Below are 576,716 nucleotides of genomic sequence, written 5' to 3'. Positions count from 1 at the left end.
TCAAAGTCAATGTTGTATGATTTGAGAAAGAATGGAAGGTTCTAAAACTAGCACCAGGGAGTAAGTCACTGTTGTTGCTACCAGCACTTTAAGACCAATGGAGTACACAGACAAGTCCTAAGCATATAAATTAGGGCACTGCATCACGTGGGGCAGAGTCAATAAATTTTAGTGCATTTTTGCAGAAAATGTCTCAGTGTATTGACATAATTGATGATTCTAGTTGAGTTACTCTGTTCTAAACTGTCTTCTCGTAGAATCTATACACTCAAAATTTACTCTCAGATTACACTCACTATTCCTATTTTGAGAAAAATAAAATTTAACCCTATTGTTATGAAAAAATAATTTTGTGCATATAAAAAATTAACATAACCCCATGTAACAGTGTGTTAATGTATTAATTACTAACATCAACAGAGAATTCAGATTAGATTAAACTAAACATCTACATCAATGCGTAGTTACCCAGAAGCAATAACATTTATACTACACTGAAAGGTACTGATTTACATTTCACTGCCATATTGCAAGGACAGCAAATAAAGCAAATAAGACAACAAAGAAGATTAAAGACTGAACATCACCTATTTAGTAATATTTGATAAATTATTATATATTTTTGTCATTGTGTGTATATGGCATAAATGTAAATAAAACCAAAATGAAACTGAAGGATTAGCTGAACTAGAAGGAAAAAAATGAGTGTCACAGATAACAAATGAAAAACAAAAAATGTGAAAACAATGACCGATCCTTGATATTTGAAACTTCTATCAGTAACTACCCCAAGTTGCACACATATAAATAAATGCTACTTTTATGTATAATCATCAACACCATAACATTGTATATAAAAAGATGAATATTTGTCTTACTGTGTCTTTGTCAGAATATTGAATGGTAACTCTCTCCTCCTAATCTTGCACACTTTACAGCCTATCTATCTATGCTAGAGATTTTCTTCCACCAAGAGATGCCTTCCCACCTCACCTTTGTGCATGTTGCCTCTCAGACCTTTCTCTACTACTTTTATAACTCCCCAGCATGTCATCTTATCTTTCAAATTTTTACCCCAATATCAATTTTCCTTAGAATGAATGTCAAAATTTAACTTTCCCTACCACGAGCAACATAGTTGCTTGTTTGCACTTTTAGTTGGAAGTCTATTGACTTTTATTATAGTAATACACACAGTGGCTGTTTTCCTCTATAAGATGCACACTGCAGCTGGAAAAATATCACAAACTTGCTGGTGTGGGAAAAAATGAATGTCCCTCTAAACTTCTAGGTTCTTAGCAGAGACACCCCTTGTAATAAAAGAGTGATCGAAGGGAAGAAAACAAATTTAATTTTATTTCATACATATGGGGGTCCGAAAGATAGGAGACCCAAAGAAGTGACCAAAGTAGAAAGCTTTAAACACTTTTGACAAGAAACAATAGGAGACAAAGAAGTTTGAGCATGGGGTAGCAATTTAGAGAGAAAGTAACAAGTAACAAAGGAGGTTTGTGTACATAATCTTCTCAGCTCCAAATTCCCTCTCTCCTGGATGTGGGAAGGGTTGAGGGAATGGAGAGTAGGGTTATGAGGGGTGAGGTGGGACGATGTCACCTTTCCTTTTCGTGCAAGCAGGACCTCTTTCACATGGGAGATTTACTTCCTACATTCAGGGGAAAACCGTCCTTCCATGGACCATTTCTTATGTAACTTTAACTTAAAATAACCAACCTAACCAACCTGCTAGAGTGGCACATTTTGGGATGGTCTGCTTTGAAACCCATCATTTATATATTCAAAACTAGAACAACATATGACACATAATGGATAATTAATTCTTGTTAAAATGAATACTCAATTTGCCTTTCTCCTTTTTGTTTGCGAGACCAAGAGATACTAGAAACAGAGTGAAATTCTCCTCTTCTAGCATGATATCATAATTTCCACCTCAGGGCTTTCATGCCTCAATGTTTTTCCCCATTCTTGTATGGCTGGCTCCGTATCTTTCACTCTAGTTATGCATCTATTACCTTAGAACAAGCTCAGAGACAAATACTGATCATAAAAATTACAGAGTTACTCAGGCTGTGTAATAAATTTCATCATCAAGCACCAGATTTCAACTTGATTCTTAAACTATAACCATTGAGGGCTTTTCTTCTTCATAATTTCACTTTCTGTCACAAAGTGCAGCAATATCTATACTATAGGCTTCCCCTGGGTCCAAGTGACATGAGCTGATAGTCCCAGATGGTCTACTTCATAGATTATTCTGGCACCATTTTAATTCTATACAGATTTTCCTCTCTAACCTAGCACCAATATGAACCTCTAGTAACATTCCTTTAATTATTCTTTGTCAAGGAATTTTCTGATGAATTATGAAATAATTTTATTGTCAGCCTGAGAAAAACTTGATTAAAAACATAAGCCAGTATCATAAATAAACCAAACTTTCTACCAAGTCAATTTTCAATAAAATGTCTATTTTCTTATTTCTTATTCTTTATTTCTTATTTCTAACAAGTCAATTTAGAGAATAGTTCTAACAATATTAAGTGTTGCTCTTACCTCTAAAATGAGCCAAGATTACAAGTTATCCACCAACGAAGTAGAAGATTAGAAAATATGTACCAATATTCCTTTGATTTAATAGGGATTTTTCTGTGGAATTACGTGTTTCTGATTATTGTTTATTTATTAAATGTAAATGAAAATATAATTTATGTAAATTCAGGTAGAGTGTAAAAAGAACAAGAAAATGTTGATTTTCCTCCACTTATGTTAATATGCTTTACTTATTAATTCATAATATTTAAATAATTTTTATTTGATAAACATTGTATTATTTTTGTACAAAATGCTACAAAAAGCTACAAAAGAATAACTATAGCAGTGAAATTAGCAAACTGAGATACTTAACGGGGTAGACTTACATTTTGACAAGTTGCTATCACAGAGGATGAATGGACACCTGTACTAATATACGTCAACAAGATCATGAAAAATCAGACTGCTCACTCATATCATATAGCTTATAACTTTATGGTCTTATTGTTAATAATATTCCATTTTATATTTGAGTTTTCACATTAACTTAATACAAAGTAAGAACATAATAAATACTTTTTAATAAATTAATCCTTCTTACTCCCTTGATAAAAGGCATCAAATGACCTGTGCTACTGTTAAAATCCTATGAGTAATTTTGTTACTATCCAGGTATGTTACTTTTTCCTTTGTTTTCTGTATGAGCTATTTACCTTTCTAGATTCCTTGCTTTTGTAAATCTCTCTCCCATCACTTTTGAGATGAAGATGTTCTCTATCTCAGAGAAACTGTCTTGAAATTTGCATATTTAAAAAACAATAATAATAACTAATATATTATAGAAGTTTGTTTTTGTGATTTATTCATGCTACTTTAACAGAAGAGGGCTTTTCTTACTGTAATAGGATTTAATTATTAAGAATAGTATATTTCAGTAACTATGAATAATATGAAACATTCAAAAAAAGTACTATTGAAAACATATGTGCTATTTAGGGGAAATGAAACATTTTTGAAAGTATAATTATAGAGAGTGCTTTATCCCTTTTATGTTTTAGTTTTCTTCCACTTGTTTTGCCTTGAGTTAAAAAAAAATGCTTTTGATCATATTCTTTTTGTAGAGTTTTGGAAGCCTTTGGAGAGAAAGAGTGTTTTGCTGGTGAAATCATTTATAGGGAAACTAGTATGTGAATCAAAATAGTGCTGCACCAGATCCCATTTTATTTTTCTGGCCAGTGTTCCTGAATTCAGTAATATGCAATTATAGTAACTGCCAAAATGAACACTAACTCAATAGAAATAAGAAAACCAGCTTGGTGTTCTTGCTTCTGAGAAGTAATTACATAGCTGCATCAAGAAAATAAGAATCATCATGTAAAAAATACTGAAGCTAAGCTAAAGAGGAATACTGGAAAATTTTATGGCAGAACAAAAAGGCTATTTGGATTGTTCTGTGTAAAACAGGTCAACGAAAAACTGTTCAACATAATATCTGTAAATATCTCCGAATTGCTTTTTTCACACTGTCCTATGTAGGCTTTCTTAGAAGGACAATTTTGGCCTGACATGAAGAGATAAAAGAAACATTTTTAGAAGGGTTCTTTAGTTTAGAAACCCTACCTCACCTTCATTACCTCCATAACCTAAACCTAGGATTATGGTTACCATCTTATAGAAAATTAGACTTCTCTCTTGTGTTGACAACTTAGGTAGTTCTGCAGTTTCCCAGTGCATATCCAGTTCCTTTTAGCACTAACATTAAGGAAGGAAAAAAAAAAACCCTAGGTTTCCCCAGGGATTGTTTCAGCATTTATGGGAAAGAACAAGATCTTACTCTAGCAACTCATGAGTAATGAACAGCCCATGATTTTATGATGTCCCACCTCAGAGGATCACACATTCTCCCCAAAATGTTTCTTATTCTCCCTGAAGAAGGACAGCCCTCAAGAGAACTATCCAATCCTGAAGTAAGACCAGTCTGAGAGATGAAATTATTTACTCTTTAAAACAATTTTAAGTGTTTATAAAAGTAATTTATTTACAAAGTTAAAGAAAAACATGAACATAAATGTTTTCCATACTTTCATAAACTATTCCAAACAGCACAGTGGAAACAACACCTTGCTTGGGAATTAGACCCAGATTATAGTCCATCATGTTCCTTGTTCTGGGTCATGACTTGGCTAGTGTAACTAGAGGTGCATAGGACATCATAAATCACATTTGCTTTCATTAGCTTAATATTCAAATTAGGGCACTGTGGAGACATATAGAACCACTTCACAACCATATAAAATTACTGATGATGACTCCCTTCCACAAATCCAAAGTGCCTCATAAAAGCTCTCAAACCAGACCCTTACCACATTAGAACCACTGCCTATTAGACCATAGAGGTTTTTATTTAAGATGATTTAGTTCATTATACCTTCAGAAAGAAAATGTTTTAACTGTAATTTTGTTTTTGTGTTAATTGCTGTCCCATTCTAGCTATGTAACTCAGAGTGGGGAGAGTTCCAATACTCTCTACATTGTCTCCCAGAAGTGTTGATAACACTCACCAATAAGATCATCAAAGAATAGCAACTATTTAATAAAATGTCCTTTGTCTGCCTTGTAAATAACTTATAAGGATGCCTCTATAAATTTTTTTCCTTAGAAAATGATTTACTTCATCTAAATATTTTTATTGATTGGCATAAATTTATTACAATAGGCTCTCACAGTTTTATCTATTTACTCTACCTGAATTTTTCTTCTTTTTTTGTTTTCTAAAGTTGTGTTTGTGTATAAGCAATCAAACTTGCCAGTAGTTCATTTATTTTTTCCCAAAATATTAACATTGAGTTTTACTAAAGAGTAACTAAAATTTTCTATTCTACTTAAAAGTATCTTTGTTTGCCTGGAGTTTATTTTATAAAATAAATTCTCCTAAAATAACTCCTTTGTTAGCATTAAACACATATTAACTTTACATGTTTTTTAAATTTACACATTTTCTTGAATTAATCATATCACATATGTAATATTTCCATCATTGAATAATAGTATGAATTTTGATTCTTTTCTTGTCCAAGAGTTATTTCATATAGTGTATTTTGATTTAATGGTGAAAAAAACTTCGGCTAACATTTCATATTCTAGAAAGGTATCCAGTAGAGGCAGGTTTTTCTTCTTAAATTATCTGAGACTTCTTTTAAGATTTAATATATGGAGGGACGCCTGGGTGGCTCAGTTGGTTAAGAGGCTGCCTTCTGCTCAGGTCATGATCCCAGTGTCCTGGGATCGAGTCCCACATTGGACTCCTTGCTTGGCAGGGAGCCTGCTTCTCCCTCTGCCTCTGCCTGCCATTCTGTCTGCCTATGCTCTCTCTCTCTCCCTCACTCTCTGACAAGTAAATAAATAAAATCTAAAAAAAAAAAAGATTTAATATATGGAAGCTTTTCACTTAATGTTTAAATGTAAATGTTTAAATTCAATGTGAATGTTTAAAAACAATACAATTGCTGGGCTTGTAGATGTATGGTTCCATATACGTGTATTAGATCAAGATTTTAAACTATGTCATTCAAATACTCTTCATTCTATTCTTTTTTTTTTAATTTAATTTAATTTTTGGGGTGCCTGTGTGGCTCAGTGGGTTAAGCCTCTGTCTTCGGCTCAGGTCATGATCCCAGGGTTCTGGGATCAAGCCCTGCATTGGGCTATCTGCTCAGCAGGGAGCCTGCTTCCTCCTCTCTCTCTGCCTGCCTCTCTGCCTACTTGTGATCTCTGCCTGTCAAATAAATAAAGAAAAAGAAATCTTTAAAGAAAATAAAATTTAATTTATTTTTTTCAGTGTTCCAAGATTCATTGTTTATATACCACACCCAGTGCTCCATGTAATATGTTCCCTCCTTAATACCTGACACCAGGCTCACCCACCCCCAAACCCCTCCCTTCCAAAACCCTCAGTTTGTTTTATTGCTGTTGTTTATTCAATTTATTTTTTCTGAAAGAAGTAGGCTCAACTTCTTCATTTTTATAGAAGTTTGTATTGCTATATTACATATCTGTGTACTTGAGTGGAGGTCCATGAATATTATGATCATTCTAATACCCATCCCATCCAGAGAAGGTGTTTACTTTTACTATAATAATTTATTATAATCTTCAAGATTTTTCTTTTAGCACTGTCCTTTTTGCATGAATCTGACTTTCTCACATTTCTCTTGTACCCTAAAGTATTTTTTTACATTTCCTTTTTCTTAATCTTTTAGAGATGTGTGGTTTTCAGCCATTTCCAAGCTTGGTTCTCCAGTTCCTGTCTGTTCTCCAAGTTCCCATTTCATTTTTCCTTGGTTGTGTTGTCAAAATCTGGTTAAAACACTAGTTTAGTTTTCTAATTCTGTAATGGTCACAGCACAGCAGGAGTAGATGTGGGAACCACAGATGTTGCAACTGTAATTAAAGAGGATTAGACAAGTTTTACTTGAAAAGAGTTTGTCATTTTGCAAAAGTATATATATATACTTTTGCTATATATATATATATATATATAGATAGATAGATAGATATATAGATAGATAGATAGGATACAGCAGAGATAAGAATTTACCAAAATATTTTTTTTAATATCTAAATATTGTGAAAACTACTATTTTATTGTGGTTTTCACAACCTCTTGCTTTTTAAAATTACAGGTTAACATATACAGCAAGCACACATTTTCAGCTATTTTGTTTTCTTCTTTTCACCTAGTTCCTGAAAAAGTGCCTGGTAAATAGTAAGAGCTTTAAAAATAGTAACCCATAAATAAATTAAAAGGTTTAAAAATACTAAAGAATAGGGGAAAAGTTTAGGTAGTCTCTATGTATAGAGAAAAGTTCATATCAATGATATCCCTACCTGAACTGCCTAATTTCTTCAAAGTGCATTTAATGCGATAATTGCAAATTGAAATATACTAATATTACTCTACTATTTTCTCTATATTTATCATATAGACTAAGAAAAACAAACTTATCTGAAGAAAATTGATTTAATGTGTGCCCTTTGCTTCTCTTTCCTATTACAAAAGACTTTCCCCGACAGAAAGAAAAGTTAAAAATGATGAAAATTAATATCCTTTTACAATGACAGTATATTTTTATTTCTATCCTGTTCTTAAATGTTTTGATAAACTATAGCTTCCATAATGTTGTGAGAGCTGAGTGCCTCTTTAAACACATTATAAATTTTATAGTATATAAAACTATAATAATTTTCTTCCTGAGCTTTCTATTTTTAGAATTTTAAATAGAACATATAATTCTAAAGTTATTACTGGTCTGATTTAATACTCTGTGCCTTGATTTATATAACAAAACTCAATATGATGTTGAAGTATAGATTTTTTTGAAGGGCTCTACTGTGTTTTGCTTCAAAGTGTTCTTCTGTTCTCTCTGTACTAAGCCTTTCAGCTTAATGTTAAAGATCTTATTCTCTCTTGGACCCAATTTAATCAGAATTTTACCTATACTACCCCAAGAGAACCCTTTACCAAGGTCACTGTTGGTTTCCATATTATTAAATCCAACTATCAGTTCTCAGTTCTCATCTTACTGTCAATAGAATTTGACATAGGAAATCAGTCCTTCTATTTTTCTCCTGACCTAAAGAATATTTTTTTCTCTTGAATTAACCCATACTTCACTGTCTGTATCTTTTAGTCTTCTTACTTCTTCCTCTTTTACTCAACTTCTTCATGTTGGCAGGGTCCAGATCTAGGTATTGATTTCTCATCTTTTCTCAATCTATACTAACTGCCCAGGTGACCTCATCCATTCTAATGACGAAGGACCTCATTTTTATCTCTAGCATGAACTCACCCCTCAATCCAGTGTAATATATCCAATTATATGCTTGGTATCTAATTTTATATATCTAAAGCTACTTCATGTGTAGCAGGTCAAAACTAAACTAATCTTCCTTAAACTTACTCCTTTGCAGTTGTAACTATTATCATCAATGTCAATGTTGTCATTTCATATGCTCAAGTCAAGAATTTTAAGAATCTTTTTGGACCAGTCTTTTTGTATCATCACCCATGCAATCTATTAGAAACAAATTTCTGGGGCGCCTGGGTGGTTCAGTGGGTTAAGCCGCTGCCTTCGGCTCAGGTCATGATCTCAGGGTCCTGGGATCGAGTCCCGCATCGGGCTCCCTGCTCAGCAGAGAGCCTGCTTCCCTCTCTCTCTCTCTGCCTGCCTCTCTGCCTACTTGTGATCTCTCTCTGTCAAATAAATAAATAAAATCTTTAAAAAAAAAAAAAAAGAAAAAGAAATAAATTTCTGATAGCCGTATCTTCCAAACATATCCATAATTCGACCACTTTATTCTACCTACCCCAGTTGCTACCATTATGGTCCAAACCATCATGATATGTCACCTGGATTACTACAATAGCCTCATTATGGAACATTGATGTGTGTTTGCCAATGCACTCTCACTGTCTCTGTTCTACAACTAGACTTATTCCTTCAAAATCTAAATCTCACCATGCAACTCCTCTTCTAAAAATTCTGCTTATGTTGGAAAATCCTTATGATGGCCTGTGAAGTCTTATATGATCTCACCCCCTTGTTACCTCTCTAATTAGCCATTGTTCACTCAACTCATCACATTTGCCTCTTGACTGATCTTGGAAACATGCCTAGGGCATTAACATTAGTTAGGTTTTTTGCCTACTGCATTCCTCCCTTAGACATCTTTATAGTGCAAAGATTATGATTCAGCATTCTCAAAACAAGGCACTCTATTCAAAATCACAAAACATCCTCCTTTCCAATACTCCTAATGCCCTTTTGGCATTTATTTACTTCCATGTATTTATCTTATAAACATTTTAAAATGTGGTCTGCAACATTCAAGGGAGTCCTTGAGAACTTTATAGGTCATTGTAATACCAAGCTATATTCATAATAAATGATGATATTATTTGCCTTTTTCACTGCGTCATCATTTACATAAATGATACAAGAGCCACAGTGAGCAAAACCACTGGCATCTTGGCACAGATCAAGAGATGACACTACACTGTACTTGTAGATAGCAGATCACATGTACTAGTAGTCATATTGTTCACCACCATGCACCTATAATTTTTTAAAGGTACTTTTATTTAAGAATACCCTTGACAAAATTATAGCAATTATTAATTTAACTGTATTTGAATCCTAAAATACACACCATTTTAATAGTCCATATGATGAAATGGGTAATGTCTTAAAACACTTCTACTGTTTAAAATTTATGTCAACCAAAAGCACTTTAGCAATTACTTGTGATGCATACTGAATTACGTATTTTTTATTTATTTATGTGTGTGTTTGTTTGTTTTTTATTATGTTAGTCACCATACAGCACATCATTAGTTTTTGATGTAGTGTTCCATGATTCATTGTTTCCATATAACACCCAGGGCTCTATACAATACATGCCCTCGTTAATACCCATCACCAGGCTCACCCATCCCCCACCTCCTCCTTTCCAAAACCCTCAGTTTTTGCCCTCAGAGTTCATAGTCTCTCATGGTTCATCTCCCTCTCTGATTTCCCCCTCTTCATTTTTCCTTTTGAATTAGGTATTATTAAATGACTATTTTTATTGGGAAGAATGAGTGACAAACAAACTGTTTATTCAGACTTGGGTATTTCCAGGTATTTCTTTAAAATGAAGAGTATGTGCCTATCACTTAAAGGGAACATCAAACAGAATTTCTTGCCTGTTGTATGGATCTCAGCCTATTAATAGTGATGTTCTTAGCTGGGAATGCCTAAGACACTCACCTGAGCCTGTATTTACGCAGAGAGAGCTCCACAAATACTCTCGAGCACTGCCCCCACCAGGGCTCTTGTGATTGCAGGACACACCTTAGCAAAATCATCGGGAATTTTGAAGAACAAGATTTAATACTTACCAGTGCTGAAGGGTACAGTACACCTGTAGGACACCTGAGGGCCACACAGCAAATTTGCAGGTAGACAGAGAGGGAGGGAGCACAGACCAGACTCTGCTTTTATCAGGGCTTAACAGTGAGGTACCTTGGATTTCATGGATTCACTTTCTATTGGCAAATTGAAACCATAAGTGTGGAAAGGAGGGTCTGAGAAGGCAAGAGTGGAGTCACTCAACCAGTCAGTTCACTAGTAACCCAAGACGTTATAAAAGGGAACTTCATGGTGGAACACCATGATTTCTTATCAGTTGTTTTGTTATGGCAAAACAGCCGGCAATATGTTTTTTTGAGATGAATGTCTTTGAAACAGATGTCTTGACAATCACATGCTTATAATTAAAAAGCCTAACACTAGGCTTAATGATGCATTGCCAATAATACAATTCAAAAAAAATTTTTAAGATTTTATTTATTTATTTATTTATTTATTTATTATTTTAGAGAGAGAAAGTGCATGCACACAGGTGGGGTCGGAAGGTGGAGGGAGGGAGAGGAGAAGAATCTCAAGCAGGCTTTGTGCTCAGCACAGAACCTAAAACAGGGTTCCATCTCACAACCCTGAGTTCATGATCTGAGTCAAAACCAAGAGTAGGATGCTTAACTGGCTAAGAGACCCAGGTGCCCCAATACAATTGAAATTTTAAGCAAAAGTCAGAATTTTGGAAAACTTGTGTCACTGATTTAGTATTTAGTGGATTTTCTGATGAAATTGGTAGTGATTTTTTTTATGTTGTGTAGTGTGTCAAAATAAGAAATAATCTGTATTTTCTATTTTTTTTTTTTTGAGATTCAGGGGGATGCTTTAATAGTAGTCATTTACTGGAATTAATCTTCAGATATTCAGATTAACTGAAGCTTTTTATGAACAAATGGCCAACAAATGAAGCAGTTTCTATTCAGTAGCAAAGAAGAAATTATTTGAAGTATATAAAACATTAGGATGATTTTATGAATTGTTTTAATGTAAGATTTAAAAACAAAGTTTTCTGTAAATTGGCTCTTTTTTTTCTTTTTAATTAATTTTTTATTTTTTATAAACATATATTTTTATCCCCAGTGGTACAGGTCTGTGAATCACCAGGTTTACACACTTCACAGCACTCACCAAAGCACATACCCTCCCCAATGTCCATAATCCCACCCCCTTCTCCCAAACCCCCTCCCCCCAGCAACCCTCAGTTTGTTTTGTGAGATTAAGAGTCACTTATGGTTTGTCTCCCTCCCAATCCCATCTTGTTTCATTTATTCTTCTCCTACCCACTTAAGCCCCCATGTTGCATCACCACTTCCTCATATCAGGGAGATCATATGATAGTTGTCTTTCTCTGCTTGACTTATTTCGCTAAGCATGATACGCTCTAGTTCCATCCATGTTGTCGCAAATGGCAAGATTTCATTTCTTTTGATGGCTGCATAGTATTCCATTGTGTATATATACCACATCTTCTTGATCCATTCATCTGTTGATGGACATCTAGGTTCTTTCCATAGTTTGGCTATTGTGGACATTGCTGCTATAAACATTCGGGTGCATGTGCCCCTTTGGATCACTACGTTTGTATCCTTAGGGTAAATACCCAATAGTGCAATTGCTGGGTCATAGGGCAGTTCTATTTTCAACATTTTGAGGAAACTGCATGCTGTTTTCCAGAGTGGTTGCACCAGCTTGCATTCCCACCAACAGTGTAGGAGGGTTCCCCTTTCTCCGCATCCTCGCCAGCATCTGTCATTTCCTGACTTGATGATTTTAGCCATTCTGACTGGTGTGAGGTGATAGCTCATTGTGGTTTTGATTTGTATTTCCCTGATGCCGAGTGATATGGAGCACTTTTTCATGTGTCTGTTGGCCATCTGGATGTCTTCTTGGCAGAAATGTCTGTTCATGTCCTCTGCCCATTTGAAAAAAATCATGGAAACAAATGATAATGAAAATACAACGGTTCAAAATCTGTGGGACACAACAAAGGCAGTCCTGAGAGGAAAATATATAGCGGTACAAGCCTTTCTCAAGAAACAAGAAAGATCTCAGGTACACAACCTAACCCTACACCTAAAGGAGCTGGAGAAAGAACAAGAAAGAAACCCTAAGCCCAGCAGGAGAAGAGAAATCATAAAGATCAGAGCAGAAATCAATGAAATAGAAACCAAAAAAACAATAGAACAAATCAACGAAACTAGGAGCTGGTTCTTTGAAAGAATTAATAAAATTGATAAGCCCCTGGCCCAACTTATCAAAAAGAAAAGAGAAAGGACCCAAATAAATAAAATCATGAATGAAAGAGGAGAGATCACAACTAACACCAAAGAAATACAAACTATTATAAGAACATACTATGAGCAACTCTACGCCAATAAATTTGACAATCTGGAAGAAATGGATGTATTCCTAGAAACATATAAACTACCACAACTGAACCAGGAAGAAATAGAAAGCCTGAACAGACCCATAACCAGTAAGGAGATTGAAACAGTCATTAAAAATCTCCAAACAAACCAAAGCCCAGGGCCAGACGGCTTCCCGGGGGAATTCTACCAAACATTTAAAGAAGAACTAATTCCTATTCTCCTGAAACTGTTCCAAAAAATAGAAATGGAAGGAAAACTTCCAAACTCATTTTATGAGGCCAGCATCACCTTGATCCTAAAACCAGAAAAGGATCCCACCAAAAAAGAGAGCTATAGACCAATATCCTTGATGAACACAGATGCGAAAATACTCCACAAAATACTAGCCAATAGGATTCAACAGTACATTAAAAAGATTATTCACCACGACCAAGTGGGATTTATTCCAGGGCTGCAAGGTGGTTCAACATCTGCAAATCAGTCAATGTGATACAACACATCAATAAAAGAAAGAACAAGAACCATATGATACTCTCAATAGATGCTGAAAAAGCATTTGACAAAGTACAGCATCCCTTCCTGATCAAAACTCTTCAAAGTGTAGGGATAGAGGGCACATACCTCAATATCATCAAAGCCATCTATGAAAAACCCACCGCAAATATCATTCTCAATGGAGAAAAACTGAAAGCTTTTCCGCTAAGGTCAGGAACACGGCAGGGATGTCCATTATCACCACTGCTATTCAACATAGTACTAGAGGTCCTAGCCTCAGCAATCAGACAACAAAAGGAAATTAAAGGCATCCAAATCGGCAAAGAAGAAGTCAAATTATCACTCTTCGCAGATGATATGATACTATATGTGGAAAACCCAAAAGACTCCACTCCAAAACTGCTAGAACTTATACAGGAATTCAGTAAAGTGTCAGGATATAAAATCAATGCACAGAAATCAGTTGCATTTCTCTACACCAACAGCAAGACAGAAGAAAGAGAAATTAAGGAGTCAATCCCATTTACAATTGCACCCAAAACCATAAGATACCTAGGAATAAACCTAACCAAAGAGACACAGAATCTATACTCAGAAAACTATAAAGTACTCATGAAAGAAATTGAGGAAGACACAAAGAAATGGAAAAATGTTCCATGCTCCTGGATTGGAAGAATAAATATTGTGAAAATGTCTATGCTACCTAAAGCAATCTACACATTTAATGCAATTCCTATCAAAGTACCATCCATCTTTTTCAAAGAAATGGAACAAATAATGCTAAAATTTATATGGAACCAGAAAAGACCTCGAATAGCCAAAGGGATATTGAAAAAGAAAGCCAACGTTGGTGGCATCACAATTCCGGACTTCAAGCTCTATTACAAAGCTGTCGTCATCAAGACAGCATGGTACTGGCACAAAAACAGACACATAGATCAATGGAACAGAATAGAGAGCCCAGAAATAGACCCTCAACTCTATGGTCAACTAATCTTCGACAAAGCAGGAAAGAATGTCCAATGGAAAAAAGACAGCCTCTTCAATAAATGGTGCTGGGAAAATTGGACAGCCACATGCAGAAAAATGAAATTGGACCATTTCCTTACACCACACACAAAAATAGACTCAAAATGGATGAAGGACCTCAATGTGCGAAAGGAATCCATCAAAATCCTTGAGGAGAACACAGGCAGCAACCTCTTTGACCTCTGCCGCAGCAACATCTTCCTAGGAACAACGCAAAAGGCAAGGGAAGCAAGGGCAAAAATGAACTATTGGGATTTTATCAAGATCAAAAGCTTTTGTACAGCAAAGGAAACACTTAACAAAATCAAAAGACAACTGACAGAATGGGAGAAGATATTTGCAAATGACATATCAGATAAAGGACTAGTGTCCAGAATCTATAAAGAACTTAGCAAACTCAACACCCAAAGAACAAATCTGTATTTTCTTAATGGTCAGCACATGAAATTACAAAATCATGCATGTTTGAAAGATCCATTTAAAGTGCAAGAACCACCAGTGGATTTTAATGTAAGAGAAAATGAGAATTCATTGATATGGTTTCAGATTCCTCACTGCAAGCAAACTTTAAAAAACTAATAGTTAATGAATATTGGTGTCATATCAAAAAAATATATCCAGTCATATGAAAGGTTGTTAAAATGCTCCTCTCTTCCAACTACATGATTTCTTGAGATGAACTTTTCTTCATTTTCTTCAAGGAAACTTGTATGTCATAATAGATTGAGGGAACAACCAGATATATAAATCCAGTCAGTATTTAATCAGTCAGATATGCAAAAGACTAGTCAGATTTGCAAAAATGTGAAAATGCCATGCTTCTCATTGTTATTATATTTTGTATTTGGAAAATATAGGTTTTTTTCCACTGAAAATATAGTTAACCTGCGATAAGCTATTTATTGATTTTTTTTTGAAGATTTTTAAATTTATTTGACAGAGAGAAACACAGCAAGAAAGGGAACACAAACAGAAGGAATGGGAGAAGGAGAAGCAGGCTTCCCACTGAGTAGGGAGCATGATGCAGGGCTCAAACCCAGGACCCCGGGAATATCACCTGAGCTGAAGGCAGACGCTTAACGACAGAGCCACCGAAGTGCTCCTATTTATTGATACTTTTAAACAAATACATATTCTGAAAGTCTGTTCTAATATCTAATATGGTAAATATCAATCAATATCATCAGCAGGCAAAAGTTTTTTGTGATCTGTAATTATTTATGAATGTACAAAATTTTGAGTCTAAAATATTTGAGAATAATTCTTCTGATGTATTATTATTCATTTGTATATTATGCTTAGTGTATCATCACCTATATCAACTATGTATTGCTATATGACAAACCACTCAAAATCTTGGGGGCTTAATCAGCAACTTTCTAGGCTCTGAATCAGCAGGGTATTTCTGCGGGGTGATCGGAGCTAGGTCACTCATGTATATGGAGCCTGTGTTTGAGGGTTAACTGGCATTTGAAAATAAATTTTAAAATGAAAGAAATTTCTGACATTTTGCTTGCCAATGTATCTCCATTTAATAGGAGAATACCCTTTTTATAATAGATGGTCATACATATTTGCAAAACAAATAAAATGCAAGAGGAGTTTATCTGATGGAAATTCAGTGTCTATCATTGTTTCCTTGGACACTGAAAGGCATTATCATTTGTTGGATAAAGATTCTTAATATAATTTAAGCTCTTTGAAAATCAAACTAAATTGGCACTTCCTAATCCCTCAACAAATATTTGTTGTATTAATAAAAAGATCTCTTCAATGAATAAAAATAAAAATATATAAAGAAATAGAAAAATTGTTATGAGATTTATTAATTGCTTATTTATATGCCTACTTGATGTTAGTTAATACTTCTGAGAAGGGCAATTACATAGACAAATTTCTTACAGAAGAAAATAATAAAACTAATTATGGTTTATATAGAACAAAAACAGGAATATGAAAAGGAAGATTCATGTTAATGCTTACCTAACCTTGCTATCTTGTTTTTTTATTTGTTCAGTTTGCTCTTTTATTCCCTATCATTTTGTACAAACCAAGGAGATAGTAAATAATGCTGAGGATTCTCAAAGAAAAATTAAATCATGAATTTTTAATTGCACCATTATTCATAATTTTAGAAAATGCAAATAACAAAAATCTTTGCAGAACAAAATCAGTAAATCAAATGATGTTATTAAAATAATAATTATGAGATTATAATATTTTAAAAAGTAGAGTATAAAATATCAAATTGAAATTATATGAAATGTACAAAAATAAATTTCTGATCAGATACATTATTGTCACTTCTGAATGTGCATTGGCTTTGCAGCTCTTCTTTTCTCAAATGCTATCTGAAAATAATAATTACAACACAGATTTTCATCTTCACCTAAAAAAAAAGTATGCTTAATAATTCTAAGTGTAGCAGAGAAAGTATATATTCCCTTTATTATAGAAAATACCCATAAACAATATTTTCTAAATCATCATGCATGCCTCAGGACCAGTAGAAATACAGACACAATTTTTTAAAGATCATAATTACAAAACATTCTTCTTTCCTAAGGTTTCACAGTGGGCAATGATAAAATATGCTTGTTCTACTGGCCCCTAGGTTAGATCTTGCCACTTGTCTGGTGCAGACAAAATCTTCAGAGATCCACAAATGGTGTGGATTTTTTAAAAAGTATTCTCAGCTGAAATATAATGGTTATAACTGCACTCGGTTCTTTAGTTTGACTAAAATATCTGCCACAGAGAAGAGCAATGAAATTGACCTTTCTGGGGCTTTTGGATAGGTTCTGTATTAAAAAAAAAAAAATTTAAAAAATATATATATAGTTCAGTCCTTAAATTTATGGTTAAAAGCTTGAAAATGTGTAGGTTAACAATTACAGTTTTCATTTATAAGCTGAGCTATTTAATCAAATAGGTAATATTAGCATGTTCCAATCAATATGAATAAAATGCAGAATTTAAAGTCATACATAGTCTCTAAATCAGAGAAAGTCATCTCAGTCATAATTGTGTTCTTTTGATACCTGCTAGTTGTCTAACATGAGCAATTTTGTGCAACATTATAGGAAAAGAATCAGAAGATTATTGACTCTCCTAGAGAAAAACAGCAGGAATCTTATCTAAGCTATTTGTGATTGTTCCATTTTCTTGAAATTTTGCTCTTTCAGGAAAAGAATACTTTCCCAATCTCACATTAATTTTTTTGCAAGCCCTTTTATCATTAATAAGCATAGACCATTTTTATACATTATTTTTCAGTCTTCTTTACTTTGTACTGCTATTAACAGAACCCTGGAACATAAAATAGCATAGGATTACTGTTGTTTTACTTATAGGATGCTTCTGAACACACACAAAAAAAACTACTATGCTAAAAGAATTTTAAAGTAATAAAAAGAGATTATATGAACTAGTCATAAAGCCATTTATAATTTTTAGAAATAAGTAAGTTAAGATTAAGGAAAAATACAATGTGATTTATATGTTTTTAATAAATGTGTACAGTTCTAAAATATTTTTTGTAGGTGTACCTACACAACATGCATATGCATACATATGTGTGTACACACACACATACTACCTATTCTTCTCTATAATGTAGAAGTTAGAAAGCTAAATATTAAACTTCGTAACAATAATTGCAATAGAAAAATAAATTAAAAAACAAAATGTGTGATTTTATATCTTCCATGTATTTCATGACATTTCTTTATGTTACAACAGTGAATAGAGGAAGTTCATGTAATTTCTACTATAATAAATTTCATAGGTCCAAAAAATGTCTTGTGATTTTTTTTTAAACTTTGCTTTTGATCATGCTTTTCTCTTCAACCATCCTACATAGCACAATTTTATCTCCTTAAAGCCTTCTTTGATCAACCTAGAGAACAGTAATCTCTTCCTTCAATGAGCAACTATTAGACTTTTAGTCACCCTCATTTATTTCTATGTATAAAACCGATAATGACAGTTTTGTATATTTGTACTGCTTTTGTATTCACTTATTCATTCATTCAATAATGCCTGCCACATTCTGGTTACTGTTGTAGACACTGAGGATAAAACTTGAACCAAGTGAAGACCCTAGACTCAAGTGAAGTGAAGATCCTAGACTTAAGGACTTTTCTTTGTACTTTAGACAAACTATAAAAGAGTAACTCTTAGTGTCAGCCTGTAAATGGAAAGCAAGTAATGTGTGAGTGAGTAAAGGTGCTATTTTCTATTGTGTGGCCTTGGAAAACCTTTCTGACCAGATGCCTATTTCATCTGCTTTACGGTATAGTTACATACTTCTACATACTGTCTGTGACTTGTATTTCTTCATACAAACTCTAGAATTCCTAAGAATTACTGGAAATGCCTATAGCCATTGATTCCCATTTACAACAATTTCCTTCCATTAAAAGGAAACAACACTTCCGGTTTCTCTTCGTTCCTTACTCAACCTCCCATACTAACACATATTCATTTTAGGATCATGATCCTGCTCAAGCAGAGGTCTATCTTTTCCTATCCTCTTTTTCTTCGGAGCCAGCTTCTACAAACAGCATGCACTCTACTAATCTCAGCTATGTGGTAAAGACTCAGTCCCTGTAAGAGAAGACATAGAATAGTTCTACATTGCTATGGACTGAGAGGCTCTGTCTGTATTATGGATCTGTCATTAGGAAGAGCACTAGCCAAAGATACAAGCCACCATCTTAAATGACTACTTCATCATTCATAAATGCTATATATTTCTCTCAACTACTGAACTCACTTCTTTTATTTTTTAATTCATTTGGAATCCAAGGAAGAAGGGGGTGGGTGTTATGTAGGTAGAACAAGTCTAGAAAAAAGCCTGGCGGGGGGGGGGGGGGGGAAGTCTAGAAAAAAACAAGTCTAGAAAAAAAGTCCAGAGAAAAGGGAACAAGGAAGAAATTCAAGAGTACATCTTCTCAAGGAAGTAAGATAACAATAGTTAATTTGACAAAGAGAAAATCAGGCACTGGACTTAATCTCTCTAAAAGGCTGAGTAAAGTGAATAGATTTTTTAAAAAAAGTATGTACCTTTGGATTTAGCAACGTGGAGTTCTTCTATAACCATGCAAATGATAATCTCAGTAGTCTGGAGAAGGGGGAAGCTATACTGGAGTGAGATGACGAGTGAAAAAGGGGCTGTCAGCAAATGCTAACTACATGCATGGGTGTGTGATGGTGGTGTAGATGGTGAAGACTTGTGAAATCAAGGAAGAATTTTCCTTTTAAACAAATTTTAGATTCATTGTATGCTAAAGAGATTAAAGAGAATGACCCCGGTGATGTATAAAGAAAGGGATCATGGAAGAATTGGTATTTACTGGAAGACATAGTTTACCCATGGAAGAAGATGGTTTCAATCACACATTGGAAAGATGAAAAAGTTCCTCTCTGTCTAATCTAATTTTATAAAATATGAACTGGGAATATGAGTTGGAAGGGGGAGTAAGAGACGAGAGGTAGAATTAGAAATCTGGGCATATTAGGAGATGTGTGTAATACCCTTTTTTGAAAATGGGGAGTCAATCTTCAAAGAGCTGATCAGAAAAACAAAGTGGAATTATTAGGTGTTGTGAAGACTTATTTGAGTTTGCAGTGCAATGTGACACTACTCTCATATATCTATGACATTTGCCAAAAACTCTCAATTACAGTGAAGCCAGCTTAAAAGCCTGTCTTTCTGGACTTGTATCCTCTGTGTTTTGCTCTCCCCCTTCTTCCTTATTGTCTCATCTTATCCTACCTCCTCTTTATATTCTCCATTATACAATCATTTCTTACAGAAATAGCTTTATTACCAATGACATCATTTAATTAGCTACTATATGTGAAAATATTTAGCAGTCTTTCCAACATACAACAGTGTAATTCCAGTTAAGGTTTGGTTTTGGTTTTTGTGTGTGTGTGTGTGTGTGTGTGTGTGTGTTTTCTGGAGATCTAATTCCCTTTAGGTGAATAGTTTTAGCAAAATATTCACCTAATTAATAGTGAATTCTTAATCAAATGTTATGCTAATTCTTAAATACTACAGAGAGACAGCTGCTAATCAATTACATAGAAATTTAGTTAGACAGACACCTGCCATATTTCCAACAAAAGCTAAGCACTTAATTAAAGCTATGTGATGGTTTAGTAAATGCTTTCTTTAAAATTCTAAACCACTGAATTAAAAGCCTTTTACTAAATTAATAATAGCTCACTGAATACAGTGTAAGACCTCATAAAACCCTTTAGCATAGTGTTAAGATTGAGAGGTAAAAGACCTAACACTAGAGAAAAGGGAAAAACAAACACATTTACAGTGTATTTCATTACTTCAGGAAATTTTGCTAAATGAAAATGAACTATATATGAATACTATCCCACGATCCATATTCGACGTTAATTAAACAAGTATACTTGCAGACTTTATGTGTGAAAAGTTGTGGCAGAAACTGCTACATTTTCACCAGTATTAATTATTTTCTTCTTTCTCTTAAAATAGTACCTGTCAAATTTAATCTGAGCATATAGCTACCGAGAAAACATTTCTTTTCCAGGATCCTGCAGCTCAATATGGTATATGATTAACATTTTAGGTCAGTAAGAAGTGAGAGGGAGTGAAAGATGATACTCCTCCATTACAACTTTAAAAAAATCTCCATCCCAAAGTTTGTAGCTGTTCAATGAACATATTTCCATTTCTTTCCAATGTACAGCTAGACTATATTGCCCAAACTCTCTTTCAGTAAAGTTTTCCATGTGCTACATTTTAAAGAATAGAATGTTCTGTTAAAGATCTGTGCCCCTTCTTCTGCTCCCATAACACCTCCCAAATTTCTACTTCATGGTCTTTCCCCTTCCACCAGCCAGAAGAAGACAAGTGTGATAAAATGGAATTCACTTGTTGGCAATAATGAGATCACAAGAAACAGGCCTGGACCTCTTAGAAGGTATCCACCCACTGGGCAGGAACACCTGTTTGGGACCTCATGTACATAAGAAATATACTTCAAATGATAAATTCACTGAGATCTTGTGTCTTTGGAGATGTAAACAGTATCTTCACTAATGGTTCCATGGCCTCCCTTTCTTACTTCCTGGGCTGAAATATATGTGAGTACTAGTAAGCCAATCTCCAACACCTTTAGAATGACAGCTACTAGGTCCCTAGGACAGATTCCTCTATAACTATGACACATGGAGAAATACTAATTACCCTCTTACATCTGGACATTTGTTTGAAGGAAAAACAAGTATCTGTGGTCTTTGAGCTACCATATAATGGAAACTTTCTGCCCTAAATTTTTAGTTTACACTATAGATCAGCAGTACTTATGATTTAGCTTGCATCAACATCACATGTAGGGTTTCTCAAAATATAGATTGCTGTTAAACAGATGTCAACACTCATGATGAAACAAGTACAAAATAGCATTGTAGAATATAGAGATTGCCTGTGTGACATTCGTTTATCCTAATTATTAAAGTGTATTTATGCATAAGAAATGAGGTAAAAAATTTAAAAGCTAAACCTTAAAATATGGTTGTGACACTAAGAATATTACACTTAAATTACTCTGATGAAACAGGGCTGTGCCCTATTGTTGAAATATACTCTACCCTCAAAATAGCATGCCTTCCCTTTACCTCAATGGTTCAAGTATAAAACCGTGAGCTTTTGAGTATAAGTAAATTTCATTAGCTATGACAATGATATGAGAATCATGGATTCTTTATATTTGACTATAATTACCTTCATTTCATTCCTTGGGCACCTTTATTTACTTTAAAAAACTTGGATTTTAAGGAAGTCTTAGAGGCCCAGTATACATGCCTAGTCATCTCAATGAAAATAAAGCCAGGTACATGACCTACTGAAAATAGGTGTAGATGAATATATGGAACAGAAAAAGTATTGATCTAGAACAAAAAGAACCAAGGCCTTATCCTTGACCTTGACATTAATGGAAAAGTTGTTCATGTTGGGGATTTTTTCCCCTTCATTTATAAAATGACAATAATACTTCTTATCATGATGATCTCATCAAGTTTGCATTAAGTAGGTAGAAATGTCTTCTAAACTGCTATGCAAATGTATTTATTTGGATGGCCATATTCATAATTTAAATATAGATTAAGCCAAATAAGCACATGCTTCCTTTTATTAGGCATACTCTGGCCATTAGTTTATTTTTGAACATTATCTATTTACTTAGAATAAGCAGCAAGCTAATTAGAAGTTACTTAATATGTATTTGTATGTGTGCACATTGACTCTCTTATTATACTTCTCTTTGCCCATAAAGTAAGGAAAATACTGTTTGTAAACATGACAAATCTAAGTATCCAAATGAAAACACTTACTCCAAAGGGAAAATTTGCTTTATAGACAAATTAAAAACCAGCTGTGCTAGACTTTATGGAAAACATTATACAGCAACTGATTTGCTCACAAATGAATCATTTCAATGAATGCAACAAAAATGCTGCAGGTGGCATTTATTTTGACAAACTAGCTTTATTAAGGTGGTTGAATTTTTAAAAAATTAAGCTTCCTCTGTAAGAGAATTTAGATGCTCTAAAATGCTATCTTTTTAAGTTCAAAAAGAAGAGTTCATCCTGCTGTAATTTAGTTTCTTGGATTTTCTATTGCATTAATACGGAGATACCACAGAGATAATACAGAATAATGTATGATAATTTAGAGAAGAGTTCTAAATACAAAGTAGAAAATCCACAAGTAGGAATCCTATTGGCAACAAGCTATCCTTATGTAAGATAGATAATTGATAGATAGATTCATATATAGACACACAATAGATAGATAGATAGGTAGATGATAGATAATAGACATTCAACAGTATTCACTGAGCTCCAGTGATGAAGGCAACACTATTCAGACTGCTAAAAAATTCAGTACTAAATAATTCAGAAATCCATAGAGTTCACAATCTAACAATGGAAAAACACATTACCAACAAATTGTGTTACTGATATTTAATTATAATTTTAACAATTTCAATTATATATTTCCCAAAGTAGTCCAAATTAGTGTATTGCAATTGGTTGAACTTAAAAGTCCGTGTTTTTAACAGTGTGTCATACATGATTGTAGAAGTTTTGAGATATAGTGGTAAGTTTAAAAAAATTAAATCTCTGCTCTAATAGAATTCAAAATTTTCATGAGACACAGACAACACTAAAAATTTATAAATTTATAGAATATTACTAGATGATTAGAGCTGGGAAAGAAAATAAATCAGGTAGGAGAATAAGGGTCGTAATTTTCAATGGTACAGTTAGAGAATTACTTTCTAGGATGTGCCAACTTGAGGGAGTGGACTGTGGAAGAATATATTTCTAGGCAGCTGGATCAAGAACTTTGAAAGGCCATGACGCAGAAGTATGTTCAAATGAACAGCAAGTTTATTAAGATGCAGAGGAATAATCAAGGAGAAGGTGAAAAGAAGGTAAAGGTAGGTAAGTGTTAGAGACAGAATGTCCTTGTTCCCCCCAAATCCATATCTTGAAGTCCTAATCTTCAATGTGATGATATTTGGAAATGGGCGTCTTTGGGAAATAGTGTTAGATGAGGTCATGAGTATGGTAAAATCAGGAGTCTGACATAAGACATGCTAATTCTAGATGATTTACATCTAATTTGAGATTTTATATTAAGCAATTTGATAAGCAAGTCTGTAATTTGGGGGAAAATTATTTTCTCAAGTGATACATTTGTATTCATCAGTATGTTGGTGTGCCAAGGAAGTGAGCTGAGAAGAGGGAACCAAGCTTCCAGTATTTAAAAGCTAGGAAAATGGAAAGACAAAAAAAGAGGAAGAAGAAGAAGGAGGAGGAGGAGGAAGGGCAGAGGGGGAGAGAAGCAAAGAGGGAGGGGGAGGTAAAGAAAGGAGAAGGGGAGGAGAAAGAGGAAGAGGAAGAAGAAAAAGAATGGCCAGTGAGTTAGAAAGGGTAACATGGAATCCTTTAAGCCAATTAAGAACTTTTTTTTTAATTGTTTGCTTTTATTATTTCCCCTGAAAAGAGAGTAACCCAATTCTTTAAATGCTCCAGACAAGTAAAATAAAATGAAAATCAAATATTGATTGACATTTTGATTTAGCAACTTGAGTATCATTATTGATCTTCATCAGAGCAAGTTTTGAAGAGCAACAGAGGAATAAGACTGATTAGATTTGGGTAAGAAGACAATGTTAGGAGGGTTGTAATTCTAGCATGGCAGCCTGCGGTACTATGGATCCACACCCCAGGAAAACTCGTAAAAACAATAAAAACACTTTTTTAAAAAAACATTTGAACTCTGTATTAGGCATTTTGTTCCTGTGGTGTCAGAGTCCTGGGGTTATCAGTACCCAGACGTGCTGCAATATATATCAAAAATATCTAATTTCCAATAAAAACTTGAGGTATGTAAAAAAAAAAAAGAAGTATGACATATACATAAGGGAAAAAGCATGCAATATAAACTACCTATGAAAGCAAATAGATGTCAAATTAAACAAATACTTCAAATTAGCCACTATAAATATGCTCAAAAAATTAATGGAAACCATGATTTAAAAGAAAAAAAAAACACCTAAATTAAGGGATGATGATAATGTCACATCAAATAGGAATAACAATAAAGAGAAAATTTATTTTTTAAAAGAACAGAATGGAAATTCTGACTTGAAAAGTACAGAAATTGAAAGAAGAAACTCACCAGTTGGTCTCAACAGTAGACTTGAGCTTGCAGAAGAAAGAGTTGGTAAATTTGACCATATAAGGATAGACATGATATGATCTAAATAGCAGAGAGAAAAAGAATAAAGAAAACATGGACTGAGACTCAAGATACTTGGCTCTCTGATATATGTGTAGTAAGAGTACCAGAAGGAAAGGAGAGAAAAGAGCAGATAAGAAAATTCAAACAAATAATGGCTTAAAATTTCCTAAATCCATCAAAAAACATGAATCTTCACATTCTGGAATTTTGATGAACTCTGACTGAAATAATTACAAAGAGATATGAGATGTCAAGAGTCCAGATGCAGCAATCCCTTGCATTCAAAGTAATGAGATTAGGGTATCCAAGGTCCTAGAAAAGTCCAGTAGCATAGCAATTGGATGCTCATCCACAGGGTCGTGTGGTGGGGTATATATCCAGAAGCTGGTGAAATTCAGTGTGACAGCAACTACCTGGTATAGGCATACCAGTGAACTGGGTAAGGTGGAAGTCACATAGGCTACTCTGTGGGGCAGAGACAAGACAGGTGGGATTCCCACTCATTCCCTCTCCCGTATCTGGGGTCAAAGGTTGGAAGATGCTCAAGTTCTGTCAGTGGCAGGAACTTTTCTTAATCAACTGTAATGTAGACAGTCTCTCCTTTAACATGAAAAAGCTAAAACTGTAAAACTTTTAGAATAAAACATAGGGACAGATCTTTGGGACTTTAGATTTGGCAACTGATTCTTAAAAATAACACCAAATGTATGAGCAATAAAAGAAAAAAATTAAAAACAGGACCTCATCAAAATGAAAGCACTTAGGTTTCAGAGGAAATTATTAACCAAAATAAAAAAGCAACCAATAAAATGAGCAAAAATATTTGCAAGTAATATCTCTGAGAAGGTACTTCTGCCTAGAATATATAAAGAACACTTCCAGCTCAATAATAAAAAGACAACCAAATTTAGAAATGGAGGGTCAGTGTATACAATTCTTTTTTTTTTTTTTTTTTTTTTTTTTAGTGTATACAATTCTTAAAAAAAAAAAAGAAAGAAAGAAAAGAAAATATATATATATATATATATATATATATATATATGTGGCCAATAAACACATGAAAAATGTTTAATATCATTAGTAGTTGTGGTCATTATTTCTTTATGGAACTGGAATTTTTTGGTCCTAAATGAGTTCCCATTCTTTTTTAAAACCTGGGATTTGGTTATTGTATTTAGGTTATTTTTATAAATTTTGATCAGTCTTTTGGGTATCCAGTTTCAAAACTGAGTAAAATTGTATAAATTCTAAAATATATACATATGCATATAATATTCATGTATATTATATCCATATATGTAATAGCCATAATGTAAATTGATATCTATAGATACATTATATATACAACTGTACTATATATGTATGTGCATACATATTCTATATATGACACAGTAACTCTATAATTGTGCTTGTTGTTGTTATTATAGCTATTTCACTTTGGTATGGCATAGGTTTAGAGTTTAAATCGTAATTCTAGTTTTTCTCCTGCAATAATCTTTTCTAAATTACTTCATTGCCTCTACTCTCATTTTCTACAACCATACTTACCTATAAGAACATTAACATAGGTCCTGACTGTCTGTAACAATATTAAATAAAAATGATATATAGAGGGCACCTCCCATTGTGTTTAAAGATACTGTACAGTTTGGTTCACTTTATGTCCCTTTAGAAGTTACTATCACATGAAAACTTTTCTCAGTATATTTATGCTCAATAATTTCAGTCAAAATCAATAATTATGTGATAAAATGTACTAGTCTACATATGTTAACCTCCCTTTTAAATCAAAGTGTCGCTTTGAATTTAACAATGGAGAAAAAATAAAGGAACACATTATCAATTCTATGAGCTATTCAGTATTTTGGAACATTACTTTTGGAAGAAAACTTTAAGAAAGTCATTTTTCAGTCCCTGAGAGTTAAAATTATTTACTCATTAACAGGAGTCAAACTGCTAAATTTTTGTTGATTCATACCAAGTAACTAATTTGAATATTTTTCTAGTATTCCTTCACAATGCCAGCTTTGAAAGCTGAGAAATGATACAAGACAATAAGTTTGTAACACTAATGGATGTTCTTTTTTAATGCAAAAAGGGTAACCTAAAACACTTCTTATTAAAGAAACTCAATTCATCACAGCAAATTTGAAAACCTGGCGCAATCTGAGTTTTACAAAAAAGCTAATATTAGAGCTCTCATTAATCTCTCATCTAAGATGATAGAAATTGCAAAAGTCCTTGAAATATGTTATCGCCTTTCAAAGTATTACTTATAAAGCTACTCCTTTTTCCAAAATGTACTTCATGCATCCAAAGTCATACTAAACACTTAGCTTTCTTTTTTTGCTTCTCCTTTGTGCCATGTTTTAAGGCTAACTGAAAAGAGAGATGGAGTAACTGTGTGTTAACACAAAATACTGATTGCTGTACACAATAAAGACAAGTAGTTAATAACTAAGATACACTTTTGTTTACACATGTAGGAAAACGTTAGCTGTTCATCTTTACTTTAGATTTCTCTTTTATCTTATAAGAATGTGTATCCTATATGCACACACACACTCGTTTGTGTATGTATTGCGGCATTTTTATTGACGCTAAAATGCACAATTTTCCACATTATCACTTTTCTGACATTGTATTACTTCTTATAATCAGAAGAGTCTTATGATTGCAGCTTGGTGGGCAGGAATAATAATGTAGCTATCATTGCCTGGCAGTTTACTTTATTTTCTTCTTTGCATATACACCAAAATGGTATAAATATTTAATAAAAGTCTATGTTATAAGACTACATTGTACTGTAGTTGAATTGGCAAAATATTTTTTCTTATTAGTACATAATATAATGGTGATTTATGTATTTATTTTAAATTTCTTTTTTATTTATTTGACAGAGAAAGACACAGTGAGAGAGGGAACACAGGCAGAGGGAGTGGGAGAGGGAGAAGAAGGCTCCCCACCTAGCAGGGAGCCTGTTGTGGGGCTCGATGCGGGGCTCCATACTGGGCTCAATTCCAGGACCCGGGGATCATGACCTGAGCCGAAGGCAGACGCTTAACAATTGAGCCACCCAGGTGCCCCAGGATAGTGGTGATTTAGATTCAGTCAACAGTAATTTGGCTTCAATGCTATACACAATAAACACATGTAAACAGTTGACTTTGAATTCATTTCCAAGCATATATACTCTCCCCACAAGTTCATTAAAAAGAGTTTATATTCACACTTTCCATTTCCTCCCTGCCCATTCACTGTTCAATTTACTGTCTGGCTTCTGTTCTCAGCATTTGATAAAACTCTGGGGGAACTGTGTATACCACATTTTTTTTATCCATTCATCTGTCAGTAGACATCTGGACTCTTTCCATATTGTGGACATTGCTGTTATAAATTTTGGGGTGGACATTGGGGTGCTTCTTCAAATCACTATGTTTGTATACTTTGGATACCTAGTAGTGCAATTGCTGAGTCATAGGGTAGCTCTTTTTTTAACTTTGTGAGGAATCTCCATATGGTTTTCTAGAGCGGCTGTACCAGTTTTCATTCCCACCAAAGGTGTTTGAGATTTCCCCTTTCTTCACATCCCCACCAACATCTGTTGTTTCCTGACTTGTTAATTTTAGCCATTCCGACTCGGTATGAGTTGGTATCTCATTGCCGTTTTGGTTTGTTTTATCCCTGATGCCGAGTGATGTTGAGAATTTTTTCGTGTGTCTGTTCGCCATTTGGATGTCTTCTTTGCAGAAATGTCTGTTCATGTCTTCTGCCAATTTATTAACTGGTTTTTTTTTTGTCTTTTAGATGTTGAATTTGATAAGTTCTTTATATATTTTGGATACTATTCCTTTACCTGATAAGACACTGCAAATATCTTCTCCCATTCTTTTAGTTTTGTTGCCTGTTTCCTTTGCTGTACTAAACATTTTTATTTTGATGAGGTCCCAATGGCTTATTTTTGCTTTTATTCCCCTTGCCTGTGGAAACATGTTTAGCAAGAAGTTGCTGTCACTGAGGTCAGAGAGGTTGCTGCCTGTGTTGCCTCTTAGGACTTTGATGGATACCTATCTCACATTTAGGTCTTTCATCCATTTTGAGTTTATTTTTTGTGCATGGTGTAAGAAAGTCACATTCTTCTGCATGTGACTACCCAATTTTCCCAAAACCATTCGTTGAAGAGACTCTTCCCATTGAATATTCTCCCCTGCTTTGTCAAAGATAGTTGACCATAGAGTTGAGGGTTCATTTCTAGGTTCTCTATTCTGTCCCATTGATCTATGTGTCTGTTTTTATGTCAGTACAATACTATCTTGATGATCACAGCTTTGTAACTCAGCTTGAAGTCAGGCATTGTGATGCCTCCAACTTTGGTTTCCTTTTCCAACTTTCCTTTGGCTATTTGGGGTCTTCTCTGGTTCCATATAAATTTTGGGATTTTTTTTGTCCCAGCTCTATGAAAAATGCTGATGGTATTTTCATAGGAATTGTTTTGAATGAGCTGTGAATCACTGAATTCTGCCTCTGGAAATAATAATATAGTGTATGTTAATTAAATTGAATTTAAACAAAAAAAAAAATAAAAAAATGAACCAAATAGAAATAAAAAGCATATTAGTCCACAAAAAAAAAAAAAAAAACTGGCAGAGATATAATCAATGTGTTGAATATTTAGTTCTCTTCCTTTGTGACCTACTGACATTTCAAATATCCAACTATTCCTTTTTTCTTGAAATTTTTCTCCTTTAGCTTCTTGGCACTTTCCTTAAAATTATCCAATATCTGTTACCATCATTTCTGTCTCATGTTCAGGAATATCTTCCTCTCAGCCATTTAAGTCTTGCTATTTCCCACAGTTCTGTCTTCATTCTTCTCACTCAACCTCTACTGACTTCCTCTTAATTTTATGCTAACAATGTGGTGTCAAATATCAAATATCACTTGTTTGCTAATAAGTTCTAAATCAATGCAGTTTTTCAGATATCTTTCTTGATAATCAAAAAATATATATTCAACATTTTACCGTATATGTTCCCCTGACAATATCATACCTCTACCAAACTCCAAATATCTAACAATGAATCATAACTATACATTTACTTGATCGTTTAAGAAGATTCTTCCAGGAAATGTGCTTTGATTTACATAGTAAGGCATTATTTCACTTCTAAACTTTCATTTTACCATAATCTACATAGTTTCTCACACCAGTAATTGGGGACACACACAAGACCTCTCATGTCCACATACTGAATTAATCTTTAGAATCAACCAATTCTACCTTCTAAATGTATTTCCAATTCTCTCCCCTCTTCAGTTTTACTACCACTCTTGATTTAGATCTTCCACATATTTCACCTTTGGAAAGATCTCCTTCCTGATGTCCCTTCTGACTCTTTTTTTTTTTTTAAGATTTTACAGAGATAGACAGAGATCACAAGTAGGCAGAGAGGCAGAAGGGGTGGTGAGGGGGAAGCAGGCCGAGCAGAGACCCCAATGTGGGGCTTGATCCCAGGACCCTGAGATTATGACCTGAGTCGAAGGCAGAGACTTCCCCATGACTTTACTTTTAAATCCACCCTTCAGATTTCTATAATAATGATTATTTGGAGGGGGGAAAATCTGATTATTTCTAGTTCCCAGTGTAATCCTCTTAATAATTCCCTGTTTCCTTCCAGAGAAGCAAGCCACCGTGAATTCTACAGCTTCAAAGAAATACATTCTGCCAACAACCATAAGAATTTAGAAAAGATCCTCAGACACAGATGACATGTCAATCCCAGCCAACATCATCATTACAGTTTTGTCAGATCCTGAACAGAGAATCAAGCTGAGCTGTGCTCAGACCTCTGACCTATGCACACTATAAGATAATAAATGTGTGCTGTTTTAAGTCACTGCATTCATGGTAATTTGCTATGCACCAATAGAAAACTAATACATGTAGTATAAAATACATATTCAATGTCATGTGGTGACAAACATGGAACTTAATGGAAATTTTATATATTCATTCAGATTTTAGAGAAGAATCACTACTTTTGAAATTTTTTGAAGAAGCAGTGTTGTCTGATGGATTAAAGTTCAAAATTCATATGGATGCCTATTTTTTTAAGATTTTATGTATGTATTTATTTATTTATTTATTTGAGAGAGAAAGAGAGAGCGCCAATGAGAGGAGCAGAGGGAGAGGAACAAGCAGACTCCTGTTGAGCATTGATCCCTATGCAGAGCTGAATCCAGGATCCTGAGATTGTGACCTGAGCAGAAATCAAGAGTTGGGTGTTATAAGTAAATAAAATCTTAAAAAAACAATAACTTATTAAACAAAACAAAACAAAAAAAAACAAACAAAAGCAAGAGGTGGATGCTTAATTGACTGAGCCACCCAGGTGCCCCTGTGTGAACTTTTAAGAAGTAACCTGAGTCTTCAAAGACATAAAGATGTTTACTAAAATCTGACCTTGGTCTTGCTTTTTCTTCCCTCTTCCCTTAAGTGCTGTGAAGGTAAAGATGAATGGTATTCCTCTACCTTCTATGCCTGAGGCAGTTTGGGTGTTGACCAGATGTCCTTTTAAACATTTTGTTGAAATTCACTGAACTAGAAGATTATCCAGAGGCTGTTTGGGGTTGCCAGGTACCAACTTCTTATCTAAGAGTGGTTTTAGCAGGATATGCCTCACATACCTAGATTTCTTATTGTAAATAAACTGGAAATTTCTGGATTTATAAGCCACAAAAGCAACATAATAAAAATTAGTCATGTAGCTTCATAATGAATAGGATATAAAAACTTAGAAGTCTCCAACCTTTTGTGGTTCCCATGTTCTATCTTAGTACAGATAATTCATGCTCCCAAAACGCACCCCGATACAAAAAATGGAATTTGTCAGGAAACAGCATCTGACTACTTGTGGCCTTCAGATACTAGTGCTGGCACCTGCACATTTCCTAGGCTTCATGGGGGCAGAGCAGAAAGTGCTGGATGAGGGCTGTGTTTCCCATGTCTTCCTCTGAAGGTTAAGTTCTAGGATGGGTGCTCTGTTTGTTAGACAGCATGCAGACAAGGCAAAAGAGCCTTGTCTGAGAACCAGGAGCAGTGGCTTCTTCCTTTAAAATTTGCTAGTCATAAACAAAGCTTGGTGTTTGTATTTCATGTATTTTTTTTTAAGATTTTATTTATTTATTTGACAGACAGATCACAAGTAGGCAGAGAGGCAGGCAGAGAGAGAGAGGGGAGGAAGCAGGCTCCCTTCTGAGCAGAGAGCCTAATGTGGGGCTCGATCCCAGGACCCTGAGATTATGACCTGAGCCGAAGGCAGAGGCTTTAACCCACTGAGTCACCCAGGCACCCCTCATGTATTTTTAAAATTTTATTTTATTTTACTTCATTTAATTGACATATAAGGTATTACTAGTTTCAGAGGTAGAGTTCAGTGATTCATCAGTTGTATATAACACTCAGTGCTCATTATATCACATGCCCTCTTTAATGTCCATCATCCAGTTACCCCATTCCTCAGTTTGTTTCCTATAGAGAGTTTCTTATGGTTTGTCTCCCCCTCTGATTTCATGTGAGAATCTTTGATAGCTCCCCTGTTAGTGCTAATGCAGAGATTTTCCCTGTAAATCTAAAAGCAACACCCCAGAAGGTAGTTACAGTAAATGAAGGTCCATATCTAAATCACCCTAACACCTTTGTCAAAATACAGATAGATGCACATGTACTACAATGAGGCTATCAAATGAGAACATTGGTGGTGTGATGAAGAGTATGAACTCTGGTACACTTTCCAGTTGACACTGAATGTGAAAAGTTTGGTTAGATATAAGGCTTTTAAGATGTTAAGAGATGGAGGATTCAACTTCAGTAATTAAATACAAGCACATTAAAATAATAATGGGTTCTATTTTTTATTTGCAATTTTTTTAGATTTTAAAGATAACAATACATCATGTCAATGAGTTTTAGTGAGAGCATGGGGGAATATGATTTTATCAATGGTGATATGAGGTTAGCAATTAGTGTACAAAGTATCATGGCATTACATATCAAAATGCTTAAAATGTTTATATAACTTTGACTTTCTAATTTTACTTTGACAAATATATGACAAGGATATGACCATGGTGCAATGCCAAATCACTTTTCAGAAATAACACAACAGTATTTAAAGTCTCCATGTTTTGGTCAAGGCAATCATCTTTCCTAGAATATCCCTAGTTCCCTTCCATTATAGAAATAAGAGCAGATATTATCTTATTTATCTTTTTAATCATTCTGTAATTTCTTGGAACATGTATTTGCTTAGTGAATGAAAATGAATACTGCATCTGACTCTTTGAATCAAGAAAGTCATAAGTCATACTGGTCTACATATTTTCTCCACAGAGGTTTATCATGCACATTTTGTTTTTTAATTAAAAAAATAGATCCCTAGATTTTAAAAATAGCCCAGTGGTTTACATAATGATTGAAATAGCCCAGTATTTATATTTCCTTTCTTGCTTCTATTACTTGTACAAAATGGGTCCTGAGAATAAATTCTCATGGAAGCTTGAATGCATCATATGCTAAGGATGTGTTACTCTCCAAGCAATCACTGAATTGAGCCAACTTTTCTGTTTGATTATTTGTTTTTTAATTAGTGTGGTTGATACACTGTCAACAACCTCCTGCCTCTCTGAAATGGCTTAGTGAGTTCATTTGGGTTTTATCTCAGAAGTTAAATTTTCCAAAATTACTTAGGGATTAATTAGTTGTTGTTGTGTGTGTGTGTGTGTGTGTTTTTTTTAATTAGAAAATTGCTGTTGATTTTTGGGATAGTGTAGGAAAGTTCCTAGCTGCCTGAGGCCACATCCAGAATGATGATGGAATTATACGTGCCCAAAGGAGGGCAAGTTGGGTTCCTATGTGCTTTTTGATGGTTTGTGAGTTGATGAGCAATGAGACAAATAAAGTAGCTCTGCCAAATTTTCTGTTTTAATTATTTTTAGTATTCAGTCTAAACTCTTATTTGAATAATATTTCTTAGTATTTTCAAGTGAATGTACAAATGTATAATTCAGCAAACAGTATCAAATTCTTACACTATATTGAGTAAGAAATAATACTTAAACACACATATGCATACAAAAGATTACATCAAATTTTTGCGGGCCGACTGATATGTTACCTACCGACTGATATGTTACCTAAGACTGAATGTCATTTATGTTGCTACTTTAAGCAGACATAAATCAATGGGCAAAATTTCAAGCAGATAGTTATCATCTCCCTGAAAAAAAGAAGCTTCTCAACATGCAAAGCTGCAGAAAAAAAAATGTGCACTATTATAAACTGGCAATTTCTGATTGGAAATTATGCTTAATGAAACTTCAAATTAATGAACAGTAAATTTCTTTTTTTTTTTATGGTGCATGGCTGTTTGTTTCAACAAATATGGCATTATCATTTTTGTTAATTATTAACCATTGGGATACATGTGCTCTGTTTATGTCATGCCGTCAGACTATGCATACCTTTAATGACTAATGAAATAAATCCTTTTTATTCTCTACTTCCCATTCATATTTCTTTTTTAGTGGAGTTTCTATTCAAATATTTTGCTCATTTCTTTATAGTGTTGTTTGTTTTCTTATTGTTGAGTTTTGAGAGTTATTTTAGTATTCTCAATACAAGTCCTTTCTCAGATTTGTAATTTACAAATATTTTCTCATGGTCTATTGCTTGTTTCTTTCATTTTCTTCAGAGCATATTTCAATAGAACTGAAGCTTTCATTATTATAAAGACTAATTTATTAATATTTTCTTTTCATGAACTGTTTTTATTGATATATCTAAGACTTCTTTGCCTATTCCAAAGTCACAAAGGTTTATAAAAGCTTTTATAAAAAGTTTTATATTGGGGCGCCTGGGTGGCTCAGTGGGTTAAGCCGCTGCCTTCGGCTCAGGTCATGATCTCAGGGTCCTGGGATCGAGTCCCACGTCGGGCTCTCTGCTCAGCAGGGAGCCTGCTTCCTCCAATCTCTCTCTCTCTCTGCCTGTCTCTCTGCCTCCTTGTGATCTCTCTCTGTCAAATAAATAAATAAATCTTTAAAAAAAAAAAAAAAAGTTTTATATTTAGGTCTCTGATCCAACTTTAGTTAATTTTTTAATAAATTTAAGGCTATTTTTTAGCATGTAGACATTCCATTTTTAAAAAATGGTGCTTATTCTATCGATTTGTTTTTAGACCTTGTCAAAAATTAGCTGTTTCTGTGAGTCTATTTCTGGACTCTCTATTTTCTGCCATTGATACATATGTGTATCCTTTGACAATCCCTCACTGTACTGAGTGTCTTGATTACTTCATCTTCAGGATAGGTCTTAAATCAGGTAGCATGAATCTCCAACTTTTATTTTTGAAAAAAATCACCTTGACTATTCTTGCTCCTTTGCCTTTCCTTATAAATTTTAGAATTAACTTGTTATGGTCTGCAGAAAACTCTGCTCTGTTTTATTAGAATTGCATTAAATCTGTAATTTTATTTTAAAAAATTGACATCATATTAATAAAGTCTTTCAAGGCATAAAGACACATACATACCCAAATTGCCCACCTTTGGACACATGTAATTTCTCTATTCCATAGTTTTAAAATTTTCATTAATATTTTATAGTTGTCACTGTGCAAATCCTATGCATATTTAACTCAATTTGTATGCACTTACTTCTTTTGGTGCTATCATAAAGACACCGTTTCTTTAATGTCAAATTACAAATGTTTGCTGGTAGCATATAGAAATGTATAAAAATGTGATTGGATTTTATATTGCAAATTTATTAATTCACTTATTCTAGAAGTTTCTCTATTGATCCTTGTGTATTTTTTAGGTAAGTATTCATGTCAACTAAAAATGTGCACTTTATCAAGTTAAAGAATTTCCTTCTATCCCTAGTTTGTTGTGAATATTCATTATGAAGTGGTATTAAATTTTACCAAATTTTACTAAATACCAAATACCAAAATTTTACCAAATACATTGCATCTATTGAAATGATTTATTGAACAGTTGTAATAATGAACAATATAACCAAAGAACAAGATAACCAAAGAAACATTTAAAAATGTTTTTTAAATAAGAGGATAGGGAAAGAACAATCAGAAAAAAGTCCTATTTTTATCACTTCTTACAATTTACTTTAGTTTTTCAGTCCATATGTCTTCTAAGTCTATATATATAAGATCATGTTATCTACTCTCATAGACACTTCCTCTCATAGCAAACACATAGGCACACACACACATCTCTAAAATGTATAATGTTCAAAATATGATAGGCATTTCTTCAGTTGTTTATAAAATTGTAAGTTTTATTTCTTATTAGTAATCATATCTCTCCTAGTAGTCATATCTCTCCTACAATACCTCACTCAGTCTTCAACATATTCCATACTTGGTTTCTAGAGTTACTCTACCTTTCAGTGGCATGATGGCAAAAAGGGGAATAGCATGGATGATTACATGCAAAGGGTCTTCTTGGAACAAGCCTGGGAGTCAATCTTCACTTTACATATCAATAGATGGCATTTAGTCACATGACTGTACCTTACTGCAAATTAAGCTGGGCTTTGTGATTTAATTGTATTCCCAGAAAGGATAGAAGTTGAATAGCTTGGTAGTCTCTCTCATAGATAGCAATGATGCTGTGGTTGATTCTGAATAATAATATTCTAATAACTAAATTTACAAGTACATGACTTGAAAATTTATGGGTTTTCTTTGATTATTTTTAAAAACAGCATTCTATAAATACATATTAATAGTGTTAAAATAAATACAATGTTCCCTTCTTTTATGAAATAAATCCTGTATGATATCTGAAGCAATATTAACTTATATTTATGAATTATATGTGTATATATACTATGATTTGCTTTTCTTAAAGGAACATGCTTAAATTTTTCTTCATAGTAGCATAGTTTTAAAAACTAGCATAGAAAATTTACCTCTTTCATAAAAACATTTAAACATTTGTTTTCTCAGATGTGAGGTTATAAAACATACATGCACATTTGGTATGTTCCTGGTGTACCATATATGTGAATATAGCAGTACATATAAAATATTTACATGTATGCAAGATCATTTTTACTGAGTGTTTTAATTTTTAGAAATAAATTTTAAAAAGTAGTAAAGTTTATCATAAAATATAATTTTGAAATTTTTACCTCATTATTATTTAATATTGATCAATAAGCTGATGATAATATATTCATATCTATTCACATATCATGTTAATTCACCATTAGCATGAGTTTAGTTCTTTAAGGTTAAGTAACACAGTGAATACTTCCCAATTTCTCTTCAAAGTATTATCAGTCTTGGGACGCCTGGGTGGCTCAATTGGTTGGATGACTGCCTTCGGCTCAGGTAATGATCCCAGAGTCCTGGGATCGAGTCCCGCATCAGGCTCCCAGCTCCACAGGGAGTCTGCTTCTCCCTCTGACCTCCTCGCTCATGCTTTCTCTCACTGTCTCTCTCTCAAATAAATAAATAAAATCTTAAAAAAAAAAAAAAGAGTAAACCTAATTTTAAAAAAAGAAGTACTATCAGTCTTCACCCCTACTGTCATACTAAGAAAGAACAAAAAATCCCAAATATATGTATAAGTGGAAATAAGCTTAGTGATGAAATTTAGTAAATTAGAAAAACTGAGCTCCAAAGATTTGAATATTAAAATATTGTGAGCAATTGAGATATTGCTGATATTATTATAATATAAATCAAATCACCAAAACTTACATTTTGTGGAACCAAGGGAGTCTTTTGGAAATTATAACTGCAAATAAAATATTTGGTGTCTAAGATAAGCCTAACATATTTGTATGCAGTAGTCTTAGAGAAAAAAATAGAATCACATCATACTCAAATTATATATTTTGCAAGACTGGATTTTAGTGTTTCTCAGAATACTTCAACAGTGATACCAAACACAACACTGGTACAGCAAAAATGTTATGCTAACAAGCGTCCTATTTGTGTTTCATAATAAAGTAATATTTACATTTCGATTTAGATTTTATTACATTGGTGTTTTATTTACACTTTGAGTTATAACATTGATAATACTGGGCTAAATCAAGTTTAGTCCAATTTCCTTTTTCACAAACTTTGCTTTTATGCATATTTGCATAATTTCTAGCAAACAGTAATCACAGTAATTCAGGTATCTATAACCTCCTCTAACCATGTCATTCATAATTGCAGAAAATAGAAATTAACCTTTCTAAGAGCTCAATAGCATAATATTGTTTGCTGTTATGGAAAAGGTAGCAGGTGTGGCACTGGGCAGCAGTCATTTGTCAACTTAAGTAAACCATAATGGTGGCATCAAGAAGAAAATTATGCTAATGTAAAAGTAATGTTTCTCAGTGCTATTATTAGCATTCTGTACTAGCAGAATGATAATGAGAACGAAATCACTTCTGAATTTCCAAATTTATTTATTTTTTCTTATGGTAGAGTGTTTCTTTGATTCTATTTTAGATTCTGAGTGTAGAATTAGACACATGGAAGGCACCTAATAAATTGTAAATTAGTTGAATGCAACCTAAAGATTAGTCATAATTAGCTAATGTGCTATTCTCTCATGCGATGAATATATTAATTGTATTAAGTGTAACAGTTTTCAGTATTTATATTATTAAATGTTTAATAACACATTAGGCTACCTCCTCCCCTTTATATGTGTTAAAGTTTGTTAGTGAACAACATGTCAAAAATATTCTGCTCTTCCTTGTGACTCAAATTTACAACTTGAGCTTACGGCTTGACTCTGTCCTGGTTATGTGAGCTTCAAAAAAGGAAATTAATTTCTCTTGACTTTTAATATATCTGTTAAAAAAAGGAAATAGTCATCATTTTATCTATTTTAAAGTGTCACTGTAAGGGTTGATGATATGTGTATAAAATCACTTAGTGAATTTCAAAGCACAATGTTACTAAAATAGAGTTGTTACTTAATATTGCTTGCCAAAAATTAAGTTCCACTAAATTCAGTGTTGAGAGAAAATATGCAATTATTTGAAGAATACAAATATTAAAATCTAACTGGTTTTGTATTTTTCTGTGTCCCAAACCTGATACATTGAAGGATATCAAGTAGTGTAATAATATGGTTAAATGTTAAATGCAGAATACTCTCTACCCCTTCTGCTTGCTGAAAGATTAGGTGAAGGATAAGCAGAATCATATTTAATAAAAATAAAATATCTAAGGTAGGCATATGAGCCCCATGATGAGAAAGCTGAAGAACAGAGAAATATCTTCCTCTGTTGTAGAGCTAAAAATGCCAAGAGCTGGGATTTTCACACTGACTACTTTACTGCCAAAGACCATATTCATAATTTCTAAGTCATAACTTCTCAGCATTTATGAATGAATTAAGTTATATTCAGCAAAACGTCTGTGGTAAAAGAAAGATGACCACAAAGACTTTTCTATTCTTCCCATTGAAAGGTAAATTCTAATTCTTCTCCCATTGAATCTGAACTGGCTTTATGGACCTGCATGACCAATCCAATGTAGTAGAAGTGACATTGTGGAATCAGCAAGGCCAGGTCATAAGACATCTGATAGGTTTCACCAGAATCCCTTGGAACACTGATTCTTGGAATGTTGAGCTGTCATGCAAAAGATTGGCTGTCCTACTGAACAGGTCACATGGTGTGGACCTGATACTACCTGGAAAGTATGAGTCCATCTAAACCCAGCTTTTCAACTATCCCTTTCAAGATTAACTCCAGATCACCTAGTTGTCAGCTGAATAATACCAGGTCACCCACAATCAACATCAGGTAAAATGGAAGAATGGGCCAGCTGATCCTTGTCTGAATTTCTGACACACAAAATCACAAGATATAATAAAATAGTTGTTGCTTGGGGCACCTGGGTGGCTCAGTGGGTTAAAGCCTCTGCCTTTGGCTCAGGTCATGATCCCAGGGTCCTGGGATCAAGCCCCGCATCGGCTCTCTGCTCAGCAGGGAGCCTACTTCCTCCTCTCTCTCTGCCTGCCTCTCTGCCTACTTGTGATCTGTCAAATAAATAAATAAAATCTTTAAAAAAAAATAGTTGTTGCTTTATGCCACGGAGTTTTCGGGCAGTTTTAAAGCAGAACACACGGAGACTACAAATTTTAGGATAACTAAGAAAAGACTCTCTACCACTTCTGTAATAAAAGTAAACATATGTCAATAATAATAACAATATTAGTTACATATGGATAAGAGGCTGAATAGTACAGATAATTTTGATAGTGAATTAATCCTAGACCAAGAAATTGGGGGGATCTTTCACTGAAGTTTACTTCCATTTGATTATCAATGCCAACAATATCTCAGCTTAAGATTTGTAGCAAGTGATTTTAATCTATCCTAAAAAAAAAAAAAAGTTTTATGTTCAGTTGGATCATTTTATGTAAGTCTTAGGTTTCATAATTCTATATCAATTTCTTTATGTGATGAGTGAGAAATGAATTCAACAGCTATGAAAAAAGAGACATATTGTCAAACCATTGGTCAAACCAGTCATAAGAAACCCTCATATTTTTTCTCAACTTCAAATATAATGTTTTGTTCTTAATGTGTTAGGTTTAGTATGTGCTTCTACAAAACAGGCATACTGAACACTTCTCATAAAAAATTATGCAAATAATATTTTGAAAATCATGTCTCTAAAAATTTATAGGTAGGAATACCATTGGCAAGTACAAGTAGCAGAGATTCAAAACATAAACCCTAGCACGATAAATCAACAAATACGTTTTAGGTACTCAGGACCCCATAGTAAGTAAAACATGAAAGTTGACTAAGATTCCTTCCAACTGACAGCTTTTAAAAGAAATTTGATCTCCTTTTGATATAAAAAAAGACATGACTACAGACTTTATAAAGATGTACTTTTTCCTAAAATAAAAAATGGTATTTATTAAAATTAATCATAGAATTCTCATCTTCATATAGTCAAAAATACTGGGGCCCCTGGGTAGGTCATTCTGTTAAGCATCCAACTCTTGATTTTAGCTCAGGTCACGGTCTCGGATTGTGAGATCTAGCTCTGTGTCATGCTACTTGCTGAGCATGAGTCTGCTTGAGATTCTCTCTCCCTCTTTCCCTCCCCCTACTCATGTGCTCTCTCTCACTTTCTCTCACTCAAATAAATAAATATAAATCAAATCTTTAAGATATATATATATGTAGTCAAAATTACATAAAATACAGGCAAGGCGCCTGGCTAGCTCAGTCAGTAGAGCATGAGACTCTTAAAATACAGACACAAAATTCCCTTGGAAATAAACAATAAGGATAATCTCAAATATCCAAGTTAACACTGAGCAAAACATCTTTCTCCACAGTATTAGTTCATATAGAATGAAGGCGGCGTGATATCCAGTGAGCCCTTTACCTTTTCCTAGCAATTACCATGTGGAATGACAAGAAGTGCCCCCCACATTTTCAAACAAAAATAACTTTTCTGCTTCCCTTTGAGATGAGGTAAAGTAACGATTGGGGGCGACATGATGATATAGTTCTATAAAAGAAATAACCACAGAAGCCTTAACTTTATGTCCTAAAGATGAAAGAAAAAAAAAACAAGTTACCATTATTCAAAAATCTCATATACACGAGCACTTGTATTTTCCTCTAGTGAATAGAGTCTATTATCTTTATCAATGTGAGTAGCAATTTAAGAAAATTTAAGAATTGCCTTCACATTTCTGTTCCAAAAAATGTTTAAAAAATGAATTAAAAAATTGCAAAGCAACCTTATTCAACATATAACAATAACAACAAAAATCGTTGCTCTACTTCCACAAGTTGAATAAGTTTTTTTAACACAACAGAGGGAAAGGTTATCATTGTGGTTTTTATGCAACAGGTTTTATAATAATTTATTTTAAAACTGGAAATATATTTAGAAACATCCTGCTCCAGGCCTGCCCCCACAAAATGTTTCATCACCTGCCTGGTTCTTTCTGGAACACTGGAGAGCATATGGTTGTAGAAACTAGTGAAATTCCTCCAATATGTATGGTCATTACTAGTCATAAAATCCCATGCTTCTCAGCAAATGAAGATTTCCTTTTGTTATTTCTATTTTTGAAATCATAAATAAAACTTAATCTTCAAAGTACAATTTGTCTGAACACATGGGTCTTGGTGGTCTTTCTAACATCTACAGTTTTTTCTTTAAGATTATTCTGGAGAGTAGGGGTCAACTCTTGTAGCAAGAGCCATACAATACCATTTTCTATGCATTCTTAAGTATTAATTTTTTAAGGCAGAAATGCATAAAAAGAGGATTCATTTTTGAGTTGGTTTTTGTTTTTACCCAGGAGTGTCTATGAAAAATTAATTTTTCCAAGCTGTAGAAAATTCTATTTCTGAACAAGGATTAGACCCCTGGGGCCACGTAAATGTAGCAACATATGAATATTTATGCTTCACTTCTTGTCAAATTTATGAAAATAGATTAGTATAAATATTATGACTTAGAATATTTACATGGTGTTGTTGAGGCACCTATGCAGACATTAGCACAGAGATTTAGATTCATAGTGTCTAATCTGAGCAGTCAGTGCCTGAGAATGTTTATGGTTTAAAAGTTGTCTAAGGATGCATTCCTATTAATCTAAGTGATGTCAAAAGAAATTTTATCTCTGACAGAAACTGAAGGAGAGCTAGAAAAGGACAGTGGTATGGTTTCACTGATCTTCTTAAAAAGGGAATTCTTAGAATTTGACCCAGCTAAGAAAAATAGAAAAAAAAGAATAGTGATATTTTCAAAAGATAAACTTTGATTCCTTCTCTCACAGAAGTTTGGCAGGTGGCAGTCAAAATGCTGATATAAGGGAACCAGGGTTCTTCCAGCTTTCTCCTCCAGCAATCTTGGTGTGCAGCTATTGTCCACAATTCCATCATGGCTGTTCTGGCTCCAGCCATGATGTCTGCATTATGAGTAGAGGGGAAAGAGAGGAAGAAATGTCTGTCTCCTCTTCATTAAAGAGACTTACCAGAGTCACATCAGTTTTTCCACTTATACCTTATTGGCCAAGATTGAATCACATGATCATAACTAGCCTCCAGGAAAGATGGGAAATTTAGTATTTAGCTGGGTAATGTATACAGTAAAAAAATTGGGGTTCCATTTGAGGAAATTGACAAGAATGGGTCTTTGTTAAAGAGCTGGAATTTCTGGCACAAATACATATTCTCAATTAGTTTCATAATAATATACAGTTAACATTTTTGATAACCATAGGGAAGGAGATTGCCTTCTATGTGTTAATAAAGTTAGTTGGCTCAGATAAGCAAGCCACTGTAAAACACAGAAATTGTCTTACCCAATTTATAAGTGTTGTGATGATACATTTTTTTCATTCAAAACCTTAATTTGCCACCCACCTTCCAATGAGAAACATACTAGGACATTTCCCTATTTATTATTCAAAACTTTCATATACATCCTGCCCTTCAATTGTAAACATACTATTGAATATACTTTGAAAAAAAAATGGTTGTTCATCCCTTGTCAGCTTTTATTTTGTCCACAGCATACAAAAAAAATATTTAGTGACAATTTGATTGTATTCATAATTTTTTCTATTTTCTTCAACACTGGAACAGAAGACATAATAGTAACTGACAATTGGTCTCTGGATAAAGCATAGTAAGGATCACACTCAGGTAGAAACTTAATTCCTAGCTTTTTACTGTGGTAAATACACATAGTATAAAATTTACCAATTTAACAATTTTTAACTGTACAGTTCTGTGGCATTAAGCACATGCTGATTAGTTTGCCATTATCACCATTCAGTGATGGAATTTTCATCTTCCTCAACTGAAACACGATACCCACTACACACTGCCTCTCTGTTCCTTCCTTCCCTCAGCTCCTGGAAACCTCTATTCTACTTTATGTGTCTATGAATTGGACTATTTTAGTTAAACCTCATATAAACTCTCTAAAAAAGTGCCAGATAATAAATATTTTCTGCCTTGCAGGTCATGCAGTGTCTGCCGTTCAGTAGTTACTCAGTTTTGCTGTTGAAACTAACTTTAACAAATACTTCAAATATGTGGCTGCGTTCCAGTCAAGCTTTGTCTATGGAAACTGAAATTTGACTTTCATATAGTCATCAGGTATCATGAAATATTCTTCTTTTGATTTCTTCAGTGTTAAAAAAAATATAAACCTGAGTGGTTCTTTATCCTATAGCACTCTTTATTGACATTCTTAGAGAATCCCAACTGTACTTCACATTTTTCAAGTGGCCGCTAAGAGACTCTGACTTTCATAGTTATTTCAGGAATGTAAACTAATGCAATATTTTGGTTTATATATAATGCTTGTCCATAGACATCAAACAAATAGCCATAAGATTTCTTAAGTTGCAAACATTTTGCTTTATTCCTGTTTATAGCACCCATCTTTACTGTGATGTACAATTCAGTCATTTGTATTTCTACTGAGATGTAATAATCCTCAGATTCCTAGGGGATAAAAAAAATCTTACAGGATATTCTGTTTAAATTTATATTCTTCTCGGGGTCCCTGGGTGGCATAGTCAGTTAAGACTCCTGATTCTTGGTTTCAGCTCAGATGTGATCTCAGGGTCCTGGGATCAAGCCCCACACTGGGCTCCAGGCTCAGCATACAGTCTGCTTAAGACTTTCTCTTCCTCTACCCCTACCCTGCACACATGCAGGTTCTCTCTCTCTCTCTCTAAAATAAGTAAATACATTTTTAAATTTGGGTCCTCTGGGTAGCTCGGTCAGTCAAGCATCTGCCTTCCGCTCAGGTCATGATCCCGGGTCCTAAGATGGAGCCCCGCATCTGACCCCCTGGTCAACAAGGACCTTGCTTCTCCCTTTCCCACTTCCACTGCTTGTGCTTTCTCACTGTCAAATAAATAAATAAACAAAATCTTTAAGTATAAATAAAATAAATAATAAAATAAAATAAAATAAAATAAAATAAGTGCATCCTTCTCATTAGAAGCTTATAGTGTGCTTATGATCATTTTTTGATTGGGGGTGGTGATTTTTTTTTTCTTTTTGCTTTTTTCTTATCATTTGGTACATTCCAAATAGTAAAGTATACAGGGTTCAATTTATGAGGCCTGAAAGCTTTAGACATGATATCCTCTTATTGAATAATTGACCGTAGCAGTCTCCTAGAATCTTTCATCATTGGCTGCAAACATAACTGGAAAAAAACTTATATGGTTTCTCCTTTGACTATCAATCATTATTGAAGAAAATATGTCAGACTGGAGTGACTGGGAACAGCAAGCAATGCGGTGGCTCCCAGTCTTTCTGCCTCCATTTCTCTCTTCTCCAAAAGGAAACCTTGTTGGTGTAGAATCTTGCTTCTGATAAGGAGGTCTTGAACAATCCACTTCCGCCACACTTTTTAAATAGCTTGCAGTGAATATACACATCCAAACCAACACTTTCACCTGTTCCCAAGACACTTCAAACAGGCATTAGGTGAGTGTAAGGCCCAAAAGTCCAACAGCTAGAACTGTAGAGCTTCCTTTGCTATTTTCAAAAGGCTCCATGTGGACACTTGCAAATTGGTAAGAATGTTAGATTCCTGAGGATCTACAAAGCCATCTGATTATTACATTTTTGAATTTCAACCAATGTCTGCAACCACTCTTTCCCATTAATAAAAAACTTTACATGTGATCTGGTATATTTTAAATGTGATACTGCCTTGGTTGGGTCCTCTGCTAGGGGTCTCTCAAGGTTGTAATTAAGTGTTAATAAGGCTGTGTTTTCATCTAGAAGCTTGTCTGGAGAAGAATGTATTTTCAAACACACTCAGAATGTTGGCAGAATTTGTTCCCCTGTGGTTGGAGGACAGAAGGCTCAGCTTCCTTCTAAATTTCTGCTGGAGGCCACTCTCAGCTATTAGAAGTTACCCCACGTTGCTTGCAGTGTGGACTTTCTCACTGTGACTGCTTACTTCACTAAGCCAAGCAAAGAAAGTTTCTACAGCGAATCTGCTAGCACAACTGAGTTTTAAATAACGTAACATCATCAAGGAAGTGACATCACATTGCCCTTGCTATATTCTGTTGTATAGGAGCAAGTCCCAGATCCTACCTACACTCAGGAGGAGATTATACGAGGTCACAAACACCCCAGAGTCTATCTGCTACAGGTCATTTTTTTTTTTAATTTTATTTATTTATTTGAGAGAGAGACAGAGATAGCGAGAGAGAGCCCAAGCAGTAGGAGAGGGAGAAGCAGGCTTCCTGCTGAAGGGGCTGGGTCCCAGGACACTGGGATCATGACCTGAGCCTAAGGCAGAGGCTTAACCAACTGAGCCACCCAGTCACCCCCTGCCACAGGTTATTTGTAACACAAGAGAAGTTAATTCATACAAACAAGCAGATAAGAGGCAGTTACTTTAATGAAGACCTTATGTTACGGTTAAAAGAGTAAATTCTGTGGCTAGACTGCTTGCGTTTACACCCCAAATCAGCCACTTAGCTGTGTGCCATTGGGCAGTTTATCTGACGTTATCATTAACCACCTGAACAATTGCTATTTAAATAACGTTTATAGATTTTTTTTTTTAATCTGTGGGAATTCTTATTAATAACAAGTCACAATCGTACTGGTAACTTCTGCTCTTATCAAAAAAAGAAAAGGAAAATTGAAATAAGATGCTGCATGTCTATTACAACTTTGTACTCAAACAACTTATCAGTCAGGACATTTTTTAAAAGTATCCATGAGCATCAGCACCGTAGAAAAAACATAATGCAAAGGGGAGCTCCTGCCGCAGGCACTTTTCAGTGACATAAATATTGAAGCCATTGAGACTTTAAACTCTAATTTGGGATTCATGCTGCAGTGATTTTACTCTATTGCATAGTCTGCTAGGATTTCCCACCTATTTTTCCATAAAACTGAAAGTAGGAAACCATTAAAATTCAGGTAGGTTTCTACTTAAATTTGTTTCTTATTTGAAACAACTAAAAAGGCAGGAGGTAACGGCTAAAAGGGTGAACTTTCTCATGCTAAAAAAATGATTTTTTAAAAATCTTTTTATTTCTGTTTAAATTGCAATGGATTATCTATAAATGCTCTCAAATTGTATATATTATTTACATTTCTGAATTCTACTATACATTACCAACATGATTTGTATGTCATGTTGCAATTTAGGCTGAGTGTTAAGTTGCATAGGTTGAAATAACATAAAAATAAAGCGTTATTATTTTATTCCTACTTTTTTTAGACATTTGAGTAATTCAAGAGTATATTAAAATAGGCTTGACATTTCACGACTTTCATGGAACAGTTCACTCATTTCTTTTGAACAAAAATTGTAAAGCTTAAGTACATCGTTTTAATTAATTACTAGCAAGTTGGTGCCATCGTAGTTCTAGAAATTCTTGATGCCCTGCTAATTATTGTACATGGAATTAATATATACTTCTTGATCTTTTCTAAAGCAAAATCTACTTTTTCACATTGTAGTATGCTCCTTGCTGATATACAAAAATCACTGAGTATTCATTACCCTACACTCTTTCAGTGGTTCATTGTCATGACTTAAAAATATGTATTAATGAAAAAAAATTCTCTAATGAATACCCAAAGTTTAAGACTTTTTTTTTTGATTTGAGGAAAAAACCTTTCTTATTACTGAGTAACTTCTCCTTCTTGAAGACACTTAGGTCCCTGCAAACTTGTGAGATGGAAAAGTAAGTTGTAGAATCATTAGGATGCTAAGATGTAAGAAAGAGGAGGAAAAACACTAAGTATTAAGCATAATGATCTGCACCTGGTTTCAATCACGACTTTCTTCCTAGGCATCAACCATTTGGAATACAAATTTCAGTGTTCGCACAGCTGGAATACAATGCGACTTTCCAGAGAGTGGAAAGTCATTAAGAGAACACAAATAGACCACAATATGATTTTATAAGGCTGAACTATGAAATTTACTGAGGGGTAGGATTGTTTAAAATAGGTTCAGTTTGTTCAGAACTACTTTTTAAAAATAGCCTAAAAGTAAATACAGAGAAGATCATTTCATTGCCTGTCTGGGATTGATTTACAAGGAGTCTATAAATACAAGAGTGATTACCATCTAATGTAGGAGCTATTGCTGCTGTCCGAAAATAAGCCTCCCTGTATGGCTCCAAAGGGTAAAAATTCTGCTACCAAGGGAACAGACTTGATTTTCCACTTATCTTTTAATGACTTCCTGCAGGCAAAAACCTGGAGCCAAAATCCTACTGACATCTGTTTGTTGGTATGGGTCTTATTTAGAACCCCAGTACTAGATAATTAGTCATTATTTGTTGGCAGTAGGATTGTGCAGCTCGCAATGTTTTGCAACACTTAAGTTATAATAAATAAAGGAATAAACAAAACTCTTTTCCTCAATACTCATTTATATAGAGCATCAACAAAACAAACAAACAGGAGAGCTTATAACAATTTATTGCTAGATAGTCACTGCTTAAAGTTGACATTTATCATTAACAAATGCAGGGAAAGAGAACTGTCAGCTTTTTCATCTTAAATCAAGTGTGACATTTTAATGATCAAGGACACTTCATGTTGTAATTTATGCTATTATATAAGTCATCCTGAGGAGTATTTTATTTTATTCTTAATATTTGCTTTTAAGGCATTATGATTCCACTGAGGAATAATGGGGTTTGAGTTAGAAAAATATTTGGATTTTAGTCGAGACCTGACCTCAGGGATATTAGGAAAAATCACTTAACCTTCCTAAACCTCCTTACTCGTGTATTATTTGGTGATGACAATATTTATCTCAAAAGGTCATAGTGGAGAATAAGTTAATAGACAGGATATATGACATCACTGTCTTAACAATGTTTTACTTTCTCCCTAAACTCCTCCATTACTTGCTTTCAAATGTTTAGTTTGAAGCATAAGTCAGTGCTGACCAAGTAATGTTTAGCATTGAAAGAAAGCCCAAGTCAAATTCAATTTAAATATAGGTATGTGGGCCAACTACATGACAGAAATATTAGTTAGGTACTTACAATGTGAGAATGATCCAAATACGGACCATCTCTATGGTAGATTTAAAAATGTCCCCCAGGATATCAGGACCTAATTCTTAGAACCAGTGAATATTACCTTACATGGCAAAAAAAAAAAAAAAAATGTGATTTTTTTAAGAATTTTTAGAGGAGGACATTATCTTGGATTAGGCAGGTGGGTCCTGGATTCAGTCACATGCATTCTTTTTTTTTTTTCTTTTCTTTCTTTTCAGCGTAACAGTATTCATTGTTTTTGCACCACACCCAGTGCTCCATGCAATATGTGCCCTCCCTAATACCCACTACCTTGTTCCCCCAACCTCCCACCCCCTGCCCCTTCTGTACCCTAATGTTTATAGCAGCAATGGTCACGGTCGCCAAACTGTGGAAAGAACCAAGATGCCCTTCAATGGACGAATGGATAAGTCACATGCATTCTTATAAGAAAGAAGCAGAAGCAGTATTAATAAAGAGAGAAGAGAAGATACACAGAGATGATGTGTCCATGGTGGCTGATGTTAGACTAATCAGATGTAAGTCAAAGAAAGATGACAACCACAAGCTGGAAAAAGCATGACACAGCATGAAACCTTCCAGAGTGAACATGGCCCGGCTGACACCTTGATTTTGAACTTCTGGCACCCAGACTGTGAGGGAGTATATTTCTTTGGTTTTACACCATCAAGCTGGTAGTAACTCCATTATAGCAGTGTCCAATACGAATACAGTGTTCTTTATAGTTTATTGCTAAATAAGGTTGACTAACAAATCATCCCTGACATTGGAGGGGATAAACACTAGAAGTTTGATCCAATTGCTAGAGGACCATGAGGCAGTGACTATGCGGTCATAAATCATCATAAATATAATATTTGAGTGGGCATTGAAGGTTATATAGAGTTCACAGGAAAACAAAGAATGGGAGAAGGACATTCCAAATGCACCAAATACATGAAAGCAAAAAAAGATGGTTAAAAAGTTAGGTAAGCACAAGTTAGTGGTTGTTTTGTTTTTGTTTGTTTGTTTGCTTTTTAATGTAACTTACTTATGCTCAAATGGAGGAACTGTGTGGAGGAAATTTAATTTTGAGACCCAGTAGTAAAGGACATAATGTAAAGTCCTGGAACCTGGATTGAGGTACTTGCATGGGTCAGCATGTGAGCAAATTAGAAAACATTCTTTAATTTCTGAGCCTCGGGCACTGCTGAGGTGCCTTCTCTTCACATAGCATATCTTCCCTAAAAAAGCACAGCAACTTGTCTAGTCTAGTGTACACTTTAAGTTTCACAGTGGAGCGGATTTCCAGCAGGAACAGTGTACAGGGTGTACAAGCATAATGGAAAATGGGCATTTTAAAAAGAAAACAAAGCGATTATGTTTAAGAGGGAGCAAGATAGGGTTAAGATTCCCAATCAGTCATTAGTGCAAAGAAACTGAAGAAGCAACAAAACCAATTATTTATTGATGTACATGTTAATAGTAGTTTTGCTGATGGTGTTGTTACATGGGGAGTATGAATGGGTTCATCATATTTAATTAACTGTTTAGTAAGTTACATTTATTTAATGGTTTTGTGTATGTTTCATGTATCTGAAGGGAACCTTTGTGTTTTCCCCTGAGATAAAATAACAGTTCAGGTATTTTCATGAAGAACAGTTCTCTAAGGGCATAGGGCAGAAAAAAACAACCAATGTTTTCAATGCCTGTATGTGCAGATTAAGTGGGTACTACATTCCCATTTTAATAAAAATGTCTCAACCACTTTTATTTCTTTCTAATTTTGAAGTAACTTACTCATACAGAAAGAAGCATATCTGCACATGTATTTAGTCATGCAGAGACTAGCCTTTTAGAAAAAGTAGAAAAGACACCAGTGTTAGAAGAAAGAGTGAGTGACCAGGAAAACAATGGAAATGACTCAACAGTCATTTGCAGGAATATTGAGAAGATCTTAGGCAGTGAGCCGAAGGGTTTAGAGGTGACACTCATAAGATGAATTAAAGGAGAAAAAGTGGAGCTGGGTAACCATGTAAGGCAAAGAAAATGGAAACTAGTCAATAATTTCATACGAGAGAAAATGCAGACCTAAACAAAAATAATAGCCATTGCCACAAAAGGATATCTAAACGCCATATCCACAAGAGGTTATCTAATATGTATTATATAGGACTCATTGTGAGGGCTCTGTGGAATGACAAAATGAGGCAGCAAATGCATATCCTCCTTTCTCCCCTCAATATACTTTCTGATCTGATTGGTAACAGTACTTAGATCTCCGAGTTTGACTACGTCAATTATTCATAAAACCACTGAATTCATGCCTAATATTTAATATGCAGTAATATACAAGTGAACGGAACTCTAAATGATAATCTATACAAAGAAACCAAAACTGAAAGCTTTTATTTTTCTCATCAAAGTGTATAGGGTTATCTAAAATAAAAGTACAAGTTTTTTGGATAATATTGTCCCCTCCAATAGTTAGCAAAGAGAGCAAAATTGGCATTTCATTATAAGCCGGTCCATGTTAAAATGAAAACACTATCACTTAAGAAAAAATTAATCATACTGATAAACATATAAGTGGAAAAAGTTAAATTTTTGTAACTATTCACTTATCATCAGGGAATAGAATTTTGTGCAAATAAAAATATTAGAAATAAATTTTATTGACCTGGAACAATAATAACAAGCAAATATGAGAGTTGTTTTTTTTTCTGAAATAGCCATGTTTTACAGCATACAATTATTTTCTGATTTTTAAAACATCCTATTGATTTAAATATATGGCACATCACGTAGCTAGATAAAAGCTCATAAAATTAAAAGAGACTGCTACCAATTATAGTAATTGTCAGAAAAGCAATTGGCTTTGGGAAGTTAAAATTATTGTCTAGAACCTATTCTGAATAACTATTGAGGTGAAAGAATTTAAAATTAATTTTTCATTTACCACAAAAGATCTAGACAGAAGAGATTATATATTGGTTTTGGCTAATAATAAATTGCTTTACCCTTATGGGAAAATATTTTAAATGCTTCAGCCTTTAAGAGAGTTTGGAATTCATTTTTCAGTCTAAAACATTGGTATAATTCTGAAACTGTATTTTTTATGCCAGTAGCTTTTAAAAATAATATTTTGAAATTATATTAGTAGTAAGTTTTTTTATACTTTCATACTTACAAAATTGTGATAGTGGGACACTGGGTTCTCAATAGTGGGCTCATATCCATTAAGCATCTGACTCTTGATTTTGGCTCAGGTCATGATCTCAGGGGTGTGGGATCGAGCCCTATGTCATCCTCCTTGCTCAGTGAAGAGTATACTTAAGATTCTCTCTCTCTCTGGCTCTTCCCCTCAATACATAAATAAATTTTAAAAAATGAATGTGGGGTACCTGGGTGGTTCAGTGGGTTAAAGTCTCTGCCTTCTGCTCAGGTCATGATCCCGGGGTCCTGGGATCAAACCCCGCATTGGACTCTCTGCTCAGCAGGGAGCCTGCTTCCTCTTCTCTCTCTGCCTGCCTCTCTGCCTACTTGTGATCTCTCTCTCTCTGTCAAATAAATAAATAAAATTTTAAAAAAATGAATGTGGATATGTTAGTTTCAAATATTATTATCCTATGAAGATATTAAAATATAATAGTGTCCATGAAGTAGATCAAGTATAAACTAGGATTAGAAGATATTTTCAGTTTTAACTATCCAAGAAGCTGTTATAAACAACTTTCCAGTGACAGTGAAAATTGCATTAGTGGTTTTAACAATGTACTTTAAATATAAACATTAAAGGACAATGTCAAATACCAGAGATGGAGATTTCACAATAGCATTCATGGAAGAGAAATAATTCACCTCTAAAGCCCATTTCAGAGAAATTTCTATATACAGTGTATCCTTGAAGCCAACAACTGTCTATTCTTCTATGTACTCTCAGAATTTGGCATTTTGTCTATTATGTAATAATAATATTGTCCATTACATCAAATCTCTTCAGTAAATATTTAAGAAAGGAATAAATGAGCATCATGGTTATTTTCCAGGCACTCTTCCCCAGCAAAGAACTCTTTCCCATGTAATTTCTGTCCTAGGAAAAAAGGAAGCAAGATGAGCCTCAAGGTTGGCAATATTACATTTCATAATTATAGATGAGTCAGCTAATGATAGCATGGAATGTAAAAATTCTGGTCACCACATCTACTTTTTTTCTTCCAAGCATTGTCAGTAAATTAGGGAAAAAGGCATGAGTGCTCTGGGGTTTTAAAAAAGGTTCATGTTGCTAGAGGAATTAATTATAATTTGCATATCAGTCTGAGTTGATATTGCTATAAGGTATAGTTGACCTTTGCTTTTTTTCTAAACACTTGTGTTTGCTTTCATCTGCAGATTTTTGAAAATACCATTAGAGAGTTGCTTAAGCCTTTAACCTTATGTTAATCAAAGTAAGAATTTATGTACCAAAGATAATTAGAAGATGAGAAAATGAACTTCCAGCTAGCACATTAACAGTTTTGTATAACACGTATCTTCTTTTTTCATATTTTGATTCAAAATAATTCTCACATTTGCTCTTTGGCATCATAACAGTCAATTGTTTGGCTTATTTAGAATAATGGTCCTATTACATTAGAAATGGTATTGAAGGAGAATATTTATATTACATTATCTGAAACATTTATCTTTTTTTTTTTTTTAAAACAAATGTGCATCATTCAGCTATACCTTCACTCTGGGAATCTGAATTCTTGGAGGAGAGACTTAGAAATTATATATTAATTGATTAGCTGGGATTCAGAACTACTGCTATTAGAGCCAGTCAGGCACAATTCACCCCTGTTCCCCTCACCAACACCCACCTGTGGCACCATTTTTCCAAGGTGGAAGGAAACCTTGAATTTGATTCAAGGATACAATTAGTACACTGCACTAATGGGATAGGTTAGGGATTATAAACAGATTCAAACTGGGACAAGCAATCTCTTGGCTTCTCCTCTGAGATGTCTTCCTCTTTCAAATTTGTTCCTCTTTGTATTGATTCTTTTGTCTTCATCCCCCATGCACCTGCTAGAATAAAACAAGTCTCGTGCTATGGAGCATTTTGAAAGAACTCCCTTTTATTAAAGTCTGTAGCAGGTCCAAATGGGATCCATAAGAAGGGAAGTCTTAGGCTAAAATATATTCTTTTCTCAAATATATCTTCATATATTTTAATTTCTGTTTCTATCATAATTCCTCAGCACTCATTCGTTCACTCAATCAATCAACAAGTATTTGTTGAGTTGGCACCATATGCTAGGCACTGTCGCAAGCACTTTTGGGCAAGCCTTCACAGGGGCCACAGAACTACTCTCATGGAGATGAGCAGTGGGCCATAAACAAATCCCAAGAAGACATACAAAATTTCAATAATTGAAAATCCATTGAGGAGGGGAAAAACGAGCAGGTTAATGGAGATTGGGACTTCTACTGGGGTAGAGGAGTTGGGGTAGTGTTTTAAATAAGTGGCCGGGAGAAGTGTTTGATAAAAAAAACAAATAAAGTAAAAGAGCACACCACAAAGTTATCTGGGGAAAGAATAGCCCAGGCAGAAGCTGGAAGATGGAGCATTTGATCTATTAAGAAGCAGGTGGGAAGCCAGTGTAGCTATACAAGAGAGAAAAAGGGAAGGATGATAGGAAATAATACCAAAGACACAATGAGGAGCAGACCACACATAGCCTTGTAGTTTCATATACAACATGGACTCTGGCTTTTATTCTTCATGATCTGACAATCCTCTGGAATTACCATGTCCGAAGGGAGAGCTCTGACTTGCCAAAATCACCTTATGATCCCTTGGTCAGCCTCTGGTATATGGAAAAAGAATCACTGATTTACCCATTCCACCTACCTTTAATGTGTACCCTCAAATGATTTACTCAATTAGACTGAATGTCAAAGTTATAGCTTGCAATAAATACCAAGTCTTGTCTAAAATATCCTCTTTTATAAAGAAATATAAGTCATCTCACACCCAAGCAAAGCCAAACCAAGACCAGTCTTAAGGCATGTCTGCTTTACTAGTGAATGAGCAAGAAACAAAATCAAATCCAAATTTTTCAAGAGACTTCAGTTAATACAAAATTTACAGAAGTGTAAGAATATTATAAAACAAAAAAAAAGGTTGATGAACTCAGAGAATAGCATTAATAGTAAGCTATTGCCTCTCCTGGGGCTGAAGGGGTCAAACAGCCTAGTGAAAGATGGGGGCCATGAAAGAAAAGCTGCCCAGAGTTAGACTGCAATACAACCACTGCCAAAAGACCTGGTTCAGACCCAAGAGGGAGCATAAAAACCAGACCTATCTGTTCTTGTGTCGATCTTTGATCTTTGATCCTGTGTCAGTTCTTCTCATTACTGGACTATATGGTGCTCCACCTAGATCACCTCTCAAAAATGAGGCATCTGTCCCCCTCTGTCAGGAATATTTAACTATGGATGGTTTATAGCTGCAGGAAAACTCTCTAGGAAATATCCTCAGCTTCAGAGAACTGCCTCACCAAAGGAAACTTCTGTCTGAAGAGCAATGTCCACTCAATGATTGGTTGAAGTGGGGCTACAAACTGGAACAGTTCTGAAGGGCCATCACAGCTCCAGAACTCGCCCTGGGATGACTAAGTCTTCAGATGAGAGAAGCTATAAGAGAGCTTCTCCCTTTGCCAATACTGCCTACTTCACTTCCTGGCAAGTATATCTTTCAAGAGAAATCCTCTATGATTTCCAAACAACTCTCCATCTCAGTCTATTTTCAAGAAATTCAATCTCAGACACTCATTCACTGAACCAAGCCCAAATCAGCCAGCAAAAGAGCTGAGGCAGTGAACTTCATAGCAGCCAATCTGTCTGGATGCAGAACAGAGGAAAGAAAGGCTGAGAATTGAGTGAAAGTGGGGTTGAGGTACAAATGTTGAATAATAAAAACTTATCAACAAAATCTGGAGGAGTCATTTATGTTTCACAAATTATGACTTTTTTCTTGCTAATAAGTTTATAGTAAATTTAAAAAGACAGTCCTCTAACTTCAGTCATACATAGGACACCATTCAAATAAACTTCCCACAAATAACTACATTTTTACAACACTCTACTCCATTGAGTTTCAGTGTCTAAATATGACACTAATAGCTATGTCATGAGATGTCCAAAGCTTCTTTTCTAAATTTTCTGTTTCTCCCCAAGACTTCTGATTACATAAATGTAAATATAGGTAAAAATTATGTTTCCTAAATTAGCTGTGGCAAAGAACTTATCCAATGTTCTCTTAATTGTTGACATAAGACATATCAAGATGGAACATGAAAGAAGTGTAAAATGTTGTTTTAAAAACCTGGTTCCATAATGTTGAAATGGTTCTACTTTTTGACAGTTAATAATTCTTAATTGTTTAGACTCATAGCAGAAAGAGAGTGCTCCAGATCAAGTAAGATAAATGAGGTAGATGAAGCAACAGTAAGAAGAGCATAACCTGATGAGGCGATAATTTAAGGGACTCTTTCATGAATCTCACTAACCTCACAAATGTCAAAAATAAGGAAAGAATTGTACCCAAAGAGGAAAAATAACAGATGTAGTGAAAAGCCTTTTGAATCAATGGATGACTTAATCTTGCTTCGTCCATCCTTCCATCCTTGATGATTCAGCAAATAGAAGGTTGCTTCTTTTAAAAGGTAAATTGAAAAAAATAAATAAAAATAAAAACAAAAGGTAAATTGGACTTACAGACATTGTATGTTTTGTTCTGTTTTTGTTTGTTTGTTTGTTTGTTTTTCTAATATGGAATAAGGTGTTAACTGATGTTTGGCCCAGTAAAAAGAAGATGATTTTTGACCAGATAGGGAAGAGAATTTCTCAAGACACATCTCTGCAGGCAAAAGTGGTGGGAATATGTGTATTAGGTTAGAGCACAGAGAACACATCTTAGGTGAAAGATGGCATTAATATAGGGTAGAAGTTCTGGTAGTTAATTAGGTATGTTGTAAGAGATTTCTCTCTCTCTTCTCTCTCTCTCTCTCTCTCTCTATATATATATATATTTTGTTTGTTTGTTTGTTTGTTTCCATTTTTGAAGGAAAAAAGAGAAAGTAAAATGATCTCCTCTAGGTTTTTAGTTACTGTTTTATTTTATTTTTGATTAGCTTTTGCCAGATTGAAGTTCTCCTCTATACTTACTTTGCTAAAAGATCATGAGGTCGTTATTCTTTTTATGATGAATGAATGTTGAATTTTTGTAAATATGATTTCTGCATCTACTGAAGTGAACACATTATTTTTGTCTGTAATCAGTTGAGATACTGACTTACATTTACTGATCTTTAATATTAAACAAAATTTGTACTCCTTGTGATACATCAAATTTGTTCAAGATGTATTTTCCTATTCATGTGTTTTCTGATTTGGGCTTGCAACTTTTTTTGAGAATTTTTGCACTTGTGTTTCTGTGTGAAATTGGCTATTAATTTTCTTTTCTTACACTATCCTTGTCAGATTTTGGAGTCAAGGTTTTCAAGCCTCATTAAATGGATTGTGATTTCTTGTTCTATTCTCTAGAAGAGCTTCTATAATATGAAAAAATATTCCTTTCTTATTTGTTTGGTTACAAAAAAGTCAAGCCATCATGACCTTGAGTTTTACTTGTAGAAAAATATTGATGACATTTAATTAAAAAAAATATAAAACACTCATTTAATTTTTTATTCCATAGTCAATTTTGGCAAGTTATTTTATATCTATTTTCAAAGGTATTGCTACTAGACTATTCATAATATCCTTTATATTATCTGTTTAAACTCTATTCCATCTATACTCATCCACTCTGTCACTACTGATATTTATTATTTGCATCTTTTCTTTTTTCTTTTCTTAAGTACCCATTGTTTTGTCAATTGTACTACTCTTTTGAAGAAATTTTTTTTTTTTTGCTTTTGTTAAAAGTCTTTGCTGCATTGTAGATTTTCTATTTATTTTTCTCTTAAGTGTTTCAATCTGTCTACTTTTTTGGAATCATTTTGAAATCTTTTCAGGTGATACTTTATTTCTAAGTTGTGTGTTTAAAATCACAAATTGCTTCAAAATGCTGCCTTAGCTATTTCAAACAAGATTTGGCATGCATTATTTTGTTATCCATTAAAATAACTTTTTAATACATTCATGTACTTTATAATATCTAAATATATGGAGGATATATTATTTAGAGTTTAGCATTAATTTATAATACAATTACATTATATTCAAAAAGTATACTTTGATCTCACGGTTGAAAGTTTTTATGATTTGCTCTTGGATCTAGTATGTTGGTAAATGCAGCACTTTCAGTGTTTTACAAATGCACTATATATGTCTGAAAAATAATGTGCAATCTAAAGTTACTAGGTGTGATATTCTAATTTGTCCATCAGGTCAAAATGATTCATTATAATTGTTCAAGTCTTCTGTATCCTAATTTAGTTGGTCTACTTTCTAATTTTTTAAATTTAACACCTATTTTATATAGTATTATTTTATTTTTCTAATGAAATAAATTGTATCTACTTTAGAAATTCTTTTTTTTTTTTAAGATTTTATTTATTTATTTGACAGGCAGAGATCACAAGGAGGCAGAGAGGCAGGCAGAGAGAGAAAGAGAGGGAACAGGCTCCCTGCTGAGCAGAGAACCCGATGTGGGACTCCATCCCAGGACCCTGAGATCATGACCTAAGCCGAAGGCAGAGGCTTAACCCACTGAGCCACCCAGGTGCCCCTACTTTAGAAATTCTTTATTGATTTCCAAAGAAAGTTGAGCACAGAAGGTAATTATAGAAAGAACACACTTTACCAATCTTCCCTTGTGCTTATTCCACCAAGCTATAAACTAGTTTTAGAGAGCAGCTGTCGATTACAGATAAGTGAATGCATTTGAATCTATTCAAACAGATTCAACCAACTTCTATTTCTGCCCTACCAAAACATTTACTTACCACATAGCAGTGAAAGAATTTCTATAAAATACAGGATACCCTGGTCATTTGAATTTCAGATAATGAATAATATTTTACCATAAGTATATGCCATGTAATATTTGGAACATATTTATTTTAAAAATGTATTCATTGTTTATCTGAGATTAAAATTTAACTGGGCAGCCAGTGTTTCTTACTTGCTAAATCAAGAAGCTCCTCCTCTGCTTAAAACTTCCAATGGCTTCCCTTCTCATATGGCATGAAAGCCAAAGTAAAAATGAGTTGTGGAAGTGGCAATACATGTTCTGGCCTTGGACTATTTATCTGGTCTCACCTACTATACTAACATCCCAGTATTATTCCAAAATATCCACAAAGACCTTCTTTCTGTACCTGGACTACACCAAACACACTTCTGCCCCAGCACCCTGCTGTTTCCATTTTCACTTCCTTTAAGTGATTGTGAGAAAGTCCCTCTCGGACCAGTTTATATAAACTAGCAATTGTTTCCATATTTCCTGTCCTCATACTCTTATCTTTCTTTGGGATACTTAACACCATCTGATGTTATCTAATTATTTTTTCTGCCTCCCTTCTAATTAGATTTGAGCTTGATGAGGCCAAGGACTTTATTTTGTTCACTATGGCAAACACGATGCCTAGAACTGCACCAGTACATAGTAGGGGCTACATATATTTTTGCAGATGGAATAAATAGAATATACAATTGCCTACCTAGAAAGTAACACAATGTTTACCATTTATAGTATTGTTTTCCAGTGTACCATCATTCTAAGAATGGTATATACAAGTTAAAGGGATTCTATTAAAGGAACTAAGGTGATTTAAAAGCTTGTTTCAACCCAAATTACATCGAGCCTTCTATTAGAAAAATTAGTACTTATTTAGATGGGGAGACATCATTTATTTTCACGCCTTCTTATGATTTGCTTAAAAATTATTTAAGCAAATAAGTAAGAGACTTTGAAATTAATGACCCTATCATTCTACTAGATAGAGTGTTGAAAGCAATTAAGATTGTTTTACAAATTGGTTTTAAATTTACTCATGCAATTATTTTGGCTCTTGTCAATATTTTTATAAAGCTGTACATAAACTTTTATATACTTTAAAAATCTGATTATAAGTTCTTTTAAAAAACATCAACATATTAGGGGTACCTGGTTGGCTCAGTGGGTTAAACGTCTGACTTTTGATCTCAGCTCAGGTCATGATCTCAGGGTTGTGAGATCAGCCCTGTGTTGGGTTCCAGGCTCAGCATGTCGTCCGATTGGGATCTTTCTCTCCCTCACCCTCTTCCCCTCCACTCCCAACCCCTGCCTCTTGCCTGTATAAATAAATAAATAAATAATTTTTCAAAAAGGCAACATATTGCAGAATATCATCCTAAAGTCAGAGATGCATATAAATCTATCCTCACAGATGATGAAAAGTAGCCTTACAAGTCCTGTGATACTTAACGATCCTGTTATTAGAAGCTGTTCTGAGATTGGAGTTGGAGTTCCAAGTAACAGCTCATTCAATTCACTGTCACATGTGCAGGCATAGCTTCTAAAGAATAATGGAGTGTCAGAGTGGTTGTGTCCAGACCCTTATAGCCTCAGCTATACATGCTGTCCCAACCCCACTATATAAACAGACCACTGAGTTTACATAGCCACCAACAAAGGCCTCCTCTTTCCTCAAGGTGAATTTTCCTTTTAAGAATTTGGATAATTTTCTTTCCAGACGACATGAATTAGAAGCTTCCCATCCTGTCACAGACATTCCAAGAATAATGAGGGAAAGAGATCCTGGTGTCAATTACTTTCTTCCTAAGAAGCTCCTTGATTATGTTGATCATATAAGTGTTTAACATGGAAATCCAAAAATACATAGAGCAGTGACTTGGTTAACCTAGAAATGTTTTTATTCTGTTCTCTAGGGAAATGAGTGCTTACTTGCTTTATGTTTGCACAACTAGGGAAAGATCATTCAAGGGAATACTCTGTAAGGAAAGTATAAGCTGTGCTAGAGTCCGATTTTAATGAAGAAATAGTGCCCCTTCCCAGGGTTCTGTTATATTATCATGAAAGTATAATCGAGAAAACATGGAAACACAGCTTTAATTTTTTAAAAAATAGCTACCAACATTTTGATATCTTAATTTAAATATTGCCAACATTCATACTAACACTTTATTTGAAATATGTTTATCAGAATAAAGATTAAAGTTTAGATCTGACCTAGTTGCAGAGTAGAGACTAAAGTTTGCTGAAAATATTTCTATAGGTTTTGGGTAATCTAATTATCATGTTATTAAAATGCTGCATACACAATAAAGGAGAAAAAAACACAAAATTGACTATTTAGGACTAAGAGACTCCTTTCAAATATAACTGGCATTTATTTTGAACAAAATTATAGAAAACTTTAAGTTGCCTAAGATCTTATGATATCCCTGTAACTACAGGGCAGTATCGCACTGTGGAATGGTTATATTTTATTTCATCTGTGGCACTTTTTGGGGGGAGGGGGAGTGCAAAAGACCTCTTAATTATCTTGATTTGGAGATATAACCTGTCCCTTAAATTCTTAACAATATTTCTGAAGGTATAAATAAAATAGGTTAGTTCAAGATGCAAACAATAGTCAGTCCAAGTTATTTCTCATAATGGAGTTTACTGCAGGGACAATGCACAAAAAAATAGAAAGCAAAAGACGTTTTTTAGGAATTACAGGTGGAGTTCAGGTATCAACTTGGCATTCCTGTTCTAGTCACAGCTCTGTCTTAAACACCCAGCTCTACTCTCTCTCTCTCTCTCTTCCTACACTCAGTACTGATTTTAATACCCCGTTACTGTGCTGTCTCTCTGGAAATTGCATTTAAAACTCCTAGACAGAAAGGGTGTGATTGAACTGTTTTGTCACTATCGCATCAAGGTCATCTCTATTGGGTGTATGTCCTTGTTGGTTTTTTGCCTTTCCTTTCAATAAGGTATGCTCTTAAATCCAGTCTAAGCTTGCCTTTGTTTAAGATGTGATTCCTGCTTCAGTCACTTGTGGAGTCAGAGTCAAATGTCTTATGAAAGGACTGTGAGTATGTTATTTAGAGTTTCAAAGTCTGTTTAGTACTCTAGACATATTTAGTTGTAACTATGGAAGAAATACATAATTTTGGTATCTTTTCAATTGAATAAGTAGTGCTTATGAAGACTCTAACAATAACTTATAAATTCTTACCTGACTGAAAACAGCATGTTCTTCTAGTAATTGTTACTTCTGTGGTCCTTTTAGAAAGCATTAGCAATGCAAATGCGTGTTATCTAGATTGTATTCTTTCACTTAACAAAATGTTTTTAAGTGTCCCTTGGTGAAAAAAAAAAAAAAAAAGTGTCTCTTGGTGAACTTGCTCTCTTTTTCATTTTATTCATCTTATCAGATTCAATTAAAAATTTTAAAATGTACTAACTCCGATTTTGCGGAATGTTTACCAGCATTGTAGCTCATATTTATTTACAATAAAGCTATAACTGTAATAAGCCAAATATTGTGTAATAAACATAGGCATTTATGGATTGACATATAACACTAATTTATTAATTTGTTACTTACTCAACAGTTAATTTGTTACTTACTTAACAGTAAGTGTTAATTTGTTAGGATTTTTACAAAGGCAGATATAGTTAATGGATTTGCCAAAAACTATCTCCTAATATCAGGATTTTCATACTGACTTCATAATAATTATATTCTTGACACAATTGTTGTCCTTGCTCCTAAAAGAAAAAAGAAAACTTAGCAGATGGAGTTGCAGCTGACCGAGCCTGGGAAAACCAGGTAAGCAGGAGTCTCTCCAAACCCCCTCTGCCTAAGTACCCCATATGTTTTTTCCAGGCTTCCGTGGGCCTTTCACAGAGAGATGAGGACTTCTTCCAACGTTGACATCAGCACAAATTCAGCACAGGCCCCACTGCTCTGGATCCCAAACAAATCTAAGGGGTTTTTCCCACTCCCTGAGAAGAGTCTTAACCCCAGGGGGACAAGGCACAAGCAGAAATCTTTTGCATGACTATAGACAAATCCCATTAAATAGTGCCAAACCTGTCATTTGGAATTCAGGACAGATTATATGACCATTTGTAGATTCACTCGATCATTTATGGTCCTCCTGACTCTCAACTTTGAGCTCAGCAAATACTTTTATTTTCCAAAAAGGCAGACTTCTGCATAAAATGATAGCTCGCACGTTTAACGTTTCACTATGGATCTGCAAAAAGTCCAATTTGAAATTCAAAAATGATCTGTGACAGTTTTTTGGCCTATGTTGTGTTTGTTTGCCTGGAGGTAAAAATTGCTATTGCTTTGTAAATCACAGGATGGTGAGTGTCTAAAAAATACACAAAGAAGCATTTTTGTTAAATTGTTTCGGTTATTTGGTTCCACTAGTCTCAGTAGTTGTAAATACCAAAAGGTAGGAATACAAGATATTCACAAATAATCTTCAATAAAAAGTAAAAACAGTGACAGACTTAAGTAAGAGTTTGGTCCAATAATGTTGTGACTTTATATGAAACAACTGTATTATTTTATCTCACATACATTTTGTACAAATTGAAAGCAAAAACCTGGAATGCAGCGTGCAGAACTAGAATGTTAATTCAGTCTTTGTCTAGAATTTAAATTCAAGATTTTTATTAGAGTGGAACAAATCTAACTACTATAAAAAAATACTGTGCTAAGCACTATGTCTAAAGAGACAACGCTCTTGAAAAGTAAATGAAACAAGCACAGAGATAAGCATAAGAACATAAAGAGTTAAATTAATTGTAAAAGTTATTAAAAAAAATCATATCATTGGAGAGAACAGAGTAGTAGATATGATAGGCCTCTTTCTAAGCCAGACTCTAACACAGGAAATGTCATTTTGATAAGCTAGCTACGTCTCTAAATATCTTCAGAGAATTTCCTGGACTTCCTTGCGAAGAAGGGGATTTTATGCAGTCTGTAGGGTAGCCAGTCCCATGCCTGCCCGGCGATGAGAATTATTAGAATTGTTTGACATGACATCTTAAAGTAATCTTTCATATACTATGAGCTAAGAATTCCTTGGACTTACCTGCCCTAAAAATCCTGGAGTCCTTGAGCTTTTACCGTGTAACAAAATCCCCTTCATCTGAGATTATTCCATGGCAAAATCTGAGTCACGGAATTCCTCTGAGAGAATCTGCATGTTACAACAGGCAAAGTGGCACTCAATCTTGCCACTTTGTTGTATACTACCCAAACAAACTTTTGGCATGCCTGATATTGTATAACGTCAGAACATACAGGAGATTCCTCTTACTATCCCAAACGAGAAAGGTCAAGTTAAAATTGATACTGACACTGTCAGTCACCTTGGGTGTATGGGGGAATTTTTCAGGTAGAAAAATAACAAGTTGTATCCACGGAGGTGGTCCATTAACCAAGCTCCCCACCACCACCCAACCTCCTCTAAGAAGGTGGGTGCACTGTGGTTCCCTAGTTCTGCATGGAGCTTTCCTCTACGCAAAGAGAAACAGGTCTCACCAAGAGAAGGCTAAGAAAACTCATGTTTTTCAAAATATGTCTGCACAATAGAATATCTTTTTATTTTTTATTCTTTTTTTTTAAGATTTTATTTATTTATCTGACAGACAGAAATCACAACTAGGCAGAAAAGCAGACAGAGAGAGAGGAGGAAGCAGGCCTCCCGCTGAGCAGAGAGTCCAACATAGGGCTCCATCCCACCATCCACGATCCCTGGGATTGTGACCCGAGCCAAAGGCAGAGGCTTTAACCCACTGAGCCACCCAGGCGCCCCCCTAGAATAATTTTTAAACGAGGAAAAATAACAAATATACAGAGCCAGCACGAGAACAGGACATATTCCATATTTCTAAAAATATTACACATATCTACTGTTAAAGTTACATCATTGAATCTTAATTTATTCTCCACCCTACTGAACCTCCTGAAGGAAAAGAGCAGCAGTCCTCTGTTTAACCCTTTTGTCAAACATCCCTTAACACCATCTCCATCATGTAGGTTTTCCATATGCTAAGAAACTCTAGAACCTATAAAAACCTGTGTAATTTATAATCATGAAATTTGGCATTCTCAGCCCCAAATCACCCAAAATTAATGTAGAAAAAGCAATAGTTAAAACAGGAAACAAAAAGAAATATAAAAAGAAGTCTATTAATTTGCTAGTGTTTAACTATTTATTAGAAAATGATATAAACAATTTGTATGACAATTTGGATTGGTATTTTCATTGTATATAAGACTATTATTGATTAATAAGAATGACTTCATAATGTTTAAGCTTATTCTAGAGCTTAGATTTTTCCTGTTTGGGGCTGTTGGTGTATCATTGGCAATCCTAAACCATTTTAAACAGGATTAAAATAACATTGGGCTTTTATTTTAATGATAGAGAGAAAAGTGTAAGGTTAAAGGGGTCACAAGGATAATTAAGGCATGGTACACCAGTTACACTTCTAAATCACTTTAAGGGAATTGAAACAATTTTTTTTTTTTTAAGATTTTATTTATTTATTTGACAGACAGTGAGAAAGGCAACACAAGGAGGAGGAATGGGAGAGGAAGGAACAGGCTTTCCACTGAGCAGGGAGCCCGATGATTCCGGACGGATCCCAGGACCCTGGGATCATGACTGAGCCTAAACTAAGGCAGACACTTAACGGCTGAGCCACCCAGACGCCCCAGGAACTGAAGCAATTTATATGGAACAAGGGACTACTGCAGATGACCCATTTCCTCAGTTCAGACGTCTTTCAGTCCTCGCTTGTAACAGAAACCATCATAGATACTAAGTAGAGTAAGACAGACACCACCGGCAGAACAGCTGAGATTAAAGGTGGCTAATAACTTTCCTGATAACGAGACACCCAGAGGAGGTGATTTTTTCAGATGTCACCTGCAAAACAGTGCATATTATCTGACACCCTTTCGCGTTCAGCATTTCAAAAATAACGAAGAATCTTTTTAAATTTTTTTTAAATGCATACAATTTTTATTTGTCAATTTTTTTTTATTAGTTTTAAATATTTAATAGAACGACTCAATACTTCCATACATTACCCCTTCACCTGTTTCACCAATTCCCTACCTCCACCACTTACCTCCCTCTGGTAACCACCAGTTTTTTCGAACTCATGGCTTTAAATTTTTGAATAATCTGTACATATTCTATGTGGTATCTAATGCCTTTCATTTAAATTTCAACTTTGTCCCATAAGTTAAAAAATCACTGACTAGGGGCACCTGGGTGGCTCAGTCGTGGAGCATCTGACTTTGGCTCAGGTCATGGTCCCAGGTTCCTGGGATGGAGCCCCATATTAGGCTCCTTGCTCAGCGGGAGGCCTCCTTCTCCCTCTCCCACTCCCCCTGCTTGTGTTCCTTCTCTTGTTGTCGTTGTCTCTCTCTCTCTCTCTCTCTGTTAAATAAATAAATAAAATCTTAAAAAAAAAAAAAATCACTGACTAGGAGATACGCTCCAGGGAGAATTTTGCCTTGTACAGCAGAGTATATCCAGTACCTACATAATTTATAACACACAATAATCTGTAGCTCACCAATGATTATTTTTAATGTAAAAAAATTAGAGCACGGGTAATTTAAGATTCCTAAAGGCTTGAAAAAAATATTAGGTCAACAGTCTTATAAAAAATATGGTTTATAGTTTTTATACTGAATATCATGCCTTGAAAATATGCTAAAATAACATATCCTAATATACTAATCAATGTTAATTATCCTTCATGGTATATATCCTATAAGTAATATATCTTAATAATATGTATTTCTGCCAGCAATTTGTTCTTAACTGTACTCTGAATAAAAACCTAGCTTCAAAGAATAGTGATTAAGTAACTTCTAAAAGTCCAAAGATCTCAACAACTTGTATTTTGCTTTATTTTAAGTAAATAAATTTAGATAGACATTCAGAACACAGCGTAGAAAAAAATAATTTTTCTGACATATATAAAATCAGTGAATGGGTCTGAAATAGTTCATTTCATTCTGCTACAAATTAAAGTAAACCAAACTGGCATAAACAGTAATTAAATCTCGGGCAATGTTCTGCAATGCCCATTTAGCTACCAAAGAATAAGCAGCTGCTTGAAAATGGTGGCAATCTCTTCCTCTTAAGAGAGGAACAGAAAGGGCGCCTGGGTGGCTCAGTGGGTTAAAGCCTCTGCCTTTGGCTCAGGTCATGATCTCAGGGTCCTGGGATCACTAGATCGGGCTCTCTGCTCAGCAGGGAGCCTGCTTCCTCCTCTCTCTCTGCCTGCCACTCTGCCTACTTGTGATCTCTGTCTGTCAAATAAATAAGTAAAATCTTAAAAAAAAAAAAAAAAAAGAGAGAGAGAGAGGAACAGAAAACCTCTTGAAAGCAGAGAAACACATGAATAAAACACTTTAAAAAATGTATGGATGAATAATAAACCTTTATTTGAACAAGCAGAAAAATGTGATACAGCCTCCTGCATGAACATTATAGAATGGTAGTATTTCCATTAATTTCTTCTTATAAATTGTCAAGTTGAGCACAAATCATTCAACTATTTTAGAAACTGTAAACTCTCTATTTTATGCTACCTGGCACAAAATGTAATCTCAGAGTACACAATATTCAACATCAAATCGAAAGCCATCTCTAACACAGCTCAATAGGTAATGCTCACAGGTATTTAAACTTATTTTCAGATTAAATCTGCTGCAATGGTTTTCAAATAAAGTACCATATCTGAAATCTTAGCACATCTTTTATTTGAGCTCAAACTACTTCAAACTGAGTCACTTTTCTCTGATTAAAGCCTAGGCAACCACCACTGAGAGCTTGCTTTTAACATGTCAATTCACAGACTCTAAGAACTCTACTTTTTATAAGGTTCATTCAAGGTTTGATGGATAATTTTCAGATCTCAGTTTGGGGGAGAGATTGGAGCCATGAAGACTTATTTAAGGATGGTCACCTTTTTTTTATATTGTCTGCCTGTGTTGGAAATTTGCAAATAGACAATTATGACAAAGAGGAGTTTATCAAACTGGATATGACTAGCCCATCTAGTCTTCTGCTAGCAAGATAAAATCCAGATGCCACCATAAGCATGGCTCTTCTCCAGCACAGCATATACTTCTTAAATAGTTTCTAACTAACTTCCACCACCATCTTAAAATGCAGCTAACAGAGTAGGGTGAGAAAGGAAGGCTCTAAAATTGCTTAAAATTCAGCATGCAAATCTCAACACTTGACTTAGGAGCATTCCTTATGATGGTTATTCAAAATTTACTTACTTGTTATTTATACACCATGAATATCTGATTTCTTGTAAAGCAGAAAACACACACAAGTTTAAATAAGGTGTTTTATAAGATCAAAAATACCAACCTCAAGGACACAAATGAATAAGTAGAGTTTTCCCATGGTAACACTGTCAGATCAAAATGATAGCCTATTATCAAAAAGGTGTCAATTCTGTTTTTAGTAGATTTTATTTAAGAAACAAAGAGGTATGCATTAAATGATTTAAGAATATTTCCAAAAATGTCTCATTTTTAGATTCTTATCAATTGGAAATAGATGTATTAGGGGAAAAAAGATAGATAAAAATGAAACTTCATCCTTAAAATTGCTTTTTAAATGAGGACTGATTCCTTGTGGAAGATTTCTTACCGGAAGATTGGTTTCTTAAGTAGCCTACCAGACACTTAGGGGATGAAGAGAATTGCATCAGTGCATTTGAACCAGGCTTAGAAGAAAAACTAATATCAATAAACGTTACTCCCTTAGGTAAGTAATTTAGTCATTAGAGAATGATAAATTGGGTTGATTTCTACCCACCTTGTGGAAACTTAAGCCAAGAAATGAATAATTTCCTATAAAAATATGTATTTTTTGGTGATTGGTATTTATATAAAGAAATGATATTCAAACAAGTATGATTCAAATTTTGATGAAGTTATCCAATATATTTTCTAGTTTAAGAAGATTTGGTCATAATATAAAAAGGAAAAAAAAAATCCTTTCTTCCAATTCCTATCTCCAGCTGCCATTCCAAACTCTACTCCACAGTTTGGTGCTAGAAAAAGCTAGCATCACGGTGGCAAGATAAACAGAGCAAACTGATGAATCAGTTTATATATAAAGTGTTCCTTTATACCACTATGCTAGGACTTTAACTTTTAAGCACTCTGTGGGTAGATTTAAGAACACGTGAATTTCAAAAGTTACTTAGAACCCCGGAAAGGAGAATCAATGACCCAACACTTTATAACACTTTTTTGTTATATTTGCTCTATCACAAAATATTTTTTGCTCTTAAAAATCTCTGATACAGTGGGTGCTTGCGAGGCTCAGTCAGTTGAGGACTGAGCATTTGCCTTCTCAGGTCATGATCTCAGGGTCCTGGGATGCAGCCCCACTAGAGCTTCCTGCTCACTGGGGAACCTGCTTCTTCTCCCTCTGCCTCTGCCCCTGTTCATGTTCTCTTTCTCTTTCTCAAATAAATAAGTGAAATCTTAAAAAAAAAAAAAAAAGTCTGATACAGGAAATAAAGTACTGCCCGTTCCCTCTCCAAAAGCATTATAAAATCTTTAGTCAAGGGGATGCCTGGGTGGCTCAGTCATGAAGCCTCTTCCTTCAGCTCAGGTCATGATCCCAGCTGTCCTGGGATCCAGCCCCGCATGGGGTTCCCTGCTCCATGGGAAGCCTCTTTCTCCCTCCCCTACTCCCACTGCTTGTGTTCCTCTCTCACTGTCTCTCTGTCTCTCTCTCTGTCAAATAAATAAATAAATAATCTGAAAAAAAAACAACAACAACAAAACAAAACACAAAGCTTTAATCAATATACTTTGGTGAGTGACTTGTACTCAGAATGAATGAAACTGAGAACCAGTTATTGGCCAGCCCTTAAATATTTTTTTGGGGGGGGCGCCTGGGTGGCTCAGTGGGTTAAGCCGCTGCCTTCGGCTCAGGTCATGATCTCAGGGTCCTGGAATTGAGTTCCGCATCGGGCTCTCTGCTCAGCAGGGAGCCTGCTTCCTCCTCTCTCTCTCTCTCTGCCTGCCTCTCTGCCTATTTGTGATCTCTCTCTGTCAAATAAATAAATAAAATCTTAAAAAATATATATATTTTTTTGTTTCTTTAATTTCTTTGTTTGTTTGTTTCAAGTTTTTATTTAAATTCTAATTAGTTAACATATAGTGTAATATTGGTCTCAAGAGTAGAATTTAGTGATTTGTCACACATTTCATGTAGAAATGTGACTACGGAAAGAACAATTTAAAAAACCACAAATATCTAACCAATAATCCCCACAAATTTCTGAATCACATAATTTATACTTTTTTGGAGGAAAAACCTCCCCCTTACATATAGCAAACACGTTAAAATACTGGATATCAGAGCTAACAGTCTCACAATCGCTTGGTATTTCAAGAGAGAAGTCATAATATCAAGATTATTCACAGTTGTGACATATAGTTTCTGTTTACCGAAAGAAGAATACATGTAGCTATATGTTCTTGACTTTTCTTGGAAGCAAATGTTCCAAGTGAGAAAGTGAGGTGACTATGCTTTGTACATATTGAAGAAAAGAGGATTCTACATTGCTTTAAAAATCCAATGAAACCTAAGTAACAATAACTTAAGAAAAACACATTCTAAAGTGAAAATAGCTTTTTGACCTTATATAACATTGTCAGGTTTTCAGTACCAGGAAAAGATCATTATTCTCAGTATGGTGCCATATACATTGCAAAAGTGCAGTGTCTAAAGAAATTTTTGGAGAAAGCAATTTTGTCTTATTATGTGCTTACAAAATTATCCCTTTGGGATGAAAAACCTTCGGTTTGTAGGTTAACTCTTGGTTCGCTTGGATTCTAAATCAAAGCTGAATGTGAAAAGCAGTGAAAAATAATATAGCCATAAAAAGCTGTGAGCTCAAATGAGTTTTCTGTGTGTGGAAAGGGTCTTAAAAAGTAGCATTTTTGGGGCGCCTGGGTGGCTCAGTGGGTTAAGCCGCTGCCTTCGGCTCAGGTCATAATCTCAGGGTCCTGGGATCAAGTCCCGCATCGGGCTCTCTGCTCTGGCAGGGAGTCTGCTTCCTCCTCTCTCTCTCTGCCTGCCTCTCCGTCTACTTGTGATTTCTGTCAAATAAGTAAATAAAATCTTTAAAAAAAAAAAAAAAAAGTAGCATTTTTAAGGAGTACCCCCTGAGTGCTATAGTCTGCTAAGCATCTGGTTTTGGCTCAGGTCATGATCTCAGGGTCGTGAGATCCAGCCTGGTGTCAAGCCTCATGCTCAGTGTGCAATCAGCTTAATGTTCTCTCTCCTTTTCCCTGCCCTTTCTCCTTGTGCTCTCTCACTCTCTCTCTCAAATAAACAAATAAATCTTTAAAAAAAAATAGTATTGTAAAAAAAATTCAATTGATTATGATACTCTGTAATAATGATTATCGAAAGAGTTTGCTTTGAGACTTTACTCTTGGAGGACAATACAATTTTTCAGAAATTTAGGAGTTACTGGATTATCTGAAAATATCTCGATGTGCAACATGAAAAATCATGACAGCCATCATGCAATGATCACACTCTCCAAAACTGGCAATGTGAATTAAATAAAATGTAATACAAAACAAAGAAGGGCACCTGGGTGGTTCAGTCATTAAGCCTCACCTTGGCTCAGGTCATGATCCCAGGGTCCTGGGATTGAGCCCAGCGTCAGGCTACCAGCTCAGCAGGAAGCCTGCTACTCCCTTTCTCACTCCCCCTTCTTATGTTCCCTTTCTTGCTGTGTCTCTCTCTGTCAAATAAATAAATAAAATCTTTAAAAAAATGAAACAAAACAAAATAAAGATAAGATACATATCAAGTAAGATAACAACTGTAAAGGCTTTTTGTATATTGCAGTAATGTAAGTAATTAAAAATTTAGGGAAAATGTGTATCTAAAATTACATAGAAAATAACAAGAGGATTAATATCATAATATTCTAATTTACCTAGACTACAGAGGCCCTTAAGAGTCAATGTTTGTCAACATGAACGGGACTGGAAGAGATTCTGCTGAGTGAAGTAAGTCAAGCAGAGAGAGTCAATTATCATATGGTTTCACTTATTTGTGGTGCATGAGGAATAACACGGAGGATATGGGGGGATGGAGAGAAGGGATTTGGGGGAAATTGGAGGGAGAGACGAACCATAAGAGGCTGTGGACTCAGAAACAATTTGAGGGTTTTAGAGAGGAAGGCAGTGGGAGGTTGGTTGAGCCCGGTGGTGGGTACTAAGGAGGCACGTATTGCATGGAGCACGGTGTGGTGCATAAACAATGAATTCTGGAACACTGAAAAGAAATTAACAAAAATTTTAAAAAAGAGAGTGAATATTTGCCCATATACATTAGGTGTGAGATAGAATTCATGGTTTCTTTGATCTTGAAAACATTCTTATGTGTTAAGTTCATATCGATTTCAACAGCAAGCAGTTTTCTTTTTTCATGTGTTTGACAACACACATATTTGTGTAGTAGGCAGGTTCTAAGATGCTCCCAGTGATCCCAGTCTCCTGGTATTTGTTTGAGTCCTTTTGTAATGCCCTCCCCTTAGTATAGGCTAAATACATTGACTTGTTTCTAAAGAACAGAATGTGGCAGAAATGATGCGACGTCACTTGGAGATTAATACAAAAAGACTATGGCTTGAGTCTGAGGGGCTCTCTCTCATTCTCCTGCTTGTTTACTTGGAAGGAAGCCAGCTGCCAGGCCGTGGGTTTGCCCTATAATAGAGTGGGCAGCTGTGGGCAGTTTGAGGATTTAAGGGCTGATCAGGATGAAGCTGAAAAGACAAGACCACAAGATGGCAGTGTTACATAACAAGTCTCTAGGCCCGGTGCCTAGGCAGTTGCAGGGTGAAGGGATGTCTCCCATATCAGGAGACCTTCCAGAGAGAAAGATGGGGTCACTGCCCAGAAAGAGAGGCGGGCGAGAGAACTCTAGGAGGAACTCCAGGAAACCATAAAGGATGCTTAGGGATCTAGGTGAGGCCACTCAGCAGCAAAGTGTGGAGATTGGATCAGAAAGCTCCAAAGGCCAGAAGTGGTTTAGGAAATTTGGTAAGACAGACTGTCTTAAGTAAGGTTAGCAGACATTGTGTACAGCTTTCATGAGGTATGCAAAAGAGGATGTCTCTAAATTGCTAAAAACAAAACAAAACAAAACAGACGAGTTATATTTATGGAAACTGGATGTGTATGAATTTTATTTCTGTGCCAGTGGATTTTGAGCTCATGGTCATAGCCTGTGAAGAAAGAAACAACATTGGGCCAATATATAAGGGCAATTGTGGGCATGTTTATGTAACACCCACTTGATATGGAACTGAGTTTTTCAGCCAACAGCCAGAGGGTACTTGAGGCCTGCCAACAGCCACCTGGGTAGGATTGGAAGCAGATCCATTGCCCATACAAGCCTTGAGATAACATTAGTCCTGGCGAGCAGTGTAATTATGGTTTGAGACCTTGAGCCAAAGACACTCAAGTGAGCCATGCCCAGGGGTCAGATCCACAGAAACTGTAAGATATTTAATGATGGTTGTTTAAGACCACTAAGTTTCAGGACAATTTGTTTCCCAAAATACTATTATAAAGGCGATAACTTACTGCTTTCTTCACCTAGAGCACTTTGAGATGTGTTTTGCTGATTTAGATTTGAAACAAAAAAACACAAACAAATAAACAAAGACAACTGAACCCTACTTTTCCAAGTTGGAATAGATTGTCAGTCAGTAAATTTACTAAGAATGCTCGTTATTGATATGCAATTGTATTTTTTCAGTAAAATGAACTAAAAACTAAATCCCTTTTATTATATTTATTAGAATGATAATAAACCTTATATTAAAGACATCAAAAAATGCATAATAGATCCAATAAGTACACATATTTCTCATCTAACAGACTCTAAAGTCACTATTTTGAGTGGTGGGTGGCCTTTCCTCTAGACAGAAAAATCAGGACCGGGCTCCTTTTATCTCCACTATTCTTCCATACATTTTCCAAAGTTACCATCCCCATTTCAATCAAGCTTGCACAAGGTGGAAAAAATGGGGGTGGGGGAGTGGAGAACTATTTCTTAATCACCCTGGCCTAAAAATGCTATATATCATTTCAGCTTTTATTCAGTTGATAAGCTCGGCCACACTGCCAGATCTAAATGAAAATGTAAGGCTGGCAAATACAGTCTGGCTAAGCAACCGTTTCCCAGACTATATTGCCAGGAAAGCATGCAACTTTGACCTGCCCTTGTGGATACATGTAATAGAACGTATTTACCCCTGACCAGTAATATCATAAAACTTAACACGATTTAAACTGAGTACAAAAATGTCAGACTTCATGCTAGAATGTCTGATGACAGAAGAATGATATTATTTCACTAATAGAAACATGAAACAAGACGTTTGGGCCAATATTCATCTTTTTGTTCAATTTTTAAAATTCAGATATTCTTTTATTACATTCTATGAATTTGTATTATTCTCCAATTTTTATATGTCAAGAGAGGAAAAAGTCAAATTTATAAGTTGAGAGGAAAATGCCAATGAAATCAGATGTATGGTTTTAGAAATAGACCAAAACAAAAAGCAGTGAATGTCTAGTTAATGAAGATGATTAAACAGATTTTTTTTAGCATTTAATGCCCACATAATATAGTTGGGTCATCAAAACTACAGAGTTAAAATTTAAACTATACTACTTATTTGATGCGGCATTCTAATGTCTCATTACAAGCTTGCAGTTCCAAGAAAATTTATTTTGGAAAATGAATCTTATTATTAACACTCTACTCTCATCATTCCAGACCCAGACAAATTAATTGAGGAATACTCTGTAACATGAAGGAACAAATAACATCAATTACCATAGAAATTAGATGAGGAGAGGGGCATCTGGGTTGTTCAGTTGGTTGAGCATCTGACTCTTGATTTTGGCTAGGTCATGATCTCAGGATGCTGAGATCAAGCTCTGAATTGGGCTCTGTGCTCAAGGAGGAGTCTGCTTGAGATTCTTCCTCTCCTTCTCCCTCCCAATCCCACGCTCCTGTGCATGCACTCTCTCTTTCTCTCTCAAATAATAAATAAATAAGTCTTTTAAAAAAACTGATGAGGAGGGAAGACTTAACAACTCACTTTATTAAGGCAGCATTGTTCTTCTAAAAATTCAAGTGAAAATATTGTAAGAAAAGAACATAAACACAAAAAATGCCTAACAAAATGTTTGGAAATCAAATCCAAAAATACATAAAAAGGATAATCATGAGCTCCAAGGAGGATTAATCCTAAGTATTCAAGTCTGGTTTGACATTTTAAGATCAATTAGTAAAATTAACCTTATTAATAAAACCTTATTAACAGAATAATTTAAAAAGGCTATAAGGTCATAATAATAGAAATTAGAAGTATTAAAGTATTTAACAAATTTAACATTTATTTACAATTTAAACTCTCTGAAAACTAGTAATTAAAGGGGACCCCATTAAACAAATAAAGAGTTCCTTCAAATCCCTATGGCTAGCATACTTAAAGTAAAAGACTGAATACTTTCCCCAAGGGATCTCTCAGCTACTCAGCATTGTACTGAAAGTCTAGTTAGTGCAATAAGGCAAAAACAAACAAACAAAACTACAGACTGGGAAGGAAAAATGAAAATTCTATCCCAGAAGACATACTTTTTTATGCAGAAAATTCCAAAAATTCAAACAGGACAAAAAAAGTGAGATTGGAAAGGTAGCAAGATGTATAGTAAATATACATAAGTAACATATATTACTTAATATAAAAAAAAAATTGTATAGGATCAGGAGATTGAAAACTAAAATACTAATGAAATAATTCCCAGAAAATCTAAATAAATGAAAATATATAGTGTGCTCATGGATTAAAACAGTCAAAATTGTGAAGAATTACCCCAGCTTCAATTTTTAAATTCAGAATAATCCCTATCAAAAATCACAGCATGAATCTTTGCAGTTATCAGTTGGTTATTTTGAAATTCATGTAGAAGGGCAGAGGACCAAGAGGAGTCCTCAAAAGCTTCTGAATAAAAAGAATGAATTTGGAGAATGAACATTACATGATCTCAAGTCTTATTATAAACTACATTAATCAAGAGAGTGTGGTATTGGCAAAACGATAGGCACATTCATCAAAGAAACTGAACAGAGAACCTAAAATTAGACACAGAAAAAACAGGCAATTCATTTTCAACATAGGTAGAAAGACAAAGTAGGGAAAAGTCAGTTCAACAAAGGGTGCTGGAACGACTGGATGTACGTGTGCAGAAAAAATTAAACACATGCCTCACAACTAAACTAAAAGTAATACAGAAAGGATTGTAGATCCAAATATAAAATGTAAAACTATAAAGATTATGGAAGAAAACAGGAGAAAATATGCATGACCATTATTTTTTTTAAATACCAGAGGAAAAATATAATCCATGAGAGAAATTAATGATAAATGGAAGGATAAAATTTTCAAACTTTTGCTTTGCAAAAGACACTGTCAAAAGAGTGAAAAGATAAGATATACACTGAGAAAAGTATTTGCAAATCCCATATCTGACAAAGGACATATCCACAATAGAGTAAGAAGTTGCAAATGCAACAATAAGCAAATGACTCTTTTTTTTTTTTTTAATAAGAAAAATGGTTGAACAGGTACTTCACCAAAAAAGATATATGGATGATAAGTAACATTTTTTCCCCTACTGGGGGCATCATTTTTCATCAGGGAACTTGAAATTAAAATCAAAATGAAATACTACTACACACCTATTAGAATTGCTGATATCCAAAAGCCTGATAATATCAAAGAGGTTGAAAAGATGCAGAGCAACAGAAACTTTTATTAATTGCTAGTGGAAATGCAAAACAGTACAATCACATTGGAAGATAGTTTATTAGTTTCTTATAAAGTTAAACATACACTTATCACTTGGCCTGGAAATTTCACTCCTAGTTATTAATCTCAGAGAATCAAAAATTTATTTCATGCAACTCTCTACATGAATGCTTAGAGCAGCACTATTCATTATCACCAAGAAAGAAAGCAGTTTAGAGGGGAACATCCTCACCATAACAACAAAAAACCTTCTAAAACAAATAATTTTTATAGCAAGTTTACAGAATACAAGGTTAACATGCAAAAGTTAATTGCTTTCTTATAAACCACTATGACTATGTGGAATTTGAAATTAAAAACAGTATCATTTATATTAGCAGCTTCTTAAAATGAAATACTTAGGTGTAAAGTTAACATGATGTACACAGACTATATGAGAAAAACTACAAACTTCTAAAAAAAGAAATCAAAGAACATCTAAGTAAATGGAGAAATATTCCATGTACAATGGATAAGAAGATTCAATATTGTTAATATGTCAGTTCTAACTTGAGCTATAGATTCAATGCAATCTCAGTCAAAATCCCAGCAAGTTGGTTTGTGGATATTGATAAAGTGATTCTAAAGTTTATATGGAAAGGTAAAAGACCCAGATACCTAACACCATATTGAAGGAGAAAAGCAAAATGTCAGAACTGACACTATCCAGCTTTAAGTCTTAATATAAAACTTCTGCAATCAATAGAGTGTGGCATTGATGAGACAGTAGGCAAAGAGAACAATGGAACAGAATAGAGGGACCAGAAACACTCACATAAATATAGTCAACTAATATCTGACAAAAAAACAAAGGCAATTCAATGAAGAGAGATCATCTTTTTCAAGAAATAGTCTTAGAACAACTAGACAGCAACATGTCAAAAAACAAAAAAGCATCTAGACAATACACCTTTCACAAAAATTAGCTAAAAGTGAATCATACTGAAGTGTAAATTGCAAAGCCATAAAACTCCTAGAAGATAACATTGAAGAAAATCTACACGACCCTGGGTTCTATGATGAGTTTTTAGCTATAATACCAAAACCACAATACATGAAGGAAAAATAGTAAGTTTGACTCCATTAAAGTTAAAAACGTCTCCTCTACAGTTAAATTTAATTACTTAAAAGTAAAAATGTCTTACTGTTAAGGAAATTAAAAGACAAGCCATAGAACGGTTAAAAAAAAAAAAGTTTCCCATCACTTGCCATATACCAAAGGGACATAAGAGTCAACCTTAAAGAGCTCCAATGGCCAAAACAGGAACACTTTGAGCAATGAAATAAACAACTGGATTATAACCTGTTTAAAAAGAAACAAGATATAAAGAACTTAGCAAACTCAACACCCAAAGAACAAATAATCCAATCAAGAAATGGGCAGAGGACATGAACAGACATTTCTGCAAAGAAGACATCCAGATGGCCAACAGACACATGAAAAAGTGCTCCATATCACTCGGCATCAGGGAAATACAAATCAAAACCACAATGAGATATCACCTCACACCAGTCAGAATGGCTAAAATTAACAAGTCAAGAAATGACAGATGCTGGCGAGGATGCGGAGAAAGGGGAACCCTCCTACACTGTTGGTGGGAATGCAAGCTGGTGCAACCACTCTGGAAAACAGCATGGAGGTTCCTCAAAATGTTGAAAATAGAACTGCCCTATGACCCAGCAATTGCACTACTGGGTATTTACCCTAAAGACACAAACGTAGTGATCCGAAGGGGCACGTGCACCCAAATGTTTATAGCAGCAATGTCCACAATAGTCAAACTATGGAAAGAACCTAGATGTCCATCAACAGATGAATGGATAAAGAAGATGTGGTATATATACACAATGGAATACTATGCAGCCATCAAAAGAAATGAAATCTTACCATTTGTGACAACATGGATGGAACTAGAGCGTATCATGCTTAGCGAAATAAGTCAAGCAGAGGAAGACAACTATCATATGATCTCCCTGATATGAGGAAGTAGAGATGCAACATGGGGGGTAAAGGGGGTAGGAGAAGAATCAATGAAACAAGATGGGATTGGGAGGGAGACAAACCATAAGTGACTCTTAATCTCACAAAACAAACTGAGGGTTGCTGGGGGGAGGGGGCTTGGGGGAAGGGGGGTGGGGTTATGGACATTGGGGAGGGTATGTGCTTTGGTGAGTGCTGTGGGGTGTGTGGACCTGGCGATTCACGGACCTGTACCCCTGGGGATAAAAATATATGTTTATAAAAAATAAAAAATTAAAAAAAAAAAAAAAAAAGGAAAGAAAAAAAAAAGAAAAAAAAAAAAACAAGAGCCCCAAATGGAGTCATTTCCCTCACTCCCACCCCATGGCAGCATGCCAAGATTTAAGCACCGTTTCACCCTATCCCAGAAATGTGACCTTTCCAAAGTCCATCTGAAATTTCCTGACCAGCAGGATGAGGCAATCTGCAGGCATGATAAAAAACCCGTGTTCCCCTCCTTCTAAAAGAAGATGTCCTGGCCTGAAACAATCCTTTGCTTTTCTTTTGCTATGACCTTCCTTGCCTCAGCCTCCCACTTCCATTTTATATAACTCCTCAGAGCACTCCTATACCACCTAAACGGGATACTGTCCAATCCATAAATCACTTAGTAGAACTAATTAGATCTTCAAATTTACCTGGTTGAATTTTGTTTAACAGATTCAAAGATTAAAATGAATGTGCGCAAGTCCATACAGGCATAAATTCATATTTGAATAAATAAATAGGGGAAAATGGATAAATCTTCCATTCTCTAAAGAATAAAAGTAGATATTTTTAGATATTTACTTAATAGGACATAATCCCTCTCTTTATGTATTGGCTGAACTCAGTGGTTCATAGCCAAAAAATAGAATATGCAAAAAGGAAAAATAGAAGATATATGATAGGTAAACATGACAGATGCTACCTTGACCAAGTGACCAAAGTAAATACTGTCAATGAAAATACATGTTGATATTGTGCATCCACTGATGTAAGGAGCAAAGCACTTTGCTTCTGTGGTATTCCCCACTAAAACCTATAAAACTGACTGGGACAATCAAAAGTATCAAGGTCATAAGAAAGCTGAGAATCTTTCCCAGATTTGAGGATTCTGAGGAGACATCCGGACTAAACATTATGCGGTTTCTTAGATCTGCTACTGGAACAGAAAAAGGGCATTAGTAGAAAAACTGGTGAAATCCAAAGCAAGTGTGGAGTGTGGTATATAGTAATATGCCACTGTCCATATTTCAATTTTACTCATAACCATAGTTATGAGTAAAATTAACAGGTAGGGAAATAGGGTAAAATGTAAATATGAACATTGTACTACCTTTGCTACTTTCCTTTAAATCTAAAATTATTCCAAAAGAAATATTTCATTTACCAAAAGAAAAAAAAAAAGGGACAGCCAGAAACAAAACATGCATTACCTTCAAAAACTAATTGTTTTTTTTCCAATAGAAATGATTATATTTTTTTTGCCGAGTTTTCAACAGACACAATAGAAGACAATGTAATTACATTTTTAAAGTTCTGTGTGAAAGAAAAAAAAGAAAAAAACTACTGATCTAGAAATCTATAACCAATTTTAAAAATCCTTCAAAACTGAAAGTGAAATGACAGAAAAGCACTACACAGAAATATTAAAGACAGTTCGTCAGGTTGAAAAAAAATAATTATGCCAGATGGAAGCACAGGATTGCTAGAAGTCAAGAGCACAGAAAAGGATTAAAATGAGAATAAATGTAAGAGACTATAAACTGTTTTATGCAATAATAATACAAATAGTTAAAATATAGTAAGAATAGCACAGAGTATAGAATGAGAGGAATAAACTGAATTAAATTGTTATTTAATCTTATGGTTGTTTATATTGTTTTTAATCTTGTTGATTAGGGAAGTCATAACACACCATTGCAATGTGCACTATAAAAAACTGATGATGCTTATTTCAATTGACAGTAACTTAAGTGAAAAAATAAATATATAGTAACATATGAAACAGGAAAATACACAATTCCTTTTAAAATATACTTGAGAACTTCCCCTTTTGACCATACAGAGTAAATATACCTTGCTTGAGCTCCCATCATAAACACAAAGAGAATAGAACAAAATATATGAAACGAACTTTTTTGGGGGAACTGGCCAATGAACAGTGTCTGACCATAAATTCTAGGGGACAGGACATATGAAGCAAGAATGATAATCTCCCTCAGATTTCTGCCTGAAGACATTCTCTATACTGCAGCACAAACAAGGTGAACCCATGCAGAGATGGTGGTCATACTGAGTTATGGAAATACAGATTGAAATTTTGCGAGACTGAGGCAGCTGAAATCTGTAGACCAAAATGATAAAGGGGGTGTGTTAGGTCCCCCCCAAAATGGGTCCAGGATTAAAGGAGTGAGACTGATATAAAGCCAAGGTCAAGCAAAGCTTTATTCCTCGCCAAGCATCAAGAATCAGGCCAAACGTTCGGAGAAGCACCTCTTAAAAGAGAGGGCGACCTTTCTCTGTTTCACAGACTAGATTTTAAGGGCAAAGGCCATGCGATTGGGCCTGGCCATGCACAGGTGGCCAATGAAACTGTAACACACAGAAAAAGTTGCACAGTCATGCTAGGTGACCAATTAAATTACAGTTTACCCTAGTAGACATTTGAACAAGCCTGTCACACCTTGGTTAGAATTGACACCAAAAGGCTCCCAAAGGGTGGGGCCCATACTCCTTGGTAGCTAGGGAAACAGTATGCAACCCCCCACTGATCGGATGTCTCCACCTGGCCTGACCCACCCTTGTATTTCGGCTTTGTTATCTGGACCTGGTTTCTGGTACTTGTTTTTAAGTAAGTCCCCTGGGGGAAGGGGAGCAGGGACAGCTTAAGGGTTAAACAACAAGGTTATTGTTTAACCTTAATGAAAGACTCTTGCTAAATAGGTCCTTACAGGGTGGAGTTATGCAGAGAAAATTTTCAAAAAGAAATCTTCGTAAGCTACTCCTTAAGAAATTTGCGGTTTACTAAACCATAAATCTGAGGGTGAAACTCCATGAGACAAGGCAAAGAAAAGTTGTCAGCTGTGCAAATCCCAGACTCAAAAGCTGTCTGAGTACTGACCAGTGAGCAGAGAGTTGTCTCATAGGTCATTGGGTCCAATGATGGGTTACTACCATCAGTAGTAACAGGAGAAGGACTCAAATATTCATGAACTACAAACTATTCTAGACCTGCTCTTACAAATTTAAAATCAGATTGAAAGTGACCAAACTGATCTGAAAGTAACTTAATTGCCTGCCATTAAAAAAAAAAAAAAAGTCAACATTCTATCTAGAAACACATAATATAACATTCAGGGTATGCAATATTCATTCAAAAGTTACTAGATGCAAAGTAACAGAAAAGCATAACCCAGGAGCAAGAGAAAACTGTGTCAATAGAATCAGACCTAAAAAGAACAGAGATAAGAGAAATGGAAGACAAAGATGTCAAAGCATCTTAAATAGAAGTATTTAAAGAAAAACATAAACTGAATGAGGGGAGAAGAGAACTTCTAAAGCTGTAACACTCAGTCTCTGAAATAAAAATTTTACCGGAAGTCCTCAATATCAGGTTAGAAAGTGAGTAAGAGAAGTTTAGTGAACTTGAAAATATAGATTCACCATCTCCAGACAGGTGACACAGAGAAACAAAAATTGAAAAGAGAGAAAGGAAGAAAGAGGGAAAAGAAGGAAGGCAGGAGGGCAGAGAAGTAGGAAGACAGGAAGAAAAGAAAGAAGGAAGATGGGAGGGAAGAAAGAAAAAGGTGAGAGAGAGGTGAGGGGAGGGACCAGCATTCTTTGTGGGGTAATATTACATGAAATACCACATGTATTGGAGCCCAGGAAAAAACAGGAGGGCATAAAAAATACTTAAAAAAGATGTGAAGGAATAGTAGCTAAATAATCAAAATGATGAACATTATAAACTCTCAGATCTGAGAAATTGGCAGGATAAAATATATCCTTGTGTCCTGGGAAAAGAAGAGAGTATGTGTGTTTTAGGAAAAGGAAAAAGAATGTTTTTCAGTGTCTACCACATTGCAGAAAAAGACATTCTTACGTTTACATTTCTTTAATAAACCATCCTACTAACTCACATATATTCATCAATAAAAAGTAAGAAATCAAAGAGAAAAAAAAAAAAAAAAAGATAATGGGGTGCCAGAGTTGCCCAGTTGGTTAAGCATCTAACTCTTGGTTCTGTTCAGGTTGTGACCTCAGGGTTGTCAGATGAAGCCTCACCATCAGGCTCAGTGGTCAGTGCTGAATTGGCTTAAGTTCTCTCTCCCTCTGCCCCTGCCCCCACCCCATTTTCACTCTCTCTCTCACTAAAGAATAAATAAATAAATCTTTTAAAAAAAGGATTCTTTCTTTCCCTCTCCCTCTGCTGCGACCCCACCCTGCTTGTTATTTCTGTCTTTAAAAAAAGAACAGAATAAAAAAAAATAATCAGAATCAATTCACAAAAACAAAAGAAATGAAAATGCTTTTAAAAAACAAAGAAAAATATTCAGTCTCTTACAAGTTTAAACAAGAAACAATTATTTTTTAAAAGATTTTATTTATTTATTTGACAGACAGAGATCACAGGTAGGCAGAGAGGCAGGCAGAGAGAGAGGGGGAAACAGGCTCCCTGCTGAGCAGAAAGCCAGGACCCTGGGATCATGACCTGAGCCGAAGGCAGAGGCTTAACCCACCGAGCCACCCAGGCATCCAAACAAGAAACAATTTTTTTTATCACAAAATGGACATAGTTTGATTTTGTGGTTTTATTATATATGTGAATGATAATATTCAATCTTACCTAACTTTTTGGAATAAATGTATAGTTACATAGGATTTATGAACATAAATTTTATAGTTATCATAGGATGCTATGGAAATCTAAGGACAAATTGAAAAAAATCATTAACAGTCAATGAAAAATAATTATCTCAGTATGTATACTCCAGAGATGGTAAGAGTAGTCTTTTTATCCATCTCCTTACTGACCACAAAATAAAAATATCATCTGCATTAGAACTTTGTCATCCTATCTGATCCAGTGTATATAACTTGTATCTAGATTTTCTTCTAAACCTTGATATTTGGGTATTTATAAAAGAGTATACTGAGATTTTGTATTTATAAAAGGTTATATGAATATCTTCTGTATGGACAATGGGATATCCATTAAGACACTATTTCATTTTCACTTATGCATTTTTCAAATGCTTTGCTCTTTTGAAGCAGGTCCCAGAAGTGTCAGTGTCACTCTTTCCTTCTGAATATTTATGTTATATAATATATATAAGATATTACATGTAACATGAAATTAGAAACAGAACATTAGCACAATTAATGTTCATTAAATGTCAGCTACTTACCAGTTTTGAGAGACTATAACTGTCCTTAGTAAAATTTATTCTATGTCTCTTAGAGATTAGTTCATGAAATACTCTTCCACAGGGATTGCTACATTTTAATTAGAACTGTGATAACTGATCTTAGTCTTGGGATAAATTTGCTTCAACTTCATCTATTTTTAAATTGCTTTTACAGGCAGAAGCTCACGTCATCTTAAAAGTACCTTGTTTTATCAGCAGCAAATGTTTAATAAGCCCATCTAAAATATACTGAAACTGAAGTCAATAGATTTATAAGTAAAGACTGGGATGTTCATCCTCTTAATTCAGTATTCTCTCCACTTACGGCAATAACCTGTGAATGGTCTTCGTCACAGCCTGAGGTTATAGATGGAGTACAAAAACACTAACAAGCATGTTTTGTATCTCTGAATACCACTGATTATAATACAGATGTGTTTTGAAACTCTGTTTTTAGATGACTGTTGCATTTCAGAACGACTAGGAGCGGAAGAATGTCTTCAATGTTTTATTGAAATTTAAAATAAATACTTACAGGTTTTTTTTTTTTCCCAGCATAACAGTATTCATTATTTTTGCACCATACCCCGTGCTCCATGCAATCCGTGCCCTCTATAATACCCACCACCTGGTACCCCAACCTCCCACCCCCCGTCCCTTCAAAACCCTCAGATTGTTTTTCAGAGTCCATAGTCTCTCATGGTTCACCTCCCCTTCCAATTTCCCCCAACTCCCTTCTCCACTCTAAGTCCCCATGTCCTCCATGCTATTTGTTATGCTCCACAAATAAGTGAAACCATATGATAATTGACTCTCTCTGCTTGACTTATTTCACTCAGCATAATCTCTTCCAGTCCCGTCCATGTTGCTACAAAAGTTGGGTATTCATCCTTTCTGATGGAGGCATAATACTCTATCCCCAGGGGTACAGGTCTGTGAATCACCAGGTTTACACACTTCACAGCACTCACCAAAGCACATACCCTCCCCAATGTCCATAATCCCACCCCCTTCTCCCAAACCCCCTCCCCCCAGCAACCCTCAGTTTGTTTTGTGAGATTAAAAGTCACTTATGGTTTGTCTCCCTCCCAATCCCATCTTGTTTCCTTTATTCTTCTCCTACCCACTTAAAGGTTTAATAAGCTGTCCGCTACAGGATTGGAACTAGAAGTATATTTATTTGTGTTTCATCTCATTCTTTCCACTTCACTGCCTTTAAACATCTAGGGAATCACAGAGCTAAATTGCCCTGATAAGCTTATAGTAATTTCCCAATAGCAAATTAGTTATGTATATGTATGCAAGTAGATTGGTGTTTGACAGTTTTAACTCTAATTCATAGTGAGCTATTATATTATATGATATATAAATAAAGAAAATATGCTAAATATTATAGTGTTTTAACATATTAAATAACCCTATATGTGGGATAAAAAATATATTCCCAATATACATATATAACCATATATATTATATAATAGATATAATTTATAATTGAAATTAATAAATAATAATAAATTGATATAGCACATTATAGATTTATATAACAAAATTAGATTTTTATAAAGTACCTATTCTTATGTTCATTACTTTTTAATTAATTTCACACATTTTTCTTTCATGCTCAGAAGGGGATGAAAAATATAAAAATCTAAAGATCTTTGTTTCATTTTGCATTTTCATTTTACTTGCTTTGCTTCCATATGATTTTCTCCAAGAGAAGTCCATATCATCACAGATAAAAGATGATTTCATGATCATAGGCGTTCTGATAAAAAAGAAATGAAGATAGGTCTCGATATGAATAATAAATAGAGTCAGAAGAATAAAAATGTCGAATAGGTCATGAGGAGTAACTTGAAACCTAATCTACACATAGCACCCACTCCTAACTACTGCATCTCTGAAAAAAATGTATATATGCAAAGTTCAGATTTTGACAGAGATCACTTTATCCCTCATAATTCAAAGATTCAGAATTAGGTTCAGAGTTCCCTGGTACAGAATGCTTTTCATGTACGCAGTGGTTGAAGTAGTTTTGAAAAAGGTACATGGAACAGAAAGTAACTAAGAAGTTAAAGAATATTTTTAAAAATATTTAAGGCATATCACTTCATTTCAGATTTTAGAATTAGAGAGAATAATTAGAATAAAACTGAAATCCCCAATAACTAAGGTGAAACCAAGAAACTCAAGAAAGGTTGTTTTGACCAATAAATCAACAGTTTTTAATTGCGTATTAGAGAATAACTTTGATGCATAATTGGTCAATTTGCAAAAATAGGCAGGTTTTTTTATTGTTGTTTAAAGGTTCAGCTTCATAATACTGAGCATTCCAAATGAATTTACCAGTCAGTTAGGATCTATAAGGATTGGCATGAATGTATTATGTAGTTCTTGTGCAAATATAGTTCAGAAGCTTGAACTAAAGAGATTCGGAGAGAAATAAAGTAATTACCTTTCTTTATGGTACTATCAATGATGATATAAAGCTTTATATTATCATTCCTAGTTTCCAAAGGCCTAAACCATTATAATTGCTAAAGTAATTTCAAGAAAAGTAAGGTATTCTAAATCTTCTAAATTTCAAGAAATATTCCCTAAATCAAAGTGTAAGGCAGTGTGGTGGAATAAAACAAAGAGAAAGAGAGAGATAGAGAGAGAAAGAGTGTGTGTGTGTGTGTGTGTGTGTGTGTGTGTGTATAAATTTAAGCCTGATGCAGAGTTTGATTTTCATCTCCAGTACTTATTTATGTTACTTTTAATTTCTTTGGGGTACAGTTTTCTTCTCTCTAAAACAGGATTAGTAATATATGCCCTGTGACATTGTTGTAGGTATTCATGTGAACAGATATAAAGTCCTTTGCTCAATGTTGGCACACAGAAGGACTCAAAAAATGCTATCAATTATTTTCAACACAGCAAATTACTTGGAAACACTAGTAAGCTTATTCAATTCTTAAAAACCCAGAATTATGCAATCATTTACATTCAGTAAAATCCTGTTTATTATTGAGTGATCTCATCCATGATATGAGAATTAATTTAGGAAGTCATAGGTATCATTCTTCTATTAAATATTTTCTGAATGCTTTATATCCATAGGGAATATAAATGATAAAGCAAGACAATGTTCAAGAAATATCACATGGTAAACAGCCTATAGTTAATATCTATTCTTAGATACTCAAATTCCACAGTAATTTAGAATTTAAAAAAGTGGTTTCACAGTACGAGCTGTATGGTTCTGGTCTTTTCTTCTGCTCTCTCCCACATACACTCTATTCCAGTCATTACAAATTATTTCCATTTCTCCTAATAATATTCGTTCACAACTTGTGCCTTTAATTATGCAGCTCTTTGACTGGGAATGTCTTTTTTTTCTATAGACTGTAAGTTACAAAGAGGTAGGAATCGTTCTCTGCCTTTTAAGGACTCTGTGCTCACTGTACATAAGTCAAGTACATAAGAATATCTGTAGAAAGAGTAAATGTCCATCAGAATTCTTCCTTACTTCCCAAGACTTGTCTCAAGGCAAGTTCACAATTCTTCCTCCATGAATCATGTTGAACATTTTATCCCCATCACAGAATTATATCCCTCATCCTTTAAGCTTCCAAAACATCCCATGTCTGCAGCTACTTAAAAGGGAGTATAGGAAAGGGAGAAATGGCATTAATCTCTTTGAACTCTATCTAAAATAATATTTTAATAATACACATAATAATTCTCGGATTCACCATTCCATAGCCCTGAAGATGTTAGTACAATATTGGTGATGTGGTCTTTGATAAATCATGATCCTCCTTGAATTCAAATTCATCTTATGTAAATTATGAAAATCTGTGATAATGTTTCTACACAGATTCCTATGAAACCATGGTTTTATGATAGATTGTGAAAATTCAGATAGATCAGTAATTGTAGAGCTCAAGCAATAAAAACCCAGTAATACCTATGGACTTTGAACAGATTTTCAAGTATCATTCATTTTTGTAAGCTTTAAAAAAAAAAAAAGAAAACAAATAACCAATAATGATAGCAAGTTATTAGATAGAAAAAAAAAAACCAGAGACTACAGAAAATTCAGCAAGTGGAAGGAAATAGCAAAAAAAAGAAAATAAACTAAACTATTATATAACAAAGTTGTTTAAAGTTTATTTTAAGCAGAATTTAAGACAAAACACAGATCTTTAATGTTGCCTGTTTTTCTAGGAGTGTAATAATAAACAAACATAACGATGTATTTCTAGGTACAGAAAGGGCATCAGAACAGCTATTTTTAAATTTATGTGCATTGCACATTTTGCAAACAAACTTACTATTACCAATTTTAGATGAGAAATTGGAAGTAAAAAAAATCCCTGGCTCTTAAAATCCTCTATTATTCTCTTTGTTTTGTTCTTGACTGCATTAGCTACATGTCCCAATTTATTATCATCAGCTTCTATTTTTAAAAAATGTTGTCCAGAGACGGTCATCATTGGTCTTAGGCTTTTCCAAAATGATTTGTATCATGTTTGCTTCCCTTCTGTGAGCTTTATGGTTGTCTCACTCTTTCACTGTGATTTTTTGGTAGTAGAAGAGGAACAGCCTCAAAATAGCCTGAGAAGTTGTGGTTGTAAAGGATTAGTGGATCATTTTAGCCTCTGTTTTCTTTCTGTAGACTGAAATTTTTAACTTTAAATTTGTTTATATGGTGATAGGGAAGAAGTGAAAGAAGAGCCAATTATTTATTGAACATTTTCTGTGGTAGACATGAAAAAGCCTCTCCTAATTTTCAATGTGAAAATAGCTTTCCTGTAATGGGAGTGAATATTCAGTGTGGAAATTGTAGAAAATCCCAGATCTGTTTAATTCAATAAAGTCCTAAACCTGCCTCTTCCTAATTAATTTGCTATTTAGTCCACTAGTCCACAAACTTTATGCCTAACACTATACTTTAACTCTCTGCTAGTGTCTTTGACCTTATAGATTTTCTATAACTAATGCTTCCTGCTGTAAGCATTAATATATAGAGTCAGCCAATTGAGTAATAGTGTTAATTTAACATTTCTTTTTTTACCTGAAATTCTATTTTTTTTTTTACTTTTTTTCTATCTTGAATTTTCTGTTTGTTTGCAGTGAGTATTATAGACTTGAGGCTTGTAGATAAAACTGGAATGGACTTGAAATTGAGAAGTGGAAATTACTTTATGCAAGTCTTAATTATTAAACAACTATCATTAGCAAGAGTATATTCCCCAAATCCTGTGTACATTGATTTATTCACTGGCTAAACATGTCTTGAGTAATTTTTCTAGTCACCGTGTTTTGAATAATGGACTGAAAGGAATTTCATTTCACCTCATCTATCCCTGCCTTAAATGTAATATTTTAAGATGTGCAGATTTAGAATAGCAATTTCCTATTTTTATATGAAATGTGGAAATGTTTAGAGATGCATGAAGGGATCATTACAATATGTGATCTGCACTTCCAGCTTACATCATTTTCAGGTTGCCATAACATTAATCCAGTCATTTAGAAGTTTTTAAGATCATCAAACTTGAATTAAGTTACCAAAAACTAGCTAGTTCTTTTTTTCTTTTTCTTTTTTTTGGAACATTTTGTTTTTATTTTTTACTTGACAGAGGGAGATCACAAGTAGGCTGAGAGGCAGGCAGAGAGGAGGAAGCAGGCTCCCTGCTGAACAGAGATCCCGATGTGGGGCTCGATCCCAGGACCCTGGGATCATGACCTGAGCTAAACGCAGAGGCTTTAACCCACTGAGCCACCCAGACACAGCAAAAACTAGCCATTTCTAATTTGCACTCATAGCTCACATTCAGCAGGCTCGGGCACTTTATGTCTGTTAGTCTAATTTCACTTTGCTTATATTTTTATCATGATTTTTTATTCTAAAGTTTTCTTAGAAATATAGATGTTTTGACAAGACAAGAAACCAGAAGAAAATGTAAACTTCTGCAACCCCATTTCCTAGATGTAAAACACACTGTATTAGTTTGCTCACAAAAAATGTATTCTACTAGGCAAAACAACATTTAGATGCATCTCTTTGTAAGAATTTTGCTATCCATAAGTAAATATATTTTTTGAAAAGATTACCATTCTCCTACATGTAAAAAAATCTGTTGTGTACCTCTTAAGAATAGCATTATAATTGCAAGCACTTTCCAATCTTACCAAATATTTCTTAAAAATATTTCAGTGTCACCATATATTAGCGTGCACATTCTATGGTTTAAGATATCTAAGTACATGTTTCCAAATTTTATTGTAATTGCTACATTAAAATTTTTTGTACCTATCTTTTTCCACAGTTCTATGTCTTTATTTTGTATAAGAAAATATACCATAAATTTGTTTATATGGTGATAAGGAAGAAGTGAGAGAAGAGCCAATTATTTATCAAACATTTTGGGGGGTGCCTAGGTGGCTCAGTCCTTAAGTGACTGACTTTAGCTCAGGTCATGATCCCAGCATCCTGGGATCTAGCCTGTTTCTCCCTATTCCCCTCCCCCAGCTTGTGTTCCCTCTCTCACTATGTTTTTCTCTGTCAAATAAATAAATAAAATTTTTTAATTTAAAAATGTTATTTTTAAATTAATTTTTAGTTTAATTTAATTAAAAACAAGGTAATTAAAAATAAATATAATGTAAATAATATAAATAAATAATAAAAATAAATAAGTAAACACTTTGATAGGTATTGTAAAAATAATTTAAAGCTATGTTTATTATTTCTACCTCATCAAACATTGCTTCCTTTCTCACGTTTTCTGATGACAACAGCGAAATACTTGTTTCCCACATGTATCTTGCGATCATTTGTCCCTGGTTGTGTGCCTACCTATGTTTTGTTCAGTAATTAAAATCTAGTTCAAAAATTACTTCAGAAATTTTTGCCTTATTTCCCAAGGCTGAATGACATGACCTTTGTTGTGTCCTAATAATAGGCCACATACGTCCTGAATAGGACATGCATATTTGTGCAAATTTCTGTGTCTCACTCAAGAATGATTGTCATACTTCTTTGTAGACCCTGTGACCAGTACATTGACTACCATATAGTAGATACCAAATAATTTATTTTTGTATTAATTATTAAACTGATATGTTATTCAAACATAAATTTGATCTTCACAGTAAACTTTCTGTGTAGAAATGATTTTCCACATCATATTGAGTAAAATAAGCATAAAACAGATTACTTGCCTGGAGTTACATAGCTAGAAATTGTTTCCAGGGTTTTTTGGGAACCAAACATGGACCATATGAATCTCATTATATTAATCTCTCAAGTCATCAAACTTGACACAGGACATCAAATGATGGAAATGGCCAACAATTTGGAAAATAAGTTTGGAGCTTAGGAAGTATTTGGTTACAATAAATATCACTGAATTGTCCTATATGATATTTCTAGTGAATTTCTTTTTTTTTTTTTTAAGATTTTATTTATTTGACAGACAGATCACAAGTAGGCAGAGAGGCAGGCAGAGAGAGAGGGAGAAGCAGGCTCCCTGCCGAGCAGAGAGCCCAAGGCGGGGCTCCATCCCAGGACCCTGTGATCACAACCCGAGCCGAAGGCAGAGGCTGCTGAGATACCCAGGCGTCCCACTAGTGAATTTCTATGATCTTTTCCACTATGTTTTATTTCTACATTTTAAATTTCTTCATAATTAAAAAATATTATGAATGGGTTATCATTAAATAGTGAATGAGATAATAAATCTTTTTTTGATAATTATTCATATATGGATCTATAGAGGGAGGAAATGAGAAATATAATATTGCTAATAAATACTTTATAGTATAATATTTGAAATATGATTTTTCAAAAAGCCAATGGTTGGTGTGTATGTAAAATTGTCCTTTAAAAAAGAATTTGTCTTAGCTAGAGGAGTAATTCTAGGAAATTCATTTTTATCTACCACAATAATTTACATTGTTTCAAAATGTTATTCTGTACCAGTGTGATGAAGTTCTAGAACCTAGGTGAGGTTTGGTGGGCTGAGGTCCGGAGCCGATGACCAAGAAAGAATTCTTGAGACATCTTTTGTGCAAGATGGTGGTTTATTAAAGCACGAGGACAGGACCCAAGGGCAGGAAGAGCTGCTGCCCCGGGTTGTGAGGGATGGCAGGTTACGTACCCTGCGGTTGGGGGAAGGTGAGGGGAAGGAAGGGTTCAATGGAGTTTTCATATGCTAAAGAAGGCCTACAAGGTGCCAGGATGTCCGAGGCCTACCTGAGGCCTCGCCCTTGGGGCTTGATCAATGTTGTCTTTAGACCAGCCATTAACATTAAGATAGTTGGGAGACTTTTTGGTGGGGTGTCACAATCCTGCTATCAATCATATTTGTTAGTGAGATTTAGGACATTTGTAAGCCAAGGGTGACTCCTGTCTTGCAGGATTGTGAGCTCTGCAAGTTAGCTATTTGCTTATTGTTCATGGCAGTCAGGGCTGCCCGAGGGATGCTACACATGTGATTGAGGGGGAGCGGATGGAGAGGGGGTGCAAGGCGCCAGCTTTTGCTATGTCTTCAGCCAGCCTCGGGCTCCCTCATCAAGTATAATGGCAAAAAGGAAATAACATGACTTTGGAATTAAATAGAGATACTGTTGATTCTGATGAGTGTTAAAGTTTGTAAGACATTGTGTAGAGCAATATGTTAGCTTCCTATTTGTCTGTGTTACAGCTTAAAACTGTAAAAGCTATGTTACAGCTTAAAACACCTGTTCTCGATCTAATCGTTCTGCAGGTCAGAAGTGAGCTGCAGAATAAGAAGTCGGTCAGGTTCTAACCGGATATCTGGAGGCCAACAAGAAGTCAGGGCCAACGATGAGAAAGCCAGAGGCCTGTGCAGGCAGCATTCCAAAACAAAACCATAAGAAACTGGATCAAACCGAACAGGTCCAAGATGGCTGACAAAGTAGGCTGGAAGCCCTAACAAGAAAGAAAAGGCACATAACCTGTAAAGTTTTCTGATGAAATAAACACAACACCAGGCGAAGTGGGTGTAAAGGCAAGGTTTATTAAAGGTTCTCTCCGGTGAAGTTTCAGGGCCCAGGTGAAGGGGAGCCGAGAAAGTTGCACCAGGAGGAGGTGGGCACCCTAGGGCGAGGTTCCGCAGCTCTGGAAAGCAGAGTGGGGGAAGTCGCGCCCAAGGCAGGGAGGAGGGGTTTTTAAGGGGTCTTGGGGAAAGCTCCGGGGTCTTTTGGCAAGTTTCCCTTATTTGGATATCCCACCTGCTCATCGGGATCCCATTGGTCCACAGGAGCCCGGGGCGGGGGTCTCAGATTCCTGCATGGGCCTTTGTTCTCCTGTCCGAGCTCAGGTCTTGTGGCTGGAACTTTCGCCATCTTTAGCAGCCCTTCCTGCCAGCCCAACATAACCCACATTCCTAAGAAACCACACTGTTGTCAAGAAGTCTTTGTTTCAAGTAATGAATATTCCACTCTCTTCTTAGCAACTGTCAGCAAAAGACAGAGACCCACGCCCCACTGCACAGCTCTCCCTGGAGCTTCTTGGCTCTCACATCTCAAGATTGTATTTTCACTTTAATACACTTTCCTACTTGTACTACTCATTAGCTGTGTTGTGCTTGTCCTTGAATTCTTTTTCCTGACGAGACCAAGACACTTCGGGGACATTGCTTGAACTGGTTTGGTTGAGGCCTCAGGCCGAGAGAGCTCCCTAGTTCACCCTTCAACACAGCTCTATTCTCAGGGTTTCAGAGGCCAAAATCAAAGCGTGGACAGGGCTGGCATCTTATCTGGAGGATGGAGAGAAGAATGTGAATCCAAATTCATTCAGGTTTTTAACAAAATCCATTTCCTTGACATTCATTTCCTACAGCCCGAGGTCCTTGTTTTCTTGTGGACTGTTGGCAGAGGGTCACCCTCCGCTCCTAGGAACAGTTCTTGGGTCTTTTCCATCTCTGCCCCTCCGTCAGAAAAGCCAGCAATGGAATATCTTCTCATGCCAAATCTTTCTCATACTTTGAATCTCTTTCATTTTTCCTTCTGTTCCCAGCTAAAGAAAACTCCACTTTTAAAGGGCTTGTGTGATTAAATTATGCTAACTTAGATAATTTTTATTTCTGCTTTTTAAAATAAATTTCTGCATTTCTCAAGTTTTCTATAATCAACATAATTTTCTTATATTTAAAAAAGAAAAATACTTGTCTTGGAATAGAATTAGGCCTTACCTTGTATAATTTTTAATTGGCCATTTAAATGAATGAAGCCATATTATTCTTGGGTAGCAGGAGAAATGGAAATCCTGTGGGTACCCAGCATGTGAGCTACTGTTTAGATGCATGAAAATTTCCCACTATACACATCTTGTTGAGAGACAAACATTTGAGATACATCATTTCCTAGCACCTGCTAAGTGCTAACTTGGGCTTGGTTTATCAGATGCCCCTGCCCTGAATATTATATCCAAATATCTAAAAAAATTTTAAACTAATGATGCAGAGACAGAGTAGGCATTTCACTTTGGAACACAGAATGAGCAGCAACATCTAGTCTCCAGGTAAACAGATGTAGTAATGACTCTCCAGTTTCTTTCCTAAATTACAACAGTTTTAGAAGACAATATCAAAAAATTTCTCTGGAACCAGTTCAACAAACAGTGATTTCACTACCGTTGCACTAGTATCATGACTACATACATATCAGTTTGCAAAACATCACAACTGTGAACTCTTGACAAGATTTTTAAAAATTGCCTGAAGATACCGAAGGGCAAGCCAGTACTAGAAGGGAGTGAAAACATGGAAAAGGGGATGACTCTGACAAAGTTTCCCATTTTTATGGCTTCTTGCATGAGGACAGAATACAATCTGTACTATATGGGACAGCCAAACTCCAGTGGAAAATCCAGGGGTGTCTGGGTCACTCAATGGGTTAAAACCTCTGCCTTTGGCTTAGGTCATGATCCCAGGGCATCAGGCTCTCTGTTCAGCAGGGAGCCTGCCTCGTCCTCTCCCTCTACTGACCTCTCTGCCTAGTTGTGATCTCTGTCTTTCAAATAAATAAATAAAATCTTAAAAAAAAAAAAAAAAGAAAAAGAAAATCCACAATGTTTCTGGCCTGAAGAACTAGCAGATAGGGTTTAGGACGATCATAGCCATTCTAGTGAGGGGTAGAAACTCTGGGAAAGCAGAGAGGACAAGAAGGTAAGACCTAAAATACGTCAAACTCAAGAAGAAATAGATTCCCCAGCGTCCAAAGAAAATTCAGAAAGCTTTTCCCAAAAAGACTATTTTATTGGGTAAGAAAAAAACTTTCCAAGAATAGAGAGACTTCAAAACTCAAAGTGGTAAGAAGCAGGGGTCTCAGCAGCCGATGGCTGTTTGTAAAGAAGGCATGAGGAAGTGCATTGTTTTCGGTTGTGACTGGTGACTAAAGACTTATATTCTTTCTAAGGTAGCAGCCCAGATTGAGCTCATTTATGTGTAGCTGATTAGCAAGGAAGCTGGGAGATTACACTGACACGGAGAAAGCTTAAATTTGGGGGAGGGCACCGGGATGGCTCAGTCAGGGAGAAGCACCTTCTCCCAGGATGGAGCTCTGCATGGGTTTCTCTGCTCAGTGGGAGTAAGCAAACTGCTTTTCCCATCCCTGTATCCCTCTTCCCTCCCCCCACCCCATCTGGTGCTCTCTCTTTCTTGCTCACTCTCAAATAAATAAATAAACCTTTATTTTCAATTTAAAAAAAAAAACACTTACGTTTTATTTAAATTCAGAGTTAGATTTAGGGGAAGTCAGGATCGTTTCACTTTTGATTATGTAGCTATAGATGTTTGCTTTGAGAACACACCCAAACTATGACCTCCATTTTGGTTTAACACCACTGATAGCAATTTTCAACCATAATGAGAATTTCAATTTTGTATTATTTTGTAGTTTACCAAGCACTATTACATACTTTGCTAACCCTCCTTAGAAATTATAAAACACATACATGAATAGAGAGGGAGGTTTTGAAGATTTAATTAACTTTTCCTAAAACCAGAGAAAGTGATATAAATGAGGACCAAAATTCGAAAGCTAGCTTAACTTGTTGTCTTCTTTCTCCCTGATCCAGAAAGTCTGATCATGTGGATCTGGATGGGGCCCAGACATTTCTACTTTAAACATACGTCCAGGTGGTTTTGATGCCTGTGGTTCTTGGATAAGGAATGTGCTGAGGATAAAGTAGGTAGGAGTCACTGAGAAGAAAAGCAACTGCAAGGACCACCCCAGTCCTGGCAAAGACTGCCAGCTTTAATTTCCCCATTTTCTTGGCAAATCCAAAGCACAGTCTGCATTGTAGGCTCTTAGAATGTGCAGACCTCCTCTCAAGAATTTCCATACCCTTCATCTATTTTTAGTACTCAAAACAATCTGTCAGGGTGGGTATCCCAAACTCTATGGTATAAATTAATAATCTGTAGTACAGAGTGATCAGCCACCTGATCAAGGAATCCAGACAGAATGTATATTAAATTCAAGTCTGTTTGATTGTCCCTAGAAGGTCATATGCTATCCTAAGCCATTCCCGACAACTGATCTATTCCAATGCAGGAAAATACAGAAGAGAAGTATGCAAAGACAGAGATTTCTCCCCCCCATCTCCACCTCATGGATCTTCTTTTAAAAAACTCACTGTAAAAAGATGGGGAAGAATCTTTTTTTCTAAATCTAGTCTACTGTTGGGGCACCTGGGTGGCTCAGTTGGTTAAGTGTCTGCTTTTGGCTTGGGTCACGATTCTGGAGTCCTGGGATGGAGCCCCACCCCCATGTCCATGTCCTCAGGCTCCCTGCTCAGGAGGGGTGGGGGGGGGCGTGGGGGGGGGTGTTCTTTTCTTGTTCTTCCCCCTGATTCTTTTCTCTCTCTCACTCTCTTTCCAGTAAATAAATGAAATCTTTACAATTTTTCTTAAAATAAACCTAGTCTCTAGTCTGTTTCAGGAGAAATTTTTCTCAACATTTGGTTATACTAAACATCTTAATATGAGCATATCACTTCTTGTAATTTCAGATGCTTCTTAAAGAAAAAAAATTCATATACTATCACAAATTTTACTAAAGAATGGGTTACCAAAGATTAGAATTATTTAAATGTGGCTGTAATTACAGAGTTAAAGTCTTTAATTTCAAAGGAAGAGTCACAAATGATTGGAATATTTCCATAGCTAATTTTTGCATTTTTAACTTTCTTTTCCCATTAATGGCAATGTTTGCACTTTCTTTTTCACTGAGCTCCCTGCCTCACCTGTTAGCAGCCACTAGCTCTGCCCTACCTCTTCCCCTGCAATTAAAATTTGGCCTAAAAATGTCTCAGTTCTTTGTTAGTGTAAAGTCAACTCTACTGAAATTTCCTCTTTAATATGAAGTAAATGCAATTTGGTAGAAGATATCCTGGATTTAGGTTTTCTTTGTCTTCATACTGAATTGCATAACACTGGTAGATGTCTACCACTCAAAGTTTATTCCACTGTAAAATGAGAATTAAAATTACCATTCCACAAATTTACTCTGAGAAATATTAAATATATATGTCAAATGTTCTTGTACAATGAAATAAATTTAGCCTACAATAGAATCTCATTATCATTGTGGTGTTTGATTTTAAACAATTTTGACTATCCAAGTAGATCATAGTTGTTTATTTTACACCTGGGTAATAATCACTAAGGCTGAAATTTTATACTTTCCTATTTAGGAATGAATGTTGGAGAAGCATGCTGATTTATCAGGGTGAAACTCACGGGGTCCACGTGCCTTCGATTTTTTTTTTTTTAATATTTATTTATTTGACAGAGAGAAAGAGAGAGATCACAAGTAGGCAGAGAGGCAGGCAGAGGGGGAGGGGGAAGCAGGTTCCCTTTCCGAGCAGAGAGCCCGATGCGAGGCTCGATCCCAGGACCCGGAGATCATGACCCGAGCCAAAGGCAGAGGCTTACCCCACTGAGCCACCCAGGTCCCCCCATGCCTTCGATTTTTAAAATCGCAGTCTTTTTGCTGTATGAAACCCCAAATATGAAAAGTTTTTATCTCAATTATTTAGGTCTCTGAAGAGATTTTATGTCAATTCTTGGTATGATTAAATATTTGTAAAAGAAAAGACTGTCTGAAATGAATTATTCATCTCCGGCTATGTCTTTGTGAATAGGTTAAATCTTCATTTTTAACCTTTTTAAAGATATCCTTGCCTCCCATTTTTTAACATTAAATAAGAGTAAAAGACGTAACATGTTTCATTCCTCAAATTTTAGCATGATTACAGTTTTCAAACGAAAATAATTCTCTAGTCTAGAAACATGATTACACTGTGAAAACACTCGCTTAACATTACAGTCGTTGCATTCCAAAAGTTAGCTTTATATATACATATATATTGCTGCATTCATTGTAACTATCTTAATGAATACTGTTTGACAAATACATAGTTCCTAGAAGATGACTTCAGGCTGCAGTATTAACTGGCCGAGTAACGTGTTGAATTTGTCAGTAAGTTATCATATATTACTCTACGTTTAGTGAAATTATATTTCTAAGTATGTATTCATGGCTCCTAAACTAATAGGTCATTATTACAATTATGTTTACTAGTGAACGGGATTTTGTTCCTACTGTTTTGAATAGACCCCCTGTAATTAATGACTCTACATAGGCATTAATCATATCCTCTATGAAGGAGCCTAATGAAGCCAAGGAGGTGCTATCCTTATGGTGCTAAATTATATTTTGCCTGACAGGGGATGAAATTCTCTTTTAATAATTCCTAAAAAGATAGGTAATAAGAACAAGAAAATGACAGATCGAAAAATAGTACTTTAATTTTAATTTAGAGAAAAATGTATTTGCGAAGAGGAAGCTTTCCTTTTCATTTCTTTCCCCTTCTTTCTTGTCAAGATATAACACAGTCTGTGGTTCCCAGTTCACAATTCGGTTTGGAAATGAAGATAGATATGTGGGAACATTATCCTTTTCTCATACTAAGAATCACTTGTAGAACTTAACTGGATCATAGCCTAATAGCAAAAGAATATTTTACTGGTTTTATATATGTGAAAATGATTTCAGAACTACAAAGCTCTGTATAAGCAGAGGCACTCACTGTCACTTTTAAATTTTACCTCACAACTAATTAAGGCCTATTAAAAATTTTGCCAAGAAAAATGAACTAATTAAAATGGAGAGACTTCAGAAGAATGCTGTTCAGAAGAGGATGAATATCGCAGATTAAGATTTCTGGGGGATAATTATAATTGGAAATTAGCAATAGTTTGTCTTTGCTTTAAAGTGAAAGAACAGAAAAGCTTCCAACTTTAAAATCAAATTAATTATAGAAGGATGGTAGAGCTATTCTTGATGCCTTCTTATCTTCTACATCTAATATATAATCCCCCTCTCTGGCTTGCCTCCGTCACATTCTCCAAACTACCTAGATGGTCCTCTTGGTCAAAACAAGAACAATACAGTTTATCGACATCGTCTCTGGCCTTTAGCCACACATCCAGCTCCCAGGGACAGTTCTCCCATCTTCATATATACTCTTTCTTCCCTATGTCTGTCCCCAGAGTTAACTTCCGGAACACAAAACGCATCTTGTCTCTCTCCTGATTAAAAATTCAGCGTCTCTTGCAATGGTGAATTCATAGGTTGACTTGGCAAGGCTATAGTGCTCTGTTGTTTGATAAAATGGTACTCTGGATATTGCTGTAAAGATATTTTTAAGCATGTGATTAATATTCAAAAAGCCCTTTACTCTAGTAGTGTGTATGGGCTTCACCCAATCAGTTGAAGGCCATAAAAGCAAAGACAGATTTCATGAAGAAAAAGCAATGCTTTTCACGACTTAAACATAGAAACCGCGTCTGCCTGAGCTGTCATGTTTCTCTCTCTCTATTTTGATAGGCAGATAGATAATGGATGATAGATAGATAGATAGATATGATAGGTATAGAGACACAGTTATAGGTATGGATACCTGTATTTTTTGTTACTCTAGAGAATGCTAAATCATCAGTCTCTCCAAAACCTTCTGATAAAGTGTGTGCTTAATTCCAGGCTCTCTATGCCTGCCTTACAAGCTCAGCCTCAGGCCTCCAATCACTCAGCTCCCCTGTCATGTTGAATTTGTGGAGTCTTTTCTCACCTTCTGGACTGCAAACATGGCCTTGGTATATTTTGCCCCATTGAAAACCTGTCTACATTCCTCTGAACTCAACCCATGCATCAAATTATTTTCCTCTTTCATCCCCTATGCCTGCAAAACTGGATTAGGAAGTTTCCACTCCTAGAACAACTTTTGGGTACCATTACAGTAGCATTTTTCACATGCTAATGATGGGCTTAATGTCTAGCTCGCCACTGTATCTTTCTAAAGGGCAAAACCAACATATTTTCTATGCACCCGCTGTTTGTTGCAATTCTAAGCATGTATTAATTGTTGAATGAACCAATCTGTAATAAATTCACTGGATCATGTAATTCTACCAAGGTTAGTAGAAAGGTTACTTATACTCTTTCCTGTTTATATTATTCATTTTAAAATATACTTAAAGCATATATATAAAATTTTACTTTTTGAAGAGGATCTGAAGCTATTATGGGATTCAGAAGGAGAAAGAGGAGTGATAGAGTGTTTTATTTTGTATATTAAATGGAACTCTGCCAAGTGCTCAAACTAAAGAAGCAAGTAAACGAAATAAAAATAAAAGAAACAAGTAAACTGTAATGATAAGAGTGTTTATTGTGTGTCAAGCTTTGATCTAAATACTTTGTGAACTTAGGTATGAAAATTCCATGAAGAACATAATGTTCTTACCTACAGATAAAATACAGATGGATTTTATAGAAGAAAACCAAGACACAGAGAATTCGAACAATTTGCCAAAGGTCCCATAGATTGAAAGGGACCCAGGTGAAAAATGACCCATAAAGTTTAAATCTAGTACCTATATGCTTAACCTCTCTATATCTTAATTCCTGATGTACCTTAATAAATATGAGTAACTATCTAGCCTTCCAGTCCTTCTAGTTCAACCATTTGTGCAATAGCTATTTTTAAATTTAGCCAGTTTGAGTGATCAAATACTAGTAATTTCTAATTAGTGAATATAAACTTCTGGCTATTCTCTTTCTTTTTTTTTTATTTTTATTTTTTTTTTAATTTTTTATTTTTTATAAACATATGTTTTTATCCCCAGGGGTACAGGTCTGTGAATCACCAGGTTTACACACTTCACAGCACTCACCAAAGCACATACCCTCCCCAGTGTCCATAATCCCACCCCCTTCTCCCAAACCCCCTCCCCCCAGCAACCCTCAGTTTGTTTTGTGAGATTAAGAGTCACTTATGGTTTGTCTCCCTCCCAATCCCATCTTGTTTCATTTATTCTTCTCCTACCCACTTAAGCCCCCATATTGCATCACCACTTCCTCATATCAGGGAGATCATATGATAGTTGTCTTTCTCTGCTTGACTTATTTCGCTAAGCATGATACGCTCTAGTTCCATCCATGTTGTCGCAAATGGCAAGATTTCATTTCTTTTGATGGCTGCATAGTATTCCATTGTGTATATATACCACATCTTCTTGATCCATTCATCTGTTGATGGACATCTAGGTTCTTTCCATAGTTTGGCTATTGTGGACATTGCTGCTATAAACATTCGGGTGCACGTGCCCCTTTGGATCACTACGTTTGTATCTTTAGGGTAAATACCCAATAGTGCAATTGCTGGGTCATAGGGCAGTTCTATTTTCAACATTCAACAGCATGGAGGTTCCTCAAAATGTTGGCTATTCTCTTTCTTGTGTTTATTTATTTTTAATATGTACTTGGTCCAGAATTCTAAAGTCATGTCAAATATACTGTAGCCAGAGGCAGGATTTTAAAAAGCCAGCAAAACAAAGCAAAGAAAAATAAAAACAAAGAGTTAAAAATAAACTTTTATAATGGCAGTATCTTGCTAAATGTGATTATATGGCCTATTTTGGGTGTTGCTAGAAGAGAAGAGGTGATAGTAAAAAAGCATGTTTTATACACTTTAGAATTTGTATTTGATAAGATGATACAATATGGTTATCCAGTTTTTCTTCAGAAACAGAAAGGACATGTTCCCTAAACATTTTTAGCACTGAGTCCAAGAAGATAAGGATCTCCATTTCATGTCAGTAAAAATTCATGTATAGTAACTTAAGTATTAGCTTCTATAAGATTCCATTTCCAATTACCAAGAGACAGATATGAGCAATTTGTTTGGAGATTCCTTAAAATGAATAATCTTAGGGTTGTAACAGATGTGATTATTGAACTCTCTCACTCTCTCTGTCATAGAGAGCCGGGGCAAGGAGGGATCTTCCCCCTTCTTCTTAAAAGCAGGAGATAAACTTCCTGTGTGAAAAATGACCTTTCTTGTCAAAACAATTCTAACCTTCTTTCTGCTGGTTATTCAGGTTACAAGCAATGGTAGGTACATGAGAGCGCCCCCTTCAGGACTTCAGTCTTCTGCACCAAAGTAATCCATGGCTGTGCTTTGTTTTGTAGTTTTCTGTACCTTCCCCATGGTACAATTTTAATGTGGCGATTTGTGATTGGATGATAATTTCCAGATCATTTGCAAAATTTTCATAGCAATTAGTATTTGCAGAATTATTCCTTTTAGTTTTTTTTTTTTCTTTTTGTTTTTTAATTTCTGAGAGAGAACGAGAGAGGGACAGAGGGCAAGGGAGAGGGAGAAGCAGAGTCCTTGCTAAGAAGGGAGCCTGACACATGCTCCTGGGCTGGATCCCAGGACCCTGGGATCATGACCTGAACTGAAGGCAGATGCTAACCGACTGAGCCACCCAAGTGTCCCAGAATTATTACTTTTAGAATAGTATTCGTGATAGTCAAAATATTTCTCAGGTGATAATTTTGTAAGAAGGATGTTTTTGCTTTTACAAATGCAGGCTAAATGTAGGTTAGTTTAGGAAGCTGTCACCTAATATAAACTTATTAAAGAATGTCCATAATAAAACAAATAATTCCTCTGTTGCATGAACTACCTGTGTTACTTCAAGCACTTAAAACATTGTCAAAACACTTGAAACACACATGTGCCAGCATCAGTTTTTGAACTTTCAGTGGAAAGATGGACTGACATTGAAGGTTCACTGTTATGTGGCATCCAGTAACATCAAGCTGATTTTCTGAAACTGCCATTTCAAAAGTTAGTTTCTCAATTGAGTAAGCCGTCGAAGATATCTTTAAATTTTCAGTTTGTCTTAAAGTTGCTACAACTCACGGCAACTTGCCCTTTTTTTAAAAAAAGATTTTATAAATAAGTAAATAAATTTGACAGAGATCACAAGTAGACAAAGAGAGAGAGAGGAGGAAGAAGGCTCTCCACTGAGTAGAGAGCCCGTTGCTGGGCTCCATCCCGGAATCCCGGATCATGACCCAAGCCGAAGGCAGAGGCTTTAACCCACTGAGACCCACAGGCACCCCAACTTACCCATTTTTAAAGAACCTCTCTTCCTCATCAGCCCCATGGACATCCATGATGGTCATGCTCAGACACACTGCTTAGGCATGATCGAGAACACTAGTCAGAACAAAGGAAAAAAGCTAAAATTTTCAGTCCTTCAACATGAGATTATATCAGCCATTTAGTTTGATTTTCTCTCTGTTTCAATGACATTGTTATTAAAATTGCTGATATTTCTATAATATTTACAAAGCATACTTTATGTTTTAATTTTCTGTACTGACTCTTTTTTATGGTCTCTTCATTTTCATGGCTCTTGGCTATTTAGGTTTTATAGTTTTATCTTCTCAAACATAATGCTTTGTATGATGGATTTGCAAGCCCTGAAATATTGTCATTGCCTGTTACTAATGATCTTAACAATTGATTGCTTACTGCAAACTCTTTGAAACTTCAGTAACAATTCAGTGATTCTAAGATTATGCCTATTTAAGTGAAGATTAGGAATTAATGTTATTAGTCATTCTCCACTAGAAGAAAATACGTCTATTTCAAAGGATCATGCAGCCCAAGAACAATACGACTTGAAAATAACAGCAAGAAAATAATTAGCTGGGCATGGTTCCTGATATTCTTGCTTTTAGAGTCTAGCAGTGGTGTAAGGAATCCAGTTCTGTAGTCAAGTAAGAAAATGCACATGTTTCTTGCGAAAGATGGCATATTGATTTGCTAATATTTGATACCAGTGTTTTGGTAATACATGAAATCAAAGTGACTAATTGGATCATCTAGATAGTATTGGAAACTAGCACATTCAGCTGAAAAACATGAAACAGGTAAGTTTAGATGATGGCTTTCTGCGCCGAGATAAACTGAATAATGACCCCTAAAGACAACCACATCCTAATCATCCAAACTGTGAATGTTGCCTTAAATGGCAAAAGAGACTTCACAATCGTGATTAAAATTAGGACCTGAAGATCAGGAGATGATCCTGGATTATCTGGATGGACCCTAAGTGAAATCACAAGTGTCTATAAAAAGAAGGCAGAGGAAATTTGACACAAAAGAAGCAGCCAGTGTGAAGACAAAAGCAAAATGCTATAAGGCTGGCTTCCAAGGTTAAGGAAGGGTCCCACAAGCCAAGAAATGCTGCTCCAGATGCTAGAAAATGCAAGGCAATTATTCTCCTCCGGAGTCTCCAGTGGGAACAGTGTGCTCTACCAAAACTTGTCTTGGACCAGTGAGACTAATTTCAGACTCCTGATCTTCAGAACGGTTAAGAAAATAATCTGTGCTCTTTAAACAACCAAGTTTGTGGTAGTTTAAATGCAGCCGCTATAGGAAACTAGTACAAGGACTGACTGGTTTGTTATTTTGCTTGGCATTCACACCGTGATTTGAAATGAAGGCCCAGTAGTTAGAAAAACTTGTTCTTCCACGAAATACTCTTAGGAAGCATTCAAGAAGTGTCCCTCATATTGATGTCACCAATAATAGTACAAATAATGTAAATGGCACACTGAAAAAAATGGAATAACAATGCCTCACCGGGTTGGGGAAATAATTTAAAATCTCATGAAATAGGCCTTCCATTTTATATAAATCTGAGGTACTGCACAATTTTAATTGTTGTAATACAGATTCAATCCTAAACTCATCAGCAAAATGGATCTAATAATATGTAATTCACAAATGCGATGAAAAACATTAAGGACACAAAATCTCCCCATTTAGCCCTCGCACTTAATGGATTAAAAAATAAACCTTCATCTGTTCCTCTCTCTAATGTGCAGTCAAACGGCATGCTGGTTTCAAATATGCATGGATGGAGGCATCAGAGCATTTTCAGTTTAGCACTGATAGGTAGACCCTGGTGCAATTATTGTTGAAGGCAGGGGTCCCAATGCGTGTGAGAAGAAAGTGGGTAACATCTTGGCTTTCATAAGACAAAACACGCACTTCTACCCCAGGTACTCCGAGAGGTTCTCAGTGGCTTATTTGTCAATGTATATTATATCCAAATCCAGGTTTTAAGTTGTGGCCATCATCACAAGTCCATGGGACCTAAGGAGCAGAAGTTTTACAATGACGATATGAATGGTTCACGATTGTGCCTAAGAACATCGTGGGGTATCTTGATGCAATGGAAACTAAACAAGGAAGTGATCCAGAAGAATGCTTGGACCCTCTTATGCATGAAATGAAACTTCCTGAAAAAGCCTTGTCAATCTCTTCTAAAATGGAATGATAGCATTTTTTAAAAATTAACTCAAAAAAAAAATGCTTTGATACATTACCGATTTAACCAGGTGATTTTTGAAGCTTTATCACAAATGAGAAGATTCAGACTATCAGAGAAATCAAAAGTGAAATTTGGAACATAGTACCCATTAGATACTCGGTAAATGGATTTTGATAGAGTGAATACATGGATCTGTGCCCGAATAGTAAGTAAGGATGTCATCCAACATGCTGTCAAAGTCAAGTCTTCTGTTTTGAAGGTATAAGCAACAAAAAAAATACTTTGCAGCTTAAAAAAGAAAAAAAGGATCAGTGATGGGAGCACCATGGGAAATGCGTTAGTTAAGCTTTAGTTTCATTATTTATATCAATGCATTATTACTGTTTTGGATGTTTACCAAGTATATTAATTTCTTAGATCCGTCCGAAGACTCTAAGGAAAATATGCCCAGTGCTTCTTCCTAGCTTTTGGAAGTTGCTGGTGATTCTTGGCACCCCTCACTTTGTCCCTTCATCTTCTGCCACTGCTGTCACTTTGCCTATTTCCCTTTGTGTCTGTGTCTTCGAGTCCGAATTTTTTTCCTATAAGGACGCCAGTCACTTAACTAGTTAATCTTAATTAACTCCATCTGCAAAGAGCCTATTTCGAAATAAGGTCACTTTCGCAGGTCCTGAGTGGACACGACTATGATGTGGAGGCACACCAGGCAACCCAGTACTCCAGGTCTTTCCTGGAAATACACAATGGTTCCTAACTAGACACTCTTACAAAAGATCCTTTTAGGAGTGTTTCGTTGCTGGTAGTATTTCTTCACAGCATAAACTAGGTATGTTTTTAAATTGTTGAAGTTGTTTCTCTGTTTAAATGCTTTCTCTGGTTAAATGCTTTCTTCTCTTAATTCAAATAAAGTTTATTAATCACAAGTAAATTGGAGATCTATGACTCGTTAATTTTCAAGTTACTGGTTATAAAAGGATTTTATATAGTTTTTCTGGCGTCTTTATGCTGACTGTTAGACAATAACTAATTTCTTCCCTCTTTAGTAAATGTATGATTTTGTTCAAACTGCAATCTCATTTTCCCCCAAACCTTTTTAATACTACAGCACTTTCAAATGATGTATTTTTTTTTCTTTTGCATTGATCCATCTCTAAAATTATGGTACTTTCAGAGTGCTACCCACCATGCCTCCTACTTCAGTCCTGCATTTTCTTTGGCTGATAATGGGTGTGCAATTGGAAATGACTTTTTATTTTTTAACATTTGAAGCTATCATCTCTTATTATTATTGCTTTTTTCTCATTCCATTTCTAGAGAGAGGGAGCTGAGACGTAGTAACCTTCCAAGCACAAAATTATTTTTACTGATTTTAGTAAAATGATAGAAGTCATACTTAGAAAAACTCATATTCTGTCTGCGGCATTTTTAATGAAATGTTCAATAGGAATATATTAAATTCCTTGGAGAAATGTAAAGACCTTTGAAACTATAAATGATCTTAAACTAAAATTCTAATTCATTACTATCTTATGAGAATAAAACACATATTTTTATTTTAGGTATATTTCTATGTACTTAAAAGTTATTTTGATTTTTAAAAAGTGTCTTACAATAGTAAATATAAAACCATATAGGAAAGGAGCTTATGTATATGTATACATGTACATGTATAATAGGATGACTGTTTATGTCCAGATTACATAGTACAACCTTATAAAGTAAAGGGAAAAATTGAAATTGTGTTTGAAGTCAAGTTTTTTTTTTCTCTTTCCTAGTTCATCTTACTAAAATATCTTTAAAGTGGAATTTGTGATTCACTGAGTTTAACATAGCCTTGATGTTGAAAGTCATCCCAGTCACAGGAAAGGGTTGCTGAGATGTCTAAATAGAACCCTTTGGTTTTTCCCATCTCCGTGGTTATGTCTTTAGGCTTCCTGGTCCACGAGTGCTCTGCTGGTATCTGATAATAGATTTTGCAATTAATGAGCATAGGTTTGCCCTTTCAGCTCCGGCAGCCCTCTACTTGCATTATGGCTTGAAGTTTGGCTATAACGCTCATTAGGGCTCTGACTCAGAATGTTATAGGTCTATCTGTCCTCTCTCTGTAGAGATCCACTCAGGCACAATTACCACCCAGAACCTATAGTTCACTAATATATTACTCTTAAAGCTAGGCATGAACTTCTGTGTGTAGTCCAGAGCACAAAGTTCTCTTGGTAGCTAAATTCCAGACCTCTGCCAACCAGTGCTGTGTCACATAGCATACATTAGCCAGATCAACTCATGAGGTCTTCTATTTACAGAGTTTACATGGGAAAGATCTGTCTTAGGTCTCTTTCATACTTAGTCGGTTTATCAAGTCACACCCCAGGCTCTCATGAGAGGGAACTGGAAAATGCTGGAGCCTTAACACTTGTCGACAAGCCTCCATTAGAAATGCGTAGGGCTAGATGTTTCCAGACTTCACAACTTGGGTGTTTTAGAAAGGTAATCATGTACATATACTATATATTCCATTATACGTTCAACAGGATCTGAGACAGTACTCCCAATGAAATACATTCTTTCTCTCTGTGTGTGCCTGTGCATTCGCACACATATATACACAGTCATAGTAAGTATGAACAACACAGATATTGCCTCCCACCAGTTCAAGTTAGGAACTGAGAGAAATGAGGGTAAATAACCTAGACCACTGGGATAGACCCTGATAGGCTAAGAATGTAGCCTGCCTCCTGGGAAGCAAAACACATTTAGAAAGCTCCTGCCTCATCACAATTCTCAAATTCCATGCATTTCCTTACTCAAAAGAAGACAAAACCCACTCCCTATTGCCTTGAGTCACTAAGTACCCCTATTCAACCTTGGATGGGGCAAGCTGCAAAGAAACATGATGTAACAGGGCGATTCAACATGAGTATTTTAATATTCATGAATTATCATAGAAACTACAATATGTCAGGGTGAAGCCAGGATTCATACTCCTATTTCTCTGGCTACAGAGCCCACACTCAATCACTATATTGCCTCTCAACCGTCTCCGATGCTTACTGTGTGCCGACACCTGTTAAAAATCTTTACAATTGCTAAATAATTTAATCTCACAATAACTTTGGAAAATGTGTTGTTCGTGTGCCACAGAACAGGACACTAATTTGACCAAGTTCTTATATAAGGACAGTAAGTGGGAGAATCAGGATTTGAATTCAGGTAACCAACAACTTCTCTCTGCCATTTCTCATAAAGAGAATCAAGACTGTAGTTACAATTCGTTTAGAAAGGATTCTACCCAAAAAATGACTCATGGATTGAAAACCTTACATTTGCAGCATGTTAAACAGAAAAGGCTAATTTTTTGTTGCTGTTTGTGTTATTTTTTGTCTATATTTTAAGGAAAATGTATTCTTTAGTGATACCACTCAGAGAAGTTCCAGTCTACCTTTGTCATCATGCCATGTGATAAGTTTAAGGAGGTTAATGAAGAACTAAAGACTTAAGCAAAATGCACGAAGGGCTCAGTGCCAAAGAAAATGAAATAAGGTGCTCAGGTCTCTTCACCTCATATAATCACTGCTGGTGTTTAAGAAACTCTCTGAAATCTTTCTTGGCCTAAATACTGTTAGACACTGTCCAAACATGACCTGTGTCTCAAAAAGAAAGCCACACAGGAAAAATTAGAGCTGGTTTCTAGCATCAATTTCAACATTTATTAACTCTGTGCATTTATACAAAATGTTCCCTAAATCTCTAAAATTGGTATAAACATATAAAACTCATGAGATATTTATGAAAATTAAATAAATCAATGATAAATTACATTGAAAAATATAATATATAATTATATGTATAAAATATAATAATATGTTTATATATAAAGAATTAGTTTAACTAGTTCACAACTACCAAGTTCAAATTTAATATAGATAAAAATCATCACTAGATGCCAAAAACCCTTGGATTAGTTAGGATACAAGATATTCACTCCACTGATTACTTAATAACTGCAAAAGGGAAAAAAAATTTACAAAGGAGAAATCTGGTAATGCTACCTTTAAAAATGTCATAAAAAACATACTATTACCAAAAATGAAATAAATTGATTTTTTACTAAGAAGGACACAGTATCACCTATGCAATATTCTTGGGAAAAAATTATTCTAAATAGGAGGAAACAATCAGGCAATTTTAAATAAAGATAATTCTATAGACCAAACTATCTAGGCCTCTTAATGTAAGGGAAAAAAACTATAGAATGACTCAAGAAACCTAAAAGACTTGATAAACATAAGTGTGATTTTTTTAAAAGATTTATTTATTTATCTGAGAGAGAGAGAGCACATGGGGGGAAGGGGAAAGGCAGAGGGAGAGGGAGAGAGAAACTCCAAGCAGACTCCATGCTGAGTGTAGAGCCAGAGATGGAGCTCTATCTCACAACCCCGAAATTATAAGTGAGTGGAAACCAAGAGTCAGGTTGCTTAACCAAATGCACCACCCAATCACCCCAAACATATGTATGATTTTTGTCTGGCTTTTGGATTTAGAAAAAATAAAGACAAAATTGGGCAATGGGAGAAATAGAGATGCAGACTATAGGTGTTAGATTTTATTATAATAGCAAATTTCAATTTCTTGAAACTGATAAAAGTATACTCCTTATGCAGGAGTGTACCTTTGTTCTCAGGACATACATGATGCAAGAGCTAGGTTGAAATGGTTAAGTTAAAAAAAAAGTCTGTGTGTGTGTGTGTGTGTGTGTGTGTGTGTGTGTGTAAAAGAAGAGAAGAGGGAGAAAGAGTAAGAAAGAAAAGAAATAAGAGAAATAAACAGAAAAAGGCAAAGATGGCAAATGTTAACAACTGGTAATCCTAGTTAAAGGAGGACTACATGGTTGTTTATTAATTTATTTTGTAAGACTTTATTTTTTAAAAGCAGTTCACAGCAAAATTAAATACAAGGAATGGAGATTTCCCATATGCACATGAGTTTCCCCCAACACATGCATAACTTCCTCCATTTTCAGCATTGCCCACCAGAGTGGTTCATTTGTTACAATTAGTGAACTTACACATTAACACATCACAATTACTTCATGTCCACACTACACATTACCTTTCACTCTTGATGTTGCACATTCTATGTGTTTGGGCAAATGTATAACAACATGTATCCATCATTATAGTATCATACAGAATGTTTTCAATGTCCTAAATATCCTCTGTGCCCTGTCTATTCACTCCTCCCCCTTCCCAATCCCTGGCAATCATTGATCTTTCTACTATCCCTGTAGAAATTTGCCTTTTCAGAATGTCCTATAACTGGATATGCTACAGTATGTATCCTTTTCAGATCAGCTTCTTTCAGTTAGTAATATGCATCTCAGCTTCCTCCAGGTTTTTTTGTGGCTTTATAGTTCATTTCTTTCTAGCCCTGAATAATTCTGTGTTGTCTGGATGGACCACAGTTTATGTATCCATTCACCTACTGAAGGTCATCTTGGTGGTTTCCAAACGTTAATGATTATAAATATAATTACTAAAACATCTCTGTGTAGGTTTTTATATTGACATATGTTTTCAACTACCTTGGATAAATACTAAAGAGCATAATTGCTGGATCATATGGCAAGAGTGTGTTTAGTTTTATAAGACACTGTAATTGGGGAGAAATTTTTAATTTTCATGAAGACCAGCCTACTTTTTTTTTTTTTTTTCGTGAATCGTACCTCTGGTGTGGTATCTAAAAAACCGTTGCTATACCCAAGGTCATTCAGGTTTTCTCCTATGTTATAGTCTAGAAGTTTTATAGTTTTGCATTTCTATTTGGATCTATGATCCACCCTTATGTAAAGGGTGTAAGTTCCGTGTCTAGATTCATGTTTTGTTTGTTTGTTTTGCCTCTGGGTGTCCAGTTGTTCCAGAATCATATGTTAAAAAATATACTCTTCTTTTGGATGGATCAAATTTGTTCCAAATATAAATGTAATAGTAATTAATCAATGTTTATCTGTGGTTTGCTTGTGATTTGGTGGAAAGATTCCTGTCAAACAGTTAGGAAACAGATTCTACTCTGCTACAAAAGTTGTAAACTTGCTGTTTAAAGTCCCGTTCAGTTTCTGTATTGGTAATGGATAGATAAGTTGCAGAGTGTTTTTTTATCTCTAAAATTATGTGAACATGAGGGTCACTCAGTCAGTTATGATTTTGGCTCAGGTCATGATCTCAGGGTCATGAGAACAAGCATCACATCAGGCTCCACACTCAGTATGGAGTTTGCTTAAGTTTCTGTCTCCATTTTATTCTGGTCATACCCCATCTGTCTCTCAAATAAATAAATCTCTAAAAAATAAAATTCTGTGAACATGAAATATTAGATTTTAATTGATTCATACAGGTACTAGGAGAAGAGTCCACTAAGGGCAACGTGAAATGTTTAGGATGGTATCTTAGACTCAATGAAACACATTTTAGGGAAAAGTAAAGGAAAAGGAAAAGCCCTTGATATAAAAATGAGTCACTTTCCCTCTACTTCTGCCTGTGTCCAGCATTTTCCTATTTTATTTCAGTGTATTCCCTTTTCTTAATATTCTAATTAAAAAATTATCTGAACAATGGCAACTTGAAACATTTTTTCAATACAGAGCTGTTCACTTAGCATAAAGATGAAATAAAAATCACCAGTGTTTTTAACTGCTTATAAGAGAGAAGTAAGTTGGACAACAACTTCATATGTCTATGTAAAGTATTCAGGTAATTAACAGAATTTTGAGGTTCATAAAAAATCTCTACAGCAACAGACCTTCATGACACCACATAATAGATTGATTTCTAATGTAGTGTAGTGATTAGTCTCAGTGACTAAAGATTACTGACTATAATTAGTTTCGGTGACTTAGAAAAAATATTATCTATGGTGATTGATGATACCCTAGCTATGTATGTGAAAGTCAATAATTAAATTAAATTGCATTCAAGGCATAGAGGAATTTTATGCTATTTTATTTCTGCATCATGCATTTATTGTTCTTATCTCAGAATTCTACAGTGATGTTTTGGCCACTCTCATTTTATCTCCATAGACTTATATAAAATTTTATTAGCTATTAATTAGTTGGGATATTTCAAATCTGATGTGTAATGCTGCTTTATAGATACATTTCTGATCGAATATTTCCACATGATTATTCCAATTAAAGGATATTTTACAAAATATTTCTACTGCAAACAATCTACTTGAGACTGTGATTATGTCAATGCTAATTGAATAAACTAATGACTTGATCAGTCTAATTAATTGCCTTGATTCATGTAATAGAAGCCTCTACACAATATAGAAAAGCATACAATTTATTATCTTGTCAAATTTACATTCCAGATGCTGAAATGATAAGCCTACTGTGTTACATTTCTAAATTCATATGTAAACAATTTGTATAATATTCCTTCATTAAAGAATCTATACTCAGATACAATGATTCAGTTATAATATTCCAAAATATAGACACAATCCTGTCTTCTTTTCAGATTTCTTTTCCTATGCCTTCCTTTAAGGTTTAAGAAGAGTATTGTGCAAATTTCGCATAGCATTATAGCCCTCACTGACCTGACCCACAGATGTTTCCATCTAATCCTAGAATACATGTGAAGCTCACCTCACAATAGACCATCATCAGTCTCCAATCATCTGTGCACTTTCAAGTTCTACTGCCTTTACTTATGCTTAGTTTGGTAGCCATATGGGTCAACAGGGTCATAAGTGTTCTACTTCACCTTCTTTTCCAAGAAAATGGTAACTGTGTTTCTCTTCTTTCTTTGAAGAGTTGATGTGGACACGTGACTTACCTGGACCAGCTAAACATAAGCAGAAGTCTCTCAATTCCAGGAGGGAGTGGTAAAGAGCTAGTGAATTAATCACTATATCCTCTTTTTCTTCCATGAGGATCACAGAAGCATGTGTTGCTATAAGTCTCTGAGCCTAGGCTCCCTAGTGTCTACAATGGCCAGAGCTTCTGTGTCAGTCAGGCTTCTAGGAGGACATAAAATTCAGCTCACTTGATTCAAATGGAGATAATTTCATAAAAGAGAGAAGTGGACAAAGTTAAAGGACATCACAATAAATGTCAGGAGTGGGGCTAAACATGAGTTTTTCAGCAACTAAAAAAAGCAATATATGGCTAAACTACAGATACTAAGAGGGAATAATTATGAAATGGTAATGAGAAAGTAGTACTAATACTATGGTAAATTGATGTCTAATTGAGTGAAAGATATTGCTCAAAGTACCTGATGTGTATTAGCTTATTCTCTTTTTAAGACAAATATATGAACTCAGTACTACTAACGACTCATCTGAGAACTGAAGCTCAGCAAATAAAACATCTTGCCTGTTCCTGTAGCTGAAGTGTGAAAGAGGTTAGACTTGAATCCAGAAAGTGTGGCTCTACAGCTCTTGCTTATAACTATACTAGCTGTGCTCAGACGGATTCTCTTTCTCTTAAGAGAAAGAAGAATCCATTAAAGGGTTATAAAAAGCAACAAGAACAGATGTGATTTCTAAAATGACTATCCTTTTCGTAGTGTGGAGAACTGACTAGAAGGCAGAAAGTACATGTTAGTGAGACTAAGTACGAGAGATCTGTATTTGTACAAACAAGACATGGTGGTGTTCAGCTCAGAGTGATAGTGGTATTGATGTAGAAAAATATTCATAAATTTGAGAGATATTTAGGAAGTGAAGTAAAATTTCAATTATGAATTGTATATGGGAGGTAGTGGGTGGAAGCATGAAGGACAATTGTCTTACAAAACCTGATTCTGACATGGGGTCATTCATTAAAATGGGATTAGTGAAGAAGAAAAAGCAAGAGATGATGTTTGGTTTAAGACTGGTTGACTTTGAGTAGACTTTCATTTATCCATATGCAGATACTGTTGAAACAATTCGTGGTGATGTCTGAGTCTTACTAGAGGTATGGATTCAGAAACTATTTTCTAGGGATGGCATTTAAAGCAGTAAGCTTGGATCAGATTGCCAGTAGAGAGAATATGGCATGAAAAAAATGTGGTCTAGGACCAGTTCTTAATCGTTCTGACATTTAACAGCTAGCGAGAAGAGTTAAGCATTTAGCAAAGGAGAAGTAAATCCCCAGCAAAGAAAAATATGGGAAAAAAGACTATGGACTCTGAAAAACAATCTGAGGGTTTTGAAGGGACGGGGGGTGGGAGGTTGGGGTACCAGGTGGTGGGTATTATAGAGGGCACGGATTGCATGGAGCACGGGGTGTGGTGCAAAAATAATGAATACTGTTATGCTGGAAATAAAAAAAATAAATAAATTAAATATTAAAAAAAAAAAAAAGACTATAAATAGTATAAAGAAGAATACAAAGATAAACATAACCAGATGCTTATAATGGAAAGTAGAAGAGAGAGCTCTCAGTGAAACAAAGAAAAGGTTGTTTGAAAAGATAGGCCACAGTGTAGAAAGTTGCTAATAGTTCAAGCAGTCAGAAAAATAAATAAACTATTTGTGGTGTCAGATAGTACCCCAGAAAGCAGTTATTCCAAACTTATTGTTGTTAGTATGTGAAGTCGAGATCCAAACAAATTGAAGGATGTGAAATATATATATATATATTCATATTCATATGAAATTTACATATATTTCATACATTTATATGAAAATATAAATGTATCTTTTTTACCATGGTATACTTAGTATCCATCATTATTTTCTCATTTAATTATCTAGAATAGTTCAAGTGCTTTATATATTCAAATAAGGAGAAATATGCTGTCATCTAACAGAGAAATTTATCCAACATTTGTGGAAAAGGCAAAGGACATGTGGTATATGTCCTTTCAACATCAAGCAGGGGCATTGTTTAAAGCAATCATCCAAAAATCATTTAATTCTCCAGGAGAATGTACCTGAGTTAGACTTTGCTTTTTACTATTTGATTGGCACCTGGACATTGTAAAGTCATATCTTAGCTTGTAAGTTTTTCACCAGTTTAAAAAAAAAAAACAAAAGGATAAACCCAGATTTCATGGTCTCATCGACAAATAGGACATGATCCAGTGTCATATTCTGCCTTGTATTTTTAATATTTCTTATTCTACTATTTTAAAATGCCTATGACATCTCTTCAAATGTTCTTTGAACTAGCTTTAGTATCTCTTTGGTCTCCTCAATAATAAAATACTTTCTCTGTTTGACTTATTTCACTTAGCATAATCTCCTCCAGTCCCATCCATGTTGAAGCAAAAGTTGGGTATTCATCCTTTCTTATGGCTGAGTAATATTCCATTGTATATATGGACCACATCTTCTTTATCTGTTCTAATTATCAGATGGTTTCACTTACTTGTGAAACATAAGGAATAACATGGAAGACATTAGGAGAAGGAAAGGAAAAGGGAAGGAGGTAGAAATCAGGAGGAGGGAGAGATGAACCAGGAGAGACTGTGAACTCCAAAAAGCAAACTGAGGGTTTTAGAGGGTAGGGTGGTGGGGAGATGGATGAGCCTGGAGGCGGGTATTAAGGAGGGCACATATTGCATGGAGCACTGGGTGTTACCCGTAAATAATGAATCTTGGAACAGTACATCAAAAACTAATGATGAGGGTGCCTGGGTGGCTCAGTGGGTTAAAGTCTCTGCCTTCGGCTCAGGTCGTGATCCCAGGGTCCTGGGATCGAGCCCCTCATAGGGCTCTCTGCTCAGTGGGGAGCCTGCTTCCTCCTTGCTTTCTCTCTCTCTCTCTCTGCCTGCCTCTCTGCCTGCTTGTGATCTCTGTCTGTCAAATAAATAAATAAAATCTTTAAAAAAAAGTAATGAAGAATGGTGACTAACCTAAGACAATAAAAAATGTGAAAAAAATAATGAAATACTTTTTTAGACACATTTATTTTGTGTTTTTAAGAGTAATTTATTGCGGTGCCTGGGTGGCTCAGTGTATTGAAACCTGTGCCTTCAGCTCAGTTCACGATCTCAGGGTCCTGAGATCGAGCCCCACGTCGGGCTTTCTGCTCAGCGGGGAACCTGCTTCCCTACTCTCTCTCACTGTCTGCCTCTCTGCTACTTGTGATCTCTGTCTGTCAAATAAATAAACAAAATTTTTTTTAAAAAAACCTTTAAAAAAAGAGTAATTTATTTTTTCCAGTTATACTTTGGCGTAATCAATTAGTTTACTAGATTAAATCAACTGAATGGGAAGAAATCAGAGAGGGAGACAAAACCATGGGAGACTGTGAACTCTGCGAAACAAGCTGAGGGTTATAGAAGGGAGGAGTTGGGGGCTGGGGCAGCTGGGTGATGGGTATTAAGGAGAGCATGTTGTGATGAGCACTGGGTGTTATATGAATCATCGAACACCACATCAAAAACTAATGATGTACTATATATTGGCTAGCTGAACATAAAAAAATAATCACTGTTTTACTATAGTAAATGGTCCAGTGGTAGCCTGAAAATTATTGTTTCACTACAGATTATGTGATAAAATATAAAACTAGTCTCTTATCTCAATATATTACTCTTTAGCGGTTATATTTTATTATGCATGGTATGGTATCAAAATTCAACTATCTCAGTTCTCAATTTCCATCTCAGTTTAGGCGGAGACTCGAACACAGTAGTCGCAAACTCTTTCCATATTCCAAATTGAATTATGAGCCCACTATTTAAAATAGAATATAAAGCAAGATTGTTCTGTTGTTCGTTTTTAATTGTAAGCTTCTTGACTACATAAAGACAATAAAAGTGTCAGGATTTAGAGATTGAAAAAAGACTTTTAGAGAGTTTTTTATGTGCTGTGATCTCTAATCACAATCCCAAAGGAAAGAGTGGGAGGCACTTCCTACTTCAAACAATGTGAAAAAATAGAGGGTCCACAAAGACCACTCAGATAATCAAATATGGCTCCCCTCCCTTGAGGGGAGTGTATCCTTGTCTGACTCATCTCGTCCTAAAGAACAATAGACTGGATCACTGGCTGTTATCAGAGCAAATCAAGTATAGAGATGTCTTAGTTGAAACTGGCCATCTCTTGAGAACTGCAATACCCAATTTCTTCACACTGTCAGTTTTAAGACCAGAGACTTCAAATGATTAGAGGTACATGAACACTATATGTATTCTCTCTGAAAGTCTCACAACCAAGTGATATGTTACAATGAAAACAAGACTGATACTAAATTCTACCACACTCAAAAAGAGCCATTTACAAACAGACTCTAGACAGTCATGTCACCTATTACTGTAGCAATATTCAGTTCTTTTTAAAAAAGATTTTATTTATTTGACAGAGTGATCGCAAGTAGGCAGAGAGGCAGGCAGAGGGAGAGGGGGAACAGCAGGCTCCCTGCTAAGCAGAGAGCCCAATGTGGAGCTCTATCCCAGGACCCTGAGATCACAACCTGAGCCAAAGGCAGAGGCTTATCCCACTGAGCCACCCAGGTGCCCCACAACATTCACTTCTACATCTAGTACATTCTCATTTCGTAAGACAACAGATTCCCTCATAAGATGGTGGTACATCAGACTGAATACAGACCTAGATCAAGACCACTACTTGGGAAGACGTTAGTCTGGGAGCTTCCTAGAGCTCCCAAGGCCAAATGCCTGTACAAGTTTACTAGCCAATAAACATATATCAATAACTATGCATTCAACATTCAACAACTATATATTTTTCTAAATTCCCTTATGCTGATTTACAAATCATCTAATACCATGGAGATAATGATAGTTCAACAGTTCTTAAATGAAGTCTACCTCCTGGACTTATAAATTATATGGATTCCTTATTTCTCTCAGTAGAAATAGAAAAAGTTCTCAATTTTCAAATGCTAATACACTATCCCTGGAGTATTCCCGATTAAAGTATTTCAAGTGTTGACCAAGTACCTACAGGGTATAATACAAATCCAAATTACATAAATTCATACCCAGGGTACTGAATTACTTTTAAATAAATAACTCACAACATAAACCTGAAGTTCTATATGTATTCCTGAAAACAGACCATTTGCATAGGGCAAGATGTAATCAATGGCCCAAAGTAACCAGCCAGAATAAAGTTGCTCTTGGTTATCCTCAAGGGAACCACAGGTGAAACTCTACTCACACACCAGGAGAGAGAGTCATATTTAAACAACCACCAGGCATGTACCTCATAACCCATCAGGTACGAACTTCCATGCCAGACAACAACACTCAGCATGGATCAAAAATGTATTCCTTGATGGGGAGGGGTATCTCAATTTTAAGTGACGTTAATAATGTTTAAATTAATACACTGGGTTGAACAAAATAATAACCAAGCTGAGAATGTGTGTGGAAAACTGGGAGTTACTTGAGGATTTTCATTAACTAAAAGTGACGAGGACAGGCACAGGATATGCCCTACTTTCACCCGAGAGAAACGAAGGCAAAATGGATCTCACGGCCAGGGGTGGGATGGACAGAGGAGGATAAAAATAAGGTTCTTTTATATTTCTACTCAATGAGTCCCATTCTTTGAGTATGATTCCTGTTCCAAATTTCTACAGACAAATAGCATAAAGAGCTCAGGAACAGAGTTCAATGCTTAAGCTCCATGAGGCAGCACCATGAGAAGTCCTTCTCAGCATTCTAAAACCTTTCAGATGGAATGTGCAAAAATTCGTAGAGGCCACAGTTAAGAGAGAAGCAGCGTCAGATACCTGGATCCTATCGTATCACCCGAATGGCTAAGGAGAAAGGTTGCCTTAAATACAAGGTATCTGGTGCAGAGCTCTAGCCACAGCAGGGTGCTTCTGAATCATCACCAGCTCTCTGCATCCAGGACCAAGGTTGGTGGCAGGGGTGACCTGCGTCTAGCAGGAAACTTGGAGGTCATGTCCCGAAAACGGTCATTGTATTTACATCCCCATTGCTACCAGAAGTTTTGAAGGGAGTTTTCCCCCACCACAGTTTTACATGAGGAAAGGGACTGTCCTAGAGTCTTCTTACTCCGTTGAAAGGATGCCATATCATTATGGACCTTAGTCATTGAAAGTCCCATACCTGACTTACCCTTTGGTCCATGAAGAGCCAGTTTCAAATGCATGTCTGGAGCTCATGTTTGCTCATTAGCTGTCTTTACATTTTTCCCTCCTGCCATGTCATTGGCAGCCCGACTTCATCTTAGCAGAATGCTGCCAGAGTGGAGCCCCAGAGAGGTTCATCCCCGGCTCAATTCTGGGCAGAAGAGAATAAAAAATGCTTTTAAAAAATCTCCATAGGAATAATTGCTTCATTCAGATTCTTCAGAGTAGAACATCTTTGAAACAAACTTTATTATTTTTTTTTTATTACTCAGTCTTTCACAGCATAACTACTGAGTTAATCCTTTTCCAATAAGAGTAGGAAAAGAAAAAAAGATAAGGTAAATGAGGGAAATGGAAGATACCATGTTGCTTCGTATGTTTAAGGACACTGTATCTGTAGTTGTTCAAAATTTCAGAATTTAAATAATATATCAACTGATTGGCTAAATAATGTCAATCAATATGCCTGCCACTAGTGATCTATTACATATAGGTTTTCTCTGGGATATAGTTCTTCTGTAACAATCTCTAAGTGCTTTTGGCTTAAAGAAATATATTCCAGAAGAAGTATAACTGAAGAAAGGATTCTGATTGGGCAGAAGTTCAACTAATGTCATAATTTCTATACATTATTAATTAACTTTTCTGCTTGTCGCAGCTCTAAACTTTTGCTATTTAACTTTATTATGCTCATTTATCATGTGTATTTCTCCAAGAAATTTTTAAATGTGCCAATACATTTATAGAAAAATTTTCAACTAATTTTGGAATAAATAAATCATTCATGAAATACAATGAATGATTGTATTGTAGCTGCATGATCCTGGATAAATTAAAATTTGTTTTCACTGTCCCCAGTTCCTGTTCACATACATAGAACTACCTAGGGTGACCTTATACCTTATGCAGCTAAAAGCCACCACTGCATTCTAGATGAGGACTGGGTGGCTGTGAAGGGTCATGGGTGACCAGCTATGATGCGCAGGTGTTCACACTACTTCCCAAGAGCTAAAGAACTGTTTGCCAGAACTAACATGTCAGAGCTGTCAAATGCCAACGTAACCTTGTCATAGACCGATGTCACCACTGATACCATTTAAAAAATCTCTACTGCTCTCAATAAATTAACTGAATCTCACTTTACTTTCTCACTTTGATATTGTTGATTAACCTGTGAGGAATCCAAAATGCCGCAATCAGTGGAGAAGCATATTTTTGGTTAGGTGGACCAAGTTATAACCAGAGCTAAATGGACTCGATGCTGCTGTAGGTGGGATAACTGTCAGTAATAAATGAACTCTACAGACACACAGTTTCCTTGGAGATCAATTCATGGAAGAAATGAAACACGTAAATAATTAGACAAAAGTCAATATAGTGCCCAAACATTTCATCTTCAATTAAAATTACTATAGAGTCTAGCTTCCCTTCAGAACAAAGAATTAATTAAGTTTCCTTAAAAGACACTGCATGTCAACACAAGTAAAAATAAACAAGAAATGAAAACAGAACTGGAATGAATTTGTAACATATGAAGTGTGTGTGTGTGTGTGTGTGTGTGTGTGTGTGTGTGTGAATGTAAGTGTAGTTAAAATATGTTGAAGAAGGAAGAAAGATCAGTGACCTTCCTGCTTTTCTTTTTGAAAAAAATATAGTTAGGGAGTTCTGAAGATACTGAACTTAAGAAATATATTGATTGAACGAACTAATAAAACTTCCAGCTATAGGAAATGTAATTTTTAGAAATTGCTCAACAGGAAAATAACACACAGGTAAATACTTGCAAAAAATAGAGAGAGTCAATCTTGAGGATTTGTAATCATGGGATTTTTCCATGAAGACTTTGAGCTGCTGATAGGAGGCTTGTATTGGCCATAAAGTAAAACAAGTAAGTACTTGTATTAAAACTTGAGAGAAAAATCACTTTTTCTTATAGCCTAGTAAATTGCAATCAATACTCTGCTTGCCTCGTAGTCGAGATATTTTTATCAATTTATCTGCAAATTACCAAAGAAATATCATGCAGAGGTAATTATGTGCTGTCCCCACTTTTTGAAAAGTAATGTTTTGCCAAATAGTGCTTAAATATATCTATGGGCCCAGTACAAATTCACAGGGAATCTGGAGAAACTGCAGAAGGAAATGTGTCCTACTTTACAATTTCATTTCCAAGTTCTGTAGAGTTAAGCACCTAACTTCTAGTTATAAAACAGTTATGTGCATCTATTGGCCTGACTTTTATTATTTTATCAATATCTCTGTGTAGAGGCCTATATTTAAAAGACACACTATTTTACCTTTATTAGCTAAAATCTTTCCTCTTTTTTCTGTTGTTAATTATAAATATTGTCCTTTGGATCTGTATGTTTTTGTAGTTTATTAGCAAGCCAGAAGATAATATCAAGTTGGGTAACATTTATTGAGCATTTACCATATGCCAGGCACTATTTGAAGGACTTTACATGAATTAGCTTATTTAAGCTGCACAACTATTGGAAGTAGATACTTTGTTACCTCCTCCATTTTACCAATGGGAAGAAATAAGGCACAAAGATGTTGAGGCATGCCGTTGGTTCTCGGCGGGGCAAGGAAAAGAGCAAGGCTTTAAATTCATAGTTCTCTCTGAAGCCTAATGTCTGACCCCAATGCCATATTCCCTCCATTATAAAATAGCCAAATAGAAGAAGAAAAGCCTTTCCTGTAAACAGCTGCCCTTTCAGGCAAAATCACCAGCAGCTTACAAAGGGTGATATTATTTAACATTAAATAAGTAAAAATTACAATGTTTTAAGTAGCTTAGGAAAAATGTGTACAAAATTTTGTACAGATTCAATATGCCAAGATAAGGTCAAAACCTCACTTATGGTTTGCACATAGAGTATTAATTTAAAACATAATAAATACATCAAAAACTTAACATATGAGGGGTTTATTGTTCCTTTGACATGATGGCTCAAGGGGAGGGGGAGGATGACTTAATCACAGGCAAACTGTTGTTTTATAAAGGCTGAAAAATTATTTGTTTTCATGCTATGGCATATAACAATTTTTAAATGAAAATGCCTTATGTTTAATATTATGTTTGAAAATTTTCTGTGCAACCTTTAAGGACTATAGTGGTTTGCAAGTATTGGAGAACCAAGGGTGAGAGCACCTCTTTGTGGTGGGAAATTATTGCAGTTTTGAAGAGAAAAATTGCCATGTCCTAGTCATCACTGACTTTTTCAGAAGCTAACATTTTTGTGTGTATATGTGTGGATTTTCTGAGCTGTTTGTTTTTCTCCTGATTCCTGAATTTTATCGCCTTTTTTTTCTATTAATTATTGCTAACAGAGAAAGATTAGCAATATTTAGGGTCTTATGTCTTGATTTTTCAGAGAAAAAAAACATGATGCATTTCTGGATGTTGGGGAAAATTAAGGATTGATTAGTGATACCATATTTGCTCCTTCTGTATTTCTAACAAGAAAGTATTCATTTCCAGAATCCAAAAGAAATATTTCAGTGTGGGTTCAACCAATGAGGTGAAACCACTAAGAGATTATATACCATCTTTTCTCCCTGACTGCCTGTCTTGTGGACTCTTAGCTCCAATATGAGACATAAAGAACCAGTCTTCCCCAGACAATCCCATAAAGTCAAATCCCTAGGATCTGTGTCTGATAGTGGAGCTGGGGAGTTGCAGAATAGGCAGTGAGGGAAAGAAGGTGTATATAAAGTACGGCAACAACAATCAGGAACCCATAAACAAAGGATGGAGGCCACAAGAACAGTCTAACCCTATGTCAATTCCTAGAGCCTCTGACCTTAGTTGTGTGGTTGTCCTGCAGAAGCCAAGGCCATTCAACATGGAAATAAATTCCCTCATTGGCCCAAGAGTAGAAGTTGAAGGAAGATCCAGTGGAAGCTGGAGCAGCTAGAGACCTGGCCAACAGATGAATGACGATGCGTGTAAGATACAGAATGGCTGCTGCCTCATCTCCCCCTTCTAATCTCCCATAAGACATTCTGCTGTGTTTCACCATATCCAGAAACACACAGAAAATTCTGGAAAATGTAGTTACGCTTAGCCAAGTGGACACATCACAAAGCTACCACAGTATACCCCTTGTCAGCTCAGTTCATATACATATCTCTCAAACTACACTGATCTCCAAAATGGAAACTGGCAAAATCATGCTTCCACCTAACATGGTACAACTGTCCCTAATACAACTAAAAGCAGATTAACCCTTTCCACAAAAAGGATACAAAGTTCCTTTTCTGTCTCTTGGTGATATCACTTTTCTAGTTCCTCACTCATCCCCCCCTCACTGATATTCTATAACTTAAATAGGGAGATGTGAAATTAACTACTATTAACGCAACTTATTTTATACTAGTAGAGGATCAGAAAAGGGAGAAAACAAAAAAATTGTGTGATATGTGCATGTATACATAAAAAATTTCATATCAAAATAAGGGAAAAGCATAATTTTTATTACAGCCCATGATTCTCCAAGTGAACACATGGTCCTAGCTGGTATGTATAACAATTAATATCAATATTAACATTAATATTAATTAGCATTAATATCCCATGCAGGCGTTTCTATTGGTCATAGTTTCTTGCCTGGTAAGGTTACCCAACATTTCATTCCTAAAGGATCTGGGCCATTAGATGTCCAGCCTGAACTGGGTTAAGATAGTCTTGCACTGACTTGAATGATAGGACCTGAGACTATCTGGGGCACTTGAGAATCTCCTGCATTCTATGCATACACTCCATTGTCCACATTGTTGAGTCAACCTAATTTTGCCTTGATAAAAAAATCACTCCAATTAGCGCAAAAACCTTATTCTTTTTCTGTTAATTCAGGAGACTAATCTGACCAGGTCAAAGTCTCCACTTCTAGTTCAATCTCATCATTGTCATGTTACTTGTCAGAAGCATTACTCTCTTTGGAACTCAAATCTTGAGACCCACAGGACTCAAAGTCATCAAAACGAGAAGCAAACATGTTTGTGGATTACGTGCAATAATGATGGAGAAGCCCTCCTCCATTTTTCTCCCTTGATTTCCTTGCCCATGAACTCTATGGAAGAAATCTCACTACACATAAAAGCTGAGCATATAAAGCATCCTGAAGATACCACCCAGAACCCTGAAAGGTATTGCTGACATCATAGATAAGGCTTCAGAAGGCCATTCCACCATTCTTTCAGTTGTTCTATAAGGAAAATCAAGATTACACTTGTTAACTCCTTGAGAATGGACCCAGTGCCATGTTTCATTTGCTCTGCAATAAATCCCTTAGTCAAGAATGATGCTGTGGGGAAGAGCATTATAACAGATAAGGCATTCTATATTATGCAGAAGGTAATCTTGTGGCAGATTGGACACTCAGCAATGCCTGCAACTAGTATGCTTTGGTGACTAGAAGTTCATACTGCTAAGCCCATGCAAACCTACATCTCTCTCTCTCAACATAACCACTGTAATAAAAATTATGGTCAAGGACAGGAGAGGTTAGGAGAAGAGGTTGTCCATAACACATGTATTCCTATCAAGGTGAGTATTAAAATCTTCTTTTATTGAAGTTATGCATTGGTGAGTCTTTGTTTGAGACACAAATATGTTCAGAATATGTTTCTGATTGAAGAGGTTTCTCCACATGATTCTGTATGTCACCAGTTTTTCAGTCTCATTCCTTTTAAGACCTCAATCATCCAGCTAAAAGCTGGCCATGCCCATGTATCAATATGGACCTATACTTCTGGCTATTTCTCTTTCCAAACAAAATGAACATCAGATACACTTTTCAAGTTCTCCACCTGAGAAGATTCACTTCACTGTCCTACAGGGCTACCCCGAAGTGGGGATATAGTGCTGCACTGTCCTCTTTTGAGAGGTACCTGAATATGGTGCAGGACCATGGATTAACTAAATCCGAGTCTTCTTTGTTGTTGTTTCTGGGGTTTTGTTTGTTTGTTTGCTTGTTTTTCATTCAACTAACTGAAGGAAACTTCCTATGAGATGCTAGATGTTCACTGGGAACCAGAAGCTAATGTAGCAGGAGTATGGACCATGCATGGGCACTTGAGCCATTTCCTTGCGCATCTTACTTGTGCTTCCAGGGCCCCATGTCATACAGACTACTTCCACTTGATGATGGAGTGATTCCAGCATTGCCAGTTTTATGCCTTAGTGGGTCAGACAATGCCCAATTCATAATAGGCAGATCATATTGCATGGTAACTTGGTGGTTCCCGGTCAACTTTTCAGTCTCTCCTAAAGGCCAGTGGCAGGCCAAGAGCTGCTTCTCAAGAGACTAGTTATCCACAAGGCATTGCTCCAAATTCTAATGGTTTATACAGTGAATGACCCGTATTGGTCTGTGCAAGACCCCTATCAGCATCTCTACCTGCCCCAACACTTCATGTGCCATCAGATGTGCTGGGCCACATGGTCTGGGGTCAAAGCAAATTATTACACAGCAGCCTGGAACCATTGCAGAGATTCCTTTTAGTCAGGGCCTGACTCAAAACTGCAGCTTATTGATTCACTTGGTAAATGGGTTGGAGTAGAACACCCAAATTCCATTAACTCCCGCGGTCTTTGGGGGTCATTGAAATGATTTCCTGGAGACATACAAATTTAATATCATAAGTAGACTCCAATTCCACCATAATAATCAGAAGCTCAAATCAGATTTGGAGACATTTATAAAGATACATTATTGGGGAATTTCAAAATGTTCATTTGTCACTCTTTAAAGATTCCACTGTTCCTAATTCAAAAATAAAATGTGTTTCAATCAGGGCTTCCATTTGTGGTTCATGTGGTAACATATGCTTCTGCTTCTATTTATGTGATAATTTCTTTGACTATAATTTGTAGAAAATATTGATGTAATAAGTTCATGAGTTCTGGTAAAATTAGTTCATGCTGATTTCTAGAGCTGAAATATTAAGATGGAACAAAAAAGCTGTAAAAGAGAATCCATAAGATGTGGTTCTGCTTTGGAAATATAAATGATGGAAAAAATTGAGAGGAATATTGATGATTTATGATGATGATGATAAAAAAAAGAACCCCTCTCAAGAAAGACTATTTCTTGAAAAGTTTGTAAAATTTCCTTTCTGGTGAATTCAGAAGGAAAGGGAGGGAAGGGAAAGAGAAAAGAAAAGAAGACAGGAAGGGAGGGAGGGAGGAAGGAATAAGTTAATGAGGAAGAAAAAGAAGAAGGAAAAGCAGAGATTCTCAGCACCAGAAATATACCACATAGAACAAAAAAGACAAAAGAGAGAGATGTATTGAGATTTTCTTCAGTGTTATTTTTAAAATTCATGTTTACAATTCAGAAATCACAAATGTTTATATTTATCATTAATATTGAATAGTGAGGTAAAACCTGATTTTTGAGCAGATGATTTCTACTATAGAAAATAAAGAATATAATCTCTGCTCCACTTCTTGTTTGCCTCCATCTGTTTCCAACCTGCATCATTTGGCTTCCTGCTCTGCTGCATGTACACAAATTAAGCAGAAGGTTTATTCAACATGCTGTTTATTCAAGTTAACACCTTGTTAAGATACAGTAAATTCACTAATTTATTTGCTATATTTAAGACTAATACCTTATCGTACACCAGGCTTTATCCCATGTTTTTAAACCAAGTGCTGATGCAAACCTCTGAGTTACCAATGGAACTGTTAAAAACTCCTCCTCCTTTTGTTCAAGTGCCAATTCCCATTTCTCCCTGCTGTGACTTTTACTGCTTTTTCATGTGGAGACTGCGCAGTGCCTTATCCTGCAGGAAGCCCTCCTTAGTCATTCACGTTGGTGAGCGGTCTCCTTGTAGGAGTACAGATGATTAACTGCAGGTCCTCCCGCTGTTCTCAGTCAGCAACCTGCTCTTTAACTGGTTCAAACAGATGTTTCTCTTTCAGAGCTTTAAGAACTATAATTGGGTAGAAAAATAGCATGTTTCACTTAATTCAATTTACTGCTTGCATTCGTTTGTTAGAGAATCCATTTAGAATCCACATAAATATGTCATTTTGAACAAAGGAAGGGACTATGAGTTATATGATGCTGTCCCTATGCCAGTGAATTGTGTTGCATGGTAGGTGACACTAATACTCAGAGAATTCTGTCTGAACTGATGCCGGACTTGTTTGGTGACAAAGGTCTTGACAGAGTCTAAAGTTATCTGAGGCCAGGTAACTTGTCTTCTTTCTTTATTTTTTTTAAGATTTTATTTATTTGAGAGAGCTAGAGAGAGCACGGGGCGGGGAAGATGGTAGCAGCAGAGGGAGAGGGAAAAGCAGATTCTGAGCTGAGCAGAGAGCCCGAAGTGGGGCTTGATCCCAGGACCCCAGGATCATGACGTGAGCTGAGGGCAGATGCTCAACTGACTGAGGCACCCAGGCTACCAGTCAGGTAACTTTTCTATCTGGATTACTGTTATGTAACTATTTTGTGGCCTATAACATTAAATGTCCAAAAAATTTTAAGTAAATGTAATATTTAAATATATGCTCTATATATTTATAAATATTAAATATATTATAATATTTATGTAGCTATATGGTATAATATACAAGACAGTAACTAAAAGAAAACATAAAAATATAATTGCATGATTATTTCTTTGTATTTTAGTGGACACTAAAACTAATATAAATGGATATATAGGAAAAACCCAGCAAATTTTAACTATTTATTAATTTATGTGAGAGGACCCAAAGAAATTATAAGCTTGAGAGATGGAATAATTTGCAAATGTGATATGTGATTTTGAAATTTATATTGACAGACAAGAGTTGATGAACAAAATGTCAGTCTCCATTCAGTTGATCACTCTGTATTTCATATTTGTTATTTGTTACATAATATTTTAACATCTGTCTGAATTTGAACCAATATGGCACGTTAATTTATCAGAATACTATTTAATTGTACTTAGGGTTAAATGATCATTTTGAACAGTAAAACCCAGCAAGAATTTCTTCTGGATACTTCTTTTGTTAGACACATATTATTCAAGATCAGTTATTGTGGTTTACTTTTAATATGGAGTAGAAGACTGTATTACAACTTGCATTTTGTTTTAGAACATGTTAGGAAACCTGGAGCCAAAATTTTGGAGTTGGGCCTGGACCTAACATCCAATGCTTTAATAGTTTAATAATTTACTATTAGGGTTTTACTATATATAGTGGTTATGCTTCTAAACATTTTCTCTGCAGTATTTCTGGGATAATTTACACTAAGATTAGTTTTTAAAAAGCTCATAAAATATGAGACTTAACTATAAATCCAGGGAATCACTCAATTTTAATTTGCTTCACCATTGCCTGGTACATATCAACAGAGTCATCTTTCTCACTGAATGAAGGATATCTTTTACATAATTTTCTTTTTTAATAAACACCTTATCATATAGATGAGACGGTTTGTAGGGCATACTAAAGAGCTCAGAACACATGGGAAAGCTATTTTCTATCTCTTAATAAAGTCATTTAAAAATCCTTAATTGGACCAACGAAAGCCACATAGTGACAGCTTAAATAATTATAAATATTAATCTTCACGCAAGTTATATCATCTTCCAAACTTGGAAGTAGGAAAGGGCTTTCCTAAAAGACTTAATCAGAGATGTGACATGTAAATTATTTTTATAGAAAACTATCATGAAGCCCACCAACGAAATACTAAAAAATAAGATTACTTTTTTTTTCAAAAAATTAATTTGTCAGAATCATAACCTGTGTCATATTTCTGATCCTCTAAAGATTATAGTCATCATTTCGTCACTCTATTTCAGGTACCTACAATCTGTTTCCATAAGTTCCAAAGACATTCTCAGTTCTGTTATGGACAGGTTTTTTCAATTCATACCTTCTTTTTTATCTCTCAATGTATGTTCCATTTCACAAATTTATTATAGTATCTTGGTCCATCTATCTATTGCCTCAAAAATTGAATTACAACAGTTTTTGGAAGGCAAATCACTCTGTTACTTTCCTCTCTTATTGATAAGGACTGTCGTTTGGAGGCAAATTATATCTCCTTTCCCCCTTTTATTACCCCAATAATTTACTCTATATGCATTCAGATTAAAGAATAAAAGAAAACCTTTAAGGAAAAGAAAATCCACAATGTAACAACATAAAAGCCAACCTAGATTCTTAGACTAGAAAAGATTATTTCCCCTAATGCAGAAGGTCCTTATGTGTTATTCCTTATGTGTTAGTCTTTGCTTGTATAATTCTAGCAGTGGGCATAGCAAAACTTTATTTTTATTAATAAAGTTCTTTTTATTGATGGGAAGCTTTAAAATTTAAAATTTCCACCTAATATTTGTTCATTTTTTCATATAGATCATGAGCAAAGTGCAAATGTAAAACAGCTGGCTTCATCTAGTCTTTGACCTCATCTAGAGCCTGAACAGAGACCACTTCCCTGGATTTATGTGTTTTGTATTCCAGATGACTTAACAGCAAATAGACATGTAAAAACAGCTACATCGATTCTTTTTGTAAAATTTCATAAAGATAATAAAATACTTTCTTCATAACTGCACTCATACTTTGAAATAAGAACCTGAGCACACAATGAATTACAAATCTTCTCATCCTCCTCACTAAGGATAGGGTGTTACTCTTCACCCATGTGCCAGAAATGATAACTCCAGTCTGATCTGGACTCTACAGTGTTCCCTGTGTAGGTCTTGCCCAATTCAACATGACATATAAATTTATTTGCTTCTTTTTAACCAAGTGTGCTAGTCTATGGCTTTTGCACTTATTAAAGTGCCATCTTTGACAGTGAGCCTTGGGTCTTTAAGAAATAACTGCATTCCTCCAATGTACCTGGCTACATGCTGACTGTGAATGATAGGGCAATCCATCTGCCTGAGCTTTTGATGCTGTGAAGATGGAAGGGAGATTAGTGCGTGAGGATCACAGATATCAAAGCTCGTTTGGAAGGCAAATCCAATCATGCTTAGCATTTGAATTCAAAAAGTATAGTGGGGTGCCAAAAAGTGTAATGGGTGGTACAGCTCTTGGTTTGAGCTTAGGTTGTGATCTCAAGATCATGAGATCAAGCCCCACGTCAGGCTTTGCAGTCAACTGGGAGTCTGCTTAAGATTCTTTCTCATCCTCTCCCTCTGCCCCTCCTGCTCATGCTCTTCCTCTCTAGAATAAATAAATAACTCTTTAAAAGAAAAAAAAAAAAAGTTCAACAGTCTCCAGCATTGGGGCAATGCCTGTGTGATAATAACGAGCCCCAAGTGTCATTAGCTGAGGAAATTATGGTGTTAGAGTTTTCCAGACTGGACAAATCACTAGAAGGTCTCTAGCCGTTAAAGATAGCAGTTGGTATCTTGGTTGGAAGCTATGTGGGATGGTACAAATACATTTGAATTTTAAACATTTTCATATATACACCATACTGCATACTTTCCAATCAAAACATCAACAATCATTCTGAAGTATCTGAATTTATATAAACTAAGGGTATAAAACTAAAACAAAACAAAACAAAAACAAAAAATTACTTCTAAGAGACAGAAGTGAGATTTTATCTAAAATATCGTAAGAATATCAGTCCATATTCTTTGTTAATGCTTGTATTTGTAAGCACTGGCTGTTTTTTAAGCACACGTAATACAGATTACTACTTTGTCTATGGTCTATAATATGTCCAGAAAATCCAAATGCGTTAAAAAATCAGAACTACTCTAAAGGTACAATATTCCAAGCATGTATTTTATATAATATTACTCAAAAAGACTGCTATAATAAAAATAAAATCAATGAATGAATACTTGACAGAAAAGTAAGTCAAATTGATATATGACACTAGGTTGTAGTTGGTTTCTTTTCTTTTTTTTTTTTTTAAGATTTATTTATTTATTTTGAGAGAGAGAGAGAGTGAATGCACACTGGTGGGAGAGGGAGGGAGAAAATCTCTAGCACATTCCCTGTCGATTTCTCTAGCACATTTCCTGTCGAAAACAGAACCTGACTCAGGGCACGATGCAGGGCTCAAACCCATGACCCACAAGATCATCACCTGAGCCAAAACCAAGAACTGGATGTTCAACTGACTGAGCCACCCAGGCATCCCTAGGTTGTAGCAGTTTTGAGACAAAACTAAGTTTGACACAAAACTAAGCAGAATGTATATTCAAAGAATTGTTTGACCTTCCTACAATGGTTTCAAATGCATAAGAACAACCACGTGATTTAGTTCTTTTTCCCAGGTGAAAGGTGTTGATCTCATGCTTATTTGTTACAGAGAAATCTTTCCAAACAATTCTGCGAACAAGTGTGAAAAATAGGCACAGAAGTTTCTGAAATGATAAAAGGAGATTCTTGATAGTAGCTATGTCTTAGAAAAGAAAACTCATATTAAAGATTAAGAAGTAGAAAAATTAGCATTCAAGTATTGTCTTCAATTCAGAGAGAAGCTTCACTAAATGAATAATAAACATATGGAACATGTCACCAAGGAGACCAATTAAAAATGTGATAAATCAGAAGTACTGTCATCTTTTCTAGTGGAACAGAAGTAAAGGGAATAAGACAAGAGAACACAGTAAATGTTTTCTTTCATGGAAAAGCTTAGCCATTATTATTTTTCTTAATATGGAATATACAAATTAGTCTCTTTCTTGGAGAGAATTCCTAGCAGCAATCTCACCTTGACATATACATTTTTTTTAATTATCATTTTCCCATCAGAATTCTATTCTAAAATACACAGTACTAAAATAGCCACCATTTTCTTTTTTTAATAATGAAATCAAAGTTCAAAGAAGTTAGGTAATATTTCCATTATCGTGTAGGTAATAAGTAGCAGAACGTGGCTGGGAACCTCCTCCTTCCTTTTACCTAAGTTTGAGAGAAGTACATGCTCTCCTTGGGACCAAATTTAATTCACAGCCTGGGCCACGGGTACTTCCTCCATAATTAGCCATTGGGGAAGTAAGCAGGAGAGAGTTTGAAGAAAATGATATGGTCAGTAGTTTTGTTTCTTAATTTCCCAGCCTTTTTCCTTACCTCTACTAATGACCCTATTCTACCACACTCTATTCTCTAGTTATATTTAAGCTGCTTTAGTTGGCTTCCATTATCTTGCATGCTCCCAGACCTCCAAACTTTCTGAGAGGTCCTTCCTTCTGTATTCCTTGTCACAGCGTCCTTGCCATCGCATCACACCTGACTTCTACTTTTTCTTTATATATGGCTTTAATTTATGCATTGTTTCCTCTAAGAAGCTTTTTCTAATTCCCCAAACACAGACAAGCATCTTCTCCAGTGTTCCTCCTACAGAAATGTATGTCTCTTTCATTTTATAACTTATCCTGTATTTTTTTTTAAGATTTTATTTATTTATTTGACAGACGTAGATCACAGAGAAGCAGGCAGAGAGAGAGGAGGAAGCAGGCTCCCTGCTGAGCAGAGATTTTTTTCCCCATGCGGGACTCCATCCCAGGACCCTGGGATCATAACCTGAGCCAAAGGCAGAGGCTTTAACCCACTGAGCCACCCAGGCACCCCAGTATTTTTTTTTTAAAAAGATTTTATTTATTTGACAGAGAGAGAGATCACAAGTAGGCAGAGAGGCAGGCAGAGAGAGATGGGGAAGCAGGCTCCCCACCAAGCAGAGAGCCCTATGTGGGGCTCACTCCCAGGACCCTGAGATCATGACCTGGGCCGAAGGCAGAGGCTTAACCACTGAGCCACACAGGCGCCCCCTTATCTTGTATTTAATTGCTTATATAATTAACTTCATTTTCCCCTAGGCTTAAGATCTTTGAGGAAAGACATTGACATTCTTATTCTGTATGTTATCTCTGGTATCCAACTGAGTATCTGTTGGAATTGATGATGCATGTTTGATACTTAGTATACATTTGTTAATGACTCCCAGTTTCTCCTTCATAGCCAAGAAAAATCATCTTCTTCAGCGATTTTTTCTAAACTCTGTGGCAATTCTTTTGTTCTTTTATTTGTCCAGTACTAAATGGCAAGTGAAACCCAGAATTTTGCCCATAGTCATGTTTCCTCACTCTAACTCCTTTCTCTGGGAAATTTATTCTACATACAACACCCAGAAATATGCTAATTTATTTCAAATCAATCAATATCCTATTCTCAGGCTTTTATTTTTAATTTGTCTCATATATTCAGCTTCTACTTATATTTGAGTGTCCCATATGCACCATATGTAAAAATAACTGTATTTTTCCCCATAATAAACTTGTCCTCTATTCTCTGTCCTTAAAAGGCACTCATAATTACCTAGTTTCTTAAGCCAGAAGCCCAGGAGGTATATACCAAGTAGCTCTTCTTTTTTTACTTATGTATAATTTTTCTACACCAAAATAGAATTTATTTTCCCCTCCTTGTCAAGTCTGACTGTGTTAGGTTAGTACTTTATCACCTAACAATGATTTCTAATTGAGGAGTCTCCACTTTTCACAATGCATTATAAGTGAATTTTCCAAAAGTACAATTCTGAATCTGTGGTGCTCTTATTTAAAATTCTTTACCATTTCCCGTTATCTTCAGAACAAAAATTCAAATTCCTCTATATTATAAAATGTCCTTCATGTTCTGGATAAAAATACAGCACTTACTTCCCCAAATTCTTCTTCTACTATATCTATACCCTTACTATGAACTCTAAATATTCTGAATGAATTTATATTCTAAAAATGAAGCATAGTCTATTTTTCCCCTGGCTAACAATATGGGTCTCAAGATTTGTTTCAAGCAGCACTTCCTATGAGGTATTTTTTCCATGACCTCAAGAAAATGTGCCCAAGCTGTGACAATGTAGCATTATTTGCAAAATCCTATCATAGCCTGTATCACATGCCATTGGCATTATTGAGATACTTTTCTCTTTCCCCTCATTAGACATTGGCTCATTGAGAGCAGGAAGCCAAGTCTTTTAATTTAGGGCCTCTAGAAATTAATACAATGTCCGGCACTAAGTTTCTTTGTTGTTCTTTTTCTTTTTTTTAATTTGCTAGTAGGAGCTAAATCTCTACCATTAGAATTTTAAGCACCAGTGAAAGGACATTTGAGGGCATAGGTTAAACATATTCTTAATAAATCATTTTTGACTAAGGCTTGCATACTTCAATTTGTTTTTATATTAATTTTAAAACTTAGCGAAGGATAGTAACCTCTCTCCTTTTATAAGTAAGATTTTTTTTTCTTAAGAGATGGAATCCTCTATTGTCATGATGTCATCACATCTTCACATGACAATGGGTGTCTTCCCAAATCTACTCCCACTCCAGAGGCAATTGCTGTAGCCCCATTACATTTCTTTTGCATCCTCAGAATCGCTCATTAAAGTCTTTGGAGGAACTAGCATTTCAAACACATGAGAGAGAAACTGAATAACAATAATTCTACAGTTGAAATTTAATAAGCATGTCAGTATGGCCACTAGAAATTATGATTGAGGAAACATGCCAATTCTCTATAACAGGTATTTAGGTGTATATGTATAGATAGAGAAAAGAGGTAGACATACGCACATGTATATATACATAAATACGTGAGTTTATGTGTATTTTATATATGTACGTATACATACATACACACCTTATAAAAACATGTGTGTACATATGCATGTATAATATAAATTTATTGCACATAACTGAGTTTAGAAGTACTAATAGTTAAATTCTGTGTCTGTATCTCATTCTACATAAAAAAATCATATATCTTATTTCTTTTAGAGAAAAAGCCAAAAATAATTTTATGATAGTGGTATTATTAGAAGTCATATATAATTTTATTATTTTCACTGTTTTGGAAGTCATAATCAACTATATTATTTTCAATGCTTTATACATAAACAATTACTTAGCTAGTAGTATAATGAGATTGATGTTCTAAGTAAAGTTATAAGATAAGATAAGATATTTATTTTTAAAAATCATACATTTCTTATGATTGTATTTATATGAAAAATTCCTTTTGCTTTTTCCCTTCTGATAGGAAAAGGGATTCTGAAGTTATACCTTATAGTTCTACATTGATGTCCTCATTTTTTTTTTAAAGATTTATTCATTTATTCCAGAGGGAGATAGAAAAAGTGCACAAGTTGGGAGAGACGCAGAGAGAGAGGGAGACAAGCAGACTCCCCACTGAGTGGATACCCCCCTCCCCCAATAAGAAACTCTATCCCAGGACCCTGAGATCATGACCTGAGCCAAAACCAAGAGTCAGACACTTAACCAACTGGGCACCTAGGTGTCTTTCATCTTTTCTTTACCATAGTTTCAATAATGACTTCTTGTCATTATTTCAACTTGTTTAGATTCCTTACCTAGAAGTATTAGCTACCAGAGAAATTTCATTCAAATATGATTTCAGTTCCCAAGGAAGGCATGGGGGAAAAAATTAGAGAAGAGAAAAATTGTTAATGAATTAACTTCTCTATATTTTATCTATTCTCCAAGATTGTTTAAGCTAGTATGAGAATTAAATTGACCCGAGACAGATTAACAGGAGAAAATCAAATTTAATTATATATGTATGGGGAATCCACATAAACATGAGAGATTCCAAAGATAGTCAGGCAAGATGGGAAGAATGGGAAGAGTAGATCTGGGTAAACAAACAAACGTTTACTGTGGGTACAGAAACAATGGGACACAGAAAGGAATTTGAATAGACCTTGCTAGGTTCCTTCCAGTCTACCACACCTACTTTATATTATACTGCAGTTATCTATGGTGATAGTTCACTTCCTGAAACAAATCCTTTAAGTAAATTTTTTTAAACAGTTATCAGTGAGGTAAAAAAAGAAAAACTTTTTGAGTCTTCTGTTTCCTAAAAATAATCAGCCTAAAAAAATCCACATGCCAAAGAGACACAGTTTGGAGTGGCACATTTTGCTCCCCTGCAACTATAATTACAAAAAAAAAAAAAATGTAGAGGATTCCATTATTATTCATCAAACAATAGTCATAGGTAACTATCCTTTAGTTGGCACTACAACATATGTTTCCGTTACCTTGCCCTTAATCACTCTGCATCTCAACCTTGCCCTTGTGGTAGGACTTTTATTGTTGTGTTAAATAGTCAAAAGCATGGGAGTGCCTATGTGGCCCTGTCAGTTAAGCATCTGACTCTTGGTTTCGGCTGGGGTCCTGATCTGAGGGTCATGAGATAGAGCCTTGTGTCGGGCTTCCTGCTCAGTGGGGAGTCTGCTTGAGATTGTCTACCTCTCCCTCTGCTCCTCCCCCACTAAAATAAATAAATAAATCTTTTTTTTTTTTAAGTCAGAAGCAGCAATATAACCTGTGAGTAAGTCAGTCTTTATATCTAGATATATATTGATATCTAAACCCATATCATGTCTAAATCTAGATGTTTCAAATACCTATTGAGTATGATAGTTATAAGAGAAATGAAATTGGTGTATTTTCTGATGGATTTTACATCAATATGATGTTCTCACTAGCAAATATTAATTTTCCATAAGTTCCAAACTATTGTGTTTGCATGAATGGAATTGTATATATTATAGTACCTTTAAAATAAGGACCTTTAGTAGCCAGGATCTGGGGAAAAGGGACAACTGTAATAAGACATATCCCTATGCCCAATGCATCATTAACTTTCCATTATACATATTTTTTAAATTAAGGTTTCTTCCATATTATCTTTTGCAGAGATAATGATATATAAGTTTTTTACTTTATTCATAATCAAATAAACAATATAAAATATTTGTTAATCAAATTGAATAGTCTTTTTTTGTGCACTTAAGTGTTATTATAGCAAAAGCAAAATATGGGTCATTTATTTTTCTCTCGATTAGTACATTTATTAAATTCAGACATTTTATGTAGCTGAGAATTTTCTGTGTTTTTCTATTCTGCTACTCAAAGCTGCACAGCTAAGATTGCAAATGAACACTTCAATTTCAGAAATATTATGAATGTCATTTAGAAGTAGGTTCTGTTCTGGTTACTCTGTTAGAATCCCTTTCCCTGAAGACATGGTTTTTATTATATTTCTTTATATCATAACAAATTGCTAGCATCCTGCAGACAGAAAGTCAAAAGTCAGTTTTAAAGCCGATGTTAAATTGATTTATCATCTTTAGCAGAAACACACAGAAATAAGGAAATTAAAAATCTTATTATCTCCTGCTATGATATTTTCTATTCCTTCAAAAAAAGTGATGGCATTGGATAATTTCTTTAAAAATAATTTACTTAAAGATAAATAGTATAGGACTATTTAAATCCTGCAATGTTGAATTTTTTACTCTGGTTGTTTAATTTTAACTCTAATTTATTACTTGAATTTGAAGAATGAGCTTTCAGTCTTTTGATTCTAGCAGCACAATTTTTATTTCTGACTTACTTTTTTTTAATAATAAAACTTTCTACTTTAAATAAATAAATAAACAAACATTATAATGAAAAGCCTGATTTCAGTGAAAATCTAGTTTCTAGGATCCTAATTAGCCAACTAAAAAAGTAAATACAGCTTTTGTAAATGGTCTTGCTCTAAAATATACTTGATATTTCTTGCTGCTATTCTTCCCTTCTCTGCATGTTGTTGTTCTTATACTTTCTTGGATTATTTTTTCTGCAATTCTTTCAAATGTTGCTTATTTTAAGTCAAGGTTTAATTTAGGTGACATTTATTGAATTACTGTCAAATAACATCTCAGATACAAGGGAAACAAATATCACACAAACAGGCTCTGTCCTTCAGCATTCACAAAAAATTGAGAACGCCAACATTTTTTGAGCACCTAATGTATGCCAGACAGTTCCTGATACATATTACAGACTCAGTCACTCATATTTAAATGACTGCCCTGCAGAGAAGTTGTCTGTATCTATTATTTATTAATGTGAAGGGCTCAGAAACATTAGATGCATGTGTCTTAAACAGTCGGAGCAAAATGTGAGTATATTGGCAATAATACCAAACAGGCTATGCCTATTACACCACATTACTGACATGATGTTACCACCACAGCCTAAGACCATCCAGAGGCTGTAACACCACAGGAGCAAAGGGAAAGGAAACTCCTGGGGAGGGGACTAGAGAGGAGGTATACCTGTCCCGGTGCTGCCATCTAGCAGCATAGCAGAGAGTGTCTGGGTAAATAGTAACTATCATCAATGTGTTTCCATTGGTCATGGATGTAGGATAACCTTCTCAGGTTCTCTAGGTTGTTTGAACAATGGGTCTTACTAATGAACATTGCTTGGGTTTTTTACCTACCATATCACCCTACAGCAGCAGATATTATAGAAGATATAATGCACTTTTTAAAAATTTCTACTCAATTAACCAACATATAGTAGATCATTAGTTTCAGATGTGGTGATCAATAATTCATCAGTTGCATATAACACCCAGTGCTCCTCACATCACGTGCCCTCCTTACATAATGGACTTTTAACAAAAGCTGTTGAGAGAACTTAGAGAACAATAGTATGCCAAGCAGTTAAAAATGTGGCTCAGAGTCCTAATTACATTAAATTTACATTCCAATTGGACTTACACCACATTTAAATTCACAACAAATGAAGAAACCATGGCAGAGATACTAGGACATTTTCTGGTATATTCACCTACATCAAACACAATCACAGTTACCGGTTTACACAGGTAAATGCAAACCAATTATCTTAACAGCTCTGACACAGCTGACGACAATAAAGTAGTTTCAACTTTTCCTTGTCCCTCTTAGAAAATCTATAGCCTAGCCACTTCCCACTTGATCCTGTCAAGGACCTTACTCCAATTAGTAACTCTGGGACTACCCTCAACCTGTGTTCATCCTCATGATCTAGCATGAGCTGGGTAAAGACCCAGGACTACCTGAAGGGAGAAACATCCCTCATCTGTCACCTACTTACTTGGTCTTCTCTAGGCATTTTGGGACAACTGTGGACCTGTTCCCAATACTCAGAGGTAGAACTAATCACCCTCAGGCTGGGGGACACCATTTGGGCAATACTGAGGGTAGGATCAGATGCCCTGCTACTGGCTGCCAATGACCTCCAACTTGAACTTCTACTGTGTTGCTGTCCCTCTTCCTTATGTGAGAAGTTCCTACCCTTTCCATTGTCAACAACACATCCACTGGTGTGTGGTCTAGATTTGGTCATTTGCACTGCTCTGCTGACAAGGTTATGTCCGGAAATGACATTCCATATGCCCACCAGAGGGAGACAAAGAACACGAGTCTGATTGCGGACAATGGGTTGGCTATTCGGGTCAGTTGGTCATAATAACATGACCACAGACATCAACACTTAGGCTGATGAGAAGCACTCTTTCCCTATCTTACTTCTACCAGCAGCTTAGAGAACAATAGAATGCCAAGTGGTTAAGAATGCCACTCAGAGCCAATCAATGTTCCTTCTTCTACCAGCGGCACCCATTCCAGCTAAGCCAGACTCTTAAATATCTCTTGTAATTTGTAGATGCCCTCTAGGATGTCTCCATGGTCCCAGTTTAACTTCAAATCACCAAAACAAGACACACTATTATTAACTAGTGCCATCAAACCAACAGCACAATGGGCTACTACCTATCAAGTCGCATTGGTAGAAGGCTCAACTAATACTACAATGCTATTGATTGACGCAATCAAATCAAAGATGCTGTAATTCAGAGCCAATCCCATCACAGTCCACAGCACTACAGAGATAAAACTGTAGCTTTTACTGGGATGATGATAAAGGTAACCCCTGCCAACAATGTACACCCTTACAACTATTGTTGTATTGTCTTTTTTTCCCTATTAATTGTAATAATCTCTCTCCTTCTCCAGTGGAACCACCATTTATTGAAGTGTAAAGAAATTACACTAACCAAGTGGTGAAGGGCACTTTACCATGTGTCTCCTCTCTGACTCCCAGTTACTATATACAAGGAAGGCAAGGTGTACAACATGATCGGTATACAAAAGAGGCAAGTTTTACATAACAGCCAATGGCAGCAGGCTCTATAATAATGCTACTCTGGGTGCCCACAGTGAATAGTCATAGCTCCTGGCAAGTTAACCTCAGGACATGTTAGCCAAGTTACAATGCCTAACCATTTAGTCATGTTATTTTGAATGTTATCCATCGAAGTAACTATACCTAGTTGAGGGAACAGCCTTGTTTAACTCTTGATGATCTATAGCTAGCTAGCCTCCACTCATTAGTAGTTGGCATTAAGCGCAGGCCACACCAGGGAACTGAAAGATGAACTAGAGAGAATCTGTACCCTTTGTATAACAAAACTAAGACAATGTAACCTTTCAGCGCTTTGCCTTAGTGGTACTATGGAACGTTACCATAATGGGAAGTTTACTGGTTTCCACCAGGAAGTGCTGACCAGCAATATTAAGGCTTTAGGCTTGCTTCACAAGTTTACCTGCTGGTGGAGGAGGTCCATTCCAATAATGAGAAAATGGACAGTCTGGGACAGAGGGAGGCAGTGGAGAAAAATCAGGACAGAAACATCCTTTTAGTAAATATGGACCAATTTTAACAATCAATTGGGTAAATACCCCTATAGTTCTCTCAAGAAGCTAGCACCTCCAGGAGCTGGGGTGGGGTTAAGGAGGAACTGGATCCCATTAAAGTATGAAGGTTTTCTAGGATCGGCAGGATCTGGGAACCAATGTCCAATAGACCAAGCCAGTGTTACTCATTTTGGTGGGGCATAGACTAAAGTTACTGGGGTAAAATGAAGATTGTCTTCCAGGAAGGACTAGCTGGATCCCTCCTTGGGGACTGTTCCTGCCACAGAGATAGCAGGAAGGTAGGGTTGCCTCCAAGCAGGCACCTGACACCAATTGTCTAACCACAGTAAGAATTGTAATTGCTTGACTAATTTACCAACGATCATTCAATTTGGGACCTGCATGCCCCTTAGGGTCTAATGTAACCTCTCTTATTATTTTAGAGTCAATGCATAAATGGTTTGAGGTGGTCTATTTGGCCTATGATTAGGAGTATGTTCCCCCAGTTGATAATAGTGTTGATTTAGGCCAGGCTTGGTACTGTTTATCATTAAGAGGCAACACTTGATTTGGAGTTTTTCTTTCATGAGTTTCTATTAAATCCAGGACAGCTATGGCTTTTGAATTGCTTTAATATTAGCAATCATTCCTAGGGGAAAAGGACTTCCCTTTGTCAGGAGCTCTCCTGAGAAAGAACTGGATGGACTCAGGACTCAATTCAGCTTTCTCCAGACTGGCAAGTCATCGTGCTGAATGCTGTCTGTTGCCTGATAAGCCTAACTGCAATAGCTCATGGAGAGGATCTCTGGTCTTGGCTAATGTTTTCCATTGACAGTTGGCTTGGGCCTTTACAAGGCCTAACGCAGGGTGGGCAGCCTTCCAAGATGTAAGAAGTCCACAGTAACAAGATATATGTGGACTGAGCTCCAAAGCTTGCTTTGGTGTCCAGTCCCTTCTTCCAGACAAATTATGGAGATCCTTTGGTCCATTCACCATTTTTTCATCCCCTCTAGGGCAGTCGAGCGCTTAATTGCAGCCACTATTATGTAAAGCTCACTTCCTGTCAGATACACTCTACATAGCCAAGCAGACCCTTTTATATTTGTTTCCCTAGGTTCTATCCTTTACAAAGAGGTTAGGCGGGGGGTGGAGGGGGGAGATATTTTTTCTACTTCAAATGAAAATTGGCCTTTTCTTTTGATGCTTCCCTTTTGCCTTTTCTGTTTTTCTTTGTAGGTGTCACCTGCAAAACAGAGTAAACTAGCCTTACAAATATCATGGCAGGACTGTGTGACATTGTCCACTAAAGGACACCAGTTCTTTTCCCCAGGGTTCTCCCCTCTGGTCTTCCCCCTGAAGTTTAAGCAACTTCATCCCCTCCAGGGAGCATTCTGGTAAGAAGCAGGTATGAGTGAGACCCATTGTGCATCTTGTCGAAGCACCTGTTCAGTAGGATATCCCCCACCTGCCGAGTCCTGAGAGGGGCAGGAATACAAACCTCCTTGCCTTTAGTCACTTTAATTAATTCTTCAAGTGGTTCAACCCAAGAATTGGGTTCTGAATATCACTCCAGGAATGGGATAGCATGGCACCATCCCACAACAACCAATCCCAGTGTGAGAGGTGCAAAGACAAGCCAGTTGTTTACAGATGTGTCTCTCCCAGCTGGGCTTAGGAGACCAGCCTTGGCCTTGCATCTCTGCATTATCTATTACTCATTTACCTATGACCAGGGTCCTGACAAGCTTATTCCCTCAGAGTATTTCAAAACCTCAGCTAGCCACAGGGATCTCACCTGCTGTAGCCCATTTTGGCCTACTGTCATCTTCTGCCTCTTCTATTCAGACCCACAGGCCTTCCAACATCCAGTATCTGCCTAGTGGGGACTTGGGTGGGCACACCAACCCTGAGCTGGTTGGCAGCTCTGATCCCAAAGGTCAGTTCCAATGGCATAGGTTTACTCAAATGGTGCATGCCACCTGTTGAGCCTGTTAATGGCGCACACCAAGGAAGCACAAGAATGTGGAGTGCAGTAGCACACATAGAGATACCACACCAAACCAGTCCTGAGTTATTCCGAATTCTAAGGCCCAACAACTTAAGGCCATTCAGGATTATTTTGCCAATTGATTGATTGGAGGCTGTTTGTTGGAAAAATATGACCACCAGCAACAACAGCACCCAGTGAACTTTATTTGTATGACATGTGGACAGTTTTGCATGATTTAGGGTGGGGTGGGGTAGGGTGGGAGGAGTCTTATATGAGACCCCACAGAAGCTACAGTTCTGGAGGTCACCACCAAGAAAGGGAGGAGAGGTCAAGGGAGAGAAGGTTAGAGAGGGGGCTTTTGTGTCTAGCTGATGTCCCTCAGTAGCTTAGTAGGGAGTCTTTGGGGTAGAGAACCCCAAATGACAGCAGCAGTTTCGTGTCTTATAACCACAAGTTCTTACCTTATCAATGACCAGCAGACACGGGCTGAATTTTTGCAGGGTATGCAAAGCTGGCAGGCTCTGAAAGCTAAAAATCCACTTGTTTGGGCTATTTTTAAAATAACTGGATATGTAAAAATTTGAGTTTGGCACCAGCAGGCTTTTGAAGAAGCAGGTCCCAGCCTGCTATACAGAGAAAACATAGGGCCAATATGCAGAAGCCATCTTGGGTTCATTTATATAACAACTAGGATACAGAATGTTACATATTTGTTCTCTGAGCCAGAGGACTTACTACATTGCTTGACATAGAAAATAGTCTCAATATTTATTAAAAGAGGAAGGCAGGAAGGCATGCAGGCAGGCAGAACTGAGGTGTGAAATAGCTAGAAAGGGAGTGGAACCCAGATCAAGGGCATTCACCCTGGGAACGTCCTTCCTTGTTTCAATCAGAGCTCTGTCGATTACCCGCTATGCTTTTACCCTTTATTAGCTCTCAGACATGGGACAACTTACTTAACCTTTCTGCACCTTAGTAGTCACCTGTAAAATGGGCACAATAAGGTTTTTCTCTCAGGATTTTTGTGAGTTAATATGTTTTGCTGGAATAATAAGTATTATATAATATATTAGCCTTACTTTTTGTGTTCCAGTATAGGAGTAACAGTTTCGATACAGTTATAACTCTTTGCATTTTATTACTTCTTTTTTTTGTTTATTGAAACAACAAAACCAACACCAAATACTGTGAATTTTACCTCCTAGTCATTTCTCCAGTCCTTGCCTTATCTCTCCCTCTAGCTTCAGAGGAGCCATGACTCTAGAAGCTACTGCTTCCTCTGGCCCAATATTCCTATATTAATTCCAGCCCCTTTCTTTTGTAAATTCTATAGACAAATGATGGTTTCTAAAGTTAAATCTCATCATATCCTTCCTGAAATACCATCAATGTAATGGAAATACTTTCATGACTTTCAAATCCCTTTTTTAAAAAAAACTTTATTTTATTTTTTTCAGTGTTCCAAGATTCATTGTTTATGCATCACACCCAGGCTCTATGTAATATGTGCTGTCCTTAATACCCACCACCAGGCTCACCCAATCTCCCATCCCCTTCCCCTCCAAAACCCTCAGTTTGTTTCTCAGAGTCCACAGTCTCTCATGGTTCATCTCACCCTCTGATTCCCCCACAACTCATTTCTCCTCTTCATCTTCCAATGTCCTCTGGGTTACTCTTTATGCTCCACAAGTAAATAAATGAAACCATATGATAACTGACTCTCTCTGCTTGACTTACTTCAGCATAACCTCTTCTAGTCTCATCCATGTTGATACAAAAGTTGGGTATTCATCCTTTCTGATGGAGACATAATACTCCATTGTATATATGGACCATATCTTCTTTATCCATTCATCTGTCTCTAATCCTTTGAGATAAAAGACCCAAGTGTTTGATGGACTGGACATGTCTGACTCATCTGGACTATAACCACCTTCCCAATCTGATTCCAGGTCTTGTTACCCACACTCTGACACTAGCCTTTTTCTTCAGTTCCATAAAAATTCTATGCTTCCTTTCCTATGACATGATTGCTTGACATGATCTCCTGCATATTTCACTGTGTAAGCTTATCCTCTACCACAACACATCACAGGCACTACGGAATTCCTACTTTTGTTTCAAATGCTGATATTTTAAAAATATCAGCGTTTCAAGGGACCCTCTCTTGAAAATGACAGGTAAGTCCCCTACCCATTTGTGTTTTCATAGAACCACATATTCTCTTTGTACAACTGATCTCAGTAACATTTCTTCAATTGAATATCATTACTGTCTTTTCCCCACAGTGGACAATAAGCTTATTATGGAAATCAGAACAATAGGCTCACTTCCTGGCTCATGGTGGCAAGTCAATACATGTTTAATGAGAGGAAATAAATGAATTAAAACATTTATTGATTACTTCCTATGGGCCAGATAGAGGAACTTACCAAAAAATGGCCTCATTTGAGCAACGTATTCATTCAGGGGTAATATACCAAATTTCTAACTTCAAACTGCAATTGTCAATTACAGTTGACTCTTGAACAACACTGGGGTTAGGGGTGTCAACACCCCTGCCACACCGTCAAAAATCTACATATAACTTTTGACTCCACCCAGATTTAATGACTAACAGCCTAATATTAGGCCAGAAACTTTGTCAATAATGTGGTTGATTACACATACTTTTCATGTTATATGTATTATATACCATATTCTTACAATAAGCTAGGCTAAAGAAAATATTGAGAAAATCAGAAGAAAAAATACACTTACACTGTGTCAAAAAAATAATAATTTGCATATAAGTGGACCTGCACAGTTCAAACCTGTGTTGTTCAAGTGTTGGCTGTACTGAAATTTAAATTAGAGTTGAAAGTATTAAAGTAATTATCCTGATTCTTCTCTTTGAGGCACAAAGAGTTCAAATTACTGACTATTGTGTCTTGCAAAAACCTGGTGCCCACAAGGTAGAGAACAGAGAAATAAGTGATCAAAAATAACAAAATGGTTTTCTACTCAGGGAAACAATGTGTACCCCAATACGTCTGAAGAAAAAAATAATCTGAAACACAAATTGAAGGGGTAAGTGACCTAGAAGGTGGTCATACAAAGCCCGTGTGATGATGGATAACAAATTGTGTATGAGATGATAATAGACATCCAACAGACCAATTATTCCCTGTGCTTTCTATCAAATTACATTATGCTACCAAGCAGTGAGATTATGGTCACCATGTATTGAAACAAAAGCAGCACATGATAACCCACCGGCTTCTGCTGGGCTATGATGTTATGTGATATAAAGGAAACCAGTCAGTAAAAATTAATTTAGCACATGATTCTGGATGTTAGTAATACACCTGCAGACTGTCACAGGACTGGGAGAGCAGGTGATGATGCTAAGCTATTTACTATTGAGGTAGAGCTCTGCTGTGAACTGAGGACAACTGGATTTCAACTCTCCTTTTTTGTGAAATTTTTCTTTGCTCTTCACTTTCTTCTCCACAGGACCCATGTGCATCAATACCTGTTCAGCTTTGTTTTATCAACACCAGAGTATATTGTCCCAATAATTCATTCCTCACATCCCATTTTCTTTAGCTGTAGAAATATTGATTAATCCTGAATTTGTGATTATAAGTTCATTCTCATTTATATCTCTTTAATTTCAAGAATATGTAATAAGGTGGGAAAAACCAATATTTGGAAACTGAAAAAATTACTGTTTCATCTTGCTAAATCACCGATTATCAGTTTGAGTTGGACAAATAATTTAATTCATGAGACTTAAATCTCTTATCTGTAAAATGGAAATAATACAACATTGCTTGTAATATTACCATGAGTCTTGAAAAGAAGTGTTTCTGAAAACTATTGGGAACTTTTTAAATGTTCATTCTTCTCTTTCACTTTTTAAATGTTCTCTTCTTTTTCACTTTAAAATAAATGGTATTTAGTCTTAAAAAAAAAAAAAGCATTTTGTGAATGAGCAACCTGAATTTCATCTGGCATTTTACCCCCTATAAACTTTGTGTAATTACAATGAAAACTGTATTCACATTGTCTGAATTACAGTTTGATTAATTAAAGCAATAATTTTATTGTACCTCATAATCTTCTCTAAAATTAATGAGATTAAAATTTTCATTTCATATCCAATATTTACCATTATACAAGTGATGAGATTGGATTCATACTGTTTCATCACTTGGCTCAGAACTAAAATGCGAGGCTTAAAATCATATGCATGGCTTCTTCTGTGAATCAACCTGGCGAGATATTAGCATCAATATGTGGCAGAAGGCTGATAAATTTCCACAGATCATTGAATCAACAACCTCATATTGAACTATTCTACATGATTCTACTGTGAATTATATAAAAAACAATCACAAAATGATCCCTAACTTCAAGTACTTTTTTTTCTTTTTGAAGGAACAACTTCTCTAAAAAGTCTTATTTTTTCCATTTATGAAAAACATGAGTGGAAAATGAAAGTACAATGAATTAATTTTTAAAGAAAGACACAATACTTATTCACTGAAATTTAGTCTACTAAATAGTCTACTTTTGGTTTAAGATTTCTTCTCCTTGGGGCACCTGGGTGGCTTAGTGGGTTTAAGTCTCTGCCTTCAGCTCAGGTCATGATCCCAGGGTCCTGGGTCCTGGGCTCTCTGCTCAGCAGGGAGTCTACTTCCCTTCCTCTCTCTGCTGCCTCTCTGCCTACTTGTGACTCTGTCTGTCAAATAAATTTTTTTAAAATCTTAAAAAAAAAAAAGATTTCTTCTGCTATGTGATGGTCACTGAGAATCAAGTGTGAAATCCCATTTAATCTGAAGAATTGGCATCTTCAAAAATAGAAGTTCAGTGAAGTTTTTATTTTATTCTTCTGTGAAGAACTAAAATAAAGTTTCTATTTTATCAAAAAGATTTTATTTTAAAATTAAGTGTCTCTCCAATTCAACTTGGTCATTTGAATTTAGAAATTAAATATTAACTTAAACTCTACGGTACAAAAATGTGGGAGTTAGTATTTTGTGTTATGCTCCAGTGTTCCAAAAGTGAAAAAGACAGTTTCTTTATATAGAACTCTCAAAGAAAAGAAAAAAAAAAGTAATGAAACATCATGTTCAGAAAACAAGCATCTGGTGCACACATATAACCCATTCTGGCAAGCGCTCGCGCTGGGTCATTTCAGGGTGAGTATAATCCAGCTTGAGTTCAGAGGACCTCTTTGACCATGGGTTCACTTTCCTTGTACCCATATTTATGCAAGAGTGGCTTGCTTCCATGGCAACCTTCATGCCTACCCATAATAACAGGAGAACTCTCATCTCAATTTTGACTCTTTTATTCAAGTTGGACACCAGACTTTTACCTTTCAAACTCTCAGAGATACATGGCTAAACTTCTAAAGATCCTTCAAACTCATGTGACTCCATGTCTACCCACATAATGGTCTTGACTTTGGCAGGTAGGAACTAGCATCCTTTTACTCTCTCTTCTGGCTCGGGGAAGGAGCACACCCAGTAGTCCCTACTACACAAGCAACTGCAAGTAAATCCTGACTTTGATGAAGCTCTTTCATGGTCCTGTAGGTTTCTCCTGTACAGACCCTGGAAGGAGGAGATGGGTTGGGGAGTTCAAAAGACAATGTTTGGTCACTTTTTAGAGTCCTGCCAGGAGGTGTCCAACATCTCTCTTTTGAATATGTTGGTAATTAACACCCATTGTCGTTAACAAAAGGGCATCAATTAAAACTCTGAGACGCCAGGAAAAGGCAGTTTTACATCTTCCTAAACAAATGCCATTAAATCCTCACAACCTGTCTATGCAGGCAGTATTTTGTTTTATAAGAAAACACTCTAAGGAGAGCTGCCTGGATGGTTCAGTTGGTTAAGCATCTAACCCTTAATTCTACCTCAGGTCTTGATCTCAGAGTGGTGAGTTCAAGCCCCACTCTGGGTGCAGGGACTACTTAAAAAAAAAAAAAAGAAAAAGTAAAAAAAAAACTCCAAGGACATTAAGTAATTACCCCAATACCACAAGCTGGAAAGAACAATTTCAGGAATTCCAATATGAATCTCTTAAACCCATTGAGGTCGTCAAGGTGCAGACTGAGTAGGCCCATTCGTTTATTGGGAAGTGTTTGACAAATTTCTTCAAGTTGAGGGAAGCAAATCTGGTTTCCAGTTGCATTCACTGGAGAAAAAGGAGACACTAATATAACTGGAGGCTTCTTAATAATTGATTCTGGCAGATAATAGAGCCAGGTCCACATGGTGAAGAACTTCTGATCTTGTATTAATTAGATGGATTAGAAGAGTGTAAGCCAGTGGCAACACGGCGGGGCTGGTTGGGGGGTGGGGTGCTTCTGAGTCATTTAAGTGCAGGACTGTTGATTTCAGCTCAGGCCATGATCTCAGGGTCATATGCCTTCTGCCTGGCCTACCGCTGGTCATGGAACCTGCTTAAGATTCTCTCTCTCCCTCCCACCCCCAACTGCTGCACGGAGCGTGCACTCTCTCTTTCTTTAAAATAAAAACATAACTATATAAATAAATAAAATTCAAAGAGCATAAGCCAAATAAACAATAATGTAGTGCTGTATTTTAAAAAAAAAAAAAAAGGTAGTTCATTACCCTCAGAGTATTTTAAGCAGGTAGACTGCTGTTTCATATGGCTGTTTGTTTGTTAAGAAACAGGAGTATTTTCCAGATTGTAACTCTGCCATTGCCTAGAAGAGTATTGTCCTCATCATCAAGGACAAAGCTAGATTTGCCCTTGCCCTTTCTGGCTACAAAGAAAGGAAGAGTGTTTGTGAGACCATCAGAAAGCTTCATCAAGGAAGTGGCCCAGTTCCACCAACTCCATGGACGAGAATTTACTCATGTAGTCACACCTACTTACAAAGAACGTTAGGTGATGTAATACAGCTGCGTATCTAAGTACATGACTACAATCCTAGGATTAGGGAAGAATGGAAGAAGAAACTGTTGTGGAAAAGCAGTAATATATGACATTGGCCTATAGCAAGTCACAATTGCAAAAACTGAGGAGACAGGAGAAGAGACAATAAGGTTTGGAGAAAGGGCATAACCCACAAAGGTAGGGATGCTTATTGGACGTGATTGGGATATTCATGTCAGAGCCAGGCATGGAGATGATATTTCTAGCACATGATTCATTCTTTTATACAGAATCACAGGTCAACCAGAAGGATCCATACTTGATTATAAGAGATATATTTACTCCGTATACCAAGTTTCACTTTGTTTTCATTCTTCTTCTTCCTTTCCATTCCTGCCCTTCATTCTCACCTTTAACTCTGCCTGGTTTCCTGAGTGCAGAGGGGGTCTGGATTTATCTCCTCACATAGAACCCCAGTCTCCTGCTACACATAGCTGAAAAATTCAGGAAGACCAGCACATTTTAACTTTGGTCCAGCGAATTCCCAATTCACCACCTCTCATTCTCATCTTCCTTTTTTTAAGATTGTATTTATTGGGGCACCTCGGTGGGTCGGTTGGTTAACCATCTGACTTTAGCTCAAATCATGATCTCAGAGTCCTGGGATTGAGCCCTAAATTGGGTTCCATGTTTGACAGGGAGTGTGCTTGTCCCCCTCTTTCTCCCACTCTCCTCCCCCCTTATTCATATGCTCCTTCTCTCTCTCCTGAGAAGGAGTGGGAGAGAAGGGGAGAAGGAGAGAAAATCTTGAGCAGATTCTGCACTCAGCATAGAGCCAAACTGGGGCTCAGTCTTAGGACCCTCAGATCAGGACGTGAACCAAAACCAAGAGTTGGACACTTCACCAACTGTGCCATCCGGGTACCCCATGCATTCTCACCTTCTAAAGTAATTATAACTTCCATTCCCGAGGCATTCCAGGATTCTGTGACCACAATTTACTTACTTTATTATTGACTTTCCTCCCTGGAAGTTCAAGTTTCAGATTTCTATGTACTGTTAAGTCATTGACCATCCATCTTCAGGTTTTTCAGTTTTGAAATTTTGTTGATATATCCTCTTTCCTGTTGTCCCCTGCCCCTTCCTTTTATATTGTCACATTTTAGATGCTGTATAAATATTACCTACCTTCTAATACTTTCTCCTTTTTTGTCTGAGGAAAAAAGACAAAGATTCTGCAGCAAATTCTGTGGACTGACCACTACTATTCTCAGGCCTTATTTCCAAGCCTTCCCTTATTATAAAGATTAAAATATAAAGATTAAATAGATAAATCCCCTTTCCAGTCTACCTTTGGCTAGGTATGGTCATAATAAATAAATAAATAAACTGATTGGTTGGTTGGTTGATTGATTGATTGATTTAAAAAAAACAGATGCCATTGGGACTTTTAAGATAGCATTTTAAAAAGAGGGACTCAGCTTGTAAGGTGCTCTTCGTTTTGGGTTTTTAGCTTTTGGCTTTTTGGGGGTTTTTTGGTTTTTACTTCTTTCTTTACTCCTGCTCGGAATCTTTAGGTAATGCTTAGAATCTCAGTCATCCTGAAACATTGGCTTAAAGCTACATGATGAAGAGATGAGCAGAATGTTAGGATCTTTATGTCCTCAGTAACATCAGTGAGCATCTACAGAAGCCCTGGACTGCTAAATTGAGGCTTCTTAATCCTGGGAATATACAATTTGTTACTTCTTAAGCTTTTATATAGCAGCCTTTCCTAACCGACAGGACCCCTCTAAGCAAAGAACACTTAGTGTCCACATATTAATGAACACTGGTACCTTTAAAAATCCCAAAATGAAAGCTATGAGCTTGAAAGCGTACACGTATAAGTTATTCTCTCTTTTTTAAATATTGACGGAATAAAACTTGCTTTTTAGAAACGATTTATTTATTTTAGAGAGAGAGCACGTGCACATGAGCGGGGGAGGGGGCCGAGGGAACAGGAAAGAGGGAATCCTTAAGCAGTCTCCCAGCTGAGCAGGGAGCCCATCACAGGGCTCAATCCCAGGACCCTGAAGTCATGACCTGAACCGAAACCAGGAGTCAGCCACTTAACAATTGAGCCATTCAGGCAACCCCAGAATAAAACTTTTTTAAACTCAAAAACCCTACTCTTCACTTTCCACTTCTCATATTTTGCTTTTTAAATTTTCCTTATTGTGTAGTGATCATACATACCAGATCATACACTGCCAGGTGCCATTTTAGGACTTTATTTCAAATTCTCTACATAAGAGAGAATGTATTGACAATATAAATAAGTTTTAGCAGTCTTCTTTCAATATACTATAAACACTGGGATTCAGAATAAATAACAATCAATGTGTCTCTGGCAAAGATATTAATAATTTTTATATGACAAGATATACATTATATACTCCTAAATAAAAAGAAAACATTCTCTAAACAAGTAGGTCATATTGATATCTGTAAGTTAAAAGTGCTAAAATATATGCTCAATACTTTTTATCAGTTATGTGGTTAATTAGAACATTAGGGAAATTTACATTGAAAAACTGCCTACTTTCCTGAAAGCATTGATTTTAAAAACAAATTATTTGGAGAGGGGAAACTGTGTGGTATGTTCGCATTAGACATCTAGTCCCAGGGACATTATAAGTATCAACAATACCATTTTTGTCATGCTAGCGTTACTTTTCACCACAGTTGAGACATCTGACAAGCAGAGTTTCCATGCTACAATACACAAAGTCCCTTGACACCTTAGGCTTTTTCAACAGTCTTAATCCAGCTTGTTGGATTTCAAGAGCTTCAATAAATCAGAAAAGCCAGAGGGGTTCTTTTCTCTTTTCTCTACACACATTGCACAAACAAGAATCATATTATTGTACAGTTGAAGAGGATTAGGGATGATGCCATCTGCCTTTTTTGTTTGTTTGAACATCACTTTTATTCTCAAATGAAATAAGTTTGGGAATTCTTAACTCATCTGAAAGTTGGACCATGTCACAACGGCAACTAATCAGCTTTTCATTTGTTTTGTGACAGTCTTCTAGAAAAGGTGTGATTTGGTTAGACTAGAAGTTAAAGCGGAGCATTTTTCCTTGGACTTAGGGAGTCCTAGAACTTTGAATACCGTTCACACAATTCTCTATCCTCTTTCGGTGGATGCGTTATCAATATCCTAATCCAAGCTAGTATCACATTTTGCCTGGATTTACAAAACAGCTTCATCATCAGTCTTCCCACAAACTTCCTCTCATCAATATTTCATCCGTAGTATCGTTCTGTAATACAGAGCTGGTCATGTCACTTCTTGAGACTGATAGCTTCCCATTGCTTTTTCACCCAGATTCTTTAAATCCTTCTTTATGATAACAACAGCTATCAAAGCCCTCTTTTTTGTTATTAGAATTACACTCATTTCCAATATGAATCTTCACACAGCCCATCTTCTTATTTTCTTTGTTTAGACAACGATGTGCTCTCATTCACCTAACATCACTTCCTACTCCTTCTTTAAAACGTCAGTTTAATAAGTCCCACAATCAAGTAAGTCTTTCCTCACCTCTGAGAACCAGCAATTCTCCTATTTTATGATCTCACACTAAGTCATATTTCTCTTTTGTAACTATTACAATCCGATAACTAATTGCATATTAGTTTCTTGACATCTGTCATCCTTTCTAGAATTTCATTTCTATGAGGCCAGTTCTGTTTTGTTCGTCATGGGAGCATTGTGGTCCTGAATAGAAGAAGCTTAAAAGATATTTCTTGAATGTACAAATTAATACTGTTTGCCAATCCAAAACACAGTCAGAGCCATGAAAGAAAATAAAGTACTAAACTAATTTGTAATTATCATTCCAATATACCTAAAGAGCTCTGTCATACAAAAGTTAGGTGTATAGTCTATAATGTATGATTACTAGTGAGCAAGCTATGTGCCTTACACGTTCACCACCATCTAAACAATGGTATTGGATTAAATGGGCAATTTTAAATCTCTAATTTTGTAAAGTTAAACATTTAAAATAATCAGTTCTTGGTATTACTTGTAAGTAACTTGTAGTACATCTCGTATTATGATTGAGACCAGCAAAGTAGACTATAAATACTACGAAATAACTTAGAGCCTAAAAGCAAGTTCTTTTGTTCAAAGTATTCAATGAAAATTTCAATGAAAATTATTTCAGATTTTTAAAAAATATTTAAATTTTACCCTGAATTCTTTTTTTTCTTTCTTTTTTTTTTTTTCTTTTTAGTTTCAGGAATATGTAGAATTTAGTGATTCAGCATTTCTGTACAACACCTGGTGCTCATCACAAAAATTGCACTCCTTAATCCCCATCACCCATTTAGCCCATCCCCCCACTCACCTCCCCTTCAGTAATCACTTGTTTGTTTTCCACAGTTAAGAGTCTGTTTCCTTTTTTCTTTCTTTCTTTTTTTTTTTTCTTTAAATGTGTGATTTATTTATTTGAGAGGGAGAGAGAGATGGAGAGCAGAAGAGGGAGGAGGGACAGAAGGAGAGAGACAATCCCCAAGTGGACTCCCCACTGAGCAGAGAATCCCACACAGGCATGAACTCAGACCCTGGGATCATGTTCTGAGTCAAAGGCAGATGTTTAGCCAACTAAGGCACCCATGGACCCAAGAGTCTGTGTCTTAGTTTGCCTCTCTTCCCCCCAGAGTGTTTGTTCATTTTGTTTCTTACATTTCACATATGAGTGAAATCACAAAGTATTTGTCTTTCTCTGACTGTCTTATTTCGCTTAGTATTATATCTCTAGATTCACCCTAGTCCTTGCAAATTTGCCCTGAATTCCTAACTGCTATTAGGTAAGAAGAGTAGATGAAAATGGTAGTATTACAATTAACCTGTAAATTATTTCAATTGAATCTTGTCTTTAATTTTGTGGGATGGGGACTAATACTTGCTTTTTCTCAGCCACTGCTTTGGAATTCACGGATGCATAAAAGAGGAGGTAAGAGGGAAGGAAGGTAAAAGTGAGGTTGATCTTAGTCTTATACAGTTGTTGGAATTCGAACGTATCTCGGAACAAATCCCATGAGCATAAAAAGCTAACTAATCAAAGTCATCTCTGAGGTTGCCCTGAAGGCACGAGTTCATGAACACAACACTGTGTCTAGCCTTTAGGGTATTCCTTTAGGAATTAGGGAGTGAACAAACATGCCATCAGTGCTGCATAGGCACCAAAACTACTTTTGGACACAAGGAGACCAGAGAATGGACAGTGGAACATTCCTGCAGAAAAAACTCCAGTTTCCACAATTTTGCTTATTAGCGGGAAGGATCAAAAAAAAAAAAAAACCAGAAGATGACCTTTGATTTCTCCTGCCTTCTTAACTACAGAAAAGAGCATCTAAATAGGAAGACCTGGTTCTCTTGAACCCAAGCATATATCACAGCTGTAAAGGGTGGAACAGGTACATATGGTTTTAAGTATACTGAATGGAAAAAAGAGAATTCACCTGAAAATTCCCTTCAAATACTGACAAGACCAACTTTTATAGGACATTTTGTGGAGGTAACCAGATGACTACGATTTTTACACCAAGAGCACTGTTATTCTTTGTGAACCCCTAGTTCCTAACCTTAGAGAGTGTGTGCATGAGTGTGTGAGTGTGTGTCTGTGTGTATATGTATTGAGGGAAGAGTAGATCCTACAAATTGTATCCACTAACAATCTAACATTTATTTTTTTCATATCAATACTATCAATGTTAATTTCTTACTGAAAGCAGTACTAGAAAAGCCTATTTTTTTCTACCACTTGTAAAGGTGTATTGTGTCAGGATACACACACACAAATTACAAACACGTGCATCTTATTTTAATTAATATCCAATTTTATTTATTAGATATTAATTAAAATAATATCCAGTATTATTTTTGGATATTAATAAAATATCCAAAATATTTGGATATTTATCCCATACACCAGATGGTAATTATTAATTTCTTATAAGCAATGAGGAATCAGAAATATCAAGAAATAAAATAATTATCCATATGTCTATTATAGCATTATTTACAATAGCCAAATGATGGAAGCAGCCCAAGTGCCCATCAATGGATGAATGGATAAAGAAGATGAGATGTACACATACAGTGGACTAGTGTTCAGCCAGAAGTAAGAATGAAGTCTTCCCATTGGCAACAACAAATACAATGCTAAGAGAAGTCAGTCAGTCAGAGAAAGACAAATACCGTACGATTTCACTTCTATGTGGAGTTGAAGAAACAAAACAAATGAACAAAGGAAAAAAAGGGAGGCAAACCAAGCAAGAGACTCTTAACTACTGAGAACAAACTGATGGTTACCGGCAGGGATGTGGGTAACAGGATAATACAATAAGTGATGGGGATTGAAGAGGACACTCGTCATGATGAGCACTGAGTAATGTACGGAATTGCTGAATCATTATGTTGCACAATAGAACACTATATGTTAACTATATTGGAATTCAAATCTTAATAAAAAAAGATAAAATAGGGGTGGCTGGGTCGAATAGTTAGTTAAGGGACCCACTCTTGGTTTCAGTTTCAGGCATGATCTCAGAGTAGTGAGATCAAGCCATGCGCCTGGCTCTGTGCTTAGCCTGAGTCTGCTTGAGGTTTTTCTCCCTCTCTTTCTGCCCTTTGTCCTCTCTCTCTCTCTCGAATACATAAATAAATCTTTTAAAAAAGATAAACTAATTTTTCTAATAGCATGCAGCAGAAAAGAAATAAAATGAAAAAATAATACAGGAACCACATAGAGATGGGAATCTGTATCAGTACGTCCCTATTAGGCTAAACTATCAAGCCCTTAATACTCAAAGTAGGGTGGCATCTAATAATACTCTTATTACCCCAACATTATTAAATATAACATAAAATGAAATTTTAATCAATTTAAAGCAAATTGAAAACAGTGATAATTTTGGGCTTTTCATTGAGATGGATGTTTTAATACCTAACCACTATTTTTTTTTCTAAAAATTGTCTCAAATATGGTACAAAAAAAGAAAGTGTGTTCGCTTCATAACATTAACTGTCATCTCCATGCTGACAGACAGGCTGCAGAACTATTTCTTTTCTGAAAAGGCAAAGCTGGGATGGAATGTAAAATATGGCATAAATAACTAAGATGAGTAATGGATAAATAATGACCTCCATTTTATAAGTATAATTTAAAATATAATCTTTGTATGCAGTTTAAATTGAAAAAATATGTGGGACTTTGTAAAAATGTTTATTATAAAGTTTAAGAAAGAAGAAAAAAACAAGAAATCTAGGAAATGGTCCATTTTTTTCCATTTAAAAAATATCTATTGGGCACCTGGATGACTCAGTGGGTTAAGGCCTCTGCCTTTGGCCGGAGTCATGATCTCAGGATCTTGGGATCAAGCCCTGCATCAGGGTCTCTGCTCCGCAGGGAGGCTGCTTCTCCTCACCCTTCTGCCTGCCTCTCTGCCTACTTGTGATCTGTCTGTCAAATAAATAAATTAATTAAAAAGAAAAAAAAACATATATATACATATATATCTATTAACTTATACAATGTTCCAGAAATTATTTTGAGTACTGGGAGATTAAAAGATGAGCAAAAGTTGCAACCACTGAATGTTATATTAGTAAGAGACCCAGATGCCTATTGAATTATCACAAAATAAATGGAAAATTTTAGTTCTGAATAATATATTAAGATAAGGTACATGATGGTGTGAAGTCACATTACAACAATACTTGATCTTTTCTGTGGATTTTGGGATGGTTTATCTGAGAATAATATTTAGTCAAGAATTGACTCTGTGAAGATTTGGGGAACAGAAAATGAATAACAGGTAAAGGAAATGAGAATGGATTCAAAAGCATAAAATTTCAAAAGTCAGTTTAAGAATATAATGAATCATTTGTCTTCCTTTGTGTGATGTGGAAAGTTCCTAAGTTGGAGAATGAAGGTTGTTCATACCCATACACACACTCACAACTATATGATACACATGTAGAAAATACATACATATACACATGTATATGTGCATATATGTATGAAAGTTCAAATGGAATTATTCAAGCATTTTGGAGGGAAAGAAAAAAATAAAAATAAAACATAAACTCAGCCTCACAGTCTTAGTAGAGTATAGCCCTAACTAGTGGTCAAAAAAGGATTTTAACTATTTTTTTTCTTTTTTGTTCATTTGTTTTTATTTTCCTCTCTTTTCTTTTCACTTTTTAGAAAAAATCTATTGATCAGGACACCTGGGTGACTCAGTCAGTGAAGCATCTAACTCTTGGTTTTGGCTCAAGTCATGCTCTCAGGGTTGTGAGAGCAGGCCCTGAGTAGGGTTCAGCCAAGGGTTCAGTGCCAAGTCTGCTTGAGATTCTCTCCTTCCCCTTTTGCACCTCCTCTCACTCAAACTCCTGCTCAAGCATGCTTTCTCTCAAATAAATAAGTAAAATCTTTTTTTTTAAGATTTTATTTTTTGACAGAGAGAGAGAGACAGTGAGAGAGGGAACACAAGCGGGGAATGAGTGGTTGGAGAGGGAGAAGCAGACTCCCCACTGAACAGGGAGCCCAATGTGGGGCTCAATCCCAGGACCCTGAGATCATGACCTGAGCAGAAGGCAGAAGCTTAATGACTGAGCCACCCAGGCATCCCTAAGTAAAATCCTTAAAAAAAAAAAAAAAGAAATAATCTATTGATCATTAGTTGTGTAGTCTAAAGTTAATGTAATTAATTGATAACCCAAAAGATGCAATCATGGATAAATATTTTTAAATATCCATTTTACTGAAAATTTCTTGAGCTGTGCTTACAGTATTAAGTTTGGTTACATATTAAATGTTGATTCCTTAATGCTGAAATAAATTTTTATGGTGCATATGAAGTAATAAAGTTTTAACTTCTTGATGTCAAATTAGTAATTATTTCATTAATATTTTATATGTTCTTGTAAAGTTCTTTGTCTTCTACCCCCCAAGTGTGTGATTGGTTCTGTTCACAGCCCAGGTTTAATTAAAGAATTCAAGACTTGCTTCCAGGGTTATACAATTTTCCAGTTTTATAAACTCCTAATTCTCCAATGAATGCTTGCTACGGTATAATGCTTGTTAAAGTATAATATAGATTTTGTAACCCAAGAGACACATTCATAATTTCTGACCTCCACTTCTCACATGAGCAAATCATTTAATTTATCTCAGCTTCAGTTTTGCATCTAAAAAATAGACATTATAAAGTTAAACTTCAGGAATGTTTTGAGGATGAAGATAATGTTTTAAATAACTTGCCATCCTTGATACACTTACTAAATTTGCCACAATAAATGCAATATGGTGGAAAGAAAATTAGGCCAGGGATAATGTGATTTGTGTTTAAGTCCTGGCAAAAGAAATTAGCTGTTTGATTCTTACATATCACACTTAACTTCTGAGAGTCTGTTTTCTTATATATAAAATAGAGAGAATAATATATGCCCTGACTTTCTATAAACATCAAACGAGATAGTATAGGAGAAAGAATAGCAAAATTAAACTGATACTATAGTTGCTGTTCATACAGGGCCTAGGAAAGTTTTTCCCATAGTATTTATATAAGTGGTATTGCTTGGCCAAGGAAATAGCCAAAAAGAGGGGGGAAAAAAGTAGGTAGATTGGGGCTACTCAATGTCATTCCAAATACCTGGGCAGGGAGGGGGGGAAGCAGAAGACTTTCACTAATTCTTATTTTTGTCATTTTCCCCACCGCACCCCAGAACTTCATCCTTGCTTAAAATCACACCTCTTGTAGGAAGAACTCAAGAGGCATTTGAAGAGACCAGGAGTCAAATGTGCTTAACCAACTGAACCATGCATGTGCCTTTTTTTGCCCCATCTTATTTAAGGTTGCTAATTCAATACATACACTCTGGTACATCCAGATACATATCACACACAATATCAAGTACTACCATCAGCATTGTATAACAAAACTTACTGGGAAAAACTGGTCTAAGATTGCATTTTTAAAGAAAGTATGTAGCCTTTACTTTTCATTTTCTGAGGATTATGGTGTTGCTAGAACTATGCCAGCAATTTCAATGTTGTATAAAAAAAAAACACTTGTGAAGAAAAGAAGAGGAAAAGAAAGAACCTTGGAAGGCAAGGAGTTTAACAGGAAAACAATGAACTTCTTTCTGGGGCCACATTATATTTGTTAAAAATCCCTGTTGTGTGTACTTTAGACCCTGGGACTTATGAATATTCAGGAAGCTCAAATGAAAGTAGATATGCATACTCAAATTTAAAAATATAAGATTTATGAAAGGAAAGTTCTCGTGACTTGACACAAGTTCAAATTTTGCCTTTGACCAAAATGAATGAACATCAGTTTGCTTGAGCACTGTAATCAATTAATCCTGAATCAATTGCAGCAAGATGCATTTCAGATGGCATAAGGATCATTATTAGAAAAATGTCCTTTCAGATTAATGGTTTATAATATCCATTACCCTATGTTTCGCTAATATGACTTTTTAAAATATTATGTTATTGAAGATTAGGGGACAAACAAAAGATAAGAAATTGAGCTATCTAAGAGTTTGAAATAAATTTCTTATCTGTCATAGCTAATGCATGAGAAACCAAGTAATATATATTTACACTGAAGTAGAATTCCAAACAAATTGTATTAAATATCTGTTTTGTATTATTCATATGTACCCCTGTGAACCTGATTTCTTTCCAAAGAATTTCAAGTCTCATTTTTGGAGCTATAGCTAAAATGCCATGACTGATTTCCATTGGATGTTATATGTCCTTTTCTAATAATATTTTATTGGTGTCTGTGGAATCATTTTAAAATTTAATTGAATAAAAAAAGTTATTATGCTATAACAATAAATCCCAAATCTTCATAAATTATTTATCTATTAAAACAAAAATCATAAAATTAGAGGATTCTACATATATCTCCTGAGCATTTTTTTGAGGCTTTGGGGAGTCTTGGTTCTTAGGATCACAAAAACAAACACAATAGCCTCATTAATTTCATAATTTATTAAAAGAAACAAACTCTCTCTTACATGTAGCTATCAAAGTAATCAGATCTATGAATCAGATCTATGAATTCAAAGTAATCAGATCTATGATGCAGCATTATGAAAAACATTCTATGAAGCAATGAAGTATACAAAGTATACAATAAGGCATAGTTTTTGTGGAAAGTGAGACGAGGGTGTTACAGAGGGAAATGTTGAGGAAAAGCTTTATGGGAACCTGAACGTTCTACAGAAATGAGAATAGGCTATGGTGTCAGAAATACACATAAACTAAAGATAACATTGTGAATTCTTTGGGTTTAGTTCACTTATTCTTATGTAATTAATGCACTCCTGAAGTCAATAATATCTTTTTTACAGAGATCATGTATCAAATTTGGAATTGTATGCAAACAACCTGGCACATATAGCAGTTCAGCCATTTCTAGCCATTTGCATTGTGTTCACAAAGAAAGTAATATTCGAACTCATCCAACAAAATGAATACCATTTCTCCAGATGGAGTATGAGGAATATTAATTTCAATTGGAGAGAAAACATAAGCAATAGATAGAAATGGAAATGTAACACATGTACACAGAATAACAAATATTCTGTTATGACTAGAAGCTGTTATTAGAGAAGTAGGCGGGGAATAAATCATGAGAAACAGACTGGGTCCTGATAGGAAAAAATGTAAATGCCTTGCTCTTAAATGTGGACTAGATTGTGTAGACAGTGGGAATCCAGAATGAGTGATGTTGGGCTCAAATGGACAGTGATAAGTTACCTGTAAATAACATTTATTTTACTAGTCGGTGATATATGAGCAATATTATCCCATGATAATCTACCTATTTGTCAATACTATACATTGAAAAAAGGTCCAAAATAAGTTAGCCAGTGCCTTGCTACTTTCAGTGATACATTCACTCTTGGTATTTTTTCCTTTTTAAAAAAACTGTAAAAAATTACAATACATAAACAACAGAGAAAGTATATAACTGAACCTCACATAAGACTCAAGTTTAAATAAAAGTAAAAACACATTGTCATCTTAAATTTGAATGGTCAGAGATAGACTTTGGGCATGATAGCATGAGATGTTCTGCTGAACTACTCCCCAGGGAAACTGGTGAAAATTATCAAAACATACAAACAATGATTTAAAGTCTCTGCAAATGGTCCTAAGAACAACAAACAAGGGTGCCTGGGTGGCTCAGTGGGTTAAGCCTCTGCCTTTGGCTCAGGTCATGATCTCGGAGTCCTGGGATTGAGTCCTGCATCGGGCTCTCTGCTCGGCAGGGAGCCTGCTTCCTTCTCTCTTTCTCTGCCTGCCTCTCTGCCTGCTTGTGATCTCTCTATCAAAAAAATAAATAAAATCTTAAAAAAAAAAAAAGAACAACAAACAAATGGGGAAAATAATCTTTCAAGAAAATCTACAATTTGTCAGAAAGGGGATATATGTGGTTTGAGCCTAGACCCTTCCTTCCCTCTCTGCCCTCCTTCTCAAGAAGACAGAGACTCTACTCCAGAACACAGCATCCAAAAACACAACATTCAACTTCTTCTCAGCTCCCAGTTAGAGTGTTGCTCTTTCCCAGAGAAGCAGGACTTTATAGAGTTTCTCATCCCACCCCAGTGACAAATTGCTGAGGCTAAATCCTGTGGTATGAAACTGAAATAGTTTTACTAACACCAGACAAAATAAACTTTAAAACAAACAAACAAAAAATGTTACTAGAGTTAAAGAATGGAACCATAAAAGGGCCAATTCATCACAAAGATGCACCCAACATCAAAGCACCTAACCATATTAAACGAAACTAACAGAACTGAAGGAAGAAATAGACACTAATAAAAGATGAGTGGGAGACCTCAGTACCCCACTGAACAGATAATGAACAGATTGTCAGACAGAAAATCAATTTTAAAAAACCATAAAAATAACACTATCTACCAAATGGAATGAACAGACATATATAGAATATTCCACCCACAAGCAGCAAAACACACATTCTTCTCAAGTGCACATGGAATGTTCTCCTGAATAGATCACATGCTTAATCACAAAACAAATCTTGATAAATTTAAGAAGATTGAAATCACTTCATATCTCTTTTCTGATCCCAAGACAAGGAAACTAGAAATCAATAAAGAAGGAAAATTAGAAAATCTACAAATACGTTAATTTTAAAACACTTTTCAGTAATCATAGGTCAAAAGAGAAATCAAAAAAGAAATTAGAAAAAAACTCAAGACAAATGAAAATAAAAATACAAAATATCAAAATTCATGGGGTGCAGCAAAAATAGTACTAAAAGGGAATTTTATAACAATAGGATCTTATGATAAAAAAGAAAAATGATCTCAAACAAACCTAACTTTACACTATAAAAAAAAAAAACAGAAAAGAGAACAAACGATTCCCAAAATTAGTAGAAAAGAGAAAATATTTAAATTAAATTAAAGCAGAAATAAATGAAATTAAAGCAGAAATAAATGAAATGTATATGAGGAAAACAACAGAAAAAAATCAATAAAACTAAGAGTTGGATTTTTGAAGAGAAAAATAAAAATAGCGAACTCTTAGCTAGACTAAAGAAAAAAGAAAGAAACTCAAATAAATAAGATCAGAAATAAAAAGGGGACATTACAAATGATACCACAGAAATAAAAAGAATCTAAGAGTCTATTAAAAATGATTACACACCAAATAAGTGGACAACCCACAATAAATGGATAAATACCCAGAAACTGTTGGTGGGAATTTAAACTGGTGCAGCTATTATAGACACAGTATGGAAGTTCCCCAAAACTTAAAAACTGAATTACCCTTTAATTCAGCAATGCTACTGTTGGGCATATATATCCAAAAGAATTGAAGTCGGCATGTTGAAGAGATGTGTGTATTCCCAGTGTTCATGTAGTTTTATTCACAACACCCGAAGTATGGAGACCACCTAAATGTCCATCAAGAGAGTAATGCATAAAGAAAGTGTGGTATAAACCTACAGTGAGGGGGATATTACCCAGCCTTCAGAAAAATGGAGTCCCTGCCGTTTGTGACAACAGGGATGGACCTAGAGGACATTATGCTAAGTGAAATAAGCCAGACACAAAGGGCAGATACTGTATGATCCACTTTTATGAGGAATCTAAAAGTAGTATAATGATTACAGGGGCTGGGGGAGGGGGAAATGGGGAGATATTGGTCAAAGGACACAAAGTTTGTGTGGTCAAAGATATTGGTCAAAGGACACAAAGTTCGTTAACAACACTGTATTCTATATTTTAAAACTTGCTAAAAGGGAAGATCTTATATTACGTGCTCTTACCAAAAAGAAGATCCAATCTAAAATGTGGGGTGAGGGGAGGACAATTTTTGGATATAAATATATAAATTTATTATGGCTTCGGTTGTGGTGATGGTTCCTCAGGTGTTTATTTATCTCCAAACCCATCAGGTTATATGCATTAAGTATCTATAGATTTTTGTATGTCAATTATACCTCAGTAAAGTGATTTTAAAAAATTGTGTCTTAGGTATTTGTAAAGCATATTGGGGTAAAGAGGAATGGATTAAAAAATACACCAAGAAACTTTAGGTTGTGATGGTCACATTCATTATCCTGATTGTGGTGATGGTTTTACATACACACACACACACACACACGCACATACATATATATATACGCACACATATATATGTATATATATATGTCAAGTTATATTGAATCATGTATATATGTATGCATATATATGTATGTATGTGTGTATATATATATAATATGTCAAATTGTATTGAATCATGTATTTTAAATGTGAAGTACTTCCCAATAAAAAAGAGAAAAAAATTTAAAATCAATATCCAAAGGCACCTGAGGAAGACAAACTCTACACGTGTCTGTTGTTTCTATAATAGCACGAGGAAGGAAAATTGATAATTGAAAAATAAATTTATTCTATGTCCCAGCTTGAAGACCAAATTGTTGCTAGAGCAGTGTGACCTTTGAAATCTTCAGTTACTTATTAGTAAGTGAATTTTACCTCTGAGTTTCTTTACAGAGCTTGCCCCAAAACTCATATCAATCTCTGAGCAAAAGGTCAGAGTGTTCTCCCATGTAATATGGGTTTTCATTATTTCCTTATAAACTATGACATTTTCAAAATGTCAGCATCAGAGAAAAACTTGAATGCTTTTTATTATTTCCTTTTGATATATAGTATGAGATATATTATATAGAATACATATGAAATAATTATCTCTGTATATAAGATACACATATTAAATATATGTGAAAATCTACATCAGAAGAACACATAGTAAAAGAAAGTTCTGACTAGGTTTTCAGTAAGTTGTAGTCCTCATTTTGCTTTTCTTCTTTTATTTCATAATAACTAATTGGAATAGTTGCTATGATAGTCTACTGAGTAAGTAGTATCTGAAAGATGAACTTGTATTGCTTGTTAAATTTATTCCTCTAAAAGTGAGATGGGGTAATTACCATCAATATATGAATCATAAGTCTTGTGATTAGATATAAAATTAGAATTCATGACACTGCATTGTATCCATACAATAATACACATGGACTATATGATGTTAACGAATATTACAAAACATGAGTATAAGGAAACAAACTTTAGCATCTATTAATTACTGATCACCAGGGATGATTCAGCTGGAATTCTTCATTCCTACCATAATGGAGAAACTGGTACAGGACATGCCTTCTGCTGTAAACTACTATGAAATCAGGAAATTCTGATTCCAGTGCAGAAATACAATTCCTGAAAGAAAAAAAAGAACAATTTTAGACCCGTGTTTAGATCAGATTTCTGCCTGTGAGCGCCTTTTACTCCATAGTAGAAGGAAACTGAGTCCAAACAAAACACAGTCGTGTCATCACATTGAGGATGTCAAGTCAAGTCTAGAGAGGAGGTAGGACACTTGGGATCTGGAGGAGACAGAGCTGTGCACAGGAAGGTTATCAGATACTTGCACGAGGATCCTTTGTGGCTCCTAAATCGGGTGTTGAGCTGCACTACACAAGGCAAGAAAGACTCTGGGAGGAACCCCCTGAGAATGCCTGCTTTGAGTTTGAAAACCAGGAAAGGGGTCTCAGAGATCACTCAGTGCAGGGATAGGTCCGCGTTCAGGTTCAGCAGGGCTGGTAGATTCTTCTGAACTTGAAAGACCAAAGTTTGGGAGTAAAATAAATTTCATTCCTTATCACTGAGAACAAAACCAAAACAGATCTTGCCTAGAAAAGAATGAAATTGAGACTGACAGGATCAGGATTCTCCACTAATTCAATCACCTGCCCCCAACAAAGCACAACAATAAAACAGCAGCAGTAAGTGTACAGATCTGAGCAACACAATGAGCTCATTGACATTTGTAAAATTTTATACCCAACACGATAAAAGATAACTGATAGCTCCCTATCTGTTTTTTTTTTAATAAACTGTTTTTTGTATGTGAAAACCTTAAAAAAAAAAAAAAAAAAAAACCACCTCAAGACCCAGGTAGTTTCACTGGTAATTTTGACCAAATTGCATCAACTATTTAAGGAATTATATTAAACGTTTAAGGAAAACATAAATATCAGCAATACAGGTGTGATTCTGCTAAGTTGTCCTGCTCACTGCCTCCTCCCATTCAATTTTATATATATTCCTTCCTGGTTTCTTTTCGATGTAGAAGAATATAAAAAGTATTAAAAGAAGTATGAAGACACACTCTGTGACTGAAACTAGTTATTTGTGAGCATTCTTTTTTTTTTTTTTTTTAACTTCTTTAAACCCGTTTCGGAGGTAGAATTTCGTGATTCATTGGTTGCGTATAACACCCAGTGCTCATTATATCACGTGCCTTCCTTCATGCCCATCACCCAATTATCCCTCCCCCCACCACCTCCCTCAGCAACCCTCAGTTTGTTTCCTAGAGTTCAGCATCTCTTATGGTTTGCCTCTCTCTCAATGTGCATCTTATCTTATTTTTCCTTCCCTTCTCCATGTTCTTCTGTTTTGTTTCTTAAATTCTACATATGAGTGAAATTGTATAGTGTTTGTCTTTCTCTAACTGACTTTGCTTAGCATAATACTCTCTAGCCCCCTCCATGCCATTGCAAATGGCAAGATTTCATGCTTCTGATGGCTGCATAATATTCCACTGTGTGTGTGTGTGTGTGTGTGTGAGCACGCGTGCGCGTGTGTATAAATATATATCACTTCTTCTTTATCTATTCATCTGTGGATGGACATCTGGGCTCCTGACCCTCTTAGATCTCATTGCCCAGGTTCCTAACAACATCAGACATGGTTATTTTCACTAACAGAACAAGAACAGAATTGACATCTTTCACCTCTGGCCAACGTCATTGAGAGCATGTATACCTTCACCATAGCCTGAATGGTACTTGCCTGCTAGCCAGACTGGCAGACTGTGGAGCCTGACCTCCTGATGCCTGCAGAGAGCAGCCCTAGTTAGAATACCTTTATTCCAGTGATTCACTTGCATATTGGTCTGCAAGGTGAATGAGAAATAAAACAACTATGGTTAAGCCTCCGAGATTTTAGGTTTGTTTTTAGTGAGGTTAATCCAACCTAACTCAAAACACTTCCACACTTTACCTCCTCATGGAAAACACTGTAGCTAAACACATACTTCAAAATAGGATCTTTTATAATTTTTAAAACATTCTATGTTTTCTCCTTCAGGACAATCTTCACCTACTTAGATAAACCTTTGACTAAGCCTCTCTTAATTCTACCAATTACACTTTACTTAGAGCTAACTATCTTACCTATTACAAGCAAATTCACAGAAATTCTTTTACTCTTCAGAGGCCATGTATAGCTATTAAAGTGTCATTAATACCTTGCCTTTCATGTAGATTTACATGTTTCCATGCACCCAGTGAACCTTCACTGAATCCCGTGCAGACGTAACATCTTACAAGTATTGCCCTCAGAAAAGGAAGGTTATTTCTAAATATGACGGGTCTGGTGCTAGTTGGAAGTATACGATTCTAAATTAATAGTAGAGATACATTAATCAGTAGATTTTCATTCATTAATAGATAAATGAATAAGGTGGGATAGTATAATTAGGAAAAGACAACTGTTCACAGATTCTGGGAGTTGACTCAAAGCTAGCTTTGCTATTACAATTATTTTCTTAGGCAAGTCTCCCTAATTTAAGAGTCTAAATGTCCTCACTGTTACATGACAGCAGCTAGTAAATAACATTTATTGAGATTCACTGCTGTGTAGCAAACTACCCCAAAATTTAGAGCTTAAAACAACAAACATTAATCATTTCCCAGTTTCTATAAAGCTTAAACCCAGGCCTCATGGTGCAGGTGTGGTGGAGAAGAGCTCTAGCTGCCATGTGAAGAAAGCCCTTCTAGATCCTTCTTCCCTACCTCTTCTACAGATCAAAGACCGGCTTTTGGGGGAAAGACAAACCCCATCTCCCTGAAGCCATTAGTGACAACCCATTACATCTAGGGAAATGGAAGAGTTAAAAAACAATTCACTCTTAGAGCTGGGACAGAATCCATCCTGGGTAAAGATCTATTGTCAGGCATAAAATAGTATTACAGAGAAGGTTCGACCTCTAATATTGAAGCTTATTTAATAGAGCAACAGAGAATGCCTGTGTCCAGCACCTCCAGATATCAAATGGTCTACTACAGAGAGAGTGGCAAGAATGCGGAAAGAGATCCTTTTTGAGATGCAGCATAAGGAAAACCCCTAATTTGAGGGTGGAATAGATATACAGAAACACCTACTGGCAAGCCAATCCTAACACTAAAAATAAGGTAATACTAAAAATATTTGATGTCTGTGGTACCCTAAGGATAACAATAGAAACACACCCTGAACCGAACTTTACTCGTAACTACCTTGACTCAAAACCCCATGTAAAGGCTTTCCAGCATAAAAGGCAGGCCCATTTCCAAATGTAAGACTATTTACCTCAGCGTCCACCATCCTGCATAAAATGTTTATATTTCAACAACAACGAAACACTATAAAGAGACAAAGCAACCAATGAGGTGATTGAAATATGACAATATCAGTGTATTTTTTTTAAATTATGATTGTTGTGTGGAAGGCTCTAGAGGCAAGTATGCATGGTGATAACACTAATTTTAGCAGAGATGAGCACTCTAAGAGAGAATGAAAGAGTCAAAATAAAAAAATAAAAAAATCTGGTAGTAAGTAATAAATAATGCTTTAACAACTCGCCTTTGACTCAACATAGACAAGGAAAAAAAAATCAGTGAAATTGAAGTTATACTGAAGATATATGAAGATAGATAAACAGAAATTACTGAAACTGAAATGCAAAGAGAAAAAGGAGTTTGGGGTCTCTTGTTTGCTCTTAAGCAAAGATCCTAAAAGGTAAAAAGCAAACGCTGCTAAGGGGAACAGCATTACTCGGACCTATTCTGTCAGCCGAGATAGGCATAATTTCTGCCTACATTCAAGGGAGAAGAGAAAAGCACTATACCTCTGGGTAGCCAGTGTTACATCGCATAAAAGCAAGTGGGGTGGGAGTTACTATTTGCAGCCATCATAGTCTGTCATATTAATACTTATTGACTTTCTAGCATGTGAAATTGGTAGATGTTTAAAGATTAATAACCCCTGAATCAGCTACCCATATGGAGTAAGAGTTTGGCAACAAAAATTCAATCATATAGAAGGTAGAATATGCCAAATAGTATAATCAAAAAACCAGAGTTTTGATGGAAATAATCAGCATTTCTGCAGGAAGAAATTTTAAAAATAATTCATGCAAGAGTTGGACCCTTGCATGGACCGCTTGAAGGGACAGATAACGATTTTTACAGGTGAGGAAACAAGAACAGGCATACTATCTAGGGAATATTCTTGCTTGTGGAAATAAGGAAGCAAACAAAACAAAACACCTCCCCCGCCCCCACAAAACACACACACACACAAAATGGGGAAAACTTCTGGAATTTCTGTAGGAATCATGAAAGAGTAGTGTTTATAAATGAGCACTGGAAGTTTAGAAAGCAGATGGGTGCATGGATGCTCCAAGGCAGAAGGAAGGAACATGACTGAGCGCGAGCAACCCTTCAGGAAGTACTCTGTGGACTTTACGTAACTCGACTCATATTATCTTCACAGCCATCCTGGAGATCTTAGTACTAATAAAGGAAGAGAGGCTCGTTTCAAAAACTTGTTTGAAGTAGAATAGGGAGTCAATTCGTGTCCAGTACCAGAGCCCATATCTTATGGATATGTCTTAGGGACCATGTGTTTCTCCCTAAAGGAATCTGATTTGGTACTTTGTGGAAATTCATAGAAGAGCGTGGACAAGAAGGTAAAATAATTTTAATTGTGCTTTAGAAAGATACGAATGGCTTGAAAAGAGAACCCAAAGAAGGCAGGGAGACCAGTCAGGAGACAACTACAACATTCCATTACAAGAGATGTGAGACCTTAAATTACAGCCTGGCAGAAAAAAATAGAAAATTGCAAAGAGTTTTAAAGGGACTTGATGACTCAGCATAAGATTAAACAACCAGTTTTACCTGTGAGCTACCAGGAGAGCAATGGTCATCAAAGGAAGGTGATCAGCACAGATTTAGTAAAAAAATACACTAGAAGATATATTTGGTCTTGGAGAGACTGATGAATTTTTTTTTAAAGGATCAACTATAAAAATAATAACCAACAACAACCAACAGTACTGAAAGAGAGATAAAATGGCAACACAGAAAAGACATTAGCAATAGCCTTGAATTTTTAAAAAAAAGGATAAAAATTCTCTGAAAGCTCTGTAAGCTTAGCTACCAAAGATATATGAGAAGCAGGTGGAGTTTATGACTGACCTGGCATGCAGTTTTATTACCTGCAAAGAGTTCTGAGTATTTATAAATGAGCCAGATCTCAAACCTACAGCAATATCTTACTGTTTCTACCCAACAGAGGCCCTTCATAACTGAAATATTAAAAAGTGAACCGATGTCACAATCCCAAAGTTTTACTAGTCTATTTCCTTCAAAGAACGATCCAATATTTTTATGGTAGGCAGATGGTCATTTTTCAGGAAAACACCCATCTCCACTTACTGAGAAACAAAATGAATGGGGCAACATTTCTTCCAGAGTTTTCAGCCTGGTCACTTCTGTTGTGAACTATTGATTCATAAAGAAATACTATGTTTTTAAAACAATTTTAGTTAAAGTCAATATTATATATTAGCTTAATTTTATTCTTACAGCTCCCCTGAGAGCAGGTAAATTACAGTATTGTATTCTATTATCTCATTAAATAATCGTGGAAAGTGCTACTTAGGAGAAATAATTATCTTACCCAAAGTCTTAAAGTGTTGGCAAAATCAGCACAAATATTAAAACCCAAGACTCCCAGTGCCCAAATTGACACTTTCCCTTAAACTGAAATATTTTTTGTCATCAATAAAAAACAGAGGTGTTATTTACCTAAATGATATTTTATTCCATGCCTATGCCCAGCATATTCACAAGTCTGAAAATTATTTGCCCCATGAAATACATGCTAAAAAATATATATCATATATGCTAACTTATTCATATATATATTCACCATATATTTATATATATACCATATTTATGTTTAGTATTTATATACAATGAATAGGTAAATGTAATAAATGTATATGTATATGTAATATATGTATATGTAATAAATACTAATTATTTCTGAATATGACCTTAAGGAAACCAAATAAAACTTAGAAATTCAATGTCAAATCAAACTTAAGATTATACCAATACTGAACTTCTTGATTCATACTACTGTAGTCTCTTGTCCAGTTTTTGCAAGGGAGAAGACTTGTTGATCTACCCATAATGTCCATAAAAGAGCATGAATTCTGACTGACATCATGGGTTTCCTCTTATGAGTCATTTACACAAACACAGGATCCCTTTGATGATAGTCCTACCAAAATTGCAACACGTTAATCCAATCATGAGGAAACACCAGAAAATGCAAATGAAGTGACTTTTTACAAAATGGCCTGTGATTTTCAGAAAAGTTATGAAAGCCAGGGAGGCCTGTGCTGCTCAGTTGTTTGAATGCCTGACTCTTGATTTCAGCTCAGGTCATGGTCTCAGGGTCCTGGGATCAAGCCCCGAATCAGGCTCTCTGCTCAGCAGGGAGCCTGCTTTTCTCCTCTCTCTCTCTGCCTGCCTCCTGCCTACTACTGATCTCTCTCTCTCTCTCTCTCTCTCTCTGTCAAATAAATAAATAAATAAATAAATCTAAAAAAAAAAGTAATCCTGCTTTGACTGGATCCTGAATCACTGAGGTTTTTTATCTTTATAAAAAAGTTAATGGAACAGTTACAAAATGTGAGTATCTATAACTTCGTTATTAATATTGTGTCAATATTGCTTTTCTGAATTTCAAAATATTGAGGATACATAAAAGAATTCTTGCTTTTAAAAAATACATGTGAAATTTTTAAAAATGTTCACCGTTGCTTTTATATTTTTTTGCATTTTATTTTATTTCTTTTCAGTGTTCCAGAATTCATTGTTTATGCACCACACCCAGTGCTCCATGCAATACGTGCCCTCCATAATACCCACCATCAGGCTCACCCAACCCCCCACCTCCACTCCAAAACCCTGTTTGTTTCTCAAGTTCACAGTCTCTCATGGTTGGTCTCCCCCTCTAATTTCCCCCAGCTCACTTCTCCTCTCCATCTCCCAATTATTTAGAGATAAGGCATTGGTTCTGCAACTTACTCTCAGATATTACAGATAAAAGCACACGCACATAGACACATGGAGAGAGAGAGAATAATAAAGCAAATAAGATGAAAAGGTTAATTTGAGGGGAATCTCAGCAATTTATATGGAGATTCTTTGTATTATTTTTGTAACTTTTCAATAAATATAAAATTTTTCAAAATGACATTTTTGAAAAGATTATAAATTCTTGTTCATTTTCTTTCACTCACGTTTGAATTTTCTGAAGCCAAGAAATGTGAAATAACATACATTTAAAAAGGGAGAGAACTGCATAAATGTTATCTAGGATGATAAATTACAAAAAGGTACCTCTCAAAAAATGATCGTTCAGTGGTTCACATTTAGTTTTCAAATACCACTTTATAAGTTTTTGTTAATATTAATGAATATATAGGAATGGATGGTAAGTGGCAAGGAGACTATTTCAAGTTAAGTAAATTCTGCAAATTGCCAAGTACCTGCTAACTACTCCATAGTCTTAAATGAACATAAGGGTGTCACACTAAGACTTTTTTTTTAATCACTGTAAGATTTTATTGATTACAATTCTTTGCCTTCAGGAACAGAGCCATACTGAAATATTTAACATTTTTTTGTTGATGATTATTTTTTGTAGATAGGAGTAATTCCTTCTTTGAACTTCTTATTCAAAGTAATTACACTTATAAGTGAATAATAATTATGTGAGTAGTATAATATAATAACAAAGTGGGGCTGGGGTTTCCTCAGTAGCTCTGTCTCAGTGCACTTGAACTCTAGGCTAGTGTCTTATCCCTAGAAAAATCTCTTCCCCTCAACTTCAACTCTGAATCATCTTTTCTTTGTACTCCATAAATTGTACATAATTTTAGTATAAGCTATCTCATCTCAGTAGAAATAATCAGTCTTTTTTTTTGGATTGTAATGACTTAAAAGACATTTCATCTTTTGCTTTGAAATCCAGCAATTAGCCTGTCACCTAGTAGACACTCATTAGTGATGCAGTGAGCCACTGGAAAACAGGGGACTTTTGTGGTAGGCATGCCTGTGTGAACTTAAGCAAGTTACTTAACCTCTTCTGAGATTCAGTTTTCTTACATGTCAAGTGGAAAGAACAATTTTTACCTCATATTAAAGGTAAAAACCAGTTAATGAATTTGAAAACTAGCTTGTTCTCGGTGTCAATGAATGTTAAAGAAAATACTTGGTAGAAATAAAACTGAATTCCATGAATCTTAAGAAGTTAAAAGAGTAGGAAATAGAATAAACAATATGGACAAATACAGTGAAAAACAAACTGTCAACCTGTCCTCTCTTTCCATTAGTAATCTGTATTTTTTATTTTGAAGATTGATTGATTTCCTGGAGGTGGGGGAGAGCACGGTGTGCTTGAGCTTGAGCTGGGGCAGGGGCAGAGCAGAGAGAGAAAGAGAGAACCCCAAGCAGACTCACCCTGAACATGGAGCCCAACATGGGTCTCAATCTCACGACCCTGAGATCATGACATGAACCAAAGTCAAGAGTCAGTCGCTCAATCAACTGGGCCACCCCGACACCCCAAGTAATCTATACTTTTTACTATGAAATGATTATGCTGAAATATTTCCACATTTCCCTTATAGGGATAACAATGTTGTAAAGGAAGTAGCAGGGTATCAAAAAAAGGGGGGGGGGGCTAATGTTTTAGAGTTCTTACTCAAAAAGATATTCAGTTCCTATCACATTTCCCTAGTGCTATGCCAGTTACCAGGAAAGCACTCATTGAGTGGATTATTATTATTATTATTATTATCCAGTTGTTAATAAATGGGTGAAAAGCCACTCTCTCTGTCTCCCCACTGTAACTCTCTCAATTGCTACCTGGGCATAAACTGTCACCTACAATAAAGACTACCTTTCCCAGACTCAAGGGGATATCATAGGACTTCACAGAAAAAATCCCCCAAAATATGAACTCACAAATATATATTTTTAAATTGCAAAACATATAAAGAAACAAGACAACATGGCCAAAAGCAGACGTCAGGAATAGTTGAATAAAATCGTAAAGGTATCATAATTATTGTATATTTATTAAATGTAGTATACTCAAACAGAATTTTGAAAATGTAAAAAATGAATAATTACTAAAAAAGAATAAGGCATATTTGAAAAAGTCTGAGGAGGATTTCTAAAAATTGGAAATATGATGGTTGAAACAAATAATTAAAATGTGATACCTATCTCACACAGAGGTAATTAGAGCTATAGAAGCTTCGATAGAGAGGGAGGCAATAATGCACAGCCATCCCCTCTTATCCATGAAGGATATATTCCAAGACCCTTAGTGGATGGTTAAAAACACTGCTAGTACCAAAGCCCACATAGCATGTTTTTCCTATATGTGCGTACCTATGATCATGTTTAATTTATAAATGAGGCAGAGTAAGGGATTAACAATAACATTTAATAATGAAATAGAACCATTATAACAGTAACTGTAATAAATGTTATACACATATATTTTTTTCTCCAAATCTCTTACTGTACTCTACTCACCTTTCTTGGGATGATGTGAGCTGATAAAATGTCTACATGATGAGACAAAGTGGGGGAATGACAGAGACACTGTGATCTAGTGTTAAGGCTGCTACTGACTTTTGACGACAAGTCAGACGGAAGATCATCTGCTTCTGGACCATGGCTGACCACAGATAACTGAAGCCTGAAGAGGTACAGCCGCAAAAGAGGGGTTTACTGCTTGTGTTATTTCACTGTCTTTTCTCTTTATAGTAACACAACATTGAAAACAAGATCAAGTTAAACGATTAAATTAGTGCAATACATGAACAGAATATTTTGCTAGAATTAACATGTATCCAAATGCAGTTCATGAAGTTAAAATACAGTAAGTCAATTGGCCTCATGTATCCAGATTATTTATTAGCACTGCCCCACCCAACAAAATTATTTTCAGTAATAATCATGCAATAATCAGTAATAACCATTCATTTTCAATTTTATTTTAAAATGAACAAATTTTAAGCAATAAATTAGTGCTTACAATGATGGGCAGTGGATGGCCCCTTTACCAATTGTACTGGAGGACATTCAGGTCCCAGTGGTCGTGTATAGAAGCACTACGCTCCTTTGGCTGAGTCCAGGCTCAGTGAGATGAGAACAGCTATTGATAATTGGTGAGTATTTTATTGCTCAGAGAGACCAACAACTGAGTCTTTCATTCTCCGCCCCTCTTCAGTTAGCTCCCCCAAGATCCTCCAAGGTCCCAAGACCATGCTTTACTCCAATGACTAATTTTTTTTTAATCACAGGGAAATTTTACTTTTTTAAAGATTTTATTTATTTATTTATTTGCGAGACGGGGAGCACAAGCAGGGGGAAGAGAGAGAAGCAGGCTTCCTGCTCAACTGTGAGCCCAGTGACGTGGGAGCTTGATCCCAGGACCCCAGCATCATGACCTGAGTCCAAAGCAGATGTTAATTGCTTAATGGACTGAGCCACCCAGGTGCCCCAATCGCAGGGAAATTTTAGTCATAAAGAAGGAATTTTTACATACTGTCCCCCAGCTACCCCTGCCACTCTGCTGTTTTAAATGCTACAAAACATGGCTTAGGTAGATTAGAAGTGAATTGTTTCGTGAAGTTTTCATGCCTTTACTCTTCTCATTTATAATACCCTTCTGTTTTGTATTTTATTAGTTTTACATTTTACAAACATGTCTGATAGTTCAATGCGTGTATGTCTGTGTGTCGAAGGTGGCCTATGAGTTAGAAGAAAAGGATTGTAAGATCTAGAACTATGAATACTTTTTACAACATTAGTGATAAAGAATTACAATTCTCCCTTCACTACACTAGTGCAACAGAGACACAAAACAAACCCTTTGTTGTAATGAAAACTGCTCATCACTGGGTCCTTCATAGGCTACTGATCCAAGTTGTCCTATCTTATTTTACCTGTGCTACAATGTCTCCAGCTGGGTAGTAAAGCAGCTTAAAAGAAAACATCACAGTGGCTGAGAAATGAACATACTGATTCCTTTAAACAGGAACTGGAATTTCAAACAGCATAACTTCTTTTAAAAAGTTAGTGAAAACTTCAAGAAGCAAGTTATCGGGAAGTTATTTACCAGAAAAGCAAAATCACATAGTTGGTGATAATCTATTAATGCCAGCATACAAAATTATAGGAATAGTGCTTGGTCAAGATGTGGTATAAGAAATTGAAAAGATTCCACCCTCATAAAGTATAATAAGTTGATATATTGATAATATGTCACATGATGCTCAGGAGGCTTTGTGTAATAAACTGATAAACAATTGCTTCTATGTCCAAGTTGATGAGTCAACAAATTTTACCAATAATTGTCACACTGCAGTTTTTTTAAGATTTATAAATGATAGTGCACTTTAAGAAAACTTTGCTTCTGCAAAGAGCTACTTAAAACAAGGAAAGGTCAAGACAGATTTCATGTTATGTCTTCATATGTGGAAACAAAACCTCTGTCTTGGAGAGACATGATATCTACCTAATATTATCCCATGGTTAGACGTACTTGCAGAACAACTATAGATGGTCAAACCTGATTTTTTAAAATGCAGAATCTCTGTAAAATGATGGGATATAAATGAGGACCTTTTATAAGAAAGATGCTCAGCAAAGTACTTGAAAGAAAAAGTCAATTTAGACATAGTACCAAAGCATACTGCAGTACCATACCACTTCAGAGATCTGAGAAAACAGTCTAGGAAGCAGCACACACACGTAAGTACCTCTTAAATGATGGTATAATTACTTGGGAAAAAACAATAAACCATATAGTTTCGGTGATAATCAATGTTCACAAAGACAGGAAAGTGAGATAGAAGTGATTTGGGTCTCTAAGGACAGATATTAATGAAGTCAAGGGGAGTGGATAGAAATTTCCAGACATGGAACTAATATAGGCAGGTGTAGAAATGTGCATGTTATTGACATATTGAAAGGCAAATGAGTAAATATTTTATGATTTCATTCAATGGTCAATGAATATATATTGAGCTCTTACTATGCCCCCTGTATTGTACTAGGGATTGTTGGATCCAAGAGAATAGAACAGATGTAACAGGTTTGTGGAAGCAAGTATTGGGAGGTCATAAGGGAAGTAGCTAGGATTCAAAGTCTATATTTCAACAACATGAGTTCATTAGAATACCCTTATGGGGGGAAGATGTTAGAAAATTGACTCACAATTCCAAAATGTTAGTTTTTCTTGAAAAAAAAAAAGGGAACAACTGAATAGCCTTCATAATACAAATATTCTTTTTACAAACATACAAATTATGAACAGTATTAATATAATTGGAACTTTATACTGATAGTATTAGCAAAATGTCAGGAATGCTGACGATATATTTCCCATTCAACTTCCTAAACACGTGTTTTAGACATTAGCCAACATGTGTGTATGTTCAAGTAAACGTGGCTGAATCTTTTGTTTGCATTTTTCCCCTAAGTCCAGACATTATTTGAGTCAGGCTCACAGTCAAGAATACTAATGAAAGATTCATTGACTGCTTTCTCTACTCAGGACTAATGACCATGGCAGGTGGAAAATATTATAGTTAATAATCTCTGAACGTTTGTATCACTTCTTGAATTTAATTTTAAAAGGGGAATACAATGTTTTGTCCATACCATGGATCAGTTTATACAGAACAAGTTCAGATGTGTTTTGGTTATTCACAGCTATCTCCAGGGTTATTTATACCAAACTTTTTATCATAATTTCCTTAATAATCATGACATACAAAGTAATATATTTCACTATGTTTATTTAAAAATAAAATATTTAGGGGATGCCTGGGTGTCTCAGTTGGTTAAGCATCTGATTTCAGCTCAGGTCATGATCTCAGGGTCCTGGAATTGAGCCCCACATCAGGTTCCCTGCTCAGCGGGGAGTCGGCTTGTCTCTTTTCCCCTCTCTCTAATCTTTCCCCAGCTCCTGTTCTCTCTGTCTCTCTCTCAAATAAATAAATAAAATATTTTAATAAATAAAATAAAATAATAAAATATTTAGGTGTCCCTTGTAAAGTAAGAATATGTGGAACAATGGACAACAATTGAAAATGCCAACTTGTTTTTTTTTAATTTATTTATTGAAAATTTCTATCCTAGAAAGATAATTCATGTTGTAGCAATGCACTAATATTAGGTACATACACTCATTTTTAAATATAGGTTGATACAAAAGTTGAGTATTCATCCTTTCTGAAGGAGGCATAACATTCCATTGTACAATATGGACTACATCTTCTTTATCCATTTGTCTGTTGAAGGGCATCTTGGCTCTTTCCACAGTTTGGCAATTGCGGCCATAGACAGGACTGGAGGAGATTATGCTGAGTGAAATAACTCAAGCAGAGAAGTCAATTATTGTATGGCTTCACTTACTTGTGGAGCATAAGGAATAGCATGGAGGAGACTGGGAGATGGAGAGGAGAAGGGAGTTGGGGAAAATCAGAGGGGGAGACAAACCATGAGAGACTGTGGACTCTGAGAAACACTGAGGGTTTTGGAGGGGAGGAGGTGGGGAGTTAGGCGAGCCTGGTGGTGGGTATTAAGGAGGGCACGTTATTGCAGGGAGCACTGGGTGTGGTACATAAACAACGAATCTTGGAACACTGAAAAAATAAGATAATTTTTTAAAAAAATAGATAAATATAGGTTAAAATTTTTGAATGTAAAAATGTCTAATTATTACTATTTTACTATATAATTATATCCATCATTTCTAAATTATAATAAATTTGACTATATTCTTATACATGCCAAGTTTTCAATTAAATCACAGTAAAAAATGTAACTTTGTATAGTGAACAGTAGACTCCTCCTAATTTACTGTTTGAAGAGTATCATATTTCTGGGGTTACATTGTTATTCTTTCTCTCTCTGTCATAGTATGGGACCAGAACTCTTGCTCAACTGTGACCCAGCCTCCTGGCTACAGTTGTTTGTTTCAGGGGTAGACACTGATCCAAGTTGTACTAATAAGTTCCTTTATTGAGAAATTTAGATTGGCAAATTAGAGACGGAAACCATTTTCTCCTCAGTGCTGGATGTGTTATTAAGTTTTACGAGGAGATTGTCAGAAGTTATTTTGCTTGCCATATTGAGAAAGCTAAACTGCAGTCACAAACAGTAAAATATGTGAGAATAAACAGAATAAAGCCAATACAACAGGACAGAGGAACTAACTGGCTGGCACAAGAGCTTCTTCTGCCATTTCTAGCCCAGCTCCATCCTTACTCTTGGGTCTGCAGAGATATTACAGACATTTTCTCACTTAACCCTCACAACTCCAGAAGGTAGCTTTTAAAATACCACGTTAGGAGCACCTGGGTATTTCGGTCCATTAAACATCCAGCTCTTGATTTCAGCTCAGGTCATGATCTCAGGGTTGTAAGATCAAGCCCCACATCAGGCTCCACACTCAGTAAGGAGTCTGCTTCGGCTTCTCTCTCCTTCTCCAGCTGCAGCCTCCTCCTATTCTAAAATAAATAAATAAATCATTTTAAAAAAGAGATGATGTTGGGGCGCCTGGGTGGCTTAGTGGGTTAAAGCCTCTGCCTTTGGCTTGGGTCATGATCCCAGGGTCCTGGGATCAAGCCCTGCATCGGGCTCTCTGCTCAGCAGGGAGCCTGCTTCCCTTCCTCTCTCTCTGGCTGTCTCTCTGCCTACCTGTGATCTCTGTTTGTCAAATAAATAAATAAAATCTTTGAAAAAAAAAGAGACAATGTTGTCTGTAGTCTTATATATTAGTAAATGAGTCATTTTATACCTATAGAATAAATCTCTGGAAGTTGAATAAACAGCAAAAAGAGTATGTGCATTTGTGATTTTTACAAAAGTTGTAAAATTTTTTTAGAAAAGTTGTACCAATTTATACACCCAGCAAAAATTTATGAACGTACTATTTACTCACACACACTATTGGTCTACAGCACTTAATCTAACTTTCTAAACTTTGCCAATATGATAAGTAAAAAGCAACGTTTTCATGTGGCTTAAATAAATAAATGTGGCAGAAAAACTCTTCATGTCGTTAATAGTTAGCTAGCTTACTTTTATTCATAGCCTTCAATGATTCCTTGCTTGTTTGCTACAGTGTGCCTGTGATTAAATTTGAATTTTTATAAATGAACATGTGTGTGCTCTTCTCAGTGTTTGAAAATTCCTATGAAGGTGTTGGCCCTGATTCTTAAATATATGTTTGATTTAGCCTAATTTAAACACTTGATTTGCTCATTCTTCATTTTTTGGCATTATTTATTAGTATATCTCTGTCTTCTTATTAGCCCCTATACAGTAGAGATGTACATTATGAATGAGGCACTTACCCATAAAGGAATCATAGTTTTATGGGAGGACAATTAAAACAGAATGACAAATCAGTCATTCATAACAGTACATAGGAGCATGTGGAAAATTGCTTAATCCAGAACTGGGGCCCCAAGACTTATAACAGAAAGTGAAACCGGACAGGAAAATAAAACAACCAGGAAAATAATGGAGAGAGGACCATCGTTAAGAAACATTTGTTGTGGCCTGAAGTAAAAAACATATATACTTTTAATTTAAGAAATGTAAATAAAATATATTCTTTTTAATTTCAGGAGCTTAAGTAATCTTGGAACTAGAGTTCCACATCAAAGGTGAAGGTAGGTTTTGGGAGATATGAGGCTGGAGAGGTAAATGAAGGTTGAGGACCCGGGATGGAGTTTACAGTAAAGATGCCCTGAAGGATTGCATGCATCTACGTGACAGGAAGAGTCAAGCATTTTAGGAAGAAAACATTGATTCAGTGAAAGCCTGGAGAATGAATGGTGGCAGTAATGATGCTGGCAGGAGATCACACAAGACTGAATGGGAGGAGTCAACCAACGGTCAGTGAATGAGCACGAAAACCAGGCAATACGTGCAATGCCTGATGCTAAATGCCAGGAATTATCTGGACGTGGCTTTTAGAAATAGGGAGACTGTCCCAACCGGAAGGCACATTGGATCCTTGGTTAGACAAAACACCGGAAGCTACCTGATCTAGAACCCGGAAGACAGGGAGGGGTCTAGACTGCAGGGCTGGACCCTGAACACCTCGTTTAGAGATTTGCAATGAGTGGCATCTTTAGGGTTGGAACTTTTTTTTTTTTAAAGTTGAAAGTATAGTGAACTTTCTATAAAAACATATATTTTTTTCTGTTTTCTGTAAACAGCTTAAATATACATTTTGCTTAATATTCAGTGAATTTTACAGAGGTCACAGTCAAAAGACTAGAAAGTCAAGCACAATGGGAGGTTGGATCTTTTTTTTTTTTTAAAGACTTTATTTATTTGGCAGACAGAGATCACAAGTAGGCAGAGAGGCAGGCAGAGAGAGAGGAGGAAGCAGGCTCCCCTCTGAGCAGAGAGCCTGATGTGGGACTCGATCCCAGGACCCTGCGATCATGACCCGAGCCGAAGGCAGAGGCTTAACCCACCACTGAACCACCCAGGAGCCCCAAGAGGTTGGATCTTGAGGAAAACATCACAGAGGGTGAAATCTGGGATAAAAATTAAGGGAAAAAAATAGGTGACATAATGGGGTACCATAACGGGCCAGCGACAAAGATGGCAAGGAGGGGAATAATGCAGGGTTGATTAGCCTCGAATGTTCAGATAAAAGTCAACATAAAATTGCCAATGGAGGTTTAAGCTGAGACCTCAAGTGGGGGTTAGAAGCTTGGTAGAGCTAGCAACAAATGAGAACTTGATTTTGTATGTTTCCAAAGAGTACTTGTGTACTAATGCAGACCACCTTCAGCTAGAAACTTTTGTTTCATTGGTAATTTCTTTTTCTATTGTTATTAATAAAATAGCTAGAACACCTCAGATAACAGTTAGGCTTCAAGAAAAATTTTATTTTCTATACATGCAATACTACAACTGCATTTTCCCACCTGCTATTGGACTAATATGCTATGAAATTTCTGCATTTTCTGCATAACACCTGTATCAGCATTCAGTCAGGAGGGAAAAATTATGCAGGTAATTGTAACAGAGAGAAATTGAAATGTTTAACAATATACTAACTTGCAGTAAAGTTATTAACTTGGCAACTGTAAAGGCAAGATGAGAAGTTAGCGGGGAAGGAGCAATCACAGGAAGCAGTTACAACCCCTTACACCTGCACAGGAAAATGAAGGAAGCTAACATTATTCAACTTGGAGGCTGGGGAAGAGGCCGTGGAGGATGGAGATGCAGCCCTTGGAGAAGGGCATCCAGCTTGGCGGGGCTGGAGTCTGGATTTGCAGAGGCACCCATGGGACTCAAACCCACACCCCTGAGATGAGGTGTCAGGAGGCTGCATCAGACTGGTCCTGCTTGTGTTAGGGAAAACTGCGGGCTAGAGCCAAATGCTGCCCGGAGAAGGCATTGCTGCTGCTGTGAGATAGAGCTCCTCGGATGAGTCCCAGAGCAATGGGAAGCCAACAAGAAATGAAGGAGAAGGAACGAGTCTCTGGCCTTCCAGTCACCCTCCAGCAGTTTCTTTTGGTGGAGGGTAACAGGGAGACAGCGGGGAGACAGCGGGCAATGCGGAGATGTAGTTTGCAGACTTCCAGTCCCAAGATCACTAAGCTGAGTGTAGAAGGATGGAGCTAGATCTGAGACAAGAGCTTAATACCCAGCACCAGGACATCACTTACAAAGTATAAATATGCCTCAGTACTTGGACAGGAAAAACTCCTTACATATAGTTATATGAGTATGCATTGTGTATGCGGGCAGAGTAATGTATGATACAGTATATAACAATATGTAATGTACATATAGTATCTATCTGAATGTATAAATATATATATGTGTGTGTGTGTGTGTGTGTGTGTGTTATATATATATGGAATAAAATATATTTACTATAAAGAAACCTCCAATGGTATAATTAAAAAGCCTTTGTCCTTTAACCATCTCTGATATCAGCTTCTAAAAAAAAAATGTTGTACTGTGGATTTATTTTAATTTTGTCTTCCTAGCTCTGTTTCTTTACCTTTAGTAATCTAATTTAATATTTGAATAAACTGTCTGCTGTCTAACAGCAGCTAGAAGCATTACCCCTTGCAGCAATAAAACCTTCTTGGCCTTAGTAAATGAAAAACACATTAATATCTGGCTTGCAACTCTCACTGAGCATCCTGCTTCATTATGAGAGGAGGAATCAGCAAATCTGCCATCTGTCAGCTTTTTCCCCAATACAGACTCTGCTTTCTCCTGCTACTTCACCTGTGAGCTGAATACTCATAAACCTAGCTTTCCAGGATGGTATTATGTTTGGTTCCTCTGGTGCCAGTGTTCGAAAGTCCACTGGTCTTGCTATCTTAAATCACGCAAAAAAAAATTTTTTTTATCCCCTACTGTGTACTTTTCATCAAGCTTAAATGGGCATCCTTTTTTAATTTTAATTATATATTCATTCACTAAAATAAAAATAAAATGCAAATATATATGTGCATATAATAAAGTTATCAGTATATCTGCAGAAGGAAAATAAATATACATTTAAGTAATTTGAACACTGTTATTTCAAAGAAGCCTATGCCTTTACAGCCAAAAAGGAATACCAAGTTTCATGAGAATTTGCTCAAGGAAAGGAAAAAAAAAAAAAAGCTTTAAAGACGTAAATCACTAGAAAGAATAATGATATCTTTTTTTTTTTTTTTTAATAAATTTCTAGGGGCACCTGGGTGGCTCAGTGGGTTAAGCCTCTGCCTTCGGTTCAGGTCATGATCTCAGGGTCCTGGGATCAAGCCCCATATGGGGCTCTCTGCTCAGCAGGGAGCCTGCTTCTCCCCCACCCCTGCCCCCACCTGCCTCTCTGCCTGCTTGTGATCCCTCTCTCTGTGTCAAATAAATAAATAAAAATCTTTAAAAATAAATAAATAAATAAATTTCTATTTTTATGAACTAAATTACCCCTCAAGCTTAAGTTACTCATTATGTCTTTCTGTGAAAAAACTAGCTGACAGAAAAGGATAAAATTGAAATATGCATGTTTTGTTGTTTCAACCAAATCATTAGCAAATATTTGTCCTAACAATATTTCAGAACACAAATATATATTCGTACACATCAATTTATTTTTTTTTTTTAATTTTGTGGTGCCATAAGACCAGAGGCTCATATTCACGTAACCTGAATGGTTTATTATTCTTTACTGGGGTCATAAGGCTACATAGCTGCAAAAAAATCAAAAGTTGTGAGTTAAGTCTAATTTTGTGACGAGAGGATAGTGCATTCAAAGTACTAGAAGCACCATGACAACATTGAATTTAGATATTTTAGAGAATAAGTTAATTGTGTTATTTAGACTAAAAGATTATAATTGGATTTTTCCACTTGGAAAAAAAAAACCTAGTTGTGAGAGGGAAGAGAAACGAACTTGTCTAAGTGGGCGCTCACAGTCTAATACGAACTGTTTTAAGATATGTGTTCTTGAGTACTGTTTAAGAAATATGATACTGTGCTAACAATACAATGAAGAAAACCAATTTAAATTGGAAAAACTGGACCTTTTCAATTGGTGAGTTTCAATTACATTGCAAGCAGCCAATATAAATGGATCCTATTTTTCTCCCAAACAACTGAGGCATACAGTAGCATTATTGATTGACAGATATATCCTTTTTCTCCCCGATATTATAGTGAGGATTTTTTTTTTTAAGATTTTATTTATTTACTTGAAAGAGACAGTGAGAGAGAGAGCATGAGAGGAGAGAGGGTCAGAGGGAGAAGCAGACTCCCTACTGAGCAGGGAGCCCGATGAGGGACTGGATCCCAGGACTCCAGGATCATGACCTGAGTGGAAGGCAGTCACTTAACCAACTGAGCCACCCAAGCTCCCTACAGTGAGGATTTTAAAAGGACTCTAACCTTACATGTTATGGTAGCCAGCCTTCAAAATGACCCCCATTGACTCTAACCTCTTGGCGCTCATTCCTCCTGGAATCCCTTCACGTATTGAATACATCTGACCTGCGTCAGTAACTGGATATTGCGGAAATGATGACAGTCACTTTTAAGATCCTTAAAATGCCCTAATCCTTTTAATATCCTAAAATGTCATTAAAGACATTTTGTTTCTGCTTTTGTATGCCCTTAAACCACTGCTCTGGGGGAGCAGGTTGCTATGTTGTGAGGACACTCAGAGAGAATCCCCCAAAGTCCTTATCCCCTTGGCGGATGCTTTAAATTTAACAATTAAGTCTTCCTCACACATAGTCTAGGCACTTTTCAAACCGCTGCATTCATGCTGGTCGTGGGGGTGAATGAGTCTACCTGTGAGCCCTTTAAGAGAAGCCTCACCCTCTCCTTACGACCTTTGGATCTCCTGAATGTGAGCCTGGTTGGTTTTTGAAGCCAGCCACTTTGGGGGTCCCTCTCTCCATTGCAGATCTCAGGGGCTGGGAAGCCTGATGTGGGACACAAACACTTTGCTCCTCAGGAAGACACTGACTTTGTGATATTCCTTCCGATTGCCGGTCCCTGCATGATGAGTGGGTGGGGTTTTGGTGAGAACACATTTAAGAAGTTTCCTTTGATTCTAATGTCTGTCTCAAAGATAGTGTCCGTGCTTACTCTTAGGGGTTGGTTTTTCACATTTGATCTTTACCATCTTCACCTTTTTTTTTTTTGTATGTGATGTGAAATAGGGTCGTAATTCAGCTTTTTCCATATGGATAGTTATATTTTATGTTTTATTTCTATATTTACATAAAGAAATAAAATATAAATTATATATGCCATATATAACATATAATATATAAATTATAACTATATACACACTTACATGTATATTTAATTATGCATATAAATAAATGTGTGTGTGTGTGTGTGTGTGTGTGTGTGTGTATTCTCCCTGGGGGTGGAGGTGCAGGTGGGCACCATTTTTGCACTCTCCTTCTGCCACTATAGACCCAGTGGGTGCACCCTGGCCCTGTGCTCTCCTGCTGCCTTGTTAAAGCTGGCAGCACATACAGTCCATACAGAGCATACTCCCTGATTGACTGGCTTTGGGTCCCATGGGGCTGTAATCATCAGAGGGACATCTCTTGGCAGGTTACCACCTCCAGGGCACTGCACAGACAAACAGACTAAAACATACCCCTTTTTCTGTGAAAAAGACCTATTTAATTGTTCTGGAGTTTGAAGAACAGATTTCAGGTTTACCACACATCTAGAGGTGACTGGGGTGTTCCCAGGGAACACAGGCAGGAGACACCATCTTTGTGTTCTCCCTCAGCCTTGTTGCGGCTTACCAGTCCCTCCCAGAAAAGAGTTTATATACTCCTCTGAAGCCCCAGTTTTTACAACTGCCGCCAAGGGACACCTCTAGAGCACCTGGTCTGTTGGCCAGCACAGCTTTGCAAGAAATAATGGGAGAAGAATGTGTTCAATACAAAGGTAATCCTGCAACTCTTTGAGACAAGTTGATGGCTTCAGACCACTCAGAGATCATTCGTCTTAACTTCTCCAGATCATTGCCAGACTTATTCCAGAATTTGCAAATTTAAATTCAAAACAGAAGAAAACACATCCTGAGGACTTTATAGTAAAGCAAATTAGAAACCTTGAACTCTTTCTCTCAACCATACGTCTGGCCGGTTGCCACCCTAAATGTCATCCTCATTGAGCATCTTGACAAAGAGCCAGACGCTGTCATAGGTTCGGGGAGAGGTAAAACCAGAGACTCACCCATCATTAATTTATGCCTATGTTATTGCAACAGTGGTCCTTCTACCACCTTGATACTATTCTCTAATAATAAAGTTATTTTTGTTCTGAGAACACTTATTTAATAACATCACAATCTTCATAATCACATAGAAAATCGTTCATTAGCCTTACTTTGTATAGAAGACGAAGACCAGTCTTCAGCACAGGCTAAAAGGCCGTTAGGTCTGGATTTGACCTGGCACGCAGACTTGGTTTCCAGCTACCTTTCCCAACCTTGCTCCTGCTCTAGCACAGTGGTTCTCAACTCTGGCTTCCGACCAGGGCTCCCCTGGGAAGCCAAAGGGTCAGTGCCTGGGTCCCACTCCAGAAAAATTAAATGAGTCACTGCGAGCACAGGAAAGGCAGCAATATTCACTAAAACTTCTCTAGATGGATCTAATGTACACCTGGCTGAAAAATAGTTGAAAATTACCACTACTGCATGTTTCCCTTTCTGTTAGCAAGTGAGCCTAATTTTCAGGTGGACAGATTCAAAAACAAATAAAGCAGGGGATAAAAATAATACATTGGGCTTCTTCTTATTGCTCAAACATACGTAGGTTTCTACGTTCCCCAGGTGCCTTCAGTCTGTTTGGAGCAATCTCACCCACCTTCTCCACCTGGCCCCCTTCTATTTATACTTCAAAATGTGGCTTTGATGCCCCTTCTTAAAAGTATCCCCAGGACAGTTAGTAAATTCTAGTTCTAAACACCACAGCACTTTGAATCGATCTCTCTCTAAACATGGGGAGAGATTACCAGTCTACCTCCTGCATAAGTAAATATCACACCCTGAAGGACAAGGAACCAGATTTTTTTTTCTTAATCTGCTTATCTGACCTGTTCCTCTTCAGAGCTTACCAGTAAGGTAAGAGGAAAATCACATGTGGAGTCCCAGAAGCCAACGGAATACACATTGCGGCCTGGGCGGGGGGGCCACAAGGAATCAGTTTTTAAATGCTGTTGATAATCAGTTTAAAATGATGAAGACCAATGGTTGATAAGTATATGTATAATATGGATGTTATTTGAGTTAGAGAAATAATATAATGTACGAGCTAAAAAGATGAACTTCAGAAGCATCTGCCTGGGTTTTTATCCCAATGCCACTTTTTACTGGTTGTCTTAGAGTTTGCTGTGAGGTTTAGATTAGCTACTAAATGGTTTTATAAAGTGCTTGGAACATAGTAAGTGCTATATTACTGTGAGCTATAGCACTAAAATATTAGTAATATTTTTCAGAGCCATTTTACTAGAGTGTGGAGAATAAAACCTTATTTTGAATAATTTTAGGGGGTTTGGAAGAGAGAAAGGCGTCTGTGTATTCTTCAGAGGTGTATTACCATAAAAGAAAGCAGAGAAATGAGTTAATATCTGGAGGGCAATGTTAAACCAAGAGAGAATTTTTATTTTTGAGAGAAGAGAAATAATCAGATGCTTGTATGCAAAAGGGAATGTTTCAGTAGAGAGAAAGAAGACTTTTCAGGACAGGAGAGAGTTAGCAGGATTACTGAAGAGATGTCCTTGAGGAGGTTAAAAAGGGGAGGGAGGAATCTGTATACAAGTGGGCAGTTTGGATCTGGAAGTACAGTCTATCTGTGATAAAAGAAGGCGAAGAAGAGATTGTGATCCCTGAAACTCTGGGGCCTAGGAATGGTAGGTGGAGAGCTCTGGTGTGGAAGGATTGTGGAAGTTCTTTCCTCATCTTTTTGATTTGCACAGTGAGATAGAAGGTGGAGTAATTGGCTGATGAGCAAGGAGTTGGCAGAGATTTGGGGGGAGCTAGAGATGTGAGGTAGTTGCCTGTGAGAGAAATGGGATTAGGGACTGTGTTAGGATTGCCAGGGGGCATTGCAAACTGTTTAAGATCTACAGTTATAAATTTAAAGGGAGATTGTCAGGATATGCATATGTTTTTCTCCTGCCGTGTCCAGCCCTGTAACCACAGGCACTGAAATGTCGTAGAGTTGAAATGAAACAGCGTGTTATGGATTTGACAAAAGTCTAGAAGAGAAATCAGGGCATTGTGAGTAGATGCAAAAGAATGGTTATAATAGAGAACCATTGATTTTTTTTTTAATTTTTAAATTTTTTTATTTTTTATAAACATATAATATATTTTTATCCCCAGGGGTACAGGTCTGTGAATCGCCAGGTTTACACACTTCACAGCACTCACCAAAGCACATACCCTCCCCAATGTCCATAACCCCACCCCCCTTCTCTTAACCCCCCTCCCCCCAGCAACCCTCAGTTTGTTTTGTGAGATTAAGAGTCACTTATGGTTTGTCTCCCTCCCAATCCCATCTTGTTTCATTGATTCTTCTCCTACCCCCTTAACCCCCCATGTTGCATCTCCACTTCCTCATATCAGGAAGATTATATGATAGCTGTCTTTCTCTGATTGACTTATTTCGCTAAACATGATACCTTCTAGGAGAACCATTGATTTTAAGGTGGTCTATACAGTCAGTGATTGCACGAAGAAAAAGAGGGACTAAACAGGGAACAGTGGATTCTAGACCCAGGTGGGGTCTGAACCCAGCTAGGCACGTGAGTTTAGGCAGTTGAATTCATGTGCTTCTCTCCCTTGCACCACATTCAAATTAAATTAAATGACCATTTATCCTTCAACTCTGTCCTTCAGTAGGGCTGCCTCCAGGAAACCTTCCCAAGCCCCACAGATTAGATTGAGTGTTTCTCCGGTATGCTCCTAGACCATTCTATGCTTATTAATCACAATCCAAGAAAGTTAGTGAATTATCCAGCAGACCTGTCTTCAGAGGTTTGGCTACTCAAGGGCAAAATTGGTGCTTTTTATGTGGCAAAGTACCTGGCAAAGTAAGCTTTCCAAAAACATTTTGATAGGCACATGAAAATATGTATGACAGAACCAATAATAAAAACAAAACAAAACAAAAACAAAAACGAAGAATCAGTAATCAAGTCCCTTGGTGTGGCAGACAGAATAATGGCTTCCAAAGAAGTCCACCTTCTGATTCCCACAATCTGGGACTACGTAACCTAATATGGCAAAAGGCACCTTGCAAATCTGATTAAATTTGAGATAGTGGGACTCTCCTGGATCATCTGGCTGGGTTTCTGTCATGATGAGCCCCCTTAAAAGGTGAGAGGAGTTGTGAGGACGGAAGCAGAGGTTGGACACAAAGGAGAAGGCGGTGAGCTAGGAAATGCTGTCAGCTGCTCCCACTAGAAGAAGCAAGGACATGGATTGTCCCCTGCAGACTCCAGGAGGAACACATACCTTGAATTTAGCCTCTTAAGACTCATTTTGGACTTCTGATTTCCAGAACTGTAGGATAACAAATTTGCGTAGTTTGAAGTCAGTAAGCTTGTGGCAATTTGTTGCAATACCATTAGGAAACTAACAGACCTAACAATTAAACTGATGATGCCCTTGGAGTGGACACTCTATCTCCTTAAGGGCTCTGAAACATCGCTAGCAGACATCCCTGTCCGAAGGGCTGGATTTCTCACTTCCACATAAACACGGATAGTTTTCCTCTACCTTTGATCACCCCATCATTTGATCTTCCATTCTTCCAGAAGGAGAATTAAATGAACTTGGTTATGATGACAGATGAGTGTGACACAGTCCTATCTTCATGCCACCTGTGGTTATAAGATGATAACAAAAGCCCCAGGCTTCTAGACATGTTTCATTTCAGTTGGATGTTAACATTAGATGTATTTCCATTCTTATGCACATTATAGCGATCCCTTATGTGATTTGGTCTCAGAAATTGTTTGGCAAAATGACATGCAGGTGAATTCAAATTTGAGAAAATATTGGCAACCAGCTAATAACTTTTTGCACAGTCAGTTGTGAAAGTGACTTACAGTGACAAAATATATTATACACACTAAAATATTTAAGCTCTCTGGACATATCATGAATCATAAGGCAATAGGTATTTTATTTTTGATGCAGCTAAATGCATCTGCAGTTTGATGGCCCTCATAAGTAATAATCTGAATTGCCTATCAGAGGAAAGTGCTAAGAGTTATTTACAAAGGAAAAACTAACCCAATAACCCAAGGTGTCACTATTTTATGCAGAAATAAAGTGAATCTGGCAGCAAGAATAATTAAATGAGATAAGCCATACACTTGAAATCTTATATTTCACATTTTAAAAAACTTCATAAAAACTATTTATAGACATCTATAGGTTTACTGAAATAGAATTCATATAAATTGCGTAGATGATCAGCCACAGAGCTGATTCTAAAAATCCTTGTAATGACTGCTGTCACCAGAGCGTCTATGCCTATGACTTCCAGCTGCCGCGTCTCAGGCTGACAACCTCTGTTTCCCCTTTCCCTCAATGCTTCCAAAACAAAGCCTATTTATTCCACAAAGAGCATCTTACGTGTGTTGCTTAACTGAATCACCCGCCTCAGAAGACGCTCTCCATATAGCCTTAATTTCATTCAGTAGATACCAACATTATTATTAATATGCAGATTAAACAAAAATCGGGTTTCCTTACATTTAACCCATAACCGCTATTTATTTGTAACTTCCTAACAACAGACTTTTTTCAAGTCACTTCATTTTCCAATTTGTACTATGTTCACAGCTGAACTTCCTTTTCCCATAATTCCAAATTATTGCTGTATATCATAATTATTGCTTAAGGGGAAAGTATAAATATAAATATTATAGAACGAACAGAGCCTGGGGAAATAGTCGCCAGTATTACTAAGCTGTGCATGCCAAGTAAAGTTATTTACCATCTTGAACTTCACTATCCTCCTTTGTAAAACCGGATATTAACAATATCCGTGTGGAGGAGGAAATTTAGAATATTTACGTAAGTAAATCAGATAAAGTGAAAGTGTCAAATACCCAGGTTGGCCCATTTGACTTACGATGTGTTTTCTCATCTCTCAGTGTTGAAGCATGTTGGTAATCTTGAACAGGGCAAGCTGTAGACAAGAGTGAGGAACACCCTATTGATCTTTGTCAGTGTCTTATCCAGTAACAACAGGAGCAGCGACACCTACAGTTATCCATCTCAACCAATCAATTACTTTAGCTCTCCAGTTCTCAAAGTGTGGTTTGGGAACCTCTGGATGCCCTTTGCAGGTGGCCCATGGAGTAAAAAATATTTTCAAAATAATGCTAGGACAGAAGCTGCATGACACCTTTGTTGTAACAGAGTAAAGGAAGTAGCAAATGTGAAAATCTAGCTGTCTTCTATTAAGCCAGTAGTCAAGAGGTTTGCAAAAACATAAAATAATGTCCCTCTTCTTATTCTACCTTTGAAAATTAAGTTATTGGACCCCCCCAAAATGTTATTTATATTAAAATGCAATGGACATTAAGTAAATTATTTAATATTTGTAAGCGTCTTAACTTTAATTTCTAATGCAGTAATCAAGGTAATCTGCAGATACAAAACCTCTGGGTGGTCCACAATAATTTTTAGTAGTTTAGAGGTCAAGAGGTCTTGACTCCTGACTCTTCTGGAAGAAGATTTTTTAACTACTTCTTCAGATTTTCTTCTCTTGGTGGATCTCTCACGGTCACCCTATTCCATTAATGTCATTTTGTTCCTCCAGTGCTTATTAGTCTAACATAATCATACCAAAATGATTACCTGTGAGCCATAATTCATCATACGGTAATCCCGCTTATCTGTGGTTTCAGTTACATGTGATCAACTGCAGTCCCAGAAGCAAATGGCCCTTGTTCTGACATACTGTTGGAAGGTCAATAGTAGCCTCAGCTACTATTTGTATGATCCCAGGACCTGGCTCATTCCCCTCACTTCCTCTCACCGCAGAGGCATTTTCCCACCTCACCTCATCACAAGAAGCAGGGTGAGTCCAGTACAATAAGAGACATAGATCATGTTCACATAGTTTTAAAGGCAGCAGTTTGTTACAGATGCTCTATTAGTTATTGTTGCTAATCTCTTACTATGGCTAATATATAAATGAAACTTTTATCATAGTTATGTACGTACAGGGAAAAGCTCAGTTTGTATATAGCAGTCGGTACAATCCGTGGTTTTAGGCATCCACTGTGGGTCTTGGAACGTACCCCTTGCTCATAAGGAGGGACTACTGTACTACCCTTCGGGCTTGAATGTGTTCAACCAGGGCTACACATGCAAAGTCCTGCCTTACTGGAAGAGTTCAAGTACTCTAACCTCTATTTGCTAATCCCACGAAGGAAGATTGTGGAGGCACTCTTCTTTAAAACTCAGTCCGGGACCTGTACCATTCCTCTCCCTACATGTGTTTGGATTCTTCCTCCTTTTTCCAACTGGGAAGAAACTCTGGGCACAGAGAATGCAGAGTGTGCTTCTCTGCGCAGATGTTGTTCCACACTTCTTTCTTACATTCAGAACATAGATTTCAACCAGAGCATCTTGCTTTAGAATCCTGGCTAATACTAGCTTCTTCCTATCAAATTAACCTATCCCTAGGGAAAGGCTAATTGTATTATGCCGATGGACGGATAAAGTCTCCAAAAGAGCATTGATTGTATAAAATCCCTGACCCTGTTAACTAAGCTGAAAGTGAAAATTTTTGGTTATCACTTTTTAGAATATCTGTATTTTTAAAAATAGCTACTGTTAACAAAAGTTTTTGTTTTTGCTATTGTTTTTCATTTGTTTCTTTGGGAGAGTGGTATTTCTAGAGCATACAAATTCTTGTATTCTATCCAATATGGCTAGTGAGCACTTAAATTGAGATGATTTTTTAAAATTATTTATTTATTTGACAGAGAGAGAGATCAGAAACAGAGAGGCAGGCAGAGAGAGGGAGAAGCAGACTTCCTGCTGAGCAGAGAGCCCGATGTGGGGCTTGATCCCAGGACCCTGAGATCTTGACCAAAGCCAAAGGCAGAGGCCCAACCCACTGAGCCACCCAGGTGCACCGAGATGAATTTTTAAGTGTAAAATTCACTTTGGGTATGGAAGACTTAGTACAAGAGGAAGTAGTCTATCTCTCTATTTTCTTTTTTAAGATTTTTTACTTGTTCATTTAAGAGAGAGGGAAAGTGACCAAGAACATAAGCAGGGGGGAGAAGCAGTGGTTGAAGTAGAGGGAGAAGCAGATTCCCCACTAGGCAGGGAGCCCAATGCAGGGCTCAATACCAGGACTCTGGGATCATGACCTGTGCCAAAGGCAGAGGCTTAACCGACTGAGCCACCCAGACTCCCCTATCTCTCTACTTTCAATTACAATGTTCTCTTCTTCCTACTTTCACACTTCTCTGTTCTTCCCACTTTCACACTTCTAACCCTACAATCCATTTCCCATATAGCTACCAGATTAGAAACCATCAATCATTCTTCAAGACTGTCAAGGTAATGAAAAACAAAGAAAGTCTGAGAAGCTAAGAGACCAAAGGAAACTAGAGACACATGACAACTTGACCAGAGAGACTAAAGAATACAGCAACCAAATGCAAAGGAAAATTTGGTAACATCCAAATAAAGTTTGGAGTTTGTTAGGTATAAGTAGTACTTCCTTAGTTTGACAATGTACCATGCGAATAGAAGATGTTGACAAGGAGAAAAGTGAGTGAGGTGTATACATAGACTTTCTACACTATCTTTGCAACTTTCCTGTAAATCTAAGATTATTCCAAAATAACAAGGAAACGTATAAAAAATTAAATCAGACCATGTTATCTTTCCTTTGGTCCCATCTCTGTCTTCCTACTTTTTACACAGTGAAACTAAGATCCTCTCATAGCTCACAAGGTCCCATGCGGCTCTTTCACAAATTCAAAAGCTAGAATAATACAAATGACACTTTTCTACATGAAAGTTAAGATACAAAGAATTTTGGAACTACATTTATTTGTAATCAAAGTAGATATATGAAAAAGCAGTGGCTCGGTGGGTTAAAGCCTCTGCCTTTGGCTCGGGTTATGATCCCAGGGCCCTGGAATCGAGCCCCGCATTGGGCTCGCTGCTCAGTGAGGAGCCTGCTTCCTCCTCTCTCTCTGTCTGCCTCTCTTCCTACTTGTAATCTCTGTCTGTCAAATAAATAAATGAAATCTTTAAAAAAATGAATAAGCATTTTGAAAATGTACACAGTTTCCACCAAAAATATTAATTGGAAGTAACAAACTAAGTGTGATTCATATAAGCAGGAAATGCTCATATGGATATTGAATAATTAATAGATTTCAGTAGTTCACAGAATCTCCAGGAATACGGCACATGAGGAAGACCAATCCAGAAAGTCATGATGACTAAATTCTGTTACACCGGGACTGGACCGTCATTGCTCACTTGCTCTTCACAAGACACCACAATTAACCACTGTTTCTGCCTCACCTGAAGACCTGGTCATGCTGGAGCTGCTGGCCTCACCCAACAGAATGGATTTCCCCATAATTCCTACTGCTTTCTGTCCCTAGATCCAGGTTCATTACCAGGGGCAGGTGCACCTGATTGGCCTGTGGGATATGCTTCAGCTCAAGGGATGCTGGGAAAGCAAGTATTTGATATTTTAAAGGGCCCTTCCTTCTACCCACATATATAAGTTGTGAGATTCCTCTGAATATAGAGATGAGATTCAAAACACAAAAGAAAAAAAAAGGAAAATTAAAATGCCCATTTCAAGAACATGAGTATTCCAAAATTTACTGGAAAATAGTAGTTAAAGTTAGCCAGAAATTTATTTTACAGTTTTTAAACATATACTCATTTGCACTGACATATTGCAGCATTAGTTTTGAAGGTCAGTAGAAATGTTTTTCATTTTTCTAATTGCAAATTATCCCTTTAGAGCTGTGGTGTGGTGATAACTTGGAAATTCCTTTTTTGTTCCATGTACGGGATTGACAATCAGTATGTCTGTTTTATTATTATAAATCTATTAGAATTTATCTTAATTAGTTACTAAGTTAGTAAAAATCACCTAAGAAAAAATTCTTGATACCATATCTTGCAAAATCCATGTATGTTTCTATGTCTCTGTTTCAAACTTTGTTGTTTCAGTCAGTGGTCTGTTTCTATATAGGTTGAAATCAAACTAAAATTTCTAACAGCATGCTCAGGGTACTCACTGACTGTCAGTCTATAATGCATCCTGTTTTATCTTCAGTATAACTTACAAAACATCCATGAAATTTAAAAAAAAAACATCAAAACAGAAAATAATGAGGTGCGGATCCAAGCATATCATACAATAAAAGTTAACATGTTGGGAAAGGATAAAATATTCTGCTCATAATTGCATATTTTGAATTTGAATTTCTTTGAAACTGTTTTAATGAGGAAACCTAAAGGAAAATCTCTTTCTAGTCATCTTTGTTCTTTATAAAATGTTGACTGTTTGGTATTAGTGAAATGGATCTTAAATTATGAGCAAAAAGTTACAAAGAAAGGGGAGAAAAAAATGAGCATGAATTTTAAGAGACAGTGATGAATGGTGCACAATTAACATTAAATTATGATGCTATTTGGCTGGGGAACAAATAAGCATTCTCTTCTGCAAGTTCCTTTGAGATGCCTGAGAGAAATTTATGCACAGTGAACAGAACGAGGAAAGTAACACTTTGTCATAATTGGGAATTTAGCATCACATCCCCAAAGCAGCAATCTAGTGAGTTAATCAACCCCAACTATTTTCTGTGTTCTAAGTACCATAGTCAATGCTAGGGACAAAAAAAATGAGCACTCAACATGGTACCTGTCCTCTTGGAGCTTCAAGTTGATTGGGAAACATACAGAGCAGACAAATTACCGCAAATAATTGAATTATTCAAACTTGCGCCCAGGCTGCAGACAGTGTAGGAGGACGGTGTCTGCTAGTGCACACGATTCATTGTGGCAAGCTGAGAAGGGGGTTTCAAATTAAGTTGAGACTCCAAGGGTTTGCAAGGGTTAGCCAGATGGAGAGAGGAATAGAGAGGACCCATATGTTCCAAGGCCAGGAGGTGAGAAAAAAGAAAGAGAAATTTGAATTTACATAAATCCAGCTTGAAGAGTGAGGGGAGAATGGCATAAAGAAAGTCTTCAGAGGAGGGCAAGAGTGAAATCATCCTGACCTTGCAAAGACCTTTATCATTTTTGGTTTTGTCTAAAGGTGACAGGGATCTACTGTCTTAGGGAATAGTGTGATAGAATTTGCATTTTACAGACAGCTTCCTTGTTCTAATGGGGAGAATAGGTTGGTTGGAAAAAAAGCATGGAGGAGAGCAGACTAGACAGGTCTGGGTGGATGGCTGGCTCTGAAATTCCTTACCTACACTAGATAGGCCTAGAAACAAGAAGCCCCAATTGTCAACCTTTCCTATCACCCTTAAGCCTAAACCCAAAGCAAGTTCCGGTGGAAGCAGTTAGTCGCAAGTCTTAAGAATGCATTTGCCTGTGTTGTTTAAATTGTCCTCTGCTTTGTATTCCATGATATATGTTTAGCTGCGTTCAAGGACCAGTTTGAACTGACATGAAATAAAATGCAAGTCGCTTGTTACAGCCTGAAAATCAAACGTCTAACAGCTAGCTAGGATGTGAGTATACACTGCCAGGAAATCTACCCCCTAAAATTATACAACGTTGGGTTTTTTCATAAACATAATTAGCCTGTTTCATAAAGCTTTTCTATTTTCAACAACTATTTTAAATCTTCTCACTCAGGAGGACATTACCCAGTCATACTAAATAAACCCCAAGTTTTGGATGAAGTGTGTGTGTGCATGCACATGTGCGGTATGTGCATTGGGAATGAGAGGTGGGCCGGGCATATGATAAGAGAATTTTTCAACCTTAGAGCCTAATAGTCAATTTTAAAAAATGACCTAGAGATTGTGAATGCATTGACTGAGTTGCATGTTGTTTTTAAACATATAAGTCTGAGTGCGATATCCTGCACCCTAGCAATTGGACTGCATAGTGAATAACTCTGAGATTATTGAGATTCCCAGGCTAAGTCAAGCTGTGTTGAACTACATGAGCCTTGGTAACAAAATACTAGGACTAAAGGAGTTCTGAGATGGCCCTCCACTCAGATGGCATCTTCTGAACCCTGAAAATCCCCGTTAAGAATTTTGAGATCAAACGCTTGCCACCTTGAGTGTGATGCCACCGGCACTGCTAATAGCTCTACCATGAGCGCCAAGGCCCCCAGCTTCCCTGTTTATCCTTTAAACAGCGATCCTTGCTTGATTTATTTATGTGGTGTGGGTGGGCGCTCTTTCCATCAGTCTGAACAAACTGCTGACATGGCAACTGTGCACTCTCCCTGCACTTGGATTCTGATAGAATGATAGCCTACTAGCAGACACACACTTGGGGTCTGCACATGTATGAATACATAAAAAGTGTGTATTTAAACTGGTAGTGGAGCAGCAGGCACTGACCGAGATTCAAAAATACTCAAGTCCAGGCAGCTCCCCCGGGGGCCTTACCAGCACCCTACCACTCTGATGTTGCAAAGAGGGCTGCAGAGCCCAGGACAGGTGCAGTCTCAGGCAGAAGGAGGGAACTCCATCACCTCCCCCACTGGCCCTCTGGACCAGAGACCTTCAGACGCAGCGGTTTACTACCCACCCTCCCATTGCGTGCTGTTCTGAGCTTCCTATTGGACAATGTTTGTTGGTAGATGTATGCTAGAGACCAAATAATTCTGAGACCAGAGATTCTCATGTCTTAACATGTAAGGAAAATATTTCAATATGGAAAAAGCAGGTTTTTAAAAATTCTCTGATTTGGTGATATGTTATAAAGTCCAGCTCTCTGGAGAGCGACGGCACCTGCAGGCAGAAACAGGCTTCAAGCATTGGCTTCCCCGGGACAGAGGCTACTGACTGTTAACGTAGATCGGAGGCAGATTGAGCTAGAAGCCTGTCAGTGATGGCTAAAGACTGAATGTGGGCTTTGATGACAGTGTGACACCCTGGTGGCTACAGACATCAAGGGATTTACAGTCCTTTGTAGGCTTTTTCTCCAAGAACATAACCAGGTATCCACAGAAAAGCTCAGGAGGATCCTGGAAAAGGTTTGCCTGTGTTGCTGCCTGGAAGATGCGAACAGCAGTCACTGCCCTAAGTCTACACGAATCCATCTCTTCTGTATCTCCATGGAAAGCTTTAATTTGTTTGGGGAAGAAGCACAAACATTTTAGCCTGCGGCATTGTAGAAACCTTTAGTACGTGGGGTATAAAGGCAGGGAAAAAAGCTCTACTCCTGGAGAAGGGGAAAGGATGTAAGTTAGCCTGAAAATTCTATCTATAGGGAAGGAAGGAAAACTGGTAAGAATCATGTGCCGAAGCCCAGGTCCCAGGTTCTGCCTCAGATGGGGGCTTACGCAGCACAGAGGAGATTACCACCACGCTCCACGCCATCCACCACAAGTGTGCAATAAAAACAGATGCAGATACACCTAGAGGCTGTAATGGGCAGATTTTCTTCAGGGAATAGCACAAAGGAAGGGCCCAAAGTCAAGCAGGGAAAAGACACTCAGGGATAAAACCCTGGCAATTAGCTTGCCATAGACACCGGATTTCACTAGAGTAATTTGAAATCTCTTGTGCAGTAATGGTAAGCACAGCGACACTAAAAACTTTAAACTCAGTCCAATTCTTAAAGTGATTAACATAAATCCCCACCCTAAAGGCCTGTCAGAAGGAAAGGAGGATTTACCTCCACGAAAAAGGATATTTACCTTAGTATCTACTCTCTTATACATGTCCTGAATACACACATGCACATACATACATACATACATACATAAGGCATAGAAGAGTGATTGTTTTGTGAGAGCTACAAAAGGAAGATTCAGAGAATGTCCAAGATAAGATAACTATATTCCTCAGGAAGATGAAAACTATAAGAAAGAATTAAGTGGAAATTGATAGATCAGTAAAATTTCCCAAAATCTTCAAATGGAAAGAGTGGGTGGATAAAATAAAACAAAACAAAACAAGCTGAGCATCCAAGAGCTGTAGAATAATACCAGATGGTCTAATGAATGTGGAATGGGAGGGCCGCCTGGTGTTTCAGTTGGTTGAACATCTGCCTACAACTCAGGTCATGATCCAGGGGTCCTGGATCGAGCCCTGTGTGAGGCTCCATGTTCAGAGGAAGTCTGCTTCTTCCTCTCTCTCTGACCCTCTTCTTGACCCATTTTCTCTCTCTCAAAAAAATAAACTTTTAAAAAATCTTAAAAAAAAAAAAAGAATGTGCAATTGCAATTTTAAAAGGAGAAAATAGAGAGAGGTGTCTAGAAAAAAAATTTGAAGAAATAATGGCAGGCAGATAGACACAAACCCACAGATCCAAGTAGCTCAGAGAACAACAAGAGGCATGTATAATAACTTTAAAAACTTTAGCATATCATATTCAAACTGGGAAAACAAACGAAGAAGGAAAAGAGATAATCTTGAGGGCAAAGAAAAAAGGCACATTAACCAGAGTAGGAAAAGAAGAAGAATTTCAGCAGATGTTTCGATCACAATCTTTGTAAACAAGAAGATCCTCAAAGTGGTAGAAGAAAAAACCAAACCACTAACCCAGAATTCTACACTACACATAGAGAAAATATCCTACAAAAGAGATGGAAAATTGAGACTATGTTTCAGTACAATAATACCTGAAGGAATCTGACAGCAGACTATAAAAAGAGTTAAAGTTCTTTAATAAGAAAGAGTGTGATCTAGGTCAGAAATTTGAATTTACAGAAAAAAATAAGTTTCAGAAATGAAATAAAGTAAAATATAATATTTTTGGCTTTTATCTCTATGCTAAAAGATAGCTGACTATTTAAAAGGAAAATAGTTACAATATACTGTGTGTTAGTAGCAAACCTGACAGTGATATGTGTAACAAAATGACACAAAAGATAGGATGGAGAAATTAGGAATATCTGGTTACAAGATCCTCCTACTACTGGAGAGGTGATATATTATTATATGACCATAGGCTAAGATTACTTAAAATGATTATAACAAAGCCTAGAAAACTACTGACTTAGTCAAGAAGAAGCATAAATAATACATCAAAAAAAGAGAAAAAATAACATCTTAAAAAAGATGTAAAAACAGAGAAGATAGGCAATGCAGAGAAAATAAAAACAAATGGAAAAATAAAAAACATTCTAGCAGATCTCAGATTATTTGAATCCTAGTAATAACTTTCGATGTGAATGGTTTAAACATACCAGTCAAATGGCAGAGGTTGTCAAATAACTAGAACTAACCAACTCTATGTTATCTATAAGAAAAAGTATTTCACTTTTGGGGTCTGAATTTCCTCCTTGGGAAGATGAAGAAATTACATGAGTGATAGCTAACTTGTCTTTCAGATTAAAGACTCTGGGTTCTATTTCTTCTCATCAAACTTTATACCTGTTGGCAGAAAGGATAGAAATGATCTCTAATGTAATAATCTCATAATCTAAGTTAAACAGCCACAGAAAATACATTCTAGAAAAAAAAATTGAAATGAGACCATATTCCTTGCAACCAGGACCATGATCAATATTAAAAATTTTGCATTATGGTGCTCGCTTCGGCAGCACATATACTAAAAATTTTGCATTATGGAGAACAATTGACACTGGATTTAGAATTTTGGGAAAAGGTAATAATTGGGTCCTGTGAGGTGGTTCCTAAGAAAAAAGAAATGGATTGAAATGGCCCCTCGTTCCAGCATAAAGAATGGGCCACAAGAAATCTAAATTCAGAGACATCTCATTCATGCTCACTATTAACAACTTGTATGAATAACACAAATTTTGATGGTCTTTTTCCTATTGCACTTTTTAAACTTCTGACACATTTTCTGTGAGATAAAGATTGTTCTCTTCATCTTTCAAGTCCTTGCATTCTAAAATACTACTAAATTTTATGATTATATACTCTCACCAAATTTTTCTAGAATGTTTAAAAAGTAGATTCATGGGTGGAAATATTTCTTTTTTTTTAAGAAGTTCGAATATGTATTATGATAAATTTTTTATTCAAATATAACTTTTTTGCATTAAATATTTTTAATATATTAAGTTAACCTCGAAGGATAGATTAGGATCTTTCTCAAAAATCTATATAATGATAACTTTTTTGAATGTTAAGTAACACAAAAGCAGTATTACAGTAAAATTTCAGGAAAATCAATTTTTAAAAAAAGAGTGTTTTGTAAGTCTAATATGGTAGATTATTCATAGGATGCTTTGTATTGAAATAACTCAATTTGCTATGGAAAACTATTTTCAATTTGGCCACAAGATGGTGATATCACTAAGCAATTCCAAAGGTAAACCAAATATATTTGTGTTTCTTTCTAAGATGACCCTTTAAATGAACAATTCTCATCAGTCAGTGTCTTCTCCAACTTATTTTGTATTTCTAGGTCTGTACCATGTCATCATTTGGGGTCTTTCTTGTCCCTATATCCACTGTAAATTGACTATCCCTCAAAGGAGATCGATTAAATCTGTTTTCTTGAAAACTGTATGCAATGTGGGTAAAACAATAGGTCAAAAATAAGAAATAATATACTTCTATTTGTTTCATTATTGCTATTTTTTTTTCTTGTTCTATAATAGAAAAGGTATTTCCCTTTCCTGGACTTCCAGTGTCAAATAATGTAACAGTCACAAACTGAGCCAGCACTTGGGAAAATAACAAGCTCAGAAACAAGCTGAACGAGTACTTTTATTAATTTGGTCAGGTGCTTCTCTTTCCTCACCATCTGGATTTCCATGTGTTGAAAGGTTTGCCTTGTTGCAGAGGCAACAAACAATTAAGGACCTTCTCCAAGATACACAGAAATAGGGAGGAATTCTTAGAACATCATTCACAGATGATTCGACATCCTTCACGCTGAGTTCTGTGGCCTGTGTCAAAAGGGTGTGGTTACTATTATTGTTTTATGAAGCTCAAAAAATTCGGGATTGTAATGGTGCAACTCATCTGGAATCTAAGTATAATATCTGAAGGTCCTGGGGACCCTTAGTGTGTCATTTAGAGGATAGCAATTTGAGGGTTTGTTGAAGCAGAGAATAAATGATACTAGAAATTGCAGAGGCTAATGGTCCAAAGATAAAAAATGAGACAGTCTATGCACTATAAAGAAAACTCAATTGTATCTTTTGAGAGAAAACTTCAATTTCTCCAGGTATTTATGGAAAATAATTTCTGCTATACTTGTTAACAGAGAGCATATTCAGGAGACCTTTTCTAGATGAGGAGTGGGAACATTTTTTCTGTTGAAACTACTCTGCTGTTGTAGCAAAAGCAGTCACAGAAAACAGGTGGGCCAATGAGTAGGATTGTGTTTCAATTAAGTTTAGCTACAAAATAGGTGGAATTGAATACTTAGGAATACATTAAACAAAAGAAATGCAAGACTTGTATACTGAAAACTACAAAGCATTGCTCAAAGATAAAGACCTCAATAAATGGAAAGGTGTCACAGAAGGGTCCACAGATCAAAAAAACTTAATATGAAGATGATAATACTCCCCAAATTAGTCAATAATTCAATGGAATGCCTATTAAAATCCCAGCTAATTGTTTTTAGTGAGAGACAAACTAATCCTAAAATTCATATGCATCAAAACAATCTTTTTTTTTCAGGTTTGTCCTTTTTTAAAAAAAAAATTTCTATTATGTTATGTTAGTCATCATTAGGCTTTGATGCAGTGTTCCATGATTCTTTGTTTGTGTATAACACCCATTGCTCCATGTGATACACGCCATCCTCGTGTATCACTGGGCTAAACCATTCCCCCAAACAATCTTGAAAAGAAGAAGGAAGTTAGCAGATTAATCACTCCTGATTTCAAAAGTAATACAAAGGAACAGTATCTACGACTGTGGTACTGGTGTAAGGAGAGACCAGTGATTCTCTGGGAAGATAAAATTGAATGAAACAGAATCGCTCTTCTCTGGAACTCAGAGCAGATTTACGTCTCTAATTCCACATTAACATAACTGAAATTCATTCTTTTAAATACATAGTGAGTGTTCAATTATGACGTACGAGGAACTTTAAAAGCACAGATTTAAACAAGCAATATTGTTGCCCTTATAGACCTCACAGTTTCTTAGGAGAAGCAGATGAAATTCACACCAACAATTGCATAATTTCAATGTATGTGTACATGTATGTGTGCATGTGTGAGAGAGAATTTTAGTTAGCATTTCTAAGTATTTTGTTGTTCAAGGCTGAAAATCTCCTATAACAAAATACTTAGAAATGCTAACTAAAATACCACAAACACACACACAAACACACATGACTATGCGACATTTCAGAAGACAGTAGAATAAAAATTATTTTCACATATTTGATTTTTAATATTCCTGATATCTGAAGTTCAATGAAACTTTTTATTGCAATCAACAAGCGATTTCAAAAATTAAATTCACCTAATTTTCATAATGTTGGTCAAACAGTTATCTTATAGCTATAATGTTACAGGTTTGGAAATGGTATTTAATTGCGAATAATTAAATTCCACTTATCTGGACTCCCTCACTCTCTTCATTCATCATTGACCTATTCAATACTCATTTAACAAAGATTTACTAGGCAACAACTGTGAGCCAATCTCTCTTACAAGTGCTAAAGATAAAATGTTGAGCAAACAGACATAAACTCTGCTATCAAGGAGTTTAAGCTGGCAGGGGCTGAAAGATATTCATCAAATTCAATAAATGTACAATTACACCTGAGATACATGATATTATATACAAAAAAAAAAAAAAAGGTACTTGGTGCTGTGAAAACTTACCCTTGCCAATGAATAATATCTTTGGGAAATGCCTTACAAATTTTCACACCTTATAATTTATCACTATGTTTCCAATTGTTACTCAAACTGATACATCTTAAACAATGCTGCTGAATGACTTTTATCCACAAGCAAACATTTGGTAATGCCAATCTTCTGTTCATTTTTAACTGCCCCCTCCCCCCAAAAGGAGGAATGTTCTCGTTGTCATATTACAAATCTATATCTATTTGATCCCGACCTGGTTTTATTCCTCTCTCTTATCTCCACTCATGTATGTTTATTTTTTTTTCTATAAAACATCAGGATTCTTATTTGTTCCATTGGCTTTAATGTTATCTGTCCCAGTTATGCCTTTGTTCATACTGTTCTGCCTACTTGAACATTCTTGTTCGAGAATGTTCTTGTGAGTATAGGTTTAGGGAATTTCAGAATTAGCACGATGTTTTCACAGTATGCATCTTTGGTGATTGCTGTTAATTAACTGATTGATTTTCTCACACCCCTATTGAATAATAGATGTTGAAACTGGTCTCCTGCATTAAGATCTCACAACCAACATTGCAGCCAAGCACATATACAACCTTGAAATATAAAGATTGGTCATTTCTACTTAATAATATTTATTGAGTGCATATTGAACAAGAACTTCTGCAAATCTCACAACAATCATATGAAGTATACAGCTTTATTCTTTTGTCATTATGATGAAACAGGGGCACCTAGTTATTGAACCTGCCCAGTGGTCAAATAATAGGAAATTGAGAGTCAGGATACATACCCAGGCAGTCTGATTTCAGAGCCCACTCTATGAGTCATTTTGCCATAGGTCAACATAGTCTTATAAGACAATTTTAATCCATCAAGGCAAAACACATTCCTAGTACCCGCACAGAAATGCAGCTTTGTTAAAACTGATTCTTACGGGACGCCTAGGTGGCTCAGTGGGTTAAACCTCTGCCTTGGGCTCAGGTCATGATCTCAGGGTCCTGGGATTGAGCCCCGCATCAGGATCTCTACCAGCAGGGAGCCTGCTTCCCCTCTCTCTCTGCCTGCCTCTCTGCCTACTTGTGATCTCTCTCTCTCTCTCTCTGTCAAATAAATAAATAAAATCTTAAAAAAAAAAACTGATTCTTACAACAGTTCCATTAGAAATTACACTTTAAAAAACATTATTTGTTTATTTGACAGAGAGAGAAAGATCACAAGTAGGCAGAGAGAGGCAGGCAGAGAGAGAAGGGGAAGCAGGCTCCCCACTGAGCAGAGAGCCCAAAGCTCAATCCCAGGATCCTGGGATCATGACCCGATCCAAAAGCAGAGCTTAACCCACTGAGCCACCCAGGTGCTCTGAAATTACACCGGAAATAAATTTCTGCTCTTTTGTTTTCTAGCTATTTTTGTTGTAGACAAATTGCTTAACTTCACGAGGACTGTTTCCCCAGTCTGAAGGGGGGATAATAATATAACCTACCTGGTATGACAGCTAGAAGTGTTGACTAATGGAAAGAATGCAACAGTGCCCAGTACAGTAAAAAACAATTCACATACTGTGTAACAAATTGCCTCAAAATTGAGGGGCTTGAAACAAAAGCATTTTGTTTGTTGTTTGTTTGTTTTTTACTATGGGCCACCTGTGATCTGCCCATCTAGATTGAACAGGGCTGGGCTTGACTGGGTGCTACAGGCTGAGTCCAAGTCTTGTCTTTCTCTCATCCTCCTTGGATCAGCGGGCTAGTTGGGCACATTCTTCTTCTCTCAATCATAGAAGAGCAAGGAAGCAAGTCAACCCCACCGTAAGCCTCAGCTTGCCCTGAGTCTGCTTCCATGCCACTGGCTCAAGAAAGTGACATGGTCAAACATCAAGTCTGGGGGCAAGAATTGCACCTTCTTCTGCTAGAGGGATCTGCAAATTCACAAGGCAAAGAGTATGGAGAGGGGGATGTAGAAACAGACCAACATCCACTCTCTAATTCATAGAGATTCTAATTCATAGAGACTATCAAGTCAAGCAAGCTGTCCTCTATAGAAGCCAAAATGATAGTTAACAGTTATTTCAACTGGCTTATGTATAGTTAATGTCATAGTAGATTTATATGTTACATCCCAAGCAATAAATACTGCTTCCGGTCTATACAACGATTTTCCTTCCTTTTTTCCTTCCTTCCTGCCTGCCTTCCTTCCTCTCTCTCTGTCTTTCCTTTCTTCCTTCTTTCCATCCTATTTTCTCCCTTCCTTCCTTCCTTTTTTCTAAACTTTGATTAGAAAAACAAAAGTTCAAGTCAGTATTCTGTTCTCAATCATATCTAAAATGCACTACTGACAGTGATTATTACCCAAGCTTGTCTCTTTCTCCAGTATCTGGGATAATAGGCTATAGCATTTTAAGTGATTTGAAATACTAAACAAATTATATATAATTCCACCCATCAGAACATCTTATTAAAATAATAGTAATAATTAGTTTTAGGCAGTGAGCTGTCATTGAGATTTTTAAGTTGCCATTACCATGTTTAATAATATATTCTAAAACCTTACCATGTTTGGAAACTCTGACACAGAATTCTTAAATATAGCAGCTTTTCCTCTGCCTGAGAACCGAGCAACTGAAAGCTTTAGAGAACATGACTTAGTTATCTGGCCACATGTTGTTTCTATGACTGAAGCCCAGAATAAGACTTGCCCATTTGACCACAGATGCCCTGAAGAAACACACAAGCCTTCCTAGCATGACAGAGCCTTTATCAATAAACTTAAGGCACAAAAGCCCACCAGGGCACATGCTTTCTGCAGACCTTTAGATCCCAAAATGAGGAGGTGATGAACAGAGGCTGAGATCTCAATGTTCTCAGTTCCTGCTCCCAAAGGAATCATTCTGAGAGGCCAAGGATGTTACTCTAAAGACAGTCTCCACCTCTTGGGAAATTCGGGAGTGAAAGGAATAAGCGTCTAATCCATGCCTAGAAATTAGTCTTTAGCCTTAATCAGAAATACAAACATACAAATATGTTTAGAAATTTCTAAATTAGAATTTAAAACTGCAGATGCATCTAATATAATATTCAATATATAAACTACACTAAGATAGCCCCATAAGGAAAAACACAAATATATTAATAAAAATATGTTTTGGTGCTAGTTTTGTGAATTACAATAATTGTTTTTCATATTTTTATGTATATTCCAAAATATCTATAAGCACATTCATAATTAATAGTCACACAAATTATTTAAATATATTGTGTGTGTTTACCTTATTCAAGCAAAAACACTGTTGAGATAAGCCTTAGTGATAAATAGAGTACTCTTTTTTTTTTTTTTTTAATGTCCCTTCATTGTGGATATAGATTTAGTGATACTGGATGATTTCTCTTTACAGATTGGATTCAATTCTGCATTTCTAACTTCAAATTCTGTAAAAATCAAGTACTATCACTACACTCATGAGAAAGCTTTTTAGACAGTATTTTAAACAATACAGTAGGCAGTAGATACAGTGATCATACACAATGCACATTATACACAATACACAGTAATTGTTGTCAGTCTAATGGAAAAAAGACACTAAACAAAAGATCTGTTACTCAAATGATAACGTTAGGTCCGTTATTAAATGAAACGAGACTGAGACAAAGTGAAAGTTATTTAAAGCTTTATTCTATGCCAAGCATTAGAAGTAAACAAAGTTAAAGTCATGCAAAGCTTTAAACTATGCCAAGCATTAGAAGTCGGACTGACCGTCCAGGGCTGCTCCCAGAGAGAGTGATCCCTCCCAGCCCTTATAGTAATTGTGTAAGTGGGGCTGTGAATACGTATAATGGGAGATGCTTTGTAGACTGGAAGACAAAAGGAGGGTTCTGAGTAGGGGACATTGATGCTGAGACCTAATATATTTAAATTTGGGAATCATTAGCATAAAGACTTGATGTATTCATTACTTCAGTACCCAAGTAAATTAAATTGCCTTGGAAAAGAACTTAGGGTAGAATGTGAGAAGGAGAGCAAGGACTGAGTACAAGAGAACTCTAACCTGTAAGGCAGAACATGAAGACGTAGCAATAGATAGAGAAGAAATTAGGAAGAAAGTCATGTGGTGTCAAGGAAAACAAGGAGACTCAAAACAATGTCAAAGCCATTGAAAGGCCATGTAAAATGAGAACTGAAAAGTTTCTATTTGGATTAAATTAGAAGAGAAAATTGACAAATTATGAGAACCTATAGCAACCTAAAATAACAATGTTATGAAAACCTTGGAAACTATTTATTGATGTTCTTTGTCTCTATTATAATCACTACATTTTCTTCATTTTTATATATCTAATTTATCTAAGGATTGTTTTTCCTTCTTAAACCATTTCCCTTTAATTTTCGTCGAGCCCTGCCAATAACCTGAAGCGGACTTAAGATTTTTACTTCCATCTGACATACCATCCTTCTGTGATATGGATTTTCTAGGTGCAAGGCTTTTTACTGTTATCTGCAGAAAATTGTCTTCAGAAATGTAAAAATCTTCAATATGCATATTATGAAAGATACCCCACTAAACAAAGAGTCATACATGGTCCCCCTGTGATAGTCTTGTTTTTCTTATATTTCATAGGATTGATTTTGGGGGGGCTATGTTATCCAGGACACCTCCTTATGGAGGACTCTGTCCATGTTCTACAATATGATAAATAGTTTTCCCTCTGATCCTTCATTGCTCTCTTCCTTTTGCTTGTGTATATTGACAACATATCTCATAAGAAAAAGAAAAGATAAATGAGAGATACATGATCGGAGTCCTTCCATATCTCAAAAATGACTTTTTCTATCCTCAGGTGACATTGATTGTTTTATCTAATATAGAATACAGGGGAAAATCATTTCCTTAGAACTTGGAGCATAGCTCCATTGTCTTCTAGGCAGTGTATTATAGAGAAATCTGCTGTTCATCTGAAATTCATTTACTTTTAGATAACCTGTTTTATTTGTGTGTCTATTTCTGTTTTTTTTCTCTGGAAGCTTTTAGGTTGTTATTTTTATGGCCAATGGCCCTAAATCTCACAGTGTGTTCCAGGGTATGTGGTGGTCTTTACTTACCCTCACCAAAGTTTCTTCTTCTCTCTGCTGAGCCCTTGTGTTGGCTGGACCATGTGACCAGCTACACACGTTGAGGGTGAGTAAAAGTGATGTGTGCCGTGTTGGCATACTGCATTTCATTTTGAAGGGAGACTTCCATAATGTTCTATTCTTCTACCACAGTGGCCAGCAATATTTCAGAGAGTGTCTATTCAGCTCATTTGTTTCCAAATTGAGGACAATACAGAGCAGAGCTCCTTTAGAAATTAGTGGATAAGTGCATAAGTATGAAATAAGCTTTATTGCTTCAAATCACTGGAATGTGGGAATTGTTTTTAAGTACAATGTAAGCCTTCAAATCTAACTGGTATAATATGTTCTCTACACTTTCATTCTTGTGAATACTGGGTAGACACTTTTAAAACAAAGGATTCACATACTTCAGCTCTGAAAATTTTCACCTACTTTAGTATTTTTTTGATCTCTTCTTGATTGACACTTTTTTTCTTTGAGAATCTATTTTACAGATTTTACAATTATTCTCTGTTCTCCGTATTTACACATACTATCTTATCTTCATTTTCACATATTTTCTTTCAGCTTCTTACCGATCTTTTTAACTTTAAGGAGATCATTTTCTGTCCTTTTTTTTTTTTTTTTTTTGCTTTATATTTTTGTTCTTGTTTTACAGAATCAGTTTACTTCTCTAAAATCTTGAAGACACTAAAGTCTTCACAAGGTTTTCTGTTGTTTCTTGAATTATTTCTGCTTTTTCTAGCGTAATCATTCCTTATGTGTAAGCCCTGGTTATTTTATTCCTTGTTTCAGCATTTTATCTTTATTTTGTTGCTGTTGTTGCTCATGGATTTCTAACAATGAGGCAGTAGGAACGTTTCCTGTAAACCTGATGAGCGAAAGCTGATGATACAGCTTTGGTATGAACCCACTCCATCACTGTCACAGGAAATGGAGGTCCAGGTTCCCGTACCTGGAGAATGTCAACTCTCACCCAGGCACCTGGTCCTTCCTTGCCTTTTCAGAGACTACTGTCACAGTCTCTGTGCATTATTTGTTGCTCACTCGTTCCTAACCCATTCCTTTCAAAAAAGAATGCTTTTTAATCAAAATAAATCTCTTGTTTCCCCCATTCTCCTCTAAGTCTCCCTTTCCCCATTTCTGTGTTTCCATTCCCACCATCACCCCACACCCACCACCAACAAAATGTGCTTTTTAATTTTTTAAGTATTTATTTATTTACTTACTTATTTTTTAGAAAGAGCACACATGAGTGGGGGTAGGAGCAGAGGGAGAGAGAGAATTTTTTTTTAAGATTTTATTTATTTATTTGACAGAGAGATCGCAAGCAGGCAGAGAGACAGGCAGAGAGAGAGAGAGAGAGGGAGAAGCAGGCTCCCTGCTGAGCAGAGAGCCCGATGAGGGGCTCCATCCCAGGACCCTGGGATCATGACCTGAGCCGAAGGCAGAGGCTTTAACCCACTGAGCCACCCAGGTGCCCTTGGAGAGAGAATCTTAAGCAAGTTCCACACCCAGTGCAGAGCCCCACTTGGGGCTGGATCTCAGGACCCTGAGATCATGACCTGAGCCGAAATCAAGAGTCAGACACTTAACCAGCTGAGCCCCTAGGGGTCTCAAAATGTGTTTTTATCCTTGATCCCTTCCCTTCCTCAAACTCATTTACTCCCTAACCAAGCCCAACTGTCTTTTGTACCCTTATCACTAAATCTGCTCTAGAAGTGACAAAAAAAGAACAAAATTGCCAAATCCCATCATTACATTTCTATTCTTACTTTATTTTATATTATCTCTCAGTAGCTTCCAAGACATTTGACCATGACTGACTATGAATAATTTCTTACTTTGATTTCTGGACACCATACTCTCTGGTTTCTGTTACATCTCTGAGAACACTACTATATTATATCCTTCTTTTGTTGATTCTCGAACCTAGTTAGAATACCAAAGACCAGAATCCTATAAATATAATCCTATAAAGATATAAAGATATATCTAGTGTATCTATAGGAATCCTATAAAGATATAAAGATGTTTAACTTTTTTTTTAAACTCAAATTTCTCTATTTATATGAGTAAGGAACACTTGTGGGGGGAGAAGAGAGAATGTGACTGACAGATTTATTAAGTAATAGACCAAACTATTCTGCGGAACGTCGATTTGAGAAACACTGATGTCGTATGAGCTATAGACATTACCAAATACCAACGAATATACTCAAAACAACTTGAAAGGGTCTTTTTGCCAATGATTAGTAGAAGGATAGCAGATCATATTAGGTCTTCATTTACAGACTGCTAAGCTCCATTAAACACAAACAGCATCCCAGTTGGAGAAAGGAAGAGACTGATTGTATTGTATATGAGTAATTTTTTGTCTTTCTTCCTCACAATGTCCTGAGCAAAGATTTAGGAAAAACAAAACAAAACAAACAAACAAACAAAAAACTTCCCTGAAATCCTTGCACTTCGACTTTTAAGGTCAGAAAGTTCAAAAAGGTAAGACTATTTCTAGAACCAACATATAGAAATTCTTTTTTTTAATGGAGAGAAGTAATGCAGACTTCTACTTTTATTTGAAAAAGAAAATGCTTGATTAATGTACTATTACTATGAGACTTAATTAACCTGCCTAATCTATTCACATGAATGTCCCATCATATAGCCTCTAATTTGAAATAAGTATGTTGTAAACCACAATGAAATATCCCTTAGAAATACATCCTGAACTTCAGCACTATATACTAACATCCTATAGTAAAGAAATTATTCTTTTTAATTCATAGGTTCTATATATGTTTGAAATCATTGCAAACCACTAATTATTCATAAATGGACACATAGAAAAAAAAAGAAAAGTGGTAAGAAAGGCTCTATCTTGTCTAAATGTCCCACATAATCATTAAAAACCAGAATCTTTTATTTTTTTTAAAGAGTTTTTATTTGTCAGACAGAGATCACAAGTAGGCAGAGAGTCAGGTAGAGAAGGGGGGGCGGGAAGCAGGCTTCCTGCGGAGCAGAGAGCCCGATGCGGGGCTTGATCCCAGAACCCTGGGACCCTGACCTGAGCCAAAGGCAGAGGCTTTAACCCACTGAGCCACCCAGGTGTCCCAAAGTCTTTTATTTTTTATATGAAGTATTGTTTTAAAAATGTTTTTCACTAAAGAGTCTTACAGAAAATAGTAATAAGTGTGTCATGAAAATGGATTATAAAGTTAAGCAATGTTGGGAATCCACTACTTAACTATAATCTCCCTGCTGGAGATTTCTAAACTTTGTTAGAATAAGAAAGACCAGAGACCTATAAAGAAATTTCTTTTATTTTCTTTGCTGAATTTATCAAATTGAGCAAAGAGCCCTTGCCTGGTATAGGTGATAAAAGCAGCACTTATTAATTACAAATAAATAAAAATAATCTCTTTATTCTTCCATCAACCAGGCACAGAAATAAAAACTGCTTTCACTCTATTTCCCATCAGGGAAAGAGCAGATGGGTTGCTTCTCACCTCTTCTCAAATCTTTCTGCAGCCTAACTGCTGTCTAGTAGGCACGGCCTCTGCCCAATTTTGTGCCTCATGCCAGCTGGAGGACATTAGCTTGCTTCCTCTGCGGTATCAGAGGGGTTTCTCTGCCCACCCCAGACAAAGCTATAAGGTCCACCCGGTTACAGGTAATGCTAGAGGCTCGGCCTCTATTGGGGCTTCTCTAGAAAAAATGGAAGTGAGAGTCTATCTTCTCAGATCCACAAATGTATAGGGAGAGCCCCATGCTTTACCCCTAACCCAGGATTCAGTTCCAAGGGACTCAGAGGATCTCAAGAATCTCTGGAATTCTCGCCACATAGAGAGTTTTCTTTTGTCTGGAAGGAGGGGGGAAACGCCATTTTGTCTCACAACAGAATGATGCTTTTAGAATTCTGGGACAAATTATGGGGCAAATGTATTCTTTACAGAGCACAGCCTCTAAAGCTCTGAATACTTCCCAGCTTTCAAAGGAGAGAGTGATCAGGTAGAATAAGTAGGCAGGGAAAAGCAGATCACTTCATACTCTGCGCATTACCCTCCCACATAGCGTCTTCTTAAATAGATTAGAAATGAGCAAAGCCACTCTGTGTCGTGTTTTTTTAAGATGAAAAATTAATATTAAACTCAAAGACAGTCTTTATAAAATTGAAACTAAAATTCTCTTGAGTGAAGATAATCTTTTCTCCAAAAGTGCTTTGTTTTTTGCCTATCAAGTATTTGCATGAAATTCTAATAAGGATGATTCTTTTTTCATACCTTAGACATTCTTCTGGCAAAATTCAGTCAGTTAGAATCTGTCATGATTATGTGAATTGTTATTATGTATTCTAATGGAAAAAATTATCCTTAATATTCCTTTACCCTTTTTGAAGAATATTTTTGTCATGTTTAAATTTCACTTGTTAAATATAAAGAGCAAAAAACAGTGAAACACAGTCATTCTTAATATGTTTATTTTTTAGAAAGTAATAATGCTGTCAGCTTACTAAACTATCTTTAGCATAAGACATATTAATGTCACTGGATAACTTTCTATTTTTTTTTCTTCAATATAGAAATGCAAAATTTAAATTTTATATCAAGTAAATATATATCTAGCTATAGGCAAAATAATGAAAGAAACATTAAGGCAGATTTCAGTTACATTTAATTAAGCTATTAAGCTGAAAAAAATAGTTCCTCTGACCTCTGAAATAAACTGAAGCACTGTAAGGTTTAATTCTGTCTATGTTTTCTTGTTCATTAATAGGTGGTTAGCAAAATATTTTTGTCCACAATTTAAATTCCTAAAAAGAGATGTATTTTAATCACATAATTTTTAAAGTAGTCATACCTTTTACAAAGCAGCATACTGCTAGTGGTATTTCATTTAAAAACTGAATTATAAAGGCATGCTATTTTTTTTGGTAAGTAAACTAAGAAATAAGGAATATGAACCTATGAAAATCCAAAGTTTCCGCATTTAAGTTTTATATCTAAATGCATTCACTATCTTTCTGAATTATCCAAAGAGAATATGCAGGCAAAAGTCCAAATTTTCTTAGTTTGAACCATGAAATAATTCATTGTTTTTGATCCACTAAAGAGCATTTTCATATCATTCAATTTAAGAAATAGAAGAAAATTTACCACCGGTAAAACCCAAGCTAAAAGCTTTGAAACAGAATAAAATTTGTCAACGATTTTGTGAATGGCCTTTTACCTTATATATTTATTGTAAGAAGGATGTTTTAAAAAATAATTGGGGGCGCCTGGGTGGCTCAGTGGGTTAAGCCTCTGCTTTCGGCTCAGGTCATGATCTCAGGGTCCTGGGATCGAGTCCCGCATCGGGCTCTCTGCTCGGCAGGGAGCCTGCTTCCCCTCCTTCTCTCTCTCTGCCTGCCTCTCTGCCTACTTGTGATCTTTCTTTGTCAAATAAATAAATAAAATCTTTAAAAAAAAATAATTGGAAATTATGACCTCTGAGTAGTGAATTATAACTTAAGTAAGGGACAGATAGATTGTTACTGGCCATTTCCCTCCATAAAAGATAGTATATTTGCACAGCACTTGTTCATTTAACAAGTAATCTGATGTGCCCAGCCTCATCTGTTCCTCAAATGGATCTGATGATGTAGGTGGGAAACATATAATAGTCATTCTGCCAATAAGGAAATTGAAATTTAACGGAGTTCAAAGGATGGGGAAGGATTACAATAACAGCAAGTGATGGAGCTAAAGATGCAATAGCAGATCTCCCCTCTTTAAGTAGAGTGGCTGTCCATGAAGGCCACTGTTTCTCAAAGGAATCTGCATTTTGTATGTAAAGTTCCAAGCATTGTGGAACTTTTAACACTCCTGGCCCCCAACCACTGACAGCCAGTACTACCTGGTGACATTTACTGGGCAAACAGAAATCACCCATGGTGTCCAAATGTTCTCCTTTGGTGCAACATTTCAGTTCCAGATGATAACCACTGCAATGTGTCCCAAACCAATGAAGTTTCCTTCACTGAACAGGAAAAAAAAAAAAAAATAGTGTGTATATGGACATGCAAACTGGAGGGAAGCTGGACAGGTTTATGTTGGGTTGATGAAAAAAATAGTTTCTTTTCTTTTCCTTATGCATTCTTGATAAATATAGATAAAATACATTGTGCCAAAGAAAATATTAAATATAAAATTGTCATTAAACTTATATATCAGATTTTTGCAAATTATTTAATGGAATATTGAGCTTGCTTTCAGGAGCATATTTTATACCCAAATATGCTTGAAATAACTATGCACAATTCTGAAACACATTTTTTCCTGATTTGCTCTAAATTTTTAGTAGTCAAAACCAGTGAAGACTTCGTAAGTTGTAGCGAATGGCAATACAGTATTTATCACTTTTTTTTTAAAAGATTTTATTTATTTATTTGACAGAGAGAGAGAGAGATCACAAGTAGGCAGAGAGAGAGGCAGAAAGAGAGGAAGGGAAGCAGGCTCTCTGCCTAGCAGAGAGCCCGATGCAGGGCTCGATCCCAGGACCCTGGGATCATGACCTGAGCCGAAGCAGAGGATTTAATACACTGAGCCACCCAGGTGCCCCAGTATTTATCATTTTTTCTCCAATTGGCAGACTCTCCTTTCCTATCATTAGGTGGAATTTAGTGGAAGTCTACTTCAACCGTGGATCATTTTCCATAAGAGAGTCTGCTTAAGACTCTCTCTTCCTCGGGCGCCTGGGTGGCTCAGTGGGTTAAGCCGCTGCCTTCGGCTCAGGTCATGATCTCAGGGTCCTGGGATCGAGTCCCGCATCGGGCTCTCTGCTCAACGGGGAGCCTGCTTCCTCCTCTCTCTCTCTGCCTGCCTCTCTGCCTACTTGTAATCTCTCTCTGAAAAATAAATAAATAAAATCTTTAAAAAAAAAAAAAAAAAAAAAAAAAAAAAGACTCTCTCTTCCTCTCCTTCTGCCCCTCCCCCACTCTAAATTCTTCCTTTTCTTTCATTCCACAAGCAAAATGTTGAAAATGTTGTGATATGGTGACTGAAAGGATTCTGAAGGCCACATTTTGCTCATTGAGAATCTCAAAATAGTGAAAAAGCATTTCACCAACACACACAGAAATAACTCTACTATGATTCAGGTTATTACAACCATAAAAATTACCAGTAAACAATTTAAATGTCTTCACTTTCAAAACAAAACAGTTCTCCTAATTTCAGAATCCTTCATCAATACAAAATAATATATTTTCTAGTGGTTCTTTACTGTAATCTTACTTTCCTGTGTGGAGATATCAAATAAGAAATATATTTTTTAAATAGCTCTTCTAAGGGCACCTGGGTGGCTCAGTTGGTTAAGCATATGCTTAACCAGCTCTGATCATGATTCCGGATACTGGGATCAATCCCCACATATTTTCCCTCTCCTCCCTACTCGTGCTCTCTCTCTATCTCTGTCTCTCTTGCTCTCAAATAAATAAATAAAATCTTTTGGAAAGATCTTTTATTTCAAAACTCAATATACATACAGAAAACCCCATACAACATACACGTAAAATTTAACATGGAACTATAAAGTGAGGTCAGGAAACAGAACACCGCCAGCTCTCCAGGACGCCCAGCCTGCTCTCTCCCTCCTGCCGTAGTGCAATAGCAATAATTATACCATCTTCAGATGCCCAGGAATAAGTACTTCCTAAACTAAAAATTAGTCACATCAGTCTCTCTCTCTTTATGTGTCTGTCTCTGTCTGTGTGTTGAGGGGATGGGAGTGGGGAGAAGAGTTTCACTTTCAACTCAGATTTTTTTTGTCGACTCAATATTTAAAAATTAACTTAAGACATAACTCTCTCTGATATTCAAGTATTTTTAGGTTTTTTTTTTTTTTAATTGTTCAGTGGAAACCTCAAGCTGATTTCTATGTCCTTTTGATAAGCCTCCATCAGTCTTGGAGCAACACTATTTCAACACAGGTTGTTTTTTGGTTTTGGGGTTTTTTTTGTTTTTAGTTATTTATTTATTTGACACAGAGGGACAGTGAGAGAGGGAACACAAGCAGGGGGAGTGGGAGAAGCAGGATTCCAGCCGAGCCGGGAGCCTGATGTGGGGGTCAATCCCAGGAGTTGAAGGCAGATGCTTAACGACTGAGTCACCCAGCTGCCCCTCAATGCAGTTTATTAAAGCAACAGATTTGCAAGATTAACCATTCATGCATATTAGTCCTTCCTAAAGGCTAAACTGCTATCAAAACTTTTCCTTTGGGGCGCCTGGGTGGCTCAGTGGGTTAAAGCCTCTGCCTTCAGCTCGGGTTATGATCCCAGGGTCCTGGGATCGAGCCCCACATCGGGCTCTCTGCTCAGCAGGGAGCCTTCTTCCTCCTCTCTCTCTGCCTGCCTCTCTGCCTAGTTGTGATCTCTGTCAAATAAATAAATAAAAATCTTTAAAAAAAAAAAAACAAAAACACAGCTTTTCCTTTGAGGGTCGCCTGGGTGGTGCAGTTGGTTAAGTGCCGGCCTTTTAATTTAAGCTCAGGACGTGATCTCAGGGTCATGAGACTGAGCCCTGCGCAGGGCCCTGTGCTCAGTGTGGAGTCTGCTTAAGCTCTCTCTTCCTCTCCTTCTGCCCCTCCCCCACTCTAAATTCAATCGATCAATCTTCAGGAAAAAACCAGACTTTTCCTTTGGTGTCTTAGAGTTACTCCTCAGGCATCTGATCCCATTTCTCATTTTTTGGGGTAAAAAAAAAAAAAATAGAGAAACTTGGATGGCCACAGCTTGAATTGTTTTATGTTAACAATTACATCATTTAAAATGTAATTCAGACCTAGAAGCACACTTTGATAAATAAGAGCTTCCCTTCCATGCCAGCACCAATTTATTGCCTCACAGTCCCAAATCCATTCTTCATAGTCTGCTCTGTCAAAACAGCCCTGGCCCTTTAACTATGTCTTTTCCAGCTGGCAAGTGCTTAGATTTGTCTGTAGAAGGCTCTGGAGGGATACTGGACAAGGACAAGCTTGGTTTTGCTTTTGGTTTTCTTCTCTTCCTGGTTCCCATGTACTCTCCCCAGCAGGCTGCTCCCGCGCGCATTTCTCAAACTTCAGATTCCCCCGGGAATGGCTGGCTTACTTTCTGCTGCTGCGGTGAACAGCTTCTCCAATAACAGGCTCCTGGGGTGCACGGCTGCCTGCAGCTTCTCCAGGCAACCCTCCAGAAGCTTTAGGACACAGTGCTATCTGCAAGACACCTCCCAGAGAAGTTTCTCAGGCGTCCCTCTGTTGACTTTATAGCAAGTTCTGAAGCTTGTCGCTCTCCGAGGGCAGCTTTCTCAGGTACCCCCAAAGGTAGATTTATAGCACGTTCTGCCAGGCACCACAAAAAGTTCTCTGTCACCAGCGATCCACAGCAGTTGCCTTTTCCAATAGGGTTCTGTCTGAGTCTTGATTTGGTGTGGGGTGGAGGGGATGGTTTTTTGGGTGTCCCTATCTCAACCCTAAGGATGATGATTGCTCCTCAATCCATAGTCTTTTGTCTTTATTTCTTCACTAACCAATTCCCCTACTACTTCAATCTTCTGTTATCATTAAAAATTCTTTATATTAAATTTTCCCTATTCAAAGTATAGTGTGGTTTCACTTCCCTGAGTAGACCCAGAATGATACAGAATTGATACCAGGATTGGTCCCAGGAGCTGAAACTGTCAAGATGGGACTTTGCCATTTGTCTGGTCCTATCCTTGAACTTGAGTACAGTTCTGATCTCTTGCCAATAACAAAACAGATGCTAGTAATCCAACGACATGCAGTAGCATCACATGAATCAAGCCATACCCTGTGCCTGAGTGTGATGAAACATGATTTGAGTGCCTTGGGAGTCAAAGGAAATCTGAGGAATGCACTTGAGGATTATCACAGTAATGATGTTCATGGTGCAAGATGAAGTCTTTAGAGAACACTTGAGGGTTAGAGAAAGAAAATGACAAGATTGGGTCCTCTGAACTCAGCTCAAGTCATCCTGATAACCAGAGAGTTTCCATGTCGGTTTTAAAGAATCTCTTAGTTTTTGTAGCCACATGGTTTATGTTGCCAAAAATCAAATGCAAAATTGTGGGCTGCTGGATTATGACAGTAGAATTCACAATCTCCCCAAGTTTTCCATGTAAAAATTAGTCATTGAAACCTATGATAGGCAGATAGCTTGAAAGGTGGATTGTTAGTTTTGTGTCAACTTCAAGGGTGTTGTTGGATGAGATTTACACTTGAAATAGTAGATTTGGCGTAGAGCAGATTGCCTCCATGATTTGAGTGGACTTCATCTAATCATTTGAAGGGCTCTCCTGAGCAAAATGGAATTCTGTAAGGGATGACTCTTGGTCTTGAATTGCTGCTTCAGCTCTTGCCTGGGTCTCCAGCCTGCCAGCCCAACCTACAGACTTGACTTGTTAGCCTCCATGATCATGAGTCAATTCCTTAAAATAAATTCCTTCATTAAATATAAATATAAATAATATAAATGTAGGTATAAATATAGAGATGGATAGAGATATAGATCCATGTCGTCCTGTTCTGCTTTCTTTAGGGAATCCTGACACAAAAGGATATTCAATTTCCTTAAGACTCATCACAATCACTTCTTGTTTCTGCTAAACCCATAACAGGTGTGAAATTTCAGCAAGCTCCCAGAAGACAGGTATATACTACGTTTCTGGAAGAAATAACTCATACACTATAAAAATTGCAAGATGTATTTGCAATATATAAGCCTGGGGAATGTGTGGAGGCAAATTCTGGGGGGGGGTTAAACCAAGGGGTGAGAAATGTTACAGTGGTTCATGCCAAATTATTAGATGTAGGTGAACTTACAGCAATTCCAGGTTTAGTGTCATAGCTTATACCTAACTTGCTTGGCAGACAGAAATATGGACTCAGTGGTATCTTGTATTTAATGAGACTGAGGTGCCTGAGCTTTCATTTCCCATCTTTTGTTATTACAGCCACATAGTCAATACACCGACTTATGGAGTGCTTCCTTAGTACCTAATTTGTTTAAAGTATTCATTTCCACTTTGAATAATCCTTCCCTAGGTGCTTGTTTTGGTATTTCTTTGCAAAACACAGAATGTTCTTCCATATCTCTGAGGGATTTTAACTGTTCTATTAACTGGGCACATTTATCGATGTCAGAAGATTCATTGATCTGCAATGAAGAAGATTTTTATCAACTTCTGAATTAGTGTCAACTTTACATCATTTGTAATGTAGTGCATTTTATAATAATATTATCCTGAAGTGACATCTTTTTATTTGATTTATAGTCCAGAACATGGTGTTGAAAGTTTCCTTGCTGGATGATGAAATGGGAAATTCTCTCCTTTTGTCAGGTGTTTTGGTTTTAATTATTAATAATATCATGTTTTAACTTTAACTTTTAACTTTTTAAGCTTTTATGCTTTTTTCTAACAAAGCTTAAGAAGGATCTCTATATGTTACCTATTTTTAATTTATAAATGCTTTAAAGTGTTCCATTCTTTTTTTGCATAAAATGATTTATTTGTGGTAAGTTGCTATCAGAGTTTGCTTTGTACCATTCCTTTATTTAAAAACTTTTCTAGCTAAATCATTTGGACTGAAAGAACAAAGAATCATAGGGCATACAAATCCAATTTGAATAATTCATACTAGTTGTTTAACTTGTAACAGAATTTGGGGAAGGAACATTATGCCTGCCTTGCAAATCTGATGACTTTCCATATTTAAATTAAAAGGTTTGACAATTAACAAGACAAACTATATGTGAGGAAAATATGGTTAAATATTAAATACTGAAGAGGAATGTAGACTTCATTGCTTCAGAAATAGCTTCAAAAATAGTTTCAAAAATAGGTCACCCGTGTTCTTAAAAATACTTTAAAAAATCATATCAAAATATGTATACAAGAAGAATCATGTTATTCAATATAAATTTCATTAATAAAATAAAGTCCAAACATTCATAAACTATGAAGTATATACTACTATATATACAACTGTAAAAAGTATTTTTCTAGAGCCAAAAGCACTTTCCTAAAGTTAATGAATTTCATTTAGTATTATTAATAAAATGTTTTTTATTTCTAATGCATGTTATAAATTTTGATTAAAAACCATGAATTAGCTAATTATTAAGTTTTAGGTAATTAAGAAAATGAATTATGTTTTCTCTAGAATTATTTAACTAGACAATAATAATTATGAATTAAAATAAGAACAACATATCTTTTATTCATAAGACAAAATTATGGAAAGTAATAATTTTAAAGAAATAAAAACTGAAAAATTGTTGTCTGTCTACAAGACAAGAGATTTCCATAACGATAAGGTGAGAGTCAATGACTAATTAAGCAATCATTCAGATGTTTTAACAGGAGGGTCAGGGGATGGGTTGACAATCTGTCCACAGCTGATGTGCAAAAAGCTTTATGCACCAAATGATAGTTACTGGAATTAGGAATTTACAGAGAACACTGTACCAATATACAAGTTAAATAAAAAATTTACAGTAACTTTTATAAATGTTGGACTGTTTATAGAATGCCTTCAGTTGTTAATTAGTATAAACACGTACAACCCATCAAGATCTAATTTCATACTTATATTGCATCCACACCACAACTAAAGGTAGGTCTTGCTCTTCAAAATATAATACTGAAGAACTGTCATATTTTAAATTTAGGGGAAATGGTATTTTGGTGCTTGTTAATGAGAAGAAAAAAACCAACAAGAGCTTGCTGGAGCCACTGGAGGACCATTTTGAAGAACAAGACATACCTTTAGTTGGACTGTGGATGCAATGTAAGTATGAAATTTGATCTTGATGGGTTGTACATGTTTCTAGTAATTAACAGCTGAAGGCATTCTAGGAAAGGGAATAAGATCTTGACTCCCATCTCTTCAATTCTCATCTCATCATTCAAGTTCGCAATTTTATATTAAAAAAAATATGACTTTTAAAAATTTACTAAGATGTAATTAACATATAACATTATTTTTGTTTCAGATATATAACATAAGGAGTGTGTGTGTACATTAAGACTTGATTCCCACAATATATTTATAACACCCATCACCATAGCTATTTTTCTTATAAGAACTCCAAAGATCTTAGCAATGAAAAATCTGAACACTATATTCTTCTAATGTTTTTGCATCTTAGACCTTAATAGCTGTCATGTGAACTTATAATGTTTTGACATCGATGAAAAGACACATTTTCCCCTAAAATTGTACTCAGTGCAAATAACTTACCTAGTCCATGCCTTGTAACACCTTTGATAGCTATGATGTGAGCAGTCATGTGGATAGCTCTGATAGCCAAACATGAAAAAAAATACAGTAAATTTTGAAAAAGTACAGAGATGGCAGTTATTATGTGCTGAATGTTTCTGTCCCCCAAAATTCGTATGTCAGATCCCTAATCCCCAATGTGATGGTGTTTGAGATGGGACCTTGAGGAAATAAATTAGAGGTAGAGGAAACCATGTGGGTGTGTTCTCATCATGGGATTAGAGACCTTATAAGAAAAGACACTAGAAAAGGTTCCATTTTCCTTGTGCCTGGGCTAGAGTAAGGATTCATTTTCCAATACTTTGAACAATGTGAAGTGATGGTATATGATTCTAAAAGTAAAAGATAAAGGACAAGTCGTTGCTCTGTTGGCATCTCTCTATTGGATCATTCGCTTTAGTGGTTGCCACAATGTGAACAGCTCTATGGAGATAATCACAGTCAAAGAGGTAAAACTAACTAGAACATTCTTTTTTTTTTTTTTTTTTTTTTAAGATTTATTTGACAGAGTGAGGGTGTCCAAGCAGGCAAGCAGGGGAAGTGGGAGAGGGAGAAGCAGGCTCCCTATTGAGCAGGGAGCCTGATGTGAGGCTTGATCCCAGAACCCTGGGATTATGACCTGAGCCAAAGGCAGATGCTTAACCAACTGAGCCACCCAGGTGCCCCTAGAACATTCTCATTTGTCCTTGAATCTAGGAAAACAAGTGTTTCCAGAATATGCACCAAAATTTCTCTGTCAAGGTCACCAGGAACTTCCACAGAGCTAAATCCAAGAATCACATCTTGGTCCTCATCATATGTAACTTATCAGTGGTAGATGACATAGTTGATAATTGGATTTTCCATCCAAGAGACTTTTTCAGTTGCATGGGAAAAGGGTAGAGTTAAGGTGGCAGAGTAAACCTGGGTAGATGCCTTAGAGATAGTTTTTTTTTTTTTTGCTTTCTGCTGAAAGAGGACAGAACCTAGGCACAGCAAACAAGACTACATAAGGACTCACTTAACTTCCTGTTCTTCCCATATCTTCAGAATCCATGAATAATAACAGCCCATAAACATTAATATAAGTATAAGCCAATCATGGTTTAGATGGGCAAAGAGGCACAAAGAATTCACCTACTATTTCAAAACAGAAAGTTTCAAAAATTTGCCCACATTAAGTATGAGGATGAAAATAAATGGAATGTCCACAGTGCAAACATAAAATGAACGAGAAAAGAAATAGAAGACATAGACTGAGGACAAAAAAGATGATATGAAAATGAAAGGAGAACATGCAGAAGGAATAACTAAAAAGACTTGTGTGTGGGCACTAATGACCACAAAATAATAATAATAATTATTATAATAAGGAAAAAGAAGGTGGTATTTATAGACAACAATACTGTCTTATAAATATCAAATTTGCTGAAAGACTCATTATTCACATGACAAAAACTCATTATGTGCTATGATAGAGGTGTTAACTCTCTAATACTACAGCAGCAATAGTACTGCAATATGTAAATGTATCACATCAACATATTAGACACCTTAAACTTATGCAATGTTACATGTCAAGTATATTTTAATTAAAAAAAAAAAAGTGGGAGAGAGGATCTGAATAGTCTGCAAAAGATAGTCAAATAATCTAATCTCAAAGGAAACCAAAAAGAAGAAAAAAGACTCATCTGAAAGGGCTCATGATAAGAAAGAACATGGTTCTATGTCTGAGATGAGATTTCTTTAAAAAATGAGTTTCTAAAAGCCTCAGATGAAAAATGAGACCACAACAGAAGGAAATTAATTGAGAACTGAAAGAAATTACAAATAACAATTGTGAAAAAGAGAGAAAAATAGAGACAAAATTAAAGACTAAATTAGTTACCTAGAAGAATGACTACGAAAATCATATTGACTGCAGAGGAACATTGTAAAGAAATTAAACTTATAAGAGAGAGAGAAAAAAGTAGAATACATGACAGAAAAGATGCTTAAGAATAATTTCATTCGTTAAAAGAAGAGAACAGAACAAATAAAATTTATAAAAATAGAAGGGGAAGAAGTATCCATTATGTAATAGAAGTTATTCTCAAAAGAAAAACAAATAGGTCAATTGAAAAAGCTTACGGTGTTTTGTTAAAAAAAAAAAAAAGAAAAAGAAAAAAAGAAAAAGAAATTGACACAGAAAATAAATACCCAGACATATGCTAATGAAGTTACTGAACTTCAAAGATAAAGGATTTTTTTTTTTAAATATCCTAGCAGAAATACCATGCCCCTTGCAAATAAAGATTAACAATCTTATCAGGGTGGCCCCAGGCTTCCAGATATTTTCCACTGACACATCTAATGACAGAATGCCATAAAGCAATCTCTACAAAGTCCAGAGGAAAATAAAAAACAATGCAAGAATATTTATTATAAAATCCACAAAGCTGTCATTCAAATCTAAAGCAATAGCAGACATTCTCATACACATAACAGTATACCAATGAGACCCACTAAAAGATGTGGGCAGAGAGGTTAAAATATATATCTATAGATGTCTATAGATATATATTTTACGTTTGAAAAATTAAGTGCTGATCAGAAAAACCACGGTAAAGAGATTTTGCTCACTGGTGATAAGGATTTATTTTCAGAGGACATTAAGCAGCTGCAGGAAGATACATGCTATAAATGGTGACAAATTTCAAAGTAAAAATTTTTTAAAAAGAGAGAGTAAATGGGAAAATATATATATGTATTCATTTCTGTTTTTATTAATGAAGAATCTTCAGTCTTTATTAATGGGGATTTAAAAGACATTGAATTTGGTATATTAAGAGTGAAACTTTTTATATGTTACTTAAAGTTATACTAAAGAACCAAAAGAATACTTTTAAGTAGTATAACTAATATATACCAGGAGATAAAGAGAAAAAATGATACACAGATACAAAGTCTGTGTATCAGATTTTGACTTTCCAAAATGTTCATCGGAAAAGCTAATGTTGATGTTTAATAAGCAAACTTATATGTCACATCGACTATAATAAAGGAGAGTATTGTTTTGCCAGAACTTGAGTAGTGTCTCAGAAGGAGAAAGTCAAGTTTTAAGGCCTGGGCTGGATGCTATAAAGTAGTTTTTCAAGGCTGGGAACTGACTGGGATTCTGTAACGTTCATGACATGAAACTTGCATTGTTGGACACAGAAAGAATCTTAAAGTGAGTCATGATGAGTAGGCAGCTAATTATGATCCTTGGGTTTTTTTTTTTTTTGGTTCATAATCTTAACTTGAAGAAACAAACACTTTCTGGAGCAAGAATCTAATAATTTTTGCCTAAGGCCAAAGTTTTTCGACACACAAAAAGGAAAGCATGCTATGTGCTGGAGTTGTTTAGCACAGAGATGGGAAACTATCTTGGGGCCAGAATTTCTTAGCCCAGGAATGGAAAAACAGGCTGGTTTCAGTTCTCAATCTCTTCTTTGGTTGTTCTTTAGGGAGGATGAACTGTTATCATCTGGAGACATGATCAATCCAGATCTGCATTGGTGTTTAACCCATCACCATCAAATATAGAGTTTCTGATGACAATTGCTCCATTTCTAAGGGTCATGTCAGATTTTTTTTCTTTTCTCTCTTTCCCTTTGTTGTTGTTGTTTTACTCCCCCCCCCTCCCCCCGCCCCTCCCCCTCCCCCTCCCCCTCCCCCTCCTCCTCCTCCTCCTCCTCCTCCTCCACATTCTTCCTTCTTCTTCTCCTTCTTCTTCCTCTTTTTTTGAGTACATGTATTGGATCATTTTATGGAACAGCAACTGCACAGTTGCACTTAAAACTTTGGAGATCACACATTTGAGCAGGGTAACAGATAAATACTGAGAACAACTAGGATCACAGGTTATAGTTTGTTTCTAGTCCAGTAACCAAGAGAGCCCAAATTAAGCCAAGACTATTTCTATAACAATAACCTGCAATCTACGTACAGAAATAAAAGCCTAATTATTAACTCCATGATTTCATTGTTTTCCAGACCTTTTTGGCAATACTAAAGCCTCCACACTAGTCTATAAGGTACAGCATTCTTCTTGTAAGACAATTCATATTCAACTGTGAGAGGACCTGAGTTATGTCTAAAGTGACTCTATTTTAAAACACAGTCAAATGGTTTCAAAAGTTGAGGGTGATGGGAAATCAGTACTAATATTCAGAGTCAGGTGTAGATTACAGTGTACAAATGAAGGGCTGGCCTGGGGTTTCCTGTGGTAACAGAGATAAACAAAAATAAAGGACACATGAGATTAGTTGTGGTATCTGGCTAATTTTCTGAGCAGGCATATAGAGTAAAGCACATACCAGTGAGCATCTGTTTCCCAAAAACAAAAATTAATTTTCAGAGACAGTAGCAGCTTAAATATTTATTTAAGAAACAAACAAACAAAAATAATAATAATGCTGGCTAGCCATTAGAATGGCTTAAAGATCTTTAAAACATGTACAAAGCCTGGATTCTACCCTCAGAGATCTTGATTTAATTCATTTGGAAAGGAGTTTGAGCACTGATATATTTTTAAAAGTTCCTCAACTAGGGGCACCTGGGTGGCTCAGTGGGTTAAGCCTCTGTCTTCAGCTCAGGTCATGATCTCAGGGTCCTGGCATCAAGCCCCACACTGGGCTCTCTGCTCCACGGATAGCCTGCTTCTCCATCTCTCTCTGCCTGCCTCTCTGCCTACTTGTGATCTCTCTCTGTCAAATAAACAAATAAAATCTTTTAAATAAATAAATAAATAAGTTCCTCAACTAATTCTAACTTGCAACAAGGATGAGAATCACTGACATAAAGTTATAACACACAAGGAGAGCCTTTAATATCTAAATCTTATCATCCTTTATTAGACTTCTCTTTATATCTAGAATGTGGCTGAGAAGAACTGCAAACTCAGTGACCTCAGCAGAGAAAGGAGGAATCCCAAGGTGGCAAGAATAAGTAAGAATCAGCTCCAAACCCTTCAGGTCACATTACTATGTTATCTTCCAAGGAAGCCGGTCTCATGTTATGAACTGATTTCTGAAGCAATCTCGCTGGCAGTGATGAAATGAATCCTGAGTTTCTGGGAATGAAACTGGTAGGCAACCCACCAAAGTTCTATTTGATTTGTAGAACCTGAGTCAAGTAACCCATAAGAGTCTTCAACATTGACTCCACATTCATAACTGAGGATGATGATAGAATCAGCAGTCCTTTGAATAAAGGTGAGGTCCAGTTCACCTGCCACCTGACATTGTCTACTTCTAGACCTTTCTTCTTGTTTCCAGAGACGTTTCTCTTTTAGACAAACATGCTTAACAGCATATTCTTAAACAAAAGGTACATTCTCTCTCTGAGAGGGATTTTTGAAACCAGATTTTATTTTATTTATTTTATTTTATTTTACTTTTTGCAAATATATTTTAGGACTGGGCTTCCTCCCTATGGATCAATAGTGGATGGTAATACTACTAATAATATCATAAATACCAATGGAGGCAAAAGGCATGAAGAAGTATGGATACAATGAAAGTGAAAAAAGGGAATGTTCACTAGTTTATCATTAACTATTAGCAATGATATTGTGGGACCTTATTTGAAGAAGTACTTTTTTATGATTTATTTCAAAGTTACATCTCAACAAATATTTTTTCATAACTGAATGCTTACATGGAATGAGTAGGAATTAGATAGCCAAAGGTAGGAGGAGTATAATCCAAGGCAGAAGAAACGAATTTGTATCTTCTCTAGAGAAAATGCATGTAGCATGTTTGAAAAACCGAAACATAGTGAACGAGAAGTGAGAAGAAAGAGGTAGAGGCATGGGCCAGATCAGACCTATTCGGCCTGTAATTTAGGTCTCTGTTCTAAGACCAATGAGAAGCCTCTGGATGATTTTAACTAATAATCAAATTAAATTTTTAAAGAATCTTTCTGAGCATAATTTGGCACATTCCCTAGAATAGCCCAGGTAAAGGCTAGTATCTGAGCACTGGTGTGAGAAACCATTGGCGAGGATATAGAATGTGAGAGTTCAAGAGGAAGAAGTAACAGAATTCAGAAATTAACTGATGTGAAGGAGTAAAGAAGGAAAAGAGGAAAATCAAAGATGGCCTCAGGTTTGCCCTTGAGCCTTCAAGGATCTCTTTTTTGTTCTACTATCAAAGAGTAGCCTAGTGTTTGTACCCTGTGAGTTAATGGCAGTCTGATTGGTGTAATAAGCAACGGTCATGTAGCTATATATATTTTCAACAGAGATTTATTTCTGCACTTCTAAAGTCTTCATGTGGATCATTTTTCAGTTCGTAACAACATACAATTGCTACATAATAATTTTAAGATGTCTAAATCTATAGCAATTTTCTCCTACAAAAAATCATTCCCAATTTCATCACTCAGCTACCAAGGTCAGTAGTTTCCTGCTCCTCGGAGCCTCTGACAGAGCCAGTGGGAATGAGCACTGCCTCCAACAGCGAACTTAATATTTACTCCCTTCAGCAGAGCCTTCTGTGACTTTAAGCAATCCTCCCTTTGCATCAGACTGGTAAGAAACGGACACAGATACAGCCATGTTAACAAGATCAGGGAGTTGATGCTGGTGACAAACCACCTTTTTAGGAGGTCAGAACGCCCCAGCAATCTGTTTCTGCATGCCCGGGGGCAAGAGAACTATGTCTGTGACAGCAGATACAGTGAACCATAGCTGGATACAAGATGTGGCAATTACGACACAGGTGAGTCTGCAGAGTGGTCAATATCAAAAACACAAAACAAATGACTTACCCTTGATCGTCTTCTGCATCCTGCGGTTTATTCTGTGATGATATTGGAAGAGTTACAAAGAAACAATTGTAATTCGTGAAAATCGTCTTCTGTCTGTGATACAAAAAGACGTTAAATTACTTCACTAAGTTATGTCGATGTTAAATGAGTTTTGTAATTGCTTTGGTGACTATTTTATATAAAGAGGTAAACAAAAGGAAAATGTTAAGGAATAGTGAAAGATGCCAGGGAAGTTTGATTCTTTTAATACTGAAAAATTGCTCTGAGACCAAATAATTATAAGGCAAGCAGATCTTATCAATATCTTGTAATAGCGGCTCTTTAAGAAAGACTTTACAGGGCACCTGGGTGGCTCAGTGGGTTAAGCCGCTGCCTTCGGCTCAGGTCATGATCTCAGGGTCCTGGGATCAAGTCCCGCATCGGACTTTCTGCTCAGCAGGGAGCCTGCTTCCTCCTCTCTCTCTCTCTCTGCCTGCCTCTCTGCCTACTTGTGATCTCTCTCTGTCAAATAAATAAATAAAATATTTAAAAAAAAAAAAGAAAGACTTTACAAATAGTACAGAAGCTATTTTGAAATACTAAGCTTTTGCTCTTAACAGATTCTTAATAATACACTTTTCATGGTTTGTTACTTGCAGTACATGGATATCAATACCCCAAAAGGACTTAAGGAAATCATTTTATTTAATGATTATAAAGCGATTTTAGCTTTTAGAACTATCAGATAAATATCATAAGCATATTAGTAAATAGGTTAAAAAAAAGTTTTAACAGATTTCTTGTTTCAAAAATAGGTGCCCTGGAATATTTACATTTCAAAGTGATCAAAGAACCATCCTCTCTCCTGCTCATTTAGGCTTTTCCCATTATAACAATGATTCAGAGGTAACTGATTACTCTCCCTCTTGCTTCAAATTGGATTGCAACTTGTTTCCTAGTCAAGGATAAATCTTAATTTCACTAAAGTGAGAAATGAGGATTGCCCACACTAAGTTGGAGGACGTGAGTAATTCAAAATAAAGAACTTTACTCCTTTAGTTAGAGATAATAAATCAAGCACAGCTACTTAATTATTTTTAGCAACATGTTTTCCAGTGGAAATTTCAGTCATTTCATAGTCATTTCACAGTATGTTTTTTGCCAAAAACATTAAAAATCAATTAGTTTTCATTAAAAAGTGATCATAAGATATTCCATTTTCAAATCAAATCATTTGTAGCTTAGTTGGTGCAAAACATCTAAAATTAAAGTATTTTTCAAGATTATTACTGTTTTCTCAACTTTTTCTGTCCAAGTTTGAATTTTTAGTTAAGGTAATACCATTTCTGTTATATTTATGTTGCTTTAATGATCTGGACATTTTTATTTTTCTGGGAAATATACATTTATAAAATCTTTAACCTAAAACTTAAGGTCACCTTCTTCATTGAATATTATTATAGATTAAAATAATCTTTTATTATATTAAGCTGTGAGGTTATGGTGTTCATGCATTACTGCAGTATAGCCAAACGTGTCCTGCCAAATGCGTATCACAAAATGCCAGTTCCCTTGTGAGATCCTATGACCATTATAGGCTAAGTGTTTGTGTCTCCCTCAAATCTGCATTTTGAAATAATATCCTCCAGTGTGATGGTATTAGGTGCCTTTGGGAGATAATTAGGGTTAGATGAAGTCATGAAGGTGAAGCCCCAAGAATGGGATTAATGCCCTTAAGAGTTTCAGAGAGCTTGCTTCTCCCTACTCTCTGCCCTGTGAGCATTCACCAAGAAGACAGCCACCTGCAAACCAGGCAGTGGGTTCTCACCAAATGCCAAACAAATCTGCCTTGATCTTGGACCTCCAAGCCTTCAGAACCATGAGAAATAAATCTCTGTTGTTTAAAGGCTCCAGTCTATTGTATTTTATTAAAACAGCCCAAGCAGACTAATACAGTAAGTAAATAAATTATATGTTGGGTTTCATCCATATATAACTTAGATAGTATTTAGATGAGATTTTGGACTTTAGACTTTAGAGTTGACGCTGAAACAAGTTGAGAGTTTTGGAACTGTTGGGATGCAATGAATATATCTATATTTTTAAAGATTTTATTTATTTATTTGACAGACAGAGATCATAAGCAGGCAGAGAGAGGAGGAAGCAGGCTCCTTGCTGAGCAGAGAGCCCGATACAGGGCTCGATCCCAGGACCCTGAGATCATGACCTGAGCTGAAGGCAGAGGCTTAACCCACTGAGCCACCCAGGTGCCCCTGCAATGAATATATTTTGCAGTAAAAACACACAAACAAGCATGAATCTGGGGGATGGGGACAGGGATGGAATGTTCTAGACTTAATGTTTATATCCCCCCACCCTACAAATTCATCTGCTAAAGCCCTAGCCCCCAGTGTGATGACATTAAGGGCTGCAGTTCCTTAGGAGGAAATTAAGATTTGATGAGATCACAAGGACAGAATTCTCATCAATAGGACTCGGGCCCTGATAAAAGTCCCAAGAGAGTTTGCTTCCCTCTACTTTCTGCCATGTGGGGATCCAAGAAGACAGCCATCTATAAACCAGGAAGCAGGTCCTCACCAAACATTGAATCTGCTGATGTCTTGATCTTAAGACTTCTCAGCCTCCAGTACGGTAAAGAAGAAATGTTTGTTAAGCCACTCAGTCTACAGTATTTTAGTTCTTGCAGCCCAAATGGACTAAAATTGATAGACTGACAGATTTCTTTTGTGGGTTTCATTCTATGGTCTCCATTCAAATTTAGAATACAATACATTTGATGCATATTGTCATAATTTTTGACATATGGCAATCATCAGTATTAAAGAGTACTTACAAGTTAAAAATGATTCCTTTAGCCTTATATCATTTATTTGTGCCCTGTATGACTAAGCACTGTATTTAGAAACCTCAACTTCAGTACTTACCTCAGGTCTAGTAATAACATCTCATAGCCCTGTCTTTTGAAAGTTGAGAGTTTTCAGAGAAGCAAATAAATGTTCCTGTTCCAAGACCATCTCAAGCTTTCTTATTCTATGTGAATATTAATAACATACAGATCCAGGGAATGATAGTCCATAAATTTAGGAATGTTTCCTTTCAGAGTTGTATTTAATTTCCAAATGCAAAGCTATCTAGCCGGGTATCACATGAGATGAAACGTATTTTGTAGACAGTAAAAACAGGGAAAATATGAATCTCTGTGTAGAACTATAGATTTCTCCAAAATGAGACTAAATTATTGTACAGTTCGTTAAAGATCTCTGCTGTATTTATACTTAGGAAGACAGATCATTATTTTGTTTCTATTGAAACATTTTTAGCTATAAAATAATTCTATTGTGTAGTAAGATAGAACACAGACTTTAATTATAAGCTGAATAACTATATTTTTAGGACCACTGGTATATTACATTGATCCACAATAATTAATGCTGACATGTCCCTCCAAATAAAATAGCCTGGAAAGCAATCTTACTAAAAACAACAACAACAACAAGAAGAAAAAACAGAGAAGAGCAAAATGAAATAAAATGGTCTACTACTTCACAGGATGAAGTCTTAATTTAAAAAAAAAAAAACATTTTATTTATTTATTAGAGAGAGAGAGAGCATGAGTGGGGAGAGGGACAGAGGGAGGGAGAAGCAGACTCCCCACTGAGCAGGGAGCCCACCTGGGGGCTTGAACCCACCTGCAGCTCCATCCCTGGTCCCTGGGATCATGATCTGAGCCCAAGGCAGATGCTTAACTGCCTGAGCCCCCCAGGCACCCCAAGCATGGTCAGTCTTAAAAGTTTCACAGCAGATGCTACTTAATTTGTTGAATTTTCCCCAAATCTGTCCTTATATGTTGCAGTCCTTGAAATTTGATATCATCATTATTGCAGACTTAATCAAATTGAAGAACGGCTGATTTGTACATCGTGTCTCAGCCAGGATTCAATCTAGAGAAAGAAACCACACAGTGATTCAGACAGACAAAGCTTAATGTAGAGAATTATTATCTGCAGCAGAGCTTTGGAGCAAGGACAGATGGATCAGTAATAAGTAAAGAGAACTTGAAAACAATATGGCAACAGCAGCATAAGGAGCGTGAGTCGTCATCAGAGTTGAGGCAGAGTGCCCCACAAAGAGACCCCATGACTGACATCAAGACTATCAGAGGTGGCACAGCTGTGGCTCACAGAATTGCAGAAGTCACTGTGGTACTTGCATTGGTAGAACTTGCTGGAAATTTCAGGAGAGTCGCTCATGGGGAATGTCTCACTGGAGGCACTCAAGGAAAGCAGCATCTGAGGGGCTGCTGAGGGTGGCTTCTGGCCCCTGGAGAGGTGGACTGGAGAAGGGCAGGCGCATCGGAAGTCTGGACTGGAAGCTGCACCCGCTGCAGGAGTCAGTCCCTTGCACGGAGAGAGCAGGTTACTTCCAGGATTTTTCATCCATGCTCCTGGGTATTTCCCAATATGCAGAGCAGGCTACATGGGAGGCAACAAAAATCCCCAGGGATCTCTCCACCATGCTGCTCTGAAAGGCCCGGTTTCCTGGTCTGTCTTCCTTCTTTGCACTTTTCAGTCTTCTGATGCTTGTTTGATAAATAATATCTAGAGTTTGTATCTGTACTTAGCAGGAGGAATAGGCTTCGTTTTCCTGGAGCCCAAAGTCTATCTATGCATTTAAATTTTGTTTTCCCTCTAACCAGTGCTTTTCTGGTCTTTAAATTAGTGTATTGGGACAGTATTCTCTGGTTCATAAAAAAATATTTCTCTTCTAGCACCTACATTCATTCTTTTCCACCTTCCTTTTCTTTTCTGCTTTTCCCTCCCTTCTCTTTGTTCACTTCTCTACCTCTATCCTCCCTGACCCTTCCTTCCTCCCTCCTTTTTTCCTACCACATAGTTATTCAGAAACTATTATATTAAGAAGTGATTCAGCGGGTTTTTTTATGGTTATCTTTTCCAATGAGATGGCCTTCAGGTTTTTATGTCGGTGTTTCTTCACGTTTGTATTGCTTTATATAGAAGGGACAAAAGGAGTTTTGTAGTTTCAGAACATAATTGGTTAAACAGTTGAAGTTTTGGCAAAAAGCACCAAGGGTTTTCACCATCAGAAATAATTTTTATTATTTATTTTAAGCGATTCAATGTAACTGGTAGCAAAATGGTACATAGACAATAAACAGAACCGATTCCCATAAGATTACAAGGACTATTATTGACTTTATGTTTTATTTTTTGTGTGCAAGTTAAGTATTTTAAAAAGGCAACAGTTTGTTAAAAGGCTTTTAGAAGCATTTTTTATGCTTTAAATAACAGAAAACTAATAAACTATGAATATTATAGTAAGCTGTTATGAATTGTGTCAATTATTAAATTTGGGCTAATGTTCTTCATCAAAAATAATTCTTGTAAAATTTATGAAATAAAACTTTTAGTTTTGTAGGAAATATAGTCATGTTCTAGCTTAGAGTCCTAGTCTTGACAATGGTCAAAATGCAAAAGTACTAAACGAGATCTCGTGGGGAAATAGAATATTCATAAACTCTTACATTTATTCCTAAAAATAACTGTAATGGAGTAATGAAATGGCAACTCAAAGAAATAATCACATTTGATTACTGATGTGCAAATATAAAATAAGTTAATAAACCCGTTATTGTTATCTATTACAAATATTAGTTCAATTCTGCCTTTAGTTTGAATAATTTACAGGTGAATATATAAGTTTGTCCAGTATATTTCACATGTCTACAATGTACATGCATGAATATGCATACAATCTTTGTTTTAAGGTCTGCTTCCAATTTTAAGTAACTTATTATAAATTCTCTACTTCCCTGTCTGATTAAAGAAAGTTAAAGATAGGCTCTCCCTGTTTTAGAGGAAATTCTTGGTGTTTTTGTTATTTTAAAATGAGAATAATGGAAAATACTAAAAAACAACAATAACAAATAGGCATTTCATCCTCTCTAAGCCAAATTATACAATGGCTATCAGCTATAATTTCACATGTTAGGATTTACATTTTCATTTCTATAGAATTATTTGGGGAGTTTTAGGCTTTCTTTATTATTTTTTTTTTTTAATTCTTCCACTATCTTTCCAACTTATCTGCTTCTTTGTGAGGAGAAGGGAGAAAATGTCCCTTTCTAGTCTTACATGTCCAATTTTTTGTGAAATTAAAATTCAATGTCAAGGCCAGAACTTTTTGAAGATACAAAATTAGAGGAAAAATATCTTTTTAAATTTACCGATGTCTCTCTCATGGGAATACCTTAACAGATTCCAACCTCCTGGTAAACTGTGCTCTTGTGCTTGTCAGTCTGTTTCTGAAGGGGAATAAACCAATAAGATAATACCAAGGATCAATTTATACTTAATTTATAACTATAAAATTCTTCATGATTTATATTACATTTCAATGGCAAAAACTATCTATCTTCACTACATGTTTTTTTTGTTCTCACAGTGTTAAAACCTATGTCCTACAGACGATTTTTCAAAATTAAATCAAATTTTTTAACATACCATTGTTTCGTGTATGAGTATTTCAATACAAAAGCATAGAGGACTTTAAATGTTTTGAAATGTCCTTTTATTCCATAAAAGGTATAATTTTGCCTGTTTGAATTTTAAAGTACCTTTCTAATGAAATATGCTATATAAATGATAAAAATGTTAAAGCTCAAGAGCCTAATGAAAACCAATACTGCATATTTCAGTTAATGTTTCAATTCTTGGCTTCAACTGAAGTCAACATATGTGTTTTCAGTATTTTTTCAGTTAGGCATTCTTTTATGAGAATAATAAATATTTGATTTCTAACACTTTTCTTGGCATACAATGTGTGTCAGACATTAAGTAAGCAAAAAGTTCAGATACTTATTTTTTGTTTGTTTTGGTTTCCTCAATGTTATAAAACATGCTGTGAATACCTCAAATTCTAAAATGAGTATGATACCATATGAAAAGGCAACGAAAAAGGTTAAAATTATTTAAAGATTTATACTCTAAAGCAAACTGATTCTTACACAAAAGTCAGCCATACAAGTTTGTTGGTTAATCTTTGTGTAGATGCTAGACATTTATGATGAACTCAATTTTATAAAATGCAAGTTTAAAGAATATAATATGACTTTAATCTTTAAGAGGCGCCACAAACTTCTATGACCATTGTGATGCACCAAATACAGTTGGAGTTTTTTGTTTACTTTCATAAACCCTTAACACTTTTAAAAATTACCTTCATATAGTTTGGATTGTTGTCAAACAAATAACCGATTTAAATTTTTTGTTTTAATTTAGGTTTTTAAAATCATTCCACTGATGTCTTTCAAATATCAATAGGAGTACCAATAAGCAATACTTCAACTTTCAAAATAATCTATACTTCTAAGAGAATAGATTGCTTTTAATATGAGAGAACTGAATATATTCTGATCGAGTTTCTTTCCTGCCAGCAGCACTCATTCTTCCCCTAAGAGTTAGAGTTGTTGCAAGCAAGATTCTTGTAGGGAAAAAAGGTCTCTTATTTTCCTTTTATCAAAGCTGAGTTTCCTCCCGAGAATCTTGACCCATGGCATTGCAGATGCTGTTTTTTCGACTGGGTTCACTGTTTGGAAGGTATGCCAGTGGATCTGGTCGGATTAAGTATCTAGGAAAAGAAAACAAAGCAAATAACTGTAATAGTAAATAAAGGCAAAACTAAGTCACACTTACACTTTAGCCTGCTGCCTCAAATATATTTAGCTTTTAGGTCGTTTAAACTGTGTCTATGCATAGCACCTGTAGAAGGACTCACTTCTTGGCTGGCCTATACAATTTAGCAGAACTTGTATTGTTTCTATACCTAAGCAGATTATGACAATGTATGCTGATGAATCAAGAATTATTAATTTTGGGGGTGCCTGGGTGGCTCAGTGGGTTAAGCCGCTGCCTTCAGCTCAGGTCATGATCTCAGGGTCCTGGGATTGAGTCCCGCATCGCATCGGGATCTCTGCTAAGCAGGGAGCCTGCTTCCCTCTCTCTCTCTCTGCCTGCCTCTCCATCTACTTGTGATTTCTCTCTGCCAAATAAATAAATAAAATCTTGAAAAAAAAAAGAATTATTAATTTTTAATTGTGGTCCATTTTACCACCTTTGTCTTATGTTTTATTTGTTTGTTTGATTTGATTTAACATCCCTTTCCTTTGGCTATTTTTCTAACAAAGAGACAAATCTTAGCCATGATCCTTCTATTACTTACCTGCTCTTAGCCTTTTGATCTAAATTATTTATTTACTTGTTAATAATTTATTTGATCTAAATAATGTCTATAGTCCTTTTAATTTATATATTTCAGGATTCTAAAAAAGTAGTTGTTTGATACATGCTCTGAAAAATATTATGTGGAGATAAACTTTTAATTACCTGGAAATTAGTCTAAAATTCAGGTTTTGCTACAGTGAGCAACTATGCAAAACAATAAAAAAAATTCTTAATTCATTCTATTGGTAAACGGGAAAATGTTCATCTGCCAAACTCGTACATTTCAATAATGTTAGAATTTGTTTCAAGAGAGATTTTTACTTCAGACTCTCATTTGACGCGGGCTTCCAGTTCCTAAGTCCCTCTGGAATACTACGTTGGGAACTGGGAAGGTAAAAAGTCACAAAGCTTAACTCCTGTCCTGCACAAGATTAGTAGAATTTAATTTATAAAGCAGACATAAACAAGAAAAATAAATTCCAAACATCACTGAAAGAGGAAAAAAAAGCAACAGTGAGAATTAGGGAATGCTTAATTGAGAAGGTTGAGTTGAGCTTCTCTCTCTAGGCCTGCCCCTGAATGCTTTTAGAAAATGAATTTGACTTTGGGAGAATGGCTAAACCAGGAAATAGTGGAAGGTAAATTCAGGAAGAAAAGAAGAAAACAGCTAACAAAGGACTTCAAGTTTCGGGATAAAGTAGTTTCGATCTCTGTTCCAAAGGTAGTGGAAAGCCACTGACAGTTTACAGAAAAAAAAAGAAAGTAAATACGCGCCATGGCCATGCAGCATTTGAACAAAGTCTTGTTTCAGATGTAAATGAAACTAGGAATTCATAGTTTTATAATAATTTAGGAGATACAAAAAATGAGCAGAAAACCCAATTTAAAGGGAGAACTCTAATGAAGACTACATTTTTCTTCTTAAAAACCAAAGGAAAAATATTCATAAGATATGTTCCTTAATGAAAATGAGAAAAGGCAATTTAAAGCACTACAGTCTATTTTCTCCAATCAAATAAAAGTTGGAATTAATGTCCTTGAATCCATTAATTGGCTACTGTTGCCTATGCATATTGCTTTATGATTTTTTAAATATCACCAGCATTGTAGATTGATGAAGAAAACTAACAGCCTTTTTATTTGATAAATTGAACTTTTTCTAATTTGTAAATTAAACATATATAACATGTTACTTCGATACATTTATATATTTTAATATTATTGCCATTGAAGCAATATTCATCATTTTATAATGTTATAGTGTGTTGCTACTAACTATATTCATTACACTGTGCTTTAGATCTCTATCTTTATTTCTTGGTATAAGCTTGGACCCTTAAACACCATCAATCTTAATCCTCCACCTCTCATCCCAAGGTAACCACCTGTTTTTTTTTTTTTTTTTTTTTTTAATGCCACCTGTTTTTTTTTATGGGTTTGACTTTCTTTTTGGATTCCACATATAAGCGCTATCACTCAGTACTTATCTTTCTCTGACACCTCACTTCGCATAATGTGTTCAAGGTCCATCTATGTTGTTGTAAATGGCAGAATATCTTCCTTATTCATGGCTGAATAATATCCACTATGTATAATAATACCACATGTTTCTTACTCATTCATCCATTGATGGGCATTTGTGTTGTTTCTGTATCTGTTATTGTGAATAATGCTGCAACATACATGAGTGCACATAAGTCTCAACAAAATCTTGTTTTCATTTCCCTTGAATAATATACCCAGAACTGGAATTGCTGGATCATATGGTAGATCTATTTTCAGTTTTTTGAGGAACTTACATATTGTTTTCCATAGTGGTTGGACTAATTTAAATTCCCACCAACAGTGTACATAGGGTTCTGTTTTTACAACACTCTCACCAACACATGTTTGTCTCTTGTCTTGTTGATGACAGCCATCCCAACAGGTGTGAGGTGATAGATCACTGTCATTTTTATTTGCATTTCCCTGACGATCAATAATGCTGAGCATCTTTCCATAGCACGATCAATAATGCTTAGCATCTTTCCATAGCACTGGGCATTTTCGTGTCTTCTGGAAACTAGTTTCTGCCCATTTTAAAATTTGATTGTTTGCTTCTTTGTTAATAAGTTCTGTTAATTCCTTATATATTTTGGATATCAACCACTTACTTAAGATATGGTTTGCAAAACTTTCCTCCCATTCTGTAAGCTGTTATTTCATTTTGTTGATTGTTCCTTTTGTTGTGCAGAAGCTTTTGAATTTGATGTAGTTCCATTTGTTGATTTTTACTTAGTCTGTGTTTTTGGCATTATGACCAAAATATCATTGCCAAGACCAGTATCAGTGAGTTTCTTTGCTGTTTTCTTCTAGAAGTTTTATGATATAAGGTCTTATATTTAAGTCTTGGATCCATTTTGAGGGTTTTATTTTTTTAGCGGTATGAGAAAGGAATCTAATTTCATTGTTCTGTATATGCTTCTCCAGTTTCCCCAGCATCAATTTTTGAAGAGACTTTCCTTCCCCCATTGGGTGTTCCTAGCTTCTTCTGTCAAATATTAGTTGACCACACATACTAGGTTTTAATTCTGGGCTCTCTATTCTATTCCATTGATCTATGTGTCTATTTTTGTGCCGTACCATATTGTTTTTACTATGGCTTTGTAGTATGGTTTGAAAATGTGATACCTTTGGCTTTGTTCATTTTTTCTCAGGACTGCTTTGGCTAGTCAAGATTCTTTGCAGTTCCACATGAATTCTAGTCTTGTTTCTTCTAATTCTGTGAAGATTACTTTGAGATTTTGACAGGCATTTTGTTGAAGCTATATATGCCTTTGGGTAGCATGGCCATTTTATCAATATTTATCCTTTTACTCCAGGAACACAGGAAATCTTTCCATTTCTTTGTGTCTTGTTTGATTTCTTTCAGCAAAGTTTTGTAGTTTTCATGCACAGATCTTTCACTCCTTTGTTTAAATTTTTTCCTAAATATTTTATTGTTTTGGATGCTGTTGTGAATAGGATGGTTTTATTTCTTTTTTTGATGCTGCATCATTTGTGTAAAGGAATGCCACTGATTTCTGTAAGTTGATTTTGTAACCTGCCACATTACTGAAATCATTATGGTAAACATATTTTTAATTGACTCTTTGGAATTTTCTTTATATAAGATCACCTCTTCAGCAAATGGTGACAATTTTACTTCTTCTTTCTGATTTGGATACTTTTTATTTCTTTGTCATATCTAAATACTCTAGGTAGGACTTCTAGTACTATATGGAACAGGAAAATTGAGGGTACCTGATCTTGTACCTACTTTTTTTCATTTATTATAATGTTAACAATGAATTTATTGTATATAGATTTTATTATATTGAGGTATGTTCCTTATTTTTAAATTAGTTATTTTTAAAAATTAATTAAATTAATTAATTGTATGTGAGGTGCATTATAAATTGTCTTCACACTGATTTGGGGTTAAAGTTATTTCTGCTGAGGTGTTTTCCTAAGAAGTCTTTGAAACATACTTACCTTTCTCCCCTAAAATAATTCTATTTTTTTTTTTTTAGCTTTGTTCATCTGGAAGATGAAAAATCAGTATTTCCTACATAACTAGCTTCTCTTCAAAGCTCCAGTACTATATATTTCTATATGCTTTCTAGACATTTCCATGTAGCACATTGAGTGATGTATCTAAACTCTAGTTCATCATCTTTTTTTTTTGATGTTCATATCAGATTTATTCATAGTAGAAAACTCATCATTTCTTTTTTTTCCCCACAGCCAACAATTCCTCTTTTTCTTCCCAGAAAACTGCCTTCCTATTCTGACTTGCTTCAGTGAACCAGCATTTATTTATATATTTGGCCATCACATAGAACTAAATTTCTTTTTTATTTTTTTAAATTTTGTTAGTTAATATACAGTGTAATATTGATTTCTGGAGGAGACTTCATTGATTCATCACTTACATACAACACCCAGTGCTCAACACAGCCGTGCCCTCTTTAATGCCTATCCCCTATCTAACCCCTCTCCCCCACACCTCTCTCCATCAACCCTCAGTTTGTTCTCTTTCATTAAAAGTCACTAATGGCTTCTTTCCCTCTCTCCTTTTTTTCTTTCCTCCCTTTCCCATACGTTCATCTGTTTTCCTTCTTAAATTCCACATGAGTGAGATCATATGATATTTGTCTTTCTCTGGCTGACCTATCTCATTTAGCATAATACACTCTAGCTCCATCCACATCGTTGCAAATGGCAAGATTTCATTTTTTTTGAAGGCTGAATAATATTCCATTTCACACACACACACACACACACACACACACACACACACACACCCCACATCTTCTTTATCCATTCATTTGGGCTTTCTCCACAGTTTGGGTATTGTTGATAATACTGTTAAAAACATTGGGATGCAGGTACTGCTTCAAATCTGTATTTATTTTTTTATCCTTTGGGTAAATATCTAGTAGTGCAATTGTTGGAGCCTAGGGTAGTTCTACTTTTAACTTTTTGAGGAACCTCCATACTGTTCTCCAGAGTGGCTGCACCAGTTGACATTTCCTTCAACAGTGCAAGAGTTTTCCCTTTCTCCACCTTCTTGCCAACACCTGTTGTTGCTTGTGTTGTTAATTTTAGCCATCTGATGAATGATTTTGAGCATCTTTTTGTGTATCTGTTAGCTATCTGGATGTCTTTTTTGGAAAAGCATTTATTCATGTTTTCTGCTCATTTCTTAACTGGAGTATTTGTTTTTTGGGTGTAAGTTCTTTATAGATTTTGGAACCCTTTATCAGATATGCTATTTGCAAATATCTTCCCCCATTGCCACCTTTTAGTTTTGTGGATTGTTTCCTTTGCCGTACAGAAGATTTTTACACTGATGAAGTCCAATAGTTCATTTTTGCTTTTGTTTCCCTTGCTTCCAGTGATGTGTCTCATAAGTTGCTATGGGCTGAGGTAAAAAATGTTGCTGCCTGTGTTCTTTCCCTAGGATTTTGATGGTTTCCTGTCTCACATTTCATCCATTTTGATTTATTTTTATGTATGGTATAAGAAAGTGGTCCAGTTTCATTCTTCTGCATGTTGCTGTCCAGTTTTCCCAACCATTTATTGAGGAGACTGCCTTATTTTCCATTGGATATTCTTTCCTTCTTAGTCAAAGCTTAGTTGACTATACAGTTGTGGGTCCATTTCTGGGTTCTCTATAGTATTGGAATCTTAAAGCCATATTACACTTCTTCTTTTCCAATTCCCACACCAATGACAGGTCTTACTCTTTGCCTTTATAAGTGTATATACACAGAAGCCTCCTCTACAATCCATTATCTTAATGCTGTAAGAGATTCTTATCTTTCGCACACTTGCCTAACAGCAATTTGACTAGTTTCCCTATTTTCGTTTCTTAATCCATCCTGTTAATCAATTCAACTGTTTCTTGCAAAGCTCTTTCAAATACATATATCCTTTCCATTCCAGCCAAAATATCCCACAAAATATATAAAGGCAGCCTTCTAATCCATGGCATATTACTAGCTTTAGTTTCAAACCACTTGCATAGATCTATCTTATGCTCTGTATCACAGAATATTCTCATTCCTACCAGTCTCTGACTTTATTACTGATTTTCCTGATTACAGATACAAACACATCCTGTTGACCACACACCCACCAAGGCTTTTGGATCTTTGGTGTTTTTATTATATCAGTAGTGCAATCTGGAATTAGCTACCTTAGCTCAGCAGCTCTTGATGCTGCTCAGCCTCAGGACGATGGACCTCAAGGGCAAATCTGTATTAGATATTTCTCCCTTAGGCTTACACCATTAACTATCAAAATACCTTTTCTAAAATCTTGCTACTTTCTTGTTCATATATCTAAGTACTTCCCATTGCCTATAAGGTTTAAACTGAGTTTAAACCTATCTTGTTACCTAAAGTACCCCCAGAGTCAGGTTCAATATACATCTCCAATATTATGTTTAGTGAACAACCGAGATGTTAGTAATACAAAGCTTTTTTACTAGGATCAAACTGGACTCTCTAGTGTTAACAAAAGAAGCACATTATGCAGTTCCTTGCTCTGGAATGTCCTGTGCTTTCCACCTACACAAATCTTATTCACCTTTCAAAGTCTGGTTCAAATCCTCATATCCTCTGTAATCACTGTAACTCACAATAATGTCTTCCTCTTTGAAATCAGAAAAACACAGTTTCACTCAGTTGGTGTTTAATTCATTAGTAATAAAGTGATATTATATATTGCTATCAAATTTTTATGTTTAAATTGTAGTTTGTTAATTAAAGTGTAAGACTTTGGAATCAGGAAAAATGTCTTATCTCTGTATCGCACTTTTAAGGAAACACTAGTGCAATTGTACACGCATGGCACAGAGTTTTTGATTAATCAGGTTACTACCATAGACATTTTCCTAGTAAGTGTTCTGATTTATTTTACTTAGAGCTTTTGGGAACTCTCAGGTATTTAAAACTAGATAATGTGGAGAATTTCAGGTTTTCCTCTGAGCTGTTCTCTTATTATTCTGCATATTTTGTTTTATTTCTCCAAATATGTATGAACTCAGAAGTACAGAATTCCTGCTGCTACTTCCTTCTTTTATACCTCTACAATTCTACAATGCTTTTTATAATATTATACATAGAAATACATAAAATGCATTTGTTTATTGAACATAGAAATTAGACTGGCAGTTTCTAAGCATTTATGACACAAGAGGTAGAAACAAAAATATAGAAATAAATAAATTACTAGTTTCCTAAAAATAAATAACTTCTGTGAAATAGGAGATCAACTTACACAACATCATTCAGCTCTAGTCTGGTATCTGGAGACGGGTTAATCAGGATGTAGGAGAGGGTACTTTGATGATCATTCATTTCGTCTAGAAGATAAATAAATGCCAAGTTTGTTATACTACTTACAGAAAATTACAGGAATTACTGTAGAGCATCTAATCTTCAAACCATATAGCTGTCCATGAGAACTTGCCATAGTTTTGCCCACAGCATGATTGTGTACATAACTTTGACTATTTTCAAATGACTGTCATTGGAAATATCTGACAGGTACTCATTTTTTGTTCCAACAGATGATAAAAATAAAGTATCTAACTCTGTTCAGAAAAACTACAAGCTATTACACTGAAAAAGTATTTCTATTAAAGAACTATCTAGACAAGATGTTCATTAATTTATTATGCCTTCTCAATTATAAAAAATAATTATGCTTAAAGATGGCCATCCCAGATATGAATATGCATACAGGAAATGCTGTGAAAAATCATCTGATGACATTCTGTTTAAAAAACACAACAGAAATGTATCTAAAAAGCTTGAAGGCTCTAAATATGTTTTGCATTGTTACAGGATATATCTGATATAGGTTATGCTAATGCTTTTGCAAAATACAAAGAATCCTGTAGAACAGAATTAACTGTAAGTTTCAAGGGAGGTGTATTACTAAATTTTTTGTTGTTCCTCTAAAACAATATGTATTTTTAAAATAAAAGGCTTTGTCTTTTTAATTTTTTCAATTCACTCTGAAGACATTGTCACTCTTCAAGTTTGGAGAGCTAACTTGGTATTATATAGGACGCTGAAAAATAAAACAGCTTTGAAATCTCAGCTTTTTAGCTGTCAAAGTTCAAATCCTGATAAGATGTATATATAAAACCATGTGGACATGTACTTCAATAAACATTAATCCTCTCAAGGGTGACATTTTTAGGCTGTGAGGGTACTGTTTAAAATCCTGCTCTAGAGCCACACATAGTATCCTTCTACCCACTTCAGTTACAGATAAGCTTGGTTTCTAAAACAAGGTACTAAATTTTGCAGTTTGATCCAAAGTCTAAAAATATATTTCATACCGATGGAGATACATAGTACTCAAATGCATAAAGTTAAAATAAAAGTCTTTTTTAGGCCAACATAGTTGACTGATAATTTCCTGCACTGAAAAATAGATATCATTTTTGCTAAATAATGTCTACCACTGTGTTCCTCTAACTAGAAACTTACCACTTGAATGTGTAAAATTTAATAATATTTTCAGTGATGATAGTTTAAGTTGTCATGTAGATGTGTCCAATTTTTAAAGTCTATACATGAAAATCCTTATCTTACAAGGAAGATAAACTGCAGTATAATCAAACTTACCATAAGTTTGCAAGTAAAACTATTATAATCATAAAATCATCAAATTTATATTCCAAAAAAAGGAACATATTTGGTTGCATATCTCTAGGGCGGACACAAGGAACAGTATCCTGGCAGATGGATAAGTGTTGTTGGACCATATAGAGAATGCCTGGTGAAATCTGAATTTCAGATAAAAACTAATAAATTTTGGTATAAATATGTCCCAAATACTGTTTGTGGCATTCTTATACTAAAACATTCATATGTTGTTTATCTGATATTCAAATTTAACTGAGAATCCTGTATTTTCACTTGTATCCTGTATTTTAAACCTGTCCATTATACTTGGGGGTAAATGGCTAACTCAAACAGTTGGAGCTCAGAATTCTAATGAATATAATATGATGAGCTTACTTTAAATAAGGTAAAATTCCAACTCAAAACATATTATACGAGCAGGCGATGACCAAGATTCCTTTTCTAGATAAAAAGGAATTTTGATTTATCTCTACTTTTTGAGAAACTTTCACCTTATGAGAATATCCACAAGGGCCATACAAAGGAACAGATTGATAGTACATTCTAGAGACTTAAGCAGGCTACCCAAAATAAAACAGGTCTAGTAGAGAATCTCCACCTCATTTGGGTATGTATAACTCAACTTCTTATATAAACAGTGGCATTATTGAAATTTCTCATATAAACAGTGAACAATGCTAAACAATGGCATTAGAGAAAACAATTTTAACAAATAACTTTTCAGTCAGTATCAATACCCAACCCTTCTCCTTGATTATTAACACAATGTTGCACTCATTTGCCTTCTGGCATGAAGTCATGGTTTGCCGGTTACAGGTGTAAAAACTGTGGAAGTAACTGAGAACTTTATAGCAGTAGTCATAACTATTGTGTTGATAATTTTTTTCTGCTCAAGTAATCTGTTTTATTTATCATTCTGAAGATTTTCATCTTTCCATGCACTCCAGAAATTGAAGGAAATGTTAATGTGCTCAATTCAGTGATCCCATACGGTATATATCAAGACATGGGTTACACAATCAGAATTCATCACACTCCTGGTTTCTTCCTCACTCCCCCGCCCCCACCCCCTCACTGACTTCTCCTCAGTGTTAGGTTAAAAGAAATTAAAATAAATGGCTGAGTTCAAAGTTATTCTCTCTTTGTCTTTCATGTCTGCCTTGCTGTCGAGTTAATTCTGGTCTGTTTTGTTGGGAAGTTCAGCAGTTTATTCTTCTCTTTGTGTCTCTGTGATTAAGAATTAGGAAGCAAGGTTTTAAAAATCTACTGTGGTTGTGGTCACATATCAAAATGATATTCCATGATCTAGTTTTACCACTGCCAGGTCTGGTATTACTGTCTCTACTGGCCATTCCTTATATTTATTTGTTATTTCTGAATTCTGGAAGGGAAGCTGTGGTAGGTTTCCTGCCATAATCATAATTATCACCACCATCATCATCATTGGTGGTGACAAAGTCCCAGTAAATGAAATAAGGCTCTTTATTACCAAAACTACAACATATTTAGTGAATAAAATAAAATTGCCCTGGAATATTTGGTTCAGAATCAGAACCAGAATCAATATTTTATTTCCTATCAGGAAAATATGTGCTAAGAAATCTGTTGTGAGCATATTCAATGTGTTCCTGACAATTAATTTCTGACCCTGGCAAAATAAAAATCATTGTATCATTATATATTTATATTGTTTTGCTGAAATTACTTCCTCATTGATATAATTATCTTAAATGAAGCTATTCTTGTGAAAAATTAAAATAAGTATACCAGAATATTGAAAATGTTAAAAGACATTGTCAAATTCAAAAAAAATTGTCAAATTAAAAAAATTTCTAGTACTATTTACCAATAAATTTATTTTGCTGTATTAATTAGCATATGCAATTATTCAATCAAAATCTACATAGAGTAAATATTCTGCTTAGAATATTTCATGTCTGTACATCCCATTAAGAAAGGAAAAAGATTTATCCTTTTTATCCTCCTACTGTTCTTACAAAATAGTTCCTGTTGACAAATTTTAAGAGTAAAATAAATTTTATCAGAAAGAAATTTAAATTTTACATACATTGATGTAGATTTCACTAAATATTTCCAAAAACATATCCATTATGTGTTATGTAATTAAAGAGACGATTAAATAATACAAAGATATCAATAAGAGACTCAGTTAAGAATGCAGATTCTGAAACCAGAGCGCCTGCATTAAAATCCAGCTTTTCCAATTACTCATGCTAAGGCCTTAGGCAAATTAATTTCTTTTAAGCTCTCATGCTTAGTTTTAATTTCTTGTGCTGTAAAATGGGGGAAACAGTAGTGCTATCGTATAGGTTATTGTTCAAATTAAATTATAAATGAATAATAAAAATAATTTAAAAGTAACAATATAAACATACAGTTCTTAGAATCGGTACCTGATTTATATCAAGTGCTGTATAAAGGTTTCTCATTACTATTGTAGTGGCAAAATCCATCCATAACTTGTAAAGAATAACCATCTAGGTATGGAAATATGAAGGTGTTAGCATGCAAAGACAGGAAAGAAAAGTGTTCAAAGAGAACAGCAATGGGAAGCTCAGTTAAAATTGCAGAAAACAGGCCCTTGCGGATGGACTAAAGTGACAAAGAAGGAGATTAACTGTGGACAATGTTGAAAGTCAAACTAGGACCAGATCCTTTAGCACTTTATAGACCTTGATCAGAAGCTCAAATTTTATTCTAAAAGCAATGGGAAGCCATGAGAGGGTTACGAGGGTGGGAGACTGAGTGGTATGATCTAATTTCCTATGAATGTATCACCTCACGTGGCTGCTCTATGGGAAATGGACGTTAGGCCTCAAACCTGGGCTCAAGAAGAGTAGATGAACAGTACAGAGACCCAGGTGAAAGATGATGGTGGCTTGGGAGCAATGGAAATGGAGGATACCTGGAAGGAGAGAAGAAAAGATAGCTAGAGAACCTGAGAGAGTGAAGGTGGAGAGAGACAGGGAGGAAGGGAAGAATGAGGGAGGGAGGAAAGGAGACACTGAGATTGTTTTAGAAGGGAGATTCAGCAGCATGTATGTACGAATGAGTACAACAGCAGATACAGCAGCATATATGCTGATGAGAAAAGCAAGTAAAGATGAAGAAATTGATGTTGTACTAGACTGATGGTATATTTTTCTTCAGTCACTGCAAGAAATACCTTATTGAGGAAAATAAATACTCGCAGTTGCACAGTGCTTACTTCTACGTAGTCCAATAATCCAAATAATCAGTAATAGCAAAGCCCACCCATGATTTAATTTTCCCTCTTCTGAACTTCTAAGCATGTTACGTGTTATCCAGCTATAAAACTAGCTAGTTTTGGGGCGCCTGGGTGGCTCAGTGGGTTAATCCTCTGCCTTTGGCTGGGGTCATGATGCATCGGGCTCTCTGTTCGGCAGGGGGCCTGCTTCCTCCTCTCTGCCTCCTCTCTGCCTGTGTCTCTGCCTACTTGTGATCTCTGTCTGTCAAATAAATAAATAAAATCTTTAAAAAAAAAAAACTAGCTAGTTTTATAGTGCTGACCTAATTTGCTCATGTTTCAGTTTAGTACCAAGCTATGCTTATGAGTACAGCTATTTTGTAAATTTACAGAACTTACCAGTCTATTTGGGGGGTTGGGGGAAGTGGTTAGAGGTAAGGGTAAAAGAATCATTCTATTTAATGACCTCTATTTAAAATAATCCTTATTACCTTCTAATAATTTAGAACTATTTTATGATACACAAGATAAAAATCAGGACTCTCTTAACCTCACTTCATATAAACCATTAAGAAATCAAGATTATAATTAGAACAATCTAGAATTGTTTAAAATTAATGGAACAAATGGTGAGTGCTCTGAATTGTGTAATACTGATGATACACAGATCTGTTTCCCTGAAGCAAATAACATATTATATGTTAATAAAAAAAATTAGTGAAACAAGTAGCATGATATAAAGTCAAGCTTCAGAAACTGTTCAGTTTCAACTCTGCCAAGAATTACTCCAAACTAGCTTCATACACAAAACTAGCCCTTTTAGGCCCAATTTCCCTTTTAAAATACAGTATTCAATATTTCCTAACCTTTTAAAATCTATTACCTTTTATAAATATTAAAAAACCAAACCAACTTGCAATTTTCTAATGTGATAGAGAATTCAAAATTGAAGATATTATGTATTTTTATGCTTTTACTATTAACCTCTTTGTTTCTTTAAATTTTTGTTGGGTTTATAGACAATGCAGAGTTGAGTCTTGCCTCTTTTAATTTAATTATGATGACTTCTTTTCATTGAAATGCTTAATCCCTTTATATTTAATGCAAATATCAGTATAGTTGGGTTTAAATCTACCCTCTTGCTAGTTGTTTTATTTGTCCCATATGGTTTTTTGTTCCTCTCTTCTACCCTCTCTACTTGTTAGATTAATTGAGATTTTAAAAATTTCTTTTAATAATTATTCTTATTTATTTGCATCATTGGTTATTAAATGTATCACTTTGATTTAATTATTTTGTAGTTTCTCTTGGTCATTATTTGGCAAATGTTTTCCTGTAAAGGGCCAGGTAGTAAATATTTCAGGCTTTTGGGCCATATGATCTGTTGCATTTATTAAATTTATTTTTACACTGTAAAGTGAAAGTGGCCATAGATAGAACAAATAAGCAAGGATGGTTGCTTTTTTTTTTTTTTTTAAAGCAAAAACACATGTGCTATACTTTGTTATCCTTGCTCTATGGTTTACAATATACAGCTTGAACTTCTCAGTGGCTACACTTAAATAACTGCCACTTCATGTGTAGTGTAACAAGCTTGCTACATTAGATCTTGATTACTCCATTCCTATTATTTGAGTTATTGTCATACATTTTTGCTTCTATATATTCTATAAGTTCTATAAATCTTAAAATGTTTGTTATAAGCAAATTCATTATCTTTAGCAAAAAAATAATTATTTTTAGCAAAATAATTAATTGTAATTAATTATTTTTAGCAAAAAATTATCTTTAAATAAATGCATAAATTAGAAACATAAATTTGATATTTTCTCAATATTTACATTTCTTTTTATCTTTTTTAAAAGGCTTTTGCTTTGTTTTGTTTTGTTTTGTTTTTTAATAATCTCTAACATCCAACATAGGGCCGGAACCCAGGACCCCAAGAGTCACATGTTCTTCTCACTGAGCCAGCCAGTTGCCCCAACCATTTCTTTTTCGATCTAAATTTCTGCGGGGCATGAAATTTCTTCTGTCTTAAGAACTTCCTTTAATATTTTTTTCATAGTGCAGATCTGTTGTTGAGAACTTCTCGCACCTTTTGTTTGTCTAAAACAGTCTTTATTTGCTTTTATTTTAAAAATATATTTTTATTGTATATAAAGTTTTAGGTAAACTATTTTTTTCAGTACTCCAAAGATGTTCCTTTATTGTGTTTTGGTTTGCAAAGTTTCTGTCAAAAAGTCTGCTGTCATCCTTGCACAGCTACTCCTCAAACAATGCAGAATTAGTGCTGCCAACTTCCTGTGCAGTAGAAAATCTGCTTGTAACAGATGATTCCCCCAAACTTGACTACTGATAGCCTACTATTGACTAAGGGCCTTACAAATAAATAGTCACTTAACATATATTTGTATATGTATTATACTGTTCTCTTACAATAAAGTAAGCTAGAGAACAAATGTTTTAAGGAAAATCATGAGAAAATACATTTAGATTACTGTATGTGTATTTATTGAAAACAATCCACATATAAGTGGACCTGCACAGTTCAATTTGTGCTGTTTAAGAGTCCAGTGTATTTGTTTTTCATTCATAAAGTGACCTTTTCCTCTGGCTCCTTTTGAAGTTTTTCAGCAATTTTGTATACTATGTCTTGGCATTATTTCATTTGTTACATGGCTTGAGTTTCACTGGGCTTCTAAGATCTTGAGTAGAGTTCCCATCAAATTTGGAAAAATTATGGTCATGATTTCTTCAAATATCCATTCACTTCTTTCCTTTTGGGACACCAATTACATGACTACTTTATACTGTCCCATCAGTAAGTAACACTATCTTTTCAAGTGTTTTTTTACCCTCTCTCTCTTCTGCATTTTGGATAGTCTATTGCTATGGCTTTATGATCACTGATATTTTCTTCTGCAGTAGTTATCCTGATGTTGATGTCATCCAGCATACATTTCATTTTGAATACTGCATCATAAATTCTGTCCTCTACAAAGTTCAGTATGGTCTCTTTTATATCTTTAGTTTCTCTCCTTATCATCCTTCCATGTTCCTCAATATCTTGAACATATAAACCATACTGTAATAACTACTTTAAACTTAAACTTGTGTTTAATCTTCACATTTTTCTGGACCTGTTTCTTTAATAGATTTTTCTACTGGGAAAGCTCATATATATGTATGTATAATATTTTATTTTGGGTCCACCTCCTTGCCTTCTAGCCTGTATAAGGCTTATTTCATTTGATTCTTTTTCCTCAAGTAATAAAGTTATATGCTTTCTTTTGTCCAGAGTCTGTCTGCACACTATTGATCTATATTTTTTTAGTTATTTAAATTGAAAAGGTAAATAGTCATCATAACTGGAAGTTTCTTTTTGTTATTTTAATGCAATTAGGAAGCCATTCTCTGCTCTCTCAAAAAATATTGAGTAAGAAGTTCATTCAACCAATAAACTTTTTTTCTCAATGGTAAAAAATATTTCATTTTTTTCAAATTGGCCACATTTTCTTACACACATGCTAAAACACATTTGAACTTCTAGTCATAATGATAAAATATATGTATATTTAAGTGCAATTGACTGTGGTATTAAATTATGTAAAAATATTGATATCATTGAAAAATCAATGTTCTGGGAAGGACATGTTACAAATCCATGAAACAAAACTATATAGTCTTAATTTAGGGATATATGAAAAATTCATTGCCCAAATAGTTCTATTTATCAGAAATCATTATCAGCTAAACAACTGCCCCCTTTGAAAGCTTCATTACTTTATCTATTGAGAAAACCACTGAGTTTGTTTTTTTCTATTAATATTCTATATACAGAATGAGATGAACATAAAACAAGCACAGTATCCTTCTGTTTCTGACTGCCATCTCAGGTGAATCAGTTCTGGAAATACAGAGTAACATAAAATCATCCATATTCTGGGAATCTACACTGGGAGCATTTTGACTTTGCATATCAATATTGTTATACTTATTTTTATTGGAAAAAGGTAAACAATACATTTCAAAAATAATAAAAATGTAATATTGATTTCTTTTGAAGTACTAAATTGTTGATGAAGTTGCTACAGTGACCTCAGATATTCATATTATTCCTCCTAAGTACTAAAACTTGCAAAACATTCTAGAAGAAATATCTACCTATGGTACCTTTTCCCTCTTTGGTAATTTGTTTTAGAAAAATTTGTCAATAATATTGTATTAGACAAGGTGCCTGATTTATTGACTAAGATTTGGGGGAAATTTTTTTAAAACATAAAAATGATAATTGGTTTATAAAAATATAAGATGTTGATGACTGTTACTAGTACTACTACTACTACTACTACTACTATTGCTATGGCTACTACTACTAATACCACTACCTTATCTATCATAACTTTGGGTCGGAATAATAATCCTTTTGGTTAATTTTGCTTATTTCTTTCCATAAGAAATAGAATGAAAGAATTAAGTCTCCTTATTGTCTAAAAACAAAACAAAAACAAAAACAAAAACATAAAATAAACCAGTACTCATTTAATTTGTCCATTATTTCAAGCATTTATAAATCTACTTCAGAAAGAAACCAAGACCTTCTAATAGATGTAATGAAAGTCAGTGGATAACTACTAGTTATTTCTTTGTCACTTAAAAGGATTTTATTTTTTTTTCTACCTTCGCATTTCATCTTCTAGTAACAGTATGAAGCTTACAATCCATGTCAAAATTGGTTAACACCCGTAGGAGCAGTCACACTGGGAAGACTTACTTGCCACTTTATACTTAATAGTGTGTGCCATTCTGGGAACTAATCATTAAGAATCTGTCAAAAGTTAGAAAGAATAATTTTTTGTGAATGTGAGAGCTATTATAAACAGATTGCTGAAGAATAGTGCCAGCTATGAACATAAAGAAAAGTATAATTATTCATATTTGCAGATAGCTTACAGATTTAAAAGTTGGTTTTTTTAACATACATTTTATTATTTTATACCACACCCCTTTAGGAAGACTTTATTATCCTTATTTTATGGTTAAAGAACGTGAATTTCAGGGAGATAGTGACTTTACCAAAAACACATGGCTAGTTTGTATACAATGCCATGAATTTTGAGAGGAAGTTTTAGAAATTATATTGAAGAAATTTCTCCCAAAAATTCAATGGGAAGAAAGCAGAATTTGGAGATTTTCACTTTAGCTATTTTACCAAAATATAGAAGTCCTCAAATTCCATCTTTCAAATCTTTGGGCAAGATGTGTTGTAGAATTGAATTTTTACATTTAGAAAATAATATTGGCCACATCATGTATATTATGCAATATCACATGAAAGGTTACTTACCTTCCTGTCAAAACACCTACAAGTTTACTGCACTTAAAACATGAGTATTTCCTCATTTCCAATTATCTAAGCAAAAGGTTCCAACTAGGGTCTTTTTCTTGTATTTCAACTTCTTCATTAATGGCTCAAACTTAAAAAACATGCTCATTTCTCTCTGATCTTCAAAACAAACATTTTCTCTTCCCTCTCCGCTTTCCCATCAGTTAGCTTCATGTTCTCACCTCTCCTTCACAAATGAAACTTCTTAAAAAGTATCTACTATGCTAGACAGATAGTTGTCTCTCAGTAGGGAAATTCTTCTCGTCTTCTTTAACGTTAGATTTGGGCCACCAAAAATAAGACATATTCCTTGCCAATGGGACATAGCAGAAATGGTGAGTACGGTTACTTGAGAGTATGTTTTAACTGAAGAGATCTTTCCTTCTCTGATATCTCCCTCCTTCCTATTTGATGCTATGTGGACAAAATAATTGGAGTTCCCACATCTATCTTGTACTGTGACATGACTTCAGCAATAGAAGCAATAAATGGTAAAGCAATGAGATAGAACATTAAATTTCCAATACCTTGGGGTTTCTAATATATTTAAATCCACTATATTCAAATCCTTACCTCACATCATTCCTCAAGCTACTCAAATTTGGCTTGCACACATACCATTTAACTGATACTACTTTCACCAAGGTCCATCCATAACCTATCACTATACTCAATAACACTCTTTGATGTTATCAATCATTATCTCAGTCCAATACTTTCCAACATTTTTTTTTCACATCATAGTACACATAAGAAATGATATTTGTACTCACAGTGGGGTAACAGACAAAACTGCTTATGGCTGGAAGTAACCAGCCTGAGGAGTGCCTCTGACCACCCCAGGCCCCACATGGCCTTCTGAAAGCATAAAGGATCAATGTCATGATAAAACATGTAACCAATTAATAGCATACTATCATATTTTGGGCATTTCAGTTCTAGACATTTCAGTCTCTTGCTTTTAAAAAAGATTTCTTCCCTTAACATTCTTGAAATGTTTTCCAAAGTACTCTTATAGTCCTCACCAGGGGTTATTTCAACTACTCCTATGATTTTAATTAAAATCCACATGCTTTATCAGCATGTAGGGTCTCAAGTCTATATAACATCTAATTTCTTTTTCTTGAGAACCAGACAGCAGATATTCATCTTCTTTCACAGCATCACCTAGTTAGGACTGAGTTAAATTTATTATATTTACCCCAACATATTTGTCTTCTTTTTCTAAGCTCAGAGAATGTCACCACCATACGCTTAGTTCCTCAAACAAAAACCCTCAAAAGTCATCTTTTAACTCTTCCCTTTCCTTCTCCTTGATGTCTCATATCCAAGAGTTCAAAAGTAATCTATTCATTCTTTTGGAGCACGTCATCCCTAACTCAGAAAAAAGCAGATTATGACTTACGGTTAAATCAATCATCATGCATTTTTTTAAATGTATGTAAAAACATTTTTCAACTATAAATCACTATAAAATATTGATGATATGTACAAAGAACATGAGGTATAGTGGGTACATAAAGAGACACAGAGTCAAAAGTATTAAGTTAGAGTACTGACTTGACTGTCTAGTAGACTAGGAAATCATTTATATTTGAGACCCTGTTTTCTCACCTGTAAGCACTCCATTTGTTCACGCATTCAAAGTGCAGTTACTGGGTTCCTATGTGTCAGGAAATGTGTAATATGTTGGGGATACAAAGATGAAAAGATGAGTAAGACATTCCCTTTCTCTCAAGGAAGGAAAGCAAACATGCAAAATAAATTGTTTGAAAGCATGCATCCTCAGTGGAGGCAAAATTGCCCTGAGGGTGCAAAATTTGTTTGGTTTGGTTTGGTTGAGGTAGGCAAAGAAAAAAAAAAAAAAAGAAAAACCTACTCCTTTTATGTGTAAAGCACAGATGTACACACAGTAGTACTTAAGTCAGTATATGGAAGATTGGTGATATCGACTGAATGCCAGTTCTGGGCTCAGCACATTATTCTTCATTATCCCATTTGTCCCTCACAAGAGACTTATAAGACAGACATTATTATTCCATTTCACAGTGATAAAAAGAGGCTTAGAGAGGTTAAATAATTCAGTGAGTCTACTGGCTGATATTAGAAATATCCACAAAGGCAGAGGTCCTATGTGAATAGGCCATTATTCTATTCCCAGTGTGGGCCAATAATATCTGTTGCATGGATGAATTATTGTGAGTTAGGAACACTTGGAGAAGTCCAGAAGCTCATGATGTGTTAGATCCCAATCCTGTTTTCATAATCTTTACGTTATTAAAGGTGGCTAGTGCATGGCCTTAGAATGGATTGATGGACCTAGGGATGAATAGATGATTAGAATGGGACAGTGAGAGGAAGAAAGATGAAAAGAGAGAGAAAAAAGAAGGTGGGCAATACCCGTTCTTCCTTTCTGTAAGAGTTAGTGTGAGAATTAAATTAACAAATTTATAAATAATTAAAAAAACACACACACAACACAGAGAATAACTAAATGCAAGGTACCTGATAGAAGTTTCATTAGCAAAAACATAATATGTGCCCTGATGATTCTCCCATGTATCCAGTTCATGCATTTTGTGTCTCTTAGAGTCAAACTGTTATCTGTCACACTGCTTACAGGACCAGCCTTGAGTTACAATGTTCATGAAACACAGCTGGAACTTGGATGAACAATCATTTACTAGAACTTTCCAAAAAAAGAAAGAGTAGCTCAATAATAACTAACAAAAGTACACACAAATAAAGGACTATAGTTCTATAAGAAATACAATCATACTGTCATCATATTAGCAAAGAGCTATTGTTTTTAAAAGGAACATCTAATTTTCTTTGAATTTACGACCGTGTGTGATTATATTAAAATTACTGGTAATAGATGAGTCTGTATCACATTTAAGTAAGCCATAAGGAATTATTTCAATTACATATGGAATCCTGACTCCAACACATTTCAACTGTATGTCCTTGAACAAGGTCTTTAAGCTCTAAGCTTCAAATTCTTAGGGTAAAGTGGGACACCTATCCACTCAGGATTATGAAGAGTAATGAGAAAAATACACATAAAGAACCTAGCATAGTTCTTGAAGGTTAACTTCTTTTAAACTCTCTAATTCAATAATTAAATTTCTCCCTATATACATTGTTTCAAGTTGAGACTTTAGTAATAAAGATGAGATGGGACAAATATAGAATGCATTCCATTTTTTCCCTAAGCTGCAAGATATTTATATTATCTTAGCTTCTGGTTTACTCAAGTTATATATATAAAACAAACCTACTTTGTTTATCATTTGGCTTTACTCTAAGTTGACTAAATTTCTTTTTTAAATAAAATTCACAGAGTAGTAATCAATATATTTTAAAATTATCCTTGCATTATTTATTTAAGCTATGCTTTTTGGTCTCTATGGCAATCATAGATCAACACAGGAACTTAATAATTATTGATGCACATCTATATTATATGAAATCAAGTACTACTTGAGCTTCAAATTAAAGCTTTTGAAGACTTTTGTTTCTGGACCACAAGGAACTAAACAAATTTTATGGAAACATTTTGGTTCATTGTGTCTGGTACATTTAGTTACTTGCCAATGCCTCAAATTCATTTTATACCAGTTCCTAGAAAAAGATGTGGTTTGGGTGTGTGTGGGAGTGTGTGTGTGTGTGAGAGAGAGAGAGAGAGAGAGAAAGAGAGAGAGAGAGAGCATGACAGAATGGGATCTAAATATCAGACATGCTATTAAGAAGCTAATTAGCAGGTTATTGACTAAGTTTCCTTCTCTCTAAAATGGAAGAGTTTTGGAGAAAATTAAAATTAAGATAATTCACATAATAAGTTTAGCAGAGTGCCTAAAGAACTGACAAATACTTAACATTTTTAGCGTTTACTTTCACTGTCATCACTATAATTTTCTGTCAGTAGTTCCTTCAAACTGGCCTGTGAAACAAAAATGTGATTCTTAACTTACTAAATTGGAACCAACTATGCAAAGACTATGGCAAGAATCACAAGTCCATAGCATACAATACTTTTAAAGAGCATACCATATCCCACTGTAGAAAGACCCAAGTGTTTCATTCTATTTTTCACAAGTTCAGCAAGCTCTTGTCTTTCTGACCTCCTGTAGAGGTTCAGTCGCTGCTGGGTTATTTTCTCAGCTGTTTTACCAGAGTGTTTTGGACCTTTTCTGCTCAGTCTTCGTGCCCACTGCATGCTCTTTCTCCGTAGTAAGGGATGATCTGACTGGTCACTGGAGGTTGAGTTGCGGTGGTTGCTTCGGTGATGACTTTGATCTTTGGAGTCTTTGGTGTCTTCCCACTCTTCTACGCTGATGGATATCTGAGACTTTAAAGGAAATGGATATTGATAATTAGATATTTTAGAAACAGTTGAAATTTGGAGATAGGCTAATAATTTTGCCAATAACTTGGTATCATTATATATCTCATGAGAGTTTTCACAGAAAAAACAAAATCATAATCATTGATTCACTTTGCTGTTATTAAAAATATTATTTGAAAATACACTGAACTTATATATGAAGCAGATAAAATAGCTTTGCATCTCCAGTATACGGTTTTATGAAAAGATTTAACTTTTCATGCATCCTGCTATAAAATGACTAACTCGCATAGAGATGTTTGGAACCGTAAATAAACAAAAAAATAATTTAAATTCAAATAAAGTCAATGTAATGGACTTTTCTAAATCTACAAATGTATTTTATATGAAATTTAAATAAAGATTATGAAAATTGTTTTATTTCTGGAATTAATATTTTAAAAGAGTTTTAAATTATTGCTCTTTCTAAAAATGGCATTGGGATGAAACTTTGTAAAATGTGATTTTTAAAAATTCACTATTCTGAGCCAGAAGAAAATAAAAAGCACTTTTTAATTCATACATTAGTTATTCACCACATAAACCTTTTTTTGATTAAAACATTAAAACATATTTCAGGACCCATTCTCAGTATCCTAAGTGAAAAATGTAAATATTAAATTTCACAAATGCATTCGAGAATCACACAAAAACACTTAAATCAGGCTATTCTCCAGAGGAAGGAAAAACAATGAACAAATTCAGAAAGTCTATTTTAATTTACTTCTATACTACTAAATCTGATTTTAAAGTAAGAAGCTTTCCTTTGATTGTAGACCCTTAAAAAATAAGACCTTCCTGTTTCAAACTGTTGCTTTTCATACCAGAAAGTTAAATGAAATGCAACATAGTTCAAAGCAGGAAGTCTTACTTAACTAAAACCATGCAAATGCAAATGGACAGTTTCCTGAATTATACTGTGCATAACACCAACATTCATGAATCTGCCAACTCTGTTTCCCTTCTATTGACTAAAGTTTGAAATTCAGCTCTAATATGCATGTTTTGTTGGCTTGTAAAGTAATAGAGTTTAAATTACCAATTTAACTAAGGTCAAGAGGTAGATCCAATAAAATCCTTTAAAAGTGAATATAAATTATGGAGTCTCAGTCAATGATTTGCATACAATTCCTACTGGCAAGCTATGAAACTATGTCACACTTAAATTCAATGAAAAATTTAAATATTCTTCCCTACTTCTGTTTAAAAACAATAAGCAATATTAAAAACAGTTTAACTTTCAAGTCTCCACAGTAAGAGAGCATTTTATTAAATATTTTTAGAAAATATTTGAGATATAGAATTTAAACTGCAAGTATTAAAATGTAGACAGCTGCATGGTTTTACAATAATGGGTACCTTTATAAGTCTTAACTTCCTTTAGTCTCACATATCTGATAATATACTGAAAACCCTCTTCTGTGAAAGTAAAATATATAAACCCTTGAGTAATATCTACCATCAGTAAAGAACATCAATCTTTGTTCAGTAGTTTCAGTTTTTATGTACTCTATAGCAAAAATGAAAACATTCATATTTAGACATTTGTCTTGCAGAGTTTAGTTAATCACAATTTTACATTTATTTGAAGTGATCTTTCTAGTCATTGGTTTCTGTGAGTAATAGTTTGATTTCCTACAAATATGTGGAAATAGTAGCCTTGCCAGTCCCATAATTCAAGTAGAGGATGAAACACTATCTGTCTTTGTGAATGCTTTTTCTTAGTTATGTATACCAGGAATTGTATCAAGTAAGCATCTAAAAGATGAAATGAAGCCTATATGTGTATTAGTTAAACATTACTGAATACCCTATTCATCATTGTTTTGAACTTCCTTAAGAAAAGAATAACATGATTTATACATACAATCTATAGGATTCAAGAAGTCTTTTTGTCAATTACTCAATAAAATAAGTATTTCTTTGTATATTTTACTGTAAGTACAGAAAAAAGTAATTAGAAGGATTTTAGGGTTAATTTTAAGAAATGAACTGACAACACACAGATTGTTCTCTATTTGTTTGGAATTTGTAGGTCTTTCTCTCACCCTTCCATATGACATAATGATTATGTATAAGATTACAAATTTGAATGATATTTTGAACACTTCCTAGCTTTGTTCCTACAACAAAACTGCTTAATCACTATGTAAAATGAGAATAATAATAATACCCATCTTCTACCTCAAGAAATGCCCTACAAATTCCTATAGTACATTAATGTATAAAGAAAAATGCGCCAAGTATAAATTTCCACATATAACAATGTTAATATTTCAAGTTAAAATGATTATTGACAATATCAATTTCAATGGAAATAAACATTCATTATTCTATTCCTGGGTATGGAATATTGTGTATGCCTGTGTGTTTTTTAAAAAAGGTCCATTTATAAATACTTTCTTGTTGTCATTTCATCATCTGATTTAACTCTATTGTGTTTTGAATGTGACACACTATGATCTAATGGAAATAGTTTGCTGGGAGACACAGAAGTGCCTTTGATCATAGGACCTTTTCCTGAATTGTGTTTTTTCAGAAGATCTAAGAGGTAATACTTGAAAAGAGCAATATTAATGTAGTGCCTGTCTCAGCAAATGCTTACTAAATGTTAGTTAATATTATGCCTCATGATCTGGCATGAAGAGACAGTAAAAGAGAGAAAAGAAGAAGAAACAATTATGAGGGATTATATAAAAGTGAGAAATGGATATGAAAAAGACAGGGAATGACTCATATTTGTGATGCAGTTTTCTCTATCAGTGACCATATTTCACAAGAAATCAAGGTGCTAGAACAAACCCTTGGGGGCAAAGATTCCTTGGTTAAAGTTTCATGAATTTGAAGATGAGAACAATATATAACTGAAAGTGGAGATGTATTGCCCTACCCTGCTTCTATAAATTATTCTTCACCATTTCTATGAATAACAAGAGGAATCTGGTTTGATGTTTCTGTATTTTAATTACCAGAAGACTGATATAATTAGTAATGTAAAAAAATCAAGACTTAATACTAATGCTTATGAGAATGAAAAAAAGACATTTTCATATTGTTATGGTCTGATCTGAATGTTATGTTCAAAATATGTTAAAATCTTAAAATTTGTTAAAAGATTAACCCCTAAAGGTGATGGTTTTAGTAGGCCATAGGTGTGGAGTCCTCATGAATGGGGTAAATGACCTTAGAAAAAAGACCCCAGAGAGATCCCTAGAGCCTTCTGCCCTGTGGTTAAACAAATGATAAATCTGCAGTCAGAAGGGGGTCCTCACCTGACCATGTTGCCACCCTGATCTCCCACTTCCAGTCTCCAGAACTGTGAACAATCAGTTTCTGTTGTTTATAAGCTACCCAGCCTATGGTGATTTGTGATAGCAATTTGAATGGATGAAGACATATTTTATATGAAATGCTTTCAGGAGCATATTCGTACAGTTCAATGAGGAAATAAAAAATTCATAAATCTAATCAATAATTTTCATATAATTTTAAGGCATTATTATGTTTAAAGTTATATTATTCTCCAAATAGGTATCAAACTTAATATGGTTTTTTAAAAAGGCTAAAAATATTTCTTCACAAGAATAAGAATTGGCAGCTTTATAAATGAGAAAATGTTTCCTATGCCTAAAATTACTTTTAATTACTTTCATTGTTTTCAGAAAGTCAGGAAGTGTCAGGATCACAATAAATATCAAACATTCTTTTCCACACTCTACACACACACACACACACACAAACACTCCAAAATGACCTAATTCAACTTCCTCTCAACTTTTTTATTGAAGTTATTCATGTCATAAGGTTATTGAGCAGTCTGTGGAATAAAGTGGTATTTTAAAATAAATCAATTCACTCAGTAGTTTGAAAGTGAGTGTTTGTAATCTGGATTCATGGCTCCCTTAAGAATAGATTTATAGGCTTTAAAACAGCCTTAAACTGTGCTATTTGATTTATGACTGAAGAAATTCTGAATTGTTGCTAAAGAAAACAGACAAAAATGAAACCACTAAAGATATGCTAGTTTAATATTTATTTACTTATTTATTATTTCAAGTTTTATATATATTTAATTCTGGTTGGTTAATATATATGGTAAAATTGGTTTCAGGTGTAGAATCTAGTGATTCATCACTTATATACAGTACCCAGTGCTCATCACAACTAGTGCCCTGCTCAATACAATACCCATCACCCATTTAGGCCATCCCCCGCCCACCTCCCTCCAACAACCCTCAGTTTGTTCCCTATAGCTAAGAGTCCCTTATGGTTTGCTTCTCTCTCTCTCTTTTCCCTCTTAATTTAACATTTTATAAAAGAACTCCTATCTAATGTTTTCCATTAAAGGAAAGTTAAATTATAAGAATGTTTGAGACATCATCTAAATTTAAATCCATATGCACTTAGGCTAGTGACTTTGTGTCCCATGGAAGTTTTTTTGAGTTAAAAAAAAATAATTCATACAAAGATGTTTCTGTATTTTCTATAAAGGCTCAGTTTATAAGTTTACTTAGTCTGTGATCTAAGTAGAGATAGAAAATAACTAGTTACATTGTATTTAGATGTACTGTTTTATTTGTTTATTTATTTATTTATTTTAAGAGAGAGAGCACAGGACTGAGACAGGGCTAGAGGGAGAGGGAGAGAGACAATCCCAAGCGGACTCTCCACCCAAGATGGAACCACATGTAAGGCTGGATAACAGGACCCTGAGATCATGACCTGAGCAGAAATCAAGAGTCCAACACTCAACCAACTGGGTCACCCAGATGTCCCATATTTAGATGTATTTTCAACATATTTTCATAATCATAGATATAATTATTGAATAAACATATTATAGTCTAAAAAATTCCAAATTTGGAATCAAATAGTAGGTTGTATTTTCAATCCCATCTAACCAATACTTCATGACTTCATATAAACCAACTGAGCTTCCTGAAAAATAGTGACAATTTTCAGAATTCTCATGACAAAAATAAACAAAACTTAAGCAATCTGTAGTAAGACTCCAACATAAATTCTAAAGCCAAATAATCACTCAAGAATTTAGGTTCAAAATAATAGCTTTTTCTTTTTAAAGCCAATCACTTGGTGGAATAACAAAACTTATTTCAAAATCTTGACTTTATTCTCCATGTCTAAAAATCAGATATTTCATCTATGTAGTTCTCTTTGGTAGCTTTCAACTTCATCTATTATTCTGTGACTATGAAGTTGTCACTATAAGTACGTAGAACCCTCATTAACTTGCCATTCCAACTCCATAAGTTTGAAAGTCAAATTTAATTTTATGTCCAAGTGAAAAGAAATTCCAAGTTCTCTATTTAGAGATAATGCTAAGTAATCCTCAAATTTATGCTAGTTTTCTACTACTGTTGATCAGAATATATCTCCCTCTTTTCTCTTTTTTTCTCCTCTTTCTCATTCCTTCTTCTCCCACCCCATAAACAGTACCCAGCTTTTTGTTATTACCCCTAAAAGAAAATCAGACCTAGTCAATTGCTTTTAGACTTATGAGTTAAATCTCTTTTTAAATTTTTGTTCTAGATTTACACATTAGGTTGCATATTCACACATCCTTGGCAATCTGGTTTTGTGTATGTGTGAGTGCATGTGTGTGAACGTATGTGTGTATGCATATTTAATTAAATCTTTGCTTTCTTTGGTCTTCGTGGAATTTGAAACATAGCTAATTTATTGTCTTGGTATTATTTCTCACATTGGTGATTAATTTTTTTTCCCTTGAGCCTTCAAAACTGTCACTCAGAAACAGCTAACATACAGAGATTTCAACTGTCTACTGCCTTTGGACTTTCCTAGAGCTTTAAACACAAAAAACAGTACTTTTTTCTTCCTTCTTTAGGCTCTTGAATACTATTGCTAACTAAATGGTGGCTGCCTTCCCTTAGATTTTAAATAATTAATTTAAATAATTTATCTGTGTTAATAAGTTGAGAAGGGAGTGTCATCCTCATTTTTAACTGGTTGTATTATTATGTAGAAGTCCTAAAAAAGTGATTCATATCTGTAGATGATGGAGAGATGAAATATATGTTACTTATTTTATGTTTCACTACATGTTCAGGAAGTTATGCTCCAAAAGAATTACTTGAGTTCTCGAATTTATATGGACCAATATCTGGGGAACAGGTGTGAGAAAGGATGTTAAGGGTGCAGGATAATGGTGGAAGAAACATAAAGTTGACAGAATTTATTGATATGGACTCATGAAGTAGAGTTTCTTTTTGGAAGTTGTACCTTGGGGAGTTAGAAAGGGTTCTAATCATTCATCTGGTTGGTTGGCTGTAACAGGTACCAAAAGGTGGTCCATAGCAAGCAAGTTGGACATGCAGGACCTAACTCATTTTAATATAAAGCAAGGGACTGAAGCCTTGAGATTGGAATATGAGAGTAGATTTGTCATTTAAGACCTATTCATCCACAATAAGAGGGTCTAGAAGGCATTCCTTTTACCACAACTGTAAGAAATAAATTTGTGAACTGAGTTCCAGTATCCTTGAAGAGTTCAACGATCACTCTTCTCTCTAAGGCCACACCTTAGAGTGGTAATTGCAGTCACTCAGTTGGGAAACCTAAATGAAATGGGAGTAGATCAGTGAATCCCAAGGAAGCAGGGGCCAAGTAGAGGCAATCAACTGTCCAAGGCAAGGTGAGTGAACATGGTTGTTATAATGGACAGCAGAGCCAAAGCAGCAATCAGAATATTCCAACTTGTGCAGACCTATGGCATTAGCTAATTGGTCATTGTGTTCCTATAGGTAAAACAGATAGGAAAACTACTAAAATTTTACCTAATCTGCATAAGCATAAAACATCTAGATCAAGTGAACAAAACTCTAACCTGAATCATAAAAGTAGAGTAACAACCTTTCAAATAATACCCAGATTTTAGCAAGTTTAAAGAACCAAAACACTTCAGTGAAAGAGAGGCTTATTCCTTTTGTGGAAGGATTCAGTACACTGCCAAAAATCTATACCATTAATCTTTTTTCCAGCCTTCCCCAAAGGGTCATATGACCTTTCACCAGGGTAACTGTACACTGAAGAAAAAGAAATAATCAGAACTTTTAGAGACTAGTAGACACTGGTTTTGAAAAGGGACTAATTCCATGGACACTCAAAACATCACTTTGGTCCACCAGTTAAAGTAGGAGCTTATGGAGGTCATGTGATCAATACCTCAGGTCTGTGTCACAGTAGACTCAGTAGGTCCCAGAACCCATCCTGTGGCTATCTTCCCAGTTCCGATCCCAACTGGCTCCCTGACCATACTGACCTATAAGTTGGGAAAAGCCAAGTAGAAGCCACTAGAACTGCTTCTATCTAAGAAAATATTAAACTAAAAGGAACACTGAATTCCTACAGGGATTGCAGAAATTAGTGCCACCATCAAGGACTTGAAATATCTAAGTGTAGTGATTTCTACCACATCTCCACTCAATTCACCTATTTGGCTAGCGCAGAAGACAGATGGAGCTTGGAGACTGACAGTGGATTATCCTAAATTGAACCAGGTGTTAACTCCATTTGTAGCCGCTGCACCCAATGTGGTTTCATTGCTTGAACAAACTGACACATTCCCTAGTACCTAGTATGCAGCTTTTGATCTGGTAAATGTCTCTGTATCCAACCACATCAATAAGGAACACCAGAATCATTTTGTGCTCAGCTGCCAAGGTCAGCACTACATCTTCACGGTCCTACCCTACTGGTATATCAACTCTCCAGCTCTATGCTTTACTTTCGTTTGCAGAGAACTTTACAATCTTTCTTTCCTACAAGATAGCATGTCAGTCCATTACAGTGATGACATTATGCTGATTGGACCTCATAAGCAAGAAGTAGTAATGATCCAAAACTTACTGATAAGACATTTGCAGGTCACAGGGTGGAAAAGAGATCTGACAAAAATATAGGGGACTCTTACCTCAGTGACATTTCGAGGGGTCCATGGGTGTGGGGGATGATAAGATATCCCTTCCAAGGTAAAGAATAAATTGTTGCATCTAACCCCTCCTACAACCAGAAAAGAAGCACAACATCTAGTGGGCTTCTTTGGATTTCAGAGGCAACATATTCCTCATTCAGGAGTGTTACTCTGGCCCATTTACTGAGTAACCCAAAACCCTGCCAACTTTTAGCGAATCCAGACAAAAGAAGGCTCTGTAAGAGGTTCAGGCTGCTATGTTAGCTGCTCTGACACTTGGGCTTTGTGTTCTAGTAAAACCAATGGCGCGTGCAATGTCACTGGCAGATGGGAATACTGTTTGGAGCCTTTGGCAGGCCCTAATACATGAATTGCTGCGCAGGCCCTTAGAATTTTGGAGCAAAGCCCTGCCATCCTCTGTGAATGGTTACCTTCTTTGGGAACAAAGGAGCTCCTTTAGGGCTCTTTTAATATTATCATACTCTGTGATTTAGGTCAATGGAAAACTGCAAGAACACAATTGAGATAAAACTACTAATGGCCCAGACCATTTGTATGAGTTTGGGGCTTTTGTTAAAGTGGCCCTATGTGCTAGGTCTCTGATCTATCTGTGTGTTTCATACTGAATGGTGTGTAGAGATATCAGTAAGGATCATGACAGACACTAAGTCTTACCCTATGACCCTATGAGTCTTACCCTATGACCATCAGTTGTATGCCTCAACCAGGTATCGATCTCCATCCCATACAGCATTTAAGGGAAGAACCGATATTCTGTGTATTATACAGGCCTATTACATGGTTGCTTGTGTGGAGGAAGATCAGTGGCCACGCTGAGGTCCACACCTCTGAAAACAGCTCACTAAGATGCTACAAAATGCTGCTTCTGCTGCTATGCGTCTGTAACAACAGACTCTGATCCCCACAGTTAGAAGTAAAAGTACTCATGGGCCTGTGTGGCATAGCTAAGGGGTTAATTCAAAACTCAGTGAAGACTTGGGTTCTAAAAAAATAAATAAATTCAATGAAGCAACCACTGCCATCTGGGAGACCCATAATTCTAATGAAACTCATCAGAGACTCTCTGGAAGAGGAGACGTATAACCATGAGGAGGGTAGAAAGGAACCCCCAAGGGGCTAGCCACCAAAGACAGCAATTACTGGGAATCAAAGGGATGGAAACGCACACACACACAATTTGGTATATGGGAGGAAACCATTGAAACAGAAAGTCGAAAATTTGTTCAACTTAAACATTTTTAGCTTGCTAGAAGAATTTTTAAGACAAAAAGATATGGCACCTGGGTGGCTCAGTGGGTTAAAGCCTCTGCCTTCGGCTCAGGTGGTGATACCAGAGTCCTGGGATCAAGCCCCGCATAGGGCCCTCTGCCCAGCGGGGAGCCTGCTTCCCCCTCTCTCTCTGCCTGCATCTCTGCCTACTTGTGATCTCTGTCTGTCAAATAAATAAAATCTTTAAAAACAAAAAAAGACAAAAAGATAAAAGGAAGCTGATTGGCTTTGTGCTTCTGCAACATTTGTTCCAGGTTTTAATATCTCCTGAATTGTACCAACTGGCAAACTTTTAGGGCTCCTTTTTTTTTTTTTTTTTAATTTGGGTGGGGTTCACATTACAGTTATGACTAGAGATTCCAATAAACTTAAAGTGCTGTAAATATGGAGGTTGCAATAAAATTAAGGTGATCTCTATACTCTTAAGGGGGCTGTCAGACAGAAAATAAAAACACATAAGTATATCTCATCTTAACCATCAGAACTATCGCCCCGCCTAAATACCCCATGGTTATAACACCCATTATCCTACAATATCCCCTAGTAGACACCGTACACACTAATCCAATGAATAGTAAGTGAAAATTAAATGAAATAAAATCCTTGCCACTTACAACTAGTTTGTATGTCCAATGTAAATAGTTAATAAGGCCTTCAAAGATTGAACAGGGCTTTCAAGGATTAAAACCAATTATAAGAACTATGCAGAGAAGAGATGATAATCACCACTGCTTCTGCATTTCACAGTCCATTTGACCTGTTCGTAAACCTGGAAAGAATGAATGGAACCCCACAGAAGAGTATCCCAACCTGAATGCCATATTGCCAAGTATTAAGGTGCAATACCAGTATTAGTGAAATTATTGACTCCAATCAGCAATTGATAAGTACTTTACAGTCATAGACTTGACTTACATACTGTATTTCATGCCTATTTTGACAGCCTCTCAAGCAATTTCACCTTTGAAGGAACACAAATACTTCTTTACCTTGCTACACATAGGATACCTTAAACCCCTTGCAAACACACTCAGTCTTTGCAGGCAAGATCTTTACGGCATCCAACTTCCTCCAGGAACATAAGTATAGTATGACTTTATATTGATGCTATCTCTTACAAGGGGATTTATTTGACACACTCATTCAGGACATACAAAAATTCACAAAGAAGAACACAAAAAGGGATGGGCCATTGTTTTACACAAAATGCTATTTCCTTCAACTTAGTAAAATTTCTGGGCATTATTTTTTCAGTCAAGGGATGTTCCAACTCTGATACTGTCAAGAAATAGTTACTGATCTAATAGTCCCAACAATATTAAAACAAATTTACATCTTTTAGTCTATTGGGTTCTGGAAGCAGCATATTCCTCATTTACCAATTTTTAAAGCCCATTTACACTACTACTTTCAAACTGGCCCACACAGAATGAGTTACAACAAAAGAATCTAGATTCTCCCCAAATAGCAATGCAGCCATCAATTACATTAGTTCCTCCCTCTTCATCCAGATTCCTTTTCTGTAGCTCCTCCTCTAGTATTCCTGGAAACTGTGAACTACTCACAATGACCAAACTCCCCCTAGGCTTTCAATGCGAGAAACTGTCCACCTTGGTCACATGCTATACATTATGGGAACAGGAATTAGGCAGGTGTCCTTAAGCAGCTACATCAAAATTACAAGTAAAATAATACCTAGGTCCCAAAATTAGTGACAGAAGAGGTATAAATAAAATCATATAAGTTTGAACAGAATTTTTTGAAAGGATTGCTCTGTGTTGAGGATACCTATGACTGAGTTCAGTAAACAGAACTGAGCAGTTGTGTGAAGCCCTTTCCAAGGTACGTGGGATACAATAATGGAAAGATAGATGTGTTTTAGAGATAACTCCTTAATTTTAACTTTTATAGCTCACTATCCTCAGTTGGGAAGGTAGAAGAAAAATGAGAAGTTAAGACTATTAGAATGTATAGAAAAATTGACTATCATGGAGGCGAAGAAGTATTTCATGGAATAGAATGGGCACTGAATATTATCAAATAGTTCTTATCAAATATTATCAAATAGAACTATTATCAAATAGTTCTATCAAATAGAACTATCAAATAGTTCTTATCAAATATTATCAAATAGCTGTATTATCAAATACAGCTTGTTGCCCTCTAATATATATATCATAAATAATATCTATTGTTATGGAGACACCAAGGAAGAAGAAGAGAACTAATAAAAGGTCTTGGCTTATTTAGGACCATAGCATTACCCATGATGGGGGCTTTTATTTTTTACACTTATTTATTTACTTAAGAGAGAAAGAGAGAGAGGCGGGTGGGGAAGGGACAGAGAGAGAGGGAGGGAGAGACTCTCAAGTAGACTTCCCCTGAGTTTCGAGCCTGACACAGGAATTGAGCTTATGACCCTTGGATTATTGGAGCCAAAACCAAGAGTCAGACACTTAACCAACTAAGCCACCCAGGCAGCCCTGTGATGGGAGATTTTTTAATTCGGGTTATACATCTTTCAATCATATGTATGTTATAGAGGTTACTGGTAAACCTGAGAAATGAATTTTCTAAATAGTAATTTGCAATATTTAAGGGTTAATATTTCTCTAAAGTATACATAACTCTTTTGAGTTGTAATATTCAGAAATGTATTTCAAGTATTTAATGAAATTGCCTTAATTATGTCATGTTTCTTTGACAATGCTACTAAACAATGTTACTAACACCATTTTTTTCATTGTTTTTCTTGTGAAGTCAATGTCCACTTTCTTTCATTGTGTAGTAGCGAAATGTTTTTTATGTTCTCTGAAGATATAACATTTTTTTCTTCTCCTCAAAATAATGCTTAAGTCTTTTTTTTAAGGTGGAGTGATAATATCAGCATCAGAATTGTTATTATTATACATTTTATAATTACTTTTTTTGTAGGTGTCAAGATACTTTCTTATTCTTCTTATAGTTAATTTTATCTGTTGTAATCCATACACTGATGTGTGTCTAATAGATCAGAATAAATGTCTGGCCCAAATTTAGACTGATTTCATCATTAATTTGTGGTTTATAAGGAAGCTAATAAGTGGTTTTCCTTAACCAATTCATTCATTTCATGTCTAGAAATAATGACATATAAGAATATATTTGCTTTCTACATAAAATACCCTTTTGGGTTGTCTATGTTTAGGTTTTCTTATATATACATACTTATATATGTGTGTATAAAGAATAGTTTATATACCTGAATAGATTTAAACTCTAAAACCGACTTACAACAAGCAAATAATCAATAGAAGAGCACTGAATAGCCACACAGGCTTAACAGGCCCAGAAAGGTATTCCAAAGGTTTATGTTATTAAAATCATACTTTTATTGCCACTTTTGTCCTCTGCACAGTTCAGTTTTTTGTTTGTTTTGTTTTAAATTTTATTTTATTTTTCTGTGTTCCAAGTTTCATTGTTTATGCACCACACCAACTGCCCCATGCAATAGGTGCCCTTCATAATACCTACCCCTAGGCTCACTCAATCCCCCACTCCCCTCCCCTCCAAAACCCTCAGTTTGTTTCTCAGAGTCCACAGTCTCTCATGGTTTGTCTCCCAGTTTTTCCATCATTTTCTAGAATTACAGGAATACACAGCCTAAGGCAATGTTCCCAACCATGGGTATACATGTATGAGGCAGATCCTACACACTGTAGGGTAAGTCAGGGACGGTATCATTCTATCATCTCCAGTATTTTACATTACAGAAAAAAATGACCTAAGCATACGAGTTTATGGAAAACTATTAACTGTGATTCTAATAAGCATATAGCACAATTTCACCATGCCCCATGGTGTTTAAACACACACCACACACACACAAACACACACACACACACACACACACACACTCCTCTTTTCTGTTGAGAATTACTTCCCTAAAGCATATGCAGTTATGGATAAATGAGCTTGTGGAAAGAAAATTTCTACGCTATATGTAATGTCTTAATTAAAGAACAAACACAATGTAAGACTTGGAAGTATAAATATGCAATTTCATCTTTAAGAATCTATACAAAACAATATTATTGATCTAAGTATACTGTTGCTTGCACATCACCACTCCTTTATAAAGACCCAGACGACCCAAATCAACTTTATAATTTTCCATTTGGTTCTGATTGTTTTGTAGACTTTAGCAGCCACTCAACAAGGAGCTGTGAATGAAGGCTTAATTTACTTCCTACGGCAATGCAAAGTGAAGGAATGATCTCCACGCAGTTTAAGATGTTAAGTGGACAGAAAGCCATGACTATGCAGTTAAATTAAATCAAATAGATTGGATGCATTTAAACAGCTTCTTGCTAATAAGTATGCCACTGAGATTCTAATTAAGTTAGAGTAAGTAAAAAATGCAAGTAAGAAATGTCTTCCTGGGGATGGAAATGCACAAGTTAAGGATCAGAGCCAGAAAATATTTTATTTTATTTTATTTTATTTTATTTTATTTTATTTTATTTATTTATTTGACAGAGAAAGAGATCACAAGTAGGTAGAGAGGCAGTCAGAGACAGAGGGGGAAGCAGGCTCTCCGCTGAGCAGAGAGCCTGATGCGGGGCTTGATCCCAGGATCCTGGGATCATGACCTGAGCTGAAGCAGAGGCTTAATCCACTGAGCCACCCAAGTGCCCCAGAAAATATTTTAAAAGAATTGTAAAATAAGGTAAGAAAAAGATTCAAGAGTAAAATTTCTGTAAGAAAGTGGAAGAAAATGACAAATGAGCTCAGACTTATGGAGTGTGTGTGTGTGTGTGTGTGTGTGTGTATAAAATAGAGTGCATTTGAGGTTAGTGAATATACCTATGTTTGAACAATGTCACAAGGTATTTATTCAAATTGAATCATACTTTTATATTATTTATAAATATAAGTGTATTGAAACAAATGTTTTCTAAGGGAATACCATCCAATCAAAATTATATAGCACAGAAAATTAATGAAATATGTTACTCCATGTAGTTTGCCCCAGAATTGTTTGCCATTAGCTATCTGTGAACAATTAACACATATTTGCCCCTTTTTATAATCTGTGAAGTGATGGGGTGCCTGGGTGGCTCAGCCATTAATCGTCTGCCTTCCGCTCAGGTCATGATCCCAGGGTTTTGGGACTGAGCCCTGCATCAGGTTCCCTGCTCAGCATTCCTCAACTCCCCTTGCTTGTGTTCCCTCTCTCACTGTCTCTCTCTGGCAACTAATAAATAAAATCTTAAAAAAAAAAAAAAAGGATTTGTGAAGTGGTAATTATATGTTCCCTATTTTGTCTTTACTTTGCTATGTGTTGAGAATAGACCATTTTACACACAGGTAGTAAAAGGAAGAGCTAACATTTAAATCTAGATCATCTGGTACCAAGTCCATTGCTCATTTGATCAGGCAGAATAATTGAATAAATGATTTGTACCAGGAACAGGGACAGAAGGAGCATCAATAAAGAATGGCCAGAATATAGAGTAGTTTAAAATCCAGCAACAAGAAATTTGACTTGATATAGTAGGCATCAAACACCCACTATATGCATCATGCATCATGTGAACAAAGTAAGGAATATGGTCATTAATCTGTCTGTTCTATGTAAAATATTGAAGGGAAGAGAATTTAGATATAGTAAATCCACCAAGATGTACTTAAATTCAAGAATAGGCGTGAAATTCTGATGTTAGCTTTCTGAGAAATCTTTCCTGTATGTTTACTGATGCATTCCAAGCATTTAGGTGGGTGCATTTGATGGCTAGTGGTGCTCGATAAATATTTATAGTTCTAGTAGATAATAAAATAGAGAGGATCTGGCAGAAAATGAGTATGTTCTTCATTTTTAAAACTTAGGACAGAAAACACAAACTTGCTATCTATCAACATAGAGGTGATAATTGAAACCACAAGACATAGCAAGTGTTCTGAGATCAAGTATAGAAAAAGAATGAAACACTACAAAACACAACTTTAGTAAATGCCTGGTTAGTGTTCAAGTGTCATTTCCCACGTTGATTCTCAACCAAAGCATCTGAGGATCTCAAAACAGATGGTAGAAGAGAGATGTAGTTCAGAAATCAGTAGAGGCTGCTACAGTGAGAACTAGTGATTAAAAGAATCTCTGGTGTCAGATAGCAATAAATTCTAAAAACCACGTCTGCAGCTTCCAAAGTTTTTGGTATTGGTCAAGTTAACTTGTCTACATCTCTGCTTATTTCAAAACAAGGATAATATTGTCCGCCATATTGGCTTCTGGTTAGGATTAAATAAAATAATATAGTGCTGAGCATTGTGCAGGCATCAAGCTTAAGGCTCTGGGTGAGACTGATTGTGATGAAGCTTAGCCTACCTTCAGGTGGTTAACGGAGTACTTTCTGGAAACTAAAGATGAAGTCCAGTCCTAGAAGGGAGACAAAGGCAGACTGCTGCAGCTACTTGGAGTCTTGGGCTCCAGAGCCAATCCCAGGGACAATGGGTTAGGGAGAAGCCTTCAGATGAAGATCACATTGGCACCATCTAGAAATGAGCTGTTATAGGCAGAAACTGAACAGTAGAAAGAAGGGGGAAAGTTTAAGAAATAAATCAATAGAAACAGGTCAAATAGGTAAAGAAAGTCACTCATAATATGAAAACTGAGGATAAGAGAATTTTAAGATGTAGGAGGTAATGAACCTTACTAAAGATTATATGATGTTTAAACAAATAAAAACTAATTTAAAATGCCAAGGATTTTGGCTTAAAGATTTCTACTGACTGAAGAACAGGTAAATATAGCAGCGGAGAAAAAAACTGTTGAAGACGCGGATAAGGAATAAAATTGACAGCATATATGAACTTTTCTCAGAGTTAACAAGAGTAAGATAAGAAAAAAAAAAAAAAAAGAATAATGGGGCTCCTAACTGCAAAGCATGCAACTCTTGACCTTGGGGTCATGAGCTCCCTAGTGGGCGTAGCAATTAGTTAAAAATAAGAAAAAATCTTTAAAAAAGAAAAAGTAGGAGAAAAAGGAAATTTTTTCTTGAAAACTGGGGAAAGGACTATATTCAAAGGTAAAAGGAGAGAGTTGATGGAGAGGGAAAAAAAAACAAAACCTAAAACCAAAAACTAGAACTGGAAAGGATGGAAACTGTAGAAGCAATTGGAATTACAAAGATAAATGTCTAAAAATTACAAAAATTACAAAGATAAATGTCTATCCAAACTACAATTAGAGGTTTTTCTTTTCTTCATAAAAAGGATTGTAAGAAAGGTTCTTATATTGGAAAACTCAAATTTCTCAGTAAATTAGAGGGGAGGCACTTCGCTTACATAAGGAACCGACTGAAAGATGTGGAGATCTAAAATAATAGCTATAAGAAAGAAATCAATTAGTGGGAAAAAGTTCCAAGAGTCAACTTGCAATTGGCTGCCATGATTCAGAAATGAGCCAAACTTTTGCCTTCCTGCATCTGAGATGGTAAGTTAGAGACAAGAGGTGACAGGGATGTGTAACAGCTGAATAAAAGCAAAGAGCATTTGAATCAACACATAGAACTGCAACTTAGCCAAACTTACATCTAAAAGTTTCACTCCACTTCCTAATGTAAAGCTATAAAGTTTTTAATCAAATGAAAATTCTGTTCTTTCTGGAGCATAGAGTGAACCCCAGCAAGTGTTTCTACCACTGTGGACCAGGTCCGGACTTATACCTGAGAATCCCTTTAGGAAAGACAAGGTGAAGTAACTTTGCTTGTGACATGTTACTAAAATATTTTATGAAAAAAACGCATGCCAATTCAAGGCACTTGAGATTGTATTTGTGCAGCTGGTCAGGTCAAATACTGGTATAAATTAAAAATTTAGAAATATATGTTGATCTCATTATAAAACATGTTCTAAAAAAAAAAACAATAAAACTCTAAAATAAATTCCTCAAAATCAGTATGTGCCAGGGATATGTTCTGTTTTTATCTAAAATTTTAATTTCCTCAACCTGCAGGCACCCAGGGTAGCTGAAACCCCTAAGCAGCTTCATGCCAAACAAACATTACATTTCCAGTGTGGACCATGATGTGAAATAGGTCAGACAGCACTTCTCTAAAGCTTTATTCGTGCAGCCCAAAGGGAAACTTCCTTGGTGAATATTTAGTAAATTCTGAAGGATTCAAGATATAATAAAACAAAATAATATATTGAAAAATATAATAGAAGTATAGCTCATAAACAATTAACTAAATAATTTAAGATGTTTAAAATAATTTAATGAACAAAATTTGTATTTATTATATGGATTCAAATCTGTGATGTAGGCAACAGCCATTATATCAAAAATGTGGGTACTATGAATATAGAATTTTTCTCCAAAATCCAACAAGCTCAAAAACAGACCTGTACTTTTCTTTTTCTTTTTTTTTTAATTTTATTTTTCTTAAATCGAAGTGTACTTTTAGATGGCAACTTTGGCACATAAGCTTTCCACTTAATGGGCTAAATTCTACCATTGCTTTGACATTCAAAATGCAATTTTTAAAGTGTTTATATTTGTAATGGTTTCATCAATTATATTTATGCTTGGGAGTCTGTGTTAAGTGCTAAGAACATAATGACAATTATTTATCATGAATGGAAAATAAGATTAAAAATACAAATCTCATGAAGATAGTATCATGGTTTCAGAAATATAATGTGTGTATACACACACAATATATGGTTAAGAATTTTAGTTTTATTGTAACAAATCAATTATTAACCCAGGTCAATATTATTAAACACTAAACTGACAGCTTCTTCATGACAATAAATTATAATTATTGAAGAGTAAATTAAATGCTAAAAAGTATGCTAGAGAAAGCACAAATCCTATTGTTCCTAGACCCCTTTCTAGGAGGACCAGCTTATATAGGAAGCGTAGGAAAAGATGTGTTTCATATCACCTGACTGCCAGCCCTTTTTTAGTCTCAGTTGATTACATTGAAGGTGGGCACCTCACTCAAGGACAGACAAAAAACACACAGCCAGTAAGTGACTAGCAGCAAGTAACAATCAAACACATGACTGGACTAATATACAAACATAATGTGAAGACAAACAGGTAAAATGAACTTGCAGTATTATTGGGAAAATACAGATATGCTAACTTGAAAATAGAGTATTTATAACACTTCAGCTTAATTAATTTGTTTTATTTTAACATCTGAAGTACTGAATTTAATTGTTAATACTCTTTCCCTTTAAAAGCATTGAATTTACATATTAAACTATTTGAGGCAAGGGAGACAAAATACTTACTTGTGATGCTATTTCTCGAGACTGACACAAAGGGAGGAAAAAAGAAACACACAAAATACAGTTTAAACAATGACTAAATACATACATGAAGCAGTCAGCAACAAGGACAAAATATGACAAGTCCCCATTTAACACTTATAATACAATTAGGTGTTTCATTATTTATTACAGGGCTTCTGAATAAAATTAGATAAGGAATAAGTTGTTATTTTAAAAGTCTAGCAGAAAGTTCCTGTTAGATTATTTTTTGTCTGTTTAGTAAAATTGTCTCTGAAGGCTTTGATAGAAAGAAAAAATAGTACTGCTAGGGAAAATAAAACAATTGATAGGAGCTTATGAAGTTCATAAGAGAATATTTGACAAATTATTGGCATTCAATAACCATTATTAGCATTAATATTTGTAGTGTGCTAAAATTTGGATCACATATAAAATTTAATACTCACAAAATTTTAATGCTTTTAAATTTAGATATTGTCATAAGACATAAATTTGTTTATAGATATATTCTGAGCTCTCACATTGGCTATAAAGTCTAAAATTTGACCTTTCCAGTCACCATATAACCCTTAAATATTGAGAGCCAATACAAATCATGCTATCTTAGTCTTTAATTCTAAGGACTAATATTCTATTCGGTTTTCAATAGGTAGAAATAAAATTTTCAGTTATATTCTTTGGTGTAACATAACTCAAATTTAACAAGTTATCTAGCTCTCTGTTTATACAAATACAAAAAACACATAATAAACATTTGATTATAGGATCCTTAAAACTGTTTATCTTAGGATTCTTAACACATGGCCCAAGAAAATAATAACATTGCTCTAGTGAATAATGACTGAGAATGAGCAGCTAGAATTTCAAAACTATCCTATCTTACTCCTTTTTAAAATAATTTTATTAACGTGATTTTGTAAAAAAGATAAGCTTACTTCAGTAATACATTTAAAAAGACTATGTTCCAGTTGAATAGTAAAGAGTTAATGATTGGTAGATGGGACAATGATTATTTCATTATATCACATGCTTTAAAGTTTTAGGATTTATTATTATGAAAGTAACCAACAATCACAGTAACATATTCCACAAATTTACTGTGTACATTGAAAAGATGTTGGTACTTTAATATGCTTTTAAATGATCTCTAATTTCTAGTAAAATTTTCAGCGATTATAGAACGCCTCAAGCAAATGTAACTTTCAATACACTGGAAAACTGGAGGTAAATACAGTTCCACATTTTCTTACCAAAAAACCATAGGAACAAATATACTTATTAATTTAAAATTTATCAAATTTTGGAAAGACAGTATTATACCATATCCTGTATGGTAGTCAACGTCCCTAGTGGGTCTCGGGGAGCAGCATTTCATAATTAAAAATAATAATATATCTGCAACAAAAAGTAAGAATATTCACTTTAAGTGGAGCAATATTAAAATTTCACATATAAAATGAGGTGAAATCAATTAGTGAGCTTTTTGGATTTCAGAATTGTGGATAAAGGGTTATGGACAGAAGTATAGTCCTTCTATACAGCACGAGTCCTCACACCTCCATACTTTGAACCAGGAGATTCTGATGTTTATTTTTTGCTTATTTTTTATTATTTTATTCTAATGTTTATAAAGATTTTCTTAAACTGACATACATAGATGATGGTAGAAGCTCTGGGAAGGGGATATAGAACCAGGTAAAAAGGGACAGGACCCAGCTGTACCCTACTACCCAGCTATATCCATGGACCGATTTTTTTTTTTTAATTTATTTATTTGACAGAGACACAGCGAGAGAGGGAACACGAGCAGAGGGAGTGGGAGAGGGAGAAGCAAGCTTCCCGCTGAGCAGGGAGCCCAATGTGGGGCTCGATCCCTGGACTCTGGGATCATGACCCGAGCCAAAGGCAGCTATTTAACCACTGAGCCACCCAGGGGCCCTTCCATGGACCGACTTTGAGTCCCTGTACGCACCTCCACTTTATTCTTTATGTTTGTATGAATTCTCCTTCCACCAATATTCAGCCCCCTGAAAAACTGAGATTATATTTCCAGGTCTTTGGTACATTTTATAATTTCAATTATAAATATTCTTTATCATCATCTGTCCTCTCAAAGGCGTCTGCCTGAAGAATGTGGTGTTTCCCCTACTCCCACAGACAAAGCTAAATAACTTTTTTTCTATACATAGACCGTGAGAAGATGCTGAAGACAGACTTGAAAATAATGCGGCATGAAATCCTGCATCGGCCTTTAAATTGTATTTTTTTAAACTCCATGAAATAAAGGAACAAGGCCTAGTTTTTACCTGTGTTTATTCCTACCATGTTCTGATGTGAAATGTCGGCACTTAATAAAAAAAATTATCCACAGAATAGGACAGATTTAAATACTTGCAATGTAATCTGAAAAAAATAATCAATGTCTAATGCAACTACCATATGACTATAAATTATTAGTTGTTTTTATTAGCTACAAATACATTGTGATGTCAGAAAATGTTACGATTTGTTTTGAAAAATAGAAACATCTAACATAATCATTTTTATTTCCCTAGGACACATCTACTTTTATCTCTTTCAGCTGGTTATGTAAGTCTTTATCTTGGTTTTTCTGTAATAGGTTTAATTTAATTTTATTTTTTTCAGTTTCTGCTTTCATCTATTCATTTCACACTCTGGAAGAAAAGAAATTAATCTTTTCCACCTGTTCCAGTACCTTTGCCATCTCTCATCATTTCAAAATTGTTCAAGTGTAATTCTGGTTAGATCCAAATTGAGGGCATATTATGACTAAGTACAATTTACAGATGATCTATACAGGAAACATGGCTACTATTCACTTCTTGCATAAATGTTTTTGTTCGTGGTGGTGATAACATATTCATGAAGTTAATAACTTTGTTATTTTTATAACTGCTTAATTATACCTGTACTTAATTCACCCTGAGATCTCTGGCAACTGTCTAATCTTTCCTTAAGACATTGAGATATGCAAGATACTCTATAGATTTCATCTTCCTGAACAAATCTCTCTGAAACTTCTAACCCATTCCAGGTTACCCTGATGTCTGAGGGTCTTTTCACTGCCATCATAGGGATTTCCTTGGCTTCATATTTGTTGCCTGGATTTCATAAAGTGTCTGGTTTCCTCTATACCATGATTCCTTTTTCAGTGTATTCATTCTTTTTGGTGGGAGTAGTTTCCTCAGAAAGCAGGCATGGTAGAGCATTTTTGGAGGCAATGCTGAAATATGATTTATCTTACTCTTACACAAGTTTGAGAGGTTTGGCTGAATATAGAATTATAATTGGAAATATTTCCTCAAAATCTTGAGGGCATTGCTCCATTGTCTTTTGGCTTACAGTGTTGCTGTTGAAAAATCCCAAATATATTTTGCATGTGATCTATCCCTGCTCTGTTCCTCCTGCATCTTCTCCTTTCCTTCAATATTCTGAAATACTATGATGCTGTGTCTTGATGTGAGTCTGTTTTAATTCATTATAATGGGCACTTGGTGACCCTTCCCCTTTGGAAATTAACACACTACTATTCTGGGATTATTCTTAAATTATTACACTGATATTTTGATGCATTCCTTCTCCATGGAAGTGTTATCATTCAGACCTTAGAACTCCTGGACTAGTCGTCTAATCTTATCTTTTCTTTACTGCTTCCATGTTTGAATTTTTGCTCTAGCTTCTTGGTGATTTCCTCAAATTTATGATATAAACTTCTTTTTACCTCTGCTATCATATTTTCAATTCCCAAGGTTTTCTTTTTCCTTGAAAATGTTCTTTCAACAATTTAGTTTCCTGGGGCACCTGGGTGGCTCAGTTGGTGGAGCAACCAATTTGATATTGGCTCAGGTCATGATCTCAGGGTGGTGAGATCAAGCTCCACATGGGGTTCTTCATTGGGCACAGAGCCTGCTTGGGATTCTCTCTCCTTTCCCCTCTGCCCCCTCACCTCCTCCCTCTCTCTAAAAAAAAAATTAAAAAGATAAAAATTCAGTTTCCTGTTCATCTTTCATCCTTGCAGTATCTTATTTTTTCTAATAATTTTAATTATAGTTTTTCAGTATATAACTTTACTAATATATATATGACATATAATTTTCAAATATAAAATCCAGAAGTATTTAGTCAACTTACCAAGTTGTACAATCATCACCATAAATCAGTTTTAGAATATTTCTAATACCCCAGCAAACCCCATCATGTTCATTAGCTGGTTCCCCATTTCCTCCACCTCCCCCTCACTTAAGCAATCACTAATCTGCTTCCTCTCTGCATTCATTTACTTTTTATGACACTTCATAAACATGAAATAATACTACATGTGGTCTTTTGTGTCTGCCTTCTTTCATTAAACTTAATATTTTTGGAGGTTCATCCCAGTAACAGCACATATAAGTAGTTTCTTTCTATGGATAAACAGTATTCCATTGTATGGATATACCACATTTGGCTTATCTGTTTACTAACTGATGGACATTTAGGTTTTTTCCAAATTTTGGCTATTATGAACAATGCTACTAAGAACATTTGTATGCGAATCTTTGGGTGGATATATTTTTTACTTCTTTTGGGTAAATATTTTATTTCATGTTCGAAATTGTCTTCTTCCTCCATGATCTGTGCTTTTTGCGTGTTTTTTCCTTTCTGTTTACTTTCTGCCTTTGTGGTTCATTTCCCAGCACAGGGAATTTTTAGTTGTCTTCTCTTATTGAAGAGTAGGGGACTAATAAAATTTATTGAACGCTCTGGGTGAGATTCTTTTTATTGAGTTTCATGGTGATCACTAGATTACTGAATGTCCCATGTCTACATCTTTAGGTATTTCACTTGGTTTGGGCAGATTCCCTAGGGAAGATCTCTAATCTGCTGCTGAAGGGTACAGTATATAGAATGTACCTTTCACTTAGTTCTCTGAATTTAGGGTGGTGTGATTGCCCTCAACTGTCCCTTCAATCCACAGAGTATATATGTACTCTCTCCATAGAAACGAGCCTTCAATCTTTGCCTGTGTGGAGTGAGGGACAGTATCACAGCTGTATGAACTGTCGGGGGAATGGGAATCTGACAGCTATTTATGCAAGAATATGTTAGTCACTTGATTCTAATTATTAGATGGAGTTTCTACCTCCTGAAATTTGTTGTCTTTCTTTAATTAAAGTAAGAGAAAATTAACATTGGGGGCAAAGATAAATCATCTGAATTCTACCGCTTGACTTTTCTTGAACCATCCAATATTTGAGAAAGATGATGGAATGTATGAGCCAATCTTTCATCTCATGACGGACATTAAGGTCTTATTCTTTGTTTTTTATATGATCAGGAAAAAAAGCTTTCCTCTTCATACAAAATCCAATGTCTTTGAGTTCTCATTTAATTGATGTCCTTTTTTAAAAAAATAAAAGATAAACTTAAAGGATATTCACTTTAATGGCACTTTTGTATCTTGTAAAACTATGATTGAGGATAGATACTGTTCTTCATATTATCTAAAACCTTTTAAATAAGAAAGCCTATAATATATGTGTTCTTTTAATAACAAATCTTTCTCAAGATTAACTTTTATCCTTTCATGTATCAGACTATAATTACTATGTAATTCAACAGTTCTATTTTTGCCTTACTTACCAGGAAAGTAAAAGTAGAATTCTGGCTCAACTGTAGCACTCAGTTCATTTTAGATGTAAGATAACATTAATTTCTCTGCCTCTATTAATATATTGTGTTGTAAAAAATCTTGGTTTTATTTTTATCTTTAATTATTTGGGTTGCCTCAATTTTTACACAATAGGTAGAATATAAAATTTAAGTAAAAATATATGTGTCAAAAAACGAACTGTAATCAATATAGGAAGACAGGAGGTATCATCTTTATTTAACTCAGTTTCCTTTAATATTCCTAAGGATGTGTGTTTTTCATACAAGCTAGAGTTCTAGGGATTTATAAGCATTTTATTGAGGGATATTTTTTGAGATGACCAAAATGTAATGTTAAATGCTCCGTGACGACAATACAAATACTCAATTATCCTTTCCCTACTATAATGTAAATAGCATACTACAAAGTTTCTTAATAATATAAAATGATGACATAAATATGAACTTGACCAAGCAGAATTTACTACATTCGAATTTGCAAAACCTATACATAAAATAAGAGAATAATAATATTCTAGTGAATGGAAACTTTCTTTGTACTTAACAAGCTCAAATAAGTGGTTAATTGCTTAGGTGTGGAAGCACTTGTCTTCTCTTAACCTTTAATCAAAAAATAGTTTTTTAGATACAGCATTTTTAAATTTTAGGCATATCTGGCCAAACTATCCTATGAAGTAACAGAGCTGGCAATCAAGTTCCTTTTAGTACACCTGATCTACAGTGAAACTGCTAAAATGCACCCGGAAGAATTGAACAATTTCCTGTAGTCCTCAATATTACTTATTTAAATGTCAAATCATAAATTTTTGCAAGCAAACAAAAATCCACTTCTTTGCTCATATGCTCTCCATAAAGCTCTTTTTTTTTTTTTCTATATATTGATTCAGTGATTTTAACACAAACCAGTTTCATGGCTGCATGGATTACTAAACTGCAAATAACAGAACTGAGTCCCTTAGTTAATTTTGCATAAAACCAAAAACAGATATGGCTAACCAAAATTTTGAATAACTTTGAGATATTTGAGAAGAAAAATATTTTAAGAATATAAACCATAATTATATTAAACAATTTTATAAATATTGGTAGGATAGTGTATTTATCCAAAATTTTTATTTCATGAAAGAATCTCATTTAAAAGGTGATGTTTTACTGAGGATATAAAAACGATTTAGAACCACATAATGTGGCCAGATCGGTGTGGATGTGTTTTTAGCTGTAGGAAGTCATTGGAAATTTTATTCCATATTAATAGATTCTAGTTTGCTTTTACAAATACTGAGCTTTCCTCTGGGAAGATCTGGTACTACTCCTGGAGTTTTATATCTTTGCTTCAGAGTAGTCTTTAATCTAGAGTTTGAGAAATGTGAATTTCAGTGCTAACTTTGTTTCACTTCCTTCCAAATGTATATATGTGAGATGAGGAGTATATGAGAAAGCTGTATGGCTTGCCCTGAAAACTGCTCTTATGAGTCATAAGGTTAATTAAAATTAATTTGCTTCCTGACAATCTAGACATGCAAAATTCTAGACCTACAAAAGGCATTCAGAGCCCAAAGTCCACGAACTCCAGAACAATCCCTTAGCCAACAACATTTTGGGGAATTCTGACCTTGTTTACTTCAACAAATAGTTTTTTGTTTTTGTTTTTGTTTTTGTTTTTTGCCTCTGAGAACTGACACTGTGTGTTCAGAGAGCGTTCTTTTTCATTCTCTAACTTTTTTTAGAAATCCATTTCTATGATTAGGAATGGCTATCTTCAATCAGATTCATCATTAAAACTGGAATATTTTGGTATTTCCAAACCTCAGATGTAGTAAGTTTCTGAGACTCAGTCCTGTAGATCCCAATGGGAACATCTCCAGTAGAAGAGCACAGTTTCTGGTAAAGTCTGGCATAAGTTCTGATCCACAGGTCATCCTCAGTGATTTTCATCTATTAGATATACACCATTAAAAAAAAAATAAAAACTCAGGTTATTTTTCACTTTTTAGAGGTTAAAGGTAAAAATATTTCAAAATCTCAAAATGACATTTCGTAAGATATGCATGGACTGGACTTCTTTATGGCACTCCACTTTAGGTTAGCCCTGGGATTCCACAAATTTCAGAAGACCAACTACTCAATTTGTAGCAGCACAGCATCATGTTAGTTCAACATCAGTAGGCAGTAGTCAATGGTAATTGAGAGACGTTGGGAAAGAGGTGTAGACTTTTTTTGAATGCTGCAATGACTACAGCTGCTACTGGAATTAGCGGGCAGGGTCTGCTGATGCTATAGATCTTCAAATGCAAAAGACACTCCAGCACAAAAAGAAATTGTCCATCTAAAGTCCTAATAATGCTTATATGGAGAAAAGGGTATAATAAAATGAGCCCAGGGCTCCCAGACAGAGGCATAAGTACTAGTTCTTCTTTGCTGATCCCAAATCTGTATTGTTGGCAAGTTGCTTCCCTGAATAAATACTTGAACAAAGTATATTCATTTAAAAAAAAATAAAGCGGGGGGGTAAACTTAATGGTCACTGTTTTCCTCAATAGCAAGGCATCCTATGTCAGAAACCATCAGTCTCAAATGCCAGCTAGAAAAAAACACGTGTTCTGAATTTTGTATAGAATGGTTGTTTTCATGAATAATTTAAAACGTTTTCTCTGAAAAATTTTTAAGGAACTAAAAAACCTTGAGGATATTCTTTGAGCACATATTACCCAAAGTGCATTATAGTTGAATTTCAGAAACATCTATTAGAACAATTCTATTCCAGCGAATATTAACTTACAGAACAAAGAAACCCTGATCCTGGAGTAGTGTCCAATCCCAACAGAAGTCTGGTGATAGAAATCATATAATCCTTTACAAACGACTGCAATACAAACAACAGACATATTTATTATGTGCATGAAGTGTACAGAATAGCTCAGTGAGAACATCTTACCATTTCTAAAAGGTTACTTCTCATAACACATCATTAAGCCCCCTTAAAAAAGGAAGTAAAAATCTATCCTGTCAGTGTCTTAAATACACAGGTACAGGTAAGCTGTCCACGAGGAAATATGGAGAATAAGTATTCATTAGACTATCCTGACATGCTTAAGTTTTATGTACTATTAGACATGATAAAACAGATTTTAATTAATTTTTAATAACAAAAAAACTATGAGCTAAAATAGAGAATATTAAAAAAAACTTGAACTCTAAAATTTGCAAGGAGATATTCCAAAAGGTTTTTTTAGGATTAAGATCTTTGCTACTAGAATAAATTTCTAATATTTCAGTAAATCTAAATATTAATGAATTAATAATTTAGTATTAAATACCATTATAAGACTACTTGATGTGTTAGTGTATAAGGTTTAATTTGATATATTGCTAGAACATTGCTCAACAGAGTATTAAGTTAACAATGTTTTCAATTTCTTAAACTTATTCTTAGTTCTGAGTGAAAAGAAAAACTTTCAAAAGACACAAGCACATTTCACCATGACATGTAATAATTATTTTATAGATTGTATAAAATGACTCTCTTGAATTAAATCCACAAGTGTTAAAAAATGAAAAATTTGAATATTCATCTAGTTATTTTGCATAGCAAAGTTTTTTTTTAAGTTACAATACCTTTTAAATAAATTTACCAGGCTACTTTGTTCATTACCATTTTACCAACAGCTAGCATCAGAAAATTAAACCCTGCCATTTAAACAAGAACAAAGGAACCATATCCATTCCCTTTTCTCAGGCCAAAGAAATGGAAGTTTTGTTTCGAGGTGGGTTAGTGTCCTGGTAGTTACACCATGAACCAACTGGAGGCCACCAAGAGCAGTGGTGACACGCACCCTTCAACTTCACTTGTAACCCAGTGTGTGCTAAAGAAGAGGACTTTTTAAGCACATTCTCAGACACTGAAAACTATTTCCCAAAATGAAAAACTGAAAGTACTCATGGGGGTAAATAAGTCCACTGAAGATTTGGTAAACGGCTATTATAAATTATTTTTGAGCTGGATGTGGTTATACTGCTGATCTGCTTGCTGCCTTTGTCACTGATGCATCCCTTGTCTAGAAGTCATTTGTCCTGTAACTTCATTAGGGCAAAGACAAGGGGTACAAGTGAGCCAAAATGACAGGGACAGCCCCACCTGCTATTATAAAGTCTGTGCACTCAATCTCATGGAATTTTATCACAGAAGAATCTTTCTCAATTTCACTTAGTATTTATTTAATTGTATTTTATTATTTTATTTTATTTTCAAGATTTGATTTTCAAGATTTGATTTTGTTATTTATTTGAGAGAGAGAGGGTATGAGTGGGGGAAGGGCCAAAGGAAGAGAGAAGCAGGTTCCCAGCTGACCAGGGAACCTCATGTGGGGCTTGATCCCAGGACCCTGAGATGAAGGCAGACACTTAATCAAATGAGCCATACAGGTGCCCCTATTTGATTGTATTTTAGATAATACATTTTTTCACCCCCTCCACCTCTCCTCAGATTATACTTATTTTTTAATCATTGGCTTTCCAGCTTCATGAAGATAAAAATTAAGAAAATCATTAAAAATATGAAAGTGATCTGTGATTCAAGTGGGAAGAAGGAAAGGAACTATGGACAAGACATTATAAAGAAAAACAACCTTCTAGTAAGTTAAATAAAAAAAAAAAAGTACCATAATGTGGATTTATTTGCCACAGGGATAGGGTAGTGAGTAATCGAAATGAGATGTGCATGGTCTGAAGATGAGGGTTCACAGTAACTACTGGATAGTTTTTCTTTCTGAGCCTTTGTGTCTTGTCTAGATATTGGGATTGATTATACTGACTACATCATCGGTTTCTTTGAGGAAGCACATAATATGATGTCTAGGATAGGATTGCATTAATAGTAAGTCACTGTACAATTATAGACATTAATAATAGTTCTTAAATAAATCATATAAATATTTATCCTCGAGAACATGGGTTCAAATCACTAACCAAAAAAATTAGATGGCATTTAGTTTAAGAATATATGCATACTTATTATATGAATTTAGGATTTATATATCTGATTTCTAATATTCATTTTTAATCAATAAATGAGTATTCTATCTCATCTGAAAAAAATGAACCATAATGTATCTCATCTGATGTCAGGCAAAGCCAAACAGGCAATTTGAAAGTTACTGTTCTGCTTCACCCTTTCTGTAGTAGCTTCAGAAAATACCTAACTTCCTGTATGCATATTTACAACAAAAAGCACAAGATAAAAATGAAGAGAAAGGAATAACTACTGCTTTCTACTTCTGTAGAACAATTTCCCTTTTATTTAGTCCATCTATTAGACTTTCTCACGAGATTTGATTTAAACATAAGATTCCAGGGCTAAAAAATCTGAAAACCACTGGTGCATAATGGCATGAAGCATTTGACTACTACTGACAGAAAATCTTCAGTTTCAGTATTGTTCTTCAAACAGTTCTTCTCCTCCAATCCCCTAAGAGATCAGAAGGATGTGTGTGGTAATGGAGTGTGGGGGTGGAAGCCCCCTCTTGGAGTGTCCAGAGAATGTGTCTGGAAAGTTCAGGGTGAACAGGAGTGCTCATTCTCCTTTGTTGTGCTTGTTCCTCCTCTCATCTGTCATAAGCAGATGGTTTGTGACGTTGCTAGAGGCATATTCATGGGCATAATTAGCCCCAAGGCCAGCAGAAAAGCTTTAACCATGTTCAGATGAGTTTATTCAGTCAAGCATTGCAGAAGAGGCTACATAAAATACACAATCCAAAAGAAAATACCACAACAAAATGTTGAAATGCTTTATTTGAGATTAAAGTTACCAAATAACTTAAAGCTCCATGAATATCTGCTTTCTCTTAGTAGAAATATTTATAAATTGTCTGATTACTTGAATCCAAGAATATGAGATATTAATGCTGTTCAGTATCTGGTAGAGTTAAAAAAAAGATTAAAATATATTGGTGCAAAATAATATCTCTATACATTTCTTAGCTATGATCGAATGACCATCCTGACTGACTTAGTCATCCTGAATGACTAAATGGTTCTTAGTTATTGCAAAATCTTTTTTATATTTTTTCTACAGTAGGCAGTCATTAGTGGATATTTAAAATGTCCTTGGTTTGTCAGTTTATTGACATCATTTTGGTATCTCATTTTTTTTGAAACTGTTCATTATGAAGAAGATTGTCTTTTTTTAATATATTTTGCTCTTACCTTCTCTTTTTACTCTGGTAATATTCTTAACAAAAATGTAAGCAAAATGTACTCAAATGTCACAAAAACACTGTAGGACACTGATACTAAAGAATGGTTAAAAATTATTTGATTACTCTGAAAAACATTGTTTTCCTTAGCAATGTTTCACAGGCACATTTGTCATTAAATATACAAAATAAAACACTGAAGTGCTTCCAGGGCCCGTTATAAGTTAACCGCTCCATGAGAAATACTCGATGTATTATTCATTTAATAAAATTGAAATGAAATTAGAATAAACATTTTAGAGAGAAAAAAGAAACACTGCATACCTGATAGAGAAGAGTGTCCAACATACTGATGCTAAACACCCTCCCAGCAGCAAAAGGCAGTCGAAACATAAAGGCCAAATTAGAACCTTTCTCTCGTTCTTTCTGTTCAGAAATTTGAAATAGAAAAATTTGTGAGATTATATTTTATGCTTTCCTGCTTAAGTTTTCCTGATGCATGTGAAGGAGATATTTTCATTATACAGTTATTAGCTATGAATGGGCATTTTTTTATACATTGTAGTATAACACAGCAATATAGCTGTATTTTTAATATTTCCCTTTAATATTTATAACCAAATTTTCTTAATCAATGAAAATACCCAATAGAGGAAGGTTAATCCTCTCCTACACTAAACATGTATTTACTCTTTTTAAAAAAATTTTTATTTAAATTCCAGTTAGTGAACATACAGTGCAATATTAATTTCACGTGCAAAGTTTAGTGATTCAACACCTGCATACAAGATCCCATGCTCTTCACAGCAGGTGCTCTCCTTAACCACCGTCATCTACTTAGCCACCCCCCTCCCCACCTTCCCTCTGGTAACCATCAGTTTGTTTTCCATGGTTAGGAGTATTTACTCTTCATAAATATTTCTGCAAAGGACTTGAGGTAATAAAACAAAAGGAACAAACACAATAAAAGCATTTAATAAGATGTAAACAAAACCAAAACAAAACAAAAACCAAAGCCTAAAGCCACGGAATATATCCTAACACCTGGGAGTTTTGCTTTTGAATATTCTCATATGCGAAGGCACAAAGCTAGGCAAGTAGGAGCCACCACATCCAGGGGGTTCCAACTTTCTGTCATGTGAGTTTTCATCTCACTAAATGCCTTTTAAGTTGTACGGGCCACACCAAATCGCAACTGCAACTATACTCTGTAAATGCCTAGAAAAAGAGACAAGGGAAAGAAACAGCATATGTGCATACCACAGTGTATGGGAGTTTCTTCTGAAAAATTCTGTTGTTATTATTTTCCCTTAATAAATGAACATGAGAGCTAATGTTTGTCAAAGATTGTAAGGAGTTTCTTAAGAATCCAAATTAATCTTGCACTTAGCAAACAGTAATCTCAAAATGCTAGTTTTATTTGTTGCCAAGTTTACTTGGAAAGATAGATACAGCAAAGCAAATTAAAAAAAAAAAAAATCAGTCTTTGTTCTTTGAGGCAATGGAAGGAAACTCTTGTTTCTCATGTAGCAAATTTGGAGGCTCCTCCAGGGAAGGAAAGCCTCCCATTCCCAGAGTTTAAAACTTTGTGCCAAAAAGTATTACTCAAGGAATGAAAGAGGGCTACTGCTATTGCTTCCTGTGAAGGCACAAGGGTGACCTGACCCCCAGGCATCCCTGGACAAACTAGTTGGGACACAGACTCAGCCCTTCCAAGTAGCAAGAGGAGTTATTCCACCACATCCAACACATCGATGTAGTTAAGAAGACTGTCTAGACTAGAAAAATATCCTTACTTGAGACTGTAGAGAGAGGCTAAAGGGTAAAATAAGCATGTGGTGTCCCAATTTTTGTCTGTTTCCATTCTATCATAGTCTATTCTCTAATTTGGGAGCCTAGGTGTCAAGAATACTTAGTTTGAAAGCACATGTAGGTCGTTTGTAGATGATTCCTCCATTCTTTCCCAGCATGGACTTTGTTGAGTCAGATTGGCTGTCTGGTAATAATACTAAAATTCTTTCCCCAGCTTCAGGTTCCACATCAGCATGGATAACATTCTCATTTAGAGAATTCACTGTTCTTAATATCAGTTCTGCAAGTCCTCCTCACTTTCTAAATGTTTAGTAAGCTTCACACCCTCGGAAAACACTTTCATACCCAGGAATGCTGTTCTGCTTATGTGAATAATTCTGCATTCATGTTCTACTCTCTTTTTTATTATTAACTTCCCTTACAGTAGAGAAAAAAAACCAAAGATTTTACAACGCTATTTTCAAGACCTACTGGTTTTAAAGTTACCCTAAAATATAAGAGCTCAAGTAACTCATTCCATCCCAATGAGAATACATTCTACAGTTTCTTTCTTTACTTCTAGATGATGAAGAAGTTGGATTAATTCCTTAAACTGCATTTATATCTATATCTATATCTATATATAGATATAGATATATATAGATATATATATTTATTTATATATGGGGGAAAAAAGAACTAGAGATGACTAATACTTAGTCTCACCATCCATTCCAATGTGATATTGTGACAAAATCATTTATCTATCTCTCTGTATCACAAAGGCAACATGCAAGCTAGAAGTTTTATACATTGGCAGTAAAGAGTCCAGATCATAACTACAGAGGAATTACATTTGGCCTGCAAAGATTTACTGAGGTCTAACAAGTGCCAACACTTAACATAAAAGTCTAAATTTCTGATTCCTTTTAAATTTGGAAAATCTGATATCAGAGGTCATATCAACAACTGGCCAGAACTGAAAGCATCTGCAGCCCATGAGATTCATTCTTTCTTACATATGATTCATTTTATTTATCTGTGTCACCTAATTGCATGGTCAGGCTCTTGATTTCCACTTTGGAAGATAAGATACTTGTTGGAAATGAGTCAAGGGATCTGTTGGCTCACTTCTTGTTTAAATAGTGACTTATGTCAGAAATAACACAGTAAACGAATAGCACATTTACAGTGTGTGTTAAATTAAGAAAGAAAAATAGAGGGGAGCTTTGGCTACAGAATATTCCCATGGCTTTGGGAAAAATGAAGCTGTGTAATCAACAAACACTTTTCCATTAACTGTTATATATCAGGCACTGAGCTAGGTTGGTAGAATGCAGAGGTAATTCACAAAAGATCCCAGTTTGGCAGGTATTCAGTTTTACTTAAAAGAAAGGTTTAAAATCAAATACCTACAAAGCCATGTGATGTGAGCGCATAGAAGTCCAAGTATTAAGGAAACCTAAGGAGGATGGGGAATGGTGAAATGACATCACAGTTGAGCCTTAAAAGAAAGATTTTGCCAAATAGGAAGGAACCTTGCATTCTAGATGCAGGATCCTATTTTTTCTTTTTTATAGAATAAGAGATTTAAAACATTTACACTTTTACTTGCTTCGGTTTGGAGAAAAACAAGCCACCACTCTTTTTTGGTGCTTTTATAAAACTATAAACAAACTACGTGTATTTACTTTTTAAAAATAAAGGTAAGTTCTGTACTATTTAATGATCTTCAGAAGTTGTGACTCATAAAACACAACTATAATTTTAAAAATTATTAAAACAGACTAAATCAACCATAGTCGCCACGATGAAGGAAGGCCTGAAAAGCAAAACAGCTCGTGAAATGCTAGTACCTCACTGAAAAGAGATAAAGAATTAGAACTGACCAAACTGTCTGCAGAAGAAGTAGGCAGTCCAAACTGGGGGGAATTTTGGAATAGAAATAGAAAATAGTTAGAAAACAATGCTGAAACATAATAATTAAAGGAGAAAATCCACTGTGTTTGACCCTAGTCAAAACAGTGTAGACATGACGTTTTGAGAGGTACTTGAAAAAAGTTTGCTTTACCTTCATTAAGAATACAAATATCATTCAAGAGACTAGTATTAAGTAAGGAGGCCTATGAGTTTAAAGGTAATACCTAAATATACCCGAGTCCTTAGAAGATAAGCAGAAGTTTTATGACAGTTTTATGGAAGTTTTATGACATGAAGGGTCGTTGATGAAAACTATGTCATGATTTTGAAAAACTAACAGCTGTCCACATGAATTCCTCACAGCTGAGTTTAGACTATTTTTTTTTTGGTCTTCAGACTACTTCCAAAGGATTGTTGCACATGTCATGCTCTTAAAAAACTGATTGGGGGGAACACCTTGGTGACTCAGTCAGTTAAGTATCTGACTCTCGATTTCAGCTCAGGTCATGATCTTGGGGTTGTGAGATGGAGCCCTACACTGGTTCATAGGCAGCCATCTTCTCCCTGTGCCCTCACATGGTGGAGGAGTTCTCTGGGGTCTCTTTTATAAAAGCACTTCATGACCTACTCAACTCCCAAAGGTCCCACTTCCTAACATTATCACATCAGGGCCTAGGTTTCAACATATGAATTTTGGGGAGGGACACAAACCTTCAGCCTACGGAAACTCTGGACATATTGTATGAAATCATAATACTGCACATTCTTAATAGATAAATTTAAATATTAAAATAATTATCCACATAAATAACATTTTATCACTCCTCTAGAGTATATCAAGTAATGCTTTTCCACATTTAAAAGAAATAGAAACTAATATCAATATTCTCTTCAAATTCTTTCTGGAAAGCCATGGTAAAATGGTAAATATTTTCTTAAAAATGAAATAAAAAGTGTCCTAATAAATCAAATCCAGTGTAGGCAGATATAAACAAACTTCCATTCAGCTATTCTAATACTTTGATTATGAATAAAAAGTAGTCCAACTTGTTTGGACAGAAAAAAGTAAGGTCATGTGTTTTTGTTTGTTCCTATATATCTATACCTCCCATCAAATTATAAATTCCATGTATTTATTCTGTTGGTAACCGGCAAGCGTTAAACAAGGTATCTGGGTCATAACAGGTGCTCAGTAAATATTTACTAGTTTGAATTTAAATTGAGAATACATAAAATTTGCTACTTACTTACACAATGAATATATTAAAAAATAAATCTGAGTCTACATTGACTACAAAGTCATGTGATTTACAGACATCACTCTTTGACACCAATTCTTGGACACCAACTGGATGTCCTATAATTCAATTCAATCATGACACTACCCAGAGTTGACTCCGACCCCACAGGCTAAGAGGTCAATCCCATGAGATGACTCCCATCTCAGACATCAGCCACAAGTCCCAGATATCTCCAAGACAACTGTTGAGCCTGCTATAAGTTTGGGGCTTCCCACAACTCCTTTAGTTTTGATAATTTGCTAGCATGTTCACAGAACTCATGAAAATGCTATACTTAATGGTTATCATTTTATTATAAAGAGTAAACATAAATGGCAAATAAAAAGTTACATAGGGCAAGTCCGAAAGGATCCTGAGCACAGGAGCTTCTGTCTCCATGAAGTCAGGGCGCACCACTTTCTTGGTACATCATTATGTTTACCCACCAGGGAACTCTCCAAGTCTTGTTTTTCAGGGTTTTTATCGGTTTCATTATGTAGACATGACTAATTAAATCACTGGCCACATGATTAAACTCAACGTCCAGCCCCTCTGCTGTCCATGGAGGTCTGAAAGGTGATGAAGATGTTGAAAGTTTCAATATTCTAATCATGTGGTTACTTTTTCTAATTCTCATCCTAAAGCTATCTAGAGGATCCAGCAGGAGTTGCCTCCTTAGCATAAAATCAGGTATGGTTGAAAGATATGAAAAAGACTACTAATAAATTCCAAGGGTTTTTGAAGCTTCGTGTCAGGAACCAGGGACAAAGATCAAATATATATATATTATTATATCACCCTTTCACCTCACATTTTCATTATTTTGCTTCTTACATCAGTGTGTAATTACCATATGATAGCTCAAGTGTAATTATGATCATTATTGGGGAATGGTGATAGTTCAAGAGCAATTTTAAAGAATGTAGTCTTAAAGCAAATTTTGTAAGCTTGAATAAAAGGCTTTTTTACAAAATGCATCAAAACAAGAGAAGAAGTAAGTCTTTATAGGAAAATGAGATGAAAAATTCTTTTTCCTATTACTGTCCTCCTCTTCTCTGTTTTTTATTATCTGTCACATTTTCCATGTTCACTCAGCTCTTATACTGTGTTTCTGATGCCAACTACACTTATTTGGTTAGAGGAAGTGTCAATGACCCAATATGACCAATGATCAAACATGGGAAGTACTTTTGGGAAAACAATGTTGGTAATGGGAATATCCAAGACAAAAAGGATAATATAAAACAAAACAACTCAAAACAAAAGTAGACAACCACAAATGAAAGATCGGATGAAAGGGAAAATGCAAGCTAAAGCTCAGATGTTCAGAAAATATTTTGAAAATTTCATAAATTTGTGGCATATTGCATATGACAGAGAATATGGACTGTCTACCAAAATTGATTGCTGACTGGACTACATTTCCTAATCCCCCCTGAAGTTAAGTGTGGCCATATGATTGAGTTCTAGCCAGTGGCATATAAGTGGAAGTCTATGTGTCACTCCCAGACCCGATCCATTAAAAACTTCCATCTGTTTAATACTGGTGTGTATATACTGTTATTTGCTGCCTTTAATTGTACATTTTAAGAGAGTAGCTGAAGCAAGAATTAATTTCAAGTATAGAATAAAAATAAATGGGGAACTCAGAGATTTAGAATCCTCTAATATTTAAAAATTGTGCACTTCTGGGGATGCCTGGGTGGCTCAGTGGGTTAAGCCTCTGCCTTCAGCTCAGGTCATGATATCAGGGTCCTGGGATGGAGCCCCACATTGGGCTCTCTGCTCAGCAGGGAGCCTGCTTCCCCCTCTCCCTCTGCCCGCCTCTCTGCCTACTTGTGATCTCTCTCTCTCTGTGTCAAATAAATAAATAAATAAAGTATTTTAAAATAAATAAATAAATAAATAAATAAATAAATAAATAAATGAAGTCTTAAAAAAAGAAAAAAAAGTTGGCACTTCTGAATGCCAACAGGAGAGAAAACTGATGCAAGGCACTGAACAGCAAAGTCCAACCCAGCACTATTGTCTCAATAGTGAGAGAGAGAGAGATGCATGGGTTGAGAAGGAAAAGAAATTTAAAAAAAAAATTGTTTTTAAGAAGAAACTTTGGGGAGCATTTGGTCATAAAAATTTAGGGAAGTAAGTATACTAGAAGTTTATCAAGTTTTTTGAAAGAAATTAGCAGACCCATCTAAGAAATCTTTACTCTTTAAAATTTTAGGGGGAAAATGTTTTCATAAGCTTAAAAATCTGTAGACTTTTTCCAAACATGGATAATCAATAAGCAAGATAAACATTCATACAGGTGGCAAGAAGTGTGTACTCCTAAAGTGACAAGGGTTAAAAATAGCTCAGGAAGAAGCTTGAGGTGAGACAAGGGTCACATAAAACAGCAGACAAGGGAATTCCTCAAGAGAGCAAATCTAAAAAAATAATCAAGGAATAATCAAGGAATTTCCTTTTCACAAGAATAGATGGGGGTCCTCAACAATCATTCATTGTTCACATCATGTCATGGACCAGTGATCCTTCTGTGCTCTCAGTTCTCTCCTTTTCTTCATGGAAGTTACTATTGTGTCTGTTCTTCAGTGTGTGGCCTCTTCCAGAGAATTCTTACAGATTATCACTTCCATTACTAGTGGCAACCCGTGTTCTATTAGAATTCAAGGTCTACAAGGAAACCACCCAAATGTAATCATGGCACAAGTAAAACAGCCAGGGTCAATGCAATCTAATCTCCCACACTCATTCTAACAAATTCTAGCACAAACGAAAACCACTTAGTGTCCAAATTGTGTGTCAAGCAGCCACGCTGTTGTTTGTTTCTAATTCAAAACCTTGATTATGTCTCTAAAGGTGAAGGCTTTACCTGTGAAGGTGCAAAGGCATCTAATTATGGATAGAATAGAAGGATATTCATAAATATGTTCAAAAGATTAAAATATCTACCTATTCTTCAGCCAAAAATAAATTTGGAATATTATTCAATACTAGAAATAAAGATCAATGTCCCAAGCCTAAAAATATCTCCTTGTGTCCAGAAGACAAATATAGAAAGACAATTACTATGTTAGCTATATTTATATCAGATAAAAAGCATGGATTGGAAATTAACCATCATTATATCACTGATGGTGCATGTGTTAGTTTACTAGGGCTGCCATAACAAAGTACCACAAACTGGGTAGCTCAAACCACAGAAATTTATTGTGTCAGAGTTCAGGAGGCTGGAAATCTGAAATCAAGATGTCAGCAGCATTGGTTCCTTCTAAGGGCTGTAAGCAAATGGATTTGTTCCAGGCTGCTCTCCTTGGCTGTGGATGGTTCTCCACATTGTCTTCCATTTATCTATGTCTGTTTCTATATCCAAATTTACCCTTTTTATAAGGATGTCAGTTGTACTGCATTAGGGCCTACCTCAGTGGCCTTCTTTAATCCAATTACCTCTATAAAAACCCTATCTTCAAATAAGATCACATTCAGAGGTACGAGAGGCTAGGACTCTCAACACATCTTTTTTTGAGGGGGAGGAACACAATTTAAGCCATAACAGCACTACAGTCTAAAAGGTTTCTATGTGACAAAACCACTATTTCCATAGATAAAATGGTAATAATTGAGTTGAAAAAAAAATTTCTATGGCTTTATAACCTCCAAACCAACTGGTTTTAATTCCAATTCCCCAAGACCCACTATTCCTTAATAATGAAGGGATATACTGAATTCCTTTACTCTTTTTTGGAAATATCTAGTATATGTAAGGGTAAATACAAATCTAAAAAATAAATGAATTTCCCTGAAAGAGAAAGAGAAAATTTCCCTGAAAGAGAAAGAGAAAAAGCCAAAAGAGAAGAAAATTACATATTTCCTCCTCTTTTTCCTAGAGCAGTTCCTTTAGAAAACTTGCGATTATAAATCCTTTCTCTGTTGCTTTCAGAAGGATGCAAAGCTTTTGAAAACCTGAATAATCTCTAGCCAGTTTTGTATCTCAGTGAAGTCTTTTTTGGAAGTCTTAGAACTATCTTTCTGAAATGTGAACTTAAAGCGTCCAGTCTCTCTGTCTCTTTGGGAGGTTAGTCTATGTATCCAGCTGCAAGTTTTAACTGTTGCTTGTTGCCAAAATACAAGAAGTTTTATTTTTTATTTATATTATGACAATTAACATGTATGCAAAAATTGTATTTGCTTAGCTATATAAAAGAGTGAGATGCCTTTCTGTTTTTTGCAATCTCTTTAGTGGATTTCTTGAGATGTATATCAGTCTGGTTTAACATTTATTCAAGTAAAACTTGCCTACATTTGTAAAAAGCATTTCTAGATTGGTAGAAGACTTTATTTTTTATTAATTCCCCCCAAAATTCTAAAATCTCATATTGTTCTTTTTCCCTAGTGCAATAAACACACAATAAATACACAATAATATAGACACATACTCAACACTATTAAAAACATCTTCCACAATTACGATCTTCAAACATCCACTCACTTGGCATAAAATTGAATACATAGAATGGAGTATTGATTAGTGACATCCACAATAATTTATAATCATGTTTGTAGTACCATTTATTTGAATACTAATTATATGCCAAAACTGAGCTAAGTGTTTTGGATAGATCATGTGGTATAATCTTCGCAATGGCCCTATTTATTATTTAACTATTACCACTATTTCTAGAGAAGAATCACAAAGCTATCAATGTGTAAATAATTTAGCCAGGTTCCATTCCCAGACAATAGTAGAGAAATGGACCAATCGGACTCCAGAGCCTATGCTCTTCATCACTAGGTAATCCTAGTATGACATGAGGGAGAGCATCAGATACCATGTCAGCACCGATTTCAGCTGGATTCCTGATAACTGGGTTTGCCCGTGGGTGCGGTGCCAATTTAGCCAAGCTTGCTTCCACTCCTATGTAGTGTGGCATAATGGAAGTTTTCTGTCCTGAACATTAATGTCTTTAAGATTCTCTTACTGCACTGGGGCACCTGGGTGGCTCAGTGGGTTAAAGCCTCTGCCTTCGGCTTTGGTCATGATCCCAGAGTCCTGGGATCGAACCCTGTGTCAGGCTCTCTGCTCGGCAGAGAGCCTGCTTCCCTCCCTCTCTCTCTGCCTGCCTCTTTGTCTACTTGTGCTTTCTATCAAATAAATAGAATCTTAAAAAAAAAAAAAAAAGATTCTCTTACTGCTCTATCTTGAGAGCTATATAATCTTGAAAAAGTTATTTTACCTGTCTTACACTTAGTTTCCTCTTCTGAAAGCAGTGCCTAAAAACACCTTAACTATGACTATAAAAGAACAGTGGGAAGGCTCTACTAATATAATGATGTGACCAGCTCTGACTGAAGATGGAAATCAACAAACCAGACTGCAATAATGTCCTTACTCAGCAATATGTCTCCTAGGAATTAGGACAGTGTTTGGCATAACAGGTAATTGAAATCAAATGAAAAAATGAACTAACCAAACACTAACAAATATAAGGCATCATTATCTGTACCGCTTATGTTTTCATAAACAATAAAGATGGCATAGATTTAACACATTTTCATATGAATAAGATTGAATCCCAATGTTTTCTCTTACATCAAAGTCTTCCAGTGTACTAGTATCAAGTAAATGCTTGATACAAAATCCATTTACAGTCACACTCAGGTTAGACATTAAGAATGGAAACCACACCTCTCTGTCCACATAACATGACTTTACAATCCTACTTTGTCCATTCACACTACCCTGATCCCTTCCCAAACCTAATCAACCTCCCATTCCAAAGACCCTCATTAAATAAGATTTCCTGTACTCAAGAAACTTTGACCTTGCTTCCGCAGTTCTGATGCATTGCCAAAGCTCTCCTGAGGTGACCATCTCCCTTATCTAAGGAAGCAATAAACTCAGCTTTGTCTCAGATTGTGTTGGTGACATTAGGGAAGCTAGCTTTAACAAAGCCTGCAACTTTTCTAAGGCCTTAAGGATTATTTTAAACTGCAAAGCCCTTTGTAAACATAGGTTTCTTGATATAGCACTAATGATATTAACAATATAACTGGCATTATAAGTGAGTATATGCATTCTTGTTGCATTTAACTCTTTCGTAAAGAAGAGTTAAATTAAAAAGAGTTAAATTAACTTAACTTAAATTAAATTAAGTTAAATTAAAAATTTAACTCTTTCGTAAATCATGCTTTGAATTTACAATAGACGATGAGAGAATATTTTCATTCTGTTCACTTGTGATACAAGTGGTTAAAATTCATCAATTCACATTAAAAAATTGTAAATTAAGATTTTAGTTTCAAAATAAGAATACAAAACAGTAATTTCATTTTTACTACCTCATAACATTTCTTTCTATATATAGGAATTTCAGATTGCTCTTTCAGGAAAAATAGTTAAATGCAACTTCCTTAATATGAAGTCTTACCTTTTCCAGTTTTGAAAGAGCAAGAGAGTAACAGTCTTTGGCTCTGAATTGCATGAATCTCATGTTGGCTGGGTGGGTAAGTTCTGTGATAATACTGAGACTGGAAAACAACCTGTATTAAAAAAAACAAACAAACACACAAAGAACATTTGCATTACGCTAACAATCCAATATGGCATTTTTGTATAACAACATATTTATGAGTAAGTGTTTCCTAGCCTTAGGCATAAAAGTACATGCAATTACAGCAGCAGGCATTGCCACAAAAACTGTCCATATAATGCAAGAAAAATGGAACAGTTTTCCAAAGAATATTTTAACCAACATTTTAGCAATGTAAGAAAAATAAATTTAGTAATTTGGCTTTCATTAGACATTTCTCTCTACAATTATGAAGTGGCAGAGAATAGAAACTCATGAAGCTGATTTAAGAAGTTACAAGGTGACTTTGTGGATAATGTTAAAATTAAAATTTATAAATGAATACACTGATTGACAAAGATGTCACGTGATAAGCTTGCTGTTTATAATATGAGTTCTTTGATCTTCTAAGTTCCCTATCCTCATAGTATGCAATTTTAAATGTCAAATCTTGATATAATGACCTTCTGAGAAGAGAAAATATTTTAGCTGAAATAACATTTCATTATAACGAATTGAGGCCAAGGCTCAGTTGATAGTGTTCTTCTAAAAGGATCCTAAAGAAAGCATTAGATTTCTTCCTATACACCTCCTTCCCTCCAAAACACACACACACACCCCTGCACACACACACACACACCCCTGCACACATACATACATGATAATAACTATCACATCTTAACTTCATTATTGTTATTTTTATTTACTGAGGGCAATATTTAACACCTACGTTAACAAGTAATTATCAAGTATTTGTGATAGGACAGCTCTGGTCTCTAGGACATAAAAACAAGTATGAAGTGAAATTTTGCCTTTAAATTAGGCTATACTACCTATAGGAAACTAAAAAAAGTATAAATTATAAGGCTGTACATATTTTTTTGGTACATATTTTTCTAGGGGTGATAAATATGGCTGGCTGAGTCCTCACAGATTATGTAGCATTAAGACACCAGTAAACGGACAGCTCATGAGAAGCATCTAGAACAGTGTTGAGATATAAGGCCAGAAAAGTAATTTGTGAGAAAAATGTAGTTGCAAACCAATGAAAAGCTATTTCATCTTTCGGGAAATTTTCATTTTCTCTGAGAAATATACATTTATCTTCCATAGATAGCATTATTCTAACTTTGGATATATTTATGATTACTTGGATGATATAATCCCTTTTTTATTTTTAATTTTTTAATTTTTATAAACATATATTTTTATCTCCAGGGGTACAGGTCTGTGAATCACCAGGTTTACACACTTCACAGCACTCACCAAAGTACATACCCTCCCCAATGTCCATAATCCCACCCCCTTCTCCCGAACCCCCTCCCCCCAGCAACCCTCAGTTTGTTTTGTGAGATTAAGAGTCACTTATGGTTTGTCTCCCTCCCAATCCCATCTTGTTTCATTTATTCTTCTCCTACCCACTTAAGCCCCCATGTTGCATCACCACTTCCTCATATCAGGGAGATCATATGATAGTTGTCTTTTTAACACATTATATCAAATAGAAATATATATATGTAGCTATATATTAGAGGTCTGAGTTACAGTGAGTGGTAATATGATTAGGTGACCTGATCATTGTACTTTAGTGACTTGTAGAATGGAAATTAGATAGAACCAAAAAAAATGTATATGATGTACCATTTCTGTTCTGTATAAATGAACCTATACCACTGTTTAGACTGAGAAAGTGAATGCATTACCTAAGTCTGCCACCTAGTGAAAATCTGTAACTATAACCCATATCTATAACAAAATAAGACTTAAATATTGAAATGTTTTATTGCATTGCCTTTTAAACCTACAAAATATTATTCACATTCAATTATAATACTTTTATAAATTTGGTTTATATTAATTATATATCTTTTAAATACTCATCTATAATTCTATTTCTGGGCCTTAACATGGCCTAAAACACATTCTGTTTATAAGGTATCTTAGATATAAAATGACATAAAAAGTCTATCTTCCCTAGGTATGAGGATCACATTAAAGCAATATTACAGTTGAAAAACAATATTGTTTTTTCTATTTAAAACTTTTCTACAATTAGTTTATGTTCTGATTGAGTGATGTGAGTATCACTGTGGAGATGTACAAAATCTCTGTGGAATAGTTCTCTGCCTAAATTAATTTATTCAAAAAGTATTTTTGACAGACATGCCTTGTAATACTAACTAATACAGAGATGGAAAACACACTATATACTCTATTTCCCAGACCACTGGGAGAACTCTGGGACTAGCTGCAATTATATATTGAAGCAAAACAAACACAAGGACATATAAACCTGGAAAATGTTTATAGTATCTTAATAAAAGTACTCAGCTATTGTTTTACATTATAAATTTCGATCTGTTGGGCAGATGGCTGGGCATGATGTTTCTGAGTAATGGGAGTATACTTTATATATAGGTGCACACACTTAGATATATGAAACACTAGTTTTAGACTACGATTGACTAAACACTAAACACTAAAATAAATATGAATTTTTTTTACAAACGCTTTTTAAATACTTTAGGTCTGAGTCCGAGTTAGTAATAAACGAGACTATAATAAATATCAGATATGTCCTATATTTAAATTTATCCATGTAAATAATCAAAAGAATACAAAAATATTTTTTTACTATATAAAGGAATCATTCTCGCATTTATGCAAATTCATTACCAATATTTTCAATTATATCATTTTCCAAGTGTAGAGGTATGTTATTTCTTCAATGAGACTATGACTACTTGTGCCAAGCTGAAGACAATATTCTCTTTTTTATTTTTATTTTTTAGCTTGCCATTTATGCTCTTAGCATCCTGGGGAGGCGAATCTTTTAAATGACCAGCTCTCCCTGCTCTTACTATCCCCCCCTCCTACCGCAAACCACTTTTCACATTGTAGCTAAAACAATATTTTAAAACTCCATCTTTCCGTGGTTTCCTTCCTGTTAACTCCTGTAATGAAGATCGACTTGCTGCGAAGCTCTGGAAACCAGGACCTCGAGCCTTTGGCTATGCTGCCCCCATGTGGCATGCTCGCCTCCTCTCTTTGCCGGCTTAGTCTAACTTGCAGGTGAAAGATGAATTTCTCAGGGAGGTGTTCCTTGATCACTGGACTAGATCATATACTCTTGTTGTCTGGATGTATATAACATTCTTTTTTTAAATTTAATTTTTTTTTAAAGATTTTATTTATTTATTTGACAGAGAGAAATCACAAGTAGATGGAGAGGCAGGCAGAGAGAGAGAGAGGGAAGCAGGCTCCCTGCTGAGCAGAGAGCCCGATGCGGGACTCGATCCCAGGACCCTGAGATCATGACCTGAGCCGAAGGCAGCGGCTTAACCCACTGAGCCACCCAGGCGCCCTTAAATTTAATTTTTAAATTAAATTTTAAATTAAATTTAAATTTACTTTTAAATTAAATGTAATTAATTCTAAATTAATTTAAATTTAAAAATTAATTAAAAATTAAATTAAAATTTAATTTTAATTTTTTAAACTTAATTTTAATTTTCACCATTCTCCAGTTCAATTTTTAAATGAATTGTTTCATGTTCCCAGCTTAGACTATCAGCAACTCAAAGCCAGAATGCCTTCATCACGACTGATCACTGTCTGCCTTCAGCACCACAGCAGCCATAGACAGCATCCTGTAGAGGCCCCAAACTCACTAGATGCTTAGTAATACCCCGTGGATAAATCAAGCTGTAGGTGTATGTAGAGGTCCACCTGACCTGTACTGGGCTAATGCAAGAATTTCTCCTTCCAAACACATCACAGATCCATGACTTGAATGAATGTTTCCACAGACAGAGCACTAATGGTAGTTATCTTAGTAGTTTAATCAGCTAAATTTTAGGGGGAAAAGCAAACACAAAAATATCTTCATATTAAAATATCAGCCCAAGGGACTTCTGAACTAAGTCACTCCTAGGCTTTTACAAGGCAGATAAATCGATGCTAAATCAACTAAATGAAGAGACTATTAGACTGAGAAGGTCCTAACACTTCAGCCTACGTAAGCAAGCCAAAACCTCAGCCTATAAAAGCCTCAAGGCTAAGACATCAAAACCAAAGGACATCCACACAGTCGGCTAGGCTATCTTGAATAAAACCACTTAAGCCGTGGCCAAATAATTTCCTTGCTTTGCTTCTGCCTCTTCTCGATGAGTCCCTAACTCCTGTTCTTGGAGCGTTTCTAACCACTTCCTATCTGGCGCTGCCAGATTTGAACCAATTTTTACTCACAATTGTTAGTATGCCTTAGTTTATCTTTTACATTAGTAACTATTTGCATTCGTAGCCATTCTGTATTAAACTAATGTTTTAACTATCTTGTGTGCTCTCTAGAAAATTCTCTGCTTCTCAACTTCCACAGAAAGTTTTCTTGCTTTTTCTTTTCCGGATGCACAGACTTAAGGCCGTTGGTTTGAATCAGCCATTTTTTTTTTTTCCTATATAAGATAGGATGAGCCAGTAAGCTGCCTTCAATGCTGCTTTTTTTCCCAGCTAAATGAGGATAATGAGAGATGCCATTGACACGCCAAACATTCCCTAAGTAGAGCATTTTGATACTTAGTCTGACGTAGCCATTTTGAAGCAGTTGTTTTTAATTCAAAGCACGTTTTGCACGTTTTGGCACAGTTGTTTAAATTTAGCTAAGATCAACACTTCTTCATAAAAATGTAAAAACAGGCAATATGTTCAAACATACCAGGTACTTCTTCGGTAAAACTTTAGGAAGAGAAACTTAAAAGTGAGGACTTGCTGGTCTTTCAATTTGGAAAACTGCACAAACTTCAGGAGTGATCAAGTATTTGAGTGTTGAAACTTTGTATGCCAAGTTCTAGACTCTGAATGTGGAAAATAAAATACTTCCTGAAAGGGTTCTCTGGAAGAAATAGGCAGAGGCAAACCCAGCAAACCCATAATTGCCACACTGTATAAAGACACACTGAACTGTGTAGTTGTTTTCAATTACAAAAATATGTTTAAGTTATAAATGCAATTCCAGACGAAAAGGCATCCTTCTCATGCCCCTAGCTCTCCTCTAACTCTTCTTAAACCTCACTCCTACCCCCAACTATACTGCTAATGCATTAATGAGATTCTCCTACTTTTGCCTTTGGTCTTTTGGGACTGAGTAACTCTGAAAGGTCCTTGAACAATCTGGAAGGAATAAAGGCTTGCCAAGTGAAGCTCTATGTCCTAGTAAGGCAGGGGTTCAAGTGATCAATGTGAGCTTCTGAATAACAACAAATTTAACCTTACCCCAGACTGGCAAAACAGACGATACCAGTTATACCAATAATTTGTGAACCAGAGCCCCGTTACTTTCATTTCATACTTGATTTCCATCTCAATCTTGTCTCCTGGGCTCTAATACAAGCACAGATTGAAGATTTTTCTAACATATTCCTTAAGTCATTTTAAAAGCTGAGAATGCAAAAGTCAAAATGCCCCCGCATCAAAATGGAGTGTCAAAATAATCAAGTTGAAATGGAATGTGCCCAAAGAGCTTCACAGTCCTTTACAAATGCTAAAACAAAATGTAGCATCGTCCCATGCAGAGCAACAGCATAAGGTCACCTTAGTTTGCTAAATGCATACAGATGCCAAGCAGATTAGAATTTGGTTCTCCTTTGAGGAAATTAATGACATTCATGAAGATGGAAGGACTGGGTGAGATATTTTAGAGATACCATTATTGAAATAAATTCCTAAGCCCAAGACGGAGCTTCTCCTGCTAGGTTGCCATGTCAGCAAACTAAAACTTAGATTCTAACTTTTGTGTCTCTGTGATAAAATTAATTTGCATATCAGGACCCACAACTCGGAGGCTGCCTCCGTGGCCCCGCCCACATCACAAATCTAAACTTAAGTCCCAAGTACTTATAGTGAATACCTATTAAGGAAACCTAGTATACACTAATCTCAATCCTCCAAATCAGCTTTAGCTAGTCAGCTTATTGTAGAGAACAGGATCTACTAGCCTGACCAGGAAATGCCTGACCTCCTAGCCCGCCATGCCGAATTTACAAGGTGCCCCTTCTAGCATTCTTTAAATCTCGCTCTTGCCCTGGATCTCTCTGGAAAAATGTCCCACTGCTTGTGAAGCACCATACTTGCCCAATCCATAGGCTATCTTCCCTTGAATAAAGGCTATCAAGCTTGTTACTAAATTGTTTTAGTTTTGTCATTTGACACCCATAAATGCTATACTTGACCAGAAACACAATATACCCAGTCAGCCAACCCCCAAATGCCAAGCCAAACCTGGGCTCTACACTTAGTTCTTTGTTCCTTGTTCCTTACTCATTTTGTTTTTCTCTTTCCTGTTCCTTGTTCTTTATCCTATAAGAGCTTCCTGCCGCCCACCCTGTCTGGACCTTAGGAATGGAGACTGCCCACTTCATGAAGTGTTAAATAAAGTCTATTTGTATCACCTAAATTGTCTTCTTCAATCATTTTTAACACTATTCACTCTTGTATACTCAACATTCCCTTGAAGATGGAGTATTATGCTTTAGTCCTAAATAGCTTGGTACCCAGCCACTGGGATGAGATTTCTGGTTGCCTGTTGCACACTTATGAGGATATCTGGATTCTACCTCTGGAACTGGTCATCTGTCTTTAAGGAATTTCATGCAAGGTAGTGGGCAGAGAACCTGAAAGAAAACTGGGAGTGGAGGAAGGGAGAATGGGAGAGTTGAGATCGGTATCAGTCCATAGTAGATAATCAGTAATTATCTGTTTAGGGTTTCAGCACAGGAGTGATTATAATGATTGATCTGGAACTTAATCTGGTAAGGAGGGAAGAAAAGCTCTCAGGTGAATAAGGAAAGTGAAAAGGTATTTGATCCAGTGGGTAGTATGTTCCAGTGGAGACACAGGACTATTAAAAATTGGAGGTATTAGAAGAATTGAAGCAGAAAATAAGCAGTGGTATTCCCAGAGCTCAATGAAATTGAGAGGAAGGAGGGGAATGTTACTGGTACTTCAAGGAAAAGGCTATGACCAGGAGAATAGGTGCCTAAGGTAAGACATTGAAAGGATCGTCTAAATGGAATTGCTGAAATCATCAAGAATGATGGTAGAAATAGGGCTTTCAAGAGTCACAGTGAATCAGGAACCCAAATCATCAAGGAATGTGGGAAAGTGACCTCAAAAGTGGTAACTGACTGCATCTATACAATGAAATGGCCAAAAAGTGGTAACTGACTGCATCTATACAATGAAATGGCCAAATCTGCATGATTTTGGTCATTTGTCTATATAAGCAACATTCCATACATCACAAGGATCAATCAGTATCTGACTTTTGTACTTTATTATGCAAGACTAGCCTAGTTTAGCATGCACTGATCACCAGCTCAAGGACTATTCCGTTAAAGAGTTTCACAGATTTTTTTTTTCCTGAAAAATATTGTTACGTACTTAGTGAAATGATGATAATACCACAACATAGATATCTGCTTTTAGTTATTCTGGTCAGTTAGTTTTAAAAGATTAGAGCCTTTGCACCTTTCAGGAAGATGGGGATTTATTATTATCTATTTATTATTATCTGTAAATCAAAATAACTCATTCATAGACTATATAATAAAAGCCAAGCCAAATCATTGAAACTTTACCATAACAAAAAATAAAGCATAATAGAAATAAAGCATTAATAAGCTGAAAATTAAAGTGATATGTTTCATAAACAGACTGGGGATCCTCCCCTGTTAAAAATGTAACTAACTTTTGCCATGCATAGAACCAAAAAGTATGATTTCACTTTGTTCGCTGGCTATAAATCTCATCCCTCTCTGAATTAATTTTCCACTTGTAATTTCTTTTTTCATTCTCCGGGGGTGGGGGGATTACTTACATATATGTCATATTTTAAACATGTGCTATGCAACCTTTAAATATACTATTTCATTTAGCCCAATAACTAGTTAGCTATATTCTAAATGAACTGCCACAGTACAGTAACTTTAGAGGATACATTTTTCTACTTTTGGAACAAGAGGTTCTTATGCAAGTTCTGAGTAAATTTTCCAGATGCTGTGACAGATTCATCACCTACCTAATTTCTGGTCCTTACATTAACACTGCAGGAAGGGTTAATTATTTTCCACATGCATTTTATAGATATGAGAAACTGAATTTCTATGAGGTTAAGAAATATACTTAAAGTCACATGTATCCGCTGGAACCTCAGGGATTGAAGTGCCAGATGAAGTTTGCTGCTGTACTGTTCCAAAGTCTGTGGCTTTTCTACTTTTCTATTTTCACATGAAAGTGGTCATGATAGTGCTAATAATTACAGTCCCTAACATTCATAGAGTAACTGAAAACTTCCAACCATGTACTACAGCAGTACATATTTTTAAATCCCAAACAACCTTGTGATTAAGACACGAGGTTTAGAGAAGGAAGTAACGTGCCTAAGAGCATATAATAAATAGTCAACATAAGTGGGACTCACATCTAGGCTTTCTCTTCTGAATTCTGAACTCAAACAACAAATTGATAATTACCCTCAATACAGGCTTTGCTACAATATGAAGGTGTTAATGTGGAACAAGAGATGATGATGGAGTTCAGACTGTTTTATTTACTTCCATAATCTGGTACCTCAGATAGTTCCTTTAGACTTCCACAAAACTCACAAAACTAAATTAATGATCTTTTAGATATTTACATTTTAAAATGATTTCAGAAAGAACCATTTCAAGTGACAAAGATGTCTTCATTTACAAGTAATTTTGACTTTGCTTATAGCATGGACTTTTCTCTAGTTTTCTTTCTTACCCAAAGATAATCATAATGGAAATTCCTATCTGGGCAAGTTTATTAATGAAAAACAGGAAAATAGTGAGGATAAGGTTATGAGTTGGCTCTTAACATGGGTAAATTACCTTTTCACAGCCTTACAATATTTCATTTAGTAATCCAGATTGTAAATGCATACTTTTGGCCACTGCCAGGCATAAAACCAAAATTAGGTCCCACTTTGTCCATCAAAAATCTTGACTGCAACTGCACAGGAATTAGAATTTGTTATTGTTAAACTACACCAGAAAACAGGTTTGTTACTCTATCTGCTTTGAAAAGAATGACCCTGAGTTAGAAATTAACCATACAGTGCCAGTCCTACATTGGAGGCTAAATAAGCATTTGCTTTAGGATCAAATGAATGAATATAACTTCAATGTAAGTACCTCATGTTCATTCTTTATATACAGAGTCAGAGTCAAATATTTCACCAATATTAGCAGTAAATAGGCCACAGGGCTGAGTTATTGAGACATTTACCTGAAAAGGGTCTGCACATTTACAATTGTTTTGGCGTCGGCCATGTAGTCTTCCTCTGCACTCATGGTACTCTCTTTGTCCACAACCACCATGTTGGCAGCAAAAGTCACTCCACACCTGAGTAAATCATCTAGGCTTTGATAAAAATCAACAGAGAAGAACAGGCTTTCAATAAACCACCATACTACGAACAGGGCGTGCTTATCCACTACACTTGTATAGGCTGCCATTAGAGATGGCTTTCACACTATCTGCCCTGGTAGATACAAGTTGATGGGAATTAAAATATAGTATTCTGTGCTGACATGAAATATTCATATCTTTGAGCTCTCTCTGTTTCATTAGATCCCAACCATTTCAAAGCATTATGTGTTAAGAAATTTTATTTAATAATATTTATCAATTATATAACTAAAACATGAAAAACACCCATTTTGCAATCAAATAGATAAAGCACATTAGAACTATGTTTTTATGGTTAGCACACTATTTCAAAGGCAGGACATTTATTTATTCTTTATAATTCCTATGGTACTTTTGGTAAGAGTAGCAATGAATGCTTATATTAATTTAGATGGCTTAGCCCAACAAAGAAGTATTAAACTGTGAAGTGTTTATTTTTAAATGTGTATTATTTCTCTGTGTAAAGCTATGTGTTAAAGATTGGTTCTGCACAGCCATGAGCATGAAAAATATATAAACATCAGTTGTATTCAAACTTACCATTCAGCCAGCCTAAAGGTTTTGAGCCAGTGATTTAATGACCTGATCTTTTTGACTGTGTGAAATGCCTGCTAAACCAGGATACAAATTCCCATGAATTATAATAGTCTTTTCCTCTACCACTGTTAAATACTAGCATTCTCCCACTGAATTAAAAGAAAATGTTGCCATTGAAGCTGACTGAAAGAACCACTCTCCCCTGCCTCTGCTTCATACAAAACAGAAAAATACAACTGAATCAGATAAAGGAGACTGACCTTGAAGGAGTATAAGAATGTTCTAGGTACTAAGTTGATTGAGGATGGAGAAGAATTGGGCTAAATGATGCCCACATCTTCTGATTTAAAATAGAAGTGGAGAACTTAAAGAACGGTAGTTCCTTTGAGATTCTTAAATTACAGGTAAATTGCCTGGTAAGAGGGGTCAGGGCCATAATTTCGAATCAATAAGATGATCAAGTTTAATCCCTAGAAATATCTTATTTTGATGTTTCTTTTAACTTGGAAATTCACAATTGTTCTTGTATCTATTAAAAAACTGTTTTAAAAAAGAAAGAAGTAGGTGGAAAATTAATGTAATATGGTCCCTTATGGGTCATAAAAATGATGACCAAGTCATATACCTTCAATCCACCTTACTATAATTTTGAATCATTTTCTATTTGAATTCTTAGGGTTTTTTCCCCAATAAAAAATAATCTCTTCACTATAATTATCTATATTAAAAAAGGGAAAGATAAGGTGATAGAAGATAAGCTTGATTGTTAAAAGATATACAGATACAAGTTATGATGGGAAAATGAATATTTCATCAGTAATAAGTCAATGAAGTTGAAACTTGACAAAAAAATTTATTATGCATACCTGTGCTAAATAGCTAATAGCTACCTATACCCACATGTTTCAGTTCATTCCATACTCAAAATATTGGCTGTCGTAGTTTACGTATAGCCTTGACAAGTGACTTTAGTAATTATGATAAATATAAGTTTAAATCTATAGTAAATACATAAATTGGAATGGCATTTCAGAACCATGTATAAACATTTTGTTTTTCAGGTTTTAAGGTTAGATTATTTAATTTTATATCCATTTAATAATAATTTTTACTCCTTTTTCCCCTTTTTTAATCTGGCTACAAATTTATTCTTACAACACTACGTCTGTTTACAACACTACGTCTGTCTGTCATGACTTCTCCACACTATCCTATTTGCAAAGCCACTGCCTGTATTTTTATTCAGCATAGTTGCTTTACAGCATTTGGCCACCAGATGGCTGCCTAAGAAATAAGTCAATATTCATGAAAAAAAGATAATCTAAATGGCAACACTTCCTTTTAACTGTTTTCTAAGCCTTCCTTTTCAAGGAGAACTGTAATGTGAATGTATGAATCCACGGGACTGTTTGTAAGTGTTTTAATTCACTCAAAGGTGTTTTTGGCTTTTTAATGAAAATTCAAACACTAGGGTAAGAGAAGAACACAGTGAATCTCCATAATCCAATCACCCACTCAGATTCAATAATGATCAACTTGTAGCCAATCCCGTGTCATCTCTAATCATAGGAAGTTGATCCGCTCCTTTCTTCTTTCCCTCACCATAAACACTTCCATAAAGAATTCATTTCATAGTTTACATCAGCAAAGACAGATGGGAGGGTTTTTTTTTTTTTTTAAATATTGTTTTTCTAATGAATTTCAGTAGAATACTATCACTCCAAAGTAATATTACTATAAAATAAAGGTTGATTTCATGTTTATAAATTTAAATAGTAATTTCAATACATTTAACTACATCTTAGTTGATTAGTATTAAGATATCTGATAATGCAAATTACATTAATATAGAATTAAATAAACATTAGTCAGTTTGCTCTTTAATGTATCCACAGCCAATAAACACTTCCAAAGTTATAAAACTTTGTTTTTTCAATCTACAGGACAAACGTAAGCATGAAAATTCTTAATTAGTAACTTTAGCATTTTGTTTTGAAGGCTCTGGCTGACTTTTTTTTTAAATGGAAAACTAGCACATTTTATAAACATAGTAGTTTTATGATCTTAGTTTTATATTTCCTATAAATCATATTCATCCATATAAAAGAATTTATATTTTAATACACATTGCACACATTTGACTTTTTGATTAACAAATTTTTAGAAATTATATACTGATATATGTTACTAAAATAAAGGAAGTTCTTAAGGAAATGCTCTAGTTTATAAATCTGGCTTAAAAGGAGCATCTTTAAATTACTGGAAGATTTCCAGAAGTTATGACAATGTCATCAAGCATCACAACAGTGGACCATTAGATTTTCTCTACCCCAAGGCCCACAGTAATAACGTTATTGCTAGAGACAACACAAAACTGAAATAGCTTTAGAAACTAAACAAAAGTGACAAAATTCACATGCAGCGAGATTTGTTTTAATTCAACAACAGATTACTGCTTCGCAAGTTTGAATACAAGATTTGTAACACAAGAACATAAGCTCTGCATGCAAAATACACCATATTTGCAATACTGAAATGGCAAATTACACTCATCATGCAACACGGGGCCACAGCACATGACAAACCACAGGACACCACGCTGGTTAGTGTGCCAAAGATTTCGTCACCTACTTGTCAATAGAGCCCACCATGTAGTAAACCATTGGAAACCAACAGATTGCATCCAGAAAATGCATATCTGGCCTAAGTAGCAGATGGGTTACAAAATGAAACACAATGTCACAACAGTGGCAGCGCTTCTAGGGAAAGGAAGTAAGTTGACTTAGTTTGCATTTCCAAAACTAAACACTGTTTGACAAGATTAATTTTAAGTGCCTTTTTTCTTAACATTAATTATGAAATATTATTTGTACTTGTTATAAATATACAATGCACTCAGAATGATAAAAACTTGTATTTCTGCTTTCTAAATCAGAAACATTATGGCATTATTCTACAAAAGAACTGAACTGATATTCTTAATTATAACTAAAAAGTCATATCGACGAGTTTCAAAATTATTCATGCAGAATAAAATGAGAAATTAATGATTTTTTTAGATGGCCCAAAGCGTAGAGAACTAAATTAGCATGCTTAACAAGAGCACCTCTCTTTAAGGAAAATACACAATTAAACACAACCCTTAATATGTCAGGATACCAGTCAATAAATATAGTATATGCACCCATGTACCACATTTATTAAAGAAAATTAAAACAAAAATAATTCACCTTTTAAGTAATTGACTTACTCCATATATAATTGAGCAAATAGTTATTGAAATTTTCACTTACATGCATATTTGAGGAAAGCATCATAATCCTGGATGCTTCCTTAAAACTCACCTAATCTATTGCATTTATTTTATAAAGTTATTGATTCTTTCATGCATTTATTCACTCAGCATATATGTATCCAAAACTTGTGATACAACAGACACTTCAGTATACTAAGGCATATGAGAATATTGTGTTTCTTTGTACTGTAAGAAATACATTTTTTGGAGCACAGATAAAAGCACACAATTACAATGCATTTTAATCAGAAAAAATAAACGTAAGTTGTACTTAGCAGGCATAATTAGGGGTCATTTCACAGAGGTTATGTTTAATCTGGATGTTTGCTAGTAAAGGAGAAAGAGAGGGAAATTCTAGGAAAAGGGAAGTGTAGCACCTATAATATTCCAGCTAAATGAAGCTTTTTCCTCCCTGACTTATTTTCTTTCTGCTAATCATCTTCTTAACCCTTTACACTCTAAAGAAAAAGAATGCACAATACAGTTAAATGAAAAAAGATGATGTGCCAAGGAATACCACTATGGTAATGTTGATCTATCCCTCCCACCATTACATTTCTTTGTAGTCCTTTTAAAAGGCCCCATATTATTACATATTATAACTGTACCACAGTTCATTTTAAAATATCCTCAATTAGCTTGTAAGGCATTTTCACTTTTATGCTACTGAAGTTAAAAGTTATTTCCAGTATCTTGCTATTACAAATACAGATATGAACATCTTTGAATGAAATTTTTCTAGCGCAATTTTTTAAATCATTTATTGCAAAACATTCATAGAAGGTATATTAGTGAATCATAGAATATAAATAGCTTTAAAGCTCATGATATATATTCTTTTTAACAAATAGTAACAGTCCCAGAAGCGATCTTTCTATAGTGTCTTCTAGTTCTCGGAGCACTGCTTTGCTTCTTAAAAACAGAAGTGTCATCTCACTGCTGATTCAAGACCCTCCCTGTCTCCCTAGCCCTACCTCATGATTATAGAAGCAGTACAAGGATGCCAACCGCCACAGGCCAGAGGCAGTACTGAGGTTTTGCAGTGATCTGAAGAATTATTGAGCCTGTGTCTTTTTTCGGTTGTTATTTTGTTTCATCTCTCTTTACTCCCATATGGTTTTAGTCAGATAAAGTGAGTAGCTCTGTAATTTATGTGGCAGAGATAGAGCCATAATCCTTTGCTATTAATTGCAGATAAATCTACACCCTGGCTGGAATAACTATGCTTTTAATCTGACTCTTCTTTTAAATTCAGATCATTTCAATTTCTTTATGTTATCTTCTCTATTCTAAAGCCTAGTAAAGCAAGAGTAAATAATATTATTGCATAAGTCAACATAGTAAAGGTACCGAAAATCTGTGTAATAAATAGTACTGGGGTCACTGAGGACAAAATTAAGTCTTTATTTCATGCCAACCCTTCTGTTGAGTTAAAACTGAAAATATGGCCTTTGTAATTTGTTGCTTTGTCCAGTATGAATAACTAAAGTTACTTAGACATCAAAATTATTGCCTTGTTTTAAGAAACTCATGAATTTTACCCACGCATAATTCTGCCACAGATGTTTATTTACAATGTGCAAGCAATCTTCCACATCCTCGGAAATTACTTCAAGATTTTCATTGTGGGAATGTGGTTCATCGTTAGGTGGATTCAGCTGTGTTATAAGGTAAACCAAGCCCTTGAAACCTAGTAAATATATCATCTCGATGAAGCACATTTACTGTGGGGGTGGTCTAATGTGCCACACTCATATAGCAAATAGATTTATCTTCTACTTCTATCGATAAGGATAGTTTAATAACAAACTTGAAATATTAAGAATATAGGCATTGTACATTTACATGTGTTATGTTAACTCACTTAAATAAATTGGCAACAGTGATCATGTCACTAAACTGCTTAGTAGCTATTGAGTAACATAAATGATATCATAGGCTCTTAATAGACTAATCTTCCCAATTATTGAAAGTTAATTGGAAAGCAAAACCTTTACATTGAAAACCACTAAGCAAAAACATAAATCATTAGAATAAAATGCATGCATTTTTTTAAATGCTAAATAGAGTAGACCTATCTATGTTAGAAATCACATTATGGAAAAGTAGTAAAAATAATTGCATATTTAACTACAAAGCTCATCACAAAAATTTTAATATATAAGAAACAAACATTTAAAAATGTATTACTTATACAAAATCTACATATTTACTTAATATGAAAAAAGTATTTCAAATCAATAAAATATAGACCTAACAGGGAAATAGATCTAGCACAAAATAAGAATGCAGAGACCCAAACCAAACATGCTTAATCTAACTCATAATAAAAGAAATAAAAATTCAATAAGCACAAAAATTTATGTTAGTAAACAGAAAAAAACTGAGCACATCATTAATCATCATCCTAACTAACTGTATTAAGATGACTGCGTATGAGTCTAAAACATCATATTCTTACAATAACTTTCATTATAAAAATTACCACTATATTCAAATGTTAATTAGCTAGTGCTTGTTAGGAAGTGAAAAGGTATGTGGATTTGCATGGGTTTGCAAAGTTGAAGAGCATTACTTCTCATTTAGCTAATTACTATAATGGACTTAATTTCTGATTTTTAAATTGAAGAAATGAATATAGTGAAGTTTTTTTGTTTTTTTTTTTTTTGGTTGTTTGTTTTGTTTTGTTTTTGTAAATAAACATATAACGTATTTTTATCCCCAGGGGTACAGGTCAGTGAATTGCCAGGTTTACACATTTCACAGCACTCATCATGGCACATACCCTCCCCAATGTCCCTATCCCCACCACCCTCTCCTGTCCCCCCAGCAACCCTCAGTCTGTTTTTTGAGATTGAGTCTTTTATGGTTTGTCTCCCTCCCAATCCCATCTTCTTTCATTTCTTTCTTTTCCTACCCCCCCAAACCCACCGTAGTGAGGGGTTTTTTTTGGTTAACATTTCATTATTCTATACTTAAGTAGTTTATTTCTTTCTTAAAAATATATAAGGAATTTTATTTCAACTGCTTAAATCATATCTCCTTTTTTTGTTAACTGATTCACCCAAGTACACTCATCAGTTTGAAGAATGACAATGTCACTTTCTTGATTGGTGGCAGGTGGGAAACTAACATTTCCTGGCTGCCTTTTCTAGGGGAGATATTGCACTAGTGCTTCATATAGAGTCCGTCTTATAGAGTCTCAATATTACTTGTTAAAATAAATGTTCTACTCATTTTACACATGAGAAAATTGAGGCTTAGAGAAATTTGAGAACATGCAAAAAGGCTTTTTACCAAGAAGGTACGTAAGTAAGCTTAGACCTTATCTCAGATCTGTATGAGTTCAAAGTTTGAATGTCTTTCATAAAGGACTCTGATATGTCAAACAATTTATCATTGCTTTTCAAATAAGCTGAAGTTTACTTGACACTATATATGAAAAGATGATTGATGTAATAAAAGAACTGTGTAAATAAGGTGTAAAAAATAGGAACATAAGCCTGGATCTTGCTCTTCAACTTTATGTACCTTTGGGTAATATATCCCAAAGCTTTTGACTTTTGTTTCCATATTTTATGTGAGATGATATTATCAGATGGCCAGGTGACCTTTAAGGGTAGGGAAGTAATCAAAATATTTAAAATCAGTATGGCAGAGCAACAGGCCAAACTAAACAGATGTCCATCCAGCCAGAACTGAGACCACCTCTTATGAGCCAGTACCAAGTGCAAGATGTTTTCCATTGTGCCTGGGTTCCACTTAGTTACCAGATGAGATCTAAAATCCTTTCTCTTTGGAAACATTATGAACCCTTATTCTGACATATTACATTTGTGAATATTATCAATTTAATTTGCATTTTTAAATTCCTACTTATGACATCTGTTATTTATTTGTTATATTGAATTAATTGGTCTTTCAACTAAATTTCCTAAATAGCCATGTATTGAGTGTTATTTTCAGCAATGCTCATGTAAATTTAAAACAATGTCAAAACCCACTAAACTAATAATTGTAGAAGTGTGTACAAGCTTTAGTGTATAAATTCTTGTAACATGGAAATATTCTGAAGAAGAAAACAACACATTTCTTTGTAACATTGTAGGATACATTGCAAAATACTAGTCATGGCAGAGCAGTAGGAATCTCAAAATGATCACATAAAACTTCCTGGAACATTATTTATTAGTGTTTAGTTTTTGTTTCCTCATTCTTAACCAAAAGAGCAGAGGGCAACAAATAAAAATGGTAGATACCACTTTCAGGAAGTCGTCAGGAAGCTAATAAACTTTACAACATGTACTTTCATCCTAACCTTTTGGAAGAAAAGTGAAACTCCACAAAAATCACCTAACAAACATCATGGAACTAGTTAGAGTCCAAAATATAAGTCATTAGGAAGCAAGAAAATTTGTAATGCAAAATAATCTGAAGTTAAAATATATTGTTACTAAAAAGAATTGACAATATTTTTTTTTACATATATCAAAAACCTATAAGTTAAGCAAGATCATACAGTTGAAAGAATAATGCACTATGAATTATATAGAAGGCTCTAATCCTAGAATTGACCTTGGAAATATTCATTTAATTTCTTTGGTCTGTTTTTCCTTGTCTATAAAATAAAGTGCTGTAACAAAGCAACATAAGTTGGTTTATTTAAATGTTATCACTGTAACTTGAAAACTTTGAGATCTTAAGCTGCTTAGTACATCTTTCAGGTTAAATCATCACTATATGATGTAGATATATTTATAAGGGGAATAAGAAAGTAAAATAAAGGCAAAGTGTCTACTATGATGACTGAGATAGTAAATGTGCAACGATTATTACTATTATGAACAGAGGGTAGAAGTAAAGAAGATTAATTTTATTAAATGATCTATATGGTGTTTTTCCAACAAAACACTCTCTGATAAAAGCTACATAGCTACACCTAGATTTTTATAGAAATACTGACCAATTTGCCAGTAATTTAAGGGAAACAGGATTTTGGGGTTTTTCTATGATTAACCAGATTCAGGAATTAAGACTATAAAAACATCTACTTGCTTTGATAATGCTAACTTACAAATCAATCAATCAACCAGTCCATCAGTAATTGGGCATTTTGGCAACCTCTTTATTAAGAACCAAACAGAAAGGGACTGATTTAGTTATAGCCATTCAAAAATCTCCAAAAGATACACATTAAGGAATGCTAGTCCCTGCCACCTGCTCAGTGGGACAATGAGGTGGACAAAGGGGGATTAGTGATGCTGAGATGGGATTACTTAAAAAGACTAGATATTTAAAAAGAGAAGAGCCTATCTCCATTCCATCCAGTGACTACCACTCCAAAATTTGGAGACTGGATTATTTTGGGAGGTGCAATATTGTGATCTATAAGAAATCTATATTTGGGCATTCATATCATCCATGGTTCTTGGATCACAGCTCCCAAAATACTTGAAATTTTCTGAGGATAAGAGCAATGGAAGCATCTTTTGTTAAAATATTTGTTCTCTTGTCCTCCGTTCCTGATATCACTTTAGAGCCATAAAAGTGAAATGAGTGTCTTGTTATTCATTACAAGCCCCTTTCCACCATAACTGGGTTGATATTAATGAGGGGACTTTTGGAAAGCACTCCTCGCTTGTCGCCAGGGGAACCGATCATGAACAGAGAGTTGGAGTTCTTAGTCCCATCCCCTGATTTCTGAGGAGTAGAGAGGGGTTGGAGTTTGAGTTTGACCACCAACGGCCAATGATGTAACCAATTACGTCTATGTAATGACCCGTCCATAAATACCCAAAGGAAGGATTTAAGGAGCTTTTAGGTTGATGAATGTGGAGATTTGGCAAGAATGTTGCCCTTAGAAAGAGCATGAAAACTCCATGCCCTTTCCCCATAGTTTGCCCTATGTATCTCCTCCTTCTGGTTCTTGAGTTACATCCTTTTAAATAAACCAGAAGTCTGGTAAGTAAAATGTTCCTGTGAGTTCTGTGACCTGTTCTAGTGAATTAATGGAACTTGAGTGGGGAACTCTGATTCCTAGTCTGTCAGTCAGAAATGTAGCTAAACAGTGGGGCCTGGGTGACTCAGTAGGTTTAAGCCTCTGCTTTCAGCTCAGGTCATGATCTCAGGGTCCTGGGATCGAGCCCTGCATCAGGCTCTCTGCTCAGCAGGGAGCCTGCTTGTGGGAAGCCAGGCAGAAGCTTGAGATATGAGCCAAACCAGGCCCTGACTTGCATCTCCCTGACATTAAGGGCTTAAGCAACTCCAGCAATGAAAAGGTTGAGTAGTGCTGAGAAAGGGTTTGTGCTATGAGTCTCATGATTGCTTATGTGACTACCCATTGGGGTTTATCAGGTACAGGACAATGCAGGCCTAAGTCCTAAATCCATGACTGGACCTTGCTGTTCTTACATGGGCCGTAAATCGCATCTGGTGCCCTTTTTCAGTCCCTTCATCAATAGGGAACTTATCTATAAGTAGCAACATGCTGGTGTCAGGATGCCTGCGTGTTCAACCTAAGGCAGCTAATAAACAGGAGCCTGGAGAAACTATTTTTGGTATGTGGTGGGCGGTTAGTCTCCCCTAATTGTTTCTGCTTCTATATAATCGGGCACCCTTCATAATAAAGTTGACACTGCTTGGACATCATCCGCTGTGTCCCTCCTGTCCCGATTTCTTTGCAGCTCTTCTTCGTCTCACCATCCTCTTACCCTCATGACCCTGGTCGTGTTGTCGCGTCAGCTGTGACACCTGCATCCCCCTCCCTCTCTGCCTGCCTCTCTGCTTACTTGTGATCTTTCTCTCTGTCAAATAAATAAATAAAATCTTTAAAAAAAAAAAAGAAGAAGAAGAATTGTAACTAAACAACCTGGACTTGTGAGTAGCATCTGAAGTCCAAGAATGGGGCCCCTGGAACATCCAACCTATAGCTGGTCAGTCAGAAACAGAGGTGCTAAAAGCTAAAGCTTGTGACTGGCTTCTGAAGGGAAGTGGGCAATCTTGTAGGACTGAACCCTTAGCCTGTGGAACCCTTAACCTAGACAGTAGTATTGTCAGAATCAACTTAAGCTGTAGGACTCCCAGTTGGTGTCTCAAGTGTTGCTTGTTGGGAATGTGGGAAACCACCCACCAACACACACATGCATTGAAACTGGGTCCAGGAACCCAACTAGATTCACACATTAGAACAAGAAATCTTACCTTGAAATAATGTAAAACAGGGGAAAGGTCAGCTTTTACCCTTTGCTTTATTTACCACAGTGATGCTATAAGCACGGTTCTACTTTTTCAAGCCTCTTTCTAACTTCCTTTCTGTATTCTGGGGCCTCAGAGGATCCACTCTGATCCAGTACATACAAGATGGGGATGCGCTAAGGCAATGAACTTGTAAATGCCCGGGCCTTAAATTCTACATTAAGGAAACAGACACACCATAAGGAAAAGGAGCCCAAACCTGACGCGTCAGAATTCACCACACAGGGTGAACTGAGCACTCCTTGTGTGCCATTTTAGCCAGTCCCTTTGAGCTTCCTGCCAGAACGGTTCTACTACTAGGCATACTTTCAAAGGCCTTGGAGGTGTTTCACAACCACTCCATTGTCAGAGCCATCCAGCAATCCAACTTTCATCCTCTTAAGATTTGTTTAATTAGCTTTTATTTTTTCTGACAATGCATCCAAGTTTCTGACCTTTCCTTGGACACTAAAGTGGTATCAGGAAAGTCACTGAGTCATCATATCTAAAAATGCTTCAGCTGAAACCTCTAGAATGTTCTCAGTTTTTAGAGTTATCATTGTGATAACGATGCTAAGAAAGATGCATCAATGAGCGTCTTCATATATTCTTGGTATATATCAAGTGTCTTGGTATATTCAGTATAAACGATGATATGAAGTTATAGTGGGAAGATATTTTTGTTTTCAAGAACTTCTTTTGATAAATTTTAAAGGCAGAGATGAGGCAACAGATTTTGGCCTCATTTAGCTTATCCTGAAATTTTGCATCACTTTAGAATTTAAAAGGAGAGTTGGAGGATCCCAAAATACGGTATTGATCTAAGGACCATCTGTTACCAATTTTGAGTCACAGAGAGGAATATCATAATTTTAGGATACAATGAGTTTGACCACTGCATTCATGACCTACATTTATATTTGCATGAGGAATTTTAAATGCTTAAGTAGTCTTATTTCACAAGAGTATATCAATCCAACATTTTCAAAATAAATGAGCATGGTAAAGCATTAATTATTCATATTGTGTTATAGAATATATGTTTTAACAGTGGAAGAATCACAATAAGTTATGATGCTGTATCACAGTATAACATAAGAATGGATCATTAATATGCTTGGCTGATAATTAACGGTTCTTTAGAAAGACCAAAAAAATTGTCCAGTTTTGGCAGAAATTTTCCAGGCTAGTTGATTAATTTAAGGAAAATAACTGTAATTATTTCAATGGCATGTTTCCCATTGGTATTGAGTGATGACCACTTGCAACATAGTTTTAAATAAAAAGCTCAGAGTGTTCCAGTGATGTTTTAAGTAGTATTTGTGAAACAACCATATTCAATGATTGTTTTGTACCATAGCACAAAATATATCTCCCAATGAATCATGTGCCATAATGTATCTGATTTAAAATATTCCAAGCAAATTAGAATAAATTATTTTTGATATAATATTAAAAATTCTTTGTCTTTTGTGGGTATTTTAAAATATACTTACGGATTGTCCAATAGCAGTACTATGGGATTAAGTTCTTTCTTTGGTCTATAATATGCCCTGAGAGGAACAATAAAATTATACAATCCATTTCCAGCTGTTTCAGCTGCAACTATAATTAGCTTATTTTTGAATCCATAGGCTTTTGCGTCCTCATAGTAGTTATGCTGGCAACTCTAGAGAAGAAAAATTATACAAAGAAATGCTATTTTTACACTCCACTAAAATTTGCTGAAAAAATTTAGGATATATGGAAGAGTAAAATTAATCTAACCTAACAAATCCTTTATTTTATAACAAATTTGAAAATAGTTACATTTTTCCATGCCCCTTTCTCCAGCCTATTTCAGGAAGTGAAGGTATGCATGGACAAGACAAATGAATTGCAAGTGTGTAGCTTAATATGGGGGAAGACAAAGTCAGAAATATGTGTGTGCACATGCTCTACTGTAAACTAAAACATATTGCTCGATGACATCTGGGTACCTATATTTAAAAATTACCAAAATGTGTATGTATATCAAAAAATCATGTTATATACTTTAAATATAAACAATTTTTATTTGTCAGTCATACTTCAAGAAAGCTAGAAAAAAACTACCTCTGACTTTGAGTTCCAGAAAGATAATAATATTATCATCAAATGACCTTGGAATTTTCCAAGTACTGAACATCTAAAGGGATGGACCGAGAAAGATTTTCTTTGTTGTTAAAAAACAAAAAAAGAAAACCCGTAATTGTCTAAACATATACCTAAGCTGGCAAGATAATAACAGAAATACACAAAAGTAAAATACCAATATTAATACTAACAACAAAACAGTAACAATACATTATCAGAGTCCAGAGAGTAACAATACATTATCAAAACTCATTGTTATTCTGAGGTTATTTTGCTATTTTCTAGAGACCTAGTACTCACTGAACTCAGCATTATTAAACCAAGAGTCTTTTATTTATTTATTTATTTATTTATTTATTTTTAAAGATTTTATTTATTTGTTAGAGAGAGAGCGAGAGAGAGAGAGATACAGAGCGCAAGCACAGGCAGACAGAGTGGCAGGCTAGAGGCAGAGGGAGAAGCAGGCTCCCTCCCGAGCAAGGAGCCCGATGTGGGACTCGATCTCAGGATGCTGGGATCATGACCTGAGCCAAAGGCAGCCGCTTAACCAACCCAGGCATCCCAAAACCAAGAGTCTTTTAAACTAAATTATCTGCATGGAGAGCTGCTTTCGTGTTCTGCCCTTTTATCTTTCTATGTCTCTGTGTGGGTTTCTTTTTATTTGGGTTGAGATTAGTTGATTCTCTGTGGATTCATCACCAATTCTGGAATATTCTCTACTTTTTTCCTTTAATAAAAAACTACAAAATGCTGTTGGGAAGAAGGCACCATGAGTCAGCAGAAACAATAAACAATAGAATTAGACTCACAAAGACTACAGGTTTTTTTGTTATTAGATTTAGAACAGAAAAAATGAATGTGTTTACTATGTTTAAAGAAATAAAAAAGAACATTTAAAGTATGAACAAAGAACAGGAGGCTACCTAATATATTCAGTAGATGTTAAAAGAAATACACATATTCTCTTCTAGAACTAAAAAGTATAACAAGTAAAAATAAAAACTCAAACAATGGGTTAGATTGCACATTTGACACATGTGAAGGAGTCAACTGCAGGACATCGATGTAATTACTCAGAATGTGCTAAGAAAAGAGATATAAAGACGTATGGAGAAATTAAGATACTTGGAAGCTGGTATGACAATGTTTAACATATATTTAAGCGGAACACCTGAAAGTGAGTTTAAAGTATCAGAAAGCAGACCTATTCAAGTAAATATTAACTAAGGATTTTCTAGAATTAATGAAATATTCAAAACCTCAGGTTCTGGAATTCCAGCAAATCCTAATTCAAATAAATAAATAAAAATCCAGCTTCAGAGGTATAGTAATAAAAATGCAAAACAACAAGACAATCAGATCTTAGAGAGCCAGACTGAAAAGAGAGACCACCATTAATTTTCAGAATACAAACTAGAATGGCAGCCAACTGTTCAATGGCAACATGGAACCCATAAGGCAGAAAATAAAATTCTAATGTGGGAAAAGAAAAAGAAAACTCATCCCGGAATTGGACACCCAGGAAAACTGTCTTTCAAGAATAAGGACATTTCTAGGGAAACTGAAATTGGCAGAACTTAACACTAATAGGACTTTAGTAAGAGAATTTCAAAAGCTGTAATCAGTAGGAAAATGAATCCAGAAGGTGTAAGACATAAAAAAGGAATGAAGAAAAGGGGAAATGATTTTTTTAAAAGGAGACAATAAGCCTTCATTGGAAGTATGATTGAAGACTTGCTAATATAAGTAGGATCTGCAACCACATAAAGGAATGAATAAGGTCACTCACAAAGAGGTCATGGATGGAGAAGAGTTACGAGTGATGTGGAGATATTAAGAATTTCAATATTTATGAGATAAAATGAAGAAAAACAATTAATTTAGGTTATTCAGAAGTAGCTCAATTAGAAGGAAAAAACAAAACAAAACAAGAAAATAGGAGCATTAGTGTTGATAAACTTTGATCAGGAACCTATTTGTTGATACTGTTGCAGAATGAACTGGGCAAGTAATCCCAATTCACACACTTTACAGATGCAGTAGGATTGACTGTATAATCCTATCTCCTGACTGCAAAGTAGGCATTCATATACATAACGGACCAGCACCTCCAGCCAGCCTAATGCTAGATAAATAGAGGATAATACCCGAGGTCATCTGCCAGTCAACAGCATTCAGAAATTTTGTCTTCTTAATATGGTAAAGAGACAGCTCAGAGTCTTTGCTTTAAAAGACCCTCTATTGTTTCTTTGCCAATCCTTATCTCAGAAAGTTTAGCTTCTCGATTGTATCAGGTTCCCTGCGTGGAGATAAGTCATTTTCAAATCTTTGATCTCCCAGTGTGTTTTTTCTCCTGAATTCTGAGTTAAATAGTAAAATGCAGGGACACCTGAGTAGCTCAGTCTGTTAAGCAGCTGCCTTTGCCTCAGGTCATGATCCCAGGGTCCTGGGATCAAGTCTCACATCAGGCTCCTTGTTCAGAGGAGAGGATGCTCCCCCCCCCAATAAATAAATAAAAATTTTTAAAAAATGCTAATCCAGGTTTTGTGGTGCCTGAGGCTTATGTTACTTGGGGAATCCTCTTTAAGGAAAATAACACAAATATTACAAATTTATAAATTTTAAAAATGATTCATAGGTCCTTAGAAAGGGCTAATACAGGTAAAGGGGTCCTGAAGCTTAAGATTTACTAATGTTACCAAAAATATACAGCTAGTCAGCAGTATCAAATACTTCAGACAGTAAATTAAAACAAGGGACCAAAAAAAAAAAAAAGGGCATTGAGATATTGAGAGAGGGACATCTTAATGGACACAGAGGAATATTTAGGAGCAATGGCAAAGATTTTCTAATGTTCCACTATTCTTCCTCAAGAGTGACAGTAACAGCCAGGCTTCATGATGTTTATCTTATTAAAAAGTAGTAGTAACAAGAATACTAATAGAATGTATTAGGTGCCTAGGCATTTATTAACTTCCTGGCACTGTGTGAAGCATTTTGGTTGTGCTAATTTATAGAATTCTCAGGAGAACCATTGAGGCTTGTAATTACAACCATGTTATAGATATGGAAACTGAAATGTAATGGCAAAGTTATTTGCCCAAAATGCAAATCCTGTAAGCAGAGAGCTGGGATTTTAACTCTAGTTAACTCCAAAATTTAGAGTAAAAGAATATATTCCTGGTTAGAATTAGCCGCACATTTTAATTTCTGGGAGGTGTAGCGTTTGAGAATCTTCCTCTTATCTGCTTTCTTATTCATTAAGAGAACAAACTCTTATAGAGGTCATGCCCAAGCCATCTTGGGAAAGAGATTTTAAAATGTCTGCATTCTTGTAATCTTTCTGCTTTGAATGGCTCCCTTAGAACATCCAAGCAAAAATCAAGAGCTACAATAAAATCTTTAGAAAAGGAGATAATAACCACAAAACAGATACTAGTTTTCAGTCTAATCAATAACGAATCTTTCCGGCTAAATCTTTATGGCTAACACATAGACAAGCTCATTTCACCATGCCAAGCAATTCCACATTAAGTTTCAAAGCAAAGCAAAAAAAAAAAAAAAAGCCTTGCAAAATAGTGCACAATGGGCCAAAGTGATTTTGAAAGACTCTGGATGTTGAGAGTTCATAGGTTTGAGGTTCTGGCACCTATGTTTTCCTCATTAAAAACATGACTGACGGACTCCTCCGCTACTTAAGTGGAAGGGGAAAGCATTTGGGTAATCTTTAGTACAGTTAAGAAAGTACAATTCACCATTTATTGTATTGCATTTACATCTGAAAAGATAATGTTCTTTAAACATGTTTTAGTCAAAAGACTACACAAAATTATTTAAATATATGTAATTACAAAATGCCATAATTTCAGTTTCAGAGAAAATAACAATTGCTTACCTTGTCTAGTCTTAAGCAGCAAAATGGCACTTTTTCATGAAGGAGATGACAAAAAGTAGGCGAACTTCCTATATATGGAGAGTAAGGTGGATAGCCTTTAGCATATCTGTAAAACAATATGAAATATTTGAGTTGCCTTGAAGAAAAGACACATAGTTGGACAATTAAGGGACAGCCATGTGTCTCTATTTTGATAAAGTATGGTACACCCTTTTATGTTGTAATTACATTTTGATAAAGAAATAGTTAAGAATAGGGATAAGCAAACTGGATCAAATCTGGCCCATCAGCTGGTTTTGTGAATTAAAAGTTTGTTTTGTTTTGTTTTGTTTTGTTTTGTTTTGTTCTTTTTAAATCTTAAATGTTTGGGAAAAAAATTTTAAGTAAATGGTTGGAAAAAATAAAAAAGAAGAATATTTCATGTCACATAAAAATTACATGAAATTAAAATTTAAATATCCACAAGTGAAGTTTTTTTAGAATACAGCCATGTTCATTCATTTTATGTATTGTCTATGGGCACTTCAAAAATATTTGGATTGGTGCAGCAAGGATTATATGGTCCATAAAGTCTAAAGTAATAGCTGGTTCCTTCTAGAAAAAGCTTGCCATTCCTTGGTTTAAAAGATTTAGATATGGGCACCTGGGTGGCTCAGTGGGTTAAGCCGCTGCCTTCGGCTCAGGTCATGATCTCGGGATCCTGGGATGGAGTCCCATATCGGGCTCTCTGCTCAGCACGGAGCCTGCTTCCTCCTCTCTCTCTCTGTCTGCCTCTCTGCCTACTTGTGATATATCTCTCTCTATCAAATAAATAAATAAAATCTTAAAAAAAAAATAAAAGATTTAGATAGATTTTTTAAATTGCACTATTAATTTTTATAAAACACATTTAAAGCAAAATGACTTGTTATGATTTACTCCATTAATATTCATTAGTCATGAATACATAACCACAAAGGAGTAAACAACTGAGTTAAAAATTCATATGCTCCCCCAAAACAGACTATTGTTGGAATCATGCTTAAAATATTATCAAAGATAATTATTTGCTGACTTAACAAAAGTAGCCACCTGCATGCAGATTATGACTATATTAATTTTCAGAATAAAACTATTAAAAAAAGAAGAAGAAATGAAAGTTAAGAAAGAAAACATAATTTGGTAGAGGCAAGATTCCTTTATCTACTATGAAAACTCTTCTCTTTTAAACCAAGAAATTTCAGGCCTAGTTTAAACTGTTTTCCAGACATTATTAGCTCGGAGGGTAAAATGGTGCACATTTTGCAAATTTAGAAGTTGATAATCTCCATTATTATTTTAATATCTTTTTCAGTTTGCTTAGGGGAAAAAAAAAAACCACCTCTGAATCTTTTCAGAAGGACATGTAAAGAAAGAATTTCAATCATACCACACATCATTTAGAGAGTCAAACCTCTACCATAGAATATTTTATAAATATATTTGAGTGCTACTGATTTTCTGGAGAGTGGATTGTGTTCTATGGGAACATTAAACTTCCTTGTAATAATTTCTTTTAAGTGTGAAGGATTAAATGAAGAATTTTTTTAAGTTTCAATTATATTTCAGTTCATTTTATTCAATTCAACATTAACTGTACATCTATTATATGAAAAATATTGGGAGTATTTAAATGGTGTTACCACTGCCACTGCCACTACTACTACTACTACTAGTAGTAGTAGTAGTACTACAACTCCTAGTAATTATTACTCATTGAATGCTTACTCAACACAAAGCAGTGTCCTAAGCACTTCTCCATTATCTCAATTAATCTACATCTGAACATTATGAGGCAGTAATTATACCCCCATTACAGATATAGACACCGTGGTTCAGACTGTTTAATTAGTCACTTGCACATAACCAGTATAGGGTGGAACTGACATGGAAAACACTCTTTTAGACTCCATTGTCAAGACTGCTGACCCCTGTGTTTCCCTCAAGAAATAGCAATATATTATGTGAGCAAGACAAGTAAACAAATCCTACTGAAGATAAAATGTGATTAATAGCATGTACACTGGCACTATGTATTATGGAAGCATAGTAAAGAGAACTAGTACTTCATGTATTCATTCATTCAAAATATTCCTGATGTATACCATATGAAAAATACCTATGTAAGATAAGGAAGGGGAATTTAATGGAGGAAACCTGCACTCCATGTCACTGAATAATTGACTGATCTTCAATATGGACATGGAAGGAAATAAATTAAAAGTAGGAAGTACAATATAATTTAAAAAAAACATGCAATCATGAAAATGCATCTTATATCATGAAAATACTGATTGATGTGTTTTCTTTAAGGATAAAAGATATTTTAGAGAACACTGATCCTGGAAATACATGTTGAAGCCAGAAATTTGAGATCTTAAAATACTTTATAGGTAATGGAGATACTGGCTAATAGGAAGGGTGTTTTGTTAGAAGTATGTGGAATTGATTCTCGGATATATAAAAGGTAAGGATATTAGTGCCCCAGAGTAGCATAAATCCCAGTAAATCTTACAACTCTTCAAGAATATCTAAACATACTCTAAGTTTGAGGAAGTTTCTTCATCTGCTGTAGTTTCATCTTCTGATTGATCACTTAGAAGATCACATGTTTGAATTGATGATGTATCTGCAACCTCTAAAACGGGAGCAATGCTAGGTCTTCTGATTTCTTTGCTTCCCTCTGTAGGAAGAGACAGTGTGGGGCCGCTTGTTGATCTACAGCTTGTGTCTTGCAAGTCTATAGCCACAGTACCTGCAACAAAGAAACATAAAAATCCATCAAAGTATTTGCCACCCAGATGATAATCAACCATTTAATGAACAAAATGAAATACAACCAGTATAACTGGGAAATCTGTTATTGTTTACCCTTTAATCTACAAGGTTATTTCTTCTCTGTGTGGACATTTTTACCTACATGGATTAAAAAAATTCTGCATTTGTGCAAAATGTGTTTGCTGAGTCTAGCTTATTGCACAAAACACAAGAGTTATGAAACCCTGAAATACTTAAGATTTTTAAAGTGAAAAAAATACTTTGTTTCAATTTACATTTACTTAAAATTAACAAATAAAATTTTGGCCTTTTCAATATAGTGGATTTCTCATTACATCCTTTCCCCCCATTTTGTTATTATTCTCTTGCTGATTTGTAATCACTTTTTTAAAATATTAGAACCATTAATATTTTATACTTATTTCACAAATATTTATTATGTACTGCATGGAAAACACTATCCTAGGCACTTGGAATATGTAGGGAATAAGGGAACAAAATAATGCTTCTACACATAAGCACTAATCTTTAAAATAACCAAGTAGACAAATAAATGAAAACAGTCATTTTAGATAGTAATAAATACATGCAGAAAATAAAACAAAATAATGTGATGAAGAACAGGAGGAGGAATGAATTTTCACCAGGTGGTCTGGAAGGCAACGTTGAAGTCATGACCTTTGATATTTTACTCAAAAGACAATAGTGAGTACTCAAGCTGTGGAAGTACCTTGAGGCTGTAGCAACAGCAAATTTAAATAACTTAAGGCTTTTGCATACTGGGCGGTAGTCCCCAGTAAATAGAAGAAACAAATTCCTTTGGGATTATTTAATTGGATTTTCAAAATTAATTTAAACATCAATTTATGGAAAGCTGATGTCTCCCCTTCTGAAGAAAATAATACAGTCTTACCTACGAGTGCCATCATGTTTCTCCACCACTCACTTCATTTACGCACTAATACCTGGTCATCCTTCTAAAACCCCTTAGACCTCACTTTGTCCCTTTTGAAGCAACTATTAAAACACCTGCCACTTCTCTCAAACCTCTGACCTTGCCACCTCCTTTACTATTATAGCAGAAGTTTTTAAAGTGGGAATAAAACTAATGGATTTTGGCCTCTCTTTTCTTGCATCATGGAAAGAGAGGTCAGCAACTGATTTCTAAAATCTCTGAGGCAATCAGAAGTCTCCACAGAAGGAGGGATAAACAGGAAATGTTTTGAGGGTGAGAGTTGGCAGCACAAGTCTGATGAGAATATCCGAGTATTCCTCAAAACTGAATAAATTTGGGGGGTTAAGTTTCAGAGACTTGTACCTCTCCATATACACAAAACTCAGATTAATAGGTGAGGAACCCTAGTGTGTCTGTAGTTCGTATGAAAGCAGTCATGCGACAGGCATATATGAACTTTCCCAGAACAGCTGTTTCTGAGAAAAGGATGTAGGGACCAGCACTTAGCAATTTCAATATCAGAGCAAAGGTAGAGATTGTTGTCATCAGAAACTCTATGGTCAACCAATTTTTGAACACCATAAATAAAGATTAATCTATAATTCAATCTTTGGGCAAGAGCTGAATGAGGCTCCTAGAGAAAATAAGATTAAATTTTCTATTTAGTAGGTATGTGGAATTGATTAAAAATTAAATTTTACAAATTTGATTTACAAAAATAAGCCATTATTTACATCCTAAGGCTTAAAGTTAAAATTCACATGTATATTTATCCTCTGCACATGACTACACTGTTGAGTTCAGAAAGAAAACAAAACTTATCATAGAAGAAATCCTTCAATTCCCCGACTTCAAACAAACATGAGAGTTTCACCAAACTTTTTTTCCTTTATTTCTGCTTAGAAGGAAACAGAAATACTTCCATTTATGTGAAGTTAATTCCTACTCATGTTTTGGGAATTAAATCCCTTCTGGCTTCCTAAGAAATTGTGATCTTTTAACCCCACTCCCCAAATATATGTGACTTCACATCAGCCCCCAACTACCTCTATCATTTTTCTGCCCAACACAGGGAAATGTGGTCACTTCCTGATTATTTTGCCAAAGCAGATACCTGGCCCCAAGCTGTGCATGGGGATATGATCATGAGGAAGAATCTAGCAGGGAAGACACAATTCAAAAAGTAGTCACAATTACAGAAACAAGCCCTTTGAACATTTCCTTTCCTTAACAAACCTGACTCTTATAAAGGTGATGGGTAAATACCCTCAGTGTGGTCATCGTCTCTTTTAGACTCTTCTCCTTTTATCCTTTCTAAAATCCCAGCTTTTTCCCATATCTTCAGATTCTATCACCACTATCTTTCCTGTTTTGTTTGGTGACTAAACCTATGTCATTCTACTTATTTCCTAATGTTTCTAGTCAGTTTCTCCAATACTATTTGCATTGGTCTGTCAGGACTGTCACAACAAAGTACCACAGACTGGGTGGCTTAAACAACAGAAATTTATTGCCTCATAGTTTTAGAGTCTGGAAGTCTAAAATCCATGTGTTGGCAGGATTGGTTTCTTGAGGGCTGTGAGGGAACGGTCTGTTCCAGGCCTCACTCCTTGGCTGGTTGATGGTCATCTTCTGCTTATGTCTCCTCTCGTTGTCTTCCTTGGATGTGTCTTTATGTCCTAATTTCCTCTTCTTATAAGGACACCAGTCATAGTGGATTAGAGCCTATTCTAATGACCTCATTTTAACTTGATCACTTCTTTAAAGACCTTAGCTTCTAATACACTAAATTATTTCTCTATTTTTTCTGTGTTGTTTATCAGCAGTCTCCCCTGTGGTAGAATGTAAGATCTGTGAGCTAGGGATCTTTATCTATTTGTTCATTAATTTATCATAGAAACTTATGAGTGTCTGGCACATATTAGGTACTTTGAGTAAAGGTTAATAATGGGAAGAAATCAGTAGGACTACTATAAAAAATAATATGCTAGGTCAATAACAAACAGGGTCACCTAACACAGTCCATTAGGTGACTCTGTTTGTTATTGACCTAGCATATTATTTTTTCAATTCAACATTAACTGAACAACTATTATATGAAAGATATTGGGAGTATTTAAATGGTGTTACCACTGCCACTACTACTACTAGTAGTAGTACTATAACTCCTAGTACTTATTACTCATTGAATGCTTACTCAACACAAAGCAGTGTCCTAAGCACTTCGCCATTATCTCAATTAATCTATATCTGAATATTATGAGGCAATTATTTATACACCCATTCTATATCTGAACATTATGAGGCAATTAATTATAGCCCCATTACAGATATAGACACTGTGGTTCTATCTACAGTCCAAGCAGGGCCATGGAATATGTCTCAGAAAGAATGATACTGAGACTGAGACAAAGGATTAGAAGAAGTTACCTAGGCAAAGTTGGGGGCTAGGGAGTAGATTCTGTCAGAAGAAACTTCTTGTGTTGAGTTCCACTGGTGAAAAACAATTAGTGAAGACTGAAAGGAATTTAGTATGAATGGGACTTAGTAATGTGATTGAAGGGACAGTAAAATACAGGACTAGAAAATTGAAATGGAATTATTTTTAAAAAAAGGACTTTTAGTAAAGTGACTGTGATTTATCTTCTAAACTAGGATACTTTTTTTTTTTTTAAGATTTTATTTATTTGACAGAGAGAGACACAGCAAGGGAGGGAACCCAAGCATGAGGAGTGGGAGAAGGGAAAGCAGGTTTCCGTTAAGCAGAGAGCCTGATGCAGGACTCAATCCCAGGACCCTGGGATCATGACCTGAGCCTAAAGCAGATGCTTACCAACTGAGCCGCCCAGGCAGCCCTGAACTAGGATACTCTTAAGAGTCATAAGGTGTGATCTTCAGTAATGACACCAGGACAACATATATAAACTGGGACTGTGCTGGAATAACTGGGAGTGCCCCATGCAAACAAGAAGTTTTGGTTATCCAAATTATAAGCCATGTAATATAAAATTTAGATTTTTTTTCCCTTTGGATAATAAGCAATTCATGTGATTGATTGATTGATTGATTGATTTTAGAGACAGATAAAGAGAATACACACATGTAGGGTAAGGGTACAGAGAGAGAGAGAAGAAGAGAATCTCAAACAGATTCCTCACTAACCCAATGTGGGGCTTGATCTCACAACCTTGAGATCATAATCTGAGCTGAAATCAAGAGCCTAATACTTAACCAACTGAGCCATCCAGGCACCCCAGTAATTCAAATTATTTATGTAGGAGAATGACACTATCAATATTATGTAAAAATTATAACTCTGGTTGCAAGGCAGAGAAGAGTGCAGGACAGCATGGAGGCATGGAGAGAAGCTTGGGGGGCAGGGGGTGATTCTACAGTTGAGGGGAAGAATGATGGAGATTCAGACCATGATCACACAGACAGTGGGGAGAAAGAAGGGAATGACTTTCAGGGATACTTGTTTATCTGAATTAATAGAATTGATGGATTCTGAGATATGAGAGGAGAGGAAGAGAATTGTCAGGATTGTGACTTTACAAATTATGTTGTGTTATCTATTTTTTTTAGCCAGAAAATGAAGGAGGAAGTAATTTTGAATGAGGGCAGACAGATAACTTCCATTTGAATATGCTGTGTTGGTTTTTCCTGTGAGACATCCAGGCAGAAATAAATAATCAGTATACTGCTGTGAAGAGAAATATAAGTTAATGATTTATATAAAAGAATCATCAATTTTTGGAGGGCAAGTCAATCTGTGGGAGCAGAAGAACATGGTCAATACCATCCCATGTTGTGAAGATGAAAACTGGATTTCGTGACAGAGTGGTGACTTTGCCAGAGTAGTGATACAAGGACTACAGATTTCAGACTAAACTGGGCAAAGGCATGAGGGGAAAATAAGATTTCAAAACAGCAACTGAAGACAACCCTTTCAAGGAATTTACCTGTGAAGATGCCAAGCCAAGAGGTCCAGGGGTGTGTGTGTGTGTGTGTGTGTGTGTGTGTGTGTGTAAATAAAAAAAGAGACACATAGAGACAGACAGAGAGACAAGGGGAGGAAAAACGAACCAATGATTTTGAGAAAAAATAAAGTCAGGTAATAAGGATGAATTAAAATAAAAAGTGACGTCCCAGAGGAGGTAGTAAGTGAAGTCGTTACTATTAAAATATTAAAAGTTGGAGCACCTAGGTGGCTCAGTCCATTAAGTGTCCAACTCTTGGTTTCGGCTCAGGTCATGATCTCAGGGTTGTGAGATGGAGCCCTGGGAGGGGCTCTGTACTCAGCATAGAGTCTGCTTGAGATTCTGTCCTCCTCCCTCTTCCTCCTGCTTTACTCCTTCCCCCACCTGCTTGCTCTCTTTCTAAAATAAATAAATAAATAAAATCTTTAAAAACATTAAAAGTTACAAGTTAAAAGACACATTATCTTTGTGACAAAAATGAATGTTTGTAGATTTATAGGTGGTTTGGTGGCAAAATTTAAAATTCTTATTTGTCTGGATCTATTCCTCCCTCTACTTTTTTTTTTTTTTTTTTTTTTTACTTCTGTATCATAAAAGCCAAGTTCAATGGTGAGAATGAGATGGACAATAGAAAAAGAGTTTTGAGAAAAAGAATATTTGAAATAGCAAAGGAAACAGTCAAAAAAACTAAGAGGCAACCCACGGAATGGGAGAAGATATTTGCAAATGACAGTACAGACAAAAGGTTGATATCCAGGATCTATAATGAACTCCTCAAACTCAACACACACGAAACAGGCAAACATATCAAAAAATGGGAAGAAGATATGAACAGACATACAAATGGCTATCAGACACATGAAAAAATGTTCATCATCACTAGCCCTCAGGGAGATTCAAATTAAAACCACATTGAGATATCACCTTACACCAGTTAGAACGGCCAAAATTAACAAAACAGGAAACAACATGTGTTGAAGAGGATGTGGAAAAAGGGGAACCCTCTTACACTGCTGGCAGGAATGCAAGTTGGTGCAGCCTCTTTGGAGAACAGTGTGGAGATTCCTCAAGAAATTAAAAATAGAACTTCCCTATGACCCTGCCATTGCACTACTGGGTATTTACCCCAAAGATACAGATGTCGTGAAAAGAAGGGCCATGTATACCCCAATGTTTATAGCAGCAATGGCCACGGTCGCCAAACTATGGAAAGAACCAAGATGCCCTTCAACGGACGAATGGATAAGGAAGATGTGGTCCATATACACTATGGAGTATTATGCCTCCATCAGAAAGGACGAATACCCAACTTTTGTAGCAACATGGATGGGACTTGAAGAGATTATGCTGAGTGAAATAAGTCAAGCAGAGAGAGTCAATTAACATATGTTTTCACTTATTTGTGGAGCATAACAAATAGCATGGAGGACAAGGGGTCTTAGAGGGGAGAAGGGAGTTGGGGTAAATTGGAAGGGGAGGTGAATCATGAGAGACTATGGACTCTGAAAAACAATCTGAGGGGTTTGAAGTGGCAGGGGGGTGGGAGGTTGGGGTACCAGGTGGTGGGTATTATAGAGGGCATGGATTGCATGGAGCACTGGGTGTGGTGAAAAAATAATGAATACTGTTTTTTTGAAAATAAATAAATTAATTAAAAAAAAAGAATATTTGAAATAGCCTCTGTTGATAACTGGATAGAGAACTTACAAAAGAACTAAAAAAGTGTCAGGTGCTTATATTCTAATCAGAAATATGAAATAATTATTGACAATTTTGAATTAGCTTAATTACTTTTTTTTTTTTTTTAATTTTATTTATTTGTCACGGAGACAGGGAGAGTAAGAAAGAAAGAGAGCACAAGCAAGGGGAGTGGCAAGCAGAGGGAAAAGATTCTCTGCTTAGCAAGAAGCCTGATCTGGGGCTTGATCCCAGGATCATGACCCGAGCCAAAAGCAGACGCTTAACAGAGTGAGCCACTCAGGCATCCTAAATTAGTTTAATTTCTTACCAGTTTAACAGCTTGGAAACTTTGTTCTAGATACTTAGTTATACCAAGTTTATAATATATACAATTAGTGTCTAGTTTGACTTTGAAATTTTAACAAACATTGAAGGATATTTATTATGCCTTTTAAAGAAAAAAACTAAGGGGCCTGCGTGACTCAGTAGTTTAAGCATCTACCTTCGGCTCAGGTCATGACCTTCGGGTCCTAGGACTGAGCTCTGTATAAGGTTCTCCACTCAGCAGGGTGTTTGCTTCTCTCTCTCCCTCTGTGGCCTCTCTTGCTTTTGCTGTCTCTCAAATAAACAAATAAATAAAATCAAAAGAAAGAAAAAGAGGGAGGGAGGGAGGGAAGGAAGGAAGAAGGGAGAGAGAGAGAGAGAAAGAAGGAAAGGGAGGGAGGAAGAAAGAAAGAAAGAAAGAGAGGAAGAAACTAGTGATATATTCAAATTTATTTATACTTACCCATGCTGGCAATTATGCTATGTACAGGTAATCGAGAAGGTCCATGATAAAATGACCTTGGTACATTGCTTTTTTTCTGCTGGTCTTGGTTTTTAAATGCTGAATTCTCTTCTTTGGTAATATTAATATAAAAACATATATCTGTAGCATTCATAATATATCGAGGACCTGGATTCAGCAAAATGTTTTTATTATCCTCCCTCCGAACACCAATCAAGCAGACGCCAAACCTTAATTTAAAAATAAATAAATAAAATCTTAAGAACTGTGATTCAGCAAAGCTCTTATGTTTTTAAGTTTGCATGTGTAAGACAATTGGTAAACTATTATAAGGCAGAGGAAAATTACCAGTATCAAATCAAAGTATTTTAAAGCTTGCAAAGATCGTGAAAGTTTAAGACTCCAGGCTCTGAAGACGAAAAAAAAAAAAAAAAAGGACTCTCAACACTCAAAACTTTCCTGTTTTTCCAGGAAAAGAAACTATGTCCTTAGTGTGTGGTAAAATCAGTTTAAATGATTATGATCTATATAGTTATTTTTAAATAAAGAAGAATAGAAAAAAGATAATAAAAAATATCAGAGTGTTTATCATTAGTAAGGGTAAGAATTTTTTTTTTAATTTTTTATTTTTTTATAAACATGTATTTTTATCCCCAGGGGTACAGGTCTGTGAATCAAGGGTAAGAATTTTTAATAAACTGTGTGTGTATTGAGTCTTACCATAAATGTATATTTTCACTTGGTCAAAAAATATAAACCTGTATTACTTTAGTCAAAAATGCTAAATTGGCCTAAAAGAAGAAACTTACCCAAGGTCATATGAGAAAAAAATCAGGGTACCTAAATTTTTTTTAGTTCTGTTTCTACCATATTTGGTTTACTCTGAATTTTAGAAAAAAAATTAATAGTCTGAATAGGTGCACAGCTTTATTGGGAGAAATATCGACCACTAAATATAATAGATAATAAAATTTTATTTTATACTTTTTCAGGTTATTCTGCAAACACGAAATGTTGTGAATGTTTTTATTTCAATATGTCTTATAGCATTAGAAATAAATCTAGTTTAAAAATATTTTTTAAACATCAAAATATATGTACAGAAAGAATCATGCTGAGAATTAAAGTGGAATATATTAAATACTAGATTAGTGGAAAATACTAGACATATACAAACCTTAAAATATTATATCAATATATTTACAATACTGATAATATATTACTTTCATTTTAAACACATATTGTTTCCTTAGTAAATAATTTTTCTCAAAAAGAAAAAAATATTTTGTTCCATGTTTGAATTAGAAGGTACCATTGTTTACTTTTTAACTTATTTCTCTGATCAAAGCAAATTTTTTTAAATATCTAGGTTTTATAAATGTTATTATGACTGTTTACATTTTTAATCAACACTTTAAAATCAGATCTCTAAAGAAGATTCATTTTCATGTATTTGTGAATTCTTCATGGATTAAAATATTTTAAAGATAGCTTAAAAGTTACTAAAGCCAGTATTTCTATTAAATTATACTTTATACCTAACACCCTTAACTTGTAGAGACCATACAGAACCAGAGTTCAAATGTCTCAATAATTACGTTAAAATTCCAGAATCCTTGCAACTTATGAGCACCAATATGGGCTGTATTTTAGAAAACTGTACTTAAAGGGTACGGTTGATTTATATTTTAAGTCCACTTTGGAAGCAGAGACGTACTTTTTGTGTGCATGAAAAGACGCATATGTAAAACTCTTCCCTTCGTATTCAGCAAAAAATGTACTTTCTTCCAAAACAATGTGGTAGACTTCATTGCCAGAGCATCTACCATATATCTTCTGCCACTGCTCTGGGGATTGCTGGCCTTCTCTGCAACAAAAGCACACACACATACACATACACAAAGAGCAAGACACAGTGAATGTGGTTAAAAAGACAGTTTTCATACCTACTCTGGTTTCCCTACAGGAGGAACTGGTAAGCACAGTTCAAAGTAGTCTATGTGTGATGCTCTAAATGATGATATTATTTACAAATACTCACAAAAAGTTACCACAGAAATTTTGAAACTAACACAACATGTAAGTTTGAAAGACGGCAGATTCCTAGAAAGTAGTTCTTCACAATCCAGTTAATGGAGGGATTTATCCTGACTATGCGGCAATAAGATATAGCATTTCATTTTAATTTCTCTTTATGTATATCCTGTCATGCACATCCTGTTTTTACACTTGTTTTATAGTCTAAATAATATGGCCCACTTCATCTCATTTATAATACTTGCTTGGCCCTGGTAGGTAACCAGGTAACCAGATTTTGCTTTGTATTTATAAGTGTACAATGTCAACTTATCAATTGGATTCCACAGAAAATATACTCTTAATTTCCATCCATATCATAGCAATGGCTTTCTTCCAATTGTGTAGCAGTTAAGAAAAAATATTTCTGTATGATAAAAGGGTCTTCAAAGAGATCCCCCAAAGTATTTTTTTCATACAACCTAAGTTATCACAGAAAGTACAGTTTGTATTTTCTAGAATGTTCTGCTCAGTGGCCTTGGATATAAATAAAAAAGTCAACCTATGAAAAACATATTGTGAATATACAAGAGCTCTTCTTTCCCATTTTTTATAGTAAATTTCACTTTTTCTGAATAAATTTATGGAGTCTATAAATATAAGAAATGCACTTTAAGAAGGCAAGTGATAAATATATAAATATCAAAATATTTCATCTAATATCTATATATTCTGAATAGATAAAAGCAGATAACAAACCATATCTAACATATTTAGGGTTGAAAAAAACATTTTAAAATCTGAGTTTTAGGGGGACCTGGGTGGCTCAGTGGGTTAAAGCCTCTGCCTTCAGCTCAGATCATGATCGCAGGGTCCTGGGATCAAGCCCCACATCCGGCTCTCTGCTCGACAGGGAGCCTGCTTCCCTTCCTCTCTCTCTGCCTGACTCTCTGCCTACTTGTGATCTCTGTCTGTCAAATAAATAAATAAAAATATTCTAAAAAAAAAAATAAAATAAAATCTGAGTTTTATCTAAAGAATTATTAGAGATAATACATTAATATTTTCAGAGTCAGTAAGTTAAAAAAAATCATATATTTTCGAGGTATGCTTCACTTTACTTCATTGTTTCTTAATTGTGCTTTAGAGTCAATTAAGAGTCAAGAGCCCATGGGATGCTTGGGTGGCTCAGTTGAACATCCAACTTTTGATTTCAGCTCTGGTCATGATCTTGAGCCCTGCCTTGAGCCCTGCCTCAAGTTCTGTGCTGGGGGTTGGGGGGCAGTTTGCGTGAGATTCTCTCCCTCTCCCACTTTCCCTCCCCCAACTCACATGCGTGTGCTCTTCCTTCTTTCTCTGAAATAAATAAATAAAACTTAAAAAAAAAAAAAAAGAGTTAAGAGTTCGGACCCTGAAGACTGATCACCTGCTCTGAACCCTAATTCTGTAATCTTGGGTTGTTCAGTAACCTCTGAGTGATTCTCTACCTCTTCTGTGAAAAATAGCCCCAGCATCACTGGGTTAGATAAAATAAAGTAATACAAACAAATCACTCAGCAGATATTGGGATCATAGTAATCACTCAGTAAATGTTAGCTTCCACTATTTTGCTGTTACACCTTCCTCACTGCTAAATTTTGGAGCCAGTTTCAACATGTCCAGTCAACCTACACTAATGCTCTTAAAACCTTTACTCTTTTTTCTTTAATGTTAATGTGTTTTTGGAAATAGGAAAATAAAATAAAGCAGACCACTTCTGATCATTGACTGCATCTGCCTAAACCTAACTACTGCTTCCTAAGAATAATTTTTCCTTGTGGAGAAAACATTCCCTTTGGCAAACAAAAATAAAATTATCTTTGTTATGCTCCATAGTCTACTTGGCAAGATGATACTTGGCATAGATAGAATCCTTTTAAAGTGCTGGAAATGTAAGAGAAGGTGCCAGTAATTCATCACTGTTTGTTCAAAATCCAAAAGGTAGCATGGAGTCAAATCCGTGTCACACAAGGGTCCTAAAAGCTATTAAAGAAAATCATAAATCTAAGTCCAGGGGCTGAGATGGAAATACAATGTTGTAACTTGGAAGGGAACAGAAAAGGAGGGTTAGACAAAGACATTTCAGATGGATTTTCCTAAATCATTTGCTTGTTCTCATGCTATTTTACGCTTGTACCCCCAGAAGACCTCTTTATGCTCTCCTCAAATATCCCAGATAGGTGAGCAAGAATCTCTAGGTTTCTGCTAATTGTAAATACCCCAAATTTTCTCCTTTGTAGCTCATGTTAATTGTTTGAGAAATGTGTGAACATAGGAATGTCATTTAATACTAATAGCTATGTCCAGTTCCCACTTACTAATCCCTACATGAAATATTCATCGAGCACTTAGGTTGTATCAGGGACAGTTCTGAAATTAAAAGTTATGGCAGAACTTGTAACACACAAGACAAAAATGTTTTCTTGTTTGGAGCCTCTAGTGAAGGAAGACTGACAATAAACCAAAGAAGCCAACTGTGTTATGTGTTAGAAGTGATGAGAGACTGGAAGAAAAATTAGAGAGAAAAATGACTTCTAGGAGTCATTCTAGGAGAAATGGAATATAAATGGTATGGTTGAGGAAGGCATCACTGAGAGGTCGGCATTTGAGTAAAAATCTTCAAGAGTTCTGGAACGGCAACCACATGGGTACCTAGGAGAATAGTGGTCCAGGCAGAAGCAGCCACAAGCATTTTCCTGAGGCAGAGGAATGACTGATATAGCTAAGGAAAAGCAAAAAGACCAGTTTAGCTGGAGTTGAGGGAGGAGAAAAAAATGAGTCCAGAGAGATAGCAGGGCAGGGAGAGGGGTCACATAGAGATTTATAGATGTTTACAATGACTCTGACCTGTACTTGAGACGATTTGGTAGTCACTGGAGGATTTCAAAGATGGGTGCAAAAGATTCTGACTTAAAGTTTACAAAAATCCCCCTGGGTCATGGTGCTGACTCAGAAATCAAAGAAAGGGTAATGACCAATAAGGAGGTCATCATGATAGAGACGATGATAGCTTGGACCAGACTAGACTTGGTCCTGAATGTAGACCAGAAAGGATTGCTAAGGGAAGAGAAAAAAGTTACAAAAATCTTATGTATCTGAGTCCATCAGAAATATGGATGGATAAATAAAATCCACACAGATAACAGCGAAAATGCAAGGAATACTGCTTATAAAACATCATGAAGAAATCGCAAACATAAAAATGTTAAAATCAAAGAAGTGATTTTGGATTTGTCATTGTAGCCTACTAGGTCCTAGAAAGAAAAAAGTCAACCAGAGATAGTTTGTGTGGGCTTCAGAAACATTCGGAGTGTTTATTTTTTACATCTGAAATGCTAGGTACCTGTCCATGATAATATTTTTATCACATGCAAATGAATGAAATATTTCTTATTATACAGAATGTAATATGTGCTAATATACAATGGTATTAGCATATATCTAAAAGATACCTGCATCTCATGATCATTGCAGCACTGTTTACATTAGCAAAGACATCGAAACAACTGAAGTATTCATAGATGGATGAATGAATAAAGAAAATGTGGCACAGATATATATAATGAATTACCGTCCAGGTATAAAAAAGGAAGTCCTGTCATTTGTGACAACATGGATGGACCTTGAGGATATTAGTTCAGTGAATTAAGTCAGACCAAGACAAATACCATATGATCTCATATATATGGAGAATCTATAAAAACAGAAACAAAAAAAATGAACTTAGAGATTCAGAGAACAGACTAGTGGTTGCCAGAGGTGGGAGGTGGGTGAAATGGGGGAAAGTGAACAAAAAGTACAAACTTAAAGTTGTAAAATAAATAACTCCTGGGAATATAGCACACAGCATGGTGACTACAGTCAATCATACTGTGTTATATGTTTGAAAGCTACTAAGAGAGTAAATCTTAAAAGTTCTGCTTACAAGAAAAAAAATTATAAGTATGTGTGGTGAATGGATGGAGTAATTGTCACGATCATTTCTTTCTCTCTCTCTCTAAGTATATATATATAAAAATCCTACAGGGCTCTTGGTTGGCTCAGCAGGTTAACTGGCTGCCTTCTGCTCAGGTTATGATCCCAGGGTCCTAGGACCAAGTTCTGCATCTGCATCTCCTTGCTCACTGGGGAGCTTGCTTCTCCCTCTGCCTACTCTTCTCCTGCTCCCCCTGCTCGTGCTTTCTCTCTCTGCTCTCTCTCTCTGACAAATAAAAAAATAAAATCTTTTTTAAAAATTGTATATATAGAACATGTAGAATTATTAAAGTGTATGCCTAAAACTAATGTAATGTTACATGCCAGTTATGTCCGTTTTTTAAAAGGGCATATTATAGCCTATAGATGTGTAAAAAAAAGACTTTTATTTGTCTTCAACTTAAGATAAAATTAATTTCTACCTAAATTTTCTCTTCATCTTATCTCACTTTATGTTTCTAGGCAGAATTAACTCAAGATTATTTTTTAAAGGAGGAAAACAATTTCGTAAATAAAAAAAAATTTCTAAACTTCTTCTGCAAGAAAATATTTTCAATTCCACATGAGTGACTCTGGAACTCATTACGTGTCCCTTTCCCCATCAATTCTCACACTCTTCAAATAGTCCTGAACCATCTTTTGGCCATTACAAATCAATTTATGGTGCTGTCATAAAAGTGAATTTCAAAATCTTTAAGATCAGTTCATGTCACTCTCCTGTTGAAAATGTTTAAAGGACTTCTTTCTTCCATTTTAAAAAGGTGAACTTTTTTATCATCATTACAAAGCCCTTCTGACCTATGCTATGCCTTTCAAATTTCTTCTGTTACATTTGCCTTCTTTCTCTTGTAAGCTCCAGCCAGGAGCACTCCTTAATGTACCCTGAACAAGAAACTCTTTCTTAGCCTTTGGCCTTTTCACAATGTTGTTCCTTCTATCTCCTGCACTTGACAATTCTTTGACCTACAGCTTACTTATTACTTTTTCAGCTTTGCAAGGCTGTACTTTTTTCATGATACTATAACACTAAATTGTATTAATTACTCCTTAATGTCTTGCTTCCCATGTGAAATAAGCCACATGAGGAAAGGGATCACGTCTTGTTTACAGCTATATTTTTGAGACCCTGACATCCATTCTGGCACAGAGTAAGTGCTTAATAAATGGTTAAATAGACAAAGAATAATCTAACAATGTTCTTCATTCTTAATTACTAAATGTTCAGCTTTCCTAATTACATAATACCTGTCTCCTTCACCAGAATCATTTTTTAGGTTGAAACAATTACTTTCCCTATGATGAATTTGTCATTAGAATTCGGAAAAAAAAAAAAATCACTGAGTTCCCCAATTGCTAATGGACATGAAATAAATTTAACCTCAGCAGCAGTGAAAAAACAAAAAGATATTAGGGACAAAAAAAGCACAGAATGGGAAGCTTCGTGAAAATTACAAAGAGCCATTTAATGAAGATTTAAGATGTGTTTAATCAAATGAACTTTTAGGGAAAATAATTGGCTTATGCATTTGCTGTCAACCTCAAAGTATACTCCAACCTATAAAATAGTACAGTCCGGTTTATTTCATACCCTTTTAAGGCTGCTCTACCATTTTTACTGAAAACTCAATGATAATCAGTCCTTTCTAGACAGGTTTATGTCCATCTTCATTTTCAAAAAAATTGATGGCTCCAGTTTTTTATAAAGGTATTAGTAGAAAAAAATGAGAAAACAATGATAGGAATATGAAAACAAAATATTCTATCAAGATAATACATGGATTATAGAATATCAGTGTATGCTTGATACTTTAAAGAACCTCTCTGAGTTGTCTATTCCCTGAATAAAGGGACATGCTGTAGAATTCATGCACCCAAAACCATAGTCATGAGAGCCTTGGAAAAACTTTGATTGGGCAACTTATAAGGAAACAAAGCTTGTGTACAAATTTTAAACCCTAAAGAAATGTCTAAGTGAGGGAAAAAAAATATTTTAAAAAGGGAAGTGGGAGGGAAGATGATTACTTAAGAGAAAGGGAAAAAAAATCTAGTTAAATAAATTATAAATCATGTCCTTTCAAATGCTCCATTTCTGTCCTATAATAATGTCTTGGGCAGTACCTTTCTTTTTTTTTTTTTTAAGATTTTATTTATTTATTTGATAGACAGAGATCACAAGTAGGCAGAGAGGCAGGCTGAAAGAGAGAGAGGAAGAAGCAGGCTCCCTGCCAAGCAGAGAGCCCGATGTGGGACTCGATCCCAGGACCCTGGGATCATGGGCAGGTCCCTTTCTTTCAAATCATGTTCTGTTATTAAAAAGCTCAGTTCTAACCCAATTTGAAACTCCGACTTATTCTCCCTGGGATGTTGCTGATCTTCAAAGTAACTCTAACTGGCCATCACTGTTCCTCTGTGAAGGGATCTTGTAGGCACACGTGAATCCCCTTTATGTGGAGTATGGGGTGAGCCTTGGTATATGATCACCGATAAGTAAGAAACTCTCTTCCACTTTCCCTCATCTTATTTCCTGGTGGTACATCCTATAGTCTAGCTTTTTGAGCTTCCTCACCTTGTGGCCAACACACTTAGAGAAATATGGCTCAAGTCTTTTTAGGCTATCAGTTGTGCTGAGGAAAACCCATGTGTGGGATTGAAGGCTGCTTTCTAGCTCTACCATTTTACTCTAATTCTTTTTTCCTCATGTTCAAAGAATCACAACAAACTACATAACAAATAATCACAACAAAGAATCACAACAAATTACATAAGCAAATGTCTAACTAGGGAACAAGATTCTAGTTCCCACTTCCTGCAGAAATTCCTATTCTCCATGAGTAATAGCTAATTCTTTTGTACTTCCTTTCACATACCTGGGAGCAGGTGCAAGAGCACTGTGTTAGTCTATCCATTCCCCTCTCTGATCTTCTTTTTCTATGGTAAGTTGAAGAGAATGGACAATGGGATACTTAACTCTTCTTTGTCCTCAATTATGAGTTATAGTCACCAATTCTGGGACATGAAAAGTCCCTCTCAGTATAATAAATATTGGTTGAAAAAAAGTATGTTTGTTCTATTCTGTTTATTTTACCCAAGTTAGAAATATCATTTGTTCCAGTTAATTTCCTGATGGTGCATAAATCAATTTTGACAACTGATTTTATTTTTCTTTTAAATGCAAATAGCACATTCCTCATTAATTTGTGATTACACCTTCAAGGAAAACGGGTTTTTATTGCCAGAAAGCAAATTAACTCACACACCATCTCCTGTGTTTCAACACTATCAACCGAGCAGAAGGAGGACTGATAGTGAGCAAGTACTTGGGTCTGCTCTTTGCAGAAATGTATTTTAATACAGGCCTCTGAATACAGTAAAGGAATCTTACATAATTTTGTTTTTTTTTCAAGTTTCCCCATATCGGATTTTCACAGAGGGAGGAATAAAAAAGGGTTTAACTGGAATTTCCTGTTCCAGATAAAGTAAGTTGAAATCGTATTACAGTACATGCTCTCTTTCTCATTCAGTAATGTGCTGAACTATTCTGCTCGGTAATATAGCTTATGTTGAAAAAACAAAATAATGGGAGCCTGGGTAGCTCGGTTGGTTGAGCTGCTGACTTCGTTTTGGCTCAGGTCAAGGTAAGATCCTGCCCCATACTGGGCTTCATGCTCAGCAGGGAGTCTATTTGAGATTCTTTCTCTCTGCCCCTGCTCCCATTCACACTGGCCCGGAGTGTGCTCTCTGTCTCCCTTAAGTAAATAAATAAATAAATATTTTTTAAAAAGTGTTCTGAAAACAAAACAAGATACAAACAAAAACAGCGTAAAACCTTATTCTACTGACAAATTCCTATTTTTTGTAAAGATGGACAATGTTTTTATTTTTTTGAAAACTCATACTAATAACTTCTAGAAAATAAAATTTGATTTTATTTTTATATTTTCTGTACGCATACAAGGATGCCATCAAACTACAGGTAAACTCAAGAGTAAGCTTGATATTATGAAGCACTGCCTTCAAGGTTATGAAATGTAATCATTAGTAGGAATCCACCTCTTTTACAATATTGTGTTTGTTGTCTTAAACACCTCTGCATTTTAATCACTGGATTTAGTTTTGCTGGTATATTTTGTTCTCTTCAATCCTGAATAAAGTAGTTAAATATACAGTAAATGATCAGTTTCAGATTTGCCAACACTGACACAGGTTGACAAATTAGTTGTTTTTATATACTTATTTTTATTATCAAACTAAATCATCTTCACATCAGTGAGAGTAAACAGCATCTTGTCACAGGGATTTTTGATATAAAATCCATTCTTTGATGTGTAATAGAAGACTTTACATATATCTAGGTGGAAGTTTTTGCCTTAGGAAAAGGATTTCATCTAGATTTATACTTGAAATGTTAAATAAAATAAAATTTCCTTATTAATGCTTCATTTTAAAGGAGATTACATATTTACTACCTCATTATATTGATTAAAAGTAGATTTAAAACTCAAATGTTTAAATATAATTAAAATTAATACACTCTTTAATTCTGTACACTTGTGTTTCTCCAATTTAATGTCTGCTTGATTGCACACAGTTGTTTATATTCTTTATAGGGTGTTTTTCTGCAAACACACATGAATTGCATTAATTCATAATGGTCCCAAACTGTTACATTATTTAAAAATCAAATTATTTAAATGATATTACAGTTTTGCCTTTATTATCAATGTCAGGAATCTACAGGTAACATTGTAGGCCAAAGAAATGATTCTGACAAATTGTAGGCTCTGTCCCTGGAAACGTAATTTATGGGTGGAGAAGGTATAGTGGAGTATACAGAAGCTTGCAAAAAGGGAGTTTACAAAAGAAATAGCTAACACAACTCTGATGAACATTTATTCTTGCTAGTCCTCTGACATACAAGTATGGTTATCTTATCTAGGAAGAGAAGTATTCAAGACCTCTAGATAGAAGAAGTAAAAATACACAAGATTAAGATGCCTCAGTCTACTAGGAAGAGGCTTATGCATTCCTACTCTTGAACAGCAGAATTTCCCAGCTTTTCATGTCATCAGACATCAAAACAAAAATCTGAGTTCTAAGATTAAATCAAGATAGTGTATGCTAATCAATTTTCTACCGCTAGATGGAACTGGAAAGCTGTTTGCCACTCTCAGGAGAAGAAAAAATTGCTGAAGTGGAAAAAAAAATGGAAAAATGCCATATAGCTTCCAAACATAATTAATAGTGAACTTAAACAAGGAACACTTTTTGAAGGGAATCTATGTCATGAAGAAATGAAATAGAGCTCAACTGTTAAATCTGAAACACGGTATGTACTTGAAGGTGGCCCAAATTCACTCTTCTTAAAGTTAGTTTGTCTTTCAAAAACTCCAGTGTAATTTTCCAAAGTGCTCATTTAATTAAAGAACTGTCTAATTATCACATACCAAAAAATTCTGTAAAGATTTATCACCTTTATCACCTACCTTTTAAAAAAAAAAAAAAGATTTATTTTACTTGAAAGAGAGTGAGGATGAGAGAGAGAGACAGGGGAGGGGCGATGACGGGGCAGCCGGAGACGGGGTCTCTCGGGTCAGCTATGCACTGTGAGTGGAGCCTGACACAGGACCTTGATCCCACAGCCCCGTGACCCTAAGATCATGACCCCACCTGAAACCAACAGTGGGACGCTTAACAACTGCACCTCCCTGGTGACCCAAGATTGTTCATCGACTTTTGAAACCGTCAGGTGAAAAAGTAAATTTGTCTGTCATAATGAACGTCATTCTCAGCTCTTTGACTCCACTGTTAGGTAAACCATAGCCCACTGATTTTTAGACTGTTCTACTTTAGCATTAATAAAAATTCATACCTAAAATGTGCTTACCCTTTTCTCTCTTTCTCAGAACACAGCCTGCTTGCTTTCTGAAGGCCATACATTTAGCTTTGGTTCAAGTGCTTTGTGCCCCTGTACGGTTCATACAGCATTACTACATCTATCCCTTTAGTTTAGAACACCACTGTGAATTTCCCAGGAAAGTTATATGCCATAAATATTACTATTTTGGAATAAAGGAGTTATAGAAGCTCCAATTATTGTTATTTACATTTTATCATTTGAGTATTTCTTTGCCCTTTAACTATTATTTGTAACTAGATTTGTTTACTGTCTCCCATGTTGTCATTTGGTTTATTCTCAAGGTATGCAAGCTAATCTTACCATAGGCAAGAGGTGTTTTACTAAAAAAATAAATCTACTAGGTGAAACTTAAAATATGTTCCAAATCCATATATAAGTCATATTTTCACTGTGTCCTGCCCTGTATTGAGTATTAGTCTTTTGTGATCGGAATACGTTCATGTTTTCCATGTTCCAAACTTTTAAACTCAGTGCCTTATACTGTGTGGATGCATGTGATTATTATTTATGAAATGAATTAATGGCAAAAATGTAATGTTATTTTAACCCTATTCAGTGCTATTTTTAGCATGTTATTTCATGCAAACCATAAATTTTGACACACATACCAAAAAAAAAAAAAAAAAACCCTTCCAAATCTTCAGCTTAAGGTAGAGTTTTGAGTATTTCTTAATGACAGCGCTACCAAACTTTATATCATGGTATGCATTCTCTATTACTAACTGCCTTCTCTGAAGTATGAGAGGAAAGAATGATCTCACAACAGACTGCCCACAGGTGCTATTCATATCATCATACTGCCATGATTAATACGTGTTTGGAATTCTTCTTTCAGAGTTTACAGAGTTCTGTAACTGCCCTGTCCACAGAGCAAGCTTTGTAATGTAAATATGGGAATCAGGGCAGATGTGAGACAAAGGGGAGTGTCCAGGCTTGTGGTGAGTTGGCTGTTACATGTCTGAAAAAGGCAAATTCAAAGAAATCAATTCAAAAGAAAAAAAATTTACATTAGGCTAGTAGCCAAGGAAAATTTACCCCCCTGCATAATTTGGTCCATTTGTCATTAGGTTTGCAACCTCAGACTTATGGTTACTTTGAAAGTGAGTTAAATGAAGAAACAGGTAGGCAAGTGGCATCTATTTCGTTGCAGAGGTGGAGAGGTTCTGAGGTTTTTATCTGGTTCGTCATGTGGTGTGGCAGTGGAAATTGTTCACGGTAGTTTAGTCTAGATAGAGGCTAACTTTCTTGCTCTGAGTTATCGATATTCCTTCATAATCTCTTTAAGATTAAACTTGTTAAGTGGATACTTTTGTCTAAACTTAAGAATCCAAGTCAATACTGATTTTTCCCCCCTTTGGCACAAGTTTTAAGAAATTTTTCTTCATCATTATCATTTTGTAAGCTGGCAATGCTATGCATCTAGGTATAATTCTTTTTCAATCATTCTCATTTACAAGCAAGAGACCCTGTCAATTTAAAGATTTGAATCCCCTTTTCTGTTATGATTTCTTATATTCTGTTTTCTCTATGTTCTCTGGAATTCCCACTACATCAGACATTATTTCTCTTGGATTGATCTCTTGCACTGCAAATCCTTCTTCTTACACATTCTATCTCTGCACTTTGATCTGTAATCTTCAGGATTTCTATGATATTATCTTTCAAAACTTAAAAAAAATCCTTATTGAGGTATAACTGACATATAACATATAGATTTTGGTATACAACCTAATGATATTATATGTGTGTATGTTGCACAATGATTACCACAAAAAGTCTGGTATGCATCCTCATGCATAGTTCTGTTTTTTTTCCCCTTGGGATGAGGACTTCTAAGATCTACTCTCAGCAATTTTCAAATATGCAATAGAGTATTTTTAACTATAGTCACCATGCCATATGTTACATCCCCATGACATTTATTTTATAACTGTGAGTTTGCATCTTTGACCCCTTTCACCCATTTGCCCACTCTTCGTCCTCCACCATGACAACTACCAACCTGTTCTCTGTATCTATGAGCTTGACTTTCTGTTTTGTTTTGTCTTGTTTTGTTGAAATTCCATATATAAGTGAGATCATATGATATTTGCCTTCTTCTGTCTGATTTATTCCACTTAGGGTAATGCCCTCAAGTTCCACCCTTGCTGCAAATGGCAAGATTTCATTCTTTCTTATGGCTAAATAGTATTCCATTGTGTGCATGTGTGCATACTACAACTTATTTATCCATTCATCTATCGATGGGCACTTATGTTGTTTCTATATCCTGGCTATTGTAAATAATGCTGCAGTGAACATGAATAGCGTTTCGCTTAGTGTTTTCATTTCCTTTAAATAAATACTGAGAAGTGGAATTGTTGGATCATATAGTAGTTCATTTTTAATTTTTTAGGAACTTCCATACTGTTTTTCATGGTGGCCGCACCAGTTTACATTACCATCTTCAGTACACAAGGATTCCCTTTTCTCCACATCCTTGCCAACAGTTGTGACTTCTCATCTTTTTGATAATAGCCATTGTAACAGGTGTGAGGAGGAACTCTCATTGTGGTTTATTTTTATTTCCTTGATGATTAGTGATGGTGAGCATTCTTCCATGCCTGCAGACCATCTATATGTCTTCTTTGAAAAATATCCATTCAGATCCTCTGCTAGTATTTTAATCAGGTTTCTTTTTTCTTTCTTTCTTTCTTCTTTTTTTTTTTTTTGCTATTGAATTTTATTAAATTTTAATTTCAGCATTGTCAATTTCAAAAGGTCTTGTTTACTTTCTATTTCTATACCATAACTCCTGTTCTTCCTAAATCTAGAATAATAATTATAATAATTTTAAGCTATTCTAGATTTGTGTATTTATTTTACCAGAAGGCAAGAAAAAAAAATGAAAAAGAAAAAAATTAAATTAACTGCGAGACTAAGAAAAATCACAGGGAAAAAGCCATGAGTTCCGTGCTTTGCTTTCTCCTCCTCTGGAATTCTGCTGCTCTCCTTGGTATTGAAACCGCACTCCTTGGTAGGTAAACTTGGTCTTGGCTGGATTTCTTGTTGATCTTCTGGGGGAGGGGCCTGGTGTCTGTGTATTTATTTATTATGGCTTTTTTCTTATTATTAAAGAAAAGATAAGATCCTCCAGAAATATAATCAACAGAAATCTAAGTTAAAGTTTCTGAAAATGTAAGACTCTACAAATAAAAAATATTTCCTCAGCATTTTATTCAACAGCCATCATCACTCTTGTATAATTCTTTAATATTCTTCTAAACTATCATTTACGCTTCTCTTTCAAAAATATATTTAAAATATTTACTCACTTGCTGAGGTTTCAAAAAATACATTCAATTCTATTTTCAAATGTGATTTTTTTTTTTTTTTTTTTTTTTTACTAGTGAGCATAAAACCAACCTTCCCTATAGATCCAAACCAATTCCAGTGAGTATAGAGATAGTTGTTTCCATCTGGTTGGATTTATTTACTTCATTTCATGCTGCATGCGGATACTTAGCAAATGACAAGAGCCATAGTTCAAAATTCTGAGTATGAGATGCAAGCATATTAAATGGATTCCTTTGTCTGTAAATGTTTTAAGCGGCAGGTTACACCCTTACTGAGTAAAAAGGGATCACGCTATTTTTGTCTGGAGCCACCAAATGCCCAGTTATGGAATACTGAACCCCAACTCCAAACTATCTCCTAGCATACACTTTAGGCATTTTCTTCTAGTGTGTTTAGGAAAAAACAGATTTTTCCCAGCAGTAAATGTCTGACTAAACTTAACTGCAGGGAATGGAAGATGGAACAAGGGTAACTTGTTTAGTATTCAGAAATTCAATTAAAATTTGATTTCTTTTTCTAGAAATCTGCACCCCAGATCCTCACTGGGGGATACCATTTTGTCCTGCTGCATCACCCTCTGAACATCACAGGAAGGTGTCAACAGAAAAATTCCTTTTTCCATCTCCCAGAAATTGACTGAAATCTCTTAGGTCCTTCACTTCTTTTTCATTAATGAGAACTTATCATTTTTTATTTCTCTGTCATCATTTCAACAGAGTCTCAAGAGGGAGAGAAGATGAAGTCATATGCTTCATAAACCAGTTTGAAACAAGGGCTTCAGTTAACCATCTTCAGTGCACTCTTTACTTCATTTAGTTAACTAATATTTGTTGAGCGTCCTTGCTGTGAAGGTATGAGTACAAAATATTTTCTACCTTGAATGAAATTACAGCTTGCTAAGCAGGAAAAAATAAATACATTAAAAGAAAAAAACCCGTAAAGGTACCTGGATGGCTCAGTTGGTTAAACACCCAAATCCTCGTTTCAGCACAGGTCATGATCTTGAGGTCATGAGATTGAGCCCCATGTCAGGGCGAAGCATGGAGTCTGCCTGAAATTCTCTCTCCTTCTCCCTCCCCTCCACTCCTCCCCCCACTCTGGCACACCCTCCCTCTCTAAAATAAATAAATAAAACCCTTAAAAAATACATACTCTGGCAGAATATGTTAAAATATATACAAGATCATGGGGCGCCTGGGTGGCTCAGTGGGTTAAAGCCTCTGCCTTCGGCTCAGGTCATGGTCCCAGGGTCCTGGGATCGAGCCCCGCATCGGGCTCTCTGCTTGGCAGAGAGCCTGCTTCCTCCTCTCTCTCTGCCTGCCTCTCTGCCTACTTGTGATCTTTGTCTGTCAAATAAATAAATAAATAATCTTAAAAAATATATATTTATATATATACAAGATCATAGAAACAAAAAATCACATTAAATTGGGGAGTTTAAAAATATTCATGAGGCAATAGGATCTTTGATTTAGAAAAAATCCTCTGGAAAGCCAGAAGAAATGAATTCAAGGCAATGGGAACAACATTTTTAAAAAGATGTAGAAAGTGGAAACCACAAAGTATATTTAGGATCATGTTATTTGGAGGACACGACATATATAAGAGAATCATGGGAGATGAGGATATAAAAATAAGTTAGGATTGGAGTATAGAGGGCCTTAAATTAAATGGACATATTTGAATCTAATTTGATAATGAATGATGAGCTATTTAAGGCTTTTCAAACAGCAGATTGCCAGATGAGAGCAATATCCAAATTTCTCAAACGATGTTTAATGAAATACTGTTCCAATTGATATTTTAATAGGTGTGCTTAGGAATACATTTCTCAGGTAATCAAACATAATTCAGAGACACCAAATAAAATGCAATTCCATGGAGATTTTCAGTATACATAACTTATATAAAAGAAAAAAGTAACCTTCAGAGGTGTATCATTTCCCTCTCTTGTGATTACCTCCATTCAGACCTCCAATCTTGTAGTCCTTTTTCAAAAATGTTTTGTCATGGGAGAAATGGAAAAAGCACCATTGGGGTATACAGACAACACCATCTTTCTCAATCTCCATGGTCAAAGAAGCAGGCTTCCACAGAACCAGCAGAACTGTTTAATAGTGGAAACAATCATAACTTATAGATATGCTCCAACAAAACCCACGGTGCCCCCCAACTCCACAGCTGTTAGGGATTTTATACCCTCCCAAAACCATATGTTGAAGTCCTAATCCCTAGCACTTCAGAATGTGACTATATTTAGAGACAGAGACTTTTAAAAAAGTGATTAAGTTGGGGTATCTTGGTTGTTCAGAGGAACATCTGACTCATGGTTTTGGCTCAGGTCATGATCGCAGGGTTGTGAAATCAAGCCCCACATCAGGTTCCATGCTCAGCATGGAGTCTGATTGAGATTCTCTTTCCCTCTCCCTCCACCTCTCCCTTCTCTCTCTCTCTCTCTCAAATAAATAAATAAATCTTTAAAAATAAAGTGAAGTTGAAACAAGATTGTTACAATGAGCCCTAGTCCAATCTGGTATCTTCACAAGAGACAGAAGAGACATAGGAAAGATCATGTGAGGACCCAAGAAGAAGATGGCCATGTGCAAGCTAGGACAGAGACCTTGGGAGAAACCAAACCCGCCAATACCCTGACACTAGAGTTCCAACCTCCTGGACTATGAGAAATAAAACTTTATTATTTAAACCACCCCGTTTCTTTGTTATGGCAGCCCTAGAAAACTAATATAATAGCCAGGAAAATCCAAGCACTTTAGAGCAGGGTAGTATGAGGTGGGAGATTTTAGAAGAAAAAGTGAGAATTACTGTGTAGTTTATTGTTGTAGTGAAATTCATATTCCATAGCAGAAAAGAAGAGAAGGCTATGGGAAGGAAATATGTCAAAGCCCTTTCTATGACCTTCCTTTCTTTTCCCTAGGAATCTAAGCAGCTGTAAGTTACCAGGTTGCTAATGGTGTGAGCCATTAGGGATGGGAAAGAGACTTGAGGTATGGTGGGAGGGCGGGGGAAGCCTGTTAATTTTCTCAACTCCGACTGAAAGCACTGAGAAGCATATACATTTATCTATTAATGGAAACAGAAGTGCAGACTTAAGAAAGTTTGATCAAATAAATTTCAAGATTTATACTATAAGTGATGATTATTTGAAATGGAGCAATCAAACATTAGAACTGAAAAAAAAAATAGTGTTTTACTCTAAAGGAAAACCAAGTGCTTCTTAATGGACACTCTATTTTTACTTGTAGCTTCCTATGGAAAGAGACTGACTGCATTAGATCTGCCAGATGACAAAATGTAATCTTCTCTCAGTTTTGGAATGGGAAACTTCCAAGAGAACTAAAGGCAGTTCATTTGAGATCGTCCTGCCACCTCAGACACGTTCCCCCCCCCCATTTACCTTTCAGTCAAGTGGGTAATTATAATCTCTGTTACCTTTTTTTAGAGAGAGTACACAAGTGTAGAGGGGAGGGAGAGATGGAGAGAGAGTCTGAAGCAGACTCTGCCCTGAGTACAGAGTCCCACACTGGACTCCACCTCATAACCCTGGCATCAAGACCTGAGCTGAAACCAAGAGCCCAGCACTTAATCCACTGCATCACCCAGGCATCCCTAATCTCTGTTACTTTTAAGAAACTTTCTCTTCCTTTCTAAAGGCAACTGATTCCCTGGGCCTTCTGTGACCAGCTCAGTATTATAAAGGAGAAAAACTCTCCAACCCTTCTCATCTCTACCTCTGTCCATGCTTCCCTCCCTTCGGTCCTTTTCTTGGAGATGGTAAAAGACATTTGATTTTCCTTTTCCCTCAACACGGTGTTTAAAATAGGGACTCCCCGGATGTTGGCGTATAAGAGACCTGGGAAGTCTCATGGTTAATTTTCATCTGGGGTCAGAGAAACAGTGAAGACTTCCTCACGTTCTAGTGCAGATCCTTGTAGTTCTGCTTAGGGTCAAAGATGCAACAAAATGAGGGCACCTGACTGGCTCAGGAAGTAGAGTACGCAACTCTTGATATTAGGGTCATGAGTTCCAACCCCATACTTGGGGTGAAAAACTTACTTTAAAAAAAAAAGAAAAAGATAAAACAAAATATTGCCCTACCTTGCTCTTGGTTTTCTCCAGATATACTTACTTCCTGACGATTTTGTTTGGAGAATTCCGCCAGTCAAAATACTATTTAAAATATTTAAATCACTCCCAAATAAAGTGGACTAAAATGCTTAAAAATAAGTATTTATTTCCTCAGGCTTTCCTTGTCTTTCACCATCTTGGCATCTGGGAGAGTACTGATCAGTATTTTGTAGGATGTTCTCAATTTTGGTGTGTCGAGGTATTTCTTCAAAATCAGGAAATATTATTAAGAATACCAAAGAAATTATGTCATGCTCTTCTTTTAGTCATGTACTTCTTAGCATATCACAGGGATTACATGATGTTGACATCTCTTTTTATTGGTGATGTTTACCTTGGTCTCTTGATTAAAACCGTGTCTGTCAGGTTACTTCACTATAAAATTATAATTTTTCCTTTCATAGTTATGAAATACCATGGACAGACATGTTGAGACCACACAATGATCCTGGCTTTCCTTAAACATTCACCCACTAATACTAGCACCCTTTGGAGGATGGTGTCTACAACCTTTGTTTGCCTTGGGATGACTTCTTATTTCTCTCTTTCCTTCCACATTTATTAGTTCGAATTCTTTCGTAAGAAATGAGCTATTCTTTTTTCCTGTTTATTTATTCACTGCTTTCCTCCATTAGTGTACTTACTTGATTTTATGGGTTAAAATCGAATGTTATCATCATTTACTTTGTTTCTCAAATTCTCCCATCTTAGCATGTTAGGAACTCCTTCAAGTTATTTCTTGTGTCATTTTGACAACCCCCCCCCCACTCTTCAGAGCAACTCCTGACTTTCTGGCACCACAAGATTTTTCCAGACTCCTCTTGTACATTCCCTGCCTACATCCTCAATCTACCCAGTACCCCAAGACGCCCTGGATGTTATTATTAGAGAACTGTGTGTAGCAACCAAGATGTGAACATTAACTGTGCTAAGGGCTACTGAGCCGTCCTTGCTCTCTCAGTAAACAAAGAGTTAGGAATTATATTTGTATATACTCACAGGCCCATACAGAGACAGATCTAAGTTTCTGTGTCTATCTTTGATACACATGCATTAAAAGTCATTCATTTATACTGATTTCCAATCTTACCCACTGAAACTACCACCAATTGGAGGAGGCGTAGCAGAAATAATTGCTAAGTTATTTCAGAAACAGCTTCTCCCTGAATCTGCCAGGGAGAAGATCCTGGAACAGGAAAGGGATTTTAATGGTAAAACTGGTGAAATTCATTTAGACCAATAATTTAGTCAATTGTATTATACCAATGTTAATTTGTGATTTTGAGAACTGCAATATGATACTGTAAGATATAAAAGTTAATAGAAGTTTATATGGGAAGGGTAGGTAGGATCTCTCTGTATTATTTTTGTAACTTTTCTGTGAGTCTAAATTTAGTTTAAATGAAAAGACTCAAAAATAAGCCATTAAAAATGTGATGTGTTATCCTGCATTTCCCAGTCTTACTTGAGTACATAATTTTACTTTTCAGGAAAATTATTAACTTCCATCCAAAAGCATTAGTAATTGCACCTTGGAACACAAATTTGGCAATAATACGAAATAATAGAACCACTATTTATATACCACACACAAAAATTAATTACAGTGCATTTTGGCTTAATGTGTTTCTACTATGGTTGAAGATTTCCCAAAACTATTAAGCAGTCTCCGGTGAAACAGTTATTTGAGAAAGCCTAAATTTCACTTAAATTTAAATGTACATAATTATAGTGTTCATGACAGAATTCTGAACAAGACTATCTCTCTATAATTTTACAAACACTTTGCATGTAGAGGTACAATAAAATTTTGCAAGCTAAGGAAATAACCACAAATGAAGGTGTTCTTCTTTTTTTTAAAATAGACCAATTACATTGAAAACAACAGACAAAACTTAATAGTGTTTAATTTTTGTTTTACAAAAAGCACTGCAGCAATACCCAAATCTGCAGTTTCCAGATCCCATTGATGAAAATAACACACTCGTCCTAGTAACTTAATGAAGGGCTTCTTATGAAATAACCACCCCCGAGGAACATAGTTACAAAACTGCAACTTTTTGAAATTGATTTTGCTAAAATAAAAAAGCAACTTCGCCTTCCCCTTACTTCTAATATGTAGTTATGGACTGTAACATTGGAATTCTTACATCTTTCCACCCATTCAAAATACTTAAAACATATATTTATATCATATACGAATTGATTTCTATTTGAGGCCTCCCTTTCTGTGGCCATAGAAATAAAAAGAAAATTATTATAATATATTGTAATAATGTATTATGAAATCTGAATCTGCCAGCAACTGTTACCTGCTTACATTTATATGACTTAACCATTTTCTCTGATATCTGTCTTTTTTATCTTTATGTCTTCTGCTACATTTTAAAATAATTTTACTGCATTTAATACTTTCCTTATTTAAATTATTTTTTATAATGCATTTCTTCTAAACAAATTTTGAAAAGTTCACTAAAAACTTGCATCGTTTTTCTAAAAGATTTCATTTATTTATTTGTCAGAGAGAGAGGGAGTGCACACAAGCAGAGGGAGTGGCAGAGGCGAGGGGAAAAGCAGACTCCCCACTGAGCAGGGAGCCTGATGTGGGACTCAAGTCCAGGACCCTCAGATTAAGACCTGAGCCGAAGGCAGACACCTAACCAACTGAACCACCCAGGCATCTCAAAACTTGTATCTTTTAAGAAAACAAAATAGTTTTGTACCTCCTGTAACTCTACTTGGCTTTTTTCTATGAAATCTTCCATGACTGAATAATACATTGCTTGAGAGTGAAATGCCTGACATTGTACATACCTGAGTCATCTTTTTCAAAATATATTTAATCCCAATCTCTGTAATATTTAAGACTGAGTTGAAAGATTGGCCATGATGAGATATATACCTTCACTGTTAATTGTTTGGAAGCACTACGATAAATATTTGCTCATTAATATCATTCTTTGTTCCAAAAAATATCCAGATAAAGTTACAAACATATTCTAATTTAAATAAAAAACACACGTGTACATGGCCTCAGTCTTTTCTTTCTCCATCACAAATACATATATGGTTCTGGGTGTCGTGCTTTGTCTTTAATGCATCGCTCCTGCCACACTCAAACTGTCCCTGACACCAAATTTAAAAAATAATTTTGACGTGTATAGAATCTGACTCACTTGATACATGTAAATAGAGCCAATGAGAGAATTAAAGAGTACCTACCTACTAGGGTCTGGGATGACTGTACTTAATCCTCAAAATAATCCTGTGAAGTGACTTCATCCATTTTCATGGTTTAAAGTGTCCGTATGCTGATGACAGCCAAATTTTTATCATCAGTGTAGCTAAGCTCCAGACTCTATATTAGACACAATTTGGGGAGTCTAACAAGTACCTTAAATTATGTCCAAAATGAAAATCTTGATCCTCCCCAGTCTTCTTCATTGTGGTAAATCACAATTATATCCTTCTGGTTGCTTGGTCTAAAAATTTGCAGTCATGCTAGACTCTTCTCCTTCTGTTCCACCCCACATCTAATTAATTCCTGACAACAAAGCCTTCAAAATACATCTAGAATCTGAGCGCTTCTAATCACTTCCATGCTTGTGCCCTTCCCCAAGATAAGATTTAACTTCTCTGGCTTAGATTAGTCCATAATCTCTTAATTGTTTTTGCTCAACCAAAAAGCCCGTGTGTTTGTTTCTCTTATTCAAATTTTATCACTCTTCTGCTCAGAATCTTTCAATGATCTTTCATTTGAGAATGATGGGTACCACCCTTATAATGGCCAGAGAACCAGTGTTTCCCTGTCAGATCTCAGTTTTTACTATCTTTCTTGTCCCTCCATTCTAGAGACATTAGTCCACTTGCTGTTTCTCAAATCATTAGATGTGTGTCTATCTGAGATATATTTTACATATTTATTTTTGGTCTGTCTCCCCAGTTGGAATAACACCTTCATGACAGCTAGAATTTTTCTATTGGTTTCCTTGTTGAAACCGTAACACCTGGAATGGTTCTGTCACAGAGTAACCATTCAATAAAATAATTGTCAAATAAATGAATAAAGTAATGGATGAGAAAATTATTATCGCAAATTTTCCATAAAAAATGATTGAGAATGAAATGGAGGATATAATTGGCTCAGTGATAGTTAACTTTGCCAGTTAGTGAGTCAACCATTTCAAGCTGCCAGAGTGGGTGATCTTTTATCTCTGTCACGTTTCCTTCCTAAATTTATGAGCCCCATTTACAGCATGAACACTACCAAACAGAAGTAATTTTAGTTATGATTAGGATATGTACTTCCCAGAAAGTCCAATTTTAGTTGGTACTTTAGTGAGAGAAGTTTCTGGATCACATATTTTATAATAATAGGCTTGATTTTGGCTCACTAATAAATAATATGTTAAAATTCAGGTAAAGGGCCAACTATCAAAAAGTAATAATAATTAACAACTCTACTACAGATATACTTAATAGTATTTTTTAATAGTGCCAATTTTGCAATCACCGCATTTGAGCTGTCTCTCTAATAAGAAGCAATGACCTTTGTATTTCACACAGAAAACAGGCTTTCACAGTTATTTGCATGAATCAATATATCTCCTGACAAGATCCTTTGATTTATCTTTTATTCTTATAATATATAACCTAATTATTATAAAAGAGTAAACACATAAATTTAAATAAATATGTGTATATATGTATATATAAAGTGTGTATACAAAATTTTTAATTCTAAAAGTATTTACATTCCTAGCAGACATAATTAAAAACAAACTCACATTTTAATATGCAAAATATAACTCTATCTTAAGATGTTAAAATACAATGGTTGGATTTCATGGAAAGTTTCAAGTAGTCCCAGCTGGCAATACTTTGCACCTTTGTCATTCCCCTCTTTCTACTTAGGAGAATAGCCTAAAGCAAAGCAGACATTTTGTGATTACAAGGAGAGAATCTTGGGGATTAAGTTCTACAGCTAAAAATGTTAGAATTAAAAAAAAAAATGGAATGAACTAGGTGCTGTGTTGAGTCAGATATGCTATACTAGATGCTGTGCCCCGGACTTCTCATTTATAAAATGGAGTGATGAAAATATTCAGGAGTTAGACGGTGGTGATGTTTTCACAAGACTGTGACTATGCCAAGAAACATTAAATCGTATGCAATAGATGGGTGGTTTGTATGGTACGTAAATTATGGCTCAATAAAGTTATTCTGGTTGACTACAGCATTTATGGTGACAGTTGTGAAGTCATTTTGCTGGTCAATCTTATTCAAAGAAAATCCTTAATTATGTGGAAAAATGTCTGCGACAACATTACCCTCTTTTGTAGTAAGGCAAAATTCATTAAAGTATATTGGGGAAATGTCATATTTTAAGGATCAATGAAATGCCTTTTTAACTTAGAGCAAGAGCAATTTATTCACTAAGGCAATATTGTATGCCAATAAATAATATTTACTAGGACTTGAACAGTGCAATTTAACCAGTCTATAATTAATGATGTATGTTAGCGTTGATGAGCCTCATTTTTATCATTTCTACAACAATAAAATGAGACTAGATATTCAGTTTTAAAGTTGCATCTCCATGACAAAGAGAGCTTGGAAAAATAATGAACCCTTGTGATGAGTTCTATAAATGTTCCATTGATTGGTGTTAAAGTCATTTTCAGTATTTTATTTAATTTCATTAAAATGAAATTACTTTCTTCAAAGAAAAACAATTTATTCATAAACCTGTTACATCTTTTCCATTGCACAAATTAAAGGTTTGTAAATATAGAGAATAGAAATATTTTCATTCAGAACTTTAAGAAAATTGCTCCTCAGAAAATCTTACTATCTCAATAGAGCAGAGACATAATTAAAAATAAGGGAGTAAAATCTACCTGAAAATACTGCAGGGTATTTGTTATTTTCCAATTAGCAATTTACTCCATCTAGTATTAAATCCTAAGAAATTTAAAAAAAAATTAAAGACTAAATCCCCAAAAAGAATTTTCCTTCTTGATTTATTTGATTTGACACTTCACTTAAATAACAATCAATTAACTTACTAGTTTTAAATAATCATATTCATAAGCACCACAGTAAAATTTACTTAGAAAATCAGCACTTTGTTTAAAATACTAAATAAGGAATAAAAAAAGGTATGAAATGCAAAGTAACATTTGTCTCTTCAAATAAGAGTGGGGTGTGCTCACGGATTATATTTTCCTTGATCATCCAAGTCATATACAAACTCTCTCATAGAACAACAAAATGGTCTTAGCACTTTCCCTCATCTACCTTGAAATGCATATAAAAAAGTGATTTCTTTTATATTACTCGCTAATTTTATCAAGTACTTTGTTATTTTATAGTAACTGTAAAGTTTTAATTTTGAGGTCAATCATGTACGTGTAGCTTTAAAATAAAAACTTACCTCAGGAAAAGAAAAAAAAATGGTTTCAAGATCTCATACTAATGATTGTCATTATCCTGTGTTTTAAAGATTTATTCGTTAAATATCTTGAAAATAGAAACAGTGTCCTAATCCTAGACCTAACAAATGATGTAGACACTTAGAATTTAGGATGAAACAAATTATCTCAGGATTAGTTTAAAAAACACAGAAAATAACTGCCAGTTTTTTATATGTCTTAAGACCACTCCCCCCCCACCACCCCTCACCTCCACCCCACCTCTTAACTGGTCTATATTTGTCTATCTATCTATCCATCTGTCTGCAGGTGAAGATAACTCACATAAATACAAGTATAGGTACATATATAGCTATATACCTTGGCTTATTGTACTTCTAAATCACAGGACTGCACTTATATTATTGTTATTATTTTTTTTACAATGTAAAAATGCATTATCTTAAAGAAAACATATACTTACTGCCCTCTAGAGGTATGAACCAGTAGTGTAATAAGTGTAGATGTTGCCGGGCATATACAGTTTAAAGCTAACATGGCGTATTTAAACTCTTCTTCACAAACAACGTGATCTGTTTGAAACAGAACAGGTAAATTAGAATAATTTACCTTGGGAGAGCACTAATTTAAAATAATATGAAAAATAAAACAGCAAATAAAATTACAGAAGTTTCCACATAAACACACTTGTCTTAAGATATTTTTACGTGTGCAATTTTCCCCAGGAAAAATGTTTCATGAGAGTGAGTACTAGATTATGAGTTAAGTGGCCCCTTCTGTCTTTAATAAAATCGGCAGCCTTCAGCAAAGCGTTTATTTTTCCTGTGCTTCATCTGTACAAGGAGGTGAGAGGTAGATAGATAGTTTGAAGGTGCAGTATGGAAAACAATTCAGGGACTGTATAAAGTACCTTTTAATTCTGATAATTCTATGGTATGAAATGCATAGTATTGATTTAAAGCATTATTGATTTTTCAAATTCATGGTCACATGGCACACAGACTTAGAATTATTAAAAGACATGGTAGATAACATTTATATAGTGGTAATAGATTTTGTATAATCAAAACAACTATGACTTCAGGCAATAAAAACTAATGCTAAAATACATTTGAATTAAAATTGTACTTTGACCTCAGGACCTACAGTCATAAATGCAAGAGATGATAGGATTCAATCAGGAAAGATAATAAGTGGCAATTGAAGTCACTGACATAAAAACAAGAGTGTGCTAAAGATGGGGCCACATGAGAGGTTGCAGGCCACATTAAAGAGAGGTGATGCTACTCAACCCATGTCTATTACTTCATACAGCAATGAGGGCACAGATACCAGGTATCCAATTTTCCATAAAAGTCATATTTTAGAGAAATGATTAAGATACTGTTTACTTGGGTGGGGGGTGGACTTTCCTTCCCAAGTAAACAATTACAGTTGGTATGAGAAATAAAGACAATGTGTAAAGTTCTAAAAAAAAATAAATATTCCCAGAAAATAGTTTTAGCTACGTTAAGAAATAGACAGTTGAATTTGTAGGTGAGTTGGATATCTACAGAATGAACACCCAGGGGCCCCTGGGCGGCAGAATCAGTTAAGTACTGCAACTTCGCTCCTCACTTCTCAAAGCCATATGATAGCCAAGGTTTACTGAACATGCCACTAAAGTCTTCTCTGTCTTTCTCCACCTCCATTCCACTGTCCCTACTTGTTACAGGATTCCAATCCTTATCCATAATTCTTAAGAGCCAGATATCAGCTTTTAGAATTATTGTTATTATTATTATTATTTTAGATTTTAGAAAGGCAATGTGCTTTATCTACCAGACCCTATGTAATACACCTAGGGAGCAACCTATGCTTTAACATACTATTATCCCTGCAGCTAAATCTGTGAATACTAAGTGGAAAAATAAAATTCAGTGTGGGGATTGCTAAATAATTTCAGGTCAGGTCTGATTTCACCACCAACAGAAATGCTTTTCTTTCTTTCTCTCTCCCATTCTTTCTTTTCTTTCCCCCTTTCCTTCCATACATACTATGAATCTTTATTCAAACTACATTTATCTCTCACCTAGACAAATGCAAGAGCTTCTTAATTGCTTTTCATGTCTTCTAACTCTTCAGCATTTTATTACCCTTCCAAAATTGTGCTGTCCAATTAGAGCTGCCACCGCCCCATTTAAATACATTGAAATACACATAAAAGTTCAGTTCCTCCATCTTACTAGCCATCTTTTAACAGCAATAAAGTGCTCAAAAACATTTGTGGTAACCGCCTACAGTATCAGACCATGTAAATATGGAATATTTCTGTTATCACCAATAACTAGACAGTGCTATAAGCCAAACAAATTAATGACCTTCCATAAATCCTAAAGCTTATTATATCTCACATTCGTTAAAATGTCACTCATACACTGGCAGAATTTGGGTAACCTTACTAACATACTATACTACCTTTCCATGACTTTTCTTAGTCACATCCCTGCTAAAATTGCTCATTTATAATAAGAGGAGGGGAGGCAGAACAGATGGGTGTACATGCAGGTTGGTAGGTAGATTGTATAGGTGGAAGTTTATGAAAATTCTGTTTTTCTTCTTATGGTTCTGTTTTCTTTGTGAAATTGGTGGAAATACTGAGTAAAGGAGAAGCTGGAGGTTAAGAGGAGAAAATACAGCATAGTTGCTTCAGAGAGTGGAAGAAGAAACAGAACAGTGAGACACAGAAATGATATCTGGCGGCTGCTGACCCTGAGAAATCAAGGATCATGGATTTCAAGTGGGAATAGGCTGCCCATTATCTTTTGTTTATTTTGTTTATTCAGGCCACATTCAAATGCATGGAAGTAAACATTACCTTCTGTCAAGCAGACCAAGAGAATTCAGCACCAGTGACTTCTGACAAGTCTAACTAAAGGTCAATGAACTGAGGATGAATTAAAATAATGGATTATAATGGTGTACTATGGAATTCAAACAGGTTAAGAAGAGAAGACGGCATCTGCCGTCGTCAACAATGATAAACGTTTTGTAGAATCAAGGCATTTTAAGTCCCGGTGTAGTCAAAAGACAGGTGGAGTTCTGTGCTAGAGGATGTGAACTGGAATGAGAGGCAGTGGTCAGAGGCAGGATCATCAGGAACAGAGATTATGGAAGCGTCACATTAACAAGTAATGACATGATCTGTGGATCCCTCTGGAAGCGGGTGCTGAAATAGGACGGTGAACAAGAACATTCAACATACGGGAATTATAGGTACACAAGTCTAGGGCATTGAGAGAATCATTTTCATAGCTATCAATATCATTAACTATTAGGACCATAGAGTGTTGGAAAGAATGAGTAAACTAGGAGACCAAGGGCTTTTCAGCTCTCTCTCTCTCTCTTTTTTTAATTTCTGCTACTTGTCTTTCTTTTCTGGGATATTTCCCCGTTGCAAACTGCCAATTTTTATCAAATAATTTTCTAATTTAAAATGTGAGACTTGGGGCGCCTGGGTGGCTCAGTGGGTTAAAGCCTATGCCTTCGGCTCAGCTCATGATCCCAGGGTCCTGGGATCGAGCCCCGAGTCAGGCTCTCTGCTCGGCGGGGAGCCTGCTTCCACCTCTCTCTCTGCCTGCCTTTCTTCCTACTTGTCATCTGTGTCTGTCAAATAAATAAATAAAATCTTAAAAAAAAAATGTGAGACAATATTATATAAAATTTAGGTATATTGAATATGCATAATGGAGAATTACATCTGTAACAGAAATTGCTATTTTTCCTTATTATCCATTTTCCCCTCTGTATGCAGAAACAACATATCTATGGAAACATGTCTAGAGAAATGCTTGGAAGGGAGAAGAATACAAATGTGTGGTTGACAGGGCCTTGCTGATTTTAGTCAGGTGTACATAAAGAGACGACCCGAGGTAAGAACTGATCACTTTGGAAGCAGAGAGAGAAAGGAAAAAAGCTATCTTAAACAAGGCATTATTTCTTACAGCCAGAAAGCTAAATCAAGCGTCCAAGAAAGAATCCGGACAGTTGCAGAACCGAAAAAGTGACCCATACCCTGAACAGCAGGAGATGATACTCTCTCAGAGTTTTTAGGAGAGGCCTTCCACTAAGACTTCTCCCAAACCAATAAAGCCAGGCCTGTGGCAAGAATCGGATTAAAGTACTGTTTTCCCACTCAAACTTATCTATTTTAGATGATGGCAAGATAGCTGTCATTACAATCAAGAAGAAGATATGAGCAGGGCAACAATAACCAGTAAATACAGCAGGTTTAAGAAAGTCCTTGGAGAAGAACTTAGAGCACAATTATTGACACATGGAAAGGAATGAAAGAAATCTGCTCCAATCTGAACTTTTTCTGTGGCCACAGAGAATAGTGAATAAAGAATATCTTTGAATAGACATGAAAAGACAAAGGAGTTACTCCTTAAGAGCAGAATGAGTGTCTAATAAGGAATTTATTATGAGGTCTCTACGATTCATGTCTGACAGGATTTCTTCATTGCTATGGACCAATGACTGTTGTGTGTCTCCAGTTCTTCCTTTTTCTAAACACCGATATTTTACCAAAATTATCTTGTTTCACTATTCTATATGCATAAGCAGTAGGGGTAGAGGTAGCTAACTAATTTATTAGCATGTGTGTTGCCAGACCATGAGAAGCCACACCTAAAACTGACTTTGCATTATCCAGAAGTCCTGGGTTTTGAGTTGGATGCAATAATTGATACAGCTCTGGGGAGTGTTTTTCATATAAATAGATGAATCTCTCAATATATAGGGAAAATATTGTACAGGACTACTAGGTGTATAAGGATCTGGACTGTGGCTGAAACTGCTTTCACCCATGTTCATTCCGTCCTTCTTCCTTTGAGTAAGAGAAGCTCTTATTTCCTCTCACCCATCCCCCAAATGTCGCTGGGTGCATGGTTGCCCAGGTAGAAATTACATTTTCCAGCTTCCCTTTAGTGAACTATCGTCACTTCACTAGGTCCGTCCAGCTACTGTCTTATTTTTTTGTAGACAAAACCACCTTTCCCAAACTCTTTCCTTCTTGTTGGTGAGACCACATAATGGCAAAACTCTATCTCGATTATGCGGAGGTAATTCCTTAGCAATGATAGAATCGATCCCTTTTTTTTTCTTTAGAGTGTCTAATTTTCCTCCCTTGTTGAAGAAAGCATGTCCTCTTTCAAAATGATGTGCATTTCATGTCTTCTTCTCATCCTTTTACAGTTTCTGTGTATCTGTTTTGATTTAGAACCTTCTTGTTTGTGGCTTCCTGTTAAAGCATGAGCACAGGAGATCAAGTGTTGTCACTACTGAGTGTGCCAAGCCATGGGCAGATACTGATCCCCCTGAGCCTAATTTGCCTGATTTTTAAAAAGTGAATAGTAACTGTATGTGCCTCATAGGATTTTCTGAGAAGAAAGGTAGACAATGAGTATGAAATGCTGTTCAGAATTCTAAACAAGTACATAACCTCACAATCATGCTTATTAAAAACAAAGACTTCAATAAACTATCTTGAAATAATGCCAATAATACATTTTTTAAAACGTAAGTAGCAAAGCAATATAGCATACATTTATTGTTCTGGAATTAAAACACGATCGTAGTTTTATAAAAATGCTGACTTCTGCGTGTAAGCTTATATGCTCACATGTATGTCTGAATAAGCACAGAAAATTTTAAGAGCAGGAATCAAACTATTAACAGTAGCTAACTCAATGAGTAGGCAAATTTTCAAAAACTATGACTTATAAAATAGTAGGATTATGTGAGATTCGTGGTTTCTTTTTATTGCTATATTATTATTTTTAATCTAAGGGGCTTTTAAGATAAGCACTTAGAATTAAAGATACAAGTTTATAGATACTTATGAATCAAATCTGTTTTCAAATCCCTTTTACTTTAAGGAAAATAAAATTGTTAATTACATTTTAACAAGTCAGAATCTTTTTTTAAAGTCTGCCTCAGTGTTTTCTGAGCTCCTGTATGATTTAAAATACTAGAAGCTTCTTCTATGCAGTTGCTAGGTAACAGATCTTTGGAAAGCAGTAACAACAGTGGAAAATGCACTAAACCAATGCAGGGTTGTGATTTACAGAAATCAAATATCCTTTGGAAAAGAGCTTTAAAACAGGAACACCAAACAGGGTAAATTTTAAAAACTGCTATTTGTTTTCATTTTATGGGGATATGTTTATTACATAAACTGAGTGAACAAATTGTGTTATAAAATATCTCACATATTCTTTGCTTATTAGACTGTTTATAAGCATGAGAGGGTCGATTGCTATGAAAATTGCTTTTTTTTTTTCCTTAGAGGAGAATGGATAATCTCTAACAATTGAACATGATTTTGACCCTGTCTCTTTAATCAATACAATAACCAATTGGTGAATGTGTGTGTGTGTTGCGTGTGTGTGTGTGCACACACACATGAGTGATCATACAACAAAGACTTTTGCCAGTTCCAGGATAGTGAGCCGTTCAACCACAACAAATCTAAGAATAGGCTTAAGTGAACCTTTAAAAGTCATTTAGTTTCACAGGATCTAAATATAAGAATGCTTATTAAACATAGAGAATTCAGCTCCATTTGAGATTGGCAGCACCCTAAAAAACAGATTTATTACATCTCAATAATATAAAGTATGAGAAGCTTGCTTGATTTTTCAATTGCTTGAATCCTTGCATTATCTTAATGCTGCAGGTTTTAATGTATCATATTAATTAAATGCTCAGGAGAATCAAGTTTCCTGTATTCCAGAGCAGAACAGTTAATTCTATTAACCTCTGTTTCTTTGAAACATGTCAGAAATACAGCAGTTTTAATATTTTTTGAAAAATTAGTGTCCTCAGGGCTCTGATTTCTTGGGGTTCTAACAATGTATTCTCTCCTCACTAGCTCATGAAAGTTATTGAGAGTTAAGAATATAGTTATTGAATCATCTTAATAGTAATAATAATACCAAACAATATTTTAGTTTCTATGCTAAGTGATTGTATATATATTATTAAAACTCACAAAAGCTCTATGATGTATATGGTGTTAAACCATCTTCAGATAACAAATCAGATGTTCAGAAGTAAAATAACTTGTCTAAATCCATTATTATTAATTTAAATTCAAACTACTGACAGAGAACTCAACAAAAATTAAACAACTTTAAAACTAATTAAACAAACGGATTAAAATAAGTGATATATTCTAGTGGTTTTCCTTTGTCCTGAACCCACTTTAAGGATTACTGCTTGCTATCAGATGGACAAATGACTCAAACAGCCACTAAATTAAACTGATAACTGAAAAAAATATAACCACTATGTTCCCCAAACACCCATCATTTAATTGGGCAGTTTGGAAGGAATGAAGTCAAACTTGACCTTGAAATCAATTTTGTTACTTTGCAATCACACACACACAAATTGCAGCTAGACTAAAATGATTTGAGTCACTGCTTCAAAGGGATTTGGAAAGCTCTCTAGATTCATTAGTAGCAAATATACTGTTACACTGTGATAAATGTTACAAAAAAAATGATAGGGGATACAAAAGGACACCTTTCCTGCCCTGGAGCAAATGGAAAAAAAGCATCTCCAAGGAGGTGATGTTTAAAGGAAGATTTTAAGGATAATTAAGAATAAGTTATTTGAACGGTGAAGAAAGTGGACAAAAGTAATTTTCTTAAAACAACATGCAAGGGACTGGAAGAGATTATGCTGAGTGAAATAGGTCAAACAGGGCCCCTGGGTGGTTCAGGGGGTTAAAGCCTCTGCCTTTAGCTCAGGTCAAGATCCCAGGGTCCTGGGATGGAGCCCCACATTGGGCTCTCTGCTCAGCGGGGAGCCTGCTTCCTCCTCTCTCTCTGCCTGCCTCTCTGCCTACTTGTGATCTGTGTCTGTCAAATAAATAAATAAAAACTTAAAAAAAAAAAAAAGAAATAGGCCACACAGAGAGAGTCAATTATCATACAGTTTCACTCACTTGTGGAGCAGAAGGAATAACACGGAAGACACTGGGAGATGGAGAAGAGAAGGGAGTTGGGGGAAATCGGAGAGGGAGACAAACCACGAGAGACTGTGCACTGTGAGAAACAACTGAGGGTTTTGGAGGGGGTGGGGCCGGTGAGCCTGGTGGTGGGTATTATGGAGGCATGTACTTCATGGAGCACTGGGTGTGGCACATAAACAATGAATTTTGGAACACTGAAATAAAATAAAATAAAATTTAATTTAATTAAAAAAATCAGAGAGGTAGAAGAATATTTAAATTTTTAAGGAAAATTAACAACAAAAGAGGTCTGAAGATTAAGGAGAGAAAACATTACAAAGTTGCTGACAGAGCACAGGCAATGGGATCCGGTATAGATATGAGAAGAAAACTGTGTTATAATAGAAGAAAAGCAGGAAGTGGTAAGTGAAAACAAAGCAACATTTGGAAAAATGAGATAAAGTCTTAAATTGTAACACAAGAGTGGAGATATTTTGATAAGAAAAAAACCCACACTGTTAAGGGCCTCCCAGCTGCCCAAATGAGTTTGCGGAAACATGAATCAGACCTACTAAGTGATTTCTTCCTTCCTTCCTTCCTTCCTTCCTTCCTTTCTTTCTTTCTTTCTTTCTTTCTTTCTTTCTTTCTTTCTTTCTTTCTTTCCTTTCTTTCCTTTCTTTCTTTTTTTTTCTCCAGCAAAGTTCATGAGGCCAAGGAGCAGGAAAAGGGGATCCATCTACGTAGGATTTTGTTTGTTTTTTTTTCCAATCTGGAGCCATAAAAACGAAGGGAATTAGTATAGTATTATGAGTTTGGTTGAAATAACAACCCACAGAGTTTGGTTTGTTGAAAGAGGGCAGAAGAGAAGAAAGGAAGGGGAGCTTTGGGAGAATCCACACTGATGATGCTTTGGAGCAATGCTCCTCAGCTCTTTGTGATGAAGAACCAGTATTTTTTTTTTCTTTTTTTTTATTTCCAACCCACTGCAGACACTTATGTCGTTCTATTGTACATGACTGGCACAGAATTCACGCCACCCATGACTCATCTATGATTCTGATAGGAGTCTACTCACTTTCCAAAGAGATAACACACTGATGGTGCACTTGGATGTCACAGTGACGCTGAACTGCTGTCAAAGTTGCTAAATGCTTACTCTCAATTGCTGTACTTAACTTGTAGCCTAGCAAACATCTGCAGCCTGACACTGGTCTTTGATCGGCACTTAATAGCACTGCATTAAAAGTCTTCAGGAGGCAGAAGGAATGTGTTTAGGTGTAATGGAAGGTTGAATAAGCAAAACAGAAACAAAGAAGAGTGAGTGAGGTTTGAAGAATACAGATAAGCCTGGAAGCATCTGGGATAATGTCGAAGTGCAGGTATATCCATTACATAGTTCTTTCACTCTAAATCGCTGGGAATTCTTGTCAAACTGGAAAATGGATCTTCTGAATCAAGCATTCTATGAAGTTTAAAATATAGTTTCTTAGCACTTGTAAAAATGTCTGATAAAGTAGGAAAATGTAAGTGTTGTCCTGTGCTCAATTTAAAGGGTCATGAGATTTGGAGTCACAAGAGATGGATGAGTCGGAATCCCATGTGTTTAAGCAGGAGTCTTTAGGCAACTATGCTTAGTATCGTATTAGACAAATACCTATAGTCATTTACTTCTGTCTTATAACAATACAAACTTCAGGTTGAAATAACACAGGGAAGCATGCAGTAAACTATAGTCTCATACCAAGTAAATAGTTTTGTTTTATAAAAATAAATAAGTGGAAACAGAGCTTATATGACTGCACACCTTCCCCTTACCAATAAAGGAAGATGCTACAATTTACCTGATCCTTCCAGATACATGACAACCCACAGCCATATTTATAGCTGTTATGTGTAATCTGTGACAGTTGTTTTTTTGGGAGTGTCATTACTCTGGACAAAATTGCAAAGGAAGTTCTCACATCATCACTTATAGTAGACATTTAGTACATACTTATTAGCAACTGCTTGCCTTTTGACAGTCTCCCATAACTAAACCTTTCCCTTTCCTTCCAAAACGATTTTACTAAATGAAAAATGATAGATGATAGATACATAGGTAGACAGATAGATGCTACTCTCAACTAGATGGTCATCTAACAATCTGAACAAAGTAAAAGTACAAAAGAAGACTGAAATTTCAGTTTTACCAGGAGACATATGCAACTTAAAAGGAATTCCTCAATGCAAAGGGAGTTTGATTTAATGGGTAATTGAACCAAATGTTAGGTCTAAATGAGTCCTTGCCCACTTGGGTGTTCTTCTTCTTCAGCTCCTACAATTCTTCAACATAATGTTCATATCAACAGATTCCAAGAAATAACGTAAGTTGGGCATTTCAGTCATTCACGCTTCACCCACTCTTTTTTGACCTTAAGGGATAATTCTAGGGGTTCCTACAAATTCCGTCTTACAGAAAGTAACTTTTGGAAAAGTAAACTGATTTGAAGTATTAAGAGATGAATCCATGAACAATCTAGAGGCAAAAAGCACAAAGGTACAAAAAATAGACAAAATTTTTGTTAGTTAAAAGCACCATAAATGCAATCCAAAGACAACTTGCAAACTGAAAAAAAAATGCAATTTTTAAAATGCCAAAACGTTCATAATTTTAGAATATGAGAAATCTCTATAATTCACTAAGAGAAAAATAGTCATCTCTGTAGAAAATGAGAGTACAGGGATGTATTTTATATATGAATGAATAGAGAAGTTAAATGGGCAATAGACAAATGAAAATGTGCAACTCTCTTAGAAATCAAAAACTGAAAATCAAAATAAATTAAACTATTAGACAATACCACATATCTCTTAGCAGCACACATTTTAGAGACAGAGAACATGGATTAAATACCTGTTTCTACCACCTAGTGCAGCATCATCAACATTTCACCTAATATCTTTGTGTCTCCATTTCCTTATTTGTAAAATGAGAATACTGTTGACTCTTGAACAACACAGGGGTTAGGAGAACCAACCTTATGCATAGATGGCAAATCCGCATAGAACATTTGACTGCCCTAAAACTTAGCTATCAATCATCCATCATTAACTAGAAGCATTGCCAAAAGCATAAACCGTGGATTAACACATATATTGTATATTATATGTACTATATACTGTGTTTTTACAACAAAATAAGCTAAAGAAAAGAAAATGATAAGAAAAATACAATTAGAGTGCTGTACTGTATTTAATGGGGAAATATGCACATATAAGCAGACTCCTGTAGTTCAAATGCATGTTGGTCAAGAGTCAACCATAATGAAATCTATCTATGGTAGCAAGTGTCCTGGAGTAATAATGGCTCTCGTATCCTGGTATTCACAGAACAGGGCTGATCTGTGTAACCAATAGGATACTGTGGAAGTTTCAGGGTGGGACAGTGAGGGCTATGTCACAAAAGACATTATGGTTTCTGCCTTGCTCTCTTATAGGTCAATGTTTTCTGGAGGAAGCCAGCAACCGCATCATAAGAACACTCAAGTAGCCGTAAGGAAAAGTCCAAGAGGTAAAGAACTGAGGCCTCCTGCAATGGCCAGCACTATCTTGCCAACCATGGGAGTCAAGAATGAACCACACCAGAAGCAGATCTTCCTGCCCAAGTCAAGCCCTCATGTAACAGTAGTCCCAGCTAACACCTTCACTGCAACACTGACCATTAGTCCTCTTACACTCCTGATCCACAGAAACTGTGAGATAATAAATGTGTTGTTTACACCAAAAAGCTTTGGGATTGGTACGGGTACACAGCAATAGATAACTAACACATGACTTTACAAGGTGGTGATGAAAATTAATTCAATTAATCTACAAAAAGTGCTTTGGAACGGTAGTCCCGGGCACCTGAGGGGCTCAGTCAATTAAGCATCTGACTCTTGATTTTGGCTCAGGTTGTGATTTTAGGGTCATGAGATCAGGCATGGAGCCTACTAAAGAGTCTTTCTTTCCCTTTCTTAAAAAAACAAAAAAACAAAGCAAAACAAAACAAAATAAAAAAACTATTCCTTGCACATAATAAGCACTATATAAATGCTGACTGCCACTATCAGTATAATACTAATAATAATGGTCTTAATATTATTTTTCATTTGCCCAAGGGGCAAGAGTTAAAGGAATATTGCCCACTTTTGCAAAAGTAAGTTATACATTTCTGAAGAACAAATTAGCATGTGTATTAAAAATCAGAAAAGACCCCATACTATTTAACCTAGAAGTTACACTAGGTAATCACCTGAAGTTTATCACACAAGTTCAAGAAAACCTCTTTTATGATATTGAGTATGTATATATGTACATAGGTATGTATGTAAGTACGTATTTATTTTAGTCCTGGACAAGACTGAGTCGTAGTAAGCTGAAAAACAGAGAATGTTGAATACACACAATCCACAGAAGAATGGATTTCATCAAAATTATTAATCTACAATTTCAAGATGTTACAAATTTCTTTTCCTTATTTTCAAACGCATACACGTCCAAAATTTGTTGGAAATAACATCTCAGCTCCTTACATTCACCTTGGTGATTTTTTAAAAATGGTTATCACTTTTTAAATTTGCCTTATTTTTCACTCATCATTGGAAGCTGAGTTAACATTCAAGAAGGAAGTAGCTACTGATTTATCTTCAGTTTTAGTTTGTATAAATATAAGGATACAAAATAGCTAATGGCTTAAATGAGAACTTGGCACGAATGAAACTGTTATATTAAAATATTAAATGGCATTTGTCACGGGTTATAAAATATAACAACATGCTAATTGCACAATTTCATAAATTCACATACATTATCTTTTACCAACCTAATGAAATTTCAGCTCCTACAAATTATTATAATCTGTACAAACATAACCCCCAGTCATAATTAAGTGAATAACACACTCCGTCCTTACATATTACCATTCACAAATGTTTTTAAGGCATTAATTATACTTGATAAATTGGACCTTGTGGGATAAAATGTAAAAATGTAAAATCTATAAATAAATTTAAAAACAACTATTATCAGCAAAACCACCTTTTAGCTAGTATTATGCTTCTATATACAAATGAAATATAATTCATTATATGTGAACTATATTAATAAAATTGTTATCCTACTTTAAGGAATTGCATATCTTATTCCATTTATACTGACCTTCATTTTAATATAATTTCTAATAAGGACTATGGTTGGATAATACATATACACCTCACATCTACATATCTCATATATCTATTCTCATATTGCTAGACATTTTGCTTCTTTCTACATTTATTCTTATAATAAATAAAACTGAAATAAAGGTCCTTTTTTTTTTTAAAAGATTTTATCTATTTATTTGAAGAGAGATCACAAGTAGAGAGGCAGGTGGAGAGAGAGGAGGAAGCAGGTCCCCTGTTGAGCAGAGAGCCCAATGTGAGACTCGATCCCAGAATCCTGAGATCATGACCTGAGCAGAAGGCAGAGGCTTAACCCACTGAGCCACCCAGGCACCCCATAGAGGTCCTTTATTTAAATGTTGTGTGTAGAGTGCCTGGGTGGCTCAGTGGGTTAAGCCGCTGCCTTCAGCTCAGGTCATGATCTCAGGGTCCTGGGATCAAGTCCCACATCGGGATCTCTGCTCAGCAGGGAGCCTGCTTCCCTTCCTCTCTCTCTGCCTGCCTCTCTGCCTACTTGTGATCTCTCTCTGTCAAATAAATAAATAAAAATCTTTTAAAAAAATAAAAAAAATTTTAAATGTTGTGTGTAGCTCATAATATTTCTTCATGAAACCTTCATGTAATTGTGTAAACAGATGTTAGTGACTACGTGACTAATGAAGGACACAGACAAGGGAGAAACACAGTAGGAAAAAACTGGGTTTTCCCTACACATGCAGAAAAACTACAGATTTTTCTTCCCTTTTCACTATTTCATATATTGTCACATATTTTAATTTTACTGAGTTATAGTATTACTTTTGAACATTGTTACTGGATCTTTTAAGTTTTTATATGCTATAGTTTTTATATACTATAAGTTTTTATAAGTTTTATAAGTATATAAGTTTTTATATACTATAGTCTGCATACTTTTAGTAATAAGATACTGTGAGCTGAGCTCTGTGCTTATCACTGGATACAAAGCATTTAAGAAATTCATATTCTAGGGGTGCCTGGCTGGCTCAGTCAGTGGAGCATGTGACGCTTGATTTTGGAGCTGTAAGTTCCAGCCCCATGTTGGGTGTAGAGATTATTCAAAAACAAAACCTAAAAAAAAAAAAAAAAAGAAAAGCAAAAAGAGAAGCTTCTGTTCTAGAATTAAACATCTAAGCAACTCAAAGTCATTAGTAAGCTACTATAATACAATTTCTATTAAATAGGAACATATACAAAAAAGAGATTAAGTGGCAAAAAGAAAATAAAATGATTTTTCACTTTCTTTGATTCCCACAATCAATTGATTATTAGGTCTACAGAGTAGATCTGAAATGATTCATGAATCTGTTCTCACTCTCCACATCCATCATCTGGTTCAATCCCTCAGTCGGTCTCACTTGGACATCCTAATAGCTCGGTAAGTAATCACTCCTGTGAGCCTCTTTGTGTCATCTCCACTGTACTCCATGGTTCCCCTGGAGCAACTTTATGATCTGGTTAAAACATCATACCTTTACCTATAACTGTCATCAGTCACTCCCTACTTCTCCAGCAACATTCCTATTCATTAGTAAAGCCTAATTCATAGTCTCTTTCACACATTTGTGTGTGCACAGTATGTTCTCATGCAGTCTGTCTTGAGGCAATATTAAATAAACATCCCAGGATAATATTAAAGTGTTGGGATATTTTACTATCCTCGTATTAGGATCTCATTCCTCATTTTAAGAGATTTTTCAATACAAAAGTAATTACTTCAGGAATAAAGATATTATATTAAGTCATGAAAACTTTACCTACATAGGTCTATCAGATTGACTAAATTCATCAGTCAAAATCTGATGAAACTAGTAAATAATTGGAATCTTGAGTTTTGGTATATATGGAGGGTGACAAGGGCAGGGGAGGAAGATCATAAGGTCACAGCTTAAGCTCTATGTGGCTAAAACAGGCTCTGTTTGAGTGGGTGCAGAATGTAAAAGTACACTGGCTCACTGGTTAAAAAAAGGGTGATGTAGGGGAACCTGGGTGGCTCCGTTGTTAAGGGTTTCCCTTTAGCTCAGGTCATGATCCCAGGGTCCTGGGATCAAGCCCCATACCAGGCTCCCCGCTCAGTAGCAGAGCCTGCTTGTCCCTCTCCCTGCTCGTACTCTCTCACTCTCTCACTCTCTTTGAAATAAATAAACCTTAAAAAAGGGGGGGGGTGAGGTAAAGAAAATAAAATCTGCAATTGGAACAGACAGCTAGTCCATCTTTTTTTTTTTTTAATTATTATACCACTAGTACCTAGACTAACAAATTGTTCACAGTAGGACTCAATAAAATGTTTTGAATGAGTAAATGAGAGTGAAAGAGGATATAACTGTTCTTCTTTATTAATCATTGTTATCAAGAAACTACTTCAGAGATGGAAAATCATCGATCTGGGTTATAATAGAATATGCCTGGCACTTTCCAAACATTGAAGGAATATGCTACTCTGGTTTTCAGCATCACACAATTGAGTCTTGGAGAAAAACAAGACTATAAGAAAATTAATGGAGAAAAATATAAAGATGCTTTGAGTTAATTCAATTTTAAGTGGTCCACAAGAAAATGGCTTGAAATACTAATGTTCAATGGCAATGTCATCAAGTGTCAAAGAGAACAAACAAGAAAGCTGGTTTGGCTATTCAGTAGACCCACATATTAAAATTTTAATATCTACAAAAAAAGTAAAACAAATAAGTTATTGATTTTTTTTTTGCTAGGAGGAATGAAGGACAAAATAATATTTCACTTAAAAAAATAATTCACATCCGGGGCGCCTGGGTGGCTCAGTGGGTTAAGCCGCTGCCTTCGGCTCAGGTCATGATCTCAGGGTCCTGGGATCGAGTCCCGCATCGGGCTTTCCGCTCAGCAGGGAGCCTGCTTCCCTCTCTCTCTCTCTCTGCCTACCTCTCCATCTACTTGTGATTTCTCTCTGTCAAATAAATACATAAAATCTTTAAAAAAAAAATAATTCACATCCATGTTAATTTTTTACTTTTGATTAAATGGATATACTTATATAAGAAATTAACATCCTGGGAAGCTGTGTGATGCTAAGGGTACATGGGAAGGCTCATTCCTGTCTATACTAATCTTCTATCTAAAAAAAAATGAAAAAGCAAGTGCAATGAAAAATGAGATATTAATTTTTTTGTTTTTTATTTTTTAAAGCTTTTATTTATTTATTTGAGAGAGAGAGAGTAAAAGAGAAAGAGAGAAGAGCACAAGCAAGGGGAGGGGCAGAGGGAATGGGACAAGCATTGCTGAGTGGGGAGCCTAACTGGGGGCTCCATCTCAGGACCCTGAGATCATGACCTGAGCAGACGGCAGACACTAACCAGACGGAGCCACCCAAATACCTCCAAATACTGATTTAATACTGAATTGTAAAAATGCAATTATAAAAGACATCTTGGGGATGACTGCCAACATTTAAATACAAATGACACATGAAAATATCTGACCCTCTTAGGCATGAAAATGTTATGCTGGGTATATAGTAGAATGTCATTCCTCGGAAAAGCATGCTGAAGTTAAAATGTGTGTGTACATGTGTGTGCATGTTCACATGTGTGGGTGTGTGTGTGTGTGTGTGTGAAGAGAAGATTAAGCAAATGTGGGAAACTGCTAATTGCTGAATGTAAATGAAGGGAATCCAAGTTTTCATTGTATAATTTTTAAGCTGCATGTTTGATTTTTTTATAAAGTAAAAAATAGCGGAGAAAGAAAAAATTTTAAGACTCTCTAAATTGTGCTGGTCTTGAACATGGCCTTAGGTTAAGTGGCTTCTGTTGATCTCTGCAATAACACAAACATCAAAGAGAATATTTTTATCCAAAAATGGAGAATTTTCAAAGTTGGGGTATTTCATCTTTTGAAATTGTAGGAATTCAAAGCATTATGTTCTTAAGTAGGTTGTAAGAATGAAATTTAAACTGATATCTACGTGGGTGTTATATGGGAAATGAAGAAATTATTCAGCAGGAAAAACTCACACCTTACCACTTGGTGAAAGTCAAGCATTGCACATACGTATGTTATTTAGAAACAGCTAACATAATTTCCAATATTTATATTACTTGGAAATATTTTCCACTCTTGTCTAGAAAAAAAGTGAAGCATTGGGATGTCTTGTGTTTCAGCAAAATGAGACAAGGCCTTCATTTTTAGTCACATCATTTCCCCAAGATTCGTGTGTGTGCGTGCATATTCACAGATGAACACGTGTGTGTGTTTTAAACAATATTTTAAAATAATGGTAGTCACAACCACCTACAATAAGAAATATAGTTGTACAGTATTATCAATGATACTGTTAAAAATACTCTTGTCTGTACTCTAATTTGTATTGCAATTGAAATCTTCTTAATTTTTTTTTTTTTAAATTCCCAGAACTGCTACTGCTCTAGTATAATGAATCATTCTTCTAGGCATGTTTTAGTTGTGAAGTAGAGAAAATTTCATTCAGTCAACACTTTACTATTGAGGTATGATTCTTCCTTTCATTCATGAACGTTAATTCAAAATCTGTTACTTATGAAATACCATAGTCAAAGCATGGACAATAAAATTTATAGAAAACTCACAATTTACAAAGAGGTTTTTAAAGTCTTTACTCTGACTTTTACATTTTCTACTCAGACAAATTTATTTATAAATTGATATTTAACATTCTTCCCTACCACGTGTGGGTGAAAAATTTAACAATTTGATTTTTATGTCTTTGTACATCTGTTCAAATGAGGTAGAAAATTTTCAAGGACCCAGTATGTTGAAAAAAAATTAGTTGACAAATAAAATGCAATTGAATATGCACCCACAGATGATATAACCCTTTTTCTGGGAGGTAAAGATAGAGTGGCAACCTAAATTTAGCAATCGGTTTACTCATATAACCGGGATTCATCTCCCACTGATTTTCTGAGTAATTTCGTCTGACAAGGAGACAACTAATTGGAGAGCTCAGTTTATTCTTTAAGTTCATTCAAGGTTTTTCAATAAGAGTTCCTAATAAAGTACATTTTTCCTTATGTTTCTTTTGTTTTAGTGTTTTGTTTCTTTTTTAATGATTTCTGGAATATAGAGTTAAGAAAGAGATAAGGGTTTGGTTTTATTTTGATTAAAATTTAGTCTATAGAAACACGTCTGAAAGCTGGACTATTATAATATTCTGCTTTTTTCATCCTGGTTTTGCCACTAAGAGGAGAATATTTGTGAAGGGCTCAACAATGTGGAACCCTTTTTTTCTAGGTTATTTCTGTTCAGATATATGACCTTGGAGAGACTTTACTAGAATTGCTAGTCCCACAAGAGGCTGTCAGAGAATACAAGATGTTACAAAACCACATTTTTATATTAGTCACAGCTATGGAACACTGCCATTACTTCTTCCTATGTTTCAGTACCAACTGCCACTTCTTAAAAAAGAATTGTATTGATAAAAAATATTTCTCACTGGAAAAGAGATTTAACACAACCAAAGCTATAGTACCATTTGACTTTTGTTCTACAGAGGTTGACAAAAAAATAATCCACCAGAGAGGATCTTTTAAAAATAATGATACGGTGAAAGAATGCTGGCATTAATGTACTGGAAAGAGGAAACTATTGAGTTCAAGCTGCCATGGAAGGCATGAAGATATAGCAGCCTACTATAAGATGTAGCAGCCTACTATAGCACACAAATGGTAATCACTACTGCAAATGTGCTGGGGAACATGAAGACCAGCAGTAGGTTTATAGGCAGAACTCATGGATACCCAGGAAAGAAGACAAGGGGAGTGTTTTGACACAGCCCTGATCATGGGATAAACCTGGGTTGTGTCAGTGAGTAAACCTGGGATTCTCGAGGAGTCTAACCTGTAGCACTTGATGGACTGCATGCAAATGATCAAAGAATGATTCATGGATTTTGGCTTGAGTTCTAAGTAGATGGTGTTGAGAAGTATGGGATAGAAACAGATTTAAAGTCAGGGAAAATCAATAAATACTTCCAGATATCTTAATTTTGAGACAGCTGTTAGAAACCTAATAAGAGATACTGACTATAGAGTTAGAGATACAAGACTGAACCTCAGAGTGAATACTGAGGGAGAGATTTAATTTTGGAAATCATAGAAATAAATGAGGTTCCCTAAGGAAAAATTATGTAGGGAATACTGTAGAAAATCTTATTTAAATAATATGGCAATTTTATATCTAGCTTTCCACTGCTTACTCCTTTTATCTATTTTTGTAGTCTTAATGCACTCCTTAGGATTTCCAGGAAAGCACTGAGTTAAAGTGGTTTTGGTAAGCATCCTTGTTTGTACCTAACCTTAAAGGCAGACTTTCAATAGGTGGTCATTAAATATTCTTTTTTTACCTCTGGGTTACTGTGCAGATGATTTTCGTAAGGCTAAGGTATATTTTCTTCGTAGAGCTTTCTAACACTTTTGCTTTCTTTCTTTTTCTTTTTTTTCAGATTGTAAATGGGATACTAAATTCTCTCTCAAAAGCTTTTTTTGTATCCATTAAATTTTATTTTTCTTTTGACATGATGATCTATTTCTGGAATAACTTCAATTTGGTGATGATATATTATTTTTAAAAATACATTACTTTGATAATTTTGCCAATGTATTTTAGATAATTTTTCAACTATGTTAATCAATTAAATTGGTTTCTAATCATTTCTCATGTTATCCTTAATAAGTTTTGTATCATGGATAGGTCAGCCTCATAAAATGAGTTGGGAAAAGATCTTTCTTTTTCTACTCTCTGGAAGATATGTGCAAACTGGGAGCTATGTGTTTCTTGAATGTCTATAATAAGCTGTAAGACATCATGACAAATGCTCAATCACTTTTCCTGGAAATAAAGGTAATATAGATTTGTTAGGAAGATGAGAAATAGGTACTCAAGATTCATGAAAATCCTCAATTTGATAGGTACCAATTACTGGTGGCTGATGTTCTTTTGAGTATTTTTTTAATTATAATAACCCTATGAGATAGTTTCTCTTATTTTTTTTTTTGAGATAGTTTCTCTTATTATTCACACTTTATATATCAAAGAACTCAAGCTGAGAGAAATTAAGAAGCCCGAGGTCATGTAGTTACTATACAGTAGAATTGAAATTTGACTGAGGATAGTTTCATTCCAGGATTTGTGCTATTGAACTCTTTACATTGACAAATTTATCATAAAAAGGAAAATCGCTGAAAGTAAAATTTCTATGAGCCAGTTTGATTTTATTTTCTTCTTAAGAAATCTGTGGTGATTAAAATAATCAAATTATCTATGAAGTATATTTTTATGTTATTGAATCTCAGTAAGACTTGTAGTGGTTTACATTCACAAATTCTGTATCATAGCCATTATGCTACCGAAGATATTTTCTATCTCCAGACTTACTATTTTTATTTTTCTCTCTCAGTAAAATAGGTTAAGAACATATCTTTTCTGCTGCTGAAATCATGCCCATAGAGAATCTCTCCTATAACTCTCATCAAAGTGTAGAAGACTACTTTAATCAATAATATAATAATTCATTCAAATGATATTGCAACAACTCAACAGTTTAATGAGTATAGTCATTTTGTTCAGAAGAAAAGGATCCATATATGATATGACTAATAGATGTGCATAAAGTACTAGCTGCTAGATCACTATATTATTTTTACTTTTTAATATTTTATATACTCATAACTCAAATTTTGAAGTTTCTTCTTTTCATCTTTTAAAACCATGGATTCATTTTTAAAAAAAATATAAATTATAGACATGGTAGTAGTTCTAAAATTTAGCATGTATGAAGAGGCTATTTAAATAAACAGAAATAAAATGATCTCATTTTATATCCTGTATAATTGGAATTGTACTATTTAACACTCACAAGAATGCGAAGACAAAAATATTGTGTATATTATCAAATGAATATTGGGTTAAGATTAAAGCAATTATTATTTTGTTACAAATGATATTAGATATCTATTGCCAAGTAATAGATAACTACAAACAAAACTCACTTTGAGCAACCAATACTTTTATTTCTCAAAATTCTGTAGGTCAGCATGACTCTCTGGGTTGACTGTGGGTAAGTTAGGAGCTAGAGAGGTGGGGAGCCTGGGATGGATAAGTGTCACTTCCCATGTGATTCTCCATCCTTAGGGAGGCTAAGCTGGGATTCTTTTTTTTTTTCCTTATGATTTTACTTATTGATCTGAGGGATAGAACCAACAGTGGGGAAGGGCAAATGGAGAGAGAGAGAGAGAGAGAGAGAGAGAGAGAGAAGCAGACTCCTTACTGAGCAGGAAGCCCAACCTATGCCTCAATCCCAGGACACATTCTGGTCACAGTCACAAAACCAGGCTGTATTCAAGGAGTAGAGAACTACATTTCACCTCTTCATGGAATAAACTGCAAGATTCCATCAACACTGGACAGACAGAGAGAACATGGTTCATTGAAGACCATTATCTTAACAATCTACCATACAAACTAAGTGCCAGCTTGATATACTGTCTTTTGAAAGGTAAAGTCTGTAATCTTTAAACCTCAGGCTGAGATGTGAAATATATTATATTGGTTTAAGAGTCTCATAGATCACTCCAAACTATTTTATGACATTTTAATGAAAGTCGGATGCTTTTACTTTTTATAATATAAAAAAAAGAGTTCTTCTGAGATGTTGTAATCTCAACCTAAAAGAAGACAGATGTCATTAAAAGGATTTCAGCAGGTGTCATAAATAAGAAATATTGTGACAAATTATCAGGATAGAACTTTTAACTATCACATTCATTTCAATGAACTTATCAAAATAATGGCAAGATAAGAATATGAAAGAGAATTAATGTAAATAGTCTTTGTAATTTTTTATTTGTAAAGGTGGAATATTCCCGTGAATTTGATCTATCTGTTGTAAACCTATCTAGTGCCTGTGAAGAAGAGGAAAGAATTAAATCTATTCTGAATCTTAGTTATAACACATTCAAAATTATAATTTGTCTTCCCAAACTACATATTGTTTTAGGATCCACATCTGATATCCATTTATTGATCACCTAATATGTTTCAGATATTATTTCCTTACTGATAATCTTAACCAATGAAATAGAGACCTCATACATACAATAACATAAATTAACAGAAGAGAAAAATAGGGTTCAGAATACTAACTTGGCTATCTAAATCTTAAGTGATGGCACTGAAATTTAAATTCACATTTTTAGGACTTATGTCATTGCTGCCTTCCTTAAAATAATTTCATATTAAGTCATTATCAGGCATGATAAAAATTTTACAATAATATTCCTTTTGGGAGTGCCTGGGTGGCTCAGGGGGTTAAGCCTCTGCCTTCGGCTCAGGTCATGATCTTGGGGTCCTGGGATCAAGCCCCACATCAGGCTCTCGGCTTGGCGGGGAGCCCACTTTCCCTCTCTCTCTGCCTGCCTCTCTGCCTACTTGTGATCTCACTCTCTGTCAAATAAATAAATAAAAGTCTTTAAAAAAATATTCCTTTTACTAGATAATAATAAAAAGAAGGCAACTTAGTTGCAAAGGTCTTTTAGATAAACAATTGGCATTTCTTGAAAGCTAATTACATATGTAACAGGTAGTAGATGTAGAATTTACATGTATTTTCCATTAAATTTCACAAAGCCACCTACAAAGGAGGTGTTCTTATTTTTAATTTTCAGTTTAGGGAACAGGTTTTCTTAAAAAACAAAACAAAATCATAGCCCCATCATCACAAATCATTTAAATTAGTATTTGTACTTAAAACAAACTTTCAAACAGATACTAAAATGCAGCCACAGTTAAGAGCCATTGCTTTGTTTGCCATACATTTTTAGTAAACTGATGTCATTAAAATCAAGAGTAAAAGATAAAAAACAGCAAACTAAATTGCAACAATTTCATGGTTTTCTTGGTATTTAGAAATTTCTTAGTGTTTATAATTTTTTTTTTTTAGGGTTTTTTTTTTTTTAATTTTTTTTTTATTTCCAGCATAACAGTATTCATTATTTTTGCACCACACCCCGTGCTCCATGCAATCCGTGCCCTCTATAATACCCACCACCTGGTACCCCAACCTCCCACCCCCCGTCCCTTCAAAACCCTCAGATTGTTTTTCAGAGTCCATAGTCTCTTATGGTTCACCTCCCCTTCCAATTTCCCCCAACTCCCTTCTCCACTCTAAGTCCCCATGTCCTCCATGCTATTTGTTATGCTCCACAAATAAATGAAACCATATGATAATTGACTCTCTCTGCTTGACTTATCTCACTCAGCATAATCTCTTCCAGTCCCGTCCATGTTGCTACAAAAGTTGGGTATTCATCCTTTCTGATGGAGGCATAATACTCTATCTTAGTGTTTATAATTTTTCATTTAAATATCACATATGAATAGGTAAGCATTTTAAGATATATAAACACAGATGAAGAAATACATTTGTTAACACATAGTTAAAATGATTTGCATTTTAATGATGTTTGCAACTTTAAATTATTAAGGTGAAATACTTAAAAAAAAAAACCAAGGATGTCATTTTTTTCAATTTACATAAGCTATTTCCTGGATCAAAATTAGTTCCTATGGAAACATTTAAGAAAAAAATAAAATATGATCTTACTGTTCAATTTCTTAACAGTTTAAAGTATATGAAACAAAGTCATATGAAATGACTTTAAAAAACTCACATGTATGTTTTTCTTGAAATGTTTTCAAAGTCTATATTATCTCCAAATAAATCTTCAAATAAATTTATTATCTCCAAATAAATATATTTTAATACACCTGAATATATTTTAACATTACAGTATATTTTAATTTTACTCTAATGTATGGTAAGCTTGCAAATGTATTAAGTAATCTATAACAGAGCACCACGTATCCATAACAAAGATAGGTAGATACTATCTATAACAAAGCACTACCTATTTATGTGTAAACATAGTATAAATTAATGGCTACAACATTCAAGACCTGTGTCTATGTTATGGATAAAACTGTAAGTGCTAATCTATTTATAGTCTTACCAAGGTGTCCAGTAAATTCAATTGATTAAATCACTAAATGATAAAAGAAGAAAAAATTTTCACTCCCAAAACATTATCTGGACATTTTTAAAGTAAATAAATTCTCTCTTAACAAATGGATAACAAAAAGAAATCCTTCTATTCTATGCAATAATGAATATATATATATTAAGTTGCCACTAATTTCAGAGACATAACTCTTACTATCACAGTTGGAGGAAATTCAAAGTATCTCATTTGAGACTAAACTTACCAGCAAATTTGATATGGAATTTATTTTCAGGCTTTAATATCTGGACATACAAAGGACAATTTGGAGCAAAATCTTTTACAGCCCATGCTCTCAAAATTGTTTGGTGGTCCTGAAATGATAAATATCAAAAGATCATGAAATAAATTGAAAAATTTATAATATGTAAAGTAAAAATCTTCAATTGGTGTGTTAAATGGTCACATCCACAGTTTAACATTAAACATACAAAATAATGAATTGCAAGGACTTATTTTTAAAGATTCTTATTATTTCTATAAAGAAGAGTAACAATACCTAATTCAATCAGTGTTAATTACCAGCACTTAGAAAATTAGCAGAGATTAGGAGGAAAATTTCTTGACAAACTTAAAAGTAATTTTCTTAGAAATAATTGCGGGTCAGAGGCTTCAGAAATACAGTACAACTAATAGTCTGTTAACAGTTTCCATGGAAAAAAAATGCAAATTTATAACAATTTTAACATGCATAGGAAGCTTGGCAAAAGGAGAATGATTACAGTGAGCATGCATGTAAAAACACACCATTCTATTTATTTATTTATTTTTGTATAGCAGTAAAAGGATTTTTGACTCTATGAGTGTGTGTGTGTGTGTGTTGGAAGAGATCAGTAACTTTCAGATACAAAAAAAAAAAAGTTTTAAAAAAGCTTCTAGGACTGAGAAAAGGAATAAAAAAGATGCTTAACATTAATGTTACACAAACTGTGACCCCAAAAATTATTATTTAATTAACTAAGTATATCAAAGCAAATTATCTGAGAAATGTATCAGTTAGCCAATATATTTTGAAAAAGGAAACAAAATCCTGTTCAAGGGTACGCTGTCCATATGGTAGTCATTAGCCACACGGGGCTGTCTAAATTTAAATTAACTAAAGTTAAGAATTCCATTTCCCTATCAGATGAGCCACATTTCCAGTGCTCAAAGCGGTCTGTGGCTAATTCAAAACTATATGGGACACTGCAGATTTAAGCATCTGCATCATCACAGAAAGTTCTATTTGACAATGTTAGGGAAAGAAAAGTATAAGTAAAAATACAAGTAGATATGAGAGATTGTTTACAGAAATGCAGAAAGAAGCTGCTGTCAGTGGTTGGTATGAAAGTTGATGAAGTGTACTCAGAATTCCTTAACTAGATAAGTGGACAATGTGTGTCTTGCAGGGAAAGTCTCAAAGCATGACGATGAACCTGATACACTGAGACAGTTAATTTTATGTGTCAACTTGGCTGGGCCATGAGGTGCCCAGGTATTTGGTTAAACACTATTCTGGATGAGTAGGAAATCCCAGAAAAGGGAGGGGCGGAGAAGAGAAGTCACAAATTCTGCATATAAATTTATATGACATCAGCAAACCTCTAAACCACGCATGCATGGGACAGAATAAGAGCAATCTCAAGGGAGATTTGAATCACTGCCAACTATGAGGGTGATAGAGTTTGCATTCTAGTGAACTAAATTAACTGCTTGCCGAAATAAGAATGTCAACACTCTTTGGAGAAACACAGGAAATACACAAGCTTCACAACATAATATAATAACCAGAATACATTGCAAAGTTATTCAGTATATGAAGTGCCAGAAAAATGTGACCTAATTGTCAATTTCATGGGGAAAAAAAACAAAGTCCAATAAATATTAGCCTTTAGATGATCTAGATGTTTGAATTATCAGACTAGGGCTTTAAAAAAGTGAATAAAAGTATCATCACTGAGGTAAAGCAAATATGGTCATAAGAAATAGAAAAAAACTCAGTAAAGGAATGGGAAATATTTTTAAAATTAAACAAAAAGCTCAAATATCAGCAAAACATATTCACTGGATGGTCTGTGAAGTAGAGTGGGGATGACATAGGAGTCAGTGAACTTGACCATAGATCAACAGAATTTATTGAATTTGAAAAACAAAAAGAAGAGGGATGGAAAAGGAACAGAGTTCAGGGACTTGGGCAACGATGTAAAAATGTCTTATATAATGTAATTGGATTTCCAGGAAGAACACAAGAGAGAAAATAGAACAGAAAATTATTTGAAGAAATAGTGGCTGGAAACTTACCAATTTTGTTAAAGGCATAATTTTCCATATTCAAGGAGCTCAGAGAACCCCAAACCACATAAACAAAAAAAATTTACCACACCCAAGCATTCTGTAGTCTAATTATTGAAAGCCAATGGTAAAGATAATATTTTGAAAGCAGCCAAAGAAAAACAGTTGTATGGCCAAGAATTCTCATCAGAAACCATGGAAACCAGGGGACAGTGAAACAATATCCTAAACTCCAGAACGAAGAGGGGGAAAAAAAACTATTAAGTCATCATTTCATAGAGAAAAATCCTTCAAAGAGATGAAATACAGGACTTTTTCAATTATTGCTTAAAAACGTGTTGTCATCAGCATCATACTATAAGAAAATTATAAGAAATGTCCTTATGCTAAAGGGATATGATACCAGAGGCAAAGTTAGAACTTCAGATATCAAAGAAGAGTATTAAAAATGAGTAATATCTGAGAGAACAAAGATACATTTTTTCTTTAAAAATATATATACCTTTACAAAGAAAACTTTATAGTATCATCTTGTAGAATTTGATATGTATAAAAATAATAGTAGAATAAGTACAAAGTTTCTAACCTCAACAAATTCTGCAATTGTAAAAAATAAGTAAATTGTGCAATATTAACATGAAGCAGACTGTGAAGAGTTAAGCCTGTATAGTGTAGTCCCTAGAGTAGTCACTAAAAAAATTTCAAAAGATAATTTCTAAAAAGCCAATAGGCATATTAAACTTGAATTCCTCAAAAAAATCAAATAATAATAAAAGTAAAAAAGAGAAAACAGAGGAACATGAATTGGTAGGGAGATACAGGAAACAATTTAGTTAGACCTACATCCAATTATATAAATGATGGTACTAAATGTTAATGAACTAAACATATTAAAATATAAAGAAAATTAGAAAAACAAAACTAAGATCCAACCATAAGCAATTTAGGAGAGAGGGCACCTGGATGGCTGGGTAAGTTAAGCATCCAACTCTTGATTTCAGCTCAGGTCATGATCTCAGGTTGTAGGATCAAGTCCTGAGTCAGGCTTCACAGTCACTGTGGAGTCTGCTTGAGATTCTCTCTCTTCCTCTCACTCTGCCCCTCCCCTGCTCTTTCTCAAAGAAATAAATAAAATCTTAAAAAAAAAAAATAAAATGGGGTAGCTGGGTGGCTCAGTTGGTTAAGCATCTGCCTTCCATCACAGGTCATGATCTTGGGGTCCTAGGATCGAGGCCCACATAGGGTTCCCTGTTCATTGGGAAGTTTGCTTCTCCCTCTCCCTCTGTCCCTACCTCTCTCTCTCGCACTCTGTCTCAAATAAGTAAATAAAATCTTTAAAAATAAATAAATAAATAAATAAATAATGTTACTGATAAAAGAAGTGATGATAAGGGGGGGGGGAAAGGCTTCAATTTGAAAATAAGCAAAAGATCTGAACAGATACCTCACCAAAGAGGATACACAGGTGACAGATAAGCATATGAAAAGATGCTTAACACCATATGTCAACAGAGAATTGCAAACTAAAACAACAATGAAATACCACCACACAATTATTAGAATGACTAAAATCCCAAATACTGAGGACACCAAATACTAGTGAGGATGTGGGACAGTAGAAAGAGTCATTCACTGCTGGTGGGGATGCAAAATCATTCAGCAGCTTTGGAACACAGTCTACAGTTCCTTATAAAACAAAACATAGCCTTATTGTATAATCCAGCAATTGTGCTCCTTGGTATTTACCCGAATGATTTATCTACCCAAAACCTGCACTTGAAAGTTCACAGCAATCTTATTCATAATTGCAAAAACTTGGAAGTAACCAAGATGTCCTTCAATAGATGAATGGATAGAACAAACAGGTATATCCAGACAATAGAATATTATTCAACAGTAAAGAGAAATGAGCTCTCCAGCCATGAAAAGACATGGAGAAAACTCAAATGCATATTGCTAAATGAAAGAGGTCTGACTTAGGCTGCAGACCGAGACGCCTGGGTGGCAGAGTCCATCAAGCATCTCTTAGTTTCAGTTCAGGTTGTGATCTCAGGGTCATGAGATGGAACGCCAAGTGAGTCTCTGCATTCAGCATGGAGTCTGCCTAAGACTCTCTTTCCCTCTCCCTCTGCCCCTCCCAGAGCACACACACACACTCTCTCTCAAATAAATGAATAAAATCTTAAAAAAAAAAAAGGGCTGAATACCTTAGAAAGCATAAAAAGATCAGTGGTTGTTGAGGCGCTTGTCATGGGGGAGAGTGTAAGAAGTTATGATGGATAGATGGAGTACAGAGGATTTTTAAGCAGTGAAAGTATTCTGTAGGATATTGTAATGATGGACAAACTTCACTATACATTGGTCAAAACCCATAAAATGCACAAAGTGAAGAGTAAACCCTAATGTAAACCATGGACTTTAATTAATAATGTATAAATATTTCCTAATTGTCACAATTGTACTGAACTAATGTCAGATGCTAATAACAGTGGAAACTGGGGAGAATGGATGGTGGAAATTCTCTCTGTTTTTTGCTCAATTCTTCCGTAAACCCAAAACTGCTGAAAAAAAAAATAAATAATGTATTAAAAAAAAATGTAAGCATGCAAAGTTTGAACTTTAGAGTCACAGTTTTGGGGCTCTAATTTTGCTGTAGAATTTACAAACTGCATGAGTTTAAGTTAGTAAACAAATCTAATTCTCAGGACAAAATGTTCAATTACATTTGTAAAGTTGATGTAGACAGCTTGCTTTTCTCATTTCAACTGAATCTGGCACCATGTGACATGTAGACCGCTGGCCCCCTAAAATTTTCTCCCCAGGCATCTGTGACACTAATTGCCCATTGGCTTTCTTACCCCAAATTGAACTCATCTTCCTGCTGGTAATGCTTCCTTTCCTGGAGATGGATTTTTACCAGCACCAAATCCTGAACTCCTCCACCCCGCATACGCCTGCATTCAATCAGTCCTCAAGTCTTGTTGATGACACCTTCTAAGTATTGCTCTAATATATCTACTTCTCTCCAACCTGACTCTGAACAGTTGTCTCTTCAGACTTGGAGTGAAGGCAACAGCCTCCATATCAGTCCATTTCAAGTTTTATATTTGTTACTAATTCTGTGTTTTTATCAGATTTACTGCCCTTTCAAATGACAATCTGTTTGGATATTTGGCTACTGACAACCCTGCAGTGAATTTCTTTACTCTTAGCATCAAGTCTAAACTTCTTAGCAAGGCTTACAAGACTCTTTATTAAACTGTCCCCAAACTACTTCCCAGCCTTGGCACTCATTATTCCAGTGCATTCTCCACTGTTGAGCCTCCAGGACTTCTGACGGGAAACAGAACTTCTGTCATTTATTCTGGCAGACCCTCTTCTCCCAACTAAAGTCCACGCCAGCCACTCCCATTGTATTCTGTGTTTGCCCATCACAGTGTTAACCCACCTTTTTTAAATGTGGATCCCCACTAAACTGTAAGGTCTAAGAAAACAAGGGCCATGTTTTATGCTTCATTCATCCAAAGTGTATCTCTAATACCAAGCTTTCATTTGCTTTTCAAAGATGAGCAGGAAAAAAACATATGGACTTCATAGGGATATTGTGAACATTAAATGAGACAAGGTAAAGCAGCATCAGGCATAGAGAAAACACTTAGTAAATATGTCAAGTCAGTGGATAGTTGAATGAAGCACTGATCCTAAAAGCTCATAAATCTTCCTTGTTTTATTCATGCATTGTGCCCTACCAACAAGAACCTATAATCCTGTGAGTGGAGCATTAAGTAAGGAAAAAGGAAACAAGGGAAGTGTACAATAGCATAAACGTTGCATAGAAAATAAGTATTTGCTAACACACATAATAAAACCAGCACAGAAACAAGATTTTTAATTCATTCTTCTACAACAGAGAATGATATTGATCTTTTTTTTTCCTTGCTAACAAAATTCAACCTGAAATAAGATACTCCAAACTTAACTGTAACCAAAAAGTAAAAGTATCCACCATGACAACTTTGGAATGAGCAGTCTAAACAACAAAGGAAGGTAACATATTGAGTCATCGTGTTTATTGCTACTGTGAAAGCAGAATATTTCATCTGAATTCAGTTAATCTAAAAATTAATTGGCTAAAATAATCTTACATGAGTCAACTTTTATAACTTGAAATAGCTAAAAATTATTCATTTGTTGGTGTTCTAAGGATCTAAAATATATCACTTTACCCATGACAAGGATCTTTCCTGAACTCCAAATGACCCATAAAAGAAACCAGAGATTTCAGATGAAATTTTATACATGAATTGTTTCCTCCTTCTCCATGAGAACTTGTAGTTTTCATTAGATTCTCAAATATAGTCTATGACTCAGAAAATGGCTAAGACATTAGTCTGATCCAAGGTCACTTTCAAGCCAGTTTTTAGTTTATAAAATATATCTGTAGCACTTAAAAATGATACATTTTTTATATTTTGAGTATATTTTGCTAACTTATCTACTGAACACATTTTTTTAGGGTCAAATAAGCTGAATTCTGAATCTTAAAATAACATATGTAAATAAATTTGATCCAATTTATAGGCAGCTAAACAACATAGGTACAGCATTCATATGAGTAAAAAATCTTGCAGCCACTGGAAAACAAATCTCTCTGAAACACAACTCAAATGCATTGTTTTATAAACAACTCCTGCTTAATATAATCATTACCCAGAGAATAACACATTCCCAGAACTTCCTCTAAATGCTTTGCTTTAGACTCAAAAGCACCTTGAGTGTGGGTCTATTTTGTTCATAATTACATTGTCTGGGTCTAATAGGTAAATTGATAGATTATAAGATTAGATTGCATATCTATCTATCTATATATTGCATATATACCTAGATATATATGTACTAGTATAAAAAATTGAATTCTGATACATAGAATCTATAATAAATGTCCTATATAATTAATTCATTTGACTTCATGACTGAAATAAGGAAACTACATAGTTCATTTGTAATGAACTGTAATTGATGTCTTTGGAGAATCAGGTTTCTAATTTGATATATATTTATTATTAAGTGCAAAATAATTCAGGATTTCCTTAAATTAAATACTTAAAAATGAAGTATATAACCCAAAACCCAAATAAATATAAAAATGTTAAAATATTGGGGCACCTGGGTGGCTCATTCAGTTAAGCAACCAACTCTTGACTTCAGCTCAGGCCACGATCTCTGGGTCCTGGGATCAGGTTCGGTTTCAGGCTCCATGCTCAGCATGGAGTTTGCTTGAGATTCTCTCTCTCTCTCTCCCGCTCATGCTGTCTCTCTTTCTCTCTCTCTCAAATAAATAAATTAAAAAAAAAAAAAAACAACTAATAACCAAACAAACTTGGGGCACCCAGGTGGCTCAGTCAGGTAAGCATCTGCCTTTGGCTCAGGTCATAATCCCTGGGTCCTGAGATCAAGCCCTACACTGGGCTCCCTGCTCAGCTGCGGAGCTTGCTTCTCTCCTTGCTCATGCTCTCTGTCACTATTTCTGTCTCTCTCTTAAATAAGTAAATAAAATCTTAAAAGAAAAAAAACCTCATAGGGCTGCTAGTATAATTTCCTCTTTCTGCCAAGTTTAAACAGAAAGGAACTGACATTATGTCTGAGACCAAAACATTATCTTGGATTTCAGTTTTAAGATTGTATCTCCTGCTCTTTCCAATGATCTCTCAGGAACTGTAATCCTACTTTCAATTCCCATTCTTACAGCTGAAACTGTACTACTCCTTATAGATACATCATGGCAAAAACCTGATTGCCTTCTGATAAGACATATTCCTAGAATCTTCTTACCACTAATTTTGGCATTGTGTAGCAAGTCAATTTTATGGCCAGTTAAATAATACGTCTGCTTTCTGCCTTTGCTTGTCAAGAACCAAAACCTATTTTGTGCTCTGCTCCTTAAAACTGAAATCCTGTATTTTTTCTTCGTGCTTATTGGCCTAAGGTCCAATAATTTGCAGGGAGCCTTACATCCCTTAAATAACATATTTTACATATTTATGTCCTCTCCCAGATTCTTCAGGAATCACAGTCAACGCCAAATCTAACTCCAGATCATAACACTCTTGGGTCTTCCTTGATTTATTCTTTTAACAAAGTTGTGACCATAGTATCTTAAAATCTCACAAAGCTCATTGACAAGTGCCAAGTGAATAATAAAGTGATTCATAAAGAGGTTAGTTTATCTTGAAAGCATGTAACTGAAGTTCAGTGACAATCATCTCTCAGGAATTTACCAAAAGATATTGCTGTACAGATTAAAAAATGAGTTATACTAGTAGGGGTGTCTTAGCAAGTTTAAAATTCACAGTTTGAAATTCTGTGATTTTATGAATTGGAAAGGAAGATGCTTTTGAGAACAGATTATTAGCCACTGGGTTGAATAACAAGAAAAAGACTTTGGAGAGGCACCTGGGTGGCTCAGTGGGTTAAAGCCTCTGCCTTCAGCTCAGGTCATGATGTCAGGGTCCCTGGGATCGAGCCCCACATTGGGCTCTCTGCTTAGCGGGGAGCCTGCTTCCTCCTCCCTCTCTGCCTGCCTCTCTGCCTATTTGTGATCTCTGTCTGTCAAATGAATAAATAAAAATCTTAAAAAAAAAAAAGACTTGGGAAACCTTTCTAAAGAATTTATGGTACATTGTATTGCATAATGAAATAATAGGAATGATTATCTGTCAAACTGTTGCAATGCTCAAAATGGATCTGCTTAAGACAAAACAATATTCTTTTTAAAAAGCTTAAATTGTGAAGTGTAGCAGAATATGCTTTTTGTAGCATAAAGACTATTTTGGTCCGATTATTTTTGATAAAAAGTAACCTAAGGGAGAAGTTCTTACACCAAAGTAAAATCTACCCTTTAAATCTATATTCATGAAGAAAATTCCATTTGTAAGGGTGACTTTCTCTGTACCAAGAAGACGATGACTCTAGACCACAGCTCTTTATCAGTGGAGAAGGCACCAGACTTAAATCTGCATAAAACCTAACTGTATTATCTTTTTTTTTTTTTTTAAAGATTTTATTTATTTATTTGACAGAGAGAAATCACAAGTAGATGGAGAGGCAGGCAGAGAGAGAGAGAGGGAAGCAGGCTCCCTGCTGAGCAGAGAGCCCGATGCGGGCCTCGATCCCAGGACCCTGAGATCATGACCTGAGCCGAAGGCAGCGGCTTAACCCACTGAGCCACCCAGGCGCCCCTAACTGTATTATCTTGATAACCCCTCAGAACTAGTCTCCCCACTCCCAGCATCTTCCTTTTGTCCTTAGCTGAGGATTCTATTTAAGGGGATGGCTTGAACCACTGGGGGAGTTCTGCTGCTTTCCTCGGTATCTCCCATGTATACATGAGGTATGCATATAAAAGTTCTGACTGATTTTCTTGGGTTACTCTTTTATTACTGAGGAGGAGGGGAGAACACCCACAGAACCTAGAATGTAGAGGAATATTATTTTTCCTCCTCTACAATTGCAAACATTTTATTTCAGCTCTTTCCTCATACTGTCTAAAAGGGTCACATAGGGAATATGTTGTCTGCGTATTTGATGACTGTTTGGCTTCCACTCGAAGATTCCATATGTTCAAAAATGCATGTAATTATCAGGAAAAAAAATGAATATCTTTGACATTTAAGAGGAAAGATAACTAGCATAGTATAATTTTTTTTTCCTAAAAGTTACAACTTAAAAAAGTCTTTGGAGTCCGATGACCAAGAAGACTTTAAAGTTTCCCTCAATTTGATTTCCTGACAGCTTGATTTTCTGTCAGGTTTCTTCCTGAATATAGACCCCTGAACACCCTTTTCTTTGAACATTTACTTTAGAAAAAGTCCAAATTAAAATCCTTTTTTCTGTCCCTTTGAGAATTAAATCTTCTCCCAGATTCTCACCAGTTTTACAACCCAGAAATGTCTTTCTCAAGAACTAGGGGGCCATCGTTCTGAAATGTAAACAAAGGAGCTAGAGCCCCTACCTCCTAGTCTCCATGGGAAGATAGGACCCTAACTTCCATCAGAGACAATTAGCAAATTAAGGCATAATCACATGGACCAGACTCCCTTTTTCATTCAGTACTTTTCCACCTCTTTCAGTCCAGAACTTAAAAATCCTCTGGCCTTTGTTTACAAGGAGTTGAGTTCAATCTTTCTCCTTCATTGCAACAGTCCTAAATAAAATCTTTCTCGCCTGTTTAGCAAAGTCTGGTGCAATTTTTCCTTGACACAGAATAAATTGTAAATACTAGGTTTTTGAGCGAGTATTCAAAATAGCAAATTCAAAATTCAAAATACTGTTTAATAGCCTACAAATTAGAGCTAGTAATAACTTCCTTGCAGGGTTGCTATGAAAAATACATCACATATTAATATGTATAAATATATAAAATGACCTCTAGCCTGTAATTGATATTTAGTGATGGCTAATAAATAAGAGGTGTTATTATGTATTTCCTTTTTTTTTTCAGTCCCAAGAAGCAAGAAGTTAAAAAATCAGTTGTGCCAAGAAAGCTAAAAGAGCAAAGCAAACACTACAGTTTTTTTTTTCTAGAAGTAGGCCATTTATGTAAAAATCCATATGCCCAGTTCAGCTCAGAAAATTAAATTCTTTTACCATTGCAAAGAAAATCCATCCAGAGGGTAAATCTATTATGCTGCATACATTATAATGACTCAGTGGAGACTTAACTTTGAAGAAATCTTTTTGAGCATACCCAATGAGACTGAGGAAAAAGATACTGGAAAGTGTCTGAACCTTTTAAAACATCACAATAGAAGACGTCCTTCCTTCTGTCCATTCAACCACCTCTTAACTTTCCAGCTCACTATCTAGGACTGTGATTCCAAAGAATGCCTGATGTCCTCAGCAACTTCAATCTGTCTACACTCTCGTTCTCTGTTACCTCAATACCCTCATTCTCATTTCCCTGCATACCAGCTTGCATCAAATGTTTCACCAAATAAGCAGACCCTTGCATAAACCGTCATTTTGCTTGTCTCTCTCAATCAGGCTTACTCTACAGGCAAAACTACAACCTTGCTAAATCCAACCCTTTTCTACTACAAATAACAGACGGTTGGCACAAACACACATGCATGCTAAAGAGGCCTTACTTCAAATTGAGAGTCTGTAATAGCACATGAGAGATGAACATTGCTCAGCAAACTCCACATTCCTCAGTCACTTTCCTGCTGCTCTAGAGAACTATCTTACACAGTTCCTGAAACCTCTATTATGATCTCAACTACTACGAGAAAATAGAAATAATAAGAAAATTTCCATAGCGTTCTCCATCACACCACACTGCATACGTGCCTCTCGTTAAAAATGAGTGAGTATTTTACACACTTAGCAAAAGGAAACCTGCCTGTCTGCTAGATCATATTCTCTCTTGTGAATCCTGTGACTTTACTCTTTGAATTTTTCACTTTCCTGGATCACTCATTTTACCCTCTCTGATGGATCATCTCCTTTAGTTTAAAGACTTGCTAAAAATTTTCCCACCAAAAAGAAGAAAGAAAAAAAGAAAAAAAGAGAGAAAGATTTCCTTCACCAGAAATTACCCTCAGGTACTGTGGCATTTCTCTGCTCCATTTACAGAAATCACTTCTTTTTCTTGTTCTTCTTCTTCTTTTTTTTTTTTTTAAGATTTTTATTTATTTGACAGAGAGAGATAACAAGTAGGCAGAAAAGCAGGCAGAGAGAAAGAGGGGAAGCAGGCTCCCCACCGAGCAGAGAACCCGATGTACAACTCAATCCCAGGACCCCATGACCTGAGCCAAAGGCAGAGGCTCAACCCACTAAGCACCCAGGCGTCCCCAGACACCACTTCTAAAGTATGTCTTTGCTGCTTCCACTTCCACTTTGCTACTTAATTTTAAACTTTCATTTCTAATCCAAGAATTTAAAGCTATAAATCTCTTTTTAGGCACTACTTCACCTGCGTCCCCTCATTTTGACATGTGCAGTTTCATCACAATTCAATGACAATAATTCTAATCCTCTCCTTAATTTGCATTTAACTCATGGCTTATTTAGAAATGTGCTAATTTTCAAATATTTGGGTATTATCCTGCTGACATTTTATTGTTGATTTCTATGATCAGAGAACACACTCTGTACATTTTCATTCTTTTAACTTTTTTTTGCCACTTCTCCTATTGTCCAGCATATGATCTTTTCTCTGTGAATGTTTTTTAGGCACCTGCAAAAAATGTGTATTCTACAGTTGTTGAATGTAATGTTCTATGTGTCGGTGAGATCTAGCTGGTAAAAATGAGCTCAAGTTTTGTTTTGTTTATAACCCTACTGATTTTCTACTTGTTCTGCTAGTAATTTAGAAAGCAATATTGAAATTTCTAACAATGGCAGATTTTTACACCTCCTTCCAGTTCTGCCATTTTGTTCTTCATGTACTTTGAGGTTTCACAGCAACTTTGTGCACACTTTGAGGAGTGTTATATCTTCTTGATGCATTGATCCCTTAATTAACACAAAACACTTCTTAAAGCATTTCTTTTAAAAGAAATTGAGAAATAATGGCTTACCTATTAAGAAAGAATTCTATAAAGATTGAGAGTACAAAGGCAAGTGGAGAAGGGAATGTGTGTGAAGGGAAAAAAAGGCACCAATGATCACGGAACAAAATAGGGAAAACAAGTAAGTAAGACAACAATACAAAATGTTCTCTATTAGGGGACATTTGGTGTTCTTGGAGGAGCTTCAGAGATATGGAGAGAGTATAAATTGGAATAATGGATCTAAGGACATCATAAGTTTAAAAATAGAGAATGTTGGTTTTTTTAAGACGTTAGAACTAAAGGGGAGGAAGAATTTTAATACCTATAAGAATATAAGCAGCTTGAAGTAACAGGTACCATAAAAGTAGTCTAATGAAATAAGTAAGACAGTGTTGCTTTATGTGTTCCTGTTTAATAATTAATGAGCTTTATGATTATATTTTACGTTAAGCTTTCAAATTTTTAAATTAATGGTCCAATCTAAAAGGTCAACCTTCTCTAACATTTCATATGCTTCTTCCCCAGTGTCCTCTCCTTAATATTCATCACCAGCTAACATTCTATGCATTTATTTAATTATATATTGATGGTCACTTCTACTAGCAGGCCAGCTTCATGAGAACAGATATTTTTTTCACTGCTATGTTCATAAACATACCTTCAGTTGGTACACCAATGCCTGGATGATACACCACTCAATAAATATTTATTCAATGAATGAATGGTTAAAAATGATGACAGTGTTACCCTACAGAAATTTTTTTCCTTGGGTAAAATGCTGTGCTCATGTCTAAAGAGCCTACAAATAATTATGTCAACTGGGTCCATGTAAATTTGATCCTAAGTGGACTGAGACATGTAAATCTTATATGAAAATCTAAAGAACAAATTAATTCCTGATAGAATAGTAAGTGCAGATAACAAATCTGCAATAAACAGCAATGGAAAATAGATAAATAAAAAATAATACATGGTAACAAATACCTATAATAGACAGCAGATTTTTAAAATTTAGGGTGTGACAGGAAATAATACAAAAGAGGAAATATGTAATCAAAGTGATTACTGGGTCTTCATTGAACATTGTGTACATAGCCACAAAATTCTAAATGTTTATTGCATCCAACATTTAGATTTAATCATTAAACAATGGGAGAAAACTTAGTTTTGATCACAGAACAAAAAGGTAAATGATATCATTCTTGAAAGGCAAAAATAGATGTATCACAGCCCAAAATTGGATCATGGAAAATTGGGAGTGAAAGCTGAAAGAAAGAAGGAAACAATTGCCATATTCTTACAAAGCAGAGATTAAAAAAAAAAAAAAAAATACAGTATCAGGGCGCCTGGGTGGCTCAGTGGGTTACAACCTCTGCCTTCGGCTCGGGTCATGATCCCAGGGTCCTGGGATCGAGCCCCGCATCAGGCTCTCTGCTCAGCGGGGAGCCTGCTTCCCTTCCTCTCTCTCTGCCTGCCTCTCTGCCTGCCTGTGATCTCTGTCTGTCAAGTAAATAAATAAAATCTTAAAAAAAAAAATACAGTATCAGTACTTTAATGGATTTAAAGGAAATATCTTCTTTTAGGAAACAGACTAAAAATGGGAAATAGAACAGACAACTGATGCTTCAAATCCTACACACACACACACACACACACATATAATTTTTTTTTTTTTTTTTTACTCATTGAAATTTCAAACTGTGGAACCTCTTATGTACAAATGTGTGACCCGTTCGAACAGTAAGCTATTATCACATGGGAAGCAGTTTGGTACAAAGAAAGGAGTGTTAAAGTTGACCTGACCTGCATAGAGCCCAGACTCGGCCGCTCTGGGAAATCTAATTAACAACTCTGAGCCTTGGTTCTCTCATCTATAAAACAATTGCGGTGAGCATGAAATGACATAATGTGCACAAATGCCTGACCACATGAAAGCTACTCATGAAATGTCAAATTTGCTGGTTCCTTTCTGCTTGTTTGCTTTATTAAGTAGACTCAAAAACAATGACCTAAAATATGTATAACAAGAGTATCAACATGGACTAGAACTCCAGTTCCATATAAACGTGCAAGATCTTTATAGAAAATTAGCATTACAATATTAGATGTTTTTAAAATGTTATCATTTTTCACAATAAGTTATGTAGAAAAATACATGTTTGAGAATCTGTTATCTTTAAAATAAATAAATAAATGTTATCATCTTAAGAAAAAAATGGGCATTTTCTTTAAAATGCAGATATCATGTGCTTTATTCCTTTTTTTTTAAGGTTTTATTTTTTTAGTAATCTCTATATCTAATGTGGGGCTCAAACCCACAACACTGAGATCAAGAGTCACATGCTCCACTGATTGAGCCAGTTGGCACCCGTGAGCTTCATTCATTCTTTTAAATTAAAGTTGATCTAGGATCATCAAAAAGGATTTTTGACTTTAATAAAACTACACTTAAAGGTTTTTAAAAATTTTTTTTTGTGATTCAGAAAAATTTACTAAGAATGTTGCTATACTACTTTCAGGTTCATGTTTACCCTATAATATTTGAATAAAGAATATAAAACCTTATATAGGAATATATTTATTTTTATGAAATCTTATTAATTCCAAAAAAGAATCCTTTGGAGTATTTATTAATTTTTTATTTTGATAGTCACAACTCTGCCTCTCCCAGTTAGAATATACACATACTAATACTAGAGTTGGTAGTATTCAGCCTGGTTTAAAAAATATTATTAAAACAACAGAAGATAGGGTGCCTGGGTGGCTCAGTTGGTTAAACATCCGCCTTCATTCAGCTCAGGTTGTGAACTCGGGGTCCTGGAATCAAGCCCCACAAGGTAGCAGGTCCTTGCTCTTACCCCAAGTTGTGCATACTCCCTCTCAATAAAATAAATAAAATCTTTTTTAAAAAATTAAAAATTAAAAAAATAAAGCAATAGAACTCATTCATTCAATTCTAGCAATATTTAGCAATTTTTAGCAATTTATTCAGCAATAATAAATGCATGTGTATCTATCAGAAATAGTGTGCAACATTTTCCAAAGGTGTAACTGTAGCAAAGAAAATAGTATAAAAGAACATTTTCATAATAGAATGATTTAAAAAATTTTTTTTGACTATAGATGACACACAATGCTACATTAGTTTCAGGGTGCACAACATTGTGATTGAACATCTTATACCTTATGCTAAGCTCAGCGCAAGTATAGATACCATCTGTCACCATATATCACTATTACAATAGTGATACTTACTTACTGCATAACTGGAAGCCTATACATTCTACTCCCCTTCATCTGTTTTGTCCAACCCCCAACTCTCCACCCCACTGGCAACCATCAGTTTGTTCTCTGTATTTATAGGTCTAATTCTGCTTTTTGTTTGTTTATTCATTTGTTTTGGGTTCTATGAATGAACGAATTCACATGATATTTGTCTTTCTCTGTCTTATTTCACTTAGCATAGTATCCTCTGGATCTATCTATGTTGTTACAAATGGTGTGATCTCATCCTTTTTATGGCTGCATAATATTCCACTGTGTATGGAATACACACACTGTGGAATACATTTGTCTATCAATGAATACAGAAGTTGCTTCCATAACTTGGCCATTGCAAATACTGCTATAGGAAACATAGGGAGGCATATATCTTTTTGAATTAGTGTTTCCATTTTCTTTGGGTAAATACTTAGTAGTGTAATTACTGGATCATATAGTATTTGTATTTTTAATTCTTGGGGGAGCCTCCAAACTGTTTTCCACAGTAATTGTACCAGTTTACATTCCCACAAACAATGCACAAAGATTTCATTTTCTCCACACCCTTGCCAATTTTTGTTGTTTCTTGTCTTTTTAATTTTAGCCATTCTGACAGTTGTAAGGTGTGATCTCATTGTGGTTTTGATTTGCATTTTCTGATGAGTCCTGACGTTGAGTATCTTTTCATGTGTTTGTCGGCCATCACATCAAAAGATTCTGAACCACGTTTAGAAAAGTTTCTTTGAAAGCATGACCAATATCAAAATCTCAGTTCTACAGATTTTAAAAATGTGTTGTCGCCACACAACAGATAATCCTAACTCAGATGTGCATAGACATAGCAGGAAAATATTACAAGGTAAATCTAAACTATTAAAAACAATTATTGGAAAGGTTCATCTTAGAATAAATATATGAAAAAAAAATCAGTCCGGGGCACCTGGGTGGTTCAATCAGTAAAGCATCTGCTTTGGCTCAAGTCATGATCTTGGGGTCCTGGAATCAAGCCCCACATTGGGCTTTCTGCTTGCAGGGGCCCTGCTTCTCCCTCTCCTCCCTGCACATGCTCTCTTTCACTCTCTCTCTCTATCAAATAAATGAATAAAATCTTTAAAAAATTACTCTAGGGCACCTGGGTGGCTCAGTGGGTTAAGCCGCTGCCTTCGGCTCAGGTCATGATCTCAGTGTCCTGGGATCGAGTCCCACATCTGGCTTCTGCTCAGCAGGGAGCCTGCTTCCTCCTCTCTCTCTGCCTGCCTCTCTGCCTGCTTGTGATCTCTGTCTGTCAAATAAATAAATAAAATCTTTTAAATAAATAAATAAATAAATAGATAAATAAATACTCTAAGTTACTTCTTAAGAAATCATAAACATTTCATTAATTAACTTCACATAAATATCTTTGGAATTAAATTAAGGAAAGAAAAAAAAATTGCCCAATCTTATTTATTTAACAACAACAACAAAAATTTCTCCAAGGAAGGTTCAATGAAATTGACCTTTACCAAAGTAGAACTTTTTACTTTGTTCTATAACTGTATCTGTAAAATATAAATCGACATGTTTCTTCACAATATCCAAGAGTTTCAACACTACTTCTCAACCCCTGTTGCAGGAGTGACTGATTGCTATCCCTTGCAGGATAGAGAAGGAATTTTCTGAGAATCTCTTAAAATTTTCCCAAGTGATTCAATTGTCTAACATGAGTGAGCTTGATTAAAATTAGAGAGACCAGATAGCCTCTTAGCCAAGTGGAGCGTAATTCCATCACGTAGGAACACATTATGATTCCAGACATTCTGGCCCTCCCAAGACACTCACTCACTTTCGCTCCCCAATGCAAGTATAAGAAACAGTGATAATGACCTGACTGTATAAGTGTAAAATTATAGAGTTCATTTTCCTCCAAGAGAAGATACAAGAAAGGTTTAATGAAGGTGAAATGATTCAACTGTAGCAAGACTGGATAATCAAAAAGGAAGACTTATTCTCTTCTTTCACCCACCTCCCAGAATGAACAACCTACTTGGGGAGAGGCAACTAAAATACCTTCTCTGGGCCAAGCCCTTATATGTACAAAAAGATAGAATCAAAACAAAACTACCTAGATTTTTTTTTTCCCCAAATGATGTATTTATTAACTTTTGGGGAATCAAAGAGCAGAACTTCAACTCTCCTGATAGGATTTAAACCAAAGAGCAGAACTTCAACTCTCCTGATAGGATTTAAACCAAACACTGGGGTCAGAGGGGCAGGTGGACTATAAGTTGTTGAAACCACTACTCTGTAGGAAACAATGTAGAATTGTTTGCAGCAGCAACTATGACAGGCCCATCCTAAGACAACAGCTAAAATGGGAGTATGTTCATTATCAAGCAATATGGTGTCTTCAATTCTAACATATAGCTATTTAGCATAGTGCAACATTTTTCTGGGTTCCTATTTTTCTCCTAATAAACCTTTAATTGGATCATTGCTCCCACATATGTAAAAATGATTTTAAAAAGAGATGAACGGTAGCCAACTGGTGTGTCCAGATTTGAGCACACTAGGAATAGTCTATCATCCATTTTGTAATCAAGTCCTGAAAGTCTGTTTCTCTAAGGACTGTAGACACTTCTATAAGGCCCTGAATACACAAACACAAAACAGTTGAGAGACTCTTCAGTCTTTGCCAAAAGAGCAGAAATACCATATACTTAGTGCCACTCATGGATATTGGTTTTTCTTATTTGCCATCTGTCCAAACCTAAAACTCCATTCAGTTACCAGGACCCAGACCTTTCTCCTTGTCCCTCTGTTCAGGTGTCCTAAATTCTGATATTGACTTCCCTTCTGTATTATTTACCATCATTTTAAATATTTTACTACATTCTCTTTTTCCTTGTATGGTTTCTGAAGATAAGTCAGATGAAATTCTTATCTTTGCTCCTCTGTAGTTAGGGTGTTCCTCCCACCAGCTTCTTTCAGGGGCTTATCTTTGATATTTGATATTTGATATTTGATATTTGATATATTTTATATATATATATATTTTTTTTTTTTTTGACACCTTTTCTGCTTGGTGTTCTCTGAGTTTCCTGGATCTGTGGTTTGGTGTCTGTTATTAATTTGGGGAAATCCTCAGTTATTATGCTTTCCAGTATTTCTCCTATTCCTTTCTTTCTTCTTCTAATATTCCCATTACACTTATGTTATACCTTCTGCAGTTGTCCTAGGAGCCTTGGATATTCCATTCTGGTTATGGGTTTTTGTTGCTCTTTTTCAATCTTTGTTCACTTTGCTTTTTAGTTTTGTAGGTTTCTGTTGAGTTATCCTCAAGTTCAAAAATTATTTCCTTAGCCATGTCCCACCTACTGATAAGTCCATTAGAGACATTCTTCATAGCTGTTATGTTTTTGTTTTTGTTTTTAAACATCTAGCGTTTATTTTTGGTTCTTTCTTAAGGTTCCTATCTCTCTGTTTATACTACCCATCTGTTGATACATGCTGTCTCTTTTGTCCATGAGAGCCCTTAGCATATTAATCAGTTATTTTAAATGATTGCTCTTGTAAGTTCAATATCCTTGCTATGTCTGTTCTGATACTTGCTGTCTCTACAAACTGGATTTTTTTCCCCTTTTTGGTATACCTTGTAATTTTTTCCTGATAGCCAGTCATAATATACAAAGCTAAAGGAACTGCAATAAGTAGATCTTTAGACACATTTGAGTGAGCCATAGGATAAAGGAAATTTTTCTATAGTCCATGATTTGGTGTCAGTCTTTTAGTGAACAAATACCTCAAGACTGTGACCTTCACAAATGTTTTTTCAGGATCCCCAGCCCCCTTAATTAAAAAAGAATGGCCAGAGTGGTCTGGAATTGGGTTCCCTTGCCCAAATTGGGTAGGCTCTGATAATTAGGTTTCCAGCGGTTAAACTGGTTAGTTTTCCTGAGGGTAAGGCCTGTTAAGAGGAACAGAATGCTCTGGTGTATTTCAAAATGATTCCTTTTCCTTTCCCCTTGCTGAAATCCCAAAGGGATTTTTCTCTCATATTTACTGTGAGAACTGGGTAAAAGTCCCAAAAGTAAATCTCACAAAATTATGTTATCCCTTCCCCACGACTACATTTCCCTACATTTCTCAAAGTTGTCTGCAGTGAACCTCCAGTAATTCATCAATTACAGTTCAGATTTTCCTGCCCCTATACTGATTCCCAGGATGATTTTCACTCATGAGTATTTGCTGAGGTAAATTATTATTCTCCATATTTGTATGTCAGTCTCTCCAATCTTGGGGATAGTACTTTGCCTTGTTTCCTCACCTCTCTTGCTTTTCTTCTAAACCCTTTATACAATTTTTCATGTGTTACCCTACTTTTAATTTTAGGAGCTCTTTTTGGTTCATTAAATGTTTATTGTTTTGTCTTCAATTATCTTGTTCTTACTGTTCTTGTTTTATATATGTACACTCTCCTCAATTCATATTATCCTGAGGAAGTTTGTTATATATTTTAACATCTATTTCTTCTCCCAAAATTGTACAGTTTTGTTTGTTTCCTCCTCTGAGTTCCCCCTTTTCTCTATACTTCTTATGTTTGTTCACCCATTCTTTCTTTTCTTTGTCAGGAATTTCTTTATATGTTCAGTGATCTCTGTTAAATGAACATATGTAGAAATTAAACACTCAAAAGCTATTTGGGACTTCACTGAATGTGGGAATCTTATTTTCACATAGACCTTACTGTAGGGTGATCAATCTGTGATACTGCACTAGGGAACTCCAGACTTTATCTATTTATGCACACACAATATATGTATATATTATATATATATATTATACACACACACACGCACACACACACAGAGCATTCTTTCTTGTGATGGACCATTTCCCCAGAGAAAATTCCTCTAATCTTGTGCCAGTGGAGGTATGGACCTTGTTATTAGGTTTCTGAGTCATTTGAGACAATCACCTCACTTTCAGTGGAGCAATTTATTCTAATCTTTGGCTCAGTTGCACCTACTGATTCTGAGTAAAAGGTATCCCTGGATCAAATTCTGCCAACAGTAAACCTATTCCCAGGATGGGGAAAGGGATCAGCAATGGATTTCTGGAGGGATTCAGGGAATCTAATTGCTTCTTTTACAAACTTTTAATACTATTCATATGTTTAGTCCCGCATATAACCCTACTTACAGAAGCATCTGGTGTCTCTATATCTTGAGACTTTTGAGGTTCCATTGCAAAAAGCAGCCTGCTTCTGACTTGTTTCCTCTCTCAACTTAAATTTTAACTTCCTTCTGTCTAAGTCGGTTACCACTCATCCATCTGCTTTCTAGCTTCCGAACTTGTGTTAGTGCTGTCTCATCTTCCATCTTCTTTGTCCTAATGAGTAAAATTTTTAATTCATTTCCTGTCAGTTTAGCAGAGTGTCAGGAAGAAATGAAACACATTTGTTTAACTGAATGAGCTCAAATTCACAATTTAAAGGGTACTCTAAAAGATATTATATTTTTATTTATTAATGCTTCTGCTTCTTGTTACTCAAAACGTCATTGATACTGGAATACTATGAGTACTTTAAAACAAAGTTACCACTTAAGAGGCACAAGATTCACAATTATGTAAGTTAAATTAATTACGGAAACATATGGTAGATTATGACCAGTTCAAATTCATTTATTCCGTAAATACATTTGGAGCACCTACTGTGCCAAACCAATTAAGAAACTCCTGAAATAGTTATAGTTAAGTACTATTTCAGTACTTAAGTGAACTGAGAAGGGTGTGGTCTGAATTAAGATAGCAACCATGGAGAAGGAGAGCAGATGAATTTTTAGAAATACATACTGCAAAGAGAAATATTTTATAAATTTTTCCAAACTGTGTTTGCTCTATGCTCTTGCATTAGTTTGGTAGGCTACAGTAATAGAGTAGAATAAACAGAGTGGCTTAAATAACTGAAATTTATTATTTCCCAGTCCTGGAAGCCAGAAATCCAAAATCAAAGTGTTGGCAGGGTTGATTCCTTCTGAAGATAAGGAGGAAATGATATGTTTCAAGCCACTCTTGTTGGCTTATTGATAGCTGTCTTCATGTTCACATGATATTCTCCCTGATAACTGACTGTCTCCAAACTTCCTCTTTTTACAAGGACACCAGTCATACTGGATTAAGGTCCATCCTAATAAGCTCATTAGAACTTGATTATCTCTATTAAGACTTTATCTCCAAATAAGTTCACATTATGAGGTACTAGGGGGGTTGGACTTCAATATATGAATTTTGGGGGACACAATACAAGCCTTAATAACTCTCTTCATATAAAGGATGAGAAAATTAAATTAAAAGGGATTAAGAACTTTAGGTAAATTAGAATGAGGTCACAGGAGAACACAGAGCCTGTCACATTCAGGACTCATAGTCTAAATTAATATAACACACTTTACTATTAAATGCTCCAGAAAAAAAAAAAAAAAAACTAATCATGTCCCTGAAAGATCCCATGCATAGATTGCCTTTTTCCCAGTCACTATAGAAGCCACCAGGGCTTTGTCTCTGCATCACAGATATGGCTAGAGAAAAACTCATTGGCTTAAAAACACAGGAGTTAACAGTACCTGCTCAATATAAAATAATAAAGCACTTTTTAAAAACAATAAGATCAGAATGCATGTTTAAAAATACAAGTTATAATTTGGTAAATCATACCATTTAATGTAATTATGAGTTTATATAACTTAAGGTCAAAAAAATGAATCACAGAGATCATATAAGTTAAAGAATATCAAGTTGAGATGTACTTCCCTATCACCTGGGGATCTTTTAAAAATACACAGATTCCAGATCCCTACTTTATATACCCTGAATAGAATTTTCATGAATGCATACTTTTTTAGAAGCTCCCCAACTGATTCTAATGCAGACTGCCTGATCCATCTGCTTTGTTTTGAGTTGAGGAAATTGAGAACATTTTAACAACATTACATAGCAAAGGACATATTTAATAAAAATGTATGACATTTCATTTTGATCAACAGAAAACCCAAGGACTAGTAGATACTACTTCAAAAACAGCTTTTTTGACACAGTCTATAAATCAGCTATTCTTATACGATGGCAAAAACAGTTTAGAGATATTTGCTTCCCTTCAGTAATATTTTAAAGTTACCTATATTTAACATAGACAGATTTAAAAAAAAAATTAAAAATCATCTCAGGTGAGAAGAACAATTATGAAAGAGATTTTAGAAACTTACAGATGATGTCCTATCCACTTCACAACGGCTGCTCAGAATAAAACAGGCCTCAGCATCATCCATCCTAAATACAGACAAAAAAAAATAAATAATCAGATATTGAAATGTCTTCATAGTGTCTGAAAAATAGAATTCCAATGCTTAGTCCAATGTACACAAAGTGCAAATAAACTATGAGTATCCGTAGGCTTAAACGATAGTTAGATTTCTAGCAGACCATGACTGTACTTGACTGGAAACAAAAAAAAATTGTTGTTGAATTGGCTATATCACTCAATAGTTCATAATGAGAAAAATTTTAAAAAACCCTCAAATGTTATTTTCTTTGATGTTTATATATTTTCTCATATATATGCTTTGTTTAAGGGAGTTGTATTGGCCTTCATTTTATGATTAGTTACATTTTAGCTGCAAAGTTACTCAACTAACTAAGAGAGAAGGAACAGAGTTACTTAGTATTCTTATATCAAACTCTACTGTACATTTACATTTCTTGGAGATGATTCATCATCTTGTTCCAAATCCCTGTCCCTTATACTAAAGCTCTACATTTCTTAAAGTTGGTGATCAACAGTAGGTTTCAGTGCTTGATTAATAATGTTCTAAAATCAAAAATATTGGGTTCCTGGCTGGCTCAGTCGGTAGAACATGCGACTCTTGATCTCAGGTTATAAATTCAACATCCCCTTTGGGTGTAGAAATTATTTAAAAATTAAAATATCTTTAAAAAATAAAAACAAAAAAATGTTAATTTCAAAATAAGGAATGTTTTATCTTTCTGCTTCATTATGATAAAATAAACCTTCCCTCCCCCCCCAAACTTTTTTTTCTATGCAGGGGAAAGATAAAAGTCCATGAAATTAGATCAAACCAAACAGTTTTGGAAAAATATTGAGGCATGGTTACAAGATAATGAGTATCACACAACATTTTCTAAACATCATCTCCAACAAAGCAATTCAAAATTCATGCAACTGACCTTTGGAACTGGTTTGGAGAATCCTACTCCTTGTTTCTTGCATGGGAAATTGTGTTGAAGAATGTATTAGTTAACATTAAATCCCAAATCTTTATATGACATTAGGATAAGAAATGAACATAAAATGAATACTTCTTTCTTAACCCAGATTTTTTAGTATTACCAGCCTGCTACCTCTCTCATCCTCATTCTCATCCTTTGTATATTCCAATGAATGGATGCTTTTTGTAAATGTGATTGATTTCGCTGAGAAATCATTTAATAATATTAATAATAAATGAATTTCTAATCCTAAACAAATCATGTAATTAATAAAAAGATAAATCATTTTCCCTCTACCCTTCTAAGTTCTTGGCTGAGACCCCTTTGTGATAAAAAGACAGATTAACAGAAGAGAAACAAACAGATGTTTAGCAACACGTATACCTCCTGTATACGTGGGAGACACCCAGGAAAACTGATTAACTCCTATCCCATGAAGCCACCACCTTAAACACCATCTTCAGCTAAAGACAAAAGATGTTTGGCTAATGGTAGAGCCAGCTATGGGAACCTATCAAGAAAAGCACAGTAAATCTAGGTAAGGTTGTTATACAGATCTAGGTCCTTGACTTCTCCATTCACAAGAGTTTCCAGAGATTGAGTCATCCTCTTTCAGGTAGAGACAGAGATAGAGAGAGAGACAGAGAGAGAGACTTATGGATGGAGATTTCCCTTATAAACGTGAATGTCCCTTACATAAGGGTTAATTTCTACTAGGTTTTCAGTTTTTCCTGTGTTTACTGCTTCTTAAAAATAATCAGCTTACAATAATCTTTATCCCATTGAGGCATATTTTGTGGTAGCAAATTCTGCTCTCTTCTATAGTATCAAGCTAAAATACTAACAGCTAAAACTAATAGCTTAGATTAATTTATTAGGTAATAAAAAGCCTTCAATTATCACATAAATTCATAGTGAACGTAATATAGGAATTATTCTTATGTGAAGAACTTAATGCATATGGTAAATTAAGCATACTGATTATCTGTGCAGATGAAAGTAAAGATCCAAATTATGTTAGTGTCTAAGCAGCTATTTCTTTAGAGCTCCCAAATAATGTGTATAGATAGCAAATAGCAAACACCTAAAGCCATCTATTGCTTGAGGTGCTGGGAGAATCTGACTTAACTCTTGTGTGTACACGGACAACATCTATGAAGTATTTAATCCATTAGAAATACTAATATATTCTCAAAGAAGCTAAATTTCCTAATTACATCCATTCACTATATTATAATGGTTTCTACTAACTTCTTTTTGTTTCAGAAGTCATTAAATCATTGAAAAAGTCTGGTAATGTCAAAGTTCAAGTTACAAAATACATAGTCATCACTTTGCAGAATTAAGCCCCAAAAAGGAGTTTGGGAGTTTTCTCCTGTTCTTTTCCACTGTCCCCCCACCCCCGACCCCATCCCCACCACACATACACCATGCATAAACACACCCACCCCCACCAACACACATACTCAAGCTATCCAGAAAAAACAAAACAGCAAAATAAAATATACTTATGCTCTCAAATTCAACAAGCAGATTTATATGAAAGGAGCACAAAAGACAACTCAGGGACAAATGGAGAGGTAGGATCCAAGGTGACTCCAAGATGGGCCACATTGGCCTGAAGATTACTTTGAGCTAAAAAGCAATCAAAACCCAGCAGATTAAAAACAAACAAACAAACAAACACCAGCAGATTCGGGAAAGCTCCTCATCTCCCTCCTCAACCAACTGAAAAGAATTTAGACAGAAAATCTACCCCAGGTAGGAAGTCATCAACATAGATAACTGCAGTATGATACAAACCTGGGAAGGCAGGCAGGGAGGAAACTAGCAAGACCTGTTTGATCGAAGTTCTCCATGTCCCATTGTTTCTGAGGGGCCCAGCAAATGTTTGTTCACCAAACATTTACTCCTTTTTAAAATTATTATTAACATACAATCTATTACTTGTTTCAGGGGTACGGGTCTGTGATTCATCCATCTCAGACAATACTAAGCACCCTTGTTCATCTCTCTATAACCTGCTCTCCTTCCCTTGGTAGTCCCAGACCTCTATCTCTTCTCCTTAGTGCACAGTGACATATTTTGCCTGACTTGTCTCTGGAAGTTCCGTATCAGTATGGATTCCCTGCACATACACTATTAAATTTGATTTTCTCCTGTTAATCTGTCTCATGTCTATTTGATTCTTAGTCCAGCTGGAAGGACCTAGAAGGGGACAGGACATTCTTCCTCACCAATAAAGACATGTTTAAAACTTTAAAAGCAACAGAAGCAAAACCACCTCCGCTGAAGATTTCCTCTGACTTCTGAAACTATGGGTGTTGTTTGAAGAGGCCCTGACTCCCTGGTGTCCATGGTCTTCTGCCCAACTATGTTTTCACTCTGTTCATATGGAACAATTCCATGACCTTTGACAAAGGTATATTCCTATGTCAACTTTAAGCCAGGTTGGCTAGCACACGTGCAACAGGAAAAGAGCAGGTAAGACCCAGTTACTTTTCTGATTCCTCCAGCCCCCAGGGACACCTCTGACACCAGGCAACACAAGTGTCACCTGCCTGTACATAGTACAAACTCTGGAACTTAAACCTTGACTCAACTGCTTTGGCATTTCCCAATGGTTAGCCCAACACTTTTATTTGTGGAATAAAAACTGTATTTGTGGAATAAAAACTGTAGTCATTTGGAGACCACTCTAACCGTGAGTCTGGATAACTCTGCTCCTCTCTGACAGCTTGAGATAATTACACCATGCCACACTCTTCACTGTGTTGTATGGACATGGTCCACTGAACCTCCTAGCATTGAGAAAAGGAGCAAATACACTGATTTTTTATTTTTAACCTTTCAGTTTGAGCAGCAGTGGAACTATGGCAAGACTCTGTATACAAAAATACTTAAACACATCTTGCAAGACTGAAAATTGCTAAAATTCAGAGGAGAGAAAAGATATTAAAGTATTGCAAGATGGAAAATAGATAGGGATACCTACTTTGCTCTCAACAGATCCTGATCTTTAAGGGCTGAGCCTTGAAGGTAGATAACTCTTTGTGACCACATTGGAATCTGCAGTACCCTTCGAACTTGCACATCCATTTCAGTAGGACACAAAATCACCACATAATAATCCTATTCAAAACAAAGTGAGCAAAGGGGCAAAATCATGGTATGCTTTATATTACATAAGTAAACAGAATGTCTAAGGACATTTAGAAATATGATGATATAGAAATAAACTCCTGCTAACAAGTAAAAATTTGCATTTAAAACCTGGACCTACATTAATTAACATGATCCTATAATAAACATAACTGAGACATATAAAAACCTCATAAACCAACATAAGGTTTTTCAATCTTATTAGTACTATGAAGAGAAGGTAATCAGTGTTTACTCAGTAGACATTTCCAACTTATGAAGTTTTCAGTTATATTATAACTTCAGGCTTATTCTAAAATATATAATACATACAGAGCAGAAGTACTTAAAAATCAATTCATACTTCAAATTTTTAGTTTTGGAATAGAAACTCTGATGGTGATTTATATCATTTGGAAATATTATGAACTGATAATACTCAAAAATCTCTGATGACTATCTGAAAGGAAAGAGATTCATAAAAATATTGATAATACAAAGTAAATTTAAAACTTTGATATCACATATTTCAATATAATGGTCCTTTGGAGAAAATACAAGAGCATTATGAGTGATAAAATAGTTTAATACACTGATAATAGGAATTGTAATTCTCTGAGAAACAGTCACCATTTTATCATCTAAAATGTATCTAGTGGAAATTTGGAGAATTTTAAGAATTCTCCACATTGATACCAGTCAAAATAAATTAATAGGTGTCATAATTTGGGGTACCATATTTTCCAAAAATAGGTTTTCTTGTTGGAATATAAAAAGCAAAACTGCAATTGTTTAATATGAATAATAATAAAAACAACAAACATGCTGTTTCTTCAAAAATGCAAATTAATTTATATGGAAGAAAAAGAATGTATGATGTAATTTAAGCATTGCTTATTTATAAACTATATTTTTAAAAAAATGTTTTTTAAAGAGTATTTTAAAAGATGTCCAATATAGTCATGAAAACACAAATCTATTTAAGGGAGATCTAATTAGATATAATCAGTACTGTTTTGATCTTGGGGTTGTCCAACCTCTTGACACAAATTTATTAAGGAATTAGACATTCAAGTAGCTCTTTACTATTTGGACTGAACTAAGTGTATTTAGCAGGAAAAGGATATTACCTAGATCTACACAGGCCCAATACCACACAGCAAGGAGTAGAAGTATCTGAGGATTTTATCAGCATAGACAGATGAGATTTTTTTTTTTCTGAATTATTGTTCTCAATTCAACTAGTTATTGTCCAGTTTTGGGTTATTCATTGCTAGTATAAATAAGACCTCGGTACACTCCGGGAAACAAAAGGAAAAATGGAACTTTCAGACTTCCACATTTCTATCAGCAACACTTGATAAAACTTCCAATAATTTCAAGTGAGTAGATGATATTGTGAAATGACGTTTTCATTGTTTGATATGTTAAATTCCACTGTTTCGTAAAAATGTCATTTGTGCATTACCCAAGAGAGAAAAAAAAATCCTTTTAATTCAAAGAAAACCTTTCTTTGTAGCATTAACATAATTCCATCTGTCTTTTAGTGTAGATACAGAAGGAAACTTAAAATACTGTGTATTCCTTAAGCATTTTTTTCTATGTTCCTGGTTATATTTGTAGTTCTTCATTTACTCTTTCTAAATTTGAGTGTATAAATAAAAATCCTCCAGAACGCAGGCCGCACCATCAGTTAATTGACTTTGACAATATGCTAGTTAGTTATGATCCAGTCAAAGGAGTAACATAATTTCTATGTACCTGAAGTCTTGGGTGAGCATAGAATTCATTTAAAAAGTCCATAAGTAAATCAATCTTCAGTGAACTGACACACAGAACAACATGCTTCTCAGTTTGAGCTCGATGTCGACTATAGTTTCCACCTGACTTTTGTCTCTCCATCCACAAATAGGCCAGCTGTTCAAACTGCAATACATTTTCCACAGATGAACAAAAAACACTGGACATGAAAGTAAAAACCAATATAATACCTCCTTGACTTATTAGATACACTCAATTTCTTAGCTGGAACTCACTGAGATTCAAACTATCTGTATTCCCTTCAATAATAGACTTTTCATGCGATTGCTGTGTAGATTGCTAATGCTTCTGAGGGGCTTCAGGTCTCTACAGAAACATATTAATATGATTTTCCTATTATATCATAACAGCACTAAAAAGTTTGTACCTCTGATTTATGTCCAGGAAACCAGGCAGCCATGATGTGTCATGCACTGTGTCAAAGAGAAAAATCTCAAGGCATTTCTTCTACCTTTTTCTACCAAGTTCAGCACACGTCATGCAATGTGAGATACCCAACACACAAAGTCATTTCTAGTTGGATAGTTGTAGTTGGTATATAAGGGAAGTGCAGGGACTAGAGGAGGGATCAGAAAGGAACACATGCCTGACTGAATAAGGGTGGGCTGATCATTTTCATACCTAAATACATACATACATACATACATACATACATACAAACACTGTGGCCAAAGGTTTCAAACAGAAGTACAAGTTTGATTTGTGTTTCCTATATCCTGTTTCTGGTCTGCTCACCTATGGGCACACAAGAGCTCACTGTAGGAAAGACTTGGAGATTGCATCTACTTATCTTCAGACTCCTTTTATATCTCTTTTCCTTTGCAACCACCTTATCAACTTCCAGAATTATATATATATATATATATATATATATATATATATATATATATATATAAAATATTTATATATATATAAAATAGTTACAAATCATCCTCGGATTTTGTTTCAATTGACCAATATATGTAATCAGTTTTTACTTATTACAATGTTTAGCTTTTATATTGCTTCAAAAAGCAAAAGAAATCAAACCTTCATAACTTTATTGCCTTGGCCTATCATTCTGTAATTAAAACTATCACTCTGTAATTAAAACCTATAATCTTATAATTAATATAGTTAAATATATTACATATGAAATATATATATTATATATAAATATATATTATACATGTATTTCAAATAAACATCTTCAAGAATTGAAATGAACAATATCAGTTATGAATGGAGGGGGAAAGTCAGTTTCTAATATAATGTTAAAAAGCATTTCCTGAGACCATTTTAATTCACTGACTAGATATAATAATAACTTGTGTTAATATATTACATTAATAAACCATCCAGCATTTCTTATGAGGCATGGAAGATCTGATTTTATTAAGATTTGCACATTTCTATATAAGTTACCCTGGCTCTCTTTACCTGTATGGGTAGAACCACAAGAGCAACACAGATCATGGCAACGACAAAAAGCTTGGAGGACCATGTTTCAGGGGTGACATCCCCAAAACCCACAGTAGAAAATGTCACAATGCAGAAGTAAAGGGAGTCAAAGAGATTCAGCTTCTTTCCTATTCGTTCCAGATGTTGGATTCCACAAATGCTAAAGAAACAAATGTGCATTAAATTTAAAACTTTCAAATTGGACTCATTATTTCTCAATATTCTTTTGAAAGTCAAAGCACATTTTATAAAGCCATGCAGTAAGTTGGAACCTTAAAATATATTTTTCCTCAGGAAAATATATTTTTTAAATTTTTTTAACCAACATTAACCAAATGTAGCATTATTTTGATCAATAACCAAAAATTTTAGTCAAAATATCACAGAGTATACTTGAGTATCAGCATGTAAAAGGAATAGACTGAATTTCATGGGTGACTTACACAAACATTTTGAATGCATGCCAGGAAGCATAGAGATAGAAATTGCTAAATTTATTCCCTGTCAAAAGAGTGATAGTTGTTTTTTCCCCCCCTCCCAGGAAGCCATCTTATTGTATAATGTGTGTGTGTTTCCTATATATATGTGAAAGGTTTGAGGAGTTAACAATTGCCAAGTCATTTTCCGGAGATCAACCACCTGTACAAGGCTACTAAATGGTATAAAAATAAGAGAGCTAGAAATTGTTACAAGATGTCCCCAAAGTAGAATTGTTAAAATAGTACTAAAAATAGCACTACTACTGGCAAAGGAAAAAAGAAAAAAAGAAGAATCAAGAAAAAGAAAAAAGAAAAAAAAAAAACAAAGGAAAGGTGAGACTCGGAGGGAGATAGGAGATTTGTACATAAATCGGTACATAACGGCATACGATTCAGCAAGAACAAAAAAACAGGTATCGATGCATGTTATAATATGAATAAACCATAAAAACATGCTGAGTGAGAGAAGACAGATGTAGAAAACTACAGACTATCTGATACTATTTTTAAAGAATGTCCAGAAAAAAGACAGAAAGCAGACTAGTGGCTGCCTGGGGCTGGTGGTGGGACTAGGGTGATAGAAAAAGGTTCTAAAACCGGAATGTGGTGATGATTGCAGAACTCTGTAAATGCATTTAAAATGATTGATATTTACACTTAAAATGAGTGCACTGTATGGTATAAAGATTATTCCTCTACAAAGCTATCCAAAAAAAAATATCAGTGTTTACTCCTGGATACTCATTCCAACTCTATGCACAAAAAGCAGACAGCTCAATTTTGATGACCACGAAGAGGTAATATTCAATGTTTAAATTTGAGAAATTCCTTTGCTATCCTTTTAAGATAGTTTTCCTATTTGTCAGGATGCCTGGGTGGCTCAGTGGGTTAAGCCTCTGCCTTCGGCTCAGGTCATGATCTCGGGGTCCTCTGCCTTCGGCTCAGGTCATGATCTCGGGGTCCTGGGATCGAGTCCATCAGGCTCCTTGCTCAGCGGGAGCCCACTTCTCTCTCTGCCTGCCTCTCTCCCTGCTTCTGCTCTCTCTTTCTCTGACAAATAAATAAAGTAAATAAATAAAATCTTTTTAAAAATTTTAAAATATGGGGAGGGTATGTGCTTTGGTGAGTGCTGTGAAGTGTGTAAACCTGGTGATTCACAGACCTGTACCCCTGGGGATAAAAATATATGTTTATAAAAAATAAAAAATTAAAAAAAAAAAAGTGAAATCTAGTTCTCCATGCCCTTGCATTCGAACAGCATAATAATTTATTTTGACCAACAGAATATTGTAGAAATGATGGTGTGTGGATTGCAGAGTATGAACTTACAAGACTCTAATGTTTTTGTTCTTGCTGTCTTAGAAGTCTGAGATTACCATGCTGTAAAAAAGCCTGATATAATCTACTGAAAGAGGAGAGGCTTGTGGAAAAAAAAAAAAAAAAGTCCCAAATGACAGCCAGCACGAACTGCCAGACATGAGAGTCGGCCATCTTGGATACTCCAATTCCAGCCATCAGATGACTAAAGCCAAGAATAACTGCAAATAAGACCAGCAGAAAAACTATCCTGGTTATCAACCACAGATCTGTGAGAAGCAACAAATTGTGCTGTTTTAAGCCACTGCCTTTTAGTTGACTTGTTATATGGCAATAGCTATGTGGTAAATAGAGAATTAATTAGACTCCAGCATCTGGATCTACTCTGGTTTTTCTCAAATTTTGCTCTCCCTTTATCTTCCCTTCACTTACTATTTGGATGGTTTACCTATCATAGCATATTTCCTTACCCTTGATATCAACTTTTGCCCGATCTATTTCCTACAACTGACGTCCTCTCTCCACAATACCAACTGTAATTCAAATTTTTTGAACCCTAGCTCAAAAATGATTTCCCTCATAAAAACTTTACCAAATCTCAAGTTCAAGGAATTCCTAGAAGTTCCCTGCTGAGTTCCTAGAGCACATATGAGTTCATGTCTCCTATAGGTTAACTTTTATAATGATACTATTTTTAGAGTTTAGTATGTACTTACCCTATTGATACTATTTACACCTACATTTTTATTTCCTAGAGCATTAGCATAAAGTGCTTAGTAGTCACTCATTAACTAACTGCTAAAAGAATTTTTAAAAACACCTGCTTAAACCATATTCAAATAATGTATGCAAACAAACTCCAGATAGCAGTTCATTCACGTGTTCCTGTTTTTTTATTACTGCATAGCAAACTCCCCAAAACTCAGTGGCTTAAAACCATAACAATTTATCATTTGACATGATTCCGTGCGGTAGCTGGGAAGTTTCTCTGGTTTTCTTGGGCTCACTCACATGGCTGCAGTGAGCTGGAAGTCTGGCTAGAATGAAAAGTCCAAGATGGCCTAACCCCGGTGCCAAATGACCAGTCTTCATTGTTGTCTCTGTTTCTTGCTTGGTTATTACTCCATGTGACCACTCATCCTCCAGTAGATTCAATCTGCTTCTTTATTGTCTCAGGTCATTGATAGCAACTGAAAGTCTTCTTCAGACCAAGCTTTATCTGCCCCATTCTATTTGCCAAAGCAAGTCACTAGATCAGCCCAGTTTGGAGGGGTGGCTATGGAAATAGACTCTATCTCCTGATGAGAGGAGCTACAAAATTTTGTGATCATGTTTTTCGATCCACTAAACTGTATAAGTGAGAAAACTTACTGCAACCTGTATATATCTTAATAAATATTACTGAATAAATCATGTTATAGTCCAAGATATTTACTTGCCTTGAAGTAACTGTAGTTAAATTCATGCTTGCAATCATTTTTTATAATCTCTATGTAAAATGTCATTTTACTTGACCTAGAAAAGTCATGTGAACTTTTCACATATTTATCAATATCACACTTAAGATTCAAGACTTGATATAACTTAATACTAAATCAATATGAAAATGAAGACACACCAGCTGTTAACACGTGTGGTATTATTATACCAAACAAAATTTATATTTTTAAGGACTGATAAAGGTAAATACACTGAATTACTTTTGGAGTTTTTCTCTGATTTTGAATAGGGCTGTCAGCCAGTTTTATTTAGGTCTCATTTAATGACCACTGCTTATGTTTGTGGATAATAATGTCATTATATTTAAAAAATACTGATGTTAATATATCTTCTAGGGCAATAGATATTTTTGTAATAAATAAATGAACTTAGTTCCTTCTTCCCAAGAAAAAACAGGACAAAGACTATTTAAATATCTACCCCAAGAAAAGAGTAATCTTTTTCAGTTATAGATCAATTCTTGTTTCTTCTGTATTCACAACTCTAAATGTCCTTTTATTATATTCAGAATAAAATCCAAAAGCCCCTGGGGCTTCTTGGATGTCATCTTCTAAGACCATCCCTTCCTTCACTGCCCTTTAGCTACACCAGCCTCACTGCTATCCCTGAAATCTTCCAAGTGTCACTCAAATCTTCTTTCAACTTTCTGTCTTTATCTCTAATATTTCCAATGTCCACAAAGAATCCTAAACTTCCTCTCTAAATGTTTCAAATCAAACGGTGGCACATACAGCTTTTTTGTTGATCAGGTCACAGTCCTAAAGTCATCCTTGACTTCTCTTTCTTTCACAACTCACATGCAAATGCTTAGCAAATTCCACCGTTTGTAGCTTCAAAACATAACGAGAATTCACTATCACTACTCAGCACTGCTACTGCAATGATCCTTGCCATCATGTTCTCTGCCCTGAACTGCAGTAAACACTCCATCCTTCTTCCAGCAGCCTACTGCCCTCATGCCAGAGTTGTCCTATGAAAACACAGGTCAGGTCGTACTATTTCTCTACTTGAAACTCTAAGACGGGTCTTACTATTTCCTTAATTATTACTTACTATTTACTTAAAACTCTAAGAGGGCTCCCTCTTTCACTTGACTAAAAGCTAACATTCTTTCGCTTGCCAATAGCATACTACCCAATCTGACTCTCCCCTACTATGCCTTTCAGACTAATTTTCTACTCTTCTCTGTGGTTCACTCTGCCCCAGTTACACTGGCATTCTTGCTTTCTGACCAACATGAGAGCCTTGTTCCTTGTCATGGAACATTCTCTGGCTAGAACCCTATTGCCCCAGATTTTGTCATCACTAACTCCTCACATCTTCCAAGTCTTTATTCTTGTATTGACCGTCATATATACTTCTAATCTTCCTTATCCTGATTAATTTAGAAAAAGGTTTTAGTCATGTGTTGGGTTTCATGTCCATTGTCTATTACCCTCTATATGAATGGAGGTCTATTAGGACAGAGAGTCACATGCTTCCTTCCTCCATATTGCCTGAGCACCTAAAACAGTGCCAAGCACAGAATAATGTTCATAGATCTCTACTGCCATATTTAAATCACCAAGCCATTTACTGTGTTTAGATATAAACTAAATACAATTCATTAATTTTAAAAAAGCACCCAAAATGTTTATCTGACCACTGCCTTAACTGTGCAATCTAATATAAGTAAGTGGCATTATTAAATACTTCTTTAGGGAGACATGGGAGGCAGGGACAGTCAAGGAACGCAGACACAATATTCCATAAGGCTATTGGCTATCCAAGCACCTTTTAATCAATATCTCTTGAAATATTCAAGTACTATAAATAAGTAAATTGAGTTTTACTTTCCCTAGTAATTAGTATTTATAACTCCAGCATTTATTTCAGTTAGTACTACTTAAATAATATGATAAATGAACGATTTGGAAATTGGAAATGCATTGACTAATTTATTGAAACTCATTCTGCTTGTGTAATATATAAATATATTGTGAACTAAAAATTTGCCTCTTTATAAAATCAAATTGAATATTCAGATATAAAACTTGTATTTACTCAGTCCCATTACATTCTAAATTCTCTATGTCACTAATGTATTTAAAAATTATCTGAGTTATTGAATTAAGTTTGTTACATTTAACTATTTACTAATCAAAAACTTTTTATCTTCAATCCCATTCAGGACACTGTAAGTGAATATTACAGACTTTAATACTATACTCAGTCAATCAGGTTAGTTATAGAACTGTCATAATATGAAAGTGTCCAGCTTATGTTTTATAAAAGAAACTTACCACTCTCAATATTAGAGATAGATCTACCAACAATAACTCTACAACCTGGACTCCATTGTCACTTTCACATGAACTTCTGCAACTACTTCCCTTTTGCTCTCTTATATTTATGTAAAGACTTATGTTACTTGAAGGGCAGAAATAGTTTAGAAGGGAATTTTGCAGAAATTTGCACTAGCTTAACAAATTCTAAAGATAGAATATTCACACTATTTAAGAAAAAAAAAGGTTTTCAAACCTCATTGAATCATAAAAATTAGATTTAAGAAGTATTTTGAAAATTGCTTATTCCGTGTTGTTAATTTTGTAAAAGCAAGAAAGTTTAGTAAAATGGCAGAGACTGGACTATTCTGATCATATTATATGGCTATAGCATCATTTCCTCATCCCAGTCATGGAGTACCTACATGCAACATGTAGAGAATGTTAGGAGTTGTCTGCAACTTATTACATACTATTTTGGTTATAGCAACACATCTAGCAATGTTTTGAAGCTAAAAAAATAGAAAAATGTGTATAATTTTAGATTGTTCATATGTGCTATCTTTCCAAACAATTCAGCTTCTTTTATGAAAGAATGGAAAAGTATTCTCTTCAGTGACAACTATACTTCAGTTAAAAAAAGTGTATCTTCAGGGATGCCTGGGTGGTTCAGTTGGTTAAGCGTCTGCCTTTGGCTCAGGTCATGATCTCAGGGTTCTGGGATTGAGCCCCGCATTGGCTCCCTGCTCAGCGGGGAGTTTGTTTCTCCCTCTCCCTCTGCACCTCGCCCCTCCAGCTTGTGCACACACTCTCTCTCTCAAATGAATAAATAAAATCTTAAAAAAGAATGTAAATTCAGGATAGGTTAGATGCACAGCTTATTGTTACTTTATTATATAATTCTTAAGACTAGACAGTTTTAACATTGAAATAGTCTTGATTTGCATTATGCATAAACATTAATAATTCACTTATATGTTAGCTATTTTTCATAGAACTGTGAATGCTACAACAGGCTGTATAAGGATTTGAAACTGTTCAGTGATTATAATCCATTTTAATATAGATTATTATCTTATTTCATTCACAGATGCCTTTGGAGCCATTATTGAACAAAAACTGCCTCTTCTCCCTGATCATAATTGATGAATTTCAGTTAATTATTATTTTGAGTCCATACCCAGAAGTGATTTCAATGATGGGTACAGATTTTCTGATAAACTTAATCCAAGAATGTGCTCAAATAGACCACACTCATAATCAAAATATTCTATTTTGCCTTATCATAAGAGATATATCTTTTCAGTCACAGGCTACTTAAATTATATCCTGAGTTGAAAATAGTGGAAAAATTTAATAAAGTAGTATTTAAAAATTAATAATTATAGCTGGTAGATATTAGTAAATACTCTGATCTTTTAATTTTATAGTTAATAAAATTTAATGTTTTGTGACTGGGCAGTAATATTAAAAAGAAGGAAGTTTTGCTTAAAATGCTTGATTTTAGTAAATATTAATTGCAACAAAATTTATCTATCTATTTATTTATTTATTTATCGGGGGTGGGGGCACAAGCATGGTGAAGAGCAGAGGGAGAGGGACAAGTCGACTCCATTTTGAGTGTGGAGCCTGACACAGGGCTCGATCCATGAGCCTGCGATCATGATCTGAGCTGAAACCAAGAATAGGATGCTTAACCAACTCAGCCCTTTAGGCACCCTTAATTTTAACAAAGCTTTTGTTTATTATCCTGTATTGCCTGCCTAAATATCTGAAATTATTTACTCCAATATAAGATAGAAAAAATAAACCAGTATCACATCAATTTCTTTTTTTTTTAATTTTATTTTATTTTTTTTTAAATTTCCAGCATAACAGTATTCATTATTTTTGCACCACACCCCGTGCTCCATGCAATCCGTGCCCTCTATAATACCCACCACCTGGTACCCCAACCTCCCACCCCCCGTCCCTTCAAAACCCTCAGATTGTTTTTCAGAGTCCATAGTCTCTCATGGTTCACCTCCCCTTCCAATTTCCCCCAACTCCCTTCTCCACGTGGAGAAGGGGGTGGGAATATGCACATCAATTTCTATTTATATTTTTGTTTAGTTAATTTGCATAAAAGTTAATCAGATTCATTTATAGTGGTTGACTAGAAATGCAAAGTTGCATAATAATATAATTGTCTTATAATTTCCTTATTATAAAAATACCTACAAATAGTAAATAAGAAAAATCTGATTTATATAAAACCAATAGGTATTATAAAACTTAAATGTTTTATAATGTATAATGGGTAACTTAATATCATAAAAGTAGGTCATGTTTATTCCTATACATTTATTGATGGTTTACTAGCATTAAGCACTGTACAGTATTACAGAGATGCAGATATGAATACAACACTGTAGTCTACATAAAAGAGCTTCTAAAATCTAAAGTGAATGATTTTGACTAGAACTTTATACTACTACTACTAGGCATACCATAAATTAATAATCAAACATTTAATTTGTAACTTGACTAAGGCTAAGTTAGATAAATTACTTAAGCTTTTTAAACTTTATCCTTCTCAACTGGAAAATAAATGCAATATTAACTTCTTCATATGGTGATTATGAGAACAAAATGAATTAATAATGCTCAGTGAAATGCCTGACACATAATGATGTTCAATGAATTCAGTAATTTTGTTATTTAAATTTCAGCCCCAGCATAAAAGAAATAAAAGCACAAAAATAAGTCAAATGTAAGAATGAACTATCTACACAAAATAGATATAAAGTCTTTGTTTTGCACTTTACAGAATAATTCCTGTACTATTAACAATACATCCAGGGACTATAGAGAAAGAGGGTGAGGATGACAAAGTAGTGGGTCTGTTCCTCTTTGATTTGGTACAAAAGTTATTAGCAGCAAAAAATCATCCATGAATTAATGAGAGTAGCTATAATCTTGTCCAATATTTTCTCAATCTTGCAACTTTCAAGTGCTTTGGAAGTGGCAATATGGGCAGATTAGGAGGACTTCAAAAAGAAAAGTTAGGCAATTTGCAACGTAAACTCATAATCTTTACGTACAAAGAACACTGTCATGCTGATATTAGCTGACCTTTGGAGGGGTCACTATTACCATTTATGGAAACTGACAATTAATTCTTGGTAATGTAGTCAGGCAAAAAAAATAGGATTAAGCTACTATTTTGAGACCAAAATGTCAGTAACAGGTTAGTGACATGTTTTAAAAAGGACTACTTAGCCCTGAGATTGCTTTTTGTTGATTATGTAAAAGGGTGCATATATGTACGTAATATATGTATATATTTATATAGTTTACTGACCTGGATAACTACTAAGTATATCATCATATGGTAATATTCATTATTTAAATGTTAAAATACTAGTATTTTGGGGGGGAGGAATACTAAAAAAAAAATTCTTTTTCTATTATTTTACACATACACTCATACACCTATTTTGAAATTATGTATTTTGTGAAGCAGAAAATTCTTGCCATGCATGTGTTTGTATAATAATGGATGACATTCACAATAGGCCACTTAAACTGGACTTTCAAAACTATTTCAGAGAGCCACCTTTCCCTTATAGTGTATTTTAGTTTTATGAATACCCACTTGTGATGATGTCTGTTTTAAAAATCACTGTTACAGAATAAAAATCCTTTAGGAATTTTATGGTATGGCACTTCGGCAAGATTTTCTAAATCGAAGTGGACAAGCACTTTAACTATACAGACTTTAGGATAAAATATGTCCTTAAATACCTACTCAGAATTTTATCACAAAAGAAATATAAATATAGAAAAATGCCTTTAGGAATTAAATATCATCTAGCACTTCCAGTGAAAATACGGATAAGAGATTGACTGTATGACTAGAGCTGTGTGAAACAAATGTAGTTTTGGGGAAGTTTAATGTTCGATTTTTTTTTCTTTTTTTTTAAAATATTGTATGTATGTATGTATCTATGTATGTATTTAGTGTGCAAGTGGGCAGAGAGACAGAGGGAGCGGGGAGAGAGAATCTCCAGTGGACTCTGTTGGAGCACAGAGCTCCACACAGAGCTTGCTCACGACCTCCAGATCAGCAGAAATCAAGAGTCAGGTGATTAACTAACTGAGTCATCCAGGAGCCCCTGGTTTTCAATCAGTATTTATAGATTTTCCAGTCTGACCTATTGACATCAGGAGATAAAGACAATGGATATCATGATATAATGTAAAGAATATTAGGGCAAATTTGCAGTTAGAGAGGGGTGAAAATTATTTCATTTTTGAAGATGTTGAATTTATCATTCCTGTAAGATATATATGTCCCATCCATTGTAATAATGTATTTTATTTATATATACCTATAATAAGCCATTCTTACACTCCTTTGGTAAACCTGACTTGATGATAATTTTATTTATGGTTCCAGTATTTTCAATGCTAAAGAATATTAATTTGCTAATACAAAACAAATAATAAAGATCTAAATAATAAGTTATTAGTATTATTCTACTCCTATCTATTGTTATGGTAAATAATATTTAGTAAGTGCCCTTTGCTTGTTAAATATTTTATTTTGTATTGCTTTAGTTTTTACTATAAACTTTTGGATTTAGTCTGGCAATTTACTACTATAGGATTTTTATATCCAATTCAAAGTGACCTTGTTCTATGGTTCTGTACCTCAATATATGTTCCTTGAAACACCAATCTACCACTGTTTATGGTTAGCCAGTTAGCTAACCGGTCTGTGTTGCATGGTTGTATATCTCAGGATTATGAAGTCTCTGTAGCCATCTTTCTAAAGAACAATGTATCATTAAACCTGTATTTATCAGGGAAAAATGGCAACTCTGGGTTAAACATTTATTTATTTAGCGAAAGACTTTTCAAATTATCTTAATGAGTTAATGTTTATTGTGGATCTCTGAGAATGGAATAATTTTCAAAGGATTAACCAAACAAACCTGCCAAAATTATTAGTCTTAATACAGTATCTCAAAGGACTAGGAGTTTATGAACTAAATGAAAACGTTAGCTTATAGTCTGTGCTTAGCCGGAGTTTTTCAGAATCACAGTCTGGCTTAATCATTAAACAACTGGGGTAACTCTTTTATCTTTGCCCATGCCCTGAATTACACCGCCTTGGATTAACTGTTTATTGAAAGAATTTAACAGTGAAACTGTTAGGCCCTGAAGTTTTTTTCTATTTTTGTTTTCTTTAGTGGAAATCAAAACATATAATTTTAAAAGTGCTTCATTCCTACCTTAATCTCCATTTAATATTGATTATAAATCTTAAATATGCATTTGGAATGACCTCCCGTTTCTTCCATAGATCCACAAGAATTAGTAAACCTCAATCATCATTCTTTGGTCTTTAATGAATTCCTATAAACCTAAACATTAAACATATCTGGCAAAGTTTATAAATACAGGCCACAGCAGTCATATTGAGTAATGGATAAGCAGAGAGAAAAAGCTTTCTCTCTCTGCTGACAAACTAAGAGAAGAGGACAAATTTTTTCATAAGCACTGTGACTATTTGAAATGTGGATCACCAAATTGAGCATGCCATATGGAAAGGAGAACTCCAAATTGTATCTCATTAAAAAGAATTTAAAATTCTACTTTTTTTCTTAACTAGAATACTGTTAAATCTCACTAAGGATAATTTTAGTTAAAGAAACTATTCAAACACTTATGTAAAACCACATTAATAAAAAAAAAAAAGGATTGGGCTCGATTTTGCCATAAGTACATAGAGCCATGATATACATCATATGAAACATTAAATGTTTCATATGATGTATGTTAGAAATAAAAAAAACAATATAAAGTATTAATTTCTTGAAGTTTCACTTTACTAAGGAGTCCTCCACTAGGAAAAGCTACCATCCTAATTTATGCATTTAAAACATGCTTTTCCTGACTTATCTAGTAAAAGAAGGATCATCAGGGTATGAGATACAAATTAAATAAGGCTACAGCAACCATAAGTGAGTGGCAAGTCTTTTCTTTTATTAAACACTTCAATTAAAGGGATCCCACAGTGTCCTTTTACCATTCTTATTCAATATATTTCTTTTAACAAAATTACATAAAATTGTAGTTTATATGTTTCCTCTCTTTTCATCATTAGTGATTTAAACAAAATAAAAGCATCTGCTGAGCAGTCTTGGTAAATTACTCATAAACTCATCGGCCTACGGGCCATTACTATGATAATACATGCAGATGGAAGCAGGACTTTTTGTTCATATTAGGAAAGATGGAACTATAATCATGTAACGTTCTGTGCTGTGTTCCTCAGGTTATATGCTTCACTGAGGATGAATTCCTAGTCATCCATAATTTTCTGTAAGACATGTGTACTGGGTCTCAGTAAAAATGTATCTTCTACTGTGAATTGTGAAGGAAGTAGAGAAAGGAAGACGGCAGTGGGATCCAAGAGATGAGTAAAACAAATTAAACTAGATGAAAATAAAGAGACCAAATCATTGTAGTAAAAAATAATAACATGGTATAATCAAGAATCAAGTAAAATCATGATCATATTCTTGTAACTCACATTTTAGGAGGCTCTAATTTTAAGAAACAAAACCCTTACATGGGAAAAATGGAAACCCGTACCACCAGGAGAAAGTTATTATATTTTCATATTTTTAAACAAAATAATATAGATAAGACAGTAAATAAAGACAATGTGGTACTTAATCACCTTACATTTCTGTTAACAGGTAAAGTGTGTTTTATTTGCTACTTCTTGCTTCCTTGAAAACTTGGGATTTTTCTCCCCTGAATCTCCAATAAAGTGCCTGTAATTTCATTTTTGCTCATTTGTAAATCATATGCATTTGACAAAGTTTTACATTTATTTGTTCATCTATATATTGAGTGTTACTAAATAGTAGGCACAGAATCAGGTACTGTGGTATGGAAATGATATGGAGAAGTTGGCATGACTGCTTCCTTGATGGCAATTAGAGTCCAGTGAAAGAGACAGAAAATGACTAATATAAATATACATAAATTTACAAAGCACCCCACACCCTCAACTGGCTATGTTTTCCTATAATTGTGTTGACCTATTCAGGTGGCTCGGACTTCAATGACAAAATGACGTTTACAGTAGCACACATACACACAAAAGATGAGTCATGTTTTACTCTGGAGAGAAAAAAAGTAGAGCATTCTAGGAGCAGTAGGACTGCTGAGCAGAGGAAAATTAAGAATGTGAGATGAAAATGAAAAGATGGGGAGAGGGGCACCTGGGTGGCTCAGTGGGTTAAAGCCTCCACCTTTAGCTCAGGTCATGGACCTAGGGTCCTGGGATCAAGTCCCATATCAGGCTCTCTGCTCAGCAGGGAGCCTGCTTCCCCCTCTCTCTCTGTCTGCCTCTCTGCCTACTTGTGATCCCTCTCTGTTAAATAAATAAATAAAATCTTAAAAAAAAATGAAAAGATGGGGACAGTCTTGATCATACAGGAAATTTAGGAAATATTAAGAATTTTTGTGTTCATCCCAAGACACATGGTAAATTTTAACAAGAATTAGCAAGTGGTAACACAATTATATTTACATTTCACAAAGGTCAGTCTGGTTGCCATGAGATGAATAGTTTGGAATGGAACCAGAGTGGACCTAGGTAAACCAGCCACACAGCAGTCATTATAAAAAGGTTACAATAGTTTAGATGAGTGAGGTGATGTCTGAAAGGAAAAAAAAGAATTGGTAGATTTGCAGGATATTTAGGAGGTAAAATCTGTGGGGTTTGCTGATTGTGTATTTTTTCACAGAACAGGAGACATTAAGAATGACTCCATTCTTTGCAATTACCCCCAAGGAATGGATGGTAGTTACTATTTCAGAGATGTGGACAGTAAAAATAGCATAACTCTGCCTTTGGACATACATAGGTTGAGGAATCTAAGAGGGTATGTCACAGAAACAGTTCAATATAAAAATTTTATTTAAAAACCTTAAAAACTGGCCTAAGAAAATTTGTCTGCTCACAATTATCAGATTCTTTACGGTGCACATTTTTATAACCTCTGATGTAAGGAGGAAAAGTGGAGGCAACAGACTCTACTCCCCAATAGACTTGTGACCAAACATACACAGAAAGCAGTATGTTATAAAGCAAATTCTGCCACATAAAACGCCTATTCATTCTTGTTCAGTAAGAGCAAAGAGGTTCCTGTTCTTTCCACAAATAACAACAAACACACTGAAAGAAAGATTTATTCTTAAAGAAAAAAAAAAGTGAAAATACACTAAGAGTAGGTTCAGCTAATGGGCTGGCGAAATCAGACAACAGAATTTTCTATTAAGTAAGAACAGAGTTGATAGGGTCTCAAGACCCTTGTCACCACTCCGTGAAAGGTTAAGCTTGATTATTCTTTTTTTTTTTAAATAAAGATTTTATTTATTTATTTGACAGAGATCACAAGTAGGCAGAGAAGCAGGCAGAGGGATGAGGAAGCAGGCTCCCTGCTGAGCAGAGAGCCCCATGTGGGGCTCAATCCCAGGATCCCATGACCTGAGCTGAAGGCAGAGGCTTAACCCACTGAGCCATCCGGGCGCCCCTAAGCTTGATTATTCTTATAACCCAATTATGCAAGACCAGATAGAACCAAACAATACTTTCTGGCCACCTGCACAACTTGAAATATATTTTTAATTTCACTTTTGTTGATTTGTAAGGATTCTGACACAAAAATTGATGCTTGAAACTGATGATAGCCTGAGAGTGTGTTCTTGATGAGTCCTTCACATGTTTATTATTATCCCTTAATTTGTGTGAACAAAATATACTACACTACCCTGAAATTTTTGTGGGATTACAGAAAATATAGCTAAATATATATAATGTATTCTTAGCAGAACAATATAAAATGAAAAGAAAATTGTCAAGTCTGATCACTGAGAAAATGCATCTTTCAATGAAATGTTATAGAAGAGGATGAGGGACATAAACAGTGTGTCCATCAGGGAGGAGTTAAGATGGCAGAGTAGAGGAACTCTAAGTTTGTCTCCTGCCTTGAATACAACTAAATAGTTATCAAATCATTCTGAACATCACAGCAATCAATCGGAGGTTTGAGAAAACAAATACTGCAAGTCTGCAAGTAGAAAAGCGACCACCTTTTGGAAGGTAGGAGGTTCAGGGTCTTGAATTTCATGTGATACAGCTGTGTATAATATGTCGGCAGGGAGGAAGCCTCCTTAAGGAACCTACTGCAAAGCATTATAAGCAGAAGAGCACAAAACAATAAAAGAAAGGATAAGAACCACATGATCCTCTCAATAGATGCAGAAAAAGCATTTGACAAAATACACCATCCTTAAAAATTCCCAAGAAAGTAAGGATAGAAGGAACATACCTCAAGATCATAAAGGCCATATATGAAAGACGCACCAGCTAACATCATCCTCAATGGGGGAAAATGGAGAACTTTTCCTGTAAGGTCAGGAACATAACAAGGATGTCCACTCTCACCACTGTTGTTCAACATAGTACTGGAAGTCCTAGACTCAGCAATCACACAACAAAAAGAAATAAAAGGCATCCAAATCGACAAGGAAGAAGTCAAACGTTCACTTGTCGCAGACAACATGAAGCTCTATATGGAAAACTCAAAAGACTCCACCAAAAAATTGTTAGAAGTAATATAGGAATTTGGTAAAGTCACAAGATATACAATCAACGCACAGAAGTCTGTTACATTTCTACACATCAATAATGAAGCCAGAGAGAGAATTCAAGGAATCAATCCCATTTATAATTACACCAAAACCCGTAAGATACCTAGGAATAAAACTAATCAAAAAGGTAAAGGATCTGTACTCTGAAAAAGACAGAAAAATTACAAAAGAAATTGAGGAAGACAGAAATGGAAAAACATTCCATGCTCATGGATTGGAAGAACAAACATTGTTAAAATGTCTGTGAGACCCAAAGCATCTACATATTCAGCAATCCCTTTCAAAGTAACACCAACATTATTCACAGAGCTAGAACAAACAATTCTAAAATTTGTAAGGAACCAGAAAAGACCCAAAACAGCCAAAGTAATGTTGAGAAAGAAGCAAAGCTGGAGATACCAGAATTTTGGTCTTCACACTGTATTAAAAAGCTGTGGTCATCAAGGCAATACGGTACTGGCACAAAAACAGACACATAGATCAATGGAACAGAATAGAGAACCCAGAAATAGACCCTCAACTCTATGATCCATATTTGCCAAAATATGTAAAGAGCCCAAATGTCCACTGACAGATTACTGGATTAAAAAGATGTAGTATGCATATACACTGGAATATTACCCAGACATCAAAAATAAGGAAATCTTGCCATTTGCAATAACATGGATGGAACTAGAGGGTATTATGCTAAGTGAAATAAGTCAGTCAGAAAAAGACAAATACCATAGGATTTCATTCATATGAGTGAACTAAAGAAACAAAACAGATGAACATAGGGGAAGGGAAGGAGAAACAGAATAAAGTAAAAAGAGAGCGAGGCATACCATAAGACTCTTAACTACAGGGAGCAAACTGAGGGTTGCTGGAGGGCAGATGGCTGGGGGTATGGGGTAATTGGATGATGGGCATTAAGGAGGGCACATGATGGAATGAGCACTGGGTATTACATGCAACTGATAAATCACTAAATTCTACCTCAGAAACTAATAATACACCACATGTTAACCAAATTGAATTTAAGTTAAATTTTTTAAAAAGGGTGTGTATCTGGGGCGCCTGGGTGGCTCAGTTGATTAAGCGACTGCCTTCGGCTCAGGTCATGATCCTGGAGTCCTGGGATCGAGTCCCACATCAGACTCCCTGCTCTGCTTCTCCTGCTGATCTCTCTTCTCTCATGCTCTCTCTCTCTCTCAAGTAAATAAATAAAATCATTTAAAAAAAAATTTTTAAAAAGTGTGTGTATCTGCATTTGTGTGCATGCACCTAACAGTGCCTCACATGCCCACACACATGGTCATAACCCCATGCACATGTACATGTTTCTTCATGTAAACTGTTCTGACTGAAATATTGGGAAATAGTAAATCCTATTTAATATTGGATTATTGGAAATATCAAAGCCAGTAACTTACACTGGCTTTCTAAATCCCACCATGACATCAGATATCCTACTTCCTTCCCAGTAATAGAATAACAGAATAAGGTCAATAGTATTGCAAATCATATTCCTTTCCTCCTCCTTTTTTAGGGTTTAATTTTCAAAAGCAATTTAAAAAAGCACAACATCTATTTTGCTTTCCTCTTTATTTGTGCTTCCTCCTAACTAGTAGTTTAATTAAAAATAAAAAAGGTATTCTCAGTAGGAAAAGCTTCATCATCAAGTTAGGAACAGTTCTAAGTAAGTTCTACCAGTTGCAAAGAATTTTGCATAAAAAAACTGAAACTGTGAAAGCATTACTTTAGTGCCATATGGCTACAGTATAGCCTTTAAAGTGAGACAAATAAGGGGAGATGAGGCCAGTGAAGTTGGCAAGGACAGATTATAAATCACTTTATATACAACACCAAGGAGTTTATATTATCCTGTAGACACCGATGAAAAACTTCAGGCAAGAGAATGATGTGACCAAATCGAGTAGTGTTGAGCTCATTAATAAAAGTCTGCTGATACCCTGAATGGTTAGTTCTGCTCCAAGCAGCAACTATATTTACACTAGACTCTTAGTCTCCAGAATGACAAATCACCTTAAGACACTACCCACGCAAATCATCCAAGTGAAGTTACAGCTGTGAGCAGAGACCATAATGGATGTAAAAGAGCTACAAAATCCAGCCCTCGAGCATTTTCTATGTTGTGAGCTCTTGACTCCCTGCAATTTACTCTTTTTGTGCTTGAACTTTTGTCATCTGATGCAGTTCATAAAAGTGAACCACCTAGTCGGTAAAATATCAGCTTCACACAACATACTCCCATTATATATTTAAAGATATGTACGTATTTAGAGTTGATAAGAATAAAATATGCATATATCTGAAAAAGGTTTGATTTAGCAACATGTTTCTATATTCCTTTTTTTAATCAAGAAATTCGCAAGACGAACTGTGTAGTGGTCAAAACAGGCCACTTTGGCATGTGCACTACTTCATGCTGAAGACAATGGAGACCCTGCAGGCTCAAGAGAAACTTTTGCCCCTCCTGTAACCACACAGAAAAATCCAAGGTGAGGGTCTTTCCCAGAATAAGGGTTTATTAGAGGTAAGTTTTATCTGACTAACCTATCTCTATGGAGAGAGAGATATTTGTTTACCAAACATCTGCTCTTTTTCATCATCCTATGAAATGCATCCCTTCCCTTTGAAGTTCCAGGTGCCCACCCCTTCTCCTTAGTTCAGAATGACATATATACCTCATTTGCCTGAGTGTCTTTGGAGTTTCCCTCTCTATGTGGATTACCCATACCTACAAAATTGAATTTGATTTTCTCCTGCTAATCTAGCTCATGTCAATTTATTAGTTCAGTTAGAAGCACCTAGAAGGGGACAGGACATTCTAGCCACACCCTCCCCTGCCCCAACAACACTTAAATATTTCCCTGTTCCTGTCAAATAGGAAATGGCATCAAATAAATATCAGCTAATTTAAGCTGATTTACACTCATTTACCATATTCCCACAAGCATGTATTGCTAGTAGCTACTACATAACAAAACCAACCCCTAATATTCGGTCTCTAGTCAACAGTTTCTGAAAATAAAATAAAGCATAAAATAAAGCTTTATGTTATTCTATCTGAAATGGTTCAATTTAATCTGCTACTGAAATAAAAGAGAACATTCAGCTTGTCATGTTACCTCACATTGTAAGGAGTAGGTATGACTCTCATAGCAAGAGTGACTCTTATTTTTTATAATAATTTACTCAAGTCCAGCTTTTAAAATGTAATATGAATATAGTATGTCATGTTCATTAACAGAAAAACTTTGCAATAATGATAGCACTTTTACTTTTAAAATATTTAATCACTGCTTAAAATCAATTAAAAATTTCTTCTTTTTAAGAGATGGCTAAGTGAACATGTGTCTATTTCATGGAGTATAATATTCAGATAATTCTGTAATATACAAATATAACCATATGTAACTAAACGCACTCTTGAGAAGTATCTAATCAATTCTTTTGGTTATTCGACTAACATTTCCACTGATGTAGCATTTAATTGCTCATAAGCTAACGTCAAATAGACTAGTATCTATGTAGAATGGCCTCCTAGGTAAATAATCATCTTTCTTTTCCACTGGAAATTACAACTGTTTTCCTGATCAATAATATTTGTCCAAAGAGCAGTTTCAGAAGGTCAATGGCACATTCTAAACTAAAGAAATTTACTGGAGAACATGATTTGTGTTGACATTTACCTAATACATTTTGCTCCTATGGCTTCAAGTAAAAATCTCTTAAGAACTTTACCATGTCAGATTATTTATACTCAAAGAAATTAAGCTGGGAATTAAAATTGTGATTAAGGTATTACCATTCAAGATCTCTGATCCTATATTTTTGCATCAGAAAAAAAAAGATTAAGTAAAAGATAGCATTTTTAAAATCACCATATGCAATAAATTTAGGCTATTTTCCTCTATATTTTTACTCATCACGAGACACATTCAGCTCAAAATTTCATTTAATAGTATCTCAATAGCACTTTTCTTTATTCTTAACAATTATGAATGTGAAACACTAAGACAGTAAGCAGAAGATCAATGCTATTTTTGCATTTAAAGATTTTTTTTATAAGAAATAATGTACAGTATGCTTCTATGCTGATACATAATGTCTACAATTCTGCCTAGAGAATGAGATTCTTGAGTTCAGGAGAGGGAAGAGAAGATTAATTACATTGAGAAATATGTGTGCTTTCTTCTTTCTCATAATGAAAGCTAAGTACAGTTACATTTCTCCTTCCACCTCAGCTGCCTTAAAGCTTAATATGAGACTCATAATTCATTCTTATTATGTTGATGCATTGTTTCTTCTATTCCTATCATAATGACCCAATCCCATATCTGTTTTTAAAAATGCCTCGTCTTTTCTTAAGCTTTGTACAATATTTTTCTTTATTTGCCAAATTAATAAATTAAGGCTCAGAGAGACTATCATTTAATTAAAGTCACACAGCAAGAAGAAGACAAGAAAACCAAGATATGTTTTTACCTAAAGTATCTCTCAGAGAGTTGCATATATACATATGTCCCTGTGAGAAAGCCTAAGAAGAACAATTTCTTCACTTAACTACAAATTCTTCCTCTAAATTATAACAGGCTCCATAGGTCAGGGGTTAGAGCACTGGTCTCGTAAATTATAACAACAAAAAAATACTTTCTACTTAAATATAATTTTATACCGTAAAATACTTTAATTTTATATAAATTTATAAAGTTATTTTTATAACTACAAAGATAGTTTGATTCAGCACTGGACCCTGTTTTGTTTTGTTTTGTTTTAATTTTATTTTATTTTTTCAGTGTTCCAAGATTCATTGTTTATGTACCACACCTAGTGCTCCATACAATACGTGCCCTCCTTAGCCTGCTGGGCCCTGTTTTAATTTATAATTGTAAAATAGAAAGATTTACTAAAAGGTAAACCAACCAAAAAATCTTGGGGAGAAGAGTTAAAGCATTCGGGAGATATTTGGCTGGAAGGAAAGACAACTGGGTACTTCAACTGTCAATATAGAAGATAATTATAAAGCAGGGAATTGAAAGTGGTTTTTCACCTTGCAGTAGACACACTAGAGGGAATAAACTCATATGAAATTCAAATGAGATATTTAGAACATCCTAAAATCAATTTGTTAGCAAATCAGAGACTTAAAAAAAAAAAAAGCAAAAAACTTAGAGAAAACTTAGAGAAAAAATATATTTCTCTATTGAGTTATAAACATAACTCAATGGGCTAATAGAATAGGAGCTAAAAAAAAAGAGTATTAAATAGTCAAATGAACCTGGATTATTAGGGATACTCAGAAATATTCTGTATGACATTTGCAGGGCTTTGGTGAAAGCTAATATGACCCCCGCCCCGGGGTAGGAGATACATCAGCTTAAGCAATAAATCTAGAGACAGGAGACGATGCTAAAAAAAGTCTCTCAACACTCTGAATCAAAATACTGGGGCGCCTGTGTGGCTCAGTCCTTAAGCGTCTGCCTTCTGCTCAGGTCATGATCCCAGGGTCCCGGGATCAAGCCCCACATCCGGCTCCCTGCTTGGCAGGAAGCCTGCTTCTCCCTCTCCCTCTGCTGCTTCCCTACTTGTGTTCCTTCTCTAGCTGTGTTTCTCTCTGTCAAATAAATAAAATCTTTAAAAATATAAATTTGAAAAAAAAAAAACAAAATACTTTAAAGTACATTGGCAAAGACTATGGGTAAGATAGAGTGTAAAGCATTATATGATGAAATTAATTTACAGTTTACTGATAGGAAATTGTGAGAAGAGCAACGATAAGAGATCCCAATAAAAGAATTCTAAAAGTCAGTTGAAATGCAAATCTGTCTAAGCAATTACAAGAGTTAGGTAACAGAATAGGAATTAATAAGAAGGGAAAGGCAGGCTGAAAAAATGAGGAATTTTAAAAGAGAAAAAAATACAGTTGGTGGCTTTTAAAAGGATGTCTGAATTCTGCACAGATCTGACTGCTTGATGGTAAGAAAATGCGTTTATTATAATGAGAATGTACTATAAAAGCTCTGACGTTGACTGTGGTTTAAAATAGACGACCATCTGGGTTGTATGGTATAGGATAGGCTATGTTTGGAGAAGTGAAAATAAAAAGAAGTCTTGGATCTATTTTAGTGATAGGATTCTTTATTAAAATCTTCTGCTACAATTACATTCTTATCAAGTTCTCTTGGCATTTTCACTAGATTTTACTTTTGACGTTAAACTGCCACCTTTTTTTGGACACAGGTGAATGAAGAGTCTGTCTCTATACATTGTGCCATTTGTACTTATACAATGCTTCTTACTACTCTGTTATGGCTTTATCTTGCTTTGTTTTTAACCAAAATTCCACTTGGTTTATTCCCTAGATGCTCTTTTCTAATGAACTTCCTTTCACGATTACCCATATGCTGATTTTACCCACTCTACCAAGCTCCAGGCTCCTATAGACACATGGCTGTTCAACACCTCACGAAGGCTTCTAAAAAGCAACTCAACTGTCATGGACTATTTCGTTTCCTCTTGAGGTTTCCTTCTGGATTTCTTCACCCTCTTACATGGCACGAACACTCATCAGTTTCCCAAAATGCAAATCTCAAAATCGCCCTTCAATTTTTTTCTCCCACACCTGACTTCCAGTTTTGTCATTACTTTGTCACTTCTATTTTTTTTTTTTTAATTTACTGCAGTAGGAACACTTAACATGAGATCGATCACTCTGCAGAAACAGATAAGTACACAGTAAGTGATATGAAGGTAGAGTCATGGAACTAGTTAATACGAAAGGCGTAATATGGACCCAGGATTATCTCATTCCAATTTAAAATTTTTATCATTCATACCAAAGAGCAAGCACGTCTTACAACTTACCAAAGAAAACAACTCTGTAGTCACTCTGGTGTGACAAGAGCTGTCATTAAGATGGAAATTGAAGAAGTCCATACTAATTGACAGAAAATAGGATAACTGTGTGAAGAACAACCCAAGTGAAATGCACATGGTAAATGAAAAAGTTCCAATACAGCCTGAACCAGAATGGAGAACATTTAATTGATTGTAAAACTATCACTTTTTTGTCATGGTTTCTCACATCTTTCCTAAGAAGGAGCCAGCAAGTAACATGACTCACTATACAGCTTGGCTTGACCCAGAGGAGAATGCACTCACTGAGTACTTGAGAGTCCTCGGTCAATTCTTGGCCTTAAAGTGCACCATTCACAGCGATGACCATGGACCTGGGCTCTTAGCACAGATAAGAACTCAAGTAAGACATGATCCTGGGCACTTGGAAGGCTTATGCAATTTATGACAAAGCTCCCCACGCAGGTGTGATAGGAGCTAAACAGATGTAGTGAGACTTATCACCTTATCTCATCACCAACCTGCAACTGGGTCAAACCTATCTTATTGCAATGTCATATATATTTTTGTTAATATTGCTTCATAAGAAAAACAATATTAAAAACCAGGAAAATAGGATAGGTACTGAAAATTTTACTAGATAAGCATAAATTTCAAATATTAAAAGAATGTAAATGAATTAAATACAGTTGGCTTAAAAGTTTCAATGTGAGCCTTCGGATTTTTTTTTCTTTTAGAAAAAGTTTATTTTTTACATGTTTCGTGAAGAATGCTGGATTTGACAGTCTACTGGGAGATCTGTTTCTTTACAAAACATTCTTCAGTGTTATATTTGACACAGATCCATACAAAATTATTTCAGTGTTACACAATTCTAAAACAAAATCTGAACATTTTACCCTCTTAAAACTGAAAAACTGTAATTGATTTGCTTAAATAGACCCTATATATGATAACAAAAGCATCTTAATTACCAATCACTTGTAATTAATGCTCTTTAAATTTTGCCTCTTTTAAAATGTTAACTATACATTTGGTTATATAGTAGTCCCCTCTTATCTGCGGTTTTGCTTTCTGGGGTATCAGGTTTCTGCAGTAGGGGCAGATGATCCTCCTTCTGTCATTGCATCAGGTCAATAGTAACCTAAAGCTATGTCAAGAGCCTATGTCACTCCTATCACTTCATCTCACCACATAGGCATGTTGTACAGTACAACAAGATATTTTGAGATAGACCACATTCATGTAACTTTTATTCTTATATTTTGATTATATTAGTATATTATACTAATATAATATATAATTATTACATATATAATTATATTACATATATATATTACATAATATTAGTATATTATTATGATTATTCTTTCCATTATTAGTTGTTAATTTTTATTGTGCCTAATTTATAAATTGAACTCGATCATATATATGTATATATATATTTTTTTTTTCAGTACATTACACAGTTTTAGGCTTCCAATGGGGATCTTGGTATGTATCCCCTGTGGATTAGGGGGAACTGTACAAAGCTTTCAAGCTTTGGCAAGGTTTATAAGGACAACATTAATTTGAATGAAAGGAAATATTGAGACTATAAACTTTCTCACCACCTGGTAAATATCAATTTGTACAGCAAAATGTTTTCAGAGAAAAAAAGTCACATGGCAGAAATAAATAACCTTAAGTATCCATGGACTCCCTATGAATCCTATTGCTATACACAGTTACTTAAAAAACATAATAAGCAATGGCATTCTGTGCTAAAAGAATCCAACACTTTGATTTCATGCTTGTAGTGCAGACATTAGGATTCAAATAAGAACTTGCACTTTTCGTATTTACTTGATGAATACCAATTCATTTTCATTTCCTATAGAGTATCTCTTTAAACTTAATATTCCCATGGAATTTAAGATATCTGAGATGTTGGGAGTTTTACATTTTCTAGGGAGAAATTCTGTGTTTAAAGTAAAAATAAACCTAGTTTTCTATTGTTGCAAGTAAGTTCTCACACTCCTGGGCATTGTCTTTGAATCTGGTAAAAAAAGGTTACTGAATCATGCCATAAACCATTAATGAAGTCAACATACCCTGCAATTTGGTAATTCATGAAAAGTGACCAGACCTCACCCTAATGCACAAACATGCATTTTCATTATTTCAAAATAAATGGATGATGAACACTTCTCAGAAGAGGCTCAGGATTTAAATTAGTTGGGAGAACCAAAAGTGAGACTGAACCAAACAAAAACAAAAACAAAAACAAAAACAAAAAAAGTAAAACAAAACAAAACAAAAACAAAAACAAAAAATAATGAACGAAGTAGAAGAAAAAACAAAAATCCTGAAAGATGATAGGAAGAGAAAAGCCTGAGAGTATGTGTATTGCAATGCCCTCTAGCACTTAATCAATTTGTTTCTGAGATCTAGGAGATGATAGTTTCAGTAATTTTATTAAATTGTTCTGTTCTTACAAGTTCTAACATTAAAGGAAGAAAAATTCTCAAGGCATAAATTCAGATGTTATAGGGACAAAATTAGCAGCCAAATTTTGATTTATCTGGAAGTTATTTATGCAGTATGTGTATGAAATTTATAAAAATTATTTTAAAGAGTATTTCTCTTCAATTAAATTTGTAGAAGTTTTGCTACCCAGTTATATCTCCTTGGCAGAAACAACAATCCTAGAATGTCTTCATAGATCACACTGAGAGTGTATAACCTCACACCAAAGTTAACTGTGAAAAGATGGTATTTAAAGAAACATTCTCAAAATACATGGCTTGAGTATACTTAATGTACAATATACTTAAGTATCTCCAGTTGATAAGATATTGTTTGGGAATTCTGACCTCCAAATGTTACTGTGAATCAACTACAAACATTTGTGAAGCATCCTACATATCCGACCAGGAGATGTGGGGCATAAAATGGTGAGGAAGGAAAACTGACTCTCTGTTCTTATATATCATGAAAATCTACCAAGAAACCCCGATATTTAAGGAAACATTGTATATTTATAATTTTTTTCCAACATTGAGAAGCATAAAGCTTGGGCATCTCCCATAACTCAGATAGCCTTCAAAAAAACTTAAGGGCAGACCGTCAATTTAAAAATTGAGACTCAGGGTGCCTGGGTGGCTCAGTGGGTTAAAGCCTCTACCTTCTGCTCAGGTCATGATCTCAGGGTCCTGGGATTGAACCCTGCATCAGGCTCTCTGCTCAGCAGGGAGACTGCTTCCCTTCCTCTCTCTCTGCCTGCCTCTCTGCCTACTTGTGATCTCTGTCAAATAAATAAATAAAATCTTAGAAAAAAAAATTGAGACTCAAAAAGAAGTTGGGGTCAATTGGATGGGGAGGTGAACCATGAGAGACTATGGACTCTGAAAAACAATCTGAGGGGTTTGAAGTGGCGGGGAGTTGGGAGGTTGGGGTACCAGGTGGTGGGTATTATAGAGGGCACGGATTGCATGAGGCACTGGGTGTGGTGAAAAAATAATGAATACTGTTTTTCTGAAAATAAATAAATTGAAAAAAAAAAAAGAAGTTGGGACTCAAAGAGTAAGTAGAAGATGAAGTCAGAGTATTTGGATTTTTAAAAAGCTTAATATAAGAATCACTTTATTAAGGGAAGGAATTATCCAAGTCATATTTGACATTTTGTATTAAATTTTGTAGTCTCTTTTTACATTCATTAATTTTTTTTTAAAGATTTATTTATTTATTTATTTGACAGAGAGAAATCACAAGTAGATGGAGAGGCAGGCAGAGAGAGAGAGAGAGGGAAGCAGGCTCCCTGCTGACATGACCTAAGCCGAAGGCAGCGGCTTAACCCACTGAGCCACCCAGGCACCCCACATTCCTTAATTTTTATGACTGTTTTTGTTTGTTTTCAAAAAGTCTACATATCCATTCTGAATATTTAAACCATAGCATAAGGTAGGTGGAAGAGAGATGAAAACATGATACATAATTCTATATCCATATATAATCACTTGAATATATTCCCAACTCTATAGATATACAGAAAGTGAGATGGATGAACAGGTAAATGGAACTAATTTAAACAGATAATAATAATGTATATGTCATAATTTTATCTAAATGTATTGTATATACATTTCCTAAAATTAGAAACTTGCTGAATTTGAAGCAACTAATTATTCAAGCAAAAGAGACAGCAATGACAAAGTATTCTATCCTTAATCAAAAATGTCTAAAAAGTAAGAGTTTGTCATCCTAACGTCTAACTAAACTATAAGTCTACTTCAAACAGTAATTCAAAAATTCACAATAGAAATGAGAAAATTAACATAATTTTTTTTTTTTAGTTTATTATTTTTGTTAATGACTTCTGGAACATCATACAAATAATATTGCAGTAGGGAAGCATGTGGGCTCTGGCACCAACTTGCCCATGCCCAGACCTGAGCTCTGCTTTTTATTAGTTGTAGACCTACGCAAATGTAAGGTTTATCTCTTTGTTGGAACTCTCTGTGCTCCTGTTTCTCTCTCTCTCTCTCTCTCTTTTTTTAAATTTTATTTATTTATTTGACAGAGAGAGAGATCACAAGTAGACAGAGAGGCAGGCAGAGGGGGAAGGGGAAGCAGGTTCCCCGCTGAGTAGAGAGCCCGATGCAGGGCTCGATCCCAGGACCCCGAGATCATGACCTGAGCCGAAGGCAGAGGCCTAACCCACTGAGCCATTCAGGCACCCCTGCGCCTCTGTTTCTGATCTGTACCATAAGAATTGCTGTGGCAAAACCACTTTGGCTTTCTCTCATCCCTTCACCCCACTTTCTAAATGAAAACATCCTTTGGCTAGGTATCTATGTCACGGAAATTAAAAATGGTGTCTCTGCCTCTTCCTGGATAAGCCCTCAACTGCACTTCTGATACAACTCAGTATGAAAATGGGGTTCCCCAGAGAAAGATCTAAGGTGCTGCTATTGCATATACCATGGATTCTCATAAGCTATATATTTTTCCTTTCGCTTTATCCTTTTCTTTTCTTATTCCTGCAGTACATACTTAATAATAGGTAGATAGCATACTTTCTAAGTTCTTGTATGTCTGAAAATAACTATACATTACCCTCATAACTCAATGATGGTTTAAATTCTAGTTGTCTAACATCTGCCTGCCCACTTATGGAAAATTTAGTTGGGACAAAGAGTTTTCTATATGTTCTAGTGTAATACAAACCTGGGGATTCTTTGTTTCCAGATTCTCAGACAAACACACTTTCTGTCATTCATTGGTAATAAACCAAAATAAATGTGACCAAACAAATCTAGTGACCAAATACCACGATGGCGACAACACCATTAGATGATGGTTTAATACTTTCTCTAAAATTCAGTTCTTATTTTTTCACTGTCCACTTCCTGTTTGCCTTAAGAGTTAAATCAGTAAATAGAGTTCAAGAACTTCAGCACCGAGCATCAAAATAAGCGTTAATCAAAGATGTACAAGAAGATTCCAAATACTTTTTGAATTAAGCGTGTTAATAATTTTAACTAGGTCATGTTTTTAAACAATAAATGGATTTCTTTTTTCCTGAAATGAGACTGAGAAGGTAAACTAAATTTCTTACATTGGACTAAAACACAAAATACCCATGAACACAATTCAGATCTTGATGTTACAGCTCTATGAAATAATGTGAAAATATCTAAACATACATATTCAAATAAAAAATTACAGTTTGAAACAAAGTAGGTGCAAAATAAGCCTACTAGTGTAAAATTAGAAACACCAAATGCATTACAAATTAGAGTACTTATTATTGGTTAGAATATGTTGATAATTAAGCTAAAGTCATGCGCTTGATTCCCGATGTACGAGTTTCCTCTGCTTTGTTACAGAGACACAGGCTGAATCACAATTCCCAGCTGTCTTGGAAGTGTGCATTATTGATCAAGAGGGGTACACAGCGGATGTGGGGAAAGATTAGTCCAAATTCCATTACAATGACAGGAAAAACAATTCTGAGCACATCCCCTACAGAGAGTGGGTCAGCAGCTTAATTTTATTTCAGTTTGGCATGTATCTCTTGTAGACAGATGCTTAATGATAGTTCTTTGTAATGTTAATCATGATGAAGAGAAGATACATTTTAAAACTATAGAGCAGCTTTCCAAAACAGGTAATTTTAACACTGTGAAATTCATGAACACATCCAGTTCATCAAATATTAGCTCCTGAATCTTTGGGGGCTTAAATTGTTTGCATTAAAAATTCTGATTTGGAAAAGCACTTACAGTCTTGCTCTATGACATAATGTAACTGTAATTAAGGCTAATCTCATCACAATGTAAAAAAAAAAAATATATATATATATATATATATATATATATATATATATATACACACACACACACAGAGAGAGAGAGAGCGAGTATATGTGTGTGTGAATTTGTATAGTATAAAATAGTAAAGGTACCCAGAGAAAGGGAGATGCTACCATAACTTTTAACTTAGTGGAGCTAGAGGAAACAAATATTAGGAATAAGTAGAAAGGACAGAAAACCTGAATACATTATAATGAAGGAAAATGTTTCCTCATATGTCCCATTAAATATATTTTTAGGCATCTCAGTTCAGCTTTATATTATTATTAATAAATTAGTATTCCTAGATCTTTTAGATCAAATTAGTTTTTGTGCAGTCACATAATTTAATCATCTTATATACGGAAGATACAGAATATATGGAATATTGAAGTGGAAAAAAAATGAAATTTTTGGAGTGTTCATACCAAATGCCACATCCTTTGATGGACATTGTATAAGCATATCTAATTTAGTCTTCATTAAAGAAAAGTATGGCAAAAGTCTTATAGGATAATTAATATTATCCTCATTTAATAATGTGGCAAATAAAGCTGGATAATTTCAGTAAGTTGCCCATGGGCTCCAAACTGGCATAGCCCTGAGTTTTAAACAAATGATATAACTTACGGGCTTTTATGACTTATCAGTGCAAGAGATTGCTTATTGTTCCACAGTATCTGGTTTCGCTCTTCCATGATAGTACAACATTCGGCTGGGTAAATTCTTTCCCAGCTAGACCAGATTTCTGTAGACTCCCTATCAGCTATGTGTGGATATATGAGCAAATACTGGGCTATATTATGCATGTAATTTCTGGGTTGTGCTTTATCTTCTTCCTTCCTACAGGCTGGAGTCAGGATGTAATGGCAAGAGTAGACTAGCCATCTTGAGCCACGTTACAGAAACCATGTTTTGGGAATGGCAGAAAACAAATTCTAAGGAAATTTAGTATCCATTAATATGAAGCTGATGTGACCTTCTTGGACAGACTACTTACACATTTCCATTTGGTTAAATTGCTGAACCTTTGTGTATATTTATATTTTACAGTGTCTGTGTGGAATAACTCTTTGTTAAAACAGCCTGTGAATTATAACTAATATAACATCGTTTATATTTTTCTTATCAATAACTACAGTTTTGATGGTGAATTCGAAAAAAGATTTTTTCTACCCTCATATGATAGTCATGACTTATGGAGACATTTCTCTTGGAACGCTAGAGAAGAATACACAAAGACATCAAACTTCAGCTTCTCCGTTTTAGGTATTATAATTTAAAAACATGTTTATGTAAATGTATTAACAAAAAATGTATTGATGTACACGTGAATAAAAGCAATAACACTGCACATTTATAATGTACGTTATGAAAACCAGTAACACGCAAGAACAACAACAAAAGCAACTCCAACAGCAGATAAAATAAAAAGTAAAACACAAATAATTTAAATGATAAATAAACTGTATAATGGCCACTTCATATACATCACAAAAACCCATTATCTAGTACTGCTGCATCCCTAGGCATCTAGCACTGCTGCATCCCTAGGCATGAGAAAGTAGCAAAATTTGTCTATTTGCTTCTTTAGAAAATAAAAACTACACAAGAAACCGACAAAGAGGCAAAAAGTAAGAGCAGAGAGTCCACCACTATGATGAGGATGTCTTCAAAACAAAAGTGCTGAGCAAAGTGTTTTCAGATAAAAATAATTTGTCCTTATTTCAGCATTAATATTTCTTTTTTTAAGAAAGGGATTTTATTTATTTATTTGAGAGAGAGAGAGCTTGAGCAGGGAGAGGAGCAAAGGGAGAAGCAGACTCCCTGTGGAGCCAGGAGCCCAGAGAGGGACCCCATCCCAGGACCCAAGGATCATGTTCTGAGTCAAAGACAGACACCCAACTGAGGCAGCCACCCAGGCGCCCCTCAGCATTAATATTTCAATTACCTCTTCATTAAAATTAACATACTCTAATAATATTTCAATTAATATTTCAATTACCTCTTTACTAAATTTAACATACTCTAATAATATTTTAAAAATCATTCAGTTCACTTTTTGTAATTTTCCAGCATTTGAAATATTAGCATGTGCACAGGTATTCAAAAAATTTTAATTTGGAGTATTTTTCCATAAATAAAATGAAAAAAACCTCCTAAACTATTAATATAATGTTATTATCTTAAAATTAAGAATTTTTAGTGACTTTAGAAGGGAAATCATTCCTTTTAATATTTCATATTTATGCAGCTAGGTGTTTACTAGGTGAACAATAAAAACAATTTGTGAGCAGTAAAAAAGATTAAAATGATAAGATGGCTTTGTGTCAATTTTAGAGAGATATTTTATACTTAAGGACATTTAATGTCTTAAACTGTATTTATTTTTCAAGATGCAAAGTATGAAATAAAACCTATTTTAAATCCAGTTAATAAAGAATTAACTACAAAGTACTGATACAAAGTAGTTGCTATACCTAATATCTCTACCTTGTTTATATATATCTATAGCTCTATTTATATCTAATTCAATTGTACTAGTATATGAGGGCATTCTTCTTATTTTGTACTTCCTAATTAACTTTTTCTCTTTCTCGATAGGTCAAATCCAGGACAGAGCACAATTACATATAATATCTAGGACTCCTGCAAAACAGATATATTATTCTACCTCATTTTTTTGTTTCACATTTTTTCTCCTCTTAAGGATCTATATGAATCCATATGTGTAACACAACATTTCCCACTGGATTACTTTATAATCATCAAAGTGAGACTTCCCAGAAGAAAAAATAGCTGTTTTCTATAATAAGGCAAAGTACCAGGTCCTGCATTGCTTTGTCAGGAGATCTGCCCTTGCTTTCTGCCTGACTGCACACTAAAACATCATGGAGGGAAGGCACAGGGAGAGACAGTGACGGGCAATGACAGTTTTCTCAACAGTGTTTCTGCTTTGAAGATTGTAGAAAGATAAGGGCATCTCCATGTCAGCAGTTTGAAAGAAAATTTTTTGTTTGACAACTGTGGCATGCAGTACAAATTCTTGTAATTTGATTGTTTACAACATTTGGGAAAATGTCAAAGTTGCAGTAAATATCAATACCAAATGATAGATGCACCTTCTTGTTTTTTTTGTAAGACTGAAGGAGAGATTTTACTTTTATTTCTATAGGTGACTCTTTATATTTATAGTGAATATTTCTCTATTTATTTTAGCCATCTGAGTTAAAATGATGTATATTTAAAAACTATAATTAAATGAGACAATAAAAATGGTATGTACAGTCTTACCAGGTGAAGATAAGGCATAGTAATGTAGATATTAAAATCAAAACTTGATTAAACATTGCAGACTGTGTACGCTGAATGGCTCTGTGCAGGTCATTCTAAAATAAAACCAAAGAAGCCTATTTTAATTTTGAAAATACTACATATCCATGAGTTTCACTACATTTGTTATTGTATATTATACCTCATCATATTATATATATCTTGTGCACATTCAATGGATATACTTTAAATGGATATAGCTTCATATTTCCATTTTTGCCTAGGTCTAAATATACTTTACCTTAGCATTCATATTACAAAGATAATACTATGGGGGACCACCAAAGCCCCAAATTTCAGTTTACTCTCCCCTTATCAAGATCTGCAGAGATATTGTACTGACTCCTAAAAAGCCTATCATAGTGAGCAATGTCTCTAATGAAAAATTCTAATTTTAATAGTAATAGTTAAGTCAAGCTCCAATCACATCTCATTCTCTGAATCAGGAAAAACGACATGAAATATGCCAGGCAATCTATCATGAAAAAGAAAATGCAAAACAGTCAATGAATAAAATTTTTAAATTTAAATTCATTAATATAAATGAATTAAAAATATACTTTTTATGTTTCCAATTGAAAAACATTAAAAAATAATAATACTCAGTGTTGTTTAAAATATAAAACATGAGCACTCAGAAATGATTGATATTGCCCATGTAATTTGTTATAAAATTTCTTGAAGGTGATTCGGTAACACAGGTCTCAGCCATGCTCTTTTTATTTCATGCATTCATTAATTAATTTAATCAGTATTTACTCAATAACCTAATTTCTAAAAACTGACCACATGAAAAGCATCAAAGATAAAAATTAATATTTATGTTCACCTTATTACAAAATTATAATACTTATATGAAATCATAAATGTTCATTACTACTAAAATAACTAAAACATGCAATACAAAATGGTTAAATAAAATGATCAAAACTATATAACAGATTTATATGCAGCTATGAAAAATGATTTGAAGACATATGAAATTCAGTACTACAAAAACAAAAAATAAAATTCAAAATTCAAATTATAAAACTGAACATACACTGTAATTTCATATATGATATGTGTGTATTTTTTATAGGAAATATTAGAAGGATATAAATTATTATTATAGTCTTGGTAGATTCAGAGGTTTTTTCCATACTTTGTAGGTTTCTGCTCATATCAAATATTTTATAATGAACTTTTAACTGTCTTAAAGTCAGTGTTGCATGCAATGAATCACTTCACCAATATAAAATCTCAATAAGCCACTATTTTATCTTCCTCTACCGCATACTTCATCAGAACTGTTAAGAAAACAAAAAACTGAGTTGATTAGAAGTTAACCTCTCATCCCTTACTTTCTTTTTAACAGACGTGATAATGATCAGAAAAATAAATAAAAATATCTCCAATCAGTGAAAAGAGAAGGAAAATACAGAAACACAATGGAAAATGAATCCTAAATTAATATTGCAAAATACTACTTTCACTCTCGGTGACTGACTAATGACTCCCTTGGTTAGGCAAATTTTTTCCACTGACTAAGAACACAAATTAGTATAAAGAGGTTTATTTTTTCCCCCGTATATTTTTTTCTTTAGCAGTTTAGGCAATCTTTAGTTAGTGAAATAGTATTTTTGGGGGATAGTGAAGACAGCCCAACATTTCTTCAAACCATTCCACAGGTCATACTCCCCTATCATTTGGACATGTATCTGCATGAGATTACAATAGTTATTTAACATAAATGTTTAGAAACATTCATTTGATTGTGAATACTCAAATACAACACAAATATTCCTTTGGCTAAAATTTTTGTGTTCCATTTCTGTTCAAAACATTTAAAAGGAAAAAAAGTTTGCTTCCAAACGAATTTAATTTCAATGTAGTAAAACTAAGTATTGAGTCCTTACTATTTTTATGCCAGATACAATAATTTATACACACACCCCCACACACACACACACCTATGTGCTTATACATATATGTAGTTTAATTTAATTCTTATAGCAAAGTCTGTAAGGTAACTACTTTTGTTCTCTTCTTAAGACAAATAACCAAATTTATTGGTAGCTCTAGACTGGTGATATTTAGAAAATCGGAACTGTTTTTGTTCACCAGGTCACAGGGACTTACAAAGGTGGTGACTTGGCAATATGGGCCAAGTTAAGATAGCCCCAAGTTAAGTTTTTACTCTGAATTAGAATACAAGCAGACTGAAGGTCTTCAGTATTAATATAACATACCTCTTTATTTGATAGTATTTTACCAAAACTCTTTCATTTTTACAAATATTTAAATGAAATTATTTACTGGGATGCTAAATTTATTTTTTAAATTATTAATTTAAAATAAATTTATTTCTTTTAAAAATGAACAATTTAGAAATTTAATTATACCTATATAAATCACGACAGTATGAGTTTATATTTCATAGGAGAAAGAAAAATGGAGAAGTACAAGACTGAGACCTCAAATCATCTTCTCTTTCTGTTTAATATAAGCAGTGAAAGTATGTAAGAAATAATGGAAGGGTGAAAATATTGTTGTATTTACACTTCATTTTCATACTTACAATCATATTTTCCAAGGCATGTTTGGCAAGCCAACAGTTTAGAAAGACAGGGACAAATAAATTCCTTAAGGAAGGCCAGAAGATCTAAAAAACAAACCAAAACTAAACTTTTATCTCAAAGCAAAAATCATCCAGCAGATTAAAATGTAGAACAACAAAAAAAAAAGTTAATAAAGACTAAAATTTTTAATGCATGTGATAAATTCTTTAAACTCATTAATGAAATGCAAGGAGAAGATCCAATCTTTTCCTTCATTGGCCTAAGTATTACTTAGGGAAAAATTCTTTGGGAAATTATTGTAGAAGCAGAAAGGAAAAAAATTGAGCTCTGCTGAATGTCAGCTATACTATGGTAATTCTATCATTAATCTTTCATTTTGACAGTTTATAATAGACATCACCTCTTTCTTCCCTACAACTGGAGGGGGAAAGTAGGAATAAGGAGAGAGAGAAGGCTTTCCCTTTTGATAACATTACCACTTACTCTCTTCAGATTTAAACATTTTAAGTAACATTGGGAACCATATTCAATTGGACTATATTTACTTAGCCTGTCATTTAATCTAGCTCCAGTTGTTCCTCTAGGTGAATCACTCAAATTAAAATAATTGTCAGAAATAAGCCACTTAGAATAACTATAGTTATTCTAAGTATTTGCTTATTAAATAGTATTTGCTTATTTTCATAATTTTCCAAATAAAGTTCAAAGGAAGTGTAAGAAAGCATATCCCCAACAGACATTATCATAACTCTATGAAATACAGATTAAGACCTAATTTTGCAATGGTAAAGTGCTTGTTACATATTTATGGGGCTGCAATTGAGCAGGATCATCGTAGAATTGGTATTCCACAGAACTTTGATAAAGAAGCAAATTGCTAATTATCTGGCTGTTGGCAACTTTCTTATTAATGGGAGAATTGGACTTAGTAAATATTGTGTTTAAGCTAGAAAAAAATATATGCTCAGTATGAGAAACTTTTATCAATACTTCGTTTCTATTTTTTTTTATTTGGGTATAGGTGATGTACAATGTTATATGAGTTTCAGATGTACAACTTAGTGATTTCACAAGTTTATACATCCTGCCATGTTCACCACAAGGGTAGCTACCATCTGTGCTATGATATCAATATCACTGATTATATTCCTTAAGCTATGCCTTTTATTGCCATGGCATTCATTTCATACCTGGGCCTGTATCCCCACTCCCTTGCACCAAATTGGGTGCAATTTGCCCAACCCCCCACTCCCTTCCCTCTGGCAACCATCAGTTCTCTGTATTTACATGTCTGATTTTGTTTTTTGTCAGTTTATAACTTTTTTAAAAAAATTCTGCAATATAGACAAGAAATGGAGTGATTAATTTCTAGTCTATCTAGATAATATTAACACCTATTCACATGGCACATCCAGAGCATATATGTCTGAAAAAGCATTTTATTTTGTTATTGCACTAAAGCTCATTTGTATTTGTTTTCATTTAATTTCATAATCCAGTTAGCCAACTGATTTTACTATTTATTTTTAATACCATGATCCTAACCAAAGCCTAAAATCATTTATTGGAGCTAATGTATTATTTATTAGTATTTAGATTTAAAGACTTAAGTCTAATGACAAAATTATTTATTTTAAAAATGCTTTTAGGACTTACTGAGATAATGAAGGGAACCGCATTAATTATTTCCAAGATGAAAGGTATTCGTAAAATCTGTTCCCAGATGTTTCCCTTCCAAGAAAGAATAAATAAAAATGAAAGTCAATTATATTGAATCCCATTAAAGGGGGAAAAAGACAGCACTCAGAATTTCTCCAGCAAGGATGCTTACATTAACAGAATATCAAATCATTACATAAAAATGTAGCAATGACTTTTAAAGAGTATTTTTCTCAATATAATTGTACTTTCTCAATTTTTTCGTAAGTTTAAGAAGTAGAACAAACATTTATAGTACGTCTGGAATATTGCACACAACACATTCTGATCATATAATATTTCATGGAAGAAAACTTACTAATAAAAATACCCATATTAAAGAAGCTACAGAATCAGTAAAATGATTCAGTCTTAATTTTTTTACTACATGAGTTATATTCACAAACTATAAAGTATGTTAAATAGCTTGTAAATATATATACTTGTTAACGTTCCTCGGTATTAACATTGTTTCTATGTTAAAACTTAAAGGAAGGGCTTTTTCAATCATTTAGATTCTAGTCTTCCAACCCACATAGTACTACAGTATTCATTAAAACTGGTGACGTCCCCATGCTATTTCTTTTGATGGCTGCATAGTATTCCATTGTGTATATATACCACATCTTCTTGATCCATTCATCTGTTGATGGACATCTAGGGAGTTGGGGGAAATTGGAAGGGGAGGTGAACCATGAGAGACTATGGACTCTGAAAAACAATCTGAGGGTTTTGAAGGGACGGGTGGTGGGAGGTTGGGGTACCAGGTGGTGGGTATTATAGAGGGCACGGATTGCATGGAGCACGGGGTGTGGTGCAAAAATAATGAATACTGTTATGCTGGAAATAAAAATAAATAAATAAATAAATAAATAAATTAAAAAAAAATAATAAAATAAAATAAAATAAAATAAAACTGGTGATGTAATTTGTGGGTCCTAATGCAAAATGAAAATTCAGGGCTTCTTATTAACAAATTATGAACAATTTCCAGAAGTTGAGAGGAGAATATTAAAATAAGCACAGGCCCTGGAGGGGAGGTGGGTAGGAGGGATGGGGTGGCTGGGTGATGGACATTGAAGAGGGTACGTGCTATGGTGAGTTCTATGAATTGTGTAAGGCTGATGAATCACAGACCTGTACTTCTGAAATACATGTTAATAAAAAAAAAAAAAAATAAGCACAGGCCTTTCTAAATGTATAGCCCTGGGCAAATGTATACTACACAGTCATGAAGTTGTCTCTGATATAAACAGGTTAATCACTGACACTTTCTTAAATGGTGTCCAATGGTGGGGGGGAGAAGAAAAAGAAAAAAAGAAAAAACTCAGAACTCCCTACAGCAGTTTATTCTTCTTTGAAGAGATCGCCATATTAGAAAAGCAATTTGAAATCTGGGTCCCTGTATTTTCCAGTCATCTTATAATACTGGCTTCAAAGTTAGGAACTTTTTTAGATTTTCCTTGAGGTCCCAAAGGCTTCAAATATTACAGTAATAGAAGATACTACCACATCACAAAGCAAGGTTCCAGACTGGCTAATAACCATGAACTCAAATATTAGGTAATACGTTTTGCTGAATGTCATTCTTCACCATCTCCAGGCTATCCAGAAAGTGGTAAGGGGAGCAGGTGGAAGAAATGGAAGCAACGAGAAACCCTCTGTACTGACTGTACTGACATATTAGTGATGTTTTGGTGCTTCCTCAAGAGAACCACTCTGGGAGCTCGGCTCACACATAGAGACTGTATTTGGCTCATGCCCAAGACATCTAAACATGAAGAGACAACAGTGCCAGGAGAAAAGAGGGCTGAAACGAGAGCAAGCCGCAATGACGCCAATTCTAAGACAAAGGTACTTGTTTTCTGGGAACCAAACGACACTCTCAAGAATAAAATCTACGGCCACTTTAAAGGAGTTTACACTCGGCATGGCGGTGCACCTGAAGGCAAAACAAGACTTCAAGGGGCGCCTGGGTGGCTCAGTGGGTTAAAGCCTCTGCCTTTGGCTCAGGTCATGATCCCAGGGACCTGGGATGAGCCCCACATCGGGCTCTCTGCTCTGCGGGGAGCCTGCTTCCTCCTCTCTCTCTCTCTCCCTGCCTGCCTCTCTGCCTACTTGTGATCTCTGTCTGTCAAATAAATAAATAAAATCTTAAAAAAAAAAAAAAAAAACAAGACTTCAATAACTGGTGGACCTCAGAGGTCCATGGCTTAGGTCACAGTCTTAGTGGCCAGCAAGAGGCACTGAAGCATCCAAGGAGCACCAGTAAAAGGTCTGCAGAAGACCACAGCAGCCCTACTTGTGTCTGTCATGCAGAGCAACCCAACACAAAACTCTCTACTTGCGCCAGTCCGGCACCTTCATTCCAGACGCTGACTTGACCTCACTCCTTGTGCCTCCTCAGCCCCAGAGGGACCAGGATCAGCAACATTAAATAAGAAAGGAAGTGGGAATGACTGATAACCTCACAAGAATTCCCCGCCCCACACAGGTCTGAGCCAAGGTTAAGCTGAAGTCTTGAAGTGAATGAAAATTTTAAATGTTTATATATATTGAGCATAATTTCTAAAATACTAAACTGAAATTTGCCTTGTGATTGGAGACTACAAATATTCTGGGACCTTGACAACATATCATCTGATCAGCATGGATCAGGAGAATGTGTGGATTTGGAAAAGTGTCTGAGGACTAAAGACCTTTCCTACTTGTGCTAAGTCAAGTTGGTTCAATAAAGCAGTTATGACTGACTTTGGGTGTGCATGTTAAATTACCATTTCATTCACCAGTTTTTTGTTGTTGTTGTTTTGTTTTGTTTTGTTTTTTTACTGAATGCTTAACATTTGGCTTATTCCATTCCTGGTGTGCTTTTACTGGTGACTGTACCTCTTTCTTTGGTGTCAATGACTGTTGCTAGGGAAAAGACTGATGTGACCAGCAAGAGAAGGAAGGCTGTGGAAACAGTTACCACTGGAGATATGTCAGGATATCTCTATTAATACACAGCAAGATTAATATTAGTTTTCTTAGCTATGAGATACTGTTTGGATAACTTTAGTTCATAGTAAACAAAAATGTTATATATCTCTGGTGACTCTCTTCATTTCCTTTTGTAATACATCAATTTTATTTCATGGATTTTTTTCTCAAACAATTAAGAGTCTCATAAGTGTTATCTGACTTAATCTGGTTAATTTCTGATTTATCTTCTATATTAAAGCCAAAAGATTCTTTCTAAAATGCCACTACCAACTTAATAATATCCAAACTATTCCTTGGATTATATGAAGGTTCATAATCTGGACTCTGGTTACTGGTCTTGTTTGTATCTATTATACCTCTATTTCCATCTTGAATCCAGCCACAGATTCATCCATACTGAATTTTATACAGTTCTCTGAGTAAGTTAGACTATTTCATACTTTTATAACTCTGCTCACACTTCTCCTACTGCTTGGAATGCCCCACTCCCTATGCCTTTACCACTAATCTCCTGGATAAGTGTTAATAACATGTTACAGAACTGCTTGTTTCATTGCCTGTTAGGGCTTGAGAAGTATGTTAATGCACCGACTGAATGGTTCCGTCGGTTAGCATCTGCCTTTGGCTCAGGTCATGATCCCAGGGTTCTGGGATCCAGCCCCATGCCAGACTCCCTGCTCAGCCAAGAGACTGTTTTCTCTCTTTGCTGCTCCCCCTGCTTCTGTTCTCTTGCTCTCTCTGTCAAATAAATAAATAAAATCTTAAAAAAAGAGAGAGAGAGAAGAAAAATAATTTCTTAGGTAGCTTTATCTGTTCTAAGTGTGTAGAACTACGTTTCTCTTATGGAATTCAATAAAGTATAAATAATCGTTAATCCAACCATTTTATAACATTTGGTATGGACCTAAATTTCCTTAATCGATAAAAATGCAGGAAAATAGATACTTTTCTAAAATGTATCAGGCTTTATTTTTATCATGAATAAAAATGGAAGTTGTAACAATTATCTCTGTACCTCTAAAACGCACTCAAAAAACTATAAGATGTATGGTAATATTGTTGTTAGACCAAGATGTACCCAGGAACTTTTTTAAAACACTTTCTTCTTCAATATTAAAAATACCTGTATGGGCGCCTGTGTGGCTCAGTCAGTTAAGTGACTGCCTTCATCTCAGGTCATGTTCCCGGAGTCTCCGATCAAGTCTTGCTTTGGGCTCCCAGCTCCACAGGGAGTCTGCCTCTCCCTCTGACTTTCTACCCTCTCAAGGTCTCTCTTATTGCTCTCTCGCTCTCTCTCTCTCAAATAAATAAATAAAATCTTTAAAAAAAAAAACCTGTATGTAAAGACAAAACTAAAAAGGCTGATAACTTATCTTCTTTTAGTGAATTTAAAATAGTGTAGTAACCCCAAGATAGTCTTATTTTGTATCTCTAAATATAAACTGAAAAATAATTAGATTCACCATCTCCATGGCACCAGAAGCAGAATCACCAGTATTGGTGCATCTGGGTGGCTCAATCCATTAAGCAACCAACTCTTGATTTCCGCTGGATTGGGTCATGACCCTAATGTCATGGTGCTCCGTGGGGAGTCTGTTTGTGCCTCTCCTTTCCCCTCTGCCCCTAGTCCCATTCTCACTCACACCCTTGCACTCTCTCTCTCTTTAAAAATAAATAAAATCTTAGGGGGGAAAAAAAGAAGAAGAAGAAGAAGAATCACCAGTATCTATGGGTGTCTAGGAGTCCTAGTCAAATCCTTTGTTCTTTGCCAGAATGGAGCCCATCATGTGTTAAAATTTCAAAACTGTTGCTTTTTATAAAGTGATTATAGAAAAAAGAACTGTAGATTTAACAGAAGCCTTCTAGGTATGTTGGATTTTTGTTTGCAGAATTTTGGAAATTATGCTGGGGTTTGTTTTCATTTCCTTTTGATTTAATGAATGTGTGTGTATAAATAGAGTTCTATTTTGAAAGCAGTTGATAAAGACATAGAGGATATTTATGGTAACAGAAGAATAAGAACTTTACTGCTGGGCGATCCCGTGGTTGTTCTGCCAAGTAGCTATAAACATGAATGGAATGATGATTTAAGTACAGACCTGCACTTCTGTAGGATGGAGGATTCAATAAGTTGATGTCAGGGATTTTTAAATCATTATCTGCTAACCTCTACCTGCACTTGACAGAGTTTTTGCTCATTTAAAATGATTTTTATTCATTGTTTTTTTCGAAACCTGCAGTCTCCACGATTGTTTAAACTGTTCTGTTAAGGATTAAGTCATCATGCTTATTGTAGAATGCTTAATTTCAAGAATTATAAAGTGCTTACAGATTACTGTATTAAATTTGCTTTTAAATATTATATATATGTATATAATATATACAATATGAACATTATCTGTATATACATGTAAACAAATATAAAAATAAATATTGATTTGCTATTAACGTTGGTAGTTTACAACCTAACGTATCCAAGAACAATATTAGAATGTATATAGTTGCTAATGCACTATCCATTTCTGCGTACCTCTCTATAATTTTTCTCAAAATCTAATTTGAAGAAAAAATCTAATTTCAGAGGAGGATCTCATTGAGTTTCTGCTATCCAAATTTGCCTTAATTATAAGCCATAAATAGCTACCAAATACTTAATTTATTCATTCTTACTTTGTGTAAAAGTTGCTTCATCCATCTTTTTTTTTTTTTTTTTTAGTCCTTTCTACCTAGTTTCTCTAAAGGATGCAGATACTTTCCATCATTGGGCAATCCTCTCTGCCTCATTTGACCACTTCTATGGTAGTGACCCTATCCCAGTCAATCAACATTCTTCATTTAGCACTTCTACTCCTAATTGTATGCCATTGAAATTGGTTTCTTACAAGTGAATAACAAATGATTTCCAAAGTCTTTCTACCTTTCTTTTTATGTCTCTGTGTTCCCTGATTACTCTGTCCTTCTTCCAACAACCATAGTGAAGCACCTCCATCAAAGGAACCTTAGGTTCTCCGTTGGTTATTGTCCCATACTTAAGACACTTAAATGCTTCCTTCACCATCTCTGTGAAAATAACCTCCCCATCTTAAATCTCTCTTCCCTGCATGTTCCAGATTCTCATTTTTAGTTGTCCACATGTCATGTCTACCTATCTATCCATAAGCTCCTCAAATTCACTATTTCCAAAACAAACTGTTTCTATTATTATATCTATCTTGACTCCAATCTGATTTTTCCTTGGTGTAATTTTTCTAAGTTTTATTGCCATGTTCCCAATCATTTGAATTTAGAAAATGTTAAAGTGATATTTGATCGTGCCTTTTCCTCAACTTTCTCTGCCAATTAGTTGATGATTTCTTTAGTTTCTACCTTTATATTTCATCTTGCATCAACTCTGTCTATTCTATTGACCCAGCCAAAAACTCATTCCCAGTTTTCCTTCCTATAATTGTGTCTTAATTTAGCACATGGCTCTCTCTGTGATGTCTCTCTGACCTGTGCTGCACAGATGTTCTGAACTAATACTCTTAAAACTTAATTACAATTATAGACCTCTCATGTTCAACATTCTCCATCAAATTCCCATTATATGTTGCTATACAAGGCTCTCAAAATATTGTGCCAAATTTTCCCAACCAATATTTTCCCAAATGCCCTCCCATATTCTGCCTAAACTTCTATATTATTCTTCCAATTTTATATGCACATTACTTCTTTTATGCCTTTGCTAATTCTATAAATCCCTAATGTCTTGTCTTTTCATCTTTCCTTATTGAAATCACTGACTCAAGGACTCTGCTCTGTTAACTCAGTCAAGTATTTTCTTTTCATCATATGATCAGACATCTCTCTACCCCCATGGGACTTGATTTGCTCCTCACTGGAAGTACCTACTATTCTGTTTTGTATTATTATTATTTGCATTTTGTATCTGCATAATTTTCTCCTGCTTATCGCCCTTTCTAGAGAACAATGCACAGTATGGAGCTCCTCATCAAATATGGACTCAATAAATTTTGTTAAATTGTGTTAGCCAGACAAAGCCTCACCAAAAATTAAACAATTCATTAAAATAATGCCTAGAAGACATGTTTTTGTTCCCTCAATGTTTTTTCTACAGATCAGGAAAAGAAGTTAAGAACAATTAAAAGCAAGACCATTCCATTTGCTTGCCTCACATAAGCATTATATAATAGGTAAGTTAAGCACAGGAATTAGGGAAATATTTTAAGCCACCAAGGAAAATATTATTATACTACAGATTTTTATCACATACCACAGAGGCCCAAAATAATTAAAGAGGTTTAGGAAGAACTTGGTTTACCCCAGGGTATAAATTATAAATAGAGGAATACTGGCTTATGCTAGTACTGTGTTCTATCAGCCAAAAACTTCCAATTAAAATAACTTACCTTATAACTGAGATAACCAAGTAGTATTGTTTCAAACAGACTTATCAATGCCACTGAAACCTGAAAAAAAAAAAGTACCTTAATCAGAAGATGCAATAAAATTTTAAAAATATATTCATGATTATAATACTATTAACTTTATAAATATGGACATATATGTGTGTATTTATGTATATATCTGTATAATATACAGATATAAACATAAGGAGGTATTATGTGGCACTCTAACTTCTATATACAGGTGGCAGGTTGCAAGCCATTCCCAACACTACAGGTTAGTTTTGTATTTCTAATACTCCTTAATAAATACTTTTATTATCTCAAATATAAATGTGGAATTAGAATAGTCAGACTGGCTGGAGTTTACATGGTATGTAGAGAATAGGTCGTTTTGTGTGTGTTCCTAATATGCATAATCACACACAACTGCACCACCACAAACACTATCCTCTCCCAGCAACACCTCCACCACCTCTACAACATCTATCAATGACAGCAGTTCCTTTCAGAAAATAAAAGAATGTAAGCTTCAACTTGAGAGATACATTCTCTCCTGTCACCCACCTCAAACAAAATGAAACAGCAACATCCTTGAATACTAAACAAAATAGTCCACATCAACAGTTCAAGATACGACCAGATTTTATTTGAATGGACGTCATAACCAATTCCTCTTTCACAGACCAATTCCTCTTTCACAGCTGGAAGACCATGGCCTGGACAAGCTTCCACCTTTCTCTACATTCTCTATTAAATATACAATTTCTGCTGCTGAACTACCAAAAGGTTGTAACTGCAACAGAAAAGGTAACTAGAAAAAATATCCAAATTATTTTGTAGTAAGTACTTTCAGCACTTTGGAGTAGCTGAATAGAAGCAAAATAAGCAAGCATAAACAAGAAATGACTCCAATAACAAATATATTGGTTTAAAGATTTTGAGGTTTAAGACTATCTGCATAAGAAAGGCAGATACCCTGGAGTTTTACATTTTAACTCCTATTGGAATGAAAATTTTGATTAAAGTGAATATTAAAACAGAAGTACAATAAAAAAGCATATGAATGCATGGCAATACAAGTAAAATATATTCAGAAGTACATATGGAAGCCAAGCATTGTTCTGATATAAAATGCACACCTCTTAAATGTTCTCCACAAGTCCTTTAAATCATAATCATCCATGCTTTTTTTCTATAAGTAGTGTTAGATGGTCTCTAGAACATTTGTAGCATGGATTACTCAAAATCCTATTTGAAAATATTATTATTATTATTGTAAAATATCATTATCAGATAAAAGCAATTTGAAAATGTATTTCAAGGCCATATATGACTATTCTTAAAAATATTAACTTACTTTAAAAGTGTATCTCACTGAAGAATAATATAGGAATCAAGCTAGAGATTAAAAGACTACATTTTTAGTGAACACTTAAATATTTGAAAAGGTATTTGTACTTAATGACTGCAATGAAAATCAGTACAAAAAAATTAAATGCAACTTTACTTCAAAAAAAAGTATGAAATATCGAGACAGTAAAAACTTGATTTCATAGTTATAAACACAATGCATAAATAGTTAAATTAATCCATTATAACATTTAAAATGTACAGACTTAACAATTCTAATGACTAAAAAACAAACCAAACACTTGATTTTAAAGTATTTTAGAGGCTGTTATACACAGTCGGTTTTAGAGTCTTTCCATTACTTCCAAGATTCAACTGTCTTCCAATCTGTAATTTTTGACCTTTTTATCTTAGTGACTGTACTCTTTAAAGAACTTTTACTTTTGAAAAATAAAAAAGTAAAAAAGTATCTGTTGGAGAGAGACAAGAGTACACGTAAAGGAGAGAGATGGGAATGTGTAAAAAGTTTGTTGGGTGTAAAATTCAACAGAAAAAAGGAACAAAGAAGAGGTATAGAGGACTCTAGGGAACACCCCAACAATATAATTCAGACATGTTCCCTCTCATTTCTTACTCTTTCTTCAGGACTCCTTTTATGCCAGAACATATTTTTCCTTTTATTTACACAATTATCTTTTTAGAAACCAAGCTCTCACTATTGGTTATATGAGCCATTCATTCACTTGTTTATGCATTTGATAATTATTTACTGAGATTCTAACAAGTTCCAGACACTATAAATACAGTAAAAGAGCAAACACGGTTACGGGCTTTTGATGAATTTTTCAAGGATTGTATAAAATGAATACCTAGAGTCATTTTGAGAACTTGTGGTGCCTTAATACATGGATTTACTCTGTTTTTCTCCAAACCCTCAAAAACTTTCTGAAGTCTAATCCTGATCAGAAGGAAATTCTCAAAAGGTAGAATGCAGGGCTCAGGCAAACACAAGGATAGGGAAAAAAAACATCTGTCCAAGACATGCATCAAGATTAATTAAGCAATAAAACAAATTCAGTTTTAATATCAATAGTTTTCTCTCCAACAGTATTTCTCTATGAAATATGAACAAAGCCAGAAGTAGAAGGATAGAACAAAATTGTACATAACCTGTAAGCCCCATAAAGGTAGACTTCTGTTCACCCAAAAGATATGAGACCTATAAAAAATGATAAGATATTAGTTTTTAAAAACATGAAAAATGCATTCATCTTAAAATTTTAATTGAAGTTGGAAATATTTAAATACTGCTGCATTAAAAGGCAATAAAATCTCAAAATTGAAATTAGAAAAGCTTTATATTGTTTCTGTTTTCTTTTTGATAATATTCACTTCTATTCGAGGAATAGAAAATGGTTTATTTCTAAACTCTTTGTAATTTTGTTTTTATTCTCATGTTAATAAAGGAAAAAAACATAATGGACCCTTATCTAAGGAATGATTATGGCAAGGTAGAAAAACTTCAAACCCTTTACTAGTCAATGCTCGATGGAAAAGTCACTTAAGAGTCTTCCACAAACTCAAATGATTTTGTTATTTTTAACACTGTTAATATTTAGGGAATACAAAGTCAACAGCATAAATAATCAGAATAAAGTGAGTAACTCATAGAGCACATTAATATTTCAGATCTGGGTTTGTATAAAACAGTATGCCACCAAGAATATCCGTAACTAAGGTTAGCATAACCCATTATGTGGGACAGAGTGACTGTTTTAAATATCTGCTAAAAATCATATCATCTCTGATGTTAAAAATTGTTTATACTCTGTGAAAAAAACACCATATACTTCTAATACAGCTAGTTATATATATTTTTAAGCATGTTCCACGCCCAATGTAGAGTTGAACTTACTACCCCAAGATCAAGTCAATGCTCTCCTGACTGAGCCAGCCAGTTGCCCCCACTAGTTAAATTTTGAACTTATACACCACTATTGCCTACATTATTTTGTGTACAGCTGATTAATGAAAGGTCATACACAGCAATATAATCTATGCATTAGATGATGAGAATAGTTATATTAAGCTGCCAAAAAAAATGCAAATAAAAATATTACAAAACAGAACAAAGCCTAGTCACTTTTTAAAGCTATTAAGTATTAGAGGAGTCCCATAAAGTATCAAATGTATTTTTAAATATTTAAGTTATTTCTTTTTGGTAATATGTTAAATAATAACAAAGAGCAATAAACTTTCTAAAATTCTAGTTTTAAAAAGAATTGCAAACTTTAAAATAATATTCAAAGAAACTACCTATGGCCTTAAACTTCTGAAGTACTGTGTAACTCCAGAATGTCACATCTACTTAGACAACTGATCTCTTCAACTGATCCAAACCAAACCTATGACCTTTCTCTCAAAAACTGGTCCTCTCCATTTTATACCTGTCAGCAAATGGCACCAAATTCCACCAAGCCTGGTTACCCAAAAACTTAGGTATCATCTTAGATTCTTTCCTCTCCTGTATTTGCAAATACAAAAATGTGATGCAAATGACATCAGTCATCAAATCTTTTCAATTCTTACCACCAAATATCTGTAGAATGCATCTACCTCTCCTTCTCTACTACCACAACCACTTCAACCAATCTACCATTTTTTTGCAAATGGGATTCTTGCAAAAACCCACCAAGTAGGAACCTACACTTTTTTTTGCCTTCTACATTTTTCCTCCAAATTACAAATACAGATTCTTTTTAAATGTGATTTAGATCACATCACACCTCTGTGTATTGGCCCTACGCTTTTGTCGGGCAAAACTCTTAAATGGCGGCACTCTTAAACTTACTCAACTGTGACATGACCCTTCCTATCCCAGCCTTTTCTATAAGAACTCTTCCCTTATCCTAGAGCTCTCAGCTCAACTCTCTCTCAGGAAAACCTTCCTTGAAGCAGCCAATCAATCAACAATCAACGTAGTCAGCTAGTCTCTTAGGTGATCTCACTCACCAGACCTCTTCTGCCATTTATGTAGGTCATAACTTTACATTTATTTGCATATATATTTCCTTAATAGTTGTCTTCTCATTAAACTGCAAGTTTCCCTAAGATGAGACAGTATGTCTATTTTCCTCACCATTATAATCCCAATGTCTTTATGAGCACACACCTATAGTAAGTTAGGCATCAATATAAACAAATGGATGATGCCATAAAGAGAAAAATATGGCTGATGAGTTCAGCCATACTGTCCTGTCCAAAACACATCTTATATTCTCAGTGACAAGATATGTAAAGAGGGATATGGACATTTTTCATAGATCAAAATTATATGCTATAAAAATTACTAAATAAGTAAATAGCAATCTCTGGAAAATTATAAAATACGTTGTGAATCAAAAGTTTAAGAGCATTTTCAAAGAGAAATTAATACTTAATGTGGAGGTACTAAAGCTAGTTATCAAATAAATAGCATTTTCTTTGCACTGGGATGTTATTCTATTTTGTTAGGTCTTGAAATACCACAGGTTCTTAAATTTGAATAAAACCTTAAAGAAAAGCTGTTTCTTAGACAAGGCTATGTCGTGTGAAATAGGTTTCATAATCCTTAAAAATATTTCTGCAAAACTCTAATATATAAATTGCAGGGTGAAGTGAGCTCTCCAAAGGAAAGTCATCTTTTCCACGAGTTGACTAAGTACTAAATTGGGTAAATACATAGAAGAATAATGTATAAATTTTGGTAAAAAGCTAGTGCCCAAACTCTTTTAATAAAATGAACTTATCATGAAAAAAGAATGTAGGGACTGATCTGCACATTTCTAGATCATCTCCAAAACAAAGGAGACAGAATGCTGAAACAGGCAACCAGACCATAATTCCAAATGCAGCGTCAATCCCACTTGACAAAAACGCATTAGGAAGAAAGAATAGCTATACAGGAATATTTACCGTAGCAGGAAAGGAAATGGAAGAGAATTAAAGTAGCCTCATCATCAACAATAGAAAAAAATATGAAAATGAGAAAAAATGTCATTGAAAAGACGATGTTTATAATATTGATCTAACTATATCACTATGGGCATGTTATGTACATGTATTGACACAAAGAGAATTTACAAAAGATTGGGCATCAAAATACTGAAAGTACTTATTTCCAGATACTGGTATTTTAGGCAATTTTTACTTCCTTTTCCCGACATAGGTATTCATATAGTAATAATCATGAACCAAGTATAAAATCCTGAAAAATAAAGTAAGTTTTGCTTTTGTTTATTAGAAAAATAAAACAAGAAAAGCAAACATAAAAACCAAGTTCAGTCAGACTGAACTAGGTTTATAGATAAAATCCATCTTTGAAGCATCGTTATGAAAACTGAAAGAACCGTATCAAACCATGGAAGTTATGGCAAAAGTTAACTATAGAAAGTTAGTGACCTGTAGCCTCATCCACGTTTCACAGGATGATTATTTATGGTTTTTCCAAAAGATAAGGACATAGCTGCTAAAAAATACCAGAGAAGCTTTAGCAGCTGAGGCAGAAGTCCAGGGGTAGATATGTTAACCAAAGGAATAATGCATTTGCTTAATACATGAAAGTCATAAGGTAAATATGTGGGGCATAATTCATATGAAAGGACCTGCGACTCACAAACTTGAGATGAATGCAGATTGACAGCTCTCTAAGAAAACAAATGCAGCTTGTATTTTATTGACAACAGTATAATACCCTAAACCAGGGTGGAAATGATAAAACTCCCATAACCGCAACAAATATTGAAAACTGAGTCCTAGGTATGGTGCTAGGCCCACATCTCAAAGACATGTAAAATTTAATGTATGTCAGTGAGGCACCTGGGTGACTCAGTGCGTTAAGCATCTGCCTTCTGCTTAGGACATGATCCAGGGTTCCTGGGATCAGCTCAGCAGGAAGTTTGCGTCTCCTTCTCCCTCTGCCCCCCCCACCACCTTGCTCGTGCTTGCACTCTCTCTCTCTCTCTCTCTCTCTCCCCCCCAACTTTCTTTTTCAAATAAATAAAATGTAAAAAAAAAAAAAATAATAGGGGCACCTGGGTGGCTCAGTGGGTTAAGCCTCTGTCTTTGGCTCAGGTCATGATCCCAGGGTCCTGGGATGGAGTCCTGCATCGGGCTCTCTACTCAGCAGGGAGCCTGCTTCCCCCTCTCTCTCTGCCTGCTTCTCTGTCTACTTGTGATCTCTGTCTGTCAAATAAATAAATAAAATCTTAAAAAAAAAAAAATAGTGTGTGTCCGAAACCAAGGAGACCACAATACTGATGCACAGTAGAGTCTTGACAATACATTAGGAAGATTTTTTAACAACTGATTCCTTTCAAAACACTAGATACACTTCATACCAGGTTAGACAGTCAACTAGACAGTCAACTCCTTAGACACTGAGGAGTATCGTAGGGAGGACTAAAGGCTGACTCTTTGAGAGACTGGACTTTAAGAGCCTTTCCACCACACGTGCACGGACTGAAGCTTTCTATCAACACTCCTCTCCCTTCTCCATGGTACAGAGTTGAGTGCAAAAAGGCACTCTTCAGCTAAAGGCTACATTTCTCAGCCTTTGTGTGAAAGTATGGTGATATGACTGATTCTCACATGAGATCTGAGAATAAAATGCAAGTAAAAGTGATGCTTGTCATTTGTTGCCAATAGTTTCAAGAAGTATATATATATATATATACATACTACACCATGCTCTCTTTACCTTTCCCAAAGCTGTTTGCAGAGGATGCTTATGTCTTAGCACATAAACACAAAATAAGAGTGGTTTTCATACACAGTAATGTACTTACCATGTTACAGAGTGTGTGCATGTATGTATGTATGAGTCACAAAACGAAGAAAAGATCTACAGTAAAAACACCAGCATTAGACTCCAGTAAACAAAAAGTTCTTTCGAATTTTTGATATTATATGTTAGAGCACTTGGTGCTATTTTAATCTATACTGTAGCAAATATACATGAGAGAAGAGAAGGTCTACATTATCACATTCCTTCTGATCAGTCATCAAATATTAAAAGATATTGTGGGGGTGCCTACGTGGCTCAGTCAGTTAAGCATCTCACTTCAGGTCATGATCTCAGGATCCCAGAGTGAGTGGAGCCCCCAAGTCCGTTGGGCTCTGTCCTCAGCAGAGAGTCTGCTTCTCCCTCGCCATCTGCCCCTCCCCCACACTTGTGTGTCCATGCACTCTCTCTCTCTCTCAAATATATAAAATCTTTAAAAATATATATAAATAAAAGATATTGTCAAAATTTATTTCTCTTTTAATAACTATTATCCTAAAGGAAAAAATAATCTTTAAAATGTTAATGTTACCTGAACACATTTGTTGCTCTATTAGCCACTGATTTTCAATGTAAATCCAAATGCTATACAATATAAGTACATTCATGTGCTTCTTACCGTGTCTCTATTACTTGATGTTAAAAACTAGCAATCACTTCCACAATTTTTAAAGCACAAGGGGATACATTCGTTCTGACACACAGTGAAAAACTCTAAGCACCAGCAGGCAATGAGTCAACGCCGATGGTTCATCTCTCAGTGAAATTCATAAGCAACATGCCAGAGGTGTGTTTCCTCTGCTAATGCCTTTAAATCATTTACTACAAACTGCGTACATCAGAGTTTGTCATCTGTGCTATTTCATACATTAGCAATATTTTTTCATAGCCTCAGTCTGTCCATACTTGCAACATTTTCTATCAGTTTTGACTGTAAAGGGACTTAAAAATAAAGCAAAGCAGTACAAAATATCCACAGCTTTATTATGTCAGAAGCTCTAATTAAATAAATCTTTTTGCTGAATTAGCCTCATTATTTTAAAATAGAGGCTATGCCCATAAAGGCCACTTCTGTTTTTCATTAACCAATACTGCATTGACAATGGGAACTGAACAGAACATTGTATTCAAAATGGAGCCATAAGTTATGTTATTATGTTTTTTAATTGCAGTAATCTGGTTTTTCAAATGTATATCCTCTATAATTATGGCTAAATATTCTCAGTAATATGACACAGAAGTTAATTGTAGGAAACTTTGTTCCTCTTAATGTTTTTCAAATAATATAATTTTACTCTGCCATCATCCCCCAATGCCCTTTCACCCTTGGAGAAATTCTATCATGTCTCATTTATGATTTTCAGTTCTCTCTAATGTACATTTTATTTATGAATCACCAAGTTTTAATAATTATTCTGGTATGTGTTTAGAAAGAAGTGTAGCATGAACCATTTTTAATAATACATAGACAGAAAAATGTAATAAATGTAATATGCGTTGGCATCTCCAGCCAGTGGCCTTCAATCATCTTGATTGTGCAACACTTGCAATAAAACTGCTGAACACAATTTTTTAATTCAACAACATTCACTGACCCACCAAGTCCTACACTAAGTATGAGAGCTACAGAGGCAAACAGAACATGGTCCTTGCCCTCCATAAGCATGTAGAGACAGCAGAGAGGTAAATAGTAAAATCAAGGGCAATAAGTTAAGTGTTGGGACAGAAGTATGTGGGGGAGGCGAAAAGGATCCAGGGGCCATTCTTAACCCAGAAATTAGGCTATAATCGTGACATTAGCTAAGAATTTCAGGTAAGGTATTATCCAAGAAATTATTACCCTGAAGGTCCAGAAATCCTGAGGCAAGTTAAAGCAGTGGGTAGTGAGGAACAAAAATGGAAAACAGAGATCAAGAAGACAGAGTAAAATATTCCAAGGCCCAAAGACAATGGAGAGTAGAATATGTATAAGTGGCTTCAGGTAGGTCAGAATGGCTGGACGGCAGGTTGGGGAGGTGAAGTAAGCAGAGGTCAGATGATAAAGGACCTTCATTTACTCAGTTATTCACTCACTCACTTAATTATTAATACTGAGCATCGAATTTGTGCCAAGTTCTGAGGATTCAGACAACCTGTGCCCTCACAGGCTAACCAAAGCAATCCCCCTGGAATACCCAGGATACAAAACAAACAAGTAAAGTACGTACAATATACGAAAGACATAAAGGCAATGCAGAAAAGTTAAAAGGGAAGGGAAAAAAGTATTCGAAGGAGTCTTGTGAGGAGAATACAATTTTAAACAGGATATTTAGGTAAAGCTTCTCTGAAAATACAATTCTGAGTAAGATCTGAGGAAGTGTGCCTTATGTTAGCTGATGGAAGAGAATTCCAGACAGAGGGAACAGCAGGTATGAAGGCCCTGAGCCAGGACGGTGGCTGGTATATTCCAGAAGCAGAGAAGAGGCCAATGTGGCTGGAGCAAGACGGGTGGGAGAGGAAGAGGAGGAGGTGAAGATACCGAGAAATGGGCGTTCTCACAGGCCAATAAGCACTACAGTATTCAGAGCACAGCCGTGTAAAGATCTGACTTAGACATTAAAGAAACACTGGCTGCTATATTAAGAATAAACCAAAGGGGAGCAAAGGCAGAATTAGCAGGACTAATTAGGAGGGCTACTGCAGTACCCAGGTGACAGAAGGTGGCTTGTGCCAGGATGGCAGCATTGAGAAGTGGTTGTATGCTGGATATATCTTGAAAGTAGAAATGACAGAATTTTCTAAGGGGTTTGCATATGCTGCAGAGTGTGAGACCAAAAGAGAAGTTAAGAATAACTCTAAAGCATTTGGCCTGAGCAACTGTTAGGTTGGAATTTGGTTCAGCAGAAATGTGGAAAGCTGAGAGTAGAACAGGGTTGGGGGAAGGACAGAGTTGTCACATGTTGAGATGTGACAGAGCACAGAAGAAGTGGAGTGGAGCACGGCAAGTTTGAAATGCCTATTAAACATCCAAGTAGAGAGGATGAATATGCAGTTTGAATGGAGGGAGTGGGAAGGTTCTGGCTTCCTGTGGTCAAGGACTTAACCAGGGATGAAAAGCATAAAAAGATTAGAGCTGGGGCACCTGGGTAGCTCATTTGGTGAAGAAGCAGACTCTTAGTTCTGGCTCAGGTCATGATCTCGGGGTCCTGAAACCCCTACCTCTGGCTCTACGCTCAGCAAAGAGCCTGCTGGAGGTTCTCTCTCTCCCTTTCCTTTTGCCCCTCCGGCTGCTTGTGCTGTCTCTTGCCCTCTCTCTCAAATAAATACATAAGTAAATCTTTCTTTTTTTAAGATTTTATTTATTTCTTTGAGAGAGAGAGCATCAGAGAGAACATGAGAGGGGAAAAGACCAGAGGGAGAAGCAGACTCCCCACGTAGCTGGGAGCCCAATGCAGGACTCAATCCTAGGACTCTGGGATCATGACCCAAGCTGAAAGCAGTGGCTTAATCAACTGAGACACCCAGGTGCCCCTACATAAGTAAATATTAAAAGAAAAAAAAAAAAGATTACTGCTGAAGCCCTCAAAGCATAGGGCAAGTATGAAAGATTTCTGCTTCTCTGTATGTAAGGTAGGAATAGTAAGATTAAGTGTATACTGAAGGAAATAACATAAATAAAATAACTAGTCCAAAGCCAGCAAAATAGCAAGAACTCTAAAACATGCAATCTTTCACAGGTTGAAAATTCCCTGAGGGCAGGGAATGTTCCTTTTCTTAGTTATATTTTGACTCATAGCAATATAAATATATAACAAGTATTCAATAAACATATAGCAAAATAGCCATAATTATATTTCATTAATGAATTAAAATTTTATAAAGAATTACCACATAAATAATTACACAATGAAATTTCACCTGTTAATCTTTAACCCTTTAATAAATACAGAATAATTTTCATTGTCTAAATAAGCTGAGGAGTAACCAATTCATTTAAATGCATATTATCCATCACCATCCATTTTATTTTGATCTTTTTTTATTTCTTAATTTTCTTAGGGCAAACCTCCACATGCAAAAATAACTACAAAAGTTAACCATCAAACTTGTCTTCTGCTATGAAAATTATTTTAAATTTAGTAGGCTGGACAGGAACCCAAGGTGGTGATGAATTAAAAATTATGACACAACTATTTCCCTTACCTACTGCTTCCACCAAAGGATAGAACCTAAGATGGGAAGCCTATAAATGAACAGAAACGCAATTTAGTAAAAGCAACATGATAAGGAATGTAAAATAAGATAAAATAAGCCAACAAATCATTTAAACTCAAATAAGATAAAGAGCTACCCAAGTTGTATCTGAGACTTAAGATAGACGTGCATCCCAATAAATGCTGGAATGTTTCAAAAGTCGTAACTAGATTTTTGTTGTTGTTGTTTTGTTTTGGGCTTTTGTTTTTTGGTTATTTTTAGATTTCACATATCACTTTTTTTTTTTTTTTAAAGATTTTGCTTATTTATTTTTCTGTCAGAGAGAAGGAGAGAGAGAGAGAGCACACGAGCAGGCAGAGGTGGAGAGAGAAGCAGACTCCCTGCCGAGCAAGGAGCCCAATGCGGGACTCAATCCCAGGACCCTGAGATCATAACCTGAGCCAAAGGCAGCGGCTTAACCTACTGAGCCACCCAGGCGTCCCTCATATATCACTTTTTAACTTATTTCACTTAGCATAATGCCCTCAAGGAAATGCTTAAAAAAAAAAAAAAGTAACATTCTAGTACAACTAGAAATACTTATAAAGCTGGTATACATGAGTATACCGGGTGCCTGGATGGCTCAATCAGTTAAGCATGTGCCTTCTGCTTGGATTGTGACTCCAGGGTCCTGGAATGGAGCCCCATGTCAGGCCCCCTGCTCAGTGGGGAGCCTGCTTCTCCCTCTCCAGGTCTGAACTGGCTTGTTTTCCCTCTCGTGCTCTCTCTCTCTGTCATTAAAAAAGTATACTTTTTTGGAGTATATGTAAATCAAGAACAGAAAGGTATGTGGGTTTTTACAGAGATTAACCCCATATTAAACAACTAGTTAGAGTGCTCTTGTTAGCAGTTAAAATCATATGGGTTGGTGTCCAGTATTAACATTGGATAAATAGACAATAAGAGATGTTTATTTTTTAAAAAGAGTGCTATTTTTCTTTCCTTTTTTTTTTTTTTTGAGTTTATTTCTTTGAATAATCTCTTTTTCCAGCATGGAGCCCAAACTCGTGACCCCAAGATCAATAGTTATATACTCTTCTGAATTAGCCAGCCAGATACCACAAAAAGATATGTTTAAAAAAGAACTTATAAGGATTATATTCATTTCTTAATTGAAAGCCAGATCAATTTAATTGTGACAAACACCTAACACATCCTAAAGAAAATGAATTCCATAGAACACATTTTAGTTTGCATTAAAATTATAATGCAAAGGGAAGAAACTAAGATGGTGGAGAAGTAGGGGGACTCTGGGCTTCCATCCTCCCTCAAACACAGCTGTATTGAAGTCAGATCACTTGGAACACCCAGGAAATCCATCTGAGGACTGGGAGAAGTTGGTCCCAGTTAGAGGGGCCACAAATGGTCACAGTTGCAGGGAGACAGCTTGCCAGGTGCATGGAAGAAAAACTGCAGTGCCATGGAAGGGAGGGAACCCTTTCTACAGAGAGAAAAAAGGGAGAGAAAGAAAGAGACTGAGAGTGCAACATTGAGTTCACACAAGATGAACATCTCTTTGGAACATGGACTGGGAGCGGGGTTTCTGAGTGTCACAGGTTTTTTGGAAACAGTATGTGGAGCTCAAACTCGGGTTGTGGAAGTGCATGACTTTTGCAAGAGTAGAGCTGTGGAATGCAATCCTAGGGAGAAGGAGGGCACTGGCCCCAGAAAGCACAATATTGTGTAGGGATTTCCTGGGTCACACCAGAAGAGAACATTCCCCTTCCTGTAGTACATTTGTCCTCTCCAAGGACAAAAGACCCTGTAGGTACCAGCAAACAGCCTTTCATCAGCAAGGGACAGAGGCCTGTGCAGAGGATGGATAACCTAGTTATTGCTTTTCCCTATGCTACACCAAAGATTCTGCATGCTGTGCAAGCATGGGACTATTTTTCTGGGACAAAGCACACCAGACATAGCACAGCAAGTTTCTACACTGGAAGGGGGGTTGTGGCGGGGGGTCCCTGCAGTGCCAGGTCCTTTAAGATGTGGAGTTTTGAATCCCAGCTATGAACCAAAGATAAAATGAATGTGGGATGTGGTACCAGGCTCTGACCTGTACCTTGTGAAGGTAAACTACCTTGGAAGGCTTCCTGAACAGCAGGGAGTGTGGGATCCCCTTTCTGAGACAACAGAGTGACATGGCACCCTGTTCTCCCTCCCCATCAACACATGGAACTTCAGAGAGCAACACAATGGCCCCCAGTGGAGGCGGAACATGCTTATACTAAACCCCATCCCCACCCCAATCCTGTGCCCAGCAAGTGCATATTTCCTGGGGTAGGTCTGACTCTGAGCCAGCCCAGCAGGCCTCTCCCCCAGAATATCATCCACAAGAAGCACCACATATGCATCAATCTACTGATCATAGAGTGCTTCAAAGCATCACCTGTGTTTCTGGTGGAAATAAGACCAGGCTTAACTTTTTCTTTTTTTCCCCCCTTTGGCATCAGACTTATAGTTTTTTGTTTGTTTGTTGTTTTCGTTGTTGTTGCTGTTTTTGTTGTTGTTGTCCTCCCATTTCCTTTTCTCTCTTTCTCTCTCTCTTTTTTGATCATTTTTTCTTTTTTTTTTTTTCCAGGCTTATGACATCTAGTTAAAGGCCCAAACATTACCCCACTGCAAACAAGGAGGAACCATGCAGAGGACTGACCAGTGGGAAAGAGAAGACAAACTGTAATAGCAGAGTGCAAATGCATACACCAGAAACACTTTCTGAAGTGCCAGACCCTGGACAGTGTATGACCCCTTTTTAATGTAGAATTGATCTCAGGTGCAGAAAACACAACTAGCTTTCAAAACACACAAAAGACAGAAACTTAGTCAAAATAACAAGACAGAAAAAGAAATCACAGTCAGAGACTTAGTCAAAACATATATACACAATATATCTGAACATAAATTTAGAACAACAGTCATAAACTACTAGATGGACTTGAAAAAAGCATAGAAGATACCAGAGAAACCCTTGCTGCAGAGATAATAGATCTCAAAAATTCTAAGGCTGAAAATAAAAATATGCTGTAACTGAAATGCAGAACTGACTGGCTATAGTCACAATGACAATGGAAGGAGCTGTGGAGAGAATACAGAAGATAAAACTACAGAAAATAATAAATTTGAAAAGAAGAAGGGAAGAAGCTCATGAAGGTGACATAAGGAACTCAGAGATTCATTAAGTGAAATAATATCTGTATCACAGGACCCCTGGAAGAAAAAGAGTGGGAAAAGGGGGCAGAAGATTAACTTGAACAAATTATACCTGAGAACTTCCTTAATCTGGGGAAGGAAACAGGCATTCAAGTTCAAGATGCACAGAACACTCTCCTCAAAATCAACAAAAACAGGTCAACACCACAACATATCATAGTGAAACTTGCAAAATACAAAGATAAAGAGAAAATTCTGAAAGCAGCTAAGAATAAAAGGTCCTTACCCTACAAGGGAAGACACATAAAGTTGGCAACAGACTTGCCCACTGACACTTGACAGGACAAAAGAAAGTGGCAGGATATATTTAACATGCTAAATGAGAAAAATATGCGGCCAGGAATATTTTGTCCGTCATGGCTGTCATTCAAAATAGAAGGAGAGGTAAAGAGTTCACAAGACAAGCAAAAACTAAAGGAGTTCATGAACAGTAAACCAGCTCTGAAAGAAATATTAAAGGAGACCCTTTGAATGGGAAACAGAGTCCAAAAGTAACAAAGAATAGAAAGGAACAGAGACAGTATACAGGAACACTGACATTACAGGTAATACAATGGCATTAAATTCATATCTCTCAAGAATTACTCAATGTAAATGGACTAAAGCTCTAATTAAAAGGCATACTGTATCAGAATGGATTAAAAAACTCAATATGCTGCTTCAAAGAGACTCATTTTAGACCTAAAGGCACTTCCAGATTAAAAGTAAGGGGTTAGAGAACCATTTATAATACCAATGGACATCAAACGAAAGCTTCAGTATCCATACTTATATATCAGAAAAACTAGATTTTAAACTAAAGGCTATAATAAGAGATGAAGAGGGGCACAATATCATAAAAACGGGGTCTATCCAACAAGATCTAACAATTGTAAATATATATGCCCCTAATTTGGGAGTAGCCAAATAAATTAATTAATTAATAACAAACTTAAAGAAACTCATTAATAAAAACCATACAATAATAATAGGGGACTTTAACACCTCACTCTCAGCAATGGAGAGATCATCTAAGCAGAACATCAACAACAAAAAACTGATACACTGGACCAGATGGACTTAACAGGTATATTCACAGTATTCATCCTAAAGCAGCAGAATACACATTCTTTTTGAGTGCATATGTAATATTCTGCAGAATAGATGACATAACATATTAGGTTACAAATCAGGCCTTAAACACTACAAAAAGACTGAGATCATACCATGCATATTTTCAGACCACATTCCTATGAAACTTAAAGTCACCTGTAAGAAAAAATTTGGAAAGACCACAAATATATGGAGATGAAAGAATATCCTACTAAAGAATCAATGTGTCAACCAGGAAATTAAAAAAAAATTTAAAAAATACATGGAAGCAAATGAAAATGAAAATATCACAGTTCAAAACCTTTGGGATGCAGCAAATGCAGTCCTAAGAGGTAAGAATATAACAACACAGGCCTTCTTCAAGAAGCAGTAAAAGTCTCAAATATACAACCTAAAGCTCCTTACATCTAAAGGAGTTGGGAAAACAGCAGCAAATAAAGTCTAAATTCAGCAGAAGAGAAATAATAAAGATTAATGATACAGAAAAAAAAAATAGTAGAACACATCAACAGAAACTAGGAGCTGGTTCTTTAAAAGAATTAACAAAATTAATAAACCTCAAAGAATACTTAACAAAAAGAAAAGAGAAAGGCTCAAATAAATAAAATCATGAATGAAAAGGGGGGATCACAACCAACACCTCAGAAATACAAACAATTAGAATATTAGGAACAATTATACACCAACAAATTAGGCAATTGGAAGAAATGAATAAATTCCTATAAATATATAACTACCAAAACTGAGTCTGAAAGAAAGAGAAAATCTGAACAAACCATAACTAGCAAAGAAATTTAACCAGTAATCAAAAATCTCCCCAAAAACAAGAGTCCAGAACCAGATCGCTTCCCAGGGGGAATTCTACCAAACATTTAAAGACTTAATACCTATTCTTCTGTTTCAAAACTGTTCCAAAAAATAGAACTGCAAAGAAAACTACTAAACTGATTCTATGAGGGCAGCATTACCTTGATTCCAAAACCAGACAAAGACCCCACTAAAAAGGATAATCACAGACCAATATCTTTAATAAACATGGAAGCAAAAATTCTCAACACAATCCTAACTAATTGAATCCAATAGCACATTAAAAGGATTATTCACTACAAGCAGGTTGAATTTATTCCAGGGCTTCAAGGGTGGTTCAATATCTTCAAATCAATCAAGGTGATACATCACATTAATAAAAGAAAGAATAAGAACCAGATGATTCTCTCAATAGATGTAGAAAAAGCATTTGATAAAATACAGCATCATTTCCTGATAAAAATCCTCAAGAAAGTAAGGAGAGAGGGAACATACCTTAAAATCATAAAGGCCATATATGAAAGATGCACAGCTAACATCATCCTCAATGGGGGATAATCGAGAACTTTTCCTGTAAGGTCAGGAACACAATAAGGAAGTCCACTCTCACCACTGTTGTTCAACATAGTACTGGAAGTCCTAGACTCAGCAATCACACAACAAAAAGAAATAAAAGGCATCCAAATCGACAAGAAAGAAGTCAAACTTTCACTTGTCGCAGACAACATGATACTTTATGTAGAAAACCCAAAACACTACACTAAAAAATTTCTAGACTAATACAGGAATTTGTCAACATTGTAGGATATAAAATCAATACAGAAGTCTGTTGCATTTCTATATACCAATAATGAAGCATCAGAAAGAGAAATCAAGGAATGGATCTCATTTACAATTGCACCAAAAACCATAAGATATCTAGGAATAAACCTAACCAAAGAGGTAAATGATCTGTACTCTAAAACTATAGAACACTGATGAAACAAACTGAGGAAGGAACAAAGAAATGGAAAAACATTCCATGCTCACAGATTGGAAGAACAAATATTATTAAAATGTCTATGCTACCCAAAGCAATCTACACATTCAGCAATTTCTATCAAAATAAGACCAGCATTTTTCACAGACTAGAACAAACAATTCTAAAATTTGTAAAGGACCCCAAAAAAGACCCCAAACAGCCAAAGGAATCTTGAAAAAGAGAAGCAAGTCTGAAGGGATAACAATTCTGGACTTCACGCTGTATTAGAAAGCTATAGTCATCAAGAGTGTGTGGTACTAGCACAAAAACTGACACATAGATTGATGGAAAAGAACAGAAAACCCAGAAATGGACCCTCAACTCTATGGTCAACTAATCTTTAACAAAGCAGGAAAGAATGTCCAATGGAAAAAAGACAGTCTCTTCAACAAATGGTGTTGGGAAAATTGGTCAGCCACATGCAGAGGAATGAAACTGACCACTTTCTTAAACCATATACAAAAATAAATTTAAAATGGATGAAAGACCTAAATGTGAGACATGAAACCATCAAAATCCTAGAAGAAAACACAGGCAGCAAGTTCTTTGACCTCAGCCACAGCAACATCTTCAAAGGCAAGGGAAACAATAGCAAAAATGAACTATTGAGATCTCATCAAGATAAAAAGCTTCTGCAGAGCAAAATAAATAATCAACAAAACTGAATGGGAGAAGATATTCGTAAACGAGATATCAGACAAAGGACTAGTTTCCAAAATCTATAAGTATTCATCAAACCCAACACCGAAAAAATTAAAAATCCAGTCAAGAAATGGGCAGAAGACATGAACAGACATTTCTCCAAAGAAGACATACAAATGACTAACAGACACATGAAAAAACGCTCAACATCACTCAGCATCATGTAGATACAAATCAATACCACAATGAGATGACAAATTGCACTACTAGATATTTATCCAAAGGATACAAAATAATGATTTATTTATTTATTTTTTTTTTTTAAAGATTTTATTTATTTATTTGACAGAGAGAAATCACAAGTAGATGGAGAGGCAGGCAGAGAGAGAGAGAGGGAAGCAGGCTCCCTGCTGAGCAGAGAGCCCGATGCGGGCCTCGATCCCAGGACCCTGAGATCATGACCTGAGCCGAAGGCAGCGGCTTAACCCACTGAGCCACCCAGGCGCCCCAAAATAATGATTTAAAAGGACCCATGCACCCCAATGATTATAGCAGCACTATCCACAATAGCCAAAATATGGAAAGAGCCCAAATGTCCATAGACTGATGAATGGATAAATTAGAAGTGATATACACACACACAATGGAATATTACACAGTTATCAAAAATAATGAAATCTTGCCATTTGCAATGACATGGAAGGAGCTAGAGCATATTGTGTTGAATAAAATAAGTCAGTCAGATAAAGACTCATATGTGGAATTTAAGAAACAAAACAGATAAACATAGGTGAAGGGAAGGAAAAATAAAATAAGATAAAAAAAGAGGGGGGGGGGCACCTGGGTAGCTTAGTCCTTTAAGTGTCTGAGTCTTGGTTTTGGCTCAGGCTGTGATCTCAGGATCATGAGATCAAGCTCTAAGACACTCTCTGTGCTCAGCATGGAGTCTGTTTGAGATTCCCTCTCTGTCTCCTTACGCCCCTCCCCTCGCTCTCTAAATAAATAAATAAGTAGATAGATATTTTTTTTTTTTTTTTAAGAGAGGAAGACAGGGGTGCCTGGGTGGCTCAGTGGGTTAAAGCCTCTGCCTTCAGCTCAGGTCATGATCCCAGGGTCTTGGGATGGAGCCCTGCACTGGGCTCTCTGCTCGGCGGAGAGCCTGCTTTCCCTCCTTCTCTCTCTGCCTGCCTCTCTGTGTGCTTCTGATCTCTGTCTGTCAAATAAATAAATAAAAATCTTAGGAAAAAAAAAGAGAGAGAGAGAGAGAGCGAGAGGAAGGCAAACCAAAAACGACTCTTAACTATAGGGAAAAAAACTGAGGGTTGCTGGTGGGGAGGTGGTTTGAGGATGGGATAAGCGGGAGATGGGCATTCAGGAGGGCACTTGTAATGAGCACTGGACATTGTATCAAATGATGTATCACTAAATTATTCCTCTGAAACTAACTACACTATATGTTAACTAATGTTAATTTAAATAAAATCTTGAAATAAAAATAAATTAAATTATCACACAATTCAAAGTAATCAAAAGAATATTGTTGAAATTCAGATAAAGACACCTTACCATTCATTTCCTTGTGAAGGGTTTTCTAGTAGCACTCGGATTATGTATAATAAGCAGCTTAATAATTTGAGAGAAAAATTGAATAGACGAATTCTTAGACCTTTAAACAAACAACAAAAATTTAATTTTTATTTGAACTTAGTCCATGAAGGACCAAAAAAGGTCAAAAATAACTTTAAGTACAGAATTTAAATTGTATTCAGACACTACAATATCATAATTGTCTAAACTCTTAAAATTTTAGGTAGCCGATTTTAATTAATTAAACATTGAAAAAAAATTGACATTGACAGATTGTATGCACTGAAAATGGCACTGAATTTTATACCAAAGAATAAATCTAAGTTTGAGCATTCAGAAGTCACAAAAATCATTTCCCATCAAGATATGCCCAATATGCTTAGAAGTGTAAGCAATTTTTATTTCCATGAATTTTGGAATAAATTTTACCTAGCTAGAAAATCTAGCCGCTTACAAATTCACCAGATAATTTATAAATCTTTTACTTTCAGAACACCTTGTGGAGTTGATTATAGAGAAATTATAATCATGTATATAATTATATATATATATGCATATATACATACATATATGCACACACACACACACTCAATTAGTAATTATATAATTGAAGAAGAGTCCTAATAGCATTTTCTGGAAAATACATGCATACATACACACTTTTTAGTTCAACCAGCTGAAACTTACTTTTGACTTTAGGCTGAATACCAATGAAATCTTAAATATTTAGGGGATATTAAGACTGCTATGTATGTATCTATAAAACTGTATAGGTCACAGTTATGTAGCCTATAGTACTTGATGGTGAAGAAGAGCAATTAACATAAGGCAAAATATGCCTAAAGTCTGATTAATAGAAGTATTACCTTTCCTGTAATTATCAGGTGGTATCTGATTCATGCATTATGAATAAAATTTTGAGAAAGGTCTTCTTATAATTATTACTTAATAAAATCTGGAAATCAAATGTCATCTTTTTACTCCGCTATATATGAGTGTACTTGAGGTAACATTTCTTAACAGCAAAATGCTAATGCTTATTAATTGTATAATTTTTCCTAAGTTTCCCTATTAAAATGCTAGGTACATTTTATGGGTTAGCTTCTTTATAAAATCTTTTAAACTGTTAATGAAATTGCGCTGATTTTATAGAACTGGCCTCTTCAAATGTCTATTTAATCAAAATTGGCTGCTGGTGAAGTATTCAAATAATGCACCTATCTTTTCTGGCCTGGAAAGATAGCATTGTCAGTATCAAAATCAAGGACACTTATTCAGATGATGCGGCTGCTTTAGGTAATACTTATTGGTGGGACTTCCTTGGAAATTCTAAACAACCAAATTGGAAAGGCATAAGATATTATTAGTCTTAACTCTGCAGCTAATATGCCATTAAGAATCTCTAACCAGTGTGCCTTACGTACTGAAACAGTCCCTATACTCTATTTGGATAAATTCCCACAACTCAGGCTTTTTCTCTTTGAACCCTATAGAGACACAACTCAACCTAGACCACCCCAAGAAGATTCCAGGATCAAAATTCAAAAAGAACAAAGTCTACAACAATCTAATATAGACCTCTCCTTTTTTGTGTTGACATTTTAAACAAAAGTCATATGAAAAACTGCACATTGACTCATTATATATGGCTTCTAAAAAATGTGTGGTATTACAGGGAAGCGACAAGTATCACTGACACATCAGCCTTGAATGGTCTTAGGTCAGTGGCTATGCTAATTTCATGTCTTCTTGAAGTTGAAATGTTTCCCAAATTTATCTGGTGAGAAAAATCAGTGGTGTGAAACTGTGGGCTGAGGCTATACTTTCTGATTCAAAATCTCCAAAGAAGGTTGCTAATAATCTGTACATTTCAGAAAGCCCTTATGATGCATGACTGGGAAACATTAAACTCTTCCTCAATAAATCAATTATTCCTGTTCGTAAGAGCCTAATCAGTATCCCTTAAAATAAGGGTACCCTGATTTAAGGTCTTTTCCTCAATGTCTCGACTAATCCAGATGGTTCTCTCACAAGTCTGCTTATTGATGTGGGATTTGGAGAATTACAGGTATTCAAAAACCCTACCAACACCAAATGTAACATCTATGCTTTCTAAACTTTTATAGCCTGGTAGACAAGATTATCAATATTCATTCTAGATAAAAGATATTTTGCAAAAGGATTGCACAGCTGAATTTTTTAGGCAATTTTTTAAGGCAAATATGTACAAACACATAGACAGGAGAATAAAATAAATGACTTACTTGATCTCTGGTTTTTGATAAAAAATAACTTTAGCCTCTCTTTAAATGTGTTTTCATTCATATAGAATTCAACTTGAACCCTGCAAGCAAAAGATAAAAGTACAATTAATCTAAAGATAAATACATTAAAAAATAATTTTATTTAATGCATTAAATACTTTGCGTGAATCCCCACTACAGAAAATAAAAATTGAGTAAAAATGCTGAAATTTTTGGAGAGAAAGAGTTACTTTCTAATTCTAAACATAGAATAAGTTCAAATACAATATATAATTAATTCTATTATCTGTATTAACAGATGTAATGCATGGCATAGATAATTCAAAACAGCAATAATATGTGTCTTTGGAATAATTTTGAAACAGTGTTTTCCCAAGTTTTTTCTCTGTCACTGGAATCATTTAGGTGTCTGAAGGATCCAGTTTGAATACTATCACCTGATGCACTGCGTCAGAATCTTAAGGGACTGGGCCTGAAACTCTATTTTTAAAAAGTCTTTCTTTTTAAAGAAAAAAACCATCATGACCCTATTTGGGACACCACATTATGGGACACTTAACCTCTTTATTTATTTATTTAGGCTCATAATAAAATATACATGGTCAACAAGGAGTTGTAATGAATGACAAGTAGAATGTTAAAGTCAACATAGATAGGTTATAAACCAGACAAAACAATTACGGAACTGATTTTATATATTTAATCTTCAATACAATAATACCAACAGTGTAAAAAACAGTAGCATACTAATAAATACATTTGCTTTCTCCCTAAATTCCAGCAAACTTCTCTCACATGCTGACTAATTAATATTTTCAAAATGCTAACTGAAAAGAAATATTATGTTCATGATGATTTGTTAATAATTATCATTTGAAATTATATTTTTATTGGAAATTTTCTTAATTAAATGGTCATAAGTACAACTTATTTTAAGTTATGATTCCAAAATAGCTAAGAAAGCACTTTAATATTTACACAACAGACTCAATTTCATTTTTCCTAACATCATGAAATTTTGATAATGTGATCTGTATAAATTAGAAACTTTATTTTGTAACTGGTATTTTGTAACTCTTAATCCCCTTCACCTATTTTGCACTTCCCAACTCCTATCCCCTCTGGCAACCACCATTTTATTATCCATATCTCTGAGTTTTGTTCTTATTTTGTTTGTTCATTTATTTTGTTTTTTTCTTTAGATTAGTGAATATAAGTGGAATTCTAGTTTTAAAATAAGTCTGTATAAAAAAAAAGTCTGTATAGCAAGATGAATATAATCAATAATATTGTATTGCAAGTTTGAAAGTTGATAGGAAAGTAAATCTTAGAAGTTATCATTACAAGAAAAGAAATTCTAGTTTAGTCCAGTAAGTCTGTATGGTGATAAATGGAAACTAGATTGATTTTGGTGATCATTTCACAATGTAAACAAATGTTAAATCATTATGCTTGCACCTGAAACTAATATAATGTTGTATGTCAATAATACTTCAATTAAAAATTGCAATATCCTCCAGCAAAACATTTACATATGCAAGTACATAAACTTATACACTTATACACACTACAAAAGTGCATGAACACACATGCATGTATCTTAAGAATATCCAGGAGTATCTTAGGAATCCATCATTGAATCTGTTTCCCTTATTTTTTGTACTGAAAAGGCAGTTCATTTTAAATAAAGCAACTATAACATTGATGTCAAGCTGAATTATTTCAAATCTGCTATGGCTACAAAAGTAAATTTGAAAGGAGATATCGTTATTATGCAAATAATTCTGCAAAGGGCCATACAAGTTTGCTCCAGAGTTACCAAATTTATAAGACTATGAGTCCATTCTTCCGATAATATCTGAAGTTCAGTATTGGGTGTGTAACAGAGATGTAACTAAAATTAGGTCATTTAAAGCCTTATGCAAAATAATGAAGGATCTGGAAAGCATCTCATATGAAGACAAATTTAAAGAACTGGAAATGTTTAGCCTAAATATGAAAAGTTAGCAGTAACAGAATATCTGTCTTAAATACTGAAGTGAACATCATTATTAAAATGAATTGACTCATAATATGATGCTCTATTATATAGGATTAATCATAGAGAAATAGGAGAATTAGGAATGAGATTACCCAATTTGTAAATGATCATCAATGTGAAGTGAAGAGCTCTCCAATATATAAAAATGTACAAAAGACTGGATAACAGTTTGAAATACTGTGACTGATTTTTATTTCATTTTTTTCCTGAGGTAAAGCCAATTTTGCATGAGATAAATTCTCTCATTAAATACTTCCAGATTCCCTACTCATTATAATATTATGTGAAGTAAAACTATTAATAAATATAGTGATATCTGAGTCAATATGATCACCAAGGAGCATAAGACATTAAAGCATAAGTTTATAGAAATGTTTTTTTTAACACTAAGGCTAACATACAAACAAAGCAAAACACTTTTTGATCCATATCTTTTCTTGGGTAGAGAAAAATGACTAAGTTAACTACTCATAATATTGAGCAGAGTTTTCTTTTATTTTTGTAATAACAACCTTTCCCAGAATCAAAGCCAGTTAGTGTTAGTGTATTCTTGGAGGACCTTCTTAGCACCATACAGTTCTCTAAAACTCAGGGACTTAGTACAGAGTTTAGTGTTTATGCTTCCTAATTTTTTCCATGATTTTATCTTAAATATCCACTTCATATTTCCTTTTCCAGATTTAAATGTGCTTTCCCTTTTTTCCTTCTCTCCTTCCCCTTCCTTCCTTTGATCCTCCCTACCTTCCTTCCTTCCTAACTCTCTCCTCCCAACTAACTTTATCTGAATTTATCTCCATTCAAATAGGTCAACTTAATGCACTCTCTAGATCATTCCCAGAACACCACAGTTTTAGTCACATTTACCTCAATGTAACAGTGAAATTATAATTGTATTTTTAAAAATGGAATTACAATTAGTACGTGGTATCTTGTCCTATTGATATGTTCTCATTGTTTAAAAATATTAGCTTTATATTGGTCAACGACATTTTATTTGATTTGCATAGACCGTACATATTCTTTGTGACATTTATTTCTGGGTATTTTACAATTTTGGTTGCAATTTTTTAAGTGTTTTGTTCTAACTTTCAACTTTTGGTTTTAGTATTATAAATGGCTACCATATTGAATTCCTTCATATGCAATAATACATTTTTTTCAGATTTATTGCTTGCATTTTCTGGACAATCATGTCATCTAAAAATCAATATTTTTATTTACATTTGTTATTATGTTGACTAGCACTTATTGAAGAAAAAATATCAACTGTGGTATGTACTCTTAGAAGGCCTCTTATGCTTTAGCAATAATTATGTTGTTGACCCTGAAACTACAAGAAACATTTATATCTTACTAAAAGATATATTGACATATCTTTTATAAAGCTATAAAAAAGATATAAATAGATACAAAAAGATATTGAAAAAGATAAAAAAGATATAAAAGATAAATTGATTGCTATCAAATGTCTTTCTTGATTCTGTCAAGTTGATGGTACCTTTTGGGGATATTTTTGACAGTGATTTGATGAATTGTTCTAATAGTTTTTCTATCTTGCAATTATTTTTTTCAATTCTTGACTAATTTTGGTAGTCATGAATTATTCAGGTAATTTACTCATGGATTCATTTTCTTATATTTTTAGAAGTTTTTCCTCCTTAGTCATAACTAACTAGTATATTGATGTGCTATCATCTTTAGATTATTCCAACATCTTCCAATATGAATTGAAAAAATATACAAATTGAAAACCTCTCCAGATTTTTCTATAACAATTTGATTACTACAAAAGATACTTTGTATAACCATTGTCAATTTGCCTTAATATTAACTTCAATTTGTTACTTTTTTTCTTTTCTTTTCCTTCTGTTGCTCTGTTTATTTAAATTTAGTATAAAAATCATGCAAGATCTTGTTAAAAGCCAACTTCCTTGTCTCACTCTTAAAATTCTTTACTAATTCTAAGATAGGCCTCACCATTTTAACCACACAAAAAATAATTCTGAACCAGACTGTAAACACATTGTTCTTTCAGAAAAACTATTTCACTTTTTTCAAGTGCTAATAATACCCTGGGCTCTGTAGGATATCAAACCTTTGCATATATTCTCTTTGGGACTTGTAATATGTACAAGGAAGAGTCTTCCTCTATTTCTATTTGGTGCTCTCCCTTACTACCTCCCTCTGAGACTGTCCTATTAGTCACAGAGTCCATGCATGAGTATTTATGATTATATTCAACTCTAACAAGGCAAAACCTGCCTGGATGTTCTGGTCTCAGCAGATAGGTTCAGTGGACACATGTTAGTCTCTCTGTATATCGTTGGTGAGTGTTTTCTTTGGAAAAGCTACATCTGGATGTCAAGTTAATGTACATAGCTCCACTGCGATTTCCATGTCTAAGAACGTTTCCCTTGGCATCATTTTTGTGCTTTTAAATTGGTGCATCTTTCTAACTCTCTGTTGGGTGCTCTGACTCCGAAGAATAAGGAAAAAAAAGGAAAGTCTCTCTGCATATTACTAGCAGGTTTCTCTCACTCTATTCCCACCACTACTAAAACTTAAAATGGGGCTGGTATTTATGAGAATTACACCTTTCCAAATATACATTACTGTAAATGTATTTATTTTTTCTAAAGTCATTGATATGCACCAAATTATGTCCCCTAAAAAGATATATTCAAGTCCTAACTCCAATATCTCATGTGACCTTATTTGGCAATGAGTCATTGCAGACATAGTTCAATTAAGATTAGGTCATACTGGAGTAGGATGAGTCTGTAACCCAGTACCACTCATCTCTTTATTAGAGGAAAATCTGGACACTGACGAAGAAGAAAGATGGCCATATGAAGACAGAGACAAAGACTAGAGTTTTATGGCCACAGTCTCAGGAACACTAGGGTTACCAGAGGCTGAAAAGGCGAGTGAGGATTCTCCTCTAGAGACTTAGGAGAGACGATTGTACTACCAACAACTTGATTTCAAACTTCCATAATTAATCCAGAGCTTGGAATTCATAAACCTCTGTTGTTTTTAGGCACCTAGTTTCTGGTTCTTTGTTATGGCAATCCTTCAAAACTAATACACTAATATTCCATGATGACGACAATAGCATTTCACGGTTATATGAAGTAAGTCCTTTAGAATTAAGCTCCAGGAGAGCCAGAACTGTATTTTGTTTTGTTCATGATTATATCTTTAGCATGTCACATGTTACTTGCAACCTATTGGGCATTAACTGTGAGTGACTGAAGGCCTGAACAAAGGGGTAGGGTAGTCTCTAGTTCTTTCTTTAGTATAAACCTTAGGACTCAGTGCATAACTCGTGTGAAGATGAAATGCATCTTCTTTCCTTTCTTAGATTATAACTATTTGAGGATGCAAAACCTGGGTTTGTAGTGAGGTCAATCCTTAGAAGTTCCTTTTTATTCCAATTTGATCTACTTTAAGATTAATGATAATTCCCTGCAGATTTTTAATTTTTTTTCAATTTTATTAACTTAGATTTATTTGTTTATTTGCTCTATCTCCCCATGATTTGATAAATATTTAGGAAAAAAAATTACATTATTTAATTTTTCCAATGTTGCTATGCCTTGAGAAAGGCAAACATCAACTTTACTATATAAAAAAACAGACTTTAATTCTAATAATTTTAGTGAGTTGCCTAAATGCATAGCTAGTACTGAAACACAACTGGGATGTTGTTCTTTCCATTACTTCTTTTTGCCTTCTGCTTCCTCATCAACTGATTCTTCATTACTAGGAGATTTCTAGGTCATCTATAAAATATTGCAAAAAACTATTGCAAACACCAGACCCACAGAGAGATAAAGACAAGTCTTTGTTTAATTCTGCTGTTGGATTATTTACTCTAAACCAGGTTCCTATTTACAAATATTCATTCCTAACTTCTGATAACTAAATTATTTAACACAGCAGCCATTCAAATGGAGCCTTGTGAAAAAAACTAAATGAATAAGGCTATAATCAATTTTGATTCTTGAAAAATTAGTTTCGCCAATCCATGCTCAAGTGCTTCCAAGGGCTTTCTACCCGACTTCCAACCTTTACTACATGCACGAAACTAAGTCCACTTTAAATACTACGACACCCCTCCTCCTACTTCCCAGCTTCTGTTTTGCCCATCCAATCTTCTTCATAACTACTCAAGCCTAACTTTCTCACCTCCTTTAGTTAGTAATATCTTATGAGGAGGCAGAGATTAATTCTGATGACTTTCATAGCATTCTCTTATTTTTAAAATGATATTTAAAACAATGTCATTTCTGGGGCATCTGGGCAGCTCAGTCAGTTAAAACAACCAACTGTTGGCTTCAGCTCAGGTCATGATCTGAAGGTCCTGGGATCAAGTCCCACCTCCGGCTTTGTGCTCTGCATGGAGTCGGCTCGTCCCTCTCCCTCCCCCTCCACTCTTCCCCCAGCTCGCCTGTGCTCTCTCTCTAATAAATAAATACATAAATAAATCTTTAAAATAAACAAGCAAACAAATAAATTAAATCATGTCATTTTTGGAAAGGGAATCCTGTTGGTATAGATATATATGATGACTACACACACATATATATATATATACACATATATCTGTATAAGTATGTTTGAATGTACATGAAGTGGAGTGCTAATCACGCATCAATTTTCTTTTACTATGGATAATGATGACAGTCTCTCAATAACTGCATTTATGCTCCTGTCACTTCCTGGTAATCGAAGTTTGCAGGTAGCTGGAGACGTACATGCTTGCGGTTTCCATGATAAAACACATTACAAGTCTGCCCAAGAGTACTTCTGCATTCAAGTCTCTCTTCAGTTAGAAAACGCATGTGCTCATGTGTAGCGCTCATTTGCTGGGCCGACTCTCTGCGCTCCTTTATTTTATTTTAAAGACTTAAAGGTAAGCAACCCCATTTAACTTAACTTTGTATGGTCAGAAAAAATAAAGCTAGGATAAGCGTAAAGGTACATTTTTTTTTCATCCTTTGAAAAGATTTGTCTTTTTATATGCCCACCCAACTGCATGAGTAGGGGGCAGGTGTAGTTCAAGCCATTAAAAAAAAAAAAAAAAAAGAAAGAAAGAAGAAAAGATTAACAGAAGAGAAGAGAAAAGGAAAAAAAAAGAGAAAGAACTGCGAACAGAACATTTACTCATTTTTATTCTAAGTATATAATAAAAAGTAGAAAAATATATAGCATTCAGGCTTGTAGTAAAGTGTTTGATATGTATTATATAACTTTATCACCACCAACCACCTCAATAAAAAGGTCAGATGCAGGGCACCTGGGTGGCTGAGTGGGTTAAGCCTCTGCCTTCAGCTCAAGTCATGATCTCAGGGTCCTGGGACCAAGCACTGCAGCGGGCTCTCTGCTCAGCGGGGAGCCTGCTTTCCCCTCTCTCTCTGCCTGCCTCTCTGCCTACTTGTAATCTCTCTCTCTGTGTCAAATAAATAAGTAAAAATCTTGAAAAAAAAAAGTCAGTTGCTTGAAGATCGTGTCCATTTCATGTCCATTTCTTTTCTCTCACCTCAACTCTACTTCTTCCCATTGCACACACACACACACACACAGAAGCCCGCATGATAAGCTGCATACAAGCGTGTGTACACATACATACATAAACATATATGCATGCATGCAAACACACGCATACATTCTGGAAGAATAAAGCCGTTAGCCCCAGAAAGGCTTATAAATCTACATTATATGACTATAGGCAGCAGAGCCCCACCACAAACGTAACAGCCTCCCAATCAAAACTCACAACTACCACCTATAAATCCCCTTTTCTTTTTCTCTATACTTTTTAAGAGGATATAAAATACCAGGTACTCTCTAATGCAGGCTGGAATAGTACATCCAGTCATTTTAAAACCTTCAAGGAAAATATAACAGGGCTCACACATCCCAGGATTGCTGGGAATGGCATGGTTAAATATCAAAGCCCAGTCTGGGGAGAAATAAATATGTATCTTTCAAGAGGAACCCACTGAGTCTCAAACAGTCAGGTCATGTTCAACAGATGCTAGTTCTCAGAATGAATCCAGAAATTACATGAAGACACTCAGGTACAGTGAAAGAAGCACCTTTTAATTTTATGTAATTATTTTCACCAATGTCATAAGACTTTAAATCAACACACCAAGCAGCCTCTTTCATTTTGTACTTATAGGGAGAATTCACTTTTCAATAATGGACAAAGCTCACTAAGACATACATATTTCTTTAAGATATTTTAGTACTTAGTACTTTTTTTTTTAAGATTTTATTTATTTATTTGACAGACAGAGATCACAAGTAGGCAGAGAGGCAGGCAGAGAGACAGCGGGAGGCAGACTCCCTGCTGAGCTGAGAGCCCCATGCGGAGCTCAAATCCAAGACCCTGGGATCATGACCTGAGCCGAAGGCAGAGGCTTTAACCCACTGAGCTACCCAGGTGCCTCAGTACTTAGTACTCTTAATTCAAGTCAAAATAACATATGTAACTTGGAATAGGTAAACTCTATTGGGCTGAATATATTTAAGGACAAAGTGACACAATTTGGATGGAGAAGGGAGAACAGTCACAAATAGAATCTCACCCTAGTTTTCTACAGAAACTGACATTTTCCCCACATTAGTTTCTTCATTTATTTTACTTCATATGTAGTATATAGGAACTAAGAGCAATAACAGCATGGACTTTGGAATCAGATTATATGTGCTAGATTATAAAATTTGCTAACTTTTATTTCCTTTTATTCAGTTATTACTTCTATTAACAGGGCTACTAAATGAAAGTTAAAGAAGATACCTTATATATGAGCATACAAAGCTGACAACTCGTAACTTTTTCCTGGTGTGTTGGTAATAATGAAAAAAGTTCCTAGAATAAACATTTATAATTGGAGTAACAATAACTATGAATTACTTATATCAATTCGATATAGTTGAGTCTCCAAAAAATATTTACTTGAGAAAAATAAGGGTATAAGGCAATAAATAAGTTCACTGTTTGTTTCAGAAAATTCCTACAGATCAATTTATTGGAGCCTACAGTCTGTTCACCTAGGCAAACACATCACTTATCTACAAAGCCTACTCATTAACACCTGCACTGTCTTTGAACTCATTACTCCTTAAGGCTTCGAAACCCTCACTTTGCTGTGTCCACCAACTCCAAATGATTTATCATGACAACTGACCATGGCAAATCCTTTCTTTTTTTTTTTTAAGATTTTATTTATTTGACAAAGATCACAAGTAGGCAGAGAGGCAGAAAGAGAGAGAGAGAAGGCGAAGCAGGCTCCCCATTGAGCAGAGAGCCCAACTTGGGGTTTGATTCCAGGATCCTGGGATCATGACCTGAGCTGAAAGCAGAGGCTTTAACCCACTGAGCCACCCAGGTGACCCTTGCAAATCCTTTCTTACCCTAAAGATCCCCTTTATACCACTTGAGCCCTCATTAAAAAAAAAAAACAAATAAATACCTCACTTCTAACATCATCTTCTGAAACACTGCTAATGCTTACTCACTAACTTCAAAAAGTTTCAATAAATTTAGTTTGGCTTCATTAACAAATATCTGGTAGCAGATCAATCTAAACAACAGAATAATGGGAATCATACTACATCTGCTACTCTAGAACTTTATGTTTACTTAAACATAGAAGATGCAGGCCTAGATCATCATTTTTAGTTACTACATGGTAATTCTTCTATATATTCCTTTATATTAACAATACACTATTTTTTCACAAATCCCTTACATATATAAATGGATGTTCAGGTTTTGTTTACTATAAAAAATCATCTATATTATCTAATAAATATAAATGACTAATAAATACATTTTCTACATTTTTCACTAAATAACATGTAAGCTAGATATGAAATTATTTTTAAAATATATGTATAGGACAAAGAAGATAGCAATAATCTAAAAATCTTGTTATCATCACACCGTTTTAATAGTCAAATAATGTTCTCCCATGGAGCTTTCCCAATACATTTTTCCCAGACTGTTTAAGGCAGATAATGAATGACAAAGTCAAAATATGTAAATACTATACTAGAAAAAAACAACTGTCAGTTTTGTCAGAAAAATTATCCAGAATTTAGAAATAAGCAATAGAGATTACTAGATGTTCTTTCAGTGGAATGCTGACTTCAACTCTATTTTCTGTGCAATTTTACAACTGTGAAGGAGCAGACATGAGTGCAAAGAGTTCTGTGTAATAGATAAGCAAAGGACTGCCACCCACTAAAAAAGGTAATTCAAAAGGTTAGAGTTGACGGCCCTGTAGGGTTTTCCGGAGAGGGATACTAACTTAGCAATTTAATTCTAACATTGCCTAGTAATACATAGCTTCTTAAATGTACTGTGGACCAGTTTTAAAGTATTACTGTTTTGCTCATTAATTAATAAGTTGAGGATAATTTTTGACATGTTTTCATTTTATATTTGTCTAAGGTACATATTTTTCAAACTTTTGAAAATTATGCATTAATATCTCCTCTTCAAATTAATAAGCATTTCTTTTGTCAGTATAATTTAAGTTAGTGAAATCACTTTGGACAACAGTTTGGTATTTATATTATAAAATAATCCATAGATTCTACAAAATCCTAATCACATCAAATACAGAATTTTGTGGAGCTTGATAAACTGATTCTATAGAGGTAAAAGATCAAACTAAACAAGAAGAATAAAGAGCAAATATTTGCCCTACCTGATATCAAGACTTATTATCATTTACTGCAATTGAGACTTTATAAAAGTGGCACAGAGAAAGACAAATTGATTAGTGAAATAAAACAGTTAAGAAATTGACTCATGTATATATGAGAATATTAATATATAACAAAGGTAGTATGATGGATCAATAGAAAAAACAAAGTATTCAATAAATGGATTTTTAAATGGTTATCCAAAAAGGAAAAAAAAGAAAAAGAATTACATTGCACTTCTATCTCATACTGTATGGGTTAAATTATGTCCAGACAGGTTAAAGAAACTTCTGAGTTCCTATTAAAAATTATAGTGAATGCTTTATTGGCCTTTGAAAAGTCAGGAGTCTTTAAGATACAAAAAGTAATAATATCATATTATAAAATATGTATAAAATATTTGTCTGGAAAAGCAAGAGTATAAATCCATAAATAACTTCCCTGATGGGTTCAGAACATTCATTTGGTTCAATTTATAAAGTTTAAATTTTAATTTTAAAGAGAATAAAAAGCAAATTCTGAATTAGGAAAAGATATTTAGATATAAAACCAAAAAAGGTTAAAAATCAAAACTATATGAAGAATTCTTAACAAATCGATGATTAAGAAAATAAAAAACATATAGAGGCGCCTGGGTGGCTCAGGGGGTTAAGCCTCTGCCTTTGGCTCAGGTCATGATCTTAGGGTCCTGGGATCGACACCCACCTCCCCACCCCCCCACCCCCCACACCCCACAACCCCCCATCAGGCTCTCAGCAGGGAGCCTGCTTCCAATCTCTGTCTGTCAAATAAATAAAAATAAAATCTTTAAAAAAAAAAAAAGAAAAGAAAGGAAAAGATAAAACATGTAGCCAGAAATTATGAACTGGCATTTTATAGAAAAGGAACTCTATTGGATAATAAACTTAGGAAGGAATTTTCAACCTCATCAGTACTCAAGAAAATGCAAATAAGACTACAGTAACATAATATTTTATATCTGTTTGACTGGAAAAATCAAGAATGACACATAATAATGCCAAATGTTGAAGAGAACATGAATCAAAGGATTGCTTAATTTGGTGAAGTGGAAGTTGGTGAGGTCACTTTGGTAAACAATTTTGGCATTATCTAATAAAATCGAATATTCATACATTGGCAGTTCAGCCATTCCACTCCTAGATAAATGTCATAGAGAAATTTACACACATGTACTCAGATGCATGTGAAAGAATGGTGAAAAAAAGCGCTATTTGTGAGAGCACAGAGAAAAACCAGAAGTAACCGAAACATCCACTTACAGGGAAAGGGTAAATTGTAGCATACTTGTGCAATGAAAGATGGCAGTAAAAGTTAATGAACTATGGCTATTTCAACAATATGAACGGATCTTAGTAACAGAATGCTGAATGAAAGATGCAAGTCTAAAAAGACTACAACATGTGCAGAATGGTAGGCACTTTAAAGTCAAAAATATCTAAAACCAAGCAATAACTTGTTTAGAGATATACAACTGTTAAACTGTATTTTTTAAGAGCAGGAAAATGATTTACCCAAAGGATACAAAAATACTGATTCAAAGGGGCACATGCAACCTCATGTTTATAACAGCATTATCAGCACAGCCAAATGATGGAAAGAGCCCAGATTACCATCAACTGATGATGGATAAAGAAGATGTATAGAAGCATAAAAGATAGATATAGATAGATAGATGAAAGAATATCCATTTTGGATCCATATGTCCATTTCCATATACATAATATGGAATACATAAATACACACACACACACACACACACACACACACACACACACACAGGAATATGACTCACCCATCAAAAAGAATGAAATTTTGCCATTTGCAATGATGTGGATGGAGCTAGAGTGTATTATGCTAAACGAAATAAGTCAATCAGAGAAAGACAAGTACCATATGATTTCACTCATGTGGAATTTAAGAAACAAAACAGATGAACATAGGGGAGGGGTTTAACCAAGAGAGGGAAATTATATGAATCAAATTTACCTTTTCTGCTATTTATTTTCAGATATACAACATAATGATTTGATATCTGCATGTACTGTGAAATAATGATCACAATAAGGCTAGATAGCACCCATTATCATACATATTTATGAATTTTTTTGTGAGGAGAACTTTTAAGATCTACACTCCTTGCAACTTTCAAACATGCTATATATTAATATGTAGATAAGCTATAATAAATATGCTACACAATATTATTAAGTATAGTCACCATAGCATATACTACATCCTCATGACTTATTTTATAGCTAGAGATTTGTAATTTTGATCACCTTTACCACAAATTCACTTTTTATTTCTTAAATTTTTTTCCTCTTTATATAGTATGCAAACAGATTATAAAATATACTACCAAATCTGAGAGACATTTTAGGAATTTTTTTAATAAAATTTATTTACACATGCAAAAAATGCTTAATAATTTGTTTCAACTACTTTAGTGAATAAATATTATTCTCTAAAACTGCATCATGTTAAGTACTATATAACTGGATATGGTAGACATGGAAATGTGGCACCCCTCACTCAATAATTGCTCATAATTTCCAGCTCTCAGCTGCTTCAGGGTATGTCTCAGCCTCAATGAGACACCCTACCTGGGTCACACCCTTCTCAGGGCAGCCCAAAACCCTAACTCCCTATCAGGATCTGCCTCTAGAGAAGTTAACCAGAGACATTGACCATTACTTTATTTAGATTGTTTATAAATTTAATGGTTCCTCAGCTTGATCAAAAAGCAAACAATTGATTATGATTAAATTGGCAACATATGGATAACATCAAATTGGTTTATCACAAGTAAGATTTCAAAGAAATCAAGGATTTTGCTTCTGACAATGTGGTAGAAGAGTTGTCCTATACACCCTCCCCAAATGAAATACACAGATAAACACACACACATGCACACACACACACACGCTACCACCACCACTCCACCCCACCACACCACTTTTTAACATGATGGCTTCACTAGTAATAAATAAAGGGAAATCCTTAGAAGCCAGAAAAGACAAGAAAATAAGAATCCAGCAAAGTAACCCAGCATTAAATCTGTTGTTCACCCTGGTGCTTTGATGTTGTAAGAGTTTATATTTTGACAGGCAGGAAACCTATTGAAGAAATTCCCCACAAGGAGCTCCACAGAAACCACCTCCCCAGAAAAAGAAAAAAGAAAAAAAAAAAAAAAGAATTCCTGAAAGAGAGCATCATGAGTGCATGAATGAAGAAAAAAATCCCTTACAGAAGAAGATGGTGAATGCACTTGGCCATCTTGGCCATGGTTCTGATTGGTATTGAAAGGAAGAGAGAGACACTCGGACTTGCTGTATTCATTTCCTAGAGTTACCATAACAAAACATCACAAACTGGGTGACTTAAAAGAATAGGAATTTAGTTTTTCATGGTTCTGGAGTCCAGAAATCCAATATCAAGGTACCAGCAGGGTTCATTTTTCCTGAGGACTTTCTCCTTGGGTGGCAGATGATACCTTCCCGCTGCGTCCTCAGAAGCATCCCAGCTGTGTTCAACTATCTTCTCTTACAAAGACACCAGTCAAATTGGGATAAGGGTCCACTTTAATGGCCTCATTTTAACTTAATTACCCCCTTTAAAGGACTTTTCTCAAAATACAGCCACTTTCTGAAGTACTGAGCTAGATGGGCTTCGACATGAATTTTGCTGGACACAATTCAGCCATAACACTTATTAACAATAAGCCAGAAATCAGTGATTCCAATTCCTCACCTCTTGTTCTCTCTTGAACTTATTCCACCCCACCACCAACCTTCAAAGATCTCTGGTGATAACTATTTGGCACAGAAATCAGGTTTCAGTACTCCTCTCATGTACCCTATCAGCATTCAATGTAGCTGATCACTTCCTCACCCTTGAATCACTTTCTTCATTTGCCTTCCAATGCACCATTCCTTTGGTTTTCTTCCTACTTTACAGTTTACCCCTTGGGTGAGTCTCCTTGGCTGGTTCATCCTCTTCTATTCTTAAAAAATCGGCCTCTCATAACTATACGCAAAGTGCAATTCATCTTTATGCCCAAGATTGTCAAATTTATATATCCAGCCTAGCATGTCTCCCAAACTCATACATTCAACTGCCTAGCCAACCTTTCTACTTGGATCTCTCTAGTGGACATCTCCAACTTGGCATGACCAAACCAAGCTTCCTAACTTCCTTCCATAAAATCTCTCAATCTGAGCTAATGCCAGCCTTCTGGTGGTCAAGACGAAAGTCATATAAAACAATATATGAATTCCCTTTTCACTTGAGCACATATTAGTATTGTTCTCTAGAGTTCCTCGAGTAGTCACGAAATCAGTTAGCCTAAGAAAGAAAACAAACAACAACAACAACATAAATAAATAAATAAATAAAAAATAAAAATAAAAATAAAGAAAACAAAAAAATGCTTGTAATGAACATGTTCAGTCAACCCTAGCTTGCATGAATGGACCTACAGATGATTTAAACTTGTCTTCAGGTTAAAATCTATTTTCTAAGGCAAGTCACAGAAAAACAAACTTTCAGTGATAAATAGGAATATTGAACCCAAATGGAAGCTCCATTCATGTATCAATTTACAAAAATAGCTACAAAATATATCACACCATCAAAAGCACTGTGATGTGCAAAGTCTTCTATTCTAAGGCATGACCTTTAATTAGATATGACTGCAAGAACTGCCAGATTGGATCCCTACTGTGAGTGATGTATAGTGACACAGAGGGAAGTATTGTAAATGAAATAACCACCCACTTTCTTCTTCCCATCATCCTGTGTCTGAGAAAAGAAGGTACTCTGATCTACCTGCTAATTTTCTCAATGCTTACTCCCTCCCTTCCCCAATTAATTACAATTATGGCATCCAGGGTTCTATAAAAATTCAGAATGGTTTAAGGGAGAATAAAGTTTGTCCTTGAACAGTTTCTTAAAGCCACATTAAACCTCAAACTCCTCTAAAGTGATATTAACCAGTTTTTGCTTATAATTGTTTGCCCACTGCCTAGACTATAATGGATGTTCACTAATATACATGGAATTAAAAACTACTCAGCAGTAGTTGCTTCTAACACCCTGTTAGCATCCAAAGTTGACAACTATCAGCATGCAGGGGCTGACAATCTGTGGCTACTGCCATCTGGCATCTATGCTGGGAAACAGAAACTCCCGAATAACCCTGCTCCAAAAGGAAGAACATATTTGTTAATTCGAAAATGCATGCTTCTGATTTGCTATGGATGACATGAATACTCTGGCATACCATAATTCCTTTTTATTTCCTCAACCAGACTTAATTTTCATACAAGTTACTGGGCTTTTAGATAGGTGAGTCACTACTTTTCTGGTTTTCTTTTTTTAAAAAAATTATTATTTTTTAATTTTTATTAACATACAATGTAGTATTTATTTCAGGGGTACAGGTCTGTGATTCATCAATCTTACACAATTCACAGAGCTATTTTCAATAAAAATATTCAACTGGCCCTTAAGAAAAATGAACAACCCTTAGATTGACTAAGATTCCATTTGCCTTCCTCTCTATGCCTTGCCCTGCTTCCTTCAGGTCTTGTTTTAGACACCACCTGAACTTTGCTCCTCACCCAAGTCTTTGTTAAATGACACACATGTATTTTTGCTTAGTGTACTCTATTCCTTTTCCCATAGACTTATTACAGTGTATGAGGTTTGACTTTTTAAGGGTCTCTGTCTTTCAAATGGACCTTAAAGATTAAATAAGTCGTTCTACGCCATAGCACACAGAACACAGATATGTAAAAGGAGGAAAAAAGATAACTTATAAAAATATATCATTACAAATTTGGTACATTCACATTTTGTAAGTGTGTACCCTCCTTGAGCAAAGTAGAAATGGCTTATCTTGGTGCTTTGCAGGAATAATGAACAAAAATAGACTGAATTAGACAGGAAGCTACCAAGAGCCAGATGGAATGCATCACTAATAACATCGAACTAGAAGCCTCACAAGAGTTGATTTGAGGGCATGTTTCTTGCTATCTGTCCCTCCAAAGCTGCTAGTAATAGCTTTGTTTGGCTCTCAAATTGTGAAGACAGGAACTGTATCTCAGTTTGATTGTGTTTTCAGAACCTAACACAATGTCATGTACACATATTAGGTATGCAATATATTTGCTGAGTGTTGAATGAGTTTTGCTATATAAAAGTTGGCTTTTTGATCTTGTTATTTACATTCTTATCTGCCAAAATCATTATTGTCAACTTTAAATCTCTTCAGAAGATTTTTCTAATTTTCTATCACCCCTTCTTCATACATTCTGATGTTGTGTTTATTTGGAACTCCTACCTAGCAATCTCCTTCAGCCTTCCCCTTCCTAGTCCCCCAAAGGAAGCAATAATAGGGCGTTATTTTCTTCTGTGTGGGAGAAAAGTACTATTGAAAAACTGTATTTTTTTTTCTTTGTGATACTTTTAGAATAACTAATGCACTTCACATAAATTACTGGTAAAATAAGGCTAAAGTGCACTGTGAATATTTACTTAAATATTTACTTAAATAAGTATATGTATAATATACAGCTTATATACTTAAACAACTAGTCAATTGTGTCTCTATAGCTATATTATATTATAAAATAAATGATTTCCATTTTATTTACTTCTATTGGACGTTTTTACATTTGAATATTTTCATTAAATCCAAAACCATCACTTTAGAAATTTTGCTAAAACATGCCTTTTAGAATCATGAAACTATTTGCCACTGAAATGAAACATGTAAGGTATCTCCTAGACCAAATAAGTGCTAAATTTCAATTATCCATTTATAAGAGGGAAACAAAAGTGAGTACAACCCATTTCAAAGAATAAATGAAATAAAGCCGCAGTAGATAACTTAGTCTATTCTAGAGATTGAGCTTCTTGACATAACCCGTGTCTCTGGTTTAGGAAAACTGAAAAATATGGGTTTTTATGTTGTTGTCATTTTAAAGATTTTATTTATTTATTTGTTTGTTTGTTTGTTTATTTATTTATTTGCCAGAGAGGGCATAAGCAGGGGGAGCCGCAGGCAAAGGAAGAGGGATAAGCTGGGTTCCCACTGAGCAAGGAGCCATACATTGAGCTGGATTCCTGGACCATGTGATCATGACCAGAGCTGAAGGCAGAGGCTTAACCGACTGAGCTATCCAGGCGTCCCAAAAAATAAGTCTTAAAATACTACAAGAACATGAGGAAAATTCCAGGTCCTAGTTCACCACCATTGCCCATATTCATGGAAAGAAACTATGCAGAGTCTGTTTTAAAGCCTTTACAGCATTTTTGAGATGAAGATAACTTTACTAGCATCCACAGCTAAAGGAAGAACTACAGCATGATCCTTTCAAATGATCCCAAGGCTTGTTCGCAGAATTCTGAAGCCTGTCACATCACCTTCTAATCCCTATTACGAGGCCTTCCAAATGTAAAGCTGTTAGGTTTTTGTTAACAGACAGTCGTTCCACATTATAAAATAACTGATAAACTCAAGAATACTAATAGTTTGCAAACTTGCCTAAAATTTGGTACTTCTGAAAAATATTCATATTTCCTTGCTCATAAAAACTGAACAAGCATTAATTCACCATTAACAAGAAAGGTGTTCCTTATAAATAGAAAGATGCTGATGTGAAATCAAATCTGACTCTAGATATACCTTGTGAAAATAATTGAGAATCGATTATAATAGAATTTTCCCCTTAATAATAGAATCACATTGTCCCGCTTAAAAAGAAAAAAAGAAATGACAACAATGCTTGTAGTTTTATCCAACAACATACCACAGAAGATAAATGCCTCTATAAATTATATTTAACCAATATGGTCTTGCAGAAAGAATCTGTACTTGGTAATTCCATTTCAAACCAGCTTTCATTTTCTTCAGGCATATTTGAAAACTCTACATTTTTCTCTTATACTCCTGCTTGTAAATTTACTTCATGTCAATTCATGTTAACAAAAATTAAAAACTAATTTAAGTGGAAAAAATTTTAATTTAATTGTCCATAACTGAGTAATAGGTGTATTACATATAAAAGCTTAAAGATTAGCATATGTACACAAAAAGTGTTATTATTAAAGGTGCCAGCTATTTCTAATGCACCTATACCAAGCAACATTATAATACATGAGGAACTAGTAAGATTTGTGGAGTCATGAAGTTACTAAATCTTACATATTTATGCTTTGACTCTAAAAATTGGCCTGAACTGATTCAGTTGAGATGCCTGAACTGACTATATTGTTATATCACATACGATTCTTTGGTTTGCAACTGAGAAAAAGAATCTACTCAAAGGTTCATGTTAAGTCCTGAAAGAAAAAGAAGCAAACTTTTACCAGAATTTCAAGGAAAGCTTCCCCTGGGTCTCAACGGATCTGATGGTGTCATATACTCATCTCCAAATTAAACACTTAAGTCAGGGGTTGAAGTTCTCTGGCTTAGCCTTGGTCGTATTCTACAATTTCAAATTCAGGGCTTAGATTATAGGTCAGGTAAAGGAGGACAATGAAGCCCATGTAGTGAGAATGAGGAACAGGTACTTTTCCAGTGACAAATAAGCAAATAATGCCAGTAATATAAAATTACTGAAATCCACTAAAAAGGCAATATGATGTAGGATATGATACGAAATTTGTGATGCATATAGGATATCATGTAAAATAATGAAGTTCATATTAAAGTCATATATATTATTTTCAGGGTTAAGCAATATCTTCATGTTCCTGTATCTTAAATATCTTTATAATAACCAATACTGAAAAATGACATTAAAATTGCATTAGGATATTTCTATACTGGCATCCTATATTGAGGCAGTTCCTATTATCAAAATTTCATTTTACATATGTCTCCAGCTATAGATAGGACAGACAAGCAAATTAGAGCTTATTTTGTGTTAAATAAACTATCTCCTAACTTAGAAAAAAAATAATTTAAATCAAATGCCAAGTTTCAACTTTTATAAATGAGTGTTTTATTATAGGATCTTCAGTTTTTCATCTGTTTTATATTGTGATGGCTAGAATGCAAAAAGTACAAAAAGGTGATCAAGAAAAGGTAGCATGGTTTGGTCAGCTGCATTAAGGATTTCAAAGGTAATGGACAGCCATTTAAATAGAGAATTATTTCTATGTCTGTGGTTTTCAATAGTTCACATCAGCATAGAGATTGCACAAAAAGGGTAAAGATTAAATGTAAGAAAATCCCACTAGTTCAGAAAAAAAAAATGCTGTTAAAAATGAACTAAGAAACAGTTAGGAATTGAAAGAAGTCAATTTGATAATTTGGTCCCTGTGAAGAACACAAAGTCCTATGTGACTAACCGGATGTCTAGCTTAAGCATCTGATTTGATGACAGTGTCATTTAGTAGGAAAGCAAATATCAGAAAAGGACCAGTGATTCAGTGGTTTTTGATTGTTGGAGAAGAGTGAGTAGACCGATAGAAAATGACCAAATCAATCCCCATGGCATTTTCATGGTCATCTGTGGATTTTCGTAAAGCAGCAAACAATTCGAGTCTTCTGTAGGGCAAGTCCCCAGCTAAAGTTGAATAAGGTGACACTCTGCCTTCTCCTTTCAGCTCCTATACTTTTTTTTTTTTTTTTTAAGATTTTATTTACTTATTTGACAGACAGAGATCACAAGTGAGCAGAGGCAGGCCAAGAGAGAGGAAGAAGCAGGTTCCCTGCTGAGCAGAGACACCCCCCCCCCCCCCGATGCAGGGCTTGATCCTAGGACCCTGGAATCATGACCTGAGCTAAAGGCAGAGGTTTAACCTACTGAGCCACCCAGGTGCCCCATTCAGCTCCTATACTTTAAACAAGTGTTTTTTCGGGGCACCTGGGTGGCTCGGTCGTTAAAAAGGTGTCTTTTCCATGGTTTCCTTAGTGTCTTGTTTGCATTTTTGTGTGTGTTCTTTCTTGCTGGTGATTTCACTGTTTAAAATAATCCTCTAGCAGTAATGCTAAGGTGCTGTCTAGTGCTTGCAAATGCAAGGAGATTCTGATGTACCTTACAGAGAAAATACATTTGTAGATAAGCTTTCTTTAGAAATGAGCTATAGCATTATCAGATGTGAAGAAAAAGGAAGAGGAAATCCATCCATCTGTACATGAGCCTGCTCTGGGAAATGTTAATTTAACATCTACAGTGCATGATGGAGCTGTGGAAAAGATGAAAACTGGCTAAATTTTTGGATTCATAACATGATGGCTGATTAAAAAAAATAAAGTGCAGTGGACAACACCATCCTAAGGCTAAAAGCCAAATAAATTTATGACTACGTTATCCAGGATCAAGAAAATATGAAACCTTTCTGTTAGTTTTTTATTATTTAAAAAAAATACTGCATATATAAAATTATTTGGAATATATATATTAGGTTCTTTAAACAGAAACACACATAAAACAAAGTTATGTGTCGATCAACTGATGAAAATATGACCAGAGGCTTCAGGAATCCAATTCTGTATTCACTTAGGAACAACAGCTCCATATTCACTAATTCAGTGTTTTCAGAGGCTTGACAGCCTCTAACTAGTGCAAACAACCAGTACTGACTATATGTGTGTGTGCAAATTTATATAAATGTGATCAAATCAAACATTCACACACATATGTATATAATACATAAATAAAGATATTATATGAAGTAAGACTGCTCTGACCCTTGGTCAGAACCTGTCTTGTAATTCTATTTGGATGATTTACTGTATTCTTGACCATTCTTCAACCATAACCAACACAAAGGCACTTTGTGTTGCACTTGTCTTATACTTTTTGGTATCCCCCTCGTTGTGTCGGTGCTACAGTATATCCCTCAAAAGTTCCTGTTGAAAAGCGAAAGATCTTTTGAAATGGAAAATTATCTCTTATTCATTTTAATGAAGAAAGGTGGACATCATAACATTTACGAGAGCTGTTTAAAGCCACAAAGGCTTTAAGTGCACACATAGAAATGCATCACCATGAAGTTGGGTAAAATTACCTGAAATGTGTTCATAATTATTCACATGTAAGTAATGACACTTTACTAGCAAAACAGGATGATATTAAATCAATAATATTAATAATCTAGCAAATGTCCTGGAAATGAGGCCATTATCTTTACAATCTCAAGTACTTTAAAAGCTGCTTGAATTTCTTTTATGGGGAAGAGTATTAATAGGAAACCATTATTCCACTTGTAAATCAGCATGTGCTCCTTGAGAGTAGCATATATTTCCAGCATATGACAGATATATGTTAATTACTCAGAAGCTTTCATTTAAATAAAAAATACAGTTATAATTTGAAAAGTTCCAATTAAATAATTTAATGTGAAGTTGCTCGTACACAATTCATATTAAAAACTATATAAAGCATAAAGTTGAATTAATTTCTCACTGTAATCTCCAGATGTTAAAACTATTTCCTAATTTGTTTAGTTTAGCATTTGGCATGAAAATGTCCAATTTGGGGGTCAAAAAACTATTCAAGAAATCTCTTTTCCACCTGTGCATCTTCAACAGTTATTTGGCTCAGTCATTCTGTCATTATAAGCAAGTCATTTAGGAGGAACTTGACAACACAGGTAAAAATGAAATAAAAAGAAAAAACAATCCTCAACGACTAACATGAACATGACCAAAAGTATATTCAAAACTAATGAAAATTTTCATTTCCAAACTGAACTTATATTGCATTCATCAGTCATACCATTTTAACATGGGCCTGCTCTATGCTAAGCATGTATTTTTAAAAATGTAATATTACAAAAATTATTTGAGCTGAGAATTATTATCCTCATTATACAGATGAGATTGGTGAGGCTCAGAAAGTTCAGTATGCTGTCTGAGATCAAACTACTAGTAATTCAGGAAGTTGGGATCTAATAAAAGTACAATGTTACAATGAAAATAAAATGCATTTTGAAGACTTACTCTCCAATTCCTTATAATTTATCTTGCACACACACTCGATCTAAAGGGCTATAACTCCTTCTACACAAGAAATTCTTTAGAGATAAATTTTTTTGTAGGTAAAGATAAACAGAATTGTTTATCTACAAAATGTAGATAAACACTTTGAGCTGAGGTACACCCCCTCCACACTCAGTGACAGAACAAGACCTAAGCATAAGCCCAGTTCTTCAATCATGGATCTTGAAAATGTATCAGATTTCTCCTGCCATTTCTCCCTTACTTTTAACTTACCAACTTTCTAACCTCAACTGGATTTTGATTAACCACCTGTAATAAGCATTTTTGAAAAGAAAACCATAGAATAATCAATAATAGAATGGTAGCCATCATGTCACTAGTCTAATGATCTGCATAATCAATTCTATGGGAGAATGGCCACTTCCAGATGTAAAAAAACTAAAAGCTTATGCTTTTTATGTCAGAATATCCTGTCTCATTTTCAAACAATTTTTCAAGTTGTTTAGTACATCAGTGCTTTGATCAGTGTAAATCCACAGAGAGACAGATCCTTTGGATTTTGCATAAAATAATATTCTCTGGAGAGTGAGAAGAAGATGTAGAATTACTCTGAACACACATTTACACCCACTATTACAATCCTGGATAGCCCCAAGTATTCACAAAGGCTACAAAGTGCTCTGTAGACGTCACTAATTTTATTACCCTTCGTTTTCCTCTGAGCACAAGAGAAAATTCTAAGCTGCCATTATAATTGCAAAAACAAATTAAATGTGAGCTTTTCCTCACATCTCTCAGAGTAATCATCTTTCTGTTCAATCAAGGATCAAACAGAAATGGCATACATTGACTTCTAATTTTCTAATGATATTCAAGCCAAAGAAAGTGTTACCGACTAAAGGGCCAATAGAAAATGTGATAAATCTTTACTCATTATGGGTTATTACCCAAACACTTACTTTACCATAGTCCATTTAAAGAAAAAGCATTTTAGTTTTAAGTGCTGATGATAAAAAATATAATCATTAATGGAGTAGAGATTTATCTTCTGTGGGAGTTTCCTTCTTGCTAGCTCATGACTGCTTGTCAGTAATAAAAATTGGCTAGCACTTCCCTTGCTCATTAGGTAGAATTATTCCCTTGAATGCTGACATCGATGTATTTGTAACAACCCCATCTGCAAGGCTGGCAGCCCAGTCTTCAATGTACTGATAAAAGGAGCAGAAGTAGAAGTAGGCATTTTGACAGAAAGCTATTGTAGTTAGTCAAAAACCAGAAAATGTTGTGCATGAGATAATTGTGCATTTGATTAGCCCATACCTTTCATGTTTACCACTATGCTATACAAAAATTTCCTAGTCTTGAACATGTATCTTAAATAATGTGACTGAACGGCTTTTTTTTTTTTTAGAAAAAATGTTGAGTATAACATATTCAAAATAACTTCCACTTAAGTAATAATGTTAGAGAAAAAATATTATATTGAATTAGAGCATTCTGATAATTATCTATAGAGGGCATATACTCAATTATATATATTCATATTATTCTAAGGTACATATTCAGTTGTACTAAAGTATCTCAAAAACTGCTTAGTTAAATATTAACTAAAGAGAATTCTTGGAAATGTTTATCTCTGATTGATCACTAAAGTAAATATATTTAAAAGATGAAGTATAAGTTCACTGAAACTAGGATTACTAAAAATATTTTATTTTGGATGAATAAACAAAAGCAAATAATGATAGTCTTAGGTCAACAAAAACATTCACTGTTTTCATTATTTCAATCCCTTGATACTATAGCCTACCCTCTTCTTGTATCCAATACCTTTTTCTTGAATCCGATATTGATGGCTGAAGTCGTGGAAAAGGAACAAATGTGGACCCGCAAGGAACTAGCTGTGGAGACATTATGATCTTCTGCTCGGGTATTTGTTCAAGAGAATGAAATTTGTCTACAGCCACAAACTCCTTTCATCCAGTTGCATGGTCAAAGGAACTGAGTCCTCTTTTTACCATTACTTTGGAAAGATTTTATAGGATGTAAACATTTCAGCTCCAGCAGCTGATTCTAATTTCTTTAATGCTATCTTTGATTCAGCATTGCTTGACAGACTATTACGGAAATGTCGATGATGCAGGAAGACCAGCGTACTGGTTAACATGATTACTTTGCAGAGCACTGTGCATTCATTAATAGCAAATAAGTTGTTACAATATTCCTCTCTGCTTCTTTCTAAAAATCTTTTATTTATCTTTATTTAGTCTCAGGATGTTTGGTGTTCAAAATACAGAGCCCATCACTTGTTTCAGAAAATATAACCCATAATCTTTTCTCTAGTAAACAAAATCATATGTTAATTTTAAGGAAAGTCCATGATACTGAGACCATGTCTCCCAAACACACAAGCCTTACAACTCAAAAAAATATGAGTGAGTGATCATGATGCAAACAACAAGGGCTTTCTACAATTAAAAAAAAAAAGTATATAAAATAAATGTTAAATCCTGAGAAAACACTGCTGTTTAACCCTATGAAATGGCTGACATATTGAGGAACACAGTGAGTGCAGAGAAGTTTTCTATAGGCATTAACAGAAAAGGCAGAGCATATAAAAGAAAGAAAATATATGCATGTGTGAACTAATAAAAATGTATAAAATGTGTAGTCTCAATAAGGGGCAAAGAAAATATTAGGAAGATATTAGCAATCTGTATAATAACAATGGTATATGGCAGTGTATAAACTTCTTTTGTAGCCTTATCATGATAAACAACTTGTAGCCTCTCATTCATAATAATCTTGTTCTGATTGTCAAAAATCAAAGCAAGGTAACTACCTAATTATAGAAAGCAAGATAAATAATTTTTGATGCATGAGTAGTATGGAATAGTATGCAATCATGAATGATGGAAAGCTGTTAAGTGGAAAAACAACAAGTAAATAAATCAAAAATCAGGTCACCAAACACTACTGTGGTTTGATCCTGCTTGGGTAAAGCCATACTTTTAAATAAACAGGGGGAAAAATCTCAAATATTACATATCAAATAATTAGCAATGGTGAAATTATAAGGTTTTTTTTAAGTTTCTGGGGGTTATTATTAATCAGTATTTTCTAACTTTTCCATAGTGACCATGTATTACTTAGGTAATAAAAATAAAACATTAAGATAATAAGATATGCCATCTGTACCAAGTAACATCGCTTCCACAAGGTTTAACCATCATTTTACTATCTAAAAAGCTTATCCTTTCAAAATTACTTTCTGAATGTCATTTACAAAGATCTCAATAGCTGTTCTCTGGTGCCATTAGGTCATTTCAAAATATGTCATGCTAGAAATCACAACATACTCCAATTCAGAAGTGAGAGACTCTTGTCCTAACTGCGACTTACTAATTAGTTCAGCCAATTAGACTTCAGCCTCTTGCCTCTTTCCTGGGGTTATTTGTAAAGTTCAGACAAGAATTTTGAAAGGCCAATTATTTACTGTAAATAAAGATTTTATGGAACACAAGTTTTTGACCTTATCACCACCCAGGGATCAAAAACCATATCATCTAATATCCTCACAACTTTTATTCTTCTGCAGAGTCTGTGGCGGTTGCTCCTTCCATTCCTTCAAACGCAATCTGTGTACTTGGAGATTTACAGCTTGGGAGGCATTTTCTTTAACTCAGCTGAGCTGGGCCCATTCTTTTTTACCAGCCTCATCAGGGAAAATAGACCCTTGAGTGCTCAGAGCAGAATCCCCAAGCACATTTCCAGAAGGACAAATTGCCCCCTGAAGATTATAATGTTAAAGAACATATACAAACTTCACAGCTACACAACTTGCATTTAAATTCAGCTCTAAGACTGCCTGGCTGTGGGGCTCTAAAAGAACTCAAGGTATTTCACTGTACTGAGATTCACAATTTCTTCGAGGTGGAGAAACGGTGATGGTAATTTCAACTTCCTAATATGAGCAAGAAAGAGAAAGAAATAAAAATGCACAGGAAATACCTAATGTGGAAATTGACACGGAGAAGACTTTCAATTAATGTTTTCTTTCTCACACATTTAGTAACTGGTATTCTTATGATAACCATTATTATCACATAAGTGTGATAAAATTTCACCCCCAAAGCAAACAGACATTTCAGTAAGCTTCACAGTATTATCTCTGGGAAATGTGGATTTGTGATAAGTTTATTGAAATAACGAAAACAGCGCAAGAGCCCAGTGATTATTTCAGCAGGATCTCTAGTTGGTCTGGATTGTAGTAGAGTCTCTCTCCGTGAAGTAATCAGAGATGTCTTTATTTCGGCAATTTAATGTAATTAGACTAGAATGGCTGCTGGTAGAAGTGAGAAAAATGAAGACTAAAGCATTATTTCCCAGCATTTGGAAGGTCCATAAAGTGGTGACTGGGAGTACCTGGATAGGCTTATCCGTGCATTAACTTTCTTTCTCTTGATTCTGCAGAGCCTTAAGCAACTCAAATCTGTCGCAGGATACAAAATCAACATACAGAAAGATTCATTTCTATATACCAATGATGAAGCAGCAGAAAGAGAAATCAAGGAATCAATCTCATTCACAATTGTGCCCAAATCCATAAGATATGGAGGAATACACGAAAGAGGTAAAAGATTTGTACTCTGAAAACTATAGAACACTGATGAAAGAAATTGAAGATGAGATAAAGAAATGGAAACACACTCCATGGTCACGGGCTGAAGAGCAGCTATTAAAATGTCTATGCTATCCAAAGCAACCTACACGTTCAGTGTAATCCCTATCAAAATACCACCAGCAATTTTCAGAGCTAGAACAAACAATTTTGCAATTTGATGGAACCAAAAAGACTTGAAATAGCCAAAGTAATGTTGAAAAGGAAAAGCGAAGCTGGAGGCTTCACAGTTCTGGACATCAAGTTATGTCACAAAGCTGTAGTCATCAGGATAGTATAGTACTGGTACAAACACAGACACAGAGATCAATGGAACAGAGTAGAAAACCCCGAAATAAACCTACAACCATATGGCCAACTAATCTTTGACAAAGCAGGAAAGAATAGTCAATGGAAAAAAGACAGCCTCTTCAACAAATGGTGTTGGGAAAACTGGACAGCAACATGCGATAAAAAAAAAAAATGAAGTTGGACCACTTTCTTATGCCATACACAAAAATAAATTTAAAATGAATGAAAGACCTAACTGTGACAGGAAATCATCAGAATCCTAGACAACACAGGCAGTAATCTCTTTGATATTGGCCATAGCAACTTCTTACTAGATATGTCTCCTGAGGCAAGAGAAACAAAATCCAAAATAAACTATTGGGACTTCATCAAAATAAAAAGTTTCTGCACAGTGAAGTAAATAATCAACAAAACTAAAAGGCAACCTATAAAAAGGGAGAAGATATTTGCAAATGACATAGCTGATGAAAGGTTAGTATCCAAAATCTATAAAGAACTTATCAAACTCAACACCCGAAAAATAATCCAGTTGAAAATGGGTAGAAGACACTTTTTCCAGAAGACACTTTTCCGGAAGACATTTTTTCCAAAGAAGGCATCCAGATGGCTAATAGACAAATGAAAAGATATTCAACATCACTTATCATCAGGGAAATACAAATCAAAACTACAATGCGCTATCACCTCATCCCTATCAGAATAACTAAAACCAACAATACAAGAAACAAGTTTTGGTGAGGATATGGAGAAAGAGGGACACATGTACACTGTTGGTGGGAATGCAAACTGGTGCAGCCACTCTGAAAAACAGCATGGAGGTCCCTCAAAAGGTTAAAATAGAATTACCCTACAATCCAGCAATTGCACTACTAGGTATTTGCCCAAAGGATATTAAAATAGTGTTTCAAAGAGGAACACGCACCCTATTTATAGCAGCATTATCAACAACGGCCAAAATAGGGAAAGATCCCAAATGTACATCGACTGATAAATAGATAAAGAAGATGTGGTGTATATATACACGATGGAATATTACTCAGTGGTTAAAAAAAAAAAAAAAAAAAAGAAGGAAATCTTGCCATTTCTAAGGATGCGGATGGTGCTAAAGAGTATTATGTTAAGCAAAATAGGTCCATCAGAGGAAGACAAATACCATGTGATTTTACTTATACGTGGAATTTTCAAGAAACAAAACAGATGAACACAGGAGAGTAAAAAAGAGAGAGAGAGAGAGAGAATCCAGGAAAGAGACTCTTAACTATGGCGAACAAATTGAGGATTACTGGAGGGGGAGGGGGCAGGGGGATGGGTTAAGTAGACAATGGGTATGAAGGAGTGCACTTGTGATGAGCACAGAGTGTTATATATAAGTGATCAGTCACTAAATTCTATACCTGAAAGTAATATTACACTATATGTTAACTAACTGGAATTTAAATAAAAACTTGAAAAAACTAAAATAAGAAAATTAAAAATTAAAAAAAAAAGGAAACTCAGATTTGTGATTCAGCTTCCTTTACACAGCACTACATAGTGAAGTGAGGGTTTTTTTAGTAAGCATGTCTTCATTAGTTTTTTCTCCCCTTTTGGGAAAGGGATGTCCTATCACATGTTGGAATTTATTTATTTCACAGGGATAGCAAATGAAGATCAACAGAAATAATATTCTGATTTAAAACTTCAGTCCATAAAACATCTTTTTAAAACATCAGAGTTTGGGCTAACAGTACATGTTGCCAGGAACAACTCATTCTGACTCTGAATAGTATCATAAACACCAGCAGTAGCCAAGCAAAAAACAGGGATAAGTAGGTGATTCGTTCAGTTTCCATGTAATGTATTTGGACATCATTTGAGTTTCCAGGACTAACATCAACAGAACCATTCAACAGCTAAGTTCATTTTTAAACTTAACATCCTGGAACTCTTTAACATTTCCAAGCACAATCTTGGAAGATGAGTCGTATTAACCAGAAAAGAAGGAAACTGTTGAAATAAACAAGAGAAAAGACATATATAATCCTTGAGACCATATGCTTCTTATTCCATCATTGAATTTCCATCATACCTAGCAGAATTCAATGTGCATAATATTTATTAAATGATATAGAAAAAAATAGAAAATTGTGACTATGTTGCAATTCCCAATAATTTACCAACAAGAACATACTTTTTAATGTATCTAACGATTTCCTATAGTTGAGACAAAGTCAGTTACTTCCACTCTCTATCTGAACTTCTGCATGTTAAAGGAATGTTATATAGGATAATCTTTTACTCTGTTAATGTGCTTTGATAAATAATCAAGTTATTGATCATTCTTATAAACCAAGGATTAAAACCATAACAAAAAGCATTATAACTTAAACTTATAACAAAAAGCATTGCAGTGAACTAAAGTGCTCAGACAACTTACTCCTCCATTTGATCCTAGAAACACTGCTTCCTCCCAAGTACACTTTGGGATTTTATAATTCAAAATTTACCCTTTCTCAAGTAGCAATTCAAAAGCAAAGGAAATTCTCAAATAACCGACACACACAGAGACCTCTGACAGGTCACACTATATTTCCATTCTGTCCCTGGGCAAACCAAGAATTATATAAATGGTATCATGAATAGAATGTGTATTGTCAAGTTAGTGACAAAGTGGGTTATCAAAGATATCACAGCCCAATTTGGGTATTGCTTCACAACTGCTAACATCTTCTAAAGTATATAGTATTCATTTTCATGCTAACAGAATAGTATGAGAAAAGCTACTGTTGTAGTGAAGCTCTCTTTCAATGTTTAACAATTATTAGCTTTCTCAGGACTCTATGTATAACAAGAAAATTATCCCTCAACTACAAAAAGAGATCATGATCCTTATTTCTCTGTGGAAATGTCTTCATATCTTCATGTCTCATAACTAGAAGAATCATTTAAAAAGAGAAATATGATGATCCAGAAAGAAGTAGAAATAAGAGCCAACTGTACTAACATTAATTGAAAGCACTCTTGTGGATCAAAATGCATTTGGAAACTTTGCAGTTTCTTCCATCCTTAGAGATGCTTAATCTCCCCACCTATAAAATGAGATTTGAATAGTTTCCTCCCTGGTCAGAAATCTAGCATTTCTTTCAATCTATTCATGTGGAAAAAAGAATCTCAACTTGGTTACATGAAGCATTTATTCATTCATTCAGTAATTTTTATGCCCTCTATTGTGCTTGGCATCATGTATAAAGCAGTGAACAAAAGAAAAAATAGCCTCTGCTCTCACAAAGCTTATATTATAGTCAGAAGAAAAAAAATGAAAAACAAAACCATAACAATAAATGGTCAATTACCTATTGGAATAAATGTTATGAATACAAAGCCCAAGACACTGAAAGACTGGATAGATTGAATAGGTGGGAAGCAGCAAAGGCCTCTCAACTTGCACTATATTGCCTGGACCAAGGGACTTATCATCTCATAGGCAGTCAGCCCCAAAATAATTTTATTAATTGAAAGTGGGCTTTCATTTGCAATCTGAGATAATGCATGATATATGTCATTAAGGTCCAGTATTCTTGCACTCTGGACAAAAGCTTGGAATGTGATGGATGCGGGAAAAAAGGAGAAAATTGTTTCATGTAAGATATGTGAGTCACAGAGCATCTGAGTGGCTCAGCCGGTTAAGCATCAGACTCTTAATTTCAGCTCACATTATGATTTCAGGATCTCAGGGTCATGCGATTGAGCTGAGAGTCAGCCTCTGCTCAGTTGTGAGTCTGCTTCTTCCTCTCCTCCTGGCCCTCCCTCAGCTTGCATGTGCATGCTGTCTCTCTCTTTCTCAAATAAATAAGTCTTTAAAAAAAAAAAAAAAAGATATGTAATTCACTATCTCAGAAAACCACAATTTGCAAAGATTGCCTCCCACAGTCAATGAGCGTCTATACTTCAATGTTGAATGCCTTTGATAGATAACCATATTCAGTACATTTATACTTTGCGAGAAAATCATAAATGGAGATACTGTTCCATGGAGTAAAATGATTTCTTACAAGACTATCAGGGAAATTGTCTCTGCATTCCAAGTACACAACTGGCTAGGTACGTTACTTTAAACTTTCTCATTTTGAAATCCTGCTCCAGGCAATAAATATGTGTAAGCCACAGAATTATTAACATGTATTTGCTAGACTTGGGAGACCAATTATTTGAGCTGATACAGAAATATCTGTGTCCTGAGATTATTCTCAGATGAAGAATAAGAAGGAAATGGAGAAACCAAGAATGTTATTGAGAACTAAATTAACATTAAGTAGGGAAAAAACATATTAAAAGAAAGCTCCCATCTTAGCCTTTATAATTTCTTATGGAAACAAAAAATGGTGCCTACTTCTTGGGCATTTGATTAAAAGGTAAAACATGGAGATGAAGCAAATTCAAAACCCAAACAAAAAAGGTTTCTACATTGTTATTGTGTAATAAATAGATCTTAAAGTCCACTGCAAGAAAAAGCTGACTATATTATAGAACAGACACAACTTCACGATTTCTCTACGCTGAATCATCTCAATGGAAGAGATGACTGTCAACCTCAATATGGAGGAAAATTCTGTAATTCTCCTACAAGAGATAAGCTACAACATGGACCACATACTACAGAGTATTCCAAATCACACACTTGCCTGTTCTCTATTTCTGATCCATGTTATCAAAGGATAATTATGATTAAATTTCCCTTCCCACACATATGATTTTAATGTGAACAAAGTCATTACCCTAACATTATGGTTTCTATCTCAACCATACTTCTGCTTGCTAAACATGAAGCAGTTGATTTGAAATTGCACAGGTTGAGATGTGTCACAAAATGAGAAGCATTGTAGGATGAGTCTGAGACACTACACCATGGCCTCATCTACGTAAGGCCGCTATGATGTGTTTCTCCCATGGCCAACCACTATCTCAATTTTCTTTAGTTTGGCTTCATTTTTTTATGGATGTTATTTATTTATTTGAGAAAGAGAGAGAGAGAACAAGCAAGGGGAAGAGCAGAGGGAGAAGCAGACTCCCCACTAAGCAGGGAGCCTGACACAGTGGTGGACTCCAGGACCCTTAGGTAATGACCTGAGCCTAAGGCAGATGCTTAACCAACTGAACCACCCAGGTGCCCCTAGTTTGAAATTTCAAGGATAAAATCCCAATTTTTCAATTGTTATCTATGTAGAAGTATTTGAATATAAACAATATTCATCTGAAGGTAGTATCTGTCACATACAGGAAGTTGGAAAACTGTAGAAGCCTAAATCAGTTAATGATCATTCCAATTTGAAATGACAATTGAAAGCCACTCTAACAAATATTTGAGAGAATGTAATATAGTTTGGCTCAATTTGGGCTCTTAAAAAAAAGTCCCTCATAAAATTGTTTTTGAATCATGCTCACTTTCTTCATATACTTTTATGACCTTGGTTCTGTTGGCATTGCCACCTTACTAAACAAAGGTGTTATATATAATGCAAGTGATAAGTAATTATGTTCATAGAGAACCCTAATCTGAAGTATCAATAACTGTACATAATATCAAGCTATATTAAAAATTAGGTTTTACCAAATTGTAAGATTCAATTTTCAGTAGACCATTTGACTATACTGATTATTCTTAAAATTTTCTGACTTGTGCTTATTATCCTAGCACCAACCAGTTGGAAATTTAATTTTAAAATGTATTAAAAGGATTAGAGCTGGAGAAATGAGGTATGTACTTCCATGAAATCCTAACTATTTGAATGAAAAATAAATAAATGGATTTGTACCTCTTAATCCCCCTTATCCATTAAGAGGTATAAACTTCCAGTTGTAAACAAGTCACAGCGATGAAAAGTAGAGCACAGGAAATACAGTCAATAATATTGTAATAATTTTGTATGGTGACAGATGGTAACTATACTTATCATGGTGAGCATGTCATAATGTACATAATTATTGAGTCACTGTGTTGTACAACTGAAACTAGTATATTGTAAGTCAGCTGTATTTCAATTAAAATTTTTAAAAATGGCTTGAACCTCTTCCTTGTGTTTTATGTGACACAGTTTTATATTTTGTGTAAGCAGAGGCATTTCATAAATTTCATGCAAAATAATCCTAAAGACAAAAACCAAATATAAATACAAACGAAAATTGAAAATAACTAATATATTTTAATAAAATTATCTATTTTAAACTTCTTTGGTTTATACTCAGATTCTTTGGTTACAAAAAGAAATAATAGTACAATTTCACTGAGGACTGATATAAGGATGTAAGTATATTCCTTTTCTTTCAGAAACAAAGTATACAGAAGATAGGCGTCGTTCATTAACTCAATAAATATTTGCATACATGACATGTATTGGGTACTGCATGGGTTGCTGGGAATGCAGTTACTTCACAAGGTATTTTTCAATCATTATGGCATGTATAGAAAGTGTAACTATTTATACATTGATATTTTTCAATAAACATACCATGTCCTAACTAGAGATTTCTGATTTATGTCTATAAATCTCAAAATATTAATATTTTGCAGTGTATAAAATTTTTTAAATTTAAGTCCAACTAATGTTTCCAATGATATTAATGTTCCTAATTTAGGATAGCATTAGCTACATTCTTGCAGCTGTTTTCAATTTAGCCACATGCAGTATTTAGTTTTTATTTTAAATAAACTAGGGGCATTTTCCCCTCTCATTTATCTTGGTAGTCATGAAGTAATGACTGCAACTCTTATCAATAAAACAAAATCCAACGGCATGAACTCAGTACTAGCTACTGCTTTAAATTCTGGAGGCAGATATGAAATAAATCATTTTCTCTGACAACTACAGGTCGTTTGGCTAATCTCCTAATGATCAGCCTTTAAACAATCACTAAAATTAAAAAAGCAGTCTGATCTCTAAAACTCTATGATTTGGAACCAATAATTTAATTATTCAATTACAGAATGCTCCTGTAAACCAGAGATTAACCCGCAAATCCCTAAAAGACTTCCAAAAATGTGTATTTCCCAGAGCTGGAGAGAAAATACTTTATGGCATGGCTGATAAGTGCAGAAGGTCCCAACCACCCAATTAATTAACATATTTCAAGCTATTAGTGCAAGATTTAAATAAACTTACAATTTAACCTTTTCCAAACAAGTGATATTAGTTACAATGGCATGCTATTTAGTTTTTGCTTTTACTTTAACAAGCCTGTTCAAATACTTTAAGGAACCCTTACATATTTTGAAATGATCTCTATGGAATAAATCAGTATCAATGAAGGTAAGTATAAATTTAAAGAATAATAAAGTGAATTAAAATGTTTTTGTGTTGAATTATATTTTAAAAATTAGAAAATTTTACTATCAACATTGTGACTGTAATTCAATATTGTTGTTGAATAAAAAGATCACCCTTAATTGTTTCTAAGTTCAGAAAAAGACTATGTACTTTAACATATTTTATAATCCCCATATAAAAGCACTTTATTCTTCCTCTAACCATTGTGAAAAACAATCTTCCAATATTGGTGTGTCATCAAATGTTCTGAACATCTGAGGATTCAAAAGGAAATGAACTGAAATTGCAAAATTAAAAATTGAATTATACATACAACTGCAAGACAGGGACCATATTTGAAAAAAAAAAAAATTACTCTGTATTTCAAACTCCATTTGCCTTTTTCCCAATCCAGTTCTCCTTAAGAGGAAGCTACGTGAAGTAAAATCACCAAGGTGAAAATTATGTAATGAAGATAAATATGAATTCAATTTTCCTGTTTATACCTTTGAGAAAATAACAGCATTGAATATTAACCAACAAGTTAAAAAACAAAACTAGAAACACCTAAACAGAGCAAAGAACTCGAAGTGGAAGCAGCATATTTATGCAGCTGAAAAATAGTTGTTCAATTCTAAAAACATGGAATCTGATAAACCTCTGTTAAACTCTACAGTCCACCTCTTAGAAAGTATATGACTTTGGGAAGTTTACTAATCCCCTTCTTCCTCATTACTCTATAAAACAGAAATAATATCTACTTCACAGAGTTAGTGACTAGATTAATTGAGATAATAAACAAAAAGTGTCTAGCACTTAACCATCATGCAACAATTGTTACATCTTCTTCCCTAACTAATATATGGAATAGGATGCATAAGACAAAAAAAAAGATATTTAATAACAGTATTTTAAATATATATAAGAAAAAATCAATTAGAAATGAAACTGTGTGGGAATCCAACATTATCTTGAGCCACATCAAGAGTCAGCAAATAGCCAAGGAGCCAAATCCTGCCCACTGCTTATTGTTATACAACCTGTGAACTAAGGTCGATTTTACATTTTTAAATGGCTAGAAACAAATTCGAAGAAGAATAATATTTCACAGCATATGAAAATTTTAGGAAAAAAAAAATTTCAATGTCCACAAATAAAGTTTTATTCAAGCTGAAATATGCTCATTCGTCTACATTTTGTCCATGGATGCTTTTAAATTACAACAGCAGAGGTGAATAGTTGTAGAAGAGAATTATGGCCTATAGGGCTGAAAGTAATTGCTATCTGGTGCTTTACATAGGAAAAATTTGCTGATCTCTGCTCTAGTGAGGAGGACAGCCTATCTTCTGCCATGATCTATTTTGCTACATTTTAGCCGCACTAATTTTAAGAAACTACTTTTTGGTTACAGAACATTTATTTTAATTATCTGATAATACACTCTACACTTTTAAACAAGCCATCTCCTATGAGATGAGAAAATGTTATGAAACTAAGAGTAAGGCTTAGTGATTGGGGGGACAGACGAAAACTGGCTTGAGGACAAAATTGGGAGAAAGAATTTCCACTACATTCTTATATAGCTAGTGATTATTAATATATGTAAATGCTACTTATTCAAATATTAAAGAAATATGTTTATTTTTTAAAGATGAGGTGATCAAACACTTTAAACAAATCATTTTCTCTAATCAAAAATTTGTGTATACAGTTTAATTTACAAAGGAAGAAATATAAAAGAGCATTCATAATTTTAAAATCATGATTTAAATGGTTAAGTCATTTATGCTGAGCCATAATCTGCCTAACTTACCTATGAAGAGAATATAGTTTCTAAACTGTACTTTCTGTTTAGTTAGAATTTCTTAATTACTTTCTATGAATTGACCCAAATATGCATTATTCTCCCACAGACAAAGCCAAAAAATGACATCAAGTCTTTTCAGACAAGAAAATGGAGGAACCTGAGAGCATTTATGAATATAAAACCTCAGAAATCACTAACGTGAAGTAAACGCATAGACATTTTTATAGAACTCTGATTTGCCAACAGGTAAGATACCAGATAAAAGAGATGGAGCTATAGTAACAGTCTAAGATATCTGAAAGTGGTTGGAGGAATCCAAACTCTGAACAACTTTCTACAATACTCCCTTCTCATGTAGTTTCCCTTTTGAGTTCTTCAACCTGTTCAAAAAAACAAAAGTTAAAAACAAATACCAAACATTCCCATGGAACGAAGAGGTTGGGAGGTATTTTCAAGTTCATTACTTCATTCCCTCAACCGTTCAACAAAAATATATACATTTTTTCAGTGCCTAGTAGGGGGACAATGCCAAGGTTGGTACTGGAGAAGCAACAGTGAAGAAAAAAGCTTTTGTCCTCTCATGAGGACAAGAAACAAAAGGTTTTGTTAACAGGTAACGAAGGGTGAGAAACTGCCAGTAAATGTTTATGAAACCAGATTGAAGGAAACATATGGAAGGAGCATAGAACCTGGCCCAGATTTCAGCAGTGCTCTCTTTGGCAGCACGTACACTAAAACTGCAACAGTACGGAGAACATCTGCATGGTGCCCGTGAAAGAATGACAGAGGTCAGTAGAGACTTCACTGAGAAAAATAATGAAGGAAGAGAGATCAGAGTGTAAGAGTCATCTAGAGAAAAAGTTAGTGGGACATCAAAAGCAGAAAATGTTTGAGACAAAGTATAAAGCAAAAACACTGTGAGATATTTTACATGAAGTTATAAATAGATAATAGAACTCTTTAGCAAATACGTAGGCAAAACACTAATTTTAAATATAGTTGTGGTGGTCTCGAAAGCTGCTAACTTAAAAATTCTTCAAGGGAATTCACTAGACTTAGGCTACATGCATAAGAAATTTAGCTCATGATTTAATTTGTAGCTTCCAAACAATTATATTTGATATGTAGATAATTATCCCATCTGTCTCTTGGCAATATCTTAGAGAATTAACATTTTAACATACTGCAATTGTGAGGATTCTAAAATCAGAAGACTAAAGTTTAATCTCAGTAAAATGCCTTGTGTACCTCTCACGAGGTATTATCAATCAGAAGTCTCTTCTAGTAGAACCACAGAACTATAAATTCTGTCAGACTAAATAGCAAAAATAAAAATCACATTCACCACCATCTTAATACCCTCAAAGAAAAATCTGTGAAGGTAAAAAAAAAAATATTGGGAGATAAAAGGAGTCTGAAAAATATCAAACTTAATTTAAAAAATTGTACAGTATAATCCTTAACTTGTAACTACTTTATCTTTGAAGAATCATCTCATGTAGGAAAAATGGATGTCCACTATAATTTTCTGGATAGTTCTTACTGAATGATGTTTGTAATATTTCATAATTTAATAATGAGACCCCTTACATACCTAAAAGAATGGCCACAATAATAAGAACTCAACTACTAGTCTTTGGTGCTTGTGGAAAACTGATTCACTCACACATTGCTGATGGGAATCTTAGTGGTACAGCCACTAAGCTGTAAACTTGGCTATTTCTTAAAAAACTAAACATGCAACTACTATGTAACCCAGCATTAGGCATTAATGTCAGAAAAATAAAAATTTATGTTCACACAAAAACTTCCACACAAATGTTCAGAGCAGCTAATCCGTAATAGCTCAAAGCTGGAAAAAACCCAGATGTCCTTCAGTGAGTGAATGGTTAAATAAACTCTGGTACATCTATAACACAGAATACTACACAGTAATAGAAACAACTACTCATACATGGAACAACTCAGATGAATTCTAAAGCAACCTAAACATCCAAGAAAGTTCACTGTATCAAAAACTTATAGTATGCCCACATAAGAGATCATATCACAAATTTTTTAAAAAATGGAATAACCTGATGCCTGGTCATGAACTTTCTTCAAGACTTCTTATAAAGTAAAAGAAGAAATGTATAATACAGCTATATAGTTACTATCGTTTGTATAAAGGAGAAGAAATATAGATACCTCCACATATTTGCTTCCAAATTTATAGAATGTTTCTCGAATATGCAAGAAATGGAAGACCAGTTAAACTGATGGTCTTTGGAAATGCAAATAGGGTGGAGGCAGAGATAGGAGAGAATTTTCACTCGATTCCTTCTATTCCTGTTTCCATAAGTTTTAAAATTTGAAACCATATAGATGTATTACCTATTTAAAAAATAAATGTTTTTTAAATTATATACATATACATATACATATATATATATGTATATACATATATATGTATATATATATATATATTTAAGCCCCTAATAACTCTTCTGAAAATTACAGAAGGGTTTTGATATAAATGTGATTCCAGTTGGTAAGGTGAAAAGGGCAATATGGGAAATCCTGGGTGTAGAAGTTGGAAATAAATTTGCCTAATATGTCACTGGTCTGGAAGAGAATTGCTGGTGTCAGAAATACTCCAATGGCTTGGGCATTTTCTTTGATATGATTCCATACCCTCAATGAGTAGGCTTTTCATCCTAATTTGTTTTCAGACAGAGTTCACTGGAAAAAGAAAGCCCTGAGCAGCATTAAGGCACATTGGCAGACTTGGCACTTTCTTGTCTCATTATACATGATCAAATTTGTTTTGTAATACAAATAATGTCTCCTGTGAGACTAAGCAGTGTGACTTTTCTCAGGACGTGAGCAGTTGAGAAAAAACTCTGGAATAATAACTGACTTCACAAAAATAAGAATATTGTGTTTAAAACTAGTTTATGAAATGCTTTTCTGGAAAAGAGAAAAAATAATCCTCATTATTAAGAAAAGATTAAAAAAAAATAAGACCAGTGGACTTTTCAAAAGCCAGCAGGTTTGGAAAACATAATTTGGTTCAAATGTGTTTATACTTTATCCAGGCATGCAAAGCTACCTGCAAAAGTTACAACTCTTTTGAATTATGAAATATTTCCCACAGCTCTAATTCAAAAAAAAAAAAGAAAAATTGAAAAATTGCCCAAGTTTAGATTTTTACTTTCACAAGAGGTTTTTGGAATCAAAAGAGAAGGCCTTGGGAGGTAAGAAGGATATAATTACGCAGCAACTATAAAACTAAAAAGAGAACAAGAAAAGAATAAAAGCACCTCTATCCACTTAGCTCCATCATCACCACCAACATGAAATGAATCACTGGGGCTGAAAGGAAGAGGGAACAGCATCAATGGGGATACAGAAATGGTACCGGGGAAAGAGAGCAGAGGTTGTAACCTCGGGAAAGCAAGGTCAGGCTAGGGAGATGGCTAAAGTGTCCACAATGAGAATGCATAATGAGTGACCGAAGATAAACCTGGCAGTAAGACTACACTCTACCTGGCTTTTTAAAATGAGTTTATTGTCCTACAATTCACATAGCATAAATGTTACATATTTAAAGTGTACAATTCAATGGTTTTTAGTCTATTGACAGAGCTATACAACCATCACCAAACCTATTTTTAGAACATTTTCAGCCTTCCCCAAACACTGTGTATTCAGTCACCCGTTAGCAGAGTGGCTCTCCATCCCATCCACCCCCCAGCCCTTGGCAACCACTAAACTGCTTCATGTTTTTATAGATTTGCTATTTATTGTATTTATTGAATACTTCATGTAAATGGCATCATATTATGTGAGATCTTTTTACCAGGCATAATGTTTTCAAGGTTCATCCATGTTATAGCTTGTATCAGAACTTAACACTTTTTTATTTCTGAGTAATATTCCTTTGTATAGATATATCATATTTCATTTATCCATTCATCTGTTGATGGGTATATGGTTGTTTCTCTTTGGGGGTTATTATAAAGCTACCATAAACACCCATGTACAAGTTTTTACATGAACATATGTTCCCTTTTGTCTTGAGTATATACCAAGGAGGGGGAACTGCTGGATCATATGGTAAATCTATATTTAGCCTTTCAATAAATGAAATTGCCAGGCTGTTTTCCAAAGCAGCTGCACAATTTTATATGCCCACTGGTAATATACAAGAGTTCTAACTTCTCCACATCTTCACCAACACTTGTTACTGTCCCTTTCAGCATGACCATCTTAGTAGGAGTAAAGTAAGTTCTCGTTGTTTTGATTTGCATTTCCCTGATAGCTAATGATGCTGAGCAGCTTTTGCTTACTGGCCAATTGTACTTCTCTTATAGAAAAGTATCTATAGAGATCCTTTGCCCAAATTTTTTTTTTTAAACTGGGCTATTTGTCTTTTGATTATTGAGTTGGAAAAGTTGTGTACTTATTTTAGATACAAATATCTTCAGTATCTGATACATGATTCAAAAGTTTTCTTCCATTCTGAGGATTATCTTTTCATTTTATGGATGATGTCCTTTGAAGCACAAAGATTTTTAATTTTGATCAAGTAAATTTATCTATTTTTTTCCCTCATGTCACATGTACTCCTGTATCATACAATTTATCTTTATCAGAGAGCAAACTATGTATCTTCCAAGAGAGGAAGCTTATGAGCTACATGTTGGCTTTGGGACATATGGACCTTCTAGGGATAGCAGCCAATAATTTGATATTTATATTATCAACAGATGGACACCTTCTCATAACTCTGTGTGTTTTCCAAGTCACCTCTGCCCTGTGGCCACAGCTCAGAATACTCATTAGGTTCTGGAAAGGAATGCTGGTTTTTAATTCCCAAAGGATTGTGAGAGTATAGAAGGCAAAACCTCTATATCAAAATCTAGAGAGTGATTAACTTACTTGTTACAAAATCTGTGTTACTTTTACTACTGGTTTGAAACAGAAGAAAAACAAAGAACTCTGAATACATAGAGACTTCCATTAAAAAAAAAAAACAAAACAAGTGAAGTGAGAAAGCAAAACAAAAAAAAATTTAAAATTATTGAAGAAAACTGTGCTGAAATAAAACTTAAATCTGCAACAATTATGGTACTCTATGGATGTTAAAAAACTGATAGCAAATAAGATATATTCTAGTAAAGTTATTAAACTTCATAGAAAAATAGTTTTACATACATTCAGTAAATTACAAGGGGTATACCTGAATTACAGTGATCTGGTATTTCTTAAAGCAAATAATATCTTAAAACAGTGATATCTACAATATTAAACAACAAAAGAATTATATATTCATGCAATTTTGCCTTTCAATAAAAAATTTAAATTAAATTAAATAACATACCTCCTCAAGCATGCAAAAAGTTACAGAAAACAAATATTCCTTAGAGTTTCTGGAGAGAAACTGAAAATATTTAATGAAATCCCTACATTTAAGAGATGAATCAAAACAGAGGCACCTAGGTGGTGCACTTGGGTTCTGCCCAAGTCATGATCTCAGGGTCATGAGATCAAACCCCGTGTGGAGCTCTCAGCTCAGCATGGAGTTTGCCTAAGACTCTCTCTCTGTCTCCCTCCCACACTCTCTCTCCCTAAAATAAACAAAAAAATCTTCAAAAAAAAAAAAAAAGATGAATCACAATAAAAACTGAGGATGGGAGATGCTATGATAAGTACTACAGGTAAGTACAACCCTAAATAAGCTCAAACAATTATTGATATTATGGTTTTAGATGAATATTAGAAAAAATATTGTTTTTTGAAGAAATAAAATTGGGAGGTGGAAGTGTGAGGCAGTGCAATGATATTTACTTCCTCATCCTTCATTTGACAGATAACAGATGTCTACACTTGAATCGCATCCGTCCCATGACATCATCACATTTTATGAGACTTAAAATCTAGTATCTCTTCTTTTTTTAATATTTTTTAAATTTTTTTTAAAGATTTTATTTATTTGACAGATCGCAAGTAGGCAGGCAGAGAGAGAGAAGGAAGCAGGCTCCCTGCTGAGCAGAGAGCCTGATGCTGGGCTCAATCCCAAGACCCTGGGATCATGACCTGAGCCGAAGGCAGAGACTTTAACCCACTGAGCCACCCAGGCGCCCCTAATATCTCTTCTTTAAAGAAAAAAAAAAATATATATATATATGTTAAAGGGCTTCTAGGGACCAGGATCCAAATGTAGGTTTTCAACAAGGCCACTAAAATTTGAAAAACAGGTAATTCTATTTAGACACATTCAAGTATTTATTTTTTTAAGTTTTTATTTTATTTAAATTCTAGTGAGTTAACATACAGTATAACATTAGTTTCAGGTGCACAATACAGTGATTCAACACTTCCAAACAACACCCGGTGCTAATCACAAGTGCTCTCCTTAATTCCTGTCACCTATTTTACTGATCCCTTCACCCACCTCCCCTCTGGTAACCACCACTTTGTTCTCTAATTAAGAGTCTGTTTCTTGGGGCACCTGGGTGGCTCAGTGGGTTAAAGCCTCTGCCTTTGGCTCAGGTCGTGATCCCAGGGTTCTGGAATTGAGCCCCACATTGGGCTCTCTGCTCAGCAGGGAACCTGTTTCCCTTCCTCTCTCTCTGCCTGCTTCTGCCTACCTGTGATCTCTGTCTGTCAAATAAATGAATAAAATCTTAAAAAAAAAAAAAAAAAAAGAGTGTTTCTTGGGTTTGCATCCCTCTCTCTTTTTCCCCCCTTTGGTCATGTATCTTCTTTTTTAAATTCCACATATGAGTGAAATCACATGTTATTTGTCTTTCTCTGACTGATTTCACTTAGCATAATATTCTCTGGCTCCATCTACATCACTGCAAATGGCAAGACGTCATTTTTTATGGTGAGTAATATTCCATTGTGTGTGTGTGTGTGTGTGTATGTGTGTGTGTGAGTGAGTGTGTATCATGTCTTCTTTATCCATTCATCAGATGATGGACACTTGGGCTGTTTCCATAATTTGACTATTGTAGATAATGTTGCTATAAACATTGGGGTGCATATATCAACTTGAGTTAATTTTCTTAGGTAAATTCCTGATGGTGCAATTGGTGGATTGATTGGAAACCATAAAAATCCTACAGGAGAACATAGGCAGTAATCTCTTTAACATTGGCCACAGCTACTTCTTTCTAGATATGTCTCCTCAGGCAAAAGAAATAAAAGCCAAAATAAACTATCGGGACTTCATCAAAATAAAAAGCTTCTGCACGGTGAAGGAAACAATTAACAAAACTAAAAGGCAACCTAGAGAAAGAGAGAGGATATTTACAAATGACATATCTGATAAAAGATCACTAACCAAAATCTATAAAGAACTTACCAAACTCAACACCCAAAAAACAAATAATCCAGTTAAAAAGTGGGCAGAAGACATGAACAGACATTTTTCCAAGGAAGACATCCAGATGGCTAATAGACACATGAAAAGACATCACTCATTATTAGGGAAATACAAATCAAAATTGCAATGAGATATCACCTCACCCCTGTCAGAATGGCTAAAATCAACAACACAAGAAACAACAAGTGCTGGTGAGGATGCAGAGAAAGGGAAACCCTCTTGCACTGTTGGTGGGAATGCAAACTGGTAGTCACTCTGGAAAAAAGTCTGGAGGTTCCTAAAAAACTGAAGTATTTTTGTTGCTAGCCAAAAGCTGAGTTAATTTGAATAGGAACTGGATATTTCAACAGAGGTTAAACCAAGCAACATATTATAAAAAGACACAATAAATCTTGGAAAATGACAAAAAGGAGAGAGTTTGGTAGGAAATCTCATGGGCCTTGAGGCCTCTAATATATTAAGCAGAAAGAGGATGAGCAAGACAGAGGACACATTAGCCACAAAATGGAAGCCAAAGGCCCTAAATGCAGACCTCATGAGTTTACAAATGTTCTAAGATGTCTATTCCTTTCTCTGGTCAGACTAACTAGGGGTAGAAATGGCTATTCTGATTCAGCCTTATTGGTTTACAGAGAGATTGAGAACCAGCAAAGGTAAATGGTTGTGTGTATCTAGCATCATAAAGAGACAAATGAAACCCAGGTCTCAATTTTTTTTAGATATACCACTTGATTTCTCTGAAACTGCTCTCTCAATACATAACAGCAGAAAATTTATGGCTATGTTCTTTAAAATCAGTTTATATCTTTCATGTATGTTCTCTGTATGTTCAAAATCTTTCTTAGGGGTAGAGAAGGATATCTATCTAATTATATAAAATGATATATGTGTTATTCCTAAGATATGGTTCTAAAAATACCAAACCATAAGATCACAGAAGAATGGTGACATAATAGGTAGGATAATATTATTCTTGCCACCATTTTGTGAGTATCTGTATCCCTATCTGAATCTTAATTATCTTCCTTGAAAACTGTAACTTTATAACTCTAAGAACTAGGCAAAATAATCACAACCCCAATGATAAAATATACCACAACCACACTTTTCTTCCTATAAGTCCCACATCAGGATGATTTTATATCAATTTACTGAATTTCTAATACATTTTTAGCCTATCAGTGAAGAGTTAGTTAAAAAAAATTTTTTTGAGACCTTACATTTTTTTTGGGTGTTCAATAGAAATCAACAGCTTGTCTCAAATTCAATCCCACTCCCATATGCTTATTATCAGCTTAAAGGGAAAAAAAGCATTGCTCAAATAGACTAAATTTCAAAATGTATGCACTTTCTCAGCAGGAGTGAGAGAAAAAAAATTTAAGCCCAAAGATTCTGGCAAAATCATTTTGAAAATCAAACATTTGGATCGTCTAGATTCCTCTTAAGTGTTTTACTTCAAGTACCATGTGTAAGAAAAAACACAGAATGAAGATTGGTTATTTTAAACATGGCATATTCAGTGATCACTCTGTCAGAAAAACATGGGTTTTTACATTGCATATAAATAATTTGTTAGAAATACTATTTTAATAAATTATTATCAAAATCATGAAAATAACTTTGGCCTTGTAGTCTTTCTCCAGTAAGTCATGTACTGTGTTAACAGATATGACACCATTTAAGATTTTAAACGTACTAAAACTACTATAACACTGTGGATTAACTACATGGAATTAAAATTAAAAACTAATTTAAAAAAGATTTTAAATGTAAACCACACTTTCACTGTGTCCATGTACACAGGCTTAAAAATAGGCACAAGATCACTTGTACGGGTCCTAAAATAAGCCAGCCAGCAAACACGAAAAAACTGAACTTGTTGTTTCTCCCTTCTATTCCCTGTCTACTTAGTTATCTTGGGAACCTCTGTTTCCTTCAGGTAGATGCTTCTGTTCTCTGAACCAAAGACTGTAGGGGCAGTAAAAGGGGGAAAATAAAAAGCAATGGTAGAAAGGAGAAAGATGAAGTAAATTCAGCTAAACCCCATGGAAAATTTGAATGTAACACGGGAAGATTATGTTCCTAATTATGTATTTTCTTTTTTCAAAATACAAGAAATTCTTCACATTCATATATTTATGATTCATGAGTTCAGATATTTGCAGAAGTGGTGCCAGGACATGCTGTCTCTGTTCACAGGGCATGTTTTTACAGCACTGTCTCTAGGGGAGTCACTGAAGAAAATGAGTAGGTGAGTGCAGGAGGCAAGTAAAGCTCAGAGAGTTCCTGGTTCTTGCCTTTTCCATGCCTGACTCCTTAGAGATTGATGAGGATTAATCCATGCTTAAATACCCTCTAAGATCGTTCAATCTATCTTAAATCCATAATCCCTGTTAAGTTACTTTCACCAGATTATAACACAAAAGCACTGAGCAGTAAGAAGTGTTTTTGTTTTGGTTTGAGGAACAAAACAGAAAGTTGGTATTTGAAATTGTATACAGAGTACAGCTTGAGGGAAGAGGAGGGCCAGTGTGTGGCAGGTAGCCCGGGGATTTTCAGGGTGTTGAAGATGGAAGGACTGGTTTTAAAAGGAGAGGAACTCTCAGGTGGAAAGGGGGGTTTTATTAATAAACTTTGACTATTTTGTTATTTCATTTAGAGAGTGGTGACAGCAGTTTTTGTATGCGAAGGATATATAAAGTAGGACCCTATAAAATTAGAATGTGAATGTTCCTTAAAACCTACTTTCTTCTATTCCTTAGAGAGACAACTTCTAAATCAGCTAGAAAAGATAAATGTCCAGGCTTTGCAGTCGGTGTGATAGGGAACCCGCTTCATTAGGATGAAGTCTGATCCTTAATCTGGGACAGCTCTTCTATGTGCTTTCCTGTAGTTTCTTGCTATCTCTGAATCATGACAAAACAAGTTTCCTTTCCCAATTACATTAATTTATAAAAACATTCACTATGGGCTACAGTTAACGCTAGGTAGAAAGTCTATCATACCAACTTCAATAAGCAAGGTGGTCACTTCTCTGAAGAACCTGAATATGTCCAGGCATTGGAACATATTTGTCTTAGACTTTCCACCCTGATATGTTCCCTTCTATTATAAGGAGAACAATTCACCCCTCTTTCTTCCCTGGTTGGTGTCCTTTTTGAATCGTTACACCAGTAACTAACCACGACATGCGAGACATATTTTGAGAAGTTCAGAATGTAATAGGAATCTAGGCACTATATTAAAAATAATGGAATTTTGTGATACGTCAGAAATATTTATAAATAACAATGAACCTCAAACTCTTGACAAGACTCCTGTCCTTCCTATCCTGTATATCAGGTCATCAGAATGGTTGCCTACCCAATTCCAATCCCTATCTTGAACCCAAATAAAGTAAGTTAAAAAAAAAAAAAAAGAAGAAGAAGAAGAGAACAAATAAGTATTTTTATGCCAATGGAAAACAGAGGCCATACTCTAATCCTAAATGACACCTCCCAACTCTCCCAGGATCCGTGTTCATTCTTACATCGTATTTCTTTTAAGAATTACTGATTGTCGGGGCACCTGGGTGGCTCAGTGGGTTAAGCCGCTGCCTTCGGCTCAGGTCATGATCTCAGGATCTTGGGATCGAGTCCCGCATCGGGCTCTCTGCTCAGCAGGGAACCTGCTTGCCTTCCTCTCTCTCTGCCTGCCTCTCCATCTACTTGTGATTTCTCTCTGTCAAATAAATAAATAAAATCTTTAAAAAAAAAAAAGAATTACTGATTGTTTTATTATTAAAATCATGAGTATTTTCATTTTCCAGATGTCTCCATAAGAAGCTAAACCATTCCCGTTTTAGAAAGACAACAACAGCATAAAATCTTTTTTCATAATTCTTATAGTATTTGTATGTATCATAATTTTGATTAAGAATTAACCAAAAATATAGCAAATATCGTCCTATCCCATTTCTTGAGAAATATAATGATGTGAAGGAACATTCCCCCTGAACTGTGTCACCTGTAGTAAGCAACTTGGTGTTAACAGTCAAGATGTACTTTTTCATGGTCCCTGTGGATAGTCTCCTCTTACAAAGTTTATGACTCAACATAATCTCTGTACCCCCCCTCAAATGGTGGGCTTATAAGAAAAATGACAATTTGGTCTAGTATGCACAGAGAATTTATTAAATAACAGTAACTCAATTTTGTTTACCACAATTAGGCCCATTTAATATCAAAGTGATGAGAAGTTTGCAAAAAGAAAAAAAAAAGGAGAAAATTATAAAATCACTCAAAAGAGAAGTTAAAAAAATTCTTATTTTTGAAGACTTATTTGTTAACAAGAGCAGGTAATTTACTTGATGAAGCAGGTTACCAGTTTTCCAATGATCTACATTCTTTTAAATGAAAACATGTATCTACTATTTTAAGATGCATCTTTTTTTTTCCCAAGGAAATCAAACTTTTGAAGTCAAAAAATGCCTTTCAGAATTATTAAGAAAAAGCAAGATGATCTAATTACTATTAGGCGGTGAGATGTGAGAGGCTGCACCATCTTGACAAAAAGACTCTAATATTTTATCTCACTGTTGTCACCAAAATGTTACAAATCAGCATCCTGGCAAAGTGTGTGATGTCTAATACTTTCCAAAAAGCATTCTTTTACTGCAAGCTGCTATCATAGTACAGTGAGTGATTGATCTTTCTAATTAGAAAATAACATGATATAATGAGACCAAAGAAAGTTCTTCAGTAGCCACAGTCCCATATCTTATCCACTGTTGGAGAAATTACAAAGGCAATTCCCACACCATATGAAGAGGTGCATGTGGAAATCATAGATACCAAATAGAATCAAGTAGTTAAATCTATTAAAATCCACCTCTAGTTACCAATTAACAAAAAAAGAACATAAAGTAAGGATATTATATACAATTTGTAATTGTATAATAATGTTAAATTTTGTTTTCACTTTTGTGGGGCTTTTTCCTTTCTTCTTGTTTTGTTTTGGCCTGCAGCTTTTGTAGGGAAATGGGAGGAATAATATCTCTAAAACCAGTATAACAAGCCAAGTAATGTGTAACTTACCAGAATCTCTAATGTCTTTGGGCACTTGGTCAATGATTTTTCAGGAAAACAGAACCAAAAACAAATAAGCTATAAACTAATGGTATATAGAGAAAATGCTGAATTCAGTAAGTTCACAATTCTCTTACATCAGCCTTTTTTCCAAATATTTTTCTGATGGTTTCCTATTCTCTCCCTTTTTATTTAGTGTAGATACATTTTCTTTCAGATTTGAAACTTATTTTTAGTTATTTTGTGAAAATATAGTAAAATTAAAAACTACTGATTAATGTGCCAGTTTTTTAAAATATTTTTAGTATGTAAAAAAGTTTAGTTACAGATCTCTATTTCCAACACACAGGTTTATATACAGTTTTATGGAAAAGGGACAATACATCAGCGTTCATAAAGCAAGCAATATCTTGAGAGGCACACTTATTTGCAATACAAATGAGGTACATATAAACAAAAAAGTAGGTAAACAATCTTTGTTTTACTTGGGAAAAAAATATTCACTGCATACTTTCCTTAAGTTGATCATACCTAAATAAGAGCTTTTTAAGATCACCTAAGGCAAAATGTCTTATGTATAATCTACTTACTTTTAAAATAGGTCACAGTAAATAAGTGCAATGTTGTTTTTGTTATTTAACATTGCACATGTATGCATGTATTATATATGCATATTTGTATGTATTTATATGTATAGGCATTATACATGTATGTATTATATGTGTGTGTTGTATGTTAAACCTGGCAGTAAAAAAAAAAAAAAACGCATTTCCCATGTTGTTAAAAACTACCTGAAGAGATCACATTTTCTTCCTGCAGAGAAATGCATTCCATAAATACACATATTCATAAATAGGTAAACCATTCCTCCAATTTTGAATATTTACATTGTCTCTAGCATTACACTGTTAAAAATGAACTGTGAAGAATAATTTAAATGCTAAATGCTTAGTGAATTCCACAGGAGATTCCCAAAAGTGGATTTCTTGTTCAAAGAGTATGGACATTTCAAGAATCTTGATAAATATTGCCAAATCATTTTGCAAAGTGTTGTACAAATTTACATTTCCAGTCATAATGTAAGAAAATTCCTATTTTACATTCTCTCCTTCTATATTAAACAGTATGATTGTAAAAAGCACTGCTAAATATGGCATCTCATTTTAATGTGCATTTCTCAGTTATTGGCAATGTATTTTTTTCTGTGGTTAGCATTTATTTGGATTTTATCTTTCCTGAGTTTTTCACTTAATTCTTTGCAAAATATCCTCTGAAAAAATGTTAATGTACCAATTAACCCATTGCTGTATTTTCCCAGTGCTTTTTTCCATCTGTCTTTTGATTTATACGTGTGTGTGTGTGTGTGTGTGTGTGTCTGTGCGCGCTTACAGATGGAAACTTTACATCAAACTCACCCTTCGCTTTCTTAAAGAAACTGGTTCTACAGTATTTTTCTTTAATCTTAGGAAGCTTTCCTCCATTCATATATTTGATAAATATTCAATTACATTCTCTTTTACTATTTTACTAATTTATCTTTTTCATGTTATTCTTTTAATTCATTCCTCTAAAAATATTAGTAAGGTGCTTACCAAGCATCAAGAAAACATAAGCTTGACATAAACCAATAGTGAGCAAAACAGGATCCAGCACCTGTGTTCATGTGACCCAAAATCTAGTGCAAGAAACAGCCACTAGTGAAAGGAATGCTTGAACAGAGGTAGAATGTCTGACCACGTCAGTCTAAAGGGTGAAGGGGATGGTGAAGCAGAACAGTCTTGTGCTAAAGCAGTTTGCTGTGCATTCTAATACAGTAAAGTAAGAACAATGGAGCTGAAAGTGTGTGAGAGGAGAGCATGGAAAGATAAGGCTCCAGAGATAAGTAAGGGGACCAGGCAGCACCATAAGCCTCTTAAGAATTCTGGTCCTTATGCTAAGAAGAATGGAAAGCATTAAAAGGTTTCCAGTGCTATAAAGACAAACACAAATTAAAAATAAGAGGCTTAATTCTCCCAGCTGAAAACAGGGGAAGAGATTTCTCCACCCTCCCTTTTCTCTGAATATTTACTTTAGGAAATGTGTGTTTGTAAGTACTTTCCTCCTCTACAATGATATAAATCCTTTTGAAAACTACGTAAGCCTCTTGTGAGTTTATAGACAGACTCAGGACTGTCTTAAGCTGGGAGTCATCTCTTTGAAATATAAACATCAAGGGAGATAGCACCCTATCTTCGTTGCTAAGTAGGATGGTAGCCTAACTTCAGTAACCCAAGTTGCAAAACTACTTTCTGTAATAATGAGCTGAGAAGTTCATTTTCCTCTGGATAAAGCCAATTAGTTAACCCAAATAGCTACCCCAACCACCAGATAAGGCTCTTTAGAACTGTGTGTGACAAATGGTGCTGTCAAGTCCTTACCTGAGGACGAGTTATTGCTTAACCTGAGAACATGCAGGTAACAGGTTGTATAAGCTTGGCTAGATTAGAGGGTGAGATCCATTCTTGAGATGTCTTACTGGATTGTAATGTATCACATTCTGGTTTCATGCTTATTCAGTGATAAAAGTTCTATCTTTTTCTCCTACCTTTGTGGAAAGAATTTGTGGACTGGAAGATGATTTGGGGGTTTTTGTTGTTATTGCTATTTTGTTTTTGCTTTTTTTTTTTTTAATTCAAGAGTAACATAGAGCGTAAGAAGATTTTGTTTTTTATTATTTTTCCTCAACAATGTGAAGGAAGGGAAAATATGTTTAGTTTTCTATTTCAAAATGGTCTCTGGCTATAAAGGAGAAAATGGAAGGAGAGGAATAGAATAGTTTCATCCAACTAATGAAAAGTCCAGATGAGAAATGGGAGAAGCTTGGAAGAAGATGGGAGGGTTAGAGAAGTGGATGGTCTCATGGATATTTCATGAATAAGAGCAATAGGATCTGGCAATGAATAGGATGTTACGGTAATTTGGGTAAAGATAACTTATAAGGTATTTTTATATTAGATAGATAATCTGAGAAATAAGAACACAGAGTGGGGAACAAGTTTGCTTGGTTGGGAAAAACTAAATTTGAGGTGACTGAAAAAAATCAAATGAAAATGATAAGTTGGCCATTGGGTCATTTATCTTGTATTTTATTTTGGTGAGTCTGAAGTAAAGTTCTAATTTCTTTTTTTTTTCCTTTTTCTTTTCTTTGGTTTTTGTTTTTGTTGTTGTGGTTGTTGTTTTCTGAATAGCTAATTACTTCCAAGACAAATTCTACTTTGGCTTAGTGGTTTTGATAAAGTCCTCTCTTGCCAAATGCAAACAAATTGAACAAAACCGGAAAAAGTGACAACCAAATGAAAACACTCTTCCCCTTCACAGTAGGTATTTTTCTTTTTAACTAGATTCCACTGTCTAAATCTAATACAGAATCTTTGTTTCAAACTCATGTATGATCTGCATCTACTTTCTGTAAAGAAAATTAATAAAAAGGAGGAGATGTTTAGAGACTTAAATATCTTTAATTTCTTTAAAGGCTATCCCAGTATTTGGCCTTTCCTATATCTAGAACTTGGGCTTCAAATTATTATTCAATGCCTTCAGTTGTGGGTCTTTCTCAACAACTGCAAAGAATTCTAGTGACTTTAACCTCGATCCTATTCCTTAGCCCTCCCAATTATCCAGGAAAGTCAAACAATATTAGGAATATGAGAGAAGAGAAAGCATTTTTTATTGTCTTTATTATCTCAAGAAGGAACAATTTTCCATTCAATGTCTCCCACCCAGCCACTGCCATTCCTTGTCCAATCACAGGTAATGAAGAATTATGATGACTGGCTTAATATAATTGTCCCTGGATGTTGAAGAGTTGCTGTGTTATTGAAATCATCTGTGTGTGCTGCTACATAGAAATGCAATCATTTCAAGACAATGGGCCTTGTTGTTACTGTTCATTCCAAAAACTGAAAAAATGTCCCCCATTAAGACCTCAGTGAATATTTAGTGAGCTAAATAAAACAGAAATAAGCAGGCATTGAAGGAAAAGATAATTCAGAGCATGAGATCACTAACAATCCTTTACTGACAAGAGAAGTGGGACCATTAGTTCTAGGTCAAATTCCATCAGGTTAAAACAGTGACAAAAATGAACTTCCAGAAAGGGAAAAGTAATAAAATAGCAAAGGACAAAGTCTCCTAAGAAAAGCAGCCTGAGTAATTCCATAGGTAGTTTGGTATCAGAATTGGTGGTCTGTCAATGTGAAGTTGCATAGTTTCAACTGTGTCCTTGGACCACAAAGAAGACAGGGAGAGGCACAAGGTTGTTTCACTGAGAAACGATGTGATCAAAGTCATTTGTATGAATAGGAGTTTGGCAACGATGTGCAAAATAGTCAAATGCAATGGAACAAGGTCTTAAAGACTATTTCAAGGCCAGATGTGAAGTAATCAAAAAATAGGTTCAGTGGTGGGAGTAAGAATGAGAAACAAGAAAACTTTATGAAATATAAATGGAAACTTACCTATGGTTTCACAATGGATAAACTTTTTATGGTTTCATCATGCTGGGGCCAACTGACAAATAGCTATCTAAAGGACACTTCCTTAGAGATAAGAAGGAAATTACACATCATTACCATAGCTAAATGTGGTAGATGAATGGCTCATACAGATGTCAACTTAATGCGAGTACCTGCTATGAGAAAAGTATAGGATGTACATAAATAGATTATGAGATCTAGCACTTTGTTCTGTTACAAGATATTTTTAAAAGCGAGATAAAAAAAAATATTGCTAGGTTTTGAGTATATACTTAAAATGTTTGAGACAGTATTTTGCAAAATCAATGAATAAATACACATAAGGTCCATAGACAAAAATATGTACTAATGCATAAGCACATAAATAAGTAATATATAAAAAAGCAAGATTTATACATCTAATTGAGAAAATAGTTATTAATACAGCCTTTAATCAAAAACTTTACTAGTTAAATATTAATTACAAAATTAAATATGAATTCCTCCATTTAGAATCAGTCCATCATAAAGCAGTTCAGTCTATCCAGTCATGTCGCACAATCTTCTTGACTATTTGAACACAAATGTTTTAACTAAACCACACTACACGAAAGACCATTTCTTTTTTTTTTTTTTTTTTTTAAAGATTTTATTTATTAATTTGACAGAGAGAAATCACAAGTAGACGGAGAGGCAGCCAGAGAGAGAGAGAGAGGGAAGCAGGCTCTCTGCTGAGCAGAGAGCCCGATGCAGGACTCGATCCCAGGACTCTGAGATCATGACCTGAGCCGAAGGCAGCGGCTTAACCCACTGAGCCACCCAGGCGCCCTGAAAGACCATTTCTTGAACATAACTCACTTTTGCACGTCCTCTTCCATCTACCTACAATGCTTTCTTAACAGTGTAACCTCTTCAGATTTTCCTTATCTGTCAAGAGCAAACCTCAAATATCCCCTTTTCCCCCAAAGTCTAATCTTGTGATAACATTGCTTCTAGGTCTCTGCATGATGAGATTGAATCTCAAATATTGTTGACATTAATCTAGGACTTTCTAATGTTTTCCTCCAATTTTTACAAATAGGATTGATAATTGATACTTTAGATTCATCAGGAAATGAGAGAAGACAGGGTCCAGAAGAAGTATGTTGTTCACTACCTGGAAAGAGGTATCTTCATTTTGTCATAAGCAGTTAGAGCAGGAGGGTGCTCATTTAGGTTTAGTTATAAGAACTTGAGAAAACTCTCCTGTGTGGCAGCTTCTATCTTATCCCGAAAGTGCACAGTGAGGACTTCTTCTGAGACAGAGATGAAGGTGGTGAAGAAGGACTACTGAGGAGAGTGGACAGCCTTCAAAGAGCCTCTGTGGGAAATGGAATATTATGGAATGGCATGAGAACTGCTGGTCCATACTGCCAACTAACCCTCCCTGAGTATTCATGCCTTCCTTCATCCAGGACTTTGATTTCATGTGTCATAACTCGATGCCCTTAGCCTTAGGTTCCAATTTACGTGGCTATGGTTTTCGTCACAATTCTCAGCAGCACTCATATTCACACATAGAAGGAATCAGCTCTCAAAAAAACCCTGAAACTTGCTCCCGTTTGATTAAGATATAAAGTACCTTTTCTCCAAAACAGAGGATCATAGGGTAAGAGAGGAAAAAATAAAACAAGATGAAATCTTGTTAAGAGAGGGAGACAAACCATAAGAGACTCCTAACCATAGGAAACAAACTGAAGGCTGCTGGAGGGGAAGAGGGAAGAGGATGGGGTAACTGGGTGATGGACATGAAGCAGGGCATGCGATGTAATGAGCACTGGGTATTATCTAAGATTGATGAATCACTGACCTCTACCTCTGAAACTAGTGATACATTATATGTTAATTAACTGAATTTAAGTTTTTAAAAAAGATGAAAAGATAATGCAAAAAAATAAAAAATAAATTTTAAAAAAATTTAAGTACCTTTTCTTTCTTCTGTCTTAATACCCAATACTAATTTGTATCTTCATTCATTCACCACAAATTAAATTTTGATATGTTATATAATGGGACTTTTTTTCTCTCTCCAGAGTCTAATAGAGTTGAAGCAAAGAGTACATGTTGGTTGAATGCATGGCAGAAAGATACTATGCTAGGAATATGGAGATAACACATAGCTCTAAGCTCAAACAACTCTCAGTAGATACAATCAAATCTACTGATGTGGTCCTTACGATAATTTTCTATCCCTTTAAAGAAATGATAATCCAGGACAATGGATGGGGCAGAAATCATTGAGGTAGTGGCTCACTCTATTACAATTTTATTCCTACTAAGTTTACATCCTGCCATTGATATCCTGAAATTAATTTCTACTTCCTCCTAATTTTTTAGACTTTGTTTTGTTTAGCTTCCTAATCTATTGAAACATTTGTAAACTTACCTGATTTTTACAGTTGTATTTCTAAATTTGTTTCTTTAAAAGGTAATTATTTCTAATAACATTAAATTATGTTGAATTCCTATCATTTCAGGACTATCTATACTATTTCATTGATCAACTATTTTGAATAAAAGTTTTAAAAGAACATTTTGTCCTTTTAAAATATACCTTAATATTTGGTAGTGCCTGCCTATTTTTCAAAATAACCTCTTGTATTCTCAACATTTATTCTTCAAATTAACAGTGATGTGTTGCTTTTTTCAACAAATGTTATATTTAAACTTGTTTTGGAACTGGAATAAAGTTATGAATTTATCTTATATTTGGTGACTTCATGAGGCTAAAGATATACTTTGACACTTGTTATGTCTCTATTTTACATATCCAGATTAAATTTTATAGATTTATTTAGAATCATTTGGAACAATTTACTGCTATAGTTATTTATGGCAAAACATTACTAAAGGAGTTCAAACTTGCAGAGAGACCCAGAGAGCCCATGAATTCCTAATGATGTTAATTCAAAGGAATAACAACAGGGAAGTAATATTGGCCACCCATAGAGAAGGAAGAAAATAGCCTACCCGGGGCTACAGATCCCTATTCCAACTTAAGCAACTGGAGTTCATGTGCACTCAAATTGGCCAGACAGGGGAGAAAATTAAAAGACTGCAATTTCTTACACTGCCAGAAACTTCTATCAAAAATAAATTCATGCTTTTGTTTTGATTACAGGGCAGATGGACAATTTTGGGAGGTGGGGAGAGGGGTGGCGACTGAAGGAAACCTACAATCAAGTTAATGACCTCCAAAGTCACTCAAGGACTCCAGGGGTCTTCTGCTTTTGTAAGAAGTTCTGACCAACAATAAATCTCCAGGGCCCAGGAAGCCTAAGCTGGAATAGAAAAAGCCCTTTGTATAAACTGGTTTCATGTAATGGGGACTGGGGGGGTGGGGGCTAAAAAATGCAAAACAACACTTGCACTTCAATCCACTAAAAACAACAAAAAGAAACAAAAAAAAATTCAAAAAGCAAGGATAATCTGTTGTTAGGATAAAATGCAGTAACTGCGGAAAGAAAAGTCTCATTTTGAGAAACTGCTGGAATTTGATAGTTCTTATTGCTAAAAGCCAATTAAATATTGGTGCTGGCAGGTTTTTACAATGAGTTTTTATTACATCATTTTGATTGAACCTGAATAAACCTGACTTTAGAATAATCAAATAACTTTTTCATGAAGAATGAAAGGAATTGGCAGATTTACTGAGTTCGACTTATCTGTGGGTCCCTCATCCCAACACTTTATATCACATAAAGGTGTTACATTCTGACTCAATACCAAAGTTTTGAGCTTCGAGTACAGAGTAATACTTTGAGTACTCTCAAAGCAAAAAAAATACTTTACTCATTTTATAAGCTGGCAGATGTAATGGTACACTAATTGTATGCAGCAGATTAGGGTGCTGTCATAGAATGTGTGACAAGCTTTCATATTTAAGGACAAAACAAGGGTGCCTAGGATTCTGAAGCAAGAATAAGTCCTTCTTGGGTGAGTAACCATCATTTTCTCCTGGGACAAAAAATACATTATATGTTAATAAAAATAATTAATAATTTTTAAAAATTAAAAAGAAGAAAAAAAGAAACAGCAACATTGTGGCTTTCTACTTAATCAAGGTAAAGACTAAATGTCCAACTATTGAACACCAAAGGGTTCATCTTGAAGGTGTCCCATAAATAACTGATTGCATCTGCTTCATGCAGCCATAAAGTCAAGCACTGATCATTTCCTCTAAGGGAAGTTCTTAGAAGGCAAAAGTAAGTTACATGAGCACACAGCCACTCTCCTAGCCTATCTTGCCACACTATCCTGATGTGGTCCCATATGACAAACTACCAGTATTAATTTGTCTTTCCCTCCTCTTTCCCTGTCCCATGAGGACAGAAATATTTACCTATATTATTCACTTATATAACCTCAACCCGTTGAACAGTGCTTCATACATCGGAAATGCTTAACACATATTTGATCAAATAATAAATGCTTTGAAGTCAGATATTTTTGCAAAGAAAAAGACAGAATGTTGCTATTAAATGGAAAAGGAAGAAATAAATTCACTTGTAGAAAATGCTTAAGGATCCTTTTACAGTATCTATTGGAAGAGCTTAAGCAGCATGGGAAAAAACATGAAGAATTCCCCAGATTCACCCTTCTCAAGATAATAAACTTGGAGAAGGAAAAATAAGAGGTAAAATGTGTTCCTGATTATTAACCATGCTGATTAATTTGCCTTCATTGTGAACTTCTTATCTATAAGCAAGATCGTTGTGATCAATAGGTCAATCAGGTCCTAACACCTAGCAAGGAAGAGTCTTGATAGTACAAATCCAGACGAAGGCATAAGACTGCAGAGACCCACATTTCCAGAGATCCAGTAAACTCTGTTATTGTCCAAGAGATGCAGAAATCTCCTTTCATAGAAAGAATCCAGATCAGCTTGGAATGAGGTGTGTTTAAGGAAAGGTAACGTGTGTTCTTGGAACTACAAAGTCAATTCTTTTGTTTTCATAGTAGAAATAGCATATATATCTTTGGTACTGTATATGCACACAAAAAAATCTGACCCTAATTGTGCAAATGTTAAAACTTGCCTAAAGGAGATATTTTTAATGAGAGGTAAAACCTGAGAGGTAATATATTCTGACACCATGAATGTAAAGGTCCAAGTGACACCACTGTCCTCTTGCCCTACATAATGCTCAGATTCTGCTGACAGAGGCTGATGGGCTTCAAAGGTGCTCACCATTTAATCTCTTCCTCTGGTGGACTAGAAAACCACAACAAATTGTAACTGTAAAAGAAGAGAATACGGTAGTGACATATTTTGAGAGTTTACTTACCCAGCAATTTCAAGTTTTGTATCTGAAAAGACCCCCTAGGGATTTGGAACACCTCCCAGTTCAAGGAAAACTGCTTAACACAGGATCCTCCAAATCCAGAGTAGTTTAAGCTTGGGTGGCAGAAGATGATGGCATGATGACCTAGTGACCTAGTGACTGAGATAAGATTTGAATAAGGAGCTCTCACAGCACCTAGGAAAGAAGGCAGATCTAGATGACACAAAATGGATCCTCAGTTTCTTAATACTGGCTTTCTCAAAGGTGAAAAAGAATGAGAAAGGACCATGAAGTGAATCGGATAAGTCTGAGGAAGAAGCATCCACATGAGAAACATAAATATGTTTTGCCACCTTGTCAGCAAACCTCAGTCAGCATTAGCACTTTGGGTGGGATCATTTGCAAGGCATCATTGTTACAGGATGAAAAATATTTATTTATTTTATTGGGGGGGGCGGGGAGAGAGTGCATGAGCAGGGCGAGGGGCTAAGGGAGAGGGAGAGAGAGAATCTTAAAACAGGCTCCACTCCACACTCTGTGCAGAGCCCAATGCAGGGCTCAATCTCATAACCTCGAGATCATTACCCGAGCCAAAATCAAGTCTGGCGCTTAATGGACTGAGCCACCCTGGTGTCCCTTTTTAAATTTTTATTATCATTATTATTATTATTATTATCTTTTTTGAAGGAGAGAGAGCTTGAACAGGAGGAGGAGCAGAGGGAGAGAAAAGGAGGAATGAAATTATTATTTTTTAAAGATTTTATTTATTTGAGAGTGAAAGAGAAAGAGAGTGCAAGTGGGGGGGGGCAGCAGAGGGAGAGGAAGTAGCAGGCTCCCCACTGAGCGGAGAGCCTGATACAGGACTTATTCCCAGGACCCCAGTATGATGACGTGAGCCAAAGGCAGACACTTCATCAACTGAGCCACCCAAGCAGCCCACAAATCATTTCTACTAAGAGGGAATATTGTTAATAAAAAGCTGTTTTATTTTATTGAACACCATGATGCATTTTGATAGGCAAATGTAGGTTTTCAAGAAAGACTGAGGAAAAAGGAAAAAGAATTTACAAATGATAGAAAGCCAGGCGATTGTAGAATGAGTAACATGGGAACCACCAATAGAGGAGTTGCCACAGAGGCTTTAACAAGAAGAATGTCTAATGCACAATTTTCAATTATTTCATGATGCATGCTGACTCTTGCTTCTTAGAAAACTTTAGACATAATTTCTACTCCACATAAATAGGGATATAAATGGAAAGGGAATCTAGTGCCCCAGGTATAGATGGATGCTAGGATAAAATAGAAGACCACATGTAAATGAGAAGAAAAAAATCACCAGGAACTGTATATCTGAGCTTGTGCTAACCATAGTAGGTCTTGTCTTTCCAGAATTTTGAAAAACTAGAATGTTGGTTTTTAATTTCCACAAGACACATAATAGATAGGTAGTTGACCAAATCTTACCAAATGTGAGGAGTAGGAAACAACTGTTTCCTTCACAGAAATTTGGATCATTGGATTTAATTTCAAAAAATGACATTAACAGTCTTCTTCATAGAAAAATATGACAGTTACAACTAATTTTAAGTTTTAAGATTAAAATAAAGACACACCAAAAAGAGGGAAAGAATCCTGAGAGATACATTTAAAATTCTGTGAATGTACAGAATATTATTCTTAACTCTGTGTGTGTGTGTTTCTGTGTGTGTGTGTGTGTGTGTGTGTGTGTGTGTGTGTGTGTGTGTGTTCACTTTATGGCTTATTTACATCTAAAATCAACTGCACTTTTCATGTTAGGAATTAACAGAAACAGTGCTTTTGATCTGTTTATATGCCCAGCACTACATCTACTTGCTTAATTATCTTTTTAAATAATTACTGAGGGAGGGGCGCCTGGGTGGCTCAGTCAGTTAAGTATCTGCCTTTGGCTCCAGTCATGATCTCAGGGTCCTGGGATTGAGCCCCACATCATGCTCCCTACTCAGTGAGAAATCTGCTTCTCCCTCTCCCTCTCCTTCTGCCCTTTCATCTGCATGTGCCCTCTCTCTCTGTCTCAAACAAATAAAAATAATCTTTAAAGAAATTACTGAGGCATCATCTTGATTTCTAATCAGACCAGGTGAAAATGAACTTAACAATTTAAATTGATGAATTACTATATAGAACTCAAAGTTAGATTGAATATTTGACACATGCTATTCATATTTTTCTTCTAGCTATTTATCCAGGATCGTTCAAGGTGTTTGGAACACGAAATTATTGATGACTAAAAGAAGGAAGAAAAGAAGAGAGGGAGAAAGCAAGGGAGGGAGGATCATCCGATGGGCTACCTCACAGAAAACTGGCTGAAATATTCATAAGATTCAGTAATTTTATTTCTAACAATTTGCAGTGCTTAATGGAAGAGATGTGGAAACATATCCCCAGGAGGTATTTATTTTGTTTATTTTCTTTATAGCTTGCTTTTTTTTTTAATCTTTTATTTTGAGATGATTATAAATTCACAGGAAGGACAAGGAAATGTTCAGGATGTCCTGCCTACCCTTCACCCAGCTTCCCCTGATGCTAGCTTGTGCTGTATAACACAAAACAAAAACCAGAAAAACTGAAACTGATACAATCCAAAGAGCTTACTCTGATTTCACCAGCTATGAATGCACTCATTGGTGTGTGTATACGGTATATGTGTGTAGCCCCATGCAACGTCATCACACTTGTATTTTCATCTCACTATTGATACAATCAAGATGCTGAACTCTACCATGAGGTTCCCAAGAGGTATCTGCTTGTAGCCACACCCACTACTCCTATCCTTAATAGTTCCCAACCAACTACCCTGTTCCCTATCCCCATAATCATGCTAATTCAATAATGCTAAATAAATGCAATCATACAGTATATATTCTCTTGGACTCACTTTTTTCCCCTCAGCATGATTTCCTATAAGTTCATCTAAGTTGTTGGATGTGTAATTTTTCTTTTTTCTTTTTATTGCTGACTAATATTCCTTAGTATAGATCTACCACAGTTTATTTAACCAGGGGTTGGCTTCTATGAACATTTGTATAAAAGTATCTGTGAAAATCAACTGTCATTCCTCTGGGATGTATGCCGAGGAGTGGAATTGCTGGGTCATATGATAAATCCATTTTCAGTTTTTAAAAGGAACTGCCAAACAATTTTCCAGAGTAGCTGTTCTATTTCACATTTCCACCAGCAATATATGAGTGATCAAGTTTCCTCACATTCTTGCCAGCATTAGAAAAAATTGCTATTTTATTTTATTTTTACTGTTTTTTTGTTTTGTTTTGTTTTGTTTTTTTACTTTTAGCCATTCTGAGAAAAATGTGGCAATTATCCTCGAGGTCTTACTATGCATTTCTGTAATAGCTAATGATACTGAGTACCTTTTTATTTGTTTGTTTGCCACTTATATATCCTTTTTGGTGAAATGTCTGTACCTTTCATATATGTATATCCTCTATATATAATCATCTATATATCCTCTTGGGTGAAATATCTGTACATGTCTTTTGCCTATTTTCTAACTAGGTTGTTTTGTTTCTTTTTAAATCCTGAGTTTTGATAGTTCTTTATATGTTCTAGGTACAACTCCATTATTGAAATGTGGTTTGCAAATATTTCCTTTTTGTAATTTGTCTTTTCATCTTCTTTAGAGGCGGCAGCAAAAATTTTGATGAATTTTGGTGAAGTGCATTTTTTTTCCTTTTAGGAATTGTGCTTTGGTGTCAAGCCTGCGTACTATATGCCTATTGTAAGTCTCAGAGATTTATCTACTGTTTTATTTTCCCTAGAACTTTTATTGTTTTGTGTTTTGAATTTAGCTCTATGATCCATTTTGTGTTGTTTTGTATAAAGTGTGAGATTTACATCAAGGTGCCTTTTTTAAAGCTATGGATGCCAAATATTCCAGCTGCATTTATTGAAAAGGCTATTCCTCCTTCTTTGGGCAGCTTTTGCTCTGTTGTTAAAATTTAATTAAACATATTCATTTGGGTGTACTTCTGAAATTTTTATTCAGTCCCATTGAGCTATATGTCTATCCCTCCTCCAGGACCACTCTGTCTTAAATACTAGAGCTACATAGTAAGCCTTAACACTGAGAACACAGATTCCTCCCACACTATTTTTCCTCCCATAAAGTTGTTTTGGCTATTCTAAAGACTTTTCCTTTCCATATATTTTGGGATAAATTTACTTATGTCTAAAAAAAAATAATCTGCTGAAATACTGATAGGCACTACATTAGACCAACAGGTAAATATTAGACTCTGATATCTTTACTATGTTGAGTCTTCTGATCCATGATTGCTGTGTCTTGAACCCCACTATTTCTGGAACCCCAAATTCACTTTTTCCCATAACATTGACAGCTCTGTGAGACATTAAGGGGAAGGTGTCATGTTTGAGTAACACAGATTAGGACAGTCAAGAGTGGTCCTTGGTGATTTCTATTATTTACTCCAATTTAATTTATTTTTTTAAGATTTATTTATTTTAGAGAGAGAGAGAGAATGAGAGAGAGAGTACATGCAAGTGGGGGGAGAGGGTGAGAGAGAATCTTAAGCAGACTCCTCACTGACTACAGAGCCCAAAACAAGAGCTCACTCTCATGACCTCAAGATATTTAACTGACTGAGCCACCCAGCTGCACCCTTCAGTTTAGTATTTTGACAAGCTTATTTTGGTCTGGATAACTTCTTTTATGTATACATTTTATCTCATCAAAACCATTATAGTTTTGAAATACATATTAGTCCCATTTGAGAGGGCTAGGGACTGTAACTTTCATCACTGTGTCCAAAATACCTATCCTTACTTGAGTGCATGTTACACAGTGAAAATTCAACAGTATTCACTGAATAAATGAAATTTTTTAATCCATGAAGGATTAAACCAATTATTGACCATGTTCTTAAATTCCTCTCCTAAATTTAGACTTCTTGGAACTAGCATGCTTTGACTGGGTAATTTTCTGTGTCACCAATGATATCTACATTAGGTTTTTGGTTTTTTTTTTTTCCTTTCACTCAACATCTCTCTTCTAAGATGATTTACATAATATACTACAGTTTTATGGTGAATGAGTCATAAGTAAAATGTCCACATGTCCTTTGACTATAGCAGAGCTGTGAGTGCTCTAACCTCTAGCCAAGAAACATTTCAACTATTATTCAGATTTGGAAAGGTTTTTCAGTTGAGCTGATTTTAATTTGGACTTTTATGGTACAAACCTACAGATGACTTGGCTTTAACCTTACATCCTACAGCCTACATAACTACCACAGATATAACATTACCATTTAATGTGCACATTGTTTTTAATATTTCCCAGATGTTTATGTTTATAACCTAAGATGCACTGTCCCCACTATCTTGTTAGCTCATGTTGGGGCAGGTATAGTAACAAACATTTTGTGAATATTTGTGAGTGCCAGCCAGTGTTTTAAGTTCTTTATATACATGTCTTCAAAGAATCCTAACATCAGCAGTGCAAAATGGATATGGTTACACTCATTTTACAATGGGAGGAACTGAGACTCCCAAAATTAATTAACTCAAGGCTAGAAGATATAAAAAGCAGTATAAACACAGATGTATCTGGTTCAAAAGCTAGTGTTCTTGGCTTTATTACCATTTTATAAAGAGAAAGCTGAGATTCAGAGTATTAAACTAATTATCCAAGGAGACACACAAGCAGTGATATCACAGGAATTTGAGTGGTTTTTCTATTTCAATCTACTGTCTCCTAAAGGACCTATACTATTTAGAAAAACATTCCAAGCAAAACTCATTAAGAGCACCAGCTAGTAGCATACTTCAGAGTAAAATAGATATTGTCATACACATGATTATGTGAAAAGTTTACACATAATTCTAAGTGTACAATTCTAAAAACATCTGTAAGGTCTCATGGGCAAAGTATGAATAAACATGTATATTTGAAAATTATAAAGTAAATGAAAAATACTGTTAATATGACCTTCAACTTCCTGTGTTATTTTTTCATATCTATATATACCTGCTTTAAAAAAAAAAAAGAAACACCTTTGGCTACATCTAAATATACATGTTTATATTATGCAGTTAATTAAAGCTTTTTAAATCACTAATCACTGTTGCTTATAAAGTTCATTTTTAGACTGCTAAATGTGAATTCACAGAGCAACCAGTCCAATCGTGCTATTTCCCCTTCCTTCTTGCCTATATGTTCTTAAGTGATAAAGTCAGTGAAGCCAATTAAACTCATCTTTCCTGTCAAAGCATTTTCTTGGAAAAGTGATCAACATTTTTTTCCTTGCACAAATAATTTCTAAGTAGATATCCATGTAAGGACCTCTGGTAACATACTGAATAGAAAAAAAAAAAAAAATACCTCCTAGAGGAATTTCAATATTTTTTACTCAATTATGGTAACCACTTATACTTAAGTGAACCAACTACTTGAAAAAATATAGACCTCTTATAACAATGTACAATAAGATGGGCGCCTGAGTGGCTCAATTGGTTAAGCATCTGCCTTCAGCTCAGGTCATGATTTCAGGGTCCTAAGATCGAGCCCCACATCTCGCTTTCTGCTGAACAGGGAGTCTGCTTCTCCCTCTCCCTCTCCCTACTGTTCCCCCGCTTGTGCTCTCTTGCTCTCTGTCAAATAAATAAATAAAATCTTTTAAAGAAAGTTTTAAAAGGATGTACAATAAGAATCACCTAAAACTCAATATCTACTCTGTAGCTTCTACTTCTAGTCAAGATGGGGTAATAGGTACCAGATTTACCCTCCCCCAAAACAGCCAAAAAAACTGATGACATATACACACACAAAATTTCAAGGCCACAAAACGCAGCAGCAAAGGACCATATAAACCTTAACCCAAGCACTGCTCTTCTACAGCTGCCTGACAAATCTTAAAAGCGAGACCCAAAAAGGTTAAACAGTTTCCAAATAACAACATTCCAATGCACATTTAGAATATTTATAGAAATACAAGATATCTTCGCCAAAAGGTGGAATTCACAATGATTGGAATCCAATTTTTAAAATCACGGAAAATATTTTTAAAAAGCCAAAAAAAATATATAATCCATTAAGGTTTTAAGTTCTTTATTTCCTTCTCAAGTATACTATTTTATAATCTGCAGATACTCTTCTCTTAGGAAAAAAGGACAACGAGCATGAGAAATGTAAACTGCACTGTTTTTAGCACTTTGTGGGATTTTACTTACTGCTTATTTATCGTCTACTGTTCTAGGTCTCTGACACAGTACAGTGCTCAAAATACAGTAATTGATATTAGAAAAAGATTTTGTTTATAATAAAAATTTGGAACAAATAGTCATTACATATAACACAGTTAAGAGAAAAACCAATCCTTTTGAAACTGATCCAGAATTGATACAGATGTTAGCTAACAAAAGACAATAAGAAGCCCCTGGAAAGACACTGAGGGGAATTTCGAGAGGAAATGAAGGGCTAGCAAGAGAACAGAATGGGTGCAAGGTCTTTTAGCAGCAATATCTCCTTCTTGACCACATGCAATTGGGCAAGTATCACTCCCTGACCCCCAGAACACAGGAGGATGAGTAGTTGCTAACAGTCTGGAAAGGAGAAAAGAAATGGGGATGGGAGACTGCATTGTCCAAAAACAGGGGCTTATGCTAGAGCCTGCATATTGCAAAAAAAAAAAGGACTCCTTTTTCACTAAGCTTCTAGAAAACTCAAATATGGAGAAACTGACCCAAGAGACAAGAACTACAAACACCGGCATCTGGGGGACAGCGGGATAGGGAGCAGCACTGACAAAGAAACAACCAGCCCCTCTGGGTACCAACCCCAGTAAAGTTCACAGGCAAGAAATCCCCTTGATTCATAAAGCCTCCAGGTAATTTTTATAATTCACTACTAAATTAATGGGGGGGGGGGACCTACACAAAGTACATCATCATGAAATATCAGATGAGTGAAGATAAAAGCTTTTACTAACTAGGAGCAATTCTCATTGAAATGTTCATGATCTTCTCAACAGCAACACAGGATGATAACAGACAATAGAGCAATTCCATCTAAATTGTGAGAGGAAATAATTTTCCAAATAAAACTGTATATTTAGTCACATGGAAGGTAAAATAAAAACATTTTTAAACTTGCATAAGCTCAAAGTTTTCCCTCTTTCTCAGGAAGCTTTTGGAGGATGTTCTCCCCCAGCATGAAGGAAGAAACAAATTTAGGAAAAGGAGACCTAAATAAAAGAAAGTGAAGAGCATTCCCATGATGATGGACTAATGATGAATGAAAGACCCAGTTCAACAGACAGAAAGCAATGAATAAGCCTAGACAGTTCTGAGTCCAGAATGAAGGTTAATTCAGAGGGAGAAGGGGTTCCTAAGCCATTCCAAAGAAAACCACGAACATGTTGAGACTCTTTCTGACCTCGGATAGCTTGAATCATCCTGACTGATGGGTTTGGCTACATTGAGAAAGACTGTATTGTTCTGCTTGAGTGTTTGGGGAAGCACTATCAATAAGTAACTAGAATACTGAGCAAACAAAATATTTAAAAAATCAAATTCTTAAGAAACAAAATTTGAATAAGAAAACTATAATCATAATATACTGCATTAGTAAGCTCTGAACAATATTTAAATAGTCATGTAACATACATACTTTATATTCCTTCAGCAGAAATCAGGAGTATGTATGGTGGGTAGGGCATGGGAGGTATGTGCTGTGGTTGTGTCGTTGGACTGTAACTCCATCTTTCATAGAAGGACGTCACTGGTTAGTGGCTAAAATGGAAAAACTAAGAAACATACTATAGAGAGTTAAAAACTGGAAAAAAACAGTTAAAAGACTTAAAAATACTTCTGTTTGAAAGGCAGATCATGGAAAAGCTGCTAAGGTGGAGGAAGGGGACAGATATTTTTGTTGTTTTGGTTTTTTTTGTTTTGTTTTCCTGTTTAAGCTTTTTGACTCCTTGAACTATGTTCATGCATTATTCTGATAGAAACTCCCCCCCTTTTTTTTCCAATCAGGTCATTTGTTCTCAAGGAATTATAGCTATTACAGCTATTTACAAAACATACAAGTATTTGGAACAGATTAAGCATGTAAACATTATTATATATGCAATTAGTCATTCTTTTGGCATTTTTAGCTTTCTATATCACATAGGCATAGAATAAGATCACATAAATGCCAATCTGTGCTAAGAAAATGCTAATTTAGTGTTTCACCTTTTTTACTGTAATAAAAAATATTGTTTTTACTTGATATTTAAGGAACAGGAAGCAGAAAATATTTCTCCTATTTCATTTTTGTAAGTTCTCACATCTATATGCTTACAAATACCTAGATTTTGACCAGTCTAGTAAAAGTTTTATTTTTATCTATATGTTGAAAACTAAAAAAATAAAATAATAAATAATAAATTTAATAATATGGAGGGTTTTGAATTTTGATTGCTTCCCTGAAAATGAAATACTGACTCATTTTTTTCCCTCATCCCTTTTCCCTAAGTGTACTCCAGAATTTGAGACTAATGAAGTTAATGTAATCCAAAATTTCTTGGCAGCCTGACTCATTCCACAGGCACTCCATAAATACACTAAGAAGAAGAAGGCTGGGGTGCACAGGGAGGAGTATTACTGAAGAAGAGATTACTTTCATTCATTTATAACAATTTTCTGAATAGAGAAAAGAGTCCTAGTCAAATACAAATTATCCTCAACTAATCTAAAAAGTATTTGCTAAAAGTAATGTCTTATAAAAACACCAAATTTATCTTTCATATATTATTATGTTTTGAAAAAAAAAGTCTTCCATTTTGTTGTTGTCTTATTTAAATTATACTAAATGTGTACATGAACAAACCTATGATAACTGCATTATGGGTATTATAAATGTCTAAATTTTTACACTTCAGAAAAATTGAATCTCTCTCATAAGAAAATTCTGTGGGAGAATCACTACTGCCAGTCCTTCAGGAAAGCTTACCTTAAAAAGATGTATTATAGGGGCAGCTGGGTGTCAATGGGTTAAGTGTCTGACTTTGGCTCAGGTCATGATCTCAAGGTCCTGGGATCAAGCCCCACATCAGGCTCTGCACTCAGTGGGGAGTCGGCTAATCCCTCTCCCTCACCTTCTGCCCATCCCCCTGCTTGTGCTCTCTCTCTCTCTCTCTCTCTAGTAAATAATAAATAAAATCTTTTTAAAAAGATGTATTATATATTTCAAAATCAATATGTATCTATTTAACATCTAATTGATTATTTATTTAACAACACTAGATTTTAGAAAAATGAACCAAAGACAGTCTCTCCCTCATCCCTATTTCCCCCTAATCTTCCTAACTTCTTTGGGCACAACCTAATGGTCAAGAAGAATAAGGTTTGAGTTCCTGGCTCTGCCACTTTCTAGCTTTATAACCATCACTCAGTCACTTAATCTCTCTGTCTAAGTTTCTTCATCTATAAAATGGAAATAATATTATACTTCCTCATGGGGCATGTAAAGCACTTAGAGAAGAATGCCTGGTGAGGAATAATGTTATATAAATGGTCTATTAGTGAGCTAAAGTCCATGAATAGATTCCAACCCATATTACTTAGAGCAGGAGGAAATACCCTAGAGGTAGCTGTACAGATCTAAAAAACATCCAGCTTCCTTGAATCTAGGTTCTGCATCCTTTTATCTATTTATTACCTTATATTTCTATGTTTTCCTAATTTAAAAAAAAAAAAAAGAAGTAGGGGGAAGAAAATCTGGTGGGAAAAAAATGCAGGAAAGGCACATCATTCTATTTGACATGTTGTGCTCTCTGTTTAGATTCTGTATGGTAAGGTATAAATCGTAATCTCTGGTAGTATAAGTAAGGACATGGGTCAAAAATGTAATGTCTAATGTGGGGACCTTTGGTATTCAACAAAAAGAGTTACCTTCTTCCTTATGCAAAAAGAGAAAATAAATTTGCAAAGCAGAGCTAAGGTTTGGTGAGGTTCAGGGGTTAGGCAGGATGATGCAGGGCAAGTTTTATAAGCTGCCTTAACAAGGAAGGTCCAGTTGCCATTTCTTCAGTCCTGGAGTCCACTATACCATAGTGCCTCCAGCAAACACTCAAGATAGGATGGCTTGGACTGGACCTGGTTCAAAGACTCAGCACCTTGAATTTTTTTCTCCCCACCACACCCTTTACACAGCAATGATCCATCTGGCCAGGGTACCGACAAACCACGTCAACTGCTTCAGCTTATCCAAACTAGATAAAGTAGAACAAACAAAGTATGATGGTTTGGAAAGAGCAAAATATATAATATGATGAGAAGAGAGAACTTCAGAAAAGAAAGTCTTCCTAAAAATGCTGAGGTAAAAGATAAGTAATACCTGGTCAAAAGATACGGATGACTATGGAGTGGCAGGATTGGGAGGAATTGGGATGTCTCTAAAAGTGGTTACTCATTCTAAATGAAGGAGTTCTCAGGCAGCAGCCTAAGATGGGAAACCTGAGGCAGAAAAGTTAAGACAATTCTCAATAGCCACATCAATTATAAGAGTAAGAAACAAAATAGAAATATAAGGACATTTATAGGAGCCATCTATGAGCTGAATCAAAGAAACTTATAGTAAACTAAGCTTTAGGTGGAATTTAATGCTCCTCATTCAGGTGGCTGGTTGTGTGTTGCTACCACTCCCCAAAAGAGAAAATACAACAGAAAAGGTAGTTTTAAGATGTTAAAATTGATGGGACATCTGGTTGTCTCAGCAGGTTAAGCATCTGCTTTTGGCTTCAGTCATGATCCCAGGGCCCTGGAATCAAGCACCACATTGGAAGGGGGAAGGGGGTGCTCAGTGGGAAGCCTGCTTCTCCCTCTCCTGTTTCTTGCTCTCTCTGAAATATATTTTTTTATTTTTTAAAGATTTTATTTATTTATTTGACAGACAGAGATCACAAGTAGGCAGAGAGGCAGACAGAGGGGGAGGAGAAAACAGGCTCCCTGCAGAGCAGAAAGCCCGATGCGGGGCTCGATCCCAGGACCCTGAGATTATGACCTGAGCTGAAGGCAGAGGCTCAACCCACTGAGCCACGCAGATGCCCTCAAATAAATTTTTTTTTTTAAAGATGATAAAATTGATTTTGAACATTGATTCTGGGTTGAGGTGTCTGTTGGACAACTGTGGCAAAGACATTCAGTGGGAAAAGTATGTATAATTTTAGAGCTCTGAATATAGTAAGACAAATATAAAGATCTGGAAATCATCAATATATTGTTAAAGTTATTGAAGCTTAAATGAAGCAAACTAGAAAGAGGTAAGAAGTGAAAAGATCAAAACAAGGAATAATTCTTGGTAAAGTCCAATCTTAAGAGTAGGTAAAAGAAGGGAAACCTAAAAGGAAAATAGAATGAGCAGGACATAAACTAAAGCAGAATGACATCATAGAAATCAAGAGAAGGAAGTTTCAAGATAGAGCAAGAGGAGAATCAGAGAAAACTGTTCATTGGATGTGGAATCAGGAACTTTAAGAAGAGTGTCAGAGGGGTAGTAAGACAAAAGAAAATGCCAAAGATAAAAGAGAAAATAAGAGGCAGAAAAGAAAAAACAGATGCTAAAAATGAATGTGAGAGAAGCAAGGAAGCGGAATGTACAAGGGACTGAAGGTCTTCATGATACATAAAATTGAATCAGGTTAATGTTCATAAGGAAGCATGTGGGCCAGAAGGACAATCAGTGAGACAGTGGGATTTTGCAATGTAAGTTACCAGAAGTGAAGTAATTCGTTCTTGTTAGGGTCCAGCCTGACAAGAGGATGAAGAAAACTAGACATGAAAGTCATCAAACTACAAAACTATAAAGACAGGGTCTTGCACTGGTTGTTCACTAGGTAAAGAACATAACAATATAGCAGAATCTATGCCAGAATCTGGGAGAAGAAGAAAGAATGGAAATCTGCCCCCAGACCCTCCATGACTACAGAGGAATCAACAAAAGGTTGACACAACACAGTAGCAAGGAAAAAACAAAAGTCGTAATATAAGAGATATTTGCATATACATCTCAAAGATAAGGAGATGCAATAATCTTTAATTGGTGAGAAGAGAAACTCAGTCCCAGAGACAGGGGAACAGAAGGAAAAGATTCTAATGTTACAGTTTAGTTCCTATGAAAATAAGCAAATGGAGTGAACTTTCTTTGAAAAATGCTGAGAGTGTAGAGAAATTTATTTAGGATTGTGTAAGAATTTCCGAAGGCTCAAAAGAAAAAAGCATTAGCAAAGGACAGTGCCTCAACAGTTAAATCAGCAGAGTGTGAGGATGAGACAGAACAGAGTACAGATGAATGAACATATTCTCAGAAAATTAAATAGCTAAAAATTTTTATGACAGAAATATTGTTGTCAAAAAATCCTCCGAATTCCTCTCAATTTTTTCTAATCAAGTTTTATTTTAATAATAAACTGATAAGCTTTGTTAGACCAGGAACCTTGGGAATTGGCTTCAAGATCCCAGATGGAACTCTGGGTAAGTTTTACCCAAGTAAAAGTAAAATGTGTGATCTGTCACCCAATCTAGTATTCAGGAGACTCTGCTTAGGGTCTAAACAAAACAAACACAATGTTTTTTTAGGGGAGAGGAATGGAGAAGCGTGTTTTGCAAAAATAAACTCTGGGTAAAGAAGATGCTTCCATTAGACCTGGCACCATGGAGAAGACTTACCGTACTTGTGCTCTGTTCAGTTTAAAGATCATTCCCAGTGAGAAGAGGCTTACTTCTTAGTATTTGCTGACTTTGTTTTTCCAAGTATGAGTAAAGTAAGATATAAAACAAACTTGGGGTCAAATGGGGGGAATAGGGAGATATAAAAAATAATGACAACTCAAGGGAATCATTACAAAAATGAAGTCGGGTGCCTGGGTGGCTCAGTGGGTTAAGCCGCTGCCTTCGGCTCAGGTCATGATCTCAGGGTCCTGGGATCGAGTCCCGCATTGGGCTCTCTGCTCAGCGGGGAGCCTGCTTCCTCCTCTCTCTCTGCCTGCCTCTCTGCCTACTTGTGATCTCTCTCTGTCAAATAAATAAATAAAATCTTAAAAAAAAAAAAAATGAAGTCAATCCAAAGAAAGGAAGAAGAGGAATGAAGTTTAAGGAGAATGGGAAAAATCAGAAAGCTAAGAGAATTAGCAACTCTGTCAAATCTTTACACAAATTATTTCTTCCAAGAATAGGTGGAAAGAGCACCCCAAGTAACAGGTAGTAAGTAAATTGTGAAGTGAGGGGAAGAAACGTAATGGTCTTTAAAGATTTCCTATACACAAATGTGATTTATATTTTGATTATTCAGACTAGGCACACTAACTTGAACAATGAAGACCAATGAATTCCCTTTGTCATTCTGCCTACCACAATAAGCAAAATGCCCAAATGAATGGAATTGATTGGTCAATTTAGTGGAAATGACTGAACTATTTATTATGGCCAAAAGGAAGCTGACTAATTCAAAGTAATGCACATTTAAAAGATCACAAAATGAATTTGATAACTTATGAATAACAAAGCAAAAAGGGAAATTAAATTATTTTAGAATAATTATTTTCTTTTTTAATGGGAAAGCATCTTTCACTCATCCATCTATTAGATATATCAATTCAACTCCTTGAACATAGTCTTAGGAATTCATAGGAAGAGAATGGAGTAGCTCATTTAAAGGTTCAAGACTTAAAATTTTAGAATCACTTCATACTTGAAAATACTTTAGTGTGTATAACCCATGAACAATTTTTTATAAAAATAATAAACACTGGTGACACTTAATTTTTTTAGTTGTAGGTAATAGAACATTTTTTGCAGTATTTTAAATGCATACATGCATTTTCATATCTTTTTTTTTTTAATTTTTTATTTCTTTTCAGCGTAACAGTATTCATTGATTTTGCACCACACCCAGTGCTCCACGCAGTATGTGCCCTCCCTAATACCCACCACCTGGGTCCCCCAACCTCCCACCCCCCACCCTTTCAAAACCCTCAGATTGTATATATTCAGAATGACATCATCTTTTGGAATATATTTAAATGCATATAAATCCAAAGGTAAACACTTATTTTAAATGCACATAAATCTTAACTCTATTAAGTTCTTAATATTATAATGGTACACTAAACAATCCTATCACTTCCTACTATCAGACTTCCCATTTTGTAGGTTTGTTTAAAAACATGGGATTTGGGGGTGCTTGGGTGGCTCAGTCAGTTTAGCATCTGCCTTCAGCTCAGGTCATGATCTCAGGGTTCCGTTATCAAGCCCCACGTCAGACTCCTTACTCAATATGGAGCCTCCTTCTCTCTCTTCCTCTGTCGCTCTCTCTAATTTTGCTCTCCTTCCCTCCCTCTCTCTCTCAAATAAATACGAATAAAATATTTTTAAAAAGTGAGTTTTAAACTGTTGATTTAAAGTTTTTAAACAATTAGCAATATTATTAAGAATTTGATCATTTGGGGATTTAAATTGCTTTGATAATGGTTGATTGATGTCTTTCATTACCAGAAGAATAACATTTCTTATACACATCAGTATTCTTTTGTATTACCATTAATAGATAGTATCTGATTTGATACTGAGTCACCTTCTTATCCTACTATAAGGGGAACCAATAGCCAGTCACCTTTCCTCCTACGAAACATGAGTTTTCAGGAAGACAAAGAGAAATATATAGCCGGGGAAGATAGTTTAGACAGCTACCAAAACTAAAACTGAGAAAATATTGTTTTTTTAAATAATGAATGGTACAATTTATAATTTCTTTCACTATATGCTATCATTACAAACTATTTTTCATGGGTTCTTGCTTGATCTTTAAGTGTATATAATAAGTGCTCATATGAGAACAAGTCTTGTTGTCTGTAAGTAATGAAAGAATTCTTTATCATGGAGCTTGACTCCCCAAAGCACAATTACCATAATATTGTTAAAACAGTTAAAACAGATTCAGAGCTTATGAAACACAAAACAGCAATATACTTTTGCTATCAAGAATCAAGATCCTGGGGCACCTGGGTGGCTCAGTGGGTTAAGCGGCTGCCTTCCGCTCAGGTCATGATCTCAGGGTCCTGGGATCGAGTCCCGAGTCGGGCTCTCTGCTCAGCAGGGAGCCTGCTTCCCTCTCTCTCTCTCTCTACCTGCCTCTCCATCTACTTTTGATTTCTCTCTGTCAAATAAATAAATAAAACCTTTTAAAAAAAATAAAAAATCAAGATCCTACTTTTCTCCCAGCTATGTAATGAAATGTAGGATATATACTTTACACAGAAAAAGGCAAATAAAACTTTAACAGAACCAATACTTCATATATTTGAAATACTTTTTCACATATAATTTTTCACAAATTATTTTTTTCAAAAATAATTTTTCTGAATCATAACAAAAAGTCAAGTAGCAAGGTACTGATGACTTCTAAAGTCTGATTAGGTATCCTAAAAACTCTAACATACTGCTAAAAAATTAACAAAACAAAACAAAATTTACTTAGCAGTAATTATTACCTGTACTGAGCTATGAACTTTTCCTGGATTACCTCACCACCCAAAGACAGTAAAATTATAATCTTCATTTTGTAGATGAAGACACTGATAACTACAGAGATTAAATAATTCCCCAAAACTACACAGTCACTAAATGCTAGAGGACAGACCCAAGCCCAGCAATTAAGAGTGGTTAAGAGGAGCACCTGGGTGGCTCAGTGGGTTAAAGCCTCTGCCTTCGGCTCAGGTCATGATCCCAGGGTCCTGGGATCGAGCCCCACATCGAGCCCCACATCGGGCTCTCTGCTCAGCAGGGAGCCTGCTTCCCCTCCTCTCTCTCTGTCTGCCTCTCTGCCTACTTGTGATCTGTCAGATAAATAAATAAAATCTTAAAAAAAAAAAAAGAGTTGGTTAAGAGAATATGCTCTCAACAGCTACACTATAATGGCATTAAAAGTACACGACCTTTCCCTTTTAATTACTTAGTTGCATACCATAATAGCACAATTCATGAAGTATTATTTATTAACATTCTCTATCATTATTCACATTGCTAAGTATCATGTTTTCATTTCAGACTCCTAATTTAGGTGGATGCTTATAACCTTTATCACTGTAGGCTTTAATTATAATAATTTATAGGCACATGTTTATATAAGCACTCAATACAGAAAAATTATTTTAACTTTTCATTTAAATTCTAATCTACAATTTTAGTGAAAAAAAAAAAAGTGCCACAAATAGCCCATAGCACATGTAATACCAACTCTTTGATACTTGCTTTTAGAATTGAATGGGCTATCCAGTGGTCTAGGTAAGTGTAACATGATAAAAAATAAAATAAAGGTCCACTACAAAGCTAAGACAGCACAAATTACCCTGTTTTGACATACTGACATGCTCCATGCTTCTGACTATTTAATTCATTCCAGAGAAAAATGAATTCATCTTTTCAATAGCAGTAGAGCTCTCTGGCTCAATGCTTGGCTGACTCTTGCCTTGATAAGATAGTGTGGAAAAATTACTATCACCATAATCATCATCATCATAATCAATACTTTAAACCACTTTTCCTGTCAGCTGAGTCAGGGTGGGGGCAAATACTCTTATTAAACTAAACTGCCATTTTAAGAGATTTGAATATCAGCTTCTGTAGCTCAAATTCTGCAGGGATAGTATTTGAACATGGGTTAAATAGGCAGAAAAAAAACTCAGAAAGCAAATAGAACATTTAAAGTAAAAGCTATTGCCCTATTGTCTCAGGTACATTAAGCCACAGATGTGATGATTTACTTGAAATAATAAAACCTGAATATTATTCATGTACATCATCAGCTTTTCCTAGAGGGTAAGGTCTAGGTGTGATTTGTTCTTCTTTTTCTTTTTTTTCTTATCAGCACACAGAAAAAATAGAGATTTTATTAGCAAACAAAAACACAGTAAGCATTCTGACATTTTTAAAAGGCAGTAACTTTTTTTGCTGTTCCTAATACATGCACTGATATGTCAATTTCCTTGTTTTTTTTTCTTTTTTTTTTTTCATTTGGCCAGTGATTCAAATATATACTAAAACAAGGAAAATACACAAGGAAAGTAAATATATAATGACACAAGGGTGATTCAGAAGGAAAGGAAAAAGGACTAATATAGAGCTCTCTAGTCAACCATGTTGCAATGATCTAGAATCTGTATAGTTATGGGTACCAGTAATTTTTATCAAATAATAATACATGAAATAATTATTGAACATAGGAATTGAAATATATTCCTGTAGTGCAATATAGAAATATTCATTAAAAGCCATAAAATGTTCCTACTTGGAAGGGTAATCCCACATCTAAACATTTATTTTAAGAAAATCATCAGTAGGGCCTTAGAGATGTCTATAAAGGAAAGACTATATCAGCATGAAACAACCGAAATGCCTAACAAAAATAATACCTAATTAAATAAATATAATACATTCATATTATCGTATACTATGCAATCATAAGTAATCTTGTTTCAGAATCTACTTACAGATAACATTTCACTTAACAGATTAAAGTAGATGTACTTAACAATATGTTAAGTGAAAACAATGGTTAATAAAACTGTATCTTCTCTAGTGTAACTCCATTCATCTAAGCATAACCCTTAATGTCAATATATACAAAATAAGTATGTATATGTATCTGAGTAAACAGTCAAAGATTTTATATGCTCCTTAAAATGTCCCAAATGTATTAAAAAGTGTTCTCAAAATAACTATTTAGCATAGTATCTGTACTCTAGAAGTAGTAAAGTATAAAATTTGATTTTTAAAATAAAAGAATAAAATTATTTCAAAAATGTGTTAGCAACTGAATTTTCAAATAAATTTAAACATAACATGTTGCCTTATTTTTCTGTTATAAAACTAATACTTGCTTTCTTTGGGATGTCTACCCAACCATGCACCAACCCTTCTGAGACCACCCCACTATCTTCAATCTTAAGAAGTTGCCCCTTCTCTATAAAAGTATGCACTATGAGTATATATGTTTATGATATTTATTATGCTCATTAATACCCATTATATTTGACTACTCATGAATTTCTCTGATACTCTTTGATCTCTAGAGGTGTTCTGAATAGATCTAACCATCCCTTTCATTCACTATGTTGTCACTGAACTTATAGTCTACCACCATTTCATTAAAAGAGATCTTTGCTTTAGGCATATAAATACTTGTCAGTTTTTACTAAGCATTACCAGGATGTGCTCCTAGAAACTTTCTTAAGCTATTTTTTTAATAAAATAACTCTGACTTTCCTTCTGCTGTCCCCATTTCAATCCCAGAGAACACATTTTTATAGCCATTGTTTTAAAAATAGTCTGGCCCTCCAGACTTAGGGAAATCACCAAAATGTAAAAGTAGAAATTAAAAGAAATAAATCTAAGTATATGTTACTTGTCCAGCTTTACTTCTCCCCACACTAGATTAGTTATGGCCTTTCACATAATCCATTTTAAATATGCCAAATCAGCAAAAATATAAAAACGACTTCAGAAAGAGGGGAGGAATGGAGATTATATGAAAATCCTACAGTCTGCCATAAGGGACCAACAAAAGTCTGTTACTGCCAGATAATATATTTATTAATGAGCAAATGAGAATTGTCAGATGATTGATTTTAAGAAAGAGATACGGCGCCACAGTTGCTGAGATGCAGGCTAGGTTTCAGAAGATGGCCCCAAGCCCACCGTCCACCTTCTCTTCTGGAGCCTGGTCCTTCTGCTATTCCCTTAACCTGACAGGACCTTCATTATCTTCTTCCATGATCTTCTGATAACGTGAGATATACACTTCCAGGTGAAGAATGACTTTTCAGATAGGGGGCTGGTGTGGACAAGTGTCCCATTACACGTAATCCTGATGGTTGGTCTCCTTGAAATTTTTAGGTAAAACAAAGATGCTGCTTCTAAATTAATATTTTAAGGTTACTTACCAGTAAGGAAGATTTCACCTTGGCTACAGCTTATATATATACATATTCCCTTCCTATCATCTAGCACTGAAAATACCAAACTTCCTCAACACATATACAATTAAATGCTGATTTTGTTAAGATTTGCATTCTCGAGGGGCACCTGGGTGGCTCAGTGGGTTAAGCCCCTGCCTTCAGCTCAGTCGCGATCTCAAGGTCCTGGGCTTGAGCCCCAAATCGGGCTCTCTGCTCAGCAGGGAGCCTGCTTCCCCTTCTCTCTCTGCTTGCCTCTCTGCCTACTTGTGATCTCTCTCTCTGTCAAATAAATAAAAAAAATCTTAAAAGAAAAAAAAAAAAGATTTGCATTCTCGAGACTCATTAATCAACATGCCACAGGGGCAATTTAGAGTGATGTACAATTTTCCAAAGGACCCAGTTACAAGCTGATGTAGTATTTATTAACATGATTTCCATAAGGGAATCTGAGAACACTCACATGTGGAGCCATTCTGCTTATCAAGAAATTTAGGATACCTGCCGAAATTATAATTTCCTCTGAGAGTTGCTCAGACATGAAGGAAAACAATCAAATGGCTTAAAAAGCATACTTCAAGTTAAAATTATACTTGGAATTGGAACTATGAGTTCTCTACCTCATGATAGCCATCATCTCTCGCCCAATGCGCATCCCTCCTCATCTACCCACCAACACACACACACACACGCACGCACACACACACACACACACACACACCCCTCTTCCAAAAACAAATCTGATTTTGTTCATATATCTCAAAGTGGCAAAGTTATTTCAAAGAGGCTGAGTTCATCTCTAGTCCCAGAGGTTGAATGAAACTGTTTTAAGCTATTCAACCATGAGTCTTGTTACCCTTACCACAGTTTCATTTGGGCATGACACAAAACCAATTCTATTCAATAGCACATGAGAGTAAATCTGTTGGGATGTCTCTGGCAAGAATTTATTCACTTTAAATAAAGGCATTCAACAAGGACAGGACAATGCTTTTCTCCACCTCTGGACTTTGCCATTTTATGCCAAACCTGGAACTGAACAACCTTCCAGGGACCAGGGGGACCAGTGTCAAAGATAGATAAATTTAATACCTATCAAGGGATGCCAAGGGAAAAATGGAAATATCCTGGGCTCTAAAGTCAACCCTGAAACTACTCTGGTTCCAGAATTCTTGTTTTGTTGAATGTATTAATTATTGAGGTTATCTTAAGAGTGTCTTTCTGTAATTTGCAACTAAAAGAAGCAATAGAGAATTTCTGCTATTTGTGGCAGGCATTTAAGTTCTTTTTAGTTGAGTTTTTACCTGTAAAGTACACATGGGATTGCTTTAGCTTTACATTCATGTTATGAAGAATACAAAAACAATAAATTTTAAAAGGTCAAAATACAATACAGTAGTTTTATGTGTACATATTATGTGTACACCATATCATCACATAATTGTTCTCCCTCTGAGGTAGTTTCATAATTGGTTCATACTTATGTCATTTTTATATAGTATGCTATATAATAATTGCTTGTTTATTTGTCCTTCTTCCCTTTCCCAGATAAGTGAAAGGCTAGGAATATCTGAATCTTTATTTTCAGAGATATTTGCACATAACACAATTCAGGGTCAGGCCTTAACTATTGTTTGTTGGACTGAATTACATTTGACCAATGAAAGTGAGCATACAAATCACAACTTCTTGGACATTTTGCAAGGCAAAATTAGATACTACATACTACAATTGTTGCCTCCTAGAATTTATCATCCAAATAAAGAATATCAAGCTGCACTGAATGGACATGGCAAACACTTTTTTAATATTTTCTCTCATTCCAAAACATGGATATCTTCACCCTAATCCATTCTCAGTTTTGTTGATGACACTTTCAAAATTTTCTATTGTATTTTTTTTTTGCCATCTTCATTCTCCCTGTTCTATTCCTTTTAGCCTATTTAGCCTGTAGCTTCATCTCCCCACTTTTTTTTTCTTCTAAATCCTTCCATAGTTCCAAAAGAGTAATTCCACTGAAGCTACAACTTTGACCATGTTGTTTCTTTATTCAAAACCTTTCAACAATTCCCCAGTCTAAAAGAAAAAAAAAAAAAGAACTCTTTCACTTGCCAATATAAGTCTCCTACAGCCTTCCCCAAAAACTATTAATATCCATTATTAATCCTCAGGTGTCCTATATTGTTTCCAATTTAGTCTGCTTATTGCTCGCTTTCCTAGAACATGCCCTGTAGAAGATACACCGTACATTGATGCTAGCCATTGCTACTTTATTTCTAATAAATGAATCCTAATACATAAAATTTACTTTCTCCCTAGAAGCTTTTCCAATATTCCCACAGTACTGTCTCTTGTCCCATGTTCTAATTCATATAGTAGTTATATGTCTTATCTCTTCAACACAACACAAGCTCAAGGATAGTGGGAGTGTGGGATCACATCATTTCAGTACTTCTCATACATCATCACACCTCAGTGACAGCAGGAGTAAGTTCAACTGGACCAGAATTTGGGATGCAGAGAGGAGCTTCCCATTACTACATCACATGAGTTTACTAAAAGGAGACATTACTTGGAACATGTTGCTGAGGGAAGAGAATCAGCAAGTCAGAACAATCTTATAGTGAACATTTTAGTTAGTCTTTTTTAAAGCAAACATTTAATTATATAATTCTGTAAGTGATTGCAATTTGTCTCTCTCTACCTTCTATGTGATAGTAAAGCTGCAAGGATAAAGAGATATAAAACAAGCCTCTTTCTAGTACTGAAAAGGAATGAAGTTAAATCAAAAGTGGTCATTCCACCATTACAAATAGATAATGATCTGACTTAGGAAATAGAATAATAATAGGAATATACATGTTTTAGAATATTGTGCCTTCTATTCAAAGACTCCAAACATGTTTACATAACTATCACTGATGAATTTCACATAGGTTTTTATTCCTCAAAAAAATCATTCTCTTCATTTGAACATTGCAAAATTAAATATACTGTAAACTATTGTCAGCACTGTTTCTCAATAAGAAAACATATTTTACAAGATTTAAAATTTAAAAAAAAAAACCCTCTTTTTGTTCATTCCAACTATGTAAGTATTGCTACCACCACCTTAGTGAGCCTGAGATGAAGCTGATCTTTCACACCTCCACAAGCCCCTTGGACGATGGCACGCTGCTGGCTGTCAGCAGATTGATGGCTTTCACTGAGCTGCTCCTGATGCAAATTTCAGAATTCACTTTAACAATCATTTGAACTGTCACCATATGAATTATGGACTGAAGCACATTCTGCTTCACCATTTCCAAAGGAAAGCTCCTCGTGAATATCAAACTAGAAGGGAAAGGCATTTCAAGTCAAATGATTTAAACTACCATACCTGGTTTTAGAATGAGCTTTAAAAAATGCTCACGTTTCCATGAGGAAAAATAATCTCAAATTTAAATGACCTCCATTTTTACTTTAATAATGTATATATGTATATAAGAAGCACACACATATATTCACAGCTGTAACTTTTTTTTTTTTTTCCTTTTAAAAGTGCCTGCCTTATATTACAGAACAGAAATTCTGGAAGTCTTTGTGTAAACCACTTCTGTTGGATAAATAAGAGGATCCAAAATGAATTAAGGAAATTTGAATTATGAAAAGACATAGTTTTGGGATGCCTGGGTGGCTCAGTGGGTTAAGCCTCTGCCTTTGGATGGCGGATGGCGTCATGATCTCAGGGTCCTAGGATCCTAGGATTGAGCCCTGCCTCAGGCTCTCTGCTCAGCAGGGAGCCTGCTTCCCCCTCTTTCTCTGCCAGCTGCTCTGCCTACTTGTGATCTCTCTGTCAAATAAATAAATAAAATCTTAAAAAAAGAAAAGACATAGCCTTTTCCCTAAAGTTTACATGTTATACATAAAATAAGAGTAATCACAAAACAACAGAAAAGTAAGTAAACTATATTCAATAGCCTGATTTGGAAAATGTCTTTAGTAACTGTGGCTCTATGTCCAGCTAGAGTCCACTCATGAAAAGGGGGATGGCATGAACAGGAAGAGATGCAAGACAGCCTAAATTCATAGGACAATATAAGCAAAGAGCAGCAGCTATCAGCATATGAGGCGAGGGGTAATTTCTATGAATAACTATAGTGATTGAATTTCAAATAACAGTGTAGGAAGAATTGACAGAGGAATCAATGACTGAAGATCACTGAATACTGAACTCAGCAGCTTAAATTTCACATAATAAGCATTAGTGGCATAGCATAGGTTTCAAAACATGAACACATGTTAAAATCACATTCACGAAGATGATGATGAAGTTGCAAGAGTTAAATGAGGATTGAGTTGGTGATGGGGGATTATTAGAGGTGGAGTGCATAGAAAGAGAGTTGGAACCAGGAAGCATGCCGGCAAGTGTTCTATTCATTTAAATTAAAAGGAGTGAAATCCTATCAAAAAAGAATAAATGGAGATCAAGAACTCAGGAAAATAAGCTAAAAAAACAGCACAAAAACACTGCAAAGGTTTGAAATGGAGAATTCAGGGAGACTACAATGAGATTGGTGGTGAGAGATAAATTGAAAATACTGTAGTTTGGGGTTACTTTCAGAAGTCTGCTATATAATTATGTCCTTAACATGTATCTCTGTATGTATATAGAAATTCTTAGTGCTACATAAATAAATGCAGGATACTTACAAAGTCCTAGTGGAATGTTAAATTCCATGATATTTACTTTAGGCATTTGTGTGAAAAGAAAACAAATGAATTAATCCAATGAGAGGAGATGAGAATGACCCCAACTCAGCCTTGTGTTTTGGTTAGAATCTGCATAAAGCAACGCCCATTCAAGCCTCTGAATGTTTACACCTCAGGTGTGCAATGAAGACTATAAATCTTTGTTTTGCTTAATTATTAATCAAAGCTATTTATTTTTTTTTTTTTTACATTTCAGGGGGAGCGGTTTTAGTTAACTAAATTTAGTTTTGTGAAAGCATTCATGTTTTTAAAACCATCATGAAAGAGGCTAAGTTTGGCTTTGATGTTCTTCCCATTTCCTTTATGTGACTCTTCTAATTGAAATCTAGTTGATGTACAATGTCATACTAGTTTCAGGTGTGCAACATAGTGATTCATCAATTTTATACTGTATGCAGTGCTCATCATGATAAGCATAGTTACCGTCTATCACCATAGAACATTAGAAGTATTGTTGACTATATTCCATATACTGCACTTTTCATCCCTGTGATTTATTTAATTTTTTAATTTTAATTAATAAAATTTTATTAATTTTTTAATTTTAATTTTAATCCCCTCCATCTATTTCACCTGCCCTCCCAAGCCCTGCGCAAAAACCAGGCTGCTCTCTGTATTTATGAGTACGTTTCTATTTGTGTTTGTTCATTTGTATTGTTTTTTAGATGCCACATACAAGTGAAATCATATGGCATTTATCTTTCTCTATCTGACTTACTTCATTTAGCATAATACTTTCTAGGTCCGTTCCTGTTGTCACAAATGGCAAACTTTCATTCTTTTCTATGGCTGAGGAATATCACAGTGAGTGAGTCTTTGTGAGCTTTCGAGTGTGTGTGTAAATCTTTATCCATTTATCTACTGATGAACACCTAGATTGTTTCTATATCTTGGTTATTGTAAATGATGCTGCAATTAATATAGTGGTGCATGTATCTTTTTCAACTGATGTTTTGATTTCTTTGGGCAAATACCTAGTAGTGGAATTACTGGATTATAAGGTATTTCTAATTTTTTTGAGGAACCTCCATACTGTCTTCCATAGTGCCTACAACAGTTTACATCCCCACCAATAGTGCATGGACATTCCCCTTTCTCCACATCCTCACCAACATTTGTTATTTCTTGTCATTTTGATACTATTCATTCTGACTGATGTGAGGTGGTATCTATCTCATTGTGGCTTTCACTTGCATTTCCCCAATGATAAGTGATGTTGAGTATCTTTTCATGTGTCTGTTGCCCATCTGCATGTTTTCTTTGGAAAAATGTCTATTCAGGCTCTCCATTTTTAATTGGATTATTTGGGTTTCTTTGGTATTGACTTATAAGAGTTCTTTATATATTCTGGATATCAATCCCTTATTGGATATACCATTTACAAATATCTTCCCTCACTGAGTAGGCTGCATTTTCATCTTGTTGATGGTTTCCTTTGCGGTGCAAAAGCTTTTCAGTTTGATGTAATCTATTTTTGCTTTTTTTTTTTTTTTTTTTGCCCCTTGCCTCAGGAGACATATTTAGAAAAATGTTGGTTAAGGCCAATGTCTAAGTGATTACTGCCTATTTTTTTTAGGGGTTTTATGGTGTCAGGTCTTACATTTAGGTCTTCTATCCATTTTGAGTTTATCATTGTGTATGGTGTAAGAGAGTGGCCCAGTTTCATTCTTTTGCATGTGACTGTTCAGTTCTCCCAAGATTTATTGAAGAGACTGTCTTTTCCCTGTTGTATATCTTTCCCTCTTCTGTAGATGAACTGATCTATACATGTGGATTTATTTCTGGGTTTTCTATCCTGTTCCATTGATCTATGTATCTATTTCTGTGCCAGTATCATACTGTTTTGATTACTACAGCTTTGCAGTACATCTTGAAATCTGGGATTGTGATACCTCCAGCTGTGGTTGTATGAGGCCTTTTGTGGTTTCATTTAAATTTTAGGATTATTGGTTCTGGTTCTGTGAAAAACATTATTGGCATTTTGATAGGGAGTGCACTGAATCTATAGATTGCTTTCAGTACTATAGACTATTTTTAAAAGTTTTTAAAGAAGATACATAAAAGGCTCATAATCCCTCAGTAATCCGAAGTGTTCCCTCTTTTGTCCTACAAAATATAACTGAAACACATTTATAAGTGTCCTGAAAATCTACTTCAAGTGAATAATTCTTTCTAGTTACATCACGGCCTGGCAGTAAGGATGTTACAAAGTCTTAGGAAACTTGCTATTCTTTTATGATAGAGACTGAATGAGGATACTGTAAGATCCACAGGAGAATGTCCTTTCAATATGAACACCAAGGGAAGCTGTATTTCTCCTGAATTACTAGTTTATTTCTCATCTTATGCAACTGATCATGTCTTCTTTGCTCTGGCAAATTTTGTGGCCCATCTTCAGGAACTATATAGGAACTCACAGAATTCACATTGTAGACCAACTCTATGCCTGGTTTGGATTTTTCCACTTATTATCTTTTTTCTGTGCTTTATTTTTTGCTTATTTTAAGCTACTGCACATATTTATATAAACCATTGAAATTTTCTTCGGAATATATGAAACTAATAGGTAGGGATGAGTGTTAAACTCACAGTCAATAAATTCACATTACCCCATTTAAACCTCATAGCATCTCTGCAAGAAGGTTTTCATTATCACCAGTAGAGTGGTTGAGAAAAATTAATTTCACCCAGATACAAATACCTTACAGAGTAAAAGTCTAGGCAGGAAGCTCCAAAGTTCTACTAAAGAACATAAAAAGACAAACAAAACACCTAGCCATATCTAAAGAAAAGTAATTATAGATTATAGATTAACTAAAGTCAAATGAGACTATGGGAAATGGATGACCTTAGCCAAAGCTTCCTAAATGAATACTTTAAGAGTATTAGTAAGTTAATTATATGATCTTAATATAACGCCTTTTGATTCACCTACATCCTGTTTTTGTTTAAACAAACAAACAAAATCTGTTTTATTTGTTTTACTAATTTCCTATTTTAACCCACTCTCTCCAGACTGTCGAAAGAATAATGCTTTATATCTAAAGGAAAAAAAAAAGACCTTTTTCTCCCAGAAAATATTACCAACTTTGAAAATTCCATAGCTTTTCTTATAAATTAATTACTGTAATATGGGCACAGAGGGACATAGATGTTATATGATTTTTTTTCTACCTTTAGAAGCATTAACATTTGTTTACATTTTGTCCTGTTATTTAGTAGCATGAAATCACATCTGCTTACATTATAAACATAGTTGTTGGGCATAATAATTAAATTCTGGTTCTACCTTTTGTGATTACATAACTTGGAATAAGCTATGTATTTCTGTACTTCAGATTATTCATTATAAAAAGGGGGAAAACAGAATTCCTAAGAGCTGATGTGAAGATTAAATGAAATAATACATGTAACACGCTCAGAACAATGTGTGGCAAACATTCAGCTCCTGATAAACATCCCCTGCCTTTATAAGCAGCAGAGCGGTGTCATTCGTTTTCACCGGATCTTCTGTATTCCCAGCAAAAATAGGTGAAATGGTACATGAACCCTTCTGGAGAGATAGGAAAGAAAAAGAAACAAAATACTGAACGTTTCCATTTATAATCTGCCAAAATCATCACCGCATGTTATGGCAGTGATTAAAGTCCTTGCCATCGCTCCTTACTGGTACTTGAGCGGCTTACTGATCACCCTATCTGATTCCTAGGGGATCGAGTGGTATTTCAGTTTTTGACAGGACCGAGACAGCAGGCTGTCCATTATTAAACCACACATCTGGTCCTTGTTGTTAATAACTGGTTGTTTGCAATATGTGGACAATCTACAAGTTTTCCCACAGGGAGTCAAATGAGGCTGAAATGTGTTAATCCTCTTTTATCCCTATCCACAGTGATTTACAAGATGGGCTAAGTGTGCGCCTGTACTAGCGATTCATCTTTATGATTCGGTGCAAAGTCCAGTGCAAGAAAACCAAAAAAAAGCAGTCCTGTATTTCTTAGATTCATTGTTCTTGGCTTTGCATGCAAAATCCATTTCTTATACATATTTACATACTGTGAAAATTGGAATTAATATAGCTCTGCGTTCAAGGAATGCATACACAGAGGGCACGATGCTCACTCTTTAAAGCCATGCCATAATTGCAGGAGTGCAGAGTACTAAAGCACAGTTCCAAAGAGAAGCCCACTGAAAACTGGAAACAGGAAAGGGTCAAAGAGTGAGGGCTTACTGCCAGCCACAGTCCCCTACAGACCAGCCAAGCTTGACAGTCGGGGTTTTGCTTCTGTTTATTTTTACTGCTTCTATTTGTCAGAAAAAGATAAAGATAAATATGAGCAATCCAAAAGAATATTATGGAAAGAAATCTCACTGTCCTCAGTCCCCCTCTTTTGAGGATCCTCTTTTCCCCCACACCCAGGAGCATTTCTCCCCTATTCCTTCCAGGCAACCTCGGCTTTTACAGCCTCTGATTCACTCCACAACTCCAAACCATCTCTACTTCCCAGGCAAAGGAGACAAATAAATCTAATGCCACTGGTGTACTGAATTAGCTTACATAAATGATTTATTTTTTCCCCCTGAAATTATACTACATCTTAGATTCTCTTTAAGAGTCTGCTTGCTATAGTTGTATCTAGTTACAAGAATCAAGGTCACAAAGTTCTAATCCACTCTTAGGCCTCCAGATGATCAGATGCAAAGGACCCAAAGCCATTTTCACAGCACTTTCTTTGCCTTCATGAAGCTGGGGTTTTTATTCATCTGCTGCAAGCAAGCACATGGTCACTCTGCTATAAGAGATGTATGCAAAGCAGACATTTCTGGCCCTGCTTATCCATTATCTTCTCTATCTAGGCAGTACATTCACCTCCATTTCACTTTCTACAACTCCACACAACCACTTTTGAATTTATACTGAGGATGAGATGTTATCAGTGCCCTAGATATACCTTGTTTTCTCACTCTGTGCTCTAAATGACTTTCTCTGACATTGCAACTTCAGTACTGTCTGATGATTAAGATCCTTCTGAAAAGAATTGTTTTTTTCATGATCCATTAAAAAAATAAAAATAAGGGCCCCTGGATGGCTCCGTCGGTTAAGTGTCTGCCTTGGGCTCAGGCCATGATCCCAGGGTCCCCGAAAGAGCCTGCATGGGGCTCCCTGCTCACTGGGGAGCCTGCTCTCCCTCTGCCAACGTTTTCCCCTGCTTATGCACACACTCTCTCTCTCTCAAAATAATTGAATAAAATCTCTTTTTTTAATTTTTTTATTTTATTTTTTCAGTGTTCCAAGATTCATTGTTTATTGATCACACCCAGTGTTCCACGCAATATGTGCCCTTCTTAATAGCCACCACCAGGCTCTCCCAACCCCCACAGCCTCCCTCCAAAACCCTCAGTTTGTTTCTCAGAGTCCATAGTCTCTCATGGTTCTTCTCCTCCTCCTAGTCCCCTAACTCACTTTTCCTCTCCTTCTCCCAATCTTTTTAAAAACTTAAAAAAAAAGAAGCATACTGAGTCAAGGACTGACACAAAGTAAAAGTAATGGTCTTTCTGGATCATTATCTACTACTTCAACTAATTTTAATTTGCAATTTAAAACACATAAAAGCATTAGTTTAAAAACATCTTGATCAAATGTATTAAATATTGCTCACATGGGATGCCTGGCTGGCTCAGTGAGAAAAGCATGCAACTCTTGATCTGGGGGTCATAAGTTTGAGGCCCATGTTGTGCGTAGAGATTACTTAAATACATACATACATGCATATGTACATACTTAGACTTTTATAAATAAATAAATAAATAAATATTGCTCCCAAGAGGTCATGCTAACTTAATTTCAAACTATAAATATATAAAGCAACTGGTTAGATCTTATTGAAAAAGTATTTCTTTTTGCTTCACTTTCTAAAAGTAACTTAGATAAGGATGGTGCATAAGTAAGACAATATTGGCAATACATAAATATGCTGATAAAAACAGGCAAACCAATGACAAAGGGATTTATGAACATGTAAAACATTTTAATAAACAAGAACATGATTTAGAAAAGCCCACAAAAATACCACATCCACTATCGACAAGAAGAAAATAAAAGCTTGGCCTAAGCCACAGGTACACATTATGACTAAATATATTGTTAGTTTAATTTTTATTTTGTACTAATAATGAAGATGAAAGCTCTATGTGTTTAGCCTTCATTTGTATTATTTCCTGTACTACCTTTCAAATGTATTTTTGCAGAAGTTGAGTTGCATTACTAACAGAGAGGGGTAAAGTTTGTTAATAATTTTGATAAAACAAGTTAGCTGAAATCATTTTCTTTGGCAGCCATAAAGAAGTATGCTTTTGCAGCCATCCTCAAGACTAACTGGAAGCTGCCATGGAGAACCTATTTAGTACAAAGTTTAATCTCCTTGAGGCACCTGGGTGGCTCAGTCTGTTAAATGTCTGATTCTTGATTTCAGCTCAGGTCATGATCTCAGGGTCATAAGATCGAGCCCCACATGAAGCCTGTTTAAGATTCTCTCTCTCTCTCCCTTTCCCTTTGCCCCAGTACCCCTCCCTCTCTTAAAAAGAAAAAAGAAAAGGAAGCTTAATTTCCTTAAAATGTCACATAACTTATGCAGAAAATGAAATTTCTACATTCCAAAATTCCTTATTCAAGACTTATTATACATAAAAGTACTCCAAAAAGTTACAAGTGTAATAATATTCACAGAAGAGGTATTACTAACACATAAGCACATACAGAAAATGGATATATATATGAGAGTAGGTAAATGGTGCAAACTTTAAAAATAAATTCCATGTAAGAAAGTAATAAATAAATAAATTCTACGTAATCTGAAAAGCCACATTTTAAAATATATTTTCTTTTTTTTTTAAGATTTTATTTATTTATTTGACAGGCAGAGATCACAAGTAGGCAGAGAGGCAGGCAGAGAGAGAGGAGAAAGCAGGTTCCCTGTTGAGCAGAAAG

The 576,716-nt window shown here is 35.1% G+C and overlaps 1 protein-coding gene across 3 annotated transcripts; it reads right to left on the bottom strand.

Moving 5' to 3' along the window:
* Nucleotides 1-235,018: 235,018 nt before the first annotated feature.
* KCNT2 (potassium sodium-activated channel subfamily T member 2) lies at nucleotides 235,019-485,976 on the bottom strand. 3 transcript variants are annotated; one of them, XM_032318559.1, is made up of 29 exons: nucleotides 485,900-485,976; nucleotides 483,615-483,714; nucleotides 466,393-466,441; nucleotides 463,873-463,932; nucleotides 456,440-456,514; nucleotides 454,783-454,866; nucleotides 452,184-452,278; nucleotides 420,393-420,573; nucleotides 418,914-419,078; nucleotides 417,007-417,143; nucleotides 412,991-413,054; nucleotides 389,867-389,975; nucleotides 365,859-365,967; nucleotides 341,250-341,399; nucleotides 339,533-339,762; nucleotides 331,894-332,107; nucleotides 329,335-329,440; nucleotides 324,821-324,993; nucleotides 315,428-315,499; nucleotides 312,077-312,211; nucleotides 302,630-302,741; nucleotides 291,535-291,636; nucleotides 287,799-287,882; nucleotides 286,826-286,954; nucleotides 279,347-279,367; nucleotides 276,429-276,479; nucleotides 260,610-260,787; nucleotides 246,440-246,524; nucleotides 235,019-239,039 (listed from the first exon to the last, which is right to left on the bottom strand). In XM_032318559.1, exons 1-29 carry the CDS (start codon nucleotides 485,958-485,960, stop codon nucleotides 238,928-238,930), a joined length of 3,243 nt encoding a protein of 1,080 aa, XP_032174450.1. In that variant the 5' UTR covers nucleotides 485,961-485,976; the 3' UTR covers nucleotides 235,019-238,927. The 3 variants fall into 3 exon arrangements, with proteins under 3 accessions (XP_032174450.1, XP_032174449.1, XP_032174448.1); XM_032318558.1 differs by lacking the exon at nucleotides 276,429-276,479 and having other exon boundaries at nucleotides 260,487-260,787; XM_032318557.1 differs by lacking the exon at nucleotides 279,347-279,367 and having other exon boundaries at nucleotides 260,487-260,787.
* Between the last annotated feature and the right edge of the window lie 90,740 nt (nucleotides 485,977-576,716).

This window comes from Mustela erminea, chromosome 17, assembly GCF_009829155.1.
Source record: "Mustela erminea isolate mMusErm1 chromosome 17, mMusErm1.Pri, whole genome shotgun sequence".
NCBI classification, from domain to species: Eukaryota; Metazoa; Chordata; class Mammalia; order Carnivora; family Mustelidae; genus Mustela; species Mustela erminea.
Note: the sequence above shows the minus strand (reverse complement) of the source record. Positions and strands in the feature narration are given on the sequence as shown.

Coding starts and splice junctions, on each gene's coding strand:
- KCNT2 (XM_032318557.1), bottom strand. CDS start 485,960: ATGAATGAAAACACATTTAAAGAGAGGCTAAAGTTATTTTTTATCAAA. Junction 456,515..463,872: donor TTGGTTATCTCAGTTATAAG/GTAAGTTATTTT, acceptor CTTTCTTGGAAG/GGAAACATCTGGGAACAGAT. Junction 239,040..246,439: donor CTAGAGCTGAATGATGTTGT/GTAAGTTGATCT, acceptor TTCTTTTCCTAG/ATACTTAATCCGACCAGATC.